Source organism: Myodes glareolus, chromosome 3 (genome assembly GCF_982192425.1).
Source record: "Myodes glareolus chromosome 3, mMyoGla1.1, whole genome shotgun sequence".
Classification (NCBI taxonomy): Eukaryota; Metazoa; Chordata; class Mammalia; order Rodentia; family Cricetidae; genus Myodes; species Myodes glareolus.
The window spans coordinates 61,682,793-62,255,011 of NC_142028.1; the positions used below are offsets into that span (position 1 = coordinate 61,682,793).

At 45.5% G+C, this 572,219-nt stretch overlaps 14 protein-coding genes, 5 long non-coding RNA genes, 2 other non-coding genes and 1 pseudogene across 38 annotated transcripts in view; 13 read left to right on the plus strand and 9 right to left on the minus strand.

The window, feature by feature from the left end:
• Nucleotides 1-7,109: 7,109 nt before the first annotated feature.
• Nucleotides 7,110-31,407, minus strand: Fgr (FGR proto-oncogene, Src family tyrosine kinase). 5 transcript variants are annotated; one of them, XM_087904530.1, is made up of 13 exons: nt 31,269-31,407; nt 22,082-22,144; nt 20,706-20,899; nt 19,649-19,751; nt 18,075-18,173; nt 12,703-12,806; nt 12,394-12,543; nt 10,323-10,478; nt 10,050-10,229; nt 9,520-9,596; nt 9,062-9,215; nt 8,068-8,199; nt 7,110-7,980 (listed from the first exon to the last, which is right to left on the minus strand). In XM_087904530.1, the coding sequence occupies exons 3-13, from the start codon at nt 20,887-20,889 to the stop codon at nt 7,772-7,774; spliced, it is 1,548 nt and encodes a 515-aa protein (XP_087760656.1). In that variant the 5' UTR covers nt 20,890-20,899; nt 22,082-22,144; nt 31,269-31,407; the 3' UTR covers nt 7,110-7,771. The 5 variants fall into 5 exon arrangements, with proteins under 5 accessions (XP_087760656.1, XP_087760653.1, XP_087760655.1 ...); XM_087904527.1 differs by having other exon boundaries at nt 20,706-20,902; XM_087904529.1 differs by lacking the exon at nt 31,269-31,407 and adding an exon at nt 30,904-30,991 and having other exon boundaries at nt 20,706-20,902.
• Nucleotides 31,408-88,494: 57,087 nt separating this feature from the next.
• Fam76a (family with sequence similarity 76 member A) lies at nt 88,495-114,773 on the plus strand. 3 transcript variants are annotated; one of them, XM_085686720.2, is made up of 10 exons: nt 88,495-88,659; nt 90,016-90,080; nt 91,591-91,645; nt 92,755-92,907; nt 97,991-98,148; nt 101,078-101,164; nt 101,866-101,994; nt 107,058-107,193; nt 111,837-111,938; nt 112,678-114,773. In XM_085686720.2, exons 1-10 carry the CDS (start codon nt 88,579-88,581, stop codon nt 112,762-112,764), a joined length of 1,053 nt encoding a protein of 350 aa, XP_085542846.1. In that variant the 5' UTR covers nt 88,495-88,578; the 3' UTR covers nt 112,765-114,773. The 3 variants fall into 3 exon arrangements, with proteins under 3 accessions (XP_085542846.1, XP_085542845.1, XP_085542844.1); XM_085686718.2 differs by lacking the exon at nt 101,866-101,994 and having other exon boundaries at nt 88,503-88,659; XM_085686719.2 differs by lacking the exons at nt 101,078-101,164; nt 101,866-101,994 and having other exon boundaries at nt 88,502-88,659.
• A 7,448-nt stretch (nt 114,774-122,221) lies between these two features.
• Nucleotides 122,222-134,191, minus strand: LOC125400272 (uncharacterized). The gene is made up of 3 exons (XR_015737485.1): nt 132,525-134,191; nt 122,553-122,594; nt 122,222-122,369 (listed from the first exon to the last, which is right to left on the minus strand). It is a non-coding gene; the product is annotated as an uncharacterized LOC125400272 (long non-coding RNA).
• An 18-nt stretch (nt 134,192-134,209) lies between these two features.
• Nucleotides 134,210-160,710, plus strand: Stx12 (syntaxin 12). The gene is made up of 9 exons (XM_048434133.3): nt 134,210-134,438; nt 143,479-143,548; nt 146,274-146,373; nt 150,869-151,006; nt 151,337-151,380; nt 153,814-153,919; nt 155,927-155,999; nt 157,180-157,262; nt 159,207-160,710. Exons 1-9 carry the CDS (start codon nt 134,321-134,323, stop codon nt 159,297-159,299), a joined length of 825 nt encoding a protein of 274 aa, XP_048290090.1. The 5' UTR covers nt 134,210-134,320; the 3' UTR covers nt 159,300-160,710.
• Nucleotides 160,711-168,314: 7,604 nt separating this feature from the next.
• On the plus strand, nt 168,315-193,881 carry Ppp1r8 (protein phosphatase 1 regulatory subunit 8). Of its 2 annotated transcripts, XM_048434135.3 has the most exons (7): nt 168,315-168,465; nt 170,585-170,645; nt 178,877-179,030; nt 180,622-180,842; nt 183,893-184,037; nt 187,987-188,051; nt 192,549-193,881. In XM_048434135.3, the coding sequence occupies exons 1-7, from the start codon at nt 168,410-168,412 to the stop codon at nt 192,900-192,902; spliced, it is 1,056 nt and encodes a 351-aa protein (XP_048290092.1). In that variant the 5' UTR covers nt 168,315-168,409; the 3' UTR covers nt 192,903-193,881. The 2 variants fall into 2 exon arrangements, with proteins under 2 accessions (XP_048290092.1, XP_048290091.2); XM_048434134.3 differs by lacking the exons at nt 168,315-168,465; nt 170,585-170,645; nt 178,877-179,030 and adding an exon at nt 179,046-179,108.
• LOC125400553 (small Cajal body-specific RNA 1) lies at nt 173,130-173,295 on the plus strand. Its single transcript, XR_007231992.1, has one exon.
• Nucleotides 193,882-206,507: 12,626 nt separating the features above from the next.
• On the minus strand, nt 206,508-207,059 carry LOC125400499 (small ribosomal subunit protein uS11 pseudogene; annotated as a pseudogene).
• A 15,902-nt stretch (nt 207,060-222,961) lies between these two features.
• On the plus strand, nt 222,962-236,993 carry Themis2 (thymocyte selection associated family member 2). The gene is made up of 6 exons (XM_048434136.3): nt 222,962-223,102; nt 226,614-226,754; nt 230,445-230,855; nt 233,058-234,142; nt 235,918-236,068; nt 236,429-236,993. The coding sequence occupies exons 1-6, from the start codon at nt 223,009-223,011 to the stop codon at nt 236,533-236,535; spliced, it is 1,989 nt and encodes a 662-aa protein (XP_048290093.3). The 5' UTR covers nt 222,962-223,008; the 3' UTR covers nt 236,536-236,993.
• A 4,387-nt stretch (nt 236,994-241,380) lies between these two features.
• On the minus strand, nt 241,381-253,881 carry Rpa2 (replication protein A2). Its single transcript, XM_048434138.3, has 9 exons — nt 253,728-253,881; nt 253,451-253,557; nt 252,166-252,267; nt 250,326-250,439; nt 248,349-248,423; nt 246,713-246,829; nt 244,299-244,406; nt 243,877-243,971; nt 241,381-242,085 (listed from the first exon to the last, which is right to left on the minus strand). The coding sequence occupies exons 1-9, from the start codon at nt 253,735-253,737 to the stop codon at nt 242,001-242,003; spliced, it is 813 nt and encodes a 270-aa protein (XP_048290095.3). The 5' UTR covers nt 253,738-253,881; the 3' UTR covers nt 241,381-242,000.
• A 9,355-nt stretch (nt 253,882-263,236) lies between these two features.
• Smpdl3b (sphingomyelin phosphodiesterase acid like 3B) lies at nt 263,237-285,174 on the plus strand. 2 transcript variants are annotated; one of them, XM_048434144.3, is made up of 8 exons: nt 263,237-263,445; nt 272,555-272,768; nt 274,484-274,581; nt 278,457-278,600; nt 279,454-279,626; nt 281,044-281,224; nt 281,311-281,444; nt 284,592-285,174. In XM_048434144.3, the coding sequence occupies exons 1-8, from the start codon at nt 263,385-263,387 to the stop codon at nt 284,955-284,957; spliced, it is 1,371 nt and encodes a 456-aa protein (XP_048290101.3). In that variant the 5' UTR covers nt 263,237-263,384; the 3' UTR covers nt 284,958-285,174. The 2 variants fall into 2 exon arrangements, with proteins under 2 accessions (XP_048290101.3, XP_085542842.2); XM_085686716.2 differs by lacking the exon at nt 263,237-263,445 and adding an exon at nt 264,392-264,530.
• Nucleotides 285,175-285,314: 140 nt separating this feature from the next.
• On the plus strand, nt 285,315-294,313 carry Xkr8 (XK related 8). Of its 2 annotated transcripts, none has more exons than XR_007231913.3 (4): nt 285,315-285,951; nt 287,344-287,540; nt 290,424-292,655; nt 293,902-294,313. XR_007231913.3 is itself a non-coding variant. In XM_048434147.3 (4 exons), exons 1-3 carry the CDS (start codon nt 285,653-285,655, stop codon nt 291,131-291,133), a joined length of 1,206 nt encoding a protein of 401 aa, XP_048290104.3. In that variant the 5' UTR covers nt 285,315-285,652; the 3' UTR covers nt 291,134; nt 291,227-291,672. The 2 variants fall into 2 exon arrangements, 1 of the variants encoding a protein (XP_048290104.3); XM_048434147.3 differs by lacking the exon at nt 293,902-294,313 and having other exon boundaries at nt 290,424-291,134; nt 291,227-291,672.
• A 145-nt stretch (nt 294,314-294,458) lies between these two features.
• Nucleotides 294,459-395,693, minus strand: Eya3 (EYA transcriptional coactivator and phosphatase 3). Of its 4 annotated transcripts, none has more exons than XM_048434139.3 (18): nt 395,540-395,693; nt 371,862-371,958; nt 360,262-360,305; nt 354,497-354,576; nt 352,301-352,367; nt 349,286-349,422; nt 338,741-338,878; nt 327,642-327,727; nt 325,651-325,834; nt 322,993-323,129; nt 317,335-317,418; nt 314,488-314,577; nt 310,537-310,595; nt 307,757-307,914; nt 304,374-304,488; nt 302,627-302,748; nt 300,341-300,441; nt 294,459-298,015 (listed from the first exon to the last, which is right to left on the minus strand). In XM_048434139.3, exons 2-18 carry the CDS (start codon nt 371,892-371,894, stop codon nt 297,935-297,937), a joined length of 1,716 nt encoding a protein of 571 aa, XP_048290096.2. In that variant the 5' UTR covers nt 371,895-371,958; nt 395,540-395,693; the 3' UTR covers nt 294,459-297,934. The 4 variants fall into 4 exon arrangements, with proteins under 4 accessions (XP_048290096.2, XP_048290097.2, XP_048290099.2 ...); XM_048434140.3 differs by lacking the exon at nt 395,540-395,693 and adding an exon at nt 383,419-383,449; XM_048434142.3 differs by lacking the exon at nt 338,741-338,878 and having other exon boundaries at nt 395,540-395,692.
• Nucleotides 395,694-416,418: 20,725 nt separating this feature from the next.
• On the plus strand, nt 416,419-419,977 carry LOC148122672 (uncharacterized). The gene is made up of 2 exons (XR_015737486.1): nt 416,419-416,772; nt 418,186-419,977. It is a non-coding gene; the product is annotated as an uncharacterized LOC148122672 (long non-coding RNA).
• Nucleotides 419,978-442,094: 22,117 nt separating this feature from the next.
• On the minus strand, nt 442,095-468,185 carry Ptafr (platelet activating factor receptor). Of its 2 annotated transcripts, XM_085686715.2 has the most exons (3): nt 468,062-468,185; nt 464,318-464,524; nt 442,095-445,682 (listed from the first exon to the last, which is right to left on the minus strand). In XM_085686715.2, the coding sequence occupies exon 3, from the start codon at nt 445,634-445,636 to the stop codon at nt 444,611-444,613; it is 1,026 nt and encodes a 341-aa protein (XP_085542841.1). In that variant the 5' UTR covers nt 445,637-445,682; nt 464,318-464,524; nt 468,062-468,185; the 3' UTR covers nt 442,095-444,610. The 2 variants fall into 2 exon arrangements, with proteins under 2 accessions (XP_085542841.1, XP_048290105.2); XM_048434148.3 differs by lacking the exon at nt 468,062-468,185 and having other exon boundaries at nt 464,318-465,010.
• A 3,153-nt stretch (nt 468,186-471,338) lies between these two features.
• Nucleotides 471,339-490,409, minus strand: Dnajc8 (DnaJ heat shock protein family (Hsp40) member C8). 2 transcript variants are annotated; one of them, XM_048434150.2, is made up of 9 exons: nt 490,270-490,409; nt 487,663-487,764; nt 483,795-483,851; nt 481,164-481,230; nt 480,522-480,616; nt 478,456-478,527; nt 474,668-474,759; nt 473,775-473,850; nt 471,339-472,121 (listed from the first exon to the last, which is right to left on the minus strand). In XM_048434150.2, the coding sequence occupies exons 1-9, from the start codon at nt 490,345-490,347 to the stop codon at nt 471,999-472,001; spliced, it is 762 nt and encodes a 253-aa protein (XP_048290107.1). In that variant the 5' UTR covers nt 490,348-490,409; the 3' UTR covers nt 471,339-471,998. The 2 variants fall into 2 exon arrangements, with proteins under 2 accessions (XP_048290107.1, XP_048290108.1); XM_048434151.2 differs by lacking the exon at nt 483,795-483,851.
• Nucleotides 490,410-492,527: 2,118 nt separating this feature from the next.
• On the plus strand, nt 492,528-495,775 carry Atp5if1 (ATP synthase inhibitory factor subunit 1). The gene is made up of 3 exons (XM_048434152.2): nt 492,528-492,688; nt 492,780-492,871; nt 495,510-495,775. The coding sequence occupies exons 1-3, from the start codon at nt 492,602-492,604 to the stop codon at nt 495,652-495,654; spliced, it is 324 nt and encodes a 107-aa protein (XP_048290109.1). The 5' UTR covers nt 492,528-492,601; the 3' UTR covers nt 495,655-495,775.
• Nucleotides 495,776-498,875: 3,100 nt separating this feature from the next.
• LOC146895201 (uncharacterized) lies at nt 498,876-501,404 on the plus strand. Its single transcript, XR_015000947.2, has 2 exons — nt 498,876-499,210; nt 499,318-501,404. It is a non-coding gene; the product is annotated as an uncharacterized LOC146895201 (long non-coding RNA).
• An 8,098-nt stretch (nt 501,405-509,502) lies between these two features.
• LOC146895200 (uncharacterized) lies at nt 509,503-515,205 on the minus strand. Its single transcript, XR_015000946.2, has 3 exons — nt 515,000-515,205; nt 512,500-512,556; nt 509,503-512,231 (listed from the first exon to the last, which is right to left on the minus strand). It is a non-coding gene; the product is annotated as an uncharacterized LOC146895200 (long non-coding RNA).
• Sesn2 (sestrin 2) lies at nt 514,382-534,098 on the plus strand. Of its 3 annotated transcripts, none has more exons than XM_048434153.3 (10): nt 514,386-514,801; nt 522,982-523,047; nt 525,899-526,099; nt 526,442-526,624; nt 526,725-526,937; nt 527,884-528,034; nt 528,479-528,597; nt 529,039-529,229; nt 531,637-531,781; nt 532,350-534,098. In XM_048434153.3, exons 1-10 carry the CDS (start codon nt 514,712-514,714, stop codon nt 532,434-532,436), a joined length of 1,446 nt encoding a protein of 481 aa, XP_048290110.1. In that variant the 5' UTR covers nt 514,386-514,711; the 3' UTR covers nt 532,437-534,098. The 3 variants fall into 3 exon arrangements, with proteins under 3 accessions (XP_048290112.3, XP_048290110.1, XP_048290111.1); XM_048434154.2 differs by having other exon boundaries at nt 514,387-514,801; nt 525,902-526,099; XM_048434155.3 differs by lacking the exons at nt 531,637-531,781; nt 532,350-534,098 and adding an exon at nt 530,005-530,418 and having other exon boundaries at nt 514,382-514,801.
• Nucleotides 534,099-535,499: 1,401 nt separating this feature from the next.
• On the plus strand, nt 535,500-535,607 carry LOC148122673 (U6 spliceosomal RNA). Its single transcript, XR_015737604.1, has one exon. It is a non-coding gene; the product is annotated as a U6 spliceosomal RNA (small nuclear RNA).
• Nucleotides 535,608-563,102: 27,495 nt separating this feature from the next.
• Nucleotides 563,103-570,144, plus strand: Med18 (mediator complex subunit 18). Of its 2 annotated transcripts, none has more exons than XM_048434157.3 (3): nt 563,103-563,322; nt 564,422-564,562; nt 568,974-570,144. In XM_048434157.3, the coding sequence occupies exons 2-3, from the start codon at nt 564,490-564,492 to the stop codon at nt 569,525-569,527; spliced, it is 627 nt and encodes a 208-aa protein (XP_048290114.1). In that variant the 5' UTR covers nt 563,103-563,322; nt 564,422-564,489; the 3' UTR covers nt 569,528-570,144. The 2 variants fall into 2 exon arrangements, with proteins under 2 accessions (XP_048290114.1, XP_048290113.1); XM_048434156.3 differs by having other exon boundaries at nt 563,104-563,281.
• A 43-nt stretch (nt 570,145-570,187) lies between these two features.
• The window catches only part of LOC146895199 (uncharacterized), a 2,391-nt gene continuing 359 nt past the window's right edge, over nt 570,188-572,219 (minus strand). Inside the window, exons 2-3 of the long non-coding RNA XR_015000945.2 lie at nt 571,500-571,683; nt 570,188-570,353 (exon numbers count right to left, since the gene is read on the minus strand). This is a non-coding gene — a long non-coding RNA (uncharacterized LOC146895199). The remainder of the gene's footprint in view (nt 570,354-571,499; nt 571,684-572,219) is intronic.

The following is a 572,219-nucleotide window of genomic DNA, read 5'->3' on the forward strand; positions in this document are numbered from 1 at the left end:
TGAAATTTGGGGTCTCTCCTCTCCTCTCCTCTCCTCTCCTCTCCTCTCCTCTCCTCTCCTCTCCTCTCCTCTCCTCTCCTCTCCTCTCCTCTCCTCTCCTCTCCTCTCCTCTCCTCTCTCTCTCTCTCTCTCTCTCTCTCTCTCTCTCCCCCCCCTTTTTTTAAATGGAGCCTCTCCAAAGTACGTGAGGGTTCCCCAACACCACACATGAAATATTCTGTGGGATGCTGCTGCCACCTAGTGTCCAATCTACATATCTGCGTCAGTAAACTGCGTCAAGCTGAAAAGAGCTGAGTCTCCAAGAGTCTTCATCTCTTTCTGGGCTCAGCTTCCTCCAACTACGTTTGTTTCAACATAAGAAAACCCGGTATATTCGATACCCAGGAAATATTGCTGAAAGTCCAGGCAAAGCTGTGGGGATCTAAGGTTGTAGAGGCCCTGTAAACTGGGACCCAGGCACACCTGATCTTGCTGTTATTTGTTATGTGTTCTTGTCGGAGGCTCAGGTTCTCCACGAGTAAAATAGGTTGAGATTAACTTAACATCTAGAAGTCAAAGTGGTTTGCAAACTACACTGGGAATAGTGGAATATGCCTATAATCCCAGCACAGGGGAGGTGGGAGCCGGAAGATCAGAAGTTCAAGGTCATCTCCAGCTATATGGATATACAAGGCTGACCTGGACTACAGGAGACTCTCTCTTAAAAAAAAAAAAAAGTGATTCAAAACTGTCAAGGTACAGGAGAGATATCGAGTCATAAAAAGAATGACAATGATTGTCAAGTCCCTGGGATTTATGGAAAGGGAAGAAGAGGTGGGTGCCCTCTCTCTGAGTTCAGAGGTTCTTGGGTTTCTCCAGTGGAGATCTGGATTGCAAGAGAGTAATTCAGCCTAGTCCATACAAGAAGAAACTGAAACCTAACAAGCTCTCCTGAACTTTCCTGAGCCACTGAGCAGCAGATCCAAGAACAAGAGGTCCATTGGACTGGAGTCCTTAGGTCCCTGCTTTCCTCATCCTTTGGATGGAACAGTCAGAGCTGGGGCCCAAGAGATCAGGGAAGCAGGAAGCCACCCTCAAAGTAGAGACTCAGGCCCCCAGGCCCCCCATTAGCCCTCCTTCTGAGCCCAGCCCTCTCCCCTCCCCTGTGCAAGTCCTCCCACATTCCTCCAGGCAACAGGAAACCCCAGCTGCAGCCCAGACTTCAAACAGCTCCTCCCTCTGGGGCAGGGGGTGTGGGAGGAGAGGCCAGAGGCCACAGGGCAAAGGTCAGCTTTGTTCCTGCCAGAGGTGGTGAGGGACCTGCAGAAGACCGAAGGGGGCAGGGTAGGGCCCTTGACAGCTACACTGCATGTGTGTAAATTCCTGTGCCCATCAGGGTGTGCAAGGTCCTGGCTCTCTCCATGTCTAGGGGTAAATGTCTGTCCTTGGTTTGCTTTCAGTTATCTCTCTGACTGTAGGTCAGCGGTCAGTCAGCACGTTGCTGTCTGTGAGTGCTTAGCCTGGGACAGTAAGTCTGAAGGTATTAATCTAGTTTATCACATACTGGGTTCACAGGCCTGGTCAGAGCTGTGTGTCCTATGAGCGTGACCTAGTGTGGTGCTGTGTATTCACAATGAGTATCCTCTTGCCTTGTCTCCTGTCAACCCCACACAGTCACCAGGGGTTTTCTTCTAAAAAGTGGATTTGGCCTTGTTTACTCAAAACCCTCCAGGGGCTGAACACAGTGGCTTAGGCCTGTACCCCGGCACTCAGGAGGCTGGAGGTGAATTTAAGATTAACCTGTACTACATAGTTCCAAGCCCAACCTGACCTGTAGTATGAGACCCTGTTTCCAAAACAAAACAAAACATGAAGGTAGGGGAATGCCTCCTGGGTTTACAGTTGTTCTTCTGAGGACCAGAGTTTGATTCCCAGCACGCACCCACCCACCTTGGGCAGTCCACCACCATCTGTGACTTCAGCTCCAGGGGATGGCATGCCTTTGGCATTCACAGACACTGCGTGTATGTGTACACATTCATATACACACATAAAATAAAAAGCCACCCAAGGGTTAGAATCCCAGTCAAGTGTAAGGTTGACCAGAACCTAGCTAACTCACCAGGTGCTAACCCTAGAAAGTGGAGCTCCCTCCAGTCAACCCCGCCTAATGTAAGCAATATTCTTCCCAGCAGTTTTGATATCCTGCCTCTGGGTTCACTTAATTCTGTCTCTTGCTTCTTTAAAAAAGAATAAGAAACGTTTTGGAGTGGGGTACTTTGATACAGGGTTTCAAATAGCCCAGACTGGCCTGAAACTAACTCACGATGTAGCTGAGGAGGATCTTGAATTCTCAATTCTCCTGCCGCCACCTCCCAAGTGCTGAAATCACAGGCTTGCTGCAGCAGGCTGCCCCTCCCCACTCCCTTTCTTCTCTAATTTCTTTTGTATATGAAACAAGGTCTCTCCATATGTCGCTCATGTTCACCTCAAATTCACAATCCTCGAGTACCAGACGGCATCACCATGCCTAATCATCCCCCCAATTTTCACCTGCATTTCAAAAAATTTAATGTGTATGAGTTGCCTGTCTATGTGTGTACCATGTGCATGCCTAGTGACCTGGAAGTCAGAGAAGAGCACCAGATCTGGAATAACACATGCTTGTGAGCCCCCGTGTAGGTGCCGGGAATTGAACCGTGGTCCTCCAGAAGAGCAGCCAGTGCTCTTAACTGCTGAGCCATCTCTCCAGCCCCAGTTCTTTGACTTTGGTTTTTTGTTTGGTTGGTGATTTTAGATGGTCTCACTACGTAGCTCTTGTAGTTCCAGGTTGGCCTCGAACTCACAGAGAGCGGCTTGCCTCTGTCTCAGAGTGCTGGACATAAAGCACGCCGCCTGGCTGATTTTGCTTACTCGTCTCCACTGAAAAGTTCCTGCCCAAACCTAGCATAGTGACACACACCTTTAATCCCAGCATTCATGAGTCAGAGGAAAGTGGATGTCAGTAGGTTCGAGGCCATCCTGGCCTTCATAGTGAAAACCTGTCTTGAAGAAAAAGAAAAAATCCTGCCCAGTTGAGTGTGGATCCTTCCCTTTACCAACACAGTCTTGATGTCATTTTCTCTATCTGTCCTCCGAACCCTGTTACGGCTAAACTTTGTGTACCTTGAGAATGGGAATTGGGACCTGGCACCCCACCACCCCACGTAGCAAAAATCCTTTTTCAACGTAGTTCTCAGAATTTCCACTAGGTGGGGGGCAAGCATCACATGCAGGGCCATCCTGGCCATGTGCATGGGGTGGGTGGGATAGAGAGTGGGAGGTTTCCCAGCTGTACCAGGGAAGCACCTACAGGAGTGGACAGAGGGGTCATCCATCCCAGCCTGGGGCAGTGGGTTTCAGGAAGGGCTCCTCTAATGTGTCCCGATCTCCCAGGTGATTTCTTTCTGGCTTTCAGGAGCATGACTTTTGATTCCCTGCTTCTCCTGTCTTCTGATCTGCCATCCTCCTGACGGGTGCATCTACACCCTCAACCATCTCATCTGTAGTGATTTGTGTTTGGCTGGATGAGCCTCCCTCTGCCACACCTCTGGGTTAGGCACATGGTATTCTTTCAACCAGGATTACCTTATTTTCCTGTTATTTCGTCAGGCCAATTTATTTCACATGCTCCAAGAAATCTCCCTGGGCACCGACACTGGCCTTGCTGCTGTGTGTTGAAATTGTTTACTGTCATGCCTCCTGGATAAGACCAGCCTGATGGAGAAATCACTAAATGAGTGCAAATTGGCCAAACAGGGTGGCAGCTGCCTGTAATTCCAGCATTTGAGAATCAGCAACAAGAGGATTTTTGAGTTCAAGGACAGCCTGGACTACATAGACCATGTGCATCTCAAAAACAGCAACAATAAAGAGAACTAAACCCATCAAAAGCTACAAAAAAAAAAAAACCCACAAAAAAACCCCAGGTGTACATGAAATTAACAAATGGTTAGGTTGGGGTTTTATTCATTTACTTATGTGTATATGTAAATTATTTACTTGCGTGTGTGTGTGTGTGTGTGTGTTTGTATGTGTGTGTGTACACCTGCATGAGTTAATGTGTCCATGTGAGCACAGGTGTCAGAGGGCATTGATCCCTTGAAACTGGAGCTCCAGGGAGTTATGAGCCTCTAGATATGGATGCTGGGAATCGAACTCAGACCCTCTGCAAGAGCAGCAAGTGCTCTTAACCACAGAGCCGTCTCTCTAGTACCAATTGAGTGCAATCGGCAGCGTGCATGGAGACACTCCGGGTTCATATCTATACCCATGGCTTCCCTGGATCACTATTAGGTTTTGCCATGCAACTCTATCAAAGGGACGTGACAGTGGGATGCAGGAGTCTTAAGAGTTCAGACCCCGGCCTCCATCACCTCACTGTTTGACCTTGGGTGAGGGTCAGAGCCTTCGTTTCCTTTATTTTTGTAACTGGTTATAACCTCACATTGCTGCAGAGCCTCGTGGCAAGGATCAAATTAGATCATGCAAGTGAAACACCCCGCGTCAGTCAATTAGGTGCCCTCCCCCAGCACGAACTTGGAAATAAAATTGCCCTCCAAGTCCTAAGCCAGTAAAATCTACACATCGCGGAGAAGAGCCAGGTGGGGGAGTGAATGAGGCGAGAGACGGTTTTGTAAATGACTGAAGAGTTTTGTGAACGGTGCAAGCTGCAATCAAGGTGACCCCCCTGTAATCTCAGGGAGGCAGGGCGAGAGGATGTGATTGAAATGGAGAGAGCAGTGGCCTAATCAATTGCATTGTGCTCTATCTGGAGGGAACAGGAGGCGGTACTAAAGTGGGGGTGCCAGGGAGGTTCATCCAGCTGCTCCGGAGGGAGTGCTGGGGAACCTGTAGACGCAGGGAGGCTCTGGTCTGCTGAAGAGCAGCAAGGGGCCTGGAGAACTCCAGATGGTTTGCCGCACTGCTGGGCCTTTACTGAGACCACATGGGCCGCAGGCAGCAGGCAGAGCCCCAGGAGGCAGACAAGAATATCCTGGTTCCAGGAAAGGGCTTGAGGGCCCAAGCACTAAATCTGGAGCCAGAGACTTGGTCTCAGCCCCTGATCCACAGTTTAGGTGCTGGACACCTTCAAAAATTTCACTTAGGCAGTGCATGATGGCATATGCCTATGGTCCGAGTAGTGGGGAACCTGGCAACATAGAGAAAACCTATCTCAAAAGTGGGGGGGGCAGGTGGTGGTGAAACACGCCTTTAATCCCAGCACTCCAGAGACAGAGGCAGGAGGATCTCTGTGAGTTTGAGGCCAGCCTGGTCTACAAGTGCTAGTTCCAGGACAGGCTCCAAAGCTACACAGAGAAATCCTGTCTCAAAAAACCAAAACCAAAGAAAACAAAAATGTGGGTGGGGGCAGGATTTCCCTCACAGTGCCTCAGTTTATCAGAACGGCCTACGGTGTCTCTAGGTTATGTGAGGTCGGAATGGCAGCATGCCCTTAGCAGGACACCTGGGCATGGAGGCAATATTCTGCAAATAACAGTGACCAGCAGCTGATGTGGATTGAACATTCTATGGCTTAACAAAATTAAAAGCATACATAGAACCCCCTAGCCGGCTAGCGGTGGAGGCAGAAATCAGAGCAGGTCCTACAGCTCCAGAGCTGTGCCCTTACTTGTTCACGCCACGGTGGGAAGAAAGAAATGCTCCCTTCTGGCTTGCACATCAGGCTCCTGTGAATTCGGTTGGTTAGGAGACTGTGGCCTCGAGAAGCTTTGGTTCCTGAGAGTTTGTCTGCAGAACTAAAGCTACCATCTTGTGACAATGTCTCTGAGCAAGCATCAGAGTCAACTCTTAGTAACTGCCTAGTGCATCAGTGGCTCCCATCTCCTGGACTCTTTTCTCCTCTACCCCATGAATAAGTAGATAATAAACATTATAAATAAATAAAGTTGGCCAATAAACATTGCCGGAGAGGTGGGAATCCATACTTCCTGCTCTCCTGGTTTCCCACTAGAGACATGTCAGCTGCCAGGTTCTCCGAGGAGGACTTAAGAGGTGGAACCGTTCTTTGCTATTGAATAAGTGTATTAAAGATTGTAGCTGGAGCCGGGTCATGGTGGCACATGTCTTTAATCCCAGCACTTGAGAGGCAGAGGCAAGGCAGAACTCTGAGTTTGAGGCCAGCCTGGTCTACAGAGCTCCAGAACAGCCAGAGTTACACAGTGAAGCCTGTTTTTATTCTATTTGCTCCATCTGAAGCCCTGTCTCCAAAAAACAAAACAAAAAAAATTGTCTACAACCCCTGATCCAGCTAAAAGGTCCTCCTAGTCACTATAATAAATAAAGAGACTTCCAACGGTTTTCAAAAGTTCCCTGGGGTGGGGAAGAACACCTCCACTGCGGTCCCATGAGCTGAGCCTCTTTCCTCCCCTTATGCCCTGATTTGGACAACCTGATACCTACAGAGGGTCTGTTTATTCTTCTCCATGCCTCTGCTGTGGGAAGCCTAAGGCTGTCTGTGGTGGTTTGAATGTAATTGGCTCCCATAATCGTATGGGAATGGCACGATGGGTGGGTTTTGTCAGAGTAGGTATGCCCTTGTTGGAGGAAGTATGTCACTGTGGGGGCAGGCTTTGAGGTTTCCTATGCTCAGGATACCGCTCAGCGTCTCAGTCGACTTCATGTTCCTGCAAGATATAGGACTCTTAGCTAAACTACTCCAGCACAATTAACTGCCTGCCTGCTACCATGCTCCCTGCCATGACGATAATGGACTGAACCTCTGGAAGTGTAAGCGAACCACTCTAATCAAATGTTTTCATCTATAAGAGATGCTGTAGTCATGGTGTCTCTTCACAGCAATAAAAAAACTTGAGTCAGACACTGTCCCAGTGGGCCTGTGATGGGTGAGGAACTGACCGACATCAGGTGAGGAACTGCCTGTTTTCTGTGTTTCTCAGCTCATGGTAAACCGACATGTAGATGACCAGTGGGACTTTGGGGTGTTCTGAAACTTCATGCACTGGGTACCTTGAACTTAGTAGACAAGAGGGAACTCCTCACCACCTGCTCCCCAATAGCCAGATCACCTCCTGTGGACTACCACCCCTCCTCAAAGATGGCTCAGGGAATTTTCATGGCTCAGTGTTGGCATCATTATTGTTTACATAGAGAATAAACACATGCACATTATGCAGAGAGGCAGGAGCCTTCCCTAGCTCTCTCCCTCAGACCTGGGCCTGGACCAGAGCATCCGGTCTGCAGGAAACAAATCAAACAAAGATGTTCCCTGCCCTTGTAACTTGGAGAAATCCAAAAGAACCAAGAGCAGTAATTAAATTCTTCAGGCCTGGACTGGAGCAGGCTGACAGGAGGTAGAAAGCAGGAATAAGAGATAAGTGAAGGAAGGGAAACACAATTTTATAAATAACTAGACAAAGTGAGTATTTTTAGGAGATGGAAGAAAGAGGCTAACAGCATGTAGGAGCCTAGTGGGGCAGGAAAAATGGTGCCTGGGGTCGGAGTACGTAAGAGCATCCATTAGCAGAATGAGTGGGGCACCCTAGATTTTTGAATGGGGCATAGGTAGGAAGGGAAGAGAGAGTGCTTGGGGTCAGAGAAGGCAAGAGATGAGCTCCTAGCCTCCATTTGCCCCATCTATAAAATGGCTTCACAGCTTCTGACCTTCTTAGATTCTATAGGGTTCCAAGACTGGGGGCCCTGGGGCTAGAGAGCCCTGGGGATTGGCAAGGGTAAGTAGCTATTTCCAAAGGGTCACTGATACCCAGCCAGGCTATGTCTGGTCTCCAGGCTGGTATTGTGGTTCTGTGGAGGTAAAATAGTCTTCCAGGAAGGACTGCAGGTATTCAAAGGTGGGTCTCTCCTCCGGATCCAGGCGCCAGGTCTGTTCCATGATTTCATATAGGGATGCTGGGCAGCCTGGAGGGCATGGCATGTGGTAGCCATGCTCTACCTGTTCCAACACCTCCCGGTTGTTCATGCCTGTGGGGTGGAGCTCTGTTAGCCAGTGCAAGGAACAGGGGTGGAGGAGGCTCTTCTTCATGACCGTACCCCCAGCCCCCAGCTCACCTGGGTAAGGAACTCGGCCCTTGGTGATCAGTTCAGTGAGCAGAATCCCGAAGGACCACACATCTGACTTGACAGAGAATCTGCCATAGAGGGCAGCCTCTGGCGCTGTCCACTTGATGGGGAACTTAGTCCCTGGAGAGATTGGGGAAGGAGGCAAAGTTGAGGGGGGACACATGGGAACCGCTAAATTAAAGAGAATGAGGACTTTAGGATTAGGCATTTTGGGTATAGAAGTCTCTGTATACAGCAGAAAAGACCTGCTATCTATGTAGTCAGCACCTACTGTGTGTCTAGTACGGTGCTGGGCTTTGCCACACATAGTTCTGTTTCTCACGACAAGACGTTAGAATGTCTCTAACCTTTCCTAAGTTCTGGGCACAGTTTCATTTGTCTTTCTTTGGGTTTTTATGGTGCTGGGAGCAAATTCAGCCTCACTTCCACTAAGCAAGCATTCTCCCACTGGGCTACACCCCGCCTCCCGCCCCCTGCGTCGTCCCATCCCCTCCCCCCCCCCACCCCAGGCACAGGTACTGTTTTAGGCAATATACCTGCATAGTTAACACACTGAGCCCTCACTATCATTGACCTTGTCTCACCAGCGAGGAAAAGAAGATGCCCAGCTCACACAACCAACAAGTGGCTGGGAGTCACACAGGTGCTGTGGCTGCAGACCTGACACTATTATACCCCATTGTCTTCTGTTGAAGATGTACAGCAGTGCCTGGTACCTAGTCAGTAGCTGGTACACACTGACTGACTTACCGCTGTCTAAGTATTTTCATCTTATCAGAAATGGCAAACCACAGAAGTTGGGTAACTCAAGACGCGTGGTAGCAAATGCTTGAGCCAGGACTTGAACTCAGATGACATTTGCTTTACGTTAGGATGGGGGTGTCCCCGATTGTCAGGGATGGGGGAGGGTTTCTGACTATGTGGGGAACGTGGCAACCCCTTAGAACTTTTGATCTCTAGGGAGGCAGGGGAGGCCGGTCACCTTGGCGGGGGTTGTACTCATTATCCTCTATGAGGCGCGCCAGCCCGAAGTCAGCGATCTTGCACACCAGCTGCTCCCCCACCAGGATGTTGGCTGCTCTCAGGTCTCTGTGGAGGTAGTTCATACGCTCCATGTAGGCCATGCCCTCGGCTACCTACGAGGAAGGAGGAAAGGAAGTGGGTGAGAGGCAGGCGCTAACACAGACTCACAGCCCCATAACCGTTGGACCTAAGGGGTGTGAGGCAGCGGGCCAGAAAAAGGCAGTCTCCTGATGCCACCCCTCCCCCATTCCACCACAGCCCAGCACGCTTGTGGAGACTCAACAGCGTCTTCCTGCCTCAGGTCTCAGAGCTCACAAGGTGGGCTAGGCAGCAGTTTTATGTGTATGAAGACTCATGAGGTTTATGGAGGGTAATAGGATAGAGGGCGGGGAGATGAAGCTTGCTGGCCCAGTTTACCTGGGCGGCCATGTCCACTAGATGGGGCAGGCTCAAGTTCTGGCCTCCTCGATCCTTTAGGAAATCCAGCAAGCTACCTAGGGAGAAGCAGCCAGAAATCAGCAGCAGGCCCCCACTCCCAACATGCCTTCTCTACAATGGTCTTGCCCCCATCCTGAAAATCTAGCCTCACCTGCCTCGCATTCCTGTTTTCTCACCTAGAGAGACCCTCCGGTTCTGTCTTCACCTCCGAACCCACCGGCCACGCCCCACTTAGACTCCTCCCCAGGTCCTCCTTCATCCCGGGTCCTGTTCTGCTTTGCTCAATGATTCCACTAGTTGGCTAACCACCTTCTAGCAAGCGAAGGCTCCAAGGCTCCGTCCCTTGCCACAGGTTCCGCCTCCTGACCTGGCCCCGCCCCCATGCTTGCACTCTGGAGGATTTGTGCACCCCAGTCTCTTGCTGGAAGTATACCTACTGTTTCCAGTACCTTCGCAGGTGGTGGCCTGGCCCCACCCACCCACGCCCCGCCTCCTACTCTGCTACGCACCATGGCACATAAACTCTGTCACAATATAAATGGGTTCCTCCGACACCACCGCGTACAGCTGCACCAGTTTGTCATGCCTCAGCAACTTCATGATCTGCGCCTCCTCCAGGAAGGCCTTCGGAGACATGGTGCCGGGCTTCAGGGTCTTCACCGCCACCTTTGTGCTGCAGTTCCACGTGCCTGCTCGGCGGGCCGCATTTCGTCAAGACTGGCCCTCTGCCATCCCTGCCCCTTGTCCCAGCCCCCAGCCCCTGACTCCTGACACTTTCCTACCCAGCCACACGTCTCCAAAGCAGCCGGTGCCCAGCCTGCGATCAAGCGTTATGGAGCTACGGTTGATCTCCCAGGCATCCTTGGCCAGGCCCAGCGTCTGCGGCTTCATGATGGTACAGGGCGCCGTGAGCAAGTAGCACAGACCATCATTGAATTCTGAGGAAGGGCAGATGGGAGGGGTCACAGATGGAGGCTATGATACTCTCCCTGAAATCCTAACACAACCCAGCATCAAACCTCAAACTTATAAATAACCAGGCCCGCGGTGGTGGCGCACACCTTTAGTCCCAGCACTTGGGAGGCAGAGGCAGGCGGATCTCTGTGAGCTAGAGGCCAGCCTGGGCTACAGAGCACGTTCCAGGACAGATTCCAAAGCTACAGATAAACTCTGTCTCGAAAACTAACAAAACCAAAACCAACCAAACAAACAAATAACCAAGGCCTGGTGGAGTCATGCCTGTAGTTCTAGAACTCAGTAGCTGGAGCAAGGAGGGTTGTAATGAGTTTGGTATCAGCCTAGCTACAGTGTTTAAAAACAAAAACAAAACTCCAAAGAAACAAAAGTAGTTGGCCTCCAGCAAGGTCTTTAAGGACAAGGACTAGTTCCGACAGGTGGAAATGGAGTAAGGTAGGTTCTGAGGCTAATGTTCCTGCCACAGCACTCATGCTGGGACTAACCAGTTGAGTTGGAAACACAGGTCGCGATGTAGCCTGGACTCCATACTTGGGGGTTTTAGTCCCGAGTGGAGCAGCATCGCTTAATCCCACAGCCAGGCCTCCATCTGGTCCGTGATGCCTGTCTCCTGTTCAGAATCATTGGCTTCTGCTGGTCAGTACTGTCATTGATTTCACCTGGCCCCCATCATTGTCTGGGCAATGACAGCAGTGCAGAGGACCTCTCCTTCAGCCTTGTCCCTGGCATCCAAGTAGCATACAACAACCAGAGTTTCTCCTCAGAGTTCAGATCAGCTTCTGCAACCCAGTGCTAAAAGCAGCAATTCTCAACCTGTGGGTCACACCCTTGGGGGGGCGGGGCGTGACAGAGCAAATGACCCTTTCACAGGGGTTGCATATCAGACATCCTGCATATCAGATATTTACATAATGATTCATAACAATAGCAAGCTTACAGTTATGAAGTAGCAACGGGAATAATTTTATGGTTGGGGTCACCATACACAAGGAACTGTATTAAAGGGTCTCAGCCTTAGGAAGGTTGAGAACCACTGGCTTAGAGCCTATGATGGTGACTCTGCCTAGGAAATACAACAGGGCCAGCAAGGTAAGTGAGCAGGTAAAGATGTCTGCTAGCAAACACCCGTCCAAGTTTGATCTCTGAGACCCATACGGTGGAAGGAAAGGACTGACTTCTGCAAGTTGTTCTCTGACTTCCACACAGGGTGCACACACGCATGCACACATACACACACACACAGAGAGAGAGAACAACAAAGGCCCCACAAAGTTCCCATAGATTGGAGCCAGCAAGATGGCTCAGCAGGCAAGTGTCTGCTGACAACCTGAGTTCCATCCCCAGGATCCGCTTGGTTGAAGGAGAGAAGCACGTTCCACAAGTTGTCCTCCGACCTTCACACCCATGCTCTGGCATGCATCCAGTCATGAGCATTCCCCCCAAATAAATAAAATGTAAGTTTTTTAAAAGTTCCCCCTGGTGCCAGGTGATGGTGGCACACACCTTTAATTCCAGCACTAGGGAAGCAGAGGCAGGTGGATATCTGTGAGTTCAAGGCTAGCCTGGTCTACAGAGTGAGTTCCAGGACAGCCCAGACTAGTTCACAGAGAAACCCTGACTCAAAAAACCAAAAACAAATAAATAAAAATAGAAAATTCCCACTGGCTTGGAACTGGCCAATTAACTACTTAAATACTGGGAGGCACCGCTTTGTCACCGCCGCCTGGGGCCCCAGTTTCCCCGGAATCCACACAGAGCAGGAGCCTAGCCTGGAGACATGCACACTTGACCCAACCAGTACCGCTCTAGGAGAGCATCTCGTTCTCTAGGCAGCAGTTTCTCCATCGTGACAATGCACGGTCACGGTGAGCAGCTCACCCATGTAGTGCCGCACCAGGTCCTGCACGGTTTCGAACTGGGCCCGCGTGGTGATGTAGTAGCCACCCATGTCCAGCTTCCGGATCTTATAATGCTTTACGTGATCCTCTCTCTTCTGGTCCCAATCACGGATGGACAGGGAGAAAGCACCTGTGTGGGAAGGGTCACTTAGTCCTTCTGTCCCTCAGATTAAGAGCAAAAAGAGGTCCCGAATGCAATTCCCAGAGCGCACTTTACCTCTGCCCCCAGCCCTGCCCCAAGCACTGCCCCGCTGACCTTAATGGCTGAGGGCGCAGAGTCCCAACGCACCTTTGGTGGTTTCACTCTCCCGGATGAGAAAGGCCCCCTGGGGGTTGCCGGGTGAGAGAAGCTGCCTCTCTGCATCCTTTCTACTGATCTTTCCAAAGTACCACCTGTGAGGAGAGGCAGACAGAATCAGGTGCATTCTCTCCGAACCCCAGTTCATCTTCCTGGGATGTCACCTCGCAAGTCTCAGCTTCCTCACCTGAGAAATGGGCTGTTCGAATCTGCATTATGGTATAAGAATCACAGAAAAGGGAAATGTAAAAGTGCTTGGCACACATAGCAGATGCCTAAAATGACCAGAATTATTCTTTCTATCCACGGGTGTCTCTAGTTAAAATCATTAGAATATGTCTGCTGCGATGGTATAATCCCGGCAACCAGGACGTAGAGGTAGGCACCTCTCTTGGTTTGAGATCTACACAGTAAGTTCTAGGCCAATCAGGGCCTCCATAGTGAGACCTTACCTTTAAAAAAAAAAATGTGTATAATTCCAGGACTCGGGAGGCACAGGCAGGCAGATGTTCTAAACCAGACAAGGCTACAGAGTGAGACCCTGTCTCAAACAAACAACCAAATTGGTAGAACCTGGTCATCAATGACCTATAGCCATTGTCACAGGGCCCTTAACTCATCTCGCTAGAACTCTCCACAACCCATTTTACAGAGGAGGAACTCAAGGCTCAGAAGAGAACTGACTTGCCCGCCAGGCTAGCTGGTGTGGATCACCTAAAGTCCTCACGCACACTAGTTCTTTCCCATCACCCCAGGTGACCATTCAGATCCCTCCTCCACCCTAACCCCAAATGCTTCCCCCATTGATGTTTTTGGTGACTGAACTGTAGCCCCACCCAACCATGGGGGCGGGTGGGAACTGAGGAGACCACACACACTCCCCCCACCCCCCCAGACAGGGTTTCTCTGTAACTTTGGAGCCTGTCCTGGAACTAACTCTATGTAGACCAGACTGGCCTCGAACTCACAGAGATCAGCCAGCCTCTACCTCCCAAGTGCTGGGATTAAAGGCATGCACCACCACCGTCCGGCTACCACACACACTCTTAAAGACTCTGTTATCTCATCTGATTGCTACCACGTGGGCAACTGTACCATGTGGGCTCAACAGAAAGGAACACAGTTTTCAAATCAAGGGAGATGGGAGCATCTAGGGACTTCGGCATGGTCAACCCGTACCTGCGTACTAGGCAAATCTGGGAGACAGGAAGAGCCCTGGGCAAATAAGGGCAGATACAAGAAGCAGAAACGACTGAAGGACCCTGTAGCAGACTCATCATTGCTGGGGTTTTCCAAAGCCCCTTCCACCCACAGTCATGAAGTTGGTAACTTCCTTAAGGGTCAACAAAGTCAGCTTGGAAGAGGATGACATCCTGAGGGTGAGGTACCCTGAGCTACATAGCAAGACCTTCAAAATAAAAACCCAACCTTAATAGGCTCGGTACTCTTTTCACAGTAGACACAGACCTTGCCCATAAATGTACCGCTAATAATGTCGGCGGGAGGCACCATGTTTAAACTCATAAGACAGACAAGGAAATTGAACTGACTACTTAGTGGATGAGCAACTTGCCTGAGGCCATGCTGTGACTCCAAAACAGGAACCCAAGCGGCCTACTCTCTGGCCTGTTCTCAATCAAGACAGGGCACTGAGCACTGTAGACACCAGCATGCTGCCCAACCCATGGGCACAGCATACACTCCACCCCCCTGGTCCTTGACATCATATCTCTCCTTCCTTCATGCTTCCTGCCACTCCCTCCACAATACGGCCTCATCCCACTTAAGCTCTGGACTTGCCCATGACCCCCTTGCTCAAGAAACCCCACCTACCCCATGAACAATCCCCCGGAACTGTCCATCAACTTCTAAACACACACACCTTCCTCCTTTCTAGAGGAAAGTTCTGTTGCTGTGTTTTAAAGATGTATTTATTTTTAATTACTTCATGTGCACCTGCATACATGTGCAAGTGCCCGCGGAGACCAGAAGGGGGCATCAGAATCCCTAAACTGGAGTTAATGAGGGTTGTGAGTCACCATGCTGTGCTAGAAATGGAACCCTGGTCCTCTGGAAGAGTAGCTGGTGCTCTTAACAGCTGAGCCATCTCTACAGCCCTCTACACTTGTTTGCTTCTTTGTTCTTCGAGACAGGGTTTCTCTGTGTAATCACTCTGGCTGTAGTGGAACTCACTCTGCAGACTAGGCTGGCTTCGAACGCACAGTGATCTGCCTGCCTCTGCCTCCCAAGTGCTGGGATTAACAGCGTGTACCACCACCGCTCACCCGCTACTCTTTTTAACAATGAATGTATTGCATTTTCTGTATTTATTTTGTGTGCGCACACGCATGTGCACATGTATGTATGCATGTATGCTATAACAGAGGAGTGAAGGTCAGAGAAAAATCCGTGCATGTTAGCTTTCTCCTTTCTCCATGTGGGTTCTGGAGATCAAACTCAGGTTGTCAGGTTGACAGCAAGGGCCTTTACCTGCTAAGCCATCTTCTGCATGTTTGGTCCTGGCTTCTCACCTTGCCTTCCCTGAGATCCACATTTCCTCCCCTTTCTGCCCCTCCCTCCTTCCTGGACTCTGCAGTCAGGTTCCATGTGAAGGTCACCCCATTGTTAATGCAGAGGGCAGCCTCAGACCCTCTCCTGTTTTCAGGAATTTTTCCTCCAGGCCTGGATGTTCTGCATTGGCCTGGCCTGCTTCCCTCACTTCTCCAGGGGCTCTTTCTTCTCCAAGGCATCACCTCCAGAGCTGGGTCCTAGGGTCCTAGGACCTCTGTCTGTCTCTCTGTCTGTCTGTCTGTCTGTCTGTCTGTCTGTCTCTCCTTCCCTCTTTATCCTACTGAACAGCCTTAACTGTCATCTCTACTCAGGTGAGCCCCAGTTCCCACCAGCACAGGTGTGCTGTCTGCCAGAGTTACAGAGAACAAATGACAGAGTCTCGACAACAATGAGGAACAGGTGCTCCTTCCCCTGGGATAAAGAACACCCAGATCCCTGGGATAAAGAACTCCCAGCTCCCTGTGCATGGCCAGGCGCATGCATCTCATGCACAGCGCAACCCGGTCTCGCTTCTGGCAGCTTCCCTCGCCTGGGTGTTCCTCTCTACAAAGCAACACTCCCCTGTGGAAGCCACCTGTACCTCCACCTGCTCCCCGTCCTCCATTTTAGCAACCAGCACCACACTTAGCTTGCATCTTCAGAAGCTACTGGATCATCCCCAATTCCTCTCACCTCCCACAGTTCAACCACAAACCAATCGCCAAGTCCTGAGGACTCCCATTCTGATTTTGGGTTGGGTTATTTTGGAGATAGTTTCAAGTAGCCCAGGCTATCTGCTAATTTGTTACAAACACTGGGGTTACAGGTATGTGCCATTATGCCCAGCCCAGTTCTTCAAAGTCTCTTCCGTCATTTATTTGTTTGTTTGTTTCCATCATTTGTTTGTTTGTTTGTTTAACATCATGAGGATAGCGTTCTCTTTTGTTGGAGGGCGGAGTACTGAAGACGGTCGGAATCTAGGGCTTGGCACATGGTAAGCTACACTCCAGCCCCTCTCTGTCTACTTGATAAAATTAACTTTAAATATTGATCCCTTGCAAGCCTTTCTCATACTTAATATACAATCTGCCACAGAACGGAGTCCCCAAGTTCTACTAGCCAATTTTTTTTAGACTTAATCTAATTTTATGTGTATGAGTGTTTTGCCTGCATGTATGTCCATCCGTGTACCACACGCATGCCTGGTACCTGCAGAGGCCAGAAGAGGGTGTCCGATCCCCTGGGACTGGAGCTGTAGTTGTGTTTACCATTCGGATGTGTTTACCATTCGGATGCTAGAAACTGAATCCGAGTCGGGTCCAGTGCTCTTAACTGCCGAGCCACCTCTCCCGATCCTGTTTTGGTTTTGTGGGTTATTTGTTTTGCTTGAGAGAGGATCTCATTTCTTACAGGCTGGCCCCAAACTCACTACATCAAGGACGACCTTGAATTCCTGGTTCTCCTGCCTTTACTTCTCAAAGCTTGGGATTATAACAAGCACCATCATGGTTGTTTTTGTATGGTGCTGGGAAATGAGGTTCAAGGCCTCATGCCTACTAGACAAACACTCTACCAAGTGAGGCACATCCCCAGTGCCCCAGTTCCACTTTTTAGATTTTAAAAGATTTATTATCATCATTATTATTTATGTGTCTGTGAGAGTGTTTACTGTGTGTGTGTGTGTGTGTGTGTGTGTGTGTGTGTGTGTGCAGAAGCCAGAAGAGGGCATCAGATCCCCTAGAGCTGGGGGGTTATCCATGACTGTAAATTGCTTGTCTTGGGTGCTGAGAACCAAACTCCAGACCCTGGGAAGACAGCAAGCACTGTTGACCACTGGTTCATCTCTCTAGTTCCCACCACTTATGGGTTTGAAAACTCACACGCAGGCATCCCTGGGCATCCCTCCTACTCTTAGAAGGTCTTTTACACTTTTCCTTTGCATCTACATTCTCTTGCTGCTAATATAGATAGATAGATAGATAGATAGATAGATAGATAGATAGATAGATAGATAGATAGGCAGGCAGGTAGATAGATGATAGATTTTGACACACTGTTACTGTTACAGATAGGCAAGGTGAATACCAGCTGGCACATCGTCAGATAGGCAAGGTGAATACCAGCTGGCACATCGTGTAAAACTTGGGCAGGATATTAATTTTCTCTGCACCTCAGCTTCCTCATTTTTTTTAATTGAGACAAAGTCTCACTATGTAACTGGCATGGAACTCACTGTGTAGACTACGCTAACCTCAAACTCAGAGAGATCCACCTGCTTTTCCCTCCCACGTGCTAGGATTAAAGATGTGGGCCTCCACACCTGGCCAGCTTCCTCATTTGTAAAATAGAGTTTCTAACTTGACCGCCCAGAAACTCCTCAGTTACTGTGCAGCATTATTTATGGTTACCCTCATCACTGCCATTTTTCTTTTTCTTTTCCAAGACAGGGTTTCTCTATGTAGCCCTGGGGCCCTGGTCCTGAAACTCACTCAGTAGACCAGATCGGCTTCAGACTCAGAGATCTGCCTGCTTCTGTCTCCCAAGCACTGGGAATAAAGGCGTACACCACCACAGACAGCTGTCATCTTCTCTTAGCTCTATAGTAACCTTATAACAATGCAGATGACGGGGCAGGCTCAAAGTGAGGCGGTCATCTCCTAAGGGATACCCTCGGCAGGTGGATGTTAGTGAGTTCCAGGACAGCCAGGACTGATACACAGAGAAGCCTTATCTCAAAAATCCAAGAGAGAAAGAGGGCCTTGGAAGTTAGACACTAGGGTTTTCTCCAAAGGCCTGGCCCCAATTCCACTCACTCTTCAGCCTGGATGGAATCCACAGGAGCCACGTAGTTGCTGGGGATGTAGCCAGTGTGTCCGGAACTCAGGGACCGAGCCTCCCACCAGTCACTTTCACTGTTGGCACAGAAGGCGGGGTAGTTAGCAGCACTTGGGGTCCAATCAGGACCACATTAGCTGGAGAGTGGCCCTGCCGAGCCTCACCTTTGACCCCCTCCCCACTCAGAGAGCTTTAGTCTGCCTCTCTTCCACCCACTGCAGCTGCCCTAGCTGCTTTCACCTGAAAAGGGGCTGTTTGAGGGATCCTAGGCTTCTTCCTCGGAACACCCCATGGCTACAGATCTCCTTCCCGATAAAATTCAGGTTTTACACAGAGCTTTGATGACCCATGGATTCTGACCGCCTAGTCTTCAACTTCTGCTTTCCAGTCTAAATTTTATTCTTCCTCCTCCCCCTCCTCCTCTCCTTCACTGGGAATCAAACCCAAAGTCTTGCTCTAGAGCCGGGAACAGGGTCAAACAGATGATCTGATCAGCGCCTTGAGGAACTGTGAGACAGGCTCCAGGAAAAAAGGCAGAGGGCCTTTGCCTCAAGTGCCTTTTGTTCCCTGGATTGTTCTTGAACATAATTTCATGCCTCCTTTGACAGACATTTACTTGTTCCGACACTCTACCACTGAGCCCCAGCCCTGCTGCTGGCCCTCCTTCCCTCCAGCCCTTCTTTCCTTTCTTTGTTTGTTTCTTTCTTTCTTCCTTCCTCCCTTTCTTTCTTTTTTTTTCTAACTCTTCTGGAACTTTTTCTGTAGCTCAACCTGGCCTCGAACTCAGAGATTCATCTGCTTCTGCCTCCCTAGTGCTGAGATTAAAGGTGTGCATCACCACTGCCCAGCATCTTTTTTTTTTAAGTTTTTAGATTTTACCTGTATTTAGTGTGTGTGTGTGTGTGTGTGTGTGTGTGTGTGTGTAGGCCCAGTTTTCTCCTTCTACCATGTGGGGGTTTAGGGGTCAAAACTCATGTGGTCAGGTTTGGTGGCAGGCACCCCTTACCAGCTGAGTTGTCCTCTCAGCCCTACACCTCATTCATTAGGATTTACCCACGTGCAAACACTTGGTGCTTTCTAGAAATAATTGTTTAGTCTTATTCCCTCTTTTCTCACCTCTTCGTTCCTTGTCTAGTTATTTTTCTAGTCTCCATTTAAAAAAAACACCTTTAGGAAGCCTGCCTCAATCACCACTACCCTGGGGACCAAATTTAGTATTCTGCTTGTATCTCAAGCCCTTCACCTTCCCTCTCCCTGCCAGGCAGGGAGCAATCACTTAGTGTTTCCTTGTTACTGTCCTTTGTTTGCAGTGCTTTAGATGGAACCCAAGACCCACATTCTAGGCAAGTCCTCTGGCATGAGCTATAATCCCAGTCCTCATCCAGGACTTTTATTGGCATGCATATTTGTGTGTGCCCCACCCCCACCCCCACACCACCCCGCCGCGCACCCTGCAAGCTGGAACTTTCTAGACAAGTACCAGAGTTTACTCCTCTCTGGGACTTGCTCCCAGCCCAGGCCACGCCCTCCCTCTGGAAGCCCACTCACTTACGTGTTGTTCAGGATGTGGAACTTCTCGCCTTTGGTGAAGGTAAGGTCATCCCTTGTCCTGGACTCATAGTCATACAGGGCGATGAACATGGTCACTCCCGTCCCTGCAGGATCAGAGATGCTCGACAGAGTAGGGCAGAGGTTTCGCCTGTGGCATCTAGTTCCCCAGCCAGGCCCTGGACTCCCCACCATTACAATGTCTAGGTTCCCAACTGAGTTCAGGGACCACTACGATTTCTGATTTGGGTTCCACAATTTGCCCCCTAGGTTCAGAACAAATAATCTCATGCCCTTCTCACCCTGAATGTTCATAAATTGCTCCTTCTTCCTCTTCCCCAAGAAGACATCTCATTTTCTACAGTGATACTTATGAAGATAGAAGTGTGTGTATGTGTCTAAGACAGAGCACCTGGCTGGGCGATGATGGGTCACACCTTTAATCCCAGCACCCAGGAGGCAGAGGCAGACTGATCTCTGTGAGTTCGAGGCCAGCCTGGTCTACAGAGTGAGTTCCAGAACTGGCTTCACAACTACTAGAGAACCCTGTCCAAAAACCAAAAGCCAGGGCTGGAGAGATGGCTCAGAGGTTAAGGACACTGACTGTTCTTCCAGGGGTCCTGAGTTCAATTCCCAGCAACCACATGGTGGCTCACAACCATCTACAATGAGATCTGGTGCCCTCCTCTGGCATGCAGTCATACATGGAGGCAGCACACTGTATTGTATACATAATAAATAAAATTTTAAAAAAAGCCAACGAAAAAAAAAGACAGAACCCCAGAAACTCATGATGCTCCTGCCTCAATCTAAATGAAAGAGTTAATCACTACTTGCAGTTCACACTAGGGGCCCTCTGTGATGAGAAAAGAAAAAACCCAAACTGGGCTGCTAGGGTAGATTTGTAGATTTACACATACTGACTGATCTGCTGTGGGCTAGGAAAACAGGGCTGCATCTCCAATAAATTCTAGAGGCCTCCAAGGACAAATCGGAGTCCCCTCTTTACTTAGTTTTTCCCAGAACCCAGGCAGCAACTGTCTGCCATCCTAGAGACCCACCTGGGATGTTCCTCGTGTTGACAAGAAAAGCTGGGCTGGTGGGCTGAGGAGAGAAGGCCTGTGACTGGCCAAGGCCTTGAGTGGGGTCAGGGTAATAGCGCTCTTCAGCCCCATGGTTCCTGACATCCTCTTCCACATCCTCTTTGGATGCAGGTTCCAACTTCTTGCAGAACACACAGCCCATTCCAGGTGCCCTGCTGCAGAATGAAGTCAGGTCTGATGGAGGATGGCCTGACTGGTGTACCACTCTAAGCACACATCGGTGTGTGCATGCACGCCCATTCTCACAAATTGGGGTCTTCCTAAGGAAGGGCCACCTTTGGTCTACCCCCTAGCTGTTTTCTTTCTTTCTTAAATTTATTTATATTTATTTTATGTGCATTGGTGTTTTGCCTGCCTGTATGTCTGTGTGAGGGTGTCAGATCTTGGAGTTACAAAGAGTTGTGAGCTGCCATGTGGTTGCTGGGAATTGAAGCGGGGGGGGGGCTGTGGAAGAGCAGCCAGTGCTCTTAACTCCTGAGCCATCTCTCCAATCTCTGCTGGGGCTCAGGTTATGCTCTTTTAATTCCCATTGCTTTGATGCATTATGTTTCTGTGATTATTTGATAGTGTTTCTTTTCCCCTATGTGTCTTTGCATGTCTCTAAACATGTTTGTCGTGTGTGTATGCAGTTCTTGGGGAATGTCTCTATGTGTAGAAGAATGTCTTGGGACATAGCTCAGTTGGTAGAGTGCTTGCCTAGCATGCATGAAGCCTTGAGTCCAATCTCCAGTGCTGCTTAGACTTAGTCTGGTGGTGTGGTCTCTAATTCCAGCACTTAGGACATGGAAGCAGACAGATCAGAAATTCAAGGCCATTTTTAGCTACATTTCAAGTGTCAGGTGAGCCTGGGAAACGTGACCCTTGTCTCAAAAAGCACAGTGTCTTCATGTCTGTACATATATTTGGCCATGTGCATGCATGTCTATATGACTTCAGTAGGCAAGTGATTGTGCGTGCATCTGTATGTGTGTGTGTCTGTGTGTATGCAGGTCTGTGTGCTGTGATTGTCCATAGCTCTGTGGAAATGGATGTGCCTCTGTGTATGTGTGTGTGTTGTAATAACACATCTGCAAAGCCGCACATGTTCGTGAACGTGTGAGGGCAGCGTGCCTGCACCTGGAGATTCCCTGCAGAGGAGGATCAAGGCCATTTCCTGTCATGAGTCCAGCCTCCAGCCTCTCAAGCTGCCTCATTCTGGCTCCTCTATCCGTTTCCTAGCAACAGGGCCCTTGTAGGAGGAGGGGGCTGTGAGGCAGGCATTGTGGGGCCCAGGAAAGCGACCCCACCCTGTTCCCTGACTCTGAAAGCCTCAGGACACTTTGCACCCCACTCACCCCACAAGTCCCTACTCCTGGGTCAGTAGGATCAATGCATGGTCCCTGGAAGGTGCAGGAAACCTGAGGGCGAGACAGGAAACACGAGAGATGAAGAAGGCCTTGCCAGTATTTCTACCAGCCAGCTGCCCAGATCCTACCCTCTACAGGAAGCCGGAAGACCTGAGCTTTGTCCCATCATGACTTCTACATTCGTTTTCTCTCCCTCTGCTCCTGGAACACTTGCATATCCATCCCCACACAAGACACACTGCCTGTGTCCACTCTTGCACACACAATCCCGCCTGAGATGTGGCAAAAAGACACACATAGGCAAGGTCACGCAGGCTCACAGCTTATGCTTGAGTGAGTGTCCTTGCCAGCGTCCCTGTACACCATCACAGTCTCAAATGAGCTCTGCCCAATAACACACACATATCTGTACCTATACATGTGTGTCTATGTGCACACACATATATGCACATGTACATCTGGATGCTTCTCCAGTGAGCATGCACCACAGTCATATTTGCCCAGGCTCATCTATCAAACCACACCATCAAACCACGCTCGGCTCACAGGACCTCAGTCACGGCCTCCTAAAAATGAGCCTTTCCCTAGAACCCTGCCTCTGCCCTCAGCCTGGGCAAGACTGAGCAGGTCTATGTTCTCCACTGGTGCCAGAACGAAAGTGACAGTTACCTGCACCCCAGGATCAGGGAGAGGTCCCAGTCAGAAGCTCTTAAAGAGCTCCTGGAACAAGCCAAACTTTCCCCACTGGCTATGTCCGCTAAGCAACTCCACAGGAAGGTCATTGAGCAAGGGGTCCTCACCTCACCCCGTCCCCCATCCTGCCCCCCCCTGCCGCCGAAAAACTCCACTATTGCAACACTCAGAGAGGAACTGCCTGAGGAAAATGCTGGTTTCTTAAGAAGTGACAGGGCTTGTAAGGTGGGACCAGCCTAGGGCCAGCCAGGTCCTCCACTGGGAGCCTAAAGGTCACATCTCCCATCCAGTTCTCCCCATGGTGTCTCCTTCTCTTCTAGTTAGGCCCCGTTCTTCACAGAACACTCACTTCTTCCAGGAAGCCTTCCTTCCTGGAGCTAATAGGTCAGGTGGTTGGTACAGTCACCTGAGAGTCCTAAACTACATGCTGGCTCCTCTCACCCTTCTCCTATGTGTGTGTTGAGAAACCATTCTCCTATGTGTGTGTTGAGATGAAGGAGTAATGCGTTTGTCGTGAGCTGTGAGGCAAGCTATGGCAGGAGACCTATTCAAACACAGCTTCTAGTCACTTAGCTTTGAGATCTTCACCTCAGGATACCCCAATCCCAGGGAGTGAGGCACCAGTATGTCTGCAAGGGCCCAGCATTCTAGGCTGGTTCAGGTAGGGGAAGGAGGTGAGGGAACAGATGTGAAGTGGGGAGAGCCCCCCCCAAGTCTAGCTGATGGTGTTTCAAGAAGAGGAGAGGGGAGTGACTGGAAACGTCACCCCAGTCCCTGGCATCCATCCTAGGGGCGCCAATGGAGCTCTGTGTAGGACTGGCTGGGAGGTACACAGCACTCCCCAGGAGACTCGGCCCTACCCAGAGCACTCCTCTATGGGATACAAACTTACACAGCCCAGGGGCCCTCAGTTGGAACAATGTTGCCACTTAAAATACACCCAAGTGTCTATTGCTAGGGCATATCCCCCACACAAGGGAACGCCTATAATCTGCCTGCCCGTGAGGGAGGAAGGTTCAAGTAGAATCTCTATGGGCTGAGCTTGAGTCCTGGCAGGGTTGACAGTGTAACCAGCAGGCAGAACTGGACAGCCCGCAGGGCTCTGTCACCCCAGGTTTTGAGGGGACTGTGTCCTATGTGGACCTAGCTTTCTGGTGTGAGTCCCCTGAAGGGCTCAGGCATGGTGACATGGGGTACGTTCAAGGCCCAGCGTAGGGCACACTAAATGTGATTGTGTACACCAATGGAAAGATGGGCATAAAGATGCCTCTTGGGGAGAGGCAGAGACTGAGAGGAATAGAGAGACAGGGAAAGATGCTGTCAACTAGGGAGGCGTGAAGATGAAAATACAAAGACAGTGTGGTGTGCTCACCAACTGATTTTCAGGGGCAGGGGACAGAGGCGGAAAACAACAGCAACAAAAAGCCCCAAGCCCTGATTTGTAGCATTTGCTAATTTCCATGGTGTAAATATTCCCACTGTGCCTGATTTAAAGCTACTGGTGCAACTTCCCGATGGCTCGGCCCAAGAAGGGATGCGGAGAATGAGCTCCCTTGAGTCGGCATCAGTGAGCCAACACATCGCTGCCAGAGAGAACTCAAGATGGAGACACGTTAGACAGAAATTTCAGGTAAAGAGTACCAGGAGACCAGCGTAGCAGTGTATTTTCCATAATCCTAGCTACACGAGGATGAGGCAGGAAGACAGCAAGATCGAGGCTGGTGTAGGCTAATTAGGACTTTGAGGCCCCAAATCACTGCGGGGGTGTGTGTGTGTGTGTGTGTGTGTGTGTGTGTGTGTGTAGGAGTGGGGGATGGGGTAACTAGGGGGCAGGAATGGGGGATAGAGGGATTGGGGGAGATAAGGGAGATGATTCAGTTCATAAACTGCTTGCCACACAAGTGTTGAGGGTCTGAGTTTGATCCTTAGCAACCATGTAAAAGCTGGTGGTATATAGCTGAAATCTCAGCGTGGGCAAATGAGATGATCCCTGGGACTGGATGGCCTGTTAGTCGATTGCTAGGTTCACTGGGCGATCCTGTCTAAAGGGACTGGAGAGATGGTTAAAGGCACTGGCTGCTCCTCCAGAGGACCTGGGTTTGAGTTTCAGCACCACGTGCTGACTCACAACAGTCTGTAACTCCAGTTCCTGGGGGTTCAACATCTTCTGGCTTCCATTGGTACCAGACCTGTACAGGTTACACAAACAGCCATGCAAGACAAAACACCCATACACATATTATAATTATTTTTAGCACTTTTTTTGTTTTGTTTTGTTTTTCTGTGCAGAGTTTCTCTGTAGCTTTGGAGCCTTCCTGAAACTTGCTCTGTAGACCAGGCTGGCCTTGAACTTACAGAGATCTGCCTCCTCTCTGCCTCCTGAGTGCAGAGATTAAAGGTATGCACCATAACTGCCCGGCTATTTTTACCACTTTAAAAAATTGTTTACTTATTTTAAAATGTGCATTGGTGTTTCACCTGCATGTATGTCTGTGTGAGGGTGTCATATCACCTCAACTGGAGTTACTGACAGTTTTCAGCTGCCATATGGATGGTAGGAATTGAACCCAGGTCCTCTGGAGAAACAGATAGTACTCTTAACTGATGAGCCATCTTTCCAGCCCCTTATTCTATAAATTTTCCCTGCACTAGGTGGTGGTGACCTTTAATCCCAGCACTTGGTGGGGGGTGAGGCAGGTGGATCTCTGAGTTCAAGGTCAGCCTAGTCTACAAAGCAAGTTCCAGGACAGTCAGGACTGTTACACAGAGAAACCCTGTCTCAAAAAAAACTAAACAAACAAACAAATAAATAAAACATTTCTAAATTAAAAAAATTTAAGCTGGGCAATGGTGGCACACACCTTTAATCCCAACACTTGGGAGGCAGAGGCAGGAGGATCTCTGTGAGTTCAAATCCAGTCTGGTCTACAGAGGGAGTTCGAGGACAGCCACGGCTACACAGAGAAACCCTGTCTTGAAAAACCAAGCAAAGACATTTAAATTAAAGTAGGGAGCAATTTAAGAAGGCATCACCATTGCTCACTGGCCTTTGTGTGCATGTACAGACACACCCATACCCACATGACATGTACACCCATACCCACACATGATATGTACACACATACACACAGAGGGGAAGAGAGCCAGAGACAGGAAGAGGGAGTGGCTCTGTCCACCCAGGCATTGGCCTGAGAACAGTCAGAGGTGGCTCCCTCCTTCTCAGTGCTTTCGTACCAAGCACTAACTCTTCAAGGAGTCACTGGACTCTCCAGAAGTGTGGGTGGCAATAAGTATTAGTGAAAATGTGCTGATTTATCAAACATTTACACAGTGACTGGCATCTTGCCAAGACATCTCTACACATGCCTTCTTTAGTGACCTCCTAGGCAGGTTTTATTTTTTAACCCTTACTGGATTGGGATACTGAGGCGCAGCGGTGTTAAGTAACTTGGGAAGTGGAACAATATCAACCAGTTTGGCCACCATATGCGCTGTTCTATGCTGTAATCTCTGAAGGAGCAAGGATACCTACCTCTCTGAAGGCCCACTGTGGGCCAGCCCTTATCAGACGTGTCTAAATCCTACTTACAGCATGGAGCAAAAGTGATCTGTTCTCTCTCCCTTTTCTTCTTGTTTTTATAATTATTTTTTGGGGGGGTGTGCGCGTGTGCACACGCGTGTGTGAGGGCATGCATGTGTATGTGCGCGTGCATGCGTGCACATGTGTGCATGTGTGTAAGTCAGAGAACAACTTGTGGGAGTCTGTTCTTCCACATATATGTTCCATGGATCAAACTCAGATTTATCAGACTTGTCGGCATTAACTTCTGAGCCATGTTGGATGAAAGACAACACATCTCCTGTCTGTCTTTCCTAGTCAACGGTGAACTTTGACTGCCTGTTAACATCAGAAACAGAGCAGAATGAGAAATGGCTGCCAGCAATCTGGCAGGGGCTTTGGTTTGTTTATGAATAAGGATGTTAGCTATGTTCTGGCGCTAGGGTTTCAACCAGGACTTTGTTCAAGTCAGTCGCACGCTCTACCGCTAAGCTGAACTCCAGTCCAAGTAAGTCTGGTTGAAAGAAATCAGTTCAAGAGCCCTATCAAGGGTGGAATCAGGTTAAGGGTATCACAACTAAGGTCTAACCCTGAACCACAATGCTGCCCACTTCAGTATCTGTTCCTGTATGCTAAGGCCCTTCTTTCTCTCTCCCTCTCTTGTCTTTTCCCTCTTCCTTCCCTCTCTTCCCTGCCTCCCTTCCTCCCTCCCTGCCTGCCTCCCTCTCTCTCCAGGGCACACAGGATCTCTCTGAGTAACCCTCCCCTTGAACCTGTGATCTTTCTGCCACGGGGCTAGGTCTGAGTTCAGCCTCCAGCTCTGGTCTTCAGCAGGCTGTCGCCTTGGGTGAATGACAACACATCTGAGCGTCCCTTTCTCACCTGCGCCCTCTGTGAGGAGCAGCTGGGAGGGTTCCGTGAGATGAGCCTCTAGCTCAGTGCGCAGTGGCCAAGCCAGGCTGAGAACTGCAGCAGCAGAGAGGCCCCAGGGGCACATGGTCTACCTGTCTCTTGCTTGCATATACCAGAAAAGCCACTTCCCTGAGGTCACACAGGCCAGCAGGAGATTCAAACGACTGTGAAAGTCATTCCATAGTTCTGTTTCTGGCATTGCGGCTGGATTCTCCAAAGCACAGGTGGGATCATGCTGTCCCTGGCTGGTAAATGTCACTCTTCCCACATGGCCAATGGCCAACTAAATCTGTCTTATGACAGCTGAATACCCAACAGGAAGCCCGCCTCCCACACTCCCGTGTTCCTGGACACAACAACCTCAAGTTTCTCATCTTTTCCCAAGGGTCATATTTCACAAAACCATGTCAAGGTGATGATGTAGACTTGGGAATCTACAACCTCCTCCAGGTATGAATGAGAACCAGAGACTGGCTGAGGTTCAAATTCTGTCGCTGTGTGACAACTGATTTGGCGCACTGGGCACGTCACCATCTCTCTGAGTCTTAGGGAGACAGGTCTCTTCCTGCTGATCCTGCTCATTAGATGCTGCCAGGTCCCCGGGCACCACTCACATAGTGGGTAGGTACCCAGCGAACTTTCATCCCCCCCCACTCTCTTTGCCAAGGTCTCTCTGAGGTTGGGGGAGGTGGACAGAGATGCAGGCCTGGCCTGGACTGAGAAAGAGAAGTTCCCAGAGAAGGTGTGGTGGGGGCGGGGGCGGGGGGAGGGCGGATGAGCAAGCGCAGTAAACCCTGAGAACTTCACCAAAAAGGAACTAAGACTTTGGGCAGTGGCAGGAAACCACCATCCTGCAAGAGTTCCGGTTTCATCTCAGAGCTTGGGGTAGGGGCAGACCTGGGCTCGGGGCGGGGAGGGGGCAAATGCAAGTCTATGGTGTGCAGGCACTGCCATCCTTCGCCGCCTTGGAGCTCTGACTGGAGGCTTCCATGGTCCTCAACAGTCCTCCTACTAAACCCTGACACTCTACTAGGATCTCAACTTCTCATTAACTTCCTGTCATTTTACACCATCCTTTCCTGAGACTCATGTCTGGTCCTGACATGTCAGATTCTAGACATGCCACATCGCTGCCTGATCCTAGCTCTTCCCTTCATCCAGTTCTGAGAGCATCATCTGAGTTTTCCTCCCTTGTGATTGGTTCTGTCTGGCTGGGCATAGCAGCATGAACCTTTAATCACTCAGGAAGCAGAGGCAGGTGGGTCTTTGTGAGTTCAGGACCATCCTGGTCTACATGATGAGGTCTAGGCCAGTCGGGGTTACACAGTGAGACCCTGTCTTAGAGAGAGAGAGAGAGAGAGAGAGAGAGAGAGAGAGAGAGAGAGAGAGAGAGAAGAGAGAGAAGCCTGATATAGTGATTCAAGCATTTAATCTCAGCACTCAGGAGGCAGAGGCAGGTGGGTCTCTGTGAGCTCAAGACCGTATAGTGAGATTCTGTTTCAAAAAATAATAATAATAAAAAGAAATAAAAGAAAAAGAAAAAGTAGTTCCATATATCTCAGGAAATTACCATCAGTCTCTAAAACAAGAATTTTTGGATTACCTCTCCTGGAACTTGGGGTTCCCAGCCACGAGTGAGAAGTAGAGACTAAGTATAAATTCCCATGTGATCAGATGGGAAGCCCCCCTTAGTCCTATGCGAGTCGAATGGGGGCAGTTTGCCCTCTTCAACCATGGACCAGCCTAATGTGCTGTGTGGAAGGAATTTTGGCTCCTCCTTCCTTCCTCAGCTCTGGAGTGCCTGACCCACTCCGTCAGGGTTGGTCACTTCCTAGTCACTTCAGCCTCGTGGGGCTGCAGGAAAGACCCAGAACACCCACAAATAAGCACCCAGGCTTGAACACATTCACTTCAAGCCCACAGGACACTGGGGGAGCACTGGGGAACACTCTCACAGCCTTGTTCATAGTGGGGAGCAGGAGCTGCTAATGCAGCCATGACCCCTACTCCATTCTCTCTCTCTCTCTCTCTCTCTCTTTCTCTCTCTCTCTCTCTCTCTCTCTCTCTCCCTCTCCCTCTCTCTCTCTCTCTCTCTCTCTCTCTGGTTCACATAAGCTTAACTAAGCTTAACTAAGAAAGATGGTAGACTCAGGCCCTCAACTTGGCTACCTCCTTTGCCATTTCTAGATGCTCTGGACTTCTGCCCCTAACTTAATCCATCCATCTACAGATGGAAAGACCACACAGCATCAAGTTCTAGACTACAACATGCTTGTCCAGTGTGGCCACCGGGTGAGGAGCATGGGGTACAGATCTGAGGTATATGGATCTTCTCGGAATGAGCCCCCCACAGAGTCAGAGACATTTAGTAGATGCCAACTGTGTGCTGGTCCCCCAAAGCCCTATCAGTGAAGTTTTCTGGCCCTCCACCCCCACCCCCCACCAGACAGGGTTTTTCTGTGTAACAGCCTTGGCTGTCCTGGAACTCACTCTGTAGACCAGGCTGGCCTTGAACTTACAGAGATCCTCCTGCCTCTGCTTCCCAAGTGCTGGCATTAAGGTGGTGCCACCACCGCCCAGGGGTCCTCCGTGTTTTAAGAAGGCAAAGAACTCACTATGTAGAGCAGGCTGGCCTGGATCTCATAGAGTCACCTACCTCCACCTCCAATGTCTCCTCTTCTCTCCTTTCCTCTCCTCTCCTATCCTCCACTCCCCTTCCCTCTCCTTTTCTTTTCCCTCACTTCCCCTCCCCTCCCCTCCGCCTCTGTCTTCTGCTTATGTAGCTCAAGTTGGGCTCAAACTCGTGACAATCTTCCTATCTTGGTTTTCTGAGTACTGGGATTATTGCAGGCTTGTGCCACTACACATTGCTTTGGCCTGGGGGAGGGCTAGTTTCTCCCCAAAGTTCCAATGAGGAGAACAAGAATCCAGAGAAGCCTCCTAATTTTCCTGTGGTCTACATAGCCATTAAAGGACCATTCTTGCCATTCTTGTCTCAGGCCTCTGAGACAGCAAATCCCTGCACACCAAGCGGCATCCTCTCACTCCGTTGTGCAACACACTGTGACCAAGGACTAAAAATGGGACGAAGGCAAGGACCAAAGGTGGCTGCCAGCCATGAGCCTCCAGAGGCCCAGGGCCAACTGGCCTCACTGCCCTGTGTTTCCATGGAAACAGCCCCTACGGGCATTCGCGGTCAAAAGCAGGATTTCCGTCGGGGCTGCCAGCAATTCCCGGATCCTGACATGGATGCAGACCCAGACCGCTACCGCGGATAGGCCGGAGAGGCACCCAGGGAGGTCGTCGGTGCCCAGGGTGAGGACTTCCCCAGGAAACCTGGACCCACGCCTCCAGCGTCTGGAAGGAATCCTCAGGGCGTCCGGAACCCGCCCCCCAGTGATGCAGCAAGAGGGCCTGGGGCTGCAGATGCTCCCCTTCCCCTGACCTCGGCGGAATCCACATACAGTCCCCCGCCCCCAGACCCCAGACCTGTACTCTGGTCTCTGCGTTCTGCAGAAAGCACTCTCTTTGACCTCCTTCTCGGAACTGAAAGACCAGGTCCCCTCAGTACCCCCCCCCCACATCCTCCTAGTATTCCCATCTACAACTACCCCCTCCCAAACCCTTCAACTTCTCATTTTCTCACCCTCAAAGCCTCCAGACTTCTTTGGAGAAGCCCACAGCGCCTTCCTGCGACTCCTTCAGCCCGCTTCTCAAATTCTATCAATTTCACCCTGTAAATTACCTCCCCTTCCCGCTTTAGGCTTTTGGGAGGAAGTTTTGACCTGACTTCTCCATACTCCCTCAGCCTTCTCCCCAAGTTTTATCAGTCTTGCCCAAGTTTCTTCCTTAGTTTTCCCCAATTCTTTTTCTGGATGGGGTCCCCTCTCTCAACTTGCTCTGCTCTCAAAGTTCAGGTTTACCTCCAAATCTTCCCTCCAGGGTGAGGGCGGGTGGGAGGGGGCGGGGAAACACCTGCCCTGCCTGCCCCCACCAGGTTTGACCGCCTACCTGTCCCAGGGGAGCCAGCTGCCGGCGACCCGCGACCCGATCTGGGGCAAGCCAACCCCAGCCCACAGCAGCCAGGAGAGAGTCGACGTAAGGGAGAAGTTGGGGTGCTGCCCGCGTCTGTCCCTACCACCTACTCTGGGCAGGGAGGAGGAAGCCGCTTCGGACTTCTCTTATTTTGGTGGCTGCGGAGGAGGCGGCGGCAGGAGAATTCACAGTCACGCCTCAGCCCCAAGCCAGCTGCCCAAAGCCGGGAGGGGCCCCCCAGATCCCAGGTCCGCTGGCTCCCACTTTCCGTCTTTCAAGGTTGCGGCCGATGGGCTCTCACGGCCCTGCCCCTGCACCCCAACTCCTTCCCAAAAGTTCCTTCCTCATCCCGAGGCACCTGCTCCTTCAGAGTCACTAGAGTGAGAAACAGATTTTGGCCATCGCTGAGGTTCCCAGCTTCCAGGTGGAAAAGCCCAGAGCCAGGCCAAGCCAGTCTGGCCCAAGTTCACAGAGTCTGTTACCCTTACACTGCTGTCACCAGATCTACTGTGCATCTTGTCACCTGTCACCATGCTCTGCTACCCCATCTTTAGGGACTGGGTACAGGCGGATGGCGTTAGAGTCGGAGAATCAGTTCACATCAGGCCACAGCCACACAGAAGTTTTAGGAAAAAGGAACAGACCTTAATCATAGTGTCTTTTATTTATAGGGACCCCTCTCTAAGCCCTCCCAAACTTGATGTTCCTCACTTTCAATTATTACCTCTTCAGTCATAAGCCAATGTCCAGGGAACCCCAGGAAAGTCCCATCTGGGGAGAGAGAGATGGTCGGGAGGATTGGAGAGCAACGTTGTGAGTCACTGTGGGTGCCCAGAGGGGTGTGGGGGCTATGTCGATGGTCGGCAATGGCAGGATAGCTAGTTTCAGAATCAACAACTAGGGTACGTCAGTGTCAGGTGTGTCCCTATGGCTAGGCAGGGGTGTGGGGGGCTGTGTGTGAGCAAGCAGAAGCTCAGGAGCCTCACAGTGTAACCCGTGACGGCAAGTGATGGGCGCAGATCAGAAGGCTTCTCCCACTGGGGTGTGGGGAATCTCTGAGGTCAAGTCCAGCCTGAGCTACCAAATGAGTTCAAGGATAACCAGATTCACAGAGAAACCCTGTCTTGGGCTAAAAAAAAAAAAAAGGAATGCTTCTCTCAGAAAAATATGAGGTGGGATGAGGGAAAGGAGAGCTGGCGGAGGTCCAGGGACTTGGGAGAGCAGCTTCATTACCTGAGTAGCAGGAGCGCCATTACAGAGCACCTTCTGAGTTGGCTTTGGTCATTGGTCCTTGTGTTCAATTAACAAATAAATGCTTAGCATGGCCCATGGGATTCCAGCCATAGGGAGCCCAGATACAAAAGGGACGGTCACACCAGCTGCACTCCAGCCACTCAAGAGGATCACTTGAGTCCTATGTGTTGGAGACCAGCCAGAGCAAAGCTGGCCTCTCTACCCTGGGGGAGGGGGTGGGAAAAGAGGGAGGAGAGAGAGTGAGAAAGAGAGAGAAGGAGGCAGGGGAGACAGGACAGGAGAAGGCAGAGAATAGGGGAGAAGGGAAGAGAAGACAGGAGAGGAGGGGAGAAAAAGACAAGGGAAGATGAGAGGTACAATTTGGAAGGGAAATAAGGAGAAAGGAGAGAGAAAGGGGAGGAAAAGACAGGAGGGAGAAGAGAGACAAGAGGGAGAAAGGGAATTAGGGAGAAAGAGAGACACACATTGATTTGGGGAGAAATCTTCCAGCTATCAAGATTCCTGTGTAATTCTTCCGAATCCACCTCCTGGTTGTCCCTCTAGGAGCCTTTCCTGATCTTCACCCCCTTCCCACAGAGCACTCCTAACGCTTGGCTGGAGCACTCTTTGCTCTGCCGGTCTGGAACTGGCTCCTTCCAGTTGGTTACTGTGTGTGCTCCCTCCTCAGAGAAGCCTTCCTGACCACAGACTTCTGGCCCATGCTACCTGGTAGACAGACTACCTCTTCCTCCATCCGTTTTCCTTGGACAAGCTGTTGGGCTTGCTTTCTGCACCTCATTTCCTCATCCGTAAAACAAAAGTCACAGTAGACCCCACTTCACAGACACCTTGGGAGAAACCTGATAGCTGTCACACCACGCGCGTGCCACACGGTCAATGCTGTGTTTGCTATCATTCCTTCACTTATCCCTTCAATCAGATGCTTGAGTAGCGCTCTGTGCTGGGCTAGAGTTCTGGGGTGGAATCTACCACAGTCTTATAGCATAGAACAAAGCTCGGGTCCAAGAAGCCTCAGGATGAGTCTGTTGCGGTTGCTACTTCTCCCACCAAGTCTGAGTCCCTCACCACCCTATGCTCATGTTCCTTTAAAACATTTCCAAAAGCTGATACCAAAAGCAAAAGTCAAAGCCAGCCTGCTGTCTCCTGTCCTCCATCTCATGTTGCTACTTCCGTTTTCAGTTAGCTTGGGTTCTCCTGTCATTGGTCTTGTGGCAATTTCTTTTTTTCTTTTCCTTTTCTTTTCTTTTTTCTTTCTTTCCTTTTCTCTTTTTCTCTTTCTTTCTTTCTTTTTTTTTTCTTTTTTTTCTTTTTTTTTTTGGTTTTTCAAGACAGGGTTTCTCTGCGTAGCTTTGGAGCCTGTCCTGGAACTCGCTTTGTAGTCCAGGCTGGCCTCGAACTCACAGACATCTGCCTGCCTCTGCCTCCCAAGTTCTGGGATTAAAGGTGTGGTGGTATTTTGTTTGTGCCTTAACGAAAAAAGCTAGCTTGAAGATCAGAGTGTGGAGCTAGCTACACTAGTAAGCCTAAGAGGTCAGGCAGTGGTGACCTTTAATCTCAGTGCAAATCTCTGAGTTCCAGGCCACCCTGGGCTACTGGGAGACTGAATCACACCTTTAATCCTAGCACCATGGAGGTGAGAGTAGAAGGGATATGGCTGGGTGGAGAGAGAAATATCAGGCAGGAGGAGAGAGGATTCAGGATTCAGTCTAAGGTTTCATAGAGACAGCATTCAGTCTGAGGATACCCCATTTGTTCTGAGAATTTCACAGAGGTAAGACCTGGTGGCTGGCTGCTCTGCTTCTCTGATCTCTCAGCTTTCACCCCTAATATCCAACTCTGGGTTTTAATTATGAAAACCAATTAGAATTCATGCTACATCCTGTAGTCCTCTTGGCAAAGTCCCCGAAGACCCAGGGCTTGCTTTGAAGCCCATCCTACAAGGACCCAAGCACCCACCTTCCCTGAGGAGGAGGAGAAGCCACAGACTATAAGACCAGGGCCATGACTGTATGACTTCAGGAGGAAGCTACGTGGGCCTGGCCAGAGAGACACGGTAAAGCAGACTTGCACTCCACTTAACCTTCCAGGGGCTCGGATATTCTACGTGCCTTCTCCTGCACCAACCATCTCTCCCTGTCACAGACCTAACCTCTCAGGCTAGAAACATGTTCTAGAATCTGCTTCCCAAGGGAAACCTAAAGTCATACTCATTTGGTTTTTTATTACTATATATCTATTTTTTTGCACCAGTGCACAAATGTGGTGTGTGTGTGTGTGTGTGTGTGTGTGTGTGTGTGTGTGTGTGTGTGTGTAAGTCACTCTTAAGAGAATCATTTCTCTACTTCACCATGTGGGTTCCCGGGATTGGATCCAGGTGTCAGGCTTGGCCTCAAATGCCTTTGTCTTTCGAGTCACCCCTGACCTCTTGGGTTCTTGCTTATTGATCTGTAGCAGGGGAGGGTGTGAGTTTGGAGGTCAGAGGGAAACTCTGTGTTGTTGTTTTTCTTTTACTTTTTTTAAAATTTATTTATCTATTTATTATGTATACCATGTTCTGCCTGCATGTATGTATGCCTGCGGGACATACAGATCTCATTACTGATGGTTGTGAGCCACCATGCACTTGCTGGGAATTGAACTCGGGACCTCTGGAAGAGCAGCCAATGCTCTTAACTTCTGAGCCATCTCTCCAGCCCATAGTTGTTTCCCAAGACAGGGTTTCTCTGTGTAACTCTGGCTACCCTGAAACTTGCTCTATAGACCAGGCTGGCCTCGAACTCAGAGATCCTCTCAAATGCTGCTGGGATTAAAGGTGTGCACCACCACTGCCTGGCTGTATATTCTGAATACAAGCCTCTTTTTTCACCCTGTCTTTTTGAGACAGGGTTTCTCCATGTAGACCTGGCTGTACTAGAACTCTCTCTGGAGACCAGGCTGGTCTTAAATTCAGAGATCCACCTGCCTCAGCCTCCCTAGTGCTGAGATTAAAGGCGTGTGCCACCACCTCCTGCCAGAGGGAAGCTTTCAAGAGTTGGTTCTCTACTTTTAGCCTGGGGAGTGGAGTCCCTGAAATGGGACTCAGATTGTCAAACCTGGCGCAAAGTGGCATGCCACAGAGTCATCTCGCTGGCCCATACTCTGACTTTTATGTCTTATTTTATTGAGGAACCATGGTCCATTTTTTATGGACAAAGAAAAGTTCTTTGGAGAAAAATACCATGGAGGTGTGAGCCCAGGCCAGGCCAGTGACTGTCAAGAGGCCCAAAGAAGAGGCTGTAGCATGAACCGTACCTGGAGACTCCATATTTGGAGCTACCTAGCAAGTTAGAGGCTAGCCTTTACAAGACTCTCTCTTGAAACAAACAAAAAAGAATTGTTACCAGGCATACTGATTTGTGTTTGTAACTCTAGCATTTGGGAGACTAAATTGGGATGGTTGTGAGACTATGCCTCGTCCTTTCTCAAAAACTAACAACAAACAAAACAAAACAAAAAAAACAGGGCTGATGAGATGGCTCAGTGGACAAAGTTGTCTATCACCAAGCCTGGTGACCCAAATTCAACCCCCAGGACCCACATAATGGAAGGAGAGAACCGATTCTAGCAGCGTGTACACACAGACACACACACACACACAACTTTAAAAAAGAATATTTAAAAATAGTGAAGAACATAGCCTGGCGGCAGTGATGCACCCTTTAATCCCAGCACTCGGGAGGCAGAGTCAGGCGGATCTCTGTGAATTTGAGGCCAGCCTGGTCTACAGAGTGAGTTCTAGGGCTACATAGTAAAACCCTGTCTCAAAAAAAAAAAATAAGAAAGGCAAAGAACAAATAAACATACAAAAAGAATTGCCAGTGATGCTGTCTTAGTCATTTTGGCTATGACGAGACAACACAGACTAAATGAGCCTTCTAACAGTTCCGGGGTTTCCAAGGCCCAGCAGGGGTGGTGCTGGTGGTGAGGGACGGATGCCTGCATTGTACTTAGCTGCCTTTGACACATGGTCAAAGGTCACAGGGTCAGGAGATAGCAAGCCCTCTGGGGTCTTGCCTGGTCAGTGCCCTAATCCTTAATCCTTTAGGTTAAGGTCCTATTCTGATGACTTCATTTAAGCTCTAATTGTTCCTGGGAAGGTCCTCTTTTGAAATATTGTCACTCACACAGGGGAGGGAGGGAGGTTTCAGCACATGAGTGGGGGAAGGTGCTAAAACCACCAAGGGTGGCAGCGTTTAAAGAGCAGCCTGCTCACACAGTGTGAGGGTGCCAGTGGACACCATGGTGTGGGTCAAGAGTGACTCCCCTCTTTCCGCCACCGATCAGGGCTGACCAAGGTGCAGCACTGGTGGTCAGCAGTGGCTGGTCACTGGAAAGGATGTACGTCACTGGGAAGCAAAGCATTCTTTCTTTTCCTCTTGTTTTTTTTTCTGTTGTTCGTTTTTTGAGGAGACAGGGTTTCTTGTGTAGCCTTGATTGTCCTATCTTTTGCTAGCCTTGAACACACACAGATCTGCCTGCCTCTTTCTCCCAAGTGCTGGAATCAAAAGTGTAGGCCACCACTGCCTGTCTGGCCTGGAAGTGTTCTTTACCTCCACAGACACTTGGCAAAAACCACATGATCGAGCCAACTATGCCCTTCCACCTGACTCTGTGTAGCCAGGGAGCTAAGCAAAGTAAGTTCAGAGACAGACAGGTTAATTTTATGTTGCTCAGGCTGGGTTCAAAAGATGCTCCTGTTCAACTCCCTGGATCTGCAGGTATATTTTAAGTTTCTCATTATACCAATAAATTAATTTGTTTGGGGATGGGTGAGGTCAGAGGACAGTTTGAGGAAGCCAGTGCTCTCCTTTAACCATACATGTCTAATAAATGGAACTCGGGTGCTGAGGGTTGACAACAAGTACCTATACCCGCTGAGCCATCTCAATGGCTCCTTAACAAAGGTTTTTACATTTTTAAATGGCTTTAAAAAAGACAAAAAAAGAGAAAGGATAATATTTCAGGGGATTTGAAAATTAAGTTAAAACCAAATTGCACTGTGCATAAACAAAGTTGGGAACACAGCCAGGTTCCATTTATGTGTTGCTCACGGCAGCTTTCATGTTACCATGACAGAGCTGAGGAGCTGCAACCAAGACCGGATGGCCAGCAAAACCAAAAATATTTATATTCTGGTCCTTTATAGAAACAAGCCCAAGCTCTGCTCCACACCACTTCCAATTTCAAGAGAGGACCAGGGTAACCATCATTGTGAGGGGCCTGTCTGCAGTCTGGAGACTGTTGCCAGCACAGTTTCAAAGGTATTTGGATCGGGGATGACTGGAGAGATGGCTTGGCAGTTAAGAGCATTAACTGCTCTTCCAGAGGACCCAGGTTCAATTCCCAGCACCCACATGGTAGCCCACAACTGTCTGTAACTCCAGTTCCAGGGAATCTAACACTCTCATGCAGATGTGGACAAAACATCAATGCATATTAAATAAAAAGTAGTTGTTAATCTTTGGCTACCTAGTGAGTTTAATAAGGTCAACCTGATGGCACATGCCTTTAATACCAGCACTCATGAGGTAGAGGCAGGCAGATCTCTGGGTTCGAGGCCAGCCTAGTCTACAGAGTTAGTTCCAGGACAGCCAGGGCTACACAGAAACCCTGTCTTGCATTCCTATGGTGAGGTGGCGGGATGGGTATGGGAATCCTTAGAAGCTTGAGAGCCTTGTTAGCCTGATGCACACGACAAGGAAAGCAGGAGACTCCATCTTAGACAAGGTGGAAAGTGAGGCTGTCACCTGAGGTGACAAGCCCAGGTTGTTCTCTGACCCCTACCTATGCACTGTAGCATGTGTGTACCCATATTCACACCCATGAACATATATACACATACATACACACACATATACAATTTAAAAACAGAAGAAGGAAAAGGTAGCTGTCAGAAAGGAGCAGGCCAGGGTGACAGTCTTGTATCATAAGATGGAGTTGGTACTGCATGTGACATGTGAACTTTGAATTGAGTTCTTTGGGGGAAAAAAACAAAACAAAACAGTAAGGACGGGTATGGTGGTGAATGTGTGATGTAGGTGGGTCTTCTTTTTATTTGTTGCTTTCATTGGTTAATTAATAAAGAAACTGCTTGGCCTGATAGGTCAGAACATAGGTAGGCGGAGTAGACAGAACAGAATGGTGGGAAGAAGGCAATGAGGCAGACACCATGATTCCCCGACCCGAGATGGACGCAGGTTAGGATCTTTCCCGGTAAGCCACCATCTCATGGTGGTACACAGATTATTAGAAATGAGTTGAATCATATGCAAGAATTAGCCAATAAGAGGCTACAGATAATGGGCCAGGCAGTGTTTAAATGAATACAGTTTCCGTGTAATTATTTCGGGGGTAAGCTAGCCAGGATCTAGGCGGGAACACAGCCCACCGCTGCTTTTGCAACAAATGTGCATAATCCCAGCATGTGGGAAACAGAGGCAGGAGGATCTCTGTGAGTTCAAGACCATCCTGATTTACATAGTGAGATCCAGTGATGTAGGATTCCCCTCTGTATGCTGTGAATACCATTGGTTAATAAAGAAGCTGCTTTGGGCCTGTTGATAGGGCAGAACTTAGGTAGTCAGCAAAAACTAAACTGAATGTTGGGAGGAAGAAGGCGGAGTCAGAAAGAAGTCATATAGCACATCCCCAGACAAATGCTGGAACTTTAGCCTGTAAGCCACAGTCACATGCCGATACACAGATTAATAGAAATAGGTTAAATTAATATGTAAGAGTTAGCCAATAAGAAGCTAGAGTTAATGGGCCAAGCAGTGATTTAATTAATACAGTTTCTATGTGATTACTTTGGGGCTAAGCAGCTGGAAATGAAACAAGTGTCCTCCTCCAACAATCCAGGTCAGCCAGAACTACATAGTGGGGCAAAAACACATAAAAACAAAACAAAACAACACAACAAACAAACTAAAAAAACCGAACACTTGGAGCAGGTCTCTGAGTTTGAGGCCAGTTAGAAGACCTTGCAAGTTGCAGGCCAGCTATATGGTGAGATCCTGTTTCAAAGGGAACCAAACCAAAGCTAATCAACACACATACATACACACACATATGCACACACAACACAGGTATGCATACATATCACATATGCATGTACAACACGTGTACACACACATGTTCTCTATCTCTAGGGGGATGCTGAAGGACAAAGAGCAGGTGGTCTATGGATGATTTCTCTCCCAGCGATGACACGTACGTGGGGAGCTCCGGACAGCAGAGCTCTGGCCAGATGCAGCGGCTTGAACAGGCCAGCTTTCATCTTGGGAGCAAATCCGCAGTCATCAGCACAGCTTAGCAGCAGGGTAGTTGGTGTCAGGAGGTGACAGGGTGAGCCGACACAGGGGCTGCCCCCATCCATGGGCAGAAGATGGGTCTCCATGGTGATTCTACCGACAAGCCTTTACCCACCTGCTGGGCTCTGGCCTTTTGTGCCCAGGCTCAGCAATTCTAGGCAGGTAGTATTTTCTCCCTTTTCTAACCCCCTCCCTCCTTTTTTTTTCATTTTCTGAGACAGGGTCTTGCTATGCAGTTCATGCTGGCTTTATGGCCTCTTGAGTGCTGGGGTTACAGGCTGAGCCGCCAGACCCAGCTCTTGTGAACTCTTCTTCTTGGCTCCTCGTACCTCTTATGGAAAGGTACACAGAGATTTTTCTGTTTTGTTTATTTGTTTTTCATTTCTTTGAAACAGGGTCTCACTATGTATATAAAACTCTGACTCTCCTGGAATTCACTATATAGACCAGGTTGGTCTTGAACTCACAGAGCTCAGCCTGCCTCTGCCTCCCAAGTGCTGGGATTAAAGGCGTGTGCCATTATGCCCTGCTATTTTTATTTATTTATTTATTATTTTATGTGCATTGGCATTTTGCCTGCATGTATGTCTATGTGAGGCTGTCAAATCCCTACAGACAGTTGTGAACAGCCATGTGAGTGCTGGGAATTGAGCCTGGGTCCTCTGGAAGAGCAGCCACTGAGTGATCCATTTCTCTTAACCACTGAGCCATCTCTCCAACTCCTAGCTATTTTTTTTTTTGTTTTTTTTTTTAAAGACAGAATGTTGTTACTCTATAGCCTATGCTGGTTTAGCATTGTATAACCTAGGTTGTCCCCAAACTCGTAACTCTCCTACTGCCTGAGCCTCCTGCATGCAAGGATTGCTAACATAAGCCAGCACATCTGGTTTCTAGCCACTTTCTTTTTAAAATCAAGACTCATGCTGTCTCAAAGCCACACACTAGGGAACCTGGGCCAGTTGGGGCTGTACCTACGGGGCTGATGCAACCCACAGAGCTCGTGACGTGCTGTCCTGGCAGGTCCACAGCAGGCAGCCCCCTACACTTGGTAACCGCTATCATATTTCTGTTCCCTGTGGATTTTGGCAAGTTCTGTGGGGCTGCAGGGCTGTAAGGAAGCCCGTTGTGGCCTTTGCCCAGCTTCCTCCCACCAGGATGTTTACTCTCTCAATGCCATGTGCAGGAGGCCAGGAGGACTGGGGAACTCCAGCAGGGTCCAGACTGGTATAGTAAGGGCACAGCACACTCTGGCGAGGCTAGAGCTTAACAGGGAGGAGGATGCTCTTAGGGGCTGGAGGTCATCTGAAATGACTGGATTATCATACAGCTGCATCTAAGGAATTCCTCAGAATGGGTCGGTGAGGTGTCTGCTCAGCAAGTAAACAGGCACTTACCACCAAGCTTTGCATGGTGGGAGGAGGGAACCAACTGCTAAAAGTTGCCCTCTCACCTCCCCGTATGTGCTGGGATGAAAGGACGTGCGCCTGCCTGCATCCACATCCAATAAATAAATGTACTGTCTTTCCGATAAAAAAGAATTCCAAGGCCGGGCGGTGGTGGCGCACGCCTTTAATCCCAGCACTCAGGAGGCAGAGGCAGGTGGATCTCTGTGAGTTCGAGGCCAGCCTGGTCTACAAGAGCTAGTTCCAGGACGGGCTCTAAAACTACAGCGAAACCCTGTCTCGAAAAACCAAAAAAAAAAAAAAAAAAAAAGAAAAGAAAAGAATTCCACCCAGACTGCTTTATCTCAGGTTTTGGATATTTGGGAAGTCCAAGAGGATCTAAGAGGATTTCAGAGGGAGGCCAGGACACCATGAAGAAGGTTGAATTCGTCCAGGGGTACCTGAACTACTTCAGAAGGAAAAGGGATATTTTGGTGACTGTTAGAGTCTTCTCTAGGAGAGGCGGGTGGATCTCTGTGAGTTCAAGGCCAGCCTGTTCTACAGAGTGAGTTCCAGGACAGCCAGGAGCTACACAAAGAAACCTTGTTTCACAAAGATTCTTCTCTAGGGAAGGAAGGAACTTCAAGGTCTGCTCATAGGAGTGGGTGGTATGTGTGACCTTCAAGCTGCTGTCAAAAGGTCCCTCCCTCAACTCTGAGCTTGCAAAGATCTGGGGATCCTGGAGGTCTTTGGGAAGCCAATAGTGCATTTCCTCTTGTCCCCCAGCACAGGTCAGGGCTGGTCCAGCCATAGCAGTCCTTCAGCCTAGACAATAGGGATATGCTGTGACCACAGCCATGGGGGCCAACAACTGCTGTTGGTCTCCAAGACCCTGTGTGGAGTATCTTCTCTGAGCTCTGGGGCTTTTAGGTACAAGTCACCCTGGCCAAACCTTTTATCTGTTGGGCAGATGTCTCTTCCCCAGGAGCCCTCCTCTAGGAATGGGACTCCTACAGAAGTAGGGAGCCTCCCTGGGGTCCCCTGGTGGTCTGTGCAGTCTCTCCTGATTTTTTTGTTTTAATGGTTGAGAAAGCATTTTGTCACATAGCCTCGGCTATTCTCAAACTGACAATCCTCCTGCCTCAGCCTCCGAGGTGCTGGGATTACAGAAGTGTATCACCACACCCAGCTAGTCTCTCATGCTGACGGGGTTGGTGCAGCTCTTGAATACTAGAGCCTTGTTGGACTAAAGTTGCCTGTTTGCTCCCAAGGCCTCCGAGGTTTTCTGCATCCTGTAAGATCTGTGGCCAAGAGTTCTAGGGTCTGTGCTAGAAAAGATATCAGGGGGTGACATGGGGGAAGAGGTGTATGCCAGCCATAGGTGGCATTGGACCCCCTTTGACAAGCGTCTGTGACGATGTGCCAGATCCTGCAGCTGCTGTTTGCTGTGCTGCATTTGGTTCTTTATTGGCTGCAGAGCCATGGAGGCTTGCTCAGATCACAGCTAGCAACAGTGTGAAACACCGGCGGAGGCTGTCTTTCCACGTCTGGTAGGTCCCTAGACACACCCTCAGTCTTCCTTCTGGCAGTGCGACCTTGAACTCAGTCACGCAAAGTCTGCAAGCTTCAGGTTCCTCATCTGTGAAACGCACGTGTTAACAACATGGACTCCATGATGAAGTGAGATGACACACATGAGGGACCAGGTAAGGGCAGAGTGCACGCACATGTACACGTACACACACACACACACACACACACACATCTGCGTGCACACACAGACATACACACGTATGCTCTGTTCTTATCTGAGAGAGATGCTGTGGACTACACACAGAGTCGGTGCCTCTCTCACGGTCTGTTTTCACTTGACGCTCGGGTGGATGAAGGATGGGGGAGGGACTGGTAGAGAGCTTGCTAAGCGAGTTCAGTGCCCTGAGGTCCGTCCCCAGCACTGCAAGGGAAACAGGAGAAAACAGTAGGTAGCCACTCTACCTCTGCTTGAGACCCCAGATGGGAGGCTCTGGTAAGGAGCCACTTCCCAGCCCCTGACAGCCAACAAAATTTGACACATGAAAAACCCCTGGCCCAGTTTCTCTGAGAAACCCTCCGGAAACAAAGAGGAAATTAATTCTTTATGGTTGCAGAAGTGATTCCAGTTAGATGGCAGAAGGGACTTACTGACAAGAGAGGAACTAGGCGGCAGGGGAATTCCTCACCAGAGTCGTCAGGAAATGACATAGTGGTCCCTGAAGACAGCTCCCTAGGCAGAGCTCTGGGAAAGGAGGGAGCCGGGGAGGTGTGGCCCAGTTCCCACAGTTCCTGCACAGGGAAGCCTTTGTCTCCTGGAGGAGACGTGTCACACCCTAAGGTCAACAGCCAAATGTGAAGGTCACTTGGAAAGGAGAAAGCAGAACTGGGAGAGAGAAAGGGGGGCACCCCAGAGAAGAAGCCTGTGTGGTCACGTGAGAGGCATTCCTGGATAAACAGGGGTGAGGAGAGGGTGATAGTGTCCCACGGGAGTCACATTTACAGAACCTCTACTGCGGGTCAGCACCGGGCTGAGCTTTGCAGATGGCGTCTTGGCTCCTCAGCGGCAGATCAGTGTGAGGTTCTGCTGGGGATGGTGGCTCCAGCTGTGAACACGGCTCCTCCTCTCCTGGACCATAGTTGTGGGCGGAGGCAATGGACAGATACCACACTGTCTGGGGGAGGTGTGCGCTTTGAAGAAGAAAGGAAAGCGGGAGGGGGGGGCTGGACAGTGTCAGCAAAGGCTGTTCTTAGGAAAACAAACACTTGGGTGAAGGAAGGCCTCCCCTGTAGAGCGAGCAGAGACCAAACGCAGGTGAGGGAGCTGGTGCAAAGGCCCTGGAGTGTGGGGATCCCTAGGTGAGACTGAGAAGGGGGCATAATGAGCTAACAGCTGGTGAGGGAGATAGATACCGAATGCTGGGGAGCCTGAGGGCCACGGTAAAGATACTGGATTTTTGCTGTGAAGGTGATAGGAGGCCACCCGGGAGCTTCTAAGGAGTGTAATGAGATTTGTGACTTCGTTTTGGCCTTGAACGCAACATTTAGCCCACAGATGACCTTGAACTTCTGTTCTTCCTGCCTGTACTTCTGAGTGTTGGGATTACAGAGGCGTGCCAGCACCCCTGGTTTTATGTGGCGCTAAGAACCGAATCCAAGGCTTTGTCCACGCTAGGCAAGCTCTCTGTCAACTAAGCTACATCCCCCAACCATGGGGACATATGGGTCTCATTCACTTTATTTATTTGTTAATGTTTGGATTGAACTCAGGGCCTTGCACACGCTAGGCAAATGTTCTATTACTAAGCTCCATTCTAGGCAAACCCCTTTTATTTTATTTTTTTTAAATATTTATTTATTATGTATACAATATTCTGTCTGCAGGCCAGAAGAGGGCACCAGACCTCATTACAGATATTACAGATGGTTGTGAGCCACCATGTGGTTGCTGGGAATTGAACTCAGGCCCTTTGGAAGAGCAGGTAATGCTCTTAATCGCTGAGCCATCTCTCCAGCCCCAAGGCAACCCCCTTTTAGAGTGCAAGAGGAATTTCTTTCTATGTAGCTCCGGCTGTTGCAGCATCTCAGGTTGTGGGATTACATACATATGCATCACCGTACCCATCTTCCTTTTTTTTTTTTTTTTTTGGTTTTTTGAGATAGGGTTTCTCTTGGGTAACAGCCCTAGCTGTCTTGGAACTAGCTCTGTAGACCAGGCTGGCCTGAACTCACAGAGATCAACCTGCCTCTGCCTCCCAAGTGCTGGGATTAAAGGTGTGCACCACCTGGCCATCTTCCTTATTCTTTTTGGTCAGTTCATAGCATTCCACTGCTGGGCAGCCTGTGCTCTATGAACCCCATCCTCTTCCAGACAGACATGTGGGCCGTTCCCAGTCTTTTCATGGAGCCTTTGCAGGTAGGGTGGTGGAGAACATTTTCCTCCCTATGTCCCTTCTCACTCAAGAAAATCTGAAGGCTAAAAATTCCCAGAAATAGGGGTATTTGGATGTTTTGTAATTTTGATGGATTCTGCCTAAATGCCCTGTTCAAGCCTTTGCCAATATATGTACACATGAATGACAGAACTTGCTTCTCTCTTTTTTTTTGCTTCTCTTTTTAACAACAAAAAAAAAGTCTTTTTTTTTTTTTTTTTGCTTGCAGTCTGCAAGCATGTAGAAGTGCCCTGTGTGAAGTGCCCTGTGTGCAGCGCCCATAAAAGTCAGAAGAGGGCGTCGGATCCCCCGGAACTGCTGTTACAGATAGCAGCAGTGAGTCTCCCAATGGGTGCCCTTGCTGTTAACCCCTGAGCCATCTCTCCAGCCCCAGCCTTTCTTTGTTTTGAGACAGATTCTCACGGATTCCAAGCCGGTCTTACACTCACTCTGTAGTTTAGGGGTGTGCACCGCTGCGTTTATATGGTGCTGGGGATTGAACCCAGCCAGGGCTTTGTGCCTGCCAGGCAGGTGAGCACTGCTTCCATGTGCAAACCTGCTTGTGTTTGCTCTTCTAGGAACCACCAGGGTGCAGACTGGGCCTGGGTTTCCACCAGGCTGCTGGTCATTCTCATCAGTTTCCAAGAACTCATTATAAATTAGCAAAGCAGCCTTTTGTGATCCGAGCCGTCAATGCACCCTCTCTCCCTGATTGCCATTCATCTTATGACTTGATTTATAGTATCTGCCCATGCAGGAGCTTTGGGTTTTTATGTGTTGCTTTTATCAATCTTCTTCTTCTTTTTTCCCGTGACTGTGTTTCCAGTCATCGTAAGACTTTTTCCACGATGAGATTATAAATCCTCCCCGAGTTTTCCTCTCCACTTTTATGGTTTTATTTTGGGTTTTTCTAGCATTTGAATCTTTGATCCTTTGGGGTTCATCCTGGTGTTCTCTCAGAGCACAGATCTATTTTTTGCCCCCCAGCTGGCCACCTGGCTATCCCAGCCGCACGGATTAAAGACTCCCTGTCCGCTCGTACAGGACACCTTTATCAACTCCCGGATGCCATGTGCGCTCCACTCTATTTCTAGACTTTCTATTCCAGTCCACTGGGCTCTGGGTCTCTTCCCGGACCCTCACACGCTTGTTCCAGTTGCTGAGGTTTTTGTCTGTGTATTTGGGATTGAACCCAGGGCCTCACCCACAAACTCATTAGGGTCAGGGTTATCTAGCAGTGGTAGAATTAGTGTTAGCCAGGTGGTAGTGCCGTACTCCTTTAATCCCAGCACTCGGGAGGCAGAGGCAGGTGGATCTCTGTGAGTTCAAGACCAGCCTGGTCTACAAGAGCTAGTTCCAGGACAGCCAGGGCTACACAGAGAAACCCTGTCTCGAAAACAAACAAAGGTTAGGGTTGACTTCCCCTAACAACTTTTTGTTGTTGTTGTTGTTGAAGTGGTGGGGATCAGACTCTTGCCAGTTCTCATACCCCAGTAGCCACAGTGTTCCCCAGCCTCCAGAGAGCAGGGATTATAGGCCATGCCTGGCTTGCTGCCCCTCCCTTAGCCCCCCAGTCTCAGACTGGGTCTCACACAGCCCAGGCTGGAGGAGGGCTGAGGTTGATTTCTGAACACCTGACCGCTTGTCTTCAGCTCTCAAGTGTTGGGATTACAGCTGTCACACCCAGATCATCTACTCTATCTTTCCTTCCTCCTCCCCTCCCTTCCTTCCTTTCCTTAATTCATATTCTCTTCCCCTCCACCTCTCTCTCCCTCTCTCCCTCCCTCCTGAACTCTCCTGGGCCTTACAGTCCAGTAGGCGAACAGAGAACAAACAAGTAATTGCATGCCATTTGGTCTCTCTGCAGAGAAGCGATAATAGAGCAGGTGAAGGGGCCGGGAGGCTGAGGAGGAGCCAGAGGCTGCCGGGAGGAACTCTCAGACAGCAAGGGGAGACATCGAAGTGGGAAGGATGCCCTGTGGTTCCCCGGGGAAGCCAGTCAGGAGGCGGGCGGGGGGCAGAAGTAAAAGCCCCAGGCAAGAGCCTGCTTGCAAGCAGCGGCTTCTGCTTGGTGGTGGGGGGCACTGTCTAGGGATGGAGGCCAATGAGGTAGCGGCAGAGGCTTGTAGGTCACAGCAAGGACACTGGTTTTTCTTCAGACACCCGGAGCCAGGAGGACAGTTGGTGGAACCACAGCGGTGGCCGCGACAAGTTCTGACCTCTCTCTCTCTCCTCGGGATGACTCTCGCTGCTGCTGGTGGCAACTGGGAGGGTGATGGGCTGGATTTGCGGGGAGAGGAGAGCTGAGGAAGCTGCTTCTGGAATCTTCCCTTCCTCAGCATCTGTGTCGGGCACTTCTCAGGCACTAGAAGCCCCGTGACCATGAAGGAGGAGGAAAGGGAAGCAGGCAAAATGGATGAGTACTCGAGAATGCCATTGTAAAGGCTATAGAAAGCAAAGGGGGCAAAACCCAAGAGAATCTCTTCTGTACCAGGGCTCAAGATGCCCCAGACAACTGAAAAGCTGTGACTGCCATCGAGGTCTGAGTCTGGGGAGAGGTATATACTTGCAATTCAGGAAGACAGGAGGATGATGAATTTGGGGCCAGCCTGGGTTACACAGTATGATCCTATTTGTACACACACAAAAAGAAGCAAGCAGGCCTGCGGATGTAATTCAGTTGGTAGAGGGCATGTCTAGCATGCATGAAGCCCTGGGTTTGGTCCCCAGTGCCACATAAAACCACTGTGGTGGCACATGCCTGTCATCCCAGCAGGGGGTGAAAGCAGCAGTAGAAAGCTGGGTTGGGGCTTACTTGTGACCCTGGTGCTGCAGGGGCAGGGACAGGCGTGTCCCTGGGGATCTTATTAGCTACCTTGTCTAGCCTGAAAGGTGAACTCTGGGTTCAGTGAAAGAGTCTGTCTCAAAAATGCAAGGTGGGGAGGGGATGGAAGAAACACTTGACGTTGACCTCTGGTCCATGAAGGAGTACAAACACATGCGTACACATACATAAACACACATGCGCACATGCCCACACAGACACAGTTAAATTTTAGGAAAGGGGGGTCAACAAAATGGCTCAGACAAGCACTGGCTTCCTTTGGACCTCAGCAACAGGGCATCTCTTCTTCACCTGGCTAGGGTGAAGAGGAATTAGAGACCTTCTCCCTGACAAATGGGAGTGAGCTTCTTTGAAAGTAGTGGGCTCAGGGATGGAGAGGGGGCTCAGTGGTTAGGAGCAGGTACTGTACTGCTTTTGCAGGGCACCTGAGTTCCACACCCCGAACCCACGTCCAGTAGCCCATAAGCTTGTGGTTCCACCTCCAGGGGATCCAAAGCCTTCGACCTGCAACACCACCTGCAAACATGTACACATAGTTTTAAAATGATGAAAATAGGATGGGTCATAGTATCAGTGTGTGCCTTTGATTCCAGCACTCCCGGGCAGAGGCAGACAGATCTCTGTTCAAGGCCAGCCTGGTCTATATATTCAGTCCCAGGCCAGTCAAGACTACAAAGTAAAACCCTGCCTCAGAAAAACTTCTTGGGAATAAAAAAAGTTTCAAGTATATTTTTTTATTTTTCACATAATGGGCTTACTGACCTAGAGAAATACCAGGTAGAAATCACTCATTCGTCCAATAAATTCCTACTGAGAACTGACTTTGTGTCAGATCCTATGCCCATCATTATCACAGAAAGATACAGCGACAGGGCACCCTTACCTTCCTGTGACCCGTATTTGAATAAGAGAAAACCATTAAAGGATGCCAATAAGTTCAAATAGGGGACAATACAATCTCAGTACTCCAGAGACACAGGCAGAAGGATAATTGCAAGCACCAGGACATCCTAGTCTACGTGGTGAGTTTCAGACCAGGCTAGTTACAAACAAAACCCTGTCTTAAGAGAAGAAAGAAGAAAAAAGGCTTTAAGCCAGGCAGTGGTGGTGCACACCTTTAATCTCAGACCTCAGGAGGCAGAGGCAGGGGGATCTCTGTGAGTGTGAGGCCAGCCTGGGCTACAGAGCTAGCCTGGTCTACAGAGCTAGCCTGGTCTACAGAGCGAGTTCTCAGACAGCTGGAGCCGCACAGAGAAACCCTGCCTTGAGAAAGGCAAAAAACAAAACAAAAAACAAAAAAGGGAAGAAAAGAAAGAAAGAAAAAGTACGAAGAAGGAGTGCCACATTTGGCAGGAATGGGACATGGCGTCTCCCCCCCTCCACAATGTCTCCTTTTTTTTCTTTTTTCTTTTTTTCTTTGAGACAGGGTCTTTCTATGTAGCCCTGGCTGGCCTGGAGCTCACAGAGGTCCTCCTGCCTTTGCCTCACGGAGTGCTGGGATTAAAGGCGTGTGGCTCCACATCCAGCCCTAGAGGATGTGACTTCTAGCATCCGAAGGAAAAGTACCAGTTGAGAAAGGGGCGCGGCTTGGTTGGTGGAGCTTCCCTGGCACACATGAAGCCCTGGGCCTAATACCCAGCAGGCACACACCAGGCTTGGTGGTCCCAGAGGATCTTTTGCGACCATCCAAGTTGTGTAGGATAAAGGAAGGGAAGCGTGCTCAGGGCTGAAGTACAGCAGACAAAAGCCCAGAGCCTGGAAACTACCAGACATTTTCAAGGAGTTACAAGTTCAGCATGGCTAGAGGTGAGGCTGCAAGAAGGGGAAAGGTCGAGTCATTTCCTAGTCCTCAGGGGACCAGGGACACATACCCAACATGCTCAAGGGTAAGGAATTAGCTTGGAGAAAGGCAAAGGGGTCAAGCAGGGAGGACTGTCCCAGAAGAGGGGAGCTGATGTACAACAGGGCTACACAGAGAAACAAGCAACCAGCCAAACTCTCAAGGAGAGGGAAAAGTTGAGGAGCTCACTTTGGCTAGAGCCTGGTTGCAGGGGGCAGGGGGGAACTTGGCTAGAAGTAGAGACCCAGGACACGGCCTTATGGGTCTTGTTATGCCCAACAGGGAGTCGCAAAGGATTTTTATATAGAGAAATGACCCACTCTTAGTTGGAACATGGGAAAAAAAACTACCCTACAATGCTCTTGGAGGTTCCTAAAACTGACCAAAGAACCTCTAAGGAAGGATGGAGGAGGGCCAAGTTCGGTCCCCAGTGTTCTCTGACCAAACAAAAGTAAAGCATCGCGTAGTGGCCATCACACAATGGTCATCACACAGTGGTCCTCACCCAGTGGCCATCACTAACCCGCTTGGGGAGCCCAGGCCTCTCTCACACGAAAACATTAGTTCTCTCACAGAAAGATTGGGAAACTCGTTTGCCAGAGGAACCACAGGGAAATCAAGTGGCAAGGCCAGAGGGGTAGAGATGGGGTTTGGGGAGCTTGTGGAGAAAGAAGAGAGTAGACAAAGGAGTGAGTGTGTGTTTCCCACACTGGACCACACCCAGATGCAGGTCTGGTCTCAGCTCACTGTTGGCTCAGTGACTCAAGAGGTCTCAGGTCCCAGGACCTGACCATCTTCTCATCCTTTAGAGGTGGGTGGTCCACAGAGCTGAACCAGAACTGCTCTGCCACAGGCAAATCAGTGGTGGGAGCAAGGTCAGGGGGAAAACTAGTGTATCCATCTGTGAAGCAACTCAATATGCAAACCTTGAAAATGGGTCTTTTTTTTAACAAACAAACAACAACAACAAAAGCCCAGGATCTCAAGCTCATATTTGCTATGTAGCCCAAGATGACTCTGAGCTTCTAATCCTCCTGCCTCCACCTCTGGAGTACTGGAATCTGAGATTACAGGTGAGCACCAGGACACCACCACATTTTATGCATTGCTGGGGATCCAACCCAGGGAGGGTCTCATGCCTCTATTAACTGAACTACAGCCCCAGTCCTGTTGTTTGTTTGTTTGGTTGGTTGGTTGGTTTTAGTTTTCGTTGTTGTTTGTTTTTCAGATAGGGTCAGGCTTGCCTCAAACTCACCGCCAGCCTCCTCCTGCCTTCCAAGCATTGGGATTCTGGGAGCTTCTGGTATCCTGTCAATCAACCCAGTACAGGCGTGCAAACAGGTCCTGAAGGCAGGACTCTTGTTTAGCATGACAAAGTGAGGGTGACCCAGCCTGCGATCTTCTGCTCTCACAGCGACTTTAACTCTGAGTTTGGGGTTGGGGGGCGAGGAGAAGCGTGTAAAAGGGGGTGAGGGGATAGGTGTGGCTGCTTCTGGAACTTTCTTCATTGAGATCAGAGTCCTCAAAATACTTGCCCTGGATGAGCGGCTGAGGCTTGGTCACACCCTCTGCCCTGCCTGCTGCAGAGAGCGGTTCCACCGCAGCGCTCCCAGCTGTCACTTCCCCTGCAGGCAGGAGCTGTCTGACCCTGTCCCCTGGAATTGCTGGGGCAGTCAAGGAAGTCCTGAGACACTTCGCCACACCCGGTCCACTGCCACCGCCTGAGCTTAGCAAAGCTGTCCCGCACTCTCCAATCAAGAAGCAAAGGTTCTTTCCGGCCACTCCCCTGACCTGATGTCACTCCGGTAGCCCCCCCAAGCCACGCCTTGCCTGAAGAGAGCTCTGGTGGGACTATGGCTGTGAGCTTCCAAAGGGTGAAAATTCCCATAGGAATCACGCACATTGTAATTGCCATGGGCTGGAGAGGTGGCTCACAGCTTAAGAGCATGCACTGCTCTTGCAGAGTACCTGAGTTCGATTCCCACCCCCCACCACAGATACACACATATACTCATAAACATACTCATAATTAAGAATCCCGTATAAGCATATGCATAGCTAAGAATAACACAGCCAGGCGGTGGTAGCACACGCCTTTAATCACAGCACTTCAGAGGCAGAGGCAGGTGAAACTGTGAGTTCGAGGCTAACCTGACCTACAGTGGTCTACAGAGCGAGTTCCAGGACAGCCAAGGTTACACAGAGAAACCCTGTCCCGAACCCCCCCCCCCAAAAAAAGAGAGAAATAAAAGAAAAAGAATAACAGATAGAGCCTGGAGACATCACTCAACGGTTAAGAGCACTGGCTGTTCTTCCAAAGGATCCAGGCTCCATTCCCAGGATACACACCCTGAGTTAGCTCACAATTATCTGTAACTCCAGTCTTGGGGATCTGGTGCCCTCTCCTGGCCCCCAAGGGTACCAAGCACACATGTGGTACACATACATGCAGGCAAAACACCCATATACATAAAGATGAATAAATGCATAAATAAATAGAATAACAAAAATAAATTTAAAACAATAACTGCCCTAGGTCAAATAAGGTGTCCCATGTCTTTAGTCCAAGCACTTGGGAGGCAGAAGCAGGTGAATCTCTGTGTTCAAAGTCAGATTTGGCTACATAGAGAGCTCTGGGCCAGTCAGGGTAAAATAGTGAGACCCTGTCTCAAAAATAAAATAAAGTGGAAAAAAACTTCCCTGAGATACATAAGCCAAGCAACAGGTTCCAGCTGTATTTCTTCAGAGCACAGGGGTTGAATCCAGGGCCCTGCACAGGGCATGTGCTCAACCTCTGAGCTCTACCTCCAGCCATCTTTTTATTTTATTTTGCTTTTGTTGGTTTAAGAGAGGGTCTCAGGTAGATCTAGCTCAGGTAGATCTTGAACCTGTGATCTTCTTGCTTCAGCCTCCAAGTTACTGGGATTACTGGCTTGAATCACCAGGCCCAGCTCTGTGTGCATGTGTGCCTATGTACACAGAAATGCAGGAGGAGGCCCAAGGGTGACACTGGGCGTCCTCCTCCATCACTCTCCACCTTGACTTTTGAGACAGGGCATCTGGCTAGGAGCCCAGTTGGCCATCAAACTCCAGGGGTTCTGTGTCTGCCTTCCCAGTACTGTGATTGCAGGTCCATGATGTCACTCCAGGTTGTTTTACACGGGTTCTGGGAAATCAAGTTCACGTTCTCATCTTTGTGTGGCAAACACTTTACTGGCTGAGTCACCTACCCAGCTCCTGGCTTTTACTTTCATCCTTTTTTTTTTTTTTAATAATACAAGGTTGCACTGTGTAGTTCACTCTGGCTTCAAACTCTGAACCCTGCCGTCTAAGGCTCCTGAGCACTGGGGTTGCAGAGGTATGCCATTATATCCGTCCAGATCTTTCTCCCACGATTGAACAGACACTGGGGACCCAGTAGGACGACCTTTCAAGTTATCTTCCATGCTTGAGGTTAGCAAGATGACAGGGAAGACATATGGTTGGAATAGATTTTAAAAATTCTAGGACTGGGGCTGAAGAGATGGCTCAGTGGTTAAGAGCATTGCCTGCTCTTCCAAAGGTTCTGAATTCAATTCCCGGCAACCACACGGTGGCTCACAGCCATCTGTAATGAGGTCTGACCTGCAGACATACACACAGAATATCGTATACATAATAAATAAATAAATAAATTCTAGGACTCAGGTTGACTGTGACAGCAGGCATATCTAGCACAGACAAGATGCTGGGTTTTATCCCCTGCCCTTGAAAACAACAACAATAATATATAATTAGAAGACACAGTCTAGAAGCTGAACGGTAGATGGGTGGATAACGAGGGTGGGTAAGTCAGAGGGAAGCTACTATCACCAGTCACAAAGAAATGTACTAGGCAGGCCTTCTGGGGTCAGTGCTGGCTCTCTGCTTTAGGAAAGTTCGTTCCCCTCTCTGCACGTTGATGTCCTCACCTGTAAACTGGGACTCCCAAGAATATCCAGGCCGGGCGGTGGTGGCATGTGCCTTTAATCCTAGTACCTGGGAGAGGGAGGCAGGCAGATCTCTGTGAGTTCAAGGCCAGTCTGGTCTACAGAGCGAGTTCCAGGACAGGCTCCAAAGCTACAGAGAAACTCTGTCTCGAAAAACCAAAAGAAAAGAAAAAAAAAAAAAAGAATATCTCAGAGCATTGCTGTAACACAGTGGTTCTTAACCTTCCTAACGCTAATACAGTTCCTTGGTTTGTGATGACCCCCCCAACCATAAAATTATTTTTGTTTTGTTGCTACCTCATAATTGTAATTTTGCTCTTGTATGGATCGTAATGTAAATATTTGTTTTGGAGATAGAGGTTTGCCGAGGAGGACATGACCCACAGGTTGAGAACCTCTGCTGTAAGGGTGGCCATGTGTGAGATGCTAGATGTGTGGATTTGGAGACAGAGTCTGAGGTCAGAGGCTTGGACTTGATATTCAGGGCTGGGTGTTACCATGGCTCCTACATCCTTACTGCTCTTCTGTGTAAAAACAGTGATACAGCAAAGCAAGGCTCACCCTACCTATCTGCACACTGGCTGCTTTGTCTGTCCAAGCCCAAGCTGAACCCAACGCCAATTAGACAACAATCCCTCTAGTAAGGCACAGATACTAGTATATTTGATGCCCCAGGTGGTTCCAGGTACAGAGGAACATGGGGACTGCTGACACCACAGTAGTGAGAAACAAGGCTGTGGAAAGGTATGTGACCTGGGCCCCTGTCTGCACCAGCTTGGGGTGGGAGGTCCCGAGAGAACGGCTATGGACTCATTGCTCAGTGAAGATGCTCCGCTGTTTCTGCAGATCAGAACCTGGGGCGCTCCTGGCCGCTAAGGGTGCTGAAAGGTGAGCCCCATTGGCTTATCAAGAGTTCGTGCTCAGGCAGGCAGGATGGCTCCGTGGATAAGGACAGCTGCTGCCAAACCTGCTGACCCGAGTTCCACCCCCGGGGCTCACACCGTGGAAGGAGGGGATGGACTTCTGACCTCCCCTGGAGCTAGACAGGGAGATTGCAGCAAAGCGCAAGGTCCGAGGCTGAGGTACGAGAGGATGAGGTGAGACACAACCCTGGACAAACAGCTGTATGTGGAGAACAAAGGCAGTGAGCTTGCCCCAGTTTGGGGGGTGTGACTATTTACACGAGTGGACCAGCATTTCCTTGGTGTTGGCTACAGGGGCGAGTCAGTCCAGGAGATAGAACCTAGAAGAATGATTGGGGCCAAGCTTTCTTCTGGGACCATTTGTTCATATACAGATAAAGATTTGTTCATACAGATAAAGAACTTCTGAATCCCATCCCATCCCCTCGCGGACCGCCCCCTCCCCTGGCCTCTGACAGGGCACTAGGTCGTCCACTTGCAAGGTCGTTCTTGCAGCTGGGAACTGGAAGTCAGTCCGGACTTTGAGACCAAGTATTTGGGGCTGGGTTTCTCTGTTGCAGTTTCTGAGGGCATTGAAATCTGGGTACTTTGTGGCTAAGTGCTTGGACTTGCTGTCTGGGTGAGCAGACCTGTTTCCTCCCCTGACATCTCTGTAGCCGGCATCGCGCAAGGCTTCACATGAATGACACTGTCTTGCCTGTCTGACTACCTTTGGAGATGACAACGGCTGAAAGGCAAGAGAATGCTCTGCCCAGCCTCTTCACGTGTCTTTCTGGGACCCTTTTCTCTCCTAACCAGGAGGCCTGAGTTTCCTAGTCTTCCACCCCTCCCCCCAGCCATCTGCTTGAAGGAAGTGGCTCCTCAGTTCTTCACAGGAAGCCACAGGCCTCTTCTGCTTCAGCAACCTCCAGCTGCTGCTGGTCCAGGCCCCTTTCCAGGCCGGCCTAGCGACGCCCGGTTCCTAGCATCTCCCTCTAACTGCAGCCAAGAAGCCTGTGTGGCGTGTTCCGCTCTTTTTCTTTTAAATTCGTATGGTTCTGTCTAGGGCATAGGCTGTGGACCTGAAAGATAAACCTGATGGCAGAAGGTCCTGAATTGTGGGACTGAGGGCTTGGAAGGGAGTGCAGAAAGTAGGTCCTTCAGAAATCTTGGGGATGCTCGCTCCAGCGTCCCGAGTTCCTGCTACAGGGCAGCGAGGTGTCCATTCATTCCAGGAAGACGGTGGAGACTGCCCCAGGGAAGGCTTTTAGTAATTGCGGAGCAGCTCAAGGATAATGAGCGCTGAGAAGAGTCTAGCCTGGGGCTATACTGCCACCTGGTGGTTACGATCGCATACAGCGCCACAAAATTATGGGAGCCTTTTGAGGGGCAGATTGCTGTAGCCTGGAAGGCCCTTAAAGGATAAGGAAACTCCTAGATGAAGGGATTTCATGAGCGGTCGGGACTCCTCTAAGACAGCTGAAATAGTGTGCCTGTAGTTTAGCGCCCAAGGAGGCTGAAGCTGAGTTGTTGAGCCGAGGAGTTCAAGGCCACCCTGGGCAGCCCAGCAAGCTCTTGACTCAAAGGAAAAAAAAAAAGCCAAAGGGTTGGAGAGCTGGCTCAGCAGTTGCTTGCTGCTCTTCCAGAAGACGGAGGTTCTGCTTAGTGACTCAGTGATTCACGATGACCTTCAACTCCAGTTCCTCCCTCTTCCGGCCTCCATGGACACACACAGTTTTTAAATCTATAAGATAACAAAGATACCACCTCCAAAGTCAGCGCTTGGGAAGGGCATCCTTGGTGTAGACGAGACTCCTCTGACCCCATTTGACAGAGTAGGAAACAGGTCTGGAGAGGAGCTTGGCATTGTACTACAGCAAGGCAGTCAGAAAATGGGGTCAGATTTTATTTTATTTTATTTTTTCACGCTTGGGATTGAGTCCAGAGCCCGTAGAGTCTAATTTGGGGCTCATCGTAAGATGTGGCTCCAGAGCAAAGAGCACCCTCTGCTCGTCACCCCCGTTTGTGACCAAACATGGCCTTACCCAGAACCGTCACCACTTTAGTCACCGAAGTTGGCACTACAAGGTGGCTTTTCCCAAAAATAAACTCCACTCTGAGGCACGAGGATCTGAGAAGGCCAGGGGTTACAGCGTGTGTGCTTCAGGCTCAGAAGACACTAGAAGAGGAAGCCCAGGGGGCTGGAGAGATGACTCTTCGGTCACAAGAGCTTTCGGCTCTTCCGGAGGACCGGTCAGGTTCCTAGCACCCACATCAGGGGTCAACAACTGCCTGTAACCTTAGTTCCAGGGGATCCAACACCCTTTTCTGAACTACACACACACACACACACTTAAAAATAAAAATTAAAAAACAATTAAAAATCTTATTTAACAACAACAACAAAACCCCAACCACGTTAGCAGAAGAAACCCACCTGCTTTTATAAAAAGGGGAATTGGGAGTCAAGAACGCAAATAACTTGCCAGGCCCCGACCCTGCAGCTGGGCCAGGACTCAGCTGTGGGTCTATCTGAAGGCTGCTTCCAGAGAGACATCTAGAAGTCCTTAGATGTCACATGCCCCTCCTGCTGGGTGTCGTCAGGCTGTTTGGTGCTGTGCAATGACTGAAGTCTGTGAAGACTGACAAGGGTTCGGGGTGGAAATGAAACAGGGATGAGAAAGAGGTGAGGGGGAAGGGAGAGGAAGCCTCATGGAGTCTTTGTGAGCCACGAGTAGGAAGGAAGCGGGTCTCGCTTGCTGTGGGGTCCTAAGCACCTGGCACAGTGCCTGGCAGAGATTGATTGCTCAGTAAATGCCTGTGGGATGAAGGTGAGGAATTAAGTTGCATTCTGGGAGAATACTGTGAGGCGAGGAATGGGTCGGCCATTTTCAGTGTAATTCAGCCGGAGGATTTTGCTGGGGCCCAGGGTTTAGACAACTAATTCTCAGGAGACCCAAGGGAGGAGGACAGTCACGGGTTTGTAACCAGCCTGGAATACATAGCAAGACCCTGTCTCAAAAACTAATTAATTATGAGGTTGGAGAGATGCCTCGGAGGTCAAGAGCACTGGCTGTGCTTCCGGAGGAGCTGGGTTCAGTTCCCAGAAACCATATGGCAGCTTCCAGTTGTCTGTAACCCCAGTTCCAGGGGACCTGCCATACTCTTCTGGCCTCCCCAGCCACTAGACACACACACGGTGTATAGACATACATGCAGGCAAAAACACCCACACAATAAAACAAAACAAAATATATCTTTAAAAAATTTATTAATTATAGCCAGGCATTGGTGGAGCACACCTTTAATCCCGGTACTCGGGAGGCAGAGGCAAGTAGATCTCTGTGAGTTTGAGGTCAGACTGGTCTACAAAGCTAGTTCCAGGACAGCCAGGGATACACAAAGAAACCCTGTCTTGAAAAACCAAAATACACACACACACACACACACACACACCATATATATGTGTGTTTTATATCTATCTATCTATCTATCTATCTAATTTTCAAAATTAGACTTATGAGAGCAGAACTGTCCGTCTCTCTTTGATAATGTCCAAGGGAATAAGTGGGTACGGGGCGCTTCAGGAAGGAGGGGACCAAGTTAATGCCCATCTTAGGGGGAAAGGAAGAGCCCTGACCGCCTAAGAGCGATGTCTGCTCCACAGTTAGATTTTCTAATCCCCAGTCATTCCTTGGCTATTTCGTTTATTTCCCACACTCCCTTACCAAGGTGGCAGTTGACATTTCCCGAGCGCTTGCTGCATGCCAGGTACTATGCGCGAGCCTTTCTGTGCTGTGCCCCTGCCTCTTATGTACACCTGCCAGGCCTGCTTCCCTAGGGACGAGCCAGTGGCGGCAATAGTCGCCCTCTGCAGAGGTGGCCCTGGAATGAAGGCGGGAGCAAGCAAGGCAGGTGGAAGACAGGAACCATGAGAGGCAGGGGGTAGAGGAGGCCTGAGGGCACCTGGTTTAGGGTCCCTCCTCACTAGGGCAGTTCTAGGGCTCCAGACATCTTGAAATCATAGTTCTCGGGGATGTACTCTCTGCCGTTCACACATAGTCTTCTTCCAGGGTCCAGTTCTTCCCAGCCGACTTGGCAAAAACTGAGCCCACTCAACAGTGTGCCCAGTCAGATGAAAACCATAACCTGGTTCTTACTCTTTAGGGTTGGAAACCGTGTCCCCACCCTCTTGGTTATTTTTGTTGTAATTTTGGAGACAGTCTTGGTATGTAGTTCAGACTAGCCTTGAACTCAGGATCTTCCTGCCTCGGCCTTCCAAGGACTGAGACTACAGACAAATTTGCTGTTGCCATTTGATGTATCAGGTCTTTTTGACCTTCTCCTGCCTTGGTCTGGGCACTGGAATGTCCCTGGACAGTCCTCCCCAACAGACAAACATTAAATAAATCCACCCAGCACAGCTTGGACAATGCTTCCCTTCCCATTGTCATTCAAAAGGTCTGTGGGCTCCATATACAAACCTTCTCCTCTGACCCCAGAGCTCTCTCTGCGAGGGAGGCCTTGCCAACCCTTCACAAAGTAACTTCCTGTGCATGTACACACACACACACACACACACACACACACACACACACGGCAGTTTGTATACTTCATCCAGTGGAGTCACCAAAATGACTCAGAGATTGGAGACCAGTCTTATCCCGCCTCTGCCTAAGCAGAGAGTGAGTAGCCAGAAGCTTCAGTAGAAGTCCCTGAGCTCGGCTCCTCACCTCCAGGACCCTGGACAGGAGCGCTGCTGGCTAACAGCGTAGGAGGGCAGAGCTGAGGAGGAATCTCAGGGGAGGCGCTATCTCGGAACAGAAAAGAAGAGTTTTCTGTAGGCAGGTGAACTTAGAAGGCCACTCCAGGCGGAGAACAGCTCGTGCTCTGGACTAGAAACAAAATCAGTTGGTTTTGTTCCAGAACTGTGGTTGACTTGAGGAGAAAATGAGGGTGGGGGCGTGGGGCTGAGGCAGCCCCAACCAGGTCTTCCTGGGCTTCTCATCACATGGGCGGTTCACAGAACACACAGGACACAGAGTCTTCTCATCTAGGTCACTGTGGAGAGTGACAGAGAAAGTTCTGGACTACAGCTGGAAGAGGGAGGGCAGGGACGGAGGAGAGCGTTCTTAGGAGCCTAGTCCTCTCTCTTCTCACCACCCCCTTTGTTTGCAAGCTGCTTGGAAACAGTGTAGCCAGAGGATGCTTCCGCCACAGACATCCCAGACAGGTCTCCCGGTCCCTGGAACAGGCTGGGAATCCAAATGTCTGAAAAACCAGTGGTCAGATCCGAGCCTCTGAAATCCAGGTGGAGAAGTCAAGGCTCAGAGAGGGGGCTTCTGAGAAATGAATCTCATTTGCCCCTGGCTTCCATTCCAAAACTGAGATGGTATGAGAGACGATGCAACCAGTGGTTTCTTGATTTTATGTCTGCAACAAAATGCCGTGCACTATCACCTCCACCACCTCCACCACTTCCACCTCCATAACCATCACCTTCACCACCTCCACCACCTCCATCACCTTCACCACCTCCACCACCTCCATCACCTCCACCACCTCCATCACCACTGCCACCATCAGATAGATACACATTCTAGGCAAATCTTCTACCTCTGAACTATCCCAGCCCTAATGCATGTTGTTGTTGTTATTTTATCATTTTGGTTTTTCGAGACAGGGTTTCCCTGTGTAGCTCTGACTGGCTGGCCTCAAACTCACAGAGATGTGCCTGCCTCTGCCTCCCAAGTGCTGGGATTAAAGGCATGCACCATGCCTGGCCTTCCTAAAACGTGTAATTAGTGATGAATGCTAGTGACAGCTGCCTCTGTGGAGATCCCCTTGTGTGGTGCTGGGGGGTTCAAAAGCACAATGTCATTTCATATTGTCACAGTCCTGTGCTGCGCGGGAGGTCACCATCTCGCAGAACCAGGGCATTTGCAGCTTTGTCCACTCCAATCCCCAGCCAAGGCACCTCCACCTTCCCTCTCAGCATTATCTTGTTTGTTTTTAAGACAGTGTCTCGCTATGTAGCCCTGGCCACTACGTAGGCAAGGCTGGCCTCGAACTCACAGAAATTCACTTGCTTCTGCTTCCAAGCGCTAGCTAGGATTGCAGCTGTGGGCTGCTATGCCCAGCTAAGCTGAGAGTGACCATCCCCATCGTCAGATGAGGACACGAAGGCTTGGTGTGGCTTGGCCAATACCTCCACGAGGCACTAAAAGCAGGAGTTCTGAATGATACTGACTGGGATTGAATGCTGCTGCTGGTTCTGAGTGGTTTCAAGAACTTAGGTAAAACCAAACTATAACGCCAATTCCTGTGAGTCCCAGCCCCGATTCCCGAGCTGGGACAGCACAGAAGGGAGGAACAGGATGAGGGCCGCAAGTGCCTGAAGTCTGCACCCTCTGACCCCCTCTTCCGTGTACCCCAGCGCTCCAGAACCCCAAAGCACTGTCGTCTGAGCTCTCTGTGTTTCTTTTTCCGCCTGAAGGGGCACCAACAAAGCCAAAAGCATGGGTGTTGAAGGAAAGCAGGGGTCACCTACTTTGTGTATAGGCCACTTGAATGCTTCTAGAGCTATGGGGTTGTGTTGCTCCGATTTGGAGGCAGCTCATGAAAGGAAAGGGACTTTCCCCAGGGGCTATTCTTGAGGAGGCTGCCCCACTTGGTGGCCGTGAGACTTCATTGGCAAGTGGCGATTCAGTACGGGAACTGTCATAATAAAAAGCATTGGAACTGGCCTCGTAGGAATTATTTCCTGGGACCCTGGCTAACTGCACTGCCTCTTGTGTGTAGTAACCCTGCCCACTGCAAAAACACGTCGGAGTCTCTATATTAGGAATCCCACAAGGGGCTCATCATGCGGCCCTGGCTGGCCTGGAACTTGCTTTCTTTGACTTGCAGTCCTCCCATCCCTATGGATCCTTACCTGCCTTCCCTTATCCACTTGAAGAACGATACCTCCTTTTGCCGCACGGTGGCGCCTCTCATGGACCTTGCTCTAGGATAGCAAAATGCGGGGCGGGGGGGACTTGGGGCCTTCAGACCCTTTTTGGTCTATTGTTTCTCCTTCCAATTTGATGGTGGGTTGATTGGAAAAAAAAAAAAAAGGACGAGGCAAAGAAAGTAGGATGTTATGGTAAACTGAGACTAGAACCCTGCCTCGGGAGCCTCGGAAAGACCGTTTCCTTCAAGTTCTGCTCCACCTGGTGGTCATGCGTACAGGTAAAGGACGCGCAGTTACAGATAAATGTTAGCTGGGTTGGATAGCTTAAGCCTATCGTCTCTACACTTATGAGGCAGGGAGATTACTGAGAGTTCCGGGACAGTTTAGACTACGTAGTGACTTCCAGGTCAGCCTGGACTAGAAAGTGAGACCTTATGGTAATGATGACGATGTTGACGACGACGAAGACGACGGTGACAGCAGCAGCAGCAGCAGCAGTAAATAATGGGGGCTCAAGAGAGAGCTCATTGGTTAAGAGCACTGGCTGCTCTTGCAGAGGATGCAGGTTCAATTCCCAGCACCTATATGGTGGCTCACAACCGTTTGTAACTCCAGCTCCAGGAGATCCAACCCGCTCTTCTGACCTCCTCCGGCACCAGGCACACAGATGGCACACATATATGCATACAGATAAAACACTCATACACATAAAACGAAAGAAATCTAATAAACAAATGAATAAAATAAATAATAACCCATGACATGAGTGCGGTTGTTACCAACCATGCATTACAGACAAGAAAACTAGGGCTTGGAGGTAGTAATAATTCCAAGGCTTCTCAGCAAATACAATGAAGAGCCAGGGTTTAAACCCACAACTCACTGCTGCCCGTGGCCGCACTTGCAACCGCCATTTCAGATGGCTTGTCTGTCCTCAAGGGTGATGTTTATTTATTTTGGGATGTGAAGGGGAGTGTGCACCACGGCGCTTATAGCACGTAGATGGAAGTTCAAGGCCAATTTGCACGAGTGGAATCTCTGTTCACCGTGCGTGCTCGGGGTGTCAACTGAACCCAGGCTGTCAGGTGTGGCAGCAATCACCCTAACTAGCGGAGGCGTCTGGATGGCCCTTTTCTGTCTTACAGAGGAAGTAACCAAGCTGAAGTGAAGAGATAGCGTTCAGGGCCCGGAGAGCTGAAATGACGTCTCTGAGCTAGGGTTTGTGGCTCTTGGCTTTCCATTCGCTGAAAGCCCTACCTTGGTATTAGTCACAGCCCAGGGCATGAAAGGAACCCAAGGTTTCTTCTGCCTTGCTAATAGGCATTCAGGCTTACAGGCAGGCAGCTTGTGGGGGGGGGGCGGCAGCTTTGCACCCACACTTCCTGCCTCCTGGTTTTACCTTGGAAGAGAGAAGAAAAGCCGTGCTGCTGCCCAGAGCCTGCTGATAGATGGGTGCAGCGGGAGGAAGCTACTTTCTGGCTGGCTGAAGGCTGGCTTTTTATAATCATGTTGGATCCCCTCCACCCTGCCCCAGGCAGCCAATCCCCATCAGAGTTTCCATTTCCTGCACGGTGCAGAGTTTTCTAGTCTCCTCTCTCCCAGCATCTGTGCCCTGCCTGCTGGCAGAAGATTGTAATTCAAGCAAGGGACCTTGGGAACAGCCAAGAGTATTCAAAGCCTGTCACGCCACTGTGGGAGCCACCGCCCTATCGGGCTTAGTGGCGCTGACCAGCCGCTTCCCTTAGGGCACAAAGATCTTTCAAAAGCCGCCCCAATTAACACTAAAAGCCTTTATTGAGCACTTGCTGCATGACAGGGCCTGCGTGGAGTGCTCGGTGTATAGAGGCCTTTCCTGTTCCACAGTGGTGTCATGAAGTACCATAGGCTGTTTACAAACCCTGTTAAGCTTTGGAAATGAAGTCACGCCTTTCATTGTTCTCTCAGGCTGGCTGCTTCTAAGTGATAGGTGTCTGGTAAAAATGGCAAGCCCGTGTGCATATGTCCAGCGTCACATTCATATACGTATACTACACGCACACACACACACTCATATACATATACTATACACACACACACACACACACACACACACACTCATATACATATACTATACACACACACACACACTCATATACATATACTATACACACTCATACATATACTATACACACACACACACTTCCCCTGAAATGGGTCCCTGGCTTTAATGAATGGATGAAACATTATTTAAGTGTTTATCTACTCAGCAGGACAGAGACTCACACCAGGCTGGCCTTGAGCTCCTTTTGCAGCTGAGGATGACCTTGAACTTCTGCTCCTCCTGCCTTCACTTCCTTCCTGTTGAGATTATAGGTGTGCACCACCAAGTCTAGTTTCTTTCATCATAGTGGTGCTGGGAATCGAACTTGGGAACCAGGCTTGGCGGCAAATACTTTTGTCCACTGAGCTATCTCTCTGGTTCAGACAGCTTTCTTGAAAGCCTTTGGATGGTGCTACTTACAGAAGTACTGTGGTAATTTTTTGACGAACATAACAATTCCTGAAAATGAGAATTATTGCTGACCCCAAAGTAGAAAGGGTCTGATGTAACTACCATATGCCACCAGGTGACTGGCTGTTGTCTCCCTGTCTGCCACTGGAAGTTGGTTTTTTTTTTTTTTGGTGGTTGCTAGATCAGCCTCCAAAAGACAGAGCCTAAGTTTCCAGTCCATTCACAGCCCCATCATCACCCCCATTGTTATCCTTGACAAAGTCTATTGCAAAGTCAGAGGCATGAAATATAGAGGTTAGCTGGCACCCATAGGTGGGAACTGGCTGTGCAGCACATGGCCTCTGGACAGAACTTTTATGCAACAGGATTCTCACAATCTAGAGTGATCCATGTCCATCTGCCTTACCCATGAACTGGATTCAACTCTGATGTGGGATGTGCTTCTGTATATATGTTGCTTTTATTGTTTGATGAATAAAGCTGTTTTGGCCAATGGCTTAGCAGAGTAAAGCCAGGTGGGAAATCTAAACAGAGTTATAGAGAGAGAGAGTAGGTGGAGTCAAGGAGATGCCAAGTAGCTGCTGAAAGAGAAAGACGCCGTCGGAAGGAACCTTACCAGTAGGCCGCAACCTCATGGTGATACACAGATGAATAGAAATGGGTTAATTTAAGAAGTAAGAGCTAGCTAGGGATATGCATGAACCATTGACCAGACAGTGCTGGAATTAATTTAGTTTCTGTGTGATTATTTGGGTCTGGGCAGCCGAGCAGTCTCTGCTTATACAACTGTTCCCCTCTTTCATCAATGGGTTGCCAAGAAACCTCCATGAAGCCACCAAGGCCGGTCAGAGACGGGTTGTCAAATCCATAGAGATGCTAGCGAGCCTGAGCCTCCTGGCCTTTCATTTTACTCACGCCCTCTGGACCCGATTGGCCAGCTGTGGAATGTGCCACTGCCACCAAACAAAATGCTGCAGTGCCTGTCTGGTGACATCTAGCTTGGATGTGTACCTATCTGGCATGTAACCACAGATGCTTGGTTGCAGCTGGGGCCCAGTGACACATCTGTACACTTTGTCCAAAAGGGATGCAGTGAACATGGCTGTGCTTCATAGCCCCAGGAGTTCTCAGGGCAGATCTCCTACTTAGCTTCCAGAGACTTCCCACAGAATTGTTTCCTCCTATAAAGACCCCAAGAAAGTTCCTACCCAGAGGATCTTAAAATCCCAAGGGAATTGGCCTGTTTCATAGTCTGAACCTCTCAGGAAGCCCTCTCTTGACATAATTGTCACCTTGCAGGGCACACAATAAAATGTGGGAGAAACAGAATGTAAACATTGTGTCTCCTGGGCTGGAGAGATGTCTCGGAGGTTAAGAGCACATACCAGTCTTGCACAGAACTGAAGTTCACTTCCCACCACCCGTATCAGGTGACTCACAACTGCCTGTCACTCTGGCTCCAGGGGGTATGACACCCTCTTTTGGCCTCTGTGAATCCCTGCACTCACACATGGACATGATCCCTTCACACAAATACACAGCATTCAAATTAAAATAAATGTTTTAAAAAAATTCTGTTGACAGTTAGGCATGGTATCACATGCCTTTAATCCCAGCACTCAGGAGGCAGAATTAGGTGGACCTCTGAGTTTGAGGACAGCCTGGTCTACAGTGTGAGTTCCAGGACAGCCAGGGCTACACAGAGAAACCCCACCTCAGCCTTCACTCCCACCCTCCCAAATTCAGCCTCCAACTTGGAAAGGAATGCACCAACTATTCTTTCTGTTTTGAAAAATGGCTTTAGATTCATTTATTTTTTATTGATTTTTGTTTTTTTTAGGACAGAGTTTCTCTGTGTAGCCCTTGCTGTCCTGGAACTCGCTTTGTAGACTGTAGCATGGACAGCGGGGGCCCTTTGTTCCGGCCACCTGGCTAGCTTATATCCAAAATAATCACACAGAAATTGTGTTAATTTAAATACTACCTGGCCCATTAGTTCTAGCCTCTTATTGGCTAACTCTCACATCTTGATTCAACACATTTCTAATAATCTGTATGTCACCACAAGGTCGTGGCTTACCGGGAAAGATTCAGCATGTCTGACCTGACGTCTCCATGGCAGCTCTCTCTCTCTCCCTTCTTCCCAGCATTCAGTTTTTTCTATTCCACCTACCTAAGTGCTGCCCTATCAAAAGGCCAAGGCAGTTTCTTTATTCAACCAATGAAAGCAACACATAGACAGAAGAACCTCCTACACCAGTAGACTAGGCTGGCCTCAAATTTACAGAGATCTGCCTGCCTCTGCCTCCCGAGTGCTGGGATTAAAGACACGTGCCACCATCATCTGGCTAGATTCATTTATTTTATTTTATGTGTATGAGTGTATTTTACCCGCCTACAGAGTCTAAGTATGCAGCCCAGGTGAGCCTTGAATTTGAAGGTCTCCTTTGTAAATATCCTAAATGCTGGGATTATGGGTGTGTCCCACCATATCAGGGTGGGCTCCATTTTAGTCACTTTTGTATGGCTGCGATTAGGCACTAGGACCAAGACAACTTATAGAAGAGTTTATCTAGGGCTTACAGTTTCAGAGGATTAGGGTCTCTGACCATCATGGTGTGGGGCATCAACAGCAGATGGGGAGGCATGACCCTGGAGCAGTAGAGGAGAGCTTGCATCTTAATCCCCAAGAACAAGGCAGAGATGTCCCAGCTAATAGGGAATTGTGAGGGCTTTGGAAACCCCAGAGGCAGTGTTGCACCTCCTCCAAGGCCACACCTCCAAACCTTTTCATTCTCATTCACACCACACCCAGGCGGTGGTGGCACACACCTTTAATCCCAGCTTTTGGGAGGTAGAGACAGGCAGATCTCTGCGAGTTCAAGACCAGCCTGGTCTACAGAGTGAATTCCAGGTCAGCCAGAGATACACAGAGAAACCCTGACTCAAAAACACAAAACCAACCAACCAAAAAACAAAGAAGATCCTTGGGGTTTAGTCCTTTGGCCCCACAAAGTCTGCCATCTGAGCGAGACTCAGTTTGGTGTTTGAGGAAACTGAAGTGTCTGAGATGGCCTGCTCCTTGGGACAGATGCAAGACAGGAGTATATCTCCACATAGCTAGCTCCCACCTCCCTGCTCTGTAGTGTCCCAGCTCAATTGGATTTCTCCATGGTGCCAGTCTTCCTAGAAGCTAGCCTGGAATTAGAGCAGTGTTGTTCCTATTGCCTTTTGTTGATGAGGGCAGCTCATGAGGCCAACCAAGACACAAGGAGAACTAGACTACAAGGCTCCGATCACTTTGTATCCCTGTTATTCCTCTGTGTGTGCACTTGAATGTGTGTGTGTGTGTGTGTGTGTGTACATGTGTATGGGTGTGCTTATCTAGGCACACATGGAGGTCAAAGGTTGATAATGAGATATCTCCTTTGTCTTGGAAGTAAAGCGGCATCCTGGAGACTGAGCCTAGGACTTCATACATGCAAGCCAAGTCCCATTGAGCTACATCACGCCCCTAGAGAACATCTCTTGATGTGAGGTGTGGCCTGTGCACAGAACAGAAGGACTTGATCATCTCTGGAAAGTATCTGTGAGAGGCCAGCTCAAGGTTGCCGTGGAATATCCCTTTACACTGTGAGAAGATGTGTCACTGTGATTGGTTTAATGAAGAGTCAAGAGCGAGGCAGGAAGAGTTTAGGTGGACTTCTGGAGACAGAGAGGAAGAAAATGGAGTCACCAGCCTGACATGGAGAAAACAGTCGAGCAGTATGGAGAGAAGAGGTAACGGGTTACGTGACAGAACACGGATTAAAATAAATGGATTAATTTAAGTAAGAGGAGTGAATGGGACAAGCCCAAGCTAAGGCCAAGCTTTCATAATTCTTAATAAGTCTCTGTGTAGTTATTAGGGAGTTGGGGGTACAGAGAAAGACTTTCTACATATGGTGTCCAATGTGAGAGCTTGGATATCCAAGCATAGGGCCTGAGAAAACTAAGAAAGGTTCTAGACAAGAAGCCAGATGTAGCTTCCTAGTCCTGCCATCGCTCAGGCAGACTGGTGTCTGGTGGCACAGAGGCTGCCAGTGCCGTGTACTAAGCTGAGCCATGCATCGGCTAACATAGCAGTTTAAAATTTGTCTCACATAGTCAGAAAACGCTGCAGACACTTAGTAAAGCCAGGTCCAAGCACAGAAAACCTCTAAAAGGCCAGGTGGTGGTGGCGCACGCCTTTAATCCCAGCACTTGGGAGACAGAGGCAGACAGATCTCTGTGAGTTCGAGGCCAGCCTGGTCTACAAGAGGTAGTTCTAGGACAGCTAGGACTGTTATACAGAGAAATCCTTTCCCAAAACACCAAAAAAAAAAAGAAAAAAAGAGAAAAAAGAAAACTTCTAAAAAGGTTAGTACAGTACATTTAAAAATATGCTTAGATGATGAAGGAAGAAAAATATATAGACAATCATAAAAATAGTTTAAAATAATAAAGCAAAGTCTTTAAAAGGAGAGCAAAATAATATTTAAAAAAACACGTAAAGATGGGAAATCTGCAGGGTTTCTGGATCCTGTGTGGTGCTTGATTGACTTTAAATGTTTTAATGCTAATGAACAGAGATTGACAGTCATTGGGAGACATTGGACTGTGGAAGGGACTGCTGAACTGAGCCAGCCTGGATGCTTTAGGGATATCCTGACTTCAATATGGAAGTTAGACAATGTGTTGCATTGGGGGAGAGGTTATGCTTTTGTTTCCATAGGAAACAAAAATCTATGGGTTCCTTCAAAGTTAACTGAGATCAGATTTGACCAGGGGAGACCCCCTGAGGATATTGGCTACAGACACAAGGGGAAAAGCCAAGAAAGGCTACAAGACAGGTGAGGTATAAGCTGATCCCACAACATGGAAACAGCTTGGAGACTGAATGAGGCATGATAAATCTTGTTGGCTAAAGAGTCCTCATGACTTATTATTATATTCCATATTTTCATATGGCACAGATAGAGATTTATATTGCAGTTTGGTTAAACAGTTTAAACAAACTTATGAAGTTGACAGATGCTTCCACCTGCTCAAGCATAAAACAACAACAACAAAAAAACATCTTTACCTGACTTGCACACACCACACATTCCATACTTGTGTTAATGTAGATATATATGCTACCTTTAAAAGTCTGTGTGTGGGGGCTGGAGATGGCTCAGTGGTTAAGAGCATTACCTGCTCTTCCAAAGGTCCTGAGTTCAATTCCCAGCAACCACATGGTGGCTCACAACCATCTGTAATGAGGTCTGGTACCCTCTTCTGGCCTGCAGACAGAATATTGTATACATAATAAATAAATAAATAAATACTTTGTGTGTTTTCAGAGAAAAGAACCAGAGACCAATAAAGACAAGTAGCCCAAGTGATCTACTCTCAGAATGTCTCTATTGCAGTTTTTTCATCCAGAACATCTTCAAAGCTATGAGCTGAGATGGTCCAGCCTCACAGACTTCACCTAAGTCCTGCACTTTCCCATTGTACATAGACTGGACAATAAATGATACAGCTAGCTCTCTCAGGACTTGACCATTATCCCAGTTTTCTCAGGGTTCTCTAAAGACGCTGTTGCTCCAAGACAGTGGGAAGTAATTTTAAGAACGTGGTATCCACATTCTCAAGAGGTGAGGTGGGTGGTTTTTGGTCATTTGGTGGATGTTTGTCACAAGTTGTTATTGGTCATGGTCAGGGAGGAAACTAACCCAAGGAAATTAGATTCAGGGATCTCATTCTGAAAAGAAGGAGTATAGGAATGATAGGATAAAAGGGTAAATTATTGTATCTGAACTAAAAAAGCAACTACCAGTCTCAAATATTTTATATTGGTATGGATTTTTATATACTGATACAAATTTAAGATTATTTTTGATATACTGTATATATGGTTCTACTCTCATTAAAGATACTTGTATAAATACTTGATATAAATTTCAGGTTATTTTGTTACATTGTATATTGTATATATTTCTACTTTTGTTAAAGGTATTTTTGTATATTGATACAAATTTAAGGCTTTTTTGTATTATATTTTTCTATTTCTTGCTTAAGGTATTGTACCTATGCAGCTCATTTAAATATGTAAAGTTCTAATCCTTAAAAGAGATTTAGGATATTAAGAAATAAAGGTTAGTAGTCATCTATATCAATCAAACATAAAGTCGTGTTAGGTGTGTTTTCAAGGTCAGTCAGAGTCATAATTTAAATAGATGGTCTTCAAACACTTCAGAGACCTATAGAATATGGCATTTTAATGTTTTAATAACATAAGACGTTTCTTGACAGTGATATATGTTTGTTCCTGGCAGCATATATTTACTTCAAAAGAGGATGACTGGCATTGAAGAACCTCCATAAGGAGTTTGCTTTCATATGTGACAAAATTAGTCACTGGGCAAAGAAAATACCCTTGCCTTGATGGCTGATAGTATGCTGTCCCAATTGTATAAACAGGACACAAAAGAAGGTGACTGTCAAATTTTGCCAAGACAAGGTAGAACAGTCCTTCAAAATTCCTGCTTTAGAGAAAAGGCTGTTAGATATTTTAGGTCTATAGGCCAAAGATGGATATCCCAATGTTGCAAAGGACTGTACAGGCACTCAGATGTCTCTGTCATTTCTTAGCTTTGGAAGTTACTTACTCTGCACTTCCTGATTACTCAGGTAATATTACGTCCTTCTCTGGTTGAAGATTAGATAGCTATCCTTAGTTAAGATAGAAAGCAAATTAGGTACAAAACTTTGGACTCACAAAGATAGGATAGATAATAGAGTATTTTCTCAGAATATGCCAAATACAAATGGACTGGACATTGTGAATGTAATTCTTACCTGATAATTGTTGTTTGTTTGTTTGTGTTTTGTTTTTCAAGACAGGGTTTCTCTGTGACCTTGGAGCCTCTCCTGGAACTCACTCTGTAGACCAGGCTGGCATTGAACTCACAGAGATCCACCTGTCTTTGCGTCCTAAGTGCTGGGATTAAAGGTGTGTGTCACCACCACCTGGTTCTGATCATTGTTCTTATTGTTTATAGTTTTATTATGTTAGGGTTAAAACCTTCCCTTTTTATTTAAACAAAAAGGGGAAAAGTTTTGGAGTATCCCTTTACACTGTGTGAAGATGTTCTACTGTGATTGGTTTAATAGAAATCTGAATGGCCAATAACTAGACAGGAGGATAAGGTTAGGTGGGACTTCTGGGGACAGAGAGCTCTACAGGAACAGAGAGAACTTGGAGAGGAAAAAAAGTAGGGTCCCCAGTCAGATTCAGAGAAAGCAGCATGGGCAGTCTGGAGAGGTGAGGAAAGAAGCCATACGACAGAATGTGGATGAAAATAAACGGGTTAATTTAAGTTATAAGAGCTCATGCGACAAGCCTAAGCAAAGACTAAGCTTTCATAATTAATAATGTCTCCATGTGGTTGTTTGAGAGCTGGCAGTACAGAAAGTTGCACTAGGCTTCTTTGCAGGATCATTTGCAAGAATGCTGAGTCACTAAAGAGAGGCCCCACTAGGTACCGCCCCCAGACCTTATCTTAGTCTGACTGCTCCTCTCTCTCTGCCACATCCAAGTCCCCAGACCACCAGCTACCAATCTGCTCCACTCACGAGTTGCTGGGACCCCAGTTATCAATTGTGACAGACATAGATCCGAAGAAAGACAAATGGCCCCTGCTTTGCACAAGACCATTGTACTCTCAGGCTAGAGGAAACTGCTTTTCCCTGGAAATAGGGAAGGAGCTGCCCCTACCACCTGGAAACCAGGAGCCTGAGAGACAAAGTCAGGATCCTTATCCCTGACCTCGGGTTACTGTTCATTCCCTACTAAAATGTGGCCTTGGAAATGGAAGACTGGAGAGGAAGTCTTTCCACTGCCCCTTAGATCCTTTATCAGCAAAAGATTCAATAATTGGGATGCCTGGCTGGGCGGTGGTGGTGCAAGTCCTTACTCCTAGCATTCGGGAAGTAGAGGCAGGTGGATCTGTGAATTTGAGGCCAACCTGATCAACAGAGAGAGTTCCAGGACAACCAGGGCTACACAGAGAGACCCTGTCTTGGGAAAAAAGTGTGTGTGTGTGGGGGGGGTGATGCCCACTGAAGGCCAAGGCTATTCTCATTCCAACCATCGGTTGTGAGGTCTTTATTTGCTTCCAAGTTGCTTTTCACAACCCTCAAATCACACCTTGAAGGTATCTTTTGATGTTAAACGTCAGCCTGGGTTCCCTAGGTAGCAGGCCCTGAGCAGAAAGGTGTAGCTGGATTCTTTCTGGAAGCTGCAGTCTGTAGGTAGCAAAAGTCTGCACTTTGGGACTGTTAACTCATTCCGCTGGACGGTTGCTAGGGAAACCAGAGCCTTCCAGGTTTAGTTGTGTCACACTCCAGGGTTGGAGCTGCTTCAGTCCCCATTATCACAGGCTTAATGGAGATCTTGACAACACTCTAACACTTGACTCCCGGGGAGGCTTGAGACGGCTGCGGTGCTCAGCACCAAGGCAGCCAACCCGGACGCTGAGGCCTTGGACTGAGAGGTATCTGTACTTAGTTGGAGCCAAATATGGTATATTTATATTATATAATTATATATATTATTATACATATATTATACAATATTATAGTGTCTATAATCCCGACACTAGGAGGGCTGAAACAGGAGGATTGCTGAGAGTTTGAGGATAGCCTGGGCTCCAGAATAAATTCAGGCCAACTGTTGTGAGAGCCTGTCTCAAACAAACAACAAACAAACAGCATAACAAACAAACCCAGCTCTGCTTTAGTCCAGGGACTGACTGGGCTCTCACTTACAATGTGACAGGAGAGTGGGAGCCAGGGAGATGGCTCAGTGAGTAAAGTGCTTGTTTTGCAAGCATGATGTCATGAGCTCGGATCCTCAGTACCCATGTGAAAAGTTGGACGTGGTGGCATACCTGCAATCCTGCTCTGGGGGGTGTTGGGACAGAGACAGGAAGGCCCCCGGGACTCACCGGCCAGTCAGTCTGGACTAACCATGGAACTCCAGGTTCAGAAAGTACTCTTCTCAAAAACTAACAAAGGCAACTGATGGAAGAAAGAATTTATTGGGGGCTTATAGTTTCAGAGGGTAAGCCTTTGACCATCATGGTGAGGAGGACGGCAGCTGGCAGGCAGGTACGGTGCTGGAGCTCACATCCTGATCTATAGACAGGAGGCAGAGACACTAGAAAGGGCATGGGCTTTGGAAACCTTTCAATGCCCACCCCCAGGGACACGACACACCTCCTCCAGATTCTTAAGGGGCCCCTACAACGTGACAGTGAAAATCAAAGGACCCGAGGAGTGCAGTGGTGCATCTCTTTAACCCCAGCACTGGAGAGGTGCAGGCAGAGGCAGACACAAGTGAATTTCTGTGAATCTGAAGTCTACATAGAGATACAGAAAGTTCTAGAGCATAGAGAGACCTTGTCTCAAAAAAAAAAAAAAGAAAGAAAGAAAGAAAGAAAGAGAAAAAAGAAAGAGAAGAAAGAAAAAGAAACCAAACAGTCCATTAAAAAATGGGCAAAGGAGCCAGGTGGTGGTGGCGCACACCTTTAATCCCAGCACTTGTGAGGCAGAGACAGATGGATCTCCATGAGTTTGAGGTCAACCTGGTCTACACAGAGAGTTCCAGGACAGCCAGGGCTATATGGAGACACCCTGTCTTGGGGGGGGGATGGGCAAAGGAGTTCAGTAGTTATTTCTCCAAAGAAGATATTCAAATGGCCAACCAGGAAACACACACAAAGATACCCAGATTATGTGACTATGCAACTAAAATCACAAGGCAGAGGAAGGGAGGAATAAATACAAGGAGGCATGTTTGCAGGAACGTAAGAATGACGCAGCAGCCGTGGAGAGCAATCTGGCTTTCCTCAGAAAGGTATACATAGAAGCCAGCAAGATGGCTCAGTGGATAGAGAGCTTGCCCTGCAGACCTCACCCTGCACACCTGACAACCTGGGTTTGACTCCCCAGAAACAGACTTCTGAAGATTGTCCTCTGACCTCCATACAAACGCCACGAACCACCCAGACACACATAAATCATAAAGAAAATAAATTTAGCTGTACGGTGGTGGCGCATGCCTTTAATCCCATCACTCAGGAGGCAGAGGCAGGCGAATCTCTGTTAGTTCGAGGACAGCCTGGTCTACAAGAGCAAGTTTCAGGACAGGCTCCAAAGCTGCAGAGAAGCTGTCTCGAAAAACCAAAAAAAAAAAAAAAAAGAAAGAAAGAAAAAGAAAAAAGAAAAGAAAAGAGATTGGCGGTGCACACCTTTAATCCCAGCTCTCAAGAGGCAGAAGCAGACAAAGCTCCGTGAGTTTGGGGACAGCCCGGTCAACACAGTTCCAGGACAGCACAGAGAAGACTCGGATGGTGCTTGCCCAAGGAAGACCTGCAAATTCAAGAAACATTTGTATTTTTAAAAAATTGAAGGTTGGAAAAAAAAAATTGAAGGTTGGGTGTGGTAGAGCTAGAAAACCTTATTTTGAGTGAGGTAACCCAGACACAGAAAGACAGTTATCACATGTACTCACTCATAAGTGTTTTTTAAACATAAAGTAAAGAAAGCCAGCCTACAAACCACAATCCCAGAGAACTTAGACAACAATGCGGACGCTAAGAGAGACTCACATAGATCTAATCTACATGGGAAGTAGAAAGTAGAAAAAGACAAGATCTCCTGAGTAAATTGGGAGCATGGGGACCTTGGGGAAGGATTGAAGGGGGGAGGGGAGAGGCAGGGAGGGGAGCAGAGAAAAATGTAGAGCTCAATAAATATCAATAAAATAAAATTTAAAAAAAGAAAAAGAGGGGCTGGAGAGATGGCTCAGAGTTTAAGAGCATTGCCTGCTTTTCCCAAGGTCCTGAGTTCAATTCCCAGCAACCACATGGTGGCTCACAACCATCTGTAAGGGGATCTGGTGCCCTCTTCTGGCCTGTGGGCATACACACAGAAAGAACATTGTATACATAATAATAAATAAATATTAAAAAAAAATGAAGGTTGGTTGTGATGACTCGTACTCAGAAGGCAGAGGCAAGTGGATCAAGCGGATCTCTGTGAGTTTGAGGTCAGTCTACACAGCATGTTTCAGACCAGTCAGAGCTCTACAGTCTGGCCATGTCTCAAACAAATGAACAAATAGATAAAATGAAAGGATTTCAGAAACTTAAACACAACATAGCAGCATTCCTCATAGTCACCAGAAGGTGGCGCTATCGTCAAATGTGTTCCTACCAAAAGTCAGGTATTAAAACCATCACCCAGGAGCTCGTATTAAAGATGGGTCAAGGTTAAGAGGCCATCAGGTCTCCCTGAGGGCTCCCTTCTCTTCAGCTGATTTAAGGATCTTTTGAAAGAGGCTTCTTCTGCTGTATGTTGACACAGTATCCCTCCTCTCTGGAGAATGCAGCAGCAAGGGGTACAGCCCTGATGAGAGAAACAAAGCTTTGGTGAAACGGATTTCTCTTTGCCTATTTGTTTTGTTTTGTTTTGTTTTGTTTGCTTTTAGTTTTTTCGAGACAGGGCTTCTCTGTGTAGCCCTGGCTGCCCTGGAACTCACTCTGTAGACCAGGCTGGGCTCAAACTCAGAGATCCTCCTGTCTCTGCCTCCCAAGAGCTGGGATTAAAGGTGTGCACTATCACCCCCCAGCTAAATTTCTGTTTGTTTGTTTGGTTTTTTTTCCCTCTTACTTTGAGAAATTATAATTGCAAAATCTATTTCAAACACAATTTTCATTATGTTTCCATTAATTAGTAATTATCGGAAAACCTACTTTTTGTTCCAGTTTTATTATGAGATAAATACAAAGTCAATGACATTATCATTAGTGGATGTGATTTATATAATCTGGGCTGAAATTTTTCTTTGTTAAGATGCCTTTTCTGCCAGAAGGAGAAGATAGCACATTATAATTCCAAGGAAATTTTTATAATTAAAAAAAAATCCGATTTCTTTTGGCCTAAATTTGAGTTTCATTTAATACATTTCTGGGTTTTCTTTAATAAACTCCCCAGTCTTACGTGGTTTGTTGTAGCAGCACAAAGTGGACTAAGATAAGCAGAGACAAGTTGAATGCCAGCAGATAAACTAAATACAGTATATTCAGTAATGGAACAGTATTCACCCGTGGCTCGGTGGGTAAGGGCTCTCAATGCCTGCCTGAGTTAAATCAGCCCTACCTGACCCCTGCAGGTTGACCTCTGAACTTAATATACATGCTGTAGCATGCATACATGCTTGAAAACACACACACATGTGCACACATATACACAAGTGAATGTATTAAAATGTTGTTTGCTTGTTGCTTTCATTTGTTTGTTTGTTTGTTTTTAGATGATTTTATTTTTATGTTCATTGGTGTTTTGCCCACACGTATTTCTGTGTAAGGGTGTCAGGTCCTCTGGAACTGGAATTACAGATAGTTGTGAGCTGCCCTGTGGGTGCTGGGAATTGAGCCCCAATATTCTGACAGAGCATTCAGTGCTCTTAACTACTGAGCCATTTCTCCAGTCTGGTTTTTTGGTTTTTTGAGACTAGATTTCTCTGTGTAACAGCTCTGGCTGTTCTGGAACTCACTCTGTAAACCAGGCTGGCCTTGAACTCATGGAGATCCACCTGCCTTTGCCTCCCAAGTACTGGAATTAAAGATATGTGCCACCACTGCCCAGATATTAAAATGTTTTAAGGGGCTGGAGAGAAGGCTCAACAGTAAAGAACATTTACTGATCTTGCAAAGAACCTGAGTTCAATTCTCAGCACCCACATCAGCAACACTGTAACCACCATTACTCATTGTAACTCCAATTCCATGGGTTCCCGCATTCCCACGTATGTCTGCAGACAGCAGGAAAAGTCCTCAACCTTCCATTGTTGAGGTAGGCTCTCCTGTTTTTTTAGCATATTTCAGGCTTGCTGGCCTGAGCTTCCAATCCTTTTTTTTTTTTTCACAGTCAAAATTTTGCTTTAATTCACACGAATGTTAACATCAAGTTTGTCAGGCATATCACATTTATAGACTGGAGATAAATTCTGTAGCTCAGGCGAGCCTTGAATCTGTGGTGTGGTCTGTCTGTCAGTGATTACACACAAGCAAGTACCATTTGTGGTTTACATGGTTCTGGGGAAAGGAGCAGGGTCTTGTACAGCTTAGGCAATTACTTTCTGGCAAGGTTTTCTCTTAAATATAAATATTTATATATTATGTTATATATAATATATAATACATATATGTTATATATATGACATGTATTTACCAGACTGAGAATAGCTAGGTGGAAGTGCTTGCCTAGCAGTGACGAAAGCTGAACCCTTCACACACTAGTTGAACCCCTAAGCACTGGTTGAACCCCTAATACAGACAAAACTTTGTCAAATTGCACACAGTTACAGGAACCCAAAGTTAACCTTCGACAGGTTAGCGCAGAAAGAACCTCAACCAAGGAGTTCCTTGTAATCATTGATCAGTTCTGCAAAAGAAAACATTTTTCTCGTGAGTAAAATTCCAAAGCAGTTTCCCAAGCACTCAGTCTCACTCCCAGATTTCGTGATTTAAGATTGTCTTTTGCATGGTTGGTCTCCTCAGTCACCGTCCACAGGACTCTGGGAAGTCCCAGGACTATGCAGGCACCGACCCATTCTTCTGCCTCCACCTCACACATCCCCGTAGGAGTGCTGGGGTTACAGACGCGCGCCATTGCACCCAGCTTTCCCCCTGGGTCCTGGAGACTGAGCTCAATAGTCACTGTTTTACCCTCTGAGCCGACTCTTCAGCCCCAGAACGAGAGTTGTGCTCCATTTATTTTATGTGTGCAAGTGCTTGAACCTGTCTATGCCCCTCACACGTGTGCCTTGTGCCCAAAGAGGCAAGAGGTCCTCTAATCTCCTGAAGCTGTTTTTACAGGTGGTCATGAGCCACCCAGTGTAGGTGCTGGAAACCAAACCCAGGTCCTCTGGAAGGGCAGTCAGTGTTTTTAACCTCTGAGCCATCTCTCCAGCTCCATGCCAGAGTGACCTTTAAAATACGGATTATTTTCAAAGCTGGAGAGGGGATTAAAAGCACTGGCTGCTCTCCCAGAGAACCTGACTACAGTTCCCAGCATGCACATGGAGGCTTAGCTTCATTTCCAAGGGAACCAACACCCTCTTCTGGCCTCTAGGCCTCCAGGTGGTGCACAGACAAACACACAGGCAAAACATCCATACATATAAATAAATAAGAATTAGCCAGGCAGTGTGGCACATGCCTTTAATCCCAGCACCTGGGAGGCAGAGGCAGGTGGATCTCTGTGAGTTCAGGCCTGCCAGTTCCAGGACAACCAGGACTGTTTAGCAGAGAAGCCCTGTCTTGAATTCCATCAGTCAGCTCAGTGCCCTTCAGTGACCTCCTACAGCTCAGAAAGGCAAACTCTGTGTGTCTTGTGGCCTTTAAAGCCCAGACCTTTGTCTCTTGCCTGCCTCCTGACCTTCCTACCTCAGGCTACCTGCACTGCCCCAAAATGCCCAATCCTTCCAGCCTTGGGCCCTTTGCACTGGCCTGCATTCGGAAATCTCTCCCCCATATCCTCCACGCCCCCCATTATGTAAATCCCCTCCCCTGTGGCGGTCCCCAGTCCCCTCAGGGAAGTCTTTTCTGAGAATTCTTAATTTTTTTGTCTCAGCCCTTTGAGTTATCTGAGACTGTATGTACATGTTTTCTTTGATATCATTCATCTCCTTGCTTGCAGAACAGGAATTCCTTGAGGTTAGCATCTTGGCCATATTCTTAGCTGTACTTCCAGGGCCTAACACTCTGTCTGATACTTAGTAACATGGATTTGTTTTTAATATTTTTAAATTTATTCTGTAACCATTTCGTACACGTATATAAAATATTTTATTGATACACACACACACACACACACACACACACACACACACACACATCTCTTATCCCCCTCCCACACCCACTGGAGTTTTTCTTCCTTCCAAAAAAAAAATCTCTCTTCTGTTTTCATGTCTTCTTTTAAATACATTGTTTCTGAACCGGGGACTCACTGCATAGCTCTGGCTGTTCTGGAACTCCCTAGATAAAGCTTTATAGTTATAACTATGTAGCTCATTTGACCCTCTCGAGTGCTGAGATTAAGAGGTGTGCCGCCATATCCATCTTAAATTCATTTTAGAAAGTTTCAGTGATAAACCAGGCATGATGTCACATGCCTTTAATCTCAGAGTTCCAAACCAGACAGGGCTACATAGGAAGATATTGTCTGTCGCTGGCCCCTGAGTGCTGGGATTAAAGGTGTATGCCCCCATGCCCAGCTCAAAAAAAAAAAGTTTTTTAACTGAAAATGCATTTAAAGAATGTTTTATTTGCATGGTGGTGGTGGTGGTGGTGCAGGGCTTTAATCTCAGCACCGGGACAGGAAGCAGAGGCAGGTGGATCTCTGAATTTGAGGCCAGCCTGTTCTACAGAGTGAGTTCTAGGCAAGCCAGGGCTACACAGAGAAACCCTGTCATGAAAAAACAAAAAAGAAGAAAGAAAAAAAGAAGGAAAAAGAAAGAGAAAGGTTTTTTGTTGTTGTTGTTGAGTTGTGAACTGAGAATTCAAGGTATAGAAGCCAGTTATCTTTGCGTGTGTGTGTGTGTGTGTGTGTGTGTGTGTGTGTGTGCCTGCATGTACACTCTTGGCGCTGAGGATAGCCCAGGGCTTCACATGTCCCTCAATTTACCAGGGTTAGTTTTAAATCTGGAGGGCAAGCAGTAGTGGGGATTAAGCCTGGGGCCGTTTGTGCGCCAGGCAAGGGGCTGAGCTATATCCTCAGTCTGTTTCTCTCCTTATCAGTCGCTCACAGAAGTTCACAGACTTTGGCAGAGGAGCCATCTTTGACCCCTGATCCAAGAGGTCACATGGGACTTAGGTGGGACTCGCGGCGGCTTCACAGAAACCTTTTCTGTACCTTTGGCCCTCCACTGGGACAATATGGAGCAGGGCAAATATCACCAGAGTTCGACTCTGTGGGAGATGGTATCTTTGTCCCTTGCCTGACAAGCTGGCCCAGCTTCTGAATCTTTGCATTTCCCTGTGACTGACTAGAAAGAATTGGTTGGCCCTTGGGGCAGCTCAGGGTATCTCTGAGAGGCAGTTGGGCCAAGTTCTCAGCTGGACAGTAGAGCAGGCAGCCTGGTGAGCCAGATCCTAGAAGGACAGGAGCGCAAGACGCTTCCAGGGAGGACACGCCCTGGGGTGGCTGGGACCACACAGAGAAAGAGGCAACAACCAGACAGACACCAAAATAAATTTTCTTAGACATATATTTAAGACGGGGTGTTCAGGGTGGGGGAGGGGGCAGAGTATGTGCAGGTCAGGGCAACTTGCAGAAACCAGTTCTCTCCTTTCATCCTGGGGCCCAGGGGCTCAGGCTCAGGACATTTGTTCATTCACTAAGCAATCTTTCAAAAGTTCTAGCCACCAGGCGGTGGTGGCACACAACTTTAATCCCAGTACTCTGGAGCAGAGGCAGGCGGACCTCTGTGACTCTGTGAGTTCAAAGCCTGCCTAGTCTGCATTTAAAAAGAGAGAGAGAGGGGGCTGGAGAGATGGCTCAGTGGTTAAGAGCATTGCCTGCTCTTCCAAAGGTAGGTCCTGAGTTCAATTCCCAGCAACCACATGGTGGCTCACAACCATCTGTAATGAGGTCTAGTGCCCTCCTCTGGTCTGCAGACATACACACAGAATACTTTAAACAAAAATACATACATACATAAATAAATAAATAAATAAATATTAAAAAAAAAAGAGAGAGGGAGAGAGAGAGAGAGACAGACAGACACAGAGAGAGAGACAGAGAGACAGAGAGAGAGAAAGGTTAAATGCAGTTCCTGGCTGCAAGTTTTGGGCTCCGCTTTCACAACCTGACCTGAGAGTGGGCAGAGTCAGCTGCTAGACCGCAGGGAAGATCCAGGTGTAGCTTAACAGTCTAAAGTTTGCTAGGACAGTCAAAAGAGGCTAAAAGATATGCAGTAAAAGAGGTCCAGACAAAAAAAGAAAACTCTAAACAGGTTCCAAAGTGTTTTACACATTTATATAGGCTTATTAAATTATATAAGCCTATACATTTATATAGGCTTAAAAAAAGAAGAAAAAATGGGTATAGGCAGTCATAAAAAGAAAGAAGTAGATTAAAGATAATAAAGTGTTTAAAGAGATCATAAAAATAATGGTTAAAAAAAAGCCATGTAAAGATGAAAAACACACAGGGAGTCTGAATCCTGTATAGTATTGTGTTGATTTAAAATTTTTTGATTGCTAAAAAAAAAAAAAGGGCAGCTGTAAGAGACCCAAAATTGAAAGAGGCACTATAAAAATAAACCAGCCAATATGCTTTAAGAATGCCTTAACTTTAAAAAAGTTTAAAAATGTATTTATCAGATGGAAATAAAAAACACTTTCAGAAAGTTTTGCTTTTGTTTCCACAGGAAACAAGAGGCTGTGGATTCGTTGCAGGTTGATTTAGATCTGGTTTGATCAGGGGAGAACTCCTGAAACTTGACAGGTGATATCTATCAACGAAGGTTCTAACTGGTCTTCCCAGGACTTGGTCATTTTCTCAAATTTTCTCAGGAACCTTAAAAATTCAGCAGAAAACAGTCTAGAGAAAACAATGTTCACATTCCCAAGAGTTAGGTTGTAGGAGGGTTTTGGTTATTTTGTGGGTTATAAATGTCTTTTGTGGGGGGGGGGCGGTTCAAGACAGGGTTTCCCTGTGTAACAGTCCTAGCTGTCCTGGAACTAGCTCTTGTAGACCAGGCTGGCCTCGAACTCACAGAGATCCGCCTGCCTCTGCCTCCCAAGTGCTGGAATTAAAGACATGCTCCACCACTCGTCCAAGTCTTCAAATATTTCAAAGACCTATAAAATATGACATTTAAAAGTTTTGTTAAAATTTTTCATGGCAACAAGATATATCTGCTCCTGGCAACACCAATGTACTTCAGAGAAGACATGGGCATTAAAGAAGCTCCTTATGGAGTTTGCTTTCATTGTAGCAAAATTAGCCATTTGGGCAAGAAACTACTCTTGCTTGGACTGCTTGACAATATGTTATACAAATTGGACATGCTGGACTCACAGGAAAGTGACTGTTAAACTTTGCCAAAATAGGATGGAATGGTCCTTCAAGATTCCTGCTTCACAAAAGAAGCTGCCAGACATTCTAAGGGCACAAAGGAAAATGACTGACAATCGGTCAATAATATAGGCAAGACAGTCTTTCACATTTTCTGCTTCATTGAAAAGTCTGCCAGATACTATGGGTCTGTAGACTGAAGATGGATATCCCAATGCTGCACAGGAACTTAGGGTGATTGTCCAGGCCATCAAATGTCTCTGTCATTTATAGAGTTTTTGAAAGTCGTTTGCAATGCACTTTTTGTTATTTAAATAATATTATATCCTTCTGGTGCCTTTGATGGAGTTAAAGACTATATAGTTATAGCTGCAGTTTTCTTAGGTATGATAGAAAGTAAGTTAGGTATAAAATTTTGAATTTACTAAGATAGGATAGATAATGGAGCATTTTCTGTAAATTTACCAGACACAAGTGAATTAAAATTCAGTACATTATGAATATAATCTTTATTTGATAATTGTTCTTATTGTGTAGAGTCTTACTAAGTTAAAACTTTTCTTTTTTGTTTAGAGAGAGAAAAGGGGAAATGTTGGGGAATATTATTTTCAGATGTGTGACTTTTATTTATGCTCTGTGAAGCTGTTACTGTGCCTGTCTAAAACACCTGATGGTTCTAAGAAAGAGATGAACAGCCAATAGCGAGGCAGAAGCAAGGATAGGTGGGGCTGGTGGGCAGAGAGGACAAATAGGAGAAACGAGGCCAGCAAGGAGCAAGAGAACAAGGAGAGGAGGACATCAGGGGTCAGCCACCCAGCTACCCAGTCAGTCACAGAGGAAGAAGACAAATAAAATATACAGAAGTAAAGAAAGAAAAAAGCCCAGAGGGAAAAGGTAGTTGAGATAATTTAAGAAAAGCAGGCAAGAAACAAACCAAGCTAAGGCCGGACATCCACAACAAAGAATAAGCCAGATCTGGGATCTGGGTGGTGGGCCCCTAAGTAAGCCTGAAGAGTAAACATCATACAACAGTGTGGTCCTGGATGGCTTGGGCCATTAAGTAATTCTGATTTTTCCCAGGTTCAGAAGAGAGATGTACTGAGATGGAGTTGAGGCAAAACATCATTTAGTAATGTCCGACCTTGGGCTGGAGAACCTGGGTGGTGGGAGGGGTGTAGGAAATCTAAAAGCAAACCACAGAGCACCAAGAATTCCATACTTTTATACACTTTAGAGGGGAGGGGCTTCTGAGTTTAGCAGATTAAGGAAGGTGCCAAATAGTATATAAGGGGTGACTGATCCCCTCTATAGTTGGAGCATCTATTCTGATACCAAGAACTTGCTGTGTAGCCAAGGCTATTCTCCCACTTATAAGGATCCTCTGACTTCTGGGGGAGTTTCCTCAAATTACACCCAGCCATTGCTGCTAAAGACACAGAGAGGCTGGGCATGGTGGTACTAGCCTTTGGTCCCACCACACAGGAAGAGGAGGAGGAGGCAGGTGGATCTCTGTGATTTAGAGGCCAGCCTGGGCTACAGAGTGAGTTCCAGGTCAGCCAGAGCATAGTGAGACCCAGTCTCAAGACAAAACAAGACACAAAGGAAGACATGATGGGTGAGGTCAAGCTTTGGCAGTGTAGACATTTAGCAAACACAGGCCAGGCCAGGAATCATCAGCCACTATCTCTGTGCAGCCTCCAAGTAGCCGTTAGCAAGTTGACTGGTGTCTGATCTAACTTTTATTTTGTTGTTCTGAGGCAGGGTCCAGTGCTTCCTGGACTCTGTAAGACCAACTACCCTCTCTTCCTGCTTCTTTTTAATGTATGTGCATTGGTGTGAGGGTGTCAGATGCCCTGAAACTGGAGTTACAGACAGTTGTGAGCTGCCATGTGGGTGCTGGGAACTGGAAGAGCAGCCAGTGCTCTTAACCGCTGAGCCATCTCTCCAGCCCCTTTTTGCATCTTCTTACTCAGGGCTCCTCTGTGGGTGTCTCCTCTCTAGATGGACCTCTAACTGTTGGATGGGGTTACTTTTGCCTCACCAAGAGCCTTTCAAGGTCATATTCAGGCTCAGGACATTAAATTTCACATGCAGATTGATAATCCCCGCAAAACTATCTTTCAGGGGCTAGAGATGGCTGAGTAGTTCAGAGCTCTTGTTGCACTTACAAAGGACCTAGGTTTGAGTTCCAGCACGCATGTGGTGGCTCACAACTGTCTGTAACTTCAGGGGAGCCAACATCCTCTTCTGGTCACCAAGGGCATCAAGCAAACATACGGTGCATAGGCATGCATACATGCAAGCAAAATACTCAAACACAGGAAAGACAAAAATGAAAACAAAGACTGGAAAGGTAGCTCAGTGGAAGAATGCTTGCCTAACAGCCATGAAGCCTTGGGTTTGATCCTCAGCACCATATAAACTGAGCATAGTGACTAAGGCCTGTGGTCTCAGTATTTAGAAGATGTAGAGGCAGAAAGCCGGGTCATGGAGGCATAAGCCTTTAATCCCAGCACTCAGGAGGCAGAGGCAGGCAGATCTCTGTGAGTTTGAGGCCAGCCTGGTCTACAGAGCTAGTTCTAGGACAGGCTCCAAAACTACACAGAGGAAACCCTATCTTGAAAAACCAAAAATAAATAAATAAATAAATAATAAAAAAAGATAGAAACAGGGGAATCAGATATCATCTTTTGTTGTTGTTTTGAGATAGGATTTCACTGTTTAGCTCTGGCTGTTCTGGAACTCGCTTTGTAGACCAGGCTAGTGTTGACTCACTGAGATCTGCCTGCCTCTGCTTCCCAAGTGCTGGGATTAAAGGCATGCGCCACCACTACTTGGTTCAGAGGTCATCTATGGCTACAGACAGAGTTTGAGGTAAGTCTGGAATACACAACACATGAGACCCTGACTCAAAACACACACACATATGCACGCGCACGCGCGCGCACACACACACACACACACACACATGTGCACACAGCTATCTTCCTGGCTGGGGAATGTACTAAAGGGGCTGGGAGTCCCCTGAGTATGAGACCTTGGGCCTGGTCCCTAGCTGTGGAGAAATAAACAACCCCTCCCATCCTCATCTCACAATTCTCAGAGATTTTAAGAGCCCATGACCTGGAGCTGGAGAGATGGCTCAGCAGTTAAGAGCACTGTCGTCTAGCAGAGGACTCAGCTTCAGTTCTGACACCCATGAGGTGGCTCACAGATCACTGTAGTTCCAGGGGATCCAACATCCTCTTCTGGACTCCTTGGGAACCAGACACACTCACGATGCATCTGCATACATGTAAGCCACTCATAGACATATAAAATAAATAAAAACTTAAAAACAAAGGAATCTACTAACTAGATGATGTCTCCCCATGAACGTCCCATGTGAATCTAGAGCTTAACATGCCAAAATGCTTTTTGGCTTTGGCACTGAGAGCCACCTTTCTAATCCTCCCTTTGCCACAAGCACCAGCGCACACAGATGGGCATGTCGATCATTACATCTTCCCTTCCCTCACCATCTCCCAAATGGAGTCCACTGTACACCCTGCTGACTCTAACACCACCTATGTCTTGAATCCTTTACTTCTCTCCACCGTAACCTTTAAACCACCACCTCTAACCTAGATAACTGCAAGAGGTTCCTAAAATGATTGAGGCATTTATTCCAGGCTGGGGCAATTGTTCTCCTCCCTGTTGCCAGACAAGATAGCCCGAAAGGCAAACTAACCTGGAATTTACTGTGTAAAGAGGATCACCTTGAACTTCCGATTCCCTTGCCTCCACCTCCTGAGTTCTGGGATTCCAGGGGTGCACCACTATACCCAGTTTGTTCAGGGTATAAATTGAAACCCAGGGCATCAAGGATGCTGTACAAACACTTTACCAACATAGCTACGCCTATTTTCTGTTGTGGTTTTGTTTGTTAGCTCCTACTGGCCTGGAATTAGCTATGTAGACCAGAGCAGCCTTAAACCTGTATCGATCCTGCCTCTGTCTCAGATAAATCATTTAAAAAATTTCAGGCTTACTTTGTACATATGAATGCTTTGCCTGTTGTATACCTGTTGACTCCCCTGGATCTGGGCTTTCTGGATGGTTCCAACATCCCGAATGTGCTCTGTGAGAGTCACAAGTGCTCCTCACTGACTGAGACATCTCTGCAGTCCCTCACATAAAGCTTTCAAGAGGATAAACTCAATCGCGTTGGTTACTTGCTTAAAACCTGCCAATAACTTCTTTCCCATTGTCTTTTGCATGTTCCACTATGATCAAAATCTATACTGTAATCTGTCCCCTGACAGTTCTTCAGGCATCTTTTCTCTCCCTCTTCTTCATTAAGGCACAGATGGGTATGTCTTTTTTCTTTCTTCTTTGCACTCACTTTGTAGACCAGGCTGGTCTCGAACTCAGAGATCCACCTGTCTCTGCCTCCCAAGTGCCTCTCAAGTGCTGGGCTTAATGGTGTGTGACACCACCACCTGGCAGGTTAGTTTTTTTTTTTTTTTTGAGACAGGGTTTGTAAAGGCACATACCACCACTGCACGACAATCATGTCTGTTTCATTGACTGGGTGCCTAAACCAGAACTGTCATAGTAAATACTCAATAAAGACTTATTCAGTGAGGTACCAGAGTGATGGCTCAGTGGTTAAGAGTGCATACTGTTCTTGCAGTGTCCCTAGTTTAGGTACCCAGCACCCATGTCAGGCAGCTTACAACTGCCTGTAACTCCAGCTCCAGGGGAATCCACCGGGCCTCAACAGGCACTGCACTCATGTGCACATACTAACACATATAATTCAAAATAAAAGTAACTGTCTGGGCAGTGATGACACACATGCCTTTAATCTCAGTATTCAGGAGGTAGAGGCAGGTAGAACTGAGTTGGAGTCCAGCCTTGTCTAGAGAGTGATTTCCAGGACAGCCAAGGCTACACAGTGAAACCTGTCTTGAAAAACCAAATACATACATACATACATCTTTAGAAAGGTTTATTGTATGACTATCAATATTTTCTTTTTCTTTCCTTCCTCTCTCTTTCAATTCCCTACCCCCCCCTTTTTTTTCTATCAAACCAAACCCAAAGTCTCACACATGCTAGGCTGTAGTGTGTGGATAGACCAGTTAACTCTGCAGTAAGTGTGGGAGAGACAGAGACGACCCAAACGGACATTGCCAGGAATACCATGAAAGGCACAGTCTGATGAGAAAGGTGGGCAATTGTAAAATGGTCCGACAGTTGGAGATCTGGAGTTAGAATTCAAGGAAGGCAACAGGAACACAGACTGGCAAAATGGACAAGCATACGCCGTGTAAGAATGGAGGCCATGTTTACATGACTCAAAGTCTTCTTTCTGTAACATTTTATTTAGTGTGTAACGACCTATAAATGCACGTGAGTGTAGGCGACTGTAGAGTTCAGAGGCATCGGGAACCCCCGCTGCAGGAGTTACAGGCGGTTTGAGCCACCAGATGTGGGTGCTGGGAACCAAACTCTTCTCTAAGAGTAACAGTCACTTGGCGCCATCTCTCCAGCCCATAGACGACGGTCATTTTAATTATCCTGTTTTCCCTCTTAGAGGGCTGAGCAAACCCGCCTGCTCCGAGGATAGAGTTTCTTTCTTGGCTGCTCTTATGGTTCAAACTCAGTGTAGCCTCGGAGTTCGAATCCGACCTCACAGCACTATCGCCCCCATCCTGCCCTCTTTCGCCTAGCAGGAAGCTCCATGGCAACCCAAAACATCACAGCTCCGCGAAGTATCGCGAGAAGCCCGGATGCGCCCGCGGCCAAGGAGAGGCGGGGCGAAGGCGGGGCTACAGCGACAAAGTGGGCGGAGCCATAGGGCTTCCGCGATTTCCCCGGTCGGAAGACGCTCTCTTCAGGCGGCGCCCCCGCGTGACTGTGCTTTACATAATCGCGGCCCCGCGCGTCATAGTGGCGTAGTCCAATCTAGACCGAATCAGAGCCGTCGGGAACGCCACGTTCCGCCCCCTCCCGTTTGATCGACGTCCAGGCGAACCAGCGAACGGCCACCCAGCCCCGGAGAGCCCGCCCCCGCGCCGGCGGCCCGCCCTCGCCCGCCCGCCCTCCGCAGCCCGCGGCCGGCTGCCGCCGCCAGGTTGTGCTTGAGACTGTCAGATAAAGCGGCGGGCCGGCGGTGAGCACGGTCCGGGCCGGACATGGCGGCGCTCTACGCCTGCACCAAGTGCCACCAGCGCTTTCCCTTCGAGGCGCTGTCTCAGGGGCAGCAGCTGTGCAAGGTGCGCGGGCTGGGGCGGCGGCCGGGAGCTGGGGACGCTCCGGGCGCGGCTCGGAATTCTCGGTCCTGCGAGGACGCCCGCCGGGGTCCCCTCGGGCAGGGTGTGGCCGGCCCGCTTCGCCTTGGGAACGGCGCCGGGCTGGTCGGGGATTGCGGGGCACGTGGGGGAGCCCGGGGCCGAATCCAGGCCCTGGCAGCCGGCGTGTCCCGGTGCTTAGCAACGGCGGGGTTTCTTCTCGGACCCGGTGAGGTCGCAGGAGGGGACGTAGAGTCTCTTGTTTGTCCCCGACTGGACTCCGGCTAGATCCCCCTTCGACCGCCTTTTCTCCTGCTGTGCTCGCCCTGGGTACAGAATGAGGGCTCAGGTACCCCCGGTCCCGCCTGAGATAGAACCCCGGAGTCGGGTGCTGCTTGTGAGGAACGTTTCGAACTCGGACACTTCATGGGCACTTTTCAGCCAATCTCAAAGTTGGAGGTGGCAAGGCTTTATTAGGGAAAATGAAAAAAGTTCCCCATTGTAGCCTTGGAACCCACGAATCAGAAGACTTTTTAGCACCTAGTTGGTAGCCTTCTGCCTTGCCCTAACCATTTTTTAACCCCTGACATGCCAGCGTTTTTATTTGTTCCTTCATCCCACTTAGTCTGTTCAAATGAATAGAACAACAGTTAAGTCACCAAACCCGTGTGAAGTGGCCGTTGACGAATTCTCAGATATTTCAGAATGTGTCTGATGTGTGTAGCTCACAAAAAAAAAAAAAAAAACCGAAAACGAAAAATATGCTCACATTTTTTCTTCTTTCCTTTAGCTATTCGTGTTTACTGTGTCTGGAAGATAGTGCTTCAGTAAAAACTATGATTTAATATTTTCTTTTTGTTTGTTTCTGAGACAGAGCCTCCTTTGAAGCCTTGGCTGTCCTGGAATGCAGAGATCTGGCTGCCTCTGCATCCCAGGTGCTGGGATTAAAGGCCTGCACCACCAACTCGGGTCTAAGACTGTGATTTTTTTTAAAAAGGAAGTTCCATAAACAAATAAAACAGCTTTAATCTGTCTCCTTCATTTCCCAAGTCCTTGTTAGTATCCCACAGTGGCAGATAGCTAGCGCTGGAATCTAGAGTCTGATTACCAGTCTGGAGCGTGTTCATGCGTATATTTGTTTTACAGTTTATGAGTAGTCCATACAATTCCTGCCCCACACCAACAGCAGGGACGCGATGCAGATATTACAGAGGAGGAAAGTGAGGTCCAGAGCGGTAAATGACTCACTTGAAGCGTAGTGGCCCCGGCTCTGCTGCTTCCTCCCGAAGACTCTTTCCACTCCCCACTGCCTTTTCCAATGATCACCTCCTTTCGTTTCAGGAATGCCGGATTGCTCACCCTGTTGTGAAGTGCACCTACTGCAGGACTGAGTACCAGCAGGAGAGGTAGGGTTCTGGGTGACCACGAAAGATGTTTTCTTTTTCTTGCTGTTCTGTTTTTAGTTTTTTTGAGACCGTAGTCCAGGCTAGCTTTCAGTTTGAGGCAGTCCTCACCTTAAGCCTTTCTAGGGCTGGGACTAAAGGTGTACCACCATTGCCAGGCCAGAACACACATTTCAAAACATAGTAACTTTAAAAAAAAAAATGCCAAGCATAGTATCATAGGTCTTTAATCCCAGCACTCAGGAGGCAGAGGCAGGTTCAAGGCCAGCCTGGTCTACAGAGTGAGTTCCAGGGTGGCCAGGACTGTTAAGAGAGAAACCCTGTCTCAAACAATAAGAACAAAAGAAGTATATTTTGGTAAACACAAAAAGATACTTCCCTCCATAAAACTATAGTTAAATCTGTTTCTCTCTCTTTCTTTCTTTCTTTTCTTTTTTTTTTTCTTTTTTGGAGTGCTTGGGCTCAAACTCAGGCCTTCCATATGTAGGTAAGTGCTGTCAGCTGTGTCCATACAGCCTCACTGGGGCTACAGACCTATACCACCTTGTCCTGAGTTTCATTTAATTTAAATGTTCTTGACTCTGAGGTGTTTAATTTTTCTTTTTGTTCTTTTCCTTTCTCTCTCTCTTATTTTCTTTCCCTTTAAGGAAAGAACTTACTCTGTGTAGCTCTGACTGCCTAGAGTTAGCCCTGTACACCAGGCTGAGCTCAAACTCAAAGATAGATCTGCCTGTGCTTCCCAAGCACTGGGCTTAAAGATGTGTGCCACCATGCCCACTTTGTTGTTCTCCTTTTCAACTTGACGGCCCCCTCTATAGAAATGGTATGTGTAAAGAGTTAGGCTGTGTGTACGTGATGTACTGTGTAGCCCTGGCTGGCCTAGAAGGTGCTATGTAGACCAGGCTGGCCTCTGATCTGAGTATAGGGATTAAAGGCGTGTGCCACTACATTGGCTAATTTGGCTTTATTTGAAGATGGAGCTTCTGTAGGCAGATTGCTTAGTTCTTGCATTTTGGTCCTATCATGACCTTTGGATCTTCACAAGGCAAAGGAAGTATTTATTTGGTCAGTGGCTACCTTAGGGAAATCACAGACACTAAGTATTTGTCCATAGCATCTATTTTCCCATGTATGATTTTCACATTCTTCCTTGCAAAGGAGTCTGTGATCTCCAGTTCATACCCAGACACACATTTTTAAAGCTGGCATGGTGACCTCACACCTGTAGTTCTAGCATACAGGAAGGTAAAGCTGTTCTCAACCACATAATGAGTTTGAAGCCAGTACGGGCTATATGAGTAAAATACCAGACTGGGGTGGAGGCGGGGGGGGGGGGATAATCTGAGGTAACTCATTCTCTCTTTGAACTATGGTTTCATCGTTAGTTTATCAAATGTCCAGAGTATACGTTCCCTAACCACTAGCACCTTATTAATGACAAGTTCCTTGAACTTCAACAGAATAGTTTTCAGATCTTCTAAGAGAAGTCTTGTTTCATTGTTTTCTTTAACAGTAAAACCAATACAATATGCAAGAAGTGCGCTCAGAACGTGCAGCTGTATGGAACGGTGAGTAGGATTTTTTTGAGCCAAAATCTCAACAGGAGTGAGTACTGAGGTCTCTCAGAACTCAGCTTTCCAGGCTGGAGCCATGACTCAGTGGTGAGGAGTACTTGGTGCTCTTCCAGAGGACCTGGGTTCAGTGCCCAGCACCCACATGGTGGCTGACAACCATGTGTAACTCCATTTCCAGGGGATCAGATGCCCATACACATAAAATATTTTAAAACCATATCTATATATGTGAATATATATATAAAACATTTCACCTTCCTTTTTTCCCCCTCCCTTCTCCCTCCCTCCTCCCGTCTTTCCCACCTTCCTTCCAAGTCATTGTGTGTTGACGCAGCACAGCGTGCATGTGAAGGTCAGAGGACACCTTTGTGGAGTCAGTTCTCCTCTACATTTGTTAGTTCTGGGATTGGCAAGCTTTGCCCATTGAGCTGTCTCTTCGACTTTTTTTTTGTTGTTTTGCATCAGGGTGTCACTGTCTGGCTCTGGCTGGAACTCACTCTGTAGACCAGGCTGGCCTCAAAATCATAGAGATCCACCTGCTCCTGCCTCCCAAGAGCTGGAATTAAAGGTATTTACCACCATGCTTGGGCCTGTTTTTCTGAGACAATGTCTCATGTATCCCAAGCTGGCCTCAAACTCAATTATGTTCTATTGGATTTTTTTTTGTTGTTAAAGTTTCTTTATGGACACTTATGAGCTTTGATGATTTGTTATTTTTTTAAATCAATAATTGCTGGTAGTTTCGCACACCTTTAATCCCAGAACTCGGGAGGCAGAGGCAGGTGGATCTCTGTGAGTTCGAGGCCAGCCTGGTCTACAAGAGCTAGTTCCAGGACAGGCTCCAAAGCTACAAAGAGAAACCCTGTCTCTAAAACCCCCAATATAAACAAACAAACAAACAGATAAAATGAGTAATCCTGTGGGGGTTACTTTTTTATGATGCTGAAAATTGAGCTTCATTTAAACACTGTAGGGGCAGATGCATGATGTTGGGAATACATGTTTACCATGTGTCATGGGCTACAGTGTGGGAATTGCTGCTCTAAAAAAATGGGCCAGTATTTTATGACATAACTTACTTGATCTTTTTTCTCTCTTTTAAGCCCAAGCCTTGTCAGTATTGCAACATAATTGCAGCGTTTATTGGCAATAAATGCCAGCGCTGTACGAATTCAGAGAAGAAGTATGGACCCCCATATTCTTGTGAACAGTGCAAGCAGCAGTGTGCGTTTGACAGGAAAGATGATCGAAAGAAGGTAAATTGCTGAGTTTTTCTTTTTTGTCTTCTTTTTTTTTTTTAAATTATATTGGATCAAATCAGGTAGGCATAATTCTGAGTTCTTCTTCTGTTATTGACCTTGGGGAGTTAGACTGTTTTTTCTATCAAATCTAGACCAATATATTTTAGCATTTCTTTAAATAATTTTTTGTTACATTTATTTATTATGTGTCTATGAGAGGGATGTTGCCACAGTGTACACATGTGTATGGGGGGAGGTGGGTGGATGGGTGGATAAGCTCTCTCCTTCCACTATGTGGGTCCCAGGGATCAAACTCAGGTGGACAGACTTGGTACCAAGTGCCTTACCCACTGAGCTTGCTGTATATGTGCATACCACGTGTGTGCTTGGTACTGGACAGGGTCAGGAATGGGCATCTTCATATCCCTGGACCTGGAGCTGGGTGTGGTTGCAAGTCACCACGTGCATGCTGGAATCAAGTCCGGGTTCTCTACAAGAATAACAGTGCAGCCTGGTGGTGGTGGCGCACGCCTTTAATCCCAGCACTCGGGAGGCAGAGGCAGGCGGATCTCTGTGAGTTTGAGGCCAACCTGGTCTACAGGAGCTAGTTCCAGGACAGACTTCAAAGCTACAGAGAAACCCTGTCTCGAAAAACTTAAAAAAAAAGGAATAACAGTGCTCTTACCCACCGAGCCATCTCTTCAGCCCATCTTCCCTTTTGATTTTTAAGACAAGGTCTCTCTGCATCTGGTTAGCCTGGAACTCACTGTATAGACCAGGTTGGCCTTGACTGTTGAGATTAAGGTATGTGCCACCATGCTCTGTCCATTTCTTCCCATTACAATTACATTTTATATATTTATATTTACTTCTGTGTTCATGTGTGTGCCCACCCTTGTACCACAGACACACCTGTGGAGTTCAGAGGGCAGCTTGTAGGAGTTGGTTCTCTCTTACAATATGCTTTCCAGGTATTGATCTGAGGCCACCAGGTTTGGCAACAGGTGCCTTTATCTGCTCAGCAATCTTGCTGGCCCCTCACATTTTGTGTTTATTTACCCATCTTTCCCTAACATTTCTTAAGAATTCAGATTAGGACCTGGGAGATTGCTCAGTGGATAAAGGTTCTTGCTGCCAAGCCTGATGACCTGAGTTCATCTCCAGAACACACATGGTGGAAAGTGAACACTGACTTCTGTAAATTGTCCTCTGAACTCCACATACATAAACAAGCCACCTCCCTTGAATAAATAATAATGTAATAAAATTTTAAAATGAATCAAATTATAGTGAGCAATATTCCATATTAGTGGTAACTGCAGTGTCTTGATGGATCAAAATGGATTGGAGTTTGATCATACTGTTCTCTCTATGCTTGAAACCCTCTAGGGGCTTCCATTTCTTTTTATTTTATTTTTTCTTTCATTTTTTAGAGACAGGGTTTCTCTGTGTAGCTATGACTGTCCTGGAACTCACTCTGGACCAGACTGGCCTTGAATTCACAGAGATCAGCCTGTCTCTGCCTCCCAAGTGCTGGGATTTAAAGGCATGCGCCACCACCACCTGGCTGTGGCTTCGATTCTACTTGAATAAAATCAAAACTCTTCCATGCTTATGAGGTCTTACCCTCCTCTCAGTTGTGACCACCTCTCAGTCTCCAGGCATCCTGGTTTTCTTCTCTCTGCCTTTGTGCTGGCAATTCTTTGCTTTATGCAGCCTTTTCCAGAGTGTTTTAATTGGTTTCTTTGTCTTAATTTGGATGACACCTCTTTACAGAGACTTTTTGAAAAGAAGAGGAGGTGAAACAGGTCTCATGTAGCCCAGGCTGGCTTTGAACTCCCTGTGAGGCTGAGGAAGAATTTGAATTCCTGATCCTCTTGCCTCTGTCTCCCTAAGTGCTGGATTACAGAGGTACACCACAGCACATGCCAGAGACAATCTTTAATTTCATTAGTTACAATTCATATCACTGCCTTATATTCTTCAAAATGTGATATTATGAAAAATTATCTTCTATATTTCATGTTTCTCTCCCCATAAGGTTGTGAACTATTTAGCCATCTTTTTTCTCTGTTGCAGTTCTAGTAGCCTGGACATAGTAAGGAGGTCGTAAGGAAACACTTAGGAATGAATGTATTATATAGTCCTGAAACTCTGTCAATGCCCAGAGGTGTTTGTGCTCTCAAGACTGACTCTTGATAACCATATTTATTAGTTTATAGTAGAGGGACATAACTTTCATTAATGAGAATATTCCTGTCTGCCAGCTGGGACACCTTTCCCTAAGCAAGATTTTGAAAAAGCTGTGTTAATAAAATTAAGAAACATCTTAATTTTATTTAAGTAGTGCGCTTAATTTAAGTAGTGAGCTTCCCTGGGCTGCAGAGATGGCTCAGTGGTTAAGAGCACTGGCTGCTCATCCAGAGGATCCAGGTTCCAGGTTTGAGTCCTAGCACCCACACAGCAATTCACAACAGCCTCTTTTTTTTTTTTACAATATTTTTTTGTTTTTTTTTTAAAGATTCTATTTATTTATTTTTATTATGCACCCAACATTCTGCCTCAATGTATGCCTGCATGCCAGAAGAGGGCGCCAGATCTCATTTCAGATGAGATGTGAGCCACCATGTGGTTGCTGGGAATTGAACTCAGGACCTCTGGAAGAGCAGCCTGTGCTCTTAACCACTGAACCATCTCTCCAGCCCTTACAACAGCCTCTTAAACTCTAGTCCCAGAGAATCCAAGGCCGCCTTCAGCTTCTGAATGCTCTGTACACAAATGGTACACAAACACAGGCAAAACACTCATACACATAAATAAAAGTAAAGAAAAATAATAGTGTCCTGTTCATCTCCAGGGATAGGGGACAATTTGGGCTTTGTAGTATGTTAGACCTGAGTCCTTCTCTTTCCTGGGTCTAGCTGAATGATCTTGAACAAGTGATTCTTATTATGTGACCATTTCTTTATCTTTTCTTTAGGGAATAACAGCTACAGCAGAGAAACAGGGAGACTGAATGAGGTAGTTACAGAAAATAACTTTTGTTTTGTTTGTTTGAGACAGGCTTTCACTGTGTAGCCCTGGATGACCTGGAACTCTGTAGCTCAGGCTGGCCTTGAACACATAACTATCTGGTATAGGAGGTTCTTCTGTTCATGTGTCGCTTTTATTGGTTAATAAATAACTGCTTTGGGTCTGATAGGGCAGAACTTAGGTAGGTGGGGAAAACAGAACAGGACAAACAAGGGACCCTCTCCATGCAACAGCTATCTGCCTGCTTCTGCCTCCTGAGTGCTAATGTTAAAAGTTTGCACCACCACACTTAACTTACTTTTGTTTTTCGAGATAAAGTTTCATGTAACCCAGCTAGCTTTGGACTCACTATGTACTAAAATTGGCCTGAACTGCTGGTCCCCTTCCCTGCATCTCCTGAGTGCTGGGATTATAAGCATGTGTCACCACACTGAGATAAAATTATTTTTTTAATCACATTTTATTTTTATTTAAAATATTTTAAATTAGGCTAGGCAGTGGTGGCACATACCTTTGATTTCAGCATTTGGGAGGCAAAGGCAGGCATCTGAGTTTGAGGCCACCCTGGACTATGTAGAGAAATCGTGTCTCAGAAAAAACAGACAAAATATTTAAACTAAAATATAATTATATCCCTTCCCACCTTTCAACCTCTCCCATATTCCCTACTCTCTTCCCTCTCAAATTTTAGGCCCTCTTCTTCTTTGTTCTTGTAGCCTACATACTTATAAACACATAAATATGTAAGTGTAACCTGCTTAGCACACTTAGTGCTATTTGTATGAATATGATTTCAGAACTGACCAGTTGGTATTGGATAACCAGTTAGGGGACACATCCCTGGGAAAGACTCAGCATTCCTTAGTTGCCTGTAGTCTAGATAAAATTCTTTTTGTTTGTTTGGTTTATTTCTATTTTATTTTATTTTTTTCCTTGAGAGGGTTTCTGTACATAGCCCTTGCTGTCCTGGAACTCACTGTGTAGACCAGGCTGACCTCAACTCAGAGATACAGAGATCCCCTTGCTTCTGCCTCCTGAGCTGGCATCAAAGGTGTGTACCACCACCACCTTGACTTTTTTTTTTTTAATTTATTTAACGTTATTTTATGTGCATTGGTTTGAAGGTGTCAGATCCCCTGGAACTGGAGTTAGAGACAGTTGTGAGCTGCCATGTGGGTGCTGGGAACTGAACCCAGGTCCTCTGGAAGAGCAGCCAGTGCTCTTAACCACTGAGCCATTCTCTCCAGCCCTTTGTTTTCTTTTGAGACAAGATTTTAACTTAGTACCTGTCTTGGAACTAACTCACTTTGTAGCCCAGGCCGGCCTCAGGCTTACGAGCCACCACACCTGTGTTGAATTTTCCCCTTAAAGCAGAGTTAGAGTTTAAAGGCAAAGTTGTTGGGACTGGGGAGCTGGCTTGGGTTACTCTTACAGACCTGGATTCGGGCCCCAGAGCCCACGCGACAGCTCTTAACCATGTGTAACTCAGTTCCAGGAGTTAGACACACCCTTCTGCACTCCAGAAGCATCAGACATTCGAGTGGTGCACAGACACACACTTGGGCAGAACACCCATACACGTAAAATAAAATAATCCTAAACATTTAAGATATTGGCCCAGATGTGATGGCACATGTCTTTAGTCCCAGCCCTTGGAAGAGGCAGACAGATCTCTGTGGACTTCAGAGTGAGTTCCAAGAGAGCCAAGGATACTTGGTAAGAGCCTGTCTCAAAAGAAAATAAGTTTCTCTGTGTAGCCCTGGCTGTCCTGGAGCTCATTCCGTAGTCCAGGCTGGTCTCATACTCAGAGATCTACCTGCCTCTGCTTCCGGAATGTTGGGATGAAAGACATAACTATAAAGCAGTCAATTTTTATGTGTATGGCACCATATTAAGTGGTTTATGTACATTGTCACTAAATCCTGTGACTTGCTCCAGGCTCACCCAGCTTGCAAGTAACAGGACTGGAGCTTAGCCAAAGTGGTTCTGTTGCCAGTCCTTGTGGTCTTAGTGCTCAGGGTTAAGCGCTGATCTCACCTCCTCTTCATTTTGCCTCGTCTTTCAGGTAGATGGGAAGCTGCTATGCTGGCTTTGCACGCTGTCCTACAAGCGTGTCCTTCAGAAGACCAAAGAACAGAGGAAACACCTGAGCAGCTCTTCTCGAGCCGGCCATCAGGAGAAGGAGCAGTACAGCCGCTTGAGTGGTGGCAGCCATTACAACAGGTAACCCCAGGTCCATGAGAGGACTGCAGGGGCCGGCAGTCCAGTGCCTCACTCCTCAGGCCATCAAGGAGGGTGTTGTCTCAGAAGTTTCCTCTTGTTATCAGCCTTTGCAAGTCTCTTGCTTGACATAGTTATACTTCCTATGTCTCCAAGGGCCAAGAAGGTTTCTGTATCGTGTCTTTAAGGTGTGTAGAACTTGTAAGTGGAATTCTCAACTTTAATCATGCATAATCTCTTGGGGATTGGATGTTTTGTTTTCTGGCTAGAGAGAGCATTTTAAATATATATTTGGATAAATAGTTGATAGGTTTTCTAGATTTTGTCAGGATGGGAGCCAGTTGAAAGATGTCCTTTTGTTGATGGCTGAAGCTTCCATTTAAAATGTGTACAATGATGAGAACTGGGGCTTAGGTTTAATACTTCTCTAGCAAATTTTCTCGTGGACAATGAGAAAGAGACTAGTGTTACCTCATGGGTTGTTGTGAAGGTAAATTACGTAGTACATGAATAGCAGTTTGTTTTCTAATGACAGTATTCAGTGGGTTTTAGCTGGTTTTTGTTATTGCTGTCATTATGGGTTTGTTTGTTCACTAGGCATTATTAAGTACTCTCGTGGGCCGGGGCCTCTGCTGGGAATACAGAGATGAATAAAAGCCTTGCTGCTCTCAATAGTGTGCCTTCTGGTAGAGAAGACAGACTTATAATCAAATCATCACAGTCTAATGCAATGGGCACCACTTTGAAAACTCATCAAGATCAGGAAGGTAGGGAGGCAGGAAGGCTGGCTTGGAAGGATCTTGCTGTAACTGTCCCTGGGTGGATTGGACTTCCAGATGACGACAAGATGGGCATCCTAGTAGAGGGACTAGTGCTCAGAGGACCACAGGGCATGAGGTCACACAGAGCCCCTGAGAATATCAGCCCATTTGTGTTGTAGGAAACTGGAGGAGGAGCAAAGAACTCTGCACACATAGTCAGGGGCTAGGGAAGGACCTAGCTTGTGTTGGCAGTAATTACCCTGACTAATAGAGAAGGCACGGGGAAAAAAGGAACCGAGGACTGGGAATGTAGCTCAGTGTAGTGTTTGCCTAATGTTTGTAAGGCCGTGGGTTTATAGCTCTTCCCATTGGGGCTGCTCTCTTTATGTAAGTATAGGTAAGCTAAGAACAGGAACTTCCATCTCAGCCTGGAGATGGTGGTACACGCCTGTAATCCCAGCACTCTGAAGCAGAAGGATCAGGAGTTCAAGGACAATCTGAGGTATATAGGGAGTTCTAGGCCAGCCACAGATAAATAGGGAGTTCTAGGCCAGCCACAGATAAATAGGGAGTTCTAGGCCAGCCACAGCTTCATAAGGAGTTCTAGGCCAGCTTGAGCTACATGAAACTCTGTCTCATCTTCACATACCCCAACTTCTCCCACCTTCACGCCTACTACACACATACAAAGAATCACCCTGAGGCACTGAATTGAGACAGACAGAAAGTTCTTTGGAGTGAAGATTATCAGAAGCTTAGATCTGTGGGTCAGTCAAAACATAGAGGCAGTTGCTGTGTGAGTAAAGAATAGTTCTTGGGTTTCTCAGATGGAGCATAAACCAGGAAGGGGGTAAAAAAGTTCAGTTTTTGAAATGCTTGTAGCAAAATTGTTCATAGCTGCTGAGCCTGGATCTGAGAAGATTCAGACAGAAGCCAGTAGTAACTCATTTAAAAAAAAATTACTAAGAGTGAAGATGATTTTACATCAAGGGTCCTGCAGCCACAGTCGAGCTTAATTCAGTAGGATGTCAAATAGCATCTAGAATCTGCATCGTGGTCCCTATGTCTCGTGACTCTAATGGAGGCGATCCCAGGGACCCACTTTTCCATCCCGTTAGAACTGTGTGTTTGGATGGTAGAACTCAGAGGAGACCCTGAGAACAGAAGTTGGAAGCATTCAGTATTCAAGAATCAGGAAGAAGACATCCCCAAAATAGGAAGTCTGAGTGATCAAGAGTTCCAAGGATAGAACAATCCCTGGAATCACATACTGAGGAATATGTAATAAGAGGTCTAGTGACTGGGGAAGTGGCTTGGTAATCAAGAGCACTCATTGATTTTCCAGAGGATCTGGGATCAATTCCCAGCACCTGCATGGTGGCTCCCAGCCATCTGTAGCTCTAGTTCCAGGAGATCTGATGTCCTCTTCTGGCCTTTGAAGACACCAGTCATGCACACAGTGTGCAGATGTACAATGCAGACAAAATACCCACACAAGATAAGAGTATTTTTTTTAAAAGTGTAGAACACCCTTGGGTGTGCCAATTGGGACATCTGTCAATATAAAGGGCTTTTGTGCCAGCCGCATACTTCCAGCTTTGGTGTTACGGCCAGTTTTGGGTGACTGTACTAGACTTAAAGCTAGTTTTATGGTGGCACTGAGGTCCCAAGTGAGTTCATAGAGATGTGATGAGGAAGGCTGGGGGTTCAGATGTGCCTGCTTGGCTTTTTTACAGCTTCCCTGCTGGATGTCCTTGGCTAGGCCAGAGACTAACTTGTCTGTACTTCCCAGAGCTACGGGATGGAAGGTGCATGGGGATGGAGATGCAAAAGACTCTCTAAACCAGAGACATATTTCTTATAGTTTGAGAAGGATGGAGATGGAAAAGACTCTAACCCAGAGACATACTTTTTACAGTTTGAGAAGCTCTGTTTTCATGCCTATTCATCAGTCAGGTAGTAAGTCATTAAGGTCAAAATGGTTTTTGATCCTGTGGAAGCTGGCTATTCATGCATCCAAGCATCCAAACCTATAAACCACCTTGGTAGGTTTTACTAATCAGAAATAAGCTGTTGCCCAGAACATTGTTGGTCCATTGACAGACTTTCCTTGGAGTGTTTTATTAATCTTTGATTTCTAATGTGTGTCTCTCTCTTTTTGCCATCAAAAGCCAGAAAACACTTTCTACATCTTCAATTCAAAATGAAATCCCAAAGAAAAAGTCCAAGTTTGAGTCAATCACAACTAACGGAGACAGGTGAGCCAGATGGAGTCTAAGTACACGCACTTGAAATGCATACGTAGCTCTTGACTACACTTGAGGGTGTACCTCGGAGCTAACCCGGGTCCTGAGTGGACCTGTTATGGGTGCTGTGCTAGTCACTTGATAGCTGTAGATCAGCGCTACTGAGAGCTGTATATCAATTGAATATAAGAAGATGTTAGCCCCTGCTTGTAGCCTCAGAACTTGGGAGGTTGAGTCAGATAGGTGATCTTGAGTTCAAGGTCAGGCCACAGAACAGGATAGTTTGATGTGATGGCATACTCTTTTATTCCAGCACTTGGGAGGCAGAGGCAGGTAGATCTCTGTGAGTTAAAGGTCAGCTAGGGCTACATAGTGAAACCCAGTTCAAAAATAAAAAAATACCTATTTAGAAATAGTAACTAGATTAATTGTAGTTAAATTCTTCAGTCCATTAAGGAAGTCTAAGAAGTGAGGAGATGAATGTTTTTCTGTGTGGTCTGTGCCTGTAGCCTCCAGGAAGAGTTGATTAGAGAGAGAGCAGAGGTGGGGTGAAGGCAGGGCTGCATGTCTGCCAGGATGCTATACACTTCTTCAGAGCCTTCCAGTAGAGATGCTGGGACAGACAGAGTAAGAGACAGTTCAGTGGTTTTGTTTCGTTTTTTGGCCTGCCTAAATGCATATTTTCATTGCTCGCTTTCCTTTCTCCTTCTCAGCGATGCTTCCTCTCATGAGCTGCTTTGTCCTAATACCCAGAGCCCGTCTGTGTTGGTGCAGTGGGCTGCTTCCCAACAGAGTCTTGGAGCCATCCATTTTCCTGTTCCTCCAGGCCCAGGCATCCTGAAGTGAGATCACCTGACACTTCCCCAAAGTCCTTGGAATCTTCTCCATTCTGAGAACTCGCCTTTGCCGCTCTCCCTCCCAGCAGCCGAAGGGAGGGCCTTACCAGGGTGGCCTGTTGTTTTATCTCACAGAATGTAAATTGTCTGTGGATCTCCTCTCCCCTGTTGCATTTTTATTTACTTGATTTCAGCTCCTACCAAGGTAGTGCCTGTTGACATTAGTTTAATTGGTTTTCAACTTCTTGAGCCTTTTGGAAATGCCTAGGTTTTTCAGGTTGTATGTGGGAAAGAACCATGCAGGCCAACTTTCTGTAGTCTTTCTGCATTCTTTTGAGCACCTGGTTGGGCTGTTCTGAAGAAAACATATATGTCCATCATCTTTGCGTGATCCTGTGAAAACTGCTTAAGGAAGTTTTTGGACCCCTAGGAAGCAGGCCACTAAAGCCCAGCCCGGTACTTCCAGACCCACCGTTACTTATCCCCAGGCTGTGCTAATGGTCCCAGGAAGCTTGTTCATAGTTGCGATAGTTGCAGCTCTGCCAGCCCAGTCCTTCGCGGCTGCACCTCTTGCCAGCTTGTTTGTCTGGAGGTGTTGCCACCAGTCTGTCTGTTGCCTTGGATGCACCAAACTAAAACCTAGGCTGGCCCTACAGATTGTTGAATCTCATCCGGCCACAAGTAAGGATGCTAGTCCTTGCCTAGGTACTTGGTCTTTTTTATGTCCTCCAGAGAAGACATTAAAAGATCATTTTTCCCGTATTGTTTTTGTGTGTGTGATGCTGGGAATTGTACCTAGGACTTCCCACCTATTAGGGAAGTGCTCTACCACTAGGCTGTATCCCTAACCTCATACTAATATAAAAAGTTATTGTTTTTATTTTATCTGTGTGGGGAGGGGAAGAGTTAGCTATAGAGTCTCACTGTGCAGTTTTGGTTCTCCTAGAACTTGGTGGTAGTCCACGCTCACCTAGACTTGAGGTGGCACTCTTGCCCCAGCCCACTGATTACAGGATGTGCCACCATGTTTATCCTATAATTTGAAAATGTAGTAATTTGTTCTGCTGCCACAGAAACGTTCATACATAAACAAATTTCTTTTGCATGTTCCTGAATTATTAGTGCTCTTAATAATTTAGTCTACTTATTTGCATTTCTTTTAAATATTCATGACACAGCATAAGTTATATTTTGTTATCCTTTTTACTTTTTGTGGGGTTTTTCCTGCTCTTTTTCTTTGTTTTGAAAAAAGCATTCTGCAACTGGCTGGTGTCCCCACCTGTCGTCCCAGCACTCAGGAGGTGGAGGCAGGAGAATCAAGAGTTCAAGGTCATCCTCAACTACATGGGGAACTCAAATCAATCTGGAGTACATGAAACAGTGCTTCAAAAACAATAACAAAAGAGGCATTTGATGGAGGAGGGTTAACTGTCTATGTGTTACTTTCATTGGTTAATAAAGAAACTGCCTTGGCCTTTTTGATAGGCCAGCCCTTAGGTGGGTGGAGTAGACAGAACAGAATTGTGGGAGAAAGAAAGCAGAGGCAGGCAGTCGCCATGACTCTCCTCTCTGAGACAGCTGCAGGTTAGACTCCTCCTGGTCGTGCTACACAGATTATTAGAAATGGGTTAGATCAATATGTAAGAGTTAGCTAATAAGAGGCTACAGATAATGGGCCAAACAGTGTTTAAAAGAATACAGTTTCCATGTAATTATTTCAGGAGTAAAGCTAGCTGGGAGGCGGGAAGCAGCCCACCACTCTTTCTACAGGCATTTCTACAAATTTTGATACTTTTAAAATATTCTAACAATACTTTATTTATAACTATGAAATGCTTCAGGAGTTTACTTGTCATCCTTACATAGCAGCTATGCTATATTTTAGTATATGTGCTGCCAAAGCAAGCACTTCATATATATCATATATATATATGGAGGGAGGGAGGGAGGGAGGGAGAGAGAGAGAGAGAGAGAGAGAGGGAGGGAGGGAGGGAGAGAGTGTGTGTGTGTAAATGGGGGAGTATAGAGAGGATCTCCTGTATCCCAGGCTGGTCTCATTCTCTGTGTAGTAGAGGATGACCTTGAACTTCTGATTGGTCTCTTCTCTACCTCCTGAGTACTGGAATTACAAGCATGGATGACTTTTGCCAGGTTTATGTATTACTAGGGATCCAGCCCAGAGCCTTGTGCGTGCTGGGCAAGCACTACCTGCTGAGGTACATCCCTAGCCCTGAAGTATGACATATATACTCAGGATGGGAGCAGCTGTTGAGTAACTGCTGAGTGCTTCCTTAGCACAAGGCCTTTAGTTTCAATCACCAACACTATTTTTTTTTTAATTTATGTTTTTGCTCTTTAAATTTTATTCTTTACGTCTTCTGTATGTATGTTGCTTCACGACAGTTCTGGTGATCTTATACTGCCATATTCTCTTATTTAATATTGAGGCATGTTGATTAACATTCTCTCTCTGTCTCTCGATTGAGATAGGGTCTCACTATGTAGACCTGGCTGGACTGGAACTTTCTGTTAAATTGATAAGAATATTACTATACCTGGTCTTTGCCAAGCGTCTAAGAAGCAGTCCTGGAACTTTCTGTGCAGACCCAGGCTGGCTTAGAACCCGGGGATCTGCCTGCATCCATCTCTGCCTCCCAAATGATAGGATTAATAGTGTGCACCACTGTGCCCCGCCTCCCCTCTCACTCATTGTCCCTTGGCTTTTCATGTTGCAGACAGAACACATTATCTTAGCTTTCTTTGATGTTTTGATTCTCAGAAGGTGTTTTAATCTATTTGTTTTTCAGTAATCTACAAAAGTTGCAGCCCCCACTCTGTATTTTCTAATCAATAGTTAAAATTGTGACCAAAACTTTCTGATTTGAGGAGTGCGAGTTAGACAGTGTTCCTTCCTTGAGAAAACAGACCTGTCACTCTTGAGTCATACTGCTAAGTGCTCCATAGGTGGTCCAGAATCTAACTTAGCAGTGGTTGGCAGCCAGGCATCTATAGTTTGTCATTTCCAAAAAACCTTTTAAATTTCAATTTATCCTCTGCATCTGAGCTGTGCCTGCAATACTGGGCTTCCTGTGGCCTTTGATGATGGTCCAGGCAGCTTGCTTTGTTACTACAGCCCTGTTTTGATTCAACCAGGAAAAGAGTTGTTTGTCTTGAGGGTGGGCTTTGCTGTTCAGCACGAGCTGGCCTTGAATCTCCAATCTCCCTGCCTCAGCCTCTTAACAGAGAACCTGTTCTTGTGCTAAAAGCTTTCAGAAAAGGCAGGAAAGTTCCCTGTGTGTGGAGGGATTTGGAGGGACTAGCTTTCTGCCTTGGCAGCTAGTCGTTGAGTAAGATGGGAGCTAGAGTCAGGGGGATCAGGCCCTAATGCAGGATATGCATGAGGCCCTAGCTTCAGTCCCCAGCAGTGCCAACAGCAACAACAGAGATAATTCCCTAAGAAGCAGGTAGAGCAGAGCTGAGCTTTCGGAGCTTTGGAGACAATGAAAAGTTACCCTAGGTCAGCCAGTACTCTGCCCTTCCTTGCTGTAGTTATGAATTTAATAGACTCTGTGGGGATACAAGGAAATATCTAGAACTGAACTTGGAGAAGACTGATGGGCCTTTATCCTGAATCCCTATTTTGTTATTTTGCATTGGCTCTTGCTCGTCCCGCACTTGCCCTTGTGTGCATTCATCAGTTAGGAGAACGTCAGTCTCTTCTTCCTCCAGTGCTCTGTTCAGATGCTTCCTGTGGGCAGGGTGAGGGTGATGCTGGGTCAGTGGTTGGTGTCTTCCAGCCCCCTGCATAGGAGTATCTGACTTGCCAACTGTGAGGGAGCATATGCAGTAGAAAGGCTGTTGGGATTCTTCCAATGCTGCATGTTAGCTGCCACATAGGATTCAGGAAGGAGTAAATGCAAGGAGGCTGTGAGTTGTTGCTCTGTTGGCAGAGGGTTGAGATCAGTGTCCAGATTTGTGTGTTGCTTTAAAGATTGTCAAGAAAAGTAAAGAACTTCCTTTGAGGATTCCTTGGAGAAACACAGGAAGTGACCTTTTGGCAGTGATTGCTTGTTTTCTGAGGCACCTTTGATACCACTGAAAACTTTGGATCCTCACCCAGAAAAGATTTTACATGGGCAAAACTCAAATTTCAGGGCCTTACAGATGCCCTGTAATGGGAGAAAGTGGGAGGGTCTGCTAAAAGGATGTGAGTGCCAGCAGTGCTTTGACAAAGTGGAGAGTTGTAGGAAGCATGTGATGTGACTGGAGTTTCACCTTTGACCCTTTTCCCGCTACACAACACAAATTCTTTTTTTTTCTTCTTCTTCCATGGCAGGGTTTCTCTGAGTAACAGTTCTGGCCAGTTGTAGCTCATGTAGACCACACTGGCCTTGAACACACAGAGATCCACCTGCCTCGCCTCCCGAGTGCTGGGATTAAAGGCATGCGCCACCACTGTCCATCTCAAATTCTTTTTGTTGTTGTTGTTGTTTGAGACCAGGTCTCATACTATGGTTCCGACTGTCCTGAAATTCACTATATAGCCTAGCCTGGCCTCAAACTCACAGAGATCCACCTGCCTCTGGCTCCTGAGTGTTGGGAGTAAAGGCGTGCGCCAGCACCAGCCAGTTGGTGCTTCAGTTTCTTAGGCGCTGAGCTGCATCACAGGACTTAGGGCTGGGCACATGCTCATAATTGATAATCTATCCAGGACTCTAGGAAAAGTTCTCAAGCATAACTGTATCACCAGAAACCCCAGAGATCTTCGGTGAGCCTGAAGTAGTAACCTTGGCTTTTAGGATGTCATATTATGTTGGTCACATGTATGAGAGATTGTGGGGTTGTGGTTTGGGTTGGCATCATTTTCTGATGACTACCTTTCCTGTGTTTAGTTCAAGTCCAGCAGATCCTGGTGAGTCTGATGTAGACAGAGCAATGTGCTTTTTGGTGGGAATTTAGATAGTTACTGAAGCCCCCAAGTTCACCATCAGGTGACCTGGTGTATGTTTTTAAGTAGAGAAAAGTTTTCCATTCAAGTTATGGAATTTCTGTCTCTATTTTCCACCCAGCTTTTCCCCAGACCTGGCTCTGGATTCTCCTGGCACTGACCACTTTGTCATCATTGCCCAACTGAAGGAAGAGGTGGCCACTCTGAAGAAGATGCTGCATCAGAAGGACCAGATGATCTTAGAGAAAGAGAAGAAGGTATGATGTCACAAACCTTTCAGGCCAGAGATTGACAAAAATGAAGGTCCATGGGATGGGTATGATGCTTCTTCTCTGTTGGGTACTTACCATTGGTGGCTTAAAAGAGAGTCTGGTCAGCTTGGGATTCCCTGAGAAGAAGGTGTCTGTTCGCCAGGTTGACTCGGGATGGCATTAGGTTGGCCAGTCACCTCAGCAGAGGGGTTCAAAATTCTGATTTTTCTCAGCATGTCCAAGGAACTCCCACTTCTCACACGGGATATAAAAATAACGTGTAAGACTGAGGTTGTAGCTCAGCTGCGAAGTACTTGTCTAGTATGTACCAGGCAGACCTAGAGTTTAGTCTCCAGCAAAGAACATATAACAATACACTCTGTGTGTGTGTGTGTGTTTGTGTGCTCACACGCACACACATGTGGGTGAGGAGGGGGACGAAACCCAGGGTCTAGTGTGTGTTAGGAAATGCTGTGCCACTGAGATACACTCTTAGCTAGCGTACTACGTAGTGTGAGCTGTCATAGGAGGTTGCCATTTCAATGTATTGAATAAAAGCCAGGTGTGCTGGCACAGACCTGTAATCCCAGCAGTTAGGAAGTTATGCGGGTTGATGACTTCTAAACCAGTCTTGATCATGTCAAGAAAGAGAGAAAAGGAAAGAAGGTACTAAGTGAGTGTAGAATTGGGATATAAAATGGCATTGTAAGAGAAATGTTTAATACCCTGAGGCTAAAACAACCTAATGCCTATTTCTTGCTTCTTCCTAGATGATTTGATTGCTCTTTTTAAATTTTGTTATTTTTTGCCCCAGCCTGGAACTCACTCTATAGGTCAGACTGTCCTCCAACTCAGAATTCTGCCTGGCCCTACCTCCTGAGCGATGGGATTAAAGGCGTGTACCATCAATGCCCATCTTAGATTTATTTCTTAAGTGTATGAGTATTTGCCTGAATGTGCATATGTACACCACAGTGTGCATGGCATCCTTGGAAGTCAGATGATGGCATTACAGCCACTGGATCTGGAGTTACAGGTGGTTGTGAGCCGCCACATGGGGGATGGGAACCAAACCAGGGTTCTCTGCAAAGGCAACAAGTGTTCTTAACCACGGAGCCAACTCTCCAGCCCCGTTTTTGCTTTTTGAGACAGGATCTTGATATGTAGTCCTGACTGGTCTGGAACTTGCTCTGTGGACCAGGTTGACCTCCAACTTGCAGCAAAACTCCTTCCTTTACCTTCCAGATGTTAGGCTCACAAGAATACATCTGGCTCCTTCGTTATTTTAGAGGGCTGTTTCATTAATGATAGTTGCCCTACTAATAGACCTGTCATAAATACTGAATACCTTAATATCCTTAGTATCATTAGTCTGTCTTCATGCTTTAGTATTTATCTTTTAAACATTTTATTTATTTATGGAGTAGATGTATAATACAAAGTACATGTGGAGGCGTATGTCCAGGGGATTGAACTCAGGTCATAGGCTTGGTGGCAAGTGCTTTTTCCCATTGAGTCAACTCACTGGCCTCCTGGCCTCTTGCATGTTTGTTTGTTTTTTTCTCCAAGACAGGGTTTCTCTGTGTATCTCTGGCTGTCCCGGAACTCACTCTGTAGACCAGGCTGGGATTAAAGGCATGTGCCACTATAACCCAGCCGGGGTTTTTTTTTGTTTTGTTTTGTTTTTTGTTTTTTTTGTTTTTTTTGAGACAGGGTTGTTCTGTATAGCCGTGGTTGTCCTAGAACTCATCCTATAGACCAGGGTGGTTTGAACTCAGCCGCCTACCTCCCGAGTGGATTAAAGGTGTGCACTACTATTGCCTAGCTGTGTTGTCTTGTGTTTTAAAGGGAAGAAGAGTTTACTTTTGCCTGTGGTTGGAGGGATTGTCTGTGCAGGGAAGAACTGGCAGGAGGTGAAGCCAGCCAGCCCAGTTTTACCTGTAGCCAGGAAGCAGAGCCTGTTTATGTGTATAGGTGTTTGTATGCGTGTTTGTGCACCATGTGCATGCAGTGTCCACAGAGTCCAGAAGAGGGCATCAGTCACCTGAAATTGGAGTTAGAGATGGTTGTGGGTCACCTTGTGAGTGCTGGGAATCAAACCTGTATCCCCTTCAAAAGCAACAAGTGCTCTTAACCACTGGGCCATCTCTCTAGTACTTGTTTTTGGTTTTTTCATTTATTATATTTTTATTTTTTCTGTGTATGTGTCCATGTTGAGGGAGGTGAGGTATGTGCGCATGCATGTGGAGGTCAGGGAACAACTTGAGTCCTCTTTCTTTCCTGCTAGGTGGATCCTGGGAATCGAACCCAGGTTTTTGGGATTTGGTGGCTAGCATCTATACCAGTGTTTCTCAACCTTCCTAATGCTGCAACCCCTTAATACGAGTCTCATGTTGTAGTGACCCTCAACCATAAGATTATTTTTGTTGCTACTTGTTATCTGTAATTTTGTTATGTAGCTGGGTGGTGGTGGTACACTCCTTTAATCTCCGCACTCCAGAGGCAGAGGCAAGGGCTCCCTTGAGTTCAAGACCAACCTGATCTACAGAGAGAGTTCTAGGACAGCCAGGGTTACATAGAGAAACCCTGTTTCCAAAACAAAATAAACACCTAATAGTATGAATTGTAATGTAAATATTTTTGGAGATAGAAGTTTGCCAAAGGGGTCTCAGCCCACAGATTGAACCTGCAGATTTGCACTCACAGAGCCACCACCCTGACCCTTGTCCTGTTTTTGAGACAGGTGTGCTGTACAGTCCTCACTTCCTGGAACTTGCCCTAGAGACCAAACTATCCTTGAACTTGTGGCAGTCCCTGCTTTTGCTTCCCGAGTACTGGGATTCTAGATGTATGCTAGGATTACATATATATAACCCAGCCTGGGCTTGAATTCATGTGCTGCTCAAAATGACTTTGTACTTCTGATCTTCTGTTTCCCTGGTTCTGGGATTACAGGCGTGTACCACCATGCATGGTTTAAATTTTATAGAAGTCCTGTGTTTTCATGCATTTGGCTGGGGGTGGGGGTCCTAAGACCTTGTGCGTGTTAGACGCACTTCACCTCAGCCCAGTATCTGTATCTTTTCCACTCTGCCGGATGATGGACAGATGGCAGACACCCAGAGTTCTTGGACCAGATGAGAATGGTACAGACAGGACTTCTGCACAGTAGGGACCAGAAGAGCATTTGCTTCCTCCTTACAGAACTAAAGGCTTGAAAAGAAAAAAAAACAAATAGCTCTTGTGTCCTGTACCTTCCAGGATGAAAATCACACTGCCTGGCTAGGACACCATCTCCCTGTGTCATGCCTGCCTATCTGTAGCCCCATCTGCTGCGACTGTAAAGTCATCATCCCTTGAAATAACAGCCCTTGGTGGCGTGTCTTTGTGCCTTTATCCATATTGTTCCGCTTCCATGCCTGTTATTTTGTCTCCACTCGGCTCACCAATCACTGCTAGCTGCCCTCCTCTAAACCAGCAGTCAGTAGGCGTGAGTGTGGAGTTAGAGATCTGCACCACATTAACACTGCTGCTCCTCACACTTAACCTTTTAACCCTCAGGCTGTTATAAAGATCAGACACAGTCTGAGTTAATTTTTAAAACAAATAGGGCCAGTTAGATGACTCAGCAGGCACAGGTGCGCTTGCCTTCAAACCCAGTGATCTGAATTTGATCCTCAGGATCCACACGGTAGAAAGAACTGACTCCCTCTCCACATGCACACTGTTGTATACACACCCTCACATGTAAATAGATAAGCAAGCGTAACTTACAAATCTTTTAATAAACAAAACAATAGGTACAGTGAGGTGGCTCAGTGCTGGCTTCCAAAGCCTGACAGCGTGACCTGGATCTCTGGAATCCATCTGTAGGTGAGAGGAGAGTCAACTCCACATAGTTGTTCCTGACTCCGTGTGTGCTGTGTGACTTTTGTGCACACACATATCATGCACAAATAATAATAGAATAAAAAATTTTAAAGTAATACGTGAAGATTGAATAAAATAATAAAACCAGTTATTTTGGAATTGAAAACAATGATTACTCTCAACTCCTCTCAAACCCTGTCAGCTTTTACTTGTACACACGTGCATGCAAGCATTCAGAGGGTTGTTGGAGAATCAAATCTTAAAAGGATTAGTAGTTTAAGTATCTAAAGGTTTTTGCTGTTGTTGTTTGGGTGTGTGTTTGTTTTGTTTGTTTTTGAGACAGTCTCCCTGTGGAAACCTAGACTGACCTTAACTCAAGGTTTCCCTCCTGCCTCCGTGCCTGGATTACACTTAAACATTACCGGCATGAATGAAGCCAGAAATGTTTGCTCGGAGTTGGGGGGGGCGGTGGTGTGCAGCTGTAACTGTAGTCACTTGGGAGACTGAGACAGGAGAATTCTTGACCCTAGGACTTTGAAGATAGCCTGGGTAATGAAATCCAAAAAGGAAGAAAGGAGGGAGAGATTGGAGGGGAAAGGGCAAGGAAGAGGGAAGGGAGAAAGGTAGTGAGCTCAGAAGTTTGGGGATCCTCAGAGAATGCTGTGTGGCTGCTGATGGAAGTGGGCTTCAGTAAGTTGGAAGACTGTCTCTTTAGGGCTCTGGTACCAAAACATTCACCATTAGCAAGGAGTTTAAGTCACTCTCACTTTTTCCTTCAGATTACAGAGCTGAAGGCTGATTTTCAGTATCAGGAGTCTCAGACTCGGGCCAAAATGAACCAAATGGAGAAAACCCACAAAGAAGTCACAGAGCAATTGCAGGTGAGTGAGCGGGGAGCGGTGTGCTCAGGACTGTCTGATAACCATCCCTTAGATGGCTTTCTCTCTGAGTGTTTACAGAGTAAGTACGTGGAACCCCTTCAGGCAGCTTTCAGTTTTTATTTAAGTTGGGTGTGTTTTCATCCTTTTATTTTTAAAAGATTTATTTTTTATTATGTATACTGTGTTCTGTCAGCATGTTTGCCTGAAGGCCAGAATAGGACACCAGATCTCATTGTAGATGGCTGTGAGCCACTATATGGTTGCTGAAAATTGAATCCAGTTCCTCTGGAAGAGCAGCCAGAGCTCTTAGCCTCTGAGCCATCTCTCCTCTCCAGCCCTGTGTTTTCATCTTTTTCTCTCAAGAACTGGAATTTTAAAATATGCTTTTTTATTTTTTTAATTCACCAGATGTGAATCCAGATGTCTGAATTATAGATCTCCTTATCTTGCTCATTAAAGCTTCCTGGTTGGTTTGTGTTGCACACATGGTCTTTTGTGCAGTAGTCCCAAGGGCTCAAGCTCACCAGTGCACTTACTTCTACCAGAAACTGTTTTACTTAACCAGGTGCCAGGTCCCAGAACTTCCAGTGTCTGCCTCGTAGTGTTCCATCCTTTACGTCCACACAGACAGCTGCCCTTACTATTGTTATTATTGCCCATTAAATTCATTCTGCACAAAAGCCATGTACCAGCTATCCTGTGAACGCTCTTCCTGCACTGACTTTATTTTTATTTTTAGGCCAAAAACAGAGAGCTTCTGAAACAGGCAGCTGCTTTGTCCAAGAGCAAGAAGTCTGAGAAGTCAGGCACCATGACGTCTCCATGAAGACCATGAGAAGGCTCCCACAACAACAGCCACTGCTCCTGGGTCAGGGTTGGCCACCCGGCTGTTCTCTGGGAACTGTGCTTTCTTACAGAATCTCTATTTTCTTACCGTTACCCTTCTTTGTGGGAATGTAGCGGGCTGAGTGGAAACACCTGGTTTGTGCTGTGTTAGGACTGCATGCTCAGTGGTTGGAGTTCAGACCTCCTCCTCCTCTTCCTCCTCTGCTCCCCTGTGCTCCTCCTCCTCTCTGTTTCCATAGTGGTCACTGCTCGGTGTTATTTGCGGAGTTTCTGTCCACTGTTACACCTGCCATCCCCACGAGCAAGTAGTCTGTCGTCCACTGTGCATCACTGCCGCCCTCCGAGCCTTGAAAACTGCCACCTTGAGACTTCGTGCAGGGAGAGCTTTCTCTCGCCAATAAACCTTTGCTTCAGGGTATACTCTTGGGTTTTTCCAGGTATATTATGTATGACCTTTGTACTATGTATAGACAGAGTTTTATTTATTTTTTAAAAAGGAAACCTTTTCTTGATAAAGGAATGATGGTAGCCTAGCTAGTTCTTGTAAAAGCAATGCCTCTTTGAAAAAAAAGAAAAATAATGCAGTCTTGTTTGCTAGTTTTTAGTAAAAGAATCCGATCTTTTCTTTCTCATTACCTTAGAGTCCCGATGCTAAGGTAATGCTGGAGGCTAAGAGTGGAGCTAAGTGCCTTCGGAGGACTCTGTGGAAGAACATTTGAGGGATACTTAAGGGTGCAGAGAACTGACCAGTCTGTCTTTAAGTAAGGGCAGAAAGAATGGTTGTCCAGGTTATACTGGACACTCCCTCCTCTATCTACCCCTCCTTCTCCTTTTACATAACTTTAAATTCCCACACTGCCACTTCTTTTTTAAAACATACCTGTTTCTTGCTTGTCAGCTGTCATACCAGGCTGTTAACAGAACATTTTATTTTATTTTATTTACCATGAGCAGATTCAAGTGGGATAAGATTTGAACTTGAGTGTTGCCGGGGTCAGCAGGGCTGCTTAGGTGTGGGCTGTGTGATGGGGAGAATCTCACTGCACCTCCCTTTCTCTCGCCCCATCCTGTGCACCCCCTATTTTTAATGACGATGTTAGAAAACAAGTACTCCAGGGAGCCGCTGGGCCCCCTTGAGTGTGCCTCTCTCCCATCCTCACACAGCAGGCAGGCGAGAAGGGAGAGGTTACTGTGGAGCCTTCCTCTTTGACTTTTGTGAAAGAAATAGAGATGGGTAGTGTGTGCCGAAACCCAGAACCAGCCCTGGGATCAGTGCAGGTGGTGCTGGCGTCAGAACAGATCATGAAGACAGGTGACACTTGTCCCGCATCCCCCAGCGTTGGGCAGTGGAGTTTGCTGTTCCCCGCAGGTGCTCTGTAGTTTGGGATTGCATTCTCACAGATGGACAGCCGCGGAGTGAGGGCTGTCTCCTCCGGGAGGAGACTGGAAGGAGTGTTGTTATCATGTCACTGGGTAGGGAGTGCGGGAGAACTGCTGAGCGAGTCACTTTGTACCTTTCTGAAGGAAAAACTTGTAAGCAAAGATAACTACTGTCTGTTATACAGTGTTTTCAGATGCGTTTGTGCTGGCTGGGGAAAGACGGCAGAAAAGAACGACAGTCGTGGTTTCTCAAACAAAACGTCAGGCTGAGAGATTGTGGCTGTGGAGTGTGACGGTATACAGACGCTCATTTAGTTTTATACTAAATCTTTTTTTTTAAGGTCTTAGCATTTAATATTCAGCAAACCTACACATTTTCTAAACTATCATGAGCTCCTGAAAGGTAAAAGGGAAACCTTAGTCTTGAAATGTTGATTTTTTTTTAAAAAAATCATGACAGCATTTTACCATGAAATTGAGTAACTTTTGGTAACACCTTCCGTTTCTTTGTATGTTTGTAATAATGGACATTTTAAAACATAGGAATGTTTTGGTTTGTACAGACTTTGGCAAATGTGTGTTAATAAAATTCATATTGACTCAGATAAATATTTTGACTCAGTTGCTGGGTTCTGTCTTCTTCCTCTTTCTCCTCCCCCTCCCTTGCTCTCACCTCTGTGTTTTTCTTTTCTGTGTTGGGGGTGGAGCGCAGGGCTGCTCAGGCGAGGCAAACAGTGCACCACTGAGCTGCACCTGGCCCATGTGTTTATTTCTTTCTGATTCACCTGTAGACATATTCCATCTTCCTGGCACCCTAAAGATAGCTTATCCTGTTTGTAAACTAATAGGGAGTTTGAAACCTGTCAGGAGTAACAGGGTTCTTGTTACCATTACTGTGAGACAAATGACCAGATTTTAATGACTCAATAGTTGTCAAATGCCTACAGGCTCTGTTAGATAATTTCAGTAGGGCAAGGACAAGAATTGGTTTCTGTTCCATAGCTAGGTTCTCAGCTAGGAAGACTGAAAGATCATGGGGCTGGAGTTGACCCCCCCTCCCTTGGGCTGCGTGAGTGGAAGCAGAAGAGTTCTAACCGGTCACTTGGGTGACTTGGGTCCCTTCTATGTAATGTAGCCTTCCCTGGCATGGTGACCATATATGGAGACCCCAAGCAGCAATGTTATCGTGAATAAGGCAGTAGCTGTGTTCTGTCATCTGCTCTAGAGGTCACATGCCCTCATAGCCACTGTATATTCGTTAAAATAGTCAGAAACTCATGCAGACTCAAGGAGAGGACACAGATCCTTCCTCCTGGTTTAATGACAGCAGAAGTGCATGGGGATGGGAGCTGTTATGATGATCTTAGAATCTGCCACACGGAGTAGCTTCTGGAACTAAAACAGACCCAAGAGCCAGGCAGAAGCTGCAGTGTTTTTTATGTCCTGCCTTCAGACAAGACGGTTCTGTAATTTCTCCACCATCCTAATGGTTGCAGAGACAAAATTACCAACATTCCAGCAGGGGAAGGGGAAACCCACATGTTCACCCCAGGAGCAAGAATCACTGGGGTTGAGGTGGAGAGATGGCTCAGTGGTTAAGAGCAGAGGCTACTCTTCCAGAGGGCCCCGGTTCAGTTCCCAGTACCCATATGGTAGTTCACAGTCATCTATAACTCCAGCCCAGGGGACCTGACCCTGTCATCTGACCTCTGAGGGCACCTCTGCCTTCTGAGTGCTGGGATTAAAGGAGTGCAACCCCGCTGCCAGGCTCTTGCCTCTGTCCTAAGGTTTTGTGAGGATGAAGTAGCATTCTTGGAAACTGTAAACCAGTGCTCTACCTGGTGTTCGCGCGGTGGTGTAAGCTGTCAGTATCTGTGCTCCCATAGACACAATGCTTTCTGTTCAGGGTCCCGCTCTATAGCCCTGGCTAGTTTGGAACCCTGAGGTCCCCTGTCTCTGCTTGCCAAGTGCCAAGTTAAAGGGTGTGCCTTCACACCCCATCTTCTGTTTCATTTAAAAAACAATGTATATGGGGACTGGAGAGATGACTCAGAGGGTAAGAGCACTGACTGCTCTTCCAGAGGACCTGCTTTCGATTCCCAGCAACCACATGGTGGCTCATAGCCATCTGTAATGAGATCTGGTGCCCTCTTCTGGTGTGCAGGTAGAACACTGTATACATAATCAATCAATCAATCAATACATCTTAAAAAAAACTGAGCTAAAATAAACCATATTTTAGAAAAAAAAACCAATGTATATGGATGTTTGCCTACATGTTTAGCTGTGCACTACATGCATGTGTGGTGCTTAGAGAGGCCAGAAGAGGGCATCAGATCCCCCAGAGCTGGAAGGTGATGGATAACTTAGAATGAACCTTTCCTCTGTCTCCTCCCCACTGGGCGTTGTGTATCCTAGGCTACCGGTCTACCATCAAGACTCAGCTCCAGCTCTGGCCACTGTTTTGCTGTAAATTAAATTTTTACCACCATCTGAACTAGGTGGCTCATGCCTGTAATCCCAGCTCTTGGGAGTCAGAGGCATGACTAGGTGAAATTTGTAGTTACTCTGGGCTTCAAACTGATACTTTCAGCCTGGCATGATGGTACACACCTATAACCCTGCAGAGGCAGGTAAGTTTGAGGTCAGGCTGGTCTACATTACAAGTTCTAGGATAACCAGGACTATATAATGAGACCTGGCTCAAAAAAGAAAAAAAAAAGAATTGCAGTCCAACCTTCCTGTTAAAAATTATAATCTAAACCGTATGTGGTAGTGCATGTCTTTAATCCCCGCACTCAGGAGGAGAGGTAGGGAGATCTCTGTGAGTTCGAGGCCAGCCTGGTCTACAGAGCAGGTTCTAGGACAGCCAGGGCTACACAGAGAAACCCTATCTGGAGGAAAAAAGTTAAAATCTAACAAAACAGAACTTTACTTTCTGTTTTTTTTTCATTTTAGTTAATTCTTTATAGCCAATTAATTTTTCAAATAATTATAACTGTTCTCCCCTTGGACCTATTGGAAACTCTCAGTCCTTGTTGGGTATAAAAAATAATGTTTCCTTTTTTTTTTTTTTTTTTTTTTTTGAAACAGGGTTTCTCTGTAGCTTTGGAGCCTGTCCTTGATCCTGGAACTAGCTCTTGTAGACCAGGCTGGCCTTGAACTCACAGAGATCTGCCTGCCTCCGCCTCCCAAGAGCTGGGATTAAAAGTGTGCACCACCACCACCCGGCTGGCTGTCTCATTTTTAAATTTATTTATTTTGATTTTTGGAACCTGTCCTGAAAATTCGCTCTGTAGACCAGACTGGCCTCGGACTCACCGAGATCTGCCTGCCTCTGCTCCTGAGTGCTGGATTAAAGTAATGCACTGCCACGCCCATACCCAGACTTGCATTTTTTTTCTCTTTTCCAAGATTTATAGCTCATCTTCCCTGAAAGTTTGCTGTCTTCCCTGCTCTCTCTCCTGACCGCCCTCCCTCTTCTTCCATACTCTACCACTGAGTTCTACCCTAGCCCTGGTGACTGTTTTGCTATTAATGAATGCTCACTATGCCGAATATAAAATTACAAGTGTTTTTTCTCAACAAATAACCGTGAAAGAGTGTCAAAACAGATCCTGCTGTGGTGGCACACCCAGCACTTGGGAAGTAGAAGCTTGCAGGTCTCTGAGTTTGAAGCCATCCTTGAGCCTTGTCTGCATAGCAAATTTCAGGGCTACATAGAGAGATGCTGTCTCAAAACAAAACAACAACAAAAAAAATGTAAACCAAAAACAAAACAAAACAATTGTCGAAATAGAAAAGAAACTTCCTGGAGTGAACCAATCATGGCAACATGAAGCTATAAATCCGATAGTGACATCTGGTGGTGGAGGACAATTGGTTGGAAGGATAATTGGTTGGAACATAAACTGAAACTTTCTGTAGTGATGAGGATTCTGTCTCGGGTCATCTAGTATTTACATCGGTGAGCAACGCGACACACTGAACCCTGAACACTTTCTCTATGCATTCCGTTGTAAAGTCCATCTAAGTCAATAAAACAAGGTACTGAGAGAGGCTGCTTAGTCTGAGAAGATGCTGCTGTGAGCACAGCTGGCTTAAGACCCCGTGCATGCATCTTTTGGGCAGGGGCGGTACTCTGGGCTACAGGGGACGTTTGAATCCTGGCTGCCACTCACTGTGACACTGAGCAAGCACCCAGAGTCTCAGAGCATACCAAGTCTCTTATCTGTACAAAGAAGCAAATCACATCTTAAGGGAATCCTGGGGAGATTGGTTTTTGTTAATTAACAAAGAGACTAATGCTGGGAGATCTTACCCTCTAGAGTCCTAGATTGTAAGGAGTCCTGCTGTTTGGGATGTCTGCACGACGGACACGTTTTACCTTTTACTGGGTTATTTGGACACGGGGGAATGTCCTAGTGTCTAAGACAGGTGCAGAGCTCCAGATAAGGTTTCCAACGACAGCATCCCACATCTATCTTCACGGGGTGGTTTCCAAGGAAACAGGATCCTGAGCCCTCTTGATAACTCAGGCCTGCTCATAATCCCTTTACACAGCCCGGTGCACTCTGAAACGATCAAAATGCAGCTTCTGGACAGGAGACGTGGCTCAGTGCTCACCTGGCAGGCTCACCCTAAGGGCTAATCCTCAGTACTGCAGAAACCAAGCCAAAACAGAGGTGAAGCCCAAGGCTGTTTCTCTGCCCCCACAAACTTTCCTTTATCTGGTGTCTGGTGACACAGCCCATGGTTCCTCCAGGGTATGGTTTCCCTTGCAACATCCAGTCAGCAAAGGTGCCTTTCTCAGACGGTTGGTAGTCTTCGTCAGGTGCATGCTGTCCTGGGGATTGCCGATTGTGTATATAAAATGTGCTTCCAATGCCCGGTGTTTGAAAAGCTCTTAAGAGATAATAAAGTTAGGGCCAAGGAGGGAGAATAGTTCAATTGGTAAAGTGTTTGCCTTGCAAGTACAAGGACCGGAGTTTGAACCTTAGCGCCTGCCTTTAAAAAGCCAGGTGACAGGGCTACACAGGGAAACCCTGTCTCAGGGGAAAAAAATCAAAAACAACAGCAACAACAAAAGCTAGGTGTACTAAAAAGCCAGGAGTAACTAGCACACACTTCCAATCCTAGAGCTGGGGAGGCAGAGACAGGCAGATCCCTGGGCTGACCAAGTAGACTGTCCAGCGTGATTGGTGACCAGCAAGTTCCAGGTCATTGATGAAAACTCCTGACTCAGAACAAATTGCAAAGAGGCTAGGGGGATCTCCATTGTATTGCTAAATTGCTGCTCAAGCATGAAGACCTGAATTGGGATCCCCAGCGTCCACATAAAGGAAGGGTGTGGCCCACTTGCCTGTAATCTCAGTGCTGGCAGACAGGGTCCTGAGTTTAGCCTGAGTTGGTGGCTCCACGTTCAGTGAGAGACTCTGCCTCAAAATAGGTAGAGAGTGACTGAAGAAGAGACATGATGTTGAGCTGTAGCCTCCACACTCACACACATGCACACGTAAGTCCACACACACACACATTAGAGAAACCACGATGGTCAGCACTGGAGGAGTGACATTGAAGGACTGTCCTCCACATGCGTGTGCACACTTATGCACACATACCTGACAGAAACACATACATACATACACACACACAGAGTAAGATTATCTAGGCTTGGGCTGGAGAGATGGTTCAGAGGTTAAGAGCACTGGCTGCTCTTCCAGAGGTCCTGAGTTCAATTCCCAGCAACCACATGATGGCTCACAACATCTGTAATGAGATCTGGTGCCCTCTTCTGGCGGGCAGGGATACATACAGACAGGACACTGTATAGATCACTAATAAATAAATCTTTTTAAAAAAAGATTATCTAGTCTTGGGGGCATCTGTAATCTCTTTCCTGGGGAGGCTGAGGCAGGAGGATTGTGGTGAATATGATGTCAGCCTGAGCAGAGTGAGACCTTGTCTCGAGTCGCAAACAGTCTCTACCACCCCCCACAAAACAGTACACAAGGGCTGGAGAGATGGCTCAGTGCTCAATTCTAGTTCAACTCCCAGCACCCGCATGGCAGCTCATAACTGTAACTCCAGTTTCAGGGGATCTGACACCCTCACACAGACATGCATGCAGGCAAAACACCAATATACATGAAATAAAAATAAGTAAAACAAAGCCACAGTACACAGGTTAATAGTTTATTAAGATAAATCTATATATTTCAAGAAATGACCTGGCTCTGAAACAGAGTTTGTTTAATCTTCTTACACTTTTATCATTCCAAATGAACTAGATATAATATTTCAAGTGGCACACCATACGGTTATGAATGTAAAACACATATATGGGACTGGGGAGATAACTCAGTGGTTAAGAGCAGCCTTACTCTTGCAGAGGACCTGGGTTCAGTTCTCAACACCCACGATGCCCAACTCACACTGCCAGTAACTCCAGCTCCAGGGGATCTGATGCCCTCTTCTGGACTCTCCTGTGCTCAGGTGCACACACCCACAGACAGACAGACAGACACATATATGCACATTATTTAAAATAATAATAAATTTTTAAAACATAAAATTTAAAACACACTAATTAATTAAAATTTCACACTAAAATCTCAATAAGTCAATAATTATTGTTCTAATAATCATACTTCTGTACAGATTTTTCTTTGGGCCTCCAGGTCACCAATAACAATACAGAGATTTATTATTAATTGTGAAAGCTTGGCTTTAGCTTAGACTGATTTCCAACTAGCTCTTATAATTTAATTAACTCATATTTTTCAATTATGTTTTGCCTTGTGACTCAGTTACCTCTGATCTGTACTGTGTGTCCGACTTCTTTACAGTCTCATTGGCATCTCTCCACCTCTCCTCTTTCCAGAGTCCTCTCTTTCCCCCAGAAGTTCCACCCAGCCTCTCCCTGCCTAGCTATTGGCCATTCAGCTCTTTATTAAACCAATCACAACAATATATCTTCATACACTATACAAATAGCCCCCAACACATACTGTCAGGTTTTTGTAAAGAACAATATAAGGAAGTACCCAGTTACATGTTGATTCTCTCTCTCTCTCTCTCTCTCTCTCTCTCTCTCTCTCTCTCTCTCTCTCTCTCTCTCTCTCGGCTAGACAAGTGCTTTACCATTGAGCTCTATGGCCAGTTCTCTCTCCATTTTTTTTTTTTGGAGACCATTTCATACAGCTGAAATTAGCCTTGAACTTGTCCCATAACCAAAGATGACCTTGAGAGTTTCTGGTCCTCTCCTCCTCTACTTCAGATGTGCTGGGATGACAGGCATGCTCCAGTAAGCCTGCTGTTTGTTTGCTTCAAAGTTAATTTTATTATTTTATTTATGTGAGTCTTTTTGCCTACCTGTCCCTCTGTGCACCACCAGTGTGCCTGGTGCTCTCAGAAGCCGGCACTGGAGCGGCTGGACTTGGAGTTAGAGATGGTTGTGAGCCACCATGTGGATGCTGGGAATTGAGCCTGGGTCCTCTGCAAGAGCTGGCCTGGAACTCATGTTTGGCCTAGGCATACTTGGAACTTGTGACAGTCCTGCCTCCCGTCCTAAGTGCTGAGAATATAGTCTGTGCCTTTGCACCTAGCTGAAAGCATGTATTCTCTGACCACAGGAAGGCATACACGCCTGCGCAATGATGACCTTACGTAGACTTAGTTACGGGAGTCACTGATGCTATGCAGGATGAGGTCGGTATCGTGGTCTTTTGTATTTTGTGGTACAGCTTCTCCAGCAGGCTGGCATATGGTGGCTAAATTAGGAAAAATTGTTCTCCTTCTTCTACTCCTCCTTCTGTTTCTGCTCCCCCCCCTCCCCGCCTTTTTCTTTTTGGCAGTGGTGGAGAGGGCTGTATTTTGCCTGCGTGCCTGGTGCCCATGGAGACCAGAAGAGGGCATCAGACTCCCTGGAACTTGAGTTACAGACTGTTGTAAATCTCTGTGTGGTGCTAGGAATCAAACCTGGGGTCCTCAGGAAGAGCAACCAGTACCATTAACCACAGCCTGAAAAGGCTGTTTTACCTGGATTTTTACCTCTTGTCCTAGGATCTGGTCAGGAACTTGATGTGTTCTGCACACCTCTGGTTCTGTCCTTTTGCTCATTATTTTGCCCCTTGTTCAGGATGCCCTCTGGATGGATCTGGAGCTCCAGGAGACTGGAACTGATTCTCAACAAGCGGGTGTCTTCTAGGATGACATCACAGGGGACCTTGGGACAGCTGTTCCATCTCACTGTGAGACGGGGTCTAAGCTTGGAACTATGTCCTCCCCTCTTCATACATTCATGTGATCAATGCTTATTGGACATTTACTGTTTGCTAGGGGCAGATTCGCTTCTGTGAGAGATGCAAAGGTGGAAAGCACTTTTACCTTTACGTGGAGTGAAGAAATCAGCAACTATATCTTCAATTTCTAGAAGAAAGAGACGTCCACTAAGTTTCAGTTTAAATAGTGTCAAGTGTAAATGAAAAGAGGCTCAAGGCTTTTTAAATTTTCCTTTATTTTTTATATATTTATAATAATTTATTTTTTATTTTATGTGTATTGGTGTGAAGGTGTCAGATCCCCTTGAACTGGAGTTACAGACAGTTGTGAGCTGCTATGTGGGTGCTGGGAATAGAACTAGCATCCTCTGGAAAAACAGCCAGTACTCTTAACCACTGAGCCATCTCTCCAGCCCTGTCTCAAGGCTTTTTAGAGGTTAAAAATAAAAAATACAATTTAGGAGCCTAAAGAGATGGCTCAGTGGTTAAATAGCTTGGTTTGCTAGAATGAGAAGTGGATTTTGGAGCCTCAAGAATGCACTTATGAAGAGGAATGCACTAGAGGAAGGGGACCGCGAATCAAATAATCCCACACTAGCTCTGAATAGGTTATAATAAGGTGTTTCTTATTAAAGGGGAACTCACAAGATCACAGTGAGGAACAGGAACAGAATCCAACATCCAGGTGGGGCAAGCAGGGAAGAGAGAGTGAGAGGACAGACCATGGGCTTTTTGGTACTCAAGGCCATGCCCAACCTGGTCCAGCCCCTCCAAGGCCATTGGCTGAAGGAGTTCCCCATCACCTCCCCCTTTTGTCTAAATAAGAGAGTTCTAAAACCAATACAAAATTATATATAATAAAAACAGATATCAAGTATAAAAATTAGAATTACAATCAGCATAAACAATATTAATTAAGAAACATATGCTAAATGTTTCAATGATTATTCTGTTCTAAGGAGTCTAAGTCTTGTATTAGAAATGGTTTGGCTAAGTCATAAGATGAAAGTAACTACGACTCCATCAAAATTGACCTTAAATTTGTATCAATAAGCCAAGATCCATACCAATGCAAAGTATATCCCTCTTTAAATGTAAACAAACATTTATAAACAATCATTTAGGGAATTTGGGCGTAGTTTTCTCGAAACTGCTCCCTGCTTTTTGTTGGGTGAAGTGTTTTGGGGGTTTTATAAAGACCTTTCAGGGAATCTTGGCCCATCAAACCATATTAGCCTGGAAAGAATCTACAGGTTCCCATCTTCTGTGGAAACAAAAGGAGAACTTCTTTTACAAAGCAACATACCCTTAGACCCAAATTTTGAAGTCAAGATACCTTTAAAGTATACATGTTGGCTTATCTTAACAGCCCATACAATGAAATGTCTCTCTGTACTTAGCTCATTCACAGTCAAAAAATTCAAAGAAGGGGCTGGAGAGATGGCTCAGTGGTTAAGAGCATTGCCTGCTCTTCCAAAGGTCCTGAGTTCAATTCCTGGCAACCACATGGTGGCTCACAACCATCTGTAATGAGGTCTGGTGCCCTCTTCTGGTCTGCAGACATACACACAGACAGAATATTGTATACATAATAAATAAATAATTATTTTTAAAAAAATTCAAAGAAAACATAATCATATATATAATCCAGACTCTCTGTGTATTTTCCATCTTTATGCGGCTTATTTTCCTTTAGTCTTTAATTTATGACTGTCTGTACTCTGTCTCTTTAAAGACGTTGTTTTATTATTATTTTTTAAGCTATTTACTTCTTTTTATAACTCTCCATACTCCTTTTCTTCTCTCTCCCAAGCCTACGTACATTTTTCCAACACTGTGACCCATTTGGAGGTCTTTTCCATCTGGATTTGTCTTTATTGCGTGCGTACCCGCAGTTATTTTTTGACCAGGAGCGCTTTAAAAAAAAAATTCTAAGTGGGCATGGCTAGGACCAACTCTGCAGCTCAGTCCATGCATATTCACTGCCTCTGAGAGCTACACATATTGCCCCAGCTCGAGCATTGCAATAAGTCTGTGTCACCATTAAGCAATTTGTAACACGCTGCTCACAGACCCCATGCAAGTGCTCGGCCTCCTGAAAGAGCCAGAGCTGTTCATGCAACTAGCATGAACCAGAAAGCCACCGTTTTAAAACTGCATGGTTTTTGTTTGTTTTGTTTTGTTTTCTGCTACCACTAAATCAGGAAGACCTCTCTTACAGGAGCTGTGACACCCGTGTTCACTACCAGCAAACAGAGCCCATCTGGCGAAAAAAAATAATGCTGGATACCAAGAAGCCCATGCTTAACTCTGTTCTTTTATGTCTAGAGTTCCTTTCTGAGCTTTTCCAGGTTTTACATGGATATAGTCAGCCCCACGTTGGGCTCCAGATGAAGAGGAACGCATCAGAGGAAGGGGAACACAAATCAAATAATCCCACACTAGCTCCAAATAGGTTATGATAAGGTGTTCTTTATTAAAGAAAAATGCATGAATCACAAGGAAAAGGAACGAAATCCAACATCCAAGTGAGGTAATGGACCCACAGGCTTTTTGGTATTCAAGACCATGCCCAACCTGGTTCAGCCTCTCAAAGGCTATTGGCTGGAGGAGGTGCCTCATCATGCTTATGAGCAAGGTGGCCCATCCACCTGTGATTTCAGCCTGTGACCATGGAGACAGAGGATGTCAACAGCAAGTTCCGGGTTTGGTGAAGAGATTCTGCCTCAGTGAATAAGGTGGAAGAGTGACTGAGAATGACTCCTGACATCAGTTTTGGACCTCCACATGCAGGAATACACATGTGCACCCACACACACGCAACCATGGTACACACATATGCCCACCATCTATACACACATGAAAATGAAAAAAGAAAAATGAAGCTTACTAAAATTTTCTGTAGCAATGCAGTATGATGAAATTATTTTTTACATTCTAGGAGACTGGAACTTTCACTAGACCACACTGCCCAAGTTAAAACACTTACGATTTAAGAGTAGCCAGGCGGTGGGTGGCACACTCCTTTAGTCCCAGCACTCCAGAGGCAAAGGCAGGCAGATCTCTGAGTTTGACACCAGCCTGGTCTACAGAGCCAGTTCCAGTAGAGACAAGGCTACATTAAGAAACCCAGTCTTGCTGGGTGATGGTGGTGCAAGTCTTTAATTCCAACAATTGGGAGACAGAGGCACAGGGATTCCTTTGAGTTTGAGATCAGCCTGGTCTACAGAGTGAGTTCCAGGACAGCCAGGACTATTTCACAGAGAAACCCTGTCTAGGGGTGGGGGTGAGGTGGAGTGGGGTGGGTGGGAAGAAACTCTGTCTCCAAAAAACAAAAATAACAACAACAAAGACAACCAAAAACTTTAACAGTGTTGCCGGTAGCAGTGGTGCCTGCCTTGGATCCCAGTGTATTGGAATTTCTGACCCCTGGGAAAAGACCATAGACTCAATCCAATTATAATTCAAAGATTTATTGATTACCGCTAGCAGAACCACAGTTTCTGAGCCAGACTTGAGACTGCTGTGCAGAGGGGGTGAGGGAAGACTTTTGAAAGGGGAAAACCCCAAGTAGACCTTGCGTATCTGCACAAACAAGCCTAGAGCTGTTTAGCTCTGCCAAGATTAGGTAGTCAAGGCAACCTGAATGTCTGCATAAGCAGGTTACAGAAACCAAAAAGCAGTTAGTGAAAACAGAACAAGGAGATGGTCATGGCTGTACATTTCTGGGTAGGTGGGTGGGGTCACGAGTCAGGGTTACTGGGAATTTATTTTCCAGGGACTGGAGTCGGAGGTAAATGGCTAATGGTTACCTAGGTGGATGCCTAGCATAATATGGAGGACTTTTTTTGTTTTTTTTTTCCCATCGCAACAGCACTTGGGAGGCAGAGGCAGGTGGATCTCTGTGAGTTTCAGACTAGCCTGGTCTACATAGTGAGTTCCAAGACATCCAGGACTACACAGTGAGAGTTTGTCTCAAAAAAACAACAACAAAAATAATTTTCAAAAGACTTGCTAGCCTGGGTGTTTTCAGCCTATTTGTTTAACCTCTCCCTAAGAGAACAAAGAACCAACCTTGTTTGCTGTGGATTTTCCATGTAATCATCTTTTACAACCTAAGCTAATGCATAGCTACAGCCCTAAATTATGTACTCCCCCGTGCCCCTGGCCTAGAGCAATGCACGTGTGTTATGATAATCAGTAGCTGGGAATAAAAAACTGGTGGAAAGTGGCCTTAGAAAACGACAGAAGCGGCATTGACAGGCTTGATAGTGTTTGTTTGTTATCTGATCAGTTAGGGTCAGCTGGAGTCAGGGACTTAATCCCTTGTAAAACTCTGTTAAAGATTTCTGTAAGGTGTCCCTCATTCCCTGCCCCCTGCTTTCTGTGCTGTTCGGTAAATACAGAGCAGAAGGCCTTTGTGACAGACAATGGAAGACACGGAGAGCAAAGTAGAGAATTCGGCCTCAGCTTGCTCTAGGTTAAAAGATACAATGAGGAAGTGTTTCAGTTCTGTCCTTAATGTGACATCAGTCTGTTACTGGGGACTTTGAATTTGTTATTAATGCATTCAAACTGATACATTTCAGTGCCTTATGTTAGGAATCTCTAATGTATTAAAGCTGTGTGATAAACCATAGAATTTGACATAAAACTATGAATCAAAAGGACTATAAGATTTTTTTCTGTGTGTTGTGTTGTATGTGTGAATGGTGTGTGCACATCCAGAGGATGTAGAATTTCTTCTCTTGTTCTCTGCGCTGATGCCTTGAGACAGGCTCTCTCGCTGGACTGGAATCTCCCCTCTTTGCCTAGGCTGAGTAGTGAATTCTGGGGACCCATATGTATCTGTTCCCCCAAAACTGGTGATAGGTATGTGCAGCTATGTCCAGCTTTTTCTTTTCTTTTTTTCTCTTTTGAGACAAGGTTTCTTTGTGTAGCCCTGACTGTCCTGGAACTTGCTTTGTAGATCAGGCTAGCCTCACACTCGTAGAGATCGACCTGCATCTGACTCCGGAGTGCTGGGATTAAAGGCGCATGCCATCACTGCTTAGCTAGGTTTTTTTTCTTTCCTTTTGTTTTAAAGACTTATTTATTTTACGCATATGAGGGTTTTGCCTCCATGTATATATGTGTACTATGTGTGTGCCTGGTACCTGAAGAGGGCATCAGACCTTCTGAAACTAGAGTTACAGATGGTTATGAACCACCAAATGGGTGCTGGGAACCAACCGAACCCAAGTCATCTTCAAGGACCTCGCTCTTGACTGCTAGGCCACGTCCCCGGCCACTGTGTGCAGCTTTTTACCTGGGTGCTACTGGTATTCAGACTCAGGTTTTCATCCTTGCAGCGCAAGGGCTTTTACCCAGTGAGCCCTTCGTATGTTTTGCTTTGTTTTTTGAGGAAGGGTCTCACTGTGTATTCCTGGATGGCCTAGAACTTGCTATGTAGACCCAGTTTGCCTTGGCCTTGAACCCAAAGAGATCTACCTGTCTCTGCCTCCCAAGTGCTGGGTGATTAAAGGCACATGCCACCATATCCAGATTTTATTAGAATTTTAACAACCAGTTTTGAGTGATGTTTTACTCTTTTTTCTTCTTGGGGGCGGGGCCCACCACCCAGCCCCCAAATAAATCACACAGAGGCTTATTCCTAGTTATGAATGCTTGGCCTTAGCTTGACTTGTTTCTAGCCAGCTTTTCTTATATTAAGTTATCCTGACTACCTTTTGCCTCTGGGCTTTTATCTTTCTCTATTTCTGTGTACCTTTCTTTTTTTTTAATATTTATTTATTTGTTTATTATGTATACAGTATTCTGTCTGTAGGCCAGAAGAGGACACCAGGCTTCATTAAGGTGGTTGTGAGCCACCATGTGGTTGCTGGGAATTGAACTCAGGACCTTTGGAAGAGCAGGCAATGCTCTTAACTGCTGAGCCATCTCTCCAGCCCCCTCTGTGTACCTTTCTTTACTTCTTTCTCCGTGACTTGCCGTGTAGCTGGGTGGGTGACCCCTGTGTCCTCCTCTCCTTCTCTTGTTGCTCCTTGTTCTCTTGGTCTCTTCTTCTATTTATCCTCTCTGCCCACCAGCCCTGCCTTTGCTTGTTTCTGCCTCGCTATTGACCATTCAGCTCTTTATTAGGATGATCAGGTGTTTTAGACAGGCACAGTAACACAGCTTCACAGGGTTAAACAAATGCAGTGTAAACAAAAATCACACACCTGAAAATAATATTCCTGAATAAACCAGAACAAGAACACTCCAGAAACTGAGGCAGGAAGATGAAAAGTTCAAGGCTGGGGCTGGAGAGATGGCTCAGTGGTTAAGAGCATTGCCTGCTCTTCCAAAAGTCCTGAGTTCAATTCCCAGCAACCACATGGTGGCTCACAACCATCTGTAATGAGGTCTGGTGCCCTCTTCTGGCCTGCAGACATACACACAGACAGAATATTGTATACAAAATAAATAAATAAATATTTAAAAAGGAAAAAAAAAAAAAAGAAAGAAAAGTTCAAGGCCTGCCTGAGCTGAATTCAAAGCCATCCTGGGCAGTGTATTGAGAACATGTCTCAACAGGGTTGGGGAGGGGCTATGTTGTGGAATATTCTTTCCCACTGTGTGAAGATGTGTCACTGTGACTGGTTTAACAAAAAGCTAAACAACTAGGCAGGACTGGGGGGAGGCAGAGAGGACACTGGGAAGAAGAGGTGGAGATGCCATGAGACATAGAGTGAGCAGGATGGGCACTATGGGGATGAGGTAATAAAGACACAAGGCAGAAAGTAACAGAACTGGATTAAGTTATAAGAGTTAGTTAGAAACAAGCCTAAGCTATTGGCCGAGCTGTCCTAATTCGTAACACGTCTGTGTCGTATCTGTGTCAGATAGACTTGCAACAGGGCTGAATGTATATTTCAGTGGAAGAGCATTTGTTTAACATGACAAGTCTTTTTTTTTTTTTTTTTTGAGACAGGGTCTCATGTAACCCAACCTGGCTCCTAATTTATTGTGTAACTGAGGATGACTTTGAACTCCTGATCTTCCTGCCTTATCCTCCACGTGGTGGGATGCCTGGCACATACCTCCATGCCAGATTTGTTTCTGTGATGCTAGACATGGAACTCAGGGTCTTTCCTTCTCTCTCTCTCTCTTTCCCTTCCTTTCTTTCTTCTTTCTTTCCTTCCTTCCTTTCAACTATATTTCCACCAGCCCCTTGCCCCCTTTTTCCTTTTTTTTTTTTTTTAAAAAAAAAAAAGACAGCATCTTGCTATGTAGTCCTGTCTGGCCTAGAACTCTCAGCCTCCCAAGGGCTGACATTATAGATGTGTTCTTCTGTGCCCAGCAAACACAAGGTCTTGTGCATGCTGAGTGCTCTAGTTAACATTCACAGCCCTTAATCTGTCCCTTTCTATACAAGGGAAAATATTGTCATAAATGAATTCCAACCAAAAATAGAGATAGCTTTGCTTTAAAACCTCTAGAGGTGGGGACTGGAAAGATGGCTCAGCAGTTAAGAGCACTGGCTGCTCTTCCAGAGGACCCAGGTTCAATTCCCAGCACCCACATGGCAGCTCACAACTGTCTTTAACTCCAGTTCCAGGGATCTGACATCTTCACACCAATGTACATAAAGGTTAAATAAATTAATTTTAAAAATCCCTAGAGGTGGACACAGGCTCATTCACATATGTGGAATCCCCACTGCCACTTACAAGCTGCTTCCTCTCTTCTCATTTCTAAGACATTGAAGCAGGATGGAGTTGGTGGGGTGTAGGATGCAGGCAACCACAGCTCCCTTCACGGTCATCAGTATCCCTCCAGTGCAACGTCCTGTCCTGTCCATGTTTTCCCTTTTGCCACATGCCCACAAAATGCAACGTTCTATGAAATCATTTTGCAGCTAGATTCCAGAGTGCTCAAATTTTCAGGAATTAGCTAAGAAATTCTTGTTTGGGATCTAGGAGGCAGTGGCAAGTAGAGATCTATGAGTTTGAGGACAGCCTGGTCTACATAAGGAGTTCCAGGCTAGCCAGGGCTACATGTTTGGTAGAAATACGCAGATTCTTTGGAAGGAACTTGGACAGATAATGAATTTTGTAAAATGGGATTAGATTTTTTAAAATTTATTTATTATACATACAATGTGCTGCCGGCATGGAGGGCACCAGATCTCATTATAGAATGGTTGTGAGTCACCATCTGGGTGCTGGGAATTGAACTCAAGTCCTGGAGCGATAGCTTAGCAGTTAAGAACACTGCCTGCTTTTCCAAAGTTTCTGAGTTCAGTTCCCAGCAACTGCACAGTGACTCACAATTATCTGTAATTAATGAGATCTGGTGCCCTCTTGAGGAAGTGACCTGGTCAGTTGTCCTCATCAACTCAGACCATGAAACCCGCTATGGACAAGTTCAACAGAACTGCCATAAACGGGCTGCCCACGCCTGCTTCCGCATTGCCAGGGCATAAATATCATTTTCATTTCCTCTGGAAGAGCAGCAAGTGCTCTTAACCTCTGAGCCATCTCTCCAGCACTTGGAAATGAGGTTTTTAAAAACATTTAGAAACTAATTATATTTGTGTGTGTGTGTGTGTGTTTATGTGTTGCTTGCCACAACAGGTGCAGGAGGTCAGAGGACAATTTGCCAGCTGTCTCCTTCTACTATGGGGACCCTTGGGCTTGAACTCAGGTCTTCATGCTTGCCAGCACGTGCCTTTGCTTGCTGAGCCATCTCCCCTGGGAATGGGTTTAGGGAGCAGTGAGAGAGTTAGCTAAGTGTCTGGGTTTTCAATCAAACCTCAAAGTGATCAATATTCAATGTCCTAATTTTCTCACGTGCAAAAGGGAAAATAATGCTTACTTACTTTTCTGTGTTAACTTTCATTACATTAAAAAAAAAAACCTACTTCAGGGGCTAGAAAGAGGGCTCAGCTGTTGGGGATACTGACTGCCCTTCCAGAGGACCTGAATTCAATTTCCAGCATCCACATGGTGGCTCACCGCTGTCTGTAACTCCAGTTCTAGGGGATCCAACACCCTCACCCAGATATACATGCAGGCAAAACATCAATGTATATAAAATAAAAATTAATTTTTAAAATCTACTTTAAAGATAAAAACGGGGGTGCTTCCTTGCTGTGAAATATTTATGAATCAGTGACCTAAAGTGAGGATTCTCAACAAATATTATTGCCTTATTGCTTAGATTATGAGTGGAAGGAGAAAGAAAAATAGCTTGAAACCCATAAGAACCACTGATTGGCTACAGATCTGAATCTCAAGATTGCTTAATTCTCCCGTATTTGAGCTTGGGTTCTCAGAATAGAACAGAGTAGGAAGTAAGGGTTGAGGTAATCTCGTACACTTTTATGCAAATCTAAAATTCTTGCAAGCTGTCAGTGGACTCTGGGGAGACACAACATGGTTGCCGAACCTTATTCAATGAGGTCTCCAACTGTTTGCTGTCATTTGCCCCATCTAGCGTTCCCCCAAATCTGGAGGGATCTGATATCAGTCACTGTCTGGTGCCAAAGAACTTGCACTAACAGTGGCTGTTCGGGGAGGCACTGGCTCGGAACACCGAGTGGGGCGAAGGGACAGCCCCTCACGTTATTGCGGAGGAGACATTGAATTGCGGCAGCGTTGATGATCTTACTTCTCCTCCAAAAGTGCTTGGCTTCCTATAGTGTAGCATGAGGGGGCCGGCTTGTTGGGGTTTCCATCCCGCCCGGTACCCCACAGTCGGCAAATCCCAAAGAGAAATCACACACAGGACTCCATAAGGTTATAAACTGATTGGCCCATTAGGTCAGGCTTCTTGCTAACTCTTTTTTTTTAATATTTATTTATTTATTATGTATACAATATTCTGTGTGAATGTCTGCAGGCCAGAAGAGGGCACCAGACCTCATTACAGATGGCTGTGAGCCACCATGTGGTTGCCGGGAATTGAACTCAGGACCTTTGGAAGAGCAGGCAGTGCTCTTAACCACTGAGCCATCACTCCAGCCCCGCTTGCTAACTCTTATAGCTTATATTAACCCATTATTCTCATCTATGTTAGTCATATGGCTTGGTACCTTTTTCAGCTGGGCAAGTTACATGTTGCCTCCTCGGGTGATCTGCGCAGGAGTGGAGGAATGGCTTCCTCCTTCCTGGAATACTCCTGTTCTCATCGCCCCGCCTCTACTTCCTGTCTGGTTGACCCGCCTATACTTCCTGCCTGGCCAATCAGCGTTTTATTAAAATACATGATTGACAGAACACAGACAATTCTCCCACACCACTATAGTATGGAAAACAGACACGATTAGACATAAGTCCTTCCAAGAAGAATGGTGCCCCCAATTTCCACTAGGGTATCCCCCCAAAACAGCATCTGGACTAAGTTTTTCTATCAGTGGGGCAATAGCTCCATGGCATCAATGTCACCATATATGAGCTTTCAACTCAGCAGTGTTTTTCTCTCCCGAGTTCTTGAGATGATTTGTCGGGCTTCAGGAAGAAGCGTTTGCAGTGCCCGTTCAGAGTTTCACTTGTCTGCTGTGGTTTATTGAGGTTGTGGTGGCTTGTTGTACTGAGTGGGACATTCCTACCGATGGAAACCCTGCCAGCAGATAGCAAGGTGAACGAGTCGGTGAACTGGTTCAGTCCATGCTCTATGAGTAATAGAGTCGTTGGAGAGCAACTGATCAAAGCTATACCTCTGGTCTTTAATTTGAAAAGTGTCAGCAACAGAGGATGCCAAGGACAGAGTGTTAGAACTCAGCAGCGATGCGGTTCTGATACTGGAACCGTTGATTGAAAAGCCGAGTCAAACTTCAGTTTGAAGTAATGCCACTCAAGGGCTGTTGGATCACAATCTTGAGGGTCTCTCCCATCAGTATGAACCTGCTTTTCTGGAGAGCCGCTCATTAACCCACTCTGGGTGTTCCTTCTTTGTGCATTCCTCTGGTGAACGAAAGTCTTCATTTCTAGTCTGTACTGAAATAGTGCTGGGTGAAGTGCTAGGCGAAAAATGAAAACATCACATTCGTGCTCTGGGGATCAGGGGTGAACTTTCTTCTTAGAACTTTTCCCAGAATCTTTTGAATCAGAAAGTCCTTTTTCCCTTTCTGCACCTTGGGAGATGGGCAGTCATCTGCTACAGGAGGAGGGGCTCTGGTGTAGTAGGAGAGTTCGGAAAAGGCTTCCCAGTTTTGTAGATGCGGTGTGAACCTTGTAAGTGGGTGGGCTGCAATCAAATGCGATCTGGTTGGCAACACGTATCTCTTTACTGAATTCCGCAGGAAGGGAATGTTACTGATAATGTTTCAGAATCCCTTGAAGTGGGTAAGCATGGAGTACACCGTGCTGGCGGTAGCTTCAGCAGTAACTTTATTCTCGTTAGAGAATGTAGGTGTTGAACAGTTTTCAACATAGAATCCTGTCCGGCTACAATCGTATTTATATGAGTCCAATCCCACGCTCATACATTCATCTCGGCTTTGACATGGGTTGGAAAAGCAAAGTTTTGCAGGGTGGCCGAGCCGTACCAAGCAGTAGGGTGCGGATCAGCATGTTGGAGGCCGGCACGCGGCTGAGCGCAGGGCGAGCGGTCTGCAGGCTGCTGGCTGCGCAGTTGGAGAAGTTCGGTCCTGCGGCGACGACGTTCGCTGCAAGCAGTTTGAAAACTCTCAGATGACAGCAGCGCACGCGTACTACGGGCAGAGTTTGCGCGTGCGCACCGTCAGTGGGCGGGGTCAGTGCGCACGCAGTCGTGGCTCCTTACTCCCCGCCCTTTCTCTTCCCGGTTTTCTTCTCAGTGGCGGGGCCCGGATAGTGGCAGCTTCCGGTAGGAGCGCCGTGAAGCGCGACCTGGTCTCTGCTCCTTGTCATGTCCTACGGTCCCTTAGACATGTATCGGAATCCCGGGCCCTCGGGGCCCCAGCTCCGGGACTTCAACAGCATCATCCAGACGTGCAGTGGCAACATCCAGCGGATCAGTCAAGCCAGTGAGCGAAGGGACCCAGCTGGGGGGAGGGAGGGTGGCGACCAGAGGGACAGGCCTGGGTGAGGTTGCCAAGACGCGGAGCCCGGTCCCGGCGGCAGCCAAGGCCACAGCCGGGGCCGCCGTGAGCCTCCACTCCGGGCGCGGCGAGCTGCTTCCTCGGGTGGGTCAGGCTCGGGCCCTTCAGGTCCACACCCCTATCTTGAGCGTTGTGAGTTCACCGTGTTGGGTCAACAGAGCTGAGTTGACAGCCCGAGGGTGGGAGGGAGCGTGTGTCATCTCCAGGACTGTGAACAACAGTCTTGACTTGGCGCAGTGGTCAGCTGAATTTTTCCTGTCATCGCCACCTCCCCACCCACCTCGCTTTCCACAGTCTGGATCAGGCTTACTTGCTGGTTGAGACTTTGGGTTCCTATTCTGCCCAGCGGTCGGGTCGTCGGACATCAGCAACTTTCAATTAAGGGAAGTGGCGAATGCGTGTGTTTAATACACTGTGCTTCCTGTAATTAATTTGGAAATCAGAGTCAATGACTGGTATTTAAAGGGTGGGAGGACTCCTGTTTTATTACAGAGGATGCACCGGGAACATTTTTTAAATTCACATTGTCTTTTGTAGCAAAGAAGTTTTTAAAATTTTGAGCATGAGGATTTCATTTTCTGTCTCGGATCTGGTACACGGAGACGCTTGGCTCCAAGTGCTTACTGAGTCCCTGCTTTCCTTGAACCTCATTCTGCACCATAGGAGCCTAAGGTTGTAGCTGAGAGACAAATACAGGCTGTCTCAGGGGACTCAGAAGCGGCCTAGAGCCTCGTAAACAGAACAGAAGAGGCTTTGCTTTAAAAAATGGTGATGGCCATCCGGGTTATTATTGTGTTTTTGTGAGCTTAGCTATACCCTGATAAAAGGTAGGGTCAGTTCTGAATTACAGTTATGTCCTAAACTTTAAAGCATAAGCTATCGCTTTGCTTTTATTTTATTTTGTTTTTGAGACAGAATTTCTCTGTAACTCTGACTGTCCTGGAACTCACTCTGTTCCAGGCTGGCCTTGAACTCAGAGATCCTTCTGTCTTCCGAGTGCTGGGATTAAAGATGTGCACCACCAAGCCCAGCTTGTCCCTTTTCTTTTAGATCTAAGTGTAAATTGTAGAATTTGAGAGGTGGGGTTTCAGTGGGAAGGGTTAGGACTGGGTGTTTGGAGGTAGGAAGAATATTCGGCTTGTTAAACTCAGATATTAGGAACACAATAATGTGATCGGTGATTAGAAAAATATGGTACTTGGTGTTCCAATTCCCTTTTGTCAAGTAGCCGTACTACAGGTTAGATCAGCAAATCCCAGTTCAAGGGGCAGACAAGGAGGCTCAGGGGTAAGTGCTTGCTATGCAAGCCTGACGGCCTGCTTTGTGTCCCCCGGCATGGAAAGGTGGAGGGGGCAAACTAACTCCACAAAGTTTTACTCTGGCCTCACACTCTCTTCCCTCGCATGCACAGTGTGTGTGTTTGCTTTAGTTTGTGTGTATGTTCCACATAGCGTACACCCAATAATAATAAATAAAAAACTATTTAATCTCAGCACTCGGGAGGCAGAGGCAAGCAGATCTGAGTTCGAGGCCAGCCTGGTCTACAGAGTGAGTTTCAGATCAGCCAGGGCTTCACAGAGAAACCTTGTCTTGAAAAAAAAAAATCAAAAAAAAAAAAGAAAAAAAAGAAAGAAAATTTGTTTCAAGACTGAAATTTTTTTCTCATAAAGACTAAACCTAATTTAAATGTCTTTCTATGGAATATTCTGTATTTGAGTATTGAACTGTGTAGTAGGCATAGGGACTGGCATAGATTCTTTTAACAGCAAATTTGTGTTTACTTAAATTAGATTTGAAGCTGTGCATAGTGGTACATACTTACAGCATTTGAGAGAGTGAGACAGGAGGATTGCCATGACTTAGAGGCACATCTAAACTGCATAATGAGTTCAAGGCAAGCTTGGGCCACATAGTGAGACCCTTTTCAAAAGGAAAAAGGGAGAGAGGGAAGGGGGAACCGGGAAAAGCCAAAACTTAGGTGTGATGAGTCAGGCCTATAATCCCAGCTCTCAGGAGGCTGAGGCAAGACAGTTTCCATGAGTTCAAGGCCAGCCTGAGCTATAGAGTGAGTCTTAAAACCAAACAACAAAAAAAGGTGTGTGTCTTGGGGGGAATAGAAATGGTGTCATTGTGGTAGATACTGATTTAGCTGTTGATTAGGCATTGGACTCAAGGGGATCATTAGAGTCAACAATTAATGTTACTAGCTAGTGTTTAAGTACGTAGTGTACTACTCGGCATGAAAAGTACTTTGTATGTGATATCTTTTTTTTTTCTTTCTTTTTTTCAAGACTGAGTTTCTCTGAGTAACCCTAGCTGTCCTGGAACTCACTCTGCAGACCAGGCTAGCCTTGAACTCAGAGATTCACCTGCCTCTGCCTTCTGAGTGCTGAGATTAAAGGCTGTGTCACTACCACCTGGAAGATACTTATGATATCTTAATTCATGACAGTCCTGCAAAATAGTTACAAATATCCCTAGCCTATGGGTTAGGAAACGGACTGAGGAAGGTTATAAAATTGAACAGCAGATTGTGTGTATGTTGTGTGTGTGCGCTCTGAAGCTGTGGATTCTTTTCTTGTAACATGTTCCTCTTTCCTACTAGGGTGTTAGCTTGTTTGAGGTAGGAAACATGGCTTATTCATCCTATGTTTTACTAATTACCGCAGTCTGAAACATAGGATGGGTTTATTCATTCAGGGCCCGGCGAGCGTTCTTTGAGCGCTGCTGTTGACTGGCGACGGAGCAGAGAGCGAGGTGCTGCCGGTGCTGTGTGGATGGTTGCGTGCATCTGTGTGTGAGCATATAAATAATACCAAGTAGTAGCAGGTGCATAAAGGAAAGAAAGTGGAGAAGGGAGAAGGGATGGGTGGTAAGCTGGTGGGGACGGCCTCTGAGGAGACGATGTTGGCAGGAGCAGATACCAGATTGGAGGGAGCGTTGTGAGCAGTGGAGGAAGGTTGTGTGTGCTGAGGGCAAATCCAAGGACTTTGATGTGACAAAGACTAGCAAGGAGGCAGGTGTGGCTGGGTTAAAGAGAGGGAGCAGAGTAGGAAAAGAAGCCAGAGAGGTAGGCAGGGATCGGGCCACACAGAATCTTGAAACTTCCTGATTGTAGGTGAAAGTCATGGCCAGCACACCAAGCACTTGCTGAGAATGGGCACTCAAAAGCACATACCCACTCGCCCATGGAAACCTGAGAGTGGCTGTTCCTCTTTTTCTGAACTGTTCAACCACAGTTTTGGGTTTGAGGTTGTGGAGCACATCAGCCTAAAACAGGGCAGCCTGCTTGGTGGGGTAAAGGTGCAGCTCAGGATGCCGCCCAGTATGGGCGGTTCTACAGTACATGCTGGGTGGGTGGGTGAGGGAAACTTCTTGACTCCGCCTCCTCAGTACTGAAGGGTCGAGACAGATGTTACTGGGGCAAAGGTAGGAAAAAACCCAAAGAGCTTTACAGTCAACTCTTGAAGAACAGCATTTCTTTCCTTATGTGGCTGATTTCTTTTATTTATTTGTTTTAAGATAGTGTCTGTGTAGACCAGGCTGGCCTGGAACTCACAGACACTCCCCAGTGCTGGGACTAAAGTCATGCACCACTACACTCAGCCTGAACTTTACTTATTTGTTTGTTTGTTTGCTTGTTATCTATTTATTTATTTATGCATGCCTAAACTTTTTTTAAAAAATTGTTAAAATTGGGGCTGGAAATATGCCTCATTGGTTAAGAGTGTTTGTTGTTCTTGTAGAGGACCTGGGTCTAGTTCCCAGCACCCACAGCCACTGTGCACACAGATGGTACACAGTCATACATGTGGGCAGAATAATCATATAGTTAAATATTAAAAAAAAGATTGTAGAAAAATCATTGTTATTATTTGAGGTAGCGTGTCACTTGTAGCTCCTGCCATCCTCCTGGGTGTCTTCCAGCATCAGCTTCCTGAGCAGGAGGATTATAGATAGAGGTACTGACCTCAACTCTGAGATGCTTTTTTGTTTTGGTTTGATTTTTTCAAAACAGTTTCTTTTTGTAGCCCTGGCTGTCCTGGTACCTGCTCTGTGGGGCAGGCTGGCCTTGAACTCAGAGATCTGCTGGCCTCAGCCTCCTGAGTGGTCGGAATAAAGGGTGTGCCACCATGCCAGGTTCTGTTTTGTTTACTCAAAAACTAAGAAACTTTTGAGTGTTTAAATGTTTGTGAACTAAGTTTGGATTTTCCCTTGGCTTCTTACCAGTTTTGTAAGTGGTTTCCTCACTCATGGTCTTTATTTCGTAGGGTTTGAGGACTGACTGAGATAACCATGTAAAGTACTAAACCAGTGTCTCCTACAAAGTGGGCGTCGGTAATCCTCACCCTTGGAGTCAGGAGTTCAAGGCCAGCCTCAGCTACTTAGCAAGTGTGAGATCAGCCTGGCTACATGAGACCTGTCTCAAGATGACAAACAGTACCTGCTCCCCACCTAGTGAATACTAATATGTTTTTTGTCATTTGGTTCCTTTTCCTTAAACATAACAAGCAATTTTCCCTCACAGTTTAATATCTACTTATAGTCTGTATTCCTTAACTAAGCCAAACTTTTTGACCTTGTCACTAGAGCAATACTACTTCTGTGGGATGAAGGACCATGCATTATACATTTCTCTGTAGACAGTGCCTGGCTCAGCAGTGGGTGTGTTGGCATTCAGTATGTACTTAATTGATTTTTATCATTGCTAAGTACATTTTTCTTGGTCCCGAGTTTGATATTAATAGCAATCCTTAGTTGAGTGTTTTTATGTGCCAGTCAGTATTCTAAAGTTAGCCTCTGTTATCTCATCCCACATCAGCCATATGAAGCTTCCCTTGGTGCCCCTACTTCTTAGGGGAGGAAGCAGGGACAGAAAGCTGTCGTCATTTCCTCTAGACCACTCAGCTAGGAAGTGGCAGAACCAAGAATCAAACACTGGTAGTCTTGCTGGACATAGTGGTCCACACCTGCAATTCTGTCACTTGAGGGGCAGAGTCCAGAGGATCACCACATTGAATTCAAGGCCAGCCTGGGCTACAGAGCTATTTCTAGGCTATGCAGGACTACTACTCCCCACCTTCTGAGTGCTGGCTGACGGCACAAGTGTGCTGCTGTCCTCAGCTGCTGCATTTTTTGTTTAGTTTTATTTACTTATTTGTTCTTCTGAGACGGAGTCTTGATTGTGTGACCCTGGCTGGCCTGGAACTCACTATGTAGACCAAGCTCACCTTGAACACACAGAGGTCCGCCAGCCTCTGCCTCCTGAGATTAAGCTTGTGCCAATATGCCTAGCTTGTATTTTGCATTTGACAAGATTGAGAAAGTCACAGGGCTGGGTGGTCTCTCACACCTCTAATCCCAGCACTTGGTAGGCAGAGGCAGGTGGATCTCTGAGTTCAAGGCTAACCTGGTCTACAGAGTGAGTTCTAGGACAGCCAAGGTTACACAGAGAAACTCTGTCTCGAATAAGCAAAGCACAGGTAGACTATCTCTGAGCCACATATTTGGGTTGCAGAAAAATTTCATGGTTACCCACTGTCCTTCTGGGACTAAAGCTGTTTCACTGTTGCTGACTTTGGAGATCATTTAGTAGTCAATAGTAGCAATGTCTAATGGGAGAGTTGAGGGTGTAACTCAGTTGGTACAGTACTTGCCCCACATGCACAGATCCTCAGGTTTAATCTGTGGCAACACAAAAATTTGGGCATGGTAGCCCATGCCTGTGAGGACTCCACGTGGAGGCAGGAAGATCAGAAGTTCAAGGTCATCCTCAGTTATGTGTGGAAGCCAGTCTTAGCTAAGTAGAGCAAACTACAAGATTTAATGAGAAAAAGTGAAACTCTACACACATTACACATAGTAAGTATTTAATAAAAATTAGTTCAATCTGGATATAATCTGAAGTGGTGAAAAAGGGGCCCAGTAGAACAAGTTCTGCACATCTAGTTAATGGCTAAGTCTCCTTAGTCCTGATTTACCTTAATTCACATCTTCCTCCTTAATGTGAATGCCATAAAGTTGAAGGGAAGCGACTGACTCCGCTGGTATCCTTGTACCCACTGAGTGCCTGGTCTCCAGTAAGTACAGAGGCATAGTCCCAGAAATGGGAGGGCACTGGGGAAGGGAGCAGGTTAGAGCAAGGACACCAGCCTGTCTGGAGTTAGGTTAGGGCACTGTCAGATAAGCAGGGTAGGGCAAAGTGGAACCCCAGAAAATCCAGACCAACCCTGTGTGACTGCATTCTATTTCCTTTAGGAGTCAGCTCTTTGAGAGCTACTCTGTGTGACTCAAAGCATGCAGCCATCGGAACCAGCCCTGCATTTGAATTCTAGTTACGGCATGCTGTTTATAACCCATCAGGGGCTTGCCATTTAATTAAAATCTCATTATAATTGCACAAGGTCCTCCATACCTGGCTTCCCACTACCTCTTTGGCGAACACTTTTATCTCTGCTCACTCAGCTCAGGCCATACCACACCATTGACTCTTGTTTTGAGGACTTTGCTCTAGTTAATTACTCTCTTTGCCTGGAATACCTCCTCTCCATAGGCGCCTTGCTTCCTCTTGCATTTTCTTTAGATCTGTGATCATTGTCTCCTTATCTGGCCAGCAGATGTGAGTGACTTCCCCTTGCCTACTCCTTCCCCTTCACTTGAATTTTTGTTTTGGTAGGAATCTCACCTCCTAGTATGTGTTTATTATCCACCCTTAAGAACTTAAATTTCCTGAAGTAAGGGCTGTCTGGGGTCTAGGACAGTGTGGAGTAGGTGCTGTCCTCTGGACGAACAAGTCAGTGGTAGTCTACTTTTGAGCGTCTGTTGGCGGAGGCTGTTCGTTCCTTCCCAGCCGCCCGAACTTGAAATAATCACTCAGAAACCGTATTATTTGCAATACTGTTAGGCCAATAGCTTAAGCATATTTCTGGCTAATTCTTTTTTTAAAATATTTATTTATTATGTATACAATATTCTGTCTGCAGGCCAGAAGAGGGCACCAGACCCCATTACAGATGGTTGTGAGCCACTATGTGGTTGCTGAGAATTGAACTCAGGACCTTTGGAAGATCAGGCAATGCTCTTAACCGCTGAGCCATCTCTCCAGCCCCCTTCTGGCTAATTCTTATATTTTAAATTAACCCATTTCTATTCATCTGTGTAAGTTCCGTCCCTGGCATCTGTGATCAATCAATTGTAAACACCAGCTGGCGTGGTGGTGCAGCCTTTAATCCCGGCATTTAGGAGGCAGAGGCAGGTGAATCTCGAATTCAAGGCAGCCTGGTCTACACAGTGAATTCCAGGATAGCCAGAACTACCAGAGAAACCCTGTCTTGAAAAGCCAAACCAAACAAACAAAATTAGTTGTAAACCAAACAACAAGAGTAGTCAATTAATAAGTTCTGTTCTTTAGATAGCATGAGTTAGCATGTGTAAGGTCCTGGGTTCCCAAGGAGACAGACAGACATACACTACACACACACACACAACTTGCAACTATCCTCCAACTTAGTAAATCTTCCCTGACCTTCCCTGACAACCAAAGAAAGAAAATAGAAAGCAAGGCAAGAAGAAATCAAGGGCTCTGTCTCTTGCAGAGACTAGTGAGAGACAGGAACAGTAAGGTTTCTGCAGATCAGTACTGACACAGGCCCTCTTGCTAGGCCTAGACCCCTTCTCTCCTGGGCCAGGCCAGGAGATTGGATGTGGAGAATTAAAACATGAACTTTCCCAGACTACCAGATACCTAGGAAAAGGAAGGGGCTGAGGATATTTGACTGTGATGCCATCTAGGAAAGAATGCTCTATGTGCCTGGGATTGAGTAATTTACTGTGTCACTTACTGTGTGCGCACAGATAAGATATGTGTATTGCCTGCCTCGTATATCTATTTCAGACCATTGCTATAGAAGTTAGAGGGTGTGTGCACAACGTAATCAAGTATTTAACACTAGAAGAACTTAGTAAGTGTTCACCTGCTGCTAAAATAAATGTTCATTGTCTTTCTTAAAAACATTTTCTGTTTGTTTTTTTTAAGCTAGTTTGTATTGTTAGATACATTTTCATTGTTGTTGTTTTTGAGACAGAATCTGATGTATTCCAGACTGGCTTTGAACTTCCTACATATCCTTGGGTACCTCTGAACTTAAAGTCATGCACCACTCTTGGCTTGTTTTTTTTTTTTTTTTTTTTAAAGCAGTGCTGAGGATTGAACCCAGGTCTTCATACAAGCTGGACAAGCTCCCTATCAAGTAAACTGCATCCCTAGCCCCATGGATTAAAATTGCTTGTTGCAGGCTACTATAGTGACTCACACTTGGAATGTCAAGAAAAATGTGATTTTTGAAAAAAAAAAAAAAAAAAAAAAGAATCAGGAGTCCTCCCACCAGACCATGTATTCTCTCCCTCATGATCCATTTGGATCACTGCAAATCATTTTTCTTTATTTATGGTTGGAAATCCAACTAGACAAAATCATCAGGAGTCTGACTCATAGGCTGTTAAGGCAGGAAGATAGAAAGCTTGAGGCCAGCCTAGGCTGCAGGTTGAGACTGTCTCAAAAAAACAAGTCAGAAGATGTTGCAGATTGCTGTAGCTCTGAGGCTCTTTCAGAGGTAGTGAGTGTTTCCTTCCCTTTCTTGTGCTACTGGGATGGAACCCCAGGCTTTGGGTACATGCACTTCCAATCCACAGTCCTAAGGGGGTTGAACATTAGTGTCATGGGACATTGAGAAGAATTGGTCAGTTCTTTGGAGACAACAAACCAAACCACCTCTGTTATACTTGGGAAGGAGAAGGGTGCTCCTGGGAAGCTCTGTGGAGGATCGTGTCTGTCAGGATTCTGGTCTTAGCCTGGTTCCTGTTAGTTGCATGCGTGTGGGCTATGGGGCAACCAGTGCTCTGATAAGTAGGATGCTTATGATGAATGTGTTTATTTTTTAAAATAAATTTCCTCCCTTCTTTCTAGCTGCTCAGATAAAGAATTTGATGAGCCAACTTGGAACTAAGCAAGACTCAAGCAAGCTCCAGGAAAATTTGTGAGTAGCTTCCCAAGAAGCCTGAGTTTTGTGCAGGCCTTTGAGAACATAGTGTCTGCCCACTTCAGGTCTGTGAGGTCAGAACAGGGGGCAGTGGGTCAGGTGGTAATAGCTGAATCTGGAAGAGGGGAGCAAAGTGTATTAATGGATCCAGATTTCTCCTGCCTTGAACTGCATCTTTTCTTCCCTTGCTCAGGTTTGCAGAGTAATTTAGGGAGTTAGAGAAGGAACTCTTCTACTCCGAAGTTGCTCTAGGAGCCATATCGTGTCCCTGTATTGACGACCCTCCTGTTGACACAAGACTCTGACGATTTAGTCTAGGTGATTTCCAGCTCTAAATGAAAAAAGTTCATCCTCAGTGATGGCGAGGAACCACGCAAGAGAAAAGAAATGGTCTGGTGGGAAAACTGAATTTTTTTAAAACTCATATTTTTCTTGACTTTATTTTTGCTTCTAGTCTTAGGGCTGGAGAGATGGCTCCGTGGTTAAGAGCATTGGCTGCTCTTCCAGAGGACCCAGTTCAATTCCCAGCACTGACATTGTGGCTCACAACTGTCTATAGCTTCATTTCCACAGGATCCAGCTCTCTTTTCTGGCCTCTGTGGGCACTGCTTGCGTGTAGTGCAGAGGTATACATGCAGGCAAATCACCCATATACATAAAATAATAAAGTAAAAATTTTATTCTTTAGGGACAACAGGATGGTTCAGCAAGTAAAGAATAGAGCTTGCCATCAAGCCGGGGATCTGAGTTTGATTGTTGTAATTTACATAGTGGAAGGAGAACTCTTTAACTCTGGAAAGTTGTTTTCTAATGTCAGCATGTCCCACATGCATCCTGGCACACCTGTACCCACATGCACACACACAATAAACAAATAAAATGTCATTTTTTAAAAAGTTCTGGTATATGTGTGTGTGTGTGTTTGTGTGTGTGCATGTGTGTGTATATATATGTATATATGTGCATACACATACACACACACACACACACACACACAGATGCATACATGCCCCTCGCACTTCCCCCAAGACAAGATCTCAGGCTAACCTCAAACTCAACAGAGATCCGCCTCCCTTTGCCTCCTTAGTGCTGGGATTAAAGGAGCGCACCACCAGATTCTCTATCTTTAAAGTCTGCTGAGCAGTCTTGTTTGTTTCCTCTCAATGCTGTGAAGTGAGAGAGTGAGTGACTGCTATCACAGGATGCTATTCTAGGGAGAGGTGACATGTCTGCATATGCTAGTATTTCTGGGACGGTCTGGCTTCTGATGGACTCCTTCTGTTGTCTCTCTTGTTTTCTAATCCTAGGTGTCTGCTTGCAGTGAAAAAGACGGTGTGCTGGCCTAGTCATCAAGGCTGCTGCAGCAGTAGATCATAGACTAGATAGTTCATAAACAAGCAAAATTTGTTTCTCTCATAGTTCTCCAGGCTGAAGGGTTGAAGATCAAGACTCTGGCAGATATGGTGTCTAACGAGGACCCTCTTTTTCATAGATAACATTTAGTTTTTGTTATCCTTTTGAAATGGTCTCACTATTAGCCCCAGCTGCCCTGGAACTTACTGTGTGGATCAGGCTAGTCTCCTGGAGATGTACCTGCTTCTGCCACCTGAGTGCTGGGATTGAATAAGTTCACCCCGTGCTAGGCAACTGATGCTTTCTCATTATGTCCTCACTTGGTGGAACCGGTAAAGCCGGCAGTTCTCTGGTGCTTTGTAGGAGGCATTGATCCGTTCATGAAAGGCCATACAGGCTCATCCCTTTCTAGTCCTACCTCCTAATAACATCACTGAGTTCAGACCATAGCATGTGCCTTCTCTGTCACCTTTTAAAACCTTCATAGGAATAGCCAGATGATGGGAAGAACTTTTTATTTTATCTATTTTTTATTTCTATAGTATCACTTTTACATTTCATGTTCTTCCCTCTTGAATTTCTTTTTCCTTCCTTCCATCCACCCATCCACAATGTTGCAGAGGTTGGCCTCAAACTGTTGGACTCAAATGTTCCTCCTATACCAGCCTCAGAGGAGCTGGGACTAGTGGTGAAAGCCACTGTGCCCAGCACCCAGCTTCTCTCTGGGTGGTTTTTGGTTGTTACTTTTTATGGTGCTAGAGATTGAGCCCAGTATCTTACACAAGGGGCAAGTGCTCTAAATGGCATAGGGCGATGTTTTGGAGGAAAGAGCTTAGACAGTCAGGTATAACAAGCAAGGAAGGGAATCTAAGGATAAATCTGCAAAAGAATCAGCTTTTAAGCAAGAGCTTGGAAATAGATCTTTGGGATTTTTTTTCTAGGTACATAGGAGCTATTCTTGCAGTACATGCTTCATCTAACCATGGACTGTTTAGGTACTGAAGATGCAGAGCTCCTGGGAAACCAGTGGGGATTCTAAGTGAGCTCAGTGTGTTAAAGCTGTTAGGTTTGGGTGTAGGTAGTGATTATTCCTATGTTTGTATCAGAATACTGTCATACTTTTCTTCCCAAACTCTGAGATTCCTTATCTATGCTTCCTCCAGCAGGTATCATTGAGCATCTTTCTGCTCAGTGGAACTGCTTCAGTAATGGGGAAGGCCTTAAAGTGGGTTTGTGAGCATAGGCATTGAAGCGCCTGTTTGAATGGCCCTTCGCTCCTTGCACTGGGAGCCCCCGAACACAAAGGAATGGTAGTAGACGAGAGCTCTCAGGAAGCCATGGCGTCCTGACTCTGTCTTTTCTCTTTCAGGCAACAGTTGCAGCACTCCACAAATCAGCTCGCCAAGGAGACAAATGAGTTGCTGAAGGAATTGGGGTCCTTGCCCCTACCCTTGTCTGCGTCAGAGCAGGTTGGTATTTTCTATTTTGTTTGTTGATAGAAAAGGACTTTGCTCTGATAGAGTAGTAGTGTGTGGAACAAAAGCTAGGAGGGCTTTTGTTTTGAACCGTGATTTCCTTACCACATGCTGTAGTTTCTTTTCTGTTGCCCTGATAAAATACTACAACAAGAAGCAGCCAATGGGAGGCTTTTTTTTTTTAAGTTCACAATTCCAGCTTACAGTCTATTATTATGGGAAAATCAAGGTAGCAGGAACTTGAAGCAGCTAACCACACCTCAGCCACGGTCAGAGGAGAGAGAAATGAGTGCATGCGTGCTTGTTCTTTTCTGCATGCTGCGCTCAGCTCTGTTTCACCGCTATTACACAGTTCATGATCTCCTGCCTAGGGAATGGCGCTGCCTACAGTGGTGGATCCTCCTGCACTAAGCCATTTAATTAAGGTAGCCTCCCAATGCAAAAAGTTTCTCATTGAGACTCTTTTCCCAAGTAATTATAGGTTGTGTAACAATGACCATTAAAGTTGCTTCGCTACCTGTACAGAGAGGTAGCATGACTCTTGTGGCAATAATGTATGTGTGAGGTGTAGCAGGGTGCCTGGCATTCAGCATGTCCTTAGTGTGTGGTGGCTACTGCTGTTATTGATAACATATTACAATGTATTTTGCCAAAGAAGAATCTCAGTGTTTGCATCTCCCTGGGGTTTGGTATCAGCTACACTTGCAGGGTCCTTAGTTTGTTTCGTGCCTCATATCTATATTTCTAATTAAACATCTTTCATATTTTGCAGTCACTTCTGTATCTCACCAAACATCACCCATAGGTCTCAGGATAAAGGAATGCTCAGGGAAGAATTCTCTTTTCTGTCTGGAGATGTTCTGTAGTTGAGTGCTTGCATACAGTGCAAATATAGCCTTAGGTTTGATCCCCAGCATTACTGGGGCATCCTAGTGAATGAGTGAAGCATAAATCTAATTAATCTTATCAATAAAAAATCAGGAGTCAGAAATTGGGGTAAAAATCTGAAAGATTAGAGAAGCAGGGGAGCAGCCACAGTTGCTTCTACTTCAGTTCCTCCATCTAAAAGGGCTGAGATTTTTCTCTGAGTCCCGCCTTACCACTTCCTACATGCTATCTACCTTCAGTCCTCCAAACCTCTATGGTTAACTAGAGGCTGGCTCTGCCCTCTGACTCCAAGAAAGCTTTATTAGTCAGAACACAATTGAAAATATCACACAAATGTCCTCTGGTCATCTCTGTTTACTTATGCTTATACTTCAGTGATGGGCCTGTCTCCCTTCCTTCCAGCTTCTCCAGCTTGCTTCCAAATCATCCCTTTACTTCCCCAGCTGTGCACTGAAGAAGTACACATTTGCCAGTGCTGATCACTTTCATAGTAATGCAAAAGGAGTCTAAAGGCCTAGTGCAGGCAGAGTATTATAAGTACTTAAGAATTAAATAGTAGTCCAGGCAAAGTATAAATAGAAAGTTAAGTCTGCTACCAAAAAATTTCAACTAATGTGTTCCAAAGCCAAAGCCAAATATATTTTTGGATTATGAATGCTCTTACTCCCTTCCATTAGCCTGAATCATTAAGAATACAAAATAGAGCTACAAACATGCTCTCCTCAGTGAAATATAATTCCGTTTCTCTCCTGTTGTGCTGACTTCTCTTTGTCTTTTCCATATCTACTCCGGCTCAGCCTCATCACTCATCTTTTCCCCAGTGCCCATACGCTAACCATACATCTGCTTTCTGTCGGTGGCCAGCTCCTGGTTTGGGTTTGTTTTCTTGCTTGCTAGTTTGTTTGTTTGGTTTTGGTTTTGGTTTTGGTTTTGGTTTTGGTTTTGGTTTTTGAGCTTCCTTCTTTCAAGGCAGTATTTCTCTATGTAGCCCGTTTGCTCTAGAATTTGTGACAATTCTTCATCTCTGCCTCCCCACTGCTGACTTCTAAGAGCACCTGGCTTTTTTGTTTTCCCTGATCCTCTCACTCACCCTGTCTCTTCCGAAACCAACTTTTCCACGATGCTCTGTAGTTCTGTGCCCCAGCTCTAATGGTGCCCGAGATGAGTTTCAGCCTTCTTCACTGTTTCATCCTTGAAGCTGGCCCACTCCAAAGTTCTGCTGTTGACTCTCATTTCTTCACCCCGTCCGTCCTTCCTCGGGAGCCCCACTTACAGACTTCAGTACTGCCCTTGTAATTGTGGCACCCAGATAGCTCCTCAGATTTAGCTCCAAAGCCTTCAGGTATTTGATTGTACTGCCAGCTGTTGTTGCCAATACCTCTTCTGTTCTCTCCAACTTCTTTGTGGTGCTGGGAATGGAATCCAGAGCCTTGCGTATGCTAGATATCTGATCTACCACTGAGCTGTATCTCCAACCCTTGGCATCTCCTCTTGAATATACTTCCTCCCTGTAAAGTGTAGTAATAGTGGTCTTCTGAATTCCTCATTCAAACCTAGGAGATGAGTTGTTTGGCTCTACCTATCATCATAGAAATAGTTTACACATAAGGACTGGGTGCATAAAGCTCAATGGTAGAGCACTTAGCTGGCATATGCAAGGTCTTCGGTTCTATCCCTAGCACAGGAAGAAAATAAATGTGTCTTTTGATCTAATCCCTAAAAGGGAAAGAAATTCTAAAGGGGGAAAAGATGTATCTGTTTTAGAGTCAAGTATAAATTACCATTACAATGGGACTCATTTTAGCTTTAGTTATAGTGATTTAAAACTGGCAACAGTGGAAGGAATGTTTACATAAAATGTACTAAAAACAAGTTCATAAAATGTATGTAATAATAAAGTTCATAATTATAAAGAGTATAGTAAGGCAGAAGGTATTTATGATATATCTTAAAAATGGCATTTTGGCACTGAGGGTAACTTAGTGGTAGAGTGGTTGCTTGGCATGTATAAGGCCATGTGTTTGACCCAGTGAGTTTTTATTTATTTGTTTGTTTATTGGTCTCTCTGTATAGTCCTGGGTGTCCTGGGTAACTCATTGTATAGACCAGGCTGGCCTTGAACTCACAGAGATCCTCTTGCCTTTTCCTCCTGAGTGCTGGGATCAAAGGCGTGCACCGTCATCCCTTGCTTCAGTAATTTTAGGTGGCAAGGTTGGGGGTGATACTCCATCCCTTCTTACAGCAGTCCTCCCATCTTTGCCTCCTGAGTGCTGGGATTACAGCCCACAGAATTTTGGGGGTGGGGTGGAACACTTGTTTCTTTGTTTGAGACAAAGTCTCACTGTGTAACTCTGGTTGGCCTGGAACTGACTTTGTAGACCAGGCTGGCCTTGCACTCACAGAGGTTCACCTGCCTCTGCCTCCCAAGTGTTGGGATTAAAGGCATGGGCCACTGTGCTGGTTATACTGTTTTTAATGCAAAGATTAAAATCCCAGAAAGAAGAAAATCCTCACCTAAACTTGCTTTCAAGTGTTGCCATCGCCTTCTCAGGTTTGAAATCTGAGTCATTCTTGATTTTACCCCTCTTCCTCCATCTCTAAGTCATAATGTTTCTTAAATTCCTCTTTGTGATCCAATTACTGCCATTATATCCTCCTACCCATTAAACCTAGATTGTTGCAGTAAGTTTTTTTTACTTCTTCCTATTCCAGCTGGCATGCCATCACAGTCTAATTTCTCTAAGTTAATAGGTTGTGTTACCTGCTCAGTTGCCATTGCTCTGTTCCTTAGAGGTGACTCTTGAATGTACTTGATTGACATTTAGAACTGGCTAGTTAGTCTTTCCTGCTTTTCCAGTCTTAGCTTCTCTTTGGATCCAACCAAACTACCCCTTTTTTTTTTTTTAAAGTGTTGCTATTTTCTACCATTATGATGTGGGAAATAAGCTATTTTAAAAATACAATATTTAAGTCAGGCTTGCTGGTGCACACCTTTAACCCCAACACCATGTCACTGCCACAGCTTTCTGTGTCCTTGTACCGTGGGGGAAGACTGGGACGCTGTTCCCTGTCCAGGTCTGGCCCAGCGCAGGCCTCTTTATTTGTACATTTTGAGAGATATGAGTACGCTTAGTGAAGGTCGCCTGAGGTAAGGTGGTTTTTAAGTTCTTGAAAAATTTGAAACTCAGAAAAGCTGTAAGAGAAAGTAGTGATGGTTTCCAGGTAAGCTAGTAACTCAGTATAAAGGAGTAGAGTTTCCCAAAAAAAAAATAGTCCCTTTAGTCCAGTCTGAACGCAAAGGCCTTTACTATACATTTAGATTTCCCAGGCAACAAGTATTCCAAACTGCAGTTCCTTTTGAGCTTTGAGATCAATGACACCTTGTTCTCGGGTTTGTTGGTGTGCTTTGACCTGATCCATAGGGTTAACCCGGGATTTGGTTTAGGGAGGAGCAAGTTTACTAACTTAAGAAAGAGCCTATTTTGTAATAATTTTTAAACTTTGAAATCTCTTAGGTGTATAATTGTGTTTTTTAATGGGTATTAAAACCAAGTGATTCCAAGTTTGTTTGAAATTTCAAGTTCTTGCTTGATTTCTTCAGCGCCAGCAGAGGCTGCAGAAGGAGCGTCTCATGAATGACTTCTCGTCAGCCTTGAACAATTTCCAGGCCGTGCAGAGAAGGGTGTCTGAGAAGGAGAAAGAAAGTATCGCCAGAGCAAGAGCTGGATCTCGTCTTTCTGTGAGTTCATTCCCAAGAGAAGGCCGTTGTAAGCTCAGAGTCTCCCCCAGGCATTTTCCCCTTCCAACCACTGGCCCTGTTCACTCTGCACCAAATGAGAGTCACCAGCCTTGTCCTGGGCAGAATGCTTTGTCCTTGGGTCTGCACTGAGGCAGACTTGCATGCATCCATTTCCTACTCAAGACAGATTTTCATAGTCCTGTGTCATCTTATAATGCTGTTAGAGTGGAGGGATGTCACTCTTTGGTCCTATAGCTATGGCTCCCCGTGTTTTGTGTGTTTCTGGCATGGTTTTGGATAACAGCAGCGATAATGCCATCTGCTTTCTAGGCAGAAGACAGGCAAAGAGAAGAGCAGCTCGTCTCATTTGACAGGTAAAGAATCATTCATCATCCAGCCTGCTGGGTAGTTATTGCCAGTCTACACCTTTGTACCTATTATTATCATCATTTTTTATGTTTATGGGGCTATCGCTTGCATGTAATTTTATGCACCTTGTGAATGCCTGGTAACTACAGAGGCCAGAAGAGAGCTTCGGATCCCTTGGAACTGGAGTTTCAGATGGTTGTGAGTTACCATGTAGGTGCTGATTCAAACCTGGTCCTCAACACGAGTAACCAGTGCTCTTGACAGTTGAGCCATCTCTCTCCAGCCTCTTTGTGACTGTTTTCACTTTTTAAAAAAATCAGAGCTGCGCATAAATGGTGCACAACTCCTTTAATTCCAGCACTCAGGAGGCAGAGGCAGGAGGATCTCTGAGTTTGAGGCCAGCCTGGTCTACAGAGTGAGTTCCAGGACAGTTAGGGCTACACAGTGAAACCCTGTCTCAAAAAAATGAAAAAGTTAAAAAGGTCAGGGAGTTGAGCCAGGCACAGTAATGCATTCCTATAACCCCAGCACTTTGGGGATGAGGCAGGAGGATCAAGAGAGTTGGAGGATAGTCTACCCTACAGGGCTTGACACTCAAGTAAGTAAATGAGTAAATAAATAGAGAGACGACACAGTGGTTAAGAACACTGACTACTTTTGCAGAGGACCAGGGTTTAGTTCCCAGTACTCATATAGAGGCTCACAGCTGTCTAGTCCAGTTCCAGTGGATCCAATGCTATCTATCTTCTAGCTACCAGCCTGGTGCACATATGGTATACATACATACATGCAGACAAAAAAAAGAAAAGTAAAAGACAGCTGGATATTGGACTGCAGAGATAGCTGAGCAGTTAAGAGCACTGGCTATCTTACAGAACACTGGGGTTCAATTCCTATAACCTACATGGTGGCTCACAACTCTCTGCACCTTCAGTGCCAGGAGAACGCTTGCCCTCTTCTGGCTTCCTTGGGCATGGTACCTTCAGGCTAGCCAGGGCTATATAGTGATCTGTCTCCAAAGAATAGGGAAAAGGATTACATAGGAACTCACTATATAGACCATATCTGTTAATTTGGAACTTAAGTGGCTTGTCACATATATGTATTAATCTCTCCCACTACATTGTGGGTGAAGAACAGGCTTTATTATATAGGTGAAGTATGATTTATACATATTGTTGAAAAAATGCACAAGGGCTAGAAAGATGGCTTAGTGGGCAAATGCACATGCTGCCAAGGCTGGCAGCCTGGATGTCACATGGCAACATCCTAGAGGTTGTCCTCTGACCTCCACTGGCTTGTACGTGCACATGCACGCGCGCACACACATTAAAACAAATGTACTGGGCATGGTGGCACATGCCCAAGGCAAGCAGGTCTCTGGGTTCAAGACTGTGGTCTATTTACTGCATCTATGTAATACCCCCGATTTTTGGGGACAGGTTACTATGTAGCCCTCACTGGCCTAAAGCTCGCTTTGCAAACCAGGCTGGCCCTTAAATCAAGGAGATCCGCCTGCCTCTGCCTCCTGAGTACTGGAATTAAAAGCATGTACCACCACACCAAGCCTATACATGTAATGATTTTTTTTTAATTTATTTTATTTTTATTTTATGTACCTTGGTGTTTTGTCTGTATGTATGTATGCATGAGAGTGTCGGATCTCTTGGAACTGTAGTTACTGTTACAGACATTTGTGAGCTGCCCATGTGAGTGCTGGGAATTGAACCTATGTCCTCTGGAAGAGCAGCCCGTGCTCTTAACCTCTGAGTCATCTCTCCAGACCATAATGACCATAATGATACTTTTTTTTTAAAAGAGTCAGAAACTATATAATATTGAATTTTTCAAGTTATTTTTAATAAGTAGCATACTTTTCTTCTAAGTACCTGAAAAAAAATCAAGTTGCAAACATTTCCATTAGCCTTTAGTTTGGTTTTCTGTGGAGTAGTGTCTGTCCTAAAAGAGTCTCAAGAAGTTCCTAGGAACCAGATGTGCTCCTCACAGGTGAGTTGCTGAAACCCTGTTTGATGGCAGAGTCTACTGTCCTCCACTTTTCCTCCATTCACTGACTGCCCCTGGACGCAGCTTGTGCTCTGGGCGTGCCCTGGAGAGCTGGGTCAATGCACTTCGAGTTTAAACCTCTGGATACTTCCCTCGTCTAGTAAGTCCTAGCAAGACTGCAAAAGACTTTTCCACCGCCCCTAAGTGGAAAAGGGATGGAGTCCTGTCCTTCATAATTCTGCGGAAATTTTATTTTCTTTGTATCGCATCCTTGTCTCTGGAGAGGAAGTATGGCCCTCAGGGATTTTGTATTGCTAGCAGAAGAGTTGGCTCCTGGGTAATGTCTGTCTAGGTCCTGCTGTCAGCAGAGATGTAGTTATGTCTCCTCGTACCTTAGAGAGAAGGAACCAACTGGAGTACTTGTCTCTCTGTAGCCATGAGGAGTGGAACCAGATGCAGAGCCAGGAGGATGAGGCAGCCATCACTGAACAAGACCTGGAACTTATTAAAGAGAGGGAAACGGCGATTCGGCAGTTGGAGGTAAGAGGCAGGTTGTGGCTTTTGTTTGGCTTGGGTATCTGCAGCTGTTTGGAGATTTTTTGCTGGATTAGTATGAAAAGGGCTGGATTGAGTCTTTGTGTCCTTTGTATTATCTATCAGTTTAGTTATGGCAAAATTGAACTACTGCTATGTGCTGCTGGCCTGGGCTTTCAGGAGCACTCAGATGCTTCCTCAAACTTCACTTTGTGCATGGTCTCTGGGAGAGACACATGCATAGAAAACAACAAGGCAGACGATACTGTGTTACTTCCTGGAACTTTCCCCATTTCTGCAACAGTCTTCCGGTTAACCAGGGTTCTGTGGCAGACACTCCTTCCAGTAGTCTGAACGGCCCAGCAGAAAGGCGGGCCAAAGCTCTTGCTCTGTTTTTTTTTTACATTATGAAGTCCAATTCTGGGGCTGAAGAGATGGCTCAGTGGTTATGAACACTGGTGGTTCTTCCAGAGGACCCAAATTCAATTCCCAGCACCTATATGGCAGCTTACAACTGTCTGTAACTCCAGTTCCAGTGTACGTGACACCCTTATATAGACATGCATGCAGGCAAAACACCAGTGCACATGGAAGGAATGGAGGGAGGGAGGGAGGAAGGAAGGAAGGAAAGAGAAGGAAGATGAATTCTAGTTCCAAGTGTAGCTCTTGTCACTTCAGTGGGTCACAGTTGGAGCCATTTTTGATGTGGTGTTGAGGAGAGTTCTGTAGACTGTTCTTGGCTCCTTGAACTCCATCATGATCAAGGCAACATATAAAAACATTTTTCTTAAAAGCTGTTAAAGGTATGCTCATAAGGAGTGGTGGTTTGAATGTGTATTGTCTTTTGGTGGAATGTGTAGGAAGGATTAGGAGATGTGGTTTAAACTTTTAAATTTTTAGAATTTAGTTTATTTTTTATTTTTATGTTTATGAGTGCTCTTAGGGATGAGAAGAAGAGGTCAGATTCCCTGGGATTAGAGTTCTGGGTGATTGTGAGCTGCCATGTGTGTGCTGGGAACTGAACTGGGTCCTCTGCAAGAGCAACAAGTGCTCTTTACTGCTGATCCTTCTCTCCAGGCCCTAAAAGAAAGCATTTAATTGGGTGCTTTCTTACAGTGTCAAATGGTGAGTCGATAAGCATCATGGCGGGAGCATGGCAGTAGGCGAGGAGGCATGCCATTGTGGCAGTAGCTGAGAGCTCTGATCAGTGGGTTGGAGGCAAGGAGAGAGTGAGACTGGGCCTGGTGTGGACTTTTGGAACTTCAAAAGTCACCCCCGAGTGAAACACCTCCTAATCCTTCCTGAATAGCCCACCAACTGGGGCAGTGCCTTTTCAAACCACCACAGTTAGCTTACCCTTAACAGTCTGATCCATTGCTCTTCTGCCTGATGTGTGCCAGGCCATGGCTATTACCTGTGAGTAAGCAAAAACCTGACCGTGGAGAATCTTATTTCCAGCACAGCCAGGGAAAGTATACAGTTGAGACCACCAAGCTGACCTGCCATTAGACTTTCCCAGTCAGAACAGCAGGCTTGCAAACGATGTCGTCCTGTCACCATCTAAATGACATCCAAATGACAATCGAATCCTCACAGAGACCCAGCTTCAGCCCTGGGGGAAACCAGCTCCTGGACTGTTTGTCTTCCATATCTTCCCAGGCAGCACAGTTCTACAGAGGCCGTTTGAGTTCTCTAGTCCAAAGTCCTGGTGATAATGACATTGGCGTGCTCCACGTAGAGCTGTCACACTGAGATTGTGTCCACTTGAGCCCTCCAGTTCAGGCTTGATCCAATGTAGGATCTTACTAGTTCTCAGGTAACGTGTGCAATTAATATTGCTTGACAGGTGGGTCTCATGCCATATGTTCTACAGTATGAAGCAGCAATAGATAGTTTTCTGTTAGTGGGAAAGCTGTAAAACACATTGATATGTTAATCTTTAGGGAAGGAAAGGAAAGAAATCTTCTAGCATGTTGCTTAATGTGAGTTAATTTTTTTTTTGGTCTTCCTTAGGCTGACATTTTGGATGTCAATCAGATATTTAAAGATTTAGCCATGATGATCCATGACCAAGGTGACCTGATCGGTACGTACTAATTAATACCTCTAACCTTGGGGTGAGCACAAAGGTCAATAAGGTGGACTTAAAATTTAGTAATCTCTCTTTTTTTAAGTTACTGAATTCATTTTCTTATAGAGTTAACTGTAGAGGTCAAAGATCTGTCAGCACCCCAGCTTTTAGCTCCAAACTCTTGCAGGATTATGGGGTTAGCAACTTTTGAGGCAGAGTTTCTCTGTAACTTTGGAGACTGTCCTAGAACTTGCTCTGTAGACCAGGGTGGCCTCAAATTCGCAAAGATCCACCTGCCTCTGCCTCCTGAGTGCTGGGATTAAAGGTGTGCACCACCACCACCCAGCGGGGTTAGTAACTTTTAAAAGCTTTTTAATATAGCAGTAATCTCAAGTTTACAAAAAGCTGCAAAATAAAAACAATACAAGGAATCTTTTATTTCCCTACCCAGAATTTTCCTGGTTAATAGCATTTTGCTCCACTTCCTTAGTGATGTCCCCCAACCATGTGTAGAGATGCATAAATGTGTGTATGCATGTTCTACCCACAACCATGTGAAGAAATGCATAAATGTGTGTATATGCATGCCCTCCTACCCCCAGCCATGTGTAGAGATGCATAAATGTGTCCCACCCACATAGAAGATTTTTTTTTTGAGCCCTGTATAGGTGAATCACATTCTTAGTAACCTCTTGCTATTCAATATTTCAGTGTTTATGAAGAATGGGGATGTTCTCTTATCAAGTTACCAATAACCGCAGCACTCAGGTGGAGGGTCAGGAGTTCAAGGACAGCGTCAGCTATGTGGCCTGTTGCTGAGACTGTTGAGGCCATCTTAGGCTATATGAGAACCTATCTCAAAAAATTAAATGAAAAAAGTAAATTTTAATTTCATGATTGGGTGATAATAGTGAAACTAAGATCTTGGCATCAAATCTGTTCCGAGGGGCTGGAGAGAGGGTGCAGCAGCTAAGAACAGTAGCTGCTCTCCCAGCTCCTACACAGCAGCTCATGCTCATCCCTAAGTTCAGTTCTAAGGGGTCCAGGCCCTCTTCCAGGCTCTAGACGTGCACACAGCACACAGACATACATACAGATTAAAACACCCACATGTGTTTAAAAAAAGAAGGGGATTGTTTTGTTTGCAGTATTGAAATTTCTGAATGTGCTGAAATGTGCACTGTATTTTTTACAGATAGCATAGAAGCCAATGTGGAAAGCTCAGAAGTGCATGTGGAAAGAGCCACTGATCAGCTGCAAAGAGCTGCTTATTATCAGGTAAAAGTCTGTACCCAAGAAAGTCCCTCTGTGCTGTAGACTCACTGAACAACTAGGCTGTGTTGACACACTGCAGGCAGTTGCAGCCCTTTGCCTGGGTTTAAGCTGGAGGCAGGCAGTCGTAATTTGCAGCCCCAGTCCCATTTTTAGTATTTATCTTTGCAGCCAGATCACCAACACTATCAAAGCTTGAATAACTTATACAGAAGTTGTAAGAATGCAAAATTAGTCTCATGAGCTAGCTTGATGCCTAAATCTAGCATGATGCTAATCTTACACTGTAAACAGCTGGGCTGTTATTGGGGGAGTAGGAGCTACAGGGAAAGTGGAGCTTCAGAGACACCTTACGCTGAATGCTGGCTCAGAGCATGGACGGCTTAGAATCAACTGTGGCAGTTCTTTGTAAACAGGCTTAACCATATGGAGCTGTGCCTATGAAGGGGGTTCTTCTGTCTTTTTGACTTCATGAATCATTTTGGGTTTTTTGTTTGTTTGCTTGTTTGTTTGTTTTATGAGATAGGGTCTCACTGTGTAGACCTGACTGGCCTGGAGCTCACAGAGATCATCCTGCTTCAGCTTCCCAAGTGCTGGGATTAAAGTCATGTGACACTGCACCCAGCTCTTTTTCTGAGTCTGTAACTCAGGTTTTAGATATGGAAAATGAAGTCCTCATTCTCCCTCATTTGGTGTTGCATGGTTCTTTAAAAGTAGCTTTCATTTTAGTCATTTCTGTATTACTGGGCTATTCCTGTGGCAGCTGTATTTTATCTGTTAATATGCTTGAGGAAGTTGTGTTTTTTTTTAAAGATTTATTTATTTATTATGTATACAACATTCTGCCTCCATGTATGCCTGCAGGCCAGAAGAGGGCGCCAGATCTCATTACAGATGGTTGTGAGCCACCATGTGGTTGCTATGAATTTAACTTGGGACCTCTGGAAAAGCAGCCAGTGCTCTTAACCACTGAGCCATCTCTCCAGCTCCAGAAGTTGTGTTTTGTAATATTTTCTTGAAAAGCGATAACTTTAGTTTACAGCAGTAAAGAAGTAATCACTTCTACTCAGTGTTGTGTTATGTGGGAATTAAGAGAGGTTGGTGAGGCTACAGCAGAAAAGGAGAGTTTGTGCTAAATGTTAAATGAGAAAAACTTCAAACGTATGGTATGATCCAGTTATAACAAACATATAACAAACCAATAGTGTGCATAGATGAGCGAGCAGAAGGAACACAAGCCTTTAACTCAGCATCAAGAGGCAGAGGCAGTAGATCTCTGTAGATTAAGCTAACATAGCCTATAGAGAGAGCTTCAGCCAGCCAAGCCTACATAGTAAGACCCTATCTCAAAAACAAACAAAACACCAGAGAAATAGAACCATGTTAACAGTCTCATCTAAAAAAAAAAAAAACAACTTTTTTTTTCTACTGCCTTTATGTTTTACGGTGAACATACTATTTGTGCTAGGTGTAGTTATAATACTCAGGGCCTCGGGAGAAGGCTCAGTGGTTAAAGCAAATAAGAGGTCTGACTTCCAAACCCTCAGACCCTTGTAATTCCAGCCATGGATGGTAGGGGGGGATCTAGGAGCAAGCTTGCTAGTGTGAAACAGGTCAGATGAGCAGATGACACCGAGAGCAGAGGCGTAGCTCCTCTGCGAGACTGTGTGCGAGCAGTTTAACTTGGCCTACTGCTGAGAACTGATGGCTTGGGATTTTGAAGATGTTTGCATATTTATGCGTGGTAAGAGTTAATTATAGACTGGGGATGTGGCTCGGTAGTAGAGCACGTACATACCTAGTGTGTACAAGGACCTGGTTCAATCCCAGCAGGGAAGTATGAAAATGTTATTATGAATTCAAGGAGGCAGATTATGATGCACTCTTGGAATCTTAGCTATAAAAATTTTTACTTGTTTCATGAGTGTCTTTAAATATTTCTTTCCTCAGAAAAAATCTCGCAAGAAGATGTGCATCCTCGCGCTTGTCCTGTCAGTAATTCTCACAGTCTTGGGAGTGGTTATCTGGTTTGCTTCTAAGTGAGGTGTGCTTGCCTCAGAGCCTTCTCCTGCTGAGTTGTTTCCAAGAGCAAGTGCTCGAGGGAGTCTTGCCAGAACAAACTGACCACAGAAGAGATCGTGAACCAGAGTGTCCTGTGATAATTTAGCTAGAAACTAACTACTAACTAGTCCTTGGAATTAGTGACCCATGGAGACAGTATTTATCAATTTATGCATACATCCTATTGATTTCTCAGATACGGAATTAACTATGTGTAGTTTCCTTTCTCTTGTATTTTGATTGCCCTGTATCCCAAGTGTTTATTGACAGTTCCATTGTGGATGTTCTTTTTGACAGGCGACACTACAGTCTTATAATATTGGATTTTTTTTTTGTACATATACAAACTTTACCTTTTTTTGATCATCTTGAGATAAATTTCCTTCTGGAGCCAGCCTATTGAGATCTGAGAAACTGTACAATATGCAATTTTTATTTAACATTTTGATTTGAGTTTCCGGGGGGATCTGATCTCTGTTTTTGCAAGATTTTGGCACTATGTGTAACTGGGGAGTAAGAACCCTGCACCTGTGACTGCAGAGGAAATGGGAAGAGCCTGTCTGTCAGAGTGGGCCCATTGCCAGGGTGTGTATGAAAGTCTGGGTTTAAGTTAAATTGACTTGATTGTCTGCTGGTGTTTACAGAGTCCATCCCTGCACACTAAGTCACCCACTCCTGTTGTAAAGAGATTCGTTTCATTAACACTGTTATAAGCAGATGGGCCCTCTTCCGCCTGTCTACACAAAAAGGGAGAATTAGGCACAGCATGATTTTGGACAGCCGATAGGAATTGTTTGGAATGACTGTCCTGTCGTTCACTTGTGGCTTACATTCCGGTGAGTGATAAATGTTGCTGTCATAGGCTGACCCAAGCCTGGTAAAGGTTACCTGGCTTTGATGGCAAGATTTTAAAATTTAAACTAAAGTGGGGTTTAAAACTTAGGTCTGTGAACCTACTGATAAAGCAAAGAAAAGGTTCATTTTTGTAAATAATACTGGTTTAGTGATGTTAGACTTAGCCTAATTTATGAACAAGAGATCAAACTCTGCATAGTTTTAGACAAAAACAGTTTTAATAAAAGGTTGCTGTCTTGTAATATAAATGTTGTCCACTGCCCTTTTTCACAGGCCTAGAACAGGTAGAGAGAGAGTAATTGGTTTAGGCATTCAGATAAATGTGAATCGAGGCCGAAAACGCCAGCTCATCCTTCAGTGCACTGGAGGACTTGGCTACTGTTGGTATATTTATGTTTATTTCTTCTCTTCCTCTTAATGTTACTTAATCTTGTTCTACACTAATGTGATCCGTAGGGAAATAAGGGCCCAAATACGTAAGTTTCTTTGCACTTTTGCACCATCCCGCCTACTTCATATAAATAAACATTTAAAAGCTTTTGTAGTTATTTTTTGAGTTAACGTCCTAATGATGTAGGTAACATGCTGCCATGAGAACGCAGCCCAGCAAGGAAACCGGAGAACAGGTAAGGATTGGCTCGGCAGTGGAACAGGCAAGCCAGGACAGAGAGCAAACTGTGGTTTGCACATACCTCTAATCCAAGAACCTGAGTGGGGGCTGGAGAGATAGCTCAGAGGTTAAGAGTACTGACTGCTCTTCCAGAGGTCCTGAGTTCAATTCCCAGCAACCACATGGTGGCTCATAGCCATCTGTAATGAGATCTGGTGCCCTCTTTTGGCCAGCAAGCATACAGACAGACAGAACACTGTATACATAGTAAATAAATATTTTTTAAAAAAAAAAGAACCTGAGGGGACAAGACAGGAAGGTTGTGAGTTCAAGGCCAGGCTGGGGTACCTAGAAGGTTTGTTCAGGCTCTGTCTCTAAGAAAGAGGGAGAGGAAGAGAAGCTGTTGTCTGCATAACCAATGACCCACATGGCAGCTGCAGAAAAGCCCCTGTTCTCAAGTCTGGTCTTGGATACATCATTTGTGACAGTCCAAGAAATTAAAAAAAGAGAGAGATCTGTTGTGGCAAACTATTGGGAACAACGAAGTGGCTGTAATTCCATAATACCATGTCATCTGCTGGGTGGTGGTTATCATGATGGCCATGGGAACAAATAAGAACTTGCTCTAGAGTTTGTGGCAGTTGTCAAGAAGCTCTAATAAACCTGTTCCTAGGATCCTGCTTTGTGCCTGATGATCTCTGGAGGCACCATGGTTTGGAAAAGTGGCTCTTGCCTTCATTTTAGAAATAGTTAAAGGGTGGCGAAGCTGTGGTCCGCCTACCACTTTCATTAGTTTGGTATATTTCCTAGACACAGGAATCTGTTAAAGCTCCACATGTGTACTGTGTGTAGCCAGAGGGGAACCATTGTTTGCAAATCCAAAACCAGAGTGGAGCGTTAAAGACCTGAAGAATCCCCCACCAGTAACTTGCTGACGGTATTTAGACACGTCGCTTAGCCCATAAGCCTCATGTTTTCTCAACTGCTCTTTTTTTTAAAAAATGTAATTATTTTATTGATTCTCTGGGAATTTTACAACACATACCCCCAAACCCACTCATTTCCTTATTCCCTCCATATCTACTTGTCACCCTTACAGTGTCCCCCACCCAAAAGAAAATTAAAAAAATAAAATTAATTCAAAACAAGCAACAACAACGATAAAATACTTCGCTCCTCTGTCTTTCCTGTCTCCCCATCACCTTTGTTCATCTTAGTGGCATCGAGAGCTGCAATGTGGTGCGCAGTGGACCCTTTTGTCCAAACAGCTTTACTTGCAAATGTTCATTGTAATGAGTTGGTCTAGTTCAAGCCCTCTGGCTTTTGGTACACCATCAACACTGGACCCCCACCTAAACTCCTCTCAGATATCCTGTTGTTGCCCAGAGTCATGGAGATCCTGTGGCTATGGTTCCACAGGACAAGTTCCTTCACGAGTTCCGACAGGTCACAGATGGGGTAGATGTTGGGGTGGGCCAATTCAAAGCACTGGATGTGGGCTTGGGTGGTGGCTGAGTGGTCAGTCCAGCCTTCTTTTTTACTATAAAATCCCTAAGACAACAGATGTATAGTCTAAACATACAAATTACAGATTTATTTCTGTATTCCTTTCTGTTTTGCACCTCCTGTTCAGCTTCCTGTATTGAAATTGAAATGTCCTAGGATTGCTGGGTACTCTGACACTCTCTTTAAAAAGAAAAATAATAGATTTTTAAATGTTATCTTATGTATATGAATGTTTTGCCTGCATGTGTGGCTGTGTACCATGTGCATGCTGGTCCCCTAAGAGTTTAGAGCAAGGGTCAGATCTTAACTGCTGAGCCAACTTTTCAGCTCCTCTGGTAATCTCTTAAAATGACTTAGTGCTACATGGAGTAAATAAAAGTATTCTGGCCGCTTCATTGGTAACATTTCACAATAAGAATTTGATAAATATTAGACTGGTGCTCTCAGAGCAGGGGTGTGTGCATATGTGTCCATGTGTGCATACCCACATGCACATAAGACTTTGGAGAGTGCCAACCCACTCAGTGTGCAGTCTGTGATAAACTTGTTACTGCTTTGGACCATTGGGCAGAGACATCAAAGTGAAATTACCAGGCAGTCATGGTAATATAGGAAATGAATGCTAGGACACAGAGGCAGATGGATAGCCATGAATTCAAGGCCGTCCTGGCCTATACAGCAGGGCTACGTAGAAAGACCCTGTTTTTGTTTTTATCAGTGTGTGTGTGTGTGTATGTGTGTGTTTTGTTTTGTTTTTTTAAAGATTTTACTTAATTTTATTTTATGTGCATTAGTGTTTAGTCCACATTCATATCTGAGTGAGGGTGTTAGATCCCCTGGAACCATAGTTACAGACAGTTGTGAGCTGCCATGTGGTTGCTAGGAATTGAACCCAGGACCTCTGTAAGAGCAGGCAGTGCCCTTAACCACCGAGCCATCTCTCCAGTCCTTGTTTTGTTTTTTAAGGAAGGAAAAGAAGCTAAATTACCATTCAGTCTGTGCAAAATAAATCACTGAGCCCCTTGCCTTCCACTATTTTGTCTGTCTTGTATTTTCTCTTCAGAGACTGCCCTAGTCGTGGGAACGAAGCTTCTGCTTTTGGTCACTTAGCGCAGACTGTACAGCTCAAGTCACATCCCAGTCCATCCTGTGTCCTGGGTCTCCCGCGTTTCCGGACATGAATAGTACAGCCCTCGCCCCCAAAGGGTTCTTTCCAGTACTACTTTCTAGTACCACAGAGTACAATTACTTTAAAATCTCCATCTAGCTAGGGTATAATTTAGATTTTTTTTTTTTTTTTGCTGTGTGTGTATGAATGTTTAAGTTACATGTCTGTCTGTGTACTTTATGTGTGTCTGGTGCCCGAGGAGGTCAGAAGAGGGCATCAGATTCCCTGGAACTGGAGTTATATAGACTGTTGCGAGCCACCATGTGGGTGCTAGGAACCAAATTCTGGTCCTCTGCAAACTGCTGCTGAGCCCTCTCTCTGATTGAGCATTTACTTTTTAAAGAATAAACTTAAGATGGTATTAATCACAGCACTTGTGAGCCAGAGACGGGTGGATCTCTCGAGTTTGAGGCCAGCCTGGTCAACATACTGAGGTCATGTCTAAAAGCAAGAAAGGAAAGAATAAATTTGTGAGCTGGCAGTACAGCTTAGCAGATAAAGACACGCTCGCTGGGAAGTCTGCTGTGACAAGAGGAATAGATTGGTAATGACGCAAGATTTAGAGGTGGACTGATTAAAAACCTGTGGAGAGCCGAGCAGTGACACATGCCTTTAACCTAGCACTCAGGAGGCAGAGGCAGGCGGATCTCTGTGAGTTCGAGGCCAGCCTGGTCTACAAGAGCTAGTTCCAGGACAGGCTCCAAAACTACAGGGAAACCCTGTCTCGAAAAAAAGAAAAAAAACCTGGAGAAATGAGAATAACGCTATGGTGAGGTTTGGTTTCATATTTTAATTGTATATAAAAAATGTACTTTCCAAGTGTTTCATGTGTGGGAGGGAAGCGCATATGCATGCATAGGTGTGTATATGCATGTATATAGAGTTATGTGCATACCTGTAGGGATCATGGGAGAAACTTGAGTGTCGTTCCTCAGGCTTCTGTCATCTTTTTGTTTGAGACAGGGTCTCTTGCAAACTTATTTTGTGGAGTAGGTGAGACTAGCTGACCAGTGAACTTGCATGGATTTGCCTGTCTTTGCTTTCCATCCTCCACCCCTGAAATTACAGACATGCCTCAACAATCCTGGCTTTTTACTTGGGTTTTGGGGATCTAAACTTAGGTCCTCAGGCTTGCAAGGCAAGTGCTTTACTCACAGAACCATCTCTTCAACCACCATTCACGTGTTTTGGTGATACTGGGGAACAAACCTGGAACTTCATACATGTCATGCACTAGGGCCTGGGTTCTGGATTGAAGCCTCTCTGCTACAAAACCAATTTTTAAAAGGGGGTTATTTAAATATAATTAAAATGAGAAGATGAAACTTTGGCTCCAGCCCAGTGGCACAGTACTTGTTCAACATGTGTAAAGCCCTGAGTTCAACCCCAAGTACTAGCAGGAAAAGGTGATGTTAGACGGCAGGTTCATTTGTAACTCACTTGTTTCAGTTGGCAAAATAAAAATAGACATTCCCCACAAGGTCCAATGGTGACCTGATACGGAAATTTAAAGGCTTAAAGTGCTTTGCATGGGGATGTCATTTGTGGAATATTTGAGCCTTTAGTGCCAGCAAACTACTATGCTAGGTTCTTTTATACTTAATATATTATAAAGCCATCTGGGAGATTTATTGCAGCCCTTTTTTTTATTTGTTTTTATTTTATGTATATGCATATTTTGCCCACATGCCTGTCTATGTACTACATGCCTGGTGCTGGGGAGTCTTAGAAGAGGGAGTTGGATCTCCTCGAACTGGAGTTCCAAATGATTGTGACCTGCGGTGTAGGTGCTGGGAATCAAGCCCAGGTCTTCTGCATGAGCAACAAGTGCTCTTTGTGGCTGAGCCATTGCTAGACCTCCTTAAAAGTTTTTTATTACTTTATTTATTTGGTAAAGGTATGGCCTTTCTCAGAATGCCTATAAGAGTCAGAGAACAACTTGCTGGAGTCTGTTCTCTCTTTCCACTATGCGATTCTAGGAACTGAGCTCAGGTTGTCAAGGTTGGAGGCAAACACATTTACCTGCTGAGCCATCATCCCAGCCTGTGTGTACTCTTAATGACTCAAGAAGCCGAGACAAAGTTAACCTGCCCATGATCAGACAGCTTGTAAGGGTGGTCACCTTGAGTTCTCACTTCAAACCACCCTTAAACAGTTCATATAGCCTGTGCATCATGGAGAGGAGCCGTCCTGCTCACCACTGCTTCAGAGTGCTTACCCTCAGACACACCTGGAGAACTGGTTGTTTCCACTGAAATTGGCATTGTTTCCTTCACACCACCTCGTGCACTTTTTCTCTGACACCTGCTAAAGAAGCTTCCTGCTTATAATGTCTAGCCATACAACTTTTCATTGTCTTCGTTTGATTATACCAAAGATGTTTCAAGATTTTATTTATGTGGATGTTTGTGTCTGTGTATGCCACGTGTGTCTGTGTACAAATGAAGGCTAGAAGAAGGTATTAGATCCCTTGGAGCTAGAGTCACGGGTGGTTGTGTGCTGCTTGATAAGGTTAGCTGTATTGCTGTCCCCAGTTTGCTGGTCTACACTGACACCCCTGGCACCCAAAGAGCATTTTGCTTTTTAAGGGCCTTGTTAACTGTAAAGTGCTGACACCAGAAGCTGTGTCGGGGATGGGGACATGACAGTGCAGTACAGAATTAGAAGGGTAAGAATACACCTCTTGGGTTTCTTGTGAATGACAGTAGATAGACCACACTCAGATTGAGAAATTGAAAGTTAATGTTAGCTAAGATTTTGTTCAGTTGCTGATAGCTAGAAATGACCTCAACACTACCTCATGCTTGAAAGGAGATTCAAAACCCAAAAGCTCACACAGATTGCCAGACAAAAGTATCTTTGTATACGTGTGTGGTGCTCTGGATGCCTTGCACAAGCTAGTCGAACACCCTGCCACTGAACCAACCGCACTCAGAAGTGTTTTCTTTTGTAGAGCTTGGAGAGAGGCCTCCCCAGGTAAGAGTACTTGTTGATCTTTCATTCAACCCAGGTTTGGGTTCCTAGCACCAATATGGCAGGTCATAATAGTCTGTAGCTCCAGTTCTAGGGACTCTGACACCCTCTTCTAGTCTCAGACATGCAAGTGGCGCACAGAAATTACAGGCTGCCTCAAACTCATAGAGTTCCACCTGCCTCTGCCTCTGAGTGCTGGGAGTAAAGGCACCACACCTGGCTCAGAACATTTAAAAATAATTTTTAAAAATATACTTTGCTATGTATTATTCAAAACATTTTTGCAACTCTTGATTTTTTTTTCTCAGAATCATATTCTGTGCTTGAGGTCAAGTTTGGAATTGGGATTTTTTTTTTTCCCTATCAGCTTGGTCTTCGGGTCACAAAGCTGAAAGGGGGTATTAATAATCTTTTTGTATTTCATTTTGTCTTATTTTACTTTTTGAGGCAGGGTCTCTCTACATAGTCCTACCTATCCTGAATTGGGGCCTGGAGAGATGTCTCAGAGGTTAAGAGCTCTGGTTGCTCTTCCAGAGGACCTGAGTTCCATGCCCAGCAACCACATGGTGGCTCACAACCATCTGTAATGAGATCTGATGCCCTCTTCTGGCATAAAGACGTACATGGAGATAGAGCACTCATATACATAAAATAAATCTTTTTTTAAAAAAAATTCCAGCTTGATGTTACATTGTAGTTACATCTTGAAACTTGGAGACTGATCCAGAGGAAAGCCTCTTAAATAGGCTTATTTATTTTTTTAACTGTCTAGCAGTCCTTTTCTTAGTGAATAATTCTCCAGAATTTTTGAGATAGGATCTCAAGAAGCTTAGACTGTGTAGCTGAGTCTGTCTTCTAGAATTCCTGATGGTGCTACCTCTATCTCCCTAGTGCGGGGATTTCAGGCATGTGCTACCACACCCTTCCACAATTTGTTTCCTAAAAAAGAAAACTGCAAGGTTTCTGCAGAAGTGTAAAAGGGACATCAGCTGCATACTAGCAATTTATGTCTGTGAGAAACCCCTGAGACTAGTGACAGCCTAGCCTTTGACTCTATGTAGACTCAGGTTTGAATCCCATCCTTGTTTTAGCATGAGGCTGGACAACGCACTCTGAACCTCTCCTGGAATCAATGAATCTTGAATATTGGGAATACCATATGAGATGATGATCATATGAAATGCATACTTTCCGTTAGCACTCAAAAGACAAAGCTATTACAACCAGCAAAGTAGAGGCTTAGAGGAAGATGGTACCACTAATGCTTCCTTGTACAGTATAGTAACTATGACCCAAGTAGAAAAATCCTAAGGGGCTTTTAGTAACCATGCCCAGTTACTCTATGCCCAGTGAAACTTTGGACGTCTTTTCCTGTTTGGGCCTGCGCCTGGCTGCAGTTTGTCCAAAGTTTTCACAAACAGCCTACATGATCTCTGACACAGACTCCTAGTAACCTAATGATGCCCTCAAGCCTCAGAAACTACTGGTGCTGGAGAATGAACCAGCGACCTCATTCGTGCATGGCTAGCATTTTTACCATTGAGCTATATATAACACTCTAGACTTGGATGAGAAAGGACAAATGAGTAAGGATGCGGCTTTCGGATGTAGCTTTTCGGAGGGCTGGAAGAAAAACGGAATGAGCAATCACTTCTCTCTCTAGCGATCACTTGCTTATGGAAGCGCGAAGGGCTAGGGTGTTGGGAGTTAATGCAGATTACAGAGCTCAAGAGCTTTTGGAGGAGAAGCGGGCGGGAAGCCGACAAGCCGCTTCAGACCCTGAGACCTAAGCGAACACAGCATAGGGCGCACGCTTCAAACTAAAAATCACCACCAGAGGCGCCCCCCGCGAGCGCGCTTGCGTTGTGCGTGCGTGCGTGCGTGCGTGCGCACAGGCTTCTGGGAGGCCGCCTCTTCCCTCTCGGCCTCCCAGTTTCCCGGCGTGCTTCGGGCCCGCCAAATGGGAGGGGGAGACGCAAGATGGCGGCAGCCGCGAACTCCGGCTCCAGCCTCCCGCTGTTCGACTGCCCGACCTGGTGAGTCCCGGGGCTGCTGGGGCTGGAGCGGCCTGGTGTGGGCTAACCGGGGCAGGAAGGGAGGCTGGGTTGTTTGTTTGTTTGTTTGTTTCTTTCCTTTTTGTTTGAGACGAAACGAACGGCTCCAAAGGAGCCTGGAATGATTGAGGGAAAACTGTCCGCTGCGAGGGGCCGGGCGACGTGTGGAGGAACCGGGGCCCAGGCTCCGAAGAAGCCCGAGGTTGGGGGGCTCAAAGGCGTTCACTTGAGGTAGCCCTTGGGAGATCAGCTGCTCGCCGAAGTGCTTCAGGCCTTGGCCCCTAACTTGCCCCAACTCCTCATTGAGAGCCTGGTGCTCTCAGGGAGCATCATACCTGGCCCCCGTGGTGAACGTCCCGAGCGCGCACGAGCAGGCTTCCCTACCCGGGCCCGACCTGATGCTGCATCCCTCCGTGGCTGCTGCATCCTCAAGGCGGTGCAGACCCTCCTCCCGCGGACTGGGAGCTCCCCGAGGGCAGGGATGGCGCGGAACTATCCCTTGTTCTCGGTGACTAGACCAGCACGAAGCTCGGTACAAAAGACACCAGGACTTGCTGGAATACGTCCTTTTCATCCCTCGGGAAGTTGATAGGAGTAGTAAAATGGTTTAAGCTTTGAGTAGGTTGCAGAATGGATAAATACGCATTGCTTGCACGAGGATGCATCCGAGTTAGAGCCCTTTCTGCTGTTGCGGCTCCTCGCGGTTGTTAACATGTTACTTGTCGGTCTTCTGTTACATTGAGACCTTCAAGGGCAAAACCCACGCGTCCTTCTCAGCTCCTAGGCCCGAGTCACACACATCATAGGATATTCAGAAAATACATTTTGGCTTTAGTGTTCATTGTAACCTGCTTCTCGAACAAAATGGGCTTTTGTCCAGTGCACTGCCCTTTTCGCTAGTGCCATAAAATGTTGGAGCAGAACCGTGAGATGACTGGAATCTTCAATTAGACAGACAGGGTATATGTTTCTTCTGTGCAAATGTAAGGGCCCTGGAAGCAAATGAATGTTTGGCTGTTTTCTGGATTTCTTTATGCTTTTTAAAAAACATATCCATTTACTTCAGCCTACAAATTCTTTATCCACACCGGTCCCTGGCTGCACTGATTTCAAATGTGGGCCAGCCAAATATTAAGAGACTCTTTGAGATCACCTGTCATTAAATGTCAGGTGACTTGACATGCACACATCTCCTTTGGATGATAAAGCGAAGTATAGAGAAAAGTTCGGCTAATTATGTTTTTGTAGAAAGACCTCTTCAAGATACTTGATTTAGTGGGCATGAGTTTGATTTGCCCTAGTTCCCCAATTACACATCTCATTTGGTCTCAAGAGTTCATGGGACAATAGATTCTGCTTATTTTTGTGGTGAAACTAATATCGATCAGTACCCAAACTAATTTTTGTTATTGTTTGGTTGATTTAACATTTGTTTATTTGGGGGCAAGATCCTGGCTGGTCTGGAACTTGCTATATAAACTAGGATGGCCTTGAATTTAGAGTGATCCTCCTGATGGGAATTCAAATGTGTGCTGCTGTACCCAGCAAAACACATGGTGTACTCTGTCTTCATGTTCTGTCAGGAGTAGTAAATCTTAGCGTAAAACCCCAGGTTAAACCAGGAATAGTGGTGTATGCCTTAATCTTAGCACAGAGAAGATGAAGGTAGGAGGCTCAGATGTTCAAGGTCATTCTCAGATACAAACCCACTAGGGTTTGAGGCTAGCCTGGGATATATGAGACCCTGTCTCAAAAAAACAAGCAAAAAGAAACCTCTCTAGGTGAGGAGATATACTTATACCCTGGGCTGCTTTCTCTCTGAAGTGCATAGCCAGTGTTAAAATGCAGGGATTTTTCTTTGGGGGGGGTGGTCTGCCCTAAATTCAGATCCACCAAAATCTCCTCTGGAACAATTGAATCACTTGGGAAGAAAGTGTCAAAGGTAGAAAGAAGATCTCACAGTGAAGTACGTGACACTTCTGTTCGAACACGAACTAATTATAGGCTGGCAGGAAAGCCACGATGTTGAATGGGGTAGGGACTGTAAAAGGCATTTATGGACTCATCCTGAAAAATGCTTCTTTTTCCTTTTCTTTTCCAGGGCAGGCAAGCCCCCACCTGGCTTGCATCTGGATGTAGTGAAAGGAGACAAACTAATCGAGGTATTGAAATACACCCCCATTCTAGAGGCTTTTACCGGTGACTCACTTTTCCACCCCTCTCCTTTGCTTGTTTTCAGCAATGCTATTTTCTTCTTTGTTTTTGTTTTTTACGGTTTTTTGTTTCAAGACAGGGTCTTTCTGTAGTCCTGGCTGTCCTGGAGCTCCCTATGTAGACCAGGCTGGCCTTGAACTCACAGAGATTTGTCTGTCCCTGCTGCCCAGCGCTATGGTTAAAAGTGTGCGCCACCACACCGGCTTGGTTTGTTTGTTTGTTTGGTTGGTTTTTTGCTTTTTTTTTTTGGTTTGTTCTTTGGTCCCCCTGTTAAAAGCTCATGGGGGACTGGGGATGTGTCTGTAATAGATTGGCTGTCTAACGTTTGAACAACCCTTTTGGATTCCGTCTCCAGCACTCGACACTCTCCTCTCCCACGACACTCGGTGTTTCATTATTTCTCTAACCTTGCCAATGAAGATAGCTTTTTAACAGGTCATGGGCCTGCGGGGCCCAGACAAACTGGGATACATAGTTTACAATAACTGAGGAAATTTATGATATAAATTGAGTTTAAAATTGAAGCTGCTTCTATGAGATTAAGGGTTAGTTCCTTTGGGATGATATGGTTAGGTAGGGCACTTGTCAAAAAAGAAAAAGAAATGGAGCTAAAATCCATTCATTTAAAACTAAGTAGAAACAAAGTACGGTGGCAGACATCTTTAATCCCAGCACTCGGGAGGCAAAAGAGGCAGGTCTCTGGGAATTGAAGGCCAGAGGGACTATACATTGGGTCCCTGACTCACTCACACACTCTCTCTCTTTGTCTCTCTCATACTACATACACAAATATAATTTTAGTTAAACACTATAAAGGAAACTTTTATTGGAATTACAGCATCTGCACAGGTTTTTAGAGTCTATATCACACCAAACTCTAAAGTGTAATGATTAGCTGTTAGGTTATATTAGGGTTTTGTTGTTTGATTGGTGTTGAGACAAGACCTCGCTATGTAGCCCTGGTTGACCTGGAACTTACAGAGGTTCACCTGCCTCTGCTTTTCAAAGACTAGGATGTTATTCGTCTATATTTGAGATAAAGTTCCACTCCTATAGCCCATATTGACCTGGAACTCATTGTGTAAACCTGGCCGGTTTCAGAGTCTTCAGTAGTCAGTCTTACCCCAGTCTCCCAAGTGCTGGGATTGTGTGAGTCATCATATCAGGCTTATTTGTGTTAACATATATAGTTATGTACCAAGAAAGAGGGTAAGTCCACTGGTTTTATAAACATTAGTTTCAAAGCTCTGTTATTAATAGTAATTCTTTTTTTTTCTTCCCGAGACAGGGTTTCTCTGTAGTTTTAGAACCTGTCCTGGAACTAGCTCTTGTAGACCAGGTTGGCCTCGAACTCACAGAGATCCACCTGCCTCTGCCTCCCGAGTGCTGTGATTAAAGGCGTGTGCCACCGCCGCCAACTCTAAATGTAATTCTTTTTTTCTTGGTGTATATAATAAAAAACATACGGATGCCAGCTTGAAAGTGAGGGGTCTTAGGAATGGGGTGGGGTGGCATAGCAGGAGAATTGGCCTGTCTTGTTCAGCCCCTTTGAGTTCTTTAATGGAAAAGATCTTTCATGACAGGAGGAATCTCAAATGGATATTCTAGGAACGACTTTAATTAAAAATATCTGGAAACCTCTTTTACTCCAGGTGGTTCCATAGGAGAAATTTTTGTTGCTGTGTAGACTAGTGTGAAATTTGAAGACATATAGAAATCTGCTTTGTGTGCTGGAGAGCTGTCTCAACATGTAAAAGGCTTGCTATACAAGCCCAACAGCTTGTGTTGGATCCCTGGGACTCATCTAAATGTGGAAGGAAAGAACCAACTACACAAAGTTATCCTCCGACCTCCTACACTGCCTGTTTCCTCCAATACACACAGAAACAGAAATAATAATAACAAATTAAAAGATGAGATTTAGTTTGTTACTAGAACTCAGTAAATCTTTAGTTTGCAATAAGAATAAGCATGCAAGGGGCTGGAGAGATGGTTCAGTGGTTAACCATCAGAGGTTCTTCCAGAAGTCTTGAGTTCAATTCCCAGCACGCACACAGTGGCTCACAACCATCTATAGTTAGATATGGTGCCCAATTCAGGCATGCAGACATACATGCAGGCAGAACACTATTTCAAAGGACCTTTACCTTATTCAACACCCTATGATTATTGGTCTCCATCTGCTGGTATTGTTCTTATCTTTCAGTTCTACATGTGCTGAGTTGCACATCATTGTGAAATTATAATCCATAGATAGCAATTGAAATAGGCCTAAGCGGTGTGTGTGTGTGTGTGTGTGTGTGTGTGTGTGTGTGTATTTTGCCATGCTAGTTAGTGATTAAACAAGGGTCTCATGCATTCTGGGCAAGTGTTCTACTGCTCAGCTGTACCCGTTAGCCTAGGTGTGTTTATTTTAAGGATTTAGATTTGTTCAGCACTTGATACTAACCGAGCTATCTATATCCTAGTCTTGTTTCAAAGGCTTGTGATATATCGTGATAGTTGGGTTGAAGAAGTGCGATATTAAAGTAAAAGCCATGAGTCTTTTAGGCCCAGTGTGTAAAGACACACTCTGAGTTATAACTCAGAGGCACATCTGGATAGTGATCAGCCATAGATAGCCAAAAATTACAGCAAGAGCATTGCATGACTCATTCACTTTTTAACATACTTTCTTAATTATAAGAACTGTTTTTCATTAATATTCCCTTTTAACATTTCTGTGGTTGGTATGCTATTGATAGTGAATGTGTGCCTGTAATATAAGAACCCCCCACTCAATTCAATCTCTAATGTCTTTTGCAGCCTAGAATCATTGCTTTTAACCCACTGTGAACTCTGGTTTGTTAGCAGACAAGTTAGTGAGGACACAATCTTTATACATAAAAATATGAGTGAGAAGTACAGTGAGATTCAACCTTCATAAACGCTACCTTAGAAGATGGTGTTAATGTTTCAGAACTCTTCCATTACAGCTTGTAACTCACTATGTAGATCAGGCTAGCCTCACACTCACAGAGCTCTGCCTCTGCACCTGAATAATGAGTGTTTCCCCAATCACCATTTTGAGATAGGGTCTTTTAGGCAGTTCTGGAACTTATTTTGTATCCCAGGCACTCCTTGAATCTGTAGTAGTCCTCCTGTCTCAGCCTCCAGAGCGCAGGGAGTTTAGGAGGAGCCACTGTACCAGGCTTCCATCGTCTTAATAGTAACTTGTTTTTTTGAGGGGCAGTGTGTGTGTGGTTTTGAGTCAAAGTCTCAGGAGCTACCCCATAACTTTCCTGGAACTCACTATGTAGACCAGGCTGGCCTTTGATTTATTGTGATCATCCTGCCTCTACTTCCTTAATGCTGGGATGTAGTGATGTTTCATTTGTATTTTAATAAATAAAGTTTGCCTGAAATTCAGAGAATAAAACAGCTGCACTGATCAGCCTTACAGACCAGGCAATGGTGGCACACACCTTTAATCCCAGTCGCCATACTAACATGCCATAGAAACCTCGTGGTAGTAGTGCAAGCCTTTAATCCCAGCACTAGAGAGGATGGGAGGAGACAGCTCTCACACAGTCTCATTCTTAGATTCCTGGAGGCAGGATTGCCATTTTTGAACTGAAGTAAAGGTAAGAGCCAGGGGCTGGCTGTTTTGCTTTTCTGACCTTCAGGTTGAACCCCAATATTTCTGTCTCTGGGTCTTTATTAATCATGCTACACTGGGGTTACAGGTGTGCACGATCACAACCCACTTTAATCTGTTTTAAAATGTAGCAGTGGGGTGACTGATTGTCAGGCTGGCCATTACCTAATCTGGGGCCCCATAGTAGCAGCAGCATGTGGGCACTGCTGGGTGGAATTGTCCAGAGGTGACCCACAGATCCAAGCTTGAATTGACTGAATCATAAGCTAAGCTTGGGAAAAACTGAGTAACTGGTTAAAGAAAAAGAAAATGTTTTTATTTTTTTTGGAATATGACCCATGATACATACTTATTTACTCGTGTGTGTGTGTGTGTGTGTGTGTGTGTGTGTGTGTGTGTGTGTTCTGTTTTTTGAGATAAGCTTTCTCTGTATAGCCCTAGCTGTCCAGGAACTCATTCTGTAGACCAGGCTGGCCTCGAACTTACAAGGATCTGCCTGCCTCTGCCTCCCTCCCAGCTCTATTTACTCTTTAAAACATTCATAGCTGGTTTACACTTTAATACTAATGGATTAAGGAAACTATATAATGTAGAGGTTAGGTTTTAAATGCTCAAACTGGGGATTCTGGAGAGGTGGCTCAAGCCATTGAGAATCTGTCGTTTCAAAGGACTTGATTTCAGTTCCTTGTATTAAAGTTGGGCAGCTTGCAATCACCTATAAATCTGTATCTAGGGGATGAATGCCCTCTTTTGGCTTCCACCTGCACACATGACATATGTTGCACACAAACTCATAAAGTAAAAATAAACTTTTTTTCTTTCTTTCTTTTTTTTTTTTTTTTAAGGTGGGTCCCACTATGTAGCTTTGGCCTGAAACTCGCAGAGACTTGCCTGCCTCTCCCTAGAAGTGAAGGCATTTACCACCATGGCTGGCATTTTTAAATGCTCAAATTTAAATGGGTTTGTGGTATATGTATGTAATCTTAGCACCTAGGAGGTAGATGCAGGAGGGTCAGAAGTTCAAGATCATTCTGAATTATATAGCAAGTTTGAGGCCAACCTGGAATATATGAAATCTTGTTTTTTAAAAGGGAAAGAAAAAATAATAAATTGTAAAATTAAGTAGATTAGAATTTTATTTATTTTACTTTTTAATAATTTATTTTTTATTATATGTTCATTGGTGTTTTGCCTGCATGTATGCCTGTATGAGGGTATTGGACCCTGGAGTTACTGACAGTTGTGAGCTGCCATGTAGGTGCTGGGAATTGAACCCCACTCTTCTGGAAGAGTAGCCAGTGCTCTTAATCACTGAGCTCTCTCCAGCTCCTTTATTTTATTTCATCTTATCTTATTTTTTTAAATGTAAGGGGTTTGGTATGTCTCAATATTGCATCTCTAGAATGGAAAGGATGTCAACCCTAGGGGATTGTCGTCACTGGTCATACGATAGGAAACATATGGCAGGAGGTGGCAGGAGGGTGGCAGGTAAGAGCACAGCAGTTGTTGCTGCTAACAATGCCAGAAGTCTTTTTGCATGAGATGTGGGGACACTAATGCAGATGTCCTGAATGGTGAGCCCCCTTTCTGGGACATTACCTACTGTGAGGGTTGAATAGATAATCTTGGTTTCTAGCTTTGTATTTCACTGTGCATCTCTTCTAAGCTTTGTGCTGGCTTTTGTCCGGTTTGTTGTGTTGAGGGGTGTGTGTGTGTGTGTGTGTGTGTGTGAGAGAGAGAGAGAGAGAGAGAGAGAGAGAGAGAGAGAGAGAGAGAGAGAGAGAAATGAATAGGACCCAGGCTGACCTTGAACTTGCCTTAACCTCTGAAGTTCTTTCTGTGTTTTCTGATACAGGGTTTCTCTGTATGGCCCTGACTAATCTGGAACTAACTCTGTAGACCAGGATGGCCTCACACTTGGGAATCTCCCTGTCTCTGCCTCCGAGGTGCTGGGATTAAAAGTGTACCCCACATTGCCTGGCATCTCGGAGATTTTAGGAATGCTCCAGAACATAATGTTACCTTTTATTTAAATGAAAAAGACAGCATATTAAATGATGGTCATCCGGTGCTCATACTAGATTACTAGACCACTAGTGTCAGGCTAGAAACAAGAATGTGCCAATAGTAATTCCCGTGTCCTTCATTCTGTGACTGTAGTTGCAACAATAGTTGACTTTCCGTAGAGCATGATTCAGCTCAAAGGATGCACTTTTTTTTCTGCCCTTCCGACTCATTTACTGATGAAATTATCTTTTTTTAAGGAAAAAAGGTATTTTTGCTGTATGTGAGTATTTTGCCTACATTTATGTGCACTGTGTACATGCCTGATGCCTGTGGAGGCCAGAAGTCATATTCCCTGGAATTGGAGTTAGAGTTATGAGCCATCATGTGGGTTCTGGGCATCCAAATCTGGGTCCTCTGTAAAAGCAGCCAGTGTTCTCAACCCCTGTGTCTTCTTTTCAGCCCTATTTATTTCTATTTCCTTTGAAACAGGGTTTTACTATATAATGATCTTGGCTGTACTGGAGCTTACTATATACTCCAGGCTGGCCTCCAACTCTTGAGATCTCCCCTGTCACTGCCTCCTGAGTGCTGGCATTGAAGGCATTCAGCTATCACTCTGGCCCTTAGTAAAATTCTTATTTTAGCAACATATGGTGTCTTAAACCTTTAATCCCAATTCTTAGGAGATAAAGGCAGGGGGATCTCTCTGAGTCTGAGGCTAGCCTAGTCTATATAGAGTCTTATTTTTATTTTATTAACATTAGTGCTTTGCCTGAATGTATGTCTTTGTGAGGGTGTTGGGTCCCCTGGAACTAGAGTTAGAGCCAGTTGGGAATTGAACCTAGGTCCTCTGTGTTGAAGAAAGGTCACTTTTTGGTTCCTGGCCACCCAGCTAGCTTAGACCCGAAATAATCACACAGAAACTGTATTAATTAAGTCACTGCTTGGCCCATTAGGTCTAGCTTCTTATTGACTAACTCTTATATTAATTTAACCCATTTCTATTAATCTGTATATTGCCATATGGCTGTGACTTACCGGGTAAAGTTCCCAGCGTCTGTCTGTGGGGTGGGGGTGGGGGTGGCTTCTCTGATTCTGCCCTTCTTTCTCCCAGCATTCAGCTTCGTTTTCCCCACCTAGCTAAGTTCTGCCCTGATATAGGTCCAAAGCAGTTTCTTTATTCATTAATGGTAATCACAGCATACAGAGGGACATCCCACATCACCTCTGGAAGAGCAGTCACTACTCTTAATCACTGAGCCATTTCTTCAGTCCCCAGAGTTATATTTGAAAAAGAAGATGGATACAAGAATTCTTATCTCACAGGGAGAGGCCACTTACATCTAATAGAATTAAGAACAGTTTTGTTTTTCATACCAGTTCTATACTGTGGAGAATTGTGTTTAGCAAGATGAAATGTAATCCTCTGTCAAAAAGTCTTAGCCTAGTAAACGGCTTTGAGTGCATAGAGGTGGGTCTGTACAGAAAGCATAGGGGTGGAAGGTTCGAGACAGGCTTTTTCTGTAGCTTCAGCTGTCCTGGAACTCTCTCAGTTGATCAGGCTGGCCTTGAACTCACAGAACCACCTGCCTCTGCCTCCTGAGTACTGGGATTAATGGCATGTGCCACCACTGCCTGGCTCATAGAGCATTCTTCAGGTAAGTTTGTGCCACTGACTTGAAAGAAGTATTTAGAAATAGGTAAAGACATTCATTTTTGCTGCTCAATAGCCCAGATCCCTATTCTTCAGCTGACAGTCCTGCCCTGAAGACATTTTTGCGGAACTTGAATGAGACCCTTACCTTGGGGAAGAAGCCTATCATTTGGAATTTCAGTGGCAATCATGGAGTGGGTGAATAATGTCCCCCAGGGGCCAGAATGAACTAATGGAATAATATGTTTTCTGGTTTTTTTTTTTAATGACTTTTTTTTTTTTTTGTGCAATGATGTTTTGCCTGCAAGTGTCTTTATGAAGATGTGGAATCCCCTAGAGGTAGTTACAGGCAGTTGTAGGCTGCTATGTGGGTGCTGAGAATTGAACCCAGATTCTCTGAAAGAACAACCAGTGCTCTTAACCACTGAACCTTTTGGTTGTTTTATTTTGGGTTGTTTTGTTTTGTTTTTCAAAACAGAGAGTCTCTCTGTAACTGTCCTAGCTGTCCTGAAACTCTTTGTAGATCAGACTGGCCTCGATCTCACTGGATCCTCCTGCCTCTGCCTCCCAAATGATGGGATTAAAGGCGTAGTCAGTATGTTTTTATATTAGCTAAAAGTGAGAGAAGAATGCATGCTGGCCAATTTGGAGCTAGTGTGCCTGTGGAAGATGTTCTAGTTTGGATCTTATGATGGTCAGAAGCTTGTGTGGGAAAGCCCCTGCACTGATCTTGTTAGACCCTATACTTAACAATGGGAGATGCTTTTCTCAACTACCTGAAGTTTTACGTATTCAAAACCATTCACTTAGATGATTGGAAGTTTCTGCTAAACTTAGTTGCAGTAAGACTGAAGTAATAATGCAATTTCATATTTATTTAGAAACTGATTATTGATGAGAAGAAGTATTACTTATTTGGGAGAAACCCTGATTTGTGTGACTTCACCATTGATCACCAGTCTTGCTCTCGAGTCCACGCGGCCCTGGTTTACCACAAGCACCTGAAGAGAGTTTTCTTGATAGATCTCAATAGCAGTAAGTGCTCGCCCCTTCCCCACGCCCTGGTTTACCACAAGCACCTGAAGAGAGTTTTCTTGATAGATCTCAATAGCAGTAAGTGCTCGCCCCTTCCCCACTCTCTATGGGGACTGAAATGCTGTTTCAGGTCTTGGACTGGGAAACTTTTTTTTTTAAACCGGCTCTTCTTTATTTCTGAGATTCTCTTTTTTTCTTGAAATAATTGACTAAGGAGAAAAGATAGTGGAGAAAATAAAAATGGTGTGAAGGAACTCAGAATATTGATGATGTTCAAGTATTTGTGAGACTATGGTGAATTCTGATCAGTTGAAGCTGAAATCATGAATAGTGTCATTGGTATGCAGCAATGTAGGATGTTTACAAAATATTTGTTTTGAGCAACCTTTATTATTTACAATAGGTTCTTTATCCCAGGTATACTTTGCTTTAACTGAATTAGAACAATTTTAATTTCATAATTACACTATAATTAATAAGATTTTAAGCTTTGCTTTAAATAGTCTACAGAGATGCAGTTGAGCCTGGATGGTGTAGAATGCTAAAGTCTGCTTGTTTGCCACGATAAATAGAAAAAATGTGCAAAGTTGTACTTCTGCTCATCAGATTGATCCTCCCACCCACCCAAGCACACACAGACACACATCTCCCCGGTCCTTACATAAGGACTCCATGAGCTTTGTCTTAGAAGTACTTATCTTTTCTTCCCACTTCATAGCATGTGGAGTGCTGCCCTGGGAAAATTCAGACTCTGGTAGGATTTGGCATTGACCTTGCACCTGTGTTGGCCAGTCTCCTCTCCTGTGCTGGGGGGAAGCTCACGATGCCACCAGTTTTCATGTTCTTAGAGTTGTGGCTAGAGAGGGCAGACCACACCAGTGCTTGCCTCGTGCCTTGAACATGGCTTCTGCTAGATTGGACTCAGAATGGAGCCAGCCTTTCTGGCAGCAGAGACCAGGCAGTGGTGTTCGTTGTGGAGATGAGCAGATTTAAAGGTGTGTGAGAGATCCACTGAAGAGAGTCAGAGCTTCCTAACACAGGACAGGATGGAGTGAACCCAATGACTTTTTCATCTTGAAAAGGTTTTCTTTCTACAGTCATAGTGGCACATGTCTATGTTCCCAGCACTCGATGAGGCAGGAGAATTGTGAATTCAAAGTCAGTTTGGTTGACATAGGTCGCTTGAGTCCAAACTGACTACATAGTAAGGTGAAACCCAGCCCTAACTACATAGTGAGACCCTGTCTCAAAAACCAAGGGCTGGGGGCTGGAGAGATGGCTCAGGAGTTAAGGGCACTGGCTGTTTTTCCAGAGGATATGGATTTAATTCCCAGCACCCACATGGCAGCTACCAAGTGTCTCTAACTCTAGTTTCAGGGGACAGAACATCCTCACATAGACATACACAGAGGCAAATCACCAACACATATAAAATAAAAAGAAATAAATTAAAACAAACAAACAAACAAGGACCTGGGTGGTAGGTCAGTGGTGGGCTGTCTTCCTAAGAGAGTCAAAGATGATGCTTTCCTTCGAGAACACTAGCTGCTTTTGCCTTCTCTCCTTACGTTTCTGATGTGGTTATTCCCAGCTCATGGCACTTTCTTGGGTCACATTCGGTTGGAACCTCACAAGCCTCAGCAGATTCCCATTGACTCCACGGTCTCATTTGGTGCATCCACAAGGGCATACACTCTGCGAGAGAAGCCTCAGACGTTGCCATCAGCTGTCAAAGGAGACGAGAAGATGGGTGGAGAGGATGATGAGCTCAAGGGCTTGCTGGGACTTCCAGAAGAGGAGACCGAACTTGATGTAATTCCTTGTTATTTTTTGTCTTTGGGACCCTTGTTTTTGCAGTGTGTAGCCGTTCTTCCTAATTCAAAATGACAGTACTGTAGTAGCAGGAGGTTCTTCTCAGTGTGGTCGTGAGCCCTTGACAGTGCTTTTGGCCAGCTGTGACCAGGTTCCATGCACATGTGTGCATACCACTGAGTTCAGAATACAGAGTTGGCTTCCCAGGAACTGGAATTACAGACAGTTGTGAGCTACCATGTGAGTGCTGGGAATCCAACACAGGTCTTCTAGAAGAGTAGTCAGTGCTCTTAATTGCTGAGCTATATATGCAGCCCCTGTTTTCTCTGTTCTTATGCCTGTGTAGAGCTACATTGTCCAGTGCAGTAGTTGCTAACCACATTTCATGTATTCTGTTTTCACATACCTTTGGGTAACATGTTTAGAATTCAGTCAACTCTGTCATGAGTCTATAAACAGCATAACTTTTTTTTTAAAGATTTATTTATTTATTATGTATACAGTATTCTTAGTATTCTGCATGTATGCTTGCAGGCCAGAAGAGGGCACCAGATCTTATTACAGATGGTTGTGAGCCACCATGTGGTTGCTGGGAATTGAACTCAGGACCTTTGGAAGAGCAAGCAGCACTCTTAACCACTGAACCATCTCTCCAGCCCTTAAACAGCATAACTTTATACAAAGTTGAAGATATCATTGTGGAAGGTTCTCATTAAGTATGATCTAGAGTTGAGATAAAGATTGTGGGAGCCTGCATAGATCCCTGAGAATCTGCATGTTTTGCTATCTGTGGAAAGTCCTTGAATGTACACACACACCTTGTATACCCATGAAAGACTGTAATCTCTGTCGTCACAAAAAGTTCTGCTGAACAACACTAGCTTAGCAAAGCCAACACTTGCGTTCCTTTGGCCCTTTTCGTACTGACCAGACAGCTCAGGAATCTTTAAGAACTAGATTGCTTTTGGACTGAAGAGATGGTGTAATATGAAGGGGCCAGCTTGTTGGGGTTTCTGTCCCGCCCGGTACCCCACAGCTGGCAAGTTCCAAAGAAAATCACACACAGGACTCCATAAGATTATAAACTGATTGGCCCATTGGGTCAGGCTTCTTATTAGTCCTTGTAACTTATATTAATCCATTATCATTATCTATGTTAGCCACATGGCTTGGTACCTTTTTCAGCTGTCAGCTCACATGTTGCTTCTTTGGTGATCTGGGCAGGAATGGCAGAGGGAGCTTCCTCCTCCCTAGCCTTATCCTATTCTCATTGCCCCGCCTCTACTTCCTGTCTGGTTGACCCACCTATACTTCCTGCCTGGCCAATCAGCTTTTTATTAAAATACATGATTGACAAAATACAGACAATTCTCCCACACCAAGATGGCTCAGTGGTTAAGTTCACAGGCTATTTATTGTTCCAGAGTACCCTGGTTGATTCTCAGCACCCACATGGTGTCTAACAACATCTGTAACTCCAGTTGCAGAGTTGTGGGCATGCACATGGTGCTAGACATGCACACAGGTAAAGCATCCACATACATAAAATAAAGATAGATAAACAAAATAAATTTTAAAAAATTAAAGACGAGGCTATTTTTGTTTTTATAGTTAAGGATGCCTATATGACCAAGCATTTTATAAAATTTAATTTCAAAGTGATAAAAATTTTGTTCTTTCAATCTTTCACTTTATTTTGGTGCTGGGAATTAAACTCAGGGCCGGGTGCATGCTAAGCACTCTACAACCATCTGTATCTCCAGCCTGTTTTCAAGAGACTGACCCCAGGAATTTGTGATTTCATGTGTCTGTTACTATAGTGGTGTGGTTTGTCTGTTCACATGGGTTTGTTGTGGTGGTTTGTTTTTGTTTTTGTTTTTTTGTTTTTTTGTTTGTTTTGGTTTTTTGAGACAGGGTTTCTCTGTAGCTTTGGAGTCTGTCCTGGGCTAGCTCTTATAGACCAGGCTGGCCTTGAACTCACAGAGATCCTCCTGTCTCTGTCTCCCGAGTGCTGGGATTAAAGGTGTGCGCCACTACTGCCTGGCGCAAATACATTTTTAACCAGCCCTGTACATTTACTGGTTCCTATACATTACAGCAGCTTCCCAGCTTGCAGAAGAAAAACGGGGAAATAACAATGGAGAAGTCATTTTCTTATGAAGTAGCCGCATATCTAGGGGCCTTGGTGCTTGGTAGTCACTCTTGTCTGTTCCCCTCCAGGCTCTTGTGTGTTTCTGTCTTTCAGTTCAGTGTGTTAGGTCCTCCATGAATTTTTGAAATATCTCAGGCTGCAGTACAGGTTGGAATAAGTTCGGTGAAGTGAAAAGAAGCAGGAAGCAGTGCTAAGGCCAAATGAATCATGAGATAGATGGGCGGGTAATTGTCAGTAGAGCTGAGGCCAGGTGCAGGAAGAAGACTGGTAAGATGTTAATGCCAAAAATTAAATGCACTGCCAGTGTTCTTCAGAATTTTAACGGAGAAAGTCAAGTATGATGACTCATTCTTGTGATTTCAGCACTTCATCACACAGAGGTGAGGCAGGAGGATTGTTTGAAGTTTGAGAACATCCTAGTCTACATAGATCTTGTCTGTCTGTGTCCCTGCCCCCCACCACACACACAGAAGAGGAGTGTGATTGTAAAGAAGAAGCTACTGAGGTTTAGTTTTCTTTTTTGTCTGTCTGTTTACTTTAAAATAAATCTTAGTATTCTTCCCAGGGAAATTTCCTTTAATTTTTGGCATAAAGTCATGGTAGTGCTCCTTCAAGACCAGGAAAGTAAACCACCATACCTCATTTCAGAGGCCCCCTGTTCCATGACAGCCTTTCCCCTCCGTTTAAATGGCACTCTCCCATGGTCAGTGAGGATGCTCCATGTTCTCTATTAATAGTTGTAATTAGGACAGTGTGAATCCTCTGAGGGCAGAAGGCAGTCTCGCTGGCCTTGGGGGGTCAGTGGGCCCCAGATGCTTTATCACCTTTTATTTAGTATTTTCTCTGTGAAATTCCCTATGTGCTAATTCTAGCCTTTCCTGTGTGAACCTTGGCTTAGAACTTGACAGAGTTCAACACTGCCCACAACAAACGGATTTCAACTCTGACTATTGAGGAGGGAAATCTGGACATTCAGAGACCAAAGAGGAAGAGGAAGAACTCACGGGTGACTTTCAGTGAGGACGATGAGATCATCAACCCAGGTGAGAGTGCTCCCTAATTTCCTTTTTTAGTAATTATTTTATTTCATGTGCATTCATGATTTGCCTGCGTGTATGTCTGTGTGAAGTTGTACTCCCTGAAATTGGAGTTATGGACAGTTATGAGTGGCCATGTGAATGCCGGGAATTGGGAATTGAACCCAGGTCCTTTGGAAAGAGTAGCCAGCCAGTCTCTTAACTGCTGAACCACCTCTCCAGCAGCCCCCTAGTTTCTTTTGATGGAAAGGTTAAGGTCTCAGTAGCAAGCACAGTCTGTGGGCTGTTGTAAATGTTCCTGACAGAAATTAGCTAGAAGGTGCTCTACTGAGCAGAGATGATCTCTGGAGTTCACTAGCACAGTACTGTGGACATCCAGGCATTATCTAGTTACCATGTAAAAGACGGGACTAAAGGATCGGCTGTGACCTGTATAGTATATAAACAAGCTCATTCTCTGCTGACCCAGTATGTCGTGGTACATGAAGGTTTAAGTGAGGTATGGCTTTTGGTGCCTTCACTCAAAACAGCATTCTTGTCTCAGGTTCTGAATGGGTTTGGTAGCTCTAAGGTTGGAGTGCCATCTTGCCACCATGACTTACATTAGAAACTCCTCTCTGTCCCCTGCAGTCTGTGTGGAGATGACAGCAAGGTGAGAGCATCAGTTTGTAGGGAAGGGTGCTGCCTTAGGATTCGTTTGCTGTGCAGAGACACCATGACAAGGCAATCCTTATAAAGGAAAACATTTAACTGGGGCTGGCTTACAGTTCAGAGGCTTCCTCCCTTACAGCCATGGTGGGAAGCATGCCAAGTATGCAGGCAGACATGATGGGTGCTGGAGAGGTAGCTGAGAGTTCTGCATCTTCATCCATAGGCAGCAGGAAATGACAGTGACACACTGGACAGGCTTGTGCTTTTTAGAGCCCACCCCCTAGTGACACACCTACTCCAACACGGCCACACTTCTTAATAGTGCCATTCCCTGTGGGCCTATGGGGACCAATTTTTATTCAGACCACCACAGACTCCTAAGTTTGCCAGTTTGTTGGGTCACTGCTCATTTTTTGAGCTCATGTTACATTTCAGGTGACTGATAGATGGGTAGTACCGAGTGACAGCACATGCGTAGTGTGTTCAGGTGCTGAGAGAATGACTTGCAAGTTCTACATTCAAGTTCAAAATATCAGTTATTTAAATGGGACCTCTGCTCCACTGACAGCCCATGGCGGGGTGTGGGGCCAGGAATGACTAGTTACTTAGGGGGTTTTCCTTCAATTAGAACAGCCTGGGTTCAGGGTATGTTGGGACTAATCAAGTGTGCTTCAGAATTGCAGTAAGAGAAGATTGGGACAGTCACCCTTGTGCAGTCCTGAGTGAGCTCCTGAGTCCTGGTTCTCAGTCATTTGTAGAATCCTCTGGATGCTGGGGCTGTAAGGGAACAAAGGGAAGCCCAGCTCCAGTAGGCCAAAACCAGAGCCTGTGGGTACCAGGGAGTTAGCCTGCATAAACAAAAGAAAGAAAAACCGTCAAATCCAAGGCTTATGTTTAGAAAGATAATTAACCAGGCGGCAAGCAGATCTCTGTGAGCTCGAGTCCAGCCTGGTCTACAGAGCGAGTTCCAGGACAGGCTCCAAAGCTAGTTTCAAAAAAAAAAAAAAAAAAACAAACAAGCAAGCAAAGAAAAAAACCAGAAAGACAATGACAAGAAATCCTACGTCTGTAAAATAGCTTGCCAGGTAAAGGCTTTGCTGCCAAGTAAGTTTGGTCACCAGAACTTCTGTATTAAAAGAAAAGACTTTCATAGACTTGCACTTACGCACACAGAGAGATACATACATTAATGCATACATAGGTGCTTAAATGAAAAGCCTTTAGGAGAGGGGTACCTGTGATGAATCTGGGGCGTCTGTCCAGTGGCAAGTACATGTTATAGTGCATGAAGTGGATCCTACCCAGAGCAGTGGTGTTAAAGGAAATGTTCAGGCAGACTAGATGTCCAATCTGAGAAGCTTGCTCAGGGGTCCTCATAGTTTTCAGTACCAGGGATGGAAACCAAAGTGCTGTATGTTCTAGGCTAGTTTGAAAAAAAGAAGTCAGAAATCAGCACCATGGAGCCTTACCACGCAGTGTGTTAGTTAGACAAGGCATCATAGTGCTTACCTGCCTACTGAGGCATCTCTCCAGCCCCAGGGAGTTTGTTCTGGAGACAAGGCCTCTCACTAACCTAGGAGCTGATTAAGCTAGGCTAGCTAGTTCACGTACCACCATGGCAGGGTTTTGGTTTGGGGGTGTGTGTGTACACTCTCACGCATGTGTACATATATATGCACAGATGTGATGTATGTGTACCGTGTACCTGCAGAAACCAGAAGAGGGCATTGGATCTCCTGCCCTCTTGAGTTAAAGTGGTTGTGAGCTACCTGATGTAGGTACTAGGAAATGAACCGTATCCTCTTCAAGAGCAGCAAATGTTCTTAATCACTGAACCATCCCTCCAGTTCCCTTGTTTTCTTTATTTTAATTTGGATTAGGATAGCTTTTTATTTATTTATATATTTAATGTATGTGTTAATTTATATATGTATATGGGTGTTTTGCCAGGAAATGTGTCTGTACCACATGCATACCTGCAGTAGCCAGGGAAGGGAGTCAGACCCCCTGGAACAGGACTATGTTATGAATCGCTATGTAGGTGCTAGGAATGGGATCTGGGTGCTCTAGCTAGTGCTCTTAATTTTGACTGATCTGTTTCTCCTTTCATGCCCCTGATGGATCTCATGTAACCAAACTCAGTGCTGAATTGCTGATTTCTCCTGCCTCTACTTTCTGAGTGTGTATACCACAGTGCCTGACTTAATATGTCTGTGTTAAAAGTTTAAGGTGGATGGCACCTGAGAAACAGCGCTCGTTTTCTATGATGATATTAAGCTGACGGTTGCTTAAAGTTTTTTATGTGCTTTCTACTCAGCCTTTGGTGATGCGACTTTTATATTCATTGTGGAGCAGCCCAGCCACCTCTCTGCTTGGTGTTGGGGCTGGAGCGATGGCTCAGCAGAGGACCCAGGTTCCAAACCACCTGTAACTCCAGCTCCAGGAATCTGACGTTGTCTGCTATACTCCATGGACACATGCACTCACTCATACACTTATCCACACTTACGCAAAACTGAAAATCCAGAGTTTTCCATTTTCAGACAGGGTATCACTATGTAGCCCCAGCTGGCCTGGAAGTGTATGTAGGCCAGCCTTGAACTCAGAGAGATCCACCTGTGATTTGTTGTAGCCTGTGGTTTGGTACTATGAATTCTTCAAAGGCAGGGTAGTACACACTCTTCTCTGTGTGGTAGCCAGTGCTTGAAGCTGAAAGAGTGACTGAAAGTGGATTCCATACCGCTCTTGAGTGAGTCCAGAAGCTCTGTGGGGTAGTGGGGTGTGTCTTAAGCCAAGAAAAGGAACTGCTTTGACAGGCTATTCAGACCCTCTAGTGAGAGTTGGGAACTCCTAAACCTGTTCTTTGCTGGTGAACAGACATGGCAGTATATGTGGTTATGGCCACTTGTCATTACATTTTTCACTAAATGGTCTGCTGTTTTATCTGCCCTCAAAAGAGAAATATATAGAAAAGGAAAGAAAAGGCCTCTGGGAAGGCAGTGCATCACACAGGCCTGATTCTGGTTGCTTGGATTCAAGTCCTGGCTCCTCCCGTCTCAGGCAACCAGACCAGCCTATTGCATTGTTTCTTCCAAACCTTGGTCTGTTTCTTACCTACTCAATGTGGTTCACCTGTCCCTGCCTCATGGGGTTGTTGGGAAGACTTACCACATTAGTATTAACGTACTTAACGTGTTAGTACTTAGTATTAGCTTAGCTATATTTTCCCGTTTGAACAAGCTGATGGTTTGATGTGCAGCGGAATCCTTTTTTCTTCCAACCGTGCTCTCATGTCTTTTTGCAGAGGATGTGGATCCCTCTGTCGGTCGCTTCCGGAACATGGTGCAGACTGCAGTGGTCCCAGTCAAGGTAGGAAACACCTATTGAGAGTGTTTGAAATGCTAAATAGTCTGGGCTCAAAACCCACCTTCAGGATATAACTCTGTTGTAGTCCATATGCTTAGCAGAGTCCTGACTGATCCCCAGCACTACATTACCCCTCCCCCCAAAAAAAGGAAGAGAAAAGGGGAGGGACTGTCCTATATAGATAATTGTTTATCTGTGTAGCTTTAAAACATCTTGTGCTTCTCTCCCTTTAAAAAATTCTTTTTAATTTCATATATATATATATATATATATACACACACACACACCACATGCTTGCCTGGTGCCCTAGAAAGCCTGAGGGAGCATTGGATTTGCTGGAACTAGAGTTACAGACAGTTGTGAGCTGTTATGTTAATGCTAGGAACTGAACCTGGGCCCTCAAGAAGAGCAGCCAGTGCTCTCACTTGCTAAGCCATCTTTCCAGTCCTCCTCCTCCCATTTTTCATCCTCTGGGAATACCGTTACCCTCACCGTGTGTCTCAGAAATCCTGGAGTCCTTGTACAAGGACTTGAGGTGGCCAGCCAGAATACAGTGTACTAACAGTTTTCTCTGGAAGTGTAGTCATCTTCCCTCAGTGTGCAGATGGTTCTACCTTCCTTTTGTCTTCTCTGCTGGCTCAAGGTGAAAGAGAAACATTGATGTGGTTTAAAAATTATTTTGCCTGTCAGTGGTGACATGCACCTTTAATCCCAGCACTTGGGTGGCAGAGGCAGGTGTATCTCTGTGAGTTTGAGGCCAGTCTGGTCTACAAAGTGAGTTCCAGGACAGCCAGCACCATTACTCAGAGAAGCCCTGTCTCAAAAAAACAGAACCAAAAAAAAAAAATATATTATGCCTTTTTAAAGATTTATATACTTAATATTTTTATGTATATGAATGTTTGCCTACATGAATTTGTATGTATTGTATGATGTGTGTGCCTGATGCCTTAGGATGTCAGAAGAGACTGACTGGTCCCTTGGAACTGTTCTGGATGATTTGAACTGTCATGTTGGTGCTGGGAATTGAACCTGGGTCCTTTACAAAAGCAACAGGTGGGGGCTGGCAAGATTGCTCACTGGTTAAGAGCACTGCCTGCTCTTCCAAAGGTCCTGAGTTCAATTCCCAGCAACCACGTGGTGGCTCACAACCATCTGTAATGAGATCTGGCGCCCTCTTCTGGCCTGCAAGCATACACGGAGACATAATATTGTATACATGATAGATAAATAAATAAATATTTTTTAAAAGAGAGCAACAGATGCTCATTACTACTGAACTCTCTCTTCAGCCCTAGCCATGCCTTTACGTTATGCACAGGAGTGGCACAAATTGAGGATCCTGTCTAGATCTCAGGTTACGTTTACAGATCAGTGTGTTTAGGAATGGAGAGGTAGAGCTTACCAAAATGCCCTCATTCTCAGCATGTTGAGCTCCTTGGTGGGTACACATTGCCCAGTACCCTGACAAGATACCTGCTGCATAGGTGCCCAAAGTACTGGCAAGAAGCTAATCAGCATTGCTGAAGGAGGTTTGAGCTGTTTAGTCTTTAGAAGGCAGTTGTCTTTGATCCCTGTAAGGAATGGATTCTAGACTACTCACACTCTCAGCCAGGTACCAGAATCCACAGGTGCCCAAATCAGGTACAGAGAATGTGTTACCTGCTAGTTCCTGCACACGTCTCTGCATGCTCTGGTGCTGAGGGTGGAGCTCTCTGACTGGTACCATCCCCAGCTCTTCACACTTTAAATATCTAAGTTACTCTGTTTTCGAGACAGGGTTTTTCATAGCCTGTCCTGAAAGTAGCTCTGTAGACCAGACTGGCCTCAAACTCAACAGAGATCTGCTTGCCTCTGCCTTCTGAGTGTTGGGATTAAAGACGTACACTACCACCATCTAGCTAAGTTACTCTTAATGCGTACTACATGGTAAGAGCTGTTAGGCTAGACTAGAGGAAGAGCTTAATGGTAGAGCATCTAGACTCAATCCAGCAGTACAAAAATAATTTGTTGTTACACTTTATTGTATGAGTAATAATGAGCCAAAAAGGGAAAAAAGACTACATATTCCCAGGAGAGATGATTTCTTTTCCACAAATGTCTTCCATCTAGTTTTTTAAATCCACACTTGTGGAACCCATTTAAAGTAAAGTAAAGGTAATAATAATGATGATGATAATAAAACTCTAGGAGTAGGACTTGATGGTGCCTATCATTGCAGTGCTTGGGAGATGGAGGCAGGATGATCAAGAGTTCAAAGTCGCTGGACAGTAACGACACATGCCTTTAATTCCAACACTCATGAGGCAGAGGCAGGTGGATCTCTGTGAGTTCAAGGACAGCCTGGTCTACACAGAGAAACCTTGTCTTGAAAACTTTTTTAAAGTTCAAAGTGATCTCAACTGCATAATCAAATTCAACACCAGCCTGGCTCCATTTAGATTCTTTCTCAAAAACAGCCGACAAGATAGCCCGTGGGTAAAGGTCCTTGACACCAAGCCTGCTGACCTGAGTTCAAACCCCAGTGTCCACAGGGTAGGAGAGGACTGGCTGCTGCAGGGTGTTTCTCTGCTACCAGAAGTGCATTGTGGCAGACATACACATGTGCACTTTATGTGGGGAGGGGATATGAGACAGGGTTTCTCTGTAGCCCTGGCATTCCTGGAACTCACTTTGTTTACCAGGCTGGCCTCGAACTCATAGAGATCTGCCTGCCTGCATTTTGAGTGCTGGGATTAAAGGTGTGCCGCTACCACTACCTGGCTTAATAAATAAATTTTTAGGTGCAACAAGCAAGAGTTCTGGACAGGGCAGCTATTTCATGTAAGTGGTGCAGTGGGATAGAGTAGAGCATGTGGCGTTCTCTGCAGGATGCCCTAATCCTGACACTCTCCTGAGCTCCTCTCTCTCCATCTTTTCGTATGCTCTGTTACCATACAAAGCCAGCAGGTGGCTCTGTGTCGATGTTACTGTGGTGTATGTAACACATAAATGTCTGTTATCCCAACAGTTTGTCTGTGTAGTTTGAGTTTTGACACCCAGATGCATGTGTTTAACCACCACCTCAGTTGAGATAGGGTGCTCCCCAACCCTTTAAAACCAGTCCCCTCCCCTTGGCTCTAGGTCCCTAGTGAACCACACGCGTTCTTGACGCAAATTTGATTACTCTTGAACTGTTTAAAAATTGGGCACCCAAGGCCAGGCAGGTGTGGTGGTGCACACCTTTAATCCCAGCACTCAAAATGCAGGCAGGTGGATTTCTTAAGTTTGCAGCCAACCTGGTCTAGAGTGAGTTCCAAGACAGCTAGAGCTACACAGAGAAACCCTGTCTTGTAAAAACAAAGCAAGCAAACAAACAAAAAAGGGGGCACCTAACTGGGTGGTGCATGCTTGTTGTTAGAAGGCTGAGGCAGGAGGCTTGCTATGGTCCAGAAGTTCAAAGCTATATGTAGTATATAGTGCCAGTTGAGTGAACATGGGGTCTTCCTTGTTGCAGAGACGAAGTTGCCTGAGGAGAAGTAAACCAGCCCTAGTTGGAGGTCAGAACTGATTAGCAGGGTGACTGCGAACAGGCTCTGCCGTACGGTGACAGTGAGCCTCTGCCCTGCATCTTAGAAACAAGTTTCCAAAGGAACTGGGCACCCAACATGGACTTAGCACTTCTTATGTCCCCTGCCCCCAAAATAAGTGAATTATCACTTTAATTTCCTACTTAGCATCAACCTAAGAGAGGATGGGGTTTGCCCTTCAAATAAAGAATGGTCATAGTCAATACTGGTAGTACACGCTTTTAACCCTGGCACGTGGGAGGCAGAGGCAGGTGGATCTCTGTGAGTTTGAGGCCAGCTTGGTTTATAAAGTGAGTTCCAGGAGAGCCAAGACTACACAGAGAAACCCTTTGTTGAAAAACCAAAACGGGGTGGTCATTTGCTCATTTTATTGTGAGTTGTATTTATGTATGTGTGTGGGAATGTGCACATTAGTGGATATGTGCCCTTGGAGATCGCAGGAGTGGGATCCCCTAGAGCTGAAGGTAAAGGTGGCTTTGGAACACAGCAGTGTCCTCTTTCTCAGCTTGATTTGGACAACCAAGCATTGCTATATTGTTAGCTGGTAGTGGTGATGCATGCCTTTAATTTCAGCACTTAGAAGGCAGAGGCAGATGGATTTCTCAAGTTTGAGGCCAGCCTGGTCTCCAGAGTGAGTTCTAGGACAGCCAAAGCTACACAGAGAAACCCCGTTTCTCCCCCCCCCACCAAAAAAAAAAGCAAAAACAAACCCAAAAAAATGTTCCAGTACTGTATAGGAGAGACACTGTCTCAGAAGAAATAAAAAGAGCCATTGCTTAGCTGGCATCAGATCCTGAGAGTTCAGGAACAATGGGCTACAAAGTGGAACTTTTCCCGAGTGTTAGCTTTTCTAAGGCTAGAATGGAAAGAAATTAGGGCCTCACCTTATATCTCCTTTCTGTTTTTTCCCCTCTCCTATGGCAAACCACAGAAGAAACGGATGGAAGGCTCTGGCTCCCTAGGCCTGGAGGAGACAGGAAACAGGCGCATACAGAACTTTGCCTTCAGCGGAGGACTATACGGGGGCCTGCCCCCTACACATAGTGAAACAGGCTCCCAACCGCATGGCATCCATGGGACAGCACTCATCGGTGGCTTGCCCATGCCATACCCGAACCTCGCCCCTGATGTGGACTTGACTCCTGTTGTGCCGTCGGCAGTGACCATAAACCCCACACCAAACCCTGCAGTCTATAACCCTGAAGCTGTAAACGAACCCAAGAAGAAGAAATACGCAAAGGAGGCTTGGCCTGGCAAGAAACCCACACCTTCCTTATTGATTTGATATTTTTGGCTATGGAGCGGGTGGGATGGGTGGGATGGGTGGAGGCTGGCAAAGGGGCTAATGAACTAAGGAGGAAACTTTCTGTGTGTGCGGTATCGTCTTTCAGAAAGTCTCCTGGGCTCCTAACATGTAATATTGAGACTAGGGGTGGGGCTGAAGTACCAGTTAGAGACCTGAGTCAGAACACAGAAGTGTGGAGATAGGCTCCTCAGGCCCTAAGCAGACTGCCCTGGTGTTCTCCCTCTGCCTCTGACTAGGGCCGTTTTCGGCACACACGGCCAGATGGAATCCAGAGCTATGGAGGAGGCAGGAGCCTCATTTAAATTCATTTCCCTTGTGAGTCCCAGGTAGCAAAATGGTTGCCATGGATCCCAGGTTGGTTGGCATTCTTCACTTATCAAACCAAGGTATAAACTCAAGTGTTCTCTTAGGTCCATGGTTTTGAGGTCCAGTAGCTAGGCCTTTCTCCTCTGTCCTTTCTGCTGGAGTGAGACCATTGAGTTCCCTTTGTCTGTGGCCAGTATCATGGGCACAGGTTTATGAGTTTTTACGGTATTGTTGGACTTGACCTATTTTCCTTGTCCACTCGGAACACTCCACTTGCTAGTTGGCATTTAGTTCCTGTGCTGCCCTCCTGTGGCATCAACTTTAGTGTGTGCCATGAGGAAGTTTCTTAAGAATATGACCAGTCAGGGTGGCTCACGATAAACAGAAGACTACTTTGCAAGGACCAGGTTCGTATCGGGAGGACATTGCCCAGCTGTTAGTTTGGAGAATCCCCTAAAATCCCCCTTCCCAAGTGGAGCGTTCTGGTTATTCAGAGCTCCAGGCTAGACCTGGCTAACAGGAGACAAGGTAGGAACCATTGTATGAGCTTTGTACAGATTTGTACATTTGTGTAATAGGGCCTTTTCTGCTTTAAGTGTAGCTTTTTACCTGTAACCTTTATTACATTGTAAATTAAATGTAACTTTTGTCATTTGGGTGCGGTCTTGAGTCTTGTTGCCGGGAGACACTTGTCGGGCATGACTGTTGTCCTGGGAGTTGGTGCTCTGCCCCCTGTAATTACCACAAATAAAGGTAGCCCCCAAAGAATGTGAAAATTCTCATTAGAGATTGTAACCTCCAGACTGAGACCCCAGGGTTCAGGGTTGAAGAGGTGCCTGCTGCCCTTGGTCAGAACATAGAACAGGTACTTCCAAGCAAGGGGTGTGGACAAGGCTTAAGGCTGGTGTGTCCTGGAGTCTCATTCACTGCAGAGACAGGGCTTTCTAGGAAGGGACCAAATTCCAGTCATACAGGTTAGCTCAGCATTAGGGAAGCAAGGACAGTAGGACCAGAGACTCAGAGTCATCCGTGGCTGCATAATGAGTTCAGGGCCTGCCTGGGCAACGCAAACCTCAGCGACCTAACCCCCGGTTAAGAAGATTGAGCTTACAGCAGAAGCAGCCTCGAAGGAGTAGGGATAGATGAAACCATAGTGCAGAAGGCTGATGTCTCCAGGCTGTAAGGTGAGTCCTCATCTCATGAAGATACTCTTCAGAGTCTAATGACTAGTCATCCCCTGAGGCCCTTCCTGTGTGCTGTGGGGTTTTCTCACCTGAGGAGAACTGGACTCAGAGATAGGTAAGTTGTCTGTGAAATTCCAAGCACAGGTTTACATGGCTGCCTGGACAAGGAACACGAAGGGACGGATGGATCTAAGTTGTCTGTTGCCACTCCGTTATGCCTGCTGGTGTCTCTGTTTCTCCTGTTTTGAAGTTTTAAAATGTCCATTAGAGGTACGTGGTGGCATACACCTTTAATTCTAGAACTCAGGAGGCAGAAGCGGGGGGGGGGGGTGGATTCTAGAGTTCGAGGCCTGGTCTATAGAGCAGGTTTCAGAATAGAACTACACAGAGAAACCCACCCTGTCTCAAGAAACAGAAGCAACAAAAATAGGGGTTGTCTCAGTAAAGTGCATGGCACATAAGTACGTGAGCCTGAGTTCAAGTCCCTAGCACCCCAAGAACCACACTTCAAGGCATAGGTATATAACCCCTAACATGGGGACAGGGATGTGGGGGCCAGAGACAGACAGATCCCCAGATTCATTAGCTAGCCAGTCTAGCCAAATCCAAAACTCTGAGGGCTAGTGAGAGACTGCCTCAGGGAATGAGTTGGAGAGCAAAGAAGGCAGACACTCAAGGTCAACACTATGTGCACACATCCATAGGGAAACACACATAGGGGTGTGCACATCCACAGGGATGCACACATCGGGGTGCACACATCCACGGGGATACATATTCACAGGGACACACACATAGGGGTGCGCACATTCACGGGGATACATATCCACAGGGACACACACGTCGGGGTGCGCACATCCACGGGGATGCACACATAGGGGTACGCACATCCACAAGGATACACACATAGGGGTGCACACATCCACGGGGATACACACATAGGGTTGCACACATCCACGGGGATACACACATAGGGGTGCACACACCCACAGGGATACACACGGGTACACACATCCACAGGGCTACACACATAGGGGTGCGCACATCCACAAGGATACATACATAGGGGTGCACACATCCACGGGGATACACACATAGGGTTGCACACATCCACGGGGATACACACAGGGGTACACACATCCACAGGGCTACACACATAGGGGTGCACACACCCACAGGGAAATGCACACTGTGCACACATCCACAAAAGATACTGAAATGTACTGAACAAAGCAGTTGTGTGTAATGGTACATACCTGTAATTCCAGTACTTGAGAAGTGGAGGCAGGAGGATCATGAGTTCCAGCTTCATAATGAGTTTAAGGCCTGGCCTGGGATAGGTGAGACCTTGAAAGAAATGGCCACACTGCTGCTCTGTCTAATGGGAGAACTTTGATAGAGGACTACGTGAGGTCAATGGGCCCAAATCAAGAAAGACCTAGGTGGTCAAAGTGCCTTGGGGTGTGTAACATGAGGGTGCCTACTTGTTTGTGTTTTCTGTGCCTCCCAGTACCCCACAGCTGTTTAGTCCCAGAGAAAATCAACCACACAGAGGACTCTATAAGTTATAATGCTGATTGGCCCATTAGGTCAGGTTACTTATTAGCTAACTCTCACATCTTGATTAACCCATTATTCTGATCTATTTTAGCCATGTGGCTCAGTACCTTTTTCAGTGGGGCAGCTTACATCCTGCTGCTTCAGTGGTCTGGGCAGGAGTGGGAGAAATCAACTTCCTCCTCCCCAGAATTCTGCTCTCTTTGAACATTTTCACTTCCTGTCTGGTTTTCCCGCCTATACCTCCTGCCTGGCCAATCAGCATTTATTTAAAACATGATTGACAGAATACAGACAATTCTTCCGCACCAGGGGTGAGATGGGGTGGAGGTGACACCCAGAAGGAGTGGACCAAGGTTTTCCAGGTGGAGAAGTCACTGTGAGAAAGCCATCAAACAAGAAACTTGTTGGGGAATTTGAAAGCACTGAAAAGATTTCATACACACATACATACACACACACACACACACACACTTAAAAAATGCACCTGTAAATGGTTGTTCACACCTGTATGATATAGGAGGATTGCAAGTTCCAGGCCAACCTGGGCTACACAGCAAGACTTCCTTAAAAACAAAACAGACGGTGGTGGCACACACCTTTAATCCCAGCCCTTGGAAGACAGAGGCACGTGAATCTCTGAGTTTGAGTTCAAGGTGCAGCTTGATCTACAGAATGAGTTCAAGAACAGCCAGGGCTGCCCAGAGAAACCCTGTCTTGTAAAACAAAGGCCCTGGAGATGGCTCAGTGGGTAAAAGCATTTCCTTCCAAGCCTTGTGTGTGAGTTCATCCCAAAAGCCACTGCACACAGTTGTCCTCCAGCCTCCAGATGCATACTGAGCTAAAAACATACACACACACACATACATACACACACAAATACAAAAGAATAAAGGCCAGACTTGGGAGACAAAACTCTTAAAAAACTTAAGGCCAGCCTGGTCTACATAATATGCTCTAGGTCCCCCGAAGTTAGTAAGATCCAGTCTCAAAAATTTTTAATTCGTATTTTGGAAAATGCAGAAAAAGATGTACGCGTATCTCCTCACCCAGGAGAGCATCCTTGGGGAGAGCTGAGGTGGGGCCTGACTAGTGCCAGAGTAACACCCTGGAAACAGGTGAGACTGGCCCTGGCCTCTGCGAGTTTCCCAAGTAGGGGACAGGCAGATGGATGTTCTAGATCTCCCCGTGTCTGTCTGTCTAGAAAATGTAGGCAGAAATCCAAATTTTGAGATTATTTCAAATTCTACCTGGCAAAGGGGAAGGGGACAAAGTAGAGTTGTGAAACATTCCAAAGAGGGTGACTTTCGCCGTCATCAAGAAGTGGAGGAAGGGCCACTTCACTCTGCAGCGGATGCGGCCTGTGTCCTGAAGGGAGCTCTGCTGGGAAGGGATGCAGTACCTGCTTTCACCACCAGAAGGGGCCCTGTGTTCATCTTTGGAACTGTTCTGCGAGCAGCGAGGTTCCTCCATGGTGGGTGGGCAGGGACATAGGGACAAAGGGGATTCATTGTTGAGCACCCTGCCGAGCACGTTCTTTGCTTGGGAGGATGGCAGTGTGTCCACTTTCCAGATGGAAACCATGAGGCTTAGTGCACACAGACTGAGAAGATACCACAGCACAGGGCAGTTCCTGGCGGCTGCCAACCCTCTCTGTCCCCAGGACAGGAGACAGTCTCAGAATTTTGTTCCCTTCCAAATTTCTAAAAAAGATAAGAGTTTTAATTATGAGTATAGTGGAGGAATGAAACATGATTAATAAAATAATCTCAGGGACAGAAATGTTGGGGTTCAACCTGAAGGTCAGAAAAGCAAAACAGCCAGCCCCTGGCTCTTACTTCTACCCCAGTTCGAAATGGTGATTCTGCCTCCAGGAATCTCAGAATGAGGGATCTCAGATGACGCTGTATCCTCCCATTTTATAATCTTTAGTTCTGGGATTAAAGGCGCGCACCACCTTCTGGTTTTTGTGGCAAACTAGTGTGGCTACTGGGATTAAAGGTGTGTGTCGTTGTTGCCTGGTCTTAAGACTGGCCAGTGTGGCTGTTTTACATTTCTGATTTTCAGGCAAACTTTATTAAAATACAAATGAAAAGGTGCTGCAGAGAAAGAGTTATGTGTACCCGAGTGCAGTACCGGCAGAGTCCAGAAGAGGGCCATTGATTCCTTGGAGCTGGAGTTGTGAGCGGACCTAAGTGAACCTTGGGAACCACAAGCATCCTTAAGAGCGGAAGTGCTCTTAACTGCTGAACCACCTCTCCAGCCCCTTTTCTGATTCTTTCTCTTACCCATTGCCTGTCCCTGTCTCTATCTCTGGGCCTTTGGTGGTAGATGAAACTTCAAGTACTGAATTCACACTTAGGCCAGGCATGGGTTGGGGACGTCTTTTGTTGGGGACAAGGCTACTGGCAGGAGGGCCAGGTGAGACCTGAGAAATGGCCTTCAGAAGAAGCTCTCGCCATTTCCTCGCCACACCCTCCCCTGCTGCAGCTCTGTGGAGCCTGTTCGCCCCTGTCTGCCGATGACGTCTGCTAGTGCTGATGTCCTGCACGCCCGCCTCTCTTCTGGTCACATTCACGGCAGCATCGCTGTCCTCGGGAGCCTGGAAACATAGGTCAGTTGCCGGGGAGAGGTTGTCTAGTAGGTACGAAGCTCCGTTTCCCGATACCACATAAACTGGGAATGGCAGCATGCACCTTTAATGCTAGAATTTGGGGGATGAGGATAGGAAATTCGGGAGTTCAAAGCCATCCTGGGCTATAAAGCATGTTCAAGGCCAGCCTGGGCTACATGAAACCCTGTCTCAAAAAAAAAAAAATCAGGGGGGATGGGCAGTGGTGGCACAGGCTTAAAATCCCTCAGGAGGCAGAGCAGGAGGATCTCTAAGTTTGAGGACAGCCTGGTCTACAGGGTGAGTTCTGGGACAGCAGGGTTACACAGAGAAACCCTGTCTTGAAAAACAAACAAACCATCAGGGGACAGTATAATTCTGACAGTGTAGGGAAACAAAGCAGAAATACCGTGACTATGACCTCAGTGTTGCCTCGGTTCCCGCCCACTCCTCTGCCCCACTGTGCCCTCCTGGGCTTTTCTCCATTTCCTGGGGCACCTGCTCTAGTCCCACTGTGACCTCAGTCGGTCATGGTTGGGTCTCTGCTGAGAGTGCTCTGAAGGGCTCTCATCTACCTCGGTGACAGCCAACCTCCCTGTCACCTCCCTGCCTCCTGCTTCTCCCTCCCATTCACCCACTGTGGTTACCTGGATTCAGCTAGCCCTCCAACACTCAAAGTCCAGCTCCCTCCCGCGCCCTGTGGCTATGTCAAGGTGGCCCTTGACTTCCTGACTCCAAGAAGCGTGGAGAGAAGCAGCCCCCATCTCCAGGCACCAGCATGAGATGTCTCCAACTGAAGAGAAACCATTTGGCGGTGTAACAGGCCCCAGACCTTAGTAGGCCCTGAGACCTTCTCACAACTGGAAGTGCCATCCTGTGAAGGGCCGCATCCACATGCCCCATTACAAGATGGCGCTGACATCCGGTTTCACCGCCAGGTGAACAAAGCACAGGTGCGCAGTAACTTTCCACTGAGTCCCCGCCTACTCCTGAGGCATCATCTGGGATAATGGACAGTTGACCAATCCAAGAGCAACACGTCCGAAGCAAGGACTGTTTCCTATATAAGGGATGGGTTCCTTCATATCTGGGTCTCCGCCATGTTGACTGATGCTCTCTCTCCCAAGGGGCATTAAAGCTTTTCTGCAGAAGGATCCTGTGTCCCGCGTGGTTCTTGCTGGCGAGACGGTAGCGTGGGGCACCATCCAAGCTGCAAACTCAACACGTAGACAGTACCAACCTGCCAAAAATGAAAATAAAAACTTAATCCACCAAACTCATAGTTCTGGGAGCGTCTCTAAATGTACTAACCTTGCTTTTTGGCTTTTGAAGCTCTGCTTCTGGCTAACTGTTCTTGTTAATTGAAGGACGTCAACCCAGGACATGGTTTTTGTGCTTTAAAGCTCACCCTGAGAGAGGCTCAGAGCTACACTGGAATCCTGAACACCCAGTGTAGTCGGCGGCCAGTTAATAAAGACTTTCTTTCTTTTTTTGTTTTCTGAGACAGGGTTTCTGTGCAGCCCCGGCTGTCCTGGTACTTGCTATGTAGATGAGGCTGGCCTCTAACTCATGGAGATCCACCTGCCTCTGCCTCCCATGTGCTGACATTGAGGTCCATAGACCTGGAGCCCAATGTCAGGCTGGAAACACAGGCTTGAAGATGGGCACAGAGAAGATAAAACTAAGGGAGAGGTAGATCCTGCCTGGCATAAAGTGAAGTCACAGCCAGGGGCTCCGGGTTCAGGGACAAGGAGATTCTTTGTCCCCCACCCCACCCCTCGCCTCTCCATCACATGACTGACTCCCCACTATACACCAATTGCATCTCTGCTCTCTGGCTGTGTGGGTCAATGGTTGTCTCCCATAGCTCCCAGGTTCAAGCCACTCCCTGTTCCCAAGCTCACTTGTCTCCTGGAATATCTCTGTCCTGGGCTTCTTTTTTTTTTTAAAAAAAAAAATTTATTTACTTATTTATTATGTATACAATATTCTGTCTGTGTGTTTGCCTGAAGGCCACAAGAGGGCACCAGACCTCATTACAGATGGTTGTGAGCCACCATGTGGTTGCTAGGAATTGAACTCAGGACCTTTGGAAGACCAGACAATGCTCTTAACCACTGAGCCATCTCTCCAGCCCCCTGTCCTGGGCTTCTTAAGAGAGCCAAAAGTGGGTAGAGGCCCAAAGCAGATGGTGACCACTCTGGAAATCCAGGTCCTCTGGATGATTCAGACCCCATTACTCTTTGATAGCACAGAAGTGGGCCCGCAATGAATAGTCACCAATGGGAGTCCAAGACACTGGTCACTGTCACATGCCCATATCAGGGCTGTAGAGAGAGGCACTGTGGATGGGCAAAGCAGGAAGAGGTGTCTATCACAACAGCCCCAAGCATCCTGCTCTCAGATCAAGGCAGCCTAGACACGAGGTGAGCCCCTAACTCAGACCCAGAGCTTCCTCCCTCCCCAATGCCTCTCCCATCTGCCCCACCCCCTAAGTTGGTCCTCTACAGTGCCTCTGACCACTTTCCCAGCCTCCATCCTGCCTCTCTCTGCCTTTCGAGCCACTGTCCACAGGACCAAAGTCTGTTTAAGATCTCATGTGCTTCCCATGGTCTCTCACTCAAGTCAAAATGGAGCTCACCCCCCAAACTTCTTAAGACAAAGACCACACTCTGGCTTCCACTGGATGCCCTGCACCCTCTGCTGCTGTCCTGGTACTTCCTCTAACCAGCCTTCTCTGGTCCTCAGACTGCAGCAGACAAGCCCTGAGTGACCTTCCACACTGAAACTGTTTTGTCTATTGTGACAACTGTTTCCCCGGGAACTATACTTTGGGGACTAAACAAGACCTGCCAGGGGTGGAGGGATTCTCCTTCTCCTTTCCCTTCTGTTGGTCCTTAGGTCCTACATCATCAAAGGCCAGTTGTGAACTACTCTTCCTTCCAGCCAGAAAGGGCAGCCCAGAGTCCAGCTTGTAGTGTTTAACAGCACACACGGTGACAACATGACCGCTCCTTGGTATGTTTAAGGGAAAGGTTTTTATTTTAGATATGAGATAGAGAACAGACAGAGGCATCTGGAAGAATCCAGAGCAGAGAGAAAAAGAAATAGACTGGCAAGGTGGTGGTGGCACGCACCTTTAATCCCCAGCACTTGCCATAGGATCTCTATGAGTTTGAGGACAGCCTGGTCTACAGAGTGAGTTCCAGGACAGCCAAGGTTACACAGAGAAATTCTGTCTTGAAAAACCAAAAAAGAAAAAAAAGAAAGAAAAGACAAAGAAAAGGAAAGAAAGAGGGAGGGAAGGAAAGAAGAAAAAAGGGAGAAAAAAGGAGGAAAGGAAGAAAGAAATAGACTGAATGTGGCCAACAGACTGCCATGGCCAGATCTATCTGCGGGAGGGGGGAGAATAGCATAGAGAATAGAGAAAACAGTGAGAGAAGCCAGAGCAGAGCATAGGAGAATAACGGGATTATAAGAATGAACAGCTGGGGGAGAGAAGCCTGTGAGCTGCAAGAAGGTTAGGGGAGAGTATTAATCCCAATGATGGAAGAAGAAAAACCACCAGCCCAAACCATCATGGCCAAATTAATTACAGCAAGCAATTAAAGCAAGTTCTTATTTTTCATGTATATGGGCTGCCTCCCGCTAAGACGGGATTCGAGAAGTCAGCCTTCAACATGAGGAAGACAAGGTTTTTATAGCTCAGGGGTAGGGGGTTTCCAAATTGGTGATTTGGCAGATAAAACAAGAGGAGTTACAGAGCAGAACATAAACATAACGTGTTAATCATAACGATCTTCTGAAACAAAGGCGTGATTGCAATGCAGTCAGACCAAGGTAGTCATGGCAACCTTTTGAGATAAAGGTAGGGTTGCGAGATGGGTATTACAACTTTTGAAACAAAGACATGGCTGCTGTTCTCTGTTCTCAGGCAGTACAGAGCCATTTGTAGTTCAGGTGGGACTTAGTGCAATCCTCGAGAAACAAAGGTTTAATCATAAACAGGAATGAGCCTATTGTGTCTTTACTATCAGATAGATGGCCTTTAAACCTCAACCGGAGGCAGGCTGCGCATCATTTCCCCCCTTGTCTTTTGTGTCCCTGTCAAATCTTTGATAGGGTCTTAGCATTCTTTATCTGAGGGGCAGAGGTAGACAAAGGTCACAGTTCATCAGAAGATGCATGACTTGTTTATAAATTACGTCCGTTTGATTAGCATGGAAAGAACAAAAATCTTAAGGCCATATAATCTCATTACACCAATAGGTACTATAGGTAGCCATTTGTCCCCTTTACCAGGCGTTTCCTTCGGATCTAATCTCCCAGCTCTTGCTGAGGACAAGGGAATGCCGTATTCTCCTCTGTAACTGCTTCCTGCTAACTTAGGATGCTGTTGTCAGGACCCAGGGGGGCTGGAATATTAGCCAAAGGCCAGGAGGAGATTAGGGCAATCAGAAGCATCCAGACTGCAGACCCAGCTGAAGAGACAGGGAGCAAGCACACGGACTGGACTGATGGACGTCGGCTTTCAGCAAGTCCAGGGCTTTCCAGTTCTGAGGGACCATCTGGGCGCTGGTGTGGTACAAATGCCACCTTTGGAGCGGTTTGTAGTTCACAGCTGATTTCTGGGTGGTGGCCACTGTTGTACCCGTGTCACAGGACCCTAAGGCAAGACCGCCGCAGAGCTGGCATCCGATGCAAACACTGGGGTTTGTTGATTACAAATTAGCTAGCTCGGACCAAATCCAACACATCTCCGGAGCGGGTGGGGGAAGATGGCCCCAAGGCTTCAGGGTGAGGGGATTTTAAAGGCAAAAACCACGAGTCAGGATGGCACAAAGCCTTGGTATTTCAGGATTGGGTAAAAGTATACAACTTTTGAATTTGTTGGTTGGGGTATAGAGGAATTTCGAAACAGCCGTTAATCAGATACCTACGAGGACATTTGAAGCCAGCAGATATAAACAGATGTTGTATGGACACCCTGGTGACGTCATTTTAACCAGGGCTGGCACAGTTTCTTGGGAATTTTATGACTTTGCTGGGCTGCATCCACCCCCTTAGTAGATCCCGTCTAAAGTGGAGTTCTTTCTCAAAATGGAGTTTGTTCTGCTCCTTCATCTACCAGTCAAGCGGAACTCTGTCAAGAAAGGTATTGACCAGGGACAGAAGTTAAAGGGCTTAAAGGAAGTTTTTATGTTTGGGGCTTCCCTCTCAGGATTAGGCAACAGGCAGGAAAGTTTCAGCTGTTGGTTGACAGGGTACTTATCTAGAGTTCATCTGATCTGTGAGAGATGAGTTCAAGTCTTATGGTTTTTTCAGTTCCCTGAGGTTTATATTACCGTTATTTGTAATCTGCATTGAAATCTATACTGTGAAAAAGCAGTGAACGGGTGTCTGTCAAACAGCTGGAGTGGACTCACGCCTTTGAGTCAGAGCAAGAGCTGTGGCTTTGGTTAAAAACATGAACATTTCTTTCTGTCCAGAGGACTGGATATGTAGATTGGATGGAGATGTTCTGTGCATGATGAGGCAAATCTTTAAGTCTATATTTAGAATAAAGACAAGCAAAGGAAATTGAAAATCTTGAGCTTGTGACTGGGAATAGCCAAGGCTTTACCAGTGTGGCAGAACTTCCTTGATTAATGCTAAAACTCTGGGCCAGGTGGTGGTGGTGCACGCTTTTTATCCCAGCACTCAGGAGGCAGAGGCAGGCGAATCTCTGTGAGTTTGAGGCCAACCTGGTCTACAGAGTGAGTTCTAAGACATCCAAGGCTACACAGAGAAACTCTGTCTCAAAAAACCAAAAACACAACAAAAATTTAAACTTTTGAAATCTTAGTATAACAATAACATAGAGAAAGTATTTGTATATCTTAAACATTTTTCAGATTTCCATAACTTATTGAGACTTTTATGTCATCAGATGTTTGTAGTTAAAATTATTTTTAGGTGTTTGTAATTTATATAAACCTTAAACTTTTCATCCAGTTATTTATCATTAGACATACATAAATGGCTGCTTACTGACAGCAGTCTTTGGCTGTCACACAGGACAACGTTAAATCTTCACTTGCTGCACACAGGACAGCATAGGCCTTTGCCTGCCAGACCAGAATGTCCTAGAGATTTTCCTGCAGAGGAAGAACTTGGAAAAGCTGACCCAGTGTGACTAGCAGAGCAGGGCAGTCAACCCCACAGTGTCCACAGTGTGGCAGGCCTGGCAGCAGGCGAGGCATGGGCAACTTTGGCCAGGGCTAGCATTATAGCATCAGCATAATTCAGGTGGAGTTGTCTGTGTCCCTTACGGTTGCTGCTAGGAGCTGGCATGTATTTCTAACATGGGGAGCTTTTCCCTTTATATAGTTTAAATGCCATATTCATCAGATCTCCGAAAAGTTTTGAGGACCATTTATTAAGTTTACCTGATTTTATTTTATTTTATTTAAAGATTTATTTATTTATTTATTTATTTATTATGTGCACAGTGTTCTGTCTCCATGTATGGCTGCAGGCCAGAAGAGGGCACCAAATCTTATTACAGATGGTTATAAACCATCATGTGGTTGCCGGGAATTGAACTCAGGACCTTTGAAAGAGCAGCCAGTGCCTTAACTGCTGAGCCATCTTTCTAGGCCAACTTTACCTGATTTTAAATAAACTTCTTGGGTTTTGGGTTTTTTTTTTCAAGACAGGGTTTCTCTGTGACTTCAGAACCTGTCCTGGAACACGCTCTGTATACCAAGCTGGCCTCAAACTCACAGAGATCCACCTGCCTCTGCCTCCCGAGTGCTGGGATTAAAGGCTTGCCCCACCACTGCCCGGCGAGAACTTTCTTTGCCTGGTCCTTTCACAGTGCACCGTTGCAGAATATCACAGTTTCTTATATGACTCTGTTTATCAAAATAGCCGAAGCTTAACAAAGTTAGCAAAGACAAGGAAGCTAGACTTAAGTCAGTCTCCGTCAGCCCGAACAGACCTGAGCGAAGGAGAGACGCTCTGCCTCTTTGTTGAGCTGCTTACGTCACCCTTCTGCTGCATCAGAAAACTGTCCCAGTTTCTCGGGTTTAGTAGCTGTGGCCCTAACTTTAGTTGACCGGTGACTACGTTGGGTGCTTGGGATTCCAGGGTAGCTGAGCCTTTCTCAGAGTAAGCATTTTAAACCATACATTTAAACCATGTTAACAAGGACAGTTAGCCAGAAGTGGAACTGCAGGAGTTAAAAAAGCAGGGATACATTTTGGAGACTTGTCCAGAACTATGGACAGTGATGGATTTGGATTTAAGATTACCCATTGTGATGGCTATTCTTCGTTGTCAACTTGACTATATCTGGAATGAACAACAATCCAGAAATGGAGGGCACGCTTGTGATCTGGATCTTGAGGCAGGATGACACACACCTTTAATCCAGATCTTGAGGCAGGAAGGTGCACCTTTAATCCGGGCCACACCTTCTGCTGGAAGCCTACATAAGGACAATGAAGAAGCAAGGTGTTATCCATTCTTTGCCTGCTGGCCCTCGCCTTGTCAGCACACCCATTCCTACACTGGCATCGGAGCCTGCGTCTTCAGGATCCCAGCACATCCAGAAGGCCAGTGGAGACACCCAGCTGCTATCTGTATATATCCAAAGATTAGATAGATAGATAGATAGATAAATAGATAGATAGACAGACAGACAGACAGAGATTAATTCTATAAATTCTGTGAATCCTGACTAATACACTCATGTAGCTTTCTTTTTTTTTTGTTTGCTTGATTTTGTTATTGTTGTTGTTTGAGACAGGGTTTCTCTATACAGCCCTAGCTGTCCTGGAACTCCCTCTGTAGACCAAGCTGGCCTCAATCTCTGCCTGCCTCTGCCTCCCAAGTGCTGGGATTAAAGGTGTGTGCCACCATTATTGCTCAGCATAGTCTAACTTTTTTTTTCTGATACAAAGCAATTTATTAACAGAAAATAATTTGAGAAGTCCTGTTCACAGACGGCGACCACGGTGAGCCCCCTTCCTTTGGGTGCTGTCAGAGGGAATGGGGGTGACATCCTCAATCCGCCCAATCTTCATCCCTGAGCGAGCAAGAGCTCTGAGGGCTGACTGGGCTCCAGGTCCAGGGGTCTTGGTTCTGTTTCCTCCTGTGGCGCAGAGTTTGATCTGCAGGGCAGTGATGCCCAGCTCCTTGCACCTCTGGGTCACATCCTGGGCAGCCAACATGGCTGCATACGGAGAGGACTCATCTCTGTCAGCCTTCACCTTCATTCCACCAGTCACCCGGCAGATGGTTTCCTTGCCAGAAAGATCGGTTACATGGACAAAGATGTCATTGAAGGACGCAAAAATGTGGCAGACACCAAATATGTTCTCTCCTTCAGTCACTTGAGGCCCAAGGCTGATGACTTGTTCTTCCTTCTTTTCCTTCCTCTTGCGAGGTGCCATCTCTGAACGTCGCCTCCCCACAGTTTAACTTCTTTTAGCTGTTCTGCCTTGCTTTTCCTTCCCCACAAAGTCAGGTGGATCTCCTGACGGGACAGAAGCTTTCAAGCTCCAGAGCCAGTCTTTCAACACAGCAGAACATCACAAAGAGTATTTCCACGTTACCCATACCCAACAGACATCTGAGTCCCTGATAAACTGAATCCAGTGACCAGGAAGAAATTTGGACCCTTCGCTATCAAAGTAGCCATGGCGGGCAGCAGGGGCAGATTTGGGCCTGGAGTGAACAAAGCCTCCCAGGGTGGCATGCTGAGGAGGGGGCCGTCCACATCACCCCAGCCTGGCAGAGTGGGGGTGGTAGCAGCTAGGGCTTGGTCCAGCTCCTAAGTCCACCTGTAACTGGAGAAAATTAAGTGGGGTCCGGGAACATATGAAAGGAAAGAAGACAGCAAAAACAAACCCAAAAGTCAGAACACAGCACATACCAGAGACTAAGGCATCGAAAATGAAACCAAAGGAACAGGGGCAATGACAACATTTGGGGTCATTCAGAGGTTCACCAGTCTGACCAAAGAAGGGTTTTTTTTTGTTTTTTTTTTTTTAAACAAATAAGAGCAGGAGAGTGGTGGCTCACACCTTTAATCCCAGCACTGGGAGGCAGAGGCAGGCAGATTTCTGTGAGTTCCAAGACAGCCAAGGTTACACAGAGAAATCCTGTCTCAAAAAAAAAACAACAAAAAGTTTTTATAGTTTACCAGAGGAGGTTCCCATAAAAAGAGAAGAAAAAAGGAGCTCACTATTTCCCTCCACTGAATCAAAGGCATGCCTCAGGGCCTTAGGATGTCTTCAAGGTGAGCATACCTGGAGAGCAGCGCTTCAGTCCTGGGGACCAGAGAGAAGGGTCCGGCTTCTGAATTTCTTTTTTTTTTTGTTTGTTTTTTGTTTTGTTTTGTTTTTTGAGACAGGGTTTCTCTGTAGCTTTGGAGCCTGTCCTGGAACTAGATCTTATAGACCAGGCTGGCCTTCAACTCACAGAGATCCACCTGCCTCTACCTCACAAGTGCTGGGATTAAAGGCGTGCGCCGCCACCACCACCACCACCACCACCACCGGGCTAGCTTCCAAATTTCTAAGTTTGGGTTTGGGCCTTGATCTCACTGGGGCCTCCAAATGGAAGGAGGTGAGAAGGGTTAGGATGCTAGCATGGACTTTGCAATGTGTAACAGGTATTTTGACACTGACAGTGAGGGAGCCTGGAAGCCCAGCATAGGCTCTGATAAGCCACCGGGTAGCCCTGTGTCCCTCTGCCAGAGGTATGGGAAATGAGTCCTTTTGGTAGATGGGAATCAGTTTCATAAGTTCCTGAGGAGTGCTGGCTTTTATCTAACTGCCAGAAATTGTCCTAAAGTCCAGGTTGAGCTGACTAGACTGCCTTTTGGAGTTTGGGGAACGGGAGTTTCCTTTGGCGATAACAGAGAGTCCTCCACCTGCGCCATCCACAGGGTCTCATGATCCCAGTGACCCAGGACATGTTGAAGGACAAACAGACAAACTAAGGTTGGTTTCGACAAAACTTAAGCCCTTGGGGGAAGTAAGAGTGGTCAGGAAACAGAGAAAAGAGTTGCGGGAGGGAGGGAAGCATCCCCAGCGAGAAAGGGGAACTTGGCCAGGGGCTTTTGCAGACCCAGGCGCATCTCGAACCTGCTGAATCCTGTGTGGCCTCTTCCAGGTTGTCATATCCTGTCCAAGCAGGATTTCTAAGAATTGCTAGGAATAAAATGAGCCGCTAAGGCAAGATTCAAGTGTGTGTGGCACTCAGGCCTAAGCCGATTGGGACAGACCCTCTTGTGAGGAAGAGAGGACATCTGAGCTGGACCGTGGTACTGGGTGTTGTCTAAAGTGCTCTCCCCAAAACCTCAAAAGCACAGTCCCACTGACATGACAGTCTGGATCAGCTCAGGGTGGACTCTGGCAGGGTGATCGATAGTTACTGAAGAAAGACGAATCTTACATCAGCTATTATTTAACGTCTGTCTGAACCACCACTTCCTCTGTCTTCCCCTAACTCGGGCAAATGGGGAACATGCCTACTAGTGCCTGCCTGTAACACATCAAAGTTCCCACGCTAGCCTCCTGGCTCTTGTGGCCTGCGAAGCTCCCCTATTCTACTCTTCCAGGCTCTTCCTCCTCACAGGCTCTCCCATCTCAACCTGTTTCCTTTCAATTGGCAAGAGTGTCCACACCTTTTTTCTTTTTTGCTCTTCTCTCTGCCCCTGGCAGCTCTGAACTTCCCCCTATGAATCTTCCCACTCATGGAGTGGCCTCCTCTGGGGGTTTTGCTGCACCTTCGTGGATAGTGGGAGTTCCTAAAGGACAGAAAGAAAAGGGCCCTTGATTTTCAGCTTCAGTCCTTTTTGTTTGCTGCTGGAGAAACTGAGGCTGAGAGGAAACAGTGGTTGTTCCTAAACCTAAGCATTTCTTGGAACCCAGTTTGGTCCCCTGGGAAAGGGTTGGGTGATGTGGGATGTCCTTCTGTATGATGTGAGTGAGTATGTGTTGCTTTTATTGGTTGATAAATAAGCTGCTTGGGCCTATGGCAGGGCAGAATATAGCTAGGCAGGAAATCCAAACAGAGATACAGGTGAAGAGGGACAGGGCCTGTAATGATTGTGCTGTCTCTTTAAGAGACAAGCTACGCCCACTCTGTCCCCCATCCGCTGAGACAGGCTGATCTTTAGCTTCTGGCCTGAGCTCTCTCTCTTCCATGCCTCTCAAAGAGGCAGCTTCTGCCACTCTCCCCACTCCTCCGCTTCCCCCCTTTTCTGCCTCTCCTCTTCTCTCTCTCTCCCCCTTCTCCCTTTCTCCCTTCCCCCTCCATAACCCCCTGAATAAATATCCAACCTCACTCTGCATGCCGTGCCTATTCACGTCTCTGTCTCTTGCCCACCCACCACGTGTCTCCCTGCCTGGGACCAGCCACCGCTTGGGGACCAGCAGCCGTCTCTGCCTGGGGCTGGCTGCTCCCAGGGCCCACTGGGGATCCTGCAGCATTTTTAATTTTTCCCTTACAGGGCCTGGGGAGAAGCACTGGAGCATCAAGATGAACTAGAGAACATATAACGTCATGAAGTCACATGGTGATACACAGATTATTAGAAATAGGTTAATTAAATGTAAGAGCTAGCCAGCAATAAGCCTGAGACTGTTGTGCCCAGATTATGACCCCCAGAGAAAGACCACCAGAGAGGCCCAGACTGTGATAAGCAAGGTTTAATCAGCATAACACAAACATGTTTGGAACTCATCTCCATCTCCGTTGTAGTGAGGTAGAGAGAGTTGTATCTCCTCTGTGGGGTAAGCTTTTAAAGGTATAACTACAAAGAGAATCTTTGCAGCTGCTTTGGCACAGGTGCAAGGACTTTTGCTCCCTCCCATTGTGCTAAGTCAGCTTTTTCCTTGTTCTTAGAGCAAGACCACTGTTCTTGAGTTAGGCCATCTTTATCAGCCTGTACCAGGTGGCTGGCTGGGCTGAGCTAAGTGACCTTGTGCTCAGAATCTCCCAGGTGGGAGAGAGGAAGGCCACTATCTTCCTGGGAAAACATTCTGCTAGGAAATTTCTTCTCGCCCCTTTGAGAATAAGGGATGAGGGTTCCATAGAGACATCGGCCAAACAATTTATAATTATACAACAGTTATGCCTCTGTATGATTATTTGATAAACAGCTGTGGGTACCAGTGGGGCAGGACAGAGAAGAATCTCCAGCTATAGTTGGGCGGGAGAGAGGAGAGGCACTCAGACTCTAGATCCCTCAAGTAACATCACTCTACACTCAAGCCTCAGGGGACAGAGTGGTGCAGGATGGAGAAGTGACAGAACTTACATTCCAGAATCTTCTCCCCAGTACTCAGGAAACACCCGGCTCTGCATGTCTAAGAGTAAAGCAAAGAGTCCAGGCAGGCCTCAGGAGTTTGCAGAAGACTGGGAAGAGAAGCCACAGCTGACTGAGGAGACCCTGGGAGAAGGGTCATATGCACACGGCCGCAAAGGGGTGTGTGCTGGTGGAAGTCAGAGTGCGACACATAAATCAGGGCTGAAAGAATAGAAAAGGTGACCAGTTAGGGCTGGTGTGAATTCCCACGTGTGTGCAAATGTCCTGTGGGGGGAAAACAGGACACCTAGACCACCCGGAGTTCACCTTTCCAGAAGAGCTGGGAGGGCATTTCCTTTTCCTTTGCTTTTCCAAAACCCTCCCACCCCACCCCCACCTCCGAGTGAGAGCAAGAAATAGGAATTTCATATTCTAATTAAGGAGACTTTTTGTCCTGTTTTTTGTTTTTTGTTTTTTTTTTCCTCAGACATTATGTCACTCTGATGCTCAGGCTGGACTAGGGACTGGAGCCATGAGTATTAGCCGTATACTGTTCTTGCAGAGGATCTAAGTTTGGTTCCCAGCATCTAAATCAAGCAGCCTGCAACTACCAATGGGGAAAAAAAAAAAACCCTTTTGGCTTCTGTGAGCCCATGTATTTACATGCACATACCCAAATACACACACACACACACACACACACACACACACACTAAACAATGTTGATGATTTGGTTGGTTGGTTGTTTTGGTTTGTTTTGAGTTGGGATCTCTCTACATAATTCTGACTGTCCTGGAACTTGTTATGTAGACTAGCCTGGCTTCCAACTGGTGAAGAGATCCACCTGCCTCCCTCCTGAGTGCTGGGACTAAAGGTGTTTGCTACAATGCCAAGCTGATAAATTAAAGAAAAAAATTGAATTCAAGCAATCTTTGCAAGCACTTGGACCATAGGTACATACCCGGCAAGGAAGCTATTTCTTTAAAAAGAATTTTTGTTGTTGTTATTGTTGTTTGTTTGTCTTTTTGAGACAGGGTTTCTCTGTATAGCTTTGGAGTCTGTACTGGAACTCACTCTGTAGCCCAGGCAACAAACTCAGAGATCCACCTGCCTCTGCCTCCCGAATGCTGAGATTAAAAGTGTGAGATTAACCACCTGGCTTAAAAAGAATTTAAGGACTGGAGAGATGGTTCAGTGGTTAAGAGCACTGGTTACTCTTTCAGAGGTCCTGAGTTCGATTTAAAGCATCTCCATCGTGGCTTACAACCATCTGTAACTCCGGTTCCACAGGATTTTCTGGACTCCTTGGACACCAGGCATACATGAGGTGCACACATTTATATGCAGGGAAAACACCCTTCTACACAGAAACTTTCTGATATTTATTTTGTGCATGTGTGCACATGGGTGACACAACATGTGTGCGGAAGACAAATTGCAGGAATCAGCACCCTCCTTTTACCCTGGAAGACCCAGGAATCAAACTCAGGTTGACAAACTTTATCCACTAAGCTGTCTTGCCAGTCCAAGGAGAGTTCACATGGAATATTTTGTTTGGGTATAGGGTGACATTCAATAAGTAAGCCATTTATAGATGTAACAATGAGGAAAGAGCGATCCAGGGGAGAACCAGATGGGAGGGAACCCGAAGCCCATACATAGGAGAAGGCTTGTGGTTGAGTTTTTGGTGGTCCTGGTCTCCAGGCTCCATCTGGAACCAGTTGGGGTTTGTTGATGTGGAAGCAGCGTTGTCTGTGGAGGACACTGATCCCACACTGTAGCTGTCCAGGAGCTGACACCGATCCCAGCATCCTCTGAAGTTCTTTGGAGGGCTGTTGAGGCACAGAGGTTAACTGATGCCTAGACGGTCTCAGTGCAGCTGTTTCAGTTCTAAAACATTGTCTAGAGTGGCAAGAGGAGTCCTGAGAGGGGCGGCCCAGTGGCCCCTTAGTCCCCGTTTGGAGGTCACCCAAACTACTTTTAGGTGTTTAGTGGTGTTGATCACTCAGCAACTGTTTCAAGGCTGACAGAAGGGCAGAGAGGGGAGAGCAGACTACCTCAGAAGACAATCCACCCAAGGGGCCAGGACCAAACCTAACAGTTGGCAAAGATCCAGAACATAAGTCAAAAGGTAACAACTGTACAACTTTGTGGGGGAACATTACCTGACAAAGTTGCATCAAGATTAACATTAGTTGCCAAGTGGTGGTGGCGCATGCCTTTAATCCCAGCACTTGGGAGGCAGAGGCAGGAGGATCTCTGTGAGTTGGAGGCCAGTCTGGTCTACAAGATCTAGTTCCAGGACAGGTTCCAAAGCTACAAAGAAATCCTGTCTTGAAAAAATGAACAAACAAACAAACAAACAAACAAAAAGATTAACATTAGTTAATATAATACAAAGTATCAAGTTAGCATGTTTAGCTGTGAGTCACCATATGCTACGAGCCAAACTTGGGGCCTCTGCAAAAATCGAAAGCACTCTTATCTGAAGGATCATCTCTTCAACAACCTCTGCCCCATTTAAAATGTGATAATGTTTTAAAATGTGAACTTGATAATGCACACCTTTAATCTCAGCACTCGGGAGGCAGAGGCAGGCAGATCTGAGTTCAAGAACAGCCTGTTCTACAGAGTGAGTTCCGGGATAACCAGGGCTACACAGAGAAACCCTGTCTCGAAAAAAACAAAAACCCCCGAAAAAACACAACCATATGTAACTCCTGTCCCAGGATCCAACACCCTCTTCTGGCCTCCAAAGGTACTGCAAGCACAAGGTACACAACACACAGGCAAAAGACCCATACGCATAAAATAAAGGTGAAAAGAGATTTTACAAAAGTATGTGTATGTATGCACACATGTCAGATAGCTACAGAGACCAGAAGAGGGCATCAGATCCCCGGGGCTGGAGTTCTGAGCAGTTGTGAACCACCCTTCGTGAGTGCTGGGAACTGAACCCGAGTCCTCGGCAAAGCAAACGCTCAATCACTTTTAACCACTTAGTGCTCTTAACCACAGAGCCCCACGAGTCACATCTTTCCTTCTTTCTTTCTTTCTTTCTTTCTTTCTTTCTTTCTTTCTTTCTTTCTTTCTCTCTCTCTCTCTCTCTCTCTCTCTCTCTCCCTTCCTTCCTTTCCTTTCTTTCTTTTCTTTTCTTTTCTTTTATGTTTTGTTTGTTTTTTGAGGCTTTGTTTCACTTATGTAACCCTAGTCGGCTAACCTGGAATCGGCCATGTGCAGACAAGGTGGTGTAGACAGGGTTGCCTTCAATTTCTGTCTCCTGAGTGCTGAGATTAAAGATATGACCACCACACCAGGCTTTCCCCAGACTTTTATATAGTTTTATTAAACACCTTTAGGTTGCAAAAATAAGTAAATAAATAAATAATATGGTAAAATATGCATAACAAAATTTTCAAATTTTTTTTTCAGAGCTGAAGAATAAACTCAGGACTTCAAAACATCCCAGCTAAGCTATTCCCTGCAATAGGGAAGTACAAAAATATTCATATTCATGCAATACATCTCTAGAACTTTCTGGTCTTGCACAACTGAAATTCTTCCTCATTGAGCAGCACTCCACCCCATTACAGCCTCAACCTCTGCTTATCTGAACCCTGCCTTCTGTTTCTGTGACTTTGACCACGGGAGGTTCCACATGAGTGGAATCCCACGCTAGTTATCTGTGGCTACAGCCCATGTCTCCCTTTCAACAGATTTGTTTTCCCCTCCTTCTTTATGTGAATTCTATATTTTGTAATGGCTCATCCACCATCACGTGACTCCTCCCTCTGGCAACTGTGAACGTGGTGTGCAAAGAACTCTTTCGGTTCTTTTGCTTTATATTGATTTATTCGATTATTTCTGTGCACGGGTGTTTTGCCTGTATGTTTGTATTGCACTGTATGTAACTGTACCATATATGTGCCTGGTACTGGGTGAGGACATCAGATCTCCTAGAACAGGAGCTGGCTGTGAATCACCATGTGGGTGCTGGGATCTGAAACCAGGTTCTCTGAGAGATGCCTAAACTTCCTCCATTTTACAAGCGGGGGGGTCTAAGTTTCACTTTCACAAACAAAGGGCTATTAATGAACAACACCCCCCCACCCCCCCACCCCCGACAACCAGGAGAAGGGAGGGAGCAGAGGCAAGGCCTGAGTCAGCCCCACGCCATCTCAAAGCAGTGACTGAAAAAGGACAGTTTTGTCGCCCCCTGAAACAGATCCGGACTTGCCCAAGTATGCCCAAATATGGAAAAACAAAAATTAAAAATGTGTTAATGTAACTGCTGCCTGTTTAACTGGTCACGTTAGAACTGGCATTCACTGTTCCTCCAGCTCCCTAGCTATGTTTAAAAGGACCTGCGGGGGAACCCACATGCTGGGATAAGCGCTCTTTGTCTTTGCCTACTATTTGAGTCTGGGGTCTTCCTACAGCAATCCTCGGACCCTTACACCCTGCAAGAGCAGCAAATGCTCTTCACCGAACCATCTCTGCAGGTCCCTGTTCTCAAGTCCTCTGGGCATCTACTCAGACAGAATTGCTGAGTCAATTCTTCAGTATCTGTTTCTGTGGTTTTTCCCAGGCACGATTTCTCTGTGTAGCCCTGGCTGTCCTGGAACTCACTTTGTACACCAGGCTGGCCTCTAACTCAGAGATCTGCCTGCCTCTGCCTCCTGAGTGCTGGGATTAAAGGTGTGCGCCACCACCACCCGGCTGTTGTTTTAAATTGGGTTTTACTCTGCAGCCCAGACTGACTTGAACATCCACACCTACCCCAGCCTTCAGGAGGCAGAGATTAAAGGAGTGTGTGGCCACTTGCTCGCTCAGGATGGATCTTTACAAACAAATAGCAATCTTTATTTACTATGACGGCATGTGGAGGTCAGAGGACAAAACTGTAGAGTTCATTCTTGCCTTCTGCCTTATGTGGGCTCCAGAGACTGTACCCAGGTTGCCAGGTTTGCCTAACAACAGGAGTTTTTCTCACGGAATCATCTTTTCAACCTCAAAAGTTATTATTTATTTATTTATTTAGGTTGTTTTTTTGAGACAGGGTTTCTCTGTAGCTTTGGAGCCTGTCCTAGAACTAGCTCTTGTAGACCAGGCTGGCCTCAAACTCACAGAAATCCACCTGTTTCTGCCTCCCAAGAGCTGGGATTAAAGGTTTATACCACTACTGGGCCTTATTTTTTTTATTTAATCTCTGCTAAGGGGACAAGAGACTGTTGTGCCCAGATTACAACCCCCAGAGAAAGACCACCAGAGAGGCCCAGACTGTAATAAGCAAAGTTTAATCAGCATAATTCAAACATGTTTGGAACCCATCTCTGAGCCCCTTGTAGTGAGGTAGAGTTGTATCTCCTCTGTGGGGTAAGCTTTTAAAGGTATAACTACAAAGAGAATCTTTGCAGCTGCTTTGGCACAGGTGCAAGGACTTTTGCTCCCTCCCATTTTGCTAAGTCAGCTTTCTCCTTGTTCTTATTGCAAGACCGCTGTTCCTGAGTTAGACCATCTTTATCAGCCTGTACCAGGTGGCTGGCTGGGCTGAGCTAAGGGACCTTGTGCTCAGAATCTCCCAGGTGGGAGAGAGGAAGGCCACTATCTTCCTGGGAAAACATTCTGCTAGGAAATTTCTTCTCGCCCCTTTGTGAATAAGGAGTGAAAGTTCCACAAGCCACAGTTGCCTTCCTGAACCTCAGAAATGACAGGAAGGTTTGGGGTTGGTAGAGAAATGAAATTTGATCCCTTTCCCTGAATGAGGACCCTGTCGGGTACTGGCAACCTGCAGGGGTGCAGTCCCTTCCTGACAGAAGCATCTGCCATAGCGAGCAGGGTTGTGGCTTCAGCCTGTTCCAGTCAGGGGCTGACAGGTGCCAGGGGCCTCTGGACCGGGTGAGGGTATAGGGCTCTGGAGTCCATCTAGGCACCACCAAAACAGGGAAGGAAAAGAAGATCCCTCTGCACTCTTACCCACTTTCTCAGACCCAGAGGAGTTGTAGGTTTCCTTCGCTTTGAGTTTCAGCTCTGCCCTTCCCCAGGCCCGGGTCCAGGCCCCTCCCCCAGTCCCGAGGAGTGCCTGCCTGGCCCTCTCAGCTCAAATACCCAAACTGGTATTTACCATCATTGCGGTGGCTGATTAACAAAAGGGCATTTTGCAAAAGAGCAGAGTTTCTTCAGGTAGCACGTGAAGACAGAGGAGAGTCAGGGATTCTCCTAGGACGGCGATGGGAAAGGCGGTTGGCGGGCAGGGAGTGATCCATCATGGCCACCCTTCACCCGCGACAGTGTTCTTTATGCTTCTGAACCGGGTAGTTTCCAAAAGGATTCATTTCTAAATCACGCATGTGTGTATGGGTCTGTCTGTGTGTGCGTGTGTGCGTGTGTGTGTGTGTGTGTGTGTGTGTGTGTGCACATGTGTACTTGCACACGAGTGTATTGGTTAGAAGAGAGTGCCAGGCTCCCTGGAGTTGGAGTCACAGACAATTGTGAGGCATTAGCATGGGTGCTGGGGACAGAAATCCCATCTTCTGTTCAAGAACAGTATACACATTTAACTGCTGAGCCATCTCTCCAGCCCCTAATCACGGTGTTTTTTTTTTAACTGACTAAAAGCAAGTAGACTCGATGGTGACTTACTTGCAGCTTTTGTTCTTTCTTTTTGGAGTACTGGAGAGAAGACTCAAGATCTCATTCATGCTAAGCGAGCATTCCACCTCCGAACCACATCCCAGCTTCGCTTGGGTTGGTTTGTTTGTTCTTGTTCTTTGTTTGTTTGTTTGTTTTTCTTTATTTATTATGTACACTGTTCTGTCTCCATGTATGCCTGCATGCCAGAAGAGGGCACCAGATTTTTTTGTAGATGGCTGTGAGCCACCATGTGGTTGTTGGGACTTGAACTCAGGACCTCTGGAAGAACAGTCAGTGTTCTTAACCTCTGAGCCATCTCTCCAGCCCCCTTCTTTTTCTTTTTTGAGACAGGATTTCTCTGGGTTGCTTGGTGCCTGTCCTAGAACTAGCTCTTGTAGACCAGGCTGGCCTTGAACTCACAAAGATCTGCCTGACTCTGCCTCCCAAGCGCTGGGATTAAAGGTGTGCGCTACCACCGCCCAGCCCGGACTCTGGGTTTAATTCCAAGAACCTCAAAAAGAACTTTGGGTTTGTTTTGAGAGACAGTGTCTTAGCCTGGCAGTGGTGGCTTAAGATGTTATTTCTTTTATTTTATTCTTTTTTTTTTTTTTTTCCAAAACAGGATTTCTCTGTGTAACAGCCATAGCTGTCCTGGAACTTGCTCTGTAGACTAGGCTGGCCTCGAATTTATAGAAATCCACCTGCCTTTGCTTCCCGAGTGCTGGGATTAAAGGAGTGTGCCACCACTGCCTGTTAGCACAAAACATTAATTCCAGCATTTGGGGATTAAAACACATTTTATGTGCATTGCTGTTTGGCCTGCGAAGTCGATGCCAGATCCCCTGGACCTGGAGTTACAGACAGTTGTGAGCTGCCATGTAAGTACTGGAAATTGAACCCGGTTCCTCTGGAAGAGCAATCAGTGCTTTTTTCCCCCTTTTTTATTGATATTTATTGAACTCTATATTTTTTTCTGTTCCCCTCCCTGCCTCTCCCCTCGCCGCTTCAATCCTTCCCCTAAGGCCCCCATGCTCCCAATTTACTCAGGAGATCTTGTCTTTTTCTACTTTCTACTTTCCACGTAGATTATAACTATGTAAGTCTCTCTTAGTGTCCGCATAGTTGTCTAAGTTCTCTGGGATTGTGGTTTGTAGGCTGGCTTTCTTTGCTTTATGTTTTAAAACCACTTATGAGTGAGTACATGTGATAATTGTCTTTCTGTGTCTGGGGGTACCTCACTCAAAATAATGTTTTCTAACTCCATCCATTTTCCTGCAAAATTCAAGCTGTTGTTATTTTTTTCTGCTGTGTAGTACTCCATTGTGTAAATGTACCACATTTTCCTTATCCATTCTTCTATCGAGGGACATTTAGGTTGTTTCCAGGTTCTGGCTATGACAAACAAAGCTGCTATAAACATAGTTGAGCACATGTCCTTGTGGTACGATTGAGCATCCTTTGGAAATATACCCAAAAGTGGTATTACTGGGTCTTGAGGAAGGTTGTCTCCCAATTTTCTGAGAAATCGTCACACTGACATCCAAAGGGGCTGTACCTGCTTGCATTCCCACCAGCAATGCAGAAGTGTTCCCTTTTCCCCACAACCTCTCCAGCATAAGTTGTCATCAGTGTTTTTTGATCTTGGCCATTCTTACAGGTGTAAGATGGAGTTGGTTTGATTTGCATTTCTCTGAGGACTAAGGATGTTGAACATTTCCTTAAGCGTCTTTCAGCCATTTTAGATTCCTCTGTTGAGAGTTCTCTATTTAGGTCTGTACTCCATTTTTTTTTTTATTGAATTTTGGTGACTGATTTCTTGAGTTCTTTGTGTATTTTGGAGATCAGACCTCTGTGGGGTTAGTAAAGATATTTTCCCATTCTGTAGGCTTTCATTTTGTCTTGTTGACTGTGTCCTTTATTTTACAAAAGCTTTTCAGTTTCAGGAGGTCCCATTTATTAATTGTTTCTCTCAGTGTCTGTGCTGCTGGGGTTATATTTAGGAAGTGGTCTCCTGTGCCAATGTGTTCAAGTGTACTTCCTACTTTCTCTTCTATAAGGTTCAGTGTGGTTGGCTTTATGTTGAGATCTTTAATCCATTTGGACTTGAGTTTTGTGCATGGTGATAGATATGGGTCTGTTTTCATTTTTCTACATGTTGATATCCAGTTATGCCATCACCACTTGTTAAATATGCTTTCTTTTTTCCATTTGATATTTTTTGCTTCTTTATCAAAGATAGGTGTTCAAAGATGTGTGGGTTGATATCCGGGTCTTCTATTCGGTTCCATTGGTCTTCCTGTCTGTTCTTAGCCGATACCAGGCTATATTCAGGAGCAGTCAGTGCCCTTAACTGCTGAGCCATCTCTCCAACTCTCCAAGAAAAATTCTTTAAACCTGGAAATCTCATCCTTGGGGCTTTCTCTCACTTCTCTTTCTCGTTTTTCTCTGGTAATTACTAACAAAACCTGCTTCTGCTTTTGTATAAACAGTGGGAGGGAGCGCTGGAGAGATGGCTCAGTGGTTAAGAGCATTTGCTGTTCTTAGCTCCTACATGGTGGCTCACAATTGCCCGTAACTCCAGTTCCAGGGAATTGACACCCTCTTCTGACCTCTGTGGGCACCAGACACACACCTGGCACAAGACACACATGCTGGCAAAACACATAAAAAATAAGTAAATCTAAATAGAATTTATTTTTATTTTATGTGCATAGGTGCATGTATGCCTGAACCCCTGGAACGAGAATTACTGACAGGTGTAAGCTGCCATGTAGGTGTTTGAACCTGAACCTGGGTCCTCTGGAAGAGAAGCTAGGGCTTTTAACCCCTGGGCCATCATTCTAGCCCCTGAATTTTTTTTTTTAAAGTAAAGCCGGAAGCTGAATGTGGTAGCTACATGCCTGTAATACTAGCACTTGGAAGACGGAGGCAGGAGGATCATGGTTCAGACCAGCCTGAGCTACAAACTCCATCTCAAAAATAATAAAACAAAATACAAAATGATAAAAAAGAAATAAAAGATGAAAAGAATCTAAAAACAGAAGAAGCAGGAAAAGCCTCCAGGAGTCCCGTGGTTCTCAGTGTCACCATCTTCTAAAGCCTCCCTCAACCTGCAGGAGCCTCCCTTCCTCTGCCTTCCCTGTCCTCCTCCCCTCCTTCTCTCTTGTTCTCTTCTCCTTTTTCCCTCTCTCCCTCTACTCTCTCCTCCCCCCTCTTCTTTTTCTCTCCCCTCCTCTCCCCTCCCCTCCTCTTCTCTCTTCCTCTCATCCTTTCCCTTCCTCTCCTCTCCTCTCCCTGCACGCATCTTCCCATTCCTCCCACCTCTCCTCCTCGACCCTTCCTTCCTCCATCCTTTTCTGATGATCCCCCCCCCACCGCCGTGTCCCATGATCCTTGAGTGGCTGTTCACAGTATCTATCTGTTAATATGAAAAGATCCAAGTCATTATGGAAAACCGTTTAGAGACAGTAACTAGCCTCTCACCGCCAGTGTTCCCAGAAGCTGCGTGAGCTCTTCTGTTTCCCATTTGCATATGAACCACAGGGAAGTCAGTTCCCATCCCATCTTATTTCCTAAAACAGGAGGCGGGTGTTAGGAGGAATTGTGTCTTGTTTTGTTATGACATAGGGTCTCGTGCCGTCTGTTTATACTGGCTTTGATGACCTGCGCTCCAGTCCTCCCAAGTGCTGAGGCTATGGGTGTCCTAGGGAGGTAGGTTTCAGCTCTGTATCACTAGAAGGGTCCAGGCAGAGGTCTGCAGTGTTTCTGGGGTGGGCAGGGCTATATATCTTCTTCCTCAGACCCAAGGGTAAGGGTGTGTCCCCCCTGCAAGACCACAAACTACACAAGGGGCTGCAGCACCCTGTTTGGACTTGGTGTACGGTGGGGGAGAGATCTGGGCGCATCACAGCTGGGCACATGGGACAGTTTTTATCCATTCAACATCTTTCTGGCTTCAAGTAGTGGTACATGCCTGTTATCACAGAACCTGGGAGGAGGAGGCAGCAAGAGCGGCAGGTGCTCAAAGGAGCCATCCTTGGGTACGCAGTGAGTCATCCTAGGCTACATGATATCTGCCTAACAACCCAAAACATGGTAGAGGATGCAGCTCACTTGGTAGACTGCTCGTCTCAAAGGCAAGAAGCCTGAGCTTCAAGCCTTAGTACCTAATAAAGTGAGCGTGGTGACCACACACACTGGGATGTAGACGCAGGAAGAGCCAAAGTTCAGGTCATCCTCAGCTACATAGTAAGTTTGAGTACAATTTGTGCTACAGGAGACACCCCCACACACACATACATGCACATACCACAGCACACACACACCACACCGCACCCACATACTACACTGCACAGACACCACACCACACACAGACACACACATGCACACACACCACACACCCCCACCACACCCCACACACACTCACACTATACCATACAAACATTACACAAACACACATCATACCATATACATGCACACACCATACATATGCGCATACCACACACACGCGGACATACCACATACATACCACATACTATACCCACACACCATAGCACACACATATACCTCACCACATCACACCATACCACACACACTCACACTCACACCACACCATACACACACACACACACACACACACACACACCCCGAAGTCTTCTGGGTATCAAATTATCAAGTCTTGAACTTTGATATGTGTACCATGAGACTAAAGTCAAGGAAGGTGTAGGGATTGTCCTGGGTGGTTTTTTTTGTCAACTTGACCCAAGCTAGAGTTACTTAGACCCCTCACTTGAGGACACGCCTCCATCAGATTGCCTGTTTGTGGTGCATTGTTTGGACTTATGATCAGTGTGGGTGGATCAAGGCCATGGGGTTGGGAGTAGTGGGGACCCCAGGCAGGTGGTCCTGAGTTGCATAAGAAAGCAAGTTGAGCTGGTGGTGGCGCTCACCTTTAATCTAGGCGCTCCGGAGGCAGAGGAGGTGAGTTCTGTTCTGTGAGTTCAGGGCCAGCCTGGTCTACAGAGTTCCAGGACAGCCAAGACTACACAGAGAAACCCTGGCTCAAAATGAGAGGGGGATGGAGGGAGAGAGAAGGGAGAGAGCGAGCTGAGAAGCCATTAGAAGCAAGCAGGCCAGTAAATTGTGTTCCTTTATGGTCTCTGTATCAATCTCAGCCTCCAGGTTCCGTCAGGAGTTGCAGCTCCTGATGGAGTGTGATCCCAGAGCTGTAGGCTGAAATCAGCCCTTTCCTCCCCAAGTTGCCTTTGATCACAACAGTAGAAACTTTAACTAAGAAAGGATTCAATTTTAGGGATGAGGAGAAACGTCAAGAGGATTAAGTCCTTACCCAAGGTTCCCGGGCGTTAGTGAACACAGCAGGGCAACTACCAAGGCTTGAGGGGCGTGGCCGCGGGGCGTGGCCTATGCTGGGCGTGGCTTTCGGGCTCTCCGCTGCGAGCTGCAGTCTTGTCTGAGCGCTAGCCTACGACCATGGAATCGGTGCCGCTGCAGGACTTCGTGAGCCGCCTGGACCCCGCCTCCCTTCCGCGCGTGCTGCGGGTCTGCTCCGGAGTCTACTTTGAGGGTAAACGGGCCCTGGGGGGGAAGCAGCCAGGCATGGTGGATCATGTCTGTAATCCCAACACTGAGGAGCTGAGGCAGGAGGATTGGCACGAGTTCGAGACTACTGGCTTATCTAGTTTGTTCCAGGTCAGTCTGGTACAGAGTGAAACCCTGAGGAAGTTGGGGTTTGAATTTCGACGCTGCCTCTTGCCCGAGCTTTATGAGTTCACACCAAAAACCATCGCCCTGCACCTCGGCTTTTGTCCCGTGGGTGAAGTAGCAGCGAGGCAAGGACAACTTGAACAACCTAGGAAATTCTGTCTCAAACAACAAGAACAATTATAACAATAGATAGATGAATAGGTAAATAGAGATCACTGATCCACTATGCTAGACTGCTAGACTTGCTTTTTAAATTTTTAACTTTTTTATTTTTATTTATTTATTTGAGAGAGAGAGAGAGAGAGAGAGAGAGAGAGAGAGAGAGAGAGAGAGAGAGGAGATTTTGTGTTTGAGCTGGCCTCAAACTTGCGGATCCTTTTGCCTCTGAATGCAACCGCCATACCTGACTTGCTGTTGCTCCTTTTTCTTCTCTCTCCTTCCCTCTTCCCCCCTTTTCTCATCTTCCCTCCCTTTCTGCAGGGATCAGCCCAGCTCTATGAACTCCAGCCATAGATACACCCCAGTTCCTATAAGCACCAGATCAGCCCTCCCGCTGGGCTCTAAGCTCCTAGCCTTCTGTCTCTCTGGCTCTGTCCGCTAGGTGGTCGGATCATTTCTTCATTTCTCAGCTCGAATGGTCCTTCTTCCAGGAAGCCTTCCTGCTTTGCCTTGCACACCTGCTTCTTGCCCACAGCTTTCCTGGTTCACAGCAGAGAAGAGACGGGCAGGGCACGTCAGGGACACAGTCACCAGTTATGGCTCAAAACAGCAAGTGGCCGGGGACTGACCACTTGGGTAGGGGGAGGAGGAGGAGAAGGGATGCCATGGACAGAGAGCCGCTTGGCGGTTCTGTGGAAGAGGGAGACAGAGCAGAGAGTGGAGGGGGATGCCGGGATGTAGGTATCCTTAGAGAACAAGCCTACTTCATCCTGCTTTCCAGAGTGAGGGGACCTGGGCCTGCCACAGCAGCTGCCAGCAAAGTGTTCTGATGGCCAAGTGGATTCTAGACGCCACAGTGGGTCCCTCGGGTCCCCTGGAATCTGATGGGTCCTGAAGCAGTCGTCTGGGGTTTGTTTGTCCTTTCTTCAGCCCAGAACGTCCTCCCAGCACCTCCTGCTCACCTCTGACACAATACTTGCGTTTCCTCATTTGGTCTGCCCTGGGAAGTGGTGGCAAGTGACACAAGCTGGGGTGTTGTGACTGGAAACGTGTTGCAGGTCGTGGATACGTAAACAAGGTTACGTGGACGGTAGATGGCCACAGGGGCAGGGCAGGGCAGTGTGGTGGAGGAGCTGACCATGTGGTTAGGAATCTCAGATTTGGAGGGAAATACCTGGACTTAACACCGCAGGTTCTACCTCCTGCTGCCCTTCCCTCCTAATCCCACATTCCTGTGATGCTGGACATGGAACCCGGTTGTATATCCTAGACGTGTATCTAGCACGAGTTCACATTCTTCGTCCTTGTTCTGGTTTAAGACAAGCTCTTCCTGTGTAACTCAGACTTCTCCTGCTAAAGTTTCCTGAATGGTGTGGCTACAGACAGATTTCGTCACAGCTGACCTTGGGAACTTGCGTTCACATTTATTTATGTATTTATTCATTTATTTATTGTATGTAGGGAGCACTGCATGCCACAGTTTGCGTTTGAAGGTCAGAGGACAACTTTCGGGAGTCAATGCTCTTCCACCATGTGGGACTTGGGGATGAAGGTCTTTTCCTGCCAACCGCTTGCTGGCCCCTTTTTGATATTTTTGAGCCAGGGTTTCCTGTACCCCACCCTGGCCTAGAACTCCCTATTTAGCCAAGTTCTTGGTCTTCCCCTTTATGGATCGTTTGGAGGAGCTGACACCCCTTCTCTGAGCCGTCATTTTTAGGAAAGAGAAACTACTCTCTCTCTATTTATGTAGCTGAGGGAAATTGCTGGCCCCTGTTCCCCTAAGGGCAGTCATGCATCTTCAGGGCAGTGAAGCATCAGCCGCAGTTTGTGCAGCGCCAGGTATATATAACTCCGCTGCTAACACAGGGCCAGGTATATATAGTGTCCTCTGCCGGAAGGTCCACACCCTGCCGTTGTGACAGCTGTGGGTGTTTTGCTGAGGGCGTTTTGGTGAGGTTCGCACCAGCGTGAGCAGCCCTGCTAGAGCTATCCTGGAAGAAGGGCTGTCAGGTGGCCTCAAGGCCTTGGCTCCCGCAGTTTCCCAGCGCCTGCCAGCCCGATGGGGACCCTGCACACGCTGCACTATGAGCTCTTTCCCATGTATCTTCCATTCTCCAGGGTTCTCCGGGGCGCTAACCCTTTGCATCAGGCAAGTGGGCTGCTGAACTTGGGGGTGGTGCTCAGAACCTCAGCCTCCTCATTTCCCTCTAAGAGGAACTCACTGGGCTGGTGAGCTGGCTGGTGGGGAGGGGGGGATGGTCACTACCAACCCTGCCAACCTGAATTCAATCTGTGGCTCTCACATGGTGGAAGGAGAGAACTGGCTCCCAAGATGGCCCTGATTTCTTCACCCATGCTGTGGAATGTTCTCAAGATGAACGTGACTGAAACAAACCAAAAAGTTAAAAGCAGTTCATCTGGGCTGGGGACATGGCTCAGTTGGTAGAGCACTCACCTATCGTGCGTGAACCCCTCGATTTGATTCCTAGGGCTGCGAAGAACTTGGCATGGTGGCACACCACCTGTCCTTCAAATTCTCGGGGGGCAGAGGCAGGAGGGTCAGAAGTTTCACATCATCCTTGATATAGAGAGCTCCAGGCCAGCATGAACTACGGGAGAGCCTGTTTCCATAACTAATAAGTAAATAAATAATTAAAGCAAACAAGCATGCTCCTCACTCATTTGAAGTCGAAAGCGGGGTGCTGGAAGAACGAGGTACCCACCTTTGTATCTACCTAGGGCCTCCCTACCCCGAGTCCGATTTTGTAACTGTCAAGGGGACCTGGGGTTCACAGGGTTGTTCGCTGCTTCATTGGTAGAACACACCCTCAGAGGCTGCAGTGATGTTGAAAATGGACCAGCACTAATGACACTCATGTTGGGAGGCTTGAACTGGGAGAAAGGGAGGGCACCATGAGGGCGGCCTCCCACGGCCAGTGTAGATGGGGTAAGCAGTCTGAGGATGGCCGGCTGAGCCCTTTAGCAGGGAAAGACAAGGAAGAAAACTGAGAGTACAGTTGGGGGCAGAGTACTTATGTATCTGCATGGAAACCCGGGTTCAGTCCCCAGGACTTTGAAAGAGAGGGAAAGACCCTCAAGGCAGCAGGGACAACCAAGCAGACAGGTTCCTTAGACCTGTCTAAGGAACAGGTCACAGACCACCCAGGGCTCGTCCTTGGCCAGAAATGTAAACCGAGTCTGTGTCTCCGCAGGTTCCATCTATGAGCTTTCTGGGAATGAGTGTTGCCTCTCCACAGGGGACCTGATCAAGGTCACCCATGTTCACCTCCAGAGGGTGATCTGCGAAAACTCAGAGACGGGTCAGGCCTTGGAGCTCAACCCCAACTTCTCAGGTAAGGTGTGCACCTCTGCCTCCCCACCTGCCCCGGCATTCGCTAGGCTTCTCTTCAGCCACTTGGGGGTGGGTTCGCCACTCCCAGCATCATTTCCGCCCCTCTGGCTTTGCATAGAAGGGTGGCGTGTTTACTGTTCCGTAGCTGCAAGGCCAAGGACGCATTCAGGGGGCGCCTTGCACGGCCCCGCCCTCTTCTCATCGCGGCTGCCTCCAGACCTCCAGGTTTTGGTCTCTATTTACTCACTCATCTTCATCAGACATCGACGGACACCAGTGTGTGCCAGGCCCTCTGGGGAGCTGAGTGTGGGGACTCAGGATGAGCTAGGCCCTTCTGGGGTGGCAGTGAGAAAAGGCAAGGGTCCATGAAGCAGGCACCAACTCAGGGTGGGTGGGCCTGGCCTCCAAGGTCTGCAGATCCAGGAGCAAGAGGTGGTCCCCAGATAAGGGAGTGTGGCATGTGACCATTCGGTGCCTAAGAACTCCCAAGGGAAACAGGTGTGATGGCACAGGCCTGGGTTCTAGCACAGGGGAGGCAGAGGCTGCCCGGCAAGAATTCGAGGCCAACCTTAGCTACATATCAAGTCGGTATAGGATGCATAAGACATGGTACATGAAGTCCTGAGTCCTATCCCAGCACTGTGTAAACCAGTTGTGGTGTGGTGGTGCATAATCCCAGAATTTAGACAGTAGAGGCAGGAGCAGAAGGAGGTCTCATGCCTGGGAGGCGATCAGTGGCTGACGCTTGCTGCCAAGCCTGGCGATTCAAGTTCAATTCCTGGAACCTACCTGGTAGAAGGAGAGAGTGACTCCTACAAGTAGGTCTCAACGGACCTCCACACATGTGCTGTAGCATGCACATGCGTGCATATATATATACCAGGTATATGTGATTTCTTTATTTCATTTCTTTTTTTTAAATATTTATTTATTTACTATGTATACAATATTCTGTCTGTGTGTATGTCTGCAGGCCAGAAGAGGGCACCAGACCTCATTACAGATGGTTGTGAGCCACCATGTGGTTGCCGGGAATTGAACTCAGGACCTTTGGAAGAGCAGGCAATGCTCTTAACCACTGAGCCATCTCTCCAGCCCCCCTTTATTTCATTTCTTTTGAGACAAAGTCTCACTGCATAATCTTGGTTGTCCTGGAATTCCCATGTAGATCAGACTGGCCTCAAACTCATTGTGATCTACCTCCATTTGCCTCCTGAGTGTTGGGACTAAAGGTTTAAATTACCCTTTTTTAAAAAAAAATTATTTATTTCGTTTACAACAAAATTACAGGCATTTCTGTGCCTGCAGGCCAGAAGAGGGCGCCAGATCTCATTACAGATGGTTGTGAGCCACCATGTGGTTGCCAGGAATTGAACTCAGGACCTTTGGAACTCTTTACCTCTGAGCTGTCTCTCTAGCCCCAAATGTACCCTTTTTTGATTAAAAAAATAAATAAATAAAGATCTCTTTGAATTTCAAGGTTAGCCTGAGATCCATGATGCAAGCAAGCCAGGCAAGCAAGCCAGGCAAACAAGCAGAAAAAGTAACTCCCAAGGGGTTCCTTATTATGGAACAGGAGGTGTGCTGTCTGTGGCTGGGAGCAGCCTGGGTGGAAAGTGTGATGCCACCAGCCTCGGCTTCCTTCTCTATTATGAGCCCTTGGACTTGATGTGGGAAGGTCACACATATATATAGAGAGTAGAGGAGGGGCTGGCACTGAGCAGGTGCATCCTGAAGGCACACAGGCACGTACACACACACACACACACACACACACACACACGTGTTTACAGCAGTGGTGGGAGGTGAGCAGAAGTGAATCCTCTGGGTTGGACTGGCTGACACACTTTCTCTTGTGAAAGTGCTGAGGAGCCTGGGGCTTTGCAGAGATTCAAATGATGACTCTCCTGTGGTTTGGGGGCTCGCTCTTTCTTTTTCTTTCTCTCTCTGTCTTTTTTTCTTTTCCTTCCTTCCTTCCTTTCCTTTCCCTTTATTTCTATTTTATTTTACTTTACTTTTTGAGCCACAGTCTCTCTGTGTAGCCCTGACTATCCTGGAACTCACTCTGTAGACCAGGCTGCCTCTGCCTCTCTCTCCCAAGTGCTGGGATTAAAGGGGTGTGCCACTCCTGGCAAGGACTCTGTTCTTCTACAAAAGATTTCTTTGAACTCTCAAATACCTGCAACTAGATCTAACAACTATGTACACATACACCACAGGTTCATCACCCACAGAGAGATGCATATACAGGCCCATGCCTACACACACACACACACACACACATTCATCCCTGGGTGTGTAGATGTGTGTTTTGGAATGCTTTGGCAGTAGATTGTGGGTGTGGCACCCTTTTCCAGCTACCATTCCCCTAGAGAACATTTGCACACAGGACCACTTAGGGGTCAGTGACCAAAATCAGGGGCCTTAATTTCAGTACCATGCTGTTGTCTAACCCATGGCTTACATCCAAAGTCCACCAGCCACTCTGTGGATGCCAATGGCAGAAATCCCTCCATTCTGAGTGTAAACTGAGATAACAGCCTTGTTCTCCTTCTTGTCCAGTTCATTTCAGCCTGGAATATGAGCAGTGTGTGTGTGTGTGTGTGTGTGTGTGTGTGAGAGAGAGAGAGAGAGACAGGGAGACAGAGACAGGGAGACAGAGACAGAGAGAGCGAGCACGCCTCTCTGTGTAGTCTTGGCTGTCCTGGAACTCACTCTGTAGACCAGGCTGGCCTTGAACTCACAGACACCCACCTGCCTCTGCCTCCTAAGTGTTGGACTTAAAGGTGTGTGCCACCACACTAGGCCATATGGACATTTTTTTTTTTTTGAGGCAGGGTCTCACTATGTTATCCTAGCTATTGGCTATGTAGACCAGGCTGGTCTTGAACTCACAGAGATCTACCAGCTTCTGCCTCCTGAGAACAGGCATTAAAGCATGCGCCACAACACCCAGATTATATGGTCATGCTTTAAGAATCCAGGTCAGCACATATTAGCACGGGTTGTAGCTCAGGGCCTCCTCTCACATGCTAAGCAATCACACTATCACAGAACTACATCCGTGTCCAGGATCAGTATTTCTGTAGAATGTCATTCAGTCCAGACTTCGTGATAGTTTCTTGATTAGATTTGGGTGGTGAGTTTGGGACAGAAAACAACTGTTCCCAGAAGTTGGGTGATGTACCAGCCTGGTGTCAGGGTGTCTAGGGACCGCAGGAGTGGTGGGTGGTCCTGGCAGACTAACTGAGGAGTAGGTGTCAGACAGTACCTGGGGCTCTAATTTGGGAGAAAGAGACAATGGTGCTGCCTCAGGATGGGGAGACAGACTTCGGATGTGTGGGACTGCAGCTACAGGGGAGGTGTCTGGAGGAAAAAGGGATAGGTTGGCCAAGTTGGGGTCAGAGGTCAGGAAAGTGGGAGAGCAAGGGAGGTGTGTGTGTGTGTGTGTGTGTGTGTGTGTTAGAGAATGTGCCCTTATTCATTTCTCTGTGTCTCTCGTGACATCCCTGTGTCATTCCTGTTCCTCATTATCTATTCACACACTGTCCTCCAGCCTTCATCCACATCCTTTGGTCTAGATGTCCAGATGCAGGCCCCAGGAGGGATGCTGGCTGGGTTGCCTGCAGAGCCTGCCCCAGCCAAGGCCTGCCCGTCCCCCCATTCTTCCTCTCTCCGCTGACTCCTATAGGCCTCTTCAGCACCCTCGGCAGCCTGCAGAGCTACAGGACCCTGGAAGAGCTTGTCTCTGCTGTGCCCCCGAGCTCCACACAGTGGCCCATTCCCTTCAAGTCAGCTGAAAGAATTGTCACAGAGGCCGGGGTGGTGCCTGTGGACCAACCCTTCAGGCTTGAGGCTGTGGAAGTCCACCATGGGACTCGCTATGCACGCTGTGTCCAGGACTCAAAGACCCAGGAGGTCATCCTCTACCTGGCCCTTTCCCAGAAGGGAACCTTCTACAGATGCAAGCCTGGTGCCCCACAAACCCTGCTCCAAATCCTGCAGGACCCAGCTATGAAGGACTTTATGTTTACCTGCCCCAGCCTACCCTGGCGCTCTGTGATCCTGAAGCCCCAGTATATGTTACAAGCCGTGATGCACAGTGAGTTCCCTGGGCAGTGGGAAGCGGAATGGCTGGGAGCTTCACAGTTCAAAGTTACCACTAACTCTGTGCACAGTCTGGGGGCTCCAGCTAGCTGGTTTATCCATTGTCTGCCATGTCACAGAATACAGATGCCCAACGAAACGGGAAATGTGGTATAAAAAGAGACAGGAAAATAGGATAAACACACCCAAGGTCCCACATGCTTTACAGGGGTAGCCAACATTACGTTCCACACTAGCCAGGGCTGTGGAGATGCTGTCTCAAAACTGAAAAACAAAGCAACTAATTAATTAAAAGGGGGCAGCAAGGTAGCTCAGTGCATAAAAGAATTTGCTGTGAAAATTGTCCTCTGACCTCCATGTTCACTTCGGCACACACACACACACACACACACACACACACACACACACACACCAATAATAAAATTATCTATTTTTCTAGAGAGCAAGAGTGGGATAGTGAGATGGCTCAGCAAATAAAGGTGCTGCCACCATCAAGAGCCAGTTCCATTCCTGGGACCGACATGGTGGAAGGAGAGACCTGACTTCTGCAAGTTGTCCCCTGACCTCTACACTCACACCGTGGCATGAATGCATACATATACAAGTGTACAGACAGACAGATAGACAGACAGACAGATAGACAGAAACACACATAAATAAGTGAATAAAAAACTAAATCAAAAAGTTTTTTTTTTTAAATAGTAAAATCAATAAAGGAGAAAGGGGCCAGGCAGTGGTGGCACACGCCCTTAGTCCTAGTACTCAGGAGGCAGAGGCAGGTGGATCTCTGTGAGTCAGAGATCAGCCTGGTCTACAGAGTGAGTTCCAGGACAGCCAGGGATACACATCTCAAATAAACAAAAATAAGCAAGCAAACAAACATAAAAGAGGCGGCCGGGGCCTGGTTCGCTGTGGAGTGCTCGCTAGCACTTGAGCTCCAGCGCTGCCAAACATAAATGAAACGAAAAGAATTGTTTTTCAATGAATCACTTTTTGTTTTTGTTTTTCGAGTCAGGGTTTCTCTGTGCAGCCCTGGCCGTCCTGGAACTCACTCTGTAGACCAGGCTGATCTCGAACTCACAGAGATCCACCTGCCTCTGCCTCCTGAGTACTGGGATTAAAGCCACCACTGCCTGACCCAAAAATATTTTTTTTCGGCCCCAAAATAAATTTTTTTAACCAACTTTTTTTTTTGAGAGAGAGTCTCACATAGCCCAGGCTAGTCTCCTAATCCTCCTGCCTCTACCTCCCAAGTCAAGTGCTAGGGCATATGAATGTGATCATTCCTGTTTTTTTTTCTTTTTTTTTTTAAACAAACCTTTTAAAATTAGTTATCCTCTTTTTAGAGATGCATATCCATGGCACGACAAAGTAGACTTTATTTTGTTTGTGGAGAAGAAACAGAAAAGGAAATGCCCTCCCAGCTGCTCTTGAAAAGGCAAACTCTGAGGAGATCTGTGTGTCCCGTTTTCCCACCGCAGGGATTTTCTCTGCTGGAATCACAGCACCCCTAGCACGGTCACCTTCTTCATCTTCAGAGTTTCAACTGAAGCATCTCACGCTGACTTCCCTGACTCCCGCAAACATAGCACACCCCTTTGCTACCCTTCTGTAATACTCTGACCTCCTCAGTTAGCATGTCGCCTGTAGCCTGGCTGGCCTTGACCTGGCCATCCTGCTTCCCTCTCCCTGCTCCGGGGTTGTAGTCGGCACCATCACACCCGGTTAATGTGTTTTCTTTTGATTTTTATAAGGAGTTTTCCAGAATCATTGATTCTGTGAGTATGGGTGTTTTTGGCTGCATGCATGTCTGTGCACCACGTGCGTGCAGTGCCTGTGGAGCTCAGAGAAGGGCATCCACTCCACCTGGACCTGGAGTTATCCTGTGAGGCGGCTCACAACCTTCTGTAACTCCAGCCCCTGCAGGACCCAGCTCCTCCACTGGCTTTTTGTGGTCACCACATGCACACGCCTACACACAGTCAGAAGTCATAAAAACAAATATATAATTTAAAATTAAAGAATTAAAAATAAAAAGAAGTTGAAAGAGATTATCCCGAAAAACCAAAAAAAAAAATCTAGTATAATAGGAAAATGATTGTGGGAAAGAAAAGATGAAACAGGACTCAAAGCTTGGGTGGAAGCCAGCACGGGGTGTTATGCTGTACCCCTAAACCGCCTGCCCTTCTCCCCACAGTGCGCCGCACCATTGTCAAGATCCCATCCACCCTGGAGGTAGAGGTGGAGGATGTCACCGCCTCCTCCCAGAACATCCACTTCATCAAGCCACTGCTGCTGAGTGAGGTCCTGGCCCAGGGAGGCCCCTATCCTATGTCCACAGAGATCCTGGAGGTTCCTGAGGGCCCACCCATCTTCCTCAGTCCGTGGGTGGGCTCCCTACGAAAAGGCCAGAGGCTCTGCATCTATGGGCCAGTCTCACCACCCTGGCAGGTTGTGGCCTCAAGCAAGAGCCGAAAGGTTCCCAGATACTTTATTCTCTCTGGGGCCTACCAGGGCAAGCTGAGGCGGAGGCCAAGGGAATTCCCCACGGTCTATGACCTTTTGGGGGCTCTCCAGCCAGGCAGACCCCTCCGGGTGGTGGCCACAAAAGACTGTGATGGGAACGAAGAGGAGAATCCTGAATTTTCTTTCCTGGCTGTGGGCGATCGGCTAGAGGTGCTGAGGCAAGGCCAGGTCTGTGGGACCCAGGGCCAGGACATAGAAGTCTTGATATGTCAGCGACTGAGTGAGCAAGTCGGGGAGGAAGAGGAGGACTTGGAGGAAGAGGAGGAGATGGAGCACAAAGAACAGATTCTGCTACCCCTCTACCTGTCTGGTGGCTTTGTGGAGGAGGTGAATGATGGCCGGCGCTATAGCCTAGCAGATCTCACTGCCCAGTTCTCCTTGCCCTGTGAGGTCAAGGTGGTGGCCAAGGATGCCCGGCACCCCACTGACCCTCTGGTCTCCCTCCCGGGCCTGCGGCTAGAGGAGAAGCTCACAGAACCCTTTTTGGTGGTAGGCCTGGACTCCCAGCCGGAAATGTGCTTTGAAATCCCTCCCCGGTGGCTGGACCTGACTGTGGCGGAGGTTGAGGGGCAGCCAGGACAGGTGGCTAGGCCACTCTCTGTCACTAGGGTGGAGGAGCTATCAGAAGCCTTCTACTACAGTCTCCGGAAGCTGCCAGCCTCGAAGAGCCAAGCTCCCCCACCCAGGCCCCCAAAGAACAAGGGTGTCAGCGAGCAGAAGCAGAGCATACAGAGCTACCAGGAGGACGATGTGAAGGTACGCACAGAACCTCACGGGGAAGGAGGGGCCACCTGTGGTGCTCACCCTGGGTCCCTTCCTTGCTTTCTGCCTGCCACAATTCTCTTTCAATTGTACTGAACTTGCAGCTCATTACATTCTGTTCTTTGTACCAATTATTCCCAGTCGGGTCTCATAATCCTGGAGTTGGTCTAATTATCAGTATTTTATGATTGCGAAAATGAGGGTTGAGACTCTGACATGCCCCCGAGGTCTGACTTGAGTGTGGACATGGCCCTGAGTTCCTGGTCCTTTCCCTATCACCTTGCGCCACTCCCAAGTGGAGCATCACCTTTTTTCAGTAGCTCTTAGGATGACTCCTGTGCTTGTTTGTTTTCTGTGGCTGTGATCAAATGCCCAAACCAAAGTAGCTTAGAGGAGTACGGTTTTAGTTCACAATTCTAGGTGATAGACTTTCACTGCAGGGACGTCACAGAGCCGGGCTTGAGACAGCTGGCCATATCATGTCCAGTCGAGAGGGAAAGAATCCGATGCATGCGTACGGCCTGCTCGCTTTCTTGCTGACTTCCTTTACTTTCATACAGTTTAGAGTCCAGCATAAGGAATGATGTCACCCACAGTGGGCTTTGTTGTCTAACCCTGGAGGGTAGTCATGAAAATCCCCCACAGAACATACCCACAGGCCAACTTGATCTAGATAATTCCTCATCAAGACTCTCTTCCCAGGTAATCCCAGGTTGTGTCAAATTGGCATTCAAAACTAACCAGCATAGATCCTAAATCTTTCTCTGGTTGCCTGATGGATACAGTGTTAAAATCTTCAGTGGTTCCACGTGGCATCAGGGTCCTTCATGAATTGATTCCGGTTTGGAAATCAGTCTGGCCTTGCTGGGTTACCTCCCACTACCACTTTGTACTCCCAACTCCAACCACAGAAGGACTCTGGGTTGGCCATGGGTCTAGTATGGGCCACAGAGTTGAGGTGACCCAAACTAGACCTATACTAGCCCCATAGCCGACATCATCGCTCCTTCAGGCTTGGGGAGAGCTGGCGCCGTTCTCTTTGACACCTTCCTGCTGTGTCCATAGCTTGGAGACATGTCATTTTCCAGCACACTGTATTGTAGTCTCTCTGCCTAAAGAGAGCTGGGCAGGGTAGGGGGGAAGAGAGCAGAAGTTCCATATCTCCAAGGCTGGTAGGCGCTGCTGAATGAGCCAAGGGGAATCAAAGATGGAAGAGTGGGGATGCAGGTTCACGCTACCCCTCTGAGCATCTTTCTTAGTTGTAAACCCAAGAAGACTTCCCCCACAAGCCCTTGTGTTAACCATTTCCTGTTTGTCTATAGCATATTTACTTGGTAGCTGACCCCACCTATTCTCACAGTACCCCTCCCCTGCATACCCCCCAACATTCTCTTTACAGCTGGGATAACAGGCAAGCCACCCGAGCTCATAGAGCTAGGAGGACAGGGCTGGGTTTGAACCCTGACTGCTCCGCCTGAGTGACCTATCCAAAGCATGCTTTGTGAACTCAACAAGCATATTGTTTTGAGACCTCAGGAGGCCTGAATTTATTATCATGTAGTCATGTGGCTGTGGGAGTTAAAAAGATAAGTCCTGAGGATTCTCACAAGGGAATCCTGTCCATGAGAAGCCAGGCTCAGAAAAGCAGAACCAGTGGCCAGAGCCAGTGGCATTGTCAGGAAACTCATCTCATGGGCTTGACTGCTGATTCTTGGACCCGTTCTGATTTCTAGTTTTTTGGGTTGTTTTTGTCTTGTTTTCCTGCTCAGTCTCAAGTTATAGGACGACAGCAATCCTACCCACAGTCAGAACCCAAGGCGAAGACCTTGGAAGACCTCCCCAAGGACAAGTCAAATCTGTACAGCAAGAGTCCTGTCCACAAGAAAGACCTTAAATCCAAAACCCAAACAAAGAATTCAGGTGAGTCCTTTGGTCCATCAAGCCCCTCTCCCGCCTCTGCTAGCTCTGCCAGGGGACCCTATTGTGGTCCTAGTTTGAGAGAGAGCCAAGCTTGTACGGAGTGGCTCAGGTGGAAAAGCCTCTGGTCTTTCTTTTAGACTCCACACTCTAGCAACGAAATGAGTCCTGTCCCAGACAGTGTCCTCCTATGACAAACAGGGACGGCAAAATGACTGCAGGGATCAAGGAAAATGAACAGTGGTGTCTGGGCCATAGAGTTTGGCCAAGCCCTTCCCTGTTCATGGGAGGAAGCTGAAGAGGGGAAGGAACCTGCCTAAAGACAAAGATTCTGAATAACCCAGACTTTCTTTTCTTCTTCAGAGCTGGGCATGAAACCCAAATCCCCCAGCACGCTTGGCAAATATCCTACCACGTCACCTCCCCTGCCTGACCCAGATATGGATGACCACGACTATGAAGAAATTTGAGCCCTTTCAGAAAGTCATCGAAGTGCTGGGAAGCCACACTTCCCAGCTGCTGCTGCACAGGAAATTGGGATACCAGCTAACTCTTGGGAAACCTGGGAGTCTTCAGGGACTCAGAACTCAGATGGGCATGGATTTGAAATGGGACAGACATTATTCCCACCTTGCTGTGGAATAATCCTTCTGTACACCTTAAATATGCATTGCTCTCATTGATTAATAAAACACCGATTGGCCAGTAGCCAAGCAGAAAGTATAGGTGGGGCAACTAAACTAAGGATGGGAGAAGGGCAGAGTCAGGTGTCACCAGCCAGACACAGAGGGAGCAGATCAAAGTCCCATGCTAATGAAGGTACTGCCATATGGCAGAGTGTAAATAAGGAATATGGGTTAACTTAAAAGGTAAGAGCTAGTTAAGTAATAAATCTGAGCTATTGGCCAAGCATTTATAATTCATATAAGCCTCTGTGTGTTTCTTTGGGACTGGGCGGTTGGGACAGAAAACGTCCAATTACACAATCTCCTTTGAGTTCCAGATTCCTGCCTCTGCCTGGTCCCAGAGGTTGCATGTGAAGCTCTCAGTCTTAGAGTTTTGATGTTCAGAGAAGCCATTTAAGTTCTGTTCACTCCTGTGCTCAACAGTTGTTCCACAACTAGGCTCAGAGAAGAATCAAAAGCCACCAGCTTCAGCACTGCCTGCCTTCTGGTAAAGGGAACTCAGTCTTCATTGTCACACCCAGTGTTTGCCACCTCCTTTGTCTGCTGTGCCACATCTGCGTCCAGGCTCTGTGCCTGGGGACAGACAAGATTCTCATGTTTGTAGACTCCAGCTCATGATCAGCACATGGTAAATGGGCTTGTACAAATAAATGTGAGAATTTGCTTCCAAGAACAAAATCTTAGGTAGAACTTAAGTTATCAAAATCTGTTAGTGAAACTAAGAGAGCTAATTTTCAAAGATGGAGGGACCAGAGAGATGGCTCAGTGATTAAGAGCCCTTTGCTGCTCTTGCAGAGGACCCAAGTTCAGTTCCCAGCACCTACACCAGGTGGCTCACAGATGCCTGTAATTCCAGCTCCAGGGCATCCAACACCTGCTTCTGGACTCTGGGCATTGCACTCATGTGTACAACCCTGCTCCCACCCCACCCCCCCAAGAAATAAGCCACAATTAAAAAAATTTAAAACTGGGTTTGGTGGTATACACCTTTAATTTCAGCACTCTGGTAGAGAGGGGGTATCTGTGAGTTCAAGGCCAGTCTGATCTACATATTAAGAGGAAAAACAGCAACAAGAAACTACTGAGACCCAAAGCTGTGGAAATCTGGCAAGCTTTTATAAATAATTTATTTGTGTTTTATGTGGTTTGCTGTTTTGCCTGTGTGTCTGAGAATGCCCGATCCCCTAGAACTAGCACTACATACATTATGAGCTGCCATGTGGTTGCTGGGAACTGAACAGTGCCCAGCTTACTTTTGATTTTTTTTTAAGATTTAGGGACTGGAGATATGGCTCAGTGGTTAAGAGCACTGACTGCTCTTCCAGAGGTCGTGAGTTCAGTTCCCAGCAACCATATGGTGGCTCCCAACAATCTGTAATGATATCTGGCGTCCTCTTCTAGCGTGTGGGCATACATGGAGGCAGAATGTTGTATACACAATAAATAATTCTTGGAGAAAAAAGATTTATTGTCAGGCAGTGGTGGCACATGCTTTTAATCCCAGCACTCAGGAGGCAGAGGCAGGAGGATCTCCATGAGTTCAAGGCCAGCCTGGTCTACAGAGTGAGTTCCAGGACAGCCAGGGCTGAATAGACTGTCTAAAAAAAAACAACAAAAAACAAAAATAAAAAGTAAATAAATATGCTTACTCCCTGGACTCTAACTAGGTCACACAGTGCTTTGATGGTTGGACAGCCATTTTGTCCAGAGGTTAAGAGGACAAATGAACTTTTGTCTATTTTGACTTCTAGGCATGTGGGGTGAGGGCAACCCTCATATGGGAAATGTGGGGGCTGAATATTAGTGAAGTCACAGAATTTAGCCCTAGGCCACCAGAGATGACAGGATAGACAACAGGTGATATGAGACTGGCCCCAAATTCTGAGCTGGATCCCAGGCACTGCACCTGCATGTGACTGAGTCTGCTTCCCTCTGGGCTGCCCGGACCTGTCCTTGCAGGACCTCTGGATCTTTAGACTCCTGCACTGAGTTCTCCAGGTGATTCCTACAGGCTGCTGGTCAATACCAACTATGAGTATCTCATCTACCAATTTCTACCTGCCTCTCCCCAGAAGTCAATGTTCACTGTATTGGAAGATCCAGGGAAACAATGGAGAGAATAAGATCTTGACAGAAAGTCCCTTCATGGCTCTGAACTTCAGAGGGTGGACAATGGACAAGGGACAAGGTGCCTCTAGTTTTCACTTCCACATATATACTCAATCTTGGCACAAAACTGAACGAACCACAAAAGGACGGCAGAAAAGAGGGCTACCAGTTCCTATGAAATAAGATTCCTGGGACTGGAGGGACGGCTCAGTGGTTAAGAGAACTGGGCTTTCTTGTAGAGGGTCCAGGTTTAGTTCCCAGCACCCACTTGGCTGTTCACAACTGTCCTCCAGTTCCTGGGATTCTGACTGTCTCTTCTGGGTAAGGTGCTTGCTATATTGAGGATGATAACCTAAGATTGGGTCCACAGCACCTACATAAAAGTCAGGCCTAGTGGCATATATCTGCAACCCTAACACTGGGAGGTGGGGGCCCACTGGGCAGCTGGTCTAGCTGAAACATCGAGCTCTATGTTCAGTAAGTGATCCGATCTCAAAACTACATGCTTGAGGGTCTGGTGTCAACCTCTCGTTGTACACGCCTGAATGGGTAGATGTGCTCAGCCAGCGCCATGTCCCGCCCCCCCCCCCCCCCCAAACATGTTCCACAGCCTCAGCTGAGTTTTCAGAGTAACGGCAGTTGCTCAGGGAACCCTCAGAGGACTTTTCTTTCCCTCAACAAGCTGGACTAGTAGGAAGGAGTATTACAAGGTTGGGGATGCCCCTTCCAAGTAAGGAATGTACATCAGCAAGTTCCCTTGGGAACAGAAAATAGGTATCAGCACCTTTTGTTTACAGACAGGGTCTCACTGTGCAGCCTTGGTTGACTTGGAACTAGCTATGTAGACCAGATCTATCAAGAGATCTGCTTGCCTCCGCCTCCTAAGTGCTGGAGCTAAAGTTGTTCGTCATTACACCTGGGTCATTTCTACTTCTTGATGCTTTATAATGATGGGTATATTAATAGGATAAACATATATAAAAGTTGCTAAGCAAAATAGGGTACATATTCAAACATTTTACCAACGGACATTACCAGCTACATTATCTTTCCTTTTAGGCTTATGAAATCAACTGCACTAAAATGAAACCATTAATCCACATTAAATACTAATGCTTACACTGGCCTTTCTCTAGTTAAGATTAGTAAATGTTACTTTTCATGATGCCCCATTTCCCACCTGCAGTTCTAAAATTTTTCCCGAGAGAAGGTTGAAGTAGGTGACATTGGTAGTTTCTAAGAGCATGGGACATCTGGTGTTACAATGTACTGAATACCTTGTATTGGACTCCCAAACACAAGCACTTCTACCTATACAGAGCAACATTCCAGAGGCTGGAATTCCGTACCACTCTCCTGCCTGTGCTCTGCCTCAGACTCCCAGTGCTTAGCAATCATGTGATTACCAAGAGCCATCAAATGACCAGGAGTCAGGGCAGTCCTCTGCAAGCCTCCTTATGCCAATCTCTCCTACTGCTAGTACCTAACCAAGTTTGGGATCTAATAGACATTGACATATATGTGTGCGCACACACACGTGTACACAAGCAAATGCAGGTGCCAGAGGCACTGGATCCCCTAGAACTGGAATTAAGACAGTAGTGAGCTGCCTGACATAGGTGTTTGGAACTGAACTCAGGCCCCAGTGGAAACACAGCAGGTGCTCTTATCCCTGAGCCGTCTTTCTCTTTCTAGGGTCTCCCTAACCCGTCCTCTTTGAGGTCAGATTTCACTATGCAGTCCTGGCTGCCTAGAACCTGGTATGTAGACCAAGCTGGCCTCAGAAGAAGAGACCTACCTGCCTCTGCCTCCTGAAACATGCCATTCAATTGCTAAGTTGTCATTTGAATTCTATGAAAAGACCCACCCTGGTAAACAAAGAAATTGGAACTATGTGGAAGTATTCTAACATACACTCCACACTGGAACATGTTTTTTCTTGTTCCACTTCGCTGGCCCTTACCTACAGGCGTGGCTCTCCAGAGGGAAGCGCTGTCTAGAAAACAGCCAGACGTTCACAATCAGCAACCAGGGTGATTTAGCAGTGTTCCACATTATGAACTCCATCCCCACATTATGAACTCCACCCCCAAGTTAGTTCCATCCACGACATTGTTTACCTTTGACCTCTGTGAGCTCAGTTACTACCACAAGAGTTTTCATGAAGCCTTACAGCAGACAGCCAACTCAGTACACAACCACACACCGTCAGCACCAACTTTAGGGGTCCCATTCTTCAGTGCTGCCAGGGGCTGAGCCAGCCTTGTGGATGGCAGGCAAGTGTTCCACTACTGTGAGCTATAACTAGACCAAGGCCCATTCACAATCCATGGCAACGCCACACACTTTGCACATGTACAAGAAACCCCTGAGGAAATAAGCCTGGCGATCTGTGCTGGATCCTGATACACAGCGGAAGATGACTGACTCCGCACGCTGTAGGAAGAAAACAAACTCCAGCAAGTTGTCCTGACTTCCACAGTAAGTCAATGTGAAAAACCTGTAACATCTCAAAAGCTATTACAATCAAACTACTTTATTAAACATATGGACATTTATATTACAAACAATGCAGTAACATCTCTTCCTCTCTGCCCTCTGGTGAGGCCATCTTGCCAGAACCTCATGCTCACTTAAACCTACTTTCAGCTGTGGGCAAGACAAAGGGAAGGAAAGTGCAATTTTGAAAGTAACACGATAGACCCAAAGCGGGAAACAAAAATAGGCAGAAGGCAGTGGGTTCTTTTTATAGCCTTTGGCCCTAGTATTATTCATCACCTCAACAGGAAGCCTTTCAAGAACAGAAGCTCCCAAGCATGAAGTAGCTCTGCCCTGCTCTCTGGGTTGTGTTTCTCTTTCAATCCCGTCCATCCAGCCTGGAGTCCCGACTAGCTTACCTGGAATTTCTGCTAAGAAATCCCACCCTGGTTTACTTCCTTCTCAACTGTCTATCTCCTTCTGAACCTCTAAACATCAAACAACAAAACAGCACAGCAGTAAGGTTCACGAGGACATCAGATGAGACCTTCTCTATGAAACCTCTGCCCTAGGAGCCACGGCCAAAACTGCAGAGCTGGAGACAACAGATGATAGAAAAACAGGTCCAGTTGGAAATATTTCAGGTACCCAGTGAGCTCCAGTTACTCTGCATCCGTAGATTTAAAGTGATCATCATCCACAGTAGAATAAATGTGTCCCTCGTTGCACAGAAAATCCACTGCTTGCCTAGAAGGAAAAAAAAGGAGGGGAGTTCCCACATTAAAACCAGCGCCTTTTGAATATAGCTCAACAAGCAAACTGTAGAGACATTTCATTTGTATTTTAATAAATAAAGCTTGCCTGAGGATCAGAAAAGTAAAACAGCCACACTGGCCAGGCAGCAATGACACACACCTCTAATCGCAGCAGTCACACTAGGTTGCTGCGAAAAACCAACGGCAGTGGTGCACACTCTTAATCCTAGCTCCAGAGAAGATTATAAAATGGGAGGAGATGGCTCTTAGTCTCAGTCTGAGATTCCTGGAGGCAAGATCGCCATCTTCCGACTGACGCTGAGGTTAAGAGCCAGTGGCTGGTTGTTTTGTTTTTCTGGTCTTCATGTTGAACCCCAATATCTGTCTCTGAGTTTTTATTACTCATGCTTCAGCAAATACCACTTTTTTTGCATTTCTTATCTTAATTAAGAATTATTAATTTTGTTCATGGAAGTCTTTTACAGAGAAGTTAATTAAACCTCAGGACTGAGATTATCCATGCAGACAAGGGCTACCAGGGCTGTCTCAAGTTTTAAAAAGAATAGGGCCACACTTCAAATGACAATTTAGCCGACACAAGAACCTGAAGCCATATTCAGCTTGCACATGAAATCCCTACTGTACACAGGGATCTTACGTCTCCCTTCCCTGGATTCAGGCGCCAGAATCCCATTCTGAAATGCTTTAAGAAAAAAAAAAAAAAGATTTATTTATTTATTATGTATACAGTGTTCTGTCTGTCTGTCTGCCTGCAGGCCAGAAGAGGGCAACAGATCTCTTTACAGATGGTTGTGAGCCACCATGATGTTGCTGGGAATTGAACTCAGGATCTTTGGAAGAGCAGGCAGTGCTCTTAACCACTGAGCCACCTCTCCAGTCCCCTGAAATGTTTTTTGCTCTGCCTGTGGGCAGCAGCAGAGAAGGAGGAAAGGAAGAGTCCTCTAAACCCTCAGGTCCTCACAGATAGAAACAGAATTTACTCAGTGATCCTGGACCCCATCACCAGTGCTCTGAGACGGGCACTGTCTATCAATTTACAGCACAGGGATGGGAAACTGACCTGGGCATTTCTTTTCTATCTAGACCAACCACCCCACCCCCGAGACAGGGTTTCTCTGTGTAATAAATATTTCTGGCTGTCCTGGAATTTGGTCTGTAAACCAGGCTAGCCTCAGACTCACAGAGATCCACTTTCCCATTCTTCCTGAGTGCTGAGATTAAAGGCAAGCACCAGCTAAGCCTACAATTATTAAATGGGCTTTTGTTTTGTTTTGAGACAGGGCCTCTTTATTCAATCATGGCTGTCCTGAAACTCGCTATATAGACCAGGCTGGCCTCGAACTCAAGACACATGAGTACCATCTACTTATATAGTCCATCTCAGTTCACTGCAATGGAATCAGGAGTCTGCTGCCTAAATAGAAATCAGGTCAAAGGTATAAGGACTGCTCAATGCCTTCCGATCAGAACGAATCAGCAAGCGGCGCAACAGTGCCACCGGCAAGTCCTTCTGAAATCTCTGCACAGCTGGCCAACTTCCCTCTCAGCAGGTTGCAGTTGACAACTTTCCTTTTTTCTTTTGCTGTGTGTCTCATAGAGTCCAGGTTGGCTCTGAACTCCTGATCCTCTCGCTTCTACCCTTCAAGTGCAGAGATCACAGGTGAGCACCAATTACCTTTTACATTGACTTCTCATTATCAGGGAACTGTAAACAAAGACAGTTACAATTCTGGACCTTGAGGCCATGGACAACAATACTTACTTGATTGAGGCTACAGGCATGTGCTGGAGCTGATTTCTGAGATCCTGAAAATTCAATCCTTCTGGTCTTGGGCAAGCCTTGATCAAATTCAGTACCTAACAGTTCAAATAAAGACTTTAGCAACTGCTCAGGATCAGGTTACGTTAACCTGAGTCCCTATATAAGCAAAAAGAGGGGCTAGAGGGATGACTCAGGAGGAGCACTTGCAGAGAACCTGGGTTTGTAGCCTCCACTAGTATCAGGCCATGTGGATACACACACACACACACATACACACACACACACACACACACACACACACACACACGCGCATGCACGCATTAAAAGAGGGGTTGGTATGGAATAGGTACCAAGATAACTTAGATCATTTAGGAAGTAACAAAATATAGGTCTGTGTTTTACATGAGAAATAGACATCTTACCTGGTTTTGGACCATAGTGAGGCCATTTGCTGGCATGAAGTTATTCCCACTGAAGTTTCCTGGCTCACCCATTCCTGGGTTGCTGATAGATGGTCTCCCTGCTGAGAGCTGAATTAAGAACAAGTTTAGAACATTAAAAAAGGCACCAAGTCAAACCTACTTCAAATAACTTGCTAATAAACAGCAAGAAACAATTTAATCAGTTTTCCTAGCAACTGTTTATATGGGAAAGCTGTAACAAGGAAAATGCAGAGATGAAAGTCTTGAAGCACATATCCCCTCTCACCTGAATAGGATACTTCTGGCTTGCAAGCTATAATTTCATTGGGAACCACTCAAGCAACATTTATTATGAAACATCACGGGGAGACAAAAGAACACAGGCTTGCCTGCAAGTGCAGATTCCTGCCCGAGGCCTTGCCTAACGTGGAAAAGGCTGTGGTTTCAATTCGCAACACTCTGAAGAAAAAGGCAGTTGCTCCATCCTCTTTTCAGTAACTCCTTTCTCTGCCTACCACTACTGGGATTATCTCAATTACTCCTCTGAATGGAATTCTACCAAAGTCAGCAATGACGTCTCAATCAGCGGCTCAAGTCTTTCAGTCTTCACAACACCTGATCTCTCAGCAGCAGCAGCACTGACCATTCCCTTCAGATGTGTCCCTACCTGGCTCTCCACTCAGACTACCTTCCCAGTACCATTCATTGTCCTATCTCCACAGGCTAACAAGTTCCCCTCAGGATGGCACCCCAGACCCCTTTCTGGGCCACACATCTTCACTACTGGTAGCCACCTAGTATCAGAGACTTTATGGATTAAATTCTTTCCTTCCTAAAGCCGCTTGCCATTATAATTCACCTCAAGTAGCAGCCCCATTAGCAGAACTAATCCATCTTTGAGTCTCCAGTCTTTCACTTTGCATAATTATTAATTTCTACCCTCAGATAGACCCCCCTCACCTCAGTCTCAGCTTCACCCTTTGAACTCTAATCAACCCTCCCATTACTACATCTCACAAGCCCCTATAATCATGTCCTTCTTACTTGGAAACTTGAAGTGGCTCTCTCTGCATATAAAAATGATACAAAACACTCAGACCAAGAACGCAGGACTTAACAGCTGGTAAGCAGTCAAAAGCTGTACTTTTCCTGCTGTCTCTCCCCCGCCTACACAGCACACGCTCACCTCTCACTCATTTGAGAACCACCTGCACCATCTTCTCATGTGCTAGGATGACAGGCTTGTGTCTGTCACCATGCTGTGCTGCACCGCACTGACCAAGCCACGTTAGTCATTTGCTTCCTTCTTGGCTTTAGCGTGTTTATCTAGAGGCCAGAGGACACCTTGACCACCATTCATTCCTCAAGTGCCATCCATCCACTTTTGAGTAGGGTCTCTCACTGGCTAGAACTTGACAAGTAGGCTAGGCTGGTTGGCCAGTAAGCTCCCAGACACCCTCCTGTTTCTGCCTCTCAGCATTGGGATTATAAGCACAAGCCACCACTTAAAAAAAAAAATCTATGTGTGTATATGTGTGCATATGTGGTGTATATACACATGCATGTCACGGCACATATGTGGAACGCAGAGAACAGTTCTCTCCTTTGATCATGTGGGGTGCAGGCATCAAACTCAAGATTGTTAGGTTGACCATTTGCCTTTACCCGCCAAGCCATTTCATTAGTCCATGTTCTGCTCTTCCCTACAGTTCTTGGGGTCAAATCCATGTCCTTAAGCACCATACCAAGAGACAACTAGCCAATCACTTGGCTTCAGCTTTTGACCCATCCCCAACTGTAATAGCAATCGCTTTTTCTAATACACGTCCCTTCATCTTTGTAGTGCCTGATGAACGGTACACTCTTTAGGTGTTCTATCTACTGTACTGAATGACAGGAGCAAATCTATCCTGTAAGGTTTAAAGCGTTAGCAGATTCTCCTGTCTACAAACGTTCATTAAATGTCCACTGTTGAGATGCTTTTATAATGTACAGCCTAGAAGCAAAATGCTGTCTGGCTTGGGAATTTTCAATCACCCTTCTTGGTACTGGATGAGAAAGAACACGAAACTCTGAAGAACAATGAGTGTTTCATTTAGACTTAAAAAAATAAAATTGGCAAAGCTCAGAAAGAAAATGTCCTGAGAACCTAAGAAATGATTTTTTTCTTTTTGGGGGTGGGGGTGATGGTTGTGGTGTTTTAATATTCTACAGAATCGCCATCCATGGGACTGAGAAATGGCTCTTCCCTCAGACTGTCAGATGGCACACAACTGCTTACAATCCTACCTCTAGGGATCCCATGTTCTCTTCTGGTCACACACCACATACGTTTACATAAACACATGTAAATAAACACAAATCTTAAAAGTTTGTTTTCCCAGAAAAGGGAAACAGATTATTGCAGCTCTTACCTGGTTGTTAGGTTTGCTGAGCATCATATGTGCATTGACCACCTCTAGAATATGTGCAGTGAACTCATTCATGTCTTCCAGGGGAATAATCTTAAAGGCTACCAGGCTCTTTTTGTTCTATTAAAGAGGAAAATGCAAGCAAAAGACAAAAAATAGTTAAATAACTTTCTGAGCAAACCACTGGTGTTTTCCTTGGTTATATTTTTCAGTTTTGGGAAAATCTGTTACAACACTTTAAAAAAAGTGTGTATGTGAATGTGGTACATGGACCACTGTATGTGAAAGAGGTCAGAAGTAGACTTGAGTATTGGTCTTTACCTCCCACCTCAAGAGAGAGGTTGTTTTCCGACTATACACACCTGACTAGGTAGCCCCACAGCTCTAGGGATTCTCCCATCTCCTCGGTGCATCACAGAGGCTCCTGCTATACACCCGGCTTGTACACAGCTCCTGGTGGCTTTAACTCAAGAGCTCAGGCTTCTCATACTTTTTCCTTTTCTTTTTGAGACAAGATTTTTTTTTTTAACTAGGCTGGCCTAGTACTTATAGATCCCCCCTACCCCCTTTCAACAGGGTCTCACTACGTAGTCCTGAGAGTTTGAAACTCACTATGTAGATCAGAGTGCCCTCAAATTCAGAAATTTATCTGCCTCTGCCTCCCGGGTGTTGGGAATAATGGTATGTACCATCCACTACGTGTGCCTTCAATGTCTGTTTTAAGGATAATTATTTATTCTCCTAATAAAGACATAAATTCACATATGCTTCACATAAAAAAACATTTTTTTTTTTTTGAGACAGGGTTTCTGTGTAACAGTTCTGGCTGTCCTGGAACTCACTCTAGAACATGCTGGCCTTGAACTCAAGAGATCTGACTGCCTCTGCCTCTTGAGAGTTGGGATTAAAGATTGTGTTACCATCACCTGGCAGTAAAGTTTTTTTGTTTTTTTTTTTTGAGGCCAGGTCTTACTATTAATACTGGAACTCACTATCTAGGACCAGGATGGCCTTGAATCTTGCTTGCCTCTACTTTCCAAGTGCTGGGGTTTAAGGGTCTGTGCCACAATGCCCTGCTTCGTGAAAACATCTTTTTTCTTTACATATACATATATATGTATACATATACATACAGAATACATATATAGTATTCTGCCTGCATGTGTACCTGCACCCCAGAAGAGGGCACCAGATCTCATTACAGATGGTTGTGAGCCACCATGTGGTTGCTGGGAATTGAACTCAGGACCTATGGAAGAGTCAGTGCTCTTAACCACTGAGCTATCTCTCCAGCTCCTTGTGAAAATATCTTAAACCCCATCTTTTAAGATCTAAAGATCGGTATATTCGTGTACAGAACTACAGACATTCACATGCCACAGCACACATGTGAAAATTAGAAGACAATCTTAAGTGTTGGTCTAGCCTTCTACCTTGAGACAGGTTCTATTCTTTTCACCAATGTGTTATGTCAAGCCAGCTCGCCTGTGAGCTTTCCACAACTGTCTCCACCCACACAGAGGTTACAGGTGTGTATTACCAAGTCTTATGACTCAGGTTTTACTTTGGTTATAAGGATACAAATTCAGGTCTTCAACCCATACCACAACCTCCAAAGCTACCATTTATTTGACTTTACCTGGAAAGACCTGAGGTGGCCAGCCACTTTCACGTATGTTTCTGGAGGAACCACAGTGTTTTCACCACTGGCATCCTAACAGATAAAAATAAAAACATATGACTATGTTTTTTAAATTACTTTTAATTTTTTGTTTTGTTTCGCAACAGAGTTTCTCTATAGCTTTGGAGTCTGTCCTGGAACTTGCTCTGAAGACCAGACTGGCCTTGAACTCAGATATCTGTCTATGCCTCCCGAGTACTAGGAAAAAGATGTGCACCACTGTCACATGGCTACTTTTAATTTTTTAATAGGGCCTCATGTAACACAGGCTTGTCTTCAGACTTAATACATAACCATGGATGACTTTCAACTTCTGATCTTGTCTCTATCTTCCAAGTTCTAGAACACAAACCTGTGCCACCATGCCCGGCTTATTTGGTATGGAAGACAGAACTTCCAGTCCTTTTTATTACTTTTCAATGAAGGTGAGTGTGACTGGGTCTTTTAAATGCAGTTCAGGTGTCCTGGAACTATGTAACACAGAATGGCCTAGAACTTACAGCTTATTGGAATTTAGCTTATTTATTGGAGTATAAGAGGTATGAGCCAAAGCAAAAGGCTGGTCAACAGTTTTTAATCATTAATTTTAATTTATTTTGTGTGTATGTATAAGCATGCATATGTGCCTTAGGTCAGAAGACATGTGGAAGTAGGTTTCCTTTTTCTATCATGTGGCTTACTGAGCCATTTTACTGGTCCCTGGTCAACACTTTTTCCCCCTTAATTTTATGGGTTATGGGTATATGAGTATGTCTGTTTTTGATGGCAATGGAGGCCAGAGAAGTGTGTCAAATACGCTAGAAATGGAGTTACAGATAGCTGTGAGCTGCCGTGTGGATTCCGGTAATTGAACTCCGGACCTTTGGAAGAGCAATCGATGTTCTCAACTGCTGAGTCATTCCTCCATCATACCTGGTCAATACGCTCCAATTAGATCTTAGTACACATCTTTGTTCCCTTAATGTAAATCCCTGGAAGTGGATTTGTAGGCCAATCCTTCCCCCCACCTGTTTTGGTTTTTCGAGACAAAGAGTGTCTTTGTGTAGCCATGGCTGTCCTAAACTTGCTCTGTAGGACCAGTCTGACCTTAAACTCAGAGATCTACGTCCTCCGCCTCTCAAGTGCTAGAATTAAAGGCTTGTATCACCATTCCCAGCAATTTTTTTAAAAATTTATTTATTATGTATACAGTGTTCTACCTGTGTGCCAGAAGAGGGCACCATATCTCATTACAGATAGCTGTGAGCCACCACGTGGTTGCTGGGAATTGAACTCAGGCCCTCTGGAAAAGCATCCAGCACTCTTAACCTCTGAGCCATCTCTCCAGACACTCCCCTTTTTAACTGAAGATTCAGTACAAGGTGAGCTTTGGTAAAATACAACAGTTTATACTCATATTATCACAATTATATGATAGCCATTTCCTTGCTAGAAAAGACGACCCGTCAACAAATGACTATTTTCTACATGTCACAAACACTAAGCCAGGGCTACTCTCATCCAAATTAGAAACTGTCATTCATTTCCAATCTTACTAAGTCTGACCTGAATCATTACTGCATTTTTATCTGGTCTTTTATTATAAATGGCCTGTGTATCTTTCTTTGCTCATTTTTACAAGGTGTAGTTACTTGTTTTAATTTGCAGAGCTTTTTATTAAACAGTTTCAAGAGTCCCAGCATGCTTCCCATTCATTTAAACAGTATTGAGGGCCCACTGTTCTAGGTGTTGGGGACAGTGATAACCAAGAGAGATTTTTTTCTCAGAGAATTTACTTTCTACTGTCTTCTGTCACTTGCCTTTAGATCTCTCACAGTATTTTAGGTGGTTTTAAATTTTTATGTGGCCAAATCTATTAAGTTCTCATTTTGGGTTTTTTTTTTTTTTTACCTTCAGTGTCTTGCTAATGTATTTTCACACTAAGAAGACACTTACATCTGTATCCACCCACTGGCGAACATCCATGGGTGCAGCAGTCATATCATCTATTTTGTAAAGAATATTGGTTGGAGCCTTCTCTGCATTTCTGATTATTCCCACAATCGTGACCTAGATTAGAAAAAGAAAACAAACAGGCCTGATTGTCCTGGAAGCCAAAGCAAGATGTACATATAAATACAATTAGGAAAAAAAAAATTTTTTTAGAGATAGTCTCACTATGCAGCCCTGAACTTGTTTGAAGGACCTGGCTTGGCCTCACATTTGTGGCAAATGTCCTGTCTTCTCTTGAGTGCTGAGTTTACAGGTGTGAGGCACCATGCCCAGTATAAAAATTTATTTATTTTTATTTATTTACCTAAGAGTGAGCAAGGCTTGTTATAGAATATCATTTTAAGACGTGTTACATTTGCGTATGCTGTGGAACATTTATTTAATTATAAAAAGATATAGTGCATTATCTTATTTGCATTTGTTTAGCTCTTGTGAAATTGTGTTAGATCTGATTGACCTAATAGAGCTGAACAGTCAACAGCAAGGCAGGAGAAAGGACAGGCAGGGCTGGCAGGCAGAGAGAATAGACAGGAGGAGAAATTTGGGAAGAAAAGGTGAAGGAGTAGGAAAAGAAGGCCAGCCACCTAGCTACACAGCCAGACATAGAAAGATAGACAGGATAATTTAAGAAAAGCTGGCTGAGGGCCCCGCAGAGCACTGGCTGTTCTTCCAGAGGTCCTGAGTTCCAACAGCAACTACAAGGTGGCTCACAACCATCTGTAATAAGATCTAGCACCCTCTTCTGATATACAGGCACACATAATAAATAAGCAAACACATCTTTAAAAAAAGGAAGAAAAAGGTTGGCTAGAAGCAAGCCAAGCTAAGGTCAAACATTCATAAATAATAAGTCTCTGTATGTATTTATTTGGGAGCTGAGTGATCCCCCAAAACGAGCAGAGTCAAAAGAATAAAATTTAATCAACAAAGGCAAAATAAAACAAAAATTCAAAAAATAAACCGGGGTGGGGGGAGGGGGGTTCCTAAGTGTGGTAATTCATGCCTTTAATCCCAGCACTAGGGAAGTTGGAGGCCAGCTTGGTCTACAAAGTTGAGTTCCAGGACAGCTAGGGCTGTTACACAGATGAAACCCTGTCTCAAAAAACAAAAAACAAATACTTTAAAAAAAATACAGTTTTTACTATTGGGTTACGTGTGACCGATACAGATGTCAGAGGATGCTTTTCTAATGCAGGATCTGAAGACTGAACTGAGGTCAGACTGTGCAAAGATCTCAAGCACTTTTAACCAGAGCATGTCATTGGCTATATACTTTTAAATTTAGCAAGTGTTATTTTTCTTTCTGTTGCTGTTGTTGGTTTTTTGAGACAGGGTTTCTCTGTGTAACAGCTCTTGGTGTCCTGGAACTCCCTTTGTAGACCAGGCTGGCCTCCAACTCAGAGATCCCCCTGCCTCTGCATCCTGAGTTCTGCAACTAAAGGTGTGTACTACTGCCCGACTCTTCTTTTATCTTGTGTGAATGCACTGGAGTGTGGTGCACGTACAAGTGAGCGGACGCTATGCAGTGATTGTCAAGGCTGAGTGCTTAGGTCTAGCACTGCTGGGCTCTTCTCTAGAGACAGGCCTCCCACTGAACCTGGAGCCAGCATGTCCCAGGGAGCCTCGTTTCTGACCCCACAGTTCTATAGCAAGAGGCACAAGAGTAATCAAGCATGGCTTTCTACACGGATACTAGGATCTGATCTCTGGTTCTCATGCTTGGATATCTTTCGAACCCCTTACTTCTTAACACTAAGTGTTTCTTCCACACAATTTAAAATACCTGCGAAATCTCCACATTCCCAATTCTGAACACTTCATCAGTCAGAGTAGCAGACAGCAGCTGGGATATGGTACAGGGCACAATGTACTGGGCTCGGACTCTCTGGAAAGAGAAACGCACATAAAGTCAATCCTAGTGACAACAACATTCACTTAATATTTGCTATGTGCCAAGCATGTTGAGTATACAACACTTAATGTTCAAAACTAAAGTCTCCTTACCTCAGGGATCAAGATCAGAAAATTAACAAATACTGCGCTTGATGCTCCTGCCTCTGAAGTGCTAAGATTCAAAGTATGTGCCACTTTTAAATCAAATCCATACTGATATGACGCCAGAACTCCAGGTGGAGAGATGTCTGTATACTATGGACTCACAAAGAAAAGGTCAGACTAGAGGACAACATAGGAAAGCCTGTCTTCAGAACAAACTTTTAAGAGTTCAAGGCCAGTCTGGCCTACAGAGTGAGTTCCAGGCTACAGAGAGAAACCCTGGGGGGTGGGGGCAGAAAGAACACATCCCAGACATAGCAAGCTGTTCAGGGCATCACCGAGGTGACAGTTTTGTGAAAAGGCCTGAGAAATGACAAACAGAAATAGAACTTAGGAGATGCCCTAGGTTTCCTGATAAAAACAGTTGGCAGTCTCTGTAGAAACAGGGTGAGCTTAACCATGCTGGCCATCTTTAAAGGAAAAAGCATTTAATGAAGACACTCAAATCACCTCTCGGAGCAGGCTACCAGCAATGTTATAGGTTCAAAGCCAGCCCGGGCAGAGGTTACACCCCAACCTCACAACTAAAATAGAAAAAAGGAAAGACCAGTCACTTCAGTTAACGGGCAAATAGTTAGAACGAGCCTGATCGTTCCTGCCCTTGATCCCAGCACCAGAGTCAGAGGCAGGGGGATCTCTGAGTTACAGGGCAGCCAGGGCAACACTGTGAGCCTGCCTCAAAACAACCAACCCCCAAACTCTTGATCTCATAGAAAGAACATGTGCAAGGCAGGAAAGCACAGCAGATTAAAGACCTCTTGTTCTTCCAGCTAGCGAGCAACAGGAAAGAACCCGAAACCTGTCGTGAACATAGCAGACTCTTGCGCTTCGGGAATTTGGTGGCTCCAACCGTGACCCCTGGGTTGACGACAGGGACATTTAGCTGCTAAAGCGTCCTTCCGAGTGGCAGGGCCGGGCAGACAAGTGCAAGCACGGCATCCGCCCGGACAGAAGCCCGTTCGTCTCCGAGACCGGGGAAAAGCGAAGGACCACGGGGCGGCCTCTCCACCTACCGACTTCTTCTCGGCCTGCGACGCCGTGGGCGAGCCGAAGCCGCCGGGGGACTGCGTGTAGCCGCCCGCTCCGCCATAGCTGGAACCGCCGAAGCTGTCGAAGCCACCTGTTAGCGAACGACAGTCATTAGCGTCCTCTCGGCGAGCCGCCGCCTCCCTTCCGCCGCGGCCACGAAGACCGCCTTTCCCGACCCCCCACCCCCGGGTCTCTCGCCGCGGTCCTGCTCCCACCACCACGCGCAGCTCCCCGCCTCCTCCCTCGCACGCCCGCCATTACTGTTCCACATCCTGGTCGCGGTTTTCCCGAGAAGGAGGACCAAGACACGCCGGTCTAGGGGCTCGGAGACTACCGAACTGTCTACCGCTCCGGCGTGGCGGCGTTGTATCTACTCTACACTGGCGCCACAAACTCCTTCCCGCGAAGGACGAGCCAATCAGTGCTCAAGACACAATCTCGTTTCAACCAATCAGGACTCACGACTCTTCCGCCTTTTCCGGTATCTGGGCGGTGCTTCAGGAAAAACGCACTGCCCCGAAAGGGGATGGAAGCCTGAGCGGCCACCTTTATTGAGGGCAGTAAATACTGTCCCCGATAGGACAGTATTTCAAGACGCCAACCAATCAAACACTACTTCCAGGGCGTATAAAAAAAAACATCTTGTCAAGTGCGCGACATCTTAAGTCACTTCCTATGTTCTTTAACCTTGTATTCCCGCCAAACTGCCAGTTTCCAGGCGAAACTGAGTTTTAGATGCTGCGGAGAAAGTCAGGCTTTAGACGTCGGCGCTCCGTTGTGACTTGCCATTTGCACACCTCCGAGATCCGCAGTACCAGCCTCACAGGACCTCCTGGGCTTGCTTATTTTCTATAAGATATGAAATTCGCCAGGTGCGGCGATTTCATCTCAGCACTCAGGAAGTTGGAGCGAGAGGATCGCTATGGGTTCGAGTCCAGCCTGTTCTGCGTAGTGAACTCCAGGATAGGCAGGGCTACATAGTGAAACCAAGTAAGCGGGGCAGTGGTGGTGCACACCTTTAATCCCAGCACTCAGGAGGCAGAGGCAGGTGTATCTCAGTGAGTTCTGGGCCAGCATGGTCTACAGAATGAGTTCCAGGACAGTCAGGACTGTCCCACAGAGAAATCCTGTCTCGAAGAAACAATCAATCAATCAATAAATAAAATGAAACCTTTATTGTAGAACCACATGATCATTTCCATTGAGCCTGTAAGAAACCTCATGGAGGCCAGCAAGATTAAGCAAGTATTATTTTCTGTTATACAGGGATATCTCCCTAAAGAGGGGTTTGAGAAAATAGCATCCAATGTAGAAGAAGGTGAGGTTTATATAGCCCCCAAAACTGCAAGAGTAGGGAGTTTTCAGAGGAATTTTGTTTTTTTTAGGAACTTGGCTGAACATTCCAAAATTATTTGGCAGAACAACTTATCAGGATATAGGGTGTGGAACACATCAAATTCCAGAAAATGGGGCAAGACCCGGTAAAATTTAAGTTTTACAAAAACCAGGAATGTATTTATTTTGACTTTGTAATAAGATAGCTTCTGGGGCTGGAGAAATGGCTCAACGGTTAAGAGCACTGATTGTTCTTCCAGTGGATCCGCGTTCAATTCCCAGCACCCACATGGCAGCTCACAACTGTCTGAAGATCCAGTTGCAGGGGATCTGACACCTTCACACCAATGCACATAAAATAAAGTTAAATAAACCATAAAAAATATAAAAAAAATTTAAAAAGATAGCTTCTGATGTTAAAATGGAGTCTGTCTGATCCCTCACAACTTCCAAAAGTTATCCTCTGTGTGCGCACATGCACACACATAGCCATACATAAGTGTGTTTTAAAAGAAAGAAACAAGCTGGGTGGCAGTGGCACACACCTATGATCCCAGCATTCAGGAGGCAGAGGTAGGCAAATCTCTGAGTGAGTTCAGGACAGTCAGGGTTATACAGAGAAACCCTATCTTGAAAAAAAAAAAAGAAAAAAGAAAAAGAAAAAAAATAAAGAAATCTTGTGGATGTTTTGATACGGCCTAAGTAGGGACCTTGGTGGATCAGGTGAGACCCAAGGTGGGTGACAGAATACGCCATGCAGAGAGAGCTTGAGTGTGGTGTTTATTTGAAATAAAGGGAATGGGAAGGGAAGAGCAAATTGGAGGGACAGACAGAAAGGGAGGAGAGAGAGAGAAGAGCAAGAGGAGGGGAGAGGGTGAGAGAAGCTGAGACCTGCTTGCTTTGGTGGGAAGAGAGAGATCAGGATTGGGCAGAGCTTGTCTCTTAAAGTGACCTTTTCACCTTTGTACAAATTAGGATCTGCTTGCCATACTCAGAGGGTGACTGTGCCCAAGTCCCAAGGGGTGCCAGGATACTAACAGTGGCCACATATTTAAAAAAAAAAGATGCATTTATTTATTGTGTATACAGTGTTCTGCTTGCATGTATGCCTGCAGGCCAGAAAAGGCCAGATCTCATTATAGATGGCTGTGAGCCACCATGTGGTTGCTGGGAATTGAACTCAGGACCTTTGGAAGAGCAGGCTGTTCTCTCCAGCCCTCCAGTGGCCACATTTAAGAAGATCCAAAGATGCCCTGCCTTTTCTCCCCAGCTCTGTCTCCTTCCCAGTCTAATCAGCAATCATTCTCCCCTGTGACGAAACTATTCATCCTATGAATTGTACACCTTGGTCTAAAACCTGCTAGCGAGACGTTTGTAGGCAGAGACTGCTTCTTTATTCCCGGTTGCCCAGACACAAAATAATTACACAGAAATTACATTAATTGCAACACTGCTTGGCCAATGATTCTAGCGTATTCCTAGCTATCTCTTACATCGTAAATTTACTCATTTCTATTATTTTGTATTTTACCATGAGGCTCATGGTTTACCGGTAAGGTTCTGGCTGGCAGCTCACATCTTTCTCCTTCCATGGCTACATGGCATCTCTCTGACTCTGCCGACTTTTCCCTCTATCTCTGCTTGGAATTCCCGCCTTGCTCTTCTGCACTGTCATAGGCCGAAGCAGCTTCTTTATTAACCAATGGTAATAAAACATATTCACGGCAGACAGAGGGGAATCCTACATCACCCTCTATGGGTATATGCATGAGTTCAGGTGCCTTCAGAATCATAGGAGGTCCTGGGACCCCCTGTAGTAATAGTTTGTGTTTTAATAAATAAAGCTTGCCTGAAGATCAGAGTGCAGAGCTAGGCCACTAGAGGCCAGGGAGTGGTGGCACACACCTTTAATCCAAGGACTCAAGGCTACCCTGGGCTGCACAAGATTGAATTTGTCTAAAAATAAAAATAGAAGTCGCACAAAGGTGCTCCTGAGAGACCCAGGCCCCAGAAAATCCCTGATCCGTAGCCCCCACACATACACCAAATGGTGACACTCCAAGCCCCAACCCAGGGAAAGAAATACAACCTGAAAAATGGGACCAAAGCCAGAGGAAGAGACCCTTTATCTCCAAATCTAGAGTCAGAGAAAAGCCCCCAAACCCTGAAACTGGAAGAACAGCCGATGCTCTCAATTGTGAGGCCATCTCTGCAGTCTCCCTAACAATCATTTTACGACCTTCTCACTTCTGTGCTCTAAGATCTTTCCTGTCTCTTCCCTGTGACCTAGAGGAAAAGTTCAAGGTCCTGAGAGCAGCATTCCAACCAGGAATATGGCAGTTAAAATTTTATTTGTGGCCCTGTGAGTCTCCCTCCTTCTTGCCCTAAACTAACAGCTATTCCTTATTGCTTCCTGCGCCTGCAGGCAGAGTGTCTGGCACCAAGAGGTGGCTTACTGAATATTTGGTAAATGAGCGAGTGGCTGAGGAGCTTCCCGGATGAGCGCAGAAGGGTGTTAGCCTGCCTGGGCCAGATATCAGCTCTTACAGATCCACTCCCAGCGACTTCATTCCTTACCTTCTTGGACTAAGTTCTCGGTGGACTTAAACCCTAGATCTACCATAATTGCAGGTTAGACTCCCAGAGGCTCAGAGGTTACTGGTGCCAAAGATCACTGGCACTAGAGGGCTGTCTTGTACCCACTACTCACTCCCACGAGGACATTGCCACCAAGTGTTTGCTTTCTACGTGTAAAGTTTCTGCAGCTGCAAAGAAGGGTGGGAAATAACCCAGGAGAGTGCTTGACCCTTAGCTGATGCTGATGCTTTCTTTCTTGAGACAGGCTCATGCCTTAGCAGAAGTCAGTCTGGAACTCAGCATTTTAGCCCAGGCTATCTCTCAATCTACATCTGTCCTCTTGCCTTTGACTCCCCCATGCTGGAATAATAGGCATGAGTCGCCGTATCTGACTCTTGTCAGTTTACCCAAGCATGCTTTTTTTCCTCTGTAGAGTGATGGGGATTGTGAAAATTACAGTTGCTAAGAGTCACACACGTACCTGGGGATCATTTGAAGAGGGGTGCCAAAAAGAGAGGGAAAATGGCAGCAAGAGCTTGGTCCTCAAAGCAAAGCTGACACATAGCTCCCCTCAGAAGGAACTTCATCAGTGAAAGGGCCTCAAGGTTGTGATATTGTAAGATGAGCTGCAGAGCGCTAGACAGAAACAACACAGTTTCTGGGAATCTAAGCTTGATGCCACCTTGAGGAAGCACAGGCTTCCCTCTAACGCCTGGAGAGGAGCATTATTAAGAGTGAGAATAAGCTGGGCGGTAGTGGTGCATGACTTTAATCCCAGTACTCAAGAGGCAGAGGCAGGCGAATCTCTGCGAGTTTAAGGCCAGCCTGGTCGACAGAGTGAGTTCCAGGATAGTCAGGGCTATACAGAGAAACCCTGTCTCAGAAAAAACAAACAAACAAACAAAAAAAAAAAACAAAGACTGAGGATGAAAGAGAGAAAGACACCGTGAGAGAGACTGGGGGCAGAGGAGGCTCTTCAGAGGGAGCACTCATCTTCAGACCAAACCCCTGAAAGGTCTCAGACTGATCTCAAGAACAAAAGAAAGGTCTGATTTTTAAAAACCTTTTAGGGGTGCCGGGATATTTCTTATCAGTTAGTTCAAAATAGCTCATGTGACAGGGGGCATGGAGGAGACTGTGAAGTCACAGCAGGCACTGATTCCTAACTCTCTGTCCCAAAGAGAGCCGCCTGGAGGTGTGGCCTGGCCTGGCTATGGGACCAGGCCTAAAGGTACAGGCCAGTCTTCTAACACAAGGCTGCTTCATACTTAAGAAAGAAAGCAAAGTCTAAACCACTTGGATTTTTATCCACTTACCTTTCTGGTCAACCTAACATAGACATAGACATAGCTGGTTCCAGACCAGGAAAAATCATTACCACTGAGGTAAGAGAGTCCATCAAAGGACAGAGTTAGGGCAGAAACCTTGCTCCCCTACAGCCATTCTGAGCCCCTCCTGCATCTGTTTGGAATCGTGACACCCTTTCCTTATTCACATAAAACCTTAGGGAAGGTGGGCTGGAGTGATGGTCAATGCTCCTTGGTCCCTGGTCCCATGGTCACCTTCTGAACTGACTCAGCATCCTCAGACACCTTCTATCACTTCTGATGCAAAGGGCAGTCATGTTGCTTTATTGTGGTCAGGTCAACAGCCCTCAGTCCCTGTCAGTCTCTGAGCTCCGCTCCTCCTTTCCTCCCCCGGGCGGAAAATTCAGACTTGGTAGTTATTCTGATACCAGCTTCCTCTGGGTGACTCAGGGTTCTGAATGGACAGAATTTAACCCTGCTGGTACTCTGCTCACAGGACAGGTTTGTACCATTCCGAGAGACAAAGGTTGTTTTCCTCTGCCCACCTCCTGTCCTTTCTTTATTGCATTGCAGTGCTAAGGATGCTACCCAGGGCCTTGTGCAAGCTAGGGAAGCAACCTGAGCTATACTACATTCCATGCCTTGCTTGACCCGAGCTCCTGTAGCCCAGGCCGTCTTCAAACTCTTATGTTGAAGAAACTAGCCTTGGAATAGCCTTGAACTCCCCAGGGGGGTTGTTTGTTTTTTCTATCTACCTATCCATCTGTCTGTCTATCTATCTAATATTATAAATATATATAAACAATAAATATATTATAATAAATAAATATGGTTTTTTGTTTTGTGTGTGTGTGTGTGTGTGTGTGTGTGTGTTTGAGACAGAGTTTCTCTTCATAGCCCTGACTATCCTAGAACTCACTCTGTAAACCAGGCTGACCTCGAACTCATAACGATCCACCTGCCTGTAGTGATATTTTGTTTGTGTTTTAACAAATAAAACTTGCCTGAAGATCAGAGTGCAGAGCTAAGGCACTAAAGGCCAGGCCGTGGTGACACACACATTTAATCCTAGTACTTGAGAGTCCCATTCCTTTAATCCCAGCACTAGGGAGGTGGAGACAGGAAGGGGAGAGGAGACCGGAGCTCTGATGCGGTCTGAGGTTCGGTGGAGATAGCTGCAGTCTCGGAGCAATCTGAAGCAGTCAGTCTGAGGACAGGATCGCCCTTTTGGTCTGAGGATTCAGTAGAGGTAAAAGGTCTCCCTAGGGGCTGGAGAGATGGCTCAGTGGTTAAGAACACTGGCTATTCTTACAGAGGGACCCAGGTTCCACACGGCAGTTCAAAGCTGCCTGTAACTCCAGTTCCAGGGGATCTGGCACCCTCACACCAACGCACATAAAATGAAATAAGTAGTATATAAAAGTTCAAAATCTTCCAACTGTTGTCTCCCATAAAATAAATAATAAATAAATTAAATTGAACGCCCTATTAAAAAAAAGGTCTCTCTAGTGATTGTTTGCACTGCGTCTCTGATCTCTCAGCTTTCACCCCCTAATATCTGACTCCAGATTTTATTAAGACTAATTAGAATTTGTGCGACACCTGCTTCTGCCTCCTGAATGCTGGGACTGAAGGTGTGCCTGTTAGTACCCTCCACAGCACCAGCCTGCCTCGGCCGTGTGGCCACCTCACTTAGTGACATCATCACCTGCCGCCAGGTGCCTCTCGCCGTCAGCTGTGTGACATGCACAGCCTTGAAATTGTCCATCTGGCCTAGACCTCTCCTCTTGCTCTTGTTCCTCTTGCTTTCCAGTCTGTCTGCCTCTCTCCTGTCCCCATTCCCAGATGGCCTTTTGCTCTTTCGCTTCCCCACCCCTCCCAATAAACATCTTGCACTGACTCTGTGGTGTGTGGTGTGTTTTCTTGGGGACATAACTAGGCAGGGCCTGCTGAAGGTCCCCCCTCTAAGTTTCTGTCCTTTTAGTGTGCTAGCCACCATGCCTGGCTCATCACCCAATATTTTCTGAACCCAGGTAACTGTCCAAGGCCTTACAACTTAAGAGTGTGCTACCACCTAGAGAAAACCTGGACTTTTTGGAAGAGGCCAAGGGAGGGCTCTGCCCTTATCCAGAGGTAAGATCAGCACCTTTGCTCTAGGAGGACCCGGCAAGCAAAGCACCATCTTGTACAGACGACAACAGACGCATGAGCATTAGAAGCACAACCTAGAGTAAGCATTGGAGAAACCAGAATTGTTAAATACGTGGGTCTGCTTTCTTCGAAGGAGAAAAGAAGGATGCTTGGTCACCTGGGATGCTGGAGTGAAGGAGACTGTTATTCTATCGGGAGTCAGCCTCTCCTGGATGTCCCCCAGGCTCTAATCCCAGGCTTTGTCTCTCAGTGAATAGAACTCATCCTTATGAACAAGGCCGTGTACTTTGTCCTCTATCAGTAAAATTCATCCTTATGCTCATTGGAAATCTTTCCTCCCTAGGTCCTGGCCTTGAGCACTGTTCCCCAGTAAAGAGAACTCATTCTTTTCCTTGTTTGTTTTTCGAGACAGGATTTCTCTGGTTGCCCTGGCTGTCCTGGAACTCACTCTGTAGACCAGGCTGGCCTCGAACTCACAGAGATTCTTCTGCTGGGATTAACAGTGTGCATGGTGCACACCACCCGGTAGAACTCATTCTTATGATAAGGTCTCAGGTACTTTGCTATAGCGGTATTTTGCAAGGGAATTTTGATGTAGCCATCGTTGAAGCTTTATTATGAGAAGTGTCATATGGACACTTTTCCCACCTAAGTTTTACTGTGTTGAAATATGTGAGAAAATTAATCCACAGGATCGGACTCTCTGGAAGTTTTGATTGAGTCTGACTGACCAAGTCTGTACTGAGTTTTCATTCTTACTACTACCCCACCCTCCCCCTGGGGAGTAGTGGTTTTGCGGTTTGTTTCCCTGCAGGCCATGATACCTGCAGGGACCCCAGAACACGCGAGCACCTTGACTATAGCCTTCCTAGCTTCTAGGACTGTGAGCCCATACAATTCTGTTCTTCACAAGCTGCCCAGTCTCAGAGCTTCTGGTTTAGCAACAGAAAGTGGACTAAGACAGCGCTTCTGCCTCAGACTCTATGCTTTTCTCACCGTATTCATCGTTCTGAGATGCAGACGGTACTGCCTTTTTTTTTCTTTTTAAAGATTTATTTTTATTTATTATGTGTATGAGTGTTTTTCCTTCTTGTAGGGGTGTGCACTGTGTGTGTGTTTGATACCTTCGGAGGCCAGAGAGGGCTGGATGCCCTGGAGCTGGAGTTAGAACCAGTTGTGAGCCTCCTCCATGTGATTGACAGGAACCAAATCTGAGTCCTCTGCAAAAGCAGCCAGTGCTCTTAACTGCCACGCCCTGTCTCTAGCCCCAGCTTTGCCTCTGATTCTCTTCCTGGCTCCCCAAAGCTCTCAACTCAAACATCTGAGCACAGCCTGGCCCTGCCTGCTTTCCCAGCCTCAGGCTGTTAGCTCCCCAGTCACCGCAGCTCCCTTGCAACGCCACCTCCTCGCCTCACATTGCTCCTCCTCCTCACTGACACCCCCCCCCCCCCCCCATACATGCAACCTGGTTTCTCCTTTGCCCTCTGAGGTCGAGCTGCTTGGCTGTGGAGGCTGTGGGACCGAGAGTTCGTCTTGCTTGAGTGAGTGAGCATCTTGGTTTCATCCTGGTGCAAAGCACATGAACAACAAAACAAAAGAACAAGAAATAAACCACAAAAAAACAAAACCCAAACCACCACTAATGACAAGGAAAAATAATCAAAACAAAACAGAAAACCCAAAGAGGGTTAAGCCTCTGTCGTGGCTTCCCAGAAGCTTTTCATCCTCTTCCCTGAGTCACATCCTTCCTCAGCTTCTCAGGTCACCTCACTCAGGTGGTCCAGCCCTCAGTCTCTAAGGGCAGGTGCAGGGGACAATACCATCTCCCCCCCCCCCCCCGTTGCCCAATTTCTGATAGTTCCCAACTCCTGGTATGATCACTGAAGAGCTCTAAATGTTCTTGGTTATAAAGTCAGACTGGCCTCAAAGTCATCAGGCAGCTGTGGTTGGCCTTGACCTGCTAACCCTCCCGCCATCAAGTGTGCTGGGACCATAGGTGAGCACTACCACATCTGGCTTAAGTTTAGGTTCTCATATTCACGTTTCTCCAGCTAGCATTTAAGGTCTTCTGACCGCCAAAGTCAGCCAATGAATTCCTTCGTGTTCTGCAAGGAGAGGACAATGAATCAGGCAGATGGGACTTGCCATGTCTTTTCTGGAGATTAAGGAGGCTGCCTGAACGGAAATGCTTCCAATTCTACCAGATAATTTAAGAGCAAACCGAAAATATCGTATCTTTTTGCCCCCAGTACTTCTGTATTTCTCTCGAAAAGTCGGGAGACTCAAACGGAGCATCTTGCAACATAGATGTGGTTTCCACAGAGACGTGCAAGCCCTCCCTCCAGGCCTGACTGGTACATCTCTCCTCCAATCAAGCTCACGCCCTACTGGGCAAACGAGGAAAAGCAAGAGCAGCCAGCCGCCTGGGATAACTTGGAACACAGGTAACAGCCAGACGGGAAGTTCTGCTCAGACACGTGGCTGGCCGCGAGTTGCTGGGAGCCTGCGGCGCGGACGCACCTGGAGCCGTAGTGGACTGGTCCAGAGGATGGCGCTTCTCCGGTGGCTGATACTCCTGGCGCCCTGGGGAGTAGCAGGAGCTGAACTAGGTAAGGCTGCGGAGAAAACCTGCTCTTTGTTTCATACTAGGAACTGGGGGTGGGGTCTGGGCTGCTGGGAATGGCTCATAGAACAAGGCCAAAAATGGTAAGGCAGCTTAGAGGTTAAAGTGAAGAGACTTAGACAACCGGCAAGGTTATTAGCTGAGCTGGTAGATAAGAGTTCAAGGGCAGTCTAGGTTACTTGAAACACTGTTTCAAAGAGAAGAGAAAAGAAAAGAAAAAAGACTGCTCCTTGAGCCGGGCGGACTTTAAACCGGAGCAGCTGCCTGTCAGGGGCAGGACAGTGACACTGATTTTGCCGGTGGTGCGCTGACTTGGCTTAGGGTCTTTAGGAGAGCCAGCCACTGAGAGGAAGCAGGTGGCTGGAAAGACTTAACTCAATCAGGACACTTCAGATTGGAGGCTCCGGTGTAGCTCTGTGGTACAGTGATTGTCTGAATGCACAAGACAGTGCGGGTCATCCCTGGAACTCAGAGACACAAACAAAAATATTGTCTAAGGGCTGCTGAGATGGCTCAGCAGGCAAAGGTGCTTGCCGGCAAGACTGACAAACGGAGTTCAGTTCCCCAGACCCACATGACCAGAGAAGAGGATGTTATTCCCAAAAGTTGTCTTCTGGTCTCCACACAAATGTAGAGGTGTGTGCCGGCCCAATAGATAAGTGTAAATAAAACATAAAAAACGAAAACACTGGCGGAAAGTCGGTCTCTGAACCCTGGGTGAATGTAGGGACCAGGAAGAAGACAGAAAAGGAAACTCAGGTCTTTGAGGAATAAACAGTCCCTCAGCTGGGAAGAAGCAACAGCCAGGGAGAAAACCCAGCATGAGCAAGAAAAACGCGTGCACACAGTATTCCAGGGTGACCCTGAAGACTTCTGTTTTGTCTTGTTGTGAGGTAGGGTCTCACTGTGTCTCCCTAGCTGACCTGGAACTTGCCAGGTAGATCGGCCTGGCTTTGGACTTTATACTCTGAAGAGATCCACCTGCCTCTGTCTCGTGAGTGTTGGGATTAAAGCGTGTGCCACCTTGCCATCTGAGAGTTCTGCTTGTTGAGATACCGCTCGGAAACGGAGGTAGGCTGAGTAGGAAAGCAGTGGTTTATGTGTGTGGGTGTTTTGCTTGCATGCATGCCTGTGTACCACATGTGTGCCTCCCCGCTACCACCGCCATCTGGAGGCCAGAAGAGGGCATCGGATGACCTGATACTGGAGCTAAAACAGTTGTGAGCAACTGTGTCAGTGTTTGGAGTTAAACTAGGGTTCTCTGTGAGAGCAGCCAGGGTTCTTAACCACTGAGCCATCTCTCCAGTCCCTGAACAAATGGTTTTTGTTTTGTTTTGTTTGGCATAATACTTTCCCAACAACTTAGCTTGTGACATGTTTTCATCCCCATTTTACACAGAAAAAAACAACGTCATAGAAGTGACTACCCCAAGGTCACACGGCCAGTGAGTTTGATCTATCATCTGTCTGTCTGTCTGTCTGTCTATCTATCTATCTATTTTGAGACAGGGTTTCTCTGTAGCTTTGTAGGCTGATCTGGAACTTGCTCTGTAGATCAGGCTGGCCTCCAACTCATAGAGATCCGCCTGCCTCTGCCTCCCGAGTGCTAGGATTAAAGACGTTTGCCACCCCCGCCCGGCTCTGTGTTTATAATGTGAAGCTCTGAAGAAACAGCCCACTAAGGGGAAAAGGGCGGGGATATTTGATGGCTGTTGAGCATTTTCAGTGACCAAGACTTAGCATTAGGCTCTTGGAAAACTCTCTCTTTAAGACTTATTTGAATAAAAGAATAGCCAGGCAGTGGTGGTGCATGTCTTTAATCTCAGCACTGTGAGATTCTGTGAGTTCGAAGACAGTCTGGTCTACAGAGGGTGTAGTAAGGAGGCTGCTTGTTCATCCTGGCCTCCCAGAACCAAAATAACCACACAGAAACTGTCTTAATTAAATCACTGCTTGGCCCATTAGCTGCTGCTGCTGCTGCTGCTGCTGCTGCTGCTTCTTCTTCTTCTTCTTCTTCTTCTTCTTCTTCTTCTTCTTCTTCTTCTTCTTCTTCTTCTTCTTCTTCTTCTTCTTTGGTTTTTCGAGACAGGGTTTCTCTGTAGTTTTGGAGCCTGTCCTGGAACTAGCTCTTGTAGACCACGCTGGCCTTGAACTCACAGAGATCCACCTGCCTCTGCCTCCCAAGTGCTGGGGTTAAAGGCGTGCACCACCACCGCCCAGCTAGCTCTAGCTTCTTATTGACTAACTCTTATATATTAATTTAACTCATTTCTATCAATCTGTGTATTGCCAAGTGGCTGTGGCTTACCGGCTAAAGTTTTGGCGTCTGTCTCCAGCAGGTCTACATGGCTTCTCTCTGATTCCACCTCCTTTCTTCCAGCATTCAGTTTAGCTTTCCCCGCCTGGCTCTGTTCCCCTATATCGTTGTTATAGTCCCAAAACAATTTCTTTATTAATCAGTGGTATTCATAGCATACAGAGGGAAATCCCACATCACCTCCCCTTTTCTGTTTAAATAAAAAGGAAGGTTTCAACTTTAACATAGTAAAATTGCATATAACAGCTATCAAGCAAGAATTGCAGTTATATCTATTTTATCTTTTATCATAACTAAGGAAAATTATATTATTACTATATATTCTTAAACTCTATCAAAGACTCCAGAAGAATATAATATTACCTAAGTAAACAAGAAGTGCATTGTCAACAAATTCCAAAATATCTCACTGCCTGGACAGTCACCCAAAATTCTTCTGTACCATTGGGGCATCTATTTTCAGTCTACAGGCCCATAGTATCCAGGAGACTGTTCCATGAAGCAGGAAATATCAAAGACAGTTCCACCTATATTGGCAGTTTGTCAGTCATTTTCTTCTGTGTCCTGCAGAATATTTAGCAGACTCTTTCATGAAGCAGGAACTCCGAAGGCTCGTCTCACTTTTAGGCAAGTTCAGTGTTCATTTCTCTGAGGGTCCTGCATGTCCAGTTCACCCAATCAAGCAGTCCAGGCAAAAGTAGTTTCTTGCCCAAATGGCTAATCAACTCCATAAGGAGCCTCTTAGATGCCCATCTTCCTCTTAAAGTAATTGGTGCTGCCAGGAGCAGATGTGTCTCACTGTCATGGAAAGTCCTAAATTCTTAAACATTTAAATGCCGTATTCTGAAGGTCTCTGAAAGATTTGAAGAATACTTATCTACCTAAATTACATATCTAGAAAACCTAACTAACATGACTACAAGCTTAACTATTACAGATGATTATCTATTAACCTATATTTCTTAATTATACATTACATTTTTAAATGAACTACACACACAATACCTTAACCAAGATCAGAAATACATATACACAGTATAACAAAATTGACCTTAAATTTGCATCAATAACCAAGATCCATACCAATGCAAATTATTCATATCTATAGCATATCCCTCTTTATATGTAAGCAAACATTTATAAACAATATTTGGGAATATGGGTGTAGTTTTCTCCAAACTGCTTCCTGCTGTTTATTGGGTGAAGTAATTTTTTGAGGGGTGTTCACGGTGACCTCTCGGGAGATCATGGTCCATCAAACCATATTAGTCTGGAAGTTATCCACAAGAGGGAGTTCCAGGACAGCCATCGCTGCACAGAGAAACCTTGTCAAAAGAATCCCGTGGCACCTGCAAGTGTTTTCAGGGCCTTCCTGTGGGTTCCACCGTTCTTAGTCAAGAGCTGGGGTGATATCTGTCACGACACCAGCATGGAGTTCCTTTTCCTCCCATGCAGCTGGTGCAACACTTCACTTATCCCCCTGCATCAGATGACACAGAAAGGCAAGTCTCACCCCTTTGAATGAGCAAAATTGGGGGATGACCCTGAAGGCTGCATCAGGGCTGAGGGAGGACTGGTTAGTACTGGCCAAGAAGCATGGTAGCTTCCTCACCTCTAAGACAGGATGGACACACCTAACTGGGGAGCAGTTTGGAGGAGTGGTTGTATAGTTAGAACAGGAACAGGAAATGTTACTTTCAGCAGAGGACCCTAAGTCTTAGTTTACAGAGAAGAAATTACAATCGAAGTACTCAAGTACATTTTTAATCCCAGCACTCAAGGAGGCAGAGGCAGGCGAATCTCTGTGAGTTTGAGGACAGCCTGATCTACAGAGTGAGTTTCAGGACAGCGAGAGCTACATAGTAAGAACCTGTCTCAGGAAAAAAAATAGATTTATTTTGTGTGTCTGTGTGTGTATGTGTCTGTGTGTGTGTGTCTGTGTGCGTGCACAGTTGAGCTGTGTCAGGATGCACATATGGAGGCCAGAGGGCAACTTGCAAAAGTCATTTCTCTCCCTCTGCCATGTGTGGCCCCAGGATCAAACTCAGGTTTTCAGGGTTAGCAGCAAGTGTCTACCTGCTGGGCCATCTTACGACCCATGAAGCAGAGTACCAATAGCAAAGGACTGAAGTTGGGCCAGTGCGCTTTGTGCTGTGGTTTACACATGATGACAGACAGACCGTGGAATCAGAGCAGCTAGGATTGCAGAGGGCTCTCAGAGAATGTGTTCAATGCAGGAAACAGGCCTGAGAAGAGGGAATAGGAGGGGAGGGGAAGGTCTGCTTCCAGAGGCCATGTGGCACTGTGAGTGGATCCTAAGGCTGGTACCTTTTTCTAAAATTTTGTTTTGTTTTGTGTTTCGAGACAGGGTTTCTCTGGCTGTCCTGGAACTCTGTAGACCAGGCTGGCCTCGAACTTATAGAGATCTGCCTGCCTCTGCCTCCGAGTGCTGGGATTAAAGGTGTGAGCCACCACCAACCGCATGTAAGGCTGGTGTCTTAGCCCCTTCTCCCACACCTACTCCTGGCCGGGCTTTGCAGGAGAGAACAGGAGAGAACTTTCATCTGCACCCCTTCTCTCTGGGCATTCTCATTCTTGCTTTACCAGTGAGGAAACTGAGGTTCAGTTAGGGGCGTTTCTGGTCCAAGTCACCATTGCCTATATGGATGAGCCTAGTTTCATAAACACCCCCCTACACACACACACAATTCCAAATGTCACTAATCCCCTTTCAAAAACAATCACCTGCTTCGAGCTGGAAAATCTGAGTCCTGAGTCTTGCCTTTAGAAACCTATGTGACCACGAGCCTCTTTTGTGACCTTAACGTGGGGTCATAGTAGAGGGGAGGTTAAATGTGATAGTTAGGTGGCAGAGAGAGATGGCTTGGTGGTTAAGAGCACTTGTTGCTCTTGCAGAAGACCTGGGCTTCATTCCCAGCACCCATATAGCAGCTCACAACCACTTGTAACTCCAGTTCCAGGGGATTTGGCTCCCTCTTCTGGTCTCGATGGGTTCCTGCATGCATGTGGTAGACATGAAATCACGCAAGCACACACAAAGAAAAGACTAAAGTGTAAGCTTACAGTTCTTCAATGTGAGAGCTAAGGGAGGCCTTGCCTGTGCACGGTAAAGTGCTAGACAAGCTGACCGGGAACCAGTCAGATGGCTCAGAGGGCAAATGCTCTCACTGTCAGGTCTGATGACCTGAGGGGAGTCTGGGCCTCACATGGTAAAAAGGACAGTCCTGATTTCTGCAGGTTGTCCTGTGGCCTCTCCATACTCTCTGTCATGTACGTGTGCACATGCACACAGATACGTAAATAAGGGGCAGAGGAGATGATTCAGTGAGTTAAAAGGCATTTGCCTCTTAGCCTGGGGATCAGAGGTCGATCCCTGGGATCCACATGGTGAAAGGAGACTCTTGAAAGTTGACCTTTGACCCCTACCCATGCACTATGGCATGTGCACATACACACACACACACACACACACACACACACACATAAACAAAATAAATAAGTAACTGAAATAATTTTATTAAAGAAGTAAAATATTAAGTTGTGCTTGTTATTGCACCTTGTGTAATCCTAATCCTTGAGTGCTCCGGCAGGGGGATTAAGATGGTGATGATAGCCGAGCGGCGGTGGCACACACCTTTAGTCCCAGCACTCTGGAGCCAGAGGCGGGCGGATCTCTGTGAGTTTGAGGCCTGCTTGGTTTATGCAGTGAATTCCAGGAGAGCTAAGGCTACATTGTGAGAGCCTGTCTACAAACCAAAACAAACAAACATACCTTGCATTATTTATGGCTTTGATGAATTTTTAAATGTTGTCTTTGAAATGAAATTTTAATTTTATTAGAATAGCTTTTTTTAATTTATTAATTTTTATTTTATGGGCATGGTATCTTAACTGCATGTATGTCTGTGTGAGAATGTCAGATCTTAGAGTTACAGACAGTTGTGAACTGCCATGTGGCTGCTGTGAATTGAACCTGGGTCCTTTGGAAGAATAGTCAGGGATCTTAACCACTGAGTCATCTCTCCAGTCCCTTTTGTTTAAGTCATAGATGTTTTACTAGGTCCTGGGCTCTGGATCTGTGATTGTCAATGGACAAGAGAACCAAGGGAATTGTAGGTCAAAGAAGAGGAGGGTCAGGAGATTCATGAGCTAAGACGAACTTCCTTTCTTTTTCTTCCCTCCCCACTCCCTCCAGAGACAGGTATGCCCAGTGTAGCCTTGGCTATGCTGGACCTCACTATGTAGACCAGGCTGGCCTCAAACTCACAGAGATCTACCTGCCTCTGCATCCGGAGTGCTGGGGTTAAAGGCGTGCACCACCACTGCCCAGCATTAATTATTGGGAATATGAGTAAACTCGGGGTCAAGTTTAGTGAGGAGTTGAGGGCGCACACCTTGGTAGGAATTCTGTTCAACTGCTCATTTGCTGCATAGACAAGCACATCTTTACTCTGGCCTGTCTCTGGCCAGTTCATAGGTTTGTGAAGATGGCGTGTGCTGAGATGAACTAACTCAGCATCAGCAGGCAGCAAGCAGGAAGCATTAGTTAGTCCGTATTTGGTCTTTGGGGGCGTCTGAAAGTCTTCCCCTCACTGTAGAAAGGAGATGGAAGGAAGGCAGCAATGGCCAAATCTCGTCCTTCACACCCTGCTTGTCTCCTTGGGACTGTCCTCTGCAGCTAACAGTGCAGTTCAGGATAACTAGGGCTACATATAGAAACCCTGTCTCGATACATCCACCCCCGCCTCCCTGCCAAAATAAAGCATCCTTTCTTGAAGCACTTTGTGGTGACACAGACCAGGTGTATCAGCTACTTGGGAGGCTGAATGGGAGGGTCACCTGAACTCAAGGAGTTTGAGGTCATTCTGAGAACCATGATAGAGTTTTCGCAAAACAAGGCAGTGGGGGAAGGCTAGGGGAATGGCTCAGCAGTAGAGCACTTGCCTAGCATGCACTAGGCCCTGAGTTTGATTCCCAGCCACACACACATATACCACACCCTACTGAGAAATGCTAGGGAGGCTGGGCACAGTTTCATTTTTACTAGAATCTGACAACTGGCCTCGCCTCGTCACCAGCCAGAACTTTGTGGTCTGAAGAAATACCCACTATCATATCAGAGAGACCAGCTGGCTGGTGCTTGTGGTTGATTGAGAAAGCTCCTCCTAGAGGCAGGACAGTAGCTTCTGCTGGGATCTTCAGGGACACCAGACAGAGTTCAGCTTGTTGCCCTAGGCTGGAGAGCTGTGCCTGAAACATGGCCACATGCATGAGCCAGCAGATGCTTGGGAAGCCCACTAGTTCGTCCACCTGCTCATTAGAATGGGGGGCTTAATTCCTTTACTCTGGCTTGGGGTTTTGTTTCTGTAGGAATAATTTCAAATCTATTAGGGGTTGAAATCTGTGTGGAAAGGTAAAATCCCTTCTCCCAGTACAAACGAGGACTCCATTCGGGTAAGGCGATTAAAATTCAGGCATATACTGTCAATCAAGACACCCATCAAAACAGACACCAGATTCTCTAGACTCTAGAGAGTCTGAGACATAGGACTCCTGCCATTGGCCACATGATCTCAGGCCTGTGGACCTCTGAACCTTTGCTTTCTTATCAAGAACGTGGAGAAGAGTAATCCAAACCTCCCAGGGCTGTGGGCAGGGCAGCTGTAGAGTATGTAGGTTAGTGATTTGCTTAATCGGTTATTTATACCTTGGCATAAACAAATTGCAGGTCCTTTCCCCAAATCAGGTGTAGGTCAAGAGAGGGAGGCAAGCTCTCAAGGGTGCCTGGGAGGAAACGTTTAGGAATGGGAGTCTGGGGCTGTTTTGGTGTCCTGCTCACGTCCTGGACCCACCCTCGGCCCAGCTTCCTGTGGGGAACGATGTTGACAGTGAGTTCTGAGCTTGAGGAAATGGAGGAGGAAATAGCACGGCGGAGGGTGAGGCAATCCAGGGTTTCTCTTTTATCTCAGCCAGAAACACAGGATTGAGCGCAGAAGCTGGACCTGCTTCCAGTACGCTGTCACCGAGAGCTGGGTGTGCAGCGCCCACCTGTAGCCCTAGCCAATGGGAGGCTGACACAGGCCGATCTTGGATTCAAAGCCTTAGAGAGAGAGAAACTGGCCATGGCAGCTCCATGCTCCACCTCACCTGCTTCCATTTCTTTTCTCTGTATTACACCAGCTTCCCTTGGTTTGGAGCAAAATCCAGGCAACCACTTCCACAAGCACACTGTAGGGGGCAGTGTGTGCTGATGCCCCAAATCCGCATCATGGCGTGCCCGCCCATGTGAGGAGCTCTGGCAGAGACTTGACCCTCTCTGCCTTCACTTCGCTCCTCTCTCATTTCCACACTTACTCCCCAGGGTTTGTTAGCTCTCCCAACTCATTTGCGTGTCAGCCTTCTCCCCCAGGTCATATGCCAGGGTCCGGATCTAGTGACTCAGCTTGTCCAAGGCTTCGCAGCTCCTAGGTGGGTCCAGAGCCTGAATGTTTAACCCATTGTCCTCTCCTCTGCTTGTCACCTGCCACCTGCTCAGCACCAGAGGGTCACATGGCCCCAGCTCTTGTGCAACTGTTCTGGGTACTGGCAAAAGGAATGGTAAGAACCTCGCCAGAAGGTCACAGACTGACTGGGCAGAGTGGGGCTCTGGAGCTCTTTCCTGAAACCTGGTGTCCCGAGGAGCCTGGGTTTCACCTCGAGGCTTCTTCCTCATTCAGCCTAGGGCAGGAGCACCAAGAGAGGTTCTCTTTTCCCACAGGGAAGTTCTGGCACATCTCTGACTTGCATTTGGACCCCAACTACACCGTATCCAAAGACCCCCTCCAGGTGTGCCCCTCAGCTGGCTCCCAGCCTGTGCCAAATGCCGGCCCCTGGGGTGACTACCTCTGTGATTCTCCTTGGGTCCTTGTCAACTCTTCCATCTACGCCATGAAGGAGATAGAGCCAAAGCCAGACTTCATTCTCTGGACAGGGTAAGAGCAGTCATATGTCACATGTGAGCCGGGCCCTTTGTCTCTTCTGTCCCTTTTAAATCTTCATCTCAGCTAAACCTCCAGGATTCAGAGAGCTTGGTTGATCAGCCTGTCACATATTCAGTCCTGGGGGAGACACCGGGGAACTGAGATGGCAGAGCCAGGAACCGGAGAGAGGGCCACCTGTGGGGGTGTGGGAACTACACAAAACACCTGACCCAACATGGCAGGATGGAGAAGGACTTCCTACAGGAAGTGGTGACCCAGGAAGTTGGTGAGGATGACTTCAGGTGCTCCCTCTGCCAGTCTCAGTGGACACTTCTTGAAGTTGAATGAAATCCATAATACCCTTTTTTTTTAAGATTTATTTTATTTATTAAATATACAATGGTCTGTTGGTTGTGAGCCACCATGTGGTTGCTGGGAATTGAACTTAGGACCTTTGGAAGTACAGCCAGTGCTCTTAACCTCTGAGCCATCTCTCCAGCCCTCTTTTTTTCTTTCTTTCTTTTTTTTTTTTAAAGATTTATTATGTAGATAATGTTCCTCCTGCATTTACACCTCCATGCCAGAAGAGGGCACCAGACTTCATTACAGATGGTTGTGAGCCACTATGTGGTTGCTGAGAATTGAACTTGGGATCTCTGGAAGAGCAGCCAGTGCTCTTAACCTATGAGTTATCTCTCCAGCCCAAAATCTATAATATTCTTGACTGTCCCTCACTATGATGTGGGGGTGACCACCCCACGGACCCTGTGCAGGGGCAGAGGAAAGACACTTAAGGAATATGATGGTGTCGCAGGAGAGCCTGGACAGCCCTCCGTTACTTAGGTCCCAGAATCGATAAACTCCTTCCAGGAGTCTTGCTGTGGGAGGCAGACTCTGATACCTGTGAGGAGAGGCCCTTAAAAACTGTATCACTCAGGGACTGAAGAGATGGCTCAGCGATTAAAGAGCACTGGCTGCTCTTCCAGAGGACCCGGGTTCAATTCCCAGCACCCACATGGGAGGTCACAACTGTCTGGTAACCCCAGTTCCAGGGGATTTGACTCGGTCACACCAATGCACATAAAGTAAAGTTAAATAAAATATTTAAAAAAACCCTGCAACACTCTGAAATACACAGTCCCTCTGGGAGAGACCCTGGGAAACCCATGACCCTTCCCCAGGTGCAGCATTTTTCTAGAAGCCTCTCGGAGCTCGCAGAGCTGAATGGCATCGGATGGGATGATTTCCGGGGTTCTTCATGGCTCTTCAGTGAGGAATGCATCTCTGAGACAGCTGTAGTTTCCGGGAAGAGAACGCGTAGAAAGCAGACGTTTTTATTTTTAGTGTGCGTGACTACGATTAGTTATAATCGTATAATAATAATAATAATAATCGTATAATAACAGTGACTACCTGTTATTATCAATTCTTTTTTTTAAAATTTTAAAAAATATTTATTTATTTATTCTGTCTGTGTGTATGTTTGCAGGCCAGAAGAGGGCACCAGACCTCATTACAGATGGTTGTGAGCCACCATGTGGTTGCTGAGAATTGAACTCAGGCCCTTTGGAAGAGCAGGCAATGCTCTTAACCACTGAGCCATCTCTCCAGCCCTATCAATTCTTCTGTCCTGTTCGACTGCGTTCCAGCTTGTCTCTGCTTGGTCATGTTGGGGCAGGGGGCACTGCTGTCCCTTTCTGTCTCACTGTCTCACTGGTGTTTTACAGGGATGACACACCGCACGTCCCCAATGAGCAGCTAGGGGAAGCAGCTGTGGTGGCAATCGTGGAACGCCTGACCAACCTCATCAGGGAGGCTTTTCCAGGTAGGACTCACTGTTTGGTCATCAGTGTCCCCTGATCCCCCAGTGGCTCTGACATGGGACACAGCAGCAGGAGGGCTGGAGGCCAGACCTTCATTGACAATGGTGGCCGCACTCCAGGTTTCAGGTGCTCGACAGCAACCATTTCTCACCTTCCGCACAGCCTTCCCAGTCACTGGTCTGTGGAGACACAGCTGGCCACTAAAACAGTTGCCGGCCATTGCTCCGTCTTGTACCCTTCTCTGTCTGATGCCAGACTCAAAGCTGCCAGTGTCTACGGTTACATACAGGCATCCCTAGGCAAGCTCACTCGGGCTCACACATGGCCTTTGTATCCTGCCCCAATGCTAGCGTTGGCATCAGCTGTCTGTGGACTGTCTGGCTCTCAGGCCTCTGGGAGACACTACTTGCTCAGTGCTTCCTAAGCCTGTCAAGCCAGGCAGAGTGGACAGGGAGAGAGCAATCCAGAGGGACAGGACAGGGAAAAAGGGCCCGAGTGTCTCACCTATTGGCCCTTGCAGATGGGTTTAAATGGGCCATGCAAAACAGGTTCTGGGGGCTGAGTCAGGTCCACAGGCTGCCAACGGGGAGCCTGAGAAAGTGCCTACCAGTGTTTACCCCATATCCTTGTGCTCCTTCTAAAGGTCATATTCAGCCCCCCCCCCCCGCCATCCACATACAGAATCATGATAAACTAAACAACAGCTGTATACGTCAGCTGTGTACATCAAGTGCTAAGTGCCAGGACCCGCTCTAAGATCTTGGCAGGCTTTAGCACGTGCACTGTCATGCCAAGCGCAGATTGGAGCTGTTACCAGCTTAGTTCTCCTAATTAGGAATGCGAGTCTTGGCATCAAGTCAGCTGGTCAAGGTCATGAGGCAAATGTGGCCTCCATCTGAGCACTGCTCTTCTTCCCATAGTCTCCTCCCTGGACATAAACCAAAGTTTGCAGGGACACCTGGCTCTGCCCAGCTTATCCAGCCCAGCCCAGCATGTTCCGTGACGATAGGCTTGTTCATCTTTCAGCAGAGGTCGCTACTTAGAGTCCAAATGGGCTATTTGCTCCACCCCCAGCTCTGGGTATTATTACCCCCAATGCAGTTAGGATTGATACCTCGGAAGTCACTTTCTAGTGCGGGATTCAGGCTCATACCCAATCCTGAGCCTCTGTCCTCTGGTCCACACAGGATAAAATGGAATAATGGGTAAGAAAGTATTTCACTGGGCTGGAGAGATGGCTCAGTGGTTAAGAGCATTGCCTGCTCTTCCAAAGGTCCTGAGTTCAATTCCCAGCAACCACATGGTGGCTCACAACCATCTGAAATGAGATCTGATGCCCTCTTCTGGCCTGCAGGCAGACACACAGACAGAATATTGTATACATACTAAATAAATAAATACTAAATAAATACTAAAAAAAAAAAGAAAGTATTTCACTGGGGCTGGGTGAATGGCTGGGTGATAAAACACTCAGACATAAAGACCCCAGTCTGTTCAAATCCCCTACACAGACATTAAAGCTGGGGTCAGCACTGGGGGAACAGAGAGACAGAGCATGGGGGCTTGCCGGTTAGCCCCTATAGCCACGATGGCAGTGAGGAAGTTCAAAAATAAGGCGGAGAAACGACTGGAAGGCATTCCACTGTCCACCCTAGGCCTCCGTCCACACCCACATGGACGAGTGTGCCCCCACACACACATGTACACACAAACACCACATACACACAAAAACAAAACCAGGAAACTCTTCATGATTTAACACATGTGTAAAAACTACAGATTTTGTAGTCTGTGTCTCATATGTTACAACCGCCAATGTTGAAGATACCACTGGCTGTAAGGGGAATCGTTTGATATTTGGCTATGAAAAAACCCAAAGGTGCTGCCCGAGAAAGATGGCCATGGTGCTTTCTCATAGCCATGGGAGGAAGACACGGCTCATTCTGAGAGATGCTAAAATGAGACCATACGGGAAGATGTGAGAGAGAATTAAAACACGGGCCAAGCAGAACAGGCCTCATTCTGGAGGTGTGAGCTGCTTCACAGAGAGTTCAAAGAATTCACTGCAAAGGAGCCAGGGGCCAGGAATGTGGTCAGTGGTGGAGTGACTTCCTGCCAAGCCCGGGCCGGGTTGGATCCTCAGCTTCCTGAAGGAAGCGGAAGGGGTCCGGTGTGGGTGGAGAGAAGGAAGGGCTCACCTGGGGCGGTTTGCTTCTGTAGTTTGATTCCCCTTGAGTTTCCTACCTTCCCATTGCACATCGGACTTGCCTCTCTCGCAGAGAGAGGTTGAGAATGTAGGCATACGAGGCAAGACCAGGAAGGCACAAAGCAGGCCCCACATTTTCCTCTTTCATAAGCCAGGCGAGCTCACCCAGTACCTGGTTTCTTCCTGTGAAAAGGGGAAGTTATGATGCCTGTCCCACGGGTTTGTTTGAGGATGAGATAAGATAGTCTGGTCGTTCACGCTGTTGACGAACAGATATTTATGAAGAAAGTGGGAACGTTTGATGAATGACCCGTAGGTCCCACCTTCACGCAGCCTTCACTTATATGGGACCTGACCCACTCTAGCTGTGGGCAGTTTAAATGATTCTTTCCTTTCTCGTCAGCACGTGACGGGGGTTATATTTTTCTCTCAGGTGGGTCTGCCTCCTTTTGAGGTACTGGGACCAAACCTGGGGCCCCTTGCTTGCTAGGCGAGACAGGTGCTCTATCAAGAACTATAGCCCTAGCCCATTTTGAAGCCAGGTCTTGCTAAGTTCAACAGGTTGGCCTTGAACTCATCTGTCCTCAGGAGGGCTTGAATTTGCAGTCCTCTCACCTCAGCCTCCCTAGCAGCTGGAATTATAAGCTTCTGCCTCCAGGCTCAGTTTAACTGGGGTCTTTTTTGAGACAGGGCCTCACTGTGTAACTCTGACTGTCTTGGAACTCACTTTGTAGACCAGGCTGGCCTCGAACTCACAGAGATTTGTCTGCCTCTGCCTCTCGAGTGCTGGGATTAAAGGTGTATATTTTTCCAAGATTTTGTTGTTCTCTGTTGAATATTTATGAAGCACCTACTTAACTGCGTGCCTGACACAGAAACTGACTGAAAGCAGAATCGAGTTTGAGGCTCTGAACAGGTCTGTAATTCTAGCACTCAGGTGGAGGCAGGAGGATCCAGAGTTCGAGGTCAGCCTAGATGTCACAGTGAGAATGTGTCTCAGGGAAAGAAAAAGCAAAAAAAACCCCAAGCCACCACTACCACCACTAACAGCATAAAACTTGAGCATAAGGCCGTTTATAATGGGAGGCCTGCTGGGATCCCCTAAACATTAGTTTAATTCTCAGGTCCCCCGAAGGAGGGCTTTCCCCATACCCGCTCCTAGCCTTTCTTACCCTTCCCACAGCAGGCAGCCAAAGCAGACCTAATTATTCCCTCTCTATTGCACTGCATTGCTTCTGGTTCTGAGGACCTGGGTCCAGCTCCAGGCTGGTGTGCGGCAAGTGTGTCATGGAATATTTGTTGACTCATGTGTATGAGTGAAAATTCTAAGGCCTCTTGAGGTGAGCCAGACCGCCTGCCAGAATAAGATGATCTGTAGTTGACAAGAACACAGGAACTGGTCACCGCGAGGAATTGCTTCTCCCCGCTACCTGCCGAGGGACCTCCTCTCTGAGCGGGGTATTCCCTGCTAGGAAATGGGCCCAGGCGGCTCATAGCCCTTCCTTCCCGGTCCTCAGTGAAGCTCAGCTAGATGCTATCTCTGTGGCTTTCTGCCTATCTTTCCCCCTCATCTGTGTTATCTCTCTTCCCCTTTGGCTTGAGGGCCAGTGGCTGCCACAGAGGGCTGACCGCTCTTGCGTGTTTTCTTAATAGTTCTTCTTTTCCTCTCAGATACCAAAGTCTATGCCGCTCTGGGAAATCATGACTTTCACCCTAAAAACCAGTTCCCAGCCGAGAGCAACAGCATCTACAATCAGGTGGCGGAACTGTGGAGACCCTGGTTTAACAACGAATCCTTCGCTGTCTTCAGAGAGGGTATAAATGACGCTTGTTACCATATGGGTACAGACTGTATGTCAGGCGGGGTCTGGTCCAATTTCGTTTTCACAACAAGCCCTGAAATAGATACAGATTTTTGTCCCCATTTTACAGAGGAAGAGACTGAGACAGAGGTCACACAGCTTGGTAAATTGAGAACAGGATCCGGGACAGATTCCAAGGCCCAAAGCTACTAATCAGAGCAGCAAGGATGATTGTGAGCCAGCAAGTGCCAGGCACTATCCTCAGCACCCTGCTGGAGCCTCTTAGCAACCCTGGGAGAGCTCTGGGAACTTTTTTTAGCTTGGGCTTACTTGAACCTGGGTGTCTACAGGCCTGTGGGCTGCCTGGTTCCTTCTCTGGTGGGACTGTTCTGGCCTCACAATAGTATGGTATTTAGCAGCGACTCTGGACACTGTCTACTGGATATTATCTCCAGTGTGACCACCAAATGTGTCTCTGAGCATTGACAGATGTTCCTTGGGGCCACATCACTTCGTTGAGATTGTCAGCCCAAATGTCCGTGACCCAGCTTTCTTCTCTTACCTTGTTCTCCTTCCGCTGGGACTCCTCATTGGTCAAACCCTATCTGGGTAGAGACTACGCATCATGCTTGGTCCATTATCCAGATGAGGCATACTGAGAGCGCAGACAGAGGTGGAGTGGCTTTGCCAGGTTGCACAGCTCATGAATGATAGAGCCGGGATTAGAACTCAGCTCCAGAACCTTTCATCTCACCCCTAGATGCCTCTCCTATGGGAAGGGATGGTGCAAGGGAAAGAGGTCAGAAAGTGAGGTGCAGGGTGCCAGAGGCCCCCACCTCAGGCTATCCCTGGCTGTGACATCCTAGGTGCCTTCTATTCTGAGAAGTTGCCGGGTCCCAGCAGGGCAGGGCGAGTTGTAGTCCTCAACACCAATCTGTACTACAGCAGCAACGAGCAGACAGCCGGCATGGCCGACCCCAGCCAGCAATTCCAGTGGCTGGGAGATGTGCTGAGCAATGCATCCCGGGACGGGGAGATGGTAAGCGCTCTTGCTTCTTCCTGTGCCCTCCCACCGGGCATCCCAGAGGGTCCTGTATCAGCCTAGCCCAGAGGAGGCTTCTTCCAACCACAGCAGCCTTGTGAGTTGGGGACCTGAAACCCCACTGCACGTGAAGACACTTAGGGCCTCAAGGAGCCATGATGGTCTCATCACACAATAAGTGATGGAGCCAAGCCTAGAACCTCAGGCTCCTTGCTCCGAGTTCAGATGTCTTTCCAACGCTGCCACACGCACAGTAGTGCACACTGTGTACTCACGGAGGTGCCCGGATGTTAGGTGTGTCCATCTCATCTGCTGAGCCAGCAGCTACTCAGGGACTGGTACAGTGGCTTGTGTCTGGGTCGAAGCATCGTCCAGCACACCCCAGGAGGACTTCGTGGCTGCTGTTGATGAGAGCTCACTATGCCAGCCGCAGGCACACAGCTTTGTGCTTTAGATGGACCCTTCATTTAATTTCATAGCAACTCCATGTCTTAGTCAGGGTTTACTATTGCTGCAACGAAACACCATGACAGAAGAGCAAGTTGGGGAGGAAAGGGTTTATTTGACTTAAACTTTCACACTGTAGTCCATCACTGAAGGAAGCCAGGACAGGAACTCACACAGGACAGGATCCTGGAGGCAGGAGCTGATGTAGAGGCCGTGACAGGGAACTGCTTACTGACTTGTTTCCCCTGGCTTGCTCAGCCTGAGTTCTCATAGAACCCAGGATCACCATCTCCAGGGATGACACCACCGCCATGGGCTGGACCCTCCCCATTAATGACTAAATGAGAAAATGCCTTACAGCTAGATCTCATGGGGACTTTCCTCAGCTGAGGCTCCTTCCTCTCTGATGACTCTATAGCTTGTATCAAGTTGACACAAAGCCAGCCAGTTCACTCCCCGAGGTAAATACTCTTCTAAATGAGATGACATTTGGCTGGTGGCCAAGCTGCAGTTTGATGCCAAAGCTCATTCACACGCATTACCTTTTAAAGACACGTTCATGTTCTCACCCTGTAGACCAGGCTGGCCTTGAACTCCCAGAGATCCGCTGCCTCTACCTCTCGGGTGCTGGGGTTAGATTAAAGGCACATGCCACCACTCCTAGCTAAGCACCCGTTCTGGATTCTACTTCATTCTACATTTCTGTACTGGTGATCCAGTGCCCAGGTGACTTGGGGATCATTAAACACAAATGCATACGACCACGTAGTGTTCTCACACAGCCAGGGAGGCTCAGCCCCAGTTTTGAGACGACAAGAGCACCCGTCAAAGGATGAGTAAGGGTTTGTGGAAGAGGTCCTTTGGGGTTCCATTCAGAGGGAGGTCCATCTGCCCTCGAGGACATGGGTGGGTTCCTGAAGGTGGAAACAGAGAGAACATCTCTGATCCCAGTACCTCTTCCTTGCAGGTCTACATTATTGGCCACGTGCCCCCAGGGTTCTTTGAGAAGACCCAGGACAAGGCCTGGTTCCGAGAGAGCTTCAACGAGGAGTACCTGAAGGTGGTCCAGAAGCACCACCGTGTCATAGCGGGGCAGTTCTTTGGGCACCACCACACCGACAGCTTCCGAATGTTCTATGACGATGCAGGTACTCACTCCGTCTTGAGGGAAGTGGCCCCTTGCCACTTTCCTCTTCCCAGAGTCCCTTTCAGCCTGTTGTCTTTTTCTCCGAAGGTGCCCCCATAGGCGTCATGTTCCTCACGCCTGGGGTCACGCCGTGGAAGACCACATTACCTGGAGTGGTCAACGGAGCCAACAATCCAGGCATTCGTGTTTTTGAGTATGATCGAGTCACGCTGAAGCTGCAGGTTAGGAGTGTGGGTCTGCTGGGGCCAGGGGTGGGCACCTGAGTGTGTCACCGCCTTTCCTAACCCTTTGCTAACCCTCATGCTACTTAGCTGGTTAAACTTTGAAGCCACCTGCCACCTACTCAGGCCAGTTCTTCCCTCAAGTCTTTGTACCGGATCACTGTCCCCCCTGCTTCCTGCCACACTCGGGAGGGATGAATCTTCCTAAAGTACTGACTTCATATAAGTCTGTAGTAGCTTTGCTGCTACTTACAGATCTTAAGTTAAAATCACCTCCTTTTAGGATAGTATGGAAGACTCCCCACAGTCTGAGCTCAAGCCCATTGCCCCTGACCGTACACCAACTAGGACCCAGCCCCTAATACCATGAGTACTTCTTTTCCTTCTAAGATGTGCTGCAATTGTTGAATTGACAAAGAAATACTACTTCATTCATTTAGCAAAATGTTCTAAACACCTGCTGCATGTCAGGCCCTGTTCAAAGCTCCAGACACAAACAACAACAGAGTAACTGCTCTCCTTCGCCACAATCCCTACAGGAGGACGACAGTAAACAAATAAATAAAATTAAACATGGGCGACAGAAAAGGCCGGGTGGTTGCTGGGCCTGCTGGCACAGGACTGTAATCTCAGGCACTTGGGAGGCTGGAGCACAGGACGGAAATTTAAAGCCAGCATGGACTACATAGTGAGTTCAAGACCAGACAATAACATAGCAAGAAGACCCTGTCTCCAAAGGGGAGTGAGAGAGGGGGTTATGGCCACGGCTCAGTGGCTAAGTGCTTGCTTAACATGGAGGAGACACTAGGCTTGGCTTCCAACACTGAAGAAAGAAAGAGGGCGAGAGGGGAGGGAGGGTAAAGGGGCTGACAATTCAGGAGCGTGTTGGTTGACTGCGTTACAGAGATGGGACAAGGGAAGTAAGGAGGCTTTTGAGTTCTGTGTAAACTGAGGAAGCTGGCTAGGTTTGTAAGGAAGGTGGGAGGAGGACCAGCAAGGCAAACGCCCTGGGGTGGAAAGGGACTTGGTGTTTTAGGGGAAGAACATGGAGAGTGGGTGACCCTGAGAGCCCAAGGGGAAAGTGGAAAGTACCAGGCCAGATCCAGGTCATGGAGAGTACTCTGGATTTACAGAGCTGGGTACAGAAGTGTGAACTGCTCTGATTCACCGTTTCCAAAATCACCCTGTCTACTGGGCAAAGAGCGGACTGCTGCAACCCAGGCACAGGCACCGTAAGGAAGTAAAAGCACCGGCTGCCAGAGGGTGGTGGGTGGCGCACACCTTTAATGCCAGCGCTTGGGAGGCAGAGGCTGACAAATCTCTGTGAGTTCAAGGTCAGCGTGGTCTGCGGAGGGAGTTTCAGGACAGCCAGAGATATATAGAGAAACCCTGTCTCTAAAAACCATAAAACAAAACAAAACAAAAAACCAAAAGTCAAACAAACAAACACCAGCTGCTTGAGGGTAGTGGCCCAGCTCTGGGTGCTGAGAAGTATCTGATCCTACAGGCAGCTCAGAGGCCGAGGAGCCAGGGTTTGCTGACAGATACTTGATGCAACTTTTCTTTCTTCTTTTTATTATAATCATTTATTTGATGTGCTTCGGTGTTTTTTCCCGCATGTCTGTCTGTGCGAAGCTGTCAGATTCCCTGGAACTGGAGTTACAGACAGCTGTGAGCTGCCGTGGGTACTGGGAATTGAACCCCAGTCCTCTGGAAGAGCAGTCCCTGCTCTTAACTCCTGAGCCATCTCTCCAGCCCTGATACAATCTTTCTGCCTCAGACTTCTTCTGAGTGCTGGGATTAGAGCTGCGAGCCTCCATACCCTGGCCTGTCTGAGTGTGTGTGCGTGCGCAGGTGTGCACGAGGATACAAACTCAGTTCCTCATAGTTGTGCAGAAATTGGCCTTGGGAGTTGGAGGGATGGCTCAGTGGTTGACAGGATGCGCTCGAGTTTGGTTCCTGGCACCCACATCAGCCAGCTCACAACTGCCTCTCGCCCCAGTTCCAGAGAATCTGATACCATCCTCTGGCCTCTGTGGGTACCTGTTTGCATGTGTATATGCTCGACACCACTGCCTGGTGTTTACCTCTCAAAATTAAAAGTAAAATAGATTTAAAAAAACACATAAGCACTAAGCCTTAGGACTCCTGCTCTGTCCTAAGAACTGGAAAAACAAATTATGTGTATGTGTGTGACTTACCAAAGTTAGTTCTTGCTTTTCTCCATGTGGATTCTGGGGATCCATTTCATTGGCCCTAGGTCCGAGGATTCCTGTTGTCTGCATGGCCACTCCATTACTTTCTCTGTACAGAGGATTTAGTACAATAACGTCACGTACCTGGCACACTTAGTTCCCACCCATTCACTGAAACTCCTCTTACCTGTCCGTAATAACCAGACATTTCACGGGGAGTGTGTTCCAGTTCTGAGGGCACTGTCGAGTCCTAGAGAGTCTAGCTTGAATGTGAAACCCCTATCAGCCGCAGGTCTCTAACCTTTGCCAGCCAGGCACACACCCAACCTGCTGCCGCCGCCATGGCTGCTCCCCTTCATTCTGTAAAGATTTACCAAGCGTCAGAGCTTCTGTGAGGAACTGTGCCTGCCAGTTTGGTGGGACAGGAAACATAGGCATAGGGAGGTAAGCAATGTGGGTTCTAATCCCACCTCTGGCACTGAACACTTGTGTGCGCTGAGAAGGTAACGTTGCTGTTGCAATACTGTGCTCACAATACCAACGTCATGGTTTCAGAGTGTTTTACTCCATCCTGGTAGGGAAGGCCTATGGCTTGAATCAGGGACTCCTCATTGCCATTGAGCAGGAAGCAGAGGTGGCTCCAGAACCAGCTTCAAAGGCCTACTTCTGCCAGCTAGATTCTACTTCCTAAAAATTCTACAGCCACCCACAATAGCGCTTCCAGTTGGAGAACAAACACTCAAAATGAGCCTGTGGTGTTCGCTTCCGGTTCACACCATAACAACCTCTTTAGAATGGGGGTGTAGGTGTAGTTACCTCATCAGAACCAAGCACAGGTCTGCCGGGCATACCTGGCTGAGTGCTCAGTGGCGGAAGAGCCTGGGGACAGGCTGGGTTGTGGGTAGAAGGGAACAGCTAGTCATTACTGACATACCCCATGTCTCTAATCCAGGACATGGTGACCTACTTCTTGAACCTGAGCCAGGCGAATACACAAGGGACCCCACGCTGGGAGCTGGAATACCGCCTGACAGAGGCCTACCAGGTGCAGGATGCAGGCACCAACTCCATGCATACGGCTCTGACCCGCATCGCCAGTGACCAGCACATGCTGCAACGTTATTACATCTATAACTCTGTCAGCTATGACCATTCGACCTGCGGGGACATCTGCCGTGCTGAGCATGTGTGTGCCATGCAACAGGTGGCATTCAACACTTATGCTACCTGCTTGCATGGCCTTGGCTCGAAGCTGGTGCCCAGTTTCCTGCTCATGCTGACTTTGCTGCCAAGCCTGTCCGTATTGGTGGTGCCTTAACTGTAGGCACTGTCAACCTACCCTCTTACTGGGTTCATCTTTCTCCTGGTAAAATTGGGCAGCGTCACCCCACGGAGGGATGAACGTTGCTATCAGTCTCTCCTGTCTGTGGAGAGTAAACTAGAATGGGACATTTGGATTCACCAGAGAGGTCCCAAAGAAGCACATTTCTTTCAAATTTCACATTTTATCCACAAAACATGCCATGCTCGTGGTACGTGTCTTTGTGCATTATTTCCTTTAATACATATGTATCAACTACCATGCATTTGATGGCTGCAGTAAAATGAGTCACCAGGAAGATCCTGTGCTCTAGACATAGTCCCTGCTCAAGGTCTGAGCTGGGTGCCCACGTGGTCTGCAAAACCCCTAGGTACTTTTTAAAACGTTTTCTGGTTTGGTTTCGCAACAGTGCAACCGTGAGGGATCGCAGTTGTGCCCGGGGCTCTAGGCTCTAGTCTTGCGGCCATTCCCGCCTCCTTGAACGTCAAACGCAAAATCTAAGGCAGCAGAAGCCCGGCTTTGGACAGGGTGAACTGGGGGCGGGGTCTGGGCGTCTCGCTCCACCCCGGGCAGGGTAAGAGGGGGAAGTTCCGCCCCTCAGCCCCGCCTCCTCGACGACTGCCCCGCCCCCTTCCTGCCCGACGACGGGGGAGGGGGCTGGAAGGCAGGCCTGCGGTTGTGAGGCTGGCTTGATGGCCATGCCTTTCTCGCTGCGCTCCCCTCTGTTCTTGGACGTGGTCGTGGGTGTGGTGGGCACCCTGTCTTTCCTGCTGGACTTGGCCGCCGACCTGTGGACCGTCGTCCAATACTGGCGCGGTGGCCTTTACCTGTGGGCCGCGCTGGTGGTGGCGCTGATGGTCGTCGCCTCGGTGCTGCTGCAGCTCTTCAGCTGGGTCTGGATGACCACCGACCCCACCGAGCTGCACAAGTCAATACCCTCGCGTCGTTTCCTGACGCTACTACATGTGATGCAGCTCGGCTATCTGTACAGGTGAGTGCCCTGGCCCGTCGAGGAAAGGAACGTGGGTTGACAGCCGTCAGAGCCAAGTCCAGTGAGAAAGTCCCTGCTATAATGTGGACCCAGAGAGAAGAGTGTTTCTTAATTTTTATTAGTTTAATTTTAATTTAGTTTATTTATTTATTTATTTTCGAGGCAGGGTTGCTCTGCGTAGCTCTGGTTGTCCTGGAACTCGCGCTGTAGACCAGGCTGGCTTCAAACTCAGATCTGCCTGCCTTTAAAGGCGTGGACCACCTTGTGTGACTTTTTTTTTTAATTTTTATTGTGACTAGGCTCTTGAGTGATCACTGACCTCTCTGGTCTCGGTTTACTCGGTGTCTAGCTGGGATGGCAATAGTTGCTACTGGTGTTCTCAACAGAATAAAGGCACATTATATATATTCCGTATATATATACGGAATAAATGTCCGTAAATTGTCCTGGCACAGCTAGCTTCATGCCTTTCCTGGGCAGCAGCTCCAACTTCCAGGACAGTGCCCCCTTCCCTTTCTTTCTTATTTTTGTCCTTTTCTGTGAACATTTGCCTCCCCATCAGAGAATGAAGAAGGCAGAGATGGGTTCTGCTTTACTCATTGTCCCTGGCGCCAGCCAGGGCTGGACACAGAAAATATGTGTGGATTGTGTGTATTTTTCTGAACTGGGCAGGACCCAGGTTCAGCCAGAAGTGACAAGTGAGCAAGTGAGGACAGCAAGAAAGTTCCTGGCACAGTGCTGGCCTGTTGACTTTTTTTTTTTAAATCATGAATAAGCCCTTAGGTGAGATGAGAGAAAGTAAAATCAAGGAGTCAGGGTCAGGCGATGGAAGGCAGGGCTTCATGATGTGGTGTGGGTTGGGTTGGGTGACTGGATGCAGAATCTGTTGTGGAATTAATTCCCCTCAGATCTTTGCAAAGCTGCTTTCAGCTTCCAGCAGTGGGGTGGCGGACTTTGCCGGAGGGAGTATGAGGACAGCCCAGATGGGTGTGAAGGACAGGCCAGAGAGGGCATCCGATCCCCTGGAGCTGGAGTTAAGAGGTGCACCACCTTGTGCGGTCCTCGGCGAGAGCAGAGGCTGTGATGGATGAGCTGCTACGCCATCTCAGGCCCCTTGCTTGCTTTTCAATTCCATTTCCCATCTCTAAGACGGGGCCTTGGTGAATTGGGTTAAACTAGGAACCACGCCTGACCAGCAAGCATGGCAGTTGTATGTCCCCAACTTTAAGGATGAGGAAACAGGTTCTGTTAGGTTAGGTGGCTTGTCTGAGGTTCCATAGCAGTTCAGTGACAGCTAGTATTGAAGCCTACCTCCATGCACTCAGTGGTCGAAAATGGAGGGACTTCCAGAACACTGACCTGACCCATTAGGTATCTGTGTGTTCTGCCTAGGTGCCTGCACGGGCTGCAGCAGGGACTGTCCTTGTTGCATCAGGAGCTGCCCTCTGAGAGTGACATGGCCTATACAGACTTCCTGTCTCTGGATATCAGCATGCTGCGGCTCTTCGAGAGTTTCTTGGAGGCAACACCACAGCTCACACTGGTGCTGGCTATCGTGCTGAAGAGTGGCCAAGCTGAATACTACCAGTGTGAGTGCTGGGCCAGTGACAACCCCTTTGGTGCCCCTCAGTGTTGGCAGTGTCCTCACTCTTAGGTGGACAGAAAGAAAGCAGGGAGACAGAGCATTAGATAGTGGATCTGGATTCTGATCTAAAGTCATTCAAGCTGCATGGAGTTAGAAAAGTGACTCAAACTATCAGTTTATCCTCATCTGAGCATTGGGCATAACAAATGAAACTACCTTGTGGAGGAATGAGCAGATTAAATGTGGGGAATGCATATAGAGCCAGGGCCTTGCACATTAAATGTGTGCATACGTTTGTGTGTGTTTGCGGGTGCATGTGTGTATATGCAGAAAGCAGAGGTCAGTGTCAGGTGTATTTCGCAATTGCTCTCCATCTTTTATTTTTGAGACAGGTTCTCACTATATAGACCAGGCTGGTCTCAAACTCACAGAATTCCCCTGCTTTTTTCTCCCCGGTACTGTACTTTTTATTACTTTGATGATAATAAATAAAATCTATAGGTTATCTGACACATAATGATAGGTTTGTTAGGTAATGGACATTTTATTGAGCACTGCTTCAACCTGCGTGGGTTGGGGAGTGACCCAACTGGCAACTGGAATAAAGAAACAGGCACCCAAAAATGCTGAGCTTGGGTGGGCCTCGGGCTCTGAAGCAGCGACACAGTGCATCTGAAGTTTCAGTGAATACTGATTCTAGCTAAAGGCCAGCTGCTTTTTAATGTGTGTACTAAGACTGGGCTCTTTGCCGTTCCCATGGGCCTGAAGCATGGGGGTATGTGACATGGTCCACTCAGGACCTCACCTGCTCCCCACAGAGAACCTTCAGACACTCAGGTTTGTTCTTTGTCTGTCACTGAGGTGGGGACACAGCAGAACAAGATACACAGAGCCTCCACCCAGCCTGTAAAACAAATAGTTACACTAGGTGTACTGAGTGAATGCAAGAGTCAGGTGGCAGAGGCTCACAGGGCCCCATAAACCCTCAGAGACATCTGGACAGTGAGGAGCCTTGGGAGGGACTTCTTCAAGACCAAAGACCCAGCCTGGGACTAAGCAATGCTCTACCTCACATCGGATTGATAGCCCAGGGCTCCTCCCCCTTTCTGTTTCCCATCCCTGCATACCTCAAGGTCCTCTGCAGCATCTCCCCAAGGAACCTGCCTCGTCATCACTCCCATGGGACCTGGGAGAACCCCTTGCTTAAGAGAGGTGCCGAAAGGTGCTCATTTTCAGCACCTGGTAGGTACATGGCGTTTCCTTGAGGTCAGAGCCAGGCGGAGATGGTCTACACTGTGGGTTGAGCATGAGGAGACAGGCTTTTCTCAACTTTTAATTGAGCAAACATCCATTTATTTATTTATTTATTTATTCTTCCTTGCTTTGAATTTTCTTTTTTTTTTTCAATTTTTATTTTTCCATTCAATTATTTACACTTCCTTCTCTCCTCCCAATCCCCTCTTGCTCCCCCACACCTTCTCCCCCCTACAGGGGGAGGGAGGACAGGTCTAGGGAGCTGTTATCCATATAGACTAGGGTCCCAAAAAGCCAGAACATGCTGTAAAAACAAGTCCCAGTGCCTTTATCAATGGCTTCTCAGTCAGCCCCCACTGTCAGCCACAATCAGAGTCCGGCTTGATCACATGCTTATTCAGACTCGGTCCAGCTGGATTTGGTGAGCTCCCATTAGAACAGGCACACTGCCTCAGTTGATGGACCAACCCTTCATGGTCCTGACTTCCTTGCTCATCTTCTCCCTCCTTCTGCCTTTCAACTGGACCTTGGGAGCTCAGTCCGTTGGTCTGCTGAGGATCTCTGTCTCTATCTCCATCGCCGGACAACTGAGCAGACATTATGTTCCACATATTGGACCACCTGGGGAGCCCAGGGGAACCAAATCAGTTTTCTACCTTCCAGGAGCTCAAAGATAGAAAACAGGCTGGGCGGTGGTGGCACACGCCTTTAATGCCAGCACTCAGGAGGCAGAGGCAGGCGGAGATCTGAATTCAAGGCCAGTCTGGTCTACAGAGTGAGTTCTAGGATAGCTAGGGCTGTACAGAAAAACCCTGTCTCGAAAACAAAACTGGCAACTGCTATGTTAATGGGGTGGGTGGAATGTTACAGGGACCTCTGGCTGCAAAATGAGGTCTAGAAGGGCAACCCCAGAAGTTATTCAAGCTGGGGTTTGCAGGGTGAGTAGCCTCGGTAGGCAAGAGATGGGGCTAGCTACAGATTTGATACCAGGCCACAGGTGAGTTCTGGGCATAGTAGGCTCTCAGTAAACTTCTGTTGAGTGAGGACGCACAGGGCATGCCCATGCCACTCCCTCCTTGGAGGCCCAGATGCTTCCAGTTCAGGGTAGGCACTTCAGAGGTAGGATAGGACCCCTATCCTAAACTGGATCTTGGAAAGTCAGGATAACAGACCAGACTGTACATTGGAGGAGAGTAAGGATGGGTTGGGAGGTAGGCCATTGCTCCCAGTCCTGAGGACTGCTGCAGAAGGCCTACTGCTACTCCATGAGATCTGTCTACTTTCTGACATGGAGAAAGGGGGTGCTGGAACTGCTAATTTCATTCCCAGACTCTGGGAATGGAAGGGTGACAGAACCTAGACGAGGCTTAGGGCGAAGGCACAGGAGTGCCGAATACCAAGTGGAGTCTAGGTCACACACCTCCCATCCATATGCTACCAGGGTAGCATTTGAAAGCAGAGTCCTCTCTCTTCTGTTGGAACTTAACTGGGTGTCCTCCTTCTCCAATTGTCTCCTGAACAACTTGGGGTTTCTAGGACCTACTTCAGGGTTTTTTCCAGAGTTCCTGTGAGCCCTGGGGGTTGCCAGGCAGGCTGCACTCAAGGCTGACTTGTTTCTTCTTGCTCTTGGTAGGGTTTGCCATCGGCTCAGCATTCCTGGGCATCTCGTGGGCACTCGTGGACTACCACCGGTCCCTGCGTACTTGCCTTCCCTCTAAGTCTCGCCTGGGCTGGAGCTCATCTGCCGTCTACTTCCTGTGGAACCTGCTGATGCTGTGTCCCCGAATCTTTGCGGTCGCCCTGTTCTCAGCTCTCTTCCCCCAATATCTGGCCCTGCATTTCTTCAGTCTTTGGCTGGTGCTGTTGTTCTGGATCTGGCTTCAAGGCACACAATTTATGCCAAACCCCAACTTTGAGTGGCTGTACCGTGTGACGGTGGCACTCATCCTTTATTTCTCCTGGTTCAACGTGGCTGGGGGCCGCACCCGAGGCCGGTCCGTCATCCACTTGGTCTTCATTATCACTGACAGTATTTTGCTGGTCTGCACCTGGGTGACACATAGCACCTGTCTGCCCAGCGGGACCTTCTTGCCAACATTGTTGATTATAGGAGGAGCCTGCTTCCTCCTGGGACTGGTTTTGCGGCTGATCTACTACCTCTGGCTGCACCCTAGCTGCAAATGGGAGCTTCCTGACCGCGTGGATGGGGCTCGAAGTCTCCTTCCTAAACCTAAGCTGCTTTATAACAGGCGCGCCACTCAGTTAGCACATAACTTCTTTACCAAGATCAAAGAGGAGAATACTTCTCTGGCAGAGGTTGGAGACATGGAAGAAGCCCTTTGAGGTAGGGTCTGACTCAGCCAGTGAGGAAGATATGGAGAGCTGCTTTCTCTTTCTTACCCACCAAGGCCTCACGTTGCCATTCTTACATCTCAGGTAACTGGTGGAGGTATCCTGTCTCCTGGGTTTCCCGGCCTGCTCTAGGAGGTCCTGGAGTTCTGGGGATGTTCTCAAGAAGTCTTCCCTACCCCCACCCCATCCATTCACGTCAATCAACAAATGTTGAGAGCACTTTATATTCCGGGAGCATCATTCTGACTGTTGAACTGGCTGCCGCCCTACCTTCTTTCCCTGCCCACTTGAACAAATCTGATTTCAAAGACCAGAGGCCAGTGACGACCCTGCCAGCCCCTCCAGTGTTGCGATGCAGCAGTCTCTACTCTGGCTCTTGGGCCACCTTTAAAGCAAGTGCCTCACGGACCTGTGGTCTAGGCCATGCACGACCCGCTGAGTATTTTACATACTACCTCAGTCTGTGAAAGGAAGAGAACATGTGCGCATGTATTTAACAGTATTATTAAAACCGTGTAATATTTCCCAAACCAGTATGTACCATTAAATACAATCTGTCAGCCTTTCTATTATGGACAGGTGGCAGGGACCTGGAACCCCTTAAAACTGGTACAGACTCCTGGAATAGAGATATGGGCTGACTTAGTTATGACTTTGTAATGAATATCTAAATTGTTCCAGTATAATAAAAACTTGGGAGGCAGAAATTGAGATAAAGACCTGATAAACCCAAGGACAGTGGAGAGTCAACTGGCTGACCCTCTCTCCACGTTTTCCCCAAATTGCCTCCCTGGAAATCCTCTCTTCCTGTCCTCTCTAGCATATCTCTTCAGTCCTTCAAGAATTCTATGGCAAATCGCTGACTCCATCCTTTGATCTGAGGTGACTTTATTGGCACAGTGGAAGGGTTATACCAACAATTCTCCCGCAACAATCCCCATTTCAGTTGGTAGAGCATGGGACTCTTATTCCCGGGGTTGTGGATTCGAGCCCCATGTTGGATGGCAAATTGTAGCTAGCCTTTCTCTGTCCCACCAGTTAGTTAGTTCCCAAATAATGACAGAGACTTATTATGAAAGCTTGGCCTTAGCTTGAGTTTGTCCCACTAGCTGTTGTAACTTAACCCATTTATACTAACCTATGTTTTGCCTTGTGGCCTTTTACCCCTTTTACCTTTCATTCTATATGCCTGATTCCCTCCATGCTTTGTTGGCACGTCAGGTACCTAGATGCATCTCCTGTTTCCTCTCTCTCTGCCTAGAAGTCCTGCCTATACCTCTTATCTAGCTATTGGCCATTCAGCTCTTTATTAAACCAATCAAGCAATGTATCTTCAGTGTACAAATATCCCACAATGTGACTGAATTTTGCTTTCTAAGATGCAGTAGCTGGTGAGCCCAAGTGGGCTGCTCATCTGGCAGACAGAACTCACACTTGGGCAGACTCTAGTGCTTTCCCCTAGCAGCTCTGCTACCGGGCCTGAAGAGTAGCATCTCATCTTTAGGACTAGGAGGTGAGTTTGAGGGGCTGGGTGGAGGTGAAGCCGTGGAATCCTCCGTGGGTAAGAGGTGAAGAGACACATCTTAGGATGTGGATGACAGTTCTGGGGAGATGGAGCGTTCTGTTCTGGTTCCAGTTCTACCAGCCACTTATTGGTGTGGAGGTAAAATAGTGTGACCAAAACTCACTCTGGGTAGTTCACAACGGCCTGTAACTCTGGCTCCAGGTGATTCAACATCCTTCTTTGGCCTTTGCACATGCATATATACAGGCACACACTCAAAAAAATTTTTAGAAAATTGAAAAAAAGGAAGTACAAGTTATTACACTGGCCTTGCTTTTAGTCAGTCTATCCTAAAGATGATGACCTTGAACACATCTTTCTTCTGCTTCAGCCTCCCAACTACTGGGATTACAGGTGTACACTACCACACACAAAGCTCTTTATTCCGAAAGAATTTAAAATTATATCAGCGGCATTCCATGTGATTAGAAAATGTCCTTGAGCCAGGTGATGATGCATGTCTTTAATCCCAGCACTCAAGAGGCAGCGGCAGGAGGATCTTTGTGAGTCTGAGGCCAGATTGGTCTACAGAGGGAGTTCCTGGTCATTTGAGACAAGGTTCCACATGTAGATTAGGCTAGCCCAAACTCTTAACAATTTTGCCTCTGCTTCTGGGAAGTCTGTAGTCTGGTGAGACAGGGACTAGAACAAAGGAGCCAGAGGTGGAAGAGCAGGTTCCAGTGCGGAGCTCAAGGTAGTTCTGCCAACCACTTACTGGCGTGGCAGTAGAATAGTGTGATCTTGCCTCTGCTTCTGAGGATTACAGACAAGAACACCATACCTGACCAGTAACTTTAAAAAAAAATAATTTATATTTCACGTGCATGTATGTCTGTGTGAGGGTTTCAAATCCCCTGAAGCTGGATTTACAGGCAGTTAGGAGCTGCTACATGGGTGCTGGAAACTGAACCTGGGTCCTCTGGAAGAGCCGAGAGTGCATGTAACTGCAAAGCCATCTCTCCAGCCCCTGACCAAGAACTTTTAAATAAGAAACTTGTTTTAGAAAAAACCATTTTAAGATTTACATGTCCCTAGGCAGCCAGGGCTACACAAAGAAACCAAAAAGAAAAAAGAAAAAGGTTTACATGTCACAGAGGGTTTGTGGGAGAAGTGTTTTGTTAGGAGGAGATGGAGATGTTTGCTCTTGGGATCTGGGGGGCACTCAACACTTAGACCTGTGTTTTTCACCAAGCAGGGCACAGACAACAGCTAACAGACCACTAACCAGGGTACGAGATGTCATCACACTCCTGAGAAAATTCACCTGTGATCTGATGCTTCTGATCCTCAAAATGATAAACAAATCCTATTCACTTCACTGTAATAAAAGTCTTCTCGGCTGTTTTCTAAGACAGTAACGGCCACTCAGACCAGTGTGAAGGACTGGAGAAAAACTGGTTGATATGACATGCGATCAGGTCGGTTAAAGAGTTCGTGTGAGTTTGTTTTACTGGCTTGCAGCTTATGCTCAGCACAGACTGACTTCTCTTTAGTAAAGTTCAGCATGCTTGACAGCTCATGAAACCTACTTCATTTCCACATCTTAAAAAGCAGTGCATTCTAGAAACAATTGAAATAAAAATAAAAACTTCTTGTTTTCCAATGTATACCAAATGATCACTTTTTGTATGTATGAAATTAATGACCAGTTATTGAAAGGGTGACATCTTTCTTAATGAAGCCCTGGTTAGGAACCTGCATGGCTCAGCAACTGGACTAACCATATTTAAAAAGACAAATGAGAAAACTAAATAGAAAATAAAAATTTTATTTTTTTCAAGTTTATAAGATAGTTCCCATTACATATAACATTATGATCAAGGACTCTATAGCCACAAATGCCCACAGTCACATAAATATATCCAACCCAACCGATGCCTTTTCCTGCTGAAGAGGCATCTGAAGTCCAGAGGGAGAGTGGTGATCCAAGTAGAAATGGTCCTTAATGGGATGGCTCCGCTCAGTGTGCTAGGAGGCAGCCAGGAAGCCTTGCTTGCTAGAGCTGACTTAGGGTAGAGGGAGGACAGGTGGCCTGTGAACAGAGCTGGGACACATGCAGATTTTTGCCTCTGGTGGATAAGATATTTGACCTCAGAATTCCAACTTGGTATGTACAATAAGTCTGTCTGGATAGTTTTAGCTTCTTGAAGATGAAGATCAGGTTAGCAGCAAGGAACATAAACGTACTCAAGAAGGGCCTCTGCTACACCCTGGAGAGGAGTGAAGGAAGGCCCAAGCTTGCCACCTGGGGGCTAGCCTATACTCCAGGAGGTCAGTCCCCCCATGCTTTGCCTGGTGCTCTTGTCAACTGTGACTCCCAAAGTAGTGTCTGGAAGTGCCACACGCTTGCAACTGCAATATGTCAATCAGATTCTAGTTGGAGCTGCGAAGGTTGAATTGGTGTGAATCGCAAACAAGCTGTGCCAAGTCTCTTGGGATGCTAGATCTGACACCCAACTTGTACAGAAGACAGAACACCCCCAAATTAAAAGCCCAAATAGGCACCTAAATTCTGGAGCAGGGATCCACTCTCCCGGACATCACCAGCTGTCCCAGGGGCACTGGACAGGGTGATGCTAAGGCACAGTCAGTTTTACATTCGAAAGTCACCTCATATCCCAGGACATTGCTGCACCTCCACAGACACTCTTAGAATTAGCCCACACCATGAGATGTCCAGACTAACCCTTCAGAACACTGAATCCAGCAGGGAAGGATGCACCAGCGATTACTCAGGGTGCTCTGTCCAGTAAAGACGGCCTCTTTTTAATGAAACGACCCAGTTGCAGCTCCAAGTTCCAACAGCTTTTGAGTTTTAAAAGAAATTTTATTTTCTGAGTGTTTTCTTGCATGTATGTAAGTGCTTGGTGCCAGAAGAGGGCATTAGATCCTCTGGAACTATAGTTATAGATGTTGTGAGCAGTCCTGTGGGCGCTCACACCCTGACCTCTATACCAGCCGCCACTGTTATTAAATAGCAAGCCGTCTTTCTAGTACCAACAGTTCCTAATGCTGCCAGCTCATTTTCCTACCCAAGCCTTTTTGGGAGGGAGGGAAAGTCAATGCCAAGGGCAGCAGGCAGCTCCTGGATGCTCCTTTTGGTGGAGACACAAATACACCCCTGCTTCCTGTCTGCCCTGACAGGGTAGTTGCTGCCAGAGCAGAGGCTCCTCAGCTCATTATCTCCTTGCTTCTCTTGGCCAAGTCCAAATTCTTTTTGTAAAGAGAGCTAAATTGGGCAGGCAGGGCAAGATGAAAAGAGATTCCACGATACATTCTAAGAATGAAGAGTTTCCCCTTAAGTGTTCATGGTATGACCTGTGTGCAGAAGGCTGTGTGTCACCACCTGACAGTCTTAAAAGCCTGAAGTCAGCAGGTGGCCTTTGTCCAGGACAAGAAACTACACTGGCAACGAGGGACGGGTTGAGGCTTCAAAGTAAAACGTATCCTCGAGTTTTCTATGATGAACCAAGAAAAAAGGCCGGGCAGTGTTGGGATGGTGGTGCTCAATGTAGCCTAGGAAAGTTAGGCTTCGATGCCACCTCTTTGTTCCCACCCCCATCTGAAAACAAAGCCAAATGAGTGACTAAAATGGAACACCAACCTCACTTCCTGTCTGAGTCCCTTCCTCAACTGCTGCTCTCAGAAGTACCGTCCAACAGTTCTGAAGGTGGTGTGCCAGCCTTTCTGCTGCTGTCCGGTAGCCTGGCATTAAGAGGGACCTTGGCCCTGTGCTGCAGCATTTCTGGGGATAGTGACTGTAGCAGTGGTTGGTCAAGGACCCCTGAGGAGCAGAGTAACACATTTCCTCAACTCTAGGGAAGGTTCCCCCAATCAAGCAGGTACCCATATTGGTCCTCAGGGGACAGTGCCTTCAAACAAAACAAAACCACAATAACAAAAACAAAGTCAAAAAACAAAACCCAGCTGGACTTGAAGGCTGGGACTAGGCCCAGGTTCTCCTCCAAAGCATCTGGGGCAAGCTGACAGGGCCCTTGCAACTAGCTCAGAGTTCCATTTTCAGGCATTTAAGTCAAGAGAGTATTTTTGGCCTGGTTTCCCACTTCAGCATGGCATCTAAGAAATGATGAGTATTTCATGGGAAATTGGGTTGTGGTTCTAGCAATCTGTTCTCTATTCCCAGACACAGATCTGGGCAAATATAAGTTTGGATAACTGCATGTAAGTGCAGGGCAAAGGAAACAGGTGTAGCCTGCTCTGAAGACTTTTTGACTTTACCTGAGTGGGCAGGGGCTGGCCAGAGCTGCATGGAGAGAAATGGATTTGAGATAGAGCAGGGAGTGTGAACCCAACATTTGATGACTGAGCTGGGAGCTGCTCTGCAGGAGGAGCACTAGGAAGACTCCTACCTCAGGAGTCAAGGATGAAATTCCTAAGGACCCCGAGTCCCTTCTCTCCGATTTGGAGGGTGAGCCTTCTGGGACACAGTCTCTAAATTATGACTAAAGGTGTAGATTTATTGTTTATGGGAAGGAGTTTCCGGGGTTGTGACTTTTGGTTACAGATGAAGAAGGACTAGTAAGGAGACAGAGGCTTACAGGATGGGAGACGCCAAAGTCTAAAGTTTGTAAGTGACCAGGGGCCTAAGACAGTGAGGAGCCTCCTGGAAAGCAGAGTCCTGGGCCACTAAAGGGTGCTGCTGACACAGAGAGGTATTTCAGACATTTCCATTACCACTGTCACGGAAACTTTACACACCGCTTTCTTCATAGAGTGGGGGAGGAGTGCTTCAGAGACCAGACCCTCAGCTATAAAAGTAACATACCCATTAACTGGGAGAGGACTTCTACATCTAAGATTACAGGAGATGTTCTCATGGGACGCATTTTCCGTCAGCATGATCAGGAGGAGCTCCCAGTCTGTCCATGCACCAAAGGTGCAACTGTGCCCCAAGCATTGCCTTTTCTCGCTCTTCTTTCTTGAATGAAACAGAACTAAAGCATAGTAGCAGCATCAAGTCTGCTGATCCATCCAGCCACCTCCTGCTGGACTATGGATGGGGCCGCGGCTTGCTCTTAGCAAAAACTGCAATTGGTTCTGATTGTGTTCTCGCCAGCATTCCACGGAGAGAGAGAAAGAGCACAAGAGAAGGGGGAGAGGCGCTGAGACACAGACAGACAGGAGAGAAGGGTCTCAGAGGGCTCTGGCCTGACTCCTGTCGGAGGTAAAAGAAGCTCACAAGGAAGGAAGGCTCTACGTTCCAGTTCTCAGAGGAAGTCAAGCTCTAAAGCCTGGTGCAGGGACACCAGGTCTCCATGGTTTGTGATCCTCCAGAAGGGCATGTTGTGCTGGAAGAGAAGAAGAAAGGCTAATTAGCCCAACTTCTGGGACCTAACTTACACCCCCTCCTCCACAGATGTCTCCTTGAGGCTCTTGGAAACCCATCTATCCTTGTGTCAGAACTTTGTATAGTACAGGACACAGAAATATGAGGAATCTGTATAAGATTTCAATGCTACCTATGCTTTTTATAAGAGATACCTGTCCTAGTTTTTAAGGTTTTCAGGATCAAATAAAATGGTGATAAGAAATTAGTATTTCTTTTTTTTTTAATTTATTTATTTATTATGTATACAACATTCTGCCTCCATGTATGCCTGCAGGCCAGAAGAGGGCGCCAGATCTCATCATCACGGTTGTGAGCCACTATGTGGTTGCTAGGAATTGAATTCAGGACCTCTGGAAGAGCAGCCAGTGCTCTTAACCATTGAGCCATCTCCCCAGCCCCCAGAAATTAGTATTTCTCAATGTAGTATCAAATGCCTGTGATCCTAGCACTTGGGAGGCCGAGGTAGGAGGATTACAAGATTGATGCCAGGGACTGGGGAGACGGCTCAGCAGTCAAGGGCACTGGCTGTTCTTCCAGAGGACCCAGGTTCAATTCCCAGCACTCACGTGGCAGCTCACAATTGTTTATAACTCCAGTTCCAGGGGACCTGACACCCTCACACCAATGCAAATAAAATGAAAGAAAAAAAAAAAAAGGTTGAGGTCAGTGTGAGCGACACAGCAGACCCTGTTACTACTAACAGGCTGGAAAGGAAGCTGCTTTGCAGGTGGTCAGTTTCCTGCAAGCTTTTGCTCTAACAGGCTCAAATGCTTCCCATGTCCAAGATACAGGATGTTATGGCACCAGACTTGTACCAAGTACCACCATATGCTGTTCTGGAAGGATTATTCAAGTGCAGAAAACCATGTTCTGTGAAGTAGAAGTGGATCACTTTCTCTGACCATCCTTTTTGGCTACCCAACAGTAAAGTTGTTAGCAGACAGCAGAGGAGGAGGACAGCAGAACTAGATGACGGCATTCTGTCCAATGAAAAGAAGGACACTGACAGCTTGGATGGCCCCATGGTATGCGGCTTGGGAATCAGTTCCCTTTTCCTTTGGGTATGTTCATGCAAGGACTAGTTTTCTTCCAGACAGAAAGAAAGATGTTGCATAAAGCACTCAGACTTTTTTGGTTTTTCGAGACAGGGTTTCTCTGTTTAGGTCTGGCTATCCTGGAACATGTTCTGTAGACCAGGCTGGCCTCGAACTCACAAGAGATCCGCCTGTCTCTGCCTCCTGAGTGCTGGGATTAAAGGCGTGTAACAACACCACCTGGCACACTCAGACATTTTTAATCAATATATTCTGTTTTTCTTTCTCATGTTGAGGACTGGCTACTAGGACTTTTACACCCTGGGCTCCTGGAGAATGTATTTCCTAGTAGATTGCAGACCTTAGCTTAGGGGTGACCTCTGCGACTGCTCAAGCGCTTCTCTTCCCTACTACTTCTCCAGACTGAGAAGCCACTGATGTTTTTCCCAAAGGGAGACTGAGCAGTACTGGAGAACCAAAGCTTCGATGGTTAACACGGAAAAGCTCTATCAAGTTCTATGAATTGCTCTATCAAGTGGCAAATGATAACATGGAATAATGATGCCAACTGATTGTCAATCACATAGTTCACTAAAGTTGCTATGATTTCTATGAACTGGGTGAAGAAAATCAGGGCAGTCCTAGTTGGTAAGCCATGGTTCTAAATCTAAAAAGAAAAGAAACAAAGGCTAAGGAGAGAACTTTCATAGCCCTCAGAGACGGCTGAGTGGCAGGGAGGAAAGGACAGAGGAGAACTTAACAAATTACAGGAAAAACTCTACCTGGGAAAAAAATGACCCTTTTCTTAAAGAAAAGCGAGGAAGGACAATATATACTACAAATACACAATAGTTGTAAAGATTTTTCAGTTTTACCATTTTTCTCCCCTACCCCCTTTTTGACAGTCTCATGCATCCTGTGAACTATGTAGCCAAGGATGCCCTTTCAACCTCCTGCTTACACTTCACAAGTGCTGCCATTACAGGCAAGCTCCATCCTGGCTATACAGTGCTGAGGACTGAATCTGGGTTCTGTGCGGCTAGGCAGCAGTCTGCCAAGTTAGGTATATCCTCAGCCTTTGCTCCCTCCTTCACTTACAGTCCCACCGCAGCCACACATGCTCCATATCCTCTTCCTCCTCCAGATGTAGGGATTACGATGCGCACCACTGTACGGGCTCCACTGCACAGTTTTTCTAACTGCTTCATAACCACCACATAGCTGATTTCTTATTTTCTTTCTACAGTTACCTGTTTGGCTGCGATTTCTTCATCTCGTCCATCTCCAATCACTACATATGTGACTTTCTTCCCAAACCTTGACACAATTCTCTCAAAGCAGCTCTCCTTACCTGTAGGAAAAACACATCTCCTGTTAGTCTTCCCTAGCTTTCTCAATACTGAAGGTAAGGACTGCTGCTCCACTCACCTGCCATGCTAGCAGCCTGTGCAGACTACTCGGGTTGGAACAGAGCCAGAGCTTCAGGAGCCCCTCTGCCCAAACAAAGTCAAAGAGTGCCATTCCCAAAACAACTCACTCTAACCCTCACAACAACTACCTAGAAACAGGACAAGGAGCCTAGGATGAACAAGCTGTAACCACCTCCACCTCTCTTGTGTATTTCCCATACTTTTGAGCTTACAAAGCACCCACCTCTTTCACTGAACCGCCATTCCCAGCTTTACAGACTACCATAGGTTTAGTGTCTCACCAGATCACATGCCAGCAGCTAGACTTAGCTTGATCTCGACTCCAAATTCAGGCTATGGCCACGGTCTACGGCAACTGCTCTTTTTAGACTCCATGATTTTTTCCCTCCCCCGAGACAGGGTTTCTCTGTATAACAACTCTAGCTGTCCTGAAACTCAGAGACCTGCCTGCCTCTTCCTCCCAAGTCCTGGGAGTGTGTGCCACTACTGCCCAGCTTCCATATTTTTTTTTTATTGATTAAATCTGTTCTTAGAGAATTTCACGTGTATAATAATGTTCTGATTACTCTCAGCCGTGCCTGTCATCTCCTTCCCACCTCTGTGACGCCCCCTTTCAAAGTCCCTTTCCCACATTCATGTCTTTTTGTTTTGTGTCCCACGGGTTTGTGACCAAGAGCTGAGAGCTATCCACTGGAGCCTGGTAGGCTTCTTTATTCTGCTCCATTAACCTCATTTTTAATTCCTGTCAGATCCAGTGATCTAACACTCTTCCGAAAGACCCTGGAATGCCACCTGCAGGAAAGTAGTCATGATACCTGTAAATATGACACTCCTAACCAAGCAGCACCTCAGTGGTGTCCTGGTGCAGACACTGGTCTGCTCTGGATCTCACTCTCAGCTTCTTCCTTAAGAGACAAGGCTTTTTGGGTGTATGTGGTGTTTTTGGTGCTTACTTCACCGTGGAGGTCCAGCCTGACTCTCCTCTGCAGCATGCAGTTGTTGCTGAATGAATGCTTTTGACTGTATATTAACTTACCATAAGACTCAGAGAGCCACTATACTGAGCCCAATTCGAATAAACTATTAGATAATCCAATATTCAAATAATTAAACTAATCCTTTCTATTTTGGGTATGTATCTGTATGTGTCTGACAGATCTGTGCACATGCACATGGAAGTCTGAGGTAGACCTCAATTGTCATTCCTTAGGAGCTATAAATGCCTTGTTCTATGAGACAGGGTCTCTCACTGCTTAGATTCCTCTGCCTGGCCAGCCAGCCCCAAGGATCCTGTCTCTGCCTCCCCACTGCTTGGATCACAAGTGTCTGTCATCATATCCATTACATGTGGGCTGGGGACAAATTCAGGTTTTCAGGCTTATGTGGCAAGTACTTTACCAAATGAGCTCTCCTAGCCCAAAACTTTTATTTTTCTCTTTTCTTGTTTTATGATGCTGGCGACCAAACCCAGGGGTGAATGCTAGTCAATCATTCTGTCAATTAACTACAACCCCAGCCCTGAATTCTTTTTTAAGTTAGCATATAAAATGATGGGTTTCATTATGCCATTTTCATATATGTTATAAATAAATTAAGATTTATTCACATGAGTACAGGTGATTGCAGAGATCAGAGATACTGAATTCAGGTCCTCTGCAAGAACAAGTGCTCTTAACTGCTGAGCCCTCTCCAGCTAAAACACTTTTATTTATCAGTCTATTTATCAGTTGTATGTGTGTGTACACCTATGTTCCATGGTATGAAGGTGAAGATCACAGAACAACTATGGAGTTGATTCTCTCCTAAGGATTGAGCCCAGGCCATCAGACTTGGTAGCAGATTCTAACCTAGTCAGGTAGCGGGTCTCAATAACAGATTTTCAGCCAGAATAAAAAAATAAATAAACAAATGAAGAAAGAAATGTTGTGGAAGAAAGGAGCTTACTAGTTTAGTTCTGCTTTCTTGAGCGAACATGGTACCTGCTAAGCCTCAACCTTCTTATTGGAAGACTGCTGGATGGCAAACAACATTTGTACTGTGTAGCAGAACTGGCAGGAACACAGCCCCAGTGGAAGTTTCCGAGAGGCCAATGGGAGAATGACATACCGATTTTGGTAGCACTGTAGATGTTTTCAATAGGGAATATTTCTCCTAGTCCATACAGGAGAACCTTGGCCAGGGCTGGAACCAGCTGTGTGGTAGTGATCAGAACATTCACACAGTTCTTTCTAGGAGGAAGAAAAAGGAAAAGAAAATGGCGAAACTGAAGCAACCTAAGAACAAGAATTCAAATGGGTCAGCTCTTCAGGGTCTGACTTAAAAGGAACCTCAAAGATCTGGACACTGCTGATCAATGCATTGTCAATGTTATATTACTCTTCTTCTTTTTTTCCCCGAGACAGGGTTTCTCTATATAGCACTGGCTGTCTTGGAACTCACTCTGTAGACTAGGCTGGCCTCAAATTCAGATATCTGCCTGCCTCTGCCTTCTGTGTGCTGTGTTACCATGCCCAACTCAATTATTACTCTTATTCAGATTTTATTTTCTAGACGAAAGGGCAGAGGGGCCAGTGGGATGGTGTGATGCTAGGAATCGAACCTGGGTCCTCTGCTAGGGCAGTAAATGCTCCCAACCACTGAGCCTCTCCATCCTCACCCCCAGCTCTGGCCAATGCTTTCACTGCATTGTTAGCTATCAGCACTAAGTCTTCTTGTTCTGGATACTACACTCTAGAAGACAAGTGCACAGAGGAGAGCTTTCATTTGTGCTCTGTTCAGTGGAAATGCACACAATTCATGTTCTCTTTGCTTGTCACTCAGTAATACACAAAGATTCCTTAGGTCTTTACCTCCCGTGAATTTCTATCCTCAGTGTGGCTTTTTTTTTGTCCCCCAAATTATAGACATGAGGAAGAAAGGAGCAACAGGATACTGGTACATGCTATGGCTGCATTTATTTTCCATCCTAGGCTTCAAGGTTAAATCTCCTTAATCATCTGCATGTCTGCATGTATACCTACATGCCAGAAGAGGGAGCCAGATCTCACTGTAGATGGTTGTGAGACACCATGCAGTTGCTGGGAATTGAACTCAGGACCTCTGGAAGTGCTAACCTTCATATTTTTTTTTTAAGTTACACTTATTGTGTATGTAGAACTAACACCATTAGACTTTGTAGCAAACACATATTTACCCCTTAATGGTTCCCTTAATAAATTTTTTTTTTTTTTGTTCCAAGACAGGGTTTCTTTGTGGCTGTCCTGGAACTCACTCTGCAGACCACAATGGCTTCTAACTCACAGAGATCCTCCTGTCTTTGCCTCCCAAGTGCTGGAATTAAAGGTGTGCACTGCCGCGACCACCACTCAGTCCCTTAATCTTATTGCATTATTTCTCCCCTTTTTCTTTCTTGAGACAGTCTCAAGAAGCCCAGACTGCCCTCATACTATACAGCTAAGGATGGCCTTGAACTAAGTACTGATCCTCCAGCCTACATTTCTCAAGGCCTGGAGTCACAGGTGTGCATCACTATGCCTTTCCAGAGACCTGTTCATTGAAATTCTGCTTGCTTTTTTTGTTTTCCCCAAGACAAGGTTTTTTTTTTCTGTTGTTGTTGTTGTTGTTTTTTTGTGTAGCCTTAGCTGTCCTGTAACTCACTGGCCCCAACCTCAAAGATCTGCCAGCCTCTGCCTTCTGCATGCTGGGATTAAAGGAGTGCATCACCATTGCCAGCTCATTTGAGCCTTCTAATCCCTGTCCCTAAACTCCATTTTAGGGGATGGCCTAGCTTGGACTAGGGATAGGAAGCAGTGTGTCCTTGAGAGGATAAGATGCAAAGGAAACATTTCCTTACCTAGACTGGATGAGAAGCAAGGACTTTAGCGCAGTTCCTAACCAGGAATCCGTTAGAACTTCGATCTCTGCTCTCAGTCTCTGCAGTGCTTCCTTCCTCTGCGGGCTGAGGAGGCCTTCAGAGAAAAGCAGACACATTTGTTATCTGACAACATCAACTTGCTATGATGGTCAATTTGATAGTCAGCATGATGGGATTTGGAATCGCCATGGAACCAAATTTTGGTCATATGTGTGAGGGATCACCAGAATCAGGCTACTGAGTAGGAAGACCCACCCTACATGTAGATGGGCTGGGGTCCTGGACTGAATACAAAGGAGAAAGCAGCTGAGCACAAGTGCTCTTTGCTCTGGTTCCTGACTGTGGACCTGATGGCCAGCCGCCCTCTCCTACTGCCACTGTGACACAAAATAAAGCCTTCCTTCTAGACCATGCTTATCAGGTGCTGTGCTGCAGACCAGGAGCCAATATACTTGCTATACAAAGAAGCAACTCTCCCATGAGCCCCTGAGGTTATACAGTCCTCATGATTTAGAAAACTTTGAGAATGGTACTACTCCAATGTGACTCCTCACCAAATTGTTTTCTTCCCTATGGGCACACCATAACAGGATCAGTTGACATAAGCGACATAGTGAGGTGTTGTACAAGCTTCCCTGCACAGGAACATGCCGGGGCGAAGAACCAATCCCCTGCAGGATATTTACATCTGAAACAACTACAGCTGACAGCAGACAACACATTGCACTAGGACACTAGATTTACTGGGCATAAAACATAACAGATCTCATATAGGAACCCACTGTCAGACACTCTGAGTTACAAAATTCAAAGAGCAAGTGTGACTCAGAATTATAAAAAGCCCTGTATTACAGGGAGGTATTACTTTTTTTTTTTAGACAGTCTTGGTATGTAACCCTGGCTAGCCTGGAACTTACTATGTAGACCAGACGGGCCTTGAACTCAGAGATCCACATGCCTCAGCCTCCCTAGTGTTGGCATTAAATGTATGTGACACATGTCTGGCTGGTACCACTTTTTATATGTTCTCCCAAGCAGGTTCAGGTGTGCTGTATCATTTTCTCCAGGAATTGAGGTCTAGTCAGTAGGCAGGAAAGGATCAGACACTTAGGCTTGGGGGAGGGGAGGATCTGAAAAAAGAAATTAGGTTCCTGAGAGCTAGAAGCCCATGACTTTGTCTGTTTGCTATCAGAAGGCTGTCACAGGATGACCCAACTCAACTTCAAAGCCCCATCTCTGCTTTCAGTCAGACTGTGGGTAACATGGCAGAATGTTCTCCTGTGTAATCCACACAAGTCCTAAACTTCATGCAGCACTGTGTGCAGTCTTTTTTGAGGGTGAGGGCTCATAGTTTTAACTATTTTCTTATAAGAGCACATCGTTAGTAAACGAATGACAAGATTGGAAAGTGCATTGACCTCAAGTCAGGGAATGTAGCCAGCCTACTAATTTGCTCTATATGCTATGCTTGCCTCTATGATGGATGCTAATTTCTCAATTGTCAAATGAGGTATTTAGAATAGATTTCTATAGTGATATTTTATTTGTGTTTTAATAAAGCTTGCCTGAAGATCAGAGTGCAAAGCTAGTTACACTAGTCAGCCATACAGGTCAGGCAGTGGAGGTACACACCTTTAATCCCAGCAGCTACACTAGTTAGCCATAGAGGCCAGGTGGGTGGCGCACTAGAGAGGAACAGGAGGAGACAGGAGCTCAGGGTCTCAGTCTGCAGTCACACTGAGGTCAGGATGGCCTAGTCTTGGTATAGGTAAGAACTCTCTAGTGGTTGGCTGCTTTGCTTTTCTGATCTTCAGTTTGACCCCCAACATCCTTTTCTGGGTTTTTATTATTTGCGCTACAGATTTCTAATGTCTCTTCCATTTTGAATGATCCATGACAAATTAGTTCCAAATAACAGAATTTTAGGTACACTGTCACCTACAACATTTCTGGGCAGATAAAATTCCCAAGGCCTTACGAACACTGCCACTATGACCCTGGACCTATTTCTCAGCCAGTGCAATAACTATTTGAGTTGCCATGATGAGTGTAGATATTTGTTATTCAAACTATGGCAGTCTATTAATTAGTACCAACAGTGGCTGTAACTCATTAAAAATTGTGCATCAAATATGATATATTGAGGTGGCTATAGTAGGGCATGCCTAGCCCTACTCAGTACTTGGGAGCAAGTTCAAGGACAGGACAGACTGTGCTAACAAGACTGTCTCAACAACCTACCAACAAACCAACCAACCAAATAATAATCTGTGGAACGTAGTATGATTTAGATTTTACCTATTCTCCAAAAGCTAATGTAATGCAGGCTTGTTCTCACTGAAGGTGCTTTAATGTGATATTAGGAACCAAGCTACCTTCACTTCCTCCTCCCTTTCTCTGCTGCAATGAGATGACCAGCCTCTCCCTGCCATAATGTTCTGGTTAGCCACAAGTTCAAGATAACAGGTCCAAATGACCAATAAAATAAATAATAAATCTTTCGTCCTGTTAAACTGATCATTTCAGGTATTTTGTCATAGGAAGGGAAGTCGACTAATAGCACATTTTCTTTAAAAAGATACTTGTCTAAAGAAAACAGCATAATCGTTCAAAGTTACATTAAGAGGACTTAGGAATGTAGAACTTCTACTTAAATCCCACATTCAAATAGCCATCAAGGGTGCAGAGCCGTTAACTATCATCTCCCATTCTTTTTTTGCTTTTTATGGAGACATGGTTTCTCTGTAGCATTGGAGCCTGTCCTGGAACTAGCTCTTGTAGACCAGGCTGGTCTCGAACTCAGAGAGATCCACTTGCCTGTGCCTCTGGAGTGCTAGGATTAAAGGCGTGCGCCACCACCGTCTGGTTCCATTCTTTTTTTTTTTTTTTTTTTTTCTTGAAAGAAGATTTCTCTGTGTAATAGCCCTGGCTATGCTGGTAGATCTGTGTGGATCTACCTGCCTCTGCCTCTTGAGTGCTGGGATTAAAGATGTGCACCACCACTGCCTGGTTTGTGTTTTTTTATTGTTGTTGCTTAAAATACAGAATTAATATGGCATAAATTCCTAAGAATTAATTAAGTTGCAAGGTGGATTAAGGGCACTCTCAGAAACGAATGCAGGAAACCATTAAGAAACAGATTCAGGGGCTGGAGAGAGGCTCAGAGGTTAAGAGCACTGACTGCTCTTCCAGAAGCCCTGAGTTCAATTCCCAGCAACCACATGGTAGCTCACAACCATCTGTAATGAGATCTGGTGCCCTCTTCTGGCATGCAAGCATACATGGAAGGAATGTTGTATACATAATAAATAAATAAACCTTAAAAAAAAAAAAACAGATTCAGACCGGCTGTCCACACTTACCACCCACGTTGCTTTTATGTTTGTCATAGATTTCTCTCACTTTTCGGTAGCGGAAGGCCAGCTTCCTCATCCAGTCCACACCTCCCTGAACACCCACAGATGAACCGTGACCACTGCCTCCTGAACCACTGAAACCATCCGTTGAGAAACTATAGTTGCTGCAGAGAGAGTGGGGATATGAAAATTAAAATCCATACCTATAGGGCATGAGGTTAAATGTTACCTGAGATTCTGTGCCCTGTTCCCTTGTCTAATAAACAAAGCTAAAGCTAATACTTTAAAACTCTTCTCATGGATATTGGTTCTTGGATTTTTTTTTTTTTTTTTTTGGAAAAGCTTCATGTAGCCTACACTAGTTTCAAGTAGCTAGGTCGCTGAGGGTGGACTTACACTCCTGATCCTTCTGTCTCTCCCTTCCAAGGGCTAGAACACCAGGTATGCACCACTATGCATGTCCAGTCTCTCCTGACCTTCTCAGGACAAAATGATGGTGATCACTGAGAGGAAAGTAAACTAAGCACCAGCACCCCATAGAGGCTGACTGTTTTCATTGATGACAGAATACTACACAGTGTGGGGAAAAAGCAGAGTATACAACTATGTAAATATAATTACAGCTATGTAAAAAGGAGAAACAGAACTGCCATGGTGGCTGACATCTGTAATTCTAGCGTTTGGGAGACTGAATCTGGAGGTGCATACATGGAAGGTCAGATGGGCTACATAGCAAGTTCTGGAGCAGCACAGGTTAGATTTTTTTCAAAAAAACCAAGCATGTCAAAACAGCGCTCAATACATTAAATAAAGCTGCCAAGAAGCCAAGACATGGTGGCACATTGTACCATACTAGGCTTTTTCTTTTTGGTCACCAACCAGCTCCTAAATCATGACCCAGAGACTTATTAGTTTTGAATGCTTAGCCTAGCTTAGGCACATTTCTGGTCAGGTTTTTAAACTTAGCCTGTTTCTCTTTATCTCCTTTCGCCTCGGGACTTATTACTTCCTTCCTTCTGTACCTCTTACTTTCACTGCCTCTCTGTCTCTGGTTGGACCGCCGAGGGCGTCTCCCTCAGTTCTCCTCCTCCTTTCTTCCGAGCCTAGATTTCTCCTCTTATTTATTCTCTTTGCTTCCTAGCCCTGCCTATCCTTCACCAACCTAACTACCGGTCATTCAGTTTATTAGACGAATCAGGTGCTGTAGGCAAGGCGAAACAAAAATGTAACACATCTTTTCTTAATTAAACAAATGGAACATAAACAAAAGTAACAAACCTTTACACAGCTGAAGTAATATTCTGCAGCATGAACAAATATAACACATTTACCTAGTTAAAATAAAATTCTACAACAGCATATGCCTTTAATCCCAGCAAGAGGCAGTTGGATCTCAGTTCCAGAACAGCCTGGTTTATAGAGCAAGTTCCAGGACAACCAGAGCTATATAGAAAAACCCTGTCTCAAAAAATTAATAAAAAAACAAAGCTGCTAAGGAAATAGCAATAATATATTAGGAAATTGGATCATTCACACATAAAAGAAAACAAACAATAATATATAAGCAAACAAGCTATAAACAGCTTGACAGGAGGCTTCCAAGAGACAAATGAAATCTCAGCCATTAAGGCACAACACATGAGTAGCTGCTGTCTGCGAGAGAGGGTTTCCTCTTTAGTTCTACATGGACAGGTGTGTCTAGCTCTGCTGTGCCATTAGGAAATTATAGATGAGCCAGGTGTGGTGGTGGTACACACTTTAAGTCCCAGCACTCGGCAGGTAGAGGCAGGCAGATCTCTGAGTTCGAGGCCAACCTGGCTTACAGAGTAAGTTCCAGGACAGTCAGGACTACACAAAGAAACCCTGTCTTGAAAAACAAACAAACACCAAACATAGATGAAATGCTTAATTTTAGGGAAGACACAGGAAAGAACATTTTACCTATGAAAAGGGATAAAACATTAAAACAAATTAACATGAAAAGATAGGATAGTCTTTTCTTCTAAAGTCTTTAAATGTTTGGGTGCCTTTTAGACAAGATCACTGGGTCGAGGCCACTGGAATGGCTCAGTGAGAAAATGTGCTTTCCACACAACTATGGTGACTGGATTCAGTCCTCACATATCAGTAAAGGTAGGAGAGACTGAGTGCACAAAGTTATTCTCCGACCTCCACAAGCAAGCATGTGTGCATGCATTTGGACATGCAATGACAAGAAGTAATATGTATTTTTAAAAGGATCAGTGGGTCAGAAGAAAGAGTAGCCAACAGAGGAATGAAGAGACTGAGTTGCCAATGGGAGTGCCCTGGTTTAATTTTTACAACAATGCGAGAGTTGACTATTGTTTGTAGGGTTATTCCTGACACCATCAAAGCTCCACAATTACGGGGTAAAATTCCTGATGCTTATGTGCAACTAAGACTGCCTAGTCTAGAAGCATGCTTTGCCCTGACAGGAAATCCATGTAAAGGGAAACCAGCATACTCTTCACTCTGAGATGCTGGCTCATCATCCAGTGTCACTACCTGATATTTCCTGAGGTCATCACTGAGGCCTCTCTAAAGGTGCCTGCACCTGCTCCCTTCACAGATCAGCACCACTCCACTTCCTGCTCTGCTCCCATCACTTTTCTACCGCTGCCTCAGCAGATGTCATGGTTAGTTACATTGGCTTTGGACTCTTCTAACAGTAGACAGTGAGTGTTCTCATCTTTCTCTTCCTCTGCACTCAGTGTTGTGCACATACTGGGTGTACTGTGTTCAAGGCATCACCGTGTTTACCACACCTCAAATCCTGGCCATTGTCATCAGAAGCCACATCTTCCACATGCACCTGGTCACACTCCTGTTAAAAGACAAAATGCACTATTTCACTCCAGGGAAGAGAAGTGCTATCACTACCATGTAAAGGACCACATACAATGGCAGAAGGATGAAATACTTTGTAATCTCCCTGGCACATGGCCCTCTCCATTGCCCAAGTACTTTAAGACCTGACATACAACAGTCTTTATGAAGCCTCCTACCAGTTCTGTCACTCAATTCTGCTCTAAACAGTTCATTTCCCCAAGTGAAGGGAACACCACAACCCCTCACACAGTCCAGTGTCTCTGCCTTTATGATCTCGATTAGACTGTTAATTCTACAAGATACGCTGCAGGACTCAGAGCTTATATCTCCTTTACATCATTTAAGATTTACTTTATTATTTTATTTTGAGACAGAGTTTCTCTGTGTAGCCGTGGCTGTTCTGAAACTCATTCTGTAGACCTGGCTGGCCTTGAACTTACGGAGATCTGCCTATCTCTGCCTCTCAAGTGCTAGGATTTAAAGTGTGTGCTACCACTCACTGCCTGGTTGATTACTTTATTTTTCTTTTTGTGTATGTGTGTCTGTAGATGTTTATGTGCAAACTAGAAATACAGGCAAGACAGGGGGGGATCAGATTTTCTAGGTCTAGAATTATAGGCAGTTGTGAGGCACTTGGCCTAGCTGCTGGGAACTGAACACAGGTCCTCAGAAGAGCAGTAAGTGCTCTTAATCATTGAATCATGTATCTAATTAGTATCTTTTTTAGGACAAGGTTTCTCTATGTAGCCTGGTCTGTCCTGGAACTCCCTCTGTAGACCAAACTGGCCTCAATCTCTGAGATCTGTCTGCTTGAACCACCCAGATGCTGGAATTAAAGATTTGCACACCACTGCCTGGATTGTATGCAATTAATTTTTGTAGATGAAACAGATGTTGAAGTATGGTATCATAAGAGAACTGACTGCTCTTCCAGAGGTCCTGAGTTCAATTTCCAGCAACCAGGTGGTGTCTTACATCCACCTGTAATGGGATCTGATGCCCTCTCCTGGTCCGCAGGTGTACATGCAGATAGAGCATATTAAATACAGAAATCTTAAAAACAAAAACAGAATAGCTGGAACAGAAATGCCTATCTAAACATATGCATAAGCACAGGCCATCTAAGTCAATGCTAGATCTAGAACTTGTATTCTAAAGGGGGTAAGATGATTTTCTCAGGATCAGACAACTGCTGAGTGGTAGAAAGAGATTAGAAGGAGTGGAATTTTCTGTCAAGCCCAAATGTACCAACTGCCTCACTGGCTGCCTGATGTGTTCCCTGACACTACTAGGGCACCCCCATCAGAATCCTGGTGAAGACTTTTAAAAGTATGTATGTATTCTTGGGTGCATGGCAGACCTACTCAAACTTTTGGAATTGAAGTCCTAAAATCTCCAATTTTAAGACACTACTTACTCATGGGACTCTTATGCCCCCAAAGTTGAGAACTACTGACCTGGGGGGCAGGAACACATTCAGGTCAAATTCTTCCAAAACTTTCAGTCCTGAGTGCTCACTATGTCTAGAAAATCATTAAAATTTGGGAATAATTATTGGCACTCAGTAGATTTTCAACTAATGCTTATTGATTAGAAAGTATGTTGTCTCAATTTATCAACAAGTGAAGTTGAGGGCAGGTTTAAAGGACTGTAGAGCTGAGGTGTTAGAGCCACAGGAATCTGATTTGCTGGAGAACTAGTCTGCATTTAAAGAGCAGGGCTTACTGTGTATTTATAGCATGTTCTTTACTTCGAAACCACTACTTTTATTAGTGAGGCAGTAGTGCACACACACTGCAGAGTGTGAAGACACGGAGTACAAACAGCTGTTCCCTCCCCACCTGTCCTGTGTCCCCGCAACCCGCTCCTCTGGCCGGAACATCCACGACTAGTTTCTCGAACAAGATGACTGTGCACGCCCAGGATGGCACCATGACTTTTCCAGCCCAAGACTCCCACACTGAATTTCTCACACTCCTAATCCTGGGATTTGCTGGACCACATTTACTTGCAAAGGGAACACCAAATGCAAAGCCAAGAGCTTCACCACACCCTCTCTGCATGCTTTATTCACCTAATCATAAAATGATGAGAAAGTACTCAGAGCTTCACTTACACACAGGTAAAAAAACATGAGGGGAAATACAGTCAGAGTCATGTTAAGTCAGCCTATAAAGTCAGCACTCAGGTGGCTGAGGCAGAAGGATTTTAAGTTTAAAAGTCATCCTGGGTTATACAGACTGAAGCCTTGTCTCAAAAACTTACAGGTCTCCAAATGAAAAACAACAAGGCCAAAACCAAGCAAAAACTATTAAGTTTCTATAAGAAAACACAGAAGAATATCTTTGCCATTTGAGGCAGGCAAATAAACTTTAAACAAGAGCTAGAAACATTTTAATATAGAAAAAAAATGCAATAATTATTCTTTATTAAAACTAAAAATTATGGATTTCCAAAAGACATGGAAAAGTTAGAATCATTTAAAGAAAATATTTATAGTGCATATATGATACCAGACTTTTATCTGTGTCATATAATGACCTTTGAAAAATTATACTGAAAAGAAAAAATAGTCAATTAAAGTGGACAATAAAACATCTAATAGCAACGAGTTATACTCATCATTTATCAATTAGAGACCAAAGGACCAAGAAGGTAAATTATTTTGTTTTTAAAAAGGTAAAATTAAAAAATAGTCAAGATATAATCAAGAAGCTGGGCATAGGGACGGGAGCTGATTCGGTGGCCAGGCATATGTCTGCTCTTCCAGATGGGTTGGTTCATTTCCCAGCACCCACAGGGTGCTCTTAACCCCAGTCCCAGGGGATCTGGTGCCCCCTTGGGGCATCATGGACAAACATAAATGGAAAACACCTACATACACCTTAAAAAAAAAAAAAGACAAAGAAAGAAGGAAAAGGTAGAAAATATTTTTTAAAAAGCAGCAGAAGCAGCAGCAGGCTATAGTGATGCACTCCTTTAATCCCAGAACTCAGGCAGTAGAGGCAGGATGATCTCTGTGAGTTCGAAGCCAGCCTGGTCTACACAGTTTCAGGCCAACTAGAGCTACATAGTGAGATCGACTCAAACAAAACAAAACAAACAAAAGCGATTGTAAGGGCAAATAATGAAACCTTTTATAAATTATTTAATAACATATTGGATTACTGACTTTTATAGTAGTGTTCCTGTATTTTACTCCCGAATAAAGTAACCAAAACAATAGTAAATTTTTATTTTTTGGAGACAGGTCTTGAATCCATGATATTCCTACCTCAGGCTCCTAACTGAGTGTTACAGGTGTGTGTCACCAGACCTGTCTCAAAGGGGCAGTTCTGAGAAATCCACAAACTTTCTTTCTTAGTACTATTCTTTCTGTTAACTCCTGTGCTTAAAAAAATCTGTTAAAAACATCTTCTAAACTCCTTCAACAAACTCCAGCTGGTAGAGTGGTTGACTAACACACGGAACCCCCTGTTCCCACTGCATAAACTCCTGCACTGTGGTACTCTTGTAATTCTAGCACACAAAAAAGTAGAGCAAGATCACAAGTTCAAGGTCGTCTTCAGTTACATAGTGAGTTTGAGGCCCCTCTGGTCTATATGGGACCTGGTCTCAAAAAAAAAAAAAAAAAAAAAAAAAGAAAGAAAGAAAGAGACAAAATATCACATATCCAACTCTTTTAAATAACAAAGCAAAATCAACTAAGTCTAAACACCAAGATCTGGTGCTGTGACACTGTTCTTCCCAGAGAGAGACGCCTGTGGTGTTCTCTTAGCATAACCTCCGCACCTGTTCTATCTAACCTCCCACCTTCTAAATACAAGCATCAGCACTAACAGAACAAAACACCTCACAGAAGTAGAAAAACAATTTAAACCACTTACCTCTAAGTCATTGAAAAATAGATGTGTATCAGCCACTTCAAAAATCATTTCTTCCATTGTTAAACCTGAGCCAATTACTACTGTTGGGTCCTGGAACAAAAAGGAGTGAGAACAGTGTTTGATGTCCCAACACTGGTCAGAACACTGGTTCTAACTTTCAGATATTTTGAAACAACTTTGAGCCATGTTCAAAACAATACTGGTCATACACGATACTTCATATCTTATACAATTTCACTAATATTTATAAGAACCTGGGATTACAGAATATAGAGGCTATGGACAGTCATTACTAAAAATATCAAGATTTCAGTTTTAGAAACCAGTATTTTCATAAAGTTATAATTACAATCCAAATACTGCTACTGTAATGTGCACGGTCCCTTTCTGCTCCTATGACACACGGAACACAGGAAACCTAACAATCCTACCAGCCAGAAAATAAAGAAGGCCAGAGTCAAAGTATGTGCAGGACAACCATCGCAGGTTGCTTTAAAACTAAGCAACGTCACTTAGAACATAACTATTTTCCTAAGGGATTTAGGGATGTAGTTCTGGAGCTTGTCAGTTGGTCAGACTGTGGAAATTATTTGCAGAAGAGATTCCTGGCAATCCCAGGTAACTGGGAATAGCAAGACAGTGAACAATTACTTTTATAACTTATTTCTAGAAATGAAGAAGCATGATCCTGGAGATAATGTGTGGAGGCTGAGGCAGCAGGACTGAGCTCAAGGACAAGTACACAGTGAGACCCCTGTCTCGAGAAAGACATACACATAGCTAACCTACCTATAGCTCATGCTTCTGCTACAGTGATGTTCACACTGAAGATTAAACATACTGAATTTTGTTTGACACAATTCAGTTTTTAAAAAGCACATCTACTTTAGATCTAGGGGTAGTGGCTCACACTTATAATCCTAACACTTGGGAGGCTTATAGGCAGAAGGATAACTGACATTTAGAGACCAGCCTGTGCTACAGAATGAGACCTAGTCTCAAAACAAAATAAATTTAACAGAAATCATGTGACAATCTATACTATCCATACTACTACGTGGACTACTCCTGTAGCATACCGCCTGCACTAGTGGACCGTTTGTGAGCTGGGCAAGTGGCTAGAGACTGAAATACACAAACATACACAGACACAGGTCATCCTTGAATTCCCCAAGAATGTCCCCTATATTGTGTTTTGGGGCAGCTTATATAGGGATTCTTAACTGATAGCCACGCCCCAGCCAAACCCACCAGAAACCACTCCCCTGCCATCAGGAACTCCTGAGGGTCTCCTGCTCAGAGCAGCTGCAAACACAGGAAAACAAGTTGTTTTGCTCAGAGCAGCAGCAAGCATTACAAGTTGTTTACAGGAAATTCAGGGTCTGGAGGTCCACAGCCCCCAACAACAATCTATTTTAGAAATCTACTTTATCTTTATGTTTAATTTGTTGTAGAATATATGTTTAACTATAAAGATGTGTTACTATTTTACCTTGCCTGCCTGAGGCACCTGACTTATGTAATAAAAAGCTGAACAGCCAATAGCAAGGGAGGAGGTATAGGCAGGACTTCAGGCAGAGAGAATAAGTAGGAGGAAGAATTTAGGCTCGGGGAAGGCAAAAAAGGAGATGCCAGGGGCCAGACAGACAGACATGGAGGAAGCAGCAAAGTAGGACATATAGAATGAAAGAAAGGTTAAAAAAAAACAAACCAAAAAAACCCCAAGGCACAACATAGATGAATAGAAACAGGTTAGATTAAGTTAAAAGAGCTAGTGGGATAAGCCTAAGCTAAGGCCAAGCATTCATACTTATAATAATAAGTCTCTGTTAAACAGAAACCCTGTCTTGAAGAAAGAGAGAGAGAAAGAGAGAGAGACAGAGAGAGAGAGACAGAGACAGAAATACTTTAGGGATTTAAGGCTTAGTAGGTCAGTCTTTGGAATATATAACCCTGAGATTTCATTCAAGTGGGTCTTATTCTTACACTTCAATGCTTATAAAATTAATTAAAAATACTCTTATTTATTTTGTTATGTGTGTTTGGGCATGCACATTGTTGGAGGACAACTTGTGGGGAATTAATTCATCACTTTCACCAAGGCCTGAACTCAAGCACTTTTACCTGGTAAGCCATCTCATCAACCTGAAAACGCACTCCTGAACACCTTCAGCTTTTAGTTCTGCTCCTAATCAAGTGTCTAGCTTGACCATCAAACCTACCTAGTTATGAAGCCTGCCTGGCCGTCATGTGTTCAGGTTTATACATGGAGAGTTCAAAGTCAACAACAAGGTAGGGCTAGTTGCCTAGCATTTGTGAGGCCCTGGGTTTGATCCCCAGTACTAACTTTTTTTTTGTTTTGTTTTTGATTTTTTTTTTTTCTGAGACAGGGTTTCTCTGTAGTTTTGGAGCCTGTCCTTGTAGACCAGGCTGGCCTTGAACTCTCAAAGACCTGCCTGTCTCTGTCTCCCAAGTACTGGGATAAAAGGCGTGCACCACCACCGCCCGGCTTTATTTTTAATGTTTATATGTATAGGTGTTTGGTCTGAATGTCTTTCTTTGCATCACATGCATACAGTGTCAGCAGAGTGCAGGAATGTTGTAAGCTGCCCTGTGGGTGCTGGGAACCAAACCAAAAACCAAACTTGTTGCTCCTTTGTAAGAGCAGCAAGTGCTCTTAATCACCAAGCCATCTCTTAAGCCCCAATCACTAATACTCATATATATAAAAGCAAAAGTCAATAGGGCAAGACAGGCAGCAGAGAAAATGGATTTTAATAGTTGGAAGAGTTAGGTCAGCTGCTCATCTTGCCAGAGGAGGGAGAGTTACAAAAAAGACTGAATTACCTTTCCATACTTCTGAGCATAGGATCCAGTGAGAAGGGAATGAAATATGATGATGGTTTCATCCAAGTCCCAGAGAAATACCCGCTGAAGGGGGGGAAGACAAAAAATGAGTTATCTGTCAATTACAGTAAAATCAAATGAGAAACCAAAACCAAAAAATAAAGTCCACAAATAAGTGGGAGTTTAATAACACAATTTTAGACAATCAATGGTCCAAAAAAGAAATCTAAATAAAGTTAAAGATGAATGGTAATAATTAATATATTGTAAATAAATATATTGAAATGAATGAAAACAAATAAAACATATTAAAATTTATGAGACACAGTGATGGCAATGCTGAAAGGGAAATTTTAACTGTAAATGCATACAATAAAAAAGAAGGAAGCAGCTGGTATGAGAGCATGCCTTTAATTCCAGTACTTGGGAAGCAGAGGCCAGGGATCTCTGAGTTTGAGGACATCTGGATTTATACAGAGAATTCCAGGCTAGCCAGAGATTCCCAGTGAAACCCTGTACCAAAAAAGCAGCTGACATGAGTGCACGCCTGCAAACCCCAAAACTGGAGAAAGAGTCAGGGATTGCTGAGACCAATCTAGGCTACACAGCAAGAATTCATAACAAAGGGAAGAAGACAAAGGAAGTGGAAAGTCTCAGAGAAGAGCTTATGTTTTACTGGCCTAAAGCTCTGGGTCCAATCCTCAGTCCAAGAAGAAGAATAATCTCAAATTATAGCCATACCATACTATTTAGACAAGAAGGGCAAACTAAAGCTACCAAAAGGGAGGAAGTAATAAAGTAGAAAGAATCAAAAGAAAGAATAGGGTAATAGAGAAAGCCAATGAAAGCTGTTGGGGAATACTATTTTCAGGTGTGTAATTTTTGTCTACGCTGCATTTGTTTAACTCTGTGAAGCTGTTACTGTGCCTGTCTAAAACACCTGATGGTCCTAATAAAGAGATGAACAGCCAATAGCGAGGAAGGAACAAGGGTAGGCGGGGCTGGCAGGCAGAGTATAAATAGATGGAGAAATCTGGGAGGAGAGAAGAAAAGCAACAAGAGAACAAGAGGAGGAGGTCTTCAGGGGCAGCTACAGCAAGTCACGGAGAAGGAAGAAAGGTAGAAAGAAGTAAAGAAAGATAAAAGCCCAGAGGAACACAAGTAGATGGGTTAAAAACAAGTCAGCTTTTCTTATCTTAAATTATCCTGACTACCTTTTGCCAGATTTTCTCCTTCTATTTATACTCTGCCTGTCAGCCCTGCCTTGCTTCTGCCTCGCTATTGGCTGTTCAGCTCTTTATTAGGATCATCAGGTATTTCAGACAGGCACAGTAACAGTGTCACAGAAGTAAACAAAAGTCACACACCTTAAAATAATATTCCCCAACAGAAAGCAATAGTGGGTTCTTTGAAAATATCACCAGAATTGGGATTTACCAATACAAAGACAGAAACTCAAATTACTAAGATCATAAATGCAAGTAGAGACAATGCTACAGACTTGATAGAAACAAATGGACCCTGACTATGAATTATGAGCAGTTGTATGCCAACAAGTTGGATAACCAGGTGAAATAGTTTAATTTCTAAGAAACACACAATACAATGTAGCACAAATTCTAATTGGTCTTAATAATAAAAACCCAGAGTCAGATATGGGGTAAATGCTGAAAGATCAGAGAAGGAGCCAACACTAGAGAGACTTCTTACCTCTACTGAATCCTCAGACTGAAGGTGGCAAGACCCTGCCTCCAGGAATCCTCAGGCTGAATGTAGTGAGCTCCTTCTCCGCCCAGTCATATCCCTTCCTGTCTCTACCTCCCTAGTGCTGGGATTAAAGATGTGAGCCACCACTGCCTGGCCTTTATGGCTAACTAGCAGTTAGCTAGCTCAGTACTCGGATCTTTAGGTCAGCTTTATTTGTTAGATCACAAATAAAAATATCACTGCAATAAAACCTGAACTGGCTTGAGAAAAAGCAGAAAATTTGGTAAAGCCTGTCAGTAGTAAGAAGATGAAGATGAAGTCAGTAATTTAAAAGATTTCCCAACGGGTTGGAGAGATGGCTCAGCAGTTAAGAGCATTGCCTGCTCTTCCAAAGGTCCTGAGTTCAATTCCCAGCAACCACATGGTGGCTCACAAGCAAGTGTAATAACGTCTGGTGCCCTCTTCTGGCCTGCAGGCATACATGCAGACAGAATATTGTATACATAATAAATTAAAAAAAAAAGATCCCCCCCCCCAAAAAAAGGCCTTGACCCAGTGGCCTCACTGGTGAATTATAGCAGCTATTTAAGTAAGAATTAACAGCATTCTTCCTAAATTTTTCATAGACACACTGAAAAGAAAGGAACACTTTATAATTCATGCAGTGAAGCTGATGTTACTCTAAGACCAGACAAGAGTACAGCATTGTAAAAAACGACACCATCATGAAAAACAGTAGCAAGCCAAATTCTTTAACATATAAAAATAACTGTGTATCATAACTGAGTGTGATCAGTTCTTGGAATGTAAGAATGGTTCAATCAATACATAAAATTAGTGAAACACAATAAAAGAGGGAAAACACATGATACTCTGAATTGATACAGAAAATGCATGTGACAAAAATCCAGTGCCTTTTAATTATATATATTTTTAAAAAATCAATAGGAGTATAAGATAATGTCTTCAATACATTAAAAAATAAAAAACCCAATGTTTTAATGTAATGTGTGATCTGAAAAAATACTAAAAATCAATTCCCATCAAAAATAACACTCAGGCTGGAGAGTTGGCTCAGTGGTTAAGACCCCTGGCTGTTCTTCCACAGGACCCAGGTTCAATTCCCAGCACCCACATGGCAGCTCACAACTGTCTGTAACTCCAGTTCCAGGGGATCTAATCTCCTCACACAGACATACATGCAGGCAAAACACCAATGCACATAAAATAAAAACTGGAAAAAAAAGGAAAAGAAAAAAACACTTAGGAGTAATTTAACTATAAAACAGATTTTCACAATACACTGAGAACCCTAAAATACTGCTGAGAACGGAAAACTATAAATATTCCCGTAGTAGAAGACAACATTGCTAAAGTGGCAATAGCCATGCCAGTCTACAGCCTGAATCACATCCAAACCTCCACTATTTTCTTTTTATTTATTTAAATTCTCTTTTTAGGTTTATTTTCATTTCATGTGTATGGCTGTTTTGCCCTTGTACATCTGAGCACCGTATGCATGCCCGGTGTTCTTGGAGGTGCTAGGAGTGAGTGCTGGGAACCAAACTTTGGTTCTCTGTAAAAGCAACAAGTACCCAACCCCTAACCCACCTCTCCAGCCTCTCCACAGTGTGAAAGTTAAACTCGAGTTAAAACAGTGTTTACATGTTATTGAACTTAATTACTAACAATTTAAAATAAACTGAGCTTAAAAAAAGAAAAACTATTCAAAAATTCACATGCAATCTGATAGGATCTCCAAACAGCCAAAACCACCCTGAGAAAGGACTAAGTTGGAGGAGTCATGCATTTTAATTTCAAAACACCTCAAAGCTTTGGGACTCAAGGTCATGGAAAGAGGTTCAATACCATTGGTCATTAGGGAAATGCAAGGGAGACCTACAGTGAGACATCACTTGACACCCAATAGAGTAGCTTTCATTTTAAAAAAGGGGGGCAGGGGCGGTGTATTGCTGTGAATTAGGCTTGCTTAGTTTTCATAGCTAAGTTCCAGGTCAGCCAGGGCTATGAGGAGAGCCCTTGTCTCACCACCACTTAAAACACAATTTAAAAGGAGAGGAGAGAAATAGCAAGCCCTGAGGAGAATGTGGCTAATGGTGGGAATGTAACATGTAAAAGTCTGATGACTCCTAAGAGCTGAACACAGAATAAGATCCAGAACTTCCACTGCTGGATAAGAAACTGAGGAAGTATAGTACAAAGTATTCAAAGCCTCATTATTCACATTGACCTAAAAAATGAAAGAGTCCTTCAACAGACACAAGATAAGATACAGTACGCATGCGCATACAAAATGGAGTATCATTCAGCCACTGAAAGAAAAGAAATTATGATCCATGCTGCAACACAGATCAATCCCCAAAGCATTGCACTAACGAAATGAGCCTGACAGAGGAAAGCAGACACTGTATGTTCACGTTTAGATACATCGAGACCAGGCAAACTCACAGTCGTAGAGAGAACAGTTGCTGCCATGGGCTAGGAAAGAGTATGGTGAGTTGCTGTTTAATAAATAGGTGCTAAGTCTGCTTAGGATTAAGAAAAGGTTCTGAACCCAGAGCAGAGTGGCTCATGCCTGTCATCTCAACACTTTAGGAGGGTGAGGCAGGGTTGCTCAGGAGTTCAAAGAAGAACAAGACTATCTCAAAGAAAAGCAAACACAAAAACACGAAAATGTTCCAGAAATGGTGGCTAATATATTTAATAACACTGAATTATGCTCGTAACATGGTAAAGCTGGGCTGGAGATATGGCTTAGTAGCTAAGAGCACTGGCGGCTTACGCAGAGGTTGACTCCTGGCCCCACGTGTGTGAACAACTGTCTCTAACTCCAGTCTCAGGGCATTAGACAACCTCTCTGTCCTCTGTGAGTACCAGGCATGTTGTGGTATACAGACTTACATGCAGGCAAAACACTCACACATAAGAAAAGAAAAAAAAAACATTCATACACATAAAATTTTCACATCATAACAAAACAACAAGTCCTTTAAAAAACTTTCTTTAGCTGGAGTCACAGGCAACTCACGCTACCAAAGATGACCTTGATCTCCTGATCCTGCCTTCTTAAGTCATGAAATTACTATGTGTACCATGTCCAGCATAAATGGTCAAGTTTTGCAAAATGTACTCTTGGTATAAGTTTTAAAAAAGGGAGTTATTAATTTTCCTTAAGAATGATATCAGAACTTTAGTTTCCCTATTTCTTGCTGTGTTTGCTCTCCAAAAATGAAGAGAAAGACAGATACAGCTTCAATTTACCTGTGCCAAAGAGCACATTCAAATTTATCTTTGCTTTAAATAACCACATCAAAGAAAAATTAAAACTACAAAAAAGGTAATGTAAAAATTTTAACATTAGAATTTTATGTGTTTTTCTATTTTTCTAACATAACTGAAATCTATGCCCACAGTAAGTCTGGCATGGTTTCCTGTCGACAGGAAGTCCCCACAGTGCTCTCAGCACGGCATGGGTCCCTGGCAATCCCCAGATCTGTATGTGTCTCACACATGTACTCACTCATTCTATCTTCCCACTCTTTTTTTGGAAACAGTATGACATCATTCATAGCTTCCTTTGTTTTCTCCTAAGATGCAGTGTTATCTATCCTTCCTTCCTGTCCTCCAAATGTGGGGAACAATTTGCTCTTTTGGTTAAAGCTACCCTGAATCAGAAAAGGCTTTTCAGTGCTTTGGTGGAACAGCAGGAAGGGATAATTAAGTTGTGCTGCACATGGAGGAATTTTCTTTTACTTTTTCCCTCTGTTGGTCAATTCACTGTCCAACCCCCACCAGAAGTTGCCCAACCCCCACCAGAAGAGTTCAAGTGGACACAGCATACAATAACATTATCTCTGCAAATTCCAGACATGCACTTGACAGGAAGTGAGGAGAACAGAATAGGTAACTCCAGTGAGTTTCTTCACATACTTCTAATTCGCTGTCCTGGGAGGAACCAGTATCAGCTTTCCTCTTGCCCCGGTTCTTGACAGTCATATTCTTCCTGGACTGGTCATCGGCATCTTTATTTGGTGTAGTCTGGGACAGAGATGGGCTTGCAGACGAGTCTGTTGAAAGGAAAAGCGAGATAGTAACTCACAAGCTACGAGAACCACAGGGAGGGGATAAGGCATGAGGAACAATAAAAAACAGGGTTTCAAAACAAAGGAATGTGGGAAGAGAGAGAAGTCCCAGTGGTTCTCAACCTTCCTAATGCAGTGGCCCTTTCCCATGTTCCTCATGTTGTGGTAACCCCCAACCAAAAGATATATATTTTTTTATTTTTTTCCAAAAAAATATTTTTTATTGCTACTTTATAACGGCAATTTTACTACTGTTATGAACGGTGATGTAAATATCTGTGTTTTCTGATAAGTCTTAGGTGACCTGTCTCACTGAACAACCCCAAAGGATTACAACCAATATGTTGAGAACCACTGGCCTACAGAGACTGTATCTATCTCCTAAAGATATCCCAAAAGAACAGCAAACAACAAATTATGCCTATTTATGGCCAGAATGTTTGTGACCTGGAGTTTAATTGTATTAGCACCCCCTCTCTCATCCCTAAAGCTAAACAATGTACCTCACAAAAAAAAGACCTTACAATTTCATTTATGAAGAAAATACCCTTGACTGAGAGATGGCTTAGTGGATAAGAACACTTGTTGCTTTTGAAGAGACTTGGTTTAGTTCCCAGCACCCACATGGGGACTCAGGGCCACTTGCAACCCCAGTTCCAGGGGACCCAAAGTCCTCTTCTGACCTTTGAGGGCCTACAAGCACACAAAACACACACAGATATAAAATAAATAAGTTAAATTTTTTTCAAGAGAAATAAATCTTTACAGTTTTAAAAAAAATATTATTGTTACTTTATATGTATGAGTGTTTCTGTGTGCATGTATGTCTGTGTACCACACATATGCAGTGCCCCAGGAGGTTAGAAGAGGACATCAGATCTCCCAGAACTACTAGAGTTCCACACAGTTGTGAGCTTCCATGCGGATGCCTGGAAGTGAACCCAGGTCCTCCAGAATAGTCAGTGCTCTTAATTGCAAAGTCATCTCTAGCCCAACATGGAAGAACTAATCTCTAGCCTTTTTTTTTTTATTTTTTTTTGGCAGGGAGATATAGCCTCACTCTGGAGCCCAGACTGGCCTAGAACTCACAGATATCCAACTGCCTCAGTCTCCTAAGTGTCAAAGGTGTTTACCACCACATCCAGCTTTTTTTACTTACTATTTAAACTTTACTTAAATTTTAAGTTCTGTTTATTCTTTAAATTTTAAATTGTATAAATTTTGTTATAAATTACATTCATTGAGCTTTATAACTTAGATGCAAAGTCCTATCTGTAGCCATTGTAAAGCCACCTAAGTGACACTATCTCTTGAGGAGCCACAGCTTCAAGGGCTGTGTGATCTTTCCCAAGCATTCTACCTCCCACACATACTTGTAAAGCATGTACTCTCCCTGACCATAACTAACTCACTTTGTTCACTCTGGCTCATTCTAAAATTCTGTAGTATAAACAAGGACTGCATTTATGTAAGTGAGCAGTCCCTAAGTGGAAGAGAACGCCCCAGGCTGCAGGTGACAGTGCAGGCAGAGTCACACCTCCCAGAGTCATGCACAAGCAGTGTCTAGCTTTGTGAGTCAAATGTTAGGACTGTTGGGAAAGGACTGTAGCTGTTCTTGGAATCTTAAAGAAACTTAAGACACAGAAACTCCTGTTCTGAATTCCTAGCAGGAATCTAAGACATGGTTGGATTAAAGCTGGAGCCCTGCAAGTGTCAACAAATATGCTTAGTCTGCAGATCCTTGTGGAGTGTATTACACTTACGGGAGAGCAGAGTTGCACTAGAAACACATTTTCATACTGCCGGCACTTTTCTGTTCTCAGAAACTATAGACATTCTGCCAGTTTCTCATTACAGTCTCGTTGCTACGTTTAAACTTGCAAAGGGAAACCAATGATGTTGGACCCTAGCGTCCAATCACCAAGAAGGAGGAGTCGCCCCAAGAGACCATCTCTCACATCACAGCTGATGTAAAAGCATGAGGATTTTATTAATTTTGTCATGACAGTGTCCTCCAGCAGTCAGGAGGCTAGAAGACCCTGAATGGATGGTACAGGCTATTTTTAAAGGGAAAAACCACAGAAGGGAAGGTGTGTCTGGGGGTTGTTCTTTAACTATTATGATTGGCTTATTAAAAAGGGCTATTACCAATAATTGGCTGGAGAGTGGTTGTCAGATCAGATGAGGTAAAGGGACACTTCTGAGGGTCACTTTGCCCCTTCCCAGGGACTAAGTCAAAACATCAGTAACTGAGTTAACACCTAAAGGTTATCTTGCCCCTATTCAGGGAGATGGAAAGTTCCCAACATCTCAGTATGCGCATGCATAGCTGTTATGTCCAGTGGAGGAGGGGAAGTACTGAGAGTTGTCAGAAATGGCTTCAGAATTGTCTTAAAGTTCTACAATGGCATGGTGAAACCAACTTATCCCAGAACAAAATCATTTTTATCGTCACTGGGAAATACCTGCTGGGTAAAGTGTCCTTATTTTAGCTTTCTGTACTCACCAGGTGGAAGTCTCTGTGTGGCTGGAGCAGGCACCATAGCACCAGGCTTCTCAATCTGGTACGTGGTAGCTGCTAATGCAGTATTCTCAGCATCACTGTTAGCCTGACCTGTGACTCCAAAACTGGAGCTGGGGTAGCAGGACTGGTACTGATTCTGTCCAAGAATAGTATAGGTGGGATAGTCCTGTTGGTCAAAGGGAGGAAAATAAGATTATTATATAACTAAAGAGGCTTTTTCTTCCCTATTAGTCATAATTATTTCCTAATATAGTATTTATCTACCTACCTAGCAGTCCCAAGAAATCGATGATTTTCAAAATACAGAAACCTGAGTACAGATGCACATCTAAGTTGACAATCTAAGTTTGATTAAACACTCTTCAGGAGTAAGTTACGATGTGAAAAACTAAAGACACTGGCCTTAGAAGACCAAAAAGAAAAGCTGTGAAAGAGCCTGCAGTCAGGCATGGTGGTGCACGCCTCTAATCCCAGCACTCGGGAGGAGGAGGCAGATGAGACTGTGAGTTCAAGGCCAACCTGTTCTAAAAAATCGAGTTCCAAGATGGCCAGGACTGTTACACAGGAAACTCTGTCTCAAAAAACAAAAACAAGCCGGGCAGTGGTGACGCAAGCCTATAATCCCAGTACTCCCAGCACTCCTGAGGCTGAAGCAGGCAGATCTCTGTGAGTTCAAGGCCAGTCTGTAAGTGCTAGTTCTAGGACAGGCTCCAAGCCACAGAAAAACCCTGTCTCAAAAAACAAACAAACAAACAAACAAAGAAGTAAGAAGGGAAGGGAGGAAAGAGCCTGCATAGGGCTGTTTATCTGCACAGGGAGGACAGATGGACAGGTAGGAATTCAATAGAAACACTGGGCCACTGTGGTCTCCTCAGCTCAGGAGACAGACAGGAGGATAGATGCAAGTTTGAGGCCAGCCTGGACTATGGTGCATCCCAGGACAGTCAAGCATACACAGTGTGGTCTTAACTTCAAAAAAAGCAACCCATCCATCCAAAACAAAACAGCACCCTCTCAACCCCAAGGTAACAGTGCACTTCAGAAGTACAAATGCAGCAAGACTGGGACAGTGGGACACGGAGTAGGTAAACTGCAGTCAAAAAAGTTGGTAGAGATATCAGTGGTCATAGCAGTTGCTACAGAGAAAGTCTGCACATGTTAAAGACAAAACAAACTCGACACATACACAATACAACAGTGATCAAGACCAAATCACAGTTGGGCACGGTGGTACACGTCTTTAATCCCAGAACTTGGGAGGCAGAGGTAGGTGAATCTTTTTGAGTTTGAGGCCAGCCTGGTCTACAAAGTAGGTTCTAGGACAGCCAGGGCCATACAGAGAAACCCTGTATCAACCCCCCCCCCCAAACCAAAAAAGACAAAATCACAAATAGTAAGGAAATGGATGGAGGTAGTATTTATTCACCCACAATGCTCATGAGTGTCTTTTAAGTGAGTGCCTGGGTTTTGTCTAGGCTCTGGGAAGATAAAGTGAACAAAAATAGAAAAATCCCTACCTTCATGGAGGGCAGGATCTAGTAGGGGCAGGGTTGGGGCTTGGGGTAAACACAGTAGCAGGTAATTCTGTAGATAGAACCATATTCCTGGGAGGATTAGCAAGGAAAAAGAGAAACAAGACAGTAGACAGAGAGTTCCAAGGGCATCTAGAAACAGAACTCAACAGACTACTATATACCTGGTTGTTTCTTTCTTTCTTTCTTTTTTTTTTTCCGAGACAGGGTTTCTCTGTAACTTTGGAGCCTGTCCTGGAACTAGCTCCTGTAGACCAGGCTGGCCTCGAACTCACAGAGATCCACCTGCCTCTGCCTCCCTAGTGCTGGGATTAAAGGCGTGCACCACCACCGCCCGGCTCCTGGTTGTTTCTTAGATGGGCAAGTTGACCATGGAAAGAAGAGAGCAAGTGAAAGTCGGGTGGATCACATCAAGAAAGATGAACAAATGAGGCATGGTACCTGGTTTGAGATGCTGGCCACGGCTGCTGCTGGAACATTGGTAATTGCAGATGATGTGGATATCAGGCTGGCATTTGTGCTCGAAGCTACAAGATTGAGAGTATTAGAAGATATTAAAGATCACATGTAAATGGCCTAAACATAGGGAAAATAATCAGTTTTAAATGAACATATCTGCGAGGAGACAAAGAATACTGGCTAAACAGGCAAATGCTGGAAGCTGGAGAGAAGACTCAGTGCTTAAGAGTATGGCTGCACGCTGGACGGTGGTGGCACACGCCTTTAATTCCAGCACTTGGGAGGCAGAGGCGGGAGGATCTCTGTGAGTTTGAGGCCAGCCTGGTCTACAGGAGCTAGTTCCAGGACAGGCTCCAAAGCTACAGAGAAACCCTGTCTCGAAAAACAAACTAACAAAAAAAGAGTATGACCACTCTTCGAAAAGACCTGGGTTCAAGCCCCAGCACCTATATAATGGCTCACACTCATATGCAATTACAAGCCTTCCTTCTAGCCTCTGTGGCAGCAGGAACACATATGCCACACAGACAATAAAAAAAATCATACACATAAAATTCAACAATTTTTTAAAATCAAACACTTGTTTTGTTTTTGCATGCTATATCTCAGACATGACTAAAATCAAAACACTTGGAATGTCTGCTTCAACTTGTCCTCCATTCTTTCTACGAAAGTCCTAGAATGATGTATACACAGATCACAGCCCCCACTGACACACCAGTGAAGTCAGAACTAAGCCAAATCACCCCAGTCTTTTCTAGAAACTGAAGAATGATTTCCTGCAAGGAACCTGACAATCAGCAGAACTCTGGTAAATCCTATGCTGTGGCATTTTTTAATGCCATTTGCCCCAAATTATGTCTATGTAAATATGTGACATATTTACTCTAAGAAATAGTTCTCCAAATTCTAAAATGCTTAGAACTGTTATATGCAAATAATGGGTTATTAATGTCAATCAAAAAACCTAGCGAGATGGCTTAGCAGGTAATGCTGCTTGCTGCCAAGACTGATAACCTGAGTTAGATTCCTGGGACCCACATGGTAGGAGAGATCTGATTCCCACAAGTTGTCCTCTGACCCTCACATGTGCATTGGGGCATTCATACATGTATACACACACACACCACACACAACAAGAAATTTTAAGCTGGGCGGTGGTGGCGCACGCCTTTAATCCCAGTACTCGGGAGGCAGAGGCTCCAAAGCTACAGAGAAACCCTGTCTCAACCCCCCCACCCCCACCCCAAAAAAGAAAGAAATTTTAAATACCACTATGATTTGCTATTTAGAAACTTTATCAATAATCCTGAACTAAAAATATTAAATCTCATCTTGTCAGATAAAAATGTATTCTATCAGAGTTACCTGGAATGTCTGTCTTAAGAAATGTGAATTAAGTTTCACATCCTTTTATAACAGAACCCATAAGGTTTATTTTGTGGGGTTTTTTGTTGTTGTTGTTGTTGTTGTTTTTGTTTTTTTGAGACAAGGTTTCTCTGTGTAGCTTTGGAGCCTATCCTGGAACTCGCTCTGTAGACCAGGCTGGCCTTGAAGTCATAAACTCATAGAGATCCACCTGCCTCTGCCTCCTGAGTGCTGGGATTAGAAACGTGCACCACTACTGCCTGGCACTCATCAGGTTCTACACCAGACTTCAGTGACTGGCAGATACCACAGGGTACCCAGGTAGACAGGGTAGTCAGTATTATGAAGCACCAGTTCTGAACTCTTCCCATCATAAGCAGAGACATGGTTCCTACTGCAGTCATCCACACCCAAAGTGCTCACCACCAGAACCAAACTGATCAGGGACAAAGTCCTCTGGTGAGTCCAGTATGAAAACCTCCACTAGGGACAGAATGGGAGAAAACACAGCAGGAAAAACTCAGGCCAGACTAGAACCAGGTTCCTCCCCTTCTGAAGGACAATGTGCTGAAAGCTCTGTCTAGACAAGAACAATCACTGCTCCTGTCGAAAGCTTGGCTTGCTGAAGAGCTTGGTCAGAGAAGAGTTCAGACAACGTGTTCAGAGGTGCTGTGTCAGAGACTGATGCCAGCCCCATCATAAACTATCTCACTGGACTGGCGTGGAGGAGCGGGAATAAAGACACAACTAACATGACTTTATCGGGAGTGAGATTTTTAGTGATCTCTCATAAAATCCTAAGTTTACATCTTGAAAATTCCTCTCATTTATTTTTCAAACAGCCTTTATACCAAAATGTAAACTGAGGGGAAAATTCATTAGCATTCTGTTTCCTAGGTAACCAGGTGAATGGCTTTAGTCACGTCCACACCTTTGACCACAGCTTTCTATGCCCATTTTGTCACATCCCCGTCTTCCTGCTCTGTATGCCCGCTCAGTCATGTAGGCCTGAATTAGCATCTCTATCCCAGGCATCCTCCAAATTACAAAGAAGCAGAACAACATCCCGACCCTTTGTTAGGGTAGCAACAGCTTGTCTGTCTGGAAGGCTGTGTGACCACCTCAGGTGCAACTATGGCTTGAGAGCCTGGCTGCCACACAATGTAGAAATATGAGCCTACAGTGCTGACAAACCCAGTGGTTGGTAATCCCCTGGACTTCCCATGCCTCACCTGGTGCTCTTTGCTCAGAGTCACTGACAGTCTGCAGTACTCTGCTCCAGGACAGCTAAAGGGCTTTTAAAGGACTCCTTCCCTAAACATAACTAAATGAAAGGCATTTAATAACATACATGGTATTTGTTTCTCATCAACAGTCACTTTCTTCTCTGCTATGGCTTAATCCATTTTCCTAAGAGGCAGCATCAAACAACAGTATACAGGATAGGTGACTCCTAAGCAATTTTAATCATTTTGTGGGAAAAGGCGTTCTGAAAGTTTCCAGGTTCTGTAAGCAACATATTGTTGTGGAACATTACTTTAACTATGGAAAGAAGTATTACTTTTGTTTATGCTGCAGAATATCACTTTAACTGAGTAAACAAATGTGTGTTACATTTGTTTCATTTTGCCTGCCTAAAGCATCTCATTGGTCTAATAAATAGCTGAAAAACCAAGAGCTAGGCAGAGAGAGGGATAGGCAGGGTTGGCAGGCAGAGAGAATAAATAAGAAGAGAAATCTAGAGAGAAGAATAAGAAAGAGAGGGGCATGCCTGGGGCCAGAAGTCAGACATCTGCCAGCCAGACAGGAAAGGCAGTGAACGTAAGATATACAGAAGGAAAGAAAGGTAAAAAGTCCCAAGGCAAAAGGTAGCTAAAGAGAAACTGGTTAACTTAAGAAATTAAAGGTAGCCAGAAAACAAGTCTATGTTAGGCCAAGCACTCATAACTACTAAATCTCCATGTCACAATTTGGGAGCTGGTTAGTGGCCCAAAAAGAAAGAGCCTGGTATAACATATTACCCTAGGCAGGTCTGAACAAAAGTGATTTCCAGTGGGAGAGAAGAGTGCTCCTTACCTCTCCCAGCAGGCACTTCCCTTTTCTCAGGATGTGGCCCATTCTCCTTTTTCCCTCCTGCCCAGCTTCACTAACACTTAGAGACCAGACTCAATTATACCTGGCCATTATACACATGGGAGAAACGTATTCTGGCAAAGTAGTTTCAGAAATACAACAATCAATCAAACATGTGACATTTGGGAAGTGGAGGAAGGAGGATCAATTCAGGGCCAGCCTCATATCCACAGTGAATTCAATCCATATTCACCAGTGTGGGACACACGAGAGCCAAGCCCCCAAAAGCAACAATAAAAGAAATATAATACGGGGCTGGAGAGATGGCTCAGAGGTTAAGAGCACTGGCTGCTCTTCCACAGGTCCTGAGTTCAATTCCCAGCAACCACATGGTGGCTCACAACCATCTGTAATGATATCTGGTGCCCTCTTCTGGCCTGCAGGGATATACATGCAGACATGTATAAATAAATAAATCTTTAAAAAAAATTTAAAAAAAAAAAAAAAGAAATATAATACACTTCAATCTAAAAATATAAGCAGCACATTTTAGGTTCTTAAAACTAACACTGAACCCAAGTTAATTTACCTAAAAATGTACATAACCACTACATGCTTTGCCCTATATATAACTATGACTATGAAGTTAGGAATAAAAAAAGAGTACTAACCATCCTACACACACACACACACACACACACACACACACACACACACACACGATGGTCTCAATAAACAATATAACAGTAATAAAGAGCAACAATGAAATATGAAACAAAGTACAAACTTAGTGGACCAAATAAAACGCAAATATCACCTATTTTTATGCATGGGAAAGCTGTCAGATTTCTACAATGGCCTGCTGTTTACACTAGGTCCTCTTCTGTTTCAACAATGCTGTTGATAATTATTCAACGACAAAGTGTCTAAGAACCAAGTTCTATTAGGTCAGCTCAACACAGCCAGCATGAAGAGAAAACCATGGTCATAATGAAGTGATACTGCCTCAAGGGCTAATGGCACACAGAAGTGTGAGCAGGATTAGTGATCTATATAAGCCTGGTGACCTCAATTTGGTACCCAGAACCCACAATGTATGGAGAAACCAACTCCTGAACATTGTTCTCTTTCCTCCGTATGCATATTCTTCTTTCTCCCTCTCTCTCATTTTAAAAAAAAGCTTGTGCAAGGTCAGGCATGGTGGTTCACTTCTGTAGTTTTACCCTGCATCCCAGCAGGCTGGAAAATTTTAGATGCAAGTTCACGGTCAACCTAAACTATACAGAAAGACCCTATCTTAAAAAGGATCTGGTTTTTACTCACTCTTCTATTTTAAAGTATGTCACCTGACCTCACAACAGCTCTATATATGGTACTCAAAACAAGACAAATTCTTGAAGGGCTAAGGTCAATTAAGGTAAACCCTCTCCATCAGGACCTCCTGGTCCTCTCCCTCCCAACAGAATGACTGACTCCTCAACACATCTTTTAAAATGAGTTCCTTTGTGTTTACTCAGTCATGATAATGGACCTTTTCTTCCTTCAGAGCACATAAGGAAATCTTACTGTTTGTGTCTTTTATTCCCTCCATTAGACTGTAAGCTCCATGAAGATGTATCTTATTATCTCCAGCATCTAGCCAAGTACCCAACATCTAAAAGATGAGGCTCAGCCGGTAGTGGCGCACACCTTTAATCCCAGCACTCAGGAGACAGAGGCAGGTGGATCTCTGAGTCGGAGGCTAGCCTGGGCTACACAGAGAAATCCTGTCACAAAAACCAAAGAAAGAAAGAAACAAAAAAAGATGATACCCATTAACTGTGAGAGTTAGTTTTGCTCACACTAGGCACGAGAGACAAAATCTTTTTATCTGTTAGAGGCTGACAGTCTAGTGACACACTCTTGAGTTATAAACTCCCAGTACCTAACAAAACACCTAATAAAAACTCAAACCAATTCCTAGCCTTTGGGAGCTAGCAGAAACTGCATATTTGGTTAAAATTGACTGCCTAAGTAGGGCATTTATTCATTCGTCAAACATTTACTGTTTACTAAATGTAAGAGCTATTTCATGTGCTTGGGCTGTAACAATGTATTAAAAAAAACAAACAAGAGAAAAGAAACCTGCACTCAAGAAGTTTAGTTAATAAATTAAAGTAACATCTCCTAAACAAGGACTGGTGAGATGACCTGCTACCAAATCTAAGGACCTAGAACCCCCAGGATGGAAGAAGGGAACTGATACCCAAAGTTGTCCTCTGACCTCCAAATATACACTGGGGCACATGCTCACACCTGCTTGCATGCACAAACATACACAATAAATGTTGAAGTACAGATTTACATCAACGATGAATAGTCAGAAATGATTTTTGTGATAACAAACTAGAGGTAGAGAAATCAGTAAGGATTCATGCTTATCTTTCAAAGACTTACATATGTGTACTTCCACAGGTCAGAGCACACACATATTTCTTGCTCTGTTAACAAAATACCTAAAAAGTTGTCACCTGACACTACAGTAGCAATGTGTTAACATCTTGGTTTCTTTAAAAAAAAAGTTTTACTATTATTTATTTATTATTATAAATAATTTATTGCATTGTTATGTGTAGTGGTCTGAATGAGAATGGACCCATAGGCTCATGTGTGTGTGTTTGTGCATGTGTGTCATGGTGCAAATATGGAGGTGTGTGAGTAAGAGGACGACTTATGGGAGGGATCTGGCTCTTTCTTTCCACTGTGGGTTCTGGGGATTGAACTCGGGGTGTATGGCTTCCATAACACATAATTTTACCCACTGAGCCATGCTGAGAGCTCCATTTCTGTCTTTAAAAATTACATCTATATTTGGGCAGTGGTGGTGCATGCACCCAGCACTTGGGAGGTAGAGGCAGGTGGATCTGCAGCTTGGTCTACAGAGCGAGATCCAGGATAGCCATGACTACAAGAGAAACTTTGTCTCAAAAAACAAATCACATCATTTATTCATTTATTTGTATGTTTCCATCCACATACTTTTGTTTTTAAAAATTCTATTAATAACAAATTACATTCATTTATTCATTTATGTATATGTTCATATGAAGGTCAGAGGACAACTCAGCTCTCTTCTTCCACCATGTGTGTCCTGGGAAATCAAGCCTTTTTACCAACTCATCACCCTGATAACCCCAGATCTTGGTTTCTAATACCATTCTTTCTATAAGAGGAACTAAGCCTCTTTGGAGAAATGGCTCATCAGGACTCAGGCAGATAAAGGTGTCAGAGTCAACTAGATGTGTTCCCCATGTCGACATGGGATAACAAATAAAGCTGAATTAAAACTCAAAATAAAAGAAATGTGTATGAGACCAGAAAGAAATGATCACCAGAAATAAAAGGTGATGGGGAAAAAATGAATGGCCTTAAAGGAGGGGCAGTAAACCTTTAAGCATGGACATAACTTCTAGCCCAGGTAGAGTGGCTCATATCTATAATCCCAGCACTTGAGAAAGTCAGGAATTCAAGGTCAGCCAGGGCTATACAGAAAGACCCTGTCTCAAAGACAGACACACACAGACACACACAGCAAAAACAATTTAAAAGGTAACTTTACAGTGGTACATTCCTTCAGCCAGGTGATCAAGGATAATAAAGAATATGGACAGAATGCACATTTGACATGTGACAGCATTTTACCTGTGACCCTTTGAAAAACCAGTAACTCCAGTTAAACTGTTACTAAAACGCAAATAACTTCTAATAGAGAGGTATCCCCACAGCCACCTGGGTCATCAAAACCCAGAGAAGACTGAGAGATCATAAAGTCTACAGGAACAAAGGAGACATGGCCATTAAATGTAAGGTACATCTTACATTTGAGTAAGATAATATCAGTTAACTGATAACTGTAAATGGAGACTGTGCATTCGTATCCCAATCGCCCAGACCCAAATAATCACACAAAAACTATATTAATTACAACACTGTCTGATCTATTAGCTTAGACTTCATATTAACTCACTCTTACATCTTAAACTAACCCATTTCTATTATTTTATATTTTACCATAGGCTCATGATTTGTTATCTCTTGCTTCTTGGCAGCTACATGACTGTGTCTGGCCTCCCTCTCTCTCTGTTCAGATTTCCCGCCTGGCTATATTCTGCCCTGACATAGGCCAAAGCAGCTTCTTTATTAACCAACGGTAATAAAACATTCATAGCATACAGAGGTGAATCCCATTCAGATAATAATTTCTAATAGTGGTGTATTAATCATAACAAACGTAGCATACTCACAAGATGCTAACTGTAGGGAAATTGGAGGATATACATATTAGCTATGAACATGTCATTTTGTAAAGTTCCTCATTTTTTAAGTAGTTAAGCAATAATCATTCCAAGAATTAAAGTCACTTGGTTCCCAGAGCTAAGTAACTTATTTTTCTAGAGTCTTGCCTTCCCCACCCTATTGGCCCCTAGTACAGCTAGCCATGGGAGATGTTAATTATCCTGAAAATTCTTTTCAGTCCCCTTGCACTTTTTTCTACCTTAAGTACCCCAGCTGCAAGCTGACCACAGGTTTCGGTTGTTGTCCTAAAGACTCTACATGCAGATCCTTTCCCTGAGGAAGCCTGTGCTGTTGCTGAGTCACCCACCCCTGCCTGTAATATCCTCTCTCCAACCTTGCAGTACAAAATATATGAGGACTGTGCATACTCTGCTCAACTGTTCTGTAAATCTAAACATATACTAAAAAAAAAATAAATAAAGTTTGCTGGGGATGAAGAAATGGCTCAGCAGTTGGGAGCACATACCACCCTCACAGAAGACCTCTGTTAGGTTCCCAGTACCTATGCTAGGAAGCTCCTAACTCCTGTAACTCTAATTCCAGGGAATCCAATGCCCTCTCCTGGCCTCCATGGACATCTGCCCTGACATGCACATACATACCCATACACAGCTACACAAGTTTTAAAAAGGGACAAGAAAGATGGCTCAGCAGTTAAGAGCACTTGCTATTCTTGCAGAGGATCAGGGTCTGTTCCCAACACCCACATCATGACTCACAACCATCTGTACCACCAGCTCAAGGGGACCCAATACCCTCTTCTGACCTTTGCTGGTGTTAGGCATGCACTGATACACACACAGACATGTAGACAAAACATTTATGTATGTAAACAATAAATCTTTTTTTTAAAAAAAGTCTGCTAAAGAAAGGAAAACTCCTGGTCAAAAACTAATGGGTATTATCAATAAAATGAGAGTCTAAAGACATCAGATGTGTGTGTGCTGAGGAAAGAGAAAGGGGAGAGGTGCTAACTATGAAGATGCCACACACTTCAACCCACAAATAATGCCTATACATCATTTTAGCCAAAGGTTTTCCTATAAACTCTTTCTTCAGATTAAATAGTAAAAATGAAAAACTTGATGCCTTAAAATTTCTACTTTATGTCAATGTGTTAACAAATAATAAATGGAGGAAAAATAAAGTTTTAGATATTTGTTAATGCAGTTCCTCAAATATGGGAGAGTTGACACTGACAACATGATTTCAAACCTGAAAGACACATTACACCCACACTTTAGAATTAGAATGTTCTACCTCTATTCTGACCTAATTGATTACTTGGTGATTACAAATAGTTACTTAGATTCTCTGTGCTTCAGATTTCCCATCTGAAAAGCAGGGTTACCAGTACTTACAGGACTGTGAAGACGACATGAGTAAAACCTAGCCTACTAAACACCAGCAGTTACTACTAACTGCTGGAAACCAGTTAGCAGACCCAAAGGGGAAAACATGTATCAACACATGGCAGGTTAGAGCAGTAGTCAATGAAATTCAACAGATATTTTCATGACCTATGACAGTAATGACTTCCAGCTTAACTCCCTAGTTGATGCCACTTATTTTCCAAGGGAAGAAAAGTGAGCGTTAAATTCAAGACACAACTGCAGAAGAGTGGAGATTTGTACCCCAGCAGGAAGAGAACCCTTACTCCTCCTCTTCCTTTATGACCTATGCATACCCTAAGAGGGACCTGATTACCTCACTGTTGATTCCAAAAGCCTATTAACTTAGAAAACACTAAAGAGAAAATCAAAGTCAGAAATGGTGGTGTATGCTGCTCCCAGATGGCCACAAAAGGCTGGCTTAGGAGGCTCTTTTACCAGGCTCACGGTCCAAGGTGAGCCTGGTAATGTCCTTAAGCTTTGTTCCTCCTGGTTGGCTCCTGTTAAAAAGAAAGCAAACAGGGAGGCAGGGACAAAGAAAGGATGAAATGGAAGAGTGGGGATTCTTGAAAACTGGAGGTAAAGGTAACTTAGACCTAGGTCTTAAGAACAACGTAGGGGCAGAAGTGATGGCTCAGTGGCTAAGAGCACTCACTGCTTGTCCATTGCACCTGAGTTCTGCTCCTAGCACCCATGATGGGCAGCTCACAACCGCGTGTAACTCCAGCTTCAGGTTATCTTCTGGTGTCTGTAAGCACCATAAGGGTACCTTCATGCACATGCATAAATACACACAAAAATTAAATCTTAAAAAAAACAACCCAGAACAAAGAATAAAGTGGCCTAGAGCACTTCCTATGGAATAAAACAATACCAAATCAATGAATAGAAAACAATTAAAATTACAAATCTTTTATCAGCAAGGTTCCTATCTACAGGTTTTTGGTGTCTGCACTCATCCCTGTAGAGTCTATTTTTTATTCTTTTTCTCTTTGTTTTGTTTTGTTTCTTGAGACAGAGTTTTTCTGTAGCTTTTTGGAGCCTGTCCTGGAACTCATTCTGTAGACAAGGCTGGCCTCGAACTCAGAGATCCACCTGCCTAGTCTCCCAAGTGCTGAGATTAAAGGCGTGCGCCAGCAAGCACCACCCAACACAGAGTCTATTTTATAAAGAATGAAATATAAAAAGCTATAAAACAAGCAAACAACAAAATAGAAGCATGGAGACAGATGAAAAGTCAGATACATGGACAATGCTTTCCACTCTAGGTCAATGGATTCGAGAGAGTAGGCAATTAAACATCACACTGCCCTTTTGCCTACTCATCTTGATTATAAAATTCTAACTTTTTCAAAGAACTCAGGAAAGCAAAGTTGCTTAAGATTTAAGTTTCACTCTGATTAAAAACGAAAATCAACGTTTCTTTTTTTCTTCAGTGCCTCACACATGCCAGGGAAGCACTCCACCACAACTAGCACCCTCAGCCTGCTAAGAAGGAGTAAGGGGGTGGGTGTCACAAAGCCACCAGCAGAAAAGCAGTCCACATGGCACATGCCACTGACAAGTCACATAGAAGTCAGCCAAATTCCGACTCAAGGAGTCGCCAACTTACATGTGAAGATGTCACTGAGACCAGACTAGAACAAAGTCAAGAGGAGCTTTCTGGATACCAGCATGCAAAAGAGAAGACTTCACTTCTATTAAGCAGCTCACATTCAAAGTCTAAGCTACTGATAAACCACACTTCTGGCTCAGGCTTGCCTAACACAAAAAGCATGCACAAACGCATGCCGTTCCTTTTACTTTAGAAGACAGTGCTCCTGTATCATCCAGTTTGTTTGGATATACAGGCATATTAAAAATAAAAAACAATGATAAAAATGAAATAACACACACACAACCATGCCTATTTACCTTGAATGGGAAAAGAATAGTGAGCTGGGCTTGGCTGGCTTGTGGTTAACCCTGTAGTGCAGGTAAGAACACTGTGTTGACTTGGAGATGGAGTCTGAATTAAACCACTTTCAGGTTTCATACCTGGCCACAGTGCACCTGAATCAGATAAAGTGGACCAATTACAATCAACACACGGGGCCGAAGAGCATGGCTATGCTTTAAATACCAGCTGAGAGGTTTAAAGTCAAAATCTTTTTTTAAAATTTTTTTACTTTTTCTCTTTTTCTTGGCGTCTAAAGTCGAAATCTTAAACAACCTTGCCTGTAGGAGGAAATTACTGATTCTCTCACTTATACCACAAGCAAATATATTCTCAAAGAATTAGAGGATGGGGTCATGGGAACAAAACCTTTGCTAAAACCCCAACAGTAGTATCTCAACAGCTGGAGCAATTGATCAGGAAGACTGATGTCAGTGTATGAGGAGAAATTCGTTTTCTTAAATTGATTGTTCTATAAACTTGTTTTCTAGATTAGGAAGACATGCCTGCTTTTAAGAAGAGATTAACAATACTACATCGGCCCCAGAGGTGGTCTTGCTTAGTATATGTAAAAGCTTTGGTTTCAATTCTACCACATAAAGTGAGTGTGGTGGTGCATGTCTATAACCCCAGCACACAAGAAGCAAAGGCAGGAGGATCAGAAGTTCAAAGTCATTCCTGGCTATATAGCAACTTTAAGGCTATCCTCAGCTACATGAGATCATTTCAAAAAAACAAAACAAAAATCCAGAAAATATAACTTAGCTGATTATTTTTGGTGATATATATACATATATATATATATATATGGTACATGCCTATAATTTTAGTGCTCAGTAGGTTGATACAGGTGGATTGTGAGTTCAAGGCCAGCCTATTCTTCATGGCAACACACTATCTCAAAAAACAAAAACATCTTGAAATGTAACTTGTAAAATAAGTTACATAGAATTCTATCATCCAAACTTATGGACTGCAGAAGAATTACATCTCTCTGCCTTTTTCTTTGAGACAGGGTCTCTCATTAAACATAGAGCTAGTTGATGGCCAGCAGGCCCTAGCGATCCTCCTGCCTCTGTCTGCCACCCATTAGTGCTTGGGTTATAGGCACACACGCTGCCATACTTGGCTCTTTGCATGGGAGCTTGGGATCTGAGCTCAGATCGCCGTGCATGAGAAGCAAGCAATCTTTCCCATTGAACTACCTACCCTCCGAGCCACTATTTTGTTTTAAAAATTTTATATGTAAAAGGTAAGACTTAGTGCTATGATTCTTGGTAGTCTGACATGTATTTTTCATAAGCTAATTATCATTTACATATTAGAATAACTTCCATATTTATTGTAAACAATGTGGTTATATTTTCCAAGTTGGTTTTGACCCTAAAGAATTAATTTATGAACTTGTTTATTAACACCTCGTATTAAAGCAACATCTCATCTATAGCAATGCATCGAGTAAGAATGCCTTGTTAGCCTTGTTACTTAGTACTTCATATCCTGAGGCGAAGTTTTGCCATGTGGACCAGTCCTCCTGAGTACAGAGATTACAGGCATGTGCTATCATGCCAGGCCAGAGGCACAAACAGACTTAACATAATTTTTTTTATAAGGAAAGGAGGATTGAAAGACAATACAAAAACTGCCTCTAGCATCACTGTAGCTCCTGTCCTTTAGACATGTAAATATATTCCTTTAAAAGCATCCTGTCCAGAATGCCTTATATTAAGTAGTATGACCAAATAGCTCAATTCTATAGGATTATTGACAGAGCCAATGAGGAAAGCAAACCATAGTTTGTTTCTTTATTTAGTGTGTGCTCATGAGCACATTTGACAGCCAGAGGACATCCTCTCTTCCCTGGTGTGGGATCCAGAAAACAAACTCGGGCCTCCACTTGTCAGCAGGCTGCTGCTCCACCACCTCACCAGCATTCCCTCATTCCTTCACTTACTCATGATTTTGAGCCAGGGTCTCACTCTTTTAGAGCCAAGCTGGTCTTGAACTTATGTTCTCCTGCCTCTGCCTCTCAAGGGATGGGATTACACCTGTGCACTATCATACTTAAAATCTCAAGTTTTTTTGTGTGTGCATGTGTAGGTTTTCAGAGTTAATTTTTCAGTTAGCATATAAAATCATGGGTTCCATTATGGTGCTTTCATGTATGTATCATATCTGGTGCTGATTCATCGCTCTCCCCAGGTCTGCCTCCCGCCCCACAGCCCCACAGCCCACTCTCCTGTTGCTCAGCAGATACCTCCTGTTGCTTTCTCACCGCACCTACTCCATTCACCTCTTTCCCCCTCCCTTCAAGAATTTCTGCTCACAAGATCCCTCCCTGGTTATACACAATTTAAGTGAGGTTCCACACACCAAGAAAACACTGGTGTTGATCTGAGTTTGGCTTGTTTTGCTTAACATAACGACTTCCAACTTCAGATATTTTTCTGAAAATGTCATGACTTTATTTTTCTGGGTTTTCAGTTTGTTTTTGTTGTTTTAGACCTTCAATTCTTAACCTTCCTGCCTCTATTTCAGTGTGCCACCACACCTGGTCGCAGTCCTGTTGATTCCATTACAGTTGATTCCATTTCCTGAGTACTGTAAACAATGAAGTAATAAAAACGGATATTGAGGTAGCCCTGTGGTAGCTGAGGTAGTGTTCTTCAGACATAAACCAAAGTGGTACAGCTGGGTCAAGTTCCACACTATCTATACAAATTTACATTCCCAATAGCCATAGATATTTTAAGAATATAAATTATGGGGGCTGGAGAGATAGTTCAGTGGTAAAGAAAATGTGTTACTCTTGCAGAGGACCTGAGTTTGCTTTTGAGCATCCAGGTTGGGCAGCTCACAGCTGCCTATATATTTTAGTTCCAGGGCATTAACACCTTTGGTCTCTATAGGCAGTATACTTCTACCCCCATACACATAATTAAAAAGCAAAAAATAAATATTAAAAAACTATCAAATTGTGGCTGGAGAGGTGGCCTAGCAGTTAAGAGCACTTGTTGCTCTTGCAGATGACCCAGGTTTATTTCCCAGCACCCACATGATGGCTCACAGCCATCTGTGACTCCACCAGGGATCTGATATTATCTTCTGACTGCCACAGGTACTAAGCATGTGGCACACATACACACAAGCAGACAAAATATTTACTCATAAAAATAAAACAAATCGACTTTAAAAACATTTAGAAGACCATAAATTATAATGGCTACTGAGCTTTCCATTATATGAACAACTGCAATATAACATAAGCTTTTCTCTTTTTGGTTTTTTTGAGACAGGGCTTCTCTGTGTAGCTTTGGAGCCTGTTCCAGCCCTCACTTTGTAGATCAGGCTGACCTCGAACTCACAGGGACTGCCTCTGAGTGCTGGGATTAAAGGCGTGCACCACCCCCACCCGACTGACATATGCTTTTCTAATGCAATTGTACATGTTTCTAGATTCTTTTTGTTTATTTGGGGTTTTGTTATTGCTGTTGCTTGAGACAAGATTTCTCTGTGTAGCTCTGGCTGTCCTGGAACTCACTTTGTAGACCAGGCTGGTCTTGAACACACAGAGATCCACCTGCCTCTGCCTCACAAGTGCTCAGATTAAAGGCGTGCTCCACCACCGCCTGGCCTGTTTCTAAGTTCTTACTACTATAAGTAATGCTGCAATGAGTATCTCTGTTAACAAATTTTTGTACCTCTAATTAGTTCCACTCAATAAATTTTTAGAACTGAATCTGATTCTGGAACTGGAATAAACTCTTATTACGCATCACTAAGTTTTCCACCTCACATCAAAGTTCTTTCAAAATAAGCAGATCAGTGCTGGCTCCGACCACACTGTGAGCCTCACTCACTTCTCAGTCCACCAGCCACGAGGCTCCAAACCCCTTTCCTGTCACAGCACCCAGATTTCTACAGCTCAAAAAAGATAAGAGTACAGACTACCCCTAGCATTTTTTCTAGATTTCTTTTATTTTTTTCTCATATTTTTAAAGAGGACACTTTGATTTCAAGCTGAACTCTGAGACCATCTTTTTGATAAAGATCAAAATTTAGAAGAATTTATCAGACCAAGGCTTAAATCTAAACCTATACATTACTAATTTTATGACCTTAGCTGCTGAAAGGGAACAGTATTACTACTTACCACTAAGATCAGCTTTAGGATTGAATGAGACAACAATGCAAGTCCTATTCTAACATATTTTGCATGATACAGTGACTATTTTTGTCTGTTTGTCTGTTCTTCAGTACAGCCCTGGCTGTCATGGAACTCACTCTACAGACCAGGCTGGCCTGAGTGCATGTTGCAGCACCGCCCCGCTACAACAAACATTTAAAAAGATAATTATAATGAAAATTTATTCATTAGTTTAGGGTTTTGTGTGTGTTTATTTGTTTTTTGTTTGTTTGTTGAGTTAATGGTTTCAACAAACAAAATTTGTTTTGGCCCAGGATGACCATAGTCATGGCAATCTTCCTGCCTCTGTTTCCCAATTACAGAAGTGAGTCAGTATAGTTGGCTACAATTATGAGAACATTTTCAAATGTCTACTTATACTTGAAATATATTAACAAACTAGTTAACCTGAAAACAGCACTAAAGTAACAAATCTACTAAAACCCTAACTTCAAAAGAAGCATTTTATGCTGGGCAGTGGTGGCACATGCCTTTAATCCCAGCACACGGGAAGTGGAGGTCGGCAGATGTCTGTGAGTTTGAGGTCAGTCTGATCTGCAGAGCGAGTTCCAGGACAGCCAGGACTACATAGTGAAAAACCTTGCCTTGAAAATAAAAATAATAAAAAAGAAATATTTTATATCTAGGTAAATAAATATAATACCAAAGAGAGTCATGTATTAAAATTCAAGAAAAAAGTATTTATTTAAATCAGTATTGCACTTATGTGTATATACCCTCATGCACACACATTTCTGAGTACCACAGTGCAACTTAGTGGAAGTGGTTTTCTTCTTCACCTATGTATGAGTTCTAGGGATCAAATTCAGGTTGTCAGATTTGCACTTCAAGAGCCTCTACCTGCTGAGTTATCCTGACGGTTCTAAAAAAAAAATGACTCTTATTAAAGGCAGGTCCCAAGAAAATGATTTGTAAAGACAAGGTAACTAGGCCAGGCATGGTGGCACATGCCTGCTATCCCAGCCTCTGGGAGGTGGAGGCAGAAGGATTGGGAGTCAAAGGTCAGATTCAAATACATACAGAATTCAAAGCCAGCCTGAACCAAGTGAGACCCTGTTTAAAAAAGACAAACAGAAGGCCTGTGAGAGTGCAGCAGGAGGCCCTTAGATGCAGGCCTGACATGTGTTTGATTTCCCCTGATCCCACAAGGAGGCAGCAGAGAACTGGCTCTCACTTAGACATTCACTCAGTTACATGTACACAAAATTCATAAAATTGAAACAGAAAAGATAGAGTAATGTTAGAGGTATAATAAATAGAGGCCAGGTTCTCTGATTTCTATCTCAGCCCAGAGAAACATCACCCTTCACAATAGCCACAAGTAACATAAAATATCCTGGAGTAACTCTAATCAAACAAATGAAAAACCTGTATCACAAAAGCTTTAAATCTTTGAAGAAATCAGAAAATGGAAAGATGTCCCATGCTTTTTGGAAGGTAGAAGTAACATAGTAAAAATGGCAATCTTACCCAAAGCAATCTATAGATTCAATGCAAATTCCATCAAAATCCCAGTAAAATTCTTTACAAACTTCAAAAGAACATATGAAACAAAAACAACAACAACAACAAATCCTCTACAATAAAGGAACTTCCGGAATCATCACAATTCTTAACTTCAAACTCTACTCAGAGCTACAGTACTAGAAAAAACCTGGTTCTGGCATTTCAGTTCCAGGAGGACCAATGGAACTGAATCGAAGACCCGGATATCAATTTACACACCTACAAACCTGATTTTTCACAAAGAAGCTAAAAATATAAAATGGAAAAAAAAGCAAATTGAACAAATGGTGCTGGCATAACTGAATATCAACATGTAGAATAATGCAAATATATCCATATCTATCGCCGTGCACAAAACTCAAATCCAAATGGATCAAAGACCTCAACATATAATTAAACACACTGAACCTCATAGAAGAGAAAGTAACTCAGACACAGAAAGACAATTATTATATGTACTCACTCATAAATGGCTTTTAACCATAAAGAAAACCAGCCTACAAATCACAATCCCAGAGAACCTAGACAACAATGAGCTCTCTAAGAGAGACTTACATAGATCTAATCTACATGGGAAGCAGAAAAAGACAAGATCTCCTGAGTAAATTGGGAGCATTAGGGACCTTGGGAGAGCAACAATGAATAAACGGTACCTCCTGAAACTGAAAAGCTTCTGTAAAGCAAAGGACATGGTCAACATGACAAAACAACAGCCTACAGAATGGAAAAAGATATTCATCAACCTCACATTGGACAAAGGACTGATCTCCAAAATATACAAAGAACTCAAAAAACCTGACATCAAAAGAACAAATAATCTAATAAAAATAATGGAACACAGACCTAAACAGAGAACTCTCAACAGATGAATCTCAAATGCCTGAAAGACACTTTAGGAAAGAAATAAAGAGAAATGCAAATCAAAATAACTCTTGAGATTCCACCAGTCAGAATGGCCAAGATCAAAAACATTGATGACAGCCTATGCTGGAGAGGATGTGGGGTAAGGGGTAAACTCCTCCATTGCTGGTGGGAATGCAAACTTATACAGCTGCTTTGGAAATCAGTACAGCAATTTCTCAGAAAATTAGGAAACAATCTCCCTCAAGACCCAGCAATATCACTTTTGGATATATACCCAAAGGAAGCTTAATCATACCACAAGGATATGTGCTCAACTATGTACATAGCAGCATTATTCTTAATAGCCAGAACCTGGAAACAACCTCGATTCCCCTCAACCGAAGAATGGATAAAGAAAATGCGATACATTTACACAATGGAGTACTACATAGCAGTAAAAAAAAATAATGACATCTTGAAATTTGCAGGCAAATGGATGGATCTAGAAAAAAGAACATTCAGTGAGGTAACTCAGACACAGAAAGACAAATATAATATGTACTCACTTATACGTGGCTTTTAGATTTAGACATTAAATAAAAAAAAAAAAGAAAAACCAGCCTACAGCCCACAACCTCAGAATCTAGGCAACAAAAAGAACCCTACCTAAGAGAGACATACATGGATGTACATAGGAGAAAAAGACAAGATCTCCTGAGTAAATTGGGAGAGTTGGAGTCATGGGAGAAGATAGAGAGGGAAAGGGGAGGAAGGGAGGGGAGCAGAGAAGAATGTATAACTCAGTAAAAACAATAAAAACAGCTAGCTAGCTAGATAGATAGAGATAGATAGATAGATAGAGGCAAAGAGAGATGGCTCAGTGGTTAAGAGTTCTGTGCTAATCAATCATGAGGATCCAAGTTTGCATTCGAGAGCCCATGTAACAATCTAGGCATGGTTTCAGTATGTGCATGATCTCAGGGCCATGGTAAACAGGGATAGGAAGATCACTGGGGATTGCTGACTGTCAGCCTACCCCAAAATGCAAGATCCAGGTTTAGGAGAGACTGGGCCACAAAGAGATGAGACAGAGGGACAGAGAAGGATACTCAATGACCTCCTTTGGCCTGAGTGGACTTAGAGGTACATGCACCTGCACACCCATGTTGCACACCACATCCACCCACACACATACATGCACACAGGCATGCATACATACAATTACATTGCAAACATCTCATATACTTCCCAGGAAAAACGGAAGAAAATGTTTCTATCATATACATTGACCCTAACCTAAATCTTTTATCAATAAGTCTTACTTCTTACTTAAAGTCAAATCAAGTCAAAATAATCAATTATTTTTTCTCTCTCATTTACTCACAGGATAATATATGGAAGTTTCTCTTGACTCCAACTTCAATAGATTACAAACATTCATCATTACCAATTATTCTTTGTAATATAATACTTTCCCAAAGTTCTCAGAAGAGCTCTATTTAAATAATTTCCTTTTTAGGTATGAGAGAGATAAGTGTAATGACTATAAAGAATACACAGAGCACCTTGTGAGGCATTTCTACTTATCTATCTATCTATCTGGTTTTGTTTTTTTTTTTTGAGACAGGTTTTCTCTGTGTAGCTCTAGCTGTCCTAGAACTCGTTTTGTTAACCAGGCTGGCCTCGAACACACAGAGATCCGCCCGCCTCTGCCTCCCAAATAAAGATGTATGCCATGACCGCCTGGCAGTGAGATGTTTTATTAAACTGAATTTGGGGTAAAAGAATCTTTATTATTTAACAACAGGTGGGATCAACAATTCAGTGTGTTATAGAGCTTGGGCTTACTAACCATAAATTTCAAAGAGAATGAAGGGGAAGAAGTACAAAAATAATTACTGTACAACTGATAGCCTATTATGAGCCATCAGAGAAAACTTTAGCTTAATATATGCAGTAACAAATAACCACAGGCCTGGAGAGGTAGCTTGGCAGTTAAGAGCACTGACTGCTCTTCCAGAGGTCCTGAGTTCACTTCCCAGCACCCGCAGGTAGGCTCACAACCATCTGTATCTGTAGTCCCATGGAGTCTTCTGCCCTCTTCTGGTACGCAGATGTACATGAAGACAAAACACCCACAGACGTAAATACATAAATAAATAGATTTTTTCAAATCATTGTTTTTATAAAGGAAAGAACCACACACATCTGAGTATGCTGGTATATGCCAGGGAAATCTGTAGCAAGAGGATCACTAAGCTTAATGAGACATAGAGAGACCCTGTTATGGATTATTACCACCTAAGAGCTATATATAATATAGTGGTGCATATCTATATTTTCAAGCACTCTCAAAAAAACAAAACAAAACAAAAAAGAATTAGAGGCTATAAAACACTGTCTCAAAAACCAAGAGAAAATAAAACAGGCTGTGGACTGAGGTGGAGTGCATGTGTAGTGTGAAAAAGGTTACTGACAGATGTCCAGCAAGCAAAACAAAAAGCACAAATATCCGCAATTCTTTTTAGCATTTACCAAGGAGCCAGAGAACGCTAAGAAGCCTAAAAGTTAGACAGCTGTCAGTAACACAAGACACTCGCCAAATGAGCCAGCAGAATTTGGGGCAGAGAAACTAAAAGCAACTGCATTAAAACACCCAGCATCTATGGAATAACTTCTCTAGACAATTTAGAAAGAACAAAAACAAGAACAAACAAAAAACCTCAGCTTGTTTAAATGAAGTCTCAAAGACATAATTTTTTTACTAAAAATTCTTTTTAGATTTATTTATGTATATGAATATTTTGGCTGCATATATGTCTACACGCATGCCTGGTACCTAAAGAGATTAGAAGAGGGTAACCGAATTCTCTAAAACTGGAGTCACAGAAAGCTGGGAACAGTCGCTACTGGCAACTGAACTTGGGTCTTTGGTGAGAGCAATAAGTACTCTTAACCACTGGGCCATCTCTCCAGCCCCCCAAAACATAACTTTTAACATATTAAGTTAAATTAATACTAAATTTTAAAACCAGGGCCAGAACAGAAGAGCAATAATGCATTCTGAACAAATCTATTGATTTATACATGTGTAGAAAATTTGCCACAGATATTATTAAATGTTCAACCTCAAATTAACTTCCAGTAAATCATTTTGATTTACAGTTTATATCCAAGATATATAAAACTAATAAAAACAATTCCCTCTGCACATGGCTTCAAATGCCATCCATTCTAAAAGCACTTTTGGTTCATAAGAACATTTGATCAATTTGGGGAAAGATAGGTAGGAGAAGGGAAGAGAAAAACTAGCCAAAACAGAAAACAAAAATGATAAAACAAAAACCTCCATGAGACATATTCTATCTGAATATTTAGACTACATAGTTTTAGCAGAAATCAGTCACCTCAAAATATACTTACTATATTTACCTTAGCATAGTACTATGTCCTATGTCAGTAAGGCAAATCAATGATAATCCCTCAGTTTCCCAATGATTCCAAACTTCTAGCTGGGCTTGATGGCACACACCTGTAATCCCAGCATTCAGGAAGCTGAAGCAGGAGTAATGAAATTTCCAAGCAAGCATTTGCTACACAGCAACTTCAAGGCCAGTCTGAACAAATGTAGCAAGATTCTGTTTCAATAAGCTAAAGTTTGGGGAGCATAGCTTAGTCTCAGAGATCTTAGCATAACAAGAAGAATGTGAGCACAAACCTCAGCATTTGGGAGGAGTGGGGCGGGGGCAAGTTTCAGAGACCTTGGAAATAGGCAACTTTTGGTGAGTAACCAAATAATTATGGAAAGCTGTAAACACAACTTCTACCACACACTTAATGAGCAAGCACCTATAAAGGACAATGTTTCTTCCTCTTTCCTGCTCAGCCTTGGTTGCTTTCTGAGGAGGAACAAGTTTCTGAATGATGAAACACTCTTCTAAGAAGTGCTCACAACAGGACATCTTACCAAAAGGAGGTAGTCCGTATGTTTGAGTTGCCTGAGGGTAGACAGCGTAGGGTTGAGATTGCTGCAGTGTCTGGTACTGCGTCTGCCCAGGGTAAGCGGTTTCCGAAACAGGAACTGAGAGGATATGTGCATAAGGTCTAGGTAAATAGAGAAAATGAAAAGTTCCATTTGTGGCTCATTCCAGCTAATGGAAATGGACAAAACAGCTAATATCACTAAGACAAAGAATCCAGGAATGAGGAGATTAACTTTCCATGGCAAAATAACTCTTATGGTCAGAAAACACAAGTTTGTCCATTACTCTTTCCAAGGAATAATTTAATGAAAAATTAAATAGTTCAAACATCTTCCCAAGTTCAAGCTATTACTCTACAAACAACTGTGTTACATGCGAGGCCCTAAATGAGGTACTTATTTAATCTCCTAAACGAGGATTACTTATTTACACCGTGTTTGAATAATGACTAAAATCTGGGCTGGTGACATAGTTGGTAGAGCATTTGATTCTTTTGTTTGTTTGCTTTTCCTAGACAGGGTTTCTCAGTAGCTTTGAAGCCTATCCTGGAACTAGCTCCAGGCAGATCTCTGTGAGTTCCAGGCCAGCCTGGTCTACAAGAGCTAGTTCCAAAGCTGGGCAGTGATAGATAGGCTCCAAAGCTATGGAGAAACCTTGTCTCAAAAAACAAAAACCACAAAAAAAAAAAAAAAAGAAAAGAAAAGGAAAAAAAAAGATCCTTTCTTAGAACTAAGCAACACTTTAGAACAATGCAAGAATGAACAGAACAGAACAAAACTAGCATCTGGCTTTCTCTTCATCCAAGCGCTGGGCCAGCTGCAGTTCTCAGACAAAGAAGGTGAGGCTGATGGAGCAAGGAAAAGCAACCACATCCAAAAACAGAGAGTAAAGGTGTGCTCTAGTACGCTGTGCTTGCTCATTTGTGAAACAGGAGCCAGCTCGGTTATCAGAGCCCAGAAGTCACTTTAAGCTTCAGCACACTGTCCCTAGTTGGTGCCAATCACACCAGGGACAGCCAGGGAATCAAATTTACCAGTGAAACCCCTAAGACTTTAACCTGGCTTTCAGACTTGGCAGCTTATCCATTCTATTACACTCTATATAAACTCTACTTACCTTATTTGGTATATGTTGTAAGAAAAAGTGCTATCATATACCATAAAAGTTTTAATAAATATGGGGTAGGAGGGTTATGCCTTAACAAGGGAAAAGACAACCCCCCCCAAAAAAAACCCCACCTTTGGGAGAAGCAGATAATAAAAAAAGACTAGAAAGAAGCAGCATGTGAGCCAAGCAGGTAAGCTGTACATAAATGAGAGACAGGGTATTCTAGGGTAAGAACAAAGGCACACAGAAAGAAGAGCAAGGACTTCCTATCTAAGTGGAAGCCTTATACTAATCCAAAGGGAGGTGCATTCAGAGAGGAAAGGAGCATGCAAAACATGGGAAGAACCACGGCCCTGAATACCAGTCTAGAGTTCAGAGAAAAACAACAGGAAGGCCCCGTACTCGTCGAATGAAGAATGGCAAGAGCAGAGCTGGTTTTTTTTTTTTTTGCTTTGTTCTGTTTTGTTTTTTTAAATAAAGATTAATGTCACATTGCTTTCTAAAATGGATTAAAAGGGCATAAAATTGGAATGGAGGTCAAGTTAAACAAGGACTTGAATGCAATGGAAAGTGGTGAGGAGGTGAGAATGAAGGGAAAGGCAGACCCAATTAAAGAACCTGAATGTAGCAGCTATGCACACATCAGGGTTGACTGTGGTGTGTGCATTACACTCATGTTTCAACAGTCTCAGAGACTTGCATCAGCCTGGGAAACAGATTAGACAAGAGTTGCCACTCAATTCACATGAGAATGCTTTGAAATAGCAGTGTCTCAAAACAGTCGATTTCCAGGTATTGTAAAGCCCATACATAGTCTCTTCTCCCATGTCTTTAACGATAACATCACCAGGACAGTCAGGATAGCTCAGAAACGAAAGGAGAAGATACATTATCTCACTTGTTAGTCTTCCAGGTTATAATACAGCACAACTTGGATACCAGAAAGCTTGCTGAGTTGACCTGTTTCACAGTTAGTATCTAATCTAGGTGTGTGCAATCTGTGGCCTGCAGGCTGAATTCATCCCAGGCAAGCTATGCATGAGGCCTAGTCCATTTGTAGAGTGCACAGCAGAAGAATGGACATGCCTGTGGCATGTAAAAGTCTCCCTATAATGTTTCCAAGACAGTGTCAGCCATGTCACAGAAGAAAACCACATGAGAATGACTGGCCCAAGAAGACATTAATATTAACAGCAGAATGTGGAAATTTTTTAATTATCTTATTTTTTTAACTAAAGGTATAAGTAAATGGTACAATAAGGAAAAATGCCAGTTTCCTTCTTTTAACAGCCTCATAGCGATTTCTCACTTTTGTTACCAATTTCTTCATGAATCATGCATTTGCTCATGAAACCAACAAGAACATGCTGGCCTAGCAGCTGTCTGAGTCTTTGTATGGGTAGGTTCATTCTTCATTAATACACAACTACAACTTGATACATACTGTTCTGCACCCTACTCACCTTAAAGATGACTAACCTGGTTGGTCTCAAACACTGACCATCTGTTGGGAAGGCCTAAAATGTACCTCTCTGTAAATTTAACCCATCATATTTGTCTCATTTCAAGCTCAACTGTCTGAAGTTGCCAATCCGGAGTCACCTTAAGCTGCTTTTACTGCTCTGTATGTCAATGTACAGAAAGGAAATGATCAGCTCGCTAACACGCTTTCTGATCAGTCTTCTACACTTTGAGTGTCTCCTCAATTAGAGTGGGTTCCCATGTGATAGTAATCTATTCCAGCAACCATCTTATTTTTAAAAGGATGATAGATTTTATTTAGATGTGATAAAAACTGGAGTAAGGACATAAAACAAGGGAGGTGAAAATAGTTAAATATTAAATTTTGCAATGAACCTGGAGAAAAGTTTGGAAATAATTATTCAACTTACTTTGCAGAATACATTTGTGAGGTATAATCATTGGATGAGCGAGGGATGTAATCGGTGCATGTCATAACTGAAAGAAAGATATTATCAGGTAAAAATAAGTTAGAACATTTAAAAAATCAAGTGGAAAACATCTTACTGTATAGTCCTTCAAAGTGAGTAACACAGAGACTGGATGCCAAAAAGGTCCAAAGACTGTGTAGCAGAAAACACCTCATTTCTGTTTACAGACCTGTCCAGAGTTTAGGAGGCAGTGAAAGAAGCAGGTCAGGACGGAGGTGGATAGACAGACACAGAAAAGATCTGAAGATAACTCATCTAATCCCAACTTTCTCATCACGAAACTGTCTACGAAGCAAAATTCTCTAGGCTCTCACACATGCTCATTGACAAACTTCGAAAGCTAGACCCAGATCTAAGAAATCAAATGATGGTTCTTCTTTGTCGTCTTTAGACTCTTTTGTCTAAAAGATGCTTACTCCAGGGCATAATTTGTTACTATACAATAGGGGATTTTAAAAGTAGCCTATTGTCGCAGACGACAGTAACAACAGTGAGGATGAAACAGAGGAAAGGTGTAACTAACACATCACTTGAATCAGTTCCGACGTATGGAATAAGGAAGACGGGGAAGCGCAAGGTGACTTCCAGGTTTGTCACTTGAACAGACGGTGGGACTACAACTTCCTAAAAGGGGGATGTTTGGGAGAGAAGAAAATCTGATTAGTTAGAAGCGACAAAAAGCTTCTTACATATTACTTATGATTTTGTTTTCAGACACTAACTAGAGATTCCAAATAGGTAGTTGGAGTCACAAATGAAATCAGAGAAATTAGTCTGGAAAAAAAAAAAACGTGGGATTTGGCTGGGCATGGTGGCCCATGCTTTTAATCCCAGAACTCAGGAGGCAGAGGCAAGTGGATCTCTACGAATTCAAGGACAGCCTGGTCTACTTCTAATGAGTTCCAGGCCAGCCAAGACTAGTTAATTGGAATTTGTTAACAATGTATGACATTTAAAGTAATGTAATGGATGGGAGGATCCCCAAAGAGGATGGTAGCCTAGACCCCAAATCCGAGGCCTCATAACATTAAATATAGCTAGAAAAGAAGGGTTCATCGGGGACGAAAAGTGAGAAAATATTGCTGAGAGGGAGACTGTGAGGAGAGAAATGTCCGCTAGAACTTGCAACACGACAGCAACTGAGGAACTCGCCAAGCAGTTTCATGGGAAGAGAGACGACAGAAGCTAAGTCAACCAGCTGAAGAGTGAATGGGCGGGGTGGGGGGAAGCAAGCAAAGGCAGCTTCTTTCAGAGGTTCTGATATGTCAGGAAACACAAAAAAATCTGTAACTCACAAAAGATGCAAAGACTTTGTGTTGCCTTCTAAAGACGGCAGACACCAGAGCACACCTCTATGGCCAGAAGAGTTAGGAGAAATAATGTGGGATGCAGGAGTGGAAGGGAGAGGAGCATCACATCGAGTCCTGGGGAAGCTAGAGAGGGGAGAGGATGCAAAGACAAGGACTTAGATTTGATGAGAGCAAGAACATTCTTCTGAAGCAAGACATTATTATAAACAGAGACAGGGTAGTGACTAAAGAACTCCTCGTGTGGGGCTTTTATTTGAGAAGAGCTAAGCCATGAGGGAAGTGAGAGTGAATCTTGATATTCTGAGAGAAGAGGTGGTGTAATTAAAACAAAAGGCTCAGCAGAGAAATGAAGGCTAGTACTCACCAGAGGCCTGTGGTTATGACAAGAGAAATTCCAGCCAACAATGCTTTGTACACATTTACACAGAAGAGGGAGAGTTGAGTTGCATTAGAGTGAGGGTTTAGGAGGAACATTTGATTGATAGGTAGGATTACTTGGCTTTATGTTGTTTTTGCTCAAACCCTCTTTTAGGATCGGTCAGGCATTAGCTCACAAGTATTTTAAATGTTAATAAAATGCTACTACTTTTAGAAATTCAACCTCCAAGCAAAAATAAAGTAACTGAGTATGACTCCTTGGATGAGCAGATTCCTTGAGATTTGTCCTCAGCTGGTATGTCAATGATGCTTATAGGAGTACATGTATGAACATGGTGAGGAGAGCCTTCTAGACAACCCAGACACTCAGTGAAACCCCATTCTACAAGAAGAACAACCCTTGGGCACAGGAATACAACATCCACTGTGCATATCACATGGTACTTACTTTCCTCTGACATGTTAAGATTTGATGCAAGGCTGGATGTCTCAGGCTTCTGATCACTGACATCCGGGTTGTTTACTTGACTAGGAGAACCAAAACAAACATATTAGCCCCTAAATGAGGTGCTGTAATGCCGAAAAGGATAAGCTCAAACCCATCTCCTCCTAGGCTATTCCAGTAAGAAGTAAATCTAGATGATCTCCTTAGTCTTGGTTTTTAGCAACTAAGCTAAAAGCAAGAGGGTCAGGGTCAGTACCTTTCACATCTGACTGTTCTTTTTCATATCCCTAGACCCCTTGAAATTTACATCACTTGGAAGCCCCAGTTAAGTCACAAACAAGTCAAATATTTTTCTCTAAGATCATTTGTTAAAGTAACCCTGAATATCTAACACAGTGTTGTCACTTTAAAAACATTATATACATTGTATCTAGGTGGATCATAATGTAATATGTTGGTGTGTTTATACTATAAAATGGCAAACCAAGCTAGTTAACAAACACCACCTCATATGCTTATTCTTTGTGATAAAAACATTTGAAATGTATACTTTCTTCCACACCATTCTGTGTATCTGTTACTCTGGTAAGAAATAACAAAGTAGGGAGATGTATAATTAGAGAGAGTGGTCATCATCAGCTACAAATCTTAATTTTAAGAAGTTTTTAAAGATTAAATATGTTTGTTCCCAAGGAGGAGTTCTGAGCCTTAAAACTGCTATCTTTTATTAAGAAAAATTAAGTGTGTTGTGGTACACCTATAATCCCAGCACTAGGGACACGTAAAGCAGAAAAATCAGGAGTTCAAGGCCATCTTCTAACACGTGAGCCTGAGGTCAGTCACAAGAGTCCCCAAGACAAAGAGACAAAGTTAATACCCAGGACACTAGCTCAATCTGTCTGTTTACCTGTCTACTATCTGTCGCATCAGTGACTAATCCCAGGTCCTCAAACGTGTTAAGCAAGCACTATAGCTTTTTATTAATTAACCCTAAGAAAGCTAAGAGAAATTCTAATAGGTAAGTCATATAAATGAGGAGGATTAAAGTCATTGCATTAGAAACTACAATGTTGCAAAAATGCCACTAAAATTCTAGAATAGAGATGACTCCAAGTTGAGTCCCTGATAACATTTTCCTCTTCTTCTTTTCCTGTAAGTCTCATGTTTCCATCATTTCCTACCACAGCGGTACAGTGGTTAGAGTACAGCATCTAACTTCATGTGGTGACTCACTCCTAACTCTAGTACTTAGGATGCTGAGCCAAGTGGGTTTATGGTAAGTGAGGCCAGCATGTTTTACAAAACCAGCTTAAAGCAAGTCTGCACAACAGAGTGAGACCCTATCTCAGAAAACTAGCTAACTTTATTACCATGTGTAAGCTCTAGAGCTCGAATGCCGAGTTCATGATCTACTTTTCCAATAACAACTAGCTGTGTAGTTTGGACAAGTCACCAAATTCTCTAGGGTTTTGGTTTACTTGTCAGTAAGGATACCAACAGAACCCACCTCTCTGGGTTATAAGGACAATGGCAGTACGAAAAAGTAGCTAAGTCCAGATATAATATGCGCACTAACCATGCTGTTCTATTTCTTGGTTGCAGTTCATGCACCCTTCCCACATTTATGCCCCCTGAGAGAAGCCTGCTTTACTCTTTCTCCCCTAGATACAGGTAAAGGCTACTGTGCCAGAGGCTCTATATCTGAGGATATGCCTGAGCAGAGGTAAAAGTAGTTCCTACACAGCAACGTTTAAAGCTCTCTCATATGATCTCTGAAGCTAACCACACCCAAGTATCAACAATAAAGAAATTTTCTTCTGGTATATTTTGAATGTTAAATTAACTTTCCTCAGCTTCATTCATTCATTCATTCATTCATTCATTCATTCATTCATTCATAGGCAGGATCTCATTACGTATCCCTGGCTGGCCTGAAACTCGATATAATGACTAGACTAGACTCAAACTCAGATATCAACTTGCCTTTGCCTCCTAAGTGTTGGGTTTAGAGGTGTACACCACCATGTCTACATTTAGTTGGAAAAAAAAAAAAACCAACTTTTTTTTTAATGTATATGAAAGTTTTGCCGATACGTATGTATGTGGACTATGTGTGTGCCTGGTACCTATGGAGCCAGAAGAGGGCATCGGAGCCCTTGGAACTGGAGTTATAAAGTCGCCATATGGGTGCAGAGGACAAAACCCCGCTTCTCTCTCTGCAAGAGCAACAGATGGCTTGGCCGTCTTCTCAGCCTGGAAATTTAATTTTTAAAACTAAATCTCAATCAAAGTTCAATTTTATCTCTGCTCAAATGATTACACTTTTGGGACAACAATGCACTCCCAAGTTATAACTATGGAAATTAAATGGAAAAGGAAATAAATGGCATGAACTAGTTATATTGGTACAAACCAACATGCTAAAGCATAATGCCCTGAATTTTACATAAAAGCTAAGGACTTCTGAGTCTTACCTCAATACCTACTTAAATAGAATTAACACAAGGAAGAACCTGAAAGTAGACCAGAATTTCACATTTCCACTGCAATGATAGTTTCTTTTCTGTTTACTTGAATAACTCTGAGTTTCAAAGTTATATTTACCGCTGAAGACTATTTATTTATTTATTATGTATACAATATTCTGTCTGTATGTATGCCTGCAGGCCAGATGAGGGCACCAGACCCCATTACAGATGGTTGTGAGCTACCATGTGGTTGCTGGGAATTGAACTCAGGACCTTTGGAAGAGCAGGCAATGCTCTTAACTTCTGAGCCATCTCTCCAGCCCCTGAAGATTATTTTTAAGATCTGAATCTTAAAAGTGATATGTCCTCATACACACTCGGCACACCAGTTTTAAAAGGTCTCTGATTCTAGTATGATTCTAAAGAATTTTATTATAGCAAAATCCCCTACATATTCAAGTAAACATGCACAGATTAGAAACACACTGTCAAGATAGTGAATTAACTTTAGCACTTTGTTAAATGTTTAAAATTGTCCCCAGAGAAATTGCATACTGCCTGAAAACATTACTTTTAGAACATATGAATGTAAAATTTTGCTTAACAAAAAAGCTGCTTAAAAAATAAAAATGATTGTCAGGTGTGATGGCACATGCCTTTAATTCCAGCTCTCAGAAGGCAGAGGCAGGCAGATCTCTGTGAGTTCGAGGCCAGCCTGTCTATAGTGCGAGTTGCATGACAACCAAGGCTACAATGAGAAACCTGTCTTGAAAAACCAAATAAATATATAAAATAGAATGAAAAAAAGTCAAACATCATAAACTAAACAACTCAAATACCTTCTCATTCAACAATACTCTTGTTAATTATCAATAACTGACAGGAAAAAAAAGAAAACATAGAAGTATTACTCATTTTTAAAAAGAAGAAAATTAAGCAGGGTGTGGTGGCCCACATCTTTAATCCCAGCACTCAGGAGGCAGAAGCAGGTGAATTTCTGAGTTCAAGGCCAGGCTGGTCTACAGAGTGAGTTCCAGGACAGACAAATATATACATGCTATGAAGAGGCACCTTGAAGACATTATTACAAAGCTACAAAGACTATATATGTATGTCATTTTTACTATATGCATTATCTTATAGTCTTTTATATGAAGTTTTTAGAATAGTCAATCCCACAGACTAATCTCACAAAAACAGAAAGTGGAATGGAAGATCCTAGGGACAAGGAGACTGGGGCAAAGGGCAGCTTTGTTTAACAGGTATGAAGTCTAAACGTGGGAATAAAAGTTACAGAGATGAATGGTGTCAGTGGTCAAGACAAGTTCATGTACACAGTGATACTAACTCATACTTTTGAAAATGCTTTTAGGGGTGTGGGATGTAGCTTAGTGACAGAGCTTTTCCTAGCACACACAAGGCCCTGGATTCAATCCCTAGAGTAACGGATGGAGGAGAACGTTTAAGGCTGGGCATGGTGGCTTAAGTCTTTAAATCTCAGTACTCAGGAAGCTAAGGGTCACAAGTTAAAGGCCTACACAATATGACTTTGTCAAAGGAAGAGGGGGTAAATGTAAATTTTATGCTAAGGATATTGAGGTATAGATTTAAAACTTACCAAAGGAAAAAGAACTGTAGGAAAAAACAGAGTTGGCAGGTCCTGTAGCACAGCAGGAGAACTGACTTCCCAGGCAAAGGAAACAGAAAGTATCCACAATAGATTTGCTGAGAAGCAAGATGCTTTTTTTTAATGTCTCTAATTTGTCCTTCAATTAGGTAGCAAGTTCCCCAGCCGAATGAATGACAGTTGTGGGAAGTAAAGAGAAAGGTAGAAGACGGGAGGCAGAGATGAAAGGGAGAACGCCTAAGATGATTTTAGACACTGGGAAATCAGCAACATGGAGAAGGTTGTGTGTCTATTTGAGATGTAACCATGAATGGAAACTAAGATGAGCCAGTATAGTTTTGGGCTGTTCTATTACAGTGTTATGGTGACAGGGACTAGATGAGTGATCTGGGTTTAAGCAAAGTTCTGGTATTACTGGTGTGCAGATCAGGAATATGCACAGATGAGATGGACAGTTGGATTCAAGCAAGGATGTAATTTTGCTTGGTAAGTATAACATAGGAAGAGTGGAAAAGCTAACATTTTCAAGGGACAGGCAACAGTAGTAGTTTTTTTTTAACAGAATTTTTTAAAAATTAAACTTTATTTTATGTATACTGCTGTGAAGGTGTCAGATCTCCTGAAATTGGAGTTACAGACAGTTGTGAGTTGCCATGTGCATGCTGGAAATTGAACCTGGGTCCTCTGGAAGTCCACCCAGTGCTCCTAACCCCTGAGTCATCTCTTTGGCGACGCTCCCCACTTTTTTTCTAGACAGGGTTTCTCTGTGTAGCCTTGGCTGTCCTGGAACTTGCTCTGTAGACCAGGCTGGCCTCAAACTTAGAGATCTGCCTGCTTCTGCTTTCCAAGTGCTGGGATCAAAGGCATGAGCCACCACCACCCTACAGTAGTAGATATCAGAACTTAACTAGCATAAGAAAGAAACTGAAGTCTGTTTTGAGAGAAAGGCAAGTGGGTAATAAAGAAATAAAGAAAATTTAGAAATGTAAAGTGTAAGAATGAGATCCATGGCAGCTGTAGGGTAAATATCTGGGTGACCTATGTGGTGGTAAAAACAGCATTCTTGAAATCCATGTGCTGGAAATGCTGCAGACACTGGCTCAGATGATTAGTGGACAACCAACAGGAGGTAAAGCTCTGGAAAAATGACAGCCGTGACAGCACTGTAGGCAGAACATGAGGTGTTAAGGAAACACCTCCTTTCTACAGAAGTGGAACCAACGTCTAGGGTATCACATACTCAATTGATAATTAATGCCAAATTCTTTGTATTTCCTTTATTTTGGTCTCTCCTTGCTTTATACTATACATTTGACTGAAGAATATATCATTTTTCATTTATGAGTTTCTCCACAAAAGGTTGATAGATATAAAATGAACTCAGTAATATTGTTTAATAAGTAATGAAGGCATAACTAAAAAGATTTGGATAAGTACTAGAGGATAGCTATTTTGGAAAAGTAGTTTTCTTCGAGACCAGGTCTTGCTATGCTGTCCAAACAAGTATCTGGTTTGGATGTTTTATGAATCCTATTTTGGAGAGAATATTTAATTGAAACCAAATAATTTCACAATGAAAGGTGACAGTGAAAACACAGAGCTGGCCCTATGCTAATTGACACAGGGTAAAAAGTAAGACAGGTTATTTAAAAGAAGCCCAATTTTATAAATACCTTAAAGTTTGTTCTCCTGGCTCCTGCATCTTGGCCTTCTTCACCTGTAAACATCAGCATAGGTAGAAATCAGTGCAGTAATCTGATCTGAAACCCTAGCTGTTCAAACACACAGTTGTCTCTGCATCACAGGAGCTGGCCAGGAACCCTAACTGATACCAAAATCTGTAGATGTCCATGGCAGTTATATTATATGCATAGTTTTCATGTACTTTGCACCATCTCTAAATTACTTATGCTATCTAATACAGTATAAATACTGTGTGAATAGTTGTACTGTATTACTTAGGAAATGAGAATGTTGATATAATAAGTGTACTAAAAAATATTTTGCCCGTTATATTTACCCTTAGTTGGTTTAGTTCACAAATATTGGCAACTGGTAGGGAAAGTTGACGATATATCAACAAATATTTGGTTCATTTTGTTTTGATTAGACCTAGAGTAAATGTTACTATGCAAATATGTGAACCTCTTACACAATAGTAATTACCTACAATAAGCTAACCAAGAGGCTGAAGAACCCAGGATAAAATGCAGACTCTGACAAAACACACACAAAGTGTTCTATCATTTTTAATTCAACTGAGAACCCCAGTGTGGTGGCTCATACCTGTAGTTTTAGCACTGTGGGGGGACAGAGGCAAGTGGATGTGAGTTCAAAGTCAGCTTGGTCTACACAGTGAGTTTCAGGCCAGTCAGGGCTATAAATAGCCTGTCTTTAAAAGAGAATAACAATAGAAGCTGAAACCTGATCAATTGAATTCAGTAGATAAAGAGAACCCTGTATCTGGGAGTGGGGTAAGGGGGGGACTGATATGAACAAAGTCATAAAAAGGGTTCAACAATAATAAAGAACATGAAATTCAAATACTGAGAATTCACTGCACCTAGGAGTAGCCCAGGAGGAGACAAGAACATAGTGAAGCATCAGTGATCAGTAGTCTAACCACACAGGTCCATCCTTAGAAATCAGACCAGGGAGTTCCGAGCCTATCCCAAGAATAACAAAGCCTTCGAGCACTTGCAAGATAATAGAATCTGCACTGAATCTTAGAGACCATCTGAGAAAACAGAGAAAATGGAGAGGAAGGAAACAGCATCAAATGTAGAAAACATAGGAGAATACACAAACGGAAAGGAGGGTCCTAAAAATAAATTTTAGAGTAAACTAAAGCCCACAGCTGGACTGTGTCGATTTAGGACAACTCCCCTATACTGTTCACTCCCTTATAACATGTATACACAATATACACTTATTCCTATGTTTTTTACCTACTGATAATCTGTTAACAAATGAAGGAGACTGATTCCATCCATTTATAGCATAGCATTTTTGTCCCTTAAACACATGGGGACATAAAGCCAGCATTTTTTTTTTTTTTCTGTTTTTTTGAGACGGGGTTTCTCTGTTTAACAGTACTGGCTGTCCTGGAACTCACTTTGTAGACCAGGCTGACCTCGAACTCAGAGATCTGCCTGCTTCTGCCTCCCAAATGCTGGGATTAAAGGCATGCACCAACACTGTTGGGGGGGACAACCCAGCATTCTTTAGTCACAGTGTGACATGGTAAAAGCAGAAAATAAAATGGTAGAGCCTCTTATTTTTTGGAAAAAGAGCACATCTAGAAAATACTACTACCAGTCCACACTTAGCTAACAGTGAGGAGAAATCGTCAGATCACAGCTTTGGGTGCTATCATGTGCGGCCTTACAGGAGGCAGCAGTCCTGTCTTCAGGTGAAGGATCCTCTCGCTGATAGTGTCAGTCTCTACTTGAAGAGGAGAAAACAAAGAGTAACGAAACAACAGGAAACACCCAAAGGCTAGCCAGGAGATAAAGCAATTGCTTAATGCCAACAGGACTCTCAATCAACATTTAGTACTGTAAACAAGAGAAACAAGAGCAAAACAAGTAATAGACAACCACCACCACTCCCACAAAAAGAAAAAGAAGGGGGGCTCACTGCAATTTACAGAGTGAGCAGTGCTGAAGAAATAATGTCTTTATTCTGGGATACTTAGAAAACTTTTTCTTAGTTTTTTAGTATCATAAAGTCACTTGAGCCATTAATGTCCTAAAACTTGTAACTGTCAATATTACTACCCAAATGTCATATTCTTTTCTAAGGTCCGTTCAGTTTTGGGATGCTGTTACTGAGTCAACATTAATCAGCACAGGTATGTAGTTTCTGGCCCCTTTTCCTTCATTCCTCCCTGCCATCACTCTGAATAAAACAGTAACAAGGCGTTGGCAGCACGCTTCTTTGCAGCTGTTTCAAACAGGTCACTCATTCGCTGGTATTTGTTTTGTTTTTCCCAGCGATGATAAACACTGGTCTGACAGTTGTGTTTCTGAGCCTGGGGTCACTGAACAGCTGCTGATGGCACCACGTGACTGTACTCCCAGCACTCAGACTCCTGCAGTTCAAGGACAGCATAGACCACAAACAGATTTTGTCTCTAAAAAACAAAGTGGGCTTATGAGGAAAAACTTCAGAGTCAGGAAGATCAGAATTCATTTAAAATATCATAAGATGGGTATGGTGGTGTATTTCCTAAGATCTCAGCACCCTAGAGGCTCGAGGCAGTGGGCTCATGAGTTGTAGGCCAGTTTGGGCTATATAGCGAAGTCAAGACCAGTCTGGGCTTCTTAGAGAGACACTGCCTTCAAAACCAAAAGAACAGCCAATTCAGGGAGGCTGTCGTTTACAGTCTATAGCTACTTCCCCACGGAAAAGAGGAGTGAAATACAGGACTGAGTCAGGGTGTTGTCTTTAGTGGTCTGCGGTGGAGTCACCTGTTCTATCACAGAGATCCCTACTACAACGTGCCCCACAGCTCTTCTCCTGAAAAATCACATACTCTTCCTCTGTTTTTTGTTTGTTTGTTTTGGGGTTTTTTGTTTGTTTGTTTGTTTTTTGAGACAGGGTTTCTCTGTAGCTTTGGAGCCTATCCTGGTGAAAGACTCCCCTGGGGCGTCTTCCCTCGGGAGAGGCCCCTGCGCCCCAAAGATCAGTCGAAAACACGCAGCCGGATGCAAACTGCAAGAGGTTTATTGGAGATACACAGGTGCCTGCGGGCGACAAGTCTCTCGGAGGGCTTGCGCGCCTGCAGGTTGGGGATGAGGGGTTTTTATAGGGGAGCAAAAGCGCGGGTACAGAAGCAGAAAAGCTTTCATTTCATTGGTCAGTTCAAATAAGGCTAAGCTGAGTGGCACATTCTTGACCTTTTACCTAAATACCAAGGAGGGGGTTGTCCAGACCCACCTGGATACCAAGGAGGGGGTTGTGCTACCTGTTTTTCTTATCTCTTCCTGCCTTCCTAGCTTGGCTGGCGACTCGATGTCTGATTTGCACAGCCCCTAGCTTGTGACGAGCCTTGCTCTGTACGTGACTCAGGCCTCGCAATCCTCTCTTCCTCCCTTGAAGTCTTTGTTCCTACTCATGTCAGTTTATAAATCTCCTGTCCTGCTGCCAGATAAGGCTGTCCTCGTTCTAATCTCAGGTGTCTTTGCTTTAGCATTCTGGAGGTCTTGAATTAAGCCTGTTATTTGTTCAGCACTCTGGAGGTCCTGACTCCGGAGGCCTTAATGGAGCTTGCTATCTGAAAACCTTTGCAGAGCGTTATAACTGTGGTTAAAGTTAAAACCATAGTTTTAACTGTGACCCCAATGAAGTTGGGGTCCTTCATTTCCCCATTTTTCTCTTATAACTGGAGTTAATTCTTTAACTCAAACTGATCATGGTATTTCTGTCTCCTATTGTCTCAGTTGCTGATATTGGAGGGTCAGGACCAGGGTCTGGATAACTAAAAGCCTGTCTTTCATAGGTTGCACCAGGTGATTTAAAATGCAGGGGCCGACTGTATTGATAAGAAGCAAAATAAGTAGGGGCCCAGCTATATATTGAAAACAAAATCAAAAGGCTTGCTCAGACAATAACCACATGAAAACTAGCATTACTTCAGAATAGCTCTTAGCAAAATTATCTGATGAATGAAGCTTGAAAGTAACTACATGGTAGACATTGTGAACCATTGCAGACCTGGGATTAGCACCCATCATTGTGGCAATAGTCTATTGACTACAAAGGGCTTATCTCAGTCCTAAGAAACATATGGATGCCTTATCATTGTAAAACAATGTTTCCCTTAAAAGGCAAGTTCAGTATTATGAAGACAAATCTCCTTTGCTGTAGACACTGGGAGTGTTGATCCTCAATTCCAGAGAATGCGCCTGAGAGGTTAGCTTCAGCCCAGCTGGCACCATATGACATTCATCGGCTTCCATTATGTTCTATAGCATCAGCTTCATCTTCATCCAAATGTGCAAGGGTTGTGCCTATTGTGAGAACTTCAACAAGCAATGAAAGAAAATGCAATACAGAATGATAATGTTTAAAACAAACAATGAGCCCTAAAGCCAGAGGACAGTCAATGTGGAAGCAGAAATCAAGAATTAGGTTTAGTTCGTAAGAGGTACAGAAAAATAAATATAATTAACCCAGTAAGTCCTAAAAGCTCAACATGTCGTTAACACATTAGGCCAGCTTGGTCCTAGGGACAACATTCAGAAATAAAATCCATGGGAGTGTAAAAGGGAGATGGTGTATTAGGATTTATGTTCAGAACTAAAACAGAAATAGAAGAAAAGGCTCAGCAGCATCTTGAGAACCCAGACAGTGGTTCTCCAGCCTTAGCACTAAGAGGGACTGGAATGGTGATCGTAAATAAAACCATATTTGTTTATCTTTTGAAAATTAGGCCATTATATAATCTAAAGCAAAATTTTCCTGTAGAAAAGCAAAACCAGTCAAGAGGTGAGAAAGATTTAAGTGTGCTTGCTTTTCTCTGCCAATATGGTCTAATCTGGAAAAATCTCAGATCGTATAAAATAATTTCTGTCAATAGGTCCCAGACACATAGGGGAGGAACGGAACAGAATTACTCTTCGCTTCTGTTATCTGTTACCGTGTTTAAAAGACATTAACTCTTAAAAAAATGAGCAGAGTCCTGTGGGCTTCTGACTTCAGGAAAGAAGAGCCTTAAAGGCGATGCAAACCCATCTTACAGCAGATGTGCCTGTCCTGTGCAGGCCCTGAGCTCAGGATATCCATCATCAGAGTCAGCCTTAGTCAGCAGATGCATGAGTAGCAGTTAACTAGCCAGGTAACAGAACTAGTGGCAGCGATTGCTGTAGCGTTTTAAACCCAGAACAGGACAGAGGGAGGTCTGGCCAGTCATTTTGCTGGTCTCTAGGGCCAATTTTGTCAGTTTATATCCTATCTATCTGACCTGAGCTTTGGGGTTGGTAAGCATAATGTAATTTTTAATAGATCCCCAATTGGGCGGCCAGTCCCTGACTTATCTGGGCCACAAATGCAGGTCCATTATCAGATCCAATTACCTTGGGTATCCCAAACCTTGGGAAGATTTCTTCTTTGATCTTCTTAGCCACCGCATTGGCTGTCTCAGTCCTGGTAGGAAAAGCTTCTACCCAGCCTGAAAAGGTATCTATAAAAAACTAATAAGTACTTGTTGCCATGTCTGGCTGGCTTAATTTCTGCAAAATATACTTTCCAGTAGGTTCCAGGCCAATCGCCCCTGAGCCTCTTCCCAGGAGCATATATGGAGTGTCCTGCATTAATCATAGCACAGTTCTTGCAGTTTTTGACTACTTCTTCTGCCAAGACAGAGAGTCTGCCATCTGATTTTCCTCAGCCATAGCATCTCAAGCTTTTTGGTGTCTTGGACAAGTATATGTCTTTTCCTGCAGATGTTCTGTATATTGCTCCATGAATATGAGCAGTGGCAAAAGCATACCTGTTGTCAGTGTAGATGCTGAGACTTTTCCCTCTGCCATCCATAGAATTTGTGTCAATGTCACAAGTTCAGCCTTCTGGGTGGGCCAATGTCCCTGAAGGGAGACTATTTATCCAAATCATTTGCTTCCTGTTCATCATTCCTGCCCCCATCTTTTGCTTACCTCCAGTCTTGTATACCTGCTTGGCTCTGACTCCCAGCCTTGTGCCCCAGGCAAGCTTCGCCATTATTTCCGGCTCTGCCTGGAGCTGCTCAGCCTGCCATTCTGCCAGCCGCCTGTCCTTTCTGCAGATGCTGGTATGATCCATAGTCCATCGACGTGAGCAGGGCATAGGAGCAGCAGCCTGGTACAGGAGGGCACCTGTGGTAGCATTGTGAGTGCTCTATTGCAGTCTGACACAGGTGAGGGGAGCAGACTGCAAGGTGAGCAGCCAGGGCTCCTGCAGGCTTTAAGACAAGTGTGGCCCCAGGACGGTTGCTAGGAGGCAAGGATTTCTCCGATGGTGATGGCATGGGGAGGTGGTCATCCTGGTGAGGAAGGTGTGGTGAAAGCAGAGGCAGGCAAGCAGCCTGCGTCTTCTGCAGAACTGAAAACAGCAGGAAAAGTAAAAGTCCCTCGTTTGGTCAGCAAAAGCCTTTGGTCATACATTCAGGGATGACCAGGGAGGAATGAGTCATTTATGTGTATCTTTATTTGTCTTTGGTCCTCTTCTGTTGCCCAGGCTCCCTATCTGTCTGAGTCCAAATTTCCTGTCTATGATCCCTCCGGTTTTCTCTTTTCTCTGTCTCTCGTTTAACATTTTCTCTGTCTCCCCAAATTCTGTAAGGTATAATCTTGCAACCTATCTATCTGCTGTAACTTTTTTTCTTATATCTGATGTTGACTGCCCTATGAAGGCCATGGCTATCGCTGTCTGTTGACTTTTAGAGGTTGGGTAAGATGCCTGTAAATCTTCATTAAACATTTAAGGAACATAGATTCTAACTGGCCCCTGGAGAACCTCTCTTTTCTTGGCCGAATTAGTGGGGTGCCTTGTAGCCCCCCTGAGAATTGCCATGAGCCCAACATTCTGACTGTCAGTTTCTCCCTTTAAGAATTAATTGGACATCATCATGTAGAAGAATGAAAGTGAATCCGTATTTCTCTATGCATAAAACTAAAATCCAAACAAATCAAAGAGCTTAACATAAAACCAACAATATTGAACCGCATAGAAGAAAAAGGGTTTTAAATACATTTTTAAACATAGCCTCAGTGGCATAGACATTGAGAGAAACAATCAATAAATGAGATCTCCAGAATTGAGAAGCTTTCTGCATAGCAAAGGATATAATCAACAGAACATAAAATCCTGTACCAGTACGAAACATTTGAGACCAGCAATTTTTTTTAACATTAACCAACAATAATTTGTAACCAGCCTCTATAAATGATGACAGATATTTATAACATTTATAACCCATAGGATCTGAAAGAGTTCATCACAGTTGGAGTTAAGCCTTGGCCAGCTTTGACCAGAGGTTTGAGGCGCACAGCTCCCAGCTCACTGAGGAAAAAAGATTGTTAACATCTTTAGGTCATAGCAATTATCCAGCCCAGCCATCCACGTGCTTGGGGCTGAGGCTGACTCTCTTTTTTCTTTTTTTTTTCTTAATATACCCTTATGTTTATGGCCATATCTCTAAAGTCTTGTAAGTGATCACAATATCAAAGTCAAGAAGTCATTAAGTCAGTCAGCGTCAGTCAAAGGCCTTATATATACATATATAGGACAAAGACATCAAACAAACCATAGTCTTCAAGCTGCTTCATGGCTGTGACCAGCCCCGAGTTACTCATCAGGGCCCAGGTTGTGGGCGGAGCCGCCGGCGGGGGAGCCGGCCGGGCCGCACCTTGGGCGCTGCCCCCGCGGCTCGTGAGGGCGGCTGAAAGGCGGGGCGCGCCTCAGCGGCCCCGCAGACAGCGAGAGGGGGAGGGGAGCGCGCATGCCTTCAGGGCCGCGCGGGAGGGAAAGACACTGGCGTGCAAGCGCGCGGGGCCGCAGAGGAGTGCCAGACCGCGACCGTAGCCCGAGTCCTCGGTCCCGCAAAACAATGCTTAGCGTGCGGCAGAGCTCTCCTGGCCCAGGGCGGCGGGGGGCGGGGCGGGGGCCATTGTCTTCTCCCCCATTGGAGTCCCGCCCGCGATGGCTCGCAGGCCGAGGGGGGGCGGTCTTGGGCAGGGACTCTGCTGCTTGCCCTGGGCTCGCTGGTAAATCTCGCTTTTCGCGGCGAGCGCAGCGGGAGGCCAGGCAGGCTGCCAGCCCTCGTGGTTCCCGGCCGCTCGCTCAGGCCTGGGCGCCCTGGGCGCCCGGGAGCCGGGTCCGCGGTGGGCAGCGGCACTAGCGGCCTGCGAAAGGCCGGCACCCAGGCCCCGGGGGGGGGGGGGGCCGCTTCCCTAGCCCCCGTGCATGCTGCCGCGCTGGGGGTGGATCATAGGCCAAACTCTCCCAGGTACCGATCTGTAGTAAGCTTAAAAGGGGTAGTCAGAGACTGCCCCCTGCTGGTGTTTCCGTAAACAAACAGACAAAACCATAAAGATGCACAATAGGACAAACAGACTGACAATCAAACATGCTGCGCAAACGGAGGCTTACTACGACGGGGCTCCAGATATCCCCACCTCCCAAACGAACCCCGACGCCTCAGACAAACGTCCTACACTGGTCATGGGTTCAAACAAACGAGCCTCGTACCTTCGGACAAAGTCCGACTCTGGTCGTGGGCTCAGACAAATGAGCCCGAAAAATCGGGCTCCCAAATTCCCACGGAACGTCTTCCGGGGTGCGGGGGGGAAGTTTCCAAGCCCGTCAGCTCCTTCCGAGGCCCGCCAAAATACAAATCGACCCAGCTGAATCGTACAAATTCAAATTCGCAGCGCAACAATCAAACACCAAAGACGTAAGACAAGTACATAAAACATAGAACATAGAAATGCTGGCCAGCTCACCTCACCTCCCAGCAGTGATTCGGCGGTCTCTGGGATAGGGGCCTCAATTCCCGGCCAACGCACCAAATGAAAGACTCCCCTGGGGCGTCTTCCCTCGGGAGAGGCCCCTGCGCCCCAAAGATCAGTCGAAAACACGCAGCCGGATGCAAACTGCAAGAGGTTTATTGGAGATACACAGGTGCCTGCGGGCGACAAGTCTCTCGGAGGGCTTGCGCGCCTGCAGGTTGGGGATGAGGGGTTTTTATAGGGGAGCAAAAGCGCGGGTACAGAAGCAGAAAAGCTTTCATTTCATTGGTCAGTTCAAATAAGGCTAAGCTGAGTGGCACATTCTTGACCTTTTACCTAAATACCAAGGAGGGGGTTGTCCAGACCCACCTGGATACCAAGGAGGGGGTTGTGCTACCTGTTTTTCTTATCTCTTCCTGCCTTCCTAGCTTGGCTGGCGACTCGATGTCTGATTTGCACAGCCCCTAGCTTGTGACGAGCCTTGCTCTGTACGTGACTCAGGCCTCGCAATCCTCTCTTCCTCCCTTGAAGTCTTTGTTCCTACTCATGTCAGTTTATAAATCTCCTGTCCTGCTGCCAGATAAGGCTGTCCTCGTTCTAATCTCAGGTGTCTTTGCTTTAGCATTCTGGAGGTCTTGAATTAAGCCTGTTATTTGTTCAGCACTCTGGAGGTCCTGACTCCGGAGGCCTTAATGGAGCTTGCTATCTGAAAACCTTTGCAGAGCGTTATAACTGTGGTTAAAGTTAAAACCATAGTTTTAACTGTGACCCCAATGAAGTTGGGGTCCTTCACTGGAACTAGGTCTTGTAGACCAGGCTGTCCTTGAACTCACAGAGATCCGCCTGCCTCTGCCTCCTGAGTGCTGGGATTAAAAATGTGCACCACCACCATCTGGTTTTCTTCCATTTTTTTTAAACAGTAAATACTCCATGTTTTCTTAGATTCTACGCTTGTCTACTCAGCATCTACTGTATTATAGGAGCAACCTAGAGGACAAAGCTGTTTGAATCTCCCCTAGAGCCCAGAGACTACAGTCAGATATACTTCCTCTCCCTAATTCAAACACTTTTGAGTTACTGTTCTGAGAGAGGACTCATGCAGCCCATGCCGATTTAGAACATGCGACACAGCAGAGGATGAACTTGAGCTCCTCGAGCTCCTGCCCCCACTCCCCTTGTCTTCAGTAGATTTCTATTGCTGTGATAAACACCATGGCCAAAGGCAACTTGAAGAACAAAGGTGTATTTCATCTTACACTCCCAGGGAAGAGTCATTCACTGAGGGAAGCCAGCAGGAACTGAAACAGAGGCCATGAGGGGTGCTGCTCCAGGCGAGATAGATGGGGCCATTTTCTCAACTACAGTTCCTCTTCCCAGACAACCCCAGCTTCTGTCAAGATAACAAAAAACTAACTAGTCCACCAAATGCTGGGATTCCTGGTCTACCCCACCTCAGCTGGTTTCCCTATCCTAAATCAGCCTGCTAGAATTATCTTAATGAGTCATGCCTTTGCCGTCTGTCTTGTCTTTATGCAGAGTTTCGTGAAGCCTGTGGTCACATCTTCCCTGGGGTGTGTTCTGCCTCCTTACTGACACAGGTATATGTGCCTTTTACAACAGCACTGGCATGCTCATGTGGTCACACAATCACCTTGACAGATTTATACTGGGAGCACAAGCCAGTAAGAAAGTGACTTTCCAGATGGACGGTGGTGGTGCACGCCTTTAATCCCAGGATTCAGGAGGCAGAGGCAGGAGGATCTCTGTGAGTCCAAAGCAAGCCTGGTATACAGAGAGAGTTCCAGGATAGCCAGGGCTACACAGAGAAACCCTGTCTCAACCAAGAAAAGGAAGGAAGGAAGGAAGGAAGGGAGAGAGACTTTCCATAACAATAACCATAGGACAGGAATTCTGGCTTTAAAGTGCTTCAGTTTCTTCCCTTCCTCTAACAATTTGCTTTGCATACAATGGTCTAGAAACTGAACAGAATGAGAAGGGAGGGAAGCAGAGTAGAAGCCCATGTCAGTTTCACAGTTCTTGTTACTTTAATTAGGTAGGGAGTAATTAAGGATTCTCTTTCAACAGTCTGTCAACATTTATGTAAGTCTTTCTGAATCTATGAGTAGACTTTTCTCTTACTACATTAAACATTCAATGATATCATTTTCCTTGGTATATTTAATGTCTATAGCTCAGTTTGTTTCAACAGTGCACATCCTATATATACTGCTCACAATGATTTAACCCTATTATACTCCTGTTTAGTAATAACTCACCAAGCACAGGGATCACATTTAAAATTTCAGTATTTCTATTAATTAGTTATGTCTCCCTAACTTTACAGTTACTTTAACTGAGAGAGCTAAAACAATGGCAGAGTAACCATGAGTGTGCAACTCTCAGTACATAAAGAAAGAGCAACACTTACTTGGTAAAACACTCACTGCTGAGTGTGCAGAACAGATTCCCCAGCAGTAAGTTAGCCAAGTTTAATTTTAAAAACATGCAACATGCCAGGTAAGGCAGTGCACATCTGTGATCCTGATCTGGGAAGTTGAGCTAAGAGGATCACTTTTGAGGCTGCCAGAGACTGCATATAGCAAGTCCATCTCAAAAGCAAAACAAAAGCACATACAACATTGCTTTCTCCGAGGGAAATCACGAAGGATTCTGTTCTTCATTCTTATTTCTAATTTGGATTCTGTAAGTATAACTGAATACTACTCAAAATCTCTTCAGCTTAGCGTTTCTACAATCAATCGGAACTTGAAGCGAACACTCACCGGTTGCTCTGGTAGGTCTTGTTCTTCTTCCATGAGGACCACTATCTCTTTACACACTTAATGTGACTGGATTGCAGGTCTCCGCAGTCTTCACAAACTGTAAAGAGAGAGGAATGCAAAGCTTTATATACCCATAAAGTATTATCATCAAGGCCATCAGAGAATAACTTTTTAATACTTTGCTACTCAAGCTTTCTACGTTAGTTCCAATCTCAAAATCTCAAACTTGCACGTGGCTTCTCAAAACTGACATGCTGTTCCAAGTCACGAGAGCTGTACGCAGTAACTTCTGTAAAGCTCTGCAAAAGCCAACACGTGGAGCCACTTCCACCGGTTACTATAGTGCCTAATGCCTTAAACACTTTACAATGACAGCCATGTGCAGATAATAAAACAATTTTTTTAAGGATTAGGGTTACGTTTAAAATGATAGAGACTGGCCTAGAAGGTCAGTAAGTTAAGATAACATCTAACCTGCTTTAATGTGGAACATTTACATAACTGTTAACACAGACACACGGAATCGCTTTAAATAGGACAAACTGGAAAATCAATTAAATACATCACAATCAACTGTCTATATGTAATCAATTTAAATGAAAATGTAATTCTTCTGGATCTCGATAAGGCAAATAAACAGGTAAAGTGAAACCTTAAATATGAAAATTAAGGAAAAATAATTATGTAAAGCTAAGATTCAGTTTAATCTGAAATAATGAGCATCCACCAAATATACTAGGTAATTATTTAAATAAATCTTTATTTTTCAAACCCTGTTCCTCTGGTCCTAATTTCAATTTTTAAACCTTTCTTTGACCTGCTAACAGGAGATATATTATAAAAACGAAATACTCCATTCCTACTTAACTGAAGATGGCTCGTTTCCAATAAACGCTCCTGTGTGACTTCTCCTACTAACCATCAAACCCACCTTAACACAAAGCTTAAAGTTCAGACTCCTGCTGCAGAGATAATGAAACGAACAACAGAAACAGGGACACCAAAGCCTTCGTTTCTGCTGGTGCCCAGTCAACTTGTGTGGCTCTCTTTTGGTACAATAAAAACACTTTTTAGAGCCATACATAAGAACGGAAAACGAGCGCAAGCAATGCGAGCAGCTGAAAAACCTTAACCATTAGGTGACAATAGCTTTGCTCCTTCCTCTGCTCTTCAAATATCAAAAGGAAAACAAAGTTTAACGGTCAGAAGTACAGGTGCTCAACGCACATGTGCCTCCTACAATCTCTCAAGACGCTGTTCCGACTGTATGACACAGACAACTAGCCCTGCAGAATTACAGGATGCAAAAATGAAAGCTCATGGCTACAACCCTCCCCAGGCTCATTTTGCTCAACACAGAAGAGCATAAACTATGTGACCATAAAACTGATTTGTAACTGTAAAAGATACACACTTTTTTCTTTTACCAACTTATGACTACCTTAAATTACAATCTCTATGTGATTACTGTACTATGCAAACGTACATTTGTAAATATATGATTTCAACCCATAAGAGCAAAAAAAGTAGGATCAAACTCTTAGAGAAACAGGATGCCTTCACTCTTCATCTGTTGAAATTGTGTCTTACCCACAAAGAAAGTTATTAACACTCCACGTTATGGCAACCAAGGCCTATGGGTGTAAAAACTGTACTCTTAGAGTGCTTTTAGCCAAGAGGGAGGGGAATCTCTTCCCTGGGGCAGGGTTAAAATCCACACTGAGATAGGAAAGATAAAGACAACAATTAAAGATGATAGTCAATAACATGTTCTTTAATTTTGTTTTTAAACACAAAATCTGAACATTAAAAGAGAACACAAAATTTTTACAGTTCAAAATGGGGGTAATAAGTTTCAAAAGAAAGAAATGCATAACCAAATGTTCAAACTATTCAAAACTATATTAAAATCCTGAGCTACTCAAGATGAATTCTGTAGTATGTTACAAGGTGACTTCCTTATGAAAAGCAATGAAAAAATAATTCTACTTGTTTCTTCTTAGAAAATAAACATTCTTGCTAACATCTTTAAAACTACCAATATCCTTCCTCTCAGCTCTTAAACTGAATGGCAAAAAGACAGTTTCCATATTTCAGAGAAAAGAACTTAGAAAACACAGGGTTGAGTTTTTAAAGATTTATTAATTATGTATGCCTGCACATAAGAAGAGGGCACCAGATCTCATTATAAATGGTTATGAGCCACCATGTGGTTACTGGGAATTGAACTGAGGACCTCTGTAAGAGCAGTCAGTGCTCTTAACCGCTGAGTCATCTCTCCAGCCCCATGCTTGATATTTAACCGATCAATTGTCACTAGTCATTTCCATAACTTTAAAACAAAAGCTGGATGGTGGCACACACCCATAATTTCAGCACTCAAGAGGCCAAGGCAGAGAGATTATTGCAACTCTGGGGCCACGCTGGCTACACAGGGAAACACAATCTCAAAAAAATAAAAAATAAAAAGAAAGAAAAGGGGAAAAAAGGGGAAATAAAACAGCAATTCCACCAAAACCAAACCAAATCCAAGTAGCCTGAGGATCTCCTTGGATCCTGGCAACCGCAGTATGAGCTACTTTCAAAAACACATTCTAGTACATGTGCAAATAAAATATATAACTATAAATTACATAATTCCATTACAATAGGCACCTAAGTACTATTGCTATCAATGTAGTATTCTTCCTTCCAAAAATTTGTACGTTGAAATATAAGAATGTACTAAATAGAAGGATGAAAGCATTCTTCCCATTTCTAGCATTTATCGATGTGCTAAAACTTGTACTATTTTCTTTTTTTCTCTATTTTTTTTGTGATTCTAGAGAGCAAACCCAGAGCCTCATACATGCTAAGTATATTATTGTCTACCTTTTTTTCCTTCCTTTCTTTTTTTTTAATTTTTTTTTTTTGTTTTTTGTTAGTTTGTTTGTTTGAGACAGAGTTTCTCTGTGTAGCTCTGGCTGTCCTAAAACTCATTCTATATACCAGGCTGGCCTCGAACTCACAGAGATCTGCCTGCCCCCCCCCACTCCACCCCTGCCGCCCAGTGCCAGGATTAAAGGTATGCACCACTAGCACCAGCTAATTCAACTACTGTTTACGCCGCCTAACTTTTCCTAATTGACATAGACTATATAATAGAAAGTCCACTCACTATAAAACATAAGCACAAATCTTGGTTCGTTTGGATAATAAAAGCAATGTAGAGTTATATTGCAAAATATCTTAAAATTCTCATTTCCATGGATTAGTTCTAGTTTGTAAGTATTTTCACCATTAGTGAAACCTGACATTATTCTGTGGTAAATGAAGACTTAAAAACACCAAATAATAATAGCTATGTCAGATGTGGGATGGAGATTTGAATGCTATGAAAATGAACTTAATAAAAACTCAGTCAAAGCTGATGAAGTTATAAACACACCAAGCTAATCTCTTAGTTTAAGTACTTTTTAAGCATTTGGACAGGGAAGTCAACAACTTTCAAGCCTTGCTTTATCATCCTTTCTGAAGATGTGAACTCGCTAGTGTTCATATGCCTTCATGGAAACACTCACACAAATGACATATGGGCTCAACAGGTTATATACATATATGCATATAATAGCAATTAATGAAAAAAGAGGCCAAGAATTTGAAGGAGAGCAGAAGGTAGTATATGGGAAGGTTTGGAGAACAGGGGCTGGTACATGGGAAAGTTTGGAGGAAGGAGAGCAGGGGCTGGTATATGGGAAGGTTTGGATGGAGGAAAGGAAAGGGGAAAATGTTGCAATTAAATTGCAATCTCAAAAAAATCAAGGAAAATATAAAAACGAGAAGAAAAATAGTATTTCCTATGACTTCATATTTCTCTAAGTGTCAATGAAAAAGTTAAAAACTTTTCATTCAAAGGAGCTGACAGTCTGTTCTTTTGTGTGTTCTTGCGGGGAGGTCCTCACCACGTCATGCTGACCTAGAAATCAAACACTCTGACACCCCCGCCCGAGTTAGCTTTACGTTTCGTCTGAGTCACCACTCCATGCCAACATATTTTTTTTCATTTGTTTATTTTGTGGGGATAAGGGGCATGTGCGGTGCACATGTGAAGCTCAGAGTACAACCTGCAGAAGATTCTACTCTCTTTCCACCATATGGTTCTGGGGACTCGACTCAGATCACCAGGCTGAGTCATCTCGCTGAGCCCCAAACACCCAATTTTTAAAATACTATTGCAGATAGTTTATGAACAAACATATTCAAAAACAAAGCCAAATCTTTTTATAATATGAAAACTTAACTTTTATTTTCATGGCTAAGAAGTCAGAAAGTAAATAATTAGTAGTGAATACTTTACTTCAAAATTCTGTATTCCCGTCTCATAATCTTTCTTGTGAAGCCGTATCTACAGTACTTGTGATCATAATGGGCATACGCATAACTCCGTCTACTTCAATGTGCTACTACAGTTCTTAGGCAAGGGAAAGTAAGTATATATCTATGTTGTGGAATAACCTTTTTGTACACTGTGAAGATGTGTCACTCTGACTGGTATAATAAAAAGCTGAACAGCCAATAGCTAGGCAGAATTCCTGGGCAGAGAGGATGTTGGGAAGAAGGCATTGAGGCCAGAACCACAGGGCAAGCAGGATGGACAGAGATGAGGTAATAAAGCCACAAAGCAGAAAGTAAATTAATAGAAATGGGTTAATTTAAGTTATAAGAGCTAGTTAAAAACAAGCCTAAGCTAAGGCTGAGCTTTCAAAACTAATAAAAGTCTCTGTATCATTTTTTTTGTGAGTTGGTGGTCCAAAGAAGAGCTCAACTACGTATTTCTATATACTGTACTGATGTATGTATCCCTCTTACTTACAACTTCAAGAGAAGTGTATAAATAATGTTAAATATCTGATTGCAGGTACAACAAAGGAATTTATATGTTGTTAGGTGTGCATAGAAATATTCAAGGATGGGCTGGAGAGATGGCTCAGTGGTTAAGAGCACTGGCTGCTCTTCCAAAGGTCCTGAGTTCAATTCCCAGCAATCACATGGTGGCTCACACCCATCTGTAATGAGATCTGGTGCCCTCTTCTGGCGTGTGGGTATACATGGAGGCAGAATGTTGTATACTAAATAAATAAATAAATGAAATATTCAAGGATTAACACAGTCCTATTTTGTTATATTTTTTATTCATTTATTTTTGTGCACACGCATATGTGTGTGGAGGTACCCATGGCACAACTGTGGAGGTCATAGGACAGCTTCTGGTAATCCTGTTCTCACCTTCCACCAAGGGGTCCTAGAAATCAAACTGGGAACCTCAGGCTTGGCAGCAGGCATCTTTACTGGCTGAATTATCTTGCCAGTCCCTGAATATCTGAACAGTGTTGGAGATGGAGAGATAGCTCAGTTCTTCCACAGGACCCATGTAGCAGCTCACAACTGTTTTGTTAACTCCAGCTCCAGGGAATTCAATACTTTCAGGAATGTATACATGCAGGCAAAACACCAATGCACATAAAATAAAAATAAACAATAGCTCATCTTTTAAAAAAAATTGGTGTAGAAAAAAACAGACTATCCATACACTTGATACTGCTTACACTGTTTTTGAGTTTATCTGCTATGGGGCTGGAGAGATGGCTCAATGGTGAAAGAGTACTACTTGAGTTTATCTGTTAATCTTTCTACATATATGTATTTTTAGGGCACACCAAAGAAAATGCTATAGAGACTTCCTCAAGGAAAATGTAAATGGTTTTAAGGCTGGCAAGATGGCTTTGTGGCACAGCTACCTGCCACCAAGAGTGAGTTTCTAAATTTGAATGCCAAAACCCACATGGTGAAAAGACAGAACCAACTCCCACAGTTGTCCTATGACCTCCACGCATGCATGCGCCCCCCCCCAACAAACACATACACACACAGAAAGAGATGTGAAATTTCCTTCTAAAAATAAAAACAACACAGAGGCGGGGTGTGGAGGTGCAGACCTGTAATCCCAACACCTGGGAGATAGAAGGGGACTGTGAGTTTCCTGGGTTATGTAGCAAAGCCTTCCCCCAACAAATAAAATAAAAATAGCATACCAGTATTCAGTAATACTCAGAAACAATAATCTAAATTTGTGATCAACAAAACTTGAAGGTTTTGTTTTATTTTTGTTTTAAACTCACTAAACTACCCAGGTTGGGCTCAAAATCCTAGATTCAAGAAATCCTCCGCCTCAGCTTCCCAAAATGCTGTAACTACAGGTCAACAACACTATACCCAGCTAAACTGTTTATTAATGAGTGGACTAATTTAAGACTTTAATAGTAACTAGTCAATAATTACTATGGCAATCTTTTAAAAATATTTTTAGTGTTTATTTATGCTTGGTGGTGGCAGCACACATCTTTAATTCCAGCACTTGGGAGGCAGAGGCAAGTGGATCTCTGAGTTCAAGGCCTGTCTACAAAGTGAGTTCTAGGACAGTCAGGGCTACAGAGAAACCCTGCCTCAAAAAACTTAAAAAAAAAAAAAAGGTTGATGTGTATAACAGTGTGTCTTATGTGCCTGGCGAGACTAAAAGAGGACATTAGATCTCCTGGAACTGGAGTTACAGGCAGTTGTGAGCCACCCAACATGGGTGCTAGGAACTGAACTCAGGTCCTCTAAAAGGCAGCAAGCATTCTTAACTGCTGCATTATCTCTCCCTACCTATCATAGTATTCTTAAATATATGTACATATGTGTGTGGGAATATATATTTGAGACAGGGACAGGGTTTCTCGGTGTAACAGTCTTGGCTGTCCTGAAACTCACTCTGTAGACCAGGCTGGCCTCAAACTCACTGAGATCTGCCTGCCTATGCCTCCCAAATGCTGGGATTAAAGGTGTGAGTCACCACTGCCTGACTCTTTTTTTTTTTTTTTAATGTGCACAATGTTCTGTCTGTGTGTATGTCTGCAGGCCAGAAGAGGGCACCAGACCCCATTACAGATGGTTGTGAGCCACCATGTGGTTGCTGGGAATTGAACTCAGGACCTTTGGAAGAGCAGGCAATGCCCCTAACCTCTGAGCCATCTCTCCAGCCCTGCCTGACTCTTTTTTTTTAAAATATTTATTTATTTATTATGTATACAATATTCTGTCTGTGTGTATGCCTACAGGCCAGAAGAGGGCACCATACCTCATTACAGATGGTTGTGAGGCACCATGTGGTTGCTGGGAATTGAACTCAGGACCTTTGGAAGAGCAGGCAATGCTCTTAACCACTGAGCCATCTCTCCAGCCCCCCTGCCTGACTCTTAAATAAACTTTATATAGACCTTAAAGAATGAAAACAAAGGGGCTGGAGAGATGGCTCAGTGGTTAAGAGCACTGACTGCTCTTCCAGAGGTCCTGAGTTCAATTCCCAGCAACCACATGGTGGCTCACAACCATCTGTAATGAGATCTGGTGCCTCTTCTGGTATGCGGCATACATGGAGGCAGAATGTTGTATATATAATAAATAAATAAATAAAAAGAATGAAAACAAAACCCAAGTACCCTCTTCTAGTGACTTTTAGGATGACTGGCACTGAGAATGGAGGCTCACATCCGTAATCCCAGCACTTGGGAGGTCAAATCCCGAGCTACACTGCAAGTTTGAGGCTGGCCTGAGCTATATGAGACATATATATATGTCTCAAAAAAAAAAAAAAAGAAAGAAAGAAAAGAAAAGAAAAATTTAATTAAAAAGATGGTTGCTGTTCCAAACAGCATGATTCAACAATTAGTAGTAATATATCCTAAAGCCTACAAGTAGTTCAAAGTAAATTCTACCTTATAAAATAGGAAGCCCTAAAGAACCATGACACACACAGTGAGAAAACACCAGAAGCCATTTCTATAGTGTCCTGTTAACTGTGCTTCTTATCCGGAACCGTCAGTGAGTGGTGAAAAGTGGGTATCTGGGTCTTATACATCCGTTCTCAAAGACATGTTCTAATATTTACATGCTTCTTACTAAAAATTAGACAAAAATGGCCGGAGCACATGTGACCCTTGCACGCGTGCTTTTCCTTTCACCGCCTCACTCCTCTTCACCTCAACTATCCTAGGACACAGGTGGGATCTTGGAGTCACATGACTTAAACACTTTATCAAAGATCTACAGAAATAACACTACTGTAGGTTAAAGTAGAAACCCATTATAAAGAGACTATAGGATAACGATAATGGTTGTATATTGTGAATTCGCCTAATGTCACCAAATTTTACTTTAAAATGTTTAAAATACTCGGTGTGTTGATTTTTCTCACAAAACAAAAACAGCAGGCTAGAAAGCAAACCTAAGATCAAACCTAAAAAGTTTTTTTTTTTTTGGTCTTTTTTTTTTTTTTTTTGGTTTTTTTGAGACAGGGCTTCTCTGTAGCTTTTGGAGCCCGTCCTGGAACTAGCTCTTGTAGACCAGACTGGCCTCGAACTCACAGAAATCCGCCTGCCTCTGTCTCCCGAGTGCTGGGATTAAAGGCATCCACCACCACCACCTGGCCTAAAAAGTTCTTAAAATAGGAAATAAGTAGCTGGGAGCAGAGGTGTACAGCTTTAATCCCAGCACTGGGGAGATAGTGGCAAAAGGAGCTCTGAGTCTAGCCTGGTCTACATATTGTGTTCTGGGCCAGCCAGAGCTATAAAGACAAATTGGTATGTGAAACAGTCAGAAAAGATAAGTATAAACGTGCAGACAGCATTCACATCACATACTACCATTAGTTACAAATATATGGAGAACTAAGCCTTCAAAAATTTGAGAGGAAAAACAGAGTGTTACAGTATCCCATCTATGGAAATGAGATACTTTATGGGTGAAGAAAACAGAAGGACAGATGAGCAGATCCTGTTGTGTGAAAGAAACGCATCCAATGAAGCAACTGTAAGAAAGGTGATCTGATCTGTACAGTTATGATGGATAAAGTTTAGCACCTACACTACAAACCAAACCCCATCTATATCTACTGCTCATTGACAATTATGGGGCAAACGGAGGTTTGGTACCCGAGCCTGTCAAAAGGCACAAACAGGCAAGTGAAGAAACTGAAGATCCAGGTTGGGCAGTAGTGGCACCCCTTTAATCCCAGCACTCGGGAGGCAGAGGCAAGCAGATCTCTGAGTTCGAGGTCACCCTGATCTACACAGTGAGCTCCAGGACAGCTAAGGATAAACAGAGAAACTCTCTGGGGTAGCAGGGGTTGGAGGGGGGAAAGACTCCAAATTTGGTAATTTGTCATGGCAGACAGAGAAAACAAATAGTTAAGAATTTTGGGTTTTGGTTGTTTTCTTTTAATTTCCTGGGCTTGCTGGCTATCTCCTGGCTACTGAATGAAATACACAAGCTTTAAAAAAAAAGAAAAAAAAGGAAAACGTGTGGAAATAACAGAATGTGGCAGCACAGTCAACCGACCAAATACTTCTAAACAAAGCAGGAAGCTGGGTGTGGTGATATGCCTCTGTAACCCCTGACTTAGGAGGCAGAAGAATGAGGAGTTCAGGGTCACCTTCAGCTACAGAGAGAGTTATACAGAGGCCAGTTATAATATACTCTATAGTAGTAAAATGTCAAGTGTTATCCAGGCTTGTTCTCCTATCCCAGACTCCATTGTGCTTATTTCAAGTGTTCTCCTAGGGCAGAAAGGACTCGGTAACAGGGAGAAGGTAAACAACCAGCAGCTTAGGGTGTTAAAAACACTGTGTCCTTGAGAACAGCTAGAAGGTAACAAATAGACTTTACTATTGCTTATCCTGTGCACACAAATGTCGACAGAGGGAACAAGTCAGCTCAGCCATGGGAAGCTGAAAAAGACCTCTGTGCAGGAATGCCAGCTAACTGCCTCATCTTCCCCAAGTTTTAAGCCCTGACTTGATGATGCCTTTGTTTGGCACAGTTGGGGGCATCCGATCTGATCATGTTTCGCTACCTGCTCTTTACTATTTGGTCTTTTACTTCTGTTTGCTATGTAAATAAACTCACTCATCTGAAACTGAAGCATGGTTATTATGAACCATTCTTTGGACATACAGGAACAGCAGTCCAGGCAATATAAGATCTTATTTAAAGAAACAAAAATGGCCAGGAGGTAATGATGCAAGCCTTTAATCCAAGCACTCAGGTGGCAGAGGCAAGTGGATCTCTATGAGTTTGAGACCAGTCTGGTCTACAAGAGCGAGTTCCAAGACAGGCTCCAAAGCTACAGAGAAACCCTGTCTCAAAAAAACAAAAAACAAAAAATAAAAAAAAAAATGAAAGAAAAAAAGAAACAAAAACGGTAACAAAAAAAGGAGGGAAACAGAACCATAAAACACTCAAAAACATTTCGAATAACTGGAAATTTTGTCTAACAAATTTTGCATATAACTCCAAAGTTAGCATCCCGTATTTATGCTGAGTCCAATTCTAAATTTAAACACAAGAAATAAATACTCAATCAGTAACACTGACAATTTCAGGTACTCTGTTGTCTTGATGAATCTTAGAGTTTTCTGATGCCTTAAGAACAAACTCAAGTCAGGTGGTGTCTTTAATCCCAGCACTCAAGAGGCAGAGACAGTAGGACCTCTGTGAGTTCAAGGCCAGCATGGTTTACAGAGCAAGTTCCAGGACAAGCTCCAAGGTTACAGAGAAAGAAAACCTGTCTCAAACTACTCCCCAAATTTTTGTTTTAAAGACAGGGGCCCAAGTAGGTAAGCATACCAAATACAGGAATTACAGGCATAAACCATCACACCTGGCTTAATTGTTTAATCTTAAAACACTGGAATTAGGGGTTATAAACTTCAAAGGCCACTTCTCATTAGGCTCCACTCCTAAAGTTCTCCAGCTAGGGAACAAGTCATGGCCATCTCTTTCATAATATTAATTTCCAAAGATGACCGATAATCTGGGTTATAAGTCTAACCAGTTTTACTTAGAGGAGGTAGATGAGCATCTCTGTTCATCTGTTTCTGTATACAGGTTCTAATAATTTACATCCACCTCTCCTGACTACAAGATGAACGACACATGCCCTAGTCTCAGCACCAAGGTAGCAAAAACAGGAGGACTGCAAATTCAAGTGGGATGAGGACTATGTAGTAAGACCCTAACATCAAGGGAAGGAGGCAAGAACAGGAAAAAAGTGGGAGGGAGGAGAGAGTAGTGAGTGAGGCAATGTTAGAAGGTAAGTTTGCTTTCTGAATACGAATTTATTTCTTCTAAATATCACAAAAAAATTACGTGGGATGTAGCTGCTCTCCTATGCCAGGACGAGTGTCAGCAAGTTAATGACTGGTAGTACTGGTAAGGAGTCTGGGGAAGCAACAATGGTCAAGCAAGAAAATGGCATGATTTCATCTTTACTCACTAAATGCTATCGTGAACGGATAGTACAGAAATAGATGCTTGCCTGCCATGGGCAGAGCCTTCGACATCTTTTAAGAATGTTCCCAGGTAACAACAGATGCTCAAAACTGAGAGCAATGGCCAAGAGACTTGAGGAATGCCCCAGGCGCCTTCCACTCTGGTTAGTGCGTTGGTGTCTGGTAAGTCTACATATGCTTCAATTTCTCACCTAGCTTCTCCATCTAGTTCTTATTCAGTCTCCTTTGGGTCTTATTTTTTCAAACTCCATTAAAGTCGCATCAGCTGAAGGCAATGTTTCTACCTTAAAAAAAAAAAAACAAAACTAAAATACATACCAGAATATCCTTTCAGAATCCTTTTATTTCCAGCCCTACAGAAGGATGCAGAAATATCCCGTGGACCTATACTCAGCCCTTAATACCTCCTTTAGGGTGGTTCTAAGAGAGGCTTCAAGCTGCCATAACCTGGGCAACAACACAAATCACATGGGGCAGAGGGCACGACACACACCTGCAACCACCACTTTCTGCAGGCAGACAAAAGTCACCACATGCAAGGCAACTCCTATAAATATCAGCCCAAGTCAACTGACTGGTAAAACTGGTGAGACCTTCTGGCTCCTTTATTTGGAGGCATGAAGGACAGACATGCTTTAATATTGTCAGCTGTAGGAATATTTATGCTAACTTTACACTGAGAAGAATATATCGTAATTACTGAGAAAGTTACAGACTTAGGTTATATTAAATTCTTGTAAGAATATTTTAGGAATATAGTAAGAACAAGAATTACTTTTACAATTTCTAATTTTACTTCTTGGAAAATCATCCTTAAAGTTGTCTATAAAACCGTCTCTAAGGTTGTCGGTCAGTGGTAGCACACACTTTTAATCCCAGCACTCAGGAGGCTGAGACAGGTAGAGCTTGAGTTTGGGACCATTCTGGTCTACAGAGCGAGTTCAAGGACAACATGGGCTATATAGAGAAACCCTTTTTCAAAAAATCAAAACAAAGGGCTGGAGAGATGGCTCAGCGGTTAAGAGCATTGCCTGCTCTTCCAAAGGTCCTGAGTTCAATTCCCAGCAACCACATGGTGGCTCATGAACCATCTGTAATGAGGTCTGGATCCCTCTTCTGGCCTTCAGGCATACACAGAAACAGAATATTGTATACATAAAAATAAATAAATATTTAAAAAATAAAAAAAATATAAAAAAATATCAAAACAAAGAAAACTGTCTCTAGGGGCTGAAGAGATGGCTCAGTGGTTAAAACCACTGGCTGTTTGTCCAGGGGACTTGGTCTATTTCCAGCACTCACTTGGCAGCTCACAATGTCTACGACTCCAGTTCCAGGGAACCTGATACCCTCATAAGACAAAACACCAATGCACATAAAAGAAAAATAAATCATTAAAAATCACAAACACATGCACACACATATATACACATGCAAGCATACCACACACATGCACAAGGGGGAAATACAAGTTTAGTAACAACTAAGTCCAACAATTCCATTCCTTCTAACATGCCTTAAGACCTCTTGAGTTTTCAGTTTGTCAGTTTTAGAATTTCTCTGATTTTCAAGACTTCAGAACCCCAAACTCCAAAACATTTCCTTTATTCTTTAATTCACAACCTTAACAGTTCTCAGAGAATTACATTTTTTCAGTAGGAGCTGCAATTGGACACATAATATTACACTTTGGCATGAATATTCCAAAAATACATTGCTTCTAGTTATATAAAAATACATACTCCATTCCATGTATTATCTGATCTACACGTCAGCTAGGGCTCCAGTATTTGAACAGCATCAACCATCAAAACTAAGGTTTTCAAAAGTCTGTATTCTAATTGCTGAAAGAACTAAGAAACCTACATCGGTTTGTTTTATTAATTTTTATTTCTCCAAATGCATTTACTACTTCAAAGGTCTACAAACAAAACCCATCACTCTCACTCCCCATGCCGTCCCTGAGCTCACAAAGAGAACGGCAGTGAAGGGAGATTTAATAGTGTGCCTTTTCAACAAAGTTAATCTCTAAGAGCAGCAGAGCTGACAAGCGTGAGATACTGGAGACACACACTTTGGGACCAGACTACCAGCTCTGACAGTAACCATGAAACCTTAGATAAGGCCTGCTGGATCTCAGTCACTTCTGAGATTTGTGTGAAACAGGAATAACTACCTTTCTTTTTTCTTTTCTTTCTTTTTTTTTTTTTTTTGGTTTTTTTTTTGGTTTTTCAAGACAGGGTTTCTCTGTAGTTTGGAGCCTATCCTGGAACTAGCTCTTGTAGACCAGGCTGGCCTTGAACTCACAGAGATTCACCTGCCTCTGCCTCCCAGTGCTGGGATTAAAGGTGTGTGCCACCACCATCCGGCTATAACTTTTTTCTTTTAAGGACTAAATGTGTTAATATCTGTAAAACGTAAGTGCAGGTTAGCACATAATACTCATGATGTATTTGTTTAGAAACAACTTTGAAGGGCTGGAGAGATGACTCAGCAACCTAGAGCTCATACTGCCTTTCAGAGGACCTGAGTTTAATTCCCAGCACCCATGAGATGGCTCACAGCTGCATGCTAACCCTCTTCTGGTGTCCTCAGGCAACAGCACTCACAATATATGCCTACACATATATACATAATCACAAAATTTAGATTAAAAATAAAATCTTTGAACTAAGAACATTAAAACCATTAAGAGCAAGGTCCAAATAATAAGAAATTACTATGAAAAATTAGGTAAGATGGACCTGCAGAACTGCTTATCTTTGTCACACGGCTTTGATTCTAAAACTCCACACAAGATCTTTCTATACAAATCTTCAAGAAAGGATGCTTCCAAACTTCTGAACGATTTAACATGCCAATCACCATGTTTTTATTCAGCATATATATAAGACACCACAGTCAAATATTCCCAGGAGATCCAAAATATGAGCTCATAGTACCAATAGCTAGCATTTATAGAATGCTTTTTATGGATCACTCACTGTTCTAAGTACCTTTATACACTACTGTTTTCATTTTTCCATTATGCTTGTAACACAAGAACCATTTACGATCATCACTGGTCTACAGATGGGAAAACTAAAGGCACAGCAGGTAACCTGCTCAAGGATATATACCTAAGAAGTCAGCAACTGGAACTCAAGGTCAGGCAGGTTTATTTTCCAAGTCAGAGCTCTCAATCCATAACTCTGTATCTCACAGACAAAATGAACGATTGTAAACGCTGAGTGATGTAAAAATGTACGCTATGTATGCCACAGTCACCAGTAGCCAGCGCTGACAAGACAGGACCAGGACGCTGGGGAGAAGGCGAGTTTTCTTCTCCCCTTCCGGCTCTCATTCCCCAGTTCTCCACAATTGCTTGGCAGCGTTAAGTGCGGCCTTCAGCAAGCCTGCTGTGAATTTGAGGCCAGCCTGTGTATAGCAGTTAACACTCAAAAAGAAAAAAAATGAGGTAGTAACTAATTAAATGCAAAAAGTTGGCTATGTGTGCTGACCTCACATCACTAATGGCTCGGACAGGACAGCAATGTTACAATCTACACCTTCCCTTCTGCTTTAAGATTTCAAAAGCTGAACAGGGACGTGGATGTGATCCACCACTGCAGACCCTAACAGTGACCTCACACAGATGAGCAACTGCTCCATTCCCTCAGCCCTCTTTTCTTGGTTTTAAAGCCTAGAGTAGAGATTAAAAAAAAAAAAAAAAAAAAGAGGGAGAAATAAAGCAGCTTTGCCCCCTCCTGACTAAATGCCATAACAAAAATGATGCCTCTGAAAAGCACCGAACAGGCCTAAACTTTGACTGTTATGCGAAAACTAAGAAAGGATTCTTCTGATGGGTGCACGATAAACCAGACGCTTCACAACCTCAGTACTCAGGACTTCTGCAGGCCATTTTTTATTTTGTTTTTTAAGTGTTTTATTGGCATATATTAGTTATACACAGGGGCTAGAGAGATGCGTAGCAGTTAAGATTGTATTCTGCTCTTGCAGGACTTGGGCTCTGTTCCCAGCACCCATATAAACAGCTCATAACTGCCTGTAACTCCAGTTCCGATGGATCTGACAGCCTTTGTCCTGAGGGCGCTTGTACACATGTGCTACACAAAATCTCATGCAGCTACAGACACAAACACATGAAAGTTATACATATAAATTATGCACAGGACTGGGTTTAACTATGACAGCTTTATGCATGCATGTAAAAACATTTTGATTATGTTCACCCCTCACAGTTTGTTTTTTGAGACAGGGTATCATGTAGCCCAGACTGGCCTTGAACGCTATTTGTAGTTGAGGATGGCTCTTTTAACTCCTGATTTTCCTGCCACTATCTCCCAAGCTAGGACTGTATGCACCGATGGTTTACTGAGGTTAAAATCATGGTTCACTAGGGTCCCCTCTCAATTGTTTTACACATTTATTTGACTAAAATCCTTACCTAATCAAGGTAACTTTCAGAGGTCAAAATCTAGTAAACGCAGAGCTGTAGAGATGACTCAACCGCTAAGAGTGTGCACTGACAGATGCGAGTTTAGTTCCCAGCACCCTAGTCCAACAGCTCCCAACTGCCTGTAACTCCAGCTCCAGCAGGAATCGAATGCCTCTAGCCTCTGAGGGCACCTGCAATAGTGAACATATACCCACTAGAAGACATGCAACTCACATAATTTAAAATAAATCTTCTGGCTGGGAGGTGGTGGTGCACACCTCTAATCCCAGCACTCAGGAGGCAGAGGCAGGTGGATCTCCGTGAGTTCGAAGGGAGCCTGGTCTACAGAGCTAGATCCATGACAGTCAGAACTACACAAAGAAACTTTGTCTCAAAAGAAAAAAAAATCAAAAACATAAATCTCTCCCCAAATCCAGTAAACCCACAAATTTAATCCCCCCAAAAACTAATGTACAAAAGTTAGAACTAGAACTTTTCAATAGCGGTACACTGTATTATAAATACTCACAACATTGTGACTTGAGGCAACCAGCAGCCTATTTAAATGAAGTATAATAAACAGAAAACACTGCAATTCATCACCAGTGAACTGTTTCACTGAACTCACTTTGAATACTGGCATGTACATATATGTGCGTAAAACTGTAACAATGTAACATGCATCTACAGTGTACCATGACCAAAACCTTGAAAGCCACTTTGTCACAAACAAAAACTGACCTATCAAAAAGGGAATGAAGGGCCTGCAAGAAGGCTCGTCAGGTAAAGGCACTTGCCACCAAAGCCCAGTGACCTGGGTTTCCGCTGGAAACTCACACAAAGAGACAACAAATCCCACCAAGTTGTTCTGTAACTGCCATACAACATGCTGTAAAACAGGTGCAAGAGCGCGCGCGCACGTGCGCGCACACACACACACACACACAGAGATAAATGTAAAAAAAAAATTAAGGAGTGAATTATCTACTTCAAATTATATCCTCAAGTTTTGACAGTTCAATAAATTAGTTTCATTAATATCTACTTTTTTTTTAAGACCTCATTATGTAGCCCTGGCAGGCCTGAAACTCAGAGTTCCACCTCTCTCTGCCTCCTACATTAAAGCATATGCCATTGCATCTGAGTGAAGTAAGCCTCTGAGGAAAAAAAGACCTCAAGTAGACATAAAATCGCTAATTTAAGTTATTACTTTAAATAGGATGGTCTTAATGAGATGGTTATATTTAATTTTGCAAAAACTTTCAATTTTGGAAATGAAATCATAAGTCGGCAGAAATCTGTTTTAGCCTTGTTTTATATTCTAAAGTTCATAAACTAAGACGAGGGAATACTAACAGTTGAGGCTATTATACAAGCTTATTCAATATGCTAAGGCTAAAGAAAGTGACTTGACTATTTTTTTTTTTTACTTCTGTTGGTGGTGTTTTTTTTTTTTTGTTTTTCACAAAAGGGTTTTTCTGTGAAACAGTCCTAGATGTCCTAGAACTTGCTCTGTAGACCAGGCTAGCCTCAAACTCTGAAGAGATCCGCCTGCCTCTGCCTCCAGACTGCTGGGATTTAAAGACGCGCACAGGCACCACCACCCTATTTTCTATTTCTAATTATGTTTCTGGGAGAGTTAAAAAGTACAGGCAGTGACAAGTTTGCAATCTACCTTAAGCCAGCGTTCATAAACAACCAGGCAAACTTTCTGATAGGGTTGCCACCCAAATCAGTCCCCTGGGGGGCTAGAGGGGCAGGTGGCTGGCTCAGCAGCTAAGAGTATGAGTTCCAGGGCATAGTGGCGCACAACTTTAATCCAGCACTCCAGAGGAAGAGGCAGGTGGATCACTGTGAGTTCGAGTTCAGCCTGCTTTGAGTTCAGTCCTGTAACCTATAACTGCAGCTCCAAGAATCCCACACCTCTAATTGTTCCTACATTTATGTGGACATACGCACATTCAGACACACAAGCAGACATATACTCAAAAATAAATATTTAATTAAAAGCTGTGATACTGGCCGGGTGCACACCTTCAATCTCAGTACTGCAGAGACACAGACAGGCAGATCTTCGTGAGTTGAGGCTAGTAGAGTGAGCTCTAGGTCAGCCAAAGCAACACAGAGACACTCAAAAAGAAAAAAGTAATCATTTGTTTCAAATTGCCTTTTAAACCTTAAACTTTTACAGTTCCTTTATGATGCAGAAGACTAAAAATAGTAGTCTCTTGAACAACAGCAAAGAAAAAAAAAGGTTAGGAAGTTGAAACTATGAAAACCAAATTCAAATCTGCTTAAGTAGCTTTGTTACTTTGGGTAAGTTATATACTCTGTACTCTGTTTCTTCATATGGAAAATTAGAATATACTCATAATGCTGTTAGAGGTGGAGTGGTGGAGTTAGTAATGTATGAACCATTTAGAAGAGAATAATACCTGACATAATTGTCATGTAGTGTTTTGTTTTGTCTGTTTGTTTAAAGACAAAGTCTTGCTGTGTCTGCCCAGGCTCAGCAGGAACTCACAATCACCATGTCCAGCCATATCCTGGTACTGCAGACACAAGGCATCATGCCCACCTGAACTCACTTCTTTCTTTATTTCTCCTCTTTTATCTTTTTATGTATTTTGTTTGTTTACTATTTTACTACAGATTTTTATAGGTCAATTGTTTAAAAAAATCAACAAATGAAGATTATTTGTACTTACAAAGAATAAAATCTTTCTATTAAACTGTGATAGAGACTCAAACAATAATCTTAAAACTCTAAAATGATTTCAAAACAGTCGGAAATCATATATCTAGTTTTAAAAATCATAAGCCATTTTCACTGGTGAATGAAACATTTTTAGGTCTAAAAGTTCATTTTCTGAGAGCTTAGTTTCTATTTTTAGTTTGGTTTGATTTTTCTGAGACAGAATCTCACTCAAACTCACCAAAATTTCTACCTCCTCCCAAGTGCCAGGCTTACAAATATGCACAATGTTCCTCTTAAAGTAGTTTAATTCTAATTATGTTAAGTCTTTATTTAACTCAGAAATTTATAAACAAGATGAGATTCGGAGTTTAATATAATTGCTGGTCCTATACAAGAGCATCTGATTCATGTAAGCAATCCAAATATGTAATATTATAATGAACACACTAGACATCCAATTTATATTTACTGAAAGAACTGTACTACAAAGATTAGTGTTCACTATTTTACTGGAAGAAAAAAAATCTAGCTGGTACAAATATTAACCAAAGTAATAAGTTAAAGTGCATCCACCACAATCTGTAGGATCTATGAGATATTAAATACTATCTACACTGGACTGGTCTGTTAACTCATTTAAAATAAACCACTATTAGGGTACACATGGTGGCACATGCCTGTAATCCCAACATTTGGGAGAGGGAGGCAGGAGGTTAAGAGGTCAAGGTCATCCTTATCTATATAGGGAGTTGGAGGCAAGACTGGGTTACGCTCCATCTCAAAAGAAAAAAAAAGTCAGATTTAAATTATAGATTTCTTGTGATTTAAAATAATTCTGCATGCTCAAAAGGCGGAAACATTAAAGATAAATATTATGAGTTCTTTGCTTTAAGTTTCTGGTTTTATTATTATTTTGGGGGAAGAGTGAGTTTTTCAAGACAGGGTTTCTCTTTACAGCCCTGGCAGTCCTAGAACTCGTTCTATAGACCAGGTCACAGAGATCTGCCTGCCTCTGCCTCCCAAGTGCTGGGATTAAAAGTGTGTACTTTCATCACCTGGCTTAAATGTCTAACTTTTAAATTTACTATAAATAAAATACTTCAGGGAGGGGATAAAAAAAACACCCCAAAACTTCCACATTTACTAACTAGAAACCTTATAACTTGGGTCAATTCAATGGCTCCAAGATGGAATGTTCCATCATGTGCTATGTTCTCTAATGTAAAACATAAAATCCAGCTCTTTTTCTTAGTACTTTACTGTAATTTCAATGCTTTGCTATAAACTATTTACGAGCATTTATGGAACAATAACCCAATCCTAAGTCTGGACATTTCTATTTGAACTAGCCTTCTTCCATTTATTTTTTTTAAATAATCTATTTACTCTTACTTTATGCACATTCGTGTTCTGCCCACAAGCATGTCTGTGTGAAGGTATCAAATCTTGGAGTTACAGATAGTTGTTAGCTGTCACATGGGCACTGGGAATTGAACCCGAGTCCTCTGGAAGAGCAGTCAGTGCTCTGAACCACTGAGCATCTTTGCAGCCCTCCATTTAAATGATGCACAAACTACAATAATATATAATCACCTGCAATACACAAAAATCTTTTAGACAAATAACTACTAAAAAGTAAGCTTCATGAGAGCCTTTTTATTTGTGGTAAGAGAGAAGATGAAGTCATGAAGTAGTGTAGGCAATCACAAATTCAAACACAGTGGTAAGGACAGGTTGGAGGTATATTTTGCTTCTCAAATATTTAAAATTGCATCATCATTTAAATATCATAGAACACAAGGGAAAAAATAAAACATTTGTGACAAAGTACAGTAACAAGTAAGTTAACAAAAATAACCACCAAAATGATCAAGCCAAAGCAAGAACGCATGGTAGGTATAAAACATGCAGGAATGCTTTCTACATTAAGCTCTCAGACTTAAACTAAAACAATTGTAAGGTAGAAATTGCTATAGAAAATCAACAGTGAAGGTATGTGGTGGTGACACACGTCCTTTATTCCAGCACTCTGGAGGCAGAGGCAGGCAGATTTCAGTGAGTTCGAGGCCAGCCTGGTCTATAGAGCAAGTTCCAGGGCAGCCAGTCTCTCGTTGGCATCTGTGGTGGTTTGAATGAGCTCATGTTTAGATACTTGGTCCTCAATGAAACAGTTTGGGAAGGATTGGGAGATGTCTTGCTGGAGTAGGGATGGCCTTCTTGAAGGAGGCATTGAGATTTCTAAAGGCAGCGACCAGGCTCAGTCTCAAGTTCTTGTACATTCTCTCCTGTCTGTTTCCTGCCATGCTCATGGATTAACCCTTTAAAACTTTAAGCAAGCCCCCAATTTAATGTTTTCTTTTGTAAGAGTGGCCTTGGTCACGATGTCTCCTCACAGCAGCAGAACAGTAGCCAAGACAGCAGTCAAGTAAGAAAGGCACGTTTTTCGTACCTAGAAAGTCTGGTCTATCAGTGTTCTGTCCCAAGTCCAGGAATGTGAGCATGGCTGCTCCAGTGGCAGTAGAGAAGCTTCATTTCATTTACAGATGTCTATGTAGAATTTAGACCACAACACGACTGTATCACTTTTAAAAAGCTAACTTCTACTTCTGTATTGTTAGTTTCTCTAGTCCCTTTTAAACGGCAAATCAACATTACAGATTTTGTTTTTTTATTTTGGAGACACAATCTGGCCTGGAACAAACAATAGCTACCTGCCTCTGCCTCTCAAGTGCAAAGCTTAAAAAGGAATGTGCCACCATGCCTAGGTCATGGCATAGATCTTTGATCCTATGAGTTTTAATCCTATAGCCTAAATCCATCAATATGGTCCACCAAATACTATATTGTGCTCACTAGTCCACAGCTTGCAAAGAACTAAAACTTACCACTCCAAATGCAAGTGCAAGACTTCTTTTAAAAAAAAACCAATCTTGGCCGGGCGGTGGTGGTGCATGCTTTTAATCCCAGCACTCAGGAGGCAGAGAGGCAGACGGATCTTTGTGAGTTCGAGGCCAGCCTGGTCTACAAGAGCTAGTTCCAGGACAGACTCCAAAGCTACAGAGAAGTCCTGTTTCAACAGCCAAACAAACAAACAAAAAGAAAACCCAATCTTGGTGGGCTGGAGAGATGGTTCAATGGTTAAGGGAACAAGCTGCTCTTCCAGAGGACCCAGGCTAGAAGTCCCAGTACCCACATGACAGCTCACAACCATCTGTAACTTCAGTTCAAGGGAATCTGAAGCCCTCTTCTGGTCTCCTCTGGCATCAGGCACTTATACACAATTAAATTTAAAAAAGGAAAATAAATAAAAGACTTTGGAAAAAAATCACCATTAATTCTTAAAGCTGGGTATCATGAAGGAGTACATTTGAACTCTGAATTTCCTTTGGCTATAGATCATTAAAATCTCACTAGGTTTGGACCGAAAATAAGCTTAAGAAACAGTCAAGCATGATGGTAGAGGCCTGTAATCCAGAATTTAGAAGGTGGAGGTGAGAGGATCAGGAAGGAGTTCAGGGCCATCCTCAGCTACACAGCAAGCCTGGCCAGCCTGAGTCAAAACACCACAAAAAAGGGGAGGAAGAAGGGGGGAAAGGTAAAGAAGAGGAGAAAAGAAATATAAAGTTTAGAAGTAAGAAGAGTTGAAAGCTGTATGCCAATTATATTTTAAAAAGAAATATTCTTCAAACCTAGGGGCAAAGTCGTCACTGGAGCCAGCCACGGTTACTGGGGTTGTTTTCAAAGATGGGAAATGAGGCAGTCAGGCTGATCTTCCAGGGTAAATACAAGGTGGAGAAATAAATTTCATAGGGGCTTCCCTCACCAGTTAAATCCTGAAAGCCAACGAGAAGGGTCTTTCTCTGTGGCATCCAGGACTAACATGGATAAGCTCCAAAGTTCTTTGCTAAAAATAGGTGAAGAGAGCAGCCCAATTTTGGACTAAGCCAGGCTATGCTACACTCTCACATGTGTATATGAGGAGAACTCAGCCAAGAAAAACCAATGATAAACGTTGGATTTGTTCTGTTCATGTTAAATTATTAATACTGAATTTTAGACATACAAAAGAAAATGACGGCTGCAATAAAATGCTACTAACACCCAAAACCTGAGAGGGTGGGGAATTATCCAAACCTGTACCTCTAGATACAACTCTACATTACAAAATTTGAGAAAGAGGATACTAACCATTATTAAGTCTAATCTCTTTACATTATAGATCACTAAAAAATCTCCAGGGAATGTAAGGTGCCTTTGTCTTTAATCTCAAGACAAGAAAATCATGGTTCCTAAACTATGCTGGCAACACTAAAAAGTTAAAAGAACATTCTAAGAGGTAATGCCTGGCTTATAAGGAAAATTACTTTGAGTTACAGTAGCGAATGCTAGCAGAAAACAGCATGGCCACACTACGACGTTCTAAAAGTGAAGTTTATAAAGCCAGGGCTGGTAATCGCCCAGCAAACGCGGTCCTCCGTCCCAACACCTGTCCTCTAACTTAAAATCCGTGCCGAGCGCAGAGCATCCGCATTCTGGCCTCAGCTGTGCACATCCATTCTCGCGGGGCAGAGGACACAAAACGGACAGGACGTACTCGGGACCTGTCAATGAACAAGACCACACAAGCCCGACGGCGAGCCCGCCACCTGTTCGCTGCTCTTCCGAGAGCCCGGAAAGCTAAGGCAGAGCGAGGAACCGGGAACGCCTTTGTTCGCAAACTAGAGAAGCGAGCGGGGTTCGGTCCAACCCTGCGCCTCGGGGCAAAAGTTGCCCCGGGCAGGAAAAGTCGATCCTGACTGTGGCTCGGAGGGAGCCCTCGTCCCGTTCCGCAAAGGCAGGCGAAACTCTCTTGTCATCTACCAGTCCCTGGAGGGGGCAAGGGTCACAGGTGAGGAGAGCAGGGTGACGGAGCTGAACCCCAACACTCCCGGCTCTCAACACACCGGTGCAGAGGCAGAGGCCGGGCTGAGGCGCTGAGGTGAGTGAGAAGGGAGGGGCGAGGCCAGCGTGACGGGAAAGGCTCGAGGGGAGACCGACAGGGACAAGGGGCCGGCGGAGGGACCCCCCCACCCAGCAGAACAGGGGAAGAACTCTTCAGCCGTCGCCCTGCGGGCTGCACCCGAGCCGCCGCGCTCACACCCTGGCGGCGGCAGCGGCGGAGACGGCGAAGACTCACCCGAAGGCTGCAGACGCCCCACGGCACAACATGGGACCGCTACGGACCCACTCTGGAACTAACAGAGTGGCGGAAACCGCGGCGTTAGCGTGACCCGGATGAGCATCCCTAGGAACCGGAAGTAGCCGTACGGGGCCGCCTCACAATCCACACCTCGTTCCGCCCGAACCCTGAGTACGCGTCAGGCTTCTCGGGGCGGGGAAAGGCCCAGGCCCAGGCCCCGCCCACGTTGCCGACGGAGGTCGACGTTTGAGTCCCGGAATCCCATGTTCTTGATGTCTTATTCTGAGCGCAGGAAGGTGGTGCTGCAGCCGCCCACTATTCCCTGCCCTCCCCCTCACCAAAATAAAGTCTCATTACGTAGCTCAGGTTGGTCTCGAACTCACGATCCTCTTCCTTAAGCCAAGGGCTAGTATTACAGGCTTGTGCCTCCACGTTAACAGCTCTCATTTTTTTAAAAGTAAGTTTTTTAAAAAAGCGTGTGATTTCTACGGTAAAGGGATGGTGAGGCTGGAATACCGGCTGTGATTCCTAAATTTAGAAAAGCTAGGAGAGAAAAATGGGAAGTTTTGAAGACACTCGGAAGACTAACTCAAAGTGAACGTTTTTATCCGAAATTTTAGTTTGTGCCTAGTAGCACGTTACACTTGCAGTCACCTTCATTGTGTGCACATTGTTGCCAGGAAGTTTTTGCTTGCTTGTTTGGTTGGGTTTTTTGTTTAGTTTTTTGGTTTTTCGAGACAGGGTTTCTCTGTGTAGCCCTGGCTGTCCTGGAACTCGCTTTGTAGACCAGGCTGACCTCCTGGAACTCAAAATTCTGCCTGCCTCTGCCTACCAGTTGTTGGGATTAAAGGCATATGGTATATACCACCACCACACGCAGAGGAACTTTTTTTTTTAATGCTTCATTAATTTTAAACTACAACTCAAGTGTGGGCAAGAAATGGACGTGGAAACAGGTTTTCTAGAGTCTTCAGTGTATTCAGTCTCAGAGACCCTCAAGAAAAAGGACCCAAAATTGCAAATACAGTATTAGATTAATCACAAAGTTTGTTTAAAAAGCTATCTTTTAGATACAAATAAAAAGGAAAAAAATTTATTAACTGCTTCTATTTCAATAATTTTCTAAGCAACTATTTTGGTAAAATTCTTAACCCTTCTTTCTCAAACACCACATCTAATTAGCTCAGTCAGTAGATGCTGCCTTCAAAGTCTTGGCAGAACTTGACCCTTGGCCACCTGCGTGGGTATAAGTAACAGTCCATCTGTGACTGAGTGTCCTCTTTATACACTTGCTCTCCTTCGCTCCTCACCCAGAACAGAAGTCTCTGTTAAAGCCTTAATCAGATCACGAGCTTCTTCCAATGACTTTCTATCGCAGGGCGGAAGCTATAATCTTTGCATGGCCTACAGGACCCACAAGACTTAATTCTGTCAAGGAGAATGCTTGCCTCTTCTTGAACTTCCTTTTGTCACCTCTTCACTTAAGATGCCCTGGCCTTAAGTGGTGGTGGTGCACATCTTTAATCCCAGTTCCAGAAAGCAGAGGCAGGTAGATCTTTAGCCAGACTGGTCTACAGAATGAGTTCCAGGATAGCAGGACTCCGCAGTGAAGCCATCTTGGAAAAAAGGCACTGGCCTCCTCTGCTGCTCTTCAAGCCTGCAGGTAGGCTGGGGCGCTATCTGCTATCTACTACCGCTGCCTGGAATGCTTTTCCCTCATACACCTGCATCACCCACCCTGCCATCTCCTTTACATCTTCATTCAAAGGTGCCTTCTCAGGGAGACCGTCTCTGACACTGTACTTTAAATGGTGTGGCGGTTTGAACTGTACTTTAAATGGTATGGCGGTTTGAATAGGTATGGCCCCCATAGACTTCACAGCAATAAAAACCCCAAAACAAACAGGAGCACTATTATCTTCCTTGGACTTTCTTACACCCCCCCCCCCAGTGATTTTTCTTGTGACATTTGTCCAAGTTGCTTGTGGATTTGGCTTACTGTCTTCCTGCCTATGAGAATATAAGCTCCATGAGGGCTTGGATTTTGGTTTGGAGGGGGGGGTATGGTTTTTTGGGGGGTTTGTTGTTTTTGTTTTTTTCTGAAATAAGGTCTCCTATGGCCCAGGCTAACCACCTAGATTTGTGATTGAAAGTAGAACTGAATTTGTCATTCTCCTCCTCCCTTTCTTGAATCTCTGGTGTGCACCCCCATGTCCAGCTTGAATGTTTATTTTTTGTGGGTGTTTTAGCCCTAGAACACAATAAGTCACATAGTAAACACCCAATGATTGCATGTTGAATGAAAAGATAAATTAATTGCTTGTTGTATTTTGCTTTTACGAACATGAAACCATACAGGTTGAACCACCAGCTCCACCAGCGGGAGCCCACAAACAGTGAGATGTCCCCAGGCAGTAGTCCCAAAATATATACTGTACATGCACATCAGTCCTGTGCCTTATTAGCAATTAAAAAAACAATGCTCTAGGACCAATAAGATGACTCAGCAGGTAAAGATGCTTGCCCTGAAGACTGATGACCTGAGTTCAATCCCTAAGACCCACATGGAGGAAAGAAAGAGCCAATTTCTGCAAGTTGTTCTCTGACCTCCACATACAAGCTGTGACACCCATACACATATACACAGATAAATAAACAAATGTAAAAAATTAAAACAAACTTGCCAGTGTCTTTGCAGTGTGTGTGTGTGCATGTGTGTGTGTGTGTACAATGCATACACACACACTGAGTTTCACTATGTCATCCCGGCCGTCCTAGAACTCTATGAAGACTAGGCTGGCCTCAAACTCACAGAGATCTGCCTGACTCTACCTCTGTAATGCTAGGATTAAAGACATTCTGCCACTGCACCGAGTCTTCGGCGTCTTTTGAGAATAAAATCCTTTCTTCTTGCTATAATCTATAAGGTCCTGGTTGGCCAGCCCTTCCCAGCTCTCAGATTGTGGACTGCATGCCTAGCCTCCACTCGTGTACTGACCTCTAGAGTGTTCCGTTCATATTTGCTTGTTCATTTTGAGGTTATGGTGACACAAGCCTGTAATTCGAGTCCTGGGGAGACAGAGACAGAAGGACTGTTCCAAGTTGGAGGCCAGCCCAGTCTCAATACTGAGACTTTGTCTCAAAAACAAAGCAAAACAAAGAACAGAACAAAACCTAACTCTCGGCCTTGACTTTGAAACTTACAAGTGCACCCAGAAATCACAATTGGGTTCACTCTAGAGATGAGGTCACTGTGCTAGGGGATAGTTAAGCAACTTGCTTGAGGTCACATGACTAGTAAGAAACAAACAAAGCTCAGCATAGTGATGCATACCAGTACTCCCAACACGCAGGAGGCTGAGGCGGCAGGATGGTGAGTTCAATGACAACCTGGGCTACATAGCCAGGCCCAAGTTCAGAAAACCAAAGAACAGCGGTCGCCCGTGGAGCCGCTCAGCCTGTCCAAAGTGTAGCTCTCTCTTTTTCCTTCTTTTTCTTTCTTTCAGATACTTGCCAAAGTCTGGACATGTTTTCCCCGGTGTTCTGAGCTGTCTCACTTTCCCTCCGAGCCACCCTCCTGGATCCATCTTCTGCCATTGGTGATCTCTGCTCCTAACTCAAAAGGCCTCTCTCTCTCTCTCTCTCTCTCTCTCTCTCTCTCTTTCTCTCTCTCTCTCTCTCCCCTCCTGGCAGCTGCCAATACTTACAGCTTGCCTGCTCTGTTGTTTTGCTCTTAAGCTCTAGGAAGTTATTCTGGAAAATAATAATAGTAATAATAATAACAAAGCAACAAAACATCTAACAACGACTTAAACTACATCAGGATGACTTCAGAGCCCAGGATCTTTTCTCTTACTTCAGGAAGAGCAACAGGTAGCTAAGGATGAAGGAGGTCTGTATTTACTTACAGGCTTCTCCATGATGTCATATGCCTCTCTCCTCTTCATCCTCCCTCTCCACCTCCCCAACCCCCACCAATTCTTTTTGTTTTGTTTTGATTTTGATTGTTTTTTTTTGTTTTGTTTTGTTGTTTTTTTTTTTTTTGAGACAGGGTTTTTACTTTCTCTTTCTCTGTTCTAGAACTTCCTCTACCTTTATTTCCCAGTGTGGGGATTCAAGGCATATGTTGTATATTGTTTTCCTTTGCCTAACCACAGTATTACTGAGGACAAAAATAAATATACCAAAAATGCTCTTACTATTTCTTCAAGCTGAGTTGCAAATAATCACGTGTCTATATAATTTTCTATTCTTTCTCTGTGGATTTGGACTCTTCTAATCAAAACTTAACAGAAAAGAAAGGCTATAATGTCAAGAAGGTGCAAATCAAAACACAAAACTAATTTCCTAAAATCAAGACACAAAACTAATTAACCTAAAGAGTGACTATAAGGCCTTGAACTGAGTTATTTCCAGTTTTGTTTTGTTTTTGTTTTTGTTTTTTAAGGCAGGGCCTCCCTTTTTAGCCTTGGATATCCTGGAACCAAATATGTAGACTAGGCCAGTGTTAAACTCTTAGAAATCTGTTGCAGGATTTTTTTTAAACTTTGTGAAGATGTGTCCCTCTGATTGGTTTAATAAAAAGCTAAATAATCAATAGCTAGGCAGGAGAGACTAGGTAGGACTTCGGGGAGAGAGAGGAACTCGGGATGAATCTAGGCACACAGGAGATGCCATCGAGACATGGAGGGAGTCAAGACAGAGTAGAGGAGAGATAAAAAGCCTTGTAGCAGAATGCAGATTAATAGAAACAGGATAATTTAAATTATAAGAGCTAGTTAGGAAAAAGTCTAAACTAAAGGTCAGGCTTTCATAATTAATAGTAAGTCTCCATGTAGCACAAATTCTAATTGGTCTTCATAATAAAAGCCCAGAGTCAGATATCGGGGTAAATGCTGAAAAGTCAGAGAAGGAGCCAACACTAGAGAGACTTCTTACCTCCACTGAATCCTTAGACCAATTCTCAGACTGAATGCCATGAGCTCCTGTCTCCTCCCACCTATAGAACCTGGATAACCTTGTACTCACTGTGTATCCCAGAGTAGCCCTAAACTTCTGGTAGTCCTCCTGCCTCAGCCTCCAGAGTACTGGAATTACAAGTGTATACCCAGTCGGATTTTGGGGGTATTTGTTTTTGTCTATCTGTTTTGGTCATTTCTTATAACAGGGAAACCTCTAAAAGTGGTTGATTGGTGGGGTTGTAAAAAGGTGCAAACACTACAGAAATACAGTGTTTCTAAAGGAAAATTTAGGGCTGGGAGTGGTGGCACACTCCTTTAATCCCAGCTCTCATCTCAGGAGGTAGAGTCAGTCAGATTTCTGTGAGATCAAGGTCAGCCTGGTCTACAGAGTGAGTTCCAGACCAGTCAGAGCTACCTCAAAAAAAAAAATCAAAATGAAAACTTCAATCTGTGCTCAGAGCAGGGATTGGAAGGTCAGGCATTGCATGTCATGGGTCAGTGGAGGGAGAAGGCAGAGGGATCACTCTGGAGGGTATTAAGACAATGTTGAGAAGACCATAAGCCAGTGGGAAGACAAGCTTCCCTCTGCTGCCAGTCCTCACTACCAATAACAGCCACCAGTACCAGATGGGCACATACCCTCCAGCAAGCTGCAGGCCTGCGCTGGCGTGGGCACGGCCTTGGGGAAACAGACTAGTGGAGTAAAATAGTCTACCCAGTATTAGAAGCACGTGGTGGCCTCATTGCATAGCCTAGCACTCGGCTGACAAAGGCAAGTGGATCACCAGCCTAGTCTGCATGCTGAGTTAAAATGAACAGCTACTACAGCCAAAAGTGACACAGGTCGGGCTGTGGTGGCGCACGCCTTTAATCCCAGCACTCGGGAAGCAGAGGCAGGCGATCTCTGTGAGTTCGAGGCCAGTCTGGTCTACAGAGTGAGTTCTAGAACAGACTCCAAAGCTACAAAGAAACCCTGTCTCTAAAAACTAAAAAAAAAAAAAGAAAAAAGAAAAAAAGAAAGGAAGGAAGAAAGAAATTGGCACAGAAACTAGAAAGAGAGGCATGTGGTTCAACTTATAATTGTTTTCGTAGATTGTATAGTGTTAAGGAGATAGGCAGTGCCATGTCCGAGAGAAAGTGGACTGATGATCCCATGACCCTGAAGTGGCTTACATGTTTGGACATAGTGATCACCTCTCCAAGTTGGGCGCTGCCTCCCTCAAGACTTATTGAAGCTGTATTATCCCCTTCATCTACTTGAATTCATTCGCCAGATACTCTGAGAAACAAACTTATGTACTTTTCCCTTCCCTGACTCTTACCAGTAAGCCTTTAAATCTAAATGAACTGAAATGTGCCCCCTTAGGAGCTAGGTATGGGTATACCTTGATACGGATGTTATACAGAGTCTGCATGTCTCAAGCCCTTCTGAAGAGAATGAAGAATTGTCGCAAGGCTCAGCAGCCTGAGAAGCCTGAGTTCAATCCCCCAACTCACCTGAAGATGGAAAGAGAGGACTAACACCACAGAGTTGTCTCCTAACCTCCACACACATCCTGAGAGCTGTGCTGGAAGACATAATCATACAAATAATGGACAGAGTATGAAGAAAAGTGTTCAGCACTTCTTACAAAACCAGGTTGTTCAATATATGTATATAATCAGGAAAAACTAAATAATTCACTTATTAATTACTTTAAACACTATTGATAGTCTTGCTGGTGTACTGGGGTTTTGTGTTTGTTTGTTTTGATTTGGTTTCATTTTTTTGAGACAGGGTTTCTCTGCGTAGCCCTGGCTGTCCTGGAACTCACTCTGTAGACCAGGCTGGCCTCGAACTCATAGAGATCCACTTGCCTCTGACTTCCTAGTGCTGGGATTAAAGATGCACACCACCATACCTGGTGGTATATTGCATTTTAAAAACTAATTACCTCTAATTTTGAAAAGAGCAAACATAAATAAAAATCTGTATAAGCAAAAGCCCTTCGAGATCCTAATTTTTTGAGATAGTTTTTCGTGTAGCCCAGGCTGGCCTCGAACTTGCTATGTAGGTGTGATTCTCCTGCCTCCACCTCCTTGATGATATTAGGTCACCACATTGGATTTGTGTAGTGTTGGGGACTGAACCCAAGACTTTATGCTGTTGGACTCTAGTGTCCAAACCGAGGAGTCGCCCCCAGAGACCACCTCATACACCACAGCCGATGCAAAAGCATGAGGATTTTATTAATTCTGTCATGACAGGGTCCCCCAGCATTCGGGAAGCTGAGAGACCCCGACTAGCTGGTACAGTCTACTTTTAAAGGAGAAGGTCCCATAGAAACAAGAGGGGTTGTTCCTTGACCATTATGATTGGCTTGTTCGAAAAGGGCTAATACCAATAATTGACTGGAGAACTATTGTCAGATCAGATGAGGTAAGAGGTCATTTTGACCCCGTTTCCTAGGGGACTGAGTCAAAACATATGTGTATGGGTAATTGTTCAGGAACTGAGTACGTGCATGTGTAGCTGTTAGGTCCTTGGTTCCCAGGGGAGGAGGGGAAGCACTGAGGCACAGAGGCTGAGAGGGTTTGGAATTGTCAGAAATGACTTCAGAATTGTCTAAAATCTTACAATGCATGCTGGGCAAACAATCTACCAACTGAGCCACATGGTTCTCTCCAGACCTCAAGTATGTTTTAAATGTGTTTGGATTTTTTATGAGATAGGGTTCATATAGTACTGGCTTCAAAGTCACTAAGTAGCAAAGGATGACCTTGATCTTCTGAGCCTCCTGCTTCTACTGCTAAGATTACGCGCATGTACCACCACACCTGGTTTATGTGGTGCTTGGGGTCAAACCCAGGGTTTCAAGCTAGGTAAGCGCTCTACCAACTGAGTTGTATACTCAGCCTCCTCAATAATTTTAAGACTTAAGAGGTTCTTAAAACTTTCAAGGTAGGTGTGGTGGCACAGGCCTATATTTCCAGCTCCAGGACAGTAGAGGCAGGAGGATCACATTTGAGGCCAGTTCAGGTTACATAACAAAATGCTGTATCAAAAACAACAATTCAGAGGGTGGTGGTGGCACACCCCTTTAATCCTTGCACAGAGAAGGCAGAGACAAGTGAATCTTTGTGAGTTCAAGGCCAGTCAGGTCTACAGAGTGAGTTCCAGGAAAGCCAGGGCTACACAGAGAAACCCTGTCTCAAAATAACAAAAGAACAAAGCAAACAAACAAAAAACAGAGGGTGGGGAGGGAGAAGGAGGAGGAAGAGAAGAAGTAGAAGAGCCAGACAAGGTACAGCCTGTGGAAGCTTCTGCCCCGGTCCTTGAGAATCTTCCTTGCACTGTCTACATTGCCCATACTTTGACCATTTGGGATGCCTGATCACACACATCCTCATCCTCCTGCCGTGTCCAACCCGCTTCTGCTAGGATGCCTTTCTATTTTGATTAACACACTTGAGACAGTGTCTTCTTGCACAGATATCTAGCAACAGCTGCCTTGGCACCGTAGGATGCCGCGTAACTGTAGACTGTCCTCATGAACAACGCTAGACCCACAGACCAGTTCCGGTGCCAAATTAACTTTTCTGGCTGAAAATCTGACTTCCAGACTTCTGTCATCGTCTTAACCCTATGAAATCCTAATCTGACTTTTTTTGGCCGCCTGTGACTACTTTCTTACTTTCTTCTCTTTGGTGCCCCCTGCTGTGGAGATGACTGACTAAACTGAACTAACCTCACCCAATTGAGGCCACTTGGAGGTTCCTGCCAACAAAAGGTTTCTTTGAGACAAATTCTTTATAACCCAGGCTGGCCTCCAACTCAGTATGTAGCTCAGGCTAGCCTTACACTTCTTTTCTCCTGTCTCTACCTCCCGAGAGCTGAAGTTACAGATATGAATGGCCACACCCTAAAAATAACTTTTCTGGATTAGAACATTTCTTTTAACAATACCAAGGAAGTTGGACACGGCACCACATACCTATGATCCCAGCACGTGGGAGACAGAGGCAGGAGGATTAGAAATCCAAGAATGCATTTTTTTTTTTTAAATCTAAAGACAATTCTGTCTCTTAGAGGAGCCAATACCTGTGCTTTGGGGTATATCTTACTTCTGAGTGGCTCTTATAACACTTATCCATAACCTATATAAAAGTAAAGTCCCCATTCATTATTGATGTTCTCTTTTAAACATGTAGAGAAGCCAGAGAATGGTGGTACACTCCTTTAATCCCAGCGCTCGGGAGGCAGAGGCAGGCGGATCTCTGAGTTGGAGGTCAGCTTGATCTACAGAGTGATTTAAAAACAACAATAACAACAACAACAAAAATAAAACAACCTGTCTCAAAAAAAACAAATAAAAAAATCAAACGAGTGAACAAAAACATATAGAGGGCCAGAGATGTAGCTCAGTGGGGAGAGTGTGTATCTAACATGCTCAAAGCCCAGGATTCAGTCCCTAGTGATATATAGACCAGGTATGGTGAGGCACACCTGTAAACATGGGGAGGTAGAAGAAGGAGGAACAGAAGTTTAAAATCATTCTCGATGCATAGTAAGTTCAAAATCAGCCTAAGCTATGTGAGACCCTATCTTTTGTGGGGGTCGGGGCAGACCTAGAGAGATGAGTGTGCTTCCCAGCACCATGTGAAATGGCTCACTACCACCTGTAACTCCAACGTCAGGGGGACCTGACACCTACACTCTTGAGCACATACACACACATGCACATAATTTAAAAACATAGACATTTTATGAAGAAAAAAATCTGTCTCTGTGTAGCCCTGGTTGTCCTGGAATTCACTCTGTAGACCAGGCTGGCCTCCACCTCAGAGATCCGCCTGCCTCTGCCTTCCGAGTGCTGGAATTAAAGGCTTCACTACTGCCCACTGCCTGGCTTAGTAAGGGTTTTCATGACTGGGGTGAACACCATGACTGCAGCAAGCTGAGGAGGAAAGGCTTACAGTCTTTGAAAGGGAAGACAGAAATGTTCTTGGCTTTATTCTTTCACCTGTGCTGTAGTCTGAGACCGTTTGAAAAAGTGAGACGCATGGCCCCGCGAGAGGTCACTTCAATACAGTGCAGTGTTTGGAGAAGTTGCCTGCTGCCTGTGCTCACACAGCATCCAGTCCCTCCTGCAGCAGGCCTCCACTGACCTGCAGGGGATTCCTGTCCTCCGCTGTGGGCACGCTGACAGAATCGCTGTGAGTGTGCCTTCTCCTTTCTGTCATACAACCCAAAGCCCCAAAACAGGTCCCTCAAATGCCCCGTGTAACCTTGGAAGAGCCAAGTGGGCAGCTCAGGAGATCAAGAATACAAGGTCATCTTTGGTTACCTGTTAAACTCTAGGACAACCTGGGCTACGAGAGACCCTGTCTCAAAAATAACAACAACAACAACAGAAATACATTTTAAACGGGGAGAGGGTGGCTGAGGAAACAGATCCGTGTGTAAAATGCTTGCTGCACAACCGCTTGGATCTGAGTTTGGATTCCTGGCACCCACGTTTCTTTGGGCATAGTTGCATGAGCCTGTAAATCCAGTGATTTAAGGTAGAAGGAGACAGGCGGTCCCCAGTGGCTCACTGGCCAGCTAGTCTAGACAACTAGTGGGCTCCAGGGCCAGTAAGAGCTGGAGAGAAGCTAAATGGTAAGGAGCACTGACTGCTCTTCCATGAAATCCGAGTTTGATTCCCAGCACCCACCTGGCAGCTCACGGCTTTCTTCAGTAACTCCAGCTCCAGGGCACCAGAAGCCTTGTTTGAACGGGCTAAGTAGTCAAGGATGACTTTGTCCTCCCGAGTTCTGGAGCTGAAGTCCACAAACAGCACACTGGGCCTCCCATGAATTTGTTTTTCTACATCAGGGTCCTGCTGGGACTTTGTCCCATTTTTACCTCTTTAAAAAAAAAAAAAATAGGGGCCAGAGAGGTGGCTCGGTGGTTCAAAGCACTTGCTGCTCTGGCAGAGGACCTGAGTTCGAGCTCTGCCCTGATGTGCACATACCCACACATTGTCCCACTTAGGGTTTCCGGTGCTGTGATGAGACACCATGACCAAAGCAACTTGGGTTGGAAAAGGTTTATGTTGGCTTATACTTCCACATCTTGGTCCATCACTAAAGGAAGTCAGGACAGGAACTCAAACACGGCAGAAACCTGGAGCAGGAACTGATGCAGAGGCCATGGAGGAGTGTTGCTTACTGGCTTGCTTCCCATGGCTTGTTCAACCTGCTTTCTTATAGAGCACAGGACCGCCACCTCAAGGATGGCACCACCAGTAATGGGCTGGGTCCTTCCCCCATCAATCCCTGATTAAGAAAGTGCCCTGCATGTTTACCTACAGCCTGATCTTATGGAGACATTTTCTCAGTTGGGGTTCCCTCCTCTCAGATGGTGCTAGCCTGTATCAGGTTGACATGAAATTAGCCAGCACACACATATACACACAATTAAAATTATTTTTTAATTTTTAAAAGTTAATTTTTAAAAATTATTTTTTTAATAACCAGGCAGTGGTGTTGCATGCCTTTAATCCCAGCACTTAGGAAGCAGAGGCAGATGGATCTCTGAGTTTGAGGTCAACCTGATCTACAGAGTGAGTTCCATGACAGTCAGGACTACACAGAGAAACCCTGTCTTGAAAAAAGTAAATAAATAAAAAATTATTTTTTAATTTTGTATGCATGTGTTTGAACTCTGTGTATATGCAGCATGTAGCATGTGTGTGTAGTGTCAGCAGAGTACAGACAAAGGTGATTAATCTTTTGGACCTGGGGTAACAGGCCATTGTGGGTCCTCTGCAAGCATGAGCAATTATGTACCCTTAACTGCTGAATCGTATCTCCAGGCACCCTGCCACTCCACCACATTTTAACTAGAACGTGAGTGTAAAGTGAACCAACCAAGGATGGAGGACTAAGGCGGGGTTAGAATCTGGCTCTCCTTACATCTGAGCCTGACATAGTCTTCATGGGCAGCAAGGCATGGACACAGCGCTCCCCACTTCTGGACCTTAGTTTCCTCGGCTACACCATGGAGCATCTCCCTCTTAACTTTCTGGGATGTGAGGAGGATCCAGAGAGTCATGGAAAATTCAGACACCTGGCACAGAGTAGATACGGATGACGTCAGTGTCCTTCCCACCAGTCAGTCATCATTGTCTCAAAAACCCCCAGACAACACCCTAAGAGAGCCATCCAGTCCAGGAGGAAACAGCAGGGCTCTTGCTCTTTCCTGTTGCTCCCTCAGCTTTCCCACAATCATGCCCTCCTGCATTTCTCTGAACTTCAGCCACTCTGTAGTTAGGGGTGGAAAATGGGAAGATACGCGGTAGAAAGTCTTGTCCCCAGGGACTCAGCTCAACCCAAAGTGGCCATTCTCAGATGCTATTTGGTCATGAGCCAGAGTCGCTCTTTAGAGAAACACATCCGTTCTGGGCTACCTCAGGGAAACTCAGGAAAGCTTCAAAGTGAGAGCAAAATGACTCACGAGCTAGACTTCTGAGGAAAATTACAGGAGTCACCCTAGGTGGGTTAAGCAAGGAAAGGCCAGAGGGAACTATGGGACTGCCAAGAATCCACACTCAACTGTAGGGCTGGATGCATACCTGGGTCCCAGCACTCATGTCGCTGAGGCAGGAGAATTGCTACCAGTCCAAGGTGACATTAGCATACATAGCAAAACCCTGTCTCAGGGGGAAAAAAATCTCTTGGGCTGGAGAGATGACTCAGCAGTTAAGAGCACTGGCTACTCTTTCAGAGGTCCTGAGTTCAATTCCCAGCAACAACATGGTGACTCATAACCATCTATAATGAGATCTGGTGCCTTTTCTGGCCTGCAGACACACATGCTACAGGTCAAACACTGTATATATAATAAATAAATAAATCTTAAAAAATAAAACCAAAACAAAAAACTCATAGCATTTGCCTACTATGCACCAAGCCCTGGTTCTTTCTGTCTGCAGCAGAGTACATTTGTGTGTGCGCACACACACACACACACACACACACACACACACACTGAGGTGCTGCAGAAGACATGCTAGGTCTATGCTGCAGATTGAGAGAAACGAATGGCAGGAGATCAGAAGGATCTGGGCACATCCCTTGAGGCAGGGTCTGAAATAGGCGGTCCTTCTCTGCATGGATATGTGAGCACCTCGTGTATGCTGTGCTCATGGAGGTTAGGAAGGAGTTGGATCCTCTGGAACTGGACTTACAGAACAAGGAAGGTAAGAGGAATCTCAACAGCCAAGACAGAGACAAGGGCAGGATCCAGGTAGGAAACTCAGTCACGGAAACTCCTACCCCTTATCCTTAGTGGATAAGAGAATCATGCGGAGGGGTTGTTCAAATAGACTTCTGGGGCCCAGTCCCATAATTCTCAAGTCAATACAAAGGGATAGGACCAAGTGTAGTGTATTTCTAGCAAGTTCCCAGATGGTGGTGTTGTTGACCCTAGATCCATATTATGGAAAGGTCTGCCCTAGCGGAGAACCATTAGATGTCTCAGTTCCTAATGCCTCCCACCCACAAGTGTCTCTGCTCTTGGCTCTAACGTTCAGAGAAAGCCTAGCTGACCCAGGATTGAGTAACTCCATTCACCAGAGAGATGAAATCCTGTGACTAGCAGCCTCGTGGGTATCAAATGGGGTGAGGGAGGGAAGTTCTCCAAAGGAAGGAGTGCTGGGTACACAAAACTAGATGTCCTCAAAACAGGAACTGAACATCTGAAGCAAGATCTTCTCCAGCAGTTTCTCTCAGGGGCAAAAGTTCTAAAAGAAAGTAGGGGTGGGGGAGGCAGGGGGAGGGATATAGATTCCTAGAAACCAGCATCACTAGTCAAACCTCATTCAGTGTCCCAATCAAGAGAGAGGATTCTACCTACCTACTGTGGCTGCTGTAGTGAATGCAGAAGCCTAGCAGATGCTGGAGATTGCACTGGGTCCCCTGCTGACCAGAGAGGCCTCTAAGCAGGACAATGTGTCCTGAATCTCGGCCAATGTTCCAGGGTTGCTGATAGTCCAGAGTTGCGGAGGGTCCAGGGTTGCCAAGGGTCCAGGGATGTGGATGGTCCAGGGTTGCCAATGGTCCAGGGTTGCTGTTTTCCTTTGGCATCACTTGACAAATTCCCGACAGGAACAACCGAAGGGAAACTTTATTGTGGCTCGCAGTTCCGGAGGGTTAGGTCCATGGTTGCGTGTCTTTCTGTGCTTAGTGGCGGAAGTGTATGACATAAGAGGGTCTTCACTTCACGGCTGACAAGAAACAACATAAAAAGCCCGAAGAACCTTTAAAGCAAGGTCCCCGGGGCCTCCTTCCTCTAGTGAGGCCCCATCTGCTCAGTTTCCTCCAAACTCCCATAATACCACCAGTGAGGACCAAGCCCGAAGCAGGTGAGACATTTCACATCAACAGTGCAGCACTGATTGGACCTTAAAAGCTCAAATAGCTCACTTTTTTGTTTGTTTGTTTTTGTTTTTTGAAACAGGGATTCTCTGTGGTTTTGGAGCCTGTCCTGGAACTAGGTCTTGTAGACCAGGCTGGCCTCGAACTCACAGAGATCTGCCTGCCTCTGACTCCCGAATGCTGGGATTAAAGGCGTGCGCCACCACTGCCCAGCAAACATCTCATTCTAGAACCAGATTGTGCAGGCTCCTGTAGGAGAGGAAAAACTTCCTTCTCCCTTCCTAGGTCCTGTGCTAGTCCAAGATTAACCTAACTTAAAGAACAGGAACTAAATTAAATTAATTTCAATGAGAGAAACAGAGCTAGGCATAGAGGCACAGAGCTGTAATAAGATGGGGGATCAGGAGTTCAAGACTAGTCTGAGTTACATGAGACCCGGTTTCAAGCAAAAAGAGAAAAAGCATTTAAGTTTATTTACACATATATGAGAGAGTCATAAGACCCAAAAACTAATATACTTGATTGATTGATTGATTGATTTTATGAGACAGGATCACATGTATCCCAGACTAGCCTCAAACTCACTAAATGTAGCAAGGAATGACTTTGAACTTTGAATCCTTCTGCCTCTGCCTCCTGAAGGCTAGGATTACAGTGTGCACCATCATCCCAGCTTTTATTTGGGGCTGGGGATCGAATCCAGGACTTTTTGTGTGCTAGACAAGCACTCTGCTAACTGAGCTACATTCTCAACCCTCATTCATTCATTCTTTCTTTTTTTTTTTTTGAGACAAGGTCTCTGTAAGTAGTCCAGGCTGGCCTCCAATGGCCTCCAATCTTCCTGCCTCAGTCCCCCAAGTACTGAGATGCTATGGAAATACCTCCAGCCCTCTTTTTTTTAATGTTTATTTATTTATTATGTATACAATATTCTGTCTGTGTGTATGTCTGCAGGACAGAAGAGGGCACCAGACCTCATTACAGGTGGTTGTGAGCCTGCAATGCTGGGAATTGAACTCAGAACCTTTGGAAGTGCAGGCAATGCTCTTAACCACTGAGCCATCTCTCCAGCCCCCTCCAGCCCTCTTTATGTACATTTTAGTACAACTCATAAACTCCAGGACTGTGACAAGACAAAAGGGTTGCACTAGGAACATCACACTGTGGGATAATGATTAGGACACGATTACCTCGGTGGGAAGAGACTAATGGAACACAAGGTTGATCTGCTCAGATCTCTTTTGGTGTCCGCTATCCATGTCTAGAAATAAGACTGTTCTCTTCCTGGTACAAGGACGGACTCCTCAGAGAGACTTTCTCGAGATGCTTTTGGGCAGAAGAGGGAACCAGTCTTTTCCTGAGTTTACTGTATCTCAAGTGCCTTCAGTCCCAAATAATCTGCTAAAACGACATGTTTTGGGCTGGAGAGACAGCTCAGCAGTTCATTGCTTCTGTTGTCCTTGACGAGGATCTGGGCTCCGTTCCCAGCACCCACATCAGGTGGTTCACAATCGCCTGTGGTGCCAGATCCCAAGGGACCCAATGCCCTCTTCTGGCCTCCACAGGCATCCACACGCATGTAGCATACCTTCACACAAACACACACATGTACAAATAACTTTAAAAATAAAATAAGTTTTGAAGTAGCTGGGTGTGGTGACGCAAGCCTTTAATTCTAGCACTTGGGAGGCAGAGGCAGGTGAATCTCTGAGTTCAAGATCAACCTGGTCTACAGAGTGAGTGCCAAGACAGCCAGGGCTATGCAGAAAACCCAAGTCAAATAAGGATGTACATGCATCTGGATGCAGATGCCAGTAAAGACCAGAAGAGGGCACCACATCCCCTAGAACTGGAGTTACGTGTTGTGAGCCACCATGTAGGTTCTGGGAACTGAACCTTCGTCTTCTGTGTGAACAGTCAGTGTTCTTTGTTTTTGTTTGTTTATTTGAGTTTGTTGCTTGTTTGTTTGTTTTGGGGTTTTCTGTTTTGTTTTTGAGACAGGGTTTCTCTATTTAGCCCTGGCTGTCCTGGAACTAGCTCTGTAGACCAGGCTGGCCTTGAACTCACAGAGGTCTGCTTGCCTCTGTCCCCGAGTGCTGTGATTAAAGGGGTGCACCACCACTGTATGGCTTTGTTTCTTAACCTTGTAACAAATATCATGGTGAGCCTTCCAGACTCATCCTTAGACCAACTCCTGGGGTCTACGAATGCTGATCTGGGTTGACCTGTCTCAGACCCTCTGCCTACTGTTGGAATTTGGGGTCAAAAGCACAGAGCCTGAGAGTGGATGAAGCCTTCCTGTAAGAACACGCACATAAGAACCGCAGGTGGCGGCCATGCAGTGGTGGTGGCTCTCTGTGAGTTCAAGACCAGCCTGGTCTATAAGAGTTAGTTCCAGGACAGGCTCCAAAGTTACAGAGGAAACCCTGTCTTGAACCTGCCCCACCCCCCCCCCCCAAAAAAAAGAACTGCAGCTGGCTGCAGAGCAAGGGTCCACAGTCCTAGTTTTATGTTGTCCTCTGAGAGGACAGGAGGGAAGTGTGAGAGCAAAGGTTGCTCTGTGCCTCCCAAAGCTTGCAGAGTGGGAGGGGGACAGAGCCTAGGACAGAGAGGCCATGGGAGAGAGACCCTGTTCAGTTCTGACCATGAAGGGTGTCTGGAGACACACTGGAGGGGCACTTGGCTCAGTCTGGGAGGATAAATCAAGGAAGGCCTTCTGGAGGAGAAAGTGTTCTATCTGAGGCCAAAAGCACCACAGAGATTGCCGAGGCAATAAAAGAGAGCTTAGTTACACAAGCAGGGAAAGCCGGACTTTCAGCTTTGCCGTCACTGTTTCCATGCTGGGGATTTCTCAACTTCCGGTCTCACCTTCCCTTTATCAGCTCTGCCATGCCATAAACCTCAGTTTTATTCACAGTGGGAGTTTCCAGAAACATTGTCACACTGGTTGGGACAGTGGGCAACAGCAACACTCTATGACGTCCCCTCTTGGGAGGAAAAGTTATCTTTTTTTTCATGTTCAGTATATGAGTTCGGGTATATGTCATACATGTGGAGGCCCAGGGCTGATGTCCTAATCTTTACTCTTTCATTTTATTCACTGAGGCAAGGTCTGTCGATCAATCCCAGAGTTCCCTGATGTGGTTAGTCTTGCTAGCCAGCTTGCTCTGAGGATCCTATCTCTGTCTTCTAAGGCTAGAAGGACGACCTCTCCTACTGAATTTGTATGGGTTTCTGGGGATCTGAACTCCACTCCTAACGATTACATGGCGAACACTGTAATGACTGAGCCTTCTCCCAGCACTGACTTATATTGTTTATAAAAATGAAGCGAGTACATTAATGACAGGGGTGGTTGTACATCTCTGTGACTGTTCTGGGATGTGTTGAACTGTGTGCTTTAGATGTGTCAATTATATTTTAAACAAACTGTGTATCAATAAAACTATTTTAAAAAAAGATAATAGGACTGGAGAGATGGCTCAGAAGTTAAGCCATCTTAACTCTGGCTGCTTTTCCAGAGGTCCTGAGTTCAATGCCCAGCTCACGACCAATCTAGACTGCCATCTGGTATCCTCCTCCGGCCTGCAGGCACACATGGAGGCAGAACAGTGTGTACATAATAAATAAATAAATTTTTTAAAAAAAAAAAGATAGTAGATAGGCTGGGGCATGCAGAGCACTTGCTTAACATGTAGGAGATCTTGTACTGGATCCCTAGGATTGGGGAAAAGTTTATAATGGGCAAGGTGATGAAGGAAGTGTAGTCTAGGGTCATAGGGCTGTCACAATCAAGGCTTTCCTATTTTTGCAGTTACAGAACACATTGCTTTATTTTACTACACTTAGTTATTACTCATTGTAAGAGGAGAATTAAATTTTTTATCACATTTATTTCTTTAGTGGGCTTCCGTGTGTGCCCACATATGTTAGTATGTGTGGAAGTCAGAGATCAGTTTGCTAGAGTTGATTCTCTTTCCTCCATGTGTATTCTTTGATGATGAACTTCAAATCCTCCTGCCTCCACCTCCTGAGTGCTGGACCCACACCTGGTCTATGACGTTTTGGGGATCAAACCCAGGGCTTTGTGTGTGCTAGGCAAGCACTCTAGCAACTAAAGCTACACTTGCTAGCCCCTGAGACTGCAATTCCTGTTAGCATCCTACCTCTATCATTAGCTCTCACTTCACTTTCTCTTCTGTTAAATGGGGAAGAGAAGTACATCACTGGACAGTTGAGACTTTAATTGCATTGGAACTTAGAAAATTTTAAGAATTATTCCTGACACATAGTGCAATAAATAGTAGTTTATTTTTATTTCTTTTATACCCTGGATAATGTTTGAGCTTTCCTGCTCAAGATGTAACTGCCCACTGAAACCTAGTACTGAACCCGACTGCCCAGGACCAAGCTCTGCCCTCAAGGTGGTACACAATTAGAGGCAACCTAACAACCCACACTCTCTTTCCCACAAAGGTGGGCTCTAGAAGTCTCCATCCATTGCTAAATGTACCAGAGTAGGTTCTCAACCAAGTCAGACCAGTTAATTTCTCCTCCCCAGGAACCTAGAATTCACTTTCCGGGATTGTCAACAGGTCGAGGGGAGCTGGCAGGTGACACACCTGAGGCTGGGGCAAACTTTTGCGCCACGTGGCTATGCAGGTCTCAAGAAGGCAGAGAGGGGGTCCTGAAACAGCCACAGAGACAACAAGGAACCCTAAAGGCTCAGAAGAAACAGGCAGAGAGATTTCTCTTACCCTGGATCTTGGTCTTCATCCATTTTCTCTTGTTATCACAAAATATCTGAGCGGGGTTGGAGAGATGATGGCTTTGGGATTAAGAGCACTAGCTGCTCTTGCAGGGGACCTGAGTTCAATTCCCCATGCCCAGCTCAAGTGACTAACAACAGCCTATGACTCCAGATCTATAGAACCCAGTGCCCTCTTTTAGCCTCCATGGGCACCTGCACACATGTTCACACACACACACACACACACACACACACACACACACAGGAAAATAAGATCAATCTTTCAGAAGAAATTTCTGAGTGTAAGTATTTATAAAGACAGATTATTTAGCCCACAAATTGGAAGGGTTTCTCTGTAGCTTTGGATCCTGTCCTGGAACTAGCTCTTGTAGACTAGGATGGACTCAAATTCACAGAGATCTACCCGCCTCTGCCTCCCAAGTGCTGGAATTAAAGCCATTCACCACCACCACCCCGTAAAATTTAATTTAATTTATTTTTATTTTATGTATAGGTGCTCTGCATGTACACCTGCAGGCCGGAAGAGGGCATCAGATCCTATTACAGATGGTTGTGAGCCACCATGCAGGTGCTGGGAATTGAACTCAGGTTCTCTGGAAGAGCAGCCAGTGCTCTTAACCTCTGAGACACTTCTCCAGCCCCAGACAGATTATTATTATAATTATATCAGGAAATAAGGACTGCCATACATGTTTTAAAAACAGAGTGAGGAAGCCAGGTGGTGGTGGTGCACACCTTTAATCCCAGCACTCGGGAGGCAGAGGTAGGCAGATCTGTGTGAGTTCAAGGCCAGCCTGGTCTACAAGAGCTAGTTCCAGGATAGGCTCCAAAGCTACAGAGAAACCCTGTCTCAAAAACAAAACAAAACAAAACAAAACAAAAAAACCCAGAGTGAGGAGACAGAGGTGGTTGAAAGGTCAGTACTTTCTTTCTTTGTTCGGAGGGGCTTGTTTATCTTATTCAATACACCGAGATGAGATGAGGTGACCTGGCATGGCATTAGGAAGAAAGCCCAGTCTGCCTTTTGTTTTCCAGTAATGAGGGATTTTCAGCTGGGTGTTGAGGTGTGGCTTTCCTGAGTAATCAAGAGCATTCCTGGGGCAGAGATGATGATCACATCCCTGAGGTGGAATGCGGTTCTATATTCACAAACTGCAAGCAAGGAGCCTCAACCTTTGGGTGGAAAAAGGGAGGGAGGGGCTGAGGAATAGAGGAAGGGAGGGAGGCAAGGAGGGAGGGAGGAAACTCAGCAGCAAGCAGATCTCCATGAGGTTTGGTGAGGAATCTGGAAAGATTCGGGGGGGTCCCTGAGAAATCCCCCCGGGGCGGGGGGTTGTACAGGAACACAGCAGAGGATTACAGCATTTTTAGATCACTCTGAGCAAGGCGCGCTGGCTCAGACCTGTAATTCCCATACTTGGGAAGCTGGATCAGGAAGATAGAAAGTTGAGGGCTTGAGCCCAGCCTGGGTTATCACCAGGCAATAAAGATAAGAAGCTGTCTGAAAACCCAAAATGTAATCAGTTCAAACAAAAGATTACTCTGTCACTGTGTGAATGTGGGTGCTAGGGTAGGGGAAGGGGAGAAGCCAAGAGGATGACACACAGGTCAGGCCAGCTGCAGCAGCAGCCAGGGCTGGGCTGTTGATGGAGGGGACAGTGGGGGTCTGGATCTATTTTGACAGTTCCTGTTCCTGGTTCTGGTTCCTCATAAAGTCAATCATCTTGGTTTTGCCCCTGAGTTCACCCAAAGTCCCCCCTTTATCTTCCTCCTCTCACTGCACCCCGTTTCCTTTCTGCTTAAGTAAGCGAATGTGTAAGAAGGGGTCGGTAATTTACCCCTATCCTACTCTGACAATGAGACCTGGCAGCTCGCTAGCCTGCTCTAATTCGCCACTCTAATTCTAATTCTAATTTCCTGGTTTCATCTGCCCCAGGAATAAGGAATGAGTTTTACCTTGAGAGTAAGACATACAGGAATGATAATCTGAGGAAAATCGTCTTTCAGGGGACTTCTGAAGGAAGCAGTCCAAGGCGGCTTATTTTATGGTGTGGGAGAAACACTAACGATGTGCCCAGAGATGTCTGCCACCCCAGGTAAGAAGCGCAGGTAACACAAGCACTGGCGTGTGTAGCTTCTGTGCCAGGCTTTGTCTTAAAGGGCTTGCACATATTAGCTCATTTAAGCCTCGGAGAAATAATAAGATGTAGGCTGCCGTTGTTCCTATTTTTATAGATAAGAATCACAAAACTAAGGCTCGGGCTTAGCTCAGGATTGATGATAGTCTAGAATGTATGAGACCCTGGGTTGGACCCCACCACCACCACCAACACACACAAGAATAAAACTCACAAAATGAGTGTGAGATGTGCAGGGGAGCCCAGCCATTCTGACTTCACACTCTCAGCCGGTGTTGTTTGTTTCCTAAGCCCCTGATGAGATCAGGCTGAGCTGGACTCTAAGCTATTCCGTGTTGTATAAAACAGTGCTTATGCCTTGCCCTAGGAGTCTCCGCTTGGTTTTTTTGTTTTGTTTTGTTTTTTTGTTTTTAAACAAGCAGCTTTTGACTCTGCTTCAAGGGAAAAGGATGATATAGCTGGGTGGACCCAGAATTATCTGTCAGGCACCACCTCTCCAGCCCAGAATGGTAAACTACTTTTTCCTAAGAATAGATAGGCGAACTGACACCATGGGGACAAACGATTGGATTAAAACCATATTAGGAGGGAGCTGAAACGGTGGCCCAGTGGTTAAGAATTTGTACTTTTCTTGGAGTTCAGTTCCTAACACCATGTCAGGAAGCTCACAGCCAGTTAGCCCAGCTGTAGGGGGACTCGATGTCTCTGTCCTCTGCAGACACTTGTGCCCATGTTCGTCTATCCCCATATAGACACACACACGCACACACACACAATTAAAAATAAAATAACATGCTAGGTGGTGGTGGCTCATGATTTTAATCCCAGCACTCGGGAGGCAGAGGCAGGCAGATCTCTGTGAGTTCAAAGCCAGCCTGGTCTACAGAGTGAGTTCCAGGACAGCCAAGGCTACACACAGAGGAACCCTGCCTTGAAAAAAAACATAAATAGATAGATAGATAGATAGATAGATAGATAGATAGATAAAATAATTCTTAAAAATATAAGGGAATCAAGCCCAAGAACATAGTGGATACATCAGTCCAAGGAAAGGGTGTGCCTCCTTCCTTTGGACTTTATAGTATGACTGACAGACCTGACAAGCAATGGCATGGTCCCACACCAGCTCATCATCTAATACTTGACATGTACACCAGGAATCAGGCAGGGGCTGGAGAGATGGCTCAGGCAGTTAAGAGCACTTGACTATTCTTCTAAAGGTCCTGGGTTCAATTCCCAGCACCCACAGGACAACTCACAACTGTCTGTAACTCCAGTTCCAGGGTATCCGACACCCTCATACAAACAAACATGCAGGTAAAACCCCAATATACGTTAAATAAATAAAATAAATCTTTTTAAAAAAAAAAGGAGGAGGAGGAGGAGGAAGAAGAAGGAGGAGGAGGAGAAGAAGAAGAAGAAGAAGAAGAAGAAGAAGAAGAAGAAGAAGAAGAAGAAGAAAGGAGGAGGAGGAAGAGAAAGAAGGAGGAGGAGGAGGAGGAGGAAGAGGAAGAAGAAGAAGAAGAGGAGGAGGAGGAGGAGGAAGAAATAACAGGCAAAGGATTCCCCAACTATCTCTGGAGCTTCAGCTCTGCCGTTGATGCACCCCCCACCCAACTGCCTACATATCGTTTCCCTATCTGGACCTAGACCTGAACCCACTCTTCCTGCTCGCAGACCCCACTTCAGTCTTTCTCCTTCCAACTCAACTCTGCAGCTTTGCTCTGCCATTCAGACACCAGTGACTCCAGAAGCGGCTCCCTCCAGGCGCTGGTCTGGTTCGTATCTACCATTACAGTCTCCTAGGTCCAACTTGGAGCCCTCTGAGCTCTGCTACAGCCTCTGGTCTACAGAACGAGTTCTAGGACAGGATCCAGAGCTAGAGAAACCCTGTCCCGAAAACTAACTAACTAACTAACTAACTAAGTAAAGCCTTCTACTAGCTGAGCCCCATCCTCAGGCCAGGTCAGGGTTTAAGGGTAAGGTCCACTAATGGTCCTTTGTGGAACAGGACTTTTTTCACTGTGGTAAGCTTAGCATCCCTGGCCTCAACGCCTCCACCGCCCTGAGGCAGATATTGTCACCTATGGTTGTATCCTTTTATAGAAGAAAGCAGACACAGGGAGGTGGCATTGCTTGACTCAACATGCCACGTAAGTAAGAGGAGAGCCAGTTTGGGAACCCCAAGCTCCACCCTGTACTGATGATGATGCCTTACTCAGGGTGAAGAAAACAGATGAATAAGAGGAAATCCCTAGAAGTAGAGTCCAACAGAGGCTCAGGAGCTCCGCAGATCCACTCTCGGCTGGAAAAGCAAAGACTGGCAGGAACCAGGAAACCTTACCTTATAACACAGGTCCTTTCCTTATAATATAGGATGCCAAGCAGAAAGAAAAGGGCATTTCAGTTCATCTTGTGTTGCGACATAAAATCCAGAATCAGGAATGTAGCTCAGGGGTAAACATTTACCTAGCTTGTGCAAGGCCCTAGGTTAAAATTCTAACATAGGAAGAATAAAAATACCAGAGATGAAAGCCTGGCATGTTAATATATGTCTGTAATCCCAGTACTCACAGGGCAGAAGCAGGAGGATTGCCACAAGTTCAAGGCCAGCATGGTCCACATAGTGAGTTCTAGGCCAGTCCACACTGGAAGACCTTGCCTCAAAAATCCAAAAATAAAAATCCAAGTGTGGATCCTTTCTACAGAAAGAAGTTTGTTTAGCCCTTGGTTCTAGTGAGTAGACGCTCCGCCATTGCGCTGCCGTCTGTCAAAACCTCCTGATTCCCAGCTATGTCATAACAAGGTGGGGAAGTGGGAAGGAAAATCCGCTACATGCTGTGGGACAAAGGTTTTGTACTTTGTAAAGACTTGTCACTTGTATTTTAATAAAACGCTGATTGGCCAGTAGCCAGGCAGGAAGTAGAGATAGGGCAACCAGGCAGGAAGTAGAGGCAGAGCAACGAGAACAGGAGAATTCTGGGAAGAGAAAAGATACAATCTGCAGTTGTCACCCAGCCATGAAGGAAGCAAGATGAGAATGTCTCGCTGATAAAGGTAGCAAGCCACGTGGCTAACACAGATAAGAATTATGGGCTAATTTAAGATATAAGAATTAGTTAATAAGACTCCTGAGCTAATCGGCCAATCAGTTTATGATTAATGTAGACCTCTGTATATTTCTTTGGGACTGAAAGGCTGCAGGACTGGGTGGGACAGAAACCTCAATCAACAGTTACATGAACAAGTGATTGCATGTGCAGAATGGACCATGCTCTAGTGGTGGCCTCATATTATAAAGGCCAGCTCTAGTGAGAACTAACCAACTCACCAGGAGAATGGACAGAATGGACTCACTCCCACAAGCCAAAATTAACCTGTTTGTGATTGCGGAGTCCCAGCGACTAAGGCCCAACCTTCAAGGCCTTAACACCAACCATCCTCAGGTTGGTTATGAGCTTTCCGGACATATTTTTGGGGGACAAACTTTATCCAAACCTTAACCAGGAAGAGGAAGCTATAGACAGGATACAGTTAGTTTCAATGGGGCAGTTTCTTGGTTTCCACCCCTAGCTGAGGAGCTATTGGCAACTGATGGTTGCTTCAGGGAGAGAAGTCATTTTTTTTTCAAAGATGTGACTGTCAGTAAGCTGTCGATTCTAATGCAAGCAATGATAACTGTACTCAATAGGTTATAGAAGAGAAGAAGGTGGAGAAGCACCTATGTAGTGGCATTTCATTTGTATTTTAATAAATAAAGCTTGCTTGACGATCAGAAAAGTAGAACAGCTACCCTGGCCTTACAGACCAGGCAGCAATGACACACACCTTTAATACCGTAGCCACACTAGTGTGCCATAGAAACCAGGCGGTAGTGGTGCACGCCCTTAATCCCTGAATGAGAGAGGATTATAAAACGGGAGGAGGCAGCTCCCAGACACAGTCTCATTCTGAGATTCCTGGAGGCAGGATCACCATTTCAGACTGAGACTGAGGTAAGAGCCAGTGGCTCACTATTTTGCTTTTCTGATCTTCAGAGTGAAACCCAATTTCTGTCTCTGAGTTTTTATTAATCATGCTTTATGCTTATCTCGGGGAGACTGGGGTGGGGGAGTTCGGGTGAATATGATCAAGATACATTGTATGTGTGTATGAAATTTCCAAAGAATAAAAAAAATATTAATAACAATTTTCACAAAGCCAGCGATGAGCAAAGCCAAAGCAATGTCCAGAATGTTGGGCTTCTGGTCGTTGTCTTCACTTCCTTTTCACCTCTTTTATCTTTGTTCTGCCCCTCCTCCCGTAGCTGTTGCTGCCTGAAGACATAGATCTTGAAATGTCCCAGAGTCCTTTGCCTGTGACTCTGCCATTGAACTGCTGTCTATGCTAACATGACTCATGGACCGGAGCTAATTAGCGCTATTTGGGGTAGAATCACTGGTAACAGATGCCAAGAACCAAATCCACTGGACAATGTGGTACACGTCTGGAATCCTAATCTTTAGGGGGCAGAAGCAGAAAGAACAGGAATACTCACAATACTCACAGAGCATGGGAGAAGCCAGCCTGGACACATGAAACCTAGTCTTAAAAAAAAAAAAAAGAAAAAAAAAAGAAAAGGTACTTAAAAATGTAAAACATTTAGGGGCTGGAGTAAAAAGCATACACTGCTCTTGAGGATCTGACTTTTGTTCCCAGCAGCCACTTCAGGTAGCTCATCACTACCTGTACCTCTGCTCCAGGGGCCCTGACACTCTCTTCTGGACTTGAAAGGCACTAGTATTCACTCAAGCATATACCCACACACATGTACATCATTTAAAAATTAAAATTTAAGCCAGGTGGTGGTGGCCCATGCCTTTAATCTCAGCACTTAGGAGGCAGAGGCAGGTGGATCTCTGTGAGTTTCAGGAAAGCCTGGTCTACAAAGTGAGCCCCAAGACAGACAGCCAGGGCTATACAGAGGAAACTCTGTCTTGAAAAACAAACCAACCAATGAACAAGTAAATAAATAAAACTTTTAAGATGAATAGACAAAAACTTAAAAAGAATCAAGTTGTCTAATGCAACCCATGCATAAAGTTATGCATTTAAAATCTAATGTCAGAGGAGCGGAAATGGTCATGGCTGTACTTCCCGACAATGTCCCCTTCAGCCAACCATACATCACAGACTACTGAGTCAAAACAAAACGAAAAAACAAACAACAAAAAGGAGAAAGAAGAAGGGCCATGCCTAAAATATCACCTCGTTTAGCTCAACCTCCCTCCTTCAATGACACTTTATCTCTGAGGAGCCCCAGTCCTGACTCCTGACTATGCTATTTTCTGCTCCATTTGGGGCCTTGAACTTGTGGAAGGATTTTGACTCAGATTGTTACCCATCGTTCATGGTTCCTCTTTCTCCTGCCTACTTCAGCAGGAACGCCCTGCACAAGTTCAGGTCATTGTATGCCTTGGTCAGCAATCACTTGTTTGTGAGTGCAGTTCGTTCAGACTAGCAGAAAGAAAGACTCAAAGACAAGAACTGCCCAGAACCCAAGGTAATAATTGCAGCCATGTGACCGGATGTGGACAGGAGACCTTTACCAGCCTCTCTCTCTGGGGAGAACCAACATGTGCACACTGTTCTCAGAATGAATGTGGACCCTCCAGGTGTAGACAGGACAAGGGGAAATGAACACCCAGTCTTCACTTTGGGGCCTCGCACCTGGATCAAGGGTGTTAAGAGGGAGGTGGGAAGAAGAGAGAATACTATGTAGGAAGAGACAACTCTGAGGAGAGCTGTTGTCTGTCCTTCTGTCTGCTGGATTGGCCAGGGCGAGGCAAAGGAGTGTAGCGAGTGAATGAGCTCAGAATGCAACATTTTAACCCAGGGGTCATTCTGAGTGGAAGGTGACTGATAACTGGAAGATGCAGGAGGGGACTTCTTCCTGCCCGTTTTCCACCCAAAGTCAAGGTACTGATTTCCCATGTGAAACAGAAGTGGGGAACACTCTTACTGCTGGAAATGGGGAGCTGCTGTCAAGATAATACTGCTCTAATCAACCCTGGGAAAGAAACCCTCATTTCCACCAGTCTTTCGTTGTCACTTTCTCACAGTTAACTTCCTGTTGTCCAGACTACCTTTTCCTATTTTCAAAGTTCATGACTCCTATTAAAATGGCATAACTCCCACCCCGTCAACCTCTGAGGCAGGTGGGAGAGCTGGTCCTGAGGCCATAGGATCAGAAGAGCTGCACCACCCCACCACAAGTTGCACAACACTCAGGAGAGCAGGCCCTGCCCCTTGCATGGGCAGCACAGTAGAGTCCACCCATTGGAGGTGGGGTGGAGCCAACCGGAAATTGTGAGGATGGGAGAACAGCTCCCCTTACTCATCTATCATGTGGTGGCATGGGGGTGGGGGAGAAACTGTCCCCACGTGCAGTGCATGCATGCCTATCATCACCCGAGGCAGGTGAGAGAACTGTTCCTACCCTTCATCAGCTGCAGCACTCGGGAGAGTGACCCCTACACCATGCCTGGACAGCACAGCAGAGCTGGTTCTGAAGTTGTCGGCCTGGGAGATCCGATTCTGAGGACAGGAAAGCAGAACTGGCCCTGGCCCCATCCCTGTAAGGGGTGAACTCGCCAGGGCAATGCAGGAGAGCTCACCCTGGTGGTGAGGATGAGGGAGAGCTGGCAGACTGACCAACCCTGCAACTACACAGACCCAGAACCAGGGTTATAGGTTGGTCCACCCCAACATCCACCCCTCTGTGATCTCCTGGAGCACATACAGGGACCCAAAGCTACAGGATCTCCAAGACACAGGCCAACAACAAGAGGAGTTCCAGTGAGGCCCCAGCATCGGTAGTGCAGCAGAAACCAGAGGCTTCGAACCAGACTCTGCAATGAACACTTGCAAGTAAAGATATGGATGAAAAGGTTTGCTGCATGACTCACTGTGTCACACTGCAGCTTCCATGATGAGACTGATGTTTTCCTTCTTTTTCTTCTTCTTTTTTTTCCCTCTTAAATTTTATTTTATTTTGTGTTGGAGGCTGCAAGGGCAAAGGGCATATACAAAGGAACAGGAAAATGAATGAATGGAGATGCATGATGTGAAAAACACAAAGAATAAATAAAGAAAAAGTTAAAGAAATAAAATGGCACAAATCAGACACAGTAGCGCATGTGTGTAATGCAGCCCTTGGGAGTCTCAGGCAGGAAGATTGCAAGTTCAAGACCAGCCTGGGCTACATAGCATGATCCAACCTCGAGGCAGCAAAAGAAGATCCATGGGCTGAAGCTGGCACATGCTTATCATCCTAGACCTCAGGAGGCAGAGGCAGGATGATCAGGAGTTCAAGGTCATCCTTGCTTTCATAGCAAATTCAAGAACTGCTTAGGCTTCAATGAGATCCATCATAAAAACAAAAACCAAGCCAGTGAGATGGTTCAGCGGTTAAGGGTGCTTACCATACAGCCCGGTGACCTGACTGCCTCAAGTCATCCTCTGACCTCCACATGCATGTCGTAGCAGGTGTAGAGTCCTTCTCCCCACAAAATAAGTAAATATTAAAAAGTGAAAGTAAATAAATAATGTCATCCTGTGTAACTCCCTGGCTTCACCCCCTAATGTTGAAACAAATAAATTAATGAATAAATCATAAGACAAATGAGTTTATGTGGGGCTGGAGTAACAGCTGAGCTGTCAATAGAACTTGCTGATCTTGCAGAGAACCACAGTTTGGTTCCCAGCACCCACATCAGCTACCTCACAACCAATTTAACTCCAGCTCCAGGGGATCCAATGCCTTCTTCTGGACCACAAGGGCACCTGCACTCACATGCACATATCCTCACATACACACATACACACATGATTAAGTAAAAGAACTCTTTTTTTCATTGTTTGGTTTTTTGGAGACTGGGTCTCTCTATGTATCCCTGCTGTTCTGGAACTTGCTCTGTAGACCAGGCTGTTCTCTAACTCACAGAGATCTGCCTGCCTCTGCCTCCTGAATGTGAATAACTCTTTCTAAATAAATAAATGTTATGGGATGCCCTCCTGTATGCTGTGAATATGTCTTATTACCATTAGTTAATAAAGAAGCTGATTTGGCCAATAGCCAGGCAGAATATAGCTAGGCAGGAAACTGAATACACGGGGAAAGACGGCAGAGTCAGGGAGATGCCAGCAGCCACCAGGAAAGCAAGATGTGAGACAGCAAGCCACGAGCCTCGTGGTAAAACATAGAATAACAGAAATGGGCTTAATTAGAATTGTAAGACTAGTTAATAATAAGCCTAAGCTAATAGGTCAAACAGTTTGTAATTAACATACGCCTCTGAGTGGTTATTTGGGAACTGCTGGACAGGAGAGAAACTTCCAGATACAAATAAATAAATAAATAAATATATTTTTTTTTTTAAAAAAATTGGGCCAGTGAGATGGCTCAGCAGGAGAAGGTGCCTGCTGCCAAGTCTCATGACCTCGTTCAATCCCTGGCACCGACATGGCAGAAGGAGAGAACTGACTCCTGCAAGTTGTCCTCCGACCTCCTCGCTCGCACTGCAGTGCCTGTTTGCCCCCTCCCACCACAGACACACAAAAATAAATAAAATGTAACTTAAAATGAAGAAAAACACCCTTCTGTTCATGGGTTTAGCGGCTGTGCAATCTTCCTTTGTAGGACCACACAGTCTCATGTTGATGGGCTCTGGAGCCAGCCTGCCTTTGTCAGTCTCTCCTCTCCAATTATATGTGATATTGTCACGGGAGTACCTAGATCCATAAACCTTTTGCTTAGTTTTGCCTTATCATAGGTGAAGTTAGCAAACAGGAATTGGAAAAGGAAAGCGGATTTCTTTACAGTTTGAACAAACTTTTGTGTAGTACTGTTCCAGTTTTACAGAAAAGATGAAAGCCCTGGGCATGAAGTCAGACGTAATCCCAGCACTGTGAAGGTAGAGGCGGGAGGATCAGACTTCCAAGGTCATACTCTGCCACAGAGAGTGTTCACGGCCAGCCTTAGATATATGAGAACCTGTCAAAGAAAGAAAGACAGAGGAGGGAGGAGAGAGAGAGAGAGAGAGAGAGAGAGAGAGAGAGAGAGACCAGCAAGGCCTCATAACCCATCAAAGTTCTGAAAATCAGAGGCTGTTGAATACTCAGCCATAAATGAGACTTCAAGTGACCCTGACTAAGACTTAGGAAACATCTGGAAAAGGGGGTGAAAGAATGTAAGAGGCAGAGGAAAGAGTGGAGTGTTGTGGAGTGCCATCTGCCAGGTGTGGCATGGCCATTGTGGAGTGCCATCTGCCAGGTGTGGCATGGCCATTGCATTCTTGACCTCTCAGCAGGCACAAGCCTGGCACACTCAAGGCCCATCAGCAACCGACCGTGCTGTGGGGAGGGCTCCCAAGGCTCAGGCAGCAAATAACTGAATGAGGAGGGAGGGCCAGATTCTATACGGTTGCCGTCAGCAGTCCAATGCTCTGGAAGCAATGTCAAACCCACTGAGCTCACACACACTAAAAAAAGAAGAAAAAAAAGGAAGGAAGGAAGGAAGGAGAGAAGGAAGGGAGGGAGGGAGGGAAGGGAGGGAGAAAAGAAGGAAGGGAGGGAGGGAGGGAGGGAGGGAGGGAGAAAGGAAGGAAGGAAGGAAGGAAGGAAGGAAGGAAGGAAGGAAGGAAGGAAGGAAGGAAGGAAGGAAGGAAGAAGGGGATCAAATGGGGATGAGGAAGGAAACCAGCAGGAGTGAGAGGGGACAAGAAGAAGTGATAGGAGAGCAGCAAATGCAATCAAAACACATTATGTATGTGTATGAAAGTGCCTTAATGAGACTTATTACATAAACTAATGTATGCTAATAAAAAGCCAGCTCACCAGTCCTGTGTTGACAAACTGTCAGAACTATGTCAAATGCCTTTCTTTCAGAGAGAGAAGCCCCACCCCCATGGCACCTAGACAGTACTCAGCATGGGGCTCCTGGGGGACTTTTAATTTCTTGGAGTCTTCTGTTTCAATAGTCTAATAGCCAAAGAGAGAAAGAGACATGTGTACCTCCTCTCCATCTCCTCATCAAAGCCATGCTTCAGAATCCACTTTGAGAGAGGAATGTGTGTATTCCAAGTGTTTGGCAGCCTAGATGTCCCCCAAATCTCCAACCAAGTAAGGTCATCCTTTACTCATTGATATCTTTTTTTTTATTTTTCCATGTAGGCCAGCACTTAGAAGACAGAGGCAGGTTGATCTCTGTGAGTTAGAGGCCAGCCTGGTCTTCATAGCGAGTTCCAGAACAGCCAGGGCCACATAAAGAGACTGTCTCAAAAACAAAGAAACAGACAAGGAGGACAACAACAACTCACTATGTACCCAATTACTTTTGCAAAAATTTAAACTTTTAGCTGTTATTATAATAATATTGTGTGTGTGTGTCTATGTGTGTGTGTGTGTGTGTGTGTTGTTCATATGCTAGAGCACAGAGAGGTAGGTCACAGAACACTTTATGAACCTGTTTTCCCCTTACTCCCCCCCCTTTTTTTTTTTGGTGGGGGGTTGAGACAGGGTTTCTCTGTGTAGCTTTGGAGCCTGTGCTGGAACTAGCTCTGGAGACCAAGCTGGCCTTGAACTCACAGAGATCTGCCTGCCTCTGTCTCCCCAGTGCTGGGATTAAAGACGTGTGCCACCACCTTTCCCAGCCTTTCCTTCCTTCACTTTTATGTGTGCTCTGGGACTAAGAACTCAGGTTGTCAGACTTACAGGGCAAGTCAAACCTCCTCACCAGCTCCAGCCTTGAACGCTTGGTCCTCACGCCTCCACCTCCTGAATACCCAAATTACAGGCATGTATCATCATGCCCAGCTTGTTCAACAAAACTTCTTTAATAACTGGCTGGCATCTGTCAGAAACTGGAGGTACAGCTAGGGAGACAAGCGTACCCCTGACTTCATGGCATTTATTCTAGCAAAGAAGATAAGCAACACTTTCCATCGCTGTGATAGACACCATGACCTAAAGCTGATTAGGGAGTCCAGGGTTTGCCTGGCTTACATTTCCACGTCATAGTCCATCATCTGGAGAAATCAGGGCAGGAAGTCAAGTCAGGAGCCCGGATGCAGGAACTAAAGCAGACACCACGGAGGAGTGCTGCTTCCGATTTGCTCCCTTGACTTTCTTAGACAGCCCAGGCCCACCTGCCCAGGGGTAGCAACACACACAGTGAGCTGGGCCCTCCTGCATCAGTTATTAATTAAGAAAATGCCTCCCCAGGCTTGCCTGCAGCTCAGTCAGATAGGGGTACTTTCTCAGTTGAGGTTTCCTAGATGACCCGAGTTTGTGTTCAGTTGACAAAACAGAACCAGCGCAGCCCGTAATAGGTAATAGGCAAACACTAAGTCACAGAAAGGAAGCAGAAGGATGAATGGATGCCTGTAAGCCCAACATTTCAGAAGTGGGAATGGATGGGTCAGAAGTTCAAGACCAGGGGCTAGAGAGATGTTTCAGGGGTCAAGCACACTGCTCTTGCAGGGGACCAATTAGGTTCCCAGCACCCACATCAGGTGTTCACAACTGCCTGTCACTCTAGCTCCCAGGGATCCAACTTCTTCTTCTGGTCTCCACAGACACTATACTTACTTGTACAAAGCCACACACAGACAGACAGACACACGCACGCGCGCGCACACACACACACAATTAAAATAATAATAACGACAATAATAATAGCCTGGACTACATGAGATTCTGTTTTTAAAAGAGTCAGTGCAGCGTGGATGTGCATCTTTAGTTCCAGCACTCCAGAGGCAGAGGCAGGTGGACCTCTGAGTTTGAGGCCAGCCTGGACTACAGAATGAGTTCCAGGACAGCCAGGGCTACACAGAAAAACCATCTTGAAAGAAAAAAAAAGTCAGCCAAAAGAAAATAAAAGCGTCAGTAATTCTTGGGAAGTTAAAGTTGGCTCGAAAGTTGGAAACCTGGAGTTCCTCTCAGCAGCTAAGGGAGAGGCTGGGGCGGAGGGTAGTGACCTCTGACTCCTGTCCTATTCTGGCTCACTTTCCTTCTCTTGAATTCCTGATCATCCACTAAATCCCAGATAAACAAGCAGCTCATGCACCAAACTGGCCCACAGACAGCCATGCTTTTCTCCTAGATCCCCACCCCCAACCTTCCCTTCAGTCCCTCCTGGGGCTGATGTGAATTCTCTCCCAGATGCTCGCAAGCTCTGGTCTGGAGCTGTCATGAGAGGTAGCAGAATATGAAGAGGGTTCAGAATCCAGGCTCTTCTGCTTCCTGGCCATGTAACCTGGGGCAGACAGCTTTCTTTTATTTTTTTTCTTTCTTTCTTTCTTGTTTTTTTGGGTTTTTTGTTTTGTTTCGTTTTGCTTTTGTTTTCGTTTTTTTTGAGGAAAGGTTTCTCTGTACCCTTGGAGCCTGTCCTAGAACTAGCTCCTGTAGACCAGGCTGGCCTCGAACTCACAGAGATTCACCTGCTCTGCCTCCCGACTGCTGGGATTAAAGTCATGTGCCACCACCGCCCAGCTACCAGACAGCTTTCTTTATAGGTCCAGTTTGTCTGTGCTTTGGGCTCTTAACAGTCAGAGACCTCAGAAAGTTTGAAGAAATACTGAAAGCAGGGCCTGGCCCGCCATTAAAGCCAGCAAGCATTACTAAGCATATTTCCCTGCAACCACTGTGGTAGATGTTCATGTGCTATAGCTCCATCCTCAGAAGACCTTGCAAGGTGACAGAAATGGTATATTAATCCCATTGCAAATGGGGACACCGAGGCTGAGGGGTTCAGTCCCTTCTTGTTCATATCTCCACCAAGAGTGTTAAGTCTCAACAGCTGGAACAAATGGTTGAGGTGTCTATTTAACAAATTGGACCTGGCCTCTAGATTCTCCCAGCAGCCCCCAGTCCCTACCTGTTAAAGGGTGTGGTTGGCATACCCCACGTCCTACCCTGCATTCTTCAGCTCAGAGTCTGGGCTAGCCTTCCCCCAAAGGCTCTTCCCTAAATATTCCAGACATTTTGGTTACCCGCCCCGCAGTGGTTGCATACCTGGTTCCCCTCTCTCCCCTCCTCCCTCTCTCTCCACAATGGCCCAGCTCAGTCTGGTCATGTCCTCTGGCTGTGCTCTCCCTTTATCTACAATTAACTTTCTCCACCATACCGAGGACCAGTCATGTCCTTCCTTTTTATTTGTTCGTTTTTCATTCAGGAAGCAGCTGAGCTCGGAGTTAAACCTTAGAAGATGAAGCTGCGCACCCTCCTCTCTCACTTCCATAGTTCACTGCCTCCGTCCACAGCAATTTCTGTACTTCTTCTCCCAGCTTTCCCCAGCCTTGGCTTTTCCCAAGACAAGGAATTTGACAGGAGAATGCTGCCAGGTTTTCACAGGCTCGAATGCAGGGTTGTTAGAGGACTGCCTTGTCTGATTGCCCTTCTCCCCATTTTACAGAGAGAGACACTGAGTCTTACCTACCTTCGTCGATCTTCCTCCCTCCTTCCCTCCCTTCCTTTTTTTCCTCCCTGTGATACTGGGAATGGAGTCCAGGACATTTTCCATGATTATTTCCAGAGAAGCACTCTACAACTGAGCTATATCCGCGGCCCCTTGGGAGTTTTGTTGTTTTTGTTTTTAAGATTTAGTTACTAACTTGTGTGTGACAGAGAGAGAGTTTCTGCGGGTGTGAGTTCATGTGTATCACATGCAGGCAGGAACCCTCAGAAGCCGGCGGCGGGTGTCAGGTTCCCTGGCATTAGAGCTATGGATGCTTGTGGAGGACCATGTGGGTGCTGGCAACTGAACCAGGCCCTCCACAAGAGCAGCAAGTGCTTTTAACCGCTGAGCCATCTGCCAGCCCCTTGTTTTGATTTTTGAGACAGGGTGTCTCATTATAGCTCAGACTAATGTTGAACACACAACAATCCTCCTGCCTCGGCCTCCAATTTTCTTGTTTTGACTTTTTAAAAAATATTTATTTATTTACTTATTTATAATGTATATTATAAATTATATTATAATAATAAACAATAAATTATATTATAATTATAAATTAATAATGTACACTATATTAATATACATTAATGTATAATGTAATTCTGTCTGTGTGTAGAACCATTACAGATGGCTGTGAGCCACCATGTGGTTGCTGGGAATTGAACTCAGAACCTTTGGAAGAGCAGGCAATGCTCTTAACCACTGAGCCACCTCTCCAGCCCCTCTTGTTTTACTTTTTTTCAAGATCCTCTTGCCTCTCCTTCACGGCTCAGGGATTACAGGCAGGTGCTGCACACCTGGTAGCACCAATACCTCTAGAATCTTCTCCTCTGACTTATGCAGTGATGATACAACTAATTATGTTCAAAGAGACCTCGAAATGGATCAGAGGTTTCATCTGAGGTGACAAATTGTCATCGCTTGGGGACACTTCCACATTCCAGATTTGCAAGTGGCAGACCTTGGGGAACTGAATGAGACATACCGAAATGGCTGTCTCAGAAAGGAGAAGCCCCAGCGCTGACAGGAAAAGCAACATCCTCAATTTTCAAAGTGTTCACAAAGTGTGAGTTTTGTTTTGTTCTTTCAAGTGTTTTGTTCTTTCTAAGTTCCCTCTTCAAAGAAATTACACCTTCCTGGCTCTAAGAATTTAGTGCCACACTCTGCCCACCTTTGCTGTTAAAGGGACAAAAATTAAATCATAGGAAGCATTTTATTTGATTTGAGTTTTTTTTATTTTTATATTTAACTTCTTTGTTGACTCTTTGAGAGTCTCACATCATGCACCGCAGTTCTACTCACCTCCCAGTGGGAAGCATTTTAAACATTAGTAAAGACAAAGGAGATAATTATACAGGGTACAGGGGTGTAAGCCTGCAACCCCAGCACTCCCAAGTAGGGACAGAAGAATCAAGAGTTCAAGGCCAGTTGCAGGCCAGTCTGGGCTACATAATATGGCCTTGCATCAAAAAATAATTAATTTTTTTTAATTATGAAAAAAGAAACTGAGGAAGGGGACTGGGAGCAGGGGATGGAGTGGGAATTTGGATTGGTATTTTTTTAAGTAATAATAAATATATAAATAAATGGGGGGAAAAAAAGAAATTAGAAAGCCAAGCACTGTGGTGCCTGCCTATAAGCCTCGTTCTCAGGAGGCAGAGGCATAGGATACCTGCTTGATTAAGGTCAGTCTCATCCACACACCAAATTTCAGGCCAGCCAGGGTTACATAGCAAGAACCTAACAAAAATAAAAGCAATGAAACAAAATACTATAACTGTAAGTATTGACAAAAGATACAGTATGTTCAGTACTTACACAATTTACTGATAAAGTAAAAGACTCCAAATACATTTGTAAGCCCCCTCAACCCTAAGACATTTTTCTAAAACCTTACACTCACTCTCTCTTGGAAACGGGACGGTCGCACACACACACACACACACACACACACACACACACACACATGCTGGACTGCTCATCCTCCTGTGTCCTTGTGAATAATCTTCAAACATAACTCCATTCTGGGAATTGAGGCAAAGACAACCCACAGATGTTGACTCAGTTCCTGATGTATTGGTTTAGTCACTAGAACAAGGTCAGGATGGCCCATAGATGCTCCCTTTATCTCACCTGACCACGCAGCTATTCTCCTGCCCTGGAACAGACCAATCACTGCTAGTGACCTTTTAAATAAGCCAGTCCAATAAGTTGGAAGACAACCTACAGGTTCCCCCCTTGTGTCTGTTGCTTTTCACTTTAAAAGATGGACTGTAACAGCTATCGGGGGTCCTTCATATCCTGAACCTGAAGGGCCCTGTCATGACAGAATAAAAATCCTCTTGCTTTTGCATGAATTGTGGTTATGAGAGTGGTGTCTGGAGCAACTCCTCCCTGACGTTTGGACTTCTAGTCCAACAAAGTAATGGTTCAACACTCGTAATATAGCAGACCGGCAGACCTTAGTACAACTGACTCCATAGTGGAAATACCAATCCAGCTATAAATGCTCCAGTCAGGTGCATTATGCAGCACCACCCGCCAAAATGAAAACAAAGACCTACTCCAAAGTCCTTGGTTTTGGGAAAGTCTCTAAATGTACTAACTACTAGCCTTGCTTTTTGTCTTCTGTGGTTCTGCTTCTGGCTAGCTATCCTTGTCGACTAAAGTATGTCAACACAGGTCACAGTCTTCATACTTAAAAGCTCACCCTGAGAAAGGCTTGGGGCTACACTGGGACCCAAACACCCAGTGCAGTCGCCAGCTGGCCAGCTGGTAAAGAGTTTCTGTTGGCTTGCACCTGAGTCTGAGTAGTCTTCCCTGGTGGATACCCCACAACAATGAAAGCAATTTGGAATTCAGAGTGGTTGACTCACATGTAATCTCATAATTCAGGAGGCTGAGGCAGGAGGATTTCAGCGAATTGAGGGTCAACTTGCATTACATAATGAGTTCCAAGTCAGCTGGGGCTGCAGAGGGAGTGAGATCTTCCCTCAAATAAAATAAAAATAAATTTTAAAAATGTAGTCTGGTTGTGGTATAGATAAAAGAGCTTACCTAGTATGTGTAAGGTCCTGGGTTCAATTCCGAGCACCACAAAGTCAATTAACTAGTTAATTAATTAAAGGAAATTTGTTAAAGTACTTTAGAAGGCAGTAATTTCTGTTTTGGAACTTTATCCTAATTATAAGAAAGAAGAAACGAGGGTAGGCTTTTGACTCAGTGTTGGAGTGGTTATCTAGTGTGCAAGATGTCCTAACTTCAACTCCTGGCACCATAAAAGAGAAAAGAAGTACAGTAATAAAAAGTTGGAAGTCAGGGCTGAGGCTGTAGCTCAGTGAGTTGAGGGTTTTTGTTGTTTGTTTGTTTTGTTGTTTTACCTAGCATGTACAAGGCTCTGGGTTCGATCCCCAGCACTGCATAAACTGGGATTGGTTGACATGCCTGTAATCCCAGCATTTGGAAAATTCAGAAACTCAAGTTCATCTTCAGCTAAGTAGTAAGCTGAGGGCAGCCTGGGCTACATAAGGCCCTGAGTCAAAAAAAAAAAAAAGAAAAGAAAAGAAAGAAAATAAAAAAGAACGATTCATGTATCCGAGGTGGGTGTTTGGTTTGTTTCTATTTGTTTCTTAAGTGTATAGGTATGTTGCCTGCAAGTGTGTCTGTGTACCACAACAGACAGTTGCTGCCCATGGTGGGGGTGCTGGGGAGCTTCCTCAGGAAGAGAAGCAAGTGTACTTAGCCATCGAGTCCATGAGCCATTGAGCAAGTGTACATTGCCTCAACTCCAGGGCTTTTTAAGTGCTTCTCTGTCTCAAAACCCTTATCTCAAACTGAATTCAATCCTCAATTCAGTTCAGTCCCACACTGCTTCCCTCTTCACATACCAAAGTGGGAGTCAGAGGGCCAGACAAGAGTGGACTCAGCCAGTAGTTTGACATATGTTCAAACCTGAACCCAAGCAGTCAAATAGGCTCCATGGATGAGCTGCCCCTGATTGACATCTGACAGTTGGCCCTGGCAGATACCCTGCTCCCTTTCTCTACAATAGGGTATGGAGAAGTATTTCTTGAGTCAGTGGCAGGCTCAGCACCACAGAGTGGTCATCTGTTATGACACTCTGAAAGGGGAAGTGGTCAGCTCAAAGTCACACAAGCAGTCAGTCTCAGAACGCAAGCCCAGAAGCTCTGGTTCTAGGCCACACTCCCTCTGACAGACTCAGAACTCAGATGTGGAGACTGTTGGGCTGGTGAAGGTAGAGATGTGGTGACATTGACCCAGCTGCAGACGCCTCCCTGGACAAGATGTCAGGTGGTCCCAGGCTAGAATCCAGGGACAGATGGATGCGGAAAACAAGACTGGTTCCGAGGGTCGGGAGTATGGTTCAGAGGTGGAGTGCTTGGCTAGCACATACAAGGCCCCGAGTTCAATCATGCAAAGCAAAACTATTTCCGATGCCACTCGACCCCCACTTAACTGTGCCACCTGCCCTCAGTAGGCAAGGTGAGTTTAAACAGTATGTGACAAGTTAGCAATGGAACACAAACTCCGCTCTCAGACACATCTCATTGCATCTCATTGGCCACAGCATCATCCCTGGGTTACAACCAGTTTCCTAAAACAGTTCTTTGATTTAGGAAGAGAAGAATATATATGAAGCAACCAGTCTTGCTAGAGTTAATCAATTATGTGGGGGAGTTAAGGGAGTATAATGCCAATGAGGTGGGAAAGTTGTCAGCAGTTACCAGAAAAGACTCACTTTCTGTCGAGAATGACTGACAAGAGTTGAGAGTATAGAACACACGCAAGACCCTAGCTTCAGTCTTCAGCAGCACAGCAACACACAGACACACAGACACACACACACAGACACCTGTTTTAGAGTATTAATTGGAGATGTTACATTTGTTTATGTTGTGGAACACTTGTTTAATGATACAAAAGATGTATTGCATTCTTTTATGTTGTATTTATTTAATTTTGTAAAGCTGTGTTACTTTGCCTGTCTCAAACACCTGATTGGTCTAATAAAGAGCTGACTGGCCAATACCTAGGCAGGAGAGAAACAGGCAGGGCTGGCAGGCAGAGAGAATAAATAGAAGGACAAAACATGAAGATTGGGAAGCAAGAGGAGGAGGAGGACATCAGGAGCCAAGCGCCCAGCTACACAGCAAGCCATGGAGTAAGAAAAGTATACAGACTAGAGAAAGATAAAAGCCCAGAGGCAAAAGATGGATGATAGATGGGATAAGTTAAGAAAAGCTGGCTAGAAAGAAGCCAAGCTGAGAACGGGCTTTCATAAGTAAGAATAAACCTCCATGTGTTTATTTGGGAGCTGGGAGGCAGGTCCCCCAAAGAGTAAAGAGCCAAAAGGGTAGGGGGAAAAGGACTAAACACATCAATAGCCAGTGAGTCAGGCATGGTGATGCATGCTTATAATAACAACGCTTTGGAGGTTGAGGCAGGAAAGCCAGAAGTTCAAGGCCAGCCCAGTCAATTCAGTAAGTTGAAGACCAGCTTGCACTTACATGGGACCCTGCCTCAAAGCATAAGTAAATGATGATTAATGAAATAAATAACCGACACTGCATCCCAAGTATAAAATTATGCTTCTCCCCGGAGAGGAATGAGAAAGGAATTGGCTCTTTGTTTGCTTCTTTTGGTTTTTGGTTTTTCGAGACAGGATTTCTCTGTGTAGCTTGGAGCCTGTCCTGAAACTAGCTCTGTAGACCAGGCTGGTCTCGAACACACAGAGATCTGCCTGCCTCTGCCTCCCAAGTGCTGGGATTAAGGGTGTACGCCACCACTGCCCAGCTAGGAATTGATATTTATTATGCCTATTCCAAAAAAAAAAAAAGAAGAAGAAGAAGTTAAGGATGTGATTTCTGGGGCAGGTGAGATTCAGACTCTAACATCCCTCATCTGTAGCACCTGCTCATTCTGCCGTGTCAATACTTCCAACACGGTGGATTTCAAACTGCTACCTGACCTCCCTGCACGCACAGTTGAGGAAAGATCCTCCCAATGGACTCCCACAAGACCGGTGAGCACCGAGTATTGAACACGACACTCTGTTGTGCTGGGTTTTGTTTTTGAACAATTCTGTCATTGTCACTTGATGATAGCGAACTCCTCTCCCTTTTGACGTGGTGCTACCGTATGTGTCGAGACCATTGAGCACTTGCGGAATTAAAAGATAAATCATTTACTTTTCCCTGAGTCACTGTCCCTCAGACAATCACACGCCCAATACCGCACATGGCTGGGACTTATTGACCACTCTTTCACACACGGTGACTCAGACTTTGTAGCCATGGTGACAGGAAACACCACCTTGAACATGAGAACTTGCTGTGAGGAAGTCCTCCACAGGAACCTAAATTTGCAGGCTCCTCTCCCAACACAGCCTCCTTTTAATAATTGTGCCATCCTGGTTACTTTCACTGTGTTTAGGATAAGAGTGCCCTGGCACAAGTGACTTCAGGGAGAAAGGGTTCTTCATGGCTCACAGGTCAAAGGTGCAGTCCATCATGGGGGGGGGGGGAAGACAGGGCAGCTAGAGTGTGAGGCACAGTCAGGGAGAAAATGAAAGCAGGCTGTTCCCTTCATCTTGTTACAACAGTGCTTCTCAACCTGTGGGTCGTGATCCCTTTTGGGGTCAAATGACCCTTTCACAGGGTCGCTGAAGACCATCAGAAAATACAGATATTTATATTATTATTTATAAAAGTCACAAAATTACAGTTATGAAGTAGCAACAAAAATAATTTTTAAACTTTTTTATTGATTCTTTGGGAATTTCACATCATGCACCCCAATCCTGCTCATTTCTTAGTCCCTCCTTATCTGCGCCTCACTCCCAGTGTCCCCCTCAAACGAAAATTTTAAAAATATTAATTGAAAACAAAATATACCAAACAAAACTCACTTTACTCCTTCATCTTTCCCGCCTCTCCCACACCTCTCCATGAATCTCGGTGGCCTTGGGAGCTGTGGTGTGTAACACAGTGGACCCTTTGGACCACTCTACTTTGCTTGCAAATGTTCATTGTACAAAATTGGTCAGGTTCAGACCTCTGGATTCTGGTACCCCGTCAAAATTGGACCCTCACTGGAACTCCTCCTGGATATCCTGCCATTGCCCCATCACTGAGCTCTCAAGGTCACGGTTCTGAAGGCCAGCCATGGATGGTGGAGTGGTTTGAAAGAAAATGGTCCCCAAGGGTACTGACGCTATTAGGAGGTGTTGCTTTGTTAAAGGAAGTGTGTCATTATGGAGGTAGGTTTGAGGTCTCACATGCTCAAGCCACACCCAGTGTGACAGACCCACTTCCTGTTGCCTGTGAGTCAAGATGTCAGGTCAGGTCTCCCAGCTCTTGCTCCAGCACCACTTCTGCCTACATGCTGCCTTGCTTCCAGCCATGATGATAACGGCCTAAACCTCTGAAACTGTAATCCACCAACACAATTAAATGTTTTCCTGTATAAGAGTTGCTATGATCAGGCAGATCTCTGTGAGTTTTGAGGCCAGCCTGGTGTACAAAGCAATTTCAGGATAGCCAGGGCTACACAGAAAAACCCTATCTTGAAAAACCAAAAAGAAAAAAAAAGAAGAAAAAAAGAAAGAAAGAAAGAAAGAAAGAAAGAAAGAAAGAAAGAAAGAAAGAAAGAAAGAAAATATATTACTTTAGGAGTGGTAGTGGCACACACCTTTCATTTCAGCACTCAGGAGGCAGAGGCAGGCAGATCTCAGGGAGTTTGAGGCCAGCCTGGTCTAAAGAGTGAGTTCCAGGACAGCCAGGAAACCCTGTCTCAAAACAACAACAACAACAAAAAAATTGCTGGGCAGTGGGGACACACGCCTTTAATCTCAACACTCAGGAGACAGAAGTAGACAGAACTCTGTGAGTTCAAAGCTAGCAGGGTCTACTACAGAGTTAGTTCCAAGACAGCCTCCAAAGCTACACAGAGAAACCCTGTCTTGGAAAGCAAACAAAAACAACAACAACAACAGCAACAAAAGAGTTGCTATGGTCACAGTGTCTCTTCACAGCAATAAAACCCTAACTAAGACAAATGGGTTAGATGCTGGGGTGGGCCAACTCAAAGCCCTGGAAGTGGGTCCGGGTGGTAACCGAACTGGTCTGTCCTGGCTGCTGGGGCCTCAGGCAAGGAGTGAAACCAGCTCTCCCACACCCACGGTGAAGGGTGGGACCATCTCTCACAGACTCCAGGGACAGCAGGACCTAGACATGGCTCTCAGCAGCAGCTCATGTCCAGACATCACCATTGGCAGCACAAGCCACCCAGATCAGTATGGCTCAGCAGCAGCATGGCCCAAGGACACGAACATGTTCTCAGGTGGAGAACCAGACCCTGGGCTTCCATACACTGAACAAAAATAACTTCATGGTTGGGGGTCACCACAACGTGAGGAATTGTATTAAGAAGTCACAGCGTTAGGAAGGTTAAGAATCAGAATAATCTCTCACAGGCATGCCCGGAAGTCCATCTTCAGGTGATTCTAGATTTTAGCAAGCTAACAATTGACACCATCACATTATGGCGGCATAAAATTCATCGTTTTATGGGGCAAGAGGGATGATGGCTCAGTGTTTAAGAATACTTGCTGGTTTTGCAGAGGACCCAGATTCAGTCCCAGAACCCAAACAGGGGCTCACAACCATTTGTAACTACAGTTACAGAGGACCCAGCACCCTCCTGGCCCCTACAGCCACCGGGCACATAGTGGGATCACACATTTGTCCTTCGGTGCCTGGCTTTCATCATTTAACACAACATCTTCAAGATTCATCCATGTTTTCCATTGTTTGATTTTTGTTATTTATTTATTTAGTTAGTTATTGAGACAGGGTTTCTCTATGTGTAGTCCTGGCTGTCCTAGCACTCCCTTTGTAGATCAGGCTGGCCTCTTCTGCCTGCCTCTGCCTCTTGAGTACTGGGATTAAAGGCATGTGTCCCCACCAACCTGCTCCTCTGTTGTGGACTATTATGTTAATTAAGCAAAGATGTGTTACATTTGTTTCTGCTGTGGGAGATTAACTATGTGTACATTTGTTTTCGCAGTGGGAGATTAACTATGTAAAAGTGTGTTGCATTTGTTTGTGAGGCATTTGTTTATTATGTAAAGATGTGTTGCATTTGTTGCACTTTGTCTGCCTAAAGCCGCTGATTGGTCTAATAAAAAGTCGGACAGTCGATAGCTTGACAGGAGAGGGATAGGTGGGGTTGGTGGACAGAGAGAATAAATAGGAGAAATCTAGACGAAAGAAGAGAACAAGGAAGAAGGAGAGGGACACACGTCCAGGGCCAGAAATCAGCCACCAGACAGACAGACACAAGAAGCAGTGAAAGTAAGCTATATAGAAGGAAGACAGAAACAGTTGGATCTCAGTGAGTTCGAGGCCAGCCTGGTCTACCAAATGAGTTCCAAGAAAGCAGGGGTTACACAGAGAAACCCTAACTCTGGAGGGGAGAAAAAGGAACTTACTCCTTCCTCATAACCATCCAAAGACTGAAATCCCCTGACTCATGTGTGTGATGGCCCTGGCTTCTTAAAAACTCTCTCTGGTGAACTGTAGAATCTCCTAGAAGTAAAAGCAAAGGAAAACCTGACTGGTCACACCCAGTTCCTCTCTGCATTTTCCCATTGTATGGAAAATACCAAGTTACACAATGAGAACCTGGTCATAATGGGAAGAGGGCTTACGGCAGGCAATCTTGTAAATATGGGGCAGAAGCGATCTATCGGAGCAACATTTAGGACATTTATCTGTTCTAAGTAACTCTAAACCCACAAAATGGTTTATTACATTGGCAATATGTATTCTTTAAAATAATTATTTTTATAGCCAGGTGGTGGTGCCACACGCCCTTAATCCAGGCACTCGGAAGGAGGAGGCAGGCGGGTCTCTGTGAGTTCAAGGCCAGCCTGGTCTACAGAGCTAGTTCCAGGACAGCCAGACATAGAGAGACTCTGTCTCAAAATGCCAAAATAAATTAAAAAAAAAAAGACAAAATTTTTCTATGCAACCTTAGTTGATCTGATACTTACCCATATAGCCCAGAGTGGTCTTGAAGTTGTAGCGATCTTCCTGCCTCAGCCTCTCAAGTGCTAGAATTACAGGTGTGAGCCACCACACCTGGCCAGTATTTCCACTTAACAGAAACAGGCCCAGAGTGGTTCCATAGTGTGTTCAAAATCACAGGCTAGAATCTGGTGCAGAAAGGAGCCCTGGCCATATGTCTCAGTGGCCTCTTTATTGGTCACTCTGTGACTTGGAACAGTAAGCTTTGGCATCTGAATGATTTGAATCTGAACACAAATTAGTAATAAGTATCTGAAAACACTCCCTTAGTAATCTGAGAGACTCAAACTAAAACCAAGATTTGGCTGGACATTCTGTGGCATGAAAGGCGGGCAATACTGGGACAGGATGGCTGTGACTCCAGGAAACAGAACCCGTGGGTGGGTCCCTCCTGGGACCTCAGTCCTCCCCGAGGATTTGCACGTCATTAGCTGTTGATGGAGAGGAACAGACTTCTTCAGTGGTGAAGGACAGGTAAGGGGTCGTCCATACTCCAGTAAACAGCGCTAGCAAAACTGTGAGTCACACAGCGGAAAGAGATGCAAAAGTGGAAGTAAAGCCAGTTCAGAAGAGGAAGGGGGCTGGGAAGGGATCAGCAGGAGTTGGGGGAGGGCAAGAGGAAGCACAGGGGGGAGGGCCGAACATGTTTCAAGTACAAATTATATGTGTATGAAAATGCCAATAATGAAACACGTTATTGTGTATAATTAATATAGGCTAATGAGAAAATAATAGGCAGGAGTGTAGTGGTGCACCCCGTTAATCAAAGCACTCGGGAAGCAGGGGCAGGTGGATCTATGTGAGTTCAAGGTCAGCCTGGTCTACATAGTGAGTTCCAGGACAGCCAGGGCTACATGGTACAGGACCAAATTGGCAGCACTTCATCAAGCTAGGTGTAAGTGTGGCTCCAGATGACCGGGCAGCATTGCTTATGGATGTACAGACCGGAGAGACTCTTACGATGTTTCTAGAAGGTTCTAGAGCTCTGCAAGCTGACAAGTGAATTTAGTCTCATGATTAGTAAATGCTCTGCCTGGCTTCAGCAGTAATGGAGCTCTCGATCCCGGGGTTCTTAGAACCATTTGGATGTCTGTGTCTCTCAACCAATGTCCCAAGTGCCTGATCAGAGGTACCTATGCCTGGGAAGAGTCCCCATGGGTTTTCAGGCAGCTTGAGCTGCATAAGAGACCTCCAACATCGGGGTGGAAGCCTGTCCCAGCTCCGGCCCCAGCACACACAAGATGCTTAGAAGAAGTAGGATACTGGTACAGTTACACAGCAAAGGAGGGATGGGAGGGAGCCTGTGCTTACTCAGGGTTCAAGTTTTGAATATTAATGACTCTGTCACTTACTCTCTCTTTAACCTTGACTCAGTCCCTCCTAGCCTCTTTTTTCCCACCTATAAAATGGGCAGGAAGATCTTTAATCTATAGGGTGCCTGTGAGGTAGGGACGTAAGTTTTAAAAACTGACCCAGTTGGGGTTGGAGAGGTGGCTCAGTGGTTAAGAGCACTGACTGCTCTTCCAGATGACCTGGGTTCAAGTCCTAGCACCCACATGACAGCTGACAACTGTCTGTAACTCCAAGATCTGACATCCTCACAGGGACATACATGTAGCAAAACACCAATGCATATAAAATAAAAATAAATTATATTTTTAAAATAACCGACTCAATTTAAAAACAAAAATATTTATTAAGTAAGCATACTGTGGCACATAAATACTACAAAACAATGACAAGGAGGGTGTACAAATGAACAAGTTCAGAATGTACTGTAGTAGCACAGAAACATAGAGAAGGTTATTTGATTGAAGGTGCTAGACCCCCATCCGAATGAGTTTAAGCAAGAAGGAATTCTGCCAAGAAAACGTCTCGGAACTCAAAGGAAAGTGTGCAGGAATGCCCTCTGGCCCCGGGAGGCTGTGTATTCTTGTTTCTCCAGGCTCCGGCACAGTGATTCTCAACCTGTGGGTCGAGAGCACTTGGGTAAACCTCTCTCTCCATATTCATACTGATTCATAACAGTAGCAAAATTAGTTATGAAGTAACAATGAAAATAATTTTATGGTTGGGGTCAGCAAAACATGAGGAATTGTATTAAACGGGTTGTGGCATTAGGGAGATTGAGAACCACTGGTAAGGGTTCCTCTCTGGCCTCTGCTTTGCCTAGCACATCTGCCTTCCTTGAAAAGCCATTTGTCTGCCCAGGTGACCACCCAACCCACTCAGCTTACCCACAGACATGGTCACAGCTCCGGAGTTTAACTGACTTCAGTAGGTGGGTTGTAAATCCCCAAACAGCATCCCGAATCCACACATCCAACTCTCACCCCTTCAATTCCTATCAGAGGATCGCAGGGAGGATCAGGGATGAGTAATCAAGAGTCAGCTGAGCATGCTCTGCTCATTGGTAACAGCCCCGTGGAGATGGAGGTCTCACCTCCCAGCTAATAACACTAAGAGGCAGAAGGTCGAATTCCCGCTTCCTAGACAGCACCAAGCACAGATGAGCCTTGAGCCTGAGTTTGTAAGATGCCAAAGTTCAAGTGTGTTGCTTTTGCTACCTAGTCACCTTCAGCTAGGGACAGCCCATGGCCATCACCCCAAACTCAAGCACGTTACTAGCCTATTGGAACAAGCGAATGCTTGTCTGGCAGACAGAAATCAACTGACCCAACGTCAAGGGAACACTAGCTGGAAGGGGACACTGGCTGGAAGGGGACACTAACTGGAAGGAAGAACATGTTTTTTAAGGAACACAAGGCTCAGGGAACCAGGAAAATTTCCCAGAGTTCTGAATCTGTGGTTCCTGCTCCTATTCAGAGAGCAGGAGAGGACCTCATGTAAATGTAATAATTCATGTATTTTGAATCTAAAATACCCTGCACCTCCATGGGGCCATGTTTGTTTTGATTTGTTGCATTATTTCGTATGTTTATTTATGTGTGTATGGGGAGGCAGGGCATGGGTGTAACACAACATACATGAAGAGGTCAAAGAACAACCTGCAGAAGTCTGTTTCTGTGCCACCATGTGGGTTCTGGGATTGAACTCTGATTGTCCATGTTAGCAGCAAGTGCCTTCACCTGCTCTCGCTGGCCCAGGGCCGTGGTCTCTGTGTTCATTCTCCCATTATTGGTGGTATTGTGGGAGTCTGTGGAACCGGTAGGAGGTAGGACCTGGCTGTAGAACTGGGCGGCTGGCAGGGGGCTTCTGAAGAATGTACCCATCCCCAGCTTAAAGTGTTGCCCTGGCTCCTGGCTCACTGCCACATGAACAGCCTCTGCCTCCTGCTTCTGCCACCAATAGTCTGAGCTGCCCCGGCAGGCCTTGGTGGCCATGATGGAGTGAAGTCTTCTGAAACTGTGAGCCAAATAAATCTCTCCTTCTGTACATTCTTTCTGACTGAAGGGCCGGGTACAGCGAGTGAAGTGTGACTAACACACTTGTCAAAAAAAAAATCACCATCAGGTGTTCAGAGGTCACCAAAAGAAGCTGCTGCCTGCCGGCAGTTGAAACTGCAGGGTCCTGAGGGAGCCGTCTCTCTCCTAGTCTCTCTCCTAGACTCTCAGGCCTGGGTGGAAACTCAGCTGCCTCGGGAGAAAGGCGCTCCCATCCTAGCTTCTGGTCAGCTTTTGTATTATTTCCTCTGGTTACATTTGAGACAAGTTTCTGGGTCATCGGAGGCTTCCATCAAACCACTTCCTCTAGAAGTGTCAGAGAGACCTTGTACCTGTGGGTGGAGAAAGCAGGGCTCCATCCTAAACCCACTGTTCCCGCAAAGATCTTCCACAGGACCAGTTCGCCCATAACTCCTCCCCTGCCTGCAGCAGGAGGCAGTTCCCAATACTAAGGTTGCAGCCCCAGTTGGAAGAACTGGGTAACTCAGAGTCTAAGCCCAAGGTTTGGCCCTAGCTGGGATGCCAGATTCAGAAGCTCTGGATGAAGCCATCAGCCACAGTCGCTAGTATTAACCCACAGATGAGGAAAAAGGAACATTCAAGTCCAGTATTTTCCAACAAGCTGGCAGTGCTGTCAACCAGCGTCTTGGTGAAAAAGGACCACTGCACTCAGTGGTCCGCCAGGGTCCCAGGAGGGGTTGTCCCAAGCAGAAACCTCTCACCTCCCAGCTCAGGCTGTGAGGTCCACGGAAGAGGAGACTCTGAGTCTGTCTTTAATAAGACAGAGATTAATTTTTTAGCAACATGACAGGAGTCTGGTCGACCGGCACCATCACTTCGGTGCCTGTGTCAGTAGTGGCCCGGGAGCACTTCCGGCTACTGCGCATGTTGTAAAACTTTTCGCTGAGGTGCTTTCGGAACTTCTTGGTAAGAAAGCAGTAGATTACAGGGTCTAAGACACAGTTGGTGCTGAGGAGGCAGAGGGTGATCTGATGGGCATCATTAATAGCCTGGTGGAAGTTGGTCTGGTAGCCCAGCTCTGCTAGGGTCCAGGGCAGCTGGACCATGTGATGGGGCACAAAGCAGATGATAAACACCGCCAGGACGGTGCAGACCATCCACAGCGCCCGGCGCTTCACTTCAGGTTTGCGTTGCTGCCGTACCTGCCGCGTGAGCAGCGTGTGGATGATGACCAGGTTGCAGTAGAGGATAAGAAGGAAGACGAGGAAGAAACAGAATGCGATGAAGACATGAACCACAAGGATCGGCACACTGCGCGGCTCATAGTGCTCAAAGCAGCGGGTGATGTTGCCTGAGCCATCCTTTGCGCGAACCACGTTGGTGGAGTCCGTGGCCAGGAAGTAGGATGCAGTAGCCACGATGGATATCCAAATGACCAGGCACAAACAGATGCCACGCTTGCGGGTGGTGGCCTGAGCAGTCTTGATGGGATAGGCCACTGCCTGGTAGCGGTTATAAGTGATGACACCCAGGAAGGCCACACTACAGTAGGTATTGATGAAGAAGAGGCAGCCAGCCAGGTTGCACAGGAATTTGGGTAGAATCCAGTTGCCTTCATTGTAATAGTAGACAATCCACAGCGGAAGGGTGATCAAGAAAAGCAGGTCGGCAACGGTGAGGTTCACCATAAAGATCTTTATCTCGTTCAGTTTCTTGGAAGGATACAAGCGGGCAAAGACCCATAGCACATAGCTATTGGCAATCACCCCCAACACAAAGATGACACTGTAAACAACCGGAAAGAGGGTGTATCGAAACTCAGAATCCACACGGGAGGATTCATTTTGCTCCATTACTCTGGGCTGGAAGGGTCACCTGATCATGGGGTGTTGTATATACCTGGAAGAGCATGCAAAGATTCTCATTAATAAACAGCCAACGAGGGACTCCCTTACCTCAATTGCAAGGCTCCTTGCTTCAGTTTGAATGTTAGAGACCTCTCTAGAAATCATGTTGAAATTTAATCCCAAGGATTAAGAGAGAGTTGAGGAAGGCAGAGCCTACATAAATAAAGTTAGCTGCCTATGAGATGATTCAGTGGCTAGAGGCGCCTGCCGCCAAGTCTGGTGGCCTGATTGGATCCCCAGGACCTACATGGAAGAAGCCAAGAACCGATTGTACTAGTCACCTAACTTCTGTGTGTGTGCCTCTGTGTGTGTGCTGTACATCTGATGTACGTATGTGCTGTAACTCCAGTTCCAGGGGATCTGATGCCCTTTCTGGACCTGTACCACGCACCAGGCACACACATGGTGCACAGACATGCAGACAAACACTCACATGCATAAAATAGATAAAATAGGGTCTGGAGAGATGGCTCAGAGGTTAAGAGCATTGCCTGTTTTTCCAAAGGTCCTGAGTTCAATTCCCAGCAACCACATCGTGGCTCACAACCATCTGTAATGGGGTCTGGTGCCCTCTCCTGGCCTGCAGGCGTACACACAGACAGAATATTGTATACATAATAAATAAATAATTTTTAAAGATTTATTTATTCATTAAGTATACAGTGTTCTGCTTGCAAATATGCCTGCACACCAGAAGAGGGTACCAGATCTCATTATAGATAGTTGTATGTCATCATGTGGTTGCTAGGAATTGAACTCAGGACCTCTGGAAGAGCAGCCAGTGCTTTTAACCTCTGAGCCATCTCTCCAGCCCATAAATAAATATTTTAAAAAAATAAAAAATAAATAAAATAAAAAGGGTATTAAAAAGTTCATATTGCAAAACGTTTTAGGATAGGCCTTGGGGTACACACCTGTAGTGGAATTCACTTGACAGGCAGAGGCAGGAAGATCACCATGATTTTGAAGCCAACCTGGTCTAGGAAAGGTGTTTTAGGACAACTTAAACTACATAATGAGAATCTGCCTCAATTTTTTTTTTATCCATTCAACAGGTAAACAGCTATAGCACAGTGGTCTGTTGCTTGGCATGCATGTGACCAAGGGTTAGATCTCCAGGGTACCCTCCTACTCCACCCAAAACCCAACACACCAGAACTATAAACATCCTTCAATATGACTGGCCAGAGCCTACTCAAGAGTCAGTGTCACAAAAGACAAGGAAAGCCTGAGGAGCTGTCAGAGATTATTGGAGACTGATCATCTGTGTGGCCAGGCACGGTGACTCACATATGTAATCTCAGCACGTGGGAGGCTGAGTAAAGAGGGTTAAGTGAATATCAGGCCAGCCTGGGCTACATAGTAAGTTGAAGACTAGTCTGGGCTACAGCATGAAACTTAGATCACACAAGCACACACACACATACACACACACTCAGAGAGAGAGAGACAGAGACAGAGAGAGAGAGACAGAGAGACTAAATGCAATTTAGAATCCTGGATTTTATCTTGGAACAGAGTAAACGTTTAACTAGAGAAAAAATCTGATAAATTTCAAATAGCATCCATAATTTAGTTACTAATGCTGCCTCGACATGAACTTCCTGGGGCTGGGAGGGAAGCTTGGTGAGGTAGCACTCGCTCTGGTACGTGTTATCTTGGGTTCCACCTCCAGAACTGAAAAAAAAAAATTGGTTCTCTGTTTTGAGAACTGTATCTGAGATCTGCAATATTAGGGAAGGCTGGAGAAGGGAAAGCTGGCTCCTACTCGCACTATCTTACAACTCCATCTTTAAAAAGTCCTGATGCTAGCTGGGTGGCTACAGGTGGTGGTACAGGTGTGCAGTTCCAGCATCTGGGAGGCTGAGGCAGGAGGTTCATGGTCATCCTCAGCTACACAGTGAGTTTGAGATCAGCCTGGGCTGCCTTAGATCCTGTCTCAAACATGGCTCCCACCAAAAAGTATCCTGGAGTTATTTCAAAACAAAAAGCTAGGTGTATTAAAGATTAAAGCTAAGCATGGTGGCACACACATTTAATCCTAGGGCTTGGGAGGCAGATCTCCGAGAACTGAAGGTCAGCCAGAACTACACAGTGAGAATCTGCCTCAAATAAATAAATAAATAAATAAATAAATAAATAAATAAATCCTTTATCCCACTTCTCAAACTCTACTCCATAGTTTCCCCACAGTCCATTCTCCTTCAAAGCTATGCTCGCCCTTTATCCTATAAAGGCTACAGAGTGAACATCACTTAGCCAAGGTCACACCTCTGTTCCAAAGTGGAGTCAGGGGTCCTGCTCTTGACTTGAATTCAGTTCCCAACACCCTTGTGGGTAACTCACAAGTGCCTGTAACTCAGTCCAGGGGTATTTACACTCACATGCCTATAACACACACACACACACATTTATAGAAAACCAGTGTGGTCTGGATCTCAAACCCATTTGTTCCCCCATCCATCCGTCCATCCATCGGTCTAACAAGTATCTCCGAGCACCGACTCCCATTGGGCATACTGAAGAGCACAGCAAAGCCTTGCTCCAGGGAGCACATCCTGAGGAGAACAGCTGGAGGAATTCAGGGAGCTGCCACACAAAGAGCAAATGGAGGGCTGACAGGAAGAACAAAGAGATCTGAGGAAACAGGGTGCACTTCTGTGAAAGCCAAGAGGAGGATGGTGCAAACATTGCAGGAGAGATATGCTTTGTGCATGGTGTCAGGACTGAGGGAAGCCACCACATGTCCCCTGCCCTCCAGCCCTCCAGCTGCCACTCTGCTTGCACCGTGAGCCACCTTCCCAACAGTCTCCGGCTAGAGTGGCTTCTCTGGAAGAACTTCAGACCTATCCAGACCTCACAGTTCCAAAATCCTCAGTGAACCCACTGCCTAGAAGGCTCTCGCTCTCTCTCCTTCCCTCCCTCTCCTCTTCTCTTTCTACCTTCCTTCCTACCCTCCTTCTGAATGCTGATAGAAACCAAGGCCTAGGCGAAGGCTTGACCTCGAAGCTACAGATTCTGGTTAGTTCCCCAACTTGACGGGTCTAGAGTCATCTGACTGGAGAACTTCGATGGAGAAATTACCTAGATCAGATTGGCCTGGGGGTACGTCTATGGGAGATTGTCTCCATTGTTAACTGATGTAGACTCAGCTGTCTGTGACCCTTAGCATTCCCTAGGCGGATGCTACTGAACTCTATAAACCGTCAGCAAGCAGCGTCCTCTGCGGTTTCTGCTGTACTTCTTTGACCTTGAAGTGCGTTCCTCAATTGGACTAGCCTAGCGTGCTCTCTGCCATCAGCTTCCCGCCTTGACTTTTTTCAATGACAGACTAGGGTAGGCCAAGCAAATCCATTCCTCTTCTACATAGTTTTTGGTCAGATTTTTTTTTGAGGGGGGGCTTTGGTTTTTTTGTTTTGTTTTTGTTTTTGTTTTTCCAGATAAGGTTTCTCTGTGTAGCCCTGGCTGTCCTGGAACTCACTCTGTAGACCAGGCTAATCCTGAACTCAGAGACCTTCTCCAGCCTCTACTCCTGGGGTGCTGGGATTAAAGGTGTGTACCACCACAGCTCAGCTTGGTCAGAATATTTATCAAAGCATCAGAGAGGAAACTAAAACAACCCCCACTCCTCCATTCCTTTCACGTGGCCGATTTCCACTCACGATTCAGACCTCACGTTCTTCATGGAGGCTGAGCCACCTGTGAGAACCAGAAACTGTCTGCTCAACATTTGTTCCCAGAACCAAAACCTAATGCACAGGAACGAGTGAGAAACCTTGTTAATAACACCCATCCTTTCAGGAGCCTTCCGCAGGGAAAACACTTGAAAGAGACTAAATACAAGTACCTTTAAAGAAACAGTTGGGTGTCATGAAGCTTTACTGAAAGTGTTTTTTATGTCTCTGATCTATCTAGCAGAACAGTAATTTATATGTCAAGTCCATAGGTCTCAGAATTCCTGATAAATCAGAATAATTTAAAATATCTTAATATTTAATAATTTTAATTTTAAAAAAACTAAATAATTTTAATTTAATATTTTGAAATAATTTTTAAATTAAAAATTCATTCTAAGTCATATTATAAATTATATTGCCAGTTATTTTAAATAATATTCATTTTAATTTAATAATTTAAAATAATTTTTATAAAATTAAAAAATCCATTCTTAGTCATACTATGAATTATATTGCTAATATGAGAATATTTTTGTTGAAGATTTGGGTTGGTTGGGTTGGTTTTTTTTTTTTGGTTTTTAAGTCAGGGATTTTTTTGTGTAGCTTTAGCTATCCTGGAACTGTAGACCAGGCTGGCCTTGAACTCACAGAGATCTGCTTGCCTCTGTTTCCTGAGTGCTGGGATTAAAGGCGTGTGCCACCACGTCCAGCTTCTACATTTTTTAAAATAAGATCCTCACTCTTTTGTTCAGACTGGCATTGAACAGGGTCAAATGTCCTCTTGCCTGAATCTCTGGAATAGATGGGACTGCAGACACAAGCCATCCTCTCTGGCAGAGGACATATTTTGTGCTGCTTCCCCAGGAAATGGCTCCTTCCACTCTCCACGGGTGTTTTCCATTCATAAAGTAGTCACAGCACGGCAGCTCACTAAGGGCAGACTATGGGAACTGGGGGCCACGATGGGACCATGTAGAAAGGATTTTTGTAGCAATACTAAAACATTGCTTTTCTTTTTGTTGCTCTTGCTGCTATCGCTTTGAGAGACGTCTCACGCCATAGCTCTCATTGGCTCAAATTCATTAAATAGCCCAGGTTGGATGGGGGATGACAATGTATGCCTTTAATCCCAGCACTTGGGAGGCAGAAGTAGACAGATCTTTGTGAGTTCAAGGCCAGCCTGGTCTACAGAGTGAGTTCCAGGACAGTCAGGGATAAACAGAAACCCTGTGGAATATTTCCTTACACTGTGTGAATATTAATATTCTTTAAAAACTATGCTGGCATGCCCCGGCAGGCTCGCAGAGCAGCTGCTAGTCCGACAAGGACAGCTGTGGGTCCCTGCAAGATCCCCAGGGTGGCAGGGTGGCAGGCTGGTCCTGCCATGCGGCCGGAGAGCAGGCAGGCGGGTGAGCAGGCGCAGTGGATAAAAGACTTACAGGACATAATAGACATAAGGCTAAACATATAGCTAAACATTTATTACTTAAAGAAGAGGGAGAGAAAGACAGGAATAGAAAAAGAGAGAGAGAGAGAGAGGAAAAACACATGTGTACACGCCAAGAGAGGGAACAGAAAAGGAAAGAAAGATGGCGACGAGAGGTCACGAGAGGTCAGAAGTCGCTGGGAGTGGGCGTGGCTTGCCCCTTAAAGGGACCAGACAAAAAGAATAACAAATATATGTTGCTGTGATTGGTTTAATAAAGAAGCTGACTGGCCAATAGTTAAACAGGATAAAGCTAAGGGGAGAGTCAAACAGAGAATACTGGGAAAAAGAAGGGCAGAGTCCGAAGACTAGCAAGCCGACACAGAGAGAAGCAAGATGGACATGCTGTACTGAGAAAGTACCAAGTCAGGTGGCAATGTATAGGTAAAAATATGTGTTAATTGAAAATGTAAGAGTTAGCTAGTAACAAGCCTGAGCTATTGGCTGAGCATTTATAATTAATATTAAGCCTCTGTGTGGTTACTTGGGAGCAACTTTTGGTACAGAAACCTCTGTCTTCAAAACCCTGACTCGAAAAACAAAAACAGAACAAAACAAAAAAAAGACCAGGATAGCATTGAAATCATGACACTCTTCTTGCTTCAGCCTCTCAGGTGCTGATACTACATGTGTGAGTTATACCCAGTGACCAATTTCCTCTTTCACTATGTCCCATCTGCACTGATAGTGCAAGGGCAACGGTGAGCAACTGTCAGGCTCCTGAGCACAGATTCAGTGACACTAGATTACAAAGGGAAACAGTGACTTCTTCACAACTAAGGTCTTGAAGGGTAAAAACAGATAAATAAATATTCAGCTGGTTTTGGTGGTACACACCTTTAATCCCAGATCTCAGGAGGCAGAGGCAGAAGGATCTCTGTGAGTTCAAAGCCAGCCTAGTCTACAGAGCAAGTTTTAGGACACTCAGGATTACACAGAGAAACCCTGTCTTGGGGAGGGGAAAAAAAGAAGCTGAGGCAAGAGGATCAAGAGTTCAAGACCAGTCTCAGTTACATAGAGAGTTTGAGACCAATCTAGGCTACACTGGGCTCTGCCTCAAACAAACATAAAAACAAAAACCACATTAATAAAAAATGTATGCTTATATAAACACTTAATAAAATTTTTAAATGTCTTTGATAAATCAAGAAAGTTATCTCTTTAAACATTTTTACGTTTATTTATTTAGAGTATGTGTGCCTGTGTACGTGAGTGCCATGGTGTATGTGTGGAGGTCAGAAAACAGCTTTTGTAAATTGGTTCTTTCTTTGCACCACATGGGACCCAAGAACCATCCAGTCATCTCTTACACCTACCGAGCCATCTGGTCAACCTGGAAGTTCTCATTTTTACTAAGCCTTAAGCATTAAGCATGCATCTTTTCAATACTCTGTGTGAGATGGAGAACATCTACAAAAGGCTTCCACAGCAGGCAGAACTATAATGTGGCCTTCCAGAGGAAAGCATCTATGCAATAATTTGATCTGCGAGCTGACCTTGCTGCTGAATCACCCTGGCAGAGGAAAGAAATATATAAGTATACAAATGCCAATGCAGACTTAATGGTTTGTGCCTTTAATCCTGACACTTGGGAAGTAAAGGCTCCACAAAGCAAGTTCAAGACCAGACTGGGCTACATGTGATCCTTTCTGAAAGGAAAACAGAGAGAAATTAAGAAACTACTATTTATGAGTTTTGATGTAGTGTCAAAGAAGAGCTAGTTGGAGTTGTGGCACATGCCTAGAACTGTTCCAAGTTCAAGGCCAGGTCAGTGGGACCCTGACCCAAAACAAAAGAGCTGGCAAGAATGGTTAACAGTGCTCGCTGTTCAAGCACGAGGATTAAGTTTGAATTCTAGCACCCATGAAAAGACTTGCCATTGTTCTCCTGGGCAAGCATATAACACCAACAGTGAGGGTTGGAGGCAGGAGGATTGTTGGACTTTGTTGGCTGCCAGAAGAGCTGAAAACAACAACAGAAAAAAAATGTCTCCAGATTTGACAAAAAGTGATAGAGGTCCCAGCACTTGGGAGGCAGAGGCAGGCAAATCTCTGTGAGTTCAAGGCCCATGTGGCCTACAGAGCAAGTTCCAGGATAGCCAAGGCTTCACAGAAAAACCCTAACTTGAACCCCCCCCCAAAAGCAATAGAAGACCCCAATATTCTGCTCCAAATGCCCACAAGGTGAGTGCACCCAACACATGTGCACATATACCATACTACACACACACACACACACACACACACACACACACACAGAAAGAGGGGGAATACAAAATAAGCTAAGGTCACCCATGCTCCTGTAAACAAATCTTCATCCTTGCAAGTTCCTAATGACTCGCACTGGTTTATCAAAGAACCAAAACAGACAGATAAACAGATGCATACTTTCAGGGAGCCTAATTGGGAAGAAGATCATGGGAGGGAGACAAGAGAGGGTAATGGGGTGAATGTGGTCAAAATGCATTATAAACGCACATGAAAAGCTGTAATGAAACCCATCATTCAGTGTAATCCATGCATACTAATAAAAAAGTTTTTTGTGTAGCCTGGCTATCCCAGTACTTGCTCTGTAGACCAGGCTTACCTCAAACTCACAGAGATCTGCTAGCCTCTGCCTCCAGAGTTCTGGCATTAAAGGTGTGCACCTCCTCCCAACTTCATAAAAATGTTTTTAAAGTCAAAGAAAAACATCTTCAATTATCTGAAAGAGCCCTCTGTCTGAGTTGGAGCCCTCTGGGCTGGGGGTAGAGCAGGTTCCCTGTAGAAGGCCGCAACCACACTCTCCACCATAGATGGCGCTGCACCGCCAGGTGAGCTAGAAAGCTCACACGTGTTGGTAACTTTCCACTACTCCCAAGGTATCACCTGGGACTGGGAGCAGTTGACCAATCCAAGAATGACACGTCCAAAGCTAGGACTGTTTCATATATAAGGGATGGGTTCCATCTTATCTGGGTCTCCGCCATGTTGGCTGATGCTCGCTCTCCCAAGGGGCATTAAAGCTATTTCTGCAGTAGGATCCTGTGTCCCGCATGGTTCTTGCAGGCGAGGCCGAGCGCGGGGCAGTTCCCTGTGTGTGCAAGGCCCTGTGCTCCCTCCCCAGCACAAGACAGAGGGAAACCTTCCTTTCATCAGTACTTGGCTATGAAGCAACCTTTTACAGCAAACAAAGCAGCTTATCACCACATAGCGCTGTGGAAGCGGCTGTGAGATCCCCCGCTGTCTCTTATTTAATCCGACATTAAAGAGCTTTGTAAACAATGTCCAACAGATGCCACTCTTTTCTCTAAACTGTTTATTTTATAAAATACAGCTGTTTTCTGTTAAAAATGCATTATTTATGTTAAGTTAGGTTAGTTTGGATTTGCTTTGGCTTTTTGCGTTGTTTTAGAAAATCCTAGCTGTAATGTTTTTTCCCCAATGCTGGAGCTCAGACCTGGGGGCTTATCCATGCTAGGCAAGATCTCTGAGGATAAGCTACATCCCAGCCCATATGGTGAACAGCAGTGGGTATAACCCACAGAGCACAAAGGTCTTGAAACCACCAATCAGTGAAGACACACCAGAGGCATGAAATTTACATAACACTGGTCATAGTCTAGGCTCCTCTCCTTGGGAGTCAAGATGTCCCCTCTTCTGAGCCTTTCCTCTGTACTGCTGGAACTCCCCAACTGTGTGGCTCCTGAGGTGGGAAGCATTTCTGGTCTAGCTCTATCTGAGCAGAGCAAGGAGCAAGGGCAGTACACAGCTGGGCTGTGGGGAAATCATGTCCCTACCCACTACCCACACAGAAAGTCCCTTCCTTCTTGTGGGTCTGAGCACCAGTTAATAAGACAATGATGACTGTCTCCAAAAAACTCTCCCCTCAGAAGGTTAGCTCAGGACATTGTGGGCACTGCCCTGTCATGCCTGCCTAGGCTGAGAAAGCCTAGGGCTAGGTGAGTGAGGCGCACACAGGATGTGCCCAAAGAAGCACCGAAATTTTATGTATCAACCTGAATAATACTTCAGTGCAATTGTTTTTCAGCAGTGGGGGTGAAATCCAGGAACTCGCGAGTGCTAACCAGGCACTCTACCTCTGAGCTGAACCCCAAGTTCTTCCTTAGCTCTCTTTTGGTCTCACTAAGTTGTCCAGGCAAGCATTGAATTTGGGACTCTGATGAGCTGGGACCAGGCCTACAACACCAAGCCCAGCTCACCACATGTGTTAGGTAGTGATTTCTTTTTCTGTTTTGCTTTGTTTCGAGACAGGGTTTCTCTGTGTAGCCCTGGCTGTCCTGGAACTCGCTCTGTAGACCAGGCTGACCTTCAACTCAGAGATCGTCCTGCCTCTGCCTCCTGAGTGCTGGGATTAAAGATGTGCACCACCATGCCTGGCTTAGATACTGATTTCTATGCCACTTCCTCACCGTGAAGGAAGCTTCCTGAGAGCAGAGACTAAACCATTTTCATTTCTTAGCTCCCAGGGTCCGCAGCTGGGAAATGAACAAATGAAGCACTAAGCCATTGGTCACAATTTCAAGGTAAATGTCAAAAAAAGTTTTCTGGGGAGGTAAAAGGGAGAATAAAATGAAGTGGTAAGAATGGGGTTTCTCTTGCCATAAAGATATCATTTATCATTTTTTTGGTTTATCAATCTTTACTTGTAAGTGGATTTAGACAAGTAATATGGCTCTCAGAGCCTCTTTCTCTCCAGGTGAGAAAACAATCTTACAGTGGGAACTTGGGCTAGCACTTGGTTGTGGAGCTCTGCAGGTTTGATACAGGAAGCCCTAGTTCTGATATCCAGCACATCAGTGTAGGCATGGTGATGTACACCTGGAAGCCTAGCACTTGGGAGGTGCAGGCAGGAGAGTCAGAAGCTCAGGGTCATCCTTAGCTAGATAGGAAGCTAGAGGCCAGGGAGTCTAGTCTGGGCTAAGGAGTCTGTCTTTAAAAAAAAAAAAAAAAAAAAAAAAAAAACTCACTGGGAATGGTGGCACGTGCCTTTAATTCCAGCACTAGGGAGGCAGAGGCAGATGAGTCTGAGGTTAAGGCTAACCTGGTCTACAAAGAGTTCTAAGACAGCCAGAGCTATATAGAGTGATCCTGATTCAAAATAAATAAATAAATAACAAATAAAATAAAATAAATCTGACACTTCTAACAAGGCCCAAAGATGAGAATACACATGACTAAAAGCAGACCTGAGTCCAGCTGTCCTTCCTCTCCCAGGTGGCTCATCTATTTGGAGCCAGAGGAACCAACTGTGGGTACCCACAGACCCAGAGCTCCACACACCAGCTCTTCCCAGCTCTAGACAGTCTCTAGTTCATGCCAACTCAGCTTTCAGCCGCTTCAGAAAACACCTGAGTCCTTAGTGTGTGGACGGGGCTCCCGTCAGTGCCCAGGCTGCTGCCCCTTGCAGTGTGGTAAATAAATCTTTCTGTTTAAAAAAAAAAAATAGTCTTTTAGGGCTGGAGAGATGGCTCAGAGGTTAAGAGCACTGACTTTCCTTCAGAGGTCCTGAGTTCAATTCCCAGCAACCACATGGTGGCTCACAACCATCTGTAATGAGATCTGGTGCCCTCTTCTGGCGTGTAGACACACATAAAGCCAGAACATTGTATACATAATAAATAAATAAATCTTTAAAAAAAACTAGTCTTTTAATTTAATTTGAAAAAGCAAGCTGAGAAACCTCAGACACTTACAAGGAGGGGGAGGCTTGAACCATGAACTGCTCAATTTAACCTTGGGCATGGGTCCCTGAAGAGTCAAAGCTGAACAACTGCCCAGGCCCCACCCTCAGGTGGGAGTAGATCAGTCACACATATTCTTGGAAACAGCGGGATCCTGCCATCTAGATTTTTACCCCATATCCACCAGCAATGCTAGCAGCCCTGAGGAAAGGGCTCCCTGCCAGTACAGTGAGAGGGGAGGCACCATCGGGGCTGGGCAGAAGGAAGAATGCCCTGGTTAGTGCCCGGAATAGACACTGGGCTGGAAAGTTGGGTTCATCATTGGGCCAGCCCTGTTTTGGGAAGTCAGTTGAGGGTAAGAGTAGAAATGTCTAAATATTTATACTATAAATCAGACACATATAACTTTGCTCACAAATCTTACATCTCCTTCAACCTCAGGCCTGAAGGCATATTCACCAACAGGGCGTGGACTGGAAATTGCATAGAGAGGAAAAGCCATGCCTTCCACTTGGAGTCAGCTACCCCTTGTTTGGTTGCAAGTGTGGAGCAGAGCCTGCCCACCTCAACCCAGGACCCTGGACGCCCTTCACTAGAGAAATCTCAGGCATTGGTTCTTAGCTGGGATCATGTATCCTATGCAAACCAGTCTAGTAAAATGTGTCTGTACTCATCTTTTTTTAAATGAGACGCCTGCAGTTCCAGGGAAGAGTGTGGGATTAGGAAAGAAAACAGAGCTGTCCATTTTCACAGTTCGGAAATGGCAGACTGGGATTCTCCAAAGCGTGTCCCAGCTGGGAGCCAGTTACCCCTTGACTAACATCTCAGGGTTTGCAGATCTGTCCTAAGACTTGGGAAGAGTTCAAATGCCTGTCAGGAGTCAGGCATGGTGGCTCGAACCTTTGGTGCCTTTCATGGTCTGTGATGTCCCTTTAAGAGACAAGCCACGCCCACTCCCTCCCCGCTTCTGCACTGCAACTCTCTCTCTCTCTCTCTCTCTCTCTCTCTCTCTCTCTCTCTCTCTCCTGCCTCCCACCCCTCCCTGCCTCTTTCCTCTTTCTCTGCTATTCTCCCCTTTCCCCTCCATAACCCACTAAATAAATATGCAACCTCACTCTGCCTGGGTGCCTATCCCTGTCTCTCTGTCTCTTGGCCCCCAGCCACATTGTTCCCTGTCCCCTGCCCTCATGGAGTGCCCATCCGTCTGTCTTTCCTCATGGGACTGGCCACCCCACGAGGTCTCTCACCCACCACGCGGCTCCCTGCCTGGAACTCGCTGCCCCTCGTAGCCCACTACAGTTCCCACTTGGGGAACTGCACTGTCCCTGCCTGGGATTGGCTGCTCTCAGGACCCGCTGCCCGCTGCCCGCTGCAGCCACTCGGGGACCTGCAGCATTTTACTTTTACCATAACAGTGTCAGCACTAGGAAAGTAGACACAGGAGGATCTCCATGAACTACGTGGGAAATTCTAGGCCTGCCAGCGCTACACAGTGAAATTCTGTCTCAACAAAATAAAACTACCAAATGCTGACAGAAAAAAAAATTGCTTCCTCCAGGACCCTGCAGTTTTCTTTCCACCCTGAAGTCAGGATGAAAATGAGCAAAGAGGGTGGGTCTGCATCCAGCTAGCTCCAGCCCTACTGGACTGAGCCTGGGTAAAATCCTCATTCAACCAGGAAACCCTCTCCTGTCTCTGAGACTCTATGTCCTTATTAGTAGTGTGAATATTTTATTTATTTTGGTTTGTTTTGTTTACATGGAGTCTCATTTATGTAGCCTTGGCTGGACTGGAATTTACTATGCAGACTAGGCTGGCCTTAAATGCACAAGAATCCTCCCAAAAGGTATTTAGAGTATTAGTATTAGAGGTATGCACCACCATATCCAGCTTGCAATATGAATGCGTTTGTTTGTTTGTATACAATATTCTCTCTGCATGGACGCCTGAACGACAGAAGAAGGCACCAGATCTCACTATATAGATGGCCATAAGAGTCACCATGTGGTTTCTGGGAATTGAACGCAGGACCTCTGGAAAAGCAGCCAGTGCTCTTAACGTCTGAGCCATCTCTCCAACCCTCAATATGAATGTTTTTAAATGGACTTAAAAGTCAGACATGGTGGTGTGCCCCTGATTTCCAACACTCAGAGGGTAGAGGCAGGAAGAACAGGAGATGGAGGCCAGACTTGACTACCCGGCCAATTCAAGGTCTGCCTGAGCTACAGAAGCTGTAGTATGAGGCCTTTTAAAAAGGGGCTGGGGGTAAAAGAAAGAGCTATGATGGTATGTACCAGTATTCTCAGCACCTGGGAGCAGAAGGTGCCTTGTGTTCTGGGACACCTTGGTCTACACGATATAGAGCTATATAGCGAAGGTCTCAAAACAAAACAAAACAAAACAAAAACGCAGAGGCTAGACCCCACGTTTGGTTCTTACACTGCAAAACACCAGAGGGAAGGGGGAGTAAAGGACCAAAATAGTTGTTTCTCTACAGAAGACACAGCTAGCCGGGCAGTGGTGGCGCACGCCTTTAACCCCAGCGCTCAGGAGGCAGTTCCGTCCACAGAACCCACATGGTGAAGAAAATAGCCGGCTTGTCTTCCGACCACCACAGGTGGCGTGGCTCATAGGCGCTCACACACACACACACGTATATAAACAAGTAAATGTAACTCTAAAGTAAGATCTTCTAGTCGTAGAAGAAGCCATGTGTCCACACACAGCACAGGTACAACACACATACGGGAAAATAGGAGGAAAGTGTTGAGCCTACAGTAGGTGCTCAATAAACAAATGAATTCCCTCCAGTTCTGACTCCCCCACTGCCTCCTGTTGGTGTCGTGGCTGGACCAGCCAGGGTGGCCAGACTCTTAGTCTCCCTCACAGTGTTCTCATTGCCATTTCTCCAAGATATGAGAAGAACTGAAACCAAATGAAGGGATCAAATATCCTGATCATGAAAATTCCGTACCAGATTCCCTGTATTCACAACACTATGCTGACCAAATTATTGACTGCAAAATGGAGATCTTTGATAAGGACAGAGTCCCAGGGCTGGCATCAGAATGAGCCTATTTTCCCAGTTGCTGGGGATCCTACCTTGATCCAGGTGTGACTGTGTGTGTGTGTGTGTGTGCGCACACAGGTGCACACGCAAGTGTGTGTCAGAGGTCAGCTGCTCTGGGTGTTGTTCGTCAGGTTCAGTGTTTTGAGACAGGGTTTCTCACTGAATAGTTTAGGCCCACTTGCCGTGAACCCCAAAGACACACTTGCCTCTGTCTCCAACACTGGGATTATAAGTATGTGCCCTGTGACTGGCTTTTCTTATGGCGAACAAATCCAGGTCCTCTTGCATGCAAGATAAAAATAGCTTGGCTGAGCTATCACCCAGCTTCCCTTTTGTTTTTCTTTCCTCTTTTTTTTTCCTGTTTGTTTGTTTATGTATTCACTGTGATAGGGTCTTCTTCTATATCTCAGGCTGCTCTCAAACTCATTGCAATCCTCCTGCCTCAGCCTCCAAAGTAGTGAGACTTCAGATGTGGCTTAACATGCCTGGTTGAATTTCCTTTCTTCATACGCCAAATGATGAGAATTAAAACGTGTCTATGGCTGGATGTAGTGGTACACGCCTATAACCCAGCATTTGGGGGATAGAGGCAGGAGGATCAAGAATTCAAGTCCCAGCCTGATCTACATAGCAAGTTGGAGGCCAGCCTGGATTGCACAAGACCCTGTCTCAAAAATGAACAAACAAACAAACAAATAAATAAATAGACAAATAAATAAATATAAATAAATAAAATCAAAATCTTCCTATGGAGCCAGGCGGTGGTGGCGCACGCCTTTAATCCCAGCACTCGGGAGGCAGAGGCAGGCGAATACCTGTGAGTTCGAGGCCAGCCTGGTCTACAAGAGCTAGTTCCAGGACAGGCACCAAAAACTACAGAGAAACCCTGTCTCGAAAAATCAAAAAAAAAAAAAAAAAAAGAAAGAAAAAAAAATCTTCCTATGGGGTGTTGTTACCAAATCCACAGACTCTTTCCCCACACAATGCCATCTACAAATTACTACATAGTTCTAGCAGCAGAAAAGAATTTGTATGTAATGGTCAGTGGAGACGGGTACTCGCACTCTAAGGGGACCGTCTCTCCTAGCAGCCTGGGAGCCCGAGTGCTTACTCAGGTCAAACAATTGGGGGTGGGGGTGAGGGGAAGCATCTGCAGCCATCAAAACCTTCCAGGAAGATTTCCAGGAACTTTGGTGTCCTTTCTTCTCTATTTTGGGCATGGCCCAGCTTTGTCATGGCAACCAGTAGGGATTTATTTATCATCACAAAGATCTCAGAGTCGTCTAGAGTGCTAACTTGGCGCCCAGACCAGTTGTCTGGAGCCCTTTGCTTCAGTGTGAAGACCTGTGGTCATCCGATGGTCAACAGCTGGGCGCATGTGGCCATGGGGTTTTTGTCTTTTTGCAAGCAAGCAGTGTTAGATTGGCAGAACAAGGAGCTGTCTGTATTTTCACGGTTCCGACTGGTGACTTTGTTTTAACGGCCAAGGGAGCTGCTCCCTTCCCACTGTCCTCACAGGGCTCTCCCTAGTAACAAGCAGCAAACCCACAGGGCACCACACCGACCAAGAAGCCTCCAGGGTGGCCAGAGGGAAAGAAAGCACAGTCGCTGGAGCCAAGGGAAGAACGGTCTCAGCAGTGCGACCCACTGCCACCTTGAGAGACTCTCTCCCCCATGCAGAACCTCAGGATTTTTATCTGTAAACTGGGGTGTCAGGGGCTGGAGAGATGGCTCAGTGGTTAAGAGAACGGGCTGCTCTTCCAGAGGTCCCGAGTTCAATTCCCAGCACCCACATGGTGGCTCACAACCATCTCATAACTGTCATGAGATCCAATGCCCTCTTTCTGGTGTGCAGATCTACATGTAGACAAGAACATATATACATAAAATAAATAAATAAATCTTTTAAAAAATTAAAATAAAAAAATAAACTGGGTTGTCCTGCCAGCCTCCAAGAAGGACTGTGAAAGGGAAGTGAGGACACAGGAGGCGCAAGGCAACGTTTGGAAAACAGTGAACGCACTTGGGCTGTGTGAACTAGAAAGGGCTTTGCACAAATTACCGACGAATTTCCTGGATCAGGAGGCCTGACGTCTTCTCCAAAGCTGGTGGAAGGCCCAACTCCTGCAGAACTGAACACCAAACCACAAATATAGACTCTCACCCAGGGATCTCAACCTCCCCAATGCTGTGACCCTGTTCCAAAGGTTGTGGTGACCCCAACCATAAAATTATTCTCGTTGCTACTTCATAACTGTAATCTTGTTACTGTTATGAATTGTAATGTAAATATTAGTGGTTTCCAATGGTCTTAGGTGACCCGTGTGAAAGGGTCATTTGACACCCCCCCTCCCCAAAAGGGAGTTCTTAGAGGCTTCTTCCACCCTCATGATTCAGAGAGGTGGCTGCTCAGAGCAGCTGTGCTGCGGGCCTAGCATCTGCTCTCAGGAGCTGGTTCCACTTCCAGTGTAGACTGCTGTCCACAGAGCCCATCCAGCTGGGCTCCCAGATCCTAGCGGAGTTACTGTCCCATCCTGGGCCTGAGCCTCCATCCACTGAGTGGCCCTGAATGAAAAAGGACAGAGCAATGGCCTTCAACGAGAGCTTGTCTGCAGGCCAGGAGAGGGGAGGTCTTTAATTCTCATAAAAAGATAAAAAGTTGGGGAGAAACTGGGAGGAGTAGAGGCAGGGGAAATTGTCAAAATAAATAAATAAGAATGAATAATAATAGTAATAATAAAGATAAAACAGACCTCATGCCAGGAACTTAAGGCATCTTGACAATCAGGAGGGGGCATTTGCCCAGGAGACACATTTGCTCACCACTGCCAGGGTCTGGGAACCCCTTCTTGCCCGAGTCCTCACTGATCAGATGGAGTGATCAAGGTGACTGGGGTAAGCTCACAGCTGGCTGATGGATCACTGTTCATCCCAAACAAGGACAGTTCTGATGCTACTATCTTTCACCTACTTAGTAGACATTATTTGGAGGGGGGATGTTGGGGGGGGGGTCTCACGTAGCCCAGGCTGGCCTTCATCTTGCTATGTAGCTAAGGCTGGCCTTGAATTCCCGACCCCACTGCCTATGCCTCTGGAATGCTGGTATCAGAGATGTGCTCGCCAGACCCAGCTCACTGCTTCTCCTGAGCTCACGTTTGCTGAGGGCGAGAAGACGCGATGAGCAGCAAGATCTTTGGTGTCAGCACAGTGGTGCCACCATGTTCTTACTGCCTATGCCCTCTTTGCTCACCTTGCCATTAGCCTGCAAAGTCAGGATTTTTAACCACAAAGGAGAGGAGTGAGGCCCTTCAAGTGCCCAAGCAAAACTGAAGCCACAGAAGGCCCAGGCCAGTCACCTCCTTTTTCTGGGTACCCCGAGGAAGGGATTCCCTCTTCTCTGGAAGTCAACCCCTCCCCACTCCCAACATACTATTTCTTGGGCCTTGGCCATCAGGAGCACAGCTGTGGGTCCCTTATCCCTCATTAGTGAACAAGGCCCTGACTAGCAGCTCTGGTTAGTCACCTTCACCCCACCCCAACAATTCCTGCCAGTGATGGACAGCCAGTACCGCACTGGGCTCTGTCTTCAACACCTGAGAATTAACATCACAACTGTTTGTGGGCCTAGTCCTTTGTACCACTGAACCAGTTATCTTCCTTGTCCTTGGCGAAATGCAGCAGTGAGTGAGGTCCCAAGCACTCAGCCCTGTCCCAGACCGTTTTGCTCACCCTCCCCACCCCTCCCGGGAAAGAGAAAGCCGGCAGGAGAGCCGACACAGAGAGGGCTAAAAACTTGACAAGGTCATACAGCTGTTAAAACAAAGGGCAGTCCGCTGCTGGTGGCACCCTAGCTTCATCTCAGAAAAGACAAGTTCCCAGGAAGAATCAGTCCCAAGGAACTCTGCCTAACTCATGCCTGATGAAAGGGCAGAGAGACCAACCCCTCAGAAGGCTGCAAGAGGATTGAAAACCAAAGCCTGGGGCTGGAGAGATGGCTCAGGGGTTAAGAGCACTGGCTGCCCTTGGAGAAAACCCAAGTTCTGTTCCTGGCACCCACTTGGTGGCTCCCAACCGACTCTAGCACCAGTTCTAGTGACCTGGCCCCTTGTTCAGAGCTCCCTCAGTACCAGGCACACACATGGTGAGCAGACACACGGGCAGGCAGAACACTTGTGCACATAAAGTAAAGAATAAATTTTTAAACAGTAAAAAGATAATTCAAGACTTGCCTGTACTGCGCAGTGAGATCAAGGCCAGCCTCAGCGGCTGGCAAGATGGGGTTGGTGAAATAGCTCAGCGTAAAGGCACCTGCTGCTAAGCCTGAGAATGAAAGTCAGTCCCCAGGACATAGATGGGGAAAGGAGAGAACCGACTCCCACAAGCTGTCCTCTGACACACGACACACGTGCACTGTGACACACACAAACACATACAATAAGCAAATAAAATGTAATGAAAATCGAAGAGAGCTAGAGACAGGATTAAGTGGTAGAGCACTGCCCAGGCACGCATATGGTCTTGGGTCTGACCTGTTATACAGCAAGGAAAAAAGCTCTTTTTAAACATATTGGCCTGAGAAAGATGCCAGAATAGTTCTTTAAAAATCCAGCCACCAGTCCGCTTCTGTGTGGCCAGGGGCCATGACTTTGGCCTCCTGAGGACATCTGTGTAGGATTCTCCTTTGCCCAGCCAGGACTGGAACCTTCCTTACCTGTAACATTCAATGTAGTCTCTGCGTGTCCCTCGGGGTCTAAGCCACAGTGCTGTGTGGCAGCCTGGCAATTGCAGAAGTGAGGAAACACAGCATATCACTGCCAAGTCACCCCTGGGAGGAAACACAGCGACCGGGGGCCTCTCCAGCGGATGCCACAGGAACCTCCAAGCTGAGCCAGTCAGACCTGAGTACTGCAAAGGTTTCCTGCAGAGCAAGCAAGGGGCAGAGTGGGTGTAAGCAGTAGCCACTGGGTCAGGGTGTGTGGGGAGGGGAGGGAGGAAGGCAGGGAGGAGAGAGAGAGAGAGAGAGAGAGAGAGAGAGAGAGAGAGAGGTAACCAGTTAGCACAAGAAGGAGGGTGTGAGATGTGAGAGAGAGTCAGAAGGGAAAGGAGAGGGCAGGGGGACAAGATAGAGGGAGGAAGAAAGAATGATGTAAACAGAAACGCACGAGAGGAATGAGAGGGAACAGAGGCTGAGACCGAGGGTGTGAGAAGAGAGAAGGGATGAGCTACAGCACGAATGAACATCTCAGTGTGTGCGCCTCTCCGTAGGGCAGAGAGAAAGGGAGAGGCCACTAAATTGGAAAAGGATGGGAAGGGAGCGCTGGAAGCACAGTTGTGCTCATTAAGACTGGGCAGGGCATCCCTGGTGACCAAGAAGCATCAGACCCAAGAAGCCTGTCGGAACACAGAGCCACGGGGCTGGAGGAAAGAGGAAACTTCTCAAGTCCCTGAGCCGGAGGTTGGCTGCAAGGGAGTTCATGGGAGTAAGAGAGGGTGAAGAGGTGTGAGCAGCTGGGGTTGAGTCCTAGTGAGTGTGTGAGAAGGTGAGTCAGGGGAGGACTTCCAAGCGCACAAAGGAGTAAGAAGCCAGAGCCCCGTGCTTTGGTTTCCTTCTGTTTAACACTCCTTGCTTCAGTCAGCTAACCAGTATACACAGTCAGCACCAGGTCCCGACAGACACTAGCTAAGGATGCACTCCCCTCAGGTACCAGTGGACCCAACACCCTCCTACACACTGTGGGAAACTCAAGCCCAGAAAGGACCGGAGTCTGTCTTACAGTGACACATGGCCAAACAGAGCCAAGAGGGCAGGGCCTCTCCACACACACTGCCCCACTGCAGTTCCTGAGTGACTCAGCTAGCCCCTTGCTGCTGTTGTCAAACGTTGGTGACGTTCCTTATCAATGCTAAAATGGCTCCTTCCAGGTCAAAGCCTCATGAACGTGTGCTTCGGCCCCAGAACTAAAACAACAGGGTCTGTGGCCTGCATTTACAATAGAGGCCCTGAAAGGTGGAGACAGGAGGATCAGGGGTTCAAAGCCATCCTTGGCTATGTACTGAGTTCAAAACTATTTGCCAGGCTGTATGCCTTTAACGCCAGCACTTGGGAGGCAGAGGCAAGCAGATCTGAGTTTGAGGTCAGCCGGTCTACAAAGGGAGTTCTAGGACAGCCAGGGCTACACAGAGAAACCCTGTCTTGAAATAATAAGGTAAGTTGAAGAGTGATGGAGACACTTAGCATCTGTCTTTGGCTTCTGTATGCATGTGCATGGGTTTGCACGTGAGTACACACATAATACATAAGTGTCTGTGTGTGTGTGCCTATCCCAAGAGAATTTTCCAAGGAACTTCACAAGCTGACTATTTAAATTCCACATGAAAAAGCAAAGATCCAAGAATAGCCAACAACTTCCTGAAGAATGACCATACACAGCCCAGGAGACAAGCTGACATACCAAATCTTTTTTTTTTTTTTTTTGGTTTTCAAGGCAGGGTTTCTCTGTAGCTTTGGAGCCTGTCCTGGAACTCATTCTATAAACCAGGTTGGCCTCGAACTCACAGAAATCCGCCTGTCTCTGCCTCCCGAGTGCTGGGATTAAGGTATGCACCACCACTGCCCAGTTGACATATCAAATCTTGATACAAAGTTACAGCATTCAGATGTGTGTTTCATCTGGCAAATGATCAACAGAAATATTTCACCAGTTAATGACAATTTGTGTGTTGTATATAGTAAGTGGTTATGGGATCTACCTGTGGGTGACAAGGGTGTGTTGTGTGTATGTGGGTATATATGGGGGATGTTGTATTTCGAGACAGGGTTTCTTTGTATAGCCTTGGCTATCCTGGAACTAGTTCTGTAGACCAGGCTGGCCTCAAACTCAGATATCAGCCCCCCTCTGTCTCCCAAATTCTGGGATTAAAAGCATGCACTATCACTCTCTGGCTATTTTTTTTGAGATTTTTTTAAATTTATTCATTTAAAATCATATGTTTTGTGTATATATGGTGTGTGTGGAGGGTTTTCTGATCCCTTGGAGCTGGAATTACAAGTGACTGTGAGCCACCTGATATGGGTGCTAGGAATTGAATTCAGGTTCTCTGCAAAACACAGCATATGCTCTTCGTTTGTTTGTTTGTTTTGTTTTTGAGACAGGGTTTTTCTGTGTAGCCCTAGCTGTCCTGGAACTAGGTCTTGTAGATCACATTGGCCTTGAACTCAGAGATCTGCCAGCCTCTGCCTCCTAGTGCTGGGATCAAAGGTGTGTGCCACCACTGCCTGGCCTTTTTTCTTTTCTTTCTTCTTTTTTTTGGGGCGGCGGGGGACAGTACATGCTCTTAGATCTGAGCCATCAATTCCAGCACTCAGGAGGCAGAGACAGGCAGATCTCTGTGAGTTTGAGATCAGACTGGTCTACAAGAGCTAGTTCCAGGACAGGCTCCAAAGCAACACAGAGAAACCTTGTCTCGAGAAACAAAAACAAAAAAAAACCAAAAACAAAAAAAAAGGGTGGGGTGGGGGCTGAGCCATCTTTCCAGCCAAGAATTTATTTTACTTTATTTTTTAATATTTATTTATTATGTATTCTGCTTGTATGTATGTCTGCACGCCAGAAAAGAGCATCAGATCTCATTATAGATGGTTGTGAGCCACCATGTGGGTGCTGGGAATTGAACTTAGGACCTCTGGAAGAGTAGCCAGTACTCTTAAACTCTAAGCCATATCTTCAGTCCCTATTTTTGGTTTTTCAAGACAGGGATTCTCTGTATAACCCTGGCTGTCCTGAACTCTCTTTGTAGACCAAGTTGAACTCAAACTCAGAGAGATCCTCCTACCTCAGCCTCTGAATGCTGGAATTAAAGATCTGTACCAACCACTTGACTGGTTAAGACTTTATTTTTTTAACTATGTGTATACATGTGTCTCTCTGTGTGTGTGCACTTGAGTGCAGATGTCTTCAAAGGTCAGAAGAGAGCGTCAGATCCCCCTTGGAACTGGAGCTGTGAGCCACCTGACACGGATGCTGGAAACTTAACTCAGGTCCTCTTAACGAGCAATATTTGCTCCTAACCACTGAATCACCAGTCTGATTCTTTTTTTTTTCAAATAGGGTCTCATGTAGCTCTGTGACCTCATAATTGCTATAGAGCTGAGGATGACACTGAGCTCCTAATCCTCCTGCCTCTACCAGCTACAGACTTGGGCCCACACACAGCTGAGGCTGTAGTTTGTATGATGTGTATGAGAGAAATGTGTCTGTTCATTATTAAAGATCTGAGGCCTGAGAGGATGTGGTGTGTGTGTTTGTGTGTTGTCTGTGTCTGTATGTCCATCAGAGAGACTAGTGAGAGTAAATTAGACATAACTTAGCTCTAAAGATCCATCCAAAGCCTGAGTGGTTCTTAGGGTCAGCCAGACACCCAGTCATATCTGAATCTCATTCAGACCACTTCTTACCTGAGCCGTGGTGAGGATGTTGGTCCAAGCGGTGACAGAGCTGTAGGTAGGGAGGTCACTGAGAGCCAGTTTCCTTGAGGGCATGTTTCCTTGAAGGTTCCTGAGCTCAGGAAGCAGGATAGAGAATGGAGGAGGAGGAAGCCGAAGGCAGGCCCAGACCAAGTGTGTGACTCACTTTATTCTGCCAGCCAATCCCTCTTTGTTCAGTGGTGTCAGTAGGATGAAGAATTAAGGGAAGCTTGCCTTGCAGTTCTGGTGAACAGCCAGGGCACCTGAGGCCAGGAAGCTAACTCTTTGGGTGGAGCCTCAACCCAAGGTCACCAGAAATACTCCTAGCTAAGCAGTCAATTCAGCCCCCACTGGGCCCACCTAAAGCTGAGCCCCTCTGAGGGAAGAACCAGGCCTGGGGTAGCAGAAGATTAAAGAATCCTACTCCTCGCCTGAAGGGAAGAAGGACCCAACCTATGGAAGATTCCAGCATTGTTCTCCGGAGCCCAAACTTCAACAAGATGGTCCCAACTCCAGTGAGCCCCATGTCAGAAAGCCCCAGAGCTGATTACAAAAGGCACTGGTCTGAGGGACACAGAGGACCATAGATACCAGTTACTCCTAGAGAGGAAGACTGGATGCCTAGCCTGCTAGGAGACTGCCTGTAGTTCTCCGGGTTTTTATTTGTTTTTTACTTTTACTCTTTGGGGGCCTGGCACCCAGCTCCCAGATAAACACATGGAGACTTATTCTTACTTATGAAGGCCCAGTCTTAGCTTGATTGGTTTCTAACCAGCGTTTCTAGCTTAAATCATCCCCCTACCCTTTGCCTCTGGGCTTTTACCTATCTTTATTCTAAATCTCTTCTTACTCTGAGGCTGGCTATGTTGCTAAGTGGCTGGTGCCTGGCGTCCCCTTCTCCTCCTCCTTCTGCTCTTTTTCTCCTTCTATTGACTCTCTCTGCCTGGCAGCCCCACATGCCCTCTCCTGCCTAGCTATTGGCCACTCAGCCACCGGGTGTTTTAGGCAGGTAAAGTAACACAGCTTCAGAGTTAAACAAACGCACCATAAAAGAATGCAACACATCTTTGCATCATTAAACAAATGTTCTCCAGCATAAACGAATGTAACACATTTTAATATTCCACAGCATGCGCCTGCCTTCTGAAGCTACCTCAGCTGAGAGGAAGGTAGACATGCCTTTCTCTGAGGAACTCTTAGTCTGGTGGAAACCAAAGGCTGCAGACTGGAGTCCCAACTTCTCACCAAATAGCTGACTACGCAGCCAAAGGAATGACTAGTTGCCTGGGATGTTTGCATGTTGCCTTTCAAGGCGCAATCACTGCTTCACCAGATGCTGAGGCTTCACGTTGACGTCATCGCTTACTCAGATGCCAAGATCCTCACCCTAGTTCACTGGCTCCTTCCACTTTACCTGTGCCCGGGGAGGCCTTGGCAGCAGTTGGCTGTGTCATGGCAGGTTCTGTGACTCACGGCAAGCTACAGAAGAGGTAGCTCTTTCAGTTACGCTCCCTCCATGAGCCTTTGATGCCTAGAGCTCCCCTTGTCCTCTCTGGTGGACAACTGGCTACAGAGGTCCTGCCCTAGAGGCCACACTTGACTGTGAGACCTCAATTCAGTGCCCAAGGCAGTCTCTCCCTAACTGGGTCACCACAGAGGAAGCTATTCTGGGCAGGGTTATGCCCAGGGTGAGGGCCATTGCTGCTCTTCCAGGCCAGTCTGTGGCAAAACTGTGGCAGAAAGGAAATAGATTGTCCTTCTAGAAAATACCATGTCCTTATTGAAACCCAAAAGGCTGAAGGTGACTTCAAGAACGCCTGATCCTGCCTCTCTGGTGCCCATGCTCTTCAGCTGAATAGTCCTCCTCTTGATGACAAACAGGAACTGTAAGTGCCCAACCCAAAAGGAGAAGACTCTCATTACAGATGGTTGTGAGCCACCATGTGGTTGCTGGGAATTCAACTCAGGACCTCTTACTAAAGTGGCCAGTGCTCTTAACCACTGAGCCATCTCCCCAGTCCAGGAAGAAGGCCTGTTCTCCATTGCTGTCTTCTCATATTCCCTAGGGATGACCTCAGCCCCATTTGTGGGACAAACACACCAGGGGACACTGCTTTCAGGACCTTTCACTTAGTGGTTGCAATGTGGTGTTGTCACAAGCTTGCTGTAACTGAGATGACAATCCCTCCTGGATAGAACGGCAACAGGGCAGTAGTTCCCTTAGTGTCACGGGAGTTGTGGATATCTGAATCCGCCTCCCTCCAGAAGTAGGGGAACAAATACTGCATTAATTTTATCCTGAAGTTGTACCAACTGTGACTGAGCATCGTTTTCTCCAGGATGCTCACCAAAGACAAGAGCCAGCCGTTCGGAGTGGCGTACATTTGTCTTCCTCGGTCTGCACCTGCTCACTGTGCCGCAGTCGTGAGGCACACAGTGAGCCCCGCATGATGGAAGGAGTGCCGCTCTGCCTGTTCCCTGCCCGGGCCAACCTCCACCTCAAGACAGGCAGCAGTTCTGCAGTGACTTCCCTCCCTCTGCCTTGTTTGTGTTAGGCGGTACTGTTACCTCATGTGGTGTGGACATGCCCAGCTGTCCCTACAAAGAACAAGTGGAAGGTGTGCGCATGCACCTTCTGTAGCCATCCCAGCAGGACACACCTACAGGGAGCACAGGATGTCTTTCTTCCCACACTGTCTCAGCTCCTATGGTACCATCTTTCTACTCCTATTAAGCCCCTCCCACAGGTTGATGCGGCCTCCTGTAGCAAGCAGGACACAGAGCATATACTATAAACCGGATGCTTCCACACACTCTCACTCCATCCTCCAACTGCACAGTGTCTTACTCTACAGACAGGACACTGACAACACCCTCCTGGACAGTCTGATGGCTGTTGACGTGCAGCGGTCAACTCAGAAGTTCCTACAGTAAAACCAATCTATCAAAATTTCTGGAGGTGCTGCTGAGGACAAAACCCAGAACCTCTCACTCACCCCACTACCGAACTACAACCCAGTCAGCCTCCTGCCATACCTGATATTCCTGTACTTATTTTTGTTGTTCTGATGGGTGAACTTAGAACCTCACAAATGCCAGGCAAGCACTCTACATCGAGTAGATCCCCAGCCATGTAGTATCATTTTGTAGGTAAAGAAGCTAAGGTTCAACAATTAATGTAGGGAGCTGTGTGTTCAACCACAAGGCACTTTCAGAAATGGACCTGCCTGCCCTTGGAGTTCCACCTGAGGATGAGAACAGCAAAGGCTTGGGTATAAAAATTTATTATACGTTAAAAGAATATTACCACTAACGAATGCAGACAAGTGAGGACAAGGAGGACTGGCTGGAGGATGGCTAACTCTTTGGAAAGTGACAGGTTTATGTGGCTGGGAGCCTCACACCACTCTGGCTGATTGGTGGTCAGCCAAACAGGACTTGTGCCAAATACCACAAGGCATCAGGGCATCAAGAGTCCACAATGCTTTTCCTATTGGATCTGGGTCTTCAAGGCTGGCACACCCAGAAACAAGCAAAGGGGCTTCCCACAGTGGCCCAGGCTGTTCTGGAGTCGCAGCAACACCACTGTAAGCAAGACGTTTAATTGGAGGATTTCCACAAACTATACCTGCCTGATCTTCGAGCCACACAACTCGGTGAGATACAAAACATTAAGTTACAGGCTGTGGGAAAAGAAGGCAGCAGAATCAGTGACACCTTCCGATCCTGTGGTTCCGTGGGTAAGGACGGGGAAGGTCAGACCAAGCCCCTCATCTCAATGTACAAATTACTTTGATTGATATTAAATTGTATTGAAAACAAAATAGACTAAAAAGCAAACACTACTCTATGTTGGGGTGGAAGTGGAGAATGAGTCCTTGAAGCAGATGGAGGCAGCGAAGGAAGGCTGTGGCTATGGCCCTGCTGGTCACTCTCGCTGTTCCATCTTTACTTTTGGTGGCCGAAGGAAGGTCCGATTCTTTTTCTCCTTCTTTCCCTTTGTATTTGCCTGAAAATTTCGCCAACTGTCCACTCGACCATCCCGGCTTTCCTGAAAGAAAACAGAAAGGAAATCAATCCAAGGTGAGGTCACTAAAGAGCAAAGAAGCGGCTGAGCCTGTCCTGCCGCCAACTGCTCTCCCATGGCCCAGCCCTGATCAGCCCACTGCAACAATCCAAAAGGAGAGCAGATCAGAGCCTCTCCTACCTCTAGAGACCCAGAAAAACTTCACACACCCTCTCCAAAGAGGACACAATGGGTGATGTCATGATATTATCACAACTCTATTTATCTGGGGCCTTGTGGCGGGCGTTCCAAACAAATTCCTTCTGTTTCCACTGCTGAGCTACACACTCCCACTCCCAGAGCTGGCTTATTGCTTTGTTTGTTTGGTTTTTCAAGACAAGGTTTCTCTGTGTAACAGTCCTAGCTGTCCTGGAACTCACTCTGTAGACCAGACTGGCCTAGAACTATGAGATTCGCCCACCTTTGGCTCCCGAGTGCTGAAATTAAAGGCATGAGCCGCCACCACTGGTGCACGCATGCACATGTGTGAGCACGTGTGTGTTTTTAAGATAGCATTTTACCTGGCTAGTCTGGAGTTCACTCACCATGTAGACCAGGCTGGCCTTAAACTTCCAGAGATTTGCCCTCCTCCACTAGAGTGCTAGGACTAAAGACATGCCCCGTCATGCCTGGCCCCTAGCTTGTTTCTTCTGACCCTTACAAACAGCTGACTACAGCATGCATTAAAGAGGACTGTACAATGATGAGAAGTTAACTAGCTTTCCCAACCATGGAGCTAGCTGGAAGTATAGCCACTCTTTCTTCACCATGTTGCTATTGCATGCCTCCACCCCCGAAAACTTCACAGGATGTCTCCAAGCCAGTTAATCACTGGCCACAAAGATCTCTATTATCAAATGGGCTACTCATTTTCCCTTTTCATAAAGCTGGACAGAAATAAAGTAAAATATTATGGATAAACAAGCTCTACCCTGAATCCTAAATCCTATAAAAGACAGACCAAATGCAACCCAGAACTGTGTGGGGCACTAGAAGAGCAATGAACACAGTTCAAAAGCTACAAAGTGAGCTGGTGTAGTGCACATACCTGTGATCCCAGCACTTCGGTGGCAGAGGTAAGAGGATCATCAAGAGTTCAAGGCTGGACTAGGGCTACATAGTGAGTTCCAAGATAGCTGGGGCTACAAAGTAAGACTGTCTCAAAAACCCAAAACAAAATGCCAGAAGTCTCTCTGCAAAATGAATAATTGGGTCACAAGAACCTGTTTCCAGTAGTCTGTGGGAGTGTACACCTTAATCCCAATATTTGGGAGGCTGAAGTAGGATGATCAGGAATTCAAGGTCATTATCAGCTACATAGTGAGTAGACTATTTGAAAACTTGTCTCTACCTCAACTCCCTGCCCTCCAAAAGAAGCTATTTCCACAAATCTTTGTCCTCTAAGTAGGGTACTACTTCATATTATCTCTGAATTCATTCTTCCTGGGCTCATTTGGTAGCTGTGTCTATTGGTGCCCTTGTCAGGGAAAGAGTTATGAAGGCCAGGCAGCCCCAGATTCTGCTTCCCCAGTACCTACTCTTGCGCACACATCCCGGTTCCCTGTCTGCCCTAGGCAGTCCCAGAGCACCCAGGAACCAAGCTTCCTTATTCTGGAATGACCCACCTCAGCTACTCACCTCAAAGTTTTTCTGCCATTCCCTTTCTCGCTTGGCTTTTTCTTGCGCTTCAATCTCCTCTTCTCTTTGCCGTTTCCTAGGGGGGACAGCAGAACAGTCTTTACCCAATGCTCACAGAACGTTACCACATGAGCTAAGGCACAGCTGCACAAGAGCACACACAGAGCCCGAGCCAGCAAATGCCAAGGCTTCATCCTAAAAACGCCTCATCATGCAGAGGACAAAACTCAACCTAAAATAACATTTTGTACAAACTCAACTGGCAAAATATAATTACTCCAGTTCACAACACAAAATACAGAAGTCAAATTGACCTCAATACGTCCTTTTGTCTTTTCTGAGTCAAGGTGTTATGTAATTCAAACTGGCCTTAGACTTGCTACTCAGCCAAAAATCGTCTTCAACTGCTTTTTTTTCTGTCTCCACCTCCCAAATGCTGGGATTAGGAGTGTGTGCCACCACAACTGGCAACCTCAACCCTTCTGACAATTAGAGGAAATCATACTCAAGAACAGTAATGTGTTAAAGCTATTCCGTTACAATCCTACCTAGGCATCACAGCTGCAGCTACAAAGCCCAGAAAAGATGCTGGTCTCAAAAATTCTACTGCATTCCAGAAAGGAAGTAAACACACTGCACTCCTCAATAGAATGGAACTCCCTATGGAACAGGTGTAGCTAGTATTTCCCAAAAGTCTCCCATGTCTTACCGTTGACTGGCTCAGATAGCCTGTCTCGTGTATGCTGGGGAGGAGCTCCACCACTGGGCTGTACGCCTGCCTCTCCAGGTTCTTGTAAATGAAGCACTACCAATTCATTAGGAAACTCCCCAGAGGCCTGCATTAGCTAATCTGTGCATTTAAATGAGGCTAAGATGAATGCAGGGATGTGTACCTTTCATGCATTTCTTTGGCTTCTCTTTCTTTCCTCTTAATTTCCAGCTCAGCAAACAGTTTCATGGTCTGTTTGTAGACTGCCTGTTTGAACTGCAAGAAAATTAAGAACAAAAGAAAATAAAAGTAAACATTTCACATCAAGGCTGAAATTAAGTGATTACATGACAGCCCTAAAGATTACAACTGGGCAGTGCAATGTCTGCAGAGAGACGCCATTACACTGTCTCTTCAGGGAGAAACGTCACCTGCCCAGGAGACCTTTCTTTCTTACTAAGCAGACTAGAAACCTGTTCTGGGAGAATGCGCGTAAGTACTTAGGCCACTGAGATTCTGCAGGTGCTCTTCTGTAAAAATTCCCCAGAATTAACTTCTATTCTTCTTTCCACAAATATCTTTTAATTTTGATTTAGTGACTTGAACCAAGCTGACTCTTACATAGCTGGCTCCACTCACAACTGCAAACCTGTTTTAAGGGACTAAAAAAAGTCCATAATCCCCAGACTTCCTTATAGCTAGGTTTGGCCATGTGAGTCAGAGTTCAGTCAATGTAATCATACACAATGTCTGGGATGTGTATGATTCTGTTGTCTGGCACGTGATATAAGACACCCGGTCAGAAAGATGGGGGCCAAATCCTAGTTACCAGAGCTATAGAAGAGCCAAAACCTTGAAGGACACATGATGCAGAGCTTCCACACCAGCAGCCACCTCCCCACCCAGGACTACTACACAGAATAGAACATGTTCTACCTTGAGCAAAACATTTTGTGTCTCTGTAACCAGTTCACCTTATACTCTAAGATATACTGATGGGAAAAAACACAGCATTACATAGAAAATATAAAGGTGAACTGGAGAGAGAGCTCAGTGGTTAGGTGCGCCGGATGCTCTTCCAGAGGACCTGGGTTCAATTTCCAGCACCCACATGGCGGTTCACAACTTTCTGTGACTCCAGTTCCAGGGGATCTGATACCCTCACACAAACATACATGGTGGTAAAACACTAATTCACATAAAATAAATGAATAAATCTTTTTTAAAAAAAGAAGATACAAAGGCAAAGAGCCCTATTGGTTTTTAACAGTACAAGAAGATAAAACCCAAGCAATGGAAGGAAGACCTCTACTACCAAGTCAAACTCATGGTCTACCCAGAGCCTTTCAATTATGTTAGCTATTGTTACAGCAGAGGTTATTATTAGATTTTATAAAATTTAAGAAAAGCAAATGGGTTGGAGAGATGGCTCAGCAGCTAAGAGCACTGGTTATTCTTCCAGAGGACCCGGATTCAATTCCCAGCACCCACATGGCAGCTCACAACTCTCTGTAACTCCAAGATCTGACAATCTCACACAGACAAACATGCAGGCAAAACACCAACGCACATAAAATAAAAACAAATATGGTAACAAAGGAAGGAAGGAAGGAAGGAAGGAAAGAAAAGTGACCAAATCCAACTACACAGCTGTGGGGTGTTTTGGAGACAGGGTCTAATGATTTGGCACAAGCTGGGTTCAAACTCAAGGCAATCTTCTGCCTCAGCCTCCCAGCTGCTGGGATTACACGCATGTGCCAGCACACCAAACTCATGACAGATTCGTTCTTTTTTGTTTTGTTTTTATATCCAACCAAAGTTTTCCCTCCCTCCTCTCTTCCCAGTTCCTCCCTCACACACTCCTCCTCCATCCACGCCTCCTCCACTGTTTCTCTTCAGATACCGATCAGCCAGCCATGGTCTATCAAGTTGCAGTGAGACTAGGCACTTCCTCTCACTCTCTTTTTTTTTAATGTATTTATTTTATATGCATGAATATGTGTGGGTATCATGTGTGCGCACTGCCCAGAGGTCAGAAGAAGGCACTGGATTCCCTGGAGCTCTCTCTGTAGACCAGGCTGGCCCCAAACTTACAGAGATCCACCTGCCTCTGCCTCCCAAGTGCTGCAATTAAAGGCGTGCATCAACACTGTCCAACTTTTTTTAAAGATTTATTTTTAAAAATGTGTATGTGTGTGGTTGCGTATAGGTTTGTGCACATGTGAATGCAGGGGTCCATCAGATCCAAAAGAGGATGTTGTCCCTTGGAGCTAGAGTTACAGGCAGTTGTAAGAAACCATGTCGGTGCTGGGAACCAAACTCAGGTCCTCTGCCTGAGTAATCCTGAGTAATACACACTCTTCACCAGTGAGCCACCTCTGTAGCCCCAACCAGCCAGTTTTTCAAAAACTCATGTTTAGAGTGTTTTCTTCCCAAATAGAAATTTTGAGCTATACGTCAAAGTACAGAATAATAATCCATCATGAATATATAATAGGATCATGTACTAAAATCAGAGGCACTGAGCAAAAAACAACACAGGAGGAAAAGAGAAATGAAGGAGGTCCAAAACTTCTCTTTAATACTATTAGCTGCTAGGAGCTGCTCAGTAAAAATAATGCTGACAAACTTTAATAAAAATAACAGCTGAGTAACGGAATGTCTAATAAATACTTCAGGGCTGGAGAGATGGCTCAGAGGTTAAGAGCACTGGCTGATCTTCCAGAGGTCCTGAGTTCAATTCCCAGCAACCATATGGTGGCTCACAACCATCTGTAATTTGATCCGGCTCCCTCTTCTGGCATGCAGACCGAACACTGTGTAATAATAAATAAATATTAAAAATAAATAAATAAATACTTCAATATCTTTATGTGTGTATGGTGCACTTGGAGGCCTGAAGTTGACATCAGGTATCTGCCTCAATTGCTCTCCACTTTAATGAGGCAATCTCTCACTGAAGCTGGAGCTCACCACTTCCTGCTAGTCTGTATGCATGGGCAGCCTATAAATGCTGGTTCTGTTGAACCTGTCCATACAGGGTTTCATGACCTAAGTTCATGAGAGCGACTCTTCCTCAAGAGGGCATCAGACCTCATTACAGATGGTTGCTGTACACCACGTGGTTGCTGGGAATTGCACTGAGACCTTTGGAAGAGCAGGCAGTGCTCCTAACCACTACACCATCTCTCCAGCCCCTAGCATGCCTCTAGAGCTCTAGATTACAGGCAGCACCACGCCTGTCCAACAAGTGCTCTGAGCAGCTGAGCAGTTCTAAAGCCCTAGATTCCTAAACATGTATCTCAAAAGAAATTAAAAACCATAATTATACACAGTACTTTGCGCATGTGGCTTCTAAAATAATCAAGTGCAAACTCCATTAGATGCACATAGGATAGGTGGTGGTGGTGCACACCTTTAATCCCAGCACTTGGGAGGCAGAGACAGGCAGATCTCTGTAAGTTCAAAGCCAGTCTAGTCTATAGAGTGAGTTCCAGGACAGCTAGGGAACCCTCCCCACCCCAAGAAGGAAGAAAGGAAGGGAGGGAAGGTGGGAGTGAAGGAGGGAGGGCGGGCAGTAGCTCTACATTTAGAAAGCTGGTGGAGATGGGTCGGTGGGTAAGAGTACAAGCATGAGGACCCGAGCTAAAATCTCCAGCACTCTTATTATAAAAAGATAAATATGCCCGTAACCCAAAGCTTAGGGGAAGAGACAGCACACTCAGTGGGCTTGCTGGCCACCAGCCTAGCTCAAGCTTGTCAGTGAAAGACTCTGACTAAAGAGAATAAATGGACATTGCTAGAACAGATACTTCCTCTGGCTTCTACACACGTGTACACACACTATGCATGTAACACAGACACTTACACACAGGATGAGGGGGATAAATGAATGTCCACTTACTCGCTTTAAGTGAGGCCTTGCTCTTCAACCCACCAATCACACATGAAAGTTGTTTCCCAATAACTCACCAGTTCAGGATCGTCTTCCTCTACATTTGTAGGCTTTCCTTCCTTCTTGAGTTGTTTTTTTCGCTCTTTAACCTAAAAAGAATTTTTTTCCCATCAGCAGATGAGCACTCACACATTAGTAGCCACTGATCTGTACACATGTGCACTTTTCCATAGGCACAATATAAGATGAAGGCAAAAGAGCCTCCGCCTGCACTGCCAATTATAACAGCAACAACATATTTTAATAGAAAACATTATAAAGCAACTAAGAAGACTAGGAATTGTGGGTCCTTCCTCTAACTTCATCTAAGTCCACCCTAGCCTGTACCCATAGCCAGCACTATTGAGAGACAACCAGCAGAGATGTTGCCCCAACTCATAAAGGCTGAGCCACAGTCAACAGCCTTAGACATGGTGCTTATGGTCACATAGTTACAGCAAAGAAAGCACATTTGCCAAGCTTTAGGAGGACCTAGGATATGTATGGCATTTTAAGCATGAAAGGGATTTCTGAAAGTGCATTCTTGATCGTTTCCACTGTGAAACTCCAGAAACCATAATTTTCACATCACACTACTGGATACATGCATCACTTTGGCCACTACTGAACATAATAATAACAACAATAATAAAATAAATTCACAAGAGACTGACACTACTCCTCTATAAGTGACTTATGAGAGTATCACACAGCCAAGCGCCTATCAGGTTCAGAAAAACTGTACTTTACTGCCACCGTGTGGCCATGAATACTAAGGACGATTCCTTACAAGCCTACTTGAAGGCGCTGGCGTGCGCTCTTCTAACCTCTAACAGGGCTGACTCTACAAGTGCCATGTGCAGCACACCAGCAGGACCCGGCTACACACCTTGCCTTTCCTGACTTTTCTCCTCACCGTCTTCATCTAAAATGGGTTCATCTTTATTATTATTGCCTATAAAGTTCCATTTCAAATCTCAAAACTCTTCAAAACAAAGATGGACTCCTGATTCATCCATTGAAATCCAATTTCACCATTGAAATCACTCTTGTAAAAGGTCTTGAGATTCTTGCTCCATGGGGGAAAAAAAAGAAAGAGGAGCTTTCTAGTTGGGCATGGTGCATGCTTGAAATCCTAGCAACTGGATACAGAGAAGGATTAAAAGTGCAGGGCCAGGGGCTGGAGACAGGGCTCCTCGGGTAAGAACATTTGCTGCTCTTACAAAGATCCAAGCTCAGTTCCCAGCACCCACCCAGAGGCTCACAACCATTCATAACTACAGCTCCAGAGTATCTGACACCTTCTTCTGACCCCCCTGAGCACCAGGCATACCCATGGCGCACACACATACATGCAGACAAAACACCCATAAACATAAAAGAAATGTATCTAAAAGATTTAAAAAGAATTTAAGGTCAGCCTCAGGTACACAGCTAATTCAAAGTCAGCCTGGATTGCATAGGACTCTTTCAAAATAAAACAATCCAACCAAAAAAGGAAGAAGAAAACAGTTTTTCCATGGGATGCAATGGCATATAACCCATAATCCCATGGCTCAAGTCAGGCAGAAGAGTAAGAATTTAAGGCCAGTCCAGGCTGTTCTAAAGTTTAAGGCTACTTTGTACCCCCAGCAAGACCCCATTTAAAACACACAAAAGCTTTAACTTAGTTTACTTCAAAAGAATCTTCCGAGTTTTGTTATTAACTGAACATGTGCCACCTCCTGCTTTAAAACCCACTCAAAGTTCCTGCCTCTCGCTTCCAAACCTTTCATAGCAACTAAAGGAAAACCAGGGAGTCGGCACTGCCACAGCCCCGCTGTTTCTTCACTCTCACTGCGGCAGCAAGGCAACATGGGAGTCCAAAGTGGCCATCTACACAGCACAGGACTGACAGTGCCAGTGGGTGTGGCAGTGTCCTAGCCACTCCTCACCCTGACTCTGACTCTTCTCTCAGGAAAGAATGCTACTTTTGGCGCTACTCTTGAGAATTAAAGTGGTCACTAGCTACCTGGTCAGTACTGCTAGTTGCATATACCCTTCTACACGGTGCCCACAGCTTGCTGTTACTTCCTGTAAACACAGCAGCACTAGAAATACTTACAGTGTGTTCCACGTATTCTTTTCCTGCCTGAATTACATCCAGGGCCCTCTTCTTTTGTTCCTGATCCAGTAGCAACTTGTAAGCTTTGTCCACAGCTAATGCAAAACATTGAAGTTAACTGTTTCTGCAAATACCCTCTCAAAGTCTGAGCTATACTCAGGCAGTGTAAATGGACTTGCACTGTCTAAAAACATTCCCTACTTTGTTACATTATTTACCATTGTTAAACTCATTTTTAAAAAAGCATATAACCATAGCAATGACCTTAAAAGTCTTAGGAAAATATATTAAATATACACTCAAGGCTAAACATACCATGTCTAAATGTAACACATTGACAAAGTATTTCCCACTTTACTTATGTTCAGAGAAAAAAAGATCCTATGCAGTAAAAGTATACTGGCAGACATGTAAGTTTTAACAAAGCAGAGCTAAGGTGCACTTTCTTTTCAGTGCTGGAGATTGAACCCAGGGCCTCAAGCATGCTAGGCAAGCATTGAGCTACGCCCAGCCCCCAAGGATTACTTCTTTAAACATTCTGCTTAAATGGCAGCTTTACTGAAATCCACAGCTTTTCCACAACTAGTTACTCCTTAGCATTGACAATATATATTACTCAAAAGCAGGTAAATTTACAAATACCTTCAAAAGCCTTCTGTGCTCTGTCAGCATCATCTTGATTTTTATCAGGATGCACCAATATAGACAACTACAAGGAAGAGAAAAGTCAGGCTCACCAACAGTTCATGGAAGTGACTTGAACTCTTCACACGCACCAGTAAATAATAAACAAAACATGAACTTTTTATGAGAAAACCCCCACAGGCGATTCTTTCAGACATTTACAAGATTCTTGACTTGCTGTCATTGATGGACAGAAATAGTTGGAGCAAAAGAATTTGTGTAGGAACTAGGTGGTGGTGGCGCATGCCTTTAATCCCAGCACTCAGAAGGCAGAGGCAGGTGGATCTCTGTGAATTCGAGGCCAGCCTGGTCTACAAGAGCTAGTTCCAGGACAGGCTCCAAAGCTACAGAGAAACCCTGTCTCGAAGAAAAAAAAATTATGTAGGAACATGAAAATCTAATGCTAATCCCTGAAGCACCAGCATCATAGTCCTGATATGTGATTCTATCTTCAATCACTTGCTAGCTCTCAGACCTTGAGCAACTCTCAAGTTGCTTCACTTCAATTCTTTACTTTGGCTTCCTGCTCTATCACTGGAAAAATACAAAGTACCTACATCGTTTGGACAAAACGAACAATGCAAGCAATTAGCAAAAGCAATATATAGGGGCCCCATTCTTGAAATCTCAACACTGAGGAGACTTATGAGTTCAGGGCTAGCCTGGGCTAAAAGTGAGACCCTGTGGAATAGGTAGGAAGAGAGAAGAAAAATAAGAGAGAGAAAAGGGAGAAGAGGGCAGAGATGACAGGAAAAAGTAAAGGGAAAAGAGAAACTGGGGGGCTGGAGAGATGGCTCAGTGGTTAAGAGCACTGGCTGCTCTTTCAGAGGTCCTGAGTTTAATTCCCAGCAACCACATGGTGGCTCACAACCATCTGTAATGAGATCTGGCCCCCACCTCTGGCATGCAGGCATACATGGAGGCAGAATGTTGTACACAAAATAAATAAATAAATCTTTAGAGAGAGAGAGAGAGAGAGAGAGAGAGAGAGAGAGAGAGAGAGAAACTGGTAAGGAAAAGGAAGAGGCAACAAAGAAAAAGAAAGGAAGTGAATGAATCTGCACACAAACATCCATGGACAAAAGTTAGTATATACAAAGTATCAAGACATCCATTGAAAGCCTTCTGTATGTAGTACCTGATTTAAATATTTGGACACATTTACCAAAAGAGGTAAAATAGACACAGAAAGGTCCAAAGCACTTGTTCAAGTGCACACTGCTCCCAAGTACCAGAACAAATTAAAACTAAAGTTATGTACTCTTAACTATGAGGCCATCTAAATAGTCAGTAAGAACTTGTAACTCAAGTCTGTGGCTACAGGAAAAGTCTAAGAACTGAAATGCTTGTTATATTAGGAACAACTGTTAAAGGATTGTATTGGAAAACAGACCTTGGGAAAAGGGGGGAGCACTAAGCAGATCAGAGCTCAGGAAGAGCAAAACTATAAAGTTATATATGGGAAATGACTGAGCAGGCAGAAACAGAAGCCATCTTAGCTTGCTGGTAGACCAGAGGTAACCATGAGTCAGCAGTGTGGAGAAACCTGCTGCCCTGGAGGAAGCCCTGGATATCAGTAAGACAGCTGTGCAGAACTGGAGTGTTACAGTCAGCACTGGCCAAGTCCGATTCAAATGTGAAAAGCATGAAGAGATAAAGAAAGAACTTACAAAGGCAAAAAAAAAAAAAAAGAAAGAAAGAAAGAAAGAAAGAAAGAAAGAAAGAAAGAAAGACAGTAGCAAGAATCAGAGGCCAGAGAGCTAATTTCATAAGTACTTGTTACACTAAGTCAGGTATTTCTTTTTTAAAAACTTCTTACATTATTGGGTTGGAGAACATGAACACACGCTATGGTATGTGTGTGGACAACAGAGAACAATTTGCTGGAGTCAGGTCTGTCCTTCTACCATGTGGGTCCCTGGGATCAACCTTAGGTGGTCAGGCTTGGCAGCAGGTACTTTTAGTGGCTGCCATCTCACAAACCTAAGCTAGGTAATTCTTGAGTATTTACAGCCATTTGTAAAACATGAAGTAACTGAGTAGGTTAGGCAAATGGTATGTGCCTGTCCTCCTAGCTACTTAAGTACGCCTTTAAACCTATAGAGAAACCCTGTCTAGAAAATTCAAATAAATAAATAAATAGATAATTATATGAAAAAGAAAAAGCAAAAAAGAAAACTCACTATATTCACAGAAAGATCTACACATGGTACATTAGTTAACATTCTATGTCACCGCACATTCAGGTCACTAAAGCCTTAATTTGCAAGGGGTGGCAAGTTAAATTTTGGCCCAAAATTTAATTGGCAAATCCTCAAAAATCACATCTAGGATGTAGGTCAATTGGTAGAGTGCTTGTCTTACTATATATGAAAACCTGGGTTCGAGGCCCAGTACTCTATAAACCAGGTGTGGTACATGCCTACAATCCCAGAACTCAGGAGGCAAAAGCAGAGGATCAGATCATAAGCTCAAGGCTATCCTTGGTTACTCAGGGAAAATTCTAGGCAAGCCTAAACTCCATGAACCCCACCACCACCACCAAAGAAACAGAAGGCTCACACACTAGCGAGAACAGCAGCACTGTACCTGCCGAAACCGCTTTTTTATTTCTTCATCTGTCACTTCAGGATCTATCTGAAGAACCTGGAAGAACCAAGATCAAAAGTGTAAAGCTGAGCATGGTGACCCATGTCATCTCAACCCTAGGAAGACAGAGGCAGAAAGATGGTAAGTGCAGGGCCAGCCTTGGTTACAAGCAGAATAGTCTCAAAACAAACAACAGCAGCAACAACAACAACAAACCCCCATAAAACCGGGGAGTGGGATAGGATTATTCCTAGACTTCTACCTTCTTCTAAGGAAGATCAGGAATCAAGGTCATCCTTGGCTATATAACAAATTCAATGCCAGTCTGGGCCACATGAGACACTGTCTCAAACAAACAAATAAACAACAACAACAAAAACAAGAGGGAGAGAATGTATGTGCGTGTGTATGCGTTTGTGTATATATTTATGCTTGTATCCCCCCACTTCCCTACTACAAACCTTCTGTCCCCCACTTCTGTTCTGAGCAATATAACTAAATCCGTTAAGTAAGACCAGGTGAAGTGATATACACTGAATCTCATAGTCCAGAACACAGTGTCTAGAGTTCAGAGCTCACCTAGAACAAAGAAGAGAGCAACTACACACAAGGAGTAGTTAGGCAGAGTGCGAGAGCCCACGTGGGGTGAGAAGGGTATTCACACAGAACAGTCGCCTGATACAGGGTGCCAAGAAAGGAAAGGAGGCCAAGGCCAAAGCCAGGCTACCTAGCACATTGTGTCAGAACCCATGTAGGGTAAAGATATCAACGGGCTCAGCACGGTGCCTCACACCTATAATCCCAGTATTTAGAAAGTTGGATAGAACGGCCATGAGTTACAGGCTGACCTAAATAAAGAGAGATCTGACTAAAAAAATAAAAAACGGAGAGCTGGAGAGATGGCTCAGTGCTTAAGAGCACTGGCTGTTCTTACTGAGGATCTGGGTTCAATTCAACACCTACATGGCAGCTAACAACTGTCTGTAACTCCAGTTCCAGGGCATCTGACACCGTAACACTAATGTACATAAAATGAATTTAAATAAACTATTTAGAAAAAAAAAACCAACCGGAGAACCAGCTCAGAGGTTAAGAGCATGCACTGCTCTGGAAGAGGAGGAGTTCAGTTCCAAGCCACCTGTAACTCCAGCTCCAGGGAATCCAACATGTCTGGCCTCCATGGACACCTACATTCACACATGTAGAGATTCACACATAGACCAATACACATAATTAGAAGTAAAAATAGTGGCTGAAGAGATGGCTCAGTGGTTAAGAATGCTTGTTGTTGCTGGGCAGTGATGACACACACCTTTAATCCTGGCACTCAAGAGGCAGAGGCAGATGGATCTCTGTGAGTTCAAGGCCAATCTGGTATACAGAGCAAGTTCTAGGACAGCCAGGACTACACAGAGAAACTCTGCTTTGAAAAACCAAAAATAGAAAAGAAAAAAAAGAACACTCATTGCTCTTGAAGAAGATCTAAATCTGGTTCCCAGCTCCCACTTTAGGTGGCTCACAACTAGCTGTAATTCCAGCTCCAAGAAACCAACACCTCTGGTCTCCAAGTGGACACATGAACACAAACCCACACACAGATACACAACCACATAATTTAAAAATAAAACAAATACACACAAAAAAAATAAATAAAAATAAATCTTAGCTAGGCATGGTAGCACACACCTTTAGTCCCAGCACTTGGGAGGTAGAGGCAGGCAGACCTCTGTGAATTTGAGACCAGCCTGGTCTACTGAGTGAGTTCCAGGTCAGCCAGGATTATACAGAGAACGTCTGTCTCAAAAAATAAAACAAAATAAAATCAATCTTAAAAGAAAAAAAAACACAAAAACAAACAAAGCACAGGTACCATGGGTGTGACAACAGATACTGGACTTCAATCCCAGGATTTGGGATGCCAAGGCAGAATAGTCAGGGATCTCCTCAGGTACACAAGTGAGGCGAAGGGCAGGCAGCCTGGGCTATCTGAGATCTTGTCTCCAAACAACAAAAGAGCCAGACAATTGGATCTCACACCTTTAACCCCAGAAGTCAAGAGACAGAGGCGGCAGAAGCAGGTAAATCTCTGTGAGTTCAAGGCCAGCCTGGCAAACAGACTGAGCTCCAGGACAGCCAGGACTATACAGAGAAACCCTCTCTCAAAACAAACAAGAGAGAGAGAGAGAGAGAGAGAGAGAGAGAGAGAGAGAGAGAGAGAGAGAGAGAGAAAAGGGCCAACCTAATCCTAGTATGCACAATGGTAATGGTAAAATACTTAACTGATATTTAAAATCCTCTTGAGTTTGATTTCCAGCATCAAAGAGAGAGAGAAATGGCACAGTGTTCAATTCCCAACACCCACATGGTGACTAGCAACCACTTGGAACTCCAGTTCTGACCCCTTCTTCTTGATTCCATGGGCACTAGGCACGCACATGGTAAACATATATACATGCAGGCAAAGCACACATATAAATTTAAAAAATTTATTAAATAATCAGTGTATCTGGAGGTTTGGAGGATCACCACTGAGGGCAGTGCCAGAATCTCTCTACCTCCCTTGATTGGAAAGACGAGGGAACATACACTGTCAGTTTGCTGTAATTTGAGGTGAATGACCTGACTTTTTAATCGCACACGAAAGAACAGTGATTCGTGACAATAAGAAATGTTCAGAGCCTGGCATGGTGGGTGGTGCACCCTATGCTCCCAGCACACGGGAAAGTGAGGTAGGAGGATGGCTGGGTTGAGCCACTCTGAGCCACACTGGAAATACGTTCAAAAACAGAAAGTGCATTCGCTTATATAAAATCTCATGATCTTCATTCTGTTCTTACTCAATATTTGGTATCTTTTATCTTCATGTAACAAGAAAGTTTTAACAAAGTTTTTGTTTGTTTTGTTGTTGTTTTGAAACAGGATCTCACTGAAGCCCTGGCTGGCCCAAGCCTTGCTATATAGACTAGACTGGCCTCAAATTTGTAGGGCTATTCCTTATTCCTGCCTCTGTCTACCAAGTGCAAAGAGAACAGGCTACCTGCCATTACATGTTTTTTAAATCATGGACCCTAAATTTAGCGAGCTCAGCTATGTCTCTATATTCAAAATAAATTCTTGTATATTAGAGTATTGGAGAGCATTTGCCAGGACAAAGTCTATCTCGTTCTCTTTAACAAGCTATGTTGCTAACCCTACTCACAGTAAAATCAAGCAACTTCAAAGACAACCTACCACCATACAAATTCCACCACTTCACCACTTTTTTCATTCCCAACAATGTAACTTGGGTGTATGTTGTAACATAAATCTGCCTCCAAACCAGGTATGATGGCTTACACCTATAATCCCAGCACTTAGTTGCTGAGGCAGAAGAATCACAAATAGTCTAAGGCCAACCTGGGATATAAAGTGATCTCCAAGCCATAGTGGACTATAGCATGATCCTGTTTCAAAAAAAAACAGCTAGGTGTGATGGGTCATGTCTACAATCTCTGCATTTGGGAGGTTGAGGCAGGAGGATCTGGAGTTCAAAACCAACATTGAGTACATAAGACTGCCTCAAATATATATATGTACATACATAAGTCTGTATATGTGGAAAGCTATCCACCATAGATGCTATAGCAACAACATAATAAACACACGTTACTCTGTCTGCATACATGAAAACCTCTCCACAGATGTTGCAGTGACAACATAATACACACACACACACGTTACAGTGACAACATAATACACATACACACACGTAACTCTGCATACATTAAAAGCTCTCCACAGATGCTGCAACGACAACATAATAAACACACACATAACTCTGCACACATGAAAAGTTCTCCACTAAATGCTACATAGACCATCCACTCACCTCAAATGGATTCAGATTAAAGTAAGAAGAACCAGGACGAGTCAATCTTTCAATCTGATTTTTAGACGTAAGAACTGAATCTCTCTTCTCTATTTGTTTCACCTGAAAGTAAAAGAATCAATAATTGCATTAGTTAAAATAATAAGCTGAATGGCTACTTTAACATAATACTGATATGCCCAGCCAACCACTATTTATGTCGACCATGTGTAAGACACTTTACTACACACAAGAACAATCACAGCAGCCCAACTAATTTTACAATAGCAGTTCAGATCTCCAGCATCCGTGTAAGAGCTGAGCATGGGCACACGCACCTGTAACCCAAACACTCATTGGACAGCCAGACTAGCTAACTGGTGAGTTCCAAGTTCAGTGACAGACATTGTCTCAAAAACACAATATGGATAGGGAAAGATACATGACACTGACCTCTGTCTACCACACATCTGTGCCTGTTATGTGCATACAAGCACACATATATACCCTACACATGATTTTTTAAATTTACATGTATTATTTATGTTAACAATTCTACTTGGTAGGTATTATCATTTCCCCCATTTTACACATAGGAAAAATAAGGTTTACAGAAACCAAGGTTGCCAATTACCTAACTTGTGAGAAATTTACCCTAACAACTTTACTCCCAATCAGACATCAAGAAGCTTCCCAGATAATAAACACAGCCATGCCAGGTGGTGGTGGCACACACCTTTAATCCCACTCAGAAGGCAGAGGCAGCCAGATCTATGAGTTCAAGGCCAGCCTGGTCTACAAAGTGAGTTCCGGGACAGCCAGGGCTGTTACACAGAGAAATCCTGTCTCAAAAAAATAAAAAATAAATAAATAATAAAAAAATTAAATAAATAAAACATAGCCACCTCCACAGAGCTTGGACCACACACAGATGATATAGCTGCATGTAATACATCCTTTTTCATTTTGAGAGGAAAATTCAAGTACATTGAACCATGAACTATGAGCAACACACACCATTATGGAGGATTTAGGGTTGGCTCCGTTGGTGGTATGCTTGCCTAGCATGAATAAAACCCTGGGTTTGAGCTGGGTGGTGGTGGTGTAGGCCTTTAATCCTAGCACTCAGGAGGCTGAGGCAGGCGGATCTCTGTAAGTTTGGGGCCAGCCTGGTCTACAGAGCGAGTTGGAGGGCAGGTTCCAAAGCTACACAGAGAAACCCTGTCTCAAAAACAAAAACCCTGGGTTTGATACTTAACAAAAGAATAAAACTGGGTGTGGCGGGCTCATTCCTATAATCCTCGTGTCTGGAAGGCTGAAGCAGGAGGATCACCACTAGTTCCAGGCAGCCAGCACTGCAAAGTCTAAACTTCACTGAGCACTTGTCTTACAAATGGAAAGACAAAAACAGGGCTACAGAAGGTGCACTGATTTCCAACATTAATACTATGGCAATGTACAAGCATTCTTTCTCTGCTTCCAGCCTAAAAGATGTGCACTGCCCTGCCCACATTCTCCACCAAGATGGATTGAAATCTCTCAGTGAGAAAAAAAAAAAAAGCCAGCACTGTGGGGGGAGGAAGTATTACTACACAACAAGTACTATTATAAACGCAGGAGATAATGGCTCTAATCCCAGCACTTTGGAGGCTAAAGCAGGAAGGGTCCAGTTGAGTTAATAGGAGACAATGACTTAAAAAACAACTGCCTCAGCCAAGCAGTGGTGGCCCACGCCTTTAATTTCAACACTCGGGAGGCAGAGACAGGTAGATTTTTTGAGTTCGAGGTCAGCCTGTTCTACCAAGCGAATTCCAGGACAGTCTCAATTTGCAAGCTGCTTTCTTCATTCGTTGTGAAAACTCTTGTAATATTAACTCCCTCTTGTCATAGACATTGCAATTGGTGTCTTGAAATACTGTAACAGCAGTTAGACTAACTACCTTGCAAGAAGTCACTATGAGGGCCTCTGACGCCAAACGGCGAGCTTTTATTCAGTTTATCCATTCATTTATTCACTGACTATATGCTAAACATCCGCCACGCAGGCGCTGGCGATGCAGTCGGAAACAACGCTCAGACCCAGTCCACATCTGTCCTGACTCCAAGCTGTCTCCTGCAGAAAGTCACAGGAGCAAGTACGGATGCACCCTCCTAAGGTTCGCCATGCTAAAGATGGGGGGGGGGGCTGTCATATAACGCATTCGAGCCACGATGAACAGTGCTCAGCACTGGTAAACCGCAGAAACTGCCACTCACACACTCACGGCAGAGGAGTGGGAAAGGCCTCCCTCCTGTTTACAAATAAAAGCAGGTGCGCCGCAACTCGGTCTCCGCCAGGAAGGTGCCAACCTCTGACGGTCGTTGACTCCACAGCCTGCCGGCTGCAGCAACACAAGCAGCTCGCCGGTCTCTCTCCGGGTCTGGGTCCACAGGCCCGGCCGCCCCGCCGCGCTCCGGGGACCTCAGCAGTCAAAGTGGCGGCCGCGCACGCACCCCGCGGACGGTCCGCAGTCCCCAGGCCGGACGGCGCGGGCCAACGGTCCCAGGAGGCGTCCCGTTACCCCGGGACGCTGCAAATGGAGCCGGAGCGCGCTCTCCGTGAGGCCACCAACCTTACTTCGGGCTCACCTCACTGTAGAAGGTCATAAATGCCTCCTCTGTGCTGCCTCCGCCGCCAGAAGCCCCGCTCTCTCCCGAAGCCGCCATTTTCCCAGCCTGCCGGCACGTGACCGTTCTGCGCAGGCGCAGCCTCACGTGACTGTTCCAAGCCCGCCTTCCCGGACCGCCTCCGCCGCCAAGCCGCTCTTAAAGGGCCCCGAGACTCTACCTGATTTTGTTATTTTTTTATTTTTTTGAAACAGGGTTTCTCTGCATCGCCCTGGATGTAGACGCTCTGTAGACCAGGCTGGCCTCGAACTCAGAGATCCGCCTGCCGCTGCCTCCTGAGTGCTGGGATTAAAGATATGGCTCAGCTGGTCAATGCGCTTGTCGCAAAGCCTGACGACCCCGGGACCCACAGAGTGGAAGAAAAAAATTACCACTCCCAAAAGTTGCCGTCTGACTTCACACGTATATCACAGCCAGACCATGTAAACACACCACACACGCTTTTGTGGTTGTTTCTGCTTTTAGAGAAATGGTCTCTACAGAGCCCGGGCTCCTGGAACTCGGTAGATCAGATTGGCCTCGAACTCATAGAGCTCCAGCTGCCTCGACCTCCCCAGTGCTAATAGGCATGTGCCACCATGGCTGTTTAATTAAAAACAAAAAAATTACTCTTGCTGGGTGGTGGTGGCCGATGCCTCTAACCTCAGCACTGGGGAGGCAGAGGCAGGTGAATTTCTTGAGGCCAGCCTGGTCTACAGAGTGAGTTCCTACACAGAGAAACTGTCTCAATAAAATAAAATAAAATTACTCTTTTAAAAACCACACTTGGTACTCACTAAGCAGTTTCCTTCTCCCCCAGTCTCTGTCAAAAGGAATCTGTTATCTCTGGCTATACCTATTCTGGACATTCCCATGGAGAGAATCTATTTATACGATACCTTTTATATTTAGTTCTTTCACGTAGCACATGTTAAAGCCCATCCAAAAGGAACCTATATAAGAATATACTCCATTTTATGACTGCATCAAATTCCACAAAAGTATGTTTATGCTACAATTTGTTTATTCCTTCAGCAGTTTAACATTTGGGGTAGTCTCATCTTTGGACTACTGGGAAATAGTGTTATGAAAAGCATGCCTGTAACCCCTGCACTTGGGAGGTGGAGGCAAGAAGATCAGGAACCCCAGCTCTCTTCGTAGGGAGTTTTCGGCTGTCCCGAGCTACAATAGATCTCATCCAGGGAGGTAGGGCAAAGAGAAAAAGGGAAGGAAGATACTATGAACATGCACGTACAGTATTCATGTTTAGAGTTTCTTGCTTAATTTTTAAAATTACACTTTTTATTTATGGGACCACAGTGCCATAGTGTGGAGGTCAAAGGACAACTTTCAGGATCAGTTATCTCTTTCCACCACTGAGGCCCAGGAATAGGACTCAGATGACTTGCAGCAAACACTAGTGTTTTATTTGTTTTTTAAAACAGGGTCTTCCTATGAAGCCCTGTCTGGCCCAGAATTCCCTATGTAGTACAGGCTGGATGCCCTCCCTTCCTTAGTATGCCCCAGAAGGGCTGGAATTACAGGTTTGTACCTCCATGTTCTTTTCCATCTCCTTGCACCAAAAGCTATTATCTGATCCATTCAATGACATATTAATACAGTTTGCAAAATCTAATTTGTTACCTACTAAGGCTCTGGTGGCTTCACAAAGCAAACTGTGAAGAAAGAACTGGGAGGTAGGATTTAAAAAAACTGCTAATGACAGGATGACTAAGGCCAAAAAAGGTTTCTCTGAGAAAGTGAAATTTTAAGGTGAGAGAAGAGACTAAAATGGCAATATAAGCCAAAAACAAGAACACCTCCAAAGGGACGAACACGATTTCATATGTACAAATAGAGGTATGTTGGAAGTCTATATCCAGACTGTCGGTATTCTAGGCATAACTACCACAAGCTTTGTATTTCCCCGATTTATTGATGTCCGTAGGGATTTCTATCATTCACATTTTTAATAAAACCACTTTAGGATTAAAATTGTGCGGTAGGAGCGGACAACATCCTCAGTCTAATGATACCAAAAGCCAAGATTTCATCTTCTGACACAGCACTCAAGACTTCAGGGTCATGATGCGCCAGAGCCCAGGTTATTAGCAGTTGGCTAAGCATAAACCCGCCTCCCTCTCGACATTCGCGGCGGACTCCTAAAAACCCCGCCCCCTCCTTTATGATTCGCTGTTCCCGTGCTCGTCCCGCCTCCCCACCGTCCAGATTGGTGACTTAGCCGCCCTCGCAGTTAGCGCGCTTGGAGAGAAGCTGCTACGCCTGCGACGCGAGCGGAGCTGCGCAGGAGACAATGGCAGGCTCGGCGTTGGCGATTCGGGCTCGGCTCGGCGCCTGGGGTGTGAGGGTCCTGCAGACCCGAGGCTTCGGCTCCGACTCGGTAGGTGGCGGCAGGACCTACGGCCTATCCCGGAGCGCGGGTCCTCTCTTTCCTTGTTATGCCTTTGCCATGACTACGTCTCTCTCTGCAGTCGGAGAGCATGGACACTGGCGCTGGCTCCATCCGAGAAGCTGGTGGGGCCTTCGGAAAGAGAGAGAAGGCTGAAGAGGATCGGTACTTCCGGTGAGGCCCATCTGGTCCCAAGTCCTGCCCCCATCTCCTTCCCTGTCCTTTCTACGCCCTCTGTCGCTCCACCCATCTTTACCTGGTCCCTTGGGGCACCTATCCTCTGGCAGAATTCCCAGGTCGATGAAGCTATTGTGTCTCAACATAGTTGAATCATTTAACATCACTACCAGTACCACACTGCTGACTTCCCACCAGCCCTAAACCGATCTGCAGTACTGAACCCAAGGCTCATCTACTAATTTATCATTAGCTATCATCTTCCTCGCCCACGGTCACCCGCTCAGCACCTCTGTTGGTGCGAGACCCCCAGGCGCTTTGAACAGTGTCAACCGGCCTGGACAAGCAGAACTTCTAGACTTCCCCCACTCCGGGAGACTTTTGCCCTGCTCAGACCCTGGGTTGTAGCTATCTCTCGATTGGTTAGAAACAAGGAGTGGACTATATCTACAACGTTTTCCCAACCCTGAGTTATCTTTAACTAACGTCTGCCCACACTGGAGAGCAGCCGGAAACTGATCTTGCTTCCGTTCCTCCTTTGGTTTCGTCCTAAGGATTGCCCTAGGCCTATAGAGGTTGTTGCTCAATTGTGAACTAAGAACTTAAAAACATGCAGATGTCGGGGGTTCAAGTCTCAGTACCAAAAAACAGTTGTCAGGATGGCAATTCCCCTGCCTCAACTCTCTAAATGTTGGGATTAGGGGACTACCGCCACACCTGACTTGGAACCTTTATTCTTTACCTTGGGTATGACTGTTTTGTTGAGTCGTGTTTGGGTTTGCTTTCTTTTAAAGATTTATTTTATTTTTAGTTCTGTGGCTGTGTTTGGATGTGTGGGTGTAAATACAAGTGCCCCCGGGAAGCCAGAGGCAATGGATGCCCCTGGAACGAAAGTTACAAGCAGTTGTGAGCTGCTGAAACTGGTACTGCTAACCAAACCGAGGTCCTCTGCTAGGGCAGTATGCAGGGGCCGAAGAGGTGGCTAGAGGGTTAAGAGCACTGACTGCGGCCTGGAGAGATGACTCAGTGGTTAAGAGCATTGCCTGCTCTTCCAAAGGTCCTGAGTTCAATTCCCAGCAACAACGTGGTGGTTCACAACCATCTGTGGTGGGGTCTGGTGCCCTCTTCTGGCCTGCAGACAGAATATTGTGTACATAATTAATTAATTAATTAATTAATGAGCACTGACTGCTTTTCCAAAGGAACCGGGTTCTATTGCCAGTGTCCACATGGTGTCTAACAGCTGTCTATAGCTCCAGTTCCAAGGCATCCACACCCTCTTCTGACCTACATGGACAATGCATGCATGTATGTGGTGCATACCTTTAATCCTAACATTCTGGAGACAGAGGCTGGAAAAGCTCTCTGAGTTTAAAGTCAGTCTGGTCTGTATATCTAGTTCCAGGACATCAATACATAAAGAGACTCTGTCTCGTTTAAAAAAAAAAATTCAGGCAAAACACTCATATACATAAAATAAAAATATATAAATCTTGGGGCTCAAGAGATGGCTCAGAGGTTAAAGAGCACTGGCTGTTCTTCCAGAGGTTCTAAGTTCAATTCCCAGCAACCACATGGTGACTTATAGCCATCTATAATGAGATCTGGTGACCTCTTTGGCATACAGGCATACATGCAGGCAGAGCATTGTATACATTAAATATAAATCTTTTTTCTAAAATCTTTTTAAAAAGAAGCTGATCATGGTGGTGCACATTTTTATTTAAATTGTGTGTGTGTGTACATACATGCTTGCTTGTGCCAAGTGTGTGGGGACCCTCAGAGGCCAGAGTCAATAGATCCCCTAGAGTTGTAAGCTGCCTAACATGGGTGCTAGGAATTAAATTTGGATTCTTCTGGAGGAAAAATGCATGCTCTTAATCTCAGAGCTCTTATTTATTTTTTTTTTTTACGTATATGAGTTTATTGCCTACATCTATGTATGTGTACCACATGAGTATCTGGTACCTGTGGAGGCCAGAAGAGGGTGTCAGGTCCCCTGAAACTACAGTTACGTATGGGTATGAATGCTGGAAACGAACCTGAGTTCTCTGCAAGAGCAGCAAGTGCTCTTAACCATTGAGCCATATTCACAGTCCCAACTCGGCAAACTTAAATTGGGAACTTATCCAAAGACAACAGTTGGATCCCTTAGAACCCTGAGAACTGGAATTACAGATGGCTTTAGCTGCCATGTTAAGGCTGGTAACTAAACCCAGGTCCTTTGCAAGAGCAGCAAGTGCTCTTAACCATTGAGCCATCTCTCCAGCCCCTTGTTTGGGGCTTCCAAAACAGTCTCACTCTGTACTGGAACTCGGGCTGGCCTCGAATGTGCAGCAATTCCTCCTATCTCTGCCCTCAGTGAGCCAGTAACCCTGCCTGCCCTCAGTATGACTAAAGATCTCCTTGGGAGGCAGTGAAGTGACTCAGAGGGCAAAGGTGCTTTGTGACAAGACTGTGAAGCAAGCTGAGTTTTGACACCAGGGACTCACAGAATAGGAGAGAACCGACTCCCACAAGCTCCATCCCACACCCACCTCCACCCTGAACACACAAACGAACATAATAAAAGTAAACCAAAGATCTCTTTGGGTGGAGGATTGAAATTAAACCCTCGGCCGCTGTCTCCCTATAGAGAGAAGACCAGAGAACAACTGGCTGCCCTGAGGAAACACCATGAGGACGAGATCGAGCACCACGAGCAGGAGATTGAGCGTCTGCAGAAACAAATTGAGCGTCATAGGAAGAAGATGAAAAACCTGAAACATAACAGTCACTAAGTGCATGCAGGTCCCCCACAGAATGGCCCCATATCGTTCCTCACATCTATAGAGACATAGTTCTGAGTGATTAATATTTGGTCTGTGTGCTACTAACAGATAATAAAACTATCACCAGTAATTGTGTGTGATGTATCTACTGTCTAGAAGGTGGGGGAGGGGCAGGCACTACACTCCCATTCAAATGAATTAGGCAGGACTAACTGACTGTAAGTAGAATAAGGGGACCCCAATCTAATCAGAAGTGTGTAGAGAAATCTTGAACTGTAAACCCCAGTCCAGTGCAGAACAGGCTGGAGAACAGATGGCCAGAAATGATAGCATTGCATTACTTGAAGAAGGACTCTCACATGAACTTGCTATTGGTCTAATTTTGCAGGTTGAGACAACTGGAATTAGAAATACAGGAGCTGGCCGTGCAATGGTGGTGCACACTTTTAATCCCCGCACTTGGGAGGCAGGGGCAGTCAGATCTCTGTGAGTTCAAGGTCAACTTGCTCTATAAGAACTAGTTCCAGGACAGCTAGGCTATTACACAGAGAAATCTTGTCTCAAGAAAACGAAAGAAAGACAGACGGGCAGGCAGGTAGACAGACACGAGCTGGGCAGTGGTCTCTCATGTCTTTTAATCCCAGCAGAGGCAGATAGATTGGCCTACAAATTGAGTTCCAGGACAGCCAGGGCTACACAGAGAAACCTTATCTCAAAACAAAACAAAGGAGCACTGGCTGTTCTTCCAGAGGACACCAGACCTGGTGGCTCTGGTGGCCTATAACCATCTATAATTCCTGTCCCGGGGAATCTGACTCCCTGTTCTGCCCTCAGACACTGCACACGTGTGCACAGACACACGACACACACAGAGGCAAAACACTGATAATGCTTTTTTTTTTTTTAGCTTTTCAAGACAGGGTTTCTCTGTAGCTTTGGAGCCTGTCCTGGAACTAGCTCTTGTAGACCAGGCTGGCCTCAAACTCACAGAGATTCACCTGCCTCTGCCTCCCGAGTGCTGGGATTAAAGATCTCACCACCACTGCCCAGCTTTTTTTTTTTTTTTTTTTTCTGAGACAGAGTCTCACTATTACAACTCTGGCTGGTCTGGAATTCACCAGGTTGCCCTCACACTCAGATTCATTCACCTGCCTCTGCCTAAGTGCTGGAATTAAAGTTATGCACAACTCACACCTAGTGAGATATAAGTATGAAATAATAACAAAATACTGCTCGGGTCCTAAAATAGTTAAGATGTAAAGTCCTAAACACAGCACAGTTGTAAGACTGGCATGGGATTCCAATCCCCCCACCCCACCCCCACCCCTCCATTGAGGCATGTACAAGCTAGTGGTATGGACACTTTGGGAACACATCAGAATGCAAGTTCTCAGGTGAGGAACAAATCTGCTTAAACTGGAAAGAGTTTTTGTTTCTGATTTTTTTCTTAAATGTTTTATGACTTAAGAGCATATTTTTTAAAGATTGATTTGTTTTGTGTACAGTGTTCTACCTGCAAGTGTGCCTACATGTCAGAAGATGGCACCAGATCTCATTACAGATGGTTGTGAGCCACCATATGGTTGCTGGGAATTGAACTCAGGACCTCTGGAAGAGCAGTCAGTGCTCTTAACCTCTGAGCCATCTCTCCAGACCTTTAGTTTGTTTTTTAAAGTAACTGAAGATGACCTTGAACTCTTGATTCCTGCCTCACCACTCAAGTGAGATCACAAGCATAAGTCACCACACGTGGTTTTGTGATGGTACTGGGGGTTTATCTCTAGTGTTTCCATTCAAGGAGTCCTGTCAGCCAAGCTACAGCCCTAGTGTACGTGTATTCATGTGTGTTCGGATGTGGATGACTTTGTTTTTTAAGTGTTTTGTGTATGGAATATTTTTCCCGCATGTATATCTGTGTACCGCTTACAAGCCAGGTGTCCAAAGAGGTCAGAAAACGATCAGATCCCATGGAACTGTGAGCTGCCATATGGGTGCTCGGAACTAAACCAGGATACTCTAGAAGAAAAATCAGTGCTCTTAAAACCTCTGAGCTGTGTCTCCAGCCCCTGGTTTGAGACGGAGTGCCACAGGCTTTTAATCCCAGCACTCAGGAGGATTTCTGAGTTTGAGGCCATCCTGGTCTACAGAGTGAATTCCAGAATAGCCAAGGCTACACAGTGAAACCCTATCTTAAAAAGAAGAAGGAGAAGGAGGAGGAACAGGAGGAGGAGAAGAAAAAAGACAGGGTCTGTCACTATGTAGTCCTGGCTGGCCCAGAACTCACTATGTAGACCAGGCTAGCCTTGGCATAAACTCACAGAGATCAGCCTGCTTCCCAGGTGCTAGAATTAAAGGGCTGTGTTTGTTTGTTTAGAAACGAGGTCCCACTATATAGCCCTGGCTGGCCTGGAACTTGCTATGTAGACCAGGCTGGCCCAAACTCAGGAATCTATATTTGCCTGTCATTGTTTCCTAGGTAGAAGGAAAAATGGTGTGTATCACTATGCTAGCCCACTTTTAGCTTTTGAGCATAAGGACTTTGTAGCCCATGCTAGCCTGGAATTCACAATATAGACCAGGTTAGCCTTGAGCCTATATCTCCCAAGTGTTGAAATCACAGGTCTAAGCCTTTCTGTTCGGGTCTGGTTCTTATGTTAAGACAGGGTCTCCCTACGCAGCCCAGGCTGACCTGGAATTTGTCATGTAATCTATGTAACCCAAGCTTGCCCAGAACCCACTGTGTTGCCTAGGCCAGCCTGGAACTCCTGATACTTCAGCCCCAACCTCCTGAGTACTGGGATTATAGGTAGAAGCCACTACTTCTGGCCCATAACATTCCACAAAATACATTGTGAGATATGCTACATTGGCTATTTCATTATTTAGAGCCTCGTTTTCGTGCAACAAGCGTCAGTGCTGCTGGTTTCAGGGGAAGAAACAGTGCTTTATTAGAAGAACAGGCATCACTATCTCCCAGAATTTCAAGACATGAGCAAGCCAGACTCAACAGGCAGAGACCAGCGCAGCTCAGAGTTACAGGAGCAGATCTGACTAAGCAGCTTCCGGACGAGCTGTCAGTCACTGGGCGCTCTCTGGTTTTGAGGTTTGTTCTGGTTTTAACAAACTAGTGTTTTGGGTTTTTTTTTTTTTTTTTTAGAATTTCTCTTAAATCACATATGCGCATGTGTGTACGTGCCACAGCTTGCGTGTGGAGGTCAGAGGACGACTTGGAAGTATCGGTTCTTTCCTACCTTGTGGGTCCTAGGGATTGAAGTTGGGTTGTCAGGCTTGGCAGCAAGTGCCTTTACTCACTGAGACCTGTCACTGGTCCTGTTTTATTTGTGTGTGTGTGTGTGTGTGTGTGGTTAGCGAGGTATGTGCACTCGTGAGTGCATGAGTGTGAAGGGTGTCTTTGCTCCTCTTAATCACTCTCCATCTTTTTATGCTTTGAGACAGGGTCTCTCACCGAACCAGAAGCTTATGGATTAGACTGATGAGCAATGAGCTTCAGGGTCCTCTGACCCCGCACCCCCCATGTGGAGTTACAGGTCCTCATGCTTCCGCAGTAAGCACATTATCTGCTGAGCCATCTCTTCAGCCACAAATTTGGATTTAATTGGTCCTAAGATGATGATCTTTCTCTTCTTCCCCCGCCCCAACCTCTCTACCCAGCTGGTAATCAAGCGCTCCTGGGATGGAGATCTCTCTCTTGCGATTTTGGTTTTGGAGATTCCTCAGGTATTTCCATGTGCAGCCTGAGTGGAAAACAACTTCTGAGTTAACAGCGAGGATCACAAGTTTGCAGAGACATGCACAGACATGTTGATGGGGTTCATGTCACATGCCAACATGTGAATACCAACACCAATGGCAGCCACGTCTTCACTTACTGCCAAGGAGCCTTTATCCAGCCATCCCGCCATCCCCAGCTGGCCATAGACACCACTCCTCACACCTGATCCACCCGGAGGAGGGAGCTATGGGGTAGCAGAACCACCACCCAAGAACTCTAGCTAAGGGCTTTGAGAGCCATTACAAGTAACAGCTTGCCGCTCAGGGCAAACCTCATCATGAGACCTGCTGGATGTTACAGAATGCTTAGGCTCATTTTTTTGTTTTGGTTTGGTTTGGGTTTTTTTGTTTTCATTTTTTGTTTTGTTTTATTTTTTTGGTTTTTCGAGACAGGGTTTCTCTGTAGCTTTGGAGCCTGGCTAGGCTTGTTTTTACTAGCTTTAAAAAAAAAACAAAAAATAACAAAAACAAATTAGCCCATTTCTGTTCACCTATGTGCTGCCCTAAGGCTCATTTACCTCTTCTAAGTACTATCCATCCTGTTCTCAGCTGGGCAGTGGTGGCGCACACCTTTAATCCCAGTACTTGGAAGGTAGAGGCAGGCGGATCTCTGTGAGTTAGAGGCCAGCCTGGTCTACAAGAGTTAGTTCCAGGACAGGCTCCAAAGCTACAGAGAAACCCTGTCTCGAAAAGAAAAAAAAAAACCATCCATCCTGTTCTCCTGCTTCCTCAGTGTCTGACTGACTGGTTGGCTTCCCTTTTCTCTCTGCCCACCAGCCCCGTCTATCCCTCCTCTGCCTAGCTATTGGCCATGAAGCTTTTTAAGTAGATCGGTCAGGTGCCTTAGGCAGGCAAGGTGAACCAGCAACACAGCTGTACATAATTAAACAAATGCAGCATAAACAAAAGCAACACACCTTTACATAATTAAACAACTCCAACACATCTTTACATAGTTAAACAATTATTCTACAAGACAAACAAATGCGATACAATTTTATATAGCTAAACAAATATTCTATTCCACAACAATACCCAACTCCCAGGAATCTGTAATTTGGGAGCAGGCAAAAGAAAGAACTCATGAAAACACTAATTTTACCCTTGCCTCCCCCATCCCCACACGTCATGGTTGTTTTTTCTTTTTTTTTTAAAAAATATTTATTTATTTATTATGTATACAATATTCTGTCTGTGTGTATGCCTGAAGGCCAGAAGAGGGCACCAGACCTCATTACAGATGGTAGTGAGCCACCATGTGGTTGCTGGGAATTGAGCTCAGGACCTTTGGAAGAGCAGGCAGTGCTCTTAACCGCCAAGCCATCTCTCCAGCCCCAGTTGTTTTTTCTTTTATTTTCTTATTGTTTTCTACATAAGTCAGGGTGGCTTCAAATTTATGATAATCCCTCTGCCTGTGCTCTCAAGTGTGAATATACTTGCATTCTTTCACCCTCACCATCTCTCTCTTTGTTGTTGAGTTTTATTTTGTTTCAGATTAAGGTCTCATGTTGCCCAGGCTGGCTTCAAATATACTATATAGTGTCTGCCTCCTCAGTGCTGAGATTACAGGCCCAGTGTCATCATTCACGCTCTCTTTTCTAGGAAAGAAGGAAGGAAGGAAGGAAGGAAGGAAGGAAGGAAGAAGGTTGGTTATGTAGCCTAGGCTAGCCTTGAACTCGTGATTCTCCTATCACGTCTTCCTCAGTGCTAGAATTTACAGGCATGTACTACCAAATATGACTTTTTTAAAAAACAAAAAAAAATCCAGATACGGGCTGGAGAGATGGCTCAGTGGTTAAGAGCACTCACTGCTCTTCCAGAGGTCCTGAGTTCAATTCCCAGCAACCACGTGGTTGCTCATAACCATCTGTAATGAGATCTGGTACCCTCTTCTGGCATGCGGGCATACATGGAGGCAGAATGTTGTATACATAATAAATAAATAAAACTTTTAAAAAAGAAATCCAGATACGATTAGTAATTTTAGCCTTCAGGAGGTAAAGGTAGCAAGATTAGGAGTTCAGGGTCAGTCTCAGTCACAAAGGCAGTTTGGGGCCAACTTGGGCTACTTGGGGCAATCTTCAAACAAACAAGGAGCCAGGGTGGTAGCACACACCTCTAGTCCTGGCACAAGGGAGGCAGAAGCAGGTGGATCTCTGTAAGTCTGAAGTTAGCCTGGTCTACAGAGTTCTAGAACAGCCAAAGACACACAGAGAAACCTGTCTTGAAAAAGAAAAGAGAAACTGATGTAATGTACATAGCAAGACAGTCCATCATTAACCATTTAAATGACAAATCACCTGAGCTTGGCAGCATGCCTGCTGAATTTCTTATTTTGATGAGGTCTCACTCCTTAACTCATTATGGCTAGCTGGGATTACAGACATGAACTACCATGCCTAGCTCAATGCGTGTGTGTGTGTGTGTGTGTGTGTGTGTGTGTAAGTGTGAATGTGTGTTATGTGAATGTATGTATTGCTGGGGATGGAGTCCAGGGCCCTGGGTTGCACAAGCATCCTAACACTGAGGGCCCTGGGTTGCACAAGCATCCTAACACGGAGCTACCACTTAGCCTCTTTATCTTGTCACTTGTGGGTTTCCCTGTTAGGTTTAGTTTTTTTTTAATTCATTTTGAGCTAAATTTTATTTTTATTTTTTTATCTGTACAGAAAGTCTGTTCTTGGGGTCTGGAGAGATGGCTCAGTGGTTAAGAGCACTGGCTGTTCTTCCAGAGGATCTGAGTTCAATTCCCAGCACCCACATGGTGGCTCACAACCATCTGTAATGAGATCTGGTGCCCTCTTCTGGTGTGCAGGCATACATGGAGGCAGAATGTTGTATACATAATAAATAGGGCTGGAGAGATGGCTCAGTGGTTAAGAGCATTGCCTGCTCTTCCAAAGGTCCTGAGTTCAATTCCTGGCAACCATGTGGTGGCTCACAACCATCTGTCTGGTGCCCTCTTCTGGCCTGCAGACATGCACACAGATAGAATATTGTATACATAATAAATAAATATTTAAAAAATAATAATAATAAATAAATAAATCTTTTTTTTAAAAAAAGAGAAAGTCTATTCTTTCTCCATCAATGTTTTTTTCGCTTCCTTGCCAAAAAACCAAGTCAGGTATGTGGGTCAGTGGTTAGAGTGTATGCTGCTCTTCCAAGACACCCATGTTCAGTTCCTAATACTCATATTGGGGAGCTCACAACTGCCCATGATTCCAGCTCTGGGGGAGCCAACACCTTCTTTTTGCCCTCTGAGGGCACCCACACACATGTGTCATACACACAGAAACACAAACAAATAAATAAAAATAATTTGAAAGTCTTATATTACATGTAGTACCATTTATTTTTTTGTGTATGTGTGTGTGTGTGCATGTGTATGTGTGGGCACACTTGTACAATGTCACACCCGTGAAGGTCAGAGGACAGCTTCCAGGAAGCCATTCTCTTTCTCTCATATGGTTTCTGGGGATCAAATTCAGTTCAACAGGATCAACAACAAATACCTTTATCATCTCACTGGTCCTTGGGGTGTGAATGTGTGTGCACACGCACATGTGAGTGGTAAGGTCCTCTCACCTCAGCCTTCCAGGTGCCAGGATTTATAGGCATGAGCCACCATGCCCATCTATACTGAGTTTTTTCCTCAAGGTGTGTATATGTGTGTGGTATGTTTGGAATTTGTATATATTTGTTTATATATGTATATAGGTATATATGCCTCTCTGTGTGTGTGCTTGTGGGTGTATGTATACAGGTGTGGGGTTTGAGGCAGTCTCTCAGATGAACCCCCAGTTCACAATAAAGCTAGTGTGGCTAGTCAACTTGCCTTGGGGCTCCCTTGGCCCGCGCTCTGGGTGCTGGAAGCACAGGTGGGCCACCAGCTACCACATCCATCTGGCTTTGATGTACTGACTTTTACATCAACCTATGTAAACACGGTCACCAGAATATTTTCTTTCTTTATATGGCTTTAAATGATCATTTCACTTCTTTTTTGGTCTTGTTTGTTTTTCCTTTGCCTGCTTCCAATGTGGATCTTCCATCCTCCTGTCCTGGATTAAAGGCCCGCACCCCGCTCCAACTCTGAGTGAATGAATGCTCCTAATCATCACAGGTTTCTATGCTTTCACGTCTGGAAACCAGATAGAAGAGTTAATTGGCTACTGTATCTTCTCTGCTCTCCCCCAAGAGCAAAAACCTGAGGCAGACAGGTTCTGGTGCCACCCCTGAGGCCCTGAAGGTGCTGGCTCTGTCTATAATGGGACTCCCATGTTTCTTTTCCAGCTTCACATTTTGTAGCCTAAGAAGCTTGGAAGAAGGACAAAATGCCCTCAAAGCCACAAGTCCACAAGACACTCTTCCAAATATGAAACTGTTGTGCAATATTCACTGTGTGAAGATACATCATTGTGATCGGCGTAATAAAAAGCTAAATGACCAATAGCTGGCAGGAGGTGGAGGTCTAGGCGGGACCTCTGGATGGAGAGAACTCGGAGAGGAAGGAGGGTAGAGCAGCCAGCCAGATGCAGAGGAACCAGAATAGGCATAATGGAGATGAGGTAATGAGCATGTGGAAGCACACAGATTTAAAATATGGGTTAAATTATAAGAACTATTTAGGAACAAGCCTACATCAGGCCGAGCTTTCAGAATTAATAAGTCTCCCGTATCATTATTTGTGAGCTGGAGGCCAAAAGGAAAGTCTGTCTGTATGTAATTCATTTATTCATTTAGGCATTGAAATAAAACAAATTTCTTAGGATTGGGTGTGGCACACGCCTTTAATCCCAGCCTTAGGGAAGGAAAGCAGAGGCAGGTGGATCTCTGTGAGTTCAAGGCCAGCCTGGTCTAAAAAGTGGGTTCTGGGACAGAGAACTGTTACACAGAGAAACACTGACTAAAAATACAAAAACAAAATCAAACTTCTTTTGGTTTTTCACATAGTCTCATGTAGCCCAAACTGGCCTCAATCTCCTGATCCTCCTGTCTCTACCTCCCAAGTGCTATGATTACAGACTTTTACCTCCTACCCAATTGTTTAGGGTTTTGGTTTGTAGACATTTGATTTTTTTTGTTTTTGTTTTTGCTTTTTTGAGACAGGGTTTCTTTGTAGCTTTGGAGACTGTCCTGGAACTAGCTCTTGTAGACCAGGTCACCACCACCAGCATATATAAGTACTTTTTTCTACATACCTACATGCATATATTTTCATACATATAAAACACACACACACATACATACATACACACACACACACACATGTTTTTTTCTACATGTATAATGTACAACATATTCATGTCAGGTACCCACTTAGCTCTGAAGAAAGTGTCTGATCCCCTGAAACTGGAGTTATAGATGTCTGTGAGCTACCATGTAGGTGCTGGGAACTGTACCCAGGTCTTCTATAAGAGCAACACATATGCTGGGCGGTAGTGGTGCACATCTTTAATCCCAGCACTCTGGAGACAGAGGCAGGCAGATATCTGTGAAGTCGAGGCCAGCCTGATCTACAAGAGCTAGTTCCAGGACAGGCTCCAAAGCTACAGAGAAACCCGGTCTCGGAAAAAAAAAAGAACAACACATGCTAGTAACTGATAGGCTATGTCTCCAGTCCATCTCCCTTTAAAAATTGTTAGGAGGGCTGGAAAGATGGCTTAGAGGTTAAAAAGCACTGCCTGCTCTTCCAAAGGTCTCTAGTTCAATTCCCAGCTATCACATGGTGGCTCACAATCATCTATAACAAAATCTGGTTCTCTCTTCTGGCAAGCAAGCATACATTCAGGCAGAACACTATATACATAATAAATCTCTTTTTAAAAAATTGTGTTAGGGGTCCAAAAGACCCAGGTTAGATTCCCAGCATCAACATAGTGGCTCATAGCCATTCGTAACTCCAGTTCCAGGAGATCCAATGCCTTCTTTTGGCCTCCATGGACACTAGGCATACAAGTAGTTCACAGACATACATGCAGACAAAACACAAACACACATAAAATAATTCATTAAATGTAAAAATAAATAAACCTTGGCCTTTAGTCCCAGCACTTGCAAGGCAGAGGTAGGTAGATCTCTAATTAGAGGCTAGCCTGGTCTTCAGAGTGAGCTCCAGGACAGTGAGGGCTACACAGAGGAACCCTGTCTCTAAATAAATAAATAACTCGTGTGTCTATGTCTCTTTGCTATTTGCACATGCTAGGGAAGCACTCACCACCAAGCTACATCACCAGAATGAGACAGCTTTTTACACAAATTGTCAGGCACTGTAGGAGGGGCATGGGATTCATCAGAAAACCAAAGCCAGGACCTCATGGAGTCTCCATAGTTAGGAGAAAGTAAATAGCTGAGTATATGTGTTAATGATGAGACAGAGTAACCGGTCAAGGGAACACAAGCTGGGGGTGATTTCTCTTCCATTCTTCATCCTGATAAGGTCCTCAGAGTTTCCTGAAAAGGAGAGGCCCGGAGGATGTATCGACACGCTGTAAAGGTATAGACCATTCTAAGCTAGGGTCCAACAGCAGGGACTTGGAGAGAGGACTGGCCTGACACAGGTGGAGAGTCATAAAGTGGCCAGTATGACTGGAGTCGAGTAACGGGGAGTAGAAAGCAAAAGCGATAGGCGAGCTTTACAAATAACAGTCACCTCTAAACCTCCTATTCCCAGTTTCACACAAATTAGCTGACCCAGAAAGATGTCATTCAGTTAATAAACGTTGTAACTGTTTGCCATGGCAGGAACATGCCCATAATCTAGCCAATTCAAAGCCCAAGTTTTCTTCTTCCTTCCTTCCTTTTTTCCTTCCTTCTTGTTCTTTTTTGTTGTTATTTAGTTTGTTTGTTTTGCTTTTTCAGGGCTACACGGGTTCCTCTGTGCAGCCCTGGCTGTCCTGGAACTCACTGTGGACCAGGCTGGCCTCAGACTCAATTGCCTCTGCCTCCTGATTACTGTGACTAAAGGCAAGCCCCAACACGCTAGACTTGAGCACAAGTTCTCAAAGCTAGCTTGCAAAATAGTAGACCTTGTCTCCTAAGTGAGAGGGGAAAGTTAATGAGTATTTAACTACTGCAGAAAGGAGTTCAAAGAGCCTGGAGAGTGAACTCCTTCAGTTCCTACCCTGCCACTGCCACACACTTTGACCTTGAACAAAGGTGTGCCTTGACAAGAACCTGCAAAAGTAGAAGGAAGTAGAGGCAATTGCCTCACGTTTTCCAAGACCAGGGTTTAATGGCCAGCATAAAAAAAGAGGGGCAGGGGAGATGACTCAGGGAGTAAAGCCAACAAGACTGAGGACCTGAGATGATTCCCAGAAATCAAGTCATAGAAGAGAACTGGCTTCCACAGGTTGTTTTCTGCCCCCCCACATGCATGCATGAGCCATAAGTGCAATTGCATGTGCACACGCGATAGATAAATAAATAAATGTACATTTTAAAGGGAAGATCTAGTGCGGGACAGTGGTGGCGCATGCCTTTAATCTCAGCACTCAGGAAGCAGAGGCAGGTGGGTCTCTGTGAGTTCAAGGCCAGCCTGATCTACGGAGTGAGTTCCAGGACTGGTTCCAAAGCTACACAGAAAAATCCTGTCTCGAAAGACTAACCAAATAAATAAATAAATAAATAAATAAATAAATAAATAATAAATGGAAGGCATAGGCATTGGCCCAAAAAAGCTATAAGGAAACCCTGTCTCGAAAAACCAATAAACAAACAAACAAACAAATGGAAAGTCTAGGCATAACGCTGCTCACCTTTATTTCCAGAACTCAGGAAGCAGAGGCAGGCAGATCTCTGTGAGTTCAGGGCCAGCCTGGGGACTGAAGCTGCACTCACTCCACTGAGCCACACCCCAGTCCTGGTCTCACCCCCCACACTTCTGGCCTTGCATGCACTTCTTGTTTGTATTTTAATTATTTTTTAGGTGTAATGGGTGTTTTGCTTGCAAGTACGTCTGTGCATGATTTGCTTGCCTGGTACCTGCGGGGGGTCAGAAGGACGCATTGAATCCTTCCCCTGGAACTGCAGTTGTGAGTGATTGTGAGAGACCATGTGGGCATGTGGGTGCTGGGACCAGAACCGAAGTCCTCTGTAAGAGCCCTCAGCAGTGTTCTGTGCTCTTTTATTTATTTATTTATTTATCTATTTATTTATTTATTTTTGAGATAGGGGTTTCTCTGTAACTTAGGAGTCTGTCCTAGAACTCACTCTGGAGACCAGGCTGGCCCCGAACTCTCAGAGATCCACCTGTCTCTGCCTCCCAAGTGTTGGAATTAAAGGCATGTGCCACCACCACTGGGCTGTAGTCAGTGTTCTTAACTGATGAGTAGTCTGGCCAATGCCCCCACCCCTTACTTTTCATTTTGGAACAGGGGAACGGGATTGAACTAAGTTTCTCAACCTGGCTTTGGACTCGTGATCTGCCTCGGCAGCCACAAGAGTTGGGGTTACAGGCATGGGCTGCCAGACTCAGCTATGTTGAGGAATGTATGTTTCCTGGGGTTTTAGATTCAGGTTCCTGTAGATAATGTGGGTAAGCTAAATGGCCCGTGTACTTTATGATTGCTGAAAACAGGAAAAGACAAGTCTAGCTACTGGCTGGTGAGCTCGGTGACACAAGAGCGATCATAAATAGGGGATTTTATGTGAAATTGCTCAAACACTTTTTTGCATGGCAAGGTCTCATGCACCCCAGGCTTCTGAGGGCACCTTGCACACTTATATACCGGCACACACCTATACATATAAAACAAAAAAAACCAACTTTTACAAGAAGTAAAAGTTGAAGAGCCCAGCATGATGGCACAGGCCTGTAATTCTGGAGGTGGAGGCAGGAGGATCAGACATTCAAAGACATCCTCTGGGCTACATAAAGTCCAAGGAAAGCCTGTGCCACACAAGACCCTCCGTTATGCAAGACCTACCTCACAGACACAATATAAATTAGTAAAAATTACAAAGATCAGGGCTGGAGAGATGGCTCAGTGGTTAAGAGCATTGCCTGCTCTTCCAAAGGTCCTGAGTTCAATTCCCGGCAACCACATGGTGGCTCACAACCATCTGTAATGAGGCCTGGTGCCCTCTTCTGGCCTGCAGACGTACACACAGACAGACTATTGTATACTAATAAATAAATAAATATTTAAAAAAAATTACAAAGATCAGGCTGGAGATGGCTCAGAGGTTAAAAGCACTGGCTGCTCTTCTAGAGGACCTGGGTTCAATTCCCAGTACCCACACGGCAGCCCACAGCTGTCTGTAATTCCAGTTCCAGGGGATCCGACACCCTCACACAGACCTACATGCAGGGAAAACACCAAAGCACATAAAAAAATAAAAATAACTATTAAAAAAAATCACCAAGTCCATGCAGTCTGGTCTGTAAACCCAGCTACTTAAGATTTTTTTGTTTTGTTTTGTTTTTGTTTTTGAGACTGGCTCTTACTGAGTTACTCAAACTTATTACGCAGTCCAGGCTGGCTTTGAACACACGCTGTGTGCACCATCCTGCCACGCGAAGCATTTAAACGTAGATGGATAAAAATGTGTGGCGATTTAAAACGCCAAGGAGGAGATACAAACCTGTAATCTCAGCTACTTGGGAGGCTGAGGCAGGGGGATCACAAAGTCGAGACCAGCTTTTGAGTTCCTGACCCACCCGCTGTACAGGAGACCGGGTCTCAAAGTTAAAAGAAAAAAAAAAGCAAGCCTTCGGCTACCAGCTCGACTCTGGGAGGGCAGAGGACAGGCAGGCGCTGCGTTCTACACCAATCAGAGCCCAGTTGATAGGCAGATAGGAAGATTTCAAAGACCCTTCCGGCCCCTTCAACAGCCTTGGAGACTCGCTTCCTAAGTCAGCCTGGAAACCCGCCTGGTCCTATCCTGAGCGTCGCTGCGGGCTCCTATTGGCTGCCACACAACCCTGCCCACCTCCCTGGTCATTGGCCACCGCGATTTACGTAAGAAGAGCCTGTTGCTGAGCACCAAAGAAAAAAAAAAAGAAGAAGAAGAACAGTGATGCAGCTTTCGCCAAAGGAGACTTTGGGGAAAACAACAACATAAAATAATAACCCCGGCTGCTTTATTGACCACTCCGTTTGCACGAAGCCCCGTTGAAGGGTTTTCACGCGTTAGTTTTCATCAAAGCGTTGACACAGAAGGAAACAGGTGCAGAAAGAAATTACTTGTCCAGATTTCACACGGGTTTGAAGAGCTAGGACCGCATCCTTCATCTCCCTTGTCCTATTAGAGCCTGTTGGAATGGCGGGTGAGAAGGAGGACACCAAGCAAAAAGATTGTTCTTTCTGGAAATAAGCTGCCTCTGAACCAGCCTGTAAAAGTGTCGGTTGGCTGGACCTCGAGATCTAGTCTCCACCCCGCAGACAGCTTTCCGAGGGTCTTGAACGAATTCCTTCTCTCTTGAGCAGAGGTTTTCTGCCTGTGTGATGAGAGGGCCAGAACAATGGGAGATATATTTAGGTCTTGAAGTCTTGTGAAAGCTTAATTCTTGCTAGACTCTTTCAGAAGCTACGCGATATTTACTTAGCCATCATCTGGCCTCCTTTGAAGACCTTGAAGCCTTGACACGGGGCCTGACAGTCGCGTGTACCGAATCATTTGAAGAGGCCTTGTCAATCTTTTTCAGTCCACGGTGACTGAGCTGTAGCAAGACATGGCCTGCAGGGAGCGCTGCGGGTTCGTAAAAATGATTAAACTAGAAAAGTTCCACTGATTGCCCGAAAGCACCCAGAGTAGGTTAGCGTTCGTATTTTGTTACGAAATATGAGCTATTCCAAACTTGAAGTTTTCTATCCAAAATGTGCAGTCGAGGGAAGTGACGTCATCCAGAAAACGCTGGTTCTCTGCATAGTGACTGGAGAGAGGACTTTTTTCTAAATTCCGTGGTTTTGTAGATAAGAAAATAGATTCTAGTCGGGCAGTGGTGGCGCACGCCTTTAACACCAGCATTCAGAGGCAGGCGGATCTGTGGGTTCAAGGCCTGCCTGGTCTACAGAGCAAGTTCCAGACAGCCAAGGTTACACAGAGAAACTGTCTCGAAAAATTAAAAAAAGAAAAAAGGAAGGAAGGAAAGAAGGAAGGAAGAAAAACAGATTCTAAGAGTTGGGAAAGGAACAAGTTCAGTTTGTTGAATAAAGATAAAAACAGTTGCCTGACCCTCAAAAATGCTTTTAAGATTGTTGACTCTGTTTCTGAGAGTCTGTGATAGCTTGGAGGGACTAAGTCAGGGTCAGCTGAGGTTTTGTCAGCTCAGGACCGTGTTCAGCACCTCACACAATGCCTGCTTAATGAGTAAGTGAATGAATGTGTGAGTAAGCTTTTGGTGGGTGTATGGAGTGTCTCCTTTGGATTTATCAAACCTACTAGAGCAAGATTTCTTTCCTACATGATTTGCCTGGGCAGAAATTGTGTTCTGCACCTGACGGTATTGGTGCAAGCCTTAATGTGAGTTCCAGGCCAGCCTGGTCTACAGAGCGAGTTACAGGACAGGCTCCAAAGCTACACAGAGAAAGAAATTACGTTCTGCAAGTGGGAGCTGAAGCCAGAAAACAATAAGACACAAGGAGTAATAAATCATAGCCCCCGGAATGGTCATAATGTAAGGGCATTATAATAAAGTAATCCAAGAATTTGAGGCCACAAAATTAATTCACACACACACACACACACACACACACACACACACACAAAGATGAGAATCCCATTAGATTCATAATCTGAGAGAATCAGAGGCTGAAGAAGTCTCAAAAAACATTTCAGATCTGATCTAGACATGTTTTTCAAGACTGTGACATGATTGAGGAATAAAAATAGCTTTGGCCAATCAGTGGCCTTAACGCAGCTGATGCAACAGTCCAGAGAGTATGGCAACAGGAGGAAGAAGGAGACCTAGCCTGAACCAAAAATTTAAGGCATGGGGGAGGGGAGGAATGCATCCACCCAGCGTCACACACACCTCTCTGGGCTTGTAGCTGCCCTGCTGGGTTTCCAGTGCCCAGCCCAGCAAACGGTGCACATTGCATGCTCAGAAGTATTTACTGAGAGGAAGGGCAAGAGCAGATTTCTCTGCGTGGAGATAGCCCACCGCTTCTCCCCCCACCTCCGTGCTGCTTATTCCTGCTCAGATTCTAGCTGCCCTAGCCATCTTTAAGTGACGTCTTAGCTGTCCTCAGAGGCCCTGTCACGAAGACGAGCTGACACACCCATGATAGGCCACTTTACAGTTATGTTTCTTACTCCTCATTAATATATCTGCTTTAGGCGTCAATGACAAGTGCCTGCCTGCCTCTTAGACATGCGCACGTCCTTCTCTCATCGCCGGTGTGGCAGTTTCTGCTATGGAGTCATCCTGCCTTTGAACACTCTGCCGATTACTAAGCCACTTGACTTCAGCTAGCACACGTCTTGAGAGCTTCGGTTTTGTCATCTGCCAAATGGGGACATAAAGCCTGCTTAGGGAAGCTGTGGTGAGAGTTATAATGGGATAATGGGTGTATCCTGGACTCTCACTGGTAGAGTCAAATAATTTTCAGGGCCTATGTCCCCTCTGCTTTCATTCTTTGAAAGCTGGGCCACAAAAAAAACCCCATCCACTTTAGACTACTAGTGTCTTCTGATTTGATTTTCCTCCAAAGAATCGTTGTCCTTGTATGTGCAGCCTGTAGTCACATCTCTGAAAATCAGGAAGTCAATAACCTTTTCTTTTTAGGCAGATTCCCTCAGGTAGCTTAGGTTTCCCTTGGTGATCCTCCATCTCTGCCTCCTGAGTGCTAGATTATAGGAATGTAAGGATTATTATTATTAAGACAACCACTTATATTCATTCAAAAATATATCCTAGCCGGGGGATGAGAAATAGCCCAGCGGAGCACTTCCTAGCATATAGGAGGAGACCCAGCACAGAAAAAAAGTATTAAATACACATGCCAGTTCGGTGAGAGGTACAGAGACAGACAGGGTCACTGGCTTATAAATGAGGTTTTTCCCAGCTTAACACAGTCTAAAGAAGATGCTGCGTGACCTGGACAATCAGTTTACCTTTTTAACCTGAAGTGTCCTCACTTTGTGTGAGTGGCTGATACCGTGGCCCGTTATCTGGAAGGAAGAGGTAAGACTTGTGAACATGGCAACGAAGCTCAGTGAGTGTGGCAAACAGGGCTGAAGAAGGCTTTCAGAATATGTAGCATCTAGAAGGCTTTATTTAGGCCACAAACAGGATGAAAGCAGTGAATTAATTCCCCATATGATTTCAATGGGCAGAACTTACAGAGAGTAGTGAGAAGTGAGGGATCATGGATGTGACCGATAAGACTGAAGAAGTAGATTGAAACATCTTGGCAGGCCTTGAGGCCCAGCCTAAAGGTTTAGCTTTATTTGATAGCTGATGAAATACCAATGGATTTTTTTTAATCTGGCCATTAACATTATATTTTTTTGTTTGTGTGTCTGATGGTAACGAGAATAGGATCCTAATTGAATCCTGTAACACTAGGACCCATCTCCAGCCCAGAGAGTATATATTTTTACAATGAAAGCTGAATCTGATGTAGAGTTGTTTAGAAGAGAATTTAATCCAAAGGGTCATTCAGTGACCAAGGGTCTATTACTAGAAAGACATCATGCCTGGTGGCGCATGGAGGAGGGAAAGATGTCAAAATACGGACCCTGACCTCTACAAGTTTATAATTAAAATTTTCAAACAAGACAAATACATGGAAAATGATAATACGAGGGTGAGAGGTATTAAAATGCAGAGAGAAGGACCCAGCCCAAGTGCCTGGGGAGTTCAGAAGGGGTGGGCAAACTGCCTTCTCCACAGCAGCTGGACAGGCATTAGACCTAGTCAGATCATTTTTGGTACCATAAACCTAAATTCAGACTATTTCAGAGGGGATCTGAAGGGACTAGTCAGCTCTGGCCCTGTCCAGGACTTCTTGATCAGAAGAAAGAGAACTTAAGTAGAAACAAAAAAAGAGGCCTGAAGAAACACAGTGAAGGATGAGATTACTGGATGTGAATGGATGAAGCAAGCTTACAGCGCTGGTGGGGGGCGGGGCTGGAAGAACCAATCTCCCCGCAAAAGGAGAGGTGAATACCAGAAGTGATGAGGGTGAGTGTCTAGAAAAAAGAGGGATAAAAACAGAAACTGGGGAAGCACCCACGCTTAGGGAGTGGAAGGAAAAACAGAGTCAGACAGGAGTGGCCAGAGGGAGAAGTGAGAATAGGACCCAGACAAATACCTAAGTTACTAAGTTTCCAGGAGCGCTGGGAGGGTGGAAGACGGGAATGAAGGCACCCAGGCAGAGGAGAAGAGGGAAATCGTAACAATAGGATTGAGATTAAATTTGAGATTGCCAAGGGTATTTTTTCAAGGAGGGTTTTTCCAGAGATGCCGCAAATAAGGTAGGTGATTTCCTTGGCTTTGTGCTTTCTAAAGGTGCAGCTCTCTCAAGACCGGAGGGGACAGGGTGGTGGCTCTTGGCCTTCAAATATGTGGTATTTGATCTATAATTAGAGCAACTGGATGTGGTTAGAGCTCTCTGCAACCCTAACCAGTCCCTCCAGGAACTGGAAAGCTGAAGAACTTACTCGGAAGGGATTTCACACCTGGCTGTCTGGCCCAGCCCAATGAAGTCCCGTTTCATCACAGAGCCCAAATGACTCTCTGGGCTGTCACTCTCATCTGGTATTGCTAGAGATCTGACTAAACCTTCTTGCAAAAGTTTGCAGCATCTGTTCGAGGCCAACTACAGCTCCCAGAGTTCCCAGGTGCTTCTTGATGCTGATTGGAGAAATGGCTGGCTCCGGAGGGAGGTGTCGACCCCGCCTTCCCGGGAAACAGGCCTCTGATTGGCTGCTCCGTGGGGCTTTTTTGTCCCCGCCCTCCTCCAGGGACCGCAGCGGGCTGACAGAGCCCGGCGAGCGCTGGCTGGCAGTTCCGCGGTGGGGATGCTGAGGAGCGCCGGCTTCGCGAGCAGCGCTGGCCACTGCGGACTTCCGAGGCACTCCGGGCCGTGAAAAGCCCTGCGCCGCGGCCAACCCCAGGCCTCCGAGGCCGGCCGCAGTTCCCCAAGCCGGACTGAAAGGAGTGTCCAGCGTCGTAGCGCCGGTTCTCCGCATCCCGAGAGACACCCCAGGGTTCTCGAGCTTCCCTGGCGACCCCTAGCCCCGGCCTCCGGCGAGCGACCGCCCCAGACCCCCTTGGGTGCCCCAGGCGCGGACGAGCCGCGGCTGGGTTCTGGCGCACACCATGATCGTTGCGGACACCGAGTGCCGGACGGAGATCAAGGGCTACCTGCCGTTCGCCAGGGGCGGCGTCGCGGGCCCCGGGACCCAAGAGGTAAGCAGCAGCCGGCGACACCGCTTTTCTGGGGCCACTGCCAAGGCTCGGGCTGTCCCGAGCTAAGTCTGGAGCGCCCACCGGGCTTAGGGTCTGGTAGCACGTAAGCTAGGACTAGGGTTGCATCAACTGCAGCCTCCGGTCTCTTTTCCCTCCCCTCCCCTCGCCCTCACCCCCCCTCCCCCCGCCTCTACACACCCTGCGGGGGGAGGGGGCTGCGGAGCCCTCCCTGGCTCCTTCGGACTCCTGGCCAATGAGAGGGGACGCCTCCTCGTGGCTCTCTGGGTTTGTGCTCTGGTGGAGCGAGCGTCTTCAAGTCCAGGCAAATCCCGGCCGGAGAGACCCGACCACTCCTCCTCCCCGCCCCCTTCCGCAGATTCCCTTCCTCTGGGTGGGGGCAGGCGGCCGGGAGCTCTTTCTAGGATCGGTTTTTGCACCTATCGCGAAACCAAGGGAGTGAGCCGTCTGGAACTGGCCAAGGAAGATCAATCCCCCTTCCCCAGTCCCCGCCTGCACCCCCGATCTGGAAATTGGCCGGAGTGCTTTAGGGGTTTGAATGGCTGCCTGATTCTCCGTGGCAGCGGCCAGAGCTGGGGGAGACAGCGGATAACACTTGGTCCCGACAAGTCTCAGGCTGCTCCCTATTAAAATGTTCTAGCGTCCTCAAAGTTTGTTTTGCTGTCTCCTCAGAGAGTAGACAGTCTTCGCAGGGAGGCGAGGTATAATGCTGTTACAAAGTCCCTTTTCCTCCCTGCAGCCTCGACAATGAAGGCCTTCTATTATTTTTGGAGCGCCTACTGTATGCAGGGTACAGGTTTTGTCTGACAAAGGCAGCAAATACAAACTGTACTGTTGCCCCATTTTACAGAATAAGAAAATTGAGGCCCAGAGAGGCTGTTTTCCCTTGATCCTTAGTCTTTGGCCTGTGTTATGTCTAGGATTTTGGAGAATGTTTGGCACTACCGAAGATATTTTCTAAGCCTAGAGGAGTGTGGACGATACATTGCCAGAGCTGGGAATGGGTAGAGGGCTAATCTTAAGGCGTATGTGTAACTCTTAAGAATATTTCAGCTTATGTCTGAGGAATGCCATTTCTGGGGCTTCTCCATCCAGTGGCTGGTGGTTTCTTTGAATATTTAGGAATCTGGGTGAAGAAATGACTGACCTTCGCTTCTGCCTATTCTTTTCTGGTCACTCTTGTTTGTCTGCTTTGTGAACAATGTTGTCACTGAGAGCAGCCGAACACTGGTGAGTGCTGGATTCTGGTCCCACCCTCCACTTTCTTTGCTGGGTTATCTTGGCCAAGTGAGCTCTTTGATTGCAGTCTCTTGCATAGATATTTGATGGTATCTCCACAAGATTGTTGAACAAATTAATTTAAAATACAAGCAAAAGCCTGAGCTGTGTGCCTGAAACATATTTATTGCAGAGAACATGTTATTGCATTAAAAAATGCTAGCTTCTGTCAGACTGGCTTAGCAGACATCTCCTCCCCACCCCCAGTGCCTCTCAAGGGACTTCCTGGGTCTATTCTCTGCTGCCTGAGAGGGGAGAGCCAGCACATATCTCTTCCCACAGTGCTGGCAGGGAAGATCTCAGGTGGTCTGGGTCAGATCCTAAGGAGATGGGGTGCCTTAGAGAAAGTCTCTCCCAATCTCCCCATTTTCAGACAGGGTCTCACTCTGTAGTCCCATCTGGCCTTGACTTCATGACTGGCTTCCCACTTCAGCTTCCTGAGTGTTGGGATTACAGTGTCCCCCAACCATTGAATTTAAGAAGGTCACTTTACAGTATTGGAGAAAGCTGACAATGCTTGCAACATTTCTACTTCTTCTCCTTTGAGAAAAAACGACCTGCTGGTCAATGGTGGCACACACCTTTAATCCCAGCACTCAGGAGGCAGAGGCAGGCGGATCTCTGTAGGCCAGCCTGGTCTACAGAGCCAGTTTCAGGACATCCAGGGCTACACAGAGAAACCCTGTCTGAAAAAAACCTAAGAAATATAAAAAGAAAGAGAGAGAGAGATGTCCTTAAAGGTGTCTGCTCTAAGTAGAATCCTGATATGATGATAGGCTGCCCGTCTTCCAGACTGTAGTGCTCGAGATTCAGGGAAGTAGCAAGTACTTCAACTGTTTCAGACCCTCCGGAAGGTCAAGGCCTTCAGATGCGCTTGTCTCCTGAGAGTCCGAGGGTCCGACTCTTGCCTTGGGTGGTATATTTTCAAAACCCTGTTGGTTTCTAGAATAACTTCCTCAAACGTCACTTCCTCAGAAAAAGCTTTTTTTTTTTTCCTCGCCAGATGAGTCCCTCTGTGCACTGCTTCTAGTCCCTGCTCCATTGTGAGTTAGCTCCTCCTAAGATAGACCTTCCTGCCTCCCTCTCCTGGACCGCAACTAAGTGTTTAATTGACACTGTGGAGGCTCTGAAGCGCCATATAAATTGTGCTGGACCTGGAAGGGGACCACTCTGAGCTTTGGTCCATTTTCTCTAAAGAGAGGATAAGTTTTGTTTGTCTCAGGATGGTTGAGAGTAAAGTGAGATCAAACATGTAAAGTCCTTGATCCCGAGGTCCAGCCCAGGCTGTCTGGTGCTCTGCTGGGCCTGCTTCCCTGTCTTTCAGCTCACGTGTAAACCCAGGCTCCTATCTGAGTTCAGCTGATATATAGTGGGCTGTCCCAGCTGGCAGAATGTTTTAGTAGGTGTCTCTGAGTCCTGGGGCTGGCAGGCTCCAGAGAACAAGAACAGAGGTTGGGCTACTCAGAGCGGTCAATGCGGCTGGTGAACAGCACTTTGGGACGTCAGTTGTGCTGGGTTTAAATAGCCGGATCTGGTGCCTTTTCCAGAAGCTGTTACGGTAGAGCGGAAAGGGCCTTGTAGAGGATGCCAGGTATTTCTGGGTTCAATCGGCACATTAGACACTTGGTAGTTGAAGCTTAATTTTTAGACATTTAATTGACTCCTCTATGCAAAATAAGCCCCATAGCCTTCAAACTGATATGGATCCTATGTAAATAGGATGGGAGCTCTTGAGTTTAACACAAAAGTTACTGTCTAGCAAGCCTTTGAATTAGGAGCCTGGCCAAGTTCCCTGAAGCAGGTAGTCCCTTTTACCAAAGGCCTAAAGACCCCCTAGTGAGCCCTCCCAGAGGGCCATCTGACTTCATTGTTCCTGCCTCCATAGGATCCCTTCAGTTGGAAATAGAAAAAAAGCCAATGGTAGCAACAGCCACACCTCCACCCCACCCCACCCCTGGTTTTCCTGGGGGCTTTTTTTGTTTTGTTTTGTTTTTTGTTTTTTTTGAGACAGGGTTTCTCGGTAGCTTTGGAGCCTGTCCTGGAACTAGCTCTTGTAGACCAGGCTGGCCTCTAATTCACAGCGATTCACCTGCCTCTGCCTCCTTGGTGCTAGGATTAAAGGCGTGCTCCACCACTGCCCGGCCCCTGTTTTTTGTTTTTAAAAGCTGGATTGGAATCATGATTTCATCAGATGTTCTGAACCTAGGCTCCTCAATGTGGCAGGCAGCCCCTAGGCACATCTGATGAAATCTAGAGCTAGTAACCCCAGGCAGGATGGCACACATCTGTAATCCCGGCCTCATTTAGGAGGCTAAATTAGGAGTTTTGCCCCGGAGTTCAAAGCTGCAGAATGTGTTCCACCCCTGCCTGCCTGTGCTACAAAGTGAGGCCTTGACCCAAAACAATGAAACAAAATTTATAACTAGTGTGGTGTAGAGGCAGGGGGATTGAAAGTTTCAATCCAGACAAGGGTACATATCATCTCGAAAAGTTAACTAAAGCCAGGTGGTGGTGGTGGTGCACACCTTTTAATCCCAGCACTCAGGAGGCAGAGACAGGTAGATCTTTGTGGTTTCAAGACCAGCCTGGTCTACAGAGCTAGTTCCAGGACAGGCTCCAAAGCTACAGACAGAGAAAGCCAGTCTCGAAAAACCAAAAAGAAAAAAGAAAAAAAAAGTTATTTTCTTTTTTTGAAATATATGTATGTGTGGATATGTGCATATGTGTAGATATGTACACATGTGCAGGTGCCCACAGAGATCAGAAGGGAAAGTTGGATCATCTGGGGCTGGAACCACCCAGTGTGGTTGCTGGGAACCAAACTTGGGTCCTCTGTAAGAGTAGCAAATGATCTTAACCTCTAAGCTATCCCTCCAGCCCCAAAAGTTCTACTGGACTGGTGTACTAGACACAGGAGTAACAACAGGAAACCAGACCCTTTGTGCCCTCAAGGCAAGAGCCCCCTCAGTAGATGTTGAGGGTGGGAGTAGTGAGTTCCTAAAACCCTGAGCAACTGAGGAACTTCTCATTCTTGGCGAACTCTGGGCGCTGGTTCATAAACCTTGGTTATCGAGAATGGGGAATGGCTCCCGTGCCGCCAGGAACCTGGTCTGTGTTCACCTACATTTACCTCCCGCACTTCCTCCCGAGCTTAGTGACCAGAGGTGGCTTGCACCACTCATCTGTAAAGCGTTAGTCAGTGCCTACGCCAGTGGAGCCAGGGAATACCTACTCCAGCTATTACTCAAGATAGCTGTTGCCTGTCTGTCCGGGGAATGGGAGCCGTGGCCGATTGGGTGGTGTCCACCTCCTCCAGCTTCCCCAGACTTGCCCTGATGTCAAGGTCAAAGGAACTTTCTGGATACTGGAGCCCTGGGTTCCAAACCCTCGTCTTGCATTCTGGACTTGCCGGTGTCTTCACGGGCTCTGCCGCCTTCTAACCGACCTCCAAGGTCACCTGCCCCCCAGTAGTTCTCCCTGTCCTGTACCACACACACTCCCACCCTGCCATTACTCACAGCCGGTTTCATCCTGGTTACCATTTGTTTGCTTTTTCCCTGGGAACTGCAGTGATGTGAACGCTGCCTGGGACTTTGTCTTTGCGCAGCTGTATTTTGCACTTCCTGCAATCCAGTCATCCAAAAATTGTCAGGTGAACAACATCTTTCTGATTTTACCTGGGAAGCTCTCAGTGCCGTGCGCTGTACCTGAAAGAGTGATCTGATTGGTCAACAGCGTGTATCCCCACCACCACCACCTTCCCTACAGATTGCTGGAGATGGGACTTTGGTTTCGGTCTGAGGAAAAAAGCTTCACAAAGGGATTCTAATGGACTCCGGGGCAGGGAAGCTCTTGTTTGAAATAACAATGAAGTTAATGACAGGGGACTTTCTTTAAGTGCTCTCCCTGGTGGAGGTGCTGAGGTGTAAATCTGTGTGACTTAGTCCCATTAAATCCTTTTGACTAAGCCTTTGATCCCAGCACACAGGAGGCAGAGGCAGGTGGCTCGAGGCCAGCCTGGTCTACAAGATTTAGTTCCAGGACTGGCTCCACAGTTATAGAGAAACCCTATCTCGAAAAACAAACACAAACAAACAAACAAACAAAAAATCCTTAGGACGATCCAGTGAGAATCTGGATATTCCGGGAGGAAACTGAGGCTCACATAGCTGACTGGTGGGTGGAAGCTATCTATTTTGTTTATTCTTTGTGCTAAGCCTTGAACTCAGGGCCTTGTGCAGACTGTGTGTGGCTGCTCTTCCACGCCCTCCGTGGCAGCGCTCTACAGAGGAGCAATGGTCCTCGTCTCCGAAGTTTTCATCATACTCTACATTGTTATTATTTATTACACCGTGAAATAGCGATAGGTCTAGAACCATCGCTTAGGACCCGGACCCAGGGATATCGTTTCCTTCCCATACTGGCTCTTGGCTCAGACTTGAGGCTCTGGTGATCCCAAGGCGGTTCCCTGTCCCTTCCCCACCCTTATTTCTCTGCCTGTGCTGCTGTGGTTTCTCTTTTCTCCTTTTCATTTTCATTCTTTAGCTTAGAATTTTAGTGTCTGCATATTTCACATACACCCCAGTGGTCTTGTTTGTTTGGGGGCAACGCCTCACTGTGTAGCCCAGGGTGGCCTCCCCAGGGCTGGTATTACAGGTGTTTGGCCAACTGCCCTCCAGTCCTCCGGAGTGAGGGAGGCCCAGTCAGTGGAGTCAGCAGTTCTTATCTCCCAGACTGAGCTGTTGGGCACTTTCTCAAGTGAGGGAGGAGGGGAGCTGGAAGGGAGTGCTTGGGGGTGGTGGTGTTTCTGCATGCCCTCAGACCAGACCAGCCTGCTGCTACCTCTGACAAGTGCGGGTTGAAGGGCCTGCATGGAGGCGTATGGGACATGCCCTTCTCTCCTCATAATTCAGACTCCAGAGAGCCTAAGTAACTCTCCCAGGCCCCAGGGCAGATTAGCAGCCCAGCCAGCCTGCACACCTAGGCCTTTCGGCTCCTTCTTTCTTTTGTTACATCGTCGACCCCAGGGTCCTCCTTCAGGGGACTTTTGGCCACTTCAGACATAAAAGGCTGGAGTACAGTTTTGAGTCCCTGAACATCTGAGGTACCAGGACTAGGCCTGGATCTTACCAGAAGAAAGGGCTGGAGGACAGTCCCTCCGTAGTGAAGGCAGAACTGTTATTTGGGCCAATTATTATCATCAGTTGGTATGGAGAGCCCCACGCTGTCATTCAGAAACTAAGTGAATAAGTAGAATGTTCTCCCAGTCCTCGGATCTAGGAGCAGGAGAAGCAGCTTCATTGAATACATGGCTCCGGCTCAAATAAACTCAAGTCAGAATAGCTGCCACCAGCCTGCACCTCCCACTTGGATTCCCCCTACGCCGCTCTGCTTTCTGTTTTCATTCACAGAGCAGAATGAATGACGTTGCCCTGCTCACCACAAAATGCAATGTGGGAGCAGAGCAACTTAAAAGAGGCCCTTAGCAGACAGTGTTTGTGGAGGCAGAAACGCTGGGAACTGTGGTCACAGACAGTAGACCTGACAATAGACCTAGGAGACTACTGAGCTCCAAAGGGGAGGTGGCCAGACTGCCTGTTTATCAGGAAGGCTTTGGTAAGGGGAGGTTGGGGTTTTAAGGGACTGGAACAGATTCATACTTCAGAAAGTTAATCTGGTTACCAGGTAGTGGATGGATACTGGGCAGTGGGTGGATACTGGGCAGTGGGTGGATACTGGGCAGTGGGTGGATACTGGGCAGTGGGTGGATGGAATGAGGCAGAGTAAGTAGTGCAGGCATGGACAGTTGGTGAGGCTCCGAGCGGTGATAGCCTAGATGTGGCGAGAAGGGTAAACAAATGACCATTTGCAGAGGGCTGTGACGGAAGCAGCTCAGTGTAGAATGTGCCCCGCATGCCAAGCATCATGCCTCGGTTCTTCCTTAGCACTGAAGAAAAAGCAAAACAAAAAATAAAAATGATTATTTGAGAAGAATTGAAGCTTCTTCATAGGCATGTAGGGTGGTAACTGGCTTTGGGATATAAAGGGTTCTTATTTTAAAGGGGTCTTCCCCTGAGCCTCAGACACTGTTTGATATGTAACCCTCACTGGCCTGGAACTGACTCTGTAGTTGACCTTAAACTCACAGAGATCCTCCGGGCTTTGCCTCCTCAGTGCTGGTATTGAAGGCTGCGCCACCATTTGTGGCCTATGTGAAGCCGGGCAGTGGTGGCACCTGCCTTTAATCCCAGCACTTGGGAAGCAGTGAGTTTGAGGCCAACCTGGTCTACAAAGCAAGTTCCAGGACAGTTCCATGACTGTTACACAGAGAAACCCTGACTCGAAAAGCCAAAAAAAGGTGTGTGTGTGTGTGTGTGTGTGTGTGTGTGTGTGTGTATGCATAAATTACAACATGCTTGGGTGTGTGAGTGTGTGTGTGTGTGTGTGTGTGTGTGTGTGTGTTTGAGATCAGAGGACAATTTGTAGGAGGCAGGTCTCTTTCTAATTTGTGGGTGCCCAGAGATTGAATGGAGGTCTTCACACTTGGTGGCAAGCACCCTTACCCACTGAGCCATGTCTTTGGCCTCCAGGCGATGGGCAACATGACAGCTGTCTTTCCTTCCTCTGGCCCCTCCCACTCAACCCCGCTGGGTTTGCTCGGTCCTTGCTGAGTTCCTGAGCAGATGGGCTGTGCTGTGCCCTCTTAGCTGCTTTCTCACCCATTTGCTGCTGGGTCTAAATGTTCCCTCCTGGCTCCGCCATGGAGGGTGTCCCAAGAAGGTAGTTTAGAAACGCAGCATCCCAGGGTAGAGAAGGATGCTAAGGGCCTACAGTCTGCCAGGTAACCTCCCCCTGCCAAGTAACCACCTTGTGTTTTTGCACAGGAGCATCAGGAGGGCCGGGCTCGGCGAGGTGCTCGAGGACCCAGCGCCTTCATTCCTGTGGAGGAGGTGAGTGTGGAAGGGGGGTAGGAGTCTTTGGTCCCTCAGAGGAAAGGCCGTGGAACATGGGTAGATTGGGATCTTTTATTTTCCCACTCCTGGCTTATTTAATTTCATAAAAAAAAAAAAGACTCTTGAAAGCCAGGCGATGGTGACACTCGGGCGGCAGAGGCAGGCAGATCTCTGTAAGTTCAAGGCCAGCCTGGTAACAGAGTAAGTTCCAGGACAGGTTCCAAAGCTACACAGAGAAACCCTGTGGGGGGGAGGCGGTTGGAATGATAGTGACACAGCCAAACTCTCATTCCCAAACTAGTGCTTATTTCTATGTAATAAGATGAGATATAGCCACGTCTCTTCTGAGCCATGATCACTTATAGAAGTGTCTGTATAACCAAAAAAAAAACTTTAAAATTAGCATCTGTTTATTGTTTTCAGGTGTCCGGAGCATTGGGTTCACTTGGTATGGTGGCTTTATGCTTGTAATCCTAGGACTTGGAAAAACAGAGGCAGGAGGATTGCTATAGATTTGAAACCAGCCTGGGCTCCCTAGCTTAGGTCCATCAGGAATAAGGAGAAATTAAGCCGTCTCAAAAAGAGCATGGGGGGAATGTGCAGGTGGGGAAGGGAAAGCAAGCCCACTCTGGTCACATGACCACAGAACCAAGGTCAAGGTGCAAAGCTTGCTCTTGTTTTCTTTACAAGAACATCTTTCACCTGCAGAATCGGTGCACCCTTTGCCTAGCTGTTGTTCTGCTCTTGTGACAAGGTCTTAGCTCTGTATCCTGGCTGGTCTCATTCACAGTGAGAGATCTTCCTACCTCAGCCTCCCCCATGCTGGGATTACAGACGTGGGCCACCGCTTCTGGCTCATGGTTAGCTGTTTCCTTTTTTCTTTTTTTTTTTTTTAATTTATTTTTTATTTATTTATTTGTTATGTATACAATATTCTTTCTGCATGTATGCTTGAAGGCCAGAAGAGGGCACCAGACCTCATTACAGATGGTTGTGAGCCACCATGTGGTTGCTGGGAATTGAACTCAGGACCTTTGGAAGAGCAGGCAATGCTCTTAACCGCTGAGCCATCTCTCCAGCCCCTGTTTCCTTTCTTCTGTGCTGAGCATCCCACCCACTACTGAGCTACATTCCTAGCCCCTACTCATTCAACAGGGATAGAGAATAAGACAAACCCTTGCCATCCTGGAGCTGCGTTCTAGTGCGTGGGTGACGTGGGAATGCCTTCAGAATACACACACAGGGAATCTGTTGTACAGGGATGGAGGTGCCCGTTTCCTCTTTTTCTGGTTTTGAGATGGCTTTACTCTAGGCCAGGACTGCCTAGAACTCACTGTGTAGTTTAAATTGGCCTTGAGCTTGTGCTGTCTTGTAGGCCAAATGGTTTGTGGCCTGCTAATAAAGCATCTGAGTTCCCTTCCCCCTCTGTAAGGGAACAGCCAACCGGTGCTATTTGCACCTGTACCCCAGCATTTTAACCTCACATATTGTTGTAGCTGATTTTTTTTCACATATAAATGACTCTTTTTTTATTATTAAAAATAAAAGGAAAGACCAGGCCTTGGAGTTCATCTAGATTAGAATCCTGCTTCTGTCATTTATCAGATCTGTGGCTTCAAGCACATCTGGTCTCTTCATCTATTAATGGAGGAAAATAATAGCGCTCACCTCGCAGGACAAGTTCAGACACTCAAGGAAATTCATAATTGGATGGCTATCTGTTAGACGAACGAGTCAGTCAGGCCTGGGGATGTAGCTCAGTGGTAGAACACTTGCTTACCATGCACAAGGCCCAGGGTTTGGTGCCCAGCCCTACAATAAATACATAAGAGAAGGAAGAAAAAGAGGAAGAGGGGCTGTTGTATAGTTCAATGCAGATGCTAGAGCGCTTGCCTGGCATCCACAAAGCTCTGGGTTAGAGCCTTAGCTCTGTATAAACTGATCATGGCGGTGTAGGCCTATAACCCTACCACTTGAGAGACAGAGGTAGGAGGATTAGAAGTTTGAGACCAGCCTGGACTACATGAGACCCTGAATTTAAAAAAAGAAAAAAGTTCCATGAGGTTAAACAGCTCTACATGAGAAGACAGTTGGGACCTGTGAACTATTCTGCCCTCTTCCCCCTACCCTCCATGGCTGTCTGCATCTGCCATATTAGAAGAGAAATCCTGTGAAGACAGGAGAAACTACACATTCATTTTTTTTATTGCCAGGGATCGAACTCAGGACCTCATGCATGCTAAGCATTTAGTTTACCACGGAGCCACACTCCCCAGTTGCCAGCAACCATTCTTAATTTCTCCGCAAATTTTCATCTGTAAGAAGGGGTGAGGTAGCACACACCTCTAATCCCAGCACACCGGAAGCAGAGGCAGGCGGATCTCTGAGTTCCAGGACAGCCTGGTCTACAGAGCAAGTTCTAGGACAGCAAGGGCTGGCTGCACAGAGAAACCTTGTCTTGAAATACTTAAAATAAAGTGGGGGAAGGGAAAGGGGTCTGGGGACATAGTTTAGTGGTAGGATATTTGCCTAGTATGAATAATGCCCTAGGTTTGATCCTCAGCATTGAAATAAATTTTATTACAAAATAAAAATAGAGGAGACTAAATTCTAATTTCATAGCTGTTTTAAGGATTGAGTGAGTTGATACATATGAAGTACTTGGGCAGCGATAGACACGTGTATGTTCTATTGGGTGCCTAATAAGTGTTCGCTTAATCAGTTTCCTCTTTGGGACGCGATGGCAGTGTTCAGTCTCCTACTCTTAAATCTATATAATACGACTATATTAAAGAAGAGGTTGGTCTGTATGGGGCAGAAGGAAACCCATGCTCTCCTCTTTGCCTAGCAGATTCTCCGGGAAGGAGCTGAGAGCCTCGAACAGCACCTGGGACTCGAGGCGCTGATGTCTTCAGGACGTGTGGACAACCTGGCAGTGGTGATGGGTCTCCACCCTGACTACCTTAGCAGTTTTTGGCGCCTGCATTATCTGCTGCTGCATACAGATGGGCCCCTAGCCAGCTCTTGGCGTCACTACATTGCCATCATGGTAAGTTCGTCTGAGCCTGGTGCTTGCAGCGAGGGTGTCCAAATAGTGGGTCTAGCGTCAGGTTCATTTGCTGAAACTTTCCCGAGTTGATTTTTTTTAGGTGACGAGGAAGTGCCTAGCTTTGCCTGATGATGTCCGTGGAATTTTAGGTTTTAAAGAGGGGCATCTTTAAAAGTGTGCTTTGCAGATGGGGAAACTGAGGTACAAAGGGGTCAGATGATCAGCAAGCTGGTAGCAGAGCTGGTTAGAACATAGATTTCTCTGTCTCTTAGATCTCAAGGGGATCTTTCCATAAAGGGGCAGAGAAAGATGGTAGCTCAGGCTTCTCGATTTCCTTCCCAGGCTGCTGCCCGCCACCAGTGTTCTTACCTGATTGGCTCCCACATGACTGAGTTCCTGCAGACTGGTGGTGACCCTGAGTGGCTTCTGGGCCTCCACCGGGCCCCTGAAAAGCTACGCAAACTCAGTGAGATCAACAAGTTGCTGGCACATCGGCCATGGCTCATCACCAAGGAGCATATCCAGGTGTGCGAGGCGGAGTTGGGATCCTGAGGAAGCCTAGGGGCTGGACTAGGGCATAGCCCAGGGACAGCCACTAAGTGGGTTAGCTCTCCCTCCCTTCCAGGCCTTACTGAAGACTGGAGAACACAGCTGGTCCCTGGCTGAACTCATCCAAGCTCTGGTCCTGCTAACCCACTGCCACTCTCTGGCCTCCTTTGTGTTTGGCTGTGGAATACTTCCTGAAGGAGATGCAGAGGGCAGCCCTGCCTCACAGGTGCCCTCGCCCCCCAGTGAGCAAGGCAGCCCCCCAAGTGGGGACCCACTGGACAACTCTGGGGTAAGTCAGGTTCCTGGGTCTCAGTGTGGGAGAAAGATGGTACGGCCTCTGCTCTGGGAATAGAAGCCATTGCTTCTCCATCTCTTCCCAGGGAGGGGCTACAGCAAAATTGCTTGGCTTTAAAACTCAGGGTTTTGGAGGAGGGGTTTGACTTTGTTTTGCTATTTTGAAGCAGGGCCTTACTCTGACCCAGGCTAGCTTCAAACTCAGGGTGATCCCTCACATCCCCATCTGCTTGCTGTGCTAGGATTAGAGAAGTGAACCGCTACGTCTGACATTTTTTTGTCCAGTTAACTGTACAAAATTTGGGCTTTGGTATAGCTCAGTGGTTGCTTGCTGTTTGCCTAGTCTGTGTGAGGTCTTGAGCTCAATCAGCAACAGCACCAAAAACCATATAAGAGGAGCTGGAGAGGTGGGTCAGTGGTTAAGGGCACTGGCTGTTTTTCCAGAAGATTCAGGTTCAATTCCCAGCATCCACGTGGCAGCTCGCAACTGTCTATACCCCAGTTCCAATGCATCTGGCACCCTCACACAGACATGCATGCAGGCAAAGCACAGATGCACATAAAAATAAATTTAAGAAAAAACAAAACAAAACCCAAAACTCACCAAACAACAGAAACTGCCTAATCCTAGCATTTAGAAGGCAGAGGCAGGTGGATCTCTGTGAGTTTAGGGACTACATAGTGAATATTCTGTCAAAAAAAAAAAAACAAAAACAGAAACCTTATAAATTACAAGTGAAGGAAGACACTTGTCTCTTCTACATACAGCCTTAGAAATGTCCCTGTGGAAGGTCCTAGACTCTGCCCAGTGTGATGGCTGGCTCAGAAATGCTCTCGTTCTTTCTGGTCACTCAGGAAGGCCTGGGATGTGGGAACTCCGAGTGAAGTTTCCAGAGTACCAGGAAGAGGGGACTAGGTGTGTCTCCTGGGTCTCCCCACAGGGTTTTGAAGCTGCCCGTGATGTGGAAACTCTCATGGAGCGCATGAGGCAGCTGCAGGAGAGCCTGCTGCGGGATGAGGGCGCTTCCCAGGAGGAGATGGAGAACCGTTTCGAGCTGGAGAAGTCTGAAAGTCTGCTGGTAACCCCCTCAGGTACAGGATGACAGGTGTCAGTGCTGGGGCTGCCTCTCTCTTTACCCTTCTGGTGGGAGCAGTCACCTCCATGCACCATGCGTTCTGCTTCCAAGAGGTTCTGATCACGGGCCTTGTATTCACACTCACCTTTGAGTCCTGGTCTATTAGCCCTTTGGGGCTTATGTCAGGTAGACGGGACCAAGCTTAGCCGGGCCTTTCCCAGGTTTAACTATCCCACAGAACTACCGCCACTACTGTTATAGGGGACCTTGCCTCCTGCGTTCTGGACAGGAGTCTCCTCTTCCCCAGGAGTGGCTCTAGCTAAATTCTTCCCACTTATTGTGGGGAGAGGCTCTCTGTAGTCCCCTACTGTATCTCCCCTGGCCTCTCTGATCATACCGAGCCTACTGTGCTCTGGACTGACTCAGCCACACTGACACCTCTTTCTGATTGGGCCCTCAGCGGATATCCTGGAGCCCTCTCCACACCCAGACATTCTATGCTTTGTGGAAGACCCCACTTTTGGATATAAAGACTTCACTCGTCGAGGGACTCAGGCCCCCCCTACCTTCCGTGCCCAGGTGAGGCTCCCCACATTGGTGTTGTTCAGTGCATTGCTTTAGATTTGCATATAAGCAAGGGCAAGAGCTTCCAAGGGTTCTAAAGTTGGATATCTTTTCCTCAAAAAACCATGAGCTGAGCAGCCTTCAATCCCAGTCCTTGGGAGGCAGAGGCAGGCAGATTTCTGTGAGTTCAAGGTCAGCCTGGTCTACAAAAGCAAGTTCCAGGATAAGCTCCAAAGCTACAGAGAAACCCTGTCTGGACAAAAAAGAAAAAAAAATCCCAATTCAGGCGAAAGGTCATCCTGGGACATCCAGCACTCGCAGCATATGGGATTTGTGGTTCAGGGAGGGTACATTATGCAAATCTAAGGTGAGAACTCTAGAGGTCCAGAGGACAGATCTCTGACCAGCCTTGGGCCTCCCATGTCTTGCTCACTGACCTCTTCCCTCATTCCTCAGGATTATACCTGGGAAGACCACGGCTACTCCCTGATCCAGCGGCTGTACCCTGAGGGCGGACAGCTGCTGGATGAGAAGTTTCAGGTAGCCTACAGCCTCACCTACAACACCATCGCCATGCACAGCGGGGTCGACACCTCCATGCTCCGCAGGGCCATCTGGAACTACATCCACTGTGTCTTTGGCATCAGGTGAGTAAGTGTCTCCGAGGTCCAGGTCATGTGCACGCCACAAATCTTCTTTGCGCACACTGTCATTTTTAATGTTTCTTTTCTTCTTGCCTATAATAATTTTTCAAGCCAGGTTTATGTCTGTGCAGGATTAAAGCTAATAGGAATGCTCATTGTTCAAAGACTGTAAACAAAACTCGTGGGCTTTTTGTCGCGTCATACATAGGATGGAAACCTAAGGTTTTGTGCACTGCTTGATAAGCACTCTTATTTTATTTTGTGTTGTTTTTGTTTGTTTTTTGTTTTTCCAGATAGGGTTTCTCTAGCTTTGGAGCCTGTCCTGGAACTAGCTCTTGTAGACCAAATTGGTCTTGAAGTCAGTGATCTGCCTGCCTCTGGGATTAAAGTCCTGGGATTAAAGGCATGCACCATCACCACCGGGCTCTAGACTTATGTTTAAATTTCCAAATAGTTCTTCTCTTTTAGTAGTAAATAAGGACAGCACAGATATGCATCAGCAGCAGACTTAAAATAGTGATGTTTCCATCCATAACCTATTATGCAGCTCATGAAAATGATGAACAAGAGCCAGGAAGTTATTTATTAAAATATTAAGTGTGATCTTCTCTGTACATTGTAATATAGTACATTGAGCTATATTTTATCTTATGAAGTCTTTTCTAATTAAAAATACATTTATTTTATTTGTATGCGTGTGTATACATATGTGTGGCACAGTATCCATGTGGAGGTCAGAAGAAAACTTGCTGGAGTCAGCTCTCTCCCTCCTCTGTAGGGCCAAGGGATGAAACTGGGATCCGAAGTCTGGACAGCAAGCTCCCTTACCCACGGAGCCATTTTGCCTGCTCACTGACCATTTTTTTAGGGAGAATTTTTTCTTTAAGTGATGTGATATTCACTGTTTTAGGCTGTTTGCATGTTTGAGTTTTTGTTTGTTTGTTTGTTTTTCTTTTTTGTTGTTACTTTTTTCTTTCCCCTTGCTCCTCCTCTCTCTCCACCCCCAAGAAGGAGTCTCCATTGACTTAAATTTGGGATCCCATACCCCCACTCCCATCCTATCCCCTCTGTTTTCTATGGTCTCCCAGGTATTGATTACAGGCATGGGCCGCCACCCCTGTTGGCAGATTTTACTCTTATGAATACTGTTTGCACTGACTGCTCTCACCACGCATGTTCTCATAGATAAATCCCCAAAATAAAATGGTTTGTCTAAGCTATATACAGAACTTTGTTTGTTCATTTTTAAAGTAGGGTCTCACTGATAGCCCAGGTTGACCTTGAGCTCCCAGCAGTCCAGCTAGTTCGGTCTCCAGTGCTGGGATTGCAGGTGTGAACTAATCACCTGGCTCCAGGCTTTTCCCTCTCCTCCTTCCTTCTTCTCTTCCTTCCTTCCTCTTTTTTTCCTTTCTCTCTTTTTCTCTATTTTAATTTTTCTCATATCTGTAATCCCAGCACTGGGAAGGCAAAGACAGGAGGATCAGATAGGTGTTTGAAGCCATCCTTGGCTATATAATAAGTTCACCAGCTGGGCTATAGGACTCTAAAAATAAAAATAGAAAAAAAAACCACCAAAATCGCTGGGTGGTGGTGGTGTATTTGGGAGGCAGAGGCAGGTGGATCTCTGTGAGTTCAAGGCTAGCCTGGTCTACATTGTGAATTCTAGGACAGCCAAGGCTACACAGAGAAACCCTATCTCAAAAAATAAGAAAACAAAAAGCCCACCAAAATCGTCCAGGCAATCGATTGGTCACCTTATTTGAGTATTTGGGTGTTTTTCCCTTCCTGTCTTTTCCCATGTACACGCATAAGCTGGACTGGGGAGAGACAAGTGTCTTCTAGACTCACTGCCCACTTGCTTTTGGATTTTGAGTGAGTTAATTGCCTTCTTTTGGCCGGTCTGGAATTAGCACTGTCTCCTTTTCCCCTCAACTTGCTCTCCAGGATTAATACTCAATGACCTTCCTGTCCTTTACTATAGGACAGAGAGTGTAGCTGTGAGAGCCGGATTTGAAACCCCTCTCTGCTGTTGAGAGCAATGCCGTCTGTGAATTGCAGTAAAATGAAATTGATGAACACAGTATATTGTATATGACAGAGAATGTAGTTTGTAGGTTCCTGACTGGCATAGAGCTCAGTAGAGCATGCTCGTTGTCAGTGTTACTTAGAGTGGTCTTCTATGAGCCTGGTAACCGATGACATATGATATCAGCTGTTTTTCTAAGAGGAACCAGGCTTCTGGTTGCTTCCTACCTTCTGGCTTTTTTTTCCCTCCCCTCCACCCCCTCCTTTTTTTTCCCCTTCTGGCTTTTCTTGCCGCTCTCTGTTCCTCCTTGTGTAGGGTGGGGATGGGGGCCGCGCTGCCTCTGAGAGCAGAGCGTGAGTAATTCTGTCCGGGTCTTTCCATCAGATACGATGACTACGATTATGGGGAGGTAAACCAGCTTCTAGAAAGGAACCTCAAAATTTATATCAAGACTGTGGCCTGCTACCCAGAGAAGACAACCCGCAGGATGTACAACCTCTTCTGGAGGCACTTCCGCCACTCCGAGAAGGTAACAGCAGTGGGCATAAAACAGCCAAGCCAGTCCTGTAGAAGAGCCAGGGGGTAGGACCCAGTGAGGGTCACATTGGGAACCTGTTGTCCTTGGTTAAATTCTAGTCCTCTGTGATTTCAGGCTTCTTTTAAATCGGGTGCTCAGGGACCTGTTCCCACGGGGTCTTCAGTGACAGTTTGGCAGGTGTAGGTTTGGATCTCCTCACATAAGAGCAGCGTGACTCTGGGCACGTGACCTTGTATCTTTGAGCTTTTCCCCTTCATGATGAGAAGAGATACTGCCTGCATTTCAAAGTCGGGAAGACACAATGAGACTATGTGTGGAAACATTTGATCCCACACTGGAGCCAGTTAATGGTAGCTCCTCTTTCAGACTTGTGAGATAACGCGGCTAGTCATGACAGGGCATTCCTCAGCAGTCACCACACCAGATTCCACAGAGCCCAAGCGCAGGTCGGGCCATCGTGATGGGAGGCGTGGGTGAGGCGAGTGCCCAGGGAGCCGGTAGACTGGGAGGACAGGCTGCAGGGCAGTAGTCAGCGAGCTTCCTTCTTTCTGTGCCCCAGGTTCACGTGAACTTGCTGCTCCTCGAAGCCCGAATGCAAGCAGCCCTGCTCTATGCTCTCCGTGCCATCACCCGCTACATGACCTGACTCCCTCCTACGCAGGATCAGCACCTGGAGCAGCTGACCCTGGGGCACTGTCCTCTCCGCAAGGATTTCTGTGTCTGGAGACAGATCCAGGCCCCTTTCCGTTTCATGTCCATCCACCAAATGCTGGGGATGGGTGCGGGCGTGGCATGCAGCCCCCTAGGCAAGCCACGCCTTCACTTTCCTCACTGGACTGGACAGGATCGTTGCACTGACTTTGGGGTCTCAGCTCTGCCTCTGGAGCTGGAAGACGACCTAGGAAAGCCCAAGGGGCCATACCCCTTTTTCTTTCCTGCTCCTCAAAAAAGATGAAGGCAACTGGGTTAAGCTCAGACCGATGTGCCAGCAGGCTGGGCCCCAGGCACCACAAGTGCTGGGGCCTTCCTGGCCTGGGAAGCCCCTGGCTGCCCCTGTGGGAGAGGAGCAAAGACCTCAAGGGGACTGACACTCCCGGAAGCTTGCCTTCCCTCCTTCCTCATTCTCCAATTTCATTACCTCCCACCTGCCTTCCGCCCATCAATGTGAAAGTTGGCCTCACAGCTGGTCTGTGCGCCCAGTTCCCCCAAACCCCGTTCTGTTGGGCAGCCTGTACTTTGGTTGTCTGGATATTGGTTCAGTTCTTCTGTCTCCTTTGCCCTCATACCCTTTTCTCCCATGCCTGTTGGTGTAGGGCCCGGGAGAGGGGCCAAACATATCCAAAGAACACACTATCTCTGGAGAGTTGGAGCCCATGTTGGTCCCTCTGCTGTCTGAAGAGTAAGGAGTAAAATGCTGATGAACTCTATGTTTGGATCTTGGGGGGCGGGGGTCTGGCCTCTGGAGGACCTCACTGTAGAACCAGAGTGAGGGAGGCAGTCCTGCTCTAGACTCTTCCATGCAGACGCTGGATCCCATTCTTCTGATCCCTCCAGCTGCCCAAAAAAATTGAGCCTTTCGTAGACCCGCCCAGTAAGATACCAAGGTCCTCTTTCTCTTGGCCACATGGCCGCATCTCTTGGACCTCACAGTTGCAGACTTAAGGGGTTGGCTTAAGTTTCTCAAGGTCTGACGCTTTCCTCTGGGCTCTCAGGCCAAAGCATCAACAGCAGGCTGATTTTTCTTGCAAGACCTTGAAGGGATCTTGCAAGATCTCTGGGGATCTTTACAGTCAGCCTTCCAAGGGACACCACCCCCACCCCAGTGTCCCTGCTGTCCCCTCTCCTGGATTTAAATGGATTACTTGGCAGAAGCAGCCAAGGACTGACAGGCACTTTACATAGCAAAACAACTGTGAATTCTGACTTTCCTTCCCCTTCCACCAGCAGTAGGTGCCCCCTCTCAGGCAGTCCAGAGGTGGCTGAGAAAGTCAAGGACACACTGCTGCTATTTCCACCTCCTCCATGGGGCCAGGCAGAACAGGAGCCTGGCCAGTGCCACATTTCATACCCGTGCCGGCACGGGACGCAACTAGTACCCCCATCCATGCTTCAAAGCCCTCCCTGCAATGAAGGTGGGCAAGAGGGGAGGGTGCCTCAGCATGGGGGTACGTTCTAGAGGAGACACGATGATGTTCTCAGTGTCCCCTGGGTGGGCGGGAAAGGTATCCAGTGTTAAAGTGCAGAAGTCTCTGGCCTTGTGAGCAGTTCTAAGTAATAGAAATAAAAGTTCACTGAGGTTTGTTTTGTAGTCTTTGTTAATGGGATGTTTGTCCGTTTCCTGAAGGTCAGAGTTCACCTCCTAGCATAAGTCAGAAGCTGTGATTGCGTCATGGATTTGACCTCATGGCCTCTGTCCTGCCTGTGTCCGTGCCCAGCAGGGGCAAGACTGGGGATTGCTGGCATTGGAAGTCAGTTGGGACGCGGCTGAGGCCCAGTGGTAGAGTTTGCCTCGTGTGTGTGAGGTCCTGGGCTTGATCCCTGGCATCACCAAACAAAGTCTACCGTTGCCTGGGTGGCCAATCCTGCCACCCATTTGGCAGGTCTGGCACTGTGGCCTAATAGTGGCAGTGTTGTTTTCTGACTAAAGTGGCCCTGAGCTGGGAAGTGAGAAGCCACTTCCCTGCAATTGAGGTCATGGAGGCAGGAATCCAGTGGGGCTCGCCTGACTGAGGCCTTGGCACCCTACCATCCTGTTTTTTCCTCATTATTGGACAACCTTGCCACACAGGATGTTTGACCACCTGAGGGTTCTCCCCTCACCACATTCAACAACTTGTCTAGAACTGAAGAGGCAGGACTATCAAAATCAGAATTAGAGAGATGACTCAGGGCATAAAAAGAGCTCTGGCTGCTCCTGTAGAGGACCTGAGTTCAATTCCCAGCACCCACACATTGCCTTCACTTCTGCTCCAGGGATCTAACATTTTGTCCTGCGTGTATTCATAGAAATAGAAATAAAAAATCTTTAAAGAAAGTTATTTGTAGCTGGGCAATGGTGGTGCACGCCATTAATCCCAGCACTTGGGTGGCAGAGGCAGGCGGATCTCTTGAGTTCAAGGCCAGCCTGGCCTACAGAGTGAGTTCCAGAACAGGCTTTAAAGCTACAGGGAAACCCTGTCTCAGTAAAAAAAAAAAAATGTGGCTGGCCATGGTAGCACGCACCTTTAGTCTCAGCACTTGGGAGGCAGAGGCAGGTGGATTTCTGAATTCCAGGACAGCCAGGGCTATACAGAGAAACCTTGTCTGGAAAACTCAACAAAAGTTAAATGTGGAGTTGGTTCAGTGGTAAGAACACTTACTCAAGCTCAAGCATGAAGACTCAAATCCTCAACGTGTGTCCACGTCTGGATGGCCGCTTGACAGCCTGACAGCCCTTGGGGAAAGCTAGAGGTGGGGGAGGCAGGAGGACCACAGGCTGCTGACTGCAAACCTAGTTCCGGGTTCATTAAGAGACTGGAGAGGTGGCTCACTGGTTAAGAGCACTGGCTGCTCTGTCAGTGGACCTGAGTTCACTTCCCAGCACCCATATGCAGTTCAGCTGCAACTGCAGTCCCAGGGGATCTGACACCGTCACACAGACCTATATGCAGACAAAATACCAATGCACATAAAATAAGATTAAAAAATATTTTTAAGATGTCAAAAAAGAGTGCTCGCTTCGGCAGCACATATACTAAAAATTGGAACGATACAGAGAAGATTAGCATGGCCCCTGCGCAAGGATGACACGCAAATTCGTGAAGCGTTCCATATTTTTAATAAAAAAAAAAAAAGATGTCAAAAAAGAGATGATGTCTCGAAACACCCTGACACGTGTGCATAAACCAGGCACACACACACAAACACACAACTTTAAAAAAAAACAGAATTGGATGCATCCCCTAAGTTGTGCCTGTGTACTAAGGGTGTTGACCTTGATCAAGCTACTCAGTACCAGAATGTGGGTAGATTTTTCGTAGGTCTGCCAACTCACAAAATGACATGGGCATTTATTAACTCTAAAAGCCCAGCCTTAGTTCAGGCTTGTTTCTAACTAGCTCTTACAACTTAACGCATTTTGATTACTCTATGTGCTGCCACATGCTGTGTGTGGCGCACGGCTTTTAGCTCTCCTGCTTGTCCTGTTTCCTCTAGTTCTCTGGTGTCTCTCTTGTGCCTCCCCTAGATTCATCTCGTCTCTCTTTGCCCGGAAGTTCCACCTAACCTCCTCCTGCCTAGCTACTGGCCACTCAGCACTTTATTAAACCAATCAGAAAGCGTCTTTGCAGACACACCTTCACAGTGTACTAAAAGATTATTCCACAACACCAGGAGCTGGTAAAGACACTGGGCAAACCACGTAGTGGCTAAGTTAAGACTTCTGCCTTCCCACTTATTCTGAACACTAACATCAACTGAAGTGTCTCCTAGGAGCCTTCCCGTGAAAGAGTTGTGAGCACTTTACCCCTGAGGTAGCTTACAGGCAGGCCTCAAACTTCTCACAATCCTTCTGTCCCAGAAATTTGAGTGCTGGCTGACTAGCCTATGGCACCATGGAAGGCTTTATTCCAGAGTTCTTTGTATTGGATTGTTTTTGTTCCCAGACTGACTATGTATTTTTTGTTTTGTTTTCTGGGACAGGGTTTCTCTGTGTAGCTCTGGCTGTCCTGGAGCTCACTATGTAGACCAGGCTGGCCTCAAACTCATAGATCCACCTGCCTCTGCCTTCCAAGTGCTGGGGCTAAAAGTGTGTGCCAACACCGCCTGACTGATTTTTTTTATTATTATTATGTTTTGTGTGTGGAGGTCAGAGGACAACTTGAAAGAGTCTGGGCTGTCCTTCCACCCTTTGGGATCTGGAGATCAAACTTAGAACAGGTTTGGCAACGGCATCTGTACACACAGGCATCTCACCAACTCTCAGTTGGAAACAGTTTTTTCTTTATTTTCGAGCCAAGGTTCTCACTATGTAGCTCTGGCTGTCCTGGAACTCTCCATGTAGACCAGGCTGGCCTCAAATTCACAGACATCCATCTGCCTTTGCCTCCGGAGACTGGGATTAAAGGCATGTGCCACCGTGCTGGGTCTTTAACTTGAATTTTTTTAAAGCGTGTTTTATTCAGTTCATCCATGGAACTGAAAACTCTCAGCTCCAGCTGGTATGTGATGAATATGTTTTAAACCTCTGCACGTGTGTGTGCGTGTTCGTGTGTGTGTGTGTGTGTGTGTGTGTGTGTGTGTGTGTGTGTGATTAGTCCATGGAAGTCTTGAACTGGCTTTGTAGCTTCACGTGGCCTTGAACTCCTGGCTGCTCTCCTCCGACTACTGCAGTCAGTGACAGCAGACCCCCTAGTTCCGCAGCCAGGCACTAGTGTTTATTTGTTTGACTTCTGCAGGGTTTGTTTTTCACTGCAGTTTTACACTGCAGTTTCATCCTTTGGCTCACCCTGAGTAGGAAAAGGAGTAAAGGGAATCCCCACAGCTTTCAGGGAGGCACTGGAGCCCAGGGGCAGATAGACAGGAGACATGCTGGACCAAGTCATACCTTAGGATTCTCTGGAGGACCATCGGTTGGAGGCAAAGCTGTATCTGTTACATCAGTAACCGCTGCTCTGGTGTCCGCTCACTCAGAGGCTGACCACCTAATATGTAAGAAGCCCTATGGATACAGGAGTGAATCCTGGGATAAAGATTGCAATCCCTTGGAATTTCTTGTTAAATGGAGGAGGCTGGTGTAGGTAGGAATGTTACTCAACTAATGGTTTACATTGTGATCATGACTGGCAACTCAAAGGAGAAATGTGAAGTCCTCCTAAGCAAGTTCCAAGTCAGGAGCAGAAAGTTCTCTCCAGAGGAGATAGATTAGAATGTTACAGCAGCTACAGCACATTTGAGAGGGCTTTCTCACCCCCTGAAGTACCACCTTCTTGGAAGCCAAGGTCTCCACAGCAGTTGGGTAATTTCTCTACATTCCCCTAGCATCCCACACAGACTGTGGTACCCATTCCTTTTCTTGCTACTCACTGTATTAAGAGTGTTGGTTGCAGTCAGGCAGTGGCGGAGCACACCATTAATTCCAGCATTTGGGAGGCAGAGGCAGGCGGATTTCTATGAGTTCGAGGCCAGCCTCGTCTACAGAGTGAGTTCCAGGACAGCCAGGACTACACAGTGAGAACTTAGCTTAAACAACCAACAACAACAACAAGTGTTGGTTGCTAAGTGTTTTAGCTAAATCCCTCTCTTGGACTGCACCGGCTTGAGAACACCTTGGGTGATGGTCATGTCCTCTCTAGGTGATGGCAGTCAGTTTCCATTGAGTACTTGACAGGGGAAGCGTGTACTTAGTCTGATGGGCATGGTGGTGCACACCTATAATTCCAGGTTGCAAGAGACAGGCAAGAGGATCTTGAGTTTGAGGCTAGCCTTAGTTACAGACCATGTTCAAAGGTGGCCTAAGCTACAGAAAAAGACCATGGTTCCTTGTTTTTGTTATTTGTCCCTTTTGACACATGATATGGCAACCCCAAACTGGTCTCCAACCCCTTCTGTCAATGAGACTGCCCCTGTGCCTTGAGTGCCGGGATTACAGATTGTAACACCACGGCAGCTTCCTGGGCACTAAGGATTGAACTCAACCCTAAGTGCATGTTAGCAAGCACTCCACCAGCCCAACCCTTAGTGCATGCTAGCACTCCATCAGCTGAGCTACGGCCTCAACCTGAAGACCTTGTCTCTAAAAAACTTTTTGGGAAGTTTGTCCTTTCGTCTCTCTTTCAAACAACTTGGAAGAATCACCCAACTCAGGTAGTGGCTTCAGGTCAGTTATGGCTACACAGAAGCCCTACTTCTTCCCAAGCCTGCTTCTCCCCATCCCAGAATACTGTTCTCAGATAGAGCTGGACGCAAAGTTTCTTCATCAAGTCCGTTTACCAGCACACTCTGCTCAAAACACTCTATCACTCTGGGTGACGAAAATGAAGACATCAGCATAAGGACCTCCCTGAGGTCTCCTGGGGGCAGTGCCACAGTTCTACAGCTTCCTGCCTTGATTTTTTTATTTATGTTTTACAATTATTTTTTAAATTATAAATTCAAAAAATGTAACCGGGTGGTGGCAGCACACTCCTTTCATCCCAGCACTCAGGAGGCAGAGGCAGGCAGGTCTCTGTGAGTTTGAGTCCAACCTGGTCTACAGAGCAAGTTCCAGGACAGCCAAACTTGTCTGGCTTGTGTGCAGAGAAAGAAAAAAAAAAGGAAAAAGAAAAAAGAAGAAAAAGAAGAAAAAAGAAGAGAGAGAAGAAGATTGGAGAGATGACTCAGAGGTTCAGAGTACTGACTGCTCCTCCAGAGGACCTGGGTTCAATTCCTAGTATTCTATTATGTGGTGGCTCACAACTGTCTCTAACTTCAATTTCAGGTGAACCAATGCCCTTTGTAGGTATGAGGTACGTGCATGGTACACAGACATACATGCAGGCAAAACACTGATAGAGATAAAGTAAAATACATACTAAGAAAAAAGAAAAGAAACACCAAAACCCAAACCAACCAAACAAAACAAAATGAAAAATTCTTTTTCTTTGTTTATGCCTTCCCGAGTTTGTTTGCCTTATAGCTAGACACTGACAGAAGAACCGTGAATGGACAAACACAGTTCTCATGGGCCATGAAGTCCATGAGAAAAAGATGGATTTCACAGAAACACTCAAGATGAGTCCTGGGGAAAAAAATCAAAGGGTTTTGAGCAAGTATACCCTACCCTGGCTTGTAAGATAAGGATGACTTAGGACAGGAGGGGAGTGGGGCAAAGGAGCGGGCATAGAAAGAGAATTTTTTATGTTTTCTTGAGACAGGGTCTTACGAGATCTTTCAGTCTCTGCCTGCCAAGTGCTGGGTCTAAAGTCACGTGTCACCACGCCAAGCCTGAGAGACCTGGAGGAGGAAGTCAGCCTTGCAGCAACAGAAAAAGAGGAGAGCAGATGCTCAAAAAAGTCCTGGGTGGGGCTGGAGAGATGGCTCAGAGGTTAAGAGCATTGCCTGCTCTTCCAAAGGTCCTGAGTTCGATTCCCAGCAACCCCATGGTGACTCACAACCATCTGTAATGGGGTCTGGTCCCTCTTCTGGCATGCAGGCATACACACAGACAGAATATTGTATACATAATAAATAAATATTAAAAAAAAGTCCTGGATGATTTTGGACTTTGGCCTAAGGCTATAGCTTAGAAGTATGGCACTTTGGACAACACATACTAGGCCCAGGGCTTTATACCCAAGTTGGTAAAAAAAAGTTTTTTTAAGCCTTTGTCCTTTAGACGTCTTCAGAGGAGATTATATAGTTTATTGCAAAGTAGATAATATTTATGACTAGAGGGAATGGAGTCTAAGACCTAGGATGCAGCACCCTACTTCACAGGCGTGGTCTGCTACTGACTTAACTCTCTCACCCCTCTACATGGAGCCTATTACAACCTTTTTACTTTTTTATTTTTATTTTATTGTATTTTGAGATGAGGTTAGTCTGTGTAACAGCCCTGGCTGTCCTAGAACTAACTCTGTAGACCAGGCTGGCCTCGAACTCACAGAGATCCACCTGCCTCTGACTCCTGAGTGCTGGAATTTAAGGCGTGCGCCACCACTACCCAGCATGTTATGTATATTATATAATATATATATGTGATCTTTTTTTGTTTTTGTTTGTTTGTTTGTTTTTCGAGACAGGGTTTCTCTGTAGCTTTGGAGCCTGTCCTGGAACTAGCTCTTGTAGACCAGGCTCACTTCGAAGTCACAGAGATCCTCCTACCTCTGCCTCCTGAGAGCATGCACCACCACACTCAGCATTTTTTTTTTAATTATAGAATTTTGCTGGTCTGGAGAGATGATTCTGAGGTTAAGAACATTGACTGCTCTTCCAGAGGACCCAGGTTCAATTCCCAGCACCTACATGGCAACTCACAACCATCTGTAACTCCAGTTCCAGGTGACTGGATACCCACAGAAAAACACCAATGCACATAAAATAAAAATACATAAATTTTTAAAAAAGAGAATCTGTCGATGCAGCTAAGATTGGCCTTGAACTCACAGTTCTCTTGCCTTAGCCTTCTAAATTATGGAATTGCGAGTGCGAGTCACCATGCCTGGTTGTTTTATTAACTCCAATATACTGGTGTTTCTAATGAATTTCAGTTCAAAAGCCTCACATCTTAAGAGGTTTTCTTTCTGTATGGGTATAGTAGCCTGGCCCACAATTCCTTCACTTGGGAGGCAGGATGATTGACAGGTCTACCTGGGTATAGTAGCCTGGTCCGCAATTCCAGCACGTGGGGGGCAGGATGATTGACACAAGTTCTAGGCCAGCCTAAACTACAGAATAGACTCTGTCTCAAATAAAAACATAAATAGAACTAGGCATGGTTGAACTAATGCCTCATTCTAGCACATAGAAGGCAGAAGCAGGAGGATGAGGAGTTTAAGGCCATACTGGACCACAAGAGCCTCTCTCTGAAAAATGAAGGGTAGACTTTGGTGGTATATGCCCTACATCCTAGCGCTTGGAAACTAGTGGTACGAGGCCACAACTGGGAGCTATGCTGATATATGTGGTGAGTTCAAGACCACTCAAGGTTATATCAGAAAACTCCGTATCAAAATTAATCAATTAATTAACATAAAGACTGTCTTGGATTGAGTATTAGCTTAGTTGGTGGAATGCTTGTCCAGCATACATAGAGCCCTGGGTTTAATCCCGACATCAGCTGGGGAAGGGATGGATGTGGGTGATCCCAGCATCTGAGATATGGAAACAGGACCAGGAGCTTGAGGTCATTCTTAACTATACAGTGAGTTTGAGACCAACCTATGCGACACGAGACCTTGTCTCAAAACACAGAATAGAATTTCTCTGGTTCCCCATCCCTTCCTAGAAAGCATTTAATCCTTACAAAATCCTGCCTTTTCCAAGCCTTTGTTTTATCGTTGTTTCTCCCTCCACACCATAATACTCATACCAGATCCCAGAGCGGACAACTGACCCAGGGCCTTGGCCAAGCACGTGTATCCCCAGCCTGGAAAGACTTTTTTTTAAAATCTAAGTTTATAATTAGTTGTGTGGCTATTTCATATTTACCTATGAATTTTTTGGTTGGTTTTTTTGAGACAGGGTTTCTTTGTAGCTTTGAAGCCTGTTCTGGAGCTAGCTTTTGTAGACCAAGCTGGTCTCAAACCAGAGATCCCCCTGCCTCTGCCTCCCCAGTGCCGGTATTAAAGGTGTGCGGCACCACCGGCCAGCCGTACAGTTGTCAATGTTTATTTTACCAGAATGCCTAGTCCAGTGCTGGACCTCGGCACTCGACAAGTCCCAGTCTCAGAATAGCAAAATGGATTCCTGGGTAAAGGCACTTGCCAAACCACACAAACTGAATCAGATCCCTGGGACCCACATGGTGTAAGCCATCCTCTAATTTACACACACACACACACACACACACACATACACATATTATGTTATGTGTACACATCCATATGCTGAATAAATAAAATATAATTTTAAAAATTTTTAAATTAATAGTTTCTCACTCAGGAGGCAGAAGCAAGTGGATCTCTGTGAGTTCAAAGCCAGACTGGTCTACAGAGTGAGTTCCAGGACAGTCAGGGGTACACACACACACACACACACACACACACACATACACACACAGAGCAAAACCCTGTCTGAAAAAAAAATCAATTTCTGAGGCAGTGGCCTTGGCTGCTTTCCAGTCCCCCTCCCTGCCTGGCTGGCTGTTCTGTGGCCAGCTCTCTGACAGTGGGGCTCAGTCTAATGGTGGGGAAAAAGCTTGGACTTTGGAACCAGGCAGAGGAGCCTCACTCTGAGTGCAAGTCCATCTGGAATGAGACAGAACATAAACAAACAGAGCCAAGTGCTTGCAGGACCATTAATAACTTGTTTAAATTCTTTTCATCTGTAAAATGGTAATGTTGTCATCAGTATCGGAAAGTGAAGCTAGGCATGGCGGCCCACTTCTTGAATCCCATTCTGTCCTCCATAGAAAGGTCCCAAGCCAGCAAGAGCTGCACTGAGAACTGGTCTTTTTGTTATGGTTTTTGAGACAGGGTTTCTCTGTAGCTTTGGAGCCTGTCCTGGAACTAGCTCTTGTAGACCAGGCTGGGCTCAAACTCACAGAGATCCTCCTGCCTCTGCTCCCAAGTGCTGGGATTAAAGGTGTGCACCACCACCGACTAGCTTCCTTTTCTCATATATATATATAGTGCTATTAGGTCAGTGAGTTGGTTCAGCAGGAAAGTCACTTGCTGTCTAGCTTGGTGACCAGATGGGGGAGGGGGAGAACTGACTCCTGCCTGCGGCCGCTCTCATCTAAAGAGAATTTACCAGACAGAACATTTGCCAAAGATTTTTGTTTGTCCCAATTGATGGTGTTCTTGACTTTCATTGAGTTACAACCAGGGGTGCTGCCAAGCATGCTACATCGTACATCACACAGGACAGGCTCTGTAACAAACTGTCCAAAAGGTCGCCGGTTCCAAGGCTCAAAAGTTCTGAATGAAATAACACACACGATGTTTTCAAAACAACACCTGGTAAGTCTCAAGTGCTTGGTAACTAGAAAACAAGACGACTGTATTTTTGGTCTGTGTGTATGATGTATGCATGTATGTGTTCATGTGTGTGTGTGTGTCTGGGTATGTGCACAGGAGTGCTTGTGCAGTCAGAAGAGGCAACAGAGCTCCTGGAGTTACAGGTGCTAGAGAGACCCTTGCTCTGCATTGTGGGTGCTGGGAATTGACATCTGGTCTTCCGGAAGAGCAGTAATTACCCCTGAGCCTTCTTTCCAGACCCTACCATATTTTCAGGGGTCAGAGTCTCCCACTGAATCTGGAGCACACAAATTAGGCTTGGCCAGCAGAGGACTCCCAAGGAGTCTCCTGTCTTTGCTTCCTTAGAGCTAGGATTATCCAGGCTTTGACATGGGTGTTAGGGATTTTAACATGGATGCAAGCACTTTATCACACAACCATCTTCCCAGCTCCCTTTCAGAGAAAACTGTATCCCGAAGACCAGGAGCGTGGGTTCAGTGAGCCAATACTTCCACGGCTCTTTCAGGAATCTTACAGAGACTGTAATGGAGAGAAGAGGGTCGCACCAAAGGAGAAGTGGTTTTAGCACCAAAAAAGCCTTGGAATCCAAAGGGTGAGCAGTCTGTCCAAACAGGAGTGCAGCCTTGGACTTTGGACTCTGGGGACAGTGGGGGAGGCAAGGCTTACATTTTCCCCACCGGGCAGCATCCTCCTTGGCCTGAGTTCCATTGTTGTCTGGGTCAGCGCAAAGACCTTTGGGCAGCTTCAGCCCATGCCCACCCCCACCCCCTCACTTCACAGGTCTGCTCGGAAGAGGTGACCCAGTTCAGCAGGAATTAAGTGAGACCCCCCCCCCCAGGAGATCTTGGCATCGCATGCACTGATGAAGCTTCCTGGATAAACTGGAGAGGGCCAAAGACATCCAGGGCGAAGGGCGGCCAAGGCGGAAACTGATTCAATTCTACTGAGAAAAGCATTTAGCAACCTGCCCTGGTGTATGCCAGCCACTATTTCCTACGTAGAATGATGCTTGGAACAGCCCTCAGTCACATCAATCAAACCTAGAGAAAAACATTGCAACTCCAGCTCTGTCAACACATGTATTTGTCCAATGCAAGGCACACCAAGTATATACACGTTAAAAACTAGGTCAGACATGACAGCACATGCTTTTAATCCCAGTGTTTGGGAGACAGAGGCAGGAGGATCTCTGAATTTGAGGCCAGCGTGATGCTCTACATAGTGAGTTCCAGGCCAGGCAGAGTTGTATAGGGAGATCTTGTTTTAAATATATATATTAAACAGGGCGGAGGTGGTGGACACCTTTAATCCCAGCACTTGGGAGGCAGAGGCAGGCAGATCTCTGGGAGTTTGAGGCCAGCCTGGTCTACAGAACAAGTCCCAGGGCAGGCTCCAAAGCTACTAGAAACCCTGTCAGAAACAAAAAAAAAAAAAAAAAGAAAAAAGAAAAAAGAATAAACTGGGATTGGTTGTTATGATTGTGGCAGGAGTTGAGACATTTGTGGGTCCCATGGCGGGTGAGAACCGCGGGCATGAGACCTTTGTGGCGGATGAGTGCAAACCGCTGTATGTGACAAATAGGCCATACAGACAGAGTTTGAGTGTGGACTTTATTGAGAAGGAGGTATAAGGGGGAAAGGGAGAGAGAGAGGAAAAGGCCAGCTTGCCACGTCAGAAAAGCAGTGGGAGAGATCGGGATGGGCGGAGCTTGTCTCTTAAAAGAACCTTTTGCAGGGGCACACAGACTAGAACCCCTGGGCTGACCTGGGTGCTTCCTGTCTGAATCCTAACAGGCATTATGTTCAATGTGGAGTGTTTGCATAGATAATACAGCACGTGGGAGAACCTGCGTCCAGTTCCCAACACACACACACACACACACACACACACACACACACACACTTCCCAAACCTCGGAGATACGGATGACTTTACCCAGTCTCACACGGCTAATTAATGGCCCAGGATCCTTGTGATGGACTTTTATGGAATGGAGATGAAGCGGGTATAGTCCTTGCCTTCAAAAGCATTCGGGTCTCCTACAGGAGAAGAAGACAGCAAAAGCCTAATCTATCCATCAAACACAGAGAGAAAGAGAGTGACGGTGTTCAGTCAGAGCAAGGCAATCCGAGGTTAGCTGTAGGTGGGGGCGGTTAGGAAGTCTTCAGGCGGGGACTGTGGAGGGTGAACTGGTCTTGGAAGATGGGCAGGTCGACCTTTCCTTTACAGGCTGAGGCTCCGAGTCGCAGAATCACTGGGTTAGGCCACGGGATGTGTGTGGAGCTGAAGAAACAGATCTGCCCGGAAAAGTTGATAAATTGGGCCCAAACTGTTCATTTGGTCGAAATGAATGGGTCCAAAGTGCTTAACAAGTGAGTTGGAGACGGACCCAGGCGAGTGGGGAAGTAATATTTAACAACCAAGAAGGGATATTCAAAACCCGAGCAGAATGGATAGTGAGGTAGGAGCAGCGACTCTCAAGGCTCTCGGTGGGGACAAGCTGAGGCAGTCCCCTCTCAATTACCCGGGCAAGGGTGTCTGGATTTGACCTCACAGGCCGGGCTATTTTGTCTGGAGCTGTGCTTATCTGAGTCTCCTCCCACGTAGTTAGTTCTGGAAGGCCTGACCCTGCCTCCTTATCTCCAGATATGGCTACACAATGAAGTCTGGTCTAACTGATTAGGACACACAGAGATTGGTACAAAGAAGGACACATTCAGCAAGCTGAATCCATGAGAACTGTGCCCAGTATATTTGTTGGAACATGTAAGAAAAAAAAAAAAAGTGCCAGGTGGTGGTGGCGCATGCCTTTAATCCCAGCACTAGGGAGGCAGAGGCAAGTGGATCTCTGTGAGTTCGAGGCCAGCCTGCTCTACAGAGCAAGTTCCAGGACTGACTCCATAGCTACTGGGAAACACTGTCTCCCAAAAGCAAGAACAAAAAGTTTGTGTGTACGTCTTTAATTCCATCACTCAGGAGGCAAAGGAAGAAAAAAAAACCAGAATAAATAAATTTGCACTAGGAAAACAAGAAAACAGAATGTTGCTGTTGGTGGGAAGTGATGGTGCACACCTTTGATCCTGGTACTCAGGAGGCAGAGGCAGGTGCATCTCTGAGTTTGAGGCCAGCTTGGACTACATAGTGAATTCGAGGACAGCCTAGGTTACCTGGTCTCAAAGATGTAAACGACAGGAGAAGACACTTGGTGTTGAGCTCGGTTTACACACTCTGGTTTACGCACTGTTACGTCACACACACTGCTTTTTCTCTGCAGACCAGGCTGGCCTCAAGCTCACAGAGCTCCACCTGCCTCTGTCTCTGCCTCCAGAGTGCTGGGATTGTAAACAACTCCACACCTGTTTTTCCTGGTGCTCAGGTAACAACGAAGAACGTCAGTTACGGAGGGCAAGCACTCTGCCAACTACACAACATACCCACCTCACATTTATTTGTTTATTATTGCTTTCTGTTTCCATTTATTTATGTTCAGACTGGTCAATGTGTTTGTGAATGCCTGCAATCCTAGCCCTTGAGAGGTAGAGACCTGAAGATCAGGAGTTCAAGGTCATCATTATCAGTGTAGAGGACCCAAAGCCAGACTGGACTACAGGAGAACACATCTAAAATAAATAAAATAAAAACAAAATTTCAGGGGCTGGAAAGATGGTTCAACAGGCAAAGATACTTGCCACCAAGCCTGTGTTCGAGGGCCAGGACCCAAATATTGGAAGATGGTAGAGGGAGAGAAGCAGACCCCACAAGTTGTTCTCTGACCTCCACATTCAGACCATGTCTGAAATGAATTAATGTAATTTAAACAATTTTTAAAGGAGCTGGAGAGATGGCTCAGTGGTTAAGAACACTTGTTCTTGCAGGGGACCTGCTTTGATCCCCAGCACCCATTTAGTGGCTCACAAACATCCTTAACTTCATTTCTAGTAGGATCTGACACCTCCGACCACCTTGGGCACAAGCAAACATGGAGGCAAAATACTCATGCCCATGAAATAAATCCAAACTGCCGGTGGAGGCGCATGTTTGTAATCCCAGCACTTGGGAGACAGAGGCAGTTGGATCTCTGTGAGTTCAAGGCCAGCTTTGTCTATAGAGTGAGTTCTAGGTCAGCCAGGGCTACACAGGGAAACCCTGCCTCATTCAGTTAGTAGACTGCTTGCTGTACACACGCGCGTGCACAAAGTTCCAGTTTGATCCCAGCACCGTCTTAACTGGGTGTGGCAATTCACCAACACCCAGGAGGCAGGGCTGGGGGTGGTGGAGATGAGAAGTTCAATGTCATCCTCTATGACAGCACCAGTCAGAGGCTAGAAAGGGGCCTCAGAAATTCAAGCTCCTCTTGCCTCTTTGCTGGGATTACAGGTGTGTGCCTCCCTTCATGGGTCCAAAGGCCAAGACATCCACCATCTTATTTGCTTGCCACTTTGCTAGGCTCATGAGACCTCCTCCTGATGACCGGCTGATGAGGTCTGCACAGAACTTTCCGTTCTCAGCTATTCCTTTGCTAGGTGCCTCAGCATCTCCCGTGTCTCTGTGGACTCTCCTTTGTGGCTGAAACCTGAGCTATTTCAGTTGTACCTTAAGAGTTTCCTGATTCCGAGGAGAAAGTGTAGGAACTCGCTGAAGGCGTGGTGACCAGCAAACCCAAGAGTATGTTCACACCGACCCTGGGACCTGGGGACCTTTCAGGGACTGTACACCAAAGAAAAGACCAGTGTGAAAAGCCTGGGTTAGCCAGAGAAAGCCTGTCTAGAATGCGTCCCCACAATAAATGAATAAATAAGTAAATGAATAAATAAGAAGTTCAAGGTTATCTTTAGTTTTGTCTATAAAGACAGTTTGTCCAAATAAAATAATTGTTTTAATCACATAATATGTGGCCTTTTGCTACTGGCTTCTTTCACTTTCAAAATTCAGCGTTAGTGTGTAGCCAGAGGGCTCAGAAGGTATAGACAACTTCAAACTGTCCCCTGACACATGACACATGTTGGAACATGTGCCCCCCCCCGCCACCGATTCATATACACACATATTAAGTAAATAAATTCTGTGGTAACTTGACTTTCTTGCTGTTATTGTTTTGTTTTCTGAGAAAGGCCTAGCCCAGGTTTATCTGAATTTACTCTGTAGCCCAGGCTGGCCCTGAACACAGGTAGATTATCACACATCAGCCTCTCAAGTGATGAGATTACAGGTGTGAGTCACCACGTTGGCTCAGACTGAGTTTACTTAGAATGGATAAGAAATGATTTCCTTCAGGTCTGCAGGATGAAGAGTTCAAGACGGAATGGCAAGGGCATAAAAACACGGTGGAAATGATCAGAAAGAGACCGGGCCGGTGGAAGGAGAGAGAGAGGAGTGACAATCTGGTTGTTTGTAAGGAAGCCAGTCCGTGATAAGAAGCGCATTCTGGCATCTGCTCAGGAGAGCAGAGAACCAGGACTTTATCACTTTGGGAGTTTCACAGTTCACTGTTGCTGCCTAGGGGTTGTTTCCAACATACACACTTGGTGTGACACATTTAAACGGCAGCACGTCTTCTTGACTTCCTAGCAGGACCTCGTTCTCTTTTATAACGGATATGATTCAAAAAGGACCACCTAGATCTTCCAGGATGCTGTCCCCGCCCTCTCACCCTTCCTTCAATTCATTTGCAAAGTGATGCCATAGGTTTGTTAACATTGGCAGTCTGAAGTAAGGACTTGGTGTCTTTAGGGTCCATTTTTCAGTTACCACAACTCTTTATTAATGATGTTTCTTTCTCCCCAGCATTTGGGTGGCAGAAGTGTGTCTCTGTGAGCTCGAAGCTAGCCTGGTCTAAGAGCAAGTTCCAGGACAGCCAGGACTGTTATATAGAGAAACTTTGTCTCAGAAAACTAAAATAATAATACTGATGATGGTGATGATGATGTTTCTTTTTCAACCATTCATGAGATGCAAGTCTGCTAATCCAGCTTTTAGAAATTAGGAGACTGAAGCAGGAGGATGACAGATTTGAGTCAAGCCTGGAATACATGCTCTAACTTCCAAAAGGTTTTGATATTTTGGTTCTTTTGAGACCCTTCTCATGTAGCCCAAGTTAATCTCTAACTTGTTATGTAGCTGAGGCTGACTTTAAGCCCAAGATCTTCCTGCCTCCATCTCCCAAGTACTGGTGTTGCAATGCTTGAATATTAGAAAATAAATCTAATGAGCCAAATGCTAAGAGAGATGAAATTGGGCTGGGGCTGGGGTCTGTGCTAGCTGTTTGCCTTCTGTGGGTGAGTGAGAACATTCTGCTATAAAAGAGGCAAGTTTCTTTTAGAATTGGGAAAGGACCAGTTCCAGCATAGGATTCTATATCAACTTATGGAGAACTTTCTATATTTTAGGAACTTTGCATTCTTTATCACTAAATGACAACTTTACAAGGTGAGGCTTTTTTTTTTTTTAAAATAGTAGGAAGTTAAAGTCAGTAAAGACAGGTTCCCAGGTCACTCTGGGCCCTGAACTCAACTTTGCATAATGCTGACCTCAAAGGCCAGGCCAAGCTTCCCCTGGAGAGATAGGAGCGCTCCCCAGCCTCTAGCACATTCCTTCATCCTGACATTAGCACCAGATCATCAAGAATAACAAGCAGAAGACGCAATACAACTTTGGTACCCCAGTTCAGTCATTCATGACGCCCCAGTGACCAGAGTTCACAGTCTGTGCTTGGCACCCCGTCAGGGCTTTGACAGGCGATGTTTGTTAGACACAATGTCCTTTTCGCACTCAACATAACAGCCCCGGCCTGCTGGTTGTAACCAGCAGGCCAGGTCCAGGCTGAGTCATGACTCGGTAGTTTCACAACCTGTTTGTCCACTAGGCTACCACAGAGGCTGGGCAAGAAGTCTGGGTGCCTGGTATCTTTCAACTCTCCTGTACAAAATGGTGACTCCCAGGGACAACTTCAAGAAGAGGTTGTCTTAGTTGAACCCACCCAATCTTCATCTAGAAGTTTCTTTAATTTCCGTGCTCTCTTTATGCTTTGAGGTGCAATCTTACCATGGGAGAAGCTGCAGCAAACCTTACTTCCTCACCTGTAAAATGGGAACTAGATATGTATTTTAATTATTGCATACTCTGTATACCATATAATTCAGTCTTTATGGCAACCCAGTAAGATTGATGTCATTATTTAATTTGACAGATGAAAATACTGGGGGTCAGAGTTGCGTCACTAAACGAAATCACACAGGTTAGTGCAGGGTCAGGAGTCCACCCAAATCTAGATGACTAAAGAAGCTATTCTAACCTGGGCTTCATAATGACTCCTAAGCCAGCCTGGGCTACAGAGCAAGATCTTGTCTTGTTTCTACCAAGCTTCATACCCTGAGTTTGATCCCTGGAACCTACACAGTGGAAGAGAACTGACTCCCCATAAGTTGTCCCCTGACCTCCACGAGAGTGCTGTGACACACCCTCCCCAATGCAAATAAAATAAAATGTAATAAAGGTATATATTCATATATATAAACATATATAATATAATACAAATAATCGGGCAGTGGGTGGCACACACTTTTAATCTCAGCACTCAGGAGGCAAAGGTAGGCAGATCTCCAGATTCTAGGCCAGCCTGATCTATAGTAGTGAGTTCCAGGACAGCCAGGGCTACACACACACCAAAAAAACCCTATCTCTAAAACTCAATGTGTGTGTGTGTGTGTCAAGTGTTGTGGCAAACATTTGTAATCCTTGTATCTGGGAGGCCAAACTGGGCTACAAAGTGAGCCTCTCTCTCTCAACTCCAAAAATTGAAAATGAAGAGACTGTGTTGAGAGGGCAAAGGCAAGAGAAAGCCTGTCTGTGGCTGAGGGCTTGCTCTTCTGTGGTCACTGGGCAAGTTCCTTCTGCTCTGTAGGGCTTGGTTTCCCATCCTTTCGGAGTCTAAGGACTCTGAAGACTTCAATCTGCAGCCTGTAATTTTAGGTTAGAAGGTTTTCCCTGAAGTCACACCTCGAACTCGGTCCCCATTCTTGCAGATAGCAGTGATGACAGATCCACCCTGGTGGCAGTTCTTGCTTGTAGCCTTTTTACAGTTCCTGCTGAGCCGTGTGCACACCTGTAGAATCAGGATGGCCAGGAATCCGACAGCGCCGTCACCATACATGCCACTGTGCTGAGTGTTCTCACCTTTACCGAGCCCTCGGAGGAGCTGCCTGGCTCGCTGGAGGAGGTGGAACTGGCTTCTCAGTCTGAGCATTTGCATCCTGTCTTTGTCACTCCCTCCGGGTCCTGCGGGTACCAGAGTGATGGATGGCAAGCCTGTGGGGACCTGAGGGATGCTGTGTCCATCTGAGTTATCACACCATGCACCCTGGGTTCTCGTCTTCTCATCAGAGTGGAAGCTAGGAGCTGAATCTCCAACAATTTTTGCATACACAGATGCCCACGTGGGTCTTTGCGTGGTTTCTTTCTTTTTTTTCTTCCCCCCCCTGACCCCCAGGGCCATCCATTGGCTCTAGAACTCCAAAAGCAACTGGTTGAGTACATGCTTGGATTTGAGAGGAATAGGCTTAGAATAGGCGACCTGAGGACATTATTATTAGCACGCATGGCAGCCTGTACATGGTGGCTCTGTTGAACTTGTTCATAGTGGGTTTCATGGTCTAATTTGATAAGGACAACTGACCAGGTCTCTTCCTCAAGAGGGCCCCAGATTTCATTACAGATAGTTGTGAGACACCATGTGGTCACTGGGAATTGAACTCAGGACCTTTGGAAGAGCAGGCAATGCTCTTAAGTGCTGAGCCATCTCTCCAGCCCCTTTGTGTGGTTTCGTTAATACATAACTAATGGCTGGTAGACCCATTCTCCGAGGACAAAGGGGTGGAGATGCAGTCAGCCTTCAGTAAGGTCTCGATGTCACTAACAACCTTGTCCTTTAGTGGGATTTTTACTAGACTTCTGTAGAAATCTGGAGTTTCTGAGCACCCTATCCATACCCTCATTCTGCTTCCTCGTGGGGCTTCCTCTCACAGTCTACTTTTGCTTCGTCTGCAGTGCTGGGATTGAATCCAGGCCCTCCCTCACTCCCTCATGCTGACCAGGACCATACTGTTATGGTCTCTGTTTCTTTCTTTTTAAAAAAAAAAATTAAGTTAAGGGAATGGACAGATGGTTTAGAGGCTAAGAGGACTTATGCTTCTCCAGAAGACCTAAGTCCTGTTCCCAGCACACACACTGGAGGATTCACAGCCTCCTGGAATTCAAGCTCCGTGGGATCCTAAGCCCTGATTCCAAGGTACTCACACATGCGCAGGTACCACAGGCACTTAATTGGGAAATAAAAACAAAACTTTAGGAAAGTAAGTGTGTGTGTGTGTATGTGTGTTATAAAGTATATGTGTGTGTGTTATGTGTACATTTTGTGGCATATGTGTGTGTTTATGGTATAGGTATGTGTGTGGGGTATGGGTATGTGTGTGTTACATATGAAATGTATATGCCATGTGTATGTGGTATGTGTATGTGTGTGTTGTGTGTGGTATGTATATGCCATGTGTGCATGGTATGGATGTGTGTGTGTGTGTGTGTGTGTGTGTGTGTTTGTGCATCTCGGGGTTCCTAGATGCCAGAAGGGAGTGTTAGGGAGCTTGCTCCATCCCTCCCAGCTTTCTGCCCTTAGCCAAGATCTCTCAGTTAAACTGGAGCCAGGTTAGAGACCTGTCTCTACCTGCACAGTACCCGGGCTAGGAACTACTGTAAGCTGCACCTTGTTGGGAATGTGAACTCAAGCCCTCGGGCTTGTGCAGTGACTGCTCTTGTTCTCTAAGTGATCTCCCCAGCCCCTGTATTTTTATTTTTTCCCCTTTTTCAGAAAAGGTCAAACTAAGTCATCTAGGTTGATCTTAAACTCATGCTGCCACTCGGGTAGGTTTTTACCTCTTATTTAAAGATATTTTATTTTATTTTATGTGTATAAGTGTTTTGTCTGCATAAGTGTGTGCTCCATGTGTGTGTCTGATGCCTCTGTAGTTCAGAAGAGAACAACGGATCCCCTGGAGTTACCAACAGTTGTGAGCCACTATGTGGATGCTGGGACCTGAACCTGGTTCTCTGCAAGAGCAACAAGTGCTCTTAACCCTGAGCCATTGCTCCAGGCTTCTATTTAATTTTTAAGACAGAGTCTCCTGTAACCGAGACTGTAATGCTCTATCCTGTCCCTTTAAGAGATAAGCCACGCCCACTCCCTCCCCATCTGCTGAGGCAAGCTGATCTTCAGCTTCTAGCCTGAGTCATTCGTTTTCTGTCTCCCTCTGGAAGAGTCTGCTTCTGTCTCTCCCCCACTTCGCTCCAACCCCCCCTCTGTTTCTCCCTGTCTCTCTGTGTCTCTCTGTCTCTCTTTCTCTCTCCTCTTCTACCCTTTGCCCTCCATAATCCACTAAATAAATATCTAACCTCACTCTGCATGACTCTGTGTCTCTGTCTTTCGCCAGCCAGGGCGTGGCTCCCTGCCCAGGACCAGCTGCCTTTGGAGACCTGTGGTGTGGTCTCGTGGAGTGCCCATCTGTCTGTCTCTCCTTGTGGGACTGGCTGCCTCATCAAGGTCTCTCACCTACCATGCCGCTCCCTGCCTGGTACTCGTGGCCCACTGCAGCCACTCGGGAACTGTGCCTTCCCTGCCTGGGACTGGCTGCTCTTGGGACCGCTGCCCACTGCCACTGCTTGGGGACCTGCAGTGTTTCTGTTGCGGCAGCCACTCGGGGATCCGCAACATTTTACTTTTACCATAACACAGGCTGGCTTTAAATTTACTATGTTGTTGGCAAATGACCTTGAACTTCTGGTCTTCCTGGGTCTACCCCCTGACTGTGGCATTAAAGTTATTTGCCACCACGCCTGGTTTTGTACCTGCAGTACTGAAGAAGGAACCCAGGGCCCCTGCATCAGCTGAGCTACAGGCATCTCCAGCCTGATCCATAAATTCTTTTTTAAAAATGATTTTATTCTTAAAAGTGTGTGTTTGTGTCTATGTATGTCTGTGAGTATAGTACCTAAGGAAGCTGGAGTGACGGGCAATTGGACCTACCTGACTTGGGAGTTTGGAACTGAACTTAGCTCCTTGGCAAAAGCAGGTCATGCTACTGACTGTTTAGACATCTCCCCAGCCCCTTAAACTCTTGATTCTCCTGCCTCAGTGTCACCTGTAGCTGAGTTTGCAAAGCCACACCACAGCAGTAGGCAGCAAACCAAAGGTACAGGGGATTGAACCAGGATCTCGCATGTGCTCTGCTGGCTAGCGTTGGACCATGGAGCTTTTATGCCCTGGGCTCTTGGCTTCTTTACAAAGTCTTCTTGGAAGCCTCTATCTCTACTGCATTGTACAAAGAAATCATTCAGGGACTGAATAGATGGCTCAGTGGTTAAAAGCAATGGCTGCTCTCCCAGAGGACTTGAGTTCAATTTCCAGCATCCACATGTTGGCTCACTACTGTCCGTAACTCCTGTTCCAGAGGAATCTGACACCCTTACACAAGCATACAAGCAGGCAAAACACCAATGTACATAAAATACAAATAAATAATTTAAATAAATTATTTAAACAATATATTTAATATACTTAAATAAATGTGTTTATATATATTTATATAAAAATATATTTAAATAAATAAAATAATTTTTTTTAAAAGGAACAAAGAAATCATTCAGGTTGGTGATATACACAATGGCATATGAAAGGGTTAATGGTAAAGCGATGTTATAGAGGACCAGACACCTATAACAGAGCAAGTGACAGACTCTGTTCTGGCAACCAGCAAACTGGGAGATCTCCACCTGCCTCAGAGGACTGGTAAATGGAGTCAGTGAGGGAGAGAGATTCACAGAAAGTGTTTAACCAGAGCCTGGCACCCAACAAGTGCTCACTGAAGGGAGCTGTCTCCATCCAGGAAATCTGAGCCCCAGTGGGTTAATTATCCTCAGACAGAAAACAAGGCTGACGTCCCCAGACAGCATGGGTGGGGGTTGAGGGGGGCACGGGAAACCCAAACAGACAGTTACAGTTCAGCTAGAGTGGAGCTGATCTTTAATCTTTTATGGACGCGCGTAATACATTAACTATTATAGCTAGCCCCTCGAGGGAGCTTAACACCGGACCAACCTGCAGCTGGGATGGGTTGGCTGAACGGAAGGGAACAAGTAAATAGGGCAATTACCCTCGGGCAACAGACTTTCTTAGCAACCCCCACCCAGGATTAAATGGGTCCTGCTGCTTGTCAACCAGGGGGTGGTGACAGGAAGATAAACTCTTGAGTCAGCACTCAGGGAGGAGCATTAGGCACAAATCGACCTGGCATGCTTGCTTTCCCTTGTCCCCACAAACCAAACTCCCCAAGACCGAGGATAGGATCATTTATTTGTCGCTAGGTGTTTACTGTTGGTGGTTACTATTAAAAACCAGGCTGAGAAGGGGGGTGGTGGCACACGCCTCTTAGGCATAGATAGGCAAGTCTCTGTAGTTCGAGGCCAGCCTGGTCAATAAGAGCTAGTTCCAGGACAGGCTATCACAATAGAAAAACAACAGCAGCGACAAATCAACAAACTAATCTAAAGGTGACTAAGGCTAGGTGTCTTCGCACAAGCGGGAAGATGCTAAAGTCCAATTCCTTTTCCCAACTCTAAAGTGCATCTGAGTCCCTGTTTACTATGCATCCACTGATAATGAATGCTGAGACACAGTCTCTGGAGGCATTTTGTTTGTTTATTCTTTTTTTTTCCTTGCCAGGGGAGGGGAGGATACACAAGGACTCCTTTAGTCCAGGATGCTTTGAACTCTAGACGTAGCCAAGGATGACCTTGAACTCCTGATTCTTGTGCTGGGATTAAAGGCACACGCCACCGCACCCTGCTGGCCCTTGATGTTTTATTTGCTAGGCACCCATCTATCACTGAACTACACCCCTTCAGTATCTTCTTCACACAGTACCTCATGTGGCCAGGCTGAACTCTACTGGCAATCCTCCTGTTTCCCAAAATTTGGTGATTATAGCCAAGCACCATTATGTTCACAAACTATGGTTTTATTTGTTTATTATCTATCTATCTATCTATCTATCTATCTATCTATCTATGTGTCTATCTATCTTTTTATCTTTCTTATCTGTCTTATTTTATGAGACAGGGTTTCTCTGTGAAACAGTGCTGACTGTCTTGGAACTCCCTTTGTAGACCAGACTGGCCTTGAATTCACAGAGATCCTCCTGCCTCTGCGACCCTAGTGCTGGACTTAAAGGTGTGTGCCACGCCAAGTTTTGTTTCTTTAACTTATTATTGGTGTATGTATAATGTGTGTGTGGTCATGCACAGTGTACATCACAGACTAACTTCTGGGAGTTAGTTGGCTCTCTCCACCATGTGATCCGGAGATCACACTCAGGTTATTGGACAGTTTCTCACCTGCTGAACCATTTGTTATTTTCTTTTTTTTTAAAATTTTTTTAAAAGATTTATTTATTATGTGTACAGTATTCTCAGTATTCTGTCTGTGTGTCTGCCTGAAGGTCAGAAGAGGGCACCAGATCTCATTACAGATAGTTGTGAGCTACCATGTGGTTGCTGGGAATTGAACTCAGGACCTTTGGAAGAGAAGGTAGTGCTCTTAACTGCTGAGCCATCTCTCCAGCCCCCCATTTGTTATTTTCTTATGTTGCTGGCTGACATCCAACTGCTGGTGTTCAGTGGTCCTCCTGCCTCAGCTTCCTGAGCAGCTGGCGTGACAGGTATACTCCACCATATCTGGCTTAGATTGCAAATGTAAACAGGTGGCCAGAAAAGGCATCCTTATCGGCGAATCAATCCCACACCAGTTATGTTTTAAGGGGTTATTTATTTTGGGGGGTAAAACTTACACACACCATAAACCGTCAGGAAGGGAGCCTAGTCGCTGGAGCAGGAGCCGGGACCAGGAGCCGGGACCAAGCGCCGGAACCAAGAGAGCCTGATCCGGGATCTGTGGCTCTTTTTAAAAGAGAAATATACCACACCCCAGTGGGCTAGTATTTCAGCAGCTATTGGCTGACAGAGCGGAAGGCGCTCCCCATCGCACGGTGGGCTCGAGCTTCAGCGACTATTGGCTGAGGCAGCGGAAGATACTCCCACAACACATCCTTGAGGGGGAGAAGATTTGAGAGGCTGGGGGGGGGGGTGGCTTGGTTAGTAAAGTGCTTGCTTTGCAAGATGAAGATCTGAGTTCAAGCCCCAGAACCCACAGAAAAAAGAGAAGCATGGTGGCATGCATGCATCCCTGTGCAGGGACCACAGAGACAGGTGGAGCTATGGATCTTGCTGCCCAGTCAGCCTACTTAGTGAGCCTTGGGACAAATGAGACTCTGTTTCAAAACACTCAAGGTGAAGGGCTCTTGAGCAGCAACAGTTGCAATTGACTCTAGGCTCCACAGGTTTGATGACACACACACACAAATACATGCTTTTAAAAGAAAAAGATTGTCAGGGAGCTAGAAATGGAGAGAATGGACCCTGAAGCTCAGGAGCAGGAGAAAGATTTCAGAGTAGGCAACCTGAAGAGAACTGAAGCATCTATGACAGGCAGAAGTTAGATTCTGAGAATGGCATGGCTGGAGGGAGTGGAGATGGTTGGCAGTAGGTGGCCAGGGAAGTAAAGGGGATGTGGGCAGATCATATCAGCATTTAATAACCCTGCTTTTACCTTCAGAGAGATAGGAATGACTTGTGTTGTCGCAGAGAACTGAATTTAAATATGAGCTCCGACATTTGCTAGCAGTACAACCCTGGACAACTCTCTATCTCTCTCCAAGTGCTAGGATTACAAGTGTGCACCACCATGCCGAGATAGGTTTTCTCAGTGTAGCCTTGGCTATCCTGGAAATCACGCTGTAGTCCAGGCTGGCCTCGAGCTCACTGAGATCCGCCTCTGCCCCACAAATGCTGAGATAAAGGTGTGAACTGCGTGGCACAGACGCTTATCATTGCCCTTTTTTTTTCAAATTAAAGATTTATTTATTATGTATACAATGTTCGGCCTGCATGTGCGCCTGCAGACCATAAGAGGGCGCCAAATCTCATTGCAGATGGTTGTGAGTTATCATGTGGTTGCTGGGAATTGAACTCAGGACCTCTTGAAGAGCTGAGCCATCTCTCCAGCCCCATCATTGGCCAATCTTATAAAAGACGAAAAAGCACCTCTATGGCTTCAGCCACCCAAGGTAAAAATCTGAACAATTGTGACTTGGGCTTCTCTTCCCTCTCCCCACCCTCTAGTCATAAAGCTATTTTATCTCCTCCTCATTTTCTTCTCCTTTTAGACAGAGTGTCAGGGCAGGGACTACAGTTCAGTGCTAAAGTACTTATCTCAAATGCATGATGCCCTAGGTCCAATCTCTGGTATGCCAAAAATATCCCCCAATAGAGAGGATCTTATGTACACCATGCCAGCCTCAAAACTTATTTGAGGGCTGGAGAGATGGCTCAGAGGTTAAGAGCACTGGTTGCTCTTCCAGAGGTCCTGAGTTTAACTTCCAGCAACCACATGGTGGCTCACAACCATCTATGATGAAACCTGGTGCCCTTTTCTGCTGTGCAGGCACACATGCAGGCAGAATACTGTATATATAATAAATAAATATTTTTTTAAAAAAAACTTATCTGAACTCCTAATATTTTATTTTGCCTTTACCTGGGTCCTGGGATTACAGGTGTACACCATCACCCTGGATTCAACCCAGGACTTCGTATATGCAAGGCAAGCATTATACCAAAAGACCACACCACCATTTTATTTTGGCTTTTTGCGTGGAGGGATAGAGGGCCAGAATCTTAGCCTGTAGTCCATGACAAGTAAGAAAGAGCTGTCTGCCCTTATTCCTGAGTGCTGGGACTGAAGGCATGTCCATGATGCCCTGCATATTATGCCTTTTAAATTACATTTATTTATGTATTCCTGTGTGCTGGTACATATATGTCATGGCATATGTGTGAAGGTCAGAAGACAATTTTGGGGACTCTCTCATTCCACCACTTAGGTCCCTAATAGCCAACTCAAGTTACCAGCTTGGGGGCAGACATTTTTACTCACTACAACATCTTGCCACCCTTTGATTGTTTTGTTTTAATTAGCATATATTAATTATACATAATAATGGGTTTTCTATGACATTTTCTATGTGAACATGTATTTGGGTCTTGGTCATACATACCCTTGTAATCTCTCTGGCTCCCTCCCAATCCCACTGATCCCCACCCCTTCCCAACAGTCTGCCATTTCTACTTCCATATTGGCTTTCCCAATATGAAGCAAGCTTCAGGCCGGGCAGTGGTGGCGCAGGCCTTTAATCCCAGCAATTGGGAGGCAGAGGCAGGCGGATCTCTGTGAGTTTGAGCCCAGCCTGGTCTACAAGAACTAGTTCCAGGACAGACCCCAAAGCTACAGAGAAACCTTGTTTCGAAAAACAAACAAACAAGAAAAGCCACTCCATCCCCTAGTAAACAAGCATTAATGCCTGTAAGTTTTCAGGGAGGGGCGGGACCTCCTGAACCGCTCCCTTCTCTCTGACAGGATGGGCCCAATCTGAAACAGATCCGGTATAGGTAAACACAAAAGGGCCATGGCCGCATCATGCCCGGAAGTCAGCATCTGACATCAGCACCACCGTCTGTTCCTCAGCACCTCCCATCCTTCTTGCCTCTTTCGTGCTGCTCTCCGAGCCTTCGAGTGTTGTGACCAGTTAGGAGGCTCCCACTGGAAACGGGAGCTTCTCTGAAGAGAGCCGAGAGCGGTACTGACCTAAGCGTGCAATCCTTTGAGAAGGCAGTTTGACTAGCACATCGTGTCCCTTAGGCGAAGCAACAGCAATGCCTTCTTCTGCTAGGGCCTATGACATCACAAGTCACAGGTTTTGATTGCGCTTACCCTGCCAGATATGAATTCCCTCCTGTGGCACAGGCCTCAAATCCTGGTAGACGTCTCTGTATGAGTCAGCGCTGGGCCTATCTTGCTTATTTAGTCCCTAGTATTGCGTTTTGGAGTTCATATCTCTCTCTTAATCTTGCTTCCTCTCCAACCAGTGTGTGTGTGTGTGTGTGTGTGTGTGTGTGTGTGTGTGTGTGTGTTGGGTTGGGTGAGGGGGTTTTACTTTGAGAGAGGGTCTCTCTATGTAGCCCTGGTTGGTTTGGAAATCACTAAGTAGTCCCATGAACCACCATGTCTGTCTCTCCTATGTTATTTAACACCTGCTGCCAGAGTTTTCCCACTGGTAAAGTTACAACCATCTGTGAGATGAACAGGGTGCTGTCTCACACCTCTCATCCCAGCCCTGAGTTCCAGTAAAGCTTGGTCTACAGTATGAGCCATTGTCTCACAATTTTTTATTTAGTTATTTATTATGTATACAACATTCTTTCCATTTATGCTTGCATACCAGAAGAGGGCACCAGATCACATTATAGATGGTCATTAGTCACCTTGTGGTTGCTGGGAATTGAACTCAGGACCTCTGGAAGAGCAGTTGGTGCTTTTAACCTCTGAATCAACTCTCCAGCCCCCTGTTGGTTATTTTATTGTTTGTTTGTTTGTTTTGTTTTTGGCTATTTGGAGGGTCCACCACCTAGCTCCCAAATAATCACATGGATTCTTATTATTTATAAATTCCCAGCCTCAGCTTGACCTGTTTCTAGTCAACTTTCCTATCTTTTGCTCTGGGCTCCTACCTTTCTCTATCTTATATGCCTTTTTTTACTGCTTACTCCATGACTTGCCATGTAGCTGGGTGACTGGCCCCTGATGCCCTCCTTTCCTCCTCCTTCCTTTGTTCCTCCATCTCTTTCCAGATTTCTCCTCCTACTTATTCTCTCCTGCCTGCCAGCCCTGCCTAGCCTTTCTCCTGTTGTTAATAGACCAATCAAGTGTTTTAGACAGGCAAAGTAACACAGCTTCACAGAGTTAAACAAATGTGACATAAAAGAATGCAACGTATCTTTGTATCATTAAACAAGTATTCCACAGCATAAACAAATGTAACACATCTTTAACTAATATTCTACAACAATTAGTATTATAGCACTCAGGATCGAGCCTAGGGCCTCAGGCATGAGGCAAAAAGCCCTGTACCACCGAGCTCTGTCTCTCTCTCTCTCTGTTTCTCTGTTTTTCTTTTTCGAGACAGGATTTCTCTGTGTAGCTCTGGCTGTCCTGGAACTCACTTTATAGACCAGTCCGGTGTTGAACTTGGAGATCCACTTGCCTCTGCCTCTCACGTGCTGGGATTAAAGGCTTGTGTCACGACCACCTGACCGACACTCTATTTCTTGATGTAAGCAATGGTGCAGATAAATTCCTGCACCAAACTAGATCGTTCTAGGAGTAGAATGAAAGATTTATTAGAGATCAAAACACTCAAGATTATGGGGGTGGAGCAAAAAGAAGAGCAAAGATGGCAGAAAAGCAAGCAATTTTATATGATAGTTGTCAGGGCTAGGATCTGAGCTGACACAGGTACTCTGTCTATGTGCTTGGCGTATGTACAGAGTTCGATAAGTACCTGTTATCTTCAAATCTCCATTTATTTATTGAATGTGTATGTGTGGGGGCCTGAATGAATTAATGGGCACCATATATGTCCTGTAGAGGTCCCATAGATGACGGTGTCAGATCCTTTGGAACTAGAGGGTTGTGAGTCACTCGATATAAGTGTTGGGGACTAAACCCAGGTCCTCTGCAAGAGCAGCAAGTGCTCTCAACCACTTAGCCATCTTCCCAACCCCTACTTATTTAATTTAGCTCGTTTATATTTATGCGTTATGAGTGTTTTGCCTGCATGGATGTGTGTGCACCATATGGATGGAGTGCCTGAGGAGGGCAGAAAAGGATTGGCTGGAGGAGAATTTCTGATGACTGAGTGGGTGTTGGGGAACTCTGCGCGAGCAGCAACTGCTCTTAACTGCTAAGCCACCTCTTTAGCCCCTTTTTATTTATTTTTGAGAAGTCTCACAATGTTGTTTAAGTCTTGAACAGCTCTGCTGGAGAGATCCTTACTGTCTGAGGATCTCAGAATCATACTTGCCTGATCCCCTGTGTTTAAAGTTGAGGTCGGGACAATAAATTGAACAAGTTTGCTGTTGTTCTGTATTCAACTTACAGCCTTGCACATGCCGGGGAAGGCTCTAGCACTGAGCCATTTCTCCAGACTCTTGAAAACACACAAAATATAAAGAGTTACCACTGAGGTTCAAAATGTCACGATGTTATGCTTAGCTGGGGAGCGCATCATCGCTTCGTCACCTTTAGGCATCTTATAGTGTCTCCGATTTAAAACAACTCTTCTTTTTCAATGCGACTCTTCCCCTCCTCGCTCCCCCCAGTGGCTGAGTTCACAATTTAAATATAGTATCCAATTAGTTTCGAGACATCCAATCAAAACATTCAGGTAGTCGAAGCCGGGGGAAGGAAAAAAAAAAAAAACAACTAATCCTAGAGCTGTCCTATGACGTAAGCCCTGTAGCTACCTCCCAGTGCACCACTCTATAATAGGACCCCATCACAGCGCAGTACTGCACTTTGCACATGCGTTCTTGCCCGCTGGTGCCAGAAAGCGGACGCCTTCCTTGCCCTCTCGGCACCCGTACTTCTCCCGCTGCAGAGGCGAGGTTTCCTGTCCATCAGCTTCCTGTCGGAAGTGTGGAAGGCAGTCTGTACGGAGGTTCGGCTGCGTCCTCGCCGGCGAGATTTGGGTATTTGGGGAGTATGGTTTGCGAGTGTGCACGCGTGGATTTACTTCCAGCTTTGCGAGGAGCTGCAGCGTGCACGGAGCCGTGTTGCTAGTGTAAGTGCACACGTGCCCAGGATCCCCGCGTTGAAGAACCGGTACAATCACTTTAACTTCACGCTTCCCGCCTGGCTCGTTTGAAAAGATGTTCTAGTCGGAGCCCCACATGTACCCTGGCGCCTCTCCTTGAGTCTCCGTGGCGTCCGCCTTAGAATGATGGGTAGACGAGGTGGAGGTCCCTAGGTCGCTTTTAGATCTTTTTTTTTTTTTTTTTTTTTTTTTTTTTATTTCCTGGCTGGCTGGAACTTGTAGCCTTTCCTAACTCAGCTCCCGCTCCCGAGTATTGAGATTACAGATGTGCCCCAACACGGCCAGCTTTTGTTTCTTATTTGTTTCGAAACGGGGCCTCTCTGTGTAGCCCAAGGTGACTTCACCTTTTTTTGAATTTAGTTGTATGTCAGTTGTTTTCATTTGAGCCACGTAGCTGGAGGAGGAAGGCTGAGTGGTTAAATGCCCCTGGTCTTATTTAAAAAGAGACAGACAGTGGGTTCCCGAACAAGAGGTTGCACAGCTGCCTCAAGATTACGGAGGATGGCCGGGCGGTGGTGGCGCACGCCTTTAATCCCAGCATTCGGGAGGCAGAGGCAGGTGGATCTCTGTGAGTTCGAGGCCAGCCTGGTTTACAAGACCTAGTTCCAGGACGGGCTCTAAAACTACAGCGAAACCCTGTCTCGAAAAACCAAAAAAAAAAAAAAAAGAAAGAAAGAAAAAGTTTACAAGTTTACAGAAGAATCTTTTAGAAGGTTCAGCACTCGAGACTGGATGGTTATGCCGGGTTTCCGTGGCCATAACTCTCTGTTTCTGCCTCATCAGTTCTTGGAATTGGCTGTGTAAACAGATGTTCACAGGTGGTGGTGGCACAGGCCTTTAATCCCAGAACTTGGGAGGCAGAGACAGATGGATCTCTATGAGTTCGAGCTACACAGAGAAACCTTGTCTTGAAAAAACAAACAAGAAAGAAAGAGAGAGAGAGAGAGAGAGAGAGAGAGAGAGAGAAAGGAAAGCCAAAACAAACAGATGTTCAAAGTTCTGAATGAACAAGTCTTGATTTCAAGGCAGGTGGGACAGCAAATCTGTTAGGCCACACCACCAACCACTCCATGGACGAATGTGAATGGAGCAATGTGATTCTTCCAGGTGTATCCCGTGCTTAGCCGATCGGAAGATCTGTTTCCAGTTCTGTCCTCTCGAGCCAAATCAGAGCCATGGAGGCCCCTCCAGTTACCATGATGCCAGTCACTGGGGGCACCATTAACATGATGGAATACCTCCTGCAGGGTAAGTGAGCCAGGGAGCCTGCTGTTTTCCGGTCAAAGGAAGTTGAGATAAAGTTAGCAAAAACAGCTACACAATTTCTATCGCTTGGTAAGTAACTATGTTTAAAAGGAGGTAGCACGGGAAGATGACTCAGTGGCCAGGAATTCACCGAGTAGACCAGGCTGGCCTCAGGTGCCTGCCAGTTTACAGATGTGCAACACGACACTTGCTCGTTTTTTGTTTTTCAATACAGGGTTTCTCTGTGTAACCCCGGCTGTCCTGGAACTCAGAGATTCTCCTGTCTCTTGCCTCCTAGTACTGGGACTAAAGACATGGGCCACCACAACCCCAATTCGTTTATTCTCTTTCATCTTGAAAAATTAAAACTCAGGGGCTGGAGAGATGGCTCAGAGGTTAAGAGCATTGCCTGCTCTTCCAAAGGTTCTGAGTTCAATTCCCAGCAACCACATGGTGGCTCACAACCATCTGTAATGAGGTCTGGTGCCCTCTTCTGGCCAGCAGGCATACACACAGACAGAATATTGTATACATAATATTTTTTTAAAAATTAAAACTCAGTAGCCATTATTTCTTCTCCCTCTCTCCTCACTAGCCCTTCCTGCTCACCTCCCGCTCTGTTTCCTATATTGGCTGCCCGATGCCTAGTAGAAGTGAAATAACTGATTTTGTGACTGGCTTCCTTCACTTGGCCTTATGGCCTTGACAGAATTATGTCCTATGACAGAATTTACATTGGTTTTTTTTATTTGTTTGTTTGTATGTTTGCTTTTGGAAATTATGATAAACTGCTAGGTGTGGTCACACTTTGGGTTCCAGCACTCTGGAGGCAGAAGCAGGTGGTTCTCATGATACTGAGGCCATTTTTGTCTTCATAGTGAGCTCCAGGACAGCCAGGGCTACAAAGAGAGACCCTGTTTACAAAACTGTGTGTGTATATGTGAAACTGTTTGTGATAGTTCATGTCTGTAATACCATCAATTAGGAGGTTGAGACATGAGAATTGCTGAGTTCAGGGCTAACCTGAGCTACATAGTAAGTTCTAGGGCCTTAAAGCATCTTGGGTGAGACCTTGCCTTTAAATAGGTTTTTTGGGGGCTTAGGGTTTTGTTTTGAGTACTGATATTGAAACTGTTGAGAGCTGGGCGGTGGTGACGCACGCCTTTAATCCCAGCACTTGGGAGGCAGAGGCAGGTGGATCTCTGTGAGTTTGAGGCCACCCTGGTCTACAAGAGCTAGTTTCAGAACAGGCTCCAAAGCTACAGAGAAACCCCGTCTCGAAAAAGCACACACACACACACACACACACACACACAAAACAACTGTTCAGAACATCTCAATTACCCAGACTGGTCTTGAATTTGCTATATAGCGTAGACAAGCCCTGACCATGCTGTTTTTTGCTTTGGACTCCTTATTGGCTAGAACTGCAGACTTGGACCTGGTGAATCTGTTTTTCTAAATTTCTGCTCTGAATCAAGTATCTCAAGTGTTATATCTACTTACTTGAATCTTTTAGGGGAGTGATTTGTTGTTTGCTTGATTGATTTTGGTTTTTAAGACAAGGGTCTAGAGACTGGAGAGATGGCTCAGAAGTTAGGAGCACTAACTGCCCTTCCAGAGGCCCTGAGTTCAATTCCCAGCAACCACATGGTGGCTCACAACCATCTGTAATGAGATCTGGTGCCCTCTTCTGACATAGAAACAAAACATTGTATATTAAAAAAAATAAATAAATAAAAGACCGGTTGTCCTGGAACTCCCTATGTAGACCAGGTTGGCCTTGAACTCACAGAGATCCTCCAGCCTCTTCCTCCTGAGTGCTCAACTTTACCCTACGATGTTACTTTTTGTTTTTGTTGACTGTGTTCTAAAGCCCAGAAAACAGAGGTAAGGGCCCAGTGATGAAACAAGACCCAAAGGGAATGCTGCAGGTCTTTTCTAGAAGATCACGTGATAGATTTAGTGGACAAAATCAGGCTTTAATGTTTTTTTAAATTTGTGTGTGTGTGAATATGTGTATGTATGCACATTTACACCAGTGGTGTCGCACATTTTGTAAGTCATTTCTCCACTGCGGTGTGGGTCAGAGGGAATTGAACTCAAGTCCTCAGGCTTGGCAGAAAGTATCTTTACCTGATGAGTCATTTGGGCTGTCTTTAATTAAATTTTTCTGTTACATTTTAATTGGTTGGGACGGGGCTCATGCATGCCACAACGCACCTGTAGAGGTCAGGGGACATGTCTTTCCCTTCATGATGTGGGTCCCGAGGATTGAACTCGGATCATCAGGCTTGGCAGAAAGTACCTCTTCCTACTGAGCCATCACACTGGCTCCTCTAGACCGCTATTGAATAAACATTTAATTTTGGCCTTGCACAATTGTCTTTTATTTGTTTGTTTGTTTTTTAAGACAGAGTTTCTTTGTGTAATCCTGGCTGTCCTAGAACTCATTATGTAGACCAGGTTGGCCTCCAGCTCACAGAGATCCACCTGCCTCTGCCTCCTCTAATGTGCTTGGGTTAAAATCATGCGCACCATTGCCTTGCAAATATTTTTTATGTATTTGTGTGTTTGCCAGTTTAGGTTTATGTGAATCATGTCCATGCTGAGGCTGGAAGAGGCCATTGGAGCCCCTGACCTGGAGTTACAGACAGTTGTGAGCTGCCTGATGTGGGTGCTGGGAACTGAACTCTAGTTTTCTGCAAGAACAGTACAAGTTCTGAACCACTAAGCCATTCTCCAGCCCCTGAGTCCTGAGCAAGTCTGCTGCCTCCACTTCCTGAGTGTCATATGTCTGGTAATAAAAAGAATACTGTTCTATTCTAATCTTATTTTTTTTATACTTCTAGGGATTGAACCCAGGGCTTTGTGTGTCTCTCTGCCTCTAAGCTACATCCCCAGCCCAACAACCTCCCCCCTTCCCTTTTAGTGCTAATGATCAAACACAAGGCCTTGCTTACCAAGCATGTGCTTTGCCATTGATCTACAGTCAACTACAATGACTTCCAGCAAATGAAATTCTTTTACCTATGGATCAAATTCAAATTTTTTTTTTCATGTAATTGTATTTAAGAACAAGAAGACAGGCATGATTTTATATGCCTTTAATCCCAGCACTCCAGAGGTAGACACAGGTGGATCCCTGAGTTCAAGAACAAGTTCCAGGGGGCTGGAGAGATGGCTCAGAGGTTAAGAGCATTGCCTGCTCTTCCAAAGGTCCTGAGTTCAATTCCCAGCAACCACATGGTGGCTCACAACCATCTGTAATGAGGTTTGGTGCCCTCTTCTGGCCTACAGACATACAATACATGATAAATAAACAAACAAGAGTGCTTTCTGCCAGGCCGCGGTGGTGCACACTTAAAAAAAAAAAAAAAAAAAAAAAAAAAAAGAACAAGTTCCAGGACAGCCAGGCCTATACAGAGAAACCTTGTCTCGAAAAACCATAATAAAGATAACTAGCTGTAGTTAGTGAGACAGGTTAGTGTATAAGGGTATGTCTTAGTTACTGTTCTTTTGCTTGGCACCATGACCAAGGCAACACTTATAAAAGAAAGCACAGAGCATTTGCCAGGCGGTGGTAGCGCACGCCCTTGATCCCAGCACTCGGGAGGTAGAGGCAGTTGGCTCTATGTGAGTTTGAGGTTAGCCTGATCTACAGAGTGAGTTCCAGGACAGCCTGGAGTGTTTCACAGAGAAACCCTGTCTCAAACCACCCCATCCTCACCCCCAAAAAGAAAACGTTCATTGTTGACTTGCTCATGGTTTCAGAGGGTTGGTTCATGATCATCCTGGCGGGGAGCATGGCAGCAGGCAGGTAGGTGCTGGAACAGTAGCTGAGAACTACAGCCTGATCTCCTGGCAGAGAGAGAGACACTGGGTCTGGTGTAGCCTTTTGAAAACTCAGAACCCCCAGAACCTGCTCCCGGTGACATACCTCCTCCATCAAGGACATGCTTCCTAACCTTTCCCTAACCCGTCCATTGACTAGGGTCTAGACTTTTAATATAAGAGCCCATGGGAGCCATTCTCACTCCAACCACCACAGGCCTCTTGCTCCAAAGCCTGACAGCCTGAGTTCAGTCTGTGGGGCCCGCATGGTGGACATACATGCAGAAAGAATATTGTATACATAATAAATGTTTTTTAAAAAATATTTATTTATTTATTTATTATGTATACAATATTCTGTCTGCAGGCCAGAAGAGGGCACCAGACCTCATTACAGATGGTTGTGAGCCACCATGTGGTTGCTGGGAATTGAACTCAGAACCTTTGGAAGAGCAGGCAATGCTCTTAACCGCTGAGCCTTCTCTCCAGCCCCACAACTATTTCTTTTGTGTGTGTTTATCTTTTGTTAGTTTCACGGCCCTTAGTGAAAGCCGGGGCTCATTGTCTTTTCTCTCTTCAGGAAGTGTCTTAGACCACAGTTTAGAAAGTCTCATCCATCGCCTTCGTGGTTTGTGTGACAACATGGAGCCCGAGACTTTCCTTGATCACGAAATGGTATTCCTCCTGAAGGGCCAGCAGGCCAGCCCATTCGTTCTAAGGGCCCGGCGCTCCATGGACAGGGCGGGGGCACCCTGGCACCTGCGTTACCTGGGACAGCCAGAAATGGGAGACAAGAACCGCCATGCCTTGGTGCGCAACTGTGTGGACATTGCCACATCCGAGAACCTCACGGACTTCCTGATGGAAATGGGCTTCCGCATGGACCATGAGTTTGTCGCCAAAGGACACTTGTTCCGTAAGGGCATCATGAAGATTGTGGTGTACAAGATTTTCCGAATCCTGGTCCCAGGGAACACAGACAGCACGGAGGCCCTGTCGCTCTCCTATCTTGTGGAATTGAGTGTCGTGGCACCCGCTGGGCAGGACATGGTCTCTGACGACATGAGGAATTTTGCCGAGCAACTCAAACCTCTGGTTCACCTGGAAAAGATAGACCCCAAAAGGCTTATGTGATTAAGAAAAACCTGTCCATCTTTGAGGTCTGTCCTCAGCTGGTAGGCAGGAAGATCTCCCAAGTGCCCCAGTTGACTGCTGCCAGTCAGGTGAACTCCCTTCGGGAAACTGGGTGGTGAGAATTTGGTTACTTTGAGCTGTTTCCTTCATTTAGTAATTTTGTTGTTTTGTGTTGTTATTTTGGTGACAGGGTCTTACCTTGTAGCCCTGGCTCACCTGGAACTTGACTACACTAGCCAGCCTGGAAGTCAGGTCCCCTGCATGTCCGGCTAAGTGCCTGTGTTAAAGACTGTCCATACTAACCCCGACTATGTCTTCTCCTTGGCAGTCTTTTCTGATTAAAGGCCCAGGATAATGTGGAGATTTGGTCAAGTCCTCCCTTTGCTCAGAGAGAGAACTGGACTAAATTAGCTTTTCAGAGGAAAATGCCGAAACAACTCTAATCATTGTTTTGTTTTTTGTTGTTTTGTTTTTTTATAAAATTATTTTCTTATTCTGTTATTTATTTTTTGTTTTGTTCATAAGTTTTTATTTGTCTTGTTTTGCCATTTATATATAAGGTTTGTAGCAGCATTGAGAGCTGGTATTATATAGTAATAAAGACAGGAAAGAAACGATTTCTGATCCTTATTCTTTTTATTATTATTATTACTTAGCTTCTTAGCTGGTTACCAGTATATCACTATTATCGTATGTGATGTGTGTGCACACCTGTGGAGGGCCAGAGGCTTCTCCAGGACTCACATGGTAGAAGCCCGGCTCCTGCAGATTGTTGTCCTCTCCGTCACACGTGAGTGCTGCTCCTTCACATATGTACACCCACACCCTAAAGAAATGTAAGAAGAAATGGTTAAGTAGCCACTGCCTGGAGAGATGGTTTAGCTGTTAAAGAGCACCGACTGCTCTTGCGGAGAGGACCCAGGCTCAATTCCCAACACCCACTTGGTTGCCGTAACTCCAGTTCTAGAGGATCTGATGCCCATGTTTGAACTGCGCAGGCATCAGACACACACATAGCACACAGACACACGTGCAGGCAAAACACCCATCCACACAAGTAAATCTTAAATAGGTGGGTGGTGGAGCTCATAGTCCCAGATTTGATGAGGTCAGAATGTGAATTCATATAGTTTTTTTTCCCCCTCGGGAAAATTTTTGGTCCTCTTTCTTATTTTTTTTAAACTTTATTTTATTTTTTGTTTTTGTCTGTTTGGAAACAGACAGGGTTTCTCTGTGTAGCCCTGGCCATGCTGGAACTCACTCTATAGACTGTCTTACTCAGGATCCTACTGGGAGGGACAGAAACCCCAACAAGCCAGCCCTCATACTACAGACAGGGAAGGGATGAAGAAGTAAAGGAGGAAGAGTGAAGGGAGTGAGACGGGAAGGGAAGACAGTTCAGTCAGTAGATAGATACCTGCCGTCAAGCCTAAGGACGACCTGAGTTTGATAACTGGGACTCGCACAGTGTAGAGAGAGCCTTGATTCCCACAAGATGTCCTCTGACCTCCACATGTAAGCCCTAGCATACAGACGCGTGCAGTAAAAACAGAATATAAAAGAGAGACTCCTAACCAGATTGGTGTGCACATCTCTAATTCCATAATTCCATCTGAAGCAGGAGGCTGGACTGCAAATTTGAGGCCCGTCTGTAACACATAGGAAGTGTTCCTCATCCAGGCATAGTGGCACATGGCTTTAATCCCAGCACTCGGGAGGCCAGGATTAAATTTCCTGAGTGTGAAGCCAACCTGGTCTACAGAGAGAGTTCCAGGATGGCCAGGGCTACACAGAGAAACCCTGTCTCGATAAACCAAATAAATAAATAGATAAATAAATAAAATAAAGGAGAGAGAGAAGAGACATCCCTCCATGATCTTTGCATTCGTTTCTGCCTCTAAATTCCTGCCCCGGCGTTCTCAGTGAAGGGCTCTAACCTGGGGTTGTGAGATGAAATACGCCTTTCACTCACCAAGTCGTCTTTGGTCATCGTGTTTAGCCCAGCAACAGGAAGCAAGCTAGCACGTGCTGTTGCGATGTGTTAGCGCGATGATTCAGGCACTGCTCCATATTGATCAGCCTCCCTACTGTTTCCAGACTCTTCCTTCTCGGTCCAGGTCGGCCTTGAACTTGAGGCAGTCCTTTCTCTTTAGCCCCTAGAGCTCAGTGAACACAGACATGAACACTACATCCAGCCCAGAGGGCCGTGGTCACAGGCGTGAACACTACATCCAGCCCAGAGTGCCGTGGTCACAGGCATGAACACTACATCCAGCCCAGAGGGCCGTGGTCACAGGTGTGAACACTACATCCAGCCCAGAGTGCCGTGGTCACTACTACATCCAGCGCAGAGTGCCATGGTCACTACTACATCCAGCCCTAAATTATACTTTTCATTCTCTCCCACTTATAACCACAGAGTTGGATTGATTTTTGTTTGTTGCTGTTTTTATTCGGAGGAAGAGCCTCAAGAAACCCAGTCTGGGTTTCATGCTTCCCAGATAGTAAGACTGGCCTTGAGCTCACCAGAGATCCACTTCTACCTCTGGAGTGCTGGGATTAAAGGCATGCACCACCATGTCCAGCCTTGTTTTCTTAAATTACATTTGTGTGTGCGCGTGTGTGTGTGTGTGTGCCTGCGAGCACATTCTCATATGCATGTCACAGCTTGAGTGTGGGAGTCCAAGGGCAA

Coding starts and splice junctions, on each gene's coding strand:
- Fgr (XM_087904530.1), bottom strand. CDS start 20,889: ATGGGCTGTGTGTTCTGCAAGAAGTTGGAACCTGCATCCAAAGAGGAT. Junction 19,752..20,705: donor CAACACGAGGAACATCCCAG/GTGGGTCTCTAG, acceptor CTGATCCTGCAG/GGACGGGAGTGACCATGTTC. Junction 12,807..18,074: donor GATTCCATCCAGGCTGAAGA/GTGAGTGGAATT, acceptor CTCTCCTCACAG/GTGGTACTTTGGAAAGATCA.
- Fam76a (XM_085686720.2), top strand. CDS start 88,579: ATGGCGGCGCTCTACGCCTGCACCAAGTGCCACCAGCGCTTTCCCTTC. Junction 91,646..92,754: donor ACGTGCAGCTGTATGGAACG/GTGAGTAGGATT, acceptor CTCTCTTTTAAG/CCCAAGCCTTGTCAGTATTG. Junction 101,995..107,057: donor CCAGGCCCAGGCATCCTGAA/GTGAGATCACCT, acceptor TTTTCCACCCAG/CTTTTCCCCAGACCTGGCTC.
- Stx12 (XM_048434133.3), top strand. CDS start 134,321: ATGTCCTACGGTCCCTTAGACATGTATCGGAATCCCGGGCCCTCGGGG. Junction 134,439..143,478: donor CCAGCGGATCAGTCAAGCCA/GTGAGCGAAGGG, acceptor CCTTCTTTCTAG/CTGCTCAGATAAAGAATTTG. Junction 146,374..150,868: donor CCTTGTCTGCGTCAGAGCAG/GTTGGTATTTTC, acceptor TGATTTCTTCAG/CGCCAGCAGAGGCTGCAGAA.
- Ppp1r8 (XM_048434135.3), top strand. CDS start 168,410: ATGGCGGCAGCCGCGAACTCCGGCTCCAGCCTCCCGCTGTTCGACTGC. Junction 168,466..170,584: donor CTGTTCGACTGCCCGACCTG/GTGAGTCCCGGG, acceptor TTTCTTTTCCAG/GGCAGGCAAGCCCCCACCTG. Junction 170,646..178,876: donor AAGGAGACAAACTAATCGAG/GTATTGAAATAC, acceptor ATATTTATTTAG/AAACTGATTATTGATGAGAA.
- Themis2 (XM_048434136.3), top strand. CDS start 223,009: ATGGAATCGGTGCCGCTGCAGGACTTCGTGAGCCGCCTGGACCCCGCC. Junction 230,856..233,057: donor GTTACAAGCCGTGATGCACA/GTGAGTTCCCTG, acceptor TTCTCCCCACAG/TGCGCCGCACCATTGTCAAG. Junction 234,143..235,917: donor ACCAGGAGGACGATGTGAAG/GTACGCACAGAA, acceptor TTTCCTGCTCAG/TCTCAAGTTATAGGACGACA.
- Rpa2 (XM_048434138.3), bottom strand. Junction 252,268..253,450: donor CGCAGGCCGAGAAGAAGTCG/GTAGGTGGAGAG, acceptor TTCTCTTTCCAG/AGAGTCCGAGCCCAGTACAT. Junction 244,407..246,712: donor TCAGCAAACCTAACAACCAG/GTAAGAGCTGCA, acceptor TTCTTAATTCAG/CTCTCAGCAGGGAGACCATC.
- Smpdl3b (XM_048434144.3), top strand. CDS start 263,385: ATGGCGCTTCTCCGGTGGCTGATACTCCTGGCGCCCTGGGGAGTAGCA. Junction 279,627..281,043: donor CATCCCGGGACGGGGAGATG/GTAAGCGCTCTT, acceptor TCTTCCTTGCAG/GTCTACATTATTGGCCACGT. Junction 281,225..281,310: donor AATGTTCTATGACGATGCAG/GTACTCACTCCG, acceptor TTTTCTCCGAAG/GTGCCCCCATAGGCGTCATG.
- Xkr8 (XM_048434147.3), top strand. CDS start 285,653: ATGGCCATGCCTTTCTCGCTGCGCTCCCCTCTGTTCTTGGACGTGGTC. Junction 285,952..287,343: donor CAGCTCGGCTATCTGTACAG/GTGAGTGCCCTG, acceptor TGTTCTGCCTAG/GTGCCTGCACGGGCTGCAGC. Junction 287,541..290,423: donor CCAAGCTGAATACTACCAGT/GTGAGTGCTGGG, acceptor TGCTCTTGGTAG/GGTTTGCCATCGGCTCAGCA.
- Eya3 (XM_048434139.3), bottom strand. CDS start 371,894: ATGGAAGAAGAACAAGACCTACCAGAGCAACCG. Junction 307,915..310,536: donor GACAATGGCCAGGATTTGAG/GTGTGGTAAACA, acceptor CTCTCTCTGCAG/CAACTATAGTTTCTCAACGG. Junction 304,489..307,756: donor ACATAAAAGCAACGTGGGTG/GTAAGTGTGGAC, acceptor TTTTCTCTGAAG/GCCTCCTCAGCCCGCAGAGG.
- Ptafr (XM_085686715.2), bottom strand. CDS start 445,636: ATGGAGCAAAATGAATCCTCCCGTGTGGATTCTGAGTTTCGATACACC.
- Dnajc8 (XM_048434150.2), bottom strand. CDS start 490,347: ATGGCGGCTTCGGGAGAGAGCGGGGCTTCTGGCGGCGGAGGCAGCACA. Junction 481,231..483,794: donor TAAAAAAGCGGTTTCGGCAG/GTACAGTGCTGC, acceptor TCTTCCTTGTAG/TTGTCTATATTGGTGCATCC. Junction 473,851..474,667: donor GCCAAAGAAATGCATGAAAG/GTACACATCCCT, acceptor TGTCCCCCCTAG/GAAACGGCAAAGAGAAGAGG.
- Atp5if1 (XM_048434152.2), top strand. CDS start 492,602: ATGGCAGGCTCGGCGTTGGCGATTCGGGCTCGGCTCGGCGCCTGGGGT. Junction 492,689..492,779: donor GAGGCTTCGGCTCCGACTCG/GTAGGTGGCGGC, acceptor CTCTCTCTGCAG/TCGGAGAGCATGGACACTGG. Junction 492,872..495,509: donor GAAGAGGATCGGTACTTCCG/GTGAGGCCCATC, acceptor GTCTCCCTATAG/AGAGAAGACCAGAGAACAAC.
- Sesn2 (XM_048434153.3), top strand. CDS start 514,712: ATGATCGTTGCGGACACCGAGTGCCGGACGGAGATCAAGGGCTACCTG. Junction 526,100..526,441: donor GTCACTACATTGCCATCATG/GTAAGTTCGTCT, acceptor TTTCCTTCCCAG/GCTGCTGCCCGCCACCAGTG. Junction 529,230..531,636: donor CACTGTGTCTTTGGCATCAG/GTGAGTAAGTGT, acceptor TCTTTCCATCAG/ATACGATGACTACGATTATG.
- Med18 (XM_048434157.3), top strand. CDS start 564,490: ATGGAGGCCCCTCCAGTTACCATGATGCCAGTCACTGGGGGCACCATT. Junction 564,563..568,973: donor GATGGAATACCTCCTGCAGG/GTAAGTGAGCCA, acceptor TTCTCTCTTCAG/GAAGTGTCTTAGACCACAGT.